Consider the following 576,716-nt stretch of genomic DNA (forward strand, 5'->3'; position numbering starts at 1 on the left):
GAGCGCTGAGCCACATTGCCAGGTGAGACCCGTGCGGCGGGAGCCCCCCAGTGGAGTCGATGCAGAAGCCGCTCCCGTCCCCGCAGCAGCGTGAGGGCCAAGCTCCCGGGGAGGAGAGGAGGGAGCAGGCTGTGATTCGCTCTGGGAGGCCCCCCACACCGCACCTCTGCCTCGCTGGGCGATGGGCGGACTCCGCCTGCCCCAGCCCGGCACTCCCAGACCAGCGGCTGCCGGGCCGGGGGAGCCAGTGCCCCATGCGGTGTGTGCGTTGTGCGGTTTGGGTACGTGGGACGGGGGAGCCTGTTGCAATAATCTGCTGCCTCGGATGGCTCCGATACAACTGGCATCTTTTTTTTCTACATCCGAGGTGTCTTCTGCAAGATCTCTCTGAGCTGCACCTTTACCTCCTTTGGACCTGGAAGCTGTTCTCGGGTACCAGGTCCGTTGTGGCCACCGAGGGGGAGAACTTCCTTGCGGTGTCCCTGCTACACAATCCCCCTCTTCGTGTGCAGTGGGAGAGACCCCTCGGTGTGCCGGAGGCTGGGCCTGGCAGAAAGCATGAGAATTGGACACTTCCTGAACTACGATGGGGGCATTGTGTGGATCTCCAAGTGCTGGGTGGGTGCATGGGGCTCTCCACCCTTCAGACCCCCCTGCATGTACTCTAGGAGGTGGGGGTAACCTTGTTGGCCAACTTTCGGGTTCTCCTTGAGCGGTGTTAAGGGTAATTAGCATGAGCAACTCCATTTTGTAAGTTCTCCTATTTTGTATCTATCATTAACTAAAAGCGAGCACATCACGTACAAAGCTCCGAAGGGCAGCATTAAAGAAAGATAAAGCCAGAAACAGGAAAGAGGATAGGAAAACAGCTGCAACAGCATAATTAAGGAAAAATTCTAGTATGCAAGGTAACAGCTGGACTGTGCACTAGCCAGCACGAGGACAATGATTAGCTGTAATAGGCTAAAGATAAGAAAATGGCTTGTTTATTGGCTAAAGCTTCCAATCCATGAGGGTAGCATGCACTCCTAAAAGGCATATAACTTCTATGTAATCTGCAGCCTGGGTCTCTCCCTGACTAGCAGAGGGACACCACGTTCGAATGTTGTTTGAACCTCGCACAATAAACCTTTGTTGTTTGGACACTCTGTAAATCTTTGGGTTTTGTGCCTCAGCCTAGAAACGAACGGTGCATGGCCTACAGGTATAATTCGCAACAGCGGGTTCTATGGGAGGGCGCTCCCTGCTCACTCCTCACCGCTAGCCCTCTGGACTTTTTCATTGGGCCCCTCTTCCATGAGCCCCCCTGGCACCATCCCCCTTTATACCCTGAGCCAGCTGTGCGCCCTGCAGCCGGTTCACTTCCAAACCGTGCCATCAGAACAATTGCTCCATACGTTTCACTTCCTCACTAAACTAAAGGAGAATAAAAAGGAAAGATACAAGTCTAAGAGGTGAGTATAATAGGTTGACCAGAGAGGTGAGACAGAAAGTAAAGAGAGTCCAGAACAGCTGGATAAATGAATAGTGTAAAGAAGCAGAGAAATACACAAAGAGAAGTGTGACACAAGTTGTATTGCAAGATAAGAAAACTGAATGGGACATATGAATTGAAGCTGTCAACAGTGAAAGACAAGTGAGGGCAAATAGTTGAGGATGAAGAAGCAAAGCACAAAGGAGGGAAAGAATATTTTGAAGAGTTGTATAGAGATTGGAACGCAGTAGATGAAATGGTCCCAGAAAAGTTTTCCTGGACAAATGAGGGGAGAATAGAAGCTGGAGTTCTTGGAAGTAAAGATTTCACTAGAAAGTCTGAAAAAGGAAAAGGTGCTGGGAATTAACAACATACCCGCAGAGCAGTTTGGTGCAAGTAAGGAACGCACATTAAAGGCAATGCACAAACTATTTAACAAGACTTAGAAGTAAGAGCAAGTGCAGAGTGAATGGAGGAAAGCAATAATAGTACTGATCTATAAAACAGGAGATAAGAATGAGTTTAAGAACTATGGAGGAATCAGCAAATTGAGTGTATGGGGAAAAACACTCACCAGGACATTTCAGAAGAGATATATGATTTGAACTAAAGCCTTCCATAATTAGAGCTCAGTACATCAGCCATTTATTGATGCTAATTCTGATGGTTTATAAATTTATAATGGCTGTTTAATCTTTAGCATTTTTCAGTATAGAGATAATGTGATGCTGCCTTTAAAATGACACATTTCTCTATAGTCATGATAACTGTTGTTGCTATTAAATGTAATTAAATCTGACAAATAGACTAGGTTTATCAGTTTGATTGACAAAGACCCAAGGTAGTTATCACATGACTTGTTTATTTTGTGGGACAGATTGATATCCAAAGATCACAAACACTGAAGTATTAGTGAATTCTCAATTAAAGAAAGAGAGACATTCTCTATCTGCTTCTCTCGATCTTCAAAATAAACTGTTTGGGAGATGTGTCCTTCCTGTTGTTTAATGAGGTGAAATAAGAGGAGGAGAAAATTTCTAATACATTCCTCTGTACACTCTTATCAAGTCCTAATGGTAATCCCTTCCATTGTGTTTCTTCTTATATGCCTGATGTGAGGTCATTGGCTGAATTCTCATGGCTTAGGGAAGGGTCAAGTGTGCTGAGAGAAGAAAAATAATTAAAACAAAAATTTTTGGTACACTATTGATAATTCAAGAATTTGGAGATATGCTGCGCAGGAGTTTGTAGAATTTCTCATTAATCGGATTGAAAGTATAAGGACAGTAAAGCATGTGGACACATCAATGTATATGTTTTCTTTTGTCGTTGACTGTAATTGACAAGCCAGCAGGGGTTGGTAGATAACTGACCTGTCATAGTGAACTGCTTGATCCAGCCTGATTGCATTAGAGGACGATTTGATTTATATATGTCTTAAGAAGCTGTCACTTTGTTTTTAAGAATCATTTTCAGAGTGTTTCTGGGGAACACATTTTTTAAAATGTGTGAAATTCCCCTACTAGCTAAGTTGGAGTATAAAAATGCCATCCCCAGGTCTGTGCACATGCCTCCTAACGTTGAAGCTGGTACACAAAAAGGCTACATTAACATGTGATTAGAGAGGGACAGAAAAAAGTTAATCTGTCCCTAAAAGAAAATCTCATTTTAAGTGAGCCTGTCAAGAAGATAGCTGGACACACTGCTCTTTGAATTAATATTGTCAAAACTTCATGTGAAAGTTGAAACAATCCCATTCATCTATTTCCATCCCCACCCCCCATAAAAATGTTGTTTTAAACTCCTGAGACCATTAACATTTAACTTGTGAATTAATCTGTCTTTCCAGAGCATGTTCACATTTGTTTACCTGGAGCTATTGCCAACTGATTTTCCTTCTGTTTAACTCCCAGCTGATTTTGTAACAAAAGAGAGGATGGCTGAGATCTGCAAGTCATATGGGTAAGCTGGAAACTTCGTAGTTTATTGAAAGATGATTATTCTTGAAACTAGTTTAGTTGGCATCTTGGCCCACTGAACAGAGAAATGAAAACTGTTATGTTTCCTGCCAGTTTCCTGTCAATTAACTCTATTAAGTATTTTGTGGCTGACTTTATTTGAAAGTGTCATTATATATAGGTTATGAATAGCCAATGTGAAACATACCTCTGCAGTATTACCTTGCTTTGTAGCTAAGAAGCAACAAAGTCATGTTGTAGCACATACTACTCTATTACCTGTTAAGCTCTGTTTACTCCCAACAAATATTATTGACCTAAAATGTGACCAAGGAAGTAATCCCTAAGCAAGTCACAAGGATTGAACCTTCATAATTGCACTAATGCCTCTCCCATATTTAACCTGCTTTAGCAGAGAGAAATTTACCCACCAGACTTCATGGACCTCTTGTATGCATAAAGATATTTCCTCTGTTCCTAATTACCTCCACTATCTTATTTCCCTAATGACTTCCCTTCTTTTCCTTATGCAGCTCTTACCGCCATATGATGGTTGTTTTCCGCTTGACCCTTTCCCACTGTCATACACAAAAAAACCCTCACTGCAATATGGGACCTAGATGTGTTTATCATTGAGCACTTATGACCTTTGTGAGGGTGGTGTTTGACAAAGGCTGGCACAAGTTCATTCAATAAACTGACAGTTCTGGAGACTTACGGCATGGCCTATATTTTGACACTTTGAAATTGCCAGGTTATTCCTAGTATTTGGGGTTATTTGCTCTTACTGATGATCTTGGTAAATTAGCATTTCATCACCAATGACTTTAGTTTATAACAAGTATGAATTTGATTCATGAAAATCTTTAATCTCTTCTTTAGTTTTCTGGCCTGGATCTCTCTCTCTCTCTCTCTCTGTACTTGGAACTCTATAGAAGAATAGAAGCCTTTACTAATACTGTGCATTTGGATGATATAAACCTGTTGGATGGAGAACATGGTGAGTGAATCTTAACATGTGAGTGCACCAGTATAATACATAATAATATTGACTGTTGATTGCCAAGTAAGTATTGAGAAGTATTTGTCCAGAGTTGAATGATGTGTTGTGTTTTTTAAGCACTCATAGAGGAAGATCTTTTGGCATCTAGTATGACTTCATATAGTATATTGTACAGCATAAATATAATTGAGTGTATAAATCAGTGATGCTCTTTGCAGTTTAATTCTTGTCTTGAACAAAACAGCAGTGTTTTGTTTTTCTTAAAGTAGTCTTTTCTTGAATGGTTCAAATCTCTTAACATTTTAATCAGATTTTTTTTTGGCTCCAGCTTTCCCTCTGAATTTTTGTTGCCAGTAATGGAGAATCAGCTAATCTCCAGTAGTTGAAGAATCAGCTAATTCACTAGCACTATCTAGTGACTTTTCTAGGCTATAGTGAGCAAATTTCTGTGTCAGATGGCAGAATGCAGTGAAAGTCTACAATATCCTAAAAAGACATACAAAGGAACTCTTTGGATCTTAATTGAATCCAGAACCTCAATGATGACTATGAAAAAAGATGTTTTTAGCACTATATGTGCATAAGCCCGAACAACTAGCCCCAATACACTTGAAAATTTTCTGTGATTGTCAAAAAATAAACTAAAACTTCCTTCACTTATGGTTATATTCCAACTCCCTTTTAGTTGGCAAGGCATTACCTATTCCTTATGTAGCTTAAGTCCTTTACATGTAGTCTTTAAAAAAGTATTCACTCAAGACTGATGTGGGAGTTTTAATTTAACAGTCATTAATTAGTGCTTCTTCTATATAATGTTGTCAGATGCTACTGGTGTGGTGCTCTGCTCTCTCCAATGTTGGTATCACTCGGCTGCATGAGTGTGTTCCCTCTGTGTGCCGTCCCAGATTTGCACAGATAGTTGACACAGCAGACCCGAAGATGGTCTGGATGGCTTTGCACAAATGGGTTTCCCTAACTGTGGAGGGGTGATAGATGGGACGCATATTCCTATTCTGGCACCACCCCACCTAGCATCCGAGTACATTAATCGGAAGGGGTATTTCTCTATGGTTCTCCAGGCGCTTGTGGATCACCATGGGCATTTCATTGACATTTACACAGGCTGGCCTGGAAAGGTGCATGATGCACGCATCTTTTGGAACAGTGGCCCGTTCAGGAAGATGCAGGCCAGGACTTTTTTCCCAGACCGGAAGATCACAGTAGGGGACGTCGAAATGCCCATTGTGATCCTTGGAGACCCCGCTTACCCGTTAATGCCTTGGCTCATGAAACCATATACAGGGAAGCTTGACAGGAGCAAGGACCGGTTCAACTACAGGCTGAGCCGGTGCCGAATGACTGTGGAGTGTGCTTTTGGCCATTTAAAAGGGCGCTGGTGTTCTTTTTATGGGAAGTTAGACTTGGGGAAAAGCAGCATCCCGGTGGTTATATCTGTGTGAGGTACCCTCCATAATATTTGTGAAGGGAAGGGTGAAGCATTCAGTCAGGAATGGACCTCTGAGGTTCAACGCCTGGAGGCTGCATTTGCACAACCAGAGAGCAGGGCTACTAGAGAGGCCCAGCAAAGGGCTACAAGGGTTAGGGATGCCTTGACAGAGGAATTTGAGGCTGAAAGCGAACAGTAATGTGTGGTGCCTTGCACAGGAGTGAAGTGCAATGGTTACAATGATTTGCAGTGCCTGTTTTTTCCTTGTGTAAGCAGAGTCAGGATAAGCTCTACCCTGACATCTGGTGGAAAGAATGTCAGAGAGTTTATTTGCATAGACACGCCTACCCTATCCCAGACTGCTGAGCGGTGGGACTGCTTGGTGACAAATGACTCACCCTCAGTTGGGTGGTACTTGCTAGACAAGGGACATGGGTTCCAAAACCCAGTGAAGTAGAGAGGCTGGGGACAGGTATCTGTGCCTGGTGGTGCAGTCTCCTTGTAGAGCCAGAAGCACCAGTTGCACCCCCTCCTCTCTCCACTGTGGAATGTCAGAGTTGATTTTTTTATTCCCTCAAGAATCTAAATACAGGTTGCTGAGCTGAACTCACTTTGGGCTAATGGTGCACTCGCACTAGGGCTCCCCTACTAAGAGCTGAGATCACTAAGAGTTGAAATCACAAAAAAGCTGGAATGACTGAGCTGAGAGCACTGAGCATTGTGCTAACTAGTGGGGGAGCCTGAAGATATGCTGTGGAACAGAGCAGCTGGCGGAGTGGAGCAGTTGCGGGGACGGCTGGAGCGGATCACGGGACAGCTGGTGGCAGCAGAGCGGAGTAGCTGTGAGACGGGTGGAGCGGCCCACAGAGTGAGCGGAGCCGAGCAGTTTTGCAGAGCAGCTCATGGAGCAGAGCAGCTGGTGGAGCGGAGCAGTTCCTGAGGACGGCTGGAGGAGCAGAGTGGAGCGGCTGGTGAAGCGGAGCAGTTCATGGAGAAGGCAGAAGCAGAACCCACGGAGAGGCAGGGCAGTTGGCTCTGGACCACGTAAGGTGCCCCTTTCTACCCAGGCTGGGGGGAGGGACCTCTACAGATAGACTCTCGAACTCTGGGGTGGCATTGACCAGAGACTTTTGGGTTGTTGGACTTTGGGGTGATTGGACTTAAAACCCTAAGCGGAAAAAGGACAGTGCCAAACGTACTTGGAGGTGGGTTTTTGTTTATGGTTTGTGTTATAACCCTGTTTGTGGTGTTTCTCCAATGGGATGCCGCATTGATTCCTTCCTTTATTAAAAAAGATTTTGTTACACTCAGACTCCGTGCTTGCGAGAGGGGAAGTATTGCCTCCTAGAGGCACCCAGGGGGGTGTGGTATGTGAGTGTCCCAGGTCACTGGGTGGGGGCTCGAGCCGGTTATGCATTGTGTTACTGAAACGGAACCCCTGGATACTGAACCCGGCCCTTGTTGCTGCCAACTAGAGGGGCAGAAGGGTTACATTTTTGGGGGCTCGTCCGGGATCCCTGGGTCAGTACCCCTCGCAAGCACTTGTTGAGTGTTCCACTGTATTGGGAAATAATTATGTTTATATTTTGAGGAAACTACTGTTTGTATAATGGCTAATATGTCGGGTTTGTTGGGCCCCAGTCCTGCAGCCTCTAGCTCAGGGACGGCAGACTCAGCCTATGATTGGGCAAAAGCACTGGGGTATATATTGGAAAAGATTGTGTTGGCCTATGCTACGTCAAACTCTTGTTGTAAGTTAAGGTTATTTGATGGGGAAGAGGAGTTTGAACTTTGGTCGGAGCATACTACTGAAATGCTGCGGGAGTGGGCCGTACCCGATGTAGAAAAGCGACGATGTCTAATAGAGAGCCTTAGTGGCCCAGCATTAGATGTAATTCGCACCCTGAAGCTCACTGACCCTGAGGTCAGTGTGAAGGACTGCCTAGAGGCCCTTGATAATACCTTTGGGAGCGTAGAGGGCCCTGAGGACAGTTACTGTAAATTCATTAATTCCCGACAGCAAAGGGGTGAGAAAATTTCAGCCTATATACAGAGGCTGGAGAGACTACTTCAGAGAGCTGTTATGAGGGGAGCAGTGACTGCTGAGCAGATGGATCAGACCAGACTGGCTCAAGTTGTAAGAGGGACTCAGTATCGGAACCCAATCCTACTTCATCTCCGACTAAGAGAACGGCAGGAACATCCCCCAAGTTACTCCCAGCTGATAAAGGAGGTCAGGGAAGAAGAAGAAAGGCAGGCAGCCAGCGAGTGTTGGGAAGCCCAAACATTGGAACTAGCCAGTACGACGCCACCGCCAATGGCCAGTGTACTGATGGTGAGCACCACAGAGGAACTTGCCCAACAAATGCAGGTCCTGACAGAACGGATAGCTGAGCTGCAAAGCATCATTGACCAAGCTAAGACTTCCCGGAATAAGGAGCCTCAGACTGTGATGATAGAGAAGTCAGTATCTAGAGTCACCGTCCCACCTCGCCGAATGGAGAAAGGACACTTCTTTTGCTACCAGTGTGGTCAGGATGGGCACAGTGCTGCTAACTGCCATAAGGAAGAGAACCCCTCCTTAGTGTATGAAAAGCTGAGGATCAGTTGGGAGAGATCCAGTAGCTGCCAGAAGGTCCGGGGACGGAGACCATCTAGGCCTAGAGGATTTGAAGATTCCCCCAGAAGAGACCAACCAGCTGGGATCCCTGCAGGACTGATAGGGCCTCGAGCAGAGGTCATGGTGAGGATTGAAGGGGCGGAGTGTAAAGCCGTGCTTGACACTGGATCTCAAGTGACTATTATATTTCAGTCATTCTACCAACAGATGCTTAGGCACCTGCCCATACAGCCACTGACTGGCATTGGTCTGTGTGGCCTCAGCATGGATGAATACCCTTATCAGGGCTATGTCATAGTACACCTGGAATTCCCAGAAGAGATTGCTGGGGTAAGACAGGAGGTGGACACTGCTGCTTTAATATGCCCTGACCCCAAAGGAGCCTCTGATGTGTCTGTGCTAATAGGGACCAACTCCAGCCTCTTTAGGATACTGGCCGATTACTGCAGACAGCAAGCAGGAGACCAATATCTGAATACCTTGGTGATACACACACACTGTGCCGAGGCTTACAGAAAAATTGAGGACACGAGAAAAGTGATGCCTGATTTGCCAGTCGGAGCACTGAGGTATGCGGGCCCGGTCCCTTTAGTGGTGCCTGCCATATCAGAAAAGGAGGTGATTGTCAGGAGTACCTGCCTAAAAGGCAGTAAGGGAACATTAGCTGTGGTAGAGCAGCCAACCAAGGGAGGGCTCCCAGAAGGAGTGCTGGTTCTCAGCGGAGTCATAACCCTACCTGCTGAAGCCTAGGAGGAGGTGACGATACTGGTTGCTAATGAAACACGCCGTGATGTGTTTGTAAAACCAGGGCAGAAGATTGCAGACATTTTTGAGCCTGAAAGCGTTGTGAGACCCCAGTGTGAAGCTGAAGTTCCAATGATAGATCCTGCGAAGTTTGACTTCGGGGACTCACCGCTGTCTGAGGAGTGGAAGGATCGCCTGAGGAAGAAGCTTTGCGAGAGATCCAAGGTGTTCTCACTACATGAGTGGGACGTGGGATGTGCAAAGGGAGTGGAACACCATATCAGGCTACAAGATCCCCGACCCTTCAGGGAGAGGTCTAGGAGGATTGCCCTCTCTGAGATGGAAGACGTGCGCCATCATCTTCAAGAGCTGATCGCGAATGGTATCATCACAGAGTCACGAAGCCCCTATGCCTCACCCATTGTGGTCGTTCGTAAGAAGAGTGGAAAAATCCGGATGTGTATTGACTACCGCACTCTAAACAGGCACACTACAGTTGATCAGTACACCATGCCTCGAGTACAAGATGCCTTGGACTGTTTGCTGGGTAGTCAGTGGTTCTCTGTGTTGGATCTTCGGAGTGGATACTACCAGATCCCTCTGGGTGAAGAAGATAAGGAGAAGACAGCCTTCATCTGCCCATTAGGGTTTTATCAGTTCGAACGCATGCCCCAAGGGATTTCTGGAGCACCTGCCACATTTCAACGTCTTATGGAAAAAGTCGTGGGAGACATGAATTTACTGCAGGTGTTAGTTTACTTGGATGACCTGATTGTGTTTGGAAGAACCCTGGAGGAACATGAAGAAAGACTTCTTAAAGTGCTCGACAGGTTGGAGGCATACGGTTTGAAGCTTTCAACTGATAAATGCCAGTTCTGCCAAACCTCAGTGAAGTATGTAGGTCACATCGTGTCCCAAGAGGGTGTGAGTACTGACCCCGATAAAATAGAAGCACTCACTACCTGGCCACGTCCCATTAACTACAGAGAACTCAAGACGTTTCTTGGATTTAGTGGTTACTACCGCAGATTTGTGAAGAACTATGCTACGATTGTAAAACCTCTGAATGATCTTACCAGGGGATACCAGTCCAACAAGAACAAATCTAAGACCCAGAATAAGCGGAGGCCTCCAAAGCCGCCTTTGCAGAGACACTATGGCCCCTTCGAACCATTTGGGCAACGGTGGGATGAAAGATGTGAGAGAGCTTTTCGGGAAATCATTACTCGCTTAACTCATGCTCCCGTCCTAGTCTTTGCTGACCCAAGCAAACCGTTTATCCTGCATACTGATGCCAGTTTGGAGGGTCTGGGAGCAGTACTGTATCAGGAAGTGGAAGGCAAACGCAAACCGGTAGCCTTTGCCAGCCGTGGACTGTCTGACAGTGAAACTCGCTACCCCATCCACAAGCTGGAGTTCTTGGCCTTGAAATGGGCCATCACTGAGAAATTCCGAGACTACTTGTACGGTGCTCAGTTCCAGGTGTGGACAGACAACAACCCACTGACCTATGTGTTAACAAGTGCTAAATTGGATGCTACAGGCCAGAGATGGGTGGCTGCCTTGGCTAGCTATGAGTTCAGCATTCAATACCGATCAGGGAGGAGCAATGTAGATGCAGATGCCTTGTCCAGACGTCCGCAGGCCCCTGATGTTGCTGTGATACCCACGGATGGCGTGAGAGCTATTTGCAGTGTGAGTCGCCGAGAGCCGGAGGCCCCTGAGAGCCTTCATGGATGTGTTGCTGAAGCTTTGGGCCTACCCCCTGAAGGCGTGCCTTCTGCTTCAGTGAACTATATTGCTTTGGACCAATCTCCCTTGCCCATGCTCAATACGGCTGACTGGCAAGAGGCCCAACTACAAGATGCTGACATTCGTGATACACTACTTGCCAAAAGAGAGGGGCGAGGCCCAGCTGAGGTTGTCCCACCTACCCCAGAGGGCAAACTACTATTGAGAGAATGGACCAAACTAAAACTGATTCAGGGAGTGCTACACCGCACGACCACAGACCCTCTACAAAAGCAACGGAATCAACTAGTGCTGCCAAAAGATTACAGAGCCCTGGCCATGAGGGCCCTGCATGATGACTTTGGACATTTAGGGATGGAGAGGACCCTGGAACTTATCCGCAGTAGATTCTATTGGCCACGGATGGCTGAAGATGTTCGCCGGAAATGTGAGACCTGCGCGCGATGTGTGCAAAGGAAAACTCTGCCCACGAGGGCTGCATATCTGAAGAACATCACCAGCAACAAACCTCTGGAGCTGGTTTGCATTGATTTCTTGTCTTTAGAAGTGGACAAGATGAATATTGGGAACATCCTAGTAGTGACCGACCATTACACGCGATATGCGCAGGCATATCCCACACATGATCAGAAGGTCACTACCGTCGCTCGAGTACTGTGGGAAAAATATTTCTCAGTTTATGGATTCCCAGCCCGGATACACTCGGATCAGGGACGAGACTTTGAGAGTCACCTTCTGAAGGAGGTGCTGAGGATAGCAGGAATTAAAAAGTCAAGGACAACGCCTTATCACCCACAGGGTGACCCTCAGCCAGAGAGGTTCAACCGAACCCTGTTAGATATGTTAGGGACTTTGCGGCCAGAGCAGAAGGCAACCTGGAGCCAACATGTCGCATTTCTAGTGCACGCCTACAACGCCACAAAGAACGACGCTACGGGAGTCACCCCATATCTCTTAATGTTTGGGCGAGAACCAAGATTACCCATAGACCTGTGCTTTGGTGTATCCGAGGATGGAGATAGCTATGAAACTCACCAGCAATATCTATCCCGTCTACTAGAAAAGCTGCGGGATGCTTATCACTTAGCTACATCTGCAGCTCAGAAGAATGCAGGCCGCAACAAACATCGATATGATGCTAGGGTATGTCTGCAAGAGCTCCAGCCAGGGGACAGAGTCCTGCTGAGAAATTTGGGTATTGCTGGCAAACACAAGATAGCTGACAGATGGAAGGCAATACCTTACTTAGTGATGGAAAAGCTAGGAGACCTGCCGGTCTACAAGATAAAACCTGAAGAGGGTCCAGGGCAGACCAAAACCGTGCATAGAAACCTTTTGCTCCCTGTGGGAGAATTGGTAGGCAGTCCTTATGAGATGGGCCACAACAGGGCAACCGGGCAGAACAAAGGTGCTGTACCAAAGCAGCCTTCCAATGTGGACAGCCGGCCTCCTGCAGCTAACCTACCCCTACTCGGCACATCTGACAGTGAGTCTGAGGAGGAAGACACAACCATGGTGTATCCTGGGATGAAGACAAGATTTCAGTCTCGATCCGCTGAATCAGAAGAGAGCACATCCTCTTCCGCCCTAAACCCTATGGCAGAAGTATTTAGGCCCATTCCTGACATCCCTGAGCCACTGGTGGGACCCCCGTGTAATGACTTACACAGGCTATTGGACAATGGTGACATACAGATGGAGGATGTCCAGAGCACCTGCGACCCTCCACTGTTAGAACTAGAAATGCAGGAGCCTATGCCAGTATCTGAGGGGAACTCACAGGAAACCTCCCCATCCGGCACTCAAGAGGATGTCCCCCCTACCATAGCAACAGAGATTCTTAATAGGCGAGACAGGGTAATAAGACCAGTGAAACGGTTAACTTACGATGCACCTGGGGTGATTAGTGAGGAGCCTATACATTTAGCACACAGGTTTGTGAAAGCTAAAGTGGGCTATCTAATGCCTTTTGGAGGGGACCAATAAGTTGGTATAGTAGGGAATGTGATTTGTCGGGACGACAAATTCTTGGCTGGGGGAAGGATGTAAGCAGAGTCAGGATAAGCTCTACCCTGACATCTGGTGGAAAGAATGTCAGAGAGTTTATTTGCATAGACACGCCTACCCTATCCCAGACTGCTGAGCGGTGGGACTGCTTGGTGACAAATGACTCACCCTCAGTTGGGTGGTACTTGCTAGACAAGGGACATGGGTTCCAAAACCCAGTGAAGTAGAGAGGCTGGGGACAGGTATCTGTGCCTGGTGGTGCAGTCTCCTTGTAGAGCCAGAAGCACCAGTTGCACCCCCTCCTCTCTCCACTGTGGAATGTCAGAGTTGATTTTTTTATTCCCTCAAGAATCTAAATACAGGTTGCTGAGCTGAACTCACTTTGGGCTAATGGTGCACTCGCACTAGGGCTCCCCTACTAAGAGCTGAGATCACTAAGAGTTGAAATCACAAAAAAGCTGGAATGACTGAGCTGAGAGCACTGAGCACTGAGCATTGTGCTAACTAGTGGGGGAGCCTGAAGATATGCTGTGGAACAGAGCAGCTGGCGGAGTGGAGCAGTTGCGGGGGTGGCTGGAGCGGATCACGGGACAGCTGGTGGCAGCAGAGCGGCTGGCAGAGCGGAGTAGCTGTGAGACGGGTGGAGCGGCCCACAGAGTGAGCGGAGCCGAGCAGTTTTGCAGAGCAGCTCATGGAGCAGAGCAGCTGGTGGAGTGGAGCAGTTCCTGAGGACGGCTGGAGGAGCAGAGTGGAGCGGCTGGTGAAGCGGAGCAGTTCGTGGAGAAGGCAGAAGCAGAACCCACGGAGAGGCAGGGCAGTTGGCTCTGGACCACGTAAGGTGCCCCTTTCTACCCAGGCTGGGGGGAGGGACCTCTACAGATAGACTCTCGAACTCTGGGGTGGCATTGACCAGAGACTTTTGGGTTGTTGGACTTTGGGGTGATTGGACTTAAAACCCTAAGTGGAAAAAGGACAGTGCCAAACGTACTTGGAGGTGGGTTTTTGTTTATGGTTTGTGTTATAACCCTGTTTGTGGTGTTTCTCCAATGGGATGCCGCATTGATTCCTTCCTTTATTAAAAAAGATTTTGCTACACTCAGACTCCGTGCTTGCGAGAGGGGAAGTATTGCCTCCTAGAGGCACCCAGGGGGGTGTGGTATGTGAGTGTCCCAGGTCACTGGGTGCGGGCTCGAGCCGGTTATGCATTGTGTTACTGAAACGGAACCCCTGGATACTGAACCTGGCCCTTGTTGCTGCCAACTAGAGGGGCAGAAGGGTTACACTTGGGGTATGGTATCTTTCACTTTCTGCAATAATAAAAACTGTTTTAAAAGCCAAGAAATCATTTATTGAAAAGGAAGTAAGTAAAAGGGCAGGGGGGTAAGGTGGTGAACTGTACAGTCAGAGGTTTGAATATGTCCTGCCTGGAGTGCTGTGCAATGACTGCTGCACTTCAGGATGAAAATGCTGCATGGTGATGGGGGTTGAGTGCAGAGGGTAAGGGTCGTAGTTCTCAGGGCTGGTGGATGAATGTACAGGTGTAGGGGGCAGCTGGTGGTGGTAAGAACCTGGATGCTGGAGAAGGGGTTTTGAGTTGACATTGGGGCACAAGGGAGAGAGCTTTGTTACCGAGGGGGGGAGGCAGCGTGGTAGTGGTCTGCCTGCATGGATACAAGTGACTGGATACAGTCCGTTTGGGGTGCCAGGAGGCTTATCAGCTGCTTTGTGCTTTTCTTCTTAGCCAATTCCTTTCTCCTGCTTTCTCTTTCCCTCCAGTGCTGCATTTTCTCTCTCCAGTCCTGCAGCTTCTTACTCTCTCTGGCAGACTGATTCATAACTGCTTTCACCATATCTTCTTTGCTTTTCCGTGGCTTTTTCCTCAGGTTTTGTAGCTTTTCAGCAGTCTGTGATAAGGCCAGTTCATTTCTAGTAGTAGTCAAGGACACTGGGTTATTAGAAAAAAGACAAAAATTGAAACATTTAACAGAAAGGCAGCATTGTGTATAATCACAGTGAAGGAGTTCAGAGTCTGCACTTTTGCATAATTTCCACATACCAAACACAGCACAGAGAGCCCACCGCAGCGAAGACATGGTGAGTAAGGGGTAATGAGTGCAGGAGTTAATTAATCCTGGAAGCCATCTCGCTGCCGCGGCTCACCTGGGAAGGGGAACTGATTGGTTCAGGGCTGCACTGGGGTTTCTGTGCGTTGGGGAAAGCAGAGGGCTGCGGGGGGACATGCAGTGAACACTATCCCTACATTTTCCACAGGAGTTAATCCTGGAAGATATCTCACTGCTGCGGGTTACCTGGGAAGCAAGGGAGGGTCTTCTACAGCAATGCAGATTCCGCCCGGGCCCCTATGCAGCTTGCCTGTGTGCAGCAATGGTCCCCCCACCCCTCGCGGCACAGTGGCGTGGATGCGTTAGCCTGACTGGGACAAGGACCACAGTGGCTCTCCCTATAAACTTGCGCAAGCGCATTGCCCACACTCTGGCAGAAACTTTTGAAGAGATTACCGAGGCCGATTACCGGGACGTGATAGACCACATCAGTGGGCTATTCTACATCTAGGCATGCATGCATGCAGCCATTACCCCCCCTCCTCTCTCGAAACATTTCCATCCTGAAAATAAAAGCTGCTTACCAGGAACCCGCTCCTCTGCTTCTTCTTCATCAAGTTCCAGCTGCTGCGACTGGTTAGCTTCCTCCTGGCTTGAGAAGAGCTCCTGGCTGCATGCCTCCTGGGACTCCGGGGTGTCTCCCCCCTCCCCAGTACCCTCACTCTCGGTTTCCTCCCCAATACACACCTCCCTCTCCTCTCCCCGCTCTGAACTGTCCATAGTGGTCCATGGATTGGCAGTGGGGTCACCCCCAAGTATCACGTCCAGCTCCTTGTAAAAATGGCAGGTCGTGGGGGCAGCACCAGAGCGGCTGTTTCCTTCGCGGGCTTTGCAGTAGGCACTCCGCAGCTCCTTTACTTTAACCCTGCACTGCACCGTGTCCCGGTCATGGCCCCTTTCCATCATGGCCTTTGATATCTGCCCATAGGTATCATAATTCCTACGGCTGGAGCGCAGCTGTGACTGCACAGCTTCCTCACCAAAAACACTGATGAGGTCTATCAACTCGCCATTGCTCCATGCTGGGGCTCGTTTGGAGCGTGGAGGCATGGTCACTGATTGATTGCACTCCACACCTGGCTGAGCAAACAGGAAGGGGATTTTTAAAATTCCCGGGGCATTTAAAGGGCGGGTCACCTGAGGCCAGGGCAGTAGAGTGCGAACTGATGAGCAGAGTGGCTGAACAGGTATTCTGGGATACCTCCTAATACCCTGGAGGCCAATTAAAGCGCTTTTGGTGGCCACACTTGACTAGTAGCGCTGCATCACCAGCGCTGCAATTGTTATACCCCAAGCAGACCAGGTGTACAGCCAGCGCTGCAGCCAGGGAGTTGCAGCGCTGGATGTGCCTTGCAGGTGTGGACGGTTACTAAGTTGCAGTGCTGTAAACCCACCACCAGCGCTGCAACTCTCCAGTGTAGCCAAGCCCTCAGAGTTGAGAGTTTCAGCTGAAGTTTGGAAACAGCACAAATGTGCCATCCTATACCTTCAGGCACACCATGGTCTTATTTATCATAGGAGCAAAGGATGGGAAGTCAGGTACTCCTGTGTTGTCCTAACTTCGGTACTGATGATGATGGGTGATCACTCATTCCCGAGTATGATCATCTTCCATGGGATTTATGGGTCCTCAGGTGGCTAATAAGGCCAATCCTTGAATCACAAGTTCTATTACACTGAGGGCAGAATTTTTCAGGCTCAGCAGAAGGCTGTTGACCATGACTGGAGACCAGTCTCTCCTTTCTCCTGCTCCTCTTGTACTCTTCGGCTTGTTGGCGAGCAAGTTCAAAATGCAGGGGAACATCACGTAGGACTTCACTCCATTTTAAGCAGTCCTGGGCAAGTGTCTCCCAAGTATCAATGTCAATATTACATTTTTTTTAGGTTGTCCTTCAGCCAGTCCTTATAACGCTTCCGTTGTCCACCCACGTTACAGTAACCTTCTTTCAGCTGAGAGAACAGGACCTGTTTTGGGAGGCGATGGTCTGGCATCCAGACAATGTGACCAGTCCAGTGGAATTGCTGACAGATGCCTCAATACTGGTGGTCATTTGCCTCTTCCAGAACACTAATATTGGTGCATTTGTCTTCCCATTTGATCTACAGAATCTTACAAAGGCAGCATTGATGGTGCCTCTCAAGGACTTTCAAGTGGTGTCTATAAGTTGTCCAAATTTCAGACCCATACAACAATGTTGGGAGAATAACAGCTTGATAAACAAGAAGCTTGGTGACTGTTAGAATGTCATGATCTTCAAAGACCCTGTGCCGTAAATGACAAAAAGCTACACTGGCACAGCTCAGGCGATGCTGAATTTCTGCATCAATATCTATCTTGGATGAAAGATGACTTCCAAAGTAGAGGAAATGATCAACATTCTCCAGTGCCACTTCATTGATTTTGATAGATGAGTCATGTAATACCTCATTCGGAGAGGGCTGAAAGAGCACTTTAGTCTTCTTGATATTAAGAGTGAGGCCAAAACATACGTAAGCATCAGCAAACACATTCAAGATAGTTTGAAGATCTTTCTCAGAGTGGGCAAAGATTGCATTGTCATCAGCTTGCTGAAGTTCCTTACTCTTGGCTTTCAGCCTGCTAAGCCTGAAAAGCTTTCTCTCCATTCTGTAAGTGATTTCAATGCCAGCTGTAAAGTTCCCAGCAATTAGGTAAAGAGTAACAGCAGTAAAAACCACAAACATGGTTGGAGCAGTGATACAGCCCTGTTTGACTCCTGTTTGTACTTAGAAAGGTTCTCTCTGAGAGCCAGTGCTGCTCAGAACAGTTGCTTTCATCTTATCATGAAGCAATTTTAGGACATTTATCAGGACAATCAATCTTAGAAAGTACAGTCCAGAGGGCACGGCAATTCACTGAGTCAAAGGCTTTAGTTAGATCAATAAAAGCCATCTACAGTGGTCGGTTTTGCTCTTGACACTTTTCTTGAAGCTGCGTGCTATGAAGACCATATCAGCAGTTCCACGACTTGGTCGGAAACCACACTGGTCAAATCCCAAAAGAGGTGTAGTTGCAATAATACCTAAGTTAATTTTCTTTTTTAAACATTGTTTAACAGAAGAATAAAATACAAAAAATCCCAACTGTCAAATAGTATATATGAAAGAACCAAAACATTTGGACTCCTCTGGAGGTAAGCTGGATGCAGGGTGTTCTTAAGACTCTAGAAGATGTGTTAATACTCTGACTTCTGTTTTAGCCGTAATTAGGTTTTATTAGATCATGGGATTTCACAAACAAGGCAGTCATGGGTTTAAATGGAGGTATTATCCTGCAGCTGTGAGGACAGCACTTTATTCTGATGCTTTGTCATCCTTTTCTGGACAAATTGAAAGGACTTTCATGATTTGTGACTGAAACAGTACCTTTCCTCACTAGATACCCTAATCATCTGTCTTACTGGAATGCAGCATTTTAAAGGGCCTGCTGCTCTCAGCAGCGGCTGGAGTCCTGGGCCCTTTAAATGGCCCCCGAGCCCCTGGGCTCCCAGCTACCTCTGCAGTCGGTAGCTCTGGCAGTGATTTAAAGGGCCCCAGGCTCCTAGCCGCCACTACTGCAGCCAGAGCCCAGGGCCCTTTAAATCTTGATTTAAAAGACCCAATGCTCTAAAAGCGCCGTCTCTTCTGGTTGAGGCCTCGCTCCTGCTCAGGACTCAGCGTACCGGTAAGTCCTTTGAGTTACTTTCACCCCTGACCCTGCTGAGAATCAATAGAATTGGGTTCTACGAGTGAGTGCTGTGGCCTTTGATCTATCACTTCCCTATGCCTCAGTTTCTCTATCTGTCAATTGAAGATACTTACCTGCCTATGTAAAACGCTTGGAGATCTGTGGATGAAAAAGACTATATATGCAAGGGGTTCATGTACCTTGCAGCTGGTGCATGTGATGTCAGTGTCAAGTGTGTTTCCTGCACACACACCATTTAAAAAACTCCAGTAAGAGCAATAAAGATTCTACCTTCAAACATGCTGAAGTCAGGAAATAACAACGTTAAAATAGAATGTGCAGCCTTAACACTGCTTATGTGCACATATGCATCACTATACCGCCCTCAAATACTAGGTTGAACTTTGGATAATACTATATATTATGCCATTTTTTCTGTTGGCTGTAGACACCTGTATGATACTTACATCACTGTGTACAATTAGTAAGACACACATGCAGTTTGTGAAAATAGTTTATGGACAAGATGTACAGTAAATAAGGCTGGGGTCCTACCTCACTCTCTGCAGCTCTTACAAGGTTGTAGAAAAAATTGCATTATTTGAGAGTATCTTTAACTGCACGATTATATACATTGTAATGTAAACACTTTCCTTTGTGAACTTAAGAACTTTATAAAATTATGGAATTTAAGCTTTTAAAAGAAAAAAAAATCATATTCTGTAAGAACAACCCTGAATTTCACTCAAGTATGCACATCACTGAATTGACAACTTTATACATGGAACAGATGAATCCCATTGAGGAATATTAAAGGGATATTTGCATGAAATTGTAAATTATCAGCACCCTGCTTCATACTGCTTGCACTTTAACTGTGCAGGTCCTAAGGCAGTTGGCTGGCATACTGTCTTGCAAAGTTAGCCACAGCCGCACATTCTTTCTTCCCTTAGGAAATCAGTTAAAAAGGGCAAAAAAATCATACCAATCAGTGTTTAAAGATAAGGTGAGATTCTTAAACCCTCATGCCTGCCAAATCCAAAGTGTTGTTACAAGGAACTTCCTTTTTTCTTACCACATGTTAATTGTTTATCTCCAGTCATTTTGCCCTTCAAGCTATTTTGTTATAATAGGACAAAATGTACTGAATGGATTTTGTTTCAAATTTTAAAAAAATTAAAATGTTTCCCTTTGGGTGGATACCATACTGTAAAATGCTAATCAGCATAACAACTGTTGGGTTATGTCCATTTTGTATGTTTTGTATAATTTCAGGATCCCATATTGATTTTCAAAATGGAATTTGTGCCCATGTGATTCATCTGATCACAGTTTTCACGCCTTTTATTTCTCTTCAGAAGTGGTAAACGACTTCTGGATAGAACTGGTTTTTACTGCTTTTTCCACAGTTTCCTAGAAGGGGTTTTCTGCTCCTTCTACGGAGTTTCCTGGGCCAGATTATATAAGTCTGCCCCGAGCACTGCTCAGCTGCTGTCCATCGGAGTGACAGTAAGGTTCTAACTTGCACTCACCTACCCATCCTAGTGGTAGAGGGGGCTATGGTTTTCCTTCCACAGCTCTGCTTCTAGTTTGTCATCACCTACAAGGAGAAGAGAAGGACAGACAGCCATATTCCACTTACCATCATCCACCTTTAGCTGCTGTCCCCTGACATACCATCTACTCTTCTACAGACTCAGAGGAACATCAAGGGACTCCCTGGAGCTCCTCTCCAATGGCTTTCAGCTAGCTGGAGGACTGAGGTCCCAGGCAATAATCAATGTTTGGTCTATAGAAGGAGGTTTCTATTAAGGGATTTACTTACCTGTTTATAGGGTTTATTTTGGGAAAATCACTGTATTGCATAATTTTAGTGTTTACTCCCTCCTTTTCTTTGCCCCATTCATTGTACACCAATCCCTCAAAACACTTCATTTGTTTTTCACCTTATCACAACTGACTCCTCATTACTCAAGGTGGGAGGGATCTTTTTGGGATGATCAAACGTACCACATGCCAGATGCTGGATAGGGAGATTCCAATCTAAGGAAACAGGAAGCATAGAAATCTCCTGCCTTATCCCACATATATTTCTTTGCCTTTCTGTCCTTCCCTCTGACAATACGTTATAGTTATCTTTCCCTTTTTTACAAAACTCGTTGGAGTTTGTCTAGAAAAGTATACATGCTCATGGGAATAAAATGAATAAGATTAAAAAAATTACATGATTCAGCCTATGTCATTTTGTTGTCAAGGCTAATACTGTTGAATGTAGACACTTCCAAAAGCTTCATTCATGGCAGGTGTTTTGTATGAGCTATTGTCCAAGGGAAATTTGCAGAACATCTCCAGAATACTTTTAAAACTTGGACAATATATGAGTGAATTATTTCAGCACAGGAATGATTACTTCTTTTTAGGATAATATACTCAGTTAACTTTCTATCCATTGTGAGAATTTCTGAAAGGACGAGGTGATGGATTATGTATTTAATATGTCTTCAGTCACATGTCCTGTTGTGCTACTTCAATAATATATAAAGTTTCCATTGCTGAGAAATCACTTGTGACCTTTACACAGAATCTCAAGTTACAGAAGGTGGTGAAGGAAATAAAATAGCCATAAATAATTGACAAGAACAAACTATGACATCTGGAACATGCAGGAAGAAATTTGATACCTTCAGGGAAGAAGGTGAAGAAGCCCACCAGTGAGAAAGTTCAAAGTGAGATTGATCAACAGAGCATTAAATAAGAACAATACAGCTACTGTCTGTTGTCTTTACAAGTCATAGAATTATGTTGGGCTAGGGTATGGGACTGATTTAGCACTGTTTTATAACACCTTTCCAATCATGATGACTTTATTCAGATTACATTCCCAGAAGAACCACACTGAACATTTACAAGAACTGCATTTTAGTTTACAAACTTTAAAGGGTAAAGTGATTGTTCACATCCATTCGAATTAGGTGTGTGTGCATTGCATTCACGGATGTCGGAAAATTTTTCCCTTAGCAGCTCCCGTCGGGTCAGCAGGGCAGCCCGCTAGAGTGTCGCTCTTATGGCAGTGTATATAGTACCTTGTGAGCCTGACCCCTGTTCAGTTCCTTTTTACCATCCGTGACAGCGTTGGAAAGTTCTTTCTCGCTCGCGAGTGATCCCTTAGCTTTTCAGTCTTCTAGTTAGAGTTGTTCTTAGATAGTTATCAGATAATTAAATACTATTGTATTCAGGTGTCTGGAAGCTAGTTTCAGCACCAGCCTTGGGCTGCGGGGCATGCCACAAACCCAGAGTTTCAAACCTTGCGCCACGTGCCGCAAGTCTATGCCTAATAGTGACCCCCACGACCAGGGCCGGCGCTACCATTTAGGCAGCCTAGGCAATCGCCTAGGGTGCCAGAATAATTGGTGGGCACCGTTTTGCCAGAGGGGGCGGCAGGTGGCTCTGGTGGAGCTGCCGCAGTGGTGCCTGCGGAGGGTCTGCTGGTCCGCGGCTCCGGTGGAGCTGCCACAGTGGTGCCTGCGGACGGTCGGCTCCTCGCACGGCTCCGGTGGACCGCCCACAGGCATGACTGCCGCAGCTCCACCGGAGCCGCGGAGCACCAGACCTTCCGCAGGCACCACTGCGGCAGCTCCACTGGAGCCGTGGGACCAGCGCGCAGGGCGGTGAAATTGCCGTGTGCCTAGGGCGCTCAAACCCCTGGCGCCGGTCCTGCCCACGACTCCTGTCTCTGGGATAGGCTCATCAGGCAGAGTGCTGCAAAATCTGCAAGGCCTTCAAACCATGCACTAAGAAAGAAAGAGACTTTCACCTTAAGTAGTTGCTCATGGAGGCCATGCACTAGGCCAGGCTTCCTTGGAGTGAAGTGCCCTGACATCGGTGCGTGATACGGCACTGCCCAGGCACCGTACATTGCTGGCACCGAGGCAGGGTGACCAACCTCAGCGCCAATCACCTCTCCAGCACCGACTAAGTGTCACAAGAAGGGGTAAAGAGGGCGCTCTCCCCAAAGAGCTACCAAGACACTTAGAGAGGCTCCTGGCACGCAAAGACAGGTTGCAGGCCCGAGCCAAGAACTGGTACTGTCAACTCCAGTGCCAGAGGCCCCAATGAGTCTGGTACCCAATGATTTCAGTGCTGATGAATATCTGGAGGAGGTTCTGGAACACCCCTCTATGCCTGACACTTTTGAGGTAGTAAGAGACAGGGAGGGATAGCTTAGTGGTTTGAGCATTGGCATGCTAAACCTAGGGTTGTGAGTTCAATCCTTGAGGGGGCTACTTAAGGATCTGGGGCAAAAATCAGTACCTGGTCCTGCTAGTGAAGGCAGGGAGCTGGACTCGACGCCCTTTCGAGGTCCCTTCCAGATCTAAGAGATTGGTATATCTCTAATTATTATAACAAAAGACCTTATAGAGTTGTCGGCACCAAATCCCCTCCCATGTAGGGAGAAGCCACCGGCGCTGCCCAAGATAGTGCTGTCCAGATGATAACTGGCAATAGTGCGCCACTTGAGGTCACTGTCTCAGCACCGCTCATGGTACCATTCCCGTTCAAGCTCAGCATCCCACTACTCCCTAGTATCTGCGACCCAACACAAGGTTACGGCACCAGAGGCGGACATACCTGCGGCACCCGCATCGACACCTAGACCTCGTTCCATGATGCCATCAGTCACCTGGCACCGGAGCATGGTGCCGGCAACCTCCCCGGCACCGTGTGAGAGGCACCAGTCCCAGTCCCGAGACTCCTGGTACCATTCATGGTCCCGATCATCCAGGCACCGCTCCCCGGCCTGCACCTCACAGCACCCTATAGCTGCTCAGGGTTCAGCACTGCCCTGGTCCTCTCCATCAGTATCCTCCAGCTCCAAAGCTGACTCCGGTTGCTCCAGCTACATCAGGCACCGGATCATGGCCAGCAGAGAGTCCCACTCAGCTTGGTAGCCATCTCTGGGACAGTGGCCCTTCTGGACCCCATGGGTCTACCATCATCAACAGGGTACCATCTCCAGAGCATCCAGGTCCGGGCACTCCATGTAACACCATTCAAGGTTGAATGGTTGCCACACAGGCACACATCAATGGCTAGAAAGGCTATGCTCTCTAGGCCCCCCTCGGACCCCCAAGAGCAGGCGCCGGTGGCAGGCCAGTGCCTGTGGCATTACCAAGTAAGACAACACCTCAGGAGATGTCAGCCCCATCAGGCGCCGAGGTCACCTAGGCCTATGGGGACTTACAGGAGAGTCTGGACGAGGGCAACCAGCAGCAACTCACATCGTCCTTTTCCCCAGACAAAGCGGTGGCGGGTACATCAGTCTCAGGACTGCCACCAATAGACCATAAGGCTCACCAAGAGCTGCTATGCAGAATTGCTCTCAACATGGGCCTCCAGGCAGAGGAAATGATTGAGCAGAAGGATCCAATGGTGGATATCCTGGTTCCCGAGGGTCCCTCCAGAGTCACGCTCCTTCTGATAAAGATCATACTGACCAATTACAATACTATATGGCAAACCCCAGCCTCCATCACACCGATGGCCAGGGGGGTAGAAAGGAAATCCTTCGCCCCATCCAAGAGCTATGAGTTCTTGTTCTGCCATCTGACTCCCTGGTCATTTCAGCAGTCAATGAAAAGGAATGCCAGGGTCAACAAGCCTTGGCTCCAAAGGCCAAGCATCTAGACCTCTTTGGCTGAAAGGTGTACTCATCGTGGGGCCTCCAACTACGTATAGCCAACCAGCAGGCAATCCTTAATAGACATAATTTCAACTCTTGGATGGCCATGTCCAAGTTTAAGGATCACCTGTCCCAAGACCCGCACTCGGAGTTTGCCACATTAATCAAGGAAGGAAAGGCGATAGCTAAGACTTTGCTGCAAGCCTCCCTTGATTCGACCGACTCTGCAGCCAGAACCATTGCCTTGGGTGGTCATGCAATGCTCAGTATGGCTATAGGTGTCGGGTCTCCCTCCAGAGATCCAAAACACCCTCCAAGACCTTCCCTTTGAGGGTTCAGACCTTTTCTCTGAGCAAACAGACTCCAGGCTACACGACCCTAAAGTCTCTACGGCCACACTGGAGCTGCTAGGGATGCATACATAAGCAATCCAGATGAAGCCCTTCAGGCCCCAGCCTCTGCAGCAGAGGCAGTATCAACCCCACCCCAAGCACGACACTTATCGCAGTTGGGGCAGAAACAGCAGGCATAGACTGCAAAATAACGTGCCTAACCAAGGCCAGAATAAACCCCAGCCTGGAAACAAGCAAGGGGTTTGAAGGTACACTCAAGGACAGCATACCAACTCAGTTCCCGGATCTATTCCCCTAGTTTTTAAACCAGCTGTCCCACTTCTACTGTGCGTGGTCCCATATGACATCAGACTGCTGGGTACTACACATGGTACAGGTGGGATACTCCCTCCAGTTCTTCTCCTTCCCTCCCTCACACCCACCTTCCCCATCCCTCTTCAATGACCCCTCTCACGAGCAACTCCTTATGTTCACTCCTTGAGATAGGGGTGGTGGAGGAGGTTCCCCAGGAGCTAAGGGGAAGAGGGTTTTATGCCCATTACTTCCTAATCCCCAAGGCAAAGGGGGGGTCTTCGACCCATTTTAGACCTTCATGGACTCAACAAATTTATGGTCAAACTCCTTTTCTGCATGGTCTTCCTAAGCACTTGTCATAAACAGATAGCTAAGGGTTAATGTCTCTTTCACCTGAAGCACCTGACCAGAGGACCAATCAGGAAACTGGATTTTTTCAACTTGGGTGGAGGGAATTTTGTGTCTGAGTCTTTGTTTTCTGTCTGCCTGCTTTCTCTGAGCTTTGGAGAAGTAGTTTTCTGCTTTCTACTCTTCTGTTTCTAAGTGTATGGACAAAGAGATCAGATAGTAAGTTATATGGTTTCTTTTCTTTGGTATTTGCATGAATATAAGTGCTGGAGTGCTTCAATTTGTATTCTTTTTGAATAAGGCTGTTTATTCAATATTCTTTTAAGCAATTGACCCTGTATTTTGTCACCTTAATACAGAGAGACCATTTGTATGTATTTTTTCTTTCTTTTTTATATAAAGCTTTCTTTTAAGACCTGTTGGAGTTTTCTTTTCTGGGAAATTTCAGGGTAATTGAGTCTGTACTCACCAGGGAATTGGTGGGAGGAAGAAATCAGGGGGAAATCTGTGTGTGTTGAATTTGCTAGCCTGATTTTGCATTCCCTCTGGGTGAAGAGGAAAGTGCTTTTTGTTTCCAGGACTGGGAACGGAGAGGGGGAGTCCCTCTGTTTGGATTCACAGAGCTTGTGTCTGTGTATCTCTCCAGGAGCACCTGGACGGGGGAAGGGAAAAAGGATTATTTCCCTTTGTTGTGAGACTCAAGGGATTTGGGTCTTGGGGTCCCCAGGGAAGGCTTTTCAGGGGGACCAGAGTGCCCCAAAACACTCTAATTTTTTGGGTGGTGGCAGCAAGTACCAGGTCCAAGCTGGTAGCTAAGCTTGGAGGTTTTCATGCTAACCCCCATATTTTGGACGCTAAGGTCCAAATCTGGGACTAAGGTTATGATATGGTGTGCAGTGGTGGGATAGACAAAATCCAGAAGCCAGTATGAATATTATTTTTTTCTTTTCTCTGCTAAGGGCTTTTTAGCAGAGAGAAACAGTTTGGTTTTAAAAGGGAACCAAAGAGAATTTTTTTTTTCTGCTCTCTCTGGCAGTTTGTGGCTTGCATAATAAGCAAGAAACCATTAAGGTGCTATTAAGAGTCTTTTGTCACACAATAGCACTCCCATTGAGAGTCATTACCAGCGCTATATATATGCAAATAAAGTAGTTTTTCAGGTTTACTTAACATTGAAGATTAGCTAAAGGCACTGTTGCTAGGCAGACTCTAGGAGGCAACAGAGCCTGCAGTGCAGAAGATAAACACCGGAGGGCACCCCAACCCAAGAAAACAGGAACCATGACTTCTAAGGCAAAAATTGAGGCCGAAGAACAAATCAAAGAAGCTGAACACAGGCGACAACTGGAAATAAAACAAAAAGAGATGGAGATGAAAGAAAAGGAAGAAAGCATCAAACTGGCAGCCTTCCAAAGAGAACAGGCAGCCAAAGAGGCAGCACACAAAAGAAAACTAGAAGAAGAAGAGGTGGCCCACCGAAGGAAACAAGCAGAAGAAGAGTTGGCCCACCGCCGAGAAATGGAAAAACAACAAAAAGAAAATGAAGAGAAGGAAAAACAGAGAAAGCATGAACTGGACTTGGCAAAAGCTGGGCTGCATGTGCCAGCCAACCCTAACAACCCGGCGCCAATTATTGCTCCACAGCACAGGAAATTTCCCACCTACAAGGCAGGGGATGACACCGAGGCCTTCTTGGAAAATTTTGAAAGAGCCTGTCTTGGGTACAGCATCCCCGAAGACCAGTACATGGTAGAATTGAGGTCACAGCTCAGTGGACCTTTAGCAGAGGTGGCAGCTGAAATGCCTAAGCAGCAAATGAATGACTATAAACTTTTTCAAACCAAGGCCAGATACAGAATGGGGATAACCCCAGATCATGCCCGTCGGCGCTTCAGAACCCAAAAGTGGAAACCAGATGTGTCATTTCCCAAACACGCCTACTACGTTGCAAAAAACTATGAGGCCTGGATAACAGGACACAACATTCAAACCTTGGAAGAACTAAACCTCCTCATACAAATGGAGCAGTTCTTGGATGGTGTTCCTGAAGACATCACACTTTACATACAAGATGGAAAACCCAAAGATCTCGCTGAGGCGGGGGAGATTGGAGCCAAATGGATGGAAGTGGCAGAAAGCAAGAAAGCTACTGTCAAGGGGAACGAATACCCCAGGGGGCACACCGACCATAAACCCTACAACCGAGGACAGCCAAAGACCCCACATACAACCCAAGTAAAGCCACAGACGCCCTACTCTTCCACCTCACCAGTCTCCAGTAACTCACCTCGGCCCAGTGACCCATCAGATGGAAGATGCTTTAAGTGTAATGAACTGGGACATATCAAGGCCAACTGTCCCAAGAACATCATGCGAGTGCAATTCATTACACCACCATCACACCAAAGATCCCCAGGCCCGGATGCCTCTCAAATACCCTTGGAGCGAAGGGAAAATTTGAGAGTGGGCGGAAAGAAGGTTACTGCGTGGAGAGACACGGGGGAACAAGTGTCAGCTATCCACCAATCCTTCGTTGACCCCAAATTCATCAACCCAAAGGCCAAAGTTACAATTTACCCCTTCATGTCACAAGCTGTAGACTTGCTTACAGCTCAACTGCCTGTCCAGTACAAAGGCTGGTCAGGAAGGTGGACTTTTGCAGTCTATGACAATTATCCTATCCCCATGCTACTGGGAGAAGACTTGGCCAACCAGGTGAGGCGGGCCAAGAGAGTGGGAATGGTTACACGTAGCCAAACCAGGCAAGCTTCCAGACCCATTCCTGTTCCTGAACCGTCCACAGACGCCCCGTCTGGGTTACCAGAGACCCAGACAGAGGTAGTGGGCCCGGATTCCATGCCAACCACTGAAACAGCCACAACACCTCCAGTCCCAGGCCCGGAACTGGAACAGCAACCAGCACCAGCAAGTGCAACCACATCTTCAAACTCAAAGCCAGAGGGCGCCAGCGAGCCAAAACTGGCAGAAGCAACAGACAGCCATACCCAAAAGGCTCAGCCAGAGCCTGAAATAACCTCAGGTGCACCAGCGGAGAGAGGTTCACCAGCACTGGAAACAACCCCATCACCTACATTGCTTCCAGAGGAACCAAGCCCAAGTCCACAGTCTGAGGAAGAACTGGTGACCCCAGCCTCAAGGGAACAGTTCCAGACTGAGCAGGAAGCAGATGACAGCCTTCAGAAAGCTTGGGCGGCGGCACAGAGCACCCCACCGCCTCTCAGCTCTTCTAATCGATCCCGGTTTGTTATAGACCAAGGACTTTTATACAAGGAAATTCTTTCTGGTGGACACCGGGAAGAATGGCAGCCGCAAAAACAGTTGGTGGTTCCAACTAAGTACCGGGGGAGGCTCTTAAGCTTAGCCCATGATCATCCCAGTGGCCATGCTGGGGTGAACAGAACCAAGGACCGGTTGGGGAAGTCCTTCCACTGGGAGGGGATGGGCAAGGATGTTGCCAAGTATGTCCGGTCTTGTGAGGTATGCCAAAGAGTGGGAAAGCCTCAAGACCAGGTCAAGGCCCCTCTCCAGCCACTCCCCATAATTGAGGTCCCATTTCAGCGAGTAGCTGTGGATATTCTGGGTCCTTTCCCAAAAAAGACACCCAGAGGAAAGCAGTACGTACTGACTTTAGTGGACTTTGCTACCCGATGGCCAGAAGCAGTAGCTCTAGGCAACACCAGGGCTAACACTGTGTGCCTGGCCTTAACAGACATCTTTGCCAGAGTAGGTTGGCCCTCCGACATCCTTACAGATTCAGGGTCTAATTTCCTGGCAGGGACCATGGAAAAACTGTGGGAAACTCACGGGGTGAATCACTTGGTTGCCACCCCGTACCACCATCAAACCAATGGCCTGGTGGAAAGGTTCAATGGAACTTTGGGGGCCATGATACGAAAATTCATCAACGAATTCTCCAATAATTGGGACCTAGTGTTGCAGCAGTTGCTGTTTGCCTACAGGGCTGTACCACATCCCAGTTTAGGGTTTTCACCGTTTGAACTTGTGTATGGTCACGAGGTTAAGGGACCATTACAGTTGGTGAAGCAGCAATGGGAGGGTTTACGCCTTCTCCAGGAACTAACATTCTGGACTTTGTAAGCAACCTACAAAGCACCCTCCGACACTCTTTAGCCCTTGCTAGAGAGAACCTAAAGGATGCTCAAGAAGAGCAAAAAGCCTGGTATGACAGACATGCCAGAGAACGTTCCTTCAAGGTAGGAGACCAGGTTATGGTCTTGAAGGCGCAACAGGCCCATAAGATGGAAGCATCATGGGAAGGGCCATTCACGGTCCAAGAGCGCCTGGGAACTGTAAACTACCTCATAGCATTTCCCAATTCCTCACTAAAACCTAGAGTTTACCATGTTAATTCTCTCAAGCCTTTCTATTCCAGAGACTTACAGGTTTGTCAGTTTACAGTCCAGGGAGATGATGCTGAGTGGCCTGACGGTGTCTACTACGACGGGAAAAAAGACGGTGGCGTGGAAGAGGTGAACCTCTCAACCACCCTGGAACGTCTGCAGCGGCGACAAATCAAGGAGCTGTGCACTAGCTTCGCCCCATTGTTCTCAGCCACCCCAGGACGGACTGAACGGGCATACCACTCCATTGACACAGGTAATGCTCACCCGATCAGAACCCCACCCTACCGAGTGTCTCCTCATGCCCAAGCTGCTATAGAACGGGAGATCCAGAACATGCTACAGATGGGTATAATCCGCTCATCTACCAGTGCATGGGCATCTCCAGTGGTTCTGGTACCCAAAACAGATGGGGAAATACGCTTTTGCGTGGACTACCGTAAGCTAAATGCTGTAACTCGTCCGGACAACTATCCAATGCCACGCACCGATGAGCTATTGGAGAAGTTGGGACGTGCCCAGTTCATCTCTACAATAGACTTAACCAAGGGGTACTGGCAAGTACCGCTAGATGAACCTGCCAAGGAGAGGTCAGCATTCGTCACCCATGCGGGGGTGTATGAATTCAATGTCCTTCCTTTCGGCCTTCGAAATGCACCCGCCACCTTCCAGAGGCTGGTAGATGGTCTACTAGCTGGACTGGGAGAATTTGCAGTTGCCTACCTCGATGATGTGGCCATTTTTTCAGACTCCTGGCCCGAACACCTACTACACCTGGAAAAGGTCTTTGAGCGCATCAGGCAGGCAGGACTAACTGTTAAGGCCAAAAAGTGTCAAATAGGCCAAAACAGAGTGACTTACCTGGGGCACCAGGTGGGTCGAGGAACCATAAACCCCCTACAGGCCAAGGTGGATGCTATCCAAAAGTAGCCTGTCCCAAGGTCAAAGAAACAGGTCCAATCCTTCTTAGGCTTGGCCGGATACTACAAGCGATTTGTACCACACTACAGCCAAATCGCTGCCCCATTGACCGACCTGACCAAAAAGACCCAGCCAAATGCCGTTAAGTGGACTGATGAGTGTCAAAAGGCCTTTACCCAGCTTAAGGCGATGCTCATGTCTGACCCTGTGCTCAGGGCCCCGGACTTTGACAAGCCATTCCTAGTAACCACAGATGCATCTGAGCGTGGTATAGGGGCAGTGCTCATGCAGGAAGCAACAGATCACAACTTCCATCCTGTCGTGTTTCTCAGCAAGAAACTGTCTGAGAGGGAAAGTCACTGGTCAGTCAGTGAAAAGGAATGCTATGCCATTGTGTACGCCCTGGAAAAGCTACGCCCATATGTTTGGGGACGGCGGTTCCAACTACAAACTGACCATGCTGCACTAAAGTGGCTTCATACTGCCAAGGGGAACAACAAGAAACTTCTTCGTTGGAGTTTAGCTCTCCAAGATTTTGATTTTGAAATTCAACACATCACAGGAGCTTCTAACAAAGTTGCTGATGCTCTCTCCCGTGAGAGTTTCCCAGAATTCAGTAGTTAAAAAGTGTTCTTAAAATGCAGAAGTCTGTTAGTTATATATTTAGTAGTATATGTAAAGGTGCATGTGTTGTAGTAATCTGTTTATTTTAAAGTTCTAGAAGGAAATCGCCGCCAGTGAGCTTCCCCACTGTCTGCAATTTGGGGGGCGTGTCATAAACAGATAGCTAAGGGTTAATGTCTCTTTCACCTGAAGCACCTGACCAGAGGACCAATCAGGAAACTGGATTTTTTCAACTTGGGTGGAGGGAATTTTGTGTCTGAGTCTTTGTTTTCTGTCTGCCTGCTTTCTCTGAGCTTTGGAGAAGTAGTTTTCTGCTTTCTACTCTTCTGTTTCTAAGTGTATGGACAAAGAGATCAGATAGTAAGTTATATGGTTTCTTTTCTTTGGTATTTGCATGAATATAAGTGCTGGAGTGCTTTAATTTGTATTCTTTTTGAATAAGGCTGTTTATTCAATATTCTTTTAAGCAATTGACCCTGTATTTTGTCACCTTAATACAGAGAGACCATTTGTATGTATTTTTTCTTTCTTTTTTATATAAAGCTTTCTTTTAAGACCTGTTGGAGTTTTCTTTTCTGGGAAATTTCAGGGAAATTGAGTCTGTACTCACCAGGGAATTGGTGGGAGGAAGAAATCAGGGGGAAATCTGTGTGTGTTGAATTTGCTAGCCTGATTTTGCATTCCCTCTGGGTGAAGAGGAAAGTGCTTTTTGTTTCCAGGACTGGGAACGGAGAGGGGGAGTCACTCTGTTTGGATTCACAGAGCTTGTGTCTGTGTATCTCTCCAGGAGCACCTGGAGGGGGGAAGGGAAAAAGGATTATTTCCCTTTGTTGTGAGACTCAAGGGATTTGGGTCTTGGGGTCCCCAGGGAAGGCTTTTCAGGGGGACCAGAGTGCCCCAAAACACTCTAATTTTTTGGGTGGTGGCAGCAAGTACCAGGTCCAAGCTGGTAGCTAAGCTTGGAGGTTTTCATGCTAACCCCCATATTTTGGACGCTAAGGTCCAAATCTGGGACTAAGGTTATGATAGCACTATAATCTCATCACTGGATCTGAGAGATTGGTACGCTGCCCTCAACATGAAGGACGTCTATTTCCACATGGCCATCCATCCGGCACACTGACGCTTCCTCTGGTTTGTAATAAACCAAGAATACTACCAGTTCATGGTATGCCCATTCAGCCTGTCCACAGCCCCCGCATTTTCACAAAGTGCCTGGCAGTGGTGGCGGTTTTCCTGCAAAAAAGACAAGTTGAGTGTAGCTATACCTCGATGACTGGCTACTGACAGGTCATTCCAAGGATAAGGTTCAGGCCCAAGTGACCATCATCAAGGACATCTTTCACAGGCTGGGACTCCTCCTCAACATACCCACATTGTCACTCATACCTACCCAAAGGATAGAGTTCATGGGGTGGTCCTAGACTTGATACAGCCAAAAGCAAGCCTTCCAGAGCCCAGATTCCAAGCCATAGAGCAGATTGTCAGAACAATGCTTCAGTAACCCACCACAACAGTCATATGTTGCCTACAGCTGATAGGACATATGGCAGCATGCACGTATGTGGTCAAGCATGCCTGACTGAGATTCAGGCCCATACAAGCATGGCTCACCTGTCTGAGACCCCCTGGACCTTGTAGTAATGATTCCGGGGCAGGTACAAGAATCCCTGTGTTGGTGGCTGGACCAACCAGTAGTCTGTGCAGGGGCCCTCTTTGCCAAGCCCCAACCTTCTCTGATGCTAGTATCAGACGTGTCAGATCTGGGCTGGGGCACACACTTAGGGGATCTGAGGACACAAGGCATGTGGTCAACAGACGAGATACCTCTCCATAGCAACCTGAATTTGCTCTGGGCAGTTTCTCTGGCCTTCCAAACTTTTCATGCCACTTTGCAAGGTCATAGCATGATAGTCCTGACAGACAACACAACTGCCATGTTCTACATAAAAAGGGAGGAGCCCACTCCTCACCCCTCTGCCACTAGGCTCTTCTCCTCTGGGACTTCTGTATAGCCCAATCCATTCAGCTGGAAGCATCCTACCTTCCCAGGGTGTGGAATGAACTGGCGGATCACCTCAGCAGGTCCTTCCACATTCACAAGTAGTTGATCAGATCGAACATCATACAGTCAGTTTTCCAAAGGTGGGGTTATCCCCAAGCAGACCTCTTTGCCACCAAGAGTGACACACAGTGCCCTCAGTTCTGCTCATTCCAAAACCACAGTCTGGGTTCGATTGATAAAGCATTCCTAATATCGTGGGGTGAGGGGCTAAAGTATGCCTTCCTTCCAATCCTGCTGGTCCACCGAGTTCTGCTCAAAATTCAAAGGGACAGGGCGACGGTAATCATGATTGCCCCATCCTGGCCATGGCAGCATTGGTACATGACCCTCCTAGAGCTGTCCGTAGAAGCCCCAATAGCCTGCCCCTCTGCTAAGATCTAATCACACAGGACCATGGGCGCCTTCTCTATCCGAACCTGCAGTCTCTACACCTCATGGTTTGGAAACCCCGTGGCTAAATCCATGGAGAGCCAGTGCTCTCAGTCGGTGAGACAAATTCTCCTTGGTAGTAGAAAACCTTCCAGTAGGGCTACCTACCTGGCAAAGTGGAAAAGGTTTTCCTGCTGGTGTGTACCCAAGCATCTTGAACCACTCCAGGTTCTTATTCCAATTATTTTGGACTACCTCCTACACCTTAAGCAGCAGGCCCTGTCTCTTTCATCCATCAGAGTGCACTCGGCGGCCATTTCAGCTTTCCATCCTGGAGAATCTGGGTGCTTGGTATTCTCAAATCCCATGGTGGAGTGCTTCCTTAAAGGGCTGGAAAGAGTGTTCCTGTATTCTCACCCACCAGTCCCAACCTGGAACCTGAACCTGGTCCTCTCCAAACTCATAAGCCCACTGTTTGAGCCCCTAGTCACTTGTTCCCTCCTCTACCTTTCTTGGAAGGTGGCATTCCTGGTGGCCATTGCATTAGCAAGGAGGGTGTCTGAACTGAGAGCTCTCACCTCTGAACCTCCTTACATGGTGTTTCATAAGGACAAGATGCAACTTAGACTGCACATTAAATTCCTCTCCAAGGTGGTCTCCCAATTCCACATGAGTCAGGACATTTGCTTTCCGGTGTCCTTTCCAAAGCCTCACATGAGCCCTTGACACTGTAGCCTACACATGCTGGATGTTCAAAGAGCCCTAGCATTCTACAAAGAGCACAGGAGACCTTTCTGCAAATCAAAGTAATTGTTTATAGCCATAGCCGATAGAATGAAGGGCCTTCCAGTTTCTGCGCAACACGTTTCGTCTTGGACCACAGACTGCATTTGCACATGCTATGAGCTGGCCAAGGTCCCAGCCTCAGCAATCACGGCCCATTCAACCAGAGCGCAAGCATCTTCGACTGCCTTTCTGGTGCAGGTCCCCATCCAGGACATCTGCAAGGCAGCTATCTGGGTCTTCAGTGTACACGTTTACAGCTCACTATGCTGTCAACCAATAGGCCAGAGATGATGTGGCGGTCGGCAGAACTGCCCTTCCATCAATCATTCCATGACTCCTACTGTCCTCCAATGGTAAGCTTGAAAGTCACCTAATTGGAAAGGACGTGAACAATCACTCGAAGAAGAAAAGACAGTTACTTACCTCTCGTAGCTGTTGTTCTTCAAGATGTGTTGTTCGCGTCCATTACTATACCCACCTCCCTCCCTTCTGTCAGAGTCTTCAGCAAGAAGGAACTGAAGGGGGGCTGGGCCGGCAGGGTACTATATACACTGCCATAAGGGCATCACTCTAGGAGGCTCCTCTGCTGTCCTGACAGGAGCTGCTAAGGGAAAAAGTTTCCGATGTCCGTGCACGTGACATGCTCACACCTAATTGTAACGGATGTGAACAACACATCTCAAAGAACAACAGTTATGAGAGGTAAGTAACCGTCTTATATAACTGATCTGGCATTTATGGTACATGCAGGATGATTACTTAAAACTTCTACATACAACTTCCAGTAAATAATGGATAGTTCATCATGTTAGGCACTAGTTAAGTAATTAATTATTAGATCTATAGTGAGAATACAGACATTGACCAATTCAAACCAGGAAGCTTTGAGAAAAAATAAGGGAACAATAGAAGCAGTGTTGGCGTTCAACAAGCAAAGAATTGCCCAATTAGTCAGGTTTCTGTAAATAATTTCCTATTTGTTCTTTGAGATAAGGCTTCCTATAAATATAGAACCATCTTCTTGTGAGACTCCATCAGAAAGAACTCCATTTTTCAGGGTCTTTGCAATACAGCACTGGTAAGTTTGATTCTAAATGGAAACTTCATATTTGTACCATTTTACCTAGTTTTGTACTCAATTTTTGTCTTAGAACTAGTGATTTTTATGATGTAAAACCTTAAGCAGAAACTAAAACTTCTATATTTATAACTTATTTCCCAGCGTGGTGCTGTGATGGCAGAGAAGATTTCATTTTTCTGAGCAGAACTCACCACTTTGGTAACTCTTCAGAATTGTGTGTGACTCTAAAGATCCATGTACCTGTTCCAAAGCAGTTATAAAAGAATTTACATTATGGCTGGAGTCTTTAAAATATTGCCCAGTTTTCTGACACATACTTTCCTTCTGTTACAGCCTAAATAAGTAAACTATGAAGTTCTACAACTGCATATTGTTATTGTCCCTTGTACTCTGTGTCAGTGCCCAGAACTGGTTCACTAATGCTGGAGCATTCGTAAGGGATGCTTATCGAGGTATGCTTTTTACTCACTGCATGTTTGACATTCAAACTGTTCTCAAAAGCTATGTGCAGGCAGAATGGTGTAGCTATTAATAAAATTTATAAATTAATAAAAACTCAGCAAAGCAAAGCCAAAGACAGGAGCTCTAGAACAATTTTTGATACATTCTGGTAAATAAGAAATTTACTCAGTTCTTCACAAAACGATACATTAGATTTTTTTTTCTGATCCCTAAAAAGATGCAGTTTTAGGTCCCTCATTGGGAGTCCAAGCACAAGGCTGCTGAATCAAAGCAAATCAGATGGCAGGTATGGGCCATAGATTGTACTAAGTCCTATGGATCATAATTAAACATATTTTCACCAGACAAGGTTCATTTAACATTTAGCAGGATGTTTAACTGCAACCTGTGCACCCAACTGACCATGATCTGACTTTAACTGTTGCAATTGCCTGATGTGAATCTCAGTGGGTCTAGTAAAATCTGGAGGCATAAAAATGCATTGATAAGTAATGGTTACTTTCTATTTGTTAGTTCTTGGTTTTGTGAGAGGTGTGTGCCATTCCCAGTAAAGGAAATACAGCATACTGTAAATTGTTTGTTGAATAATTTCAGAAGCTTTCCTTCCCCCTCCTGGAAATGTTTCTGGGGTCAGATAACTTGGGTCCTGATTCAGCACTAGAGGAATGAGCATCTTCTGCAAGATGCTGAACTTCTCTAATTCCCAGTCTGGTGAGTTGAGGGCATTCAACACCTTGCAGAACTGCATTCTTAGGTCTTGACTGAGGAAAAACACTTAAGCACATGCTTAAATCCATCCTTGTTTAAGAAATCTTAAGCATGTGCTTAAGTACCCTTCCTGAAGAGAGAGGTTTTATTCAATCAGGGATGTATGTGAGATATAATAGGCTTTGCCTGGATAGAGATGTGGATCAAATTATGTGGAGCACAAGGTCTACTGTGTTCAGATATATTTAGTCTCAAGAATCAACTCAGCATAGTCTTTGATTCCAGTTATTGTCTCCTATTTGCCATTGTACTCTTTAGACCCAAACATCCTCATGTTTCTACATTTAGACTGATACTTCATGATCTCTTCCTTTTGCTGTAAGAAGTGTTGTGATTTTTTTAAACTGTAGTGGTAGACAGAGGTTCACATCTATGAAATCAGAATTCTTGTTCTCACATTGTACACTCAGCCTAAAGATTCTCACCAATTTGTCCCCAGTTACCTCTGTCTACATCACTTTAGAAATTGATAGGTACATTGCTGCAAACCCCTAGAATAGACACTCCAAGAATACCTTAAATGGATTTAGCTTAAATGGACCTAAGTGTGGCAGTGATTTAACTAAATTGGTTTCTAAACAGATTGTTACATTGATGCAGAAACTGGCTGTAAACAAAGCCCTAAAGGAGACTGATGTTTCTAAGTTGGAATCACATCTCTACTCCATTGTCCTGGTGACCCTTAGAAAAGCACTGAGAGAAATTTGAGGGTTTGTTTACCCCTAAAGAATTCCCCAAAGATATTGCAACAGAATTTTGTGGAGATTCCATGGTTTTGTGCGATCCTTCTTAAGGAACTCCCTTTCATCTTCTTCTCCAAAGATGTCACCTGGTGGAAGCGTGAGTTAATAAAATAGCATAAATGGCTGCAAATCCCTGTATCTCTAATGGGAGTCCGGGGTACCATGGAAAGTTGGGCAATTTTCTTTTGCGCAAATACTAAATGCACCGGAAATGAATTTCAGGGGGCATTGCAACTTTTTGCAAACTTGGGTCAAATTTGGCAAATGGTTATGGCTGAAAAAAACCCTTCAAGACTAATAATTTTCACAGTGAACTATTCTGGTGGTGAAGTGATTAGAATGGTGCTTGACTACTTCAGAAGAATGTGGGTGGAATAACCTCAAATTTTTGTTTTAAATTTGCAGTTTCTCTATAATCCTTTCTCTCCTCTCCAGGTGCTGGGGATATGTTGCGTGCATACAGCGACATGCGGGAGGCGAATTATAAAAATGCAGATAAATATTTCCATGCTCGTGGGAATTATGATGCTGCCCAAAGAGGACCTGGTGGTAAATGGGCAGCGAAAGTTATTAGGTAATGGATTCTACTTGGATTATGAATTAAAAGTTGGTAAAGAGCTATGCAATCAAATTACTATGAAGTACATTGTAATTCATAACTAGTTATTTTCCTGTTTGAAGCAAGGACATTTTTATTTGACCTCTGAACTGGCTAAGAGTGAAGATCGTGCCCATTTTTGAGTTGTAAAGGAGGTTTCTGAGCTGACCTATTTAGATATATTCTCAGATCAGATCCAATTACTATGTACAAGGAGGTCGATATTTTCACGCCAGGGCTTTTAAAATTTAAATAATTGCAGAACCTCACTTTAATTTAGAACCAGTTCATATTGCCCTTGGTATTTCATCCAAAGAAACTATGATCATAGGTTCACTTGCAATCTTCTAATGAGGATTGTTTTAAAATGTTGATGTTGAACATGATGGCTATGGTACAGAGGAGCTTATGAGGAGTCAGTATATCTTAGTGGAGGCAAATAATGGGAAAGCGTTTCAATTCGCAACTACTGCAGTGATACACTTCTGGGATGACTCCTCTTATTCAGAAAAAGGCTAAGATTTGTATCTGTGTTTGTGTATGACAAGGTAAGTGGGCTAACATCTTTTATTGGAATAACTTCTGTTGGTGAGGTTTTTGTGCATGTCCTCAATTTTTGGAAAATTAGTGATTAAAGTGTAGGGCAAAAGTGAAAAGTAAATAATTTAGTTACTGAGATTTAATTATAAGCTGTCTAAAATAACCTTTGTTTCCTCATTCCAGTAATGCCAGGGAAAATTATTTTAAAATATTGCTGTTGAACATGATGGCTATGATACAAAGGAGCTTATGAGGAGTAGGTAGAACTTAGTGGAGGCAAGTAATGGGAAAGCTTTTTAATTCACAACTACTGCACTGATGCACTTCTGGGATGACTTCTGCTATTCACAGACAGGTTAAGATTTGTGTCTGTGTTTGTGTGTGTCATGGTATAAGCCCCCACTCTGAACCTTAGCGTCCAAAAGATGGGGTACCAGCATGAATTCCCCTAAACTTAATTACCAGCTTAGAACTTGTAGTGCTGCCACCAACCAGGACTTGCAGTGCCTGGTACACTCTGGTCCCCCCCAAAACCTTCCCAGGGGACCCCAAGACCCAGACCCCCTGAATCTTAACACAAGGAAAGTAAACCCTTTCCCCCACCGTTGCCTCTCCCAGGCTTCCCCTCACTGGGTTACCCTGGAAGATCACTGTGATTCAAACGTCTTGAATCTTAAAACAGAGAGGAATCACCTTCCCCCTCCCCTTCTTTCCCCCTCCCAGATTCTCCCTGAGAGAGAGACAGTAATCTTAACATAGAGAGAAATCAGGCTTTTCCTCCCCCCTTCTCTCCTTCCTCCCACCAATTCCCTGGTGAGTGCAGACTCCCTCCCCTGGGGTCTTACACAAGATAACCAAAAAATCAATCAGGTTTTAAAAAAGAAAAGCTTTTAATAAAAGAAAGAAAAAAGTACAAGTTGTCTCTGTAAAATCAAGATGGCAAATGTTACAGGGTCTTTCAGCTTATAGACACTAGAGAAAATCCTCCCCTCAGCACAAATACAAGTTTCAGCAACAGAGATACATTCCTTCCAGCAAATACATATGCAAATAAAGAAAACAAATAAAAAGACTAAACCGCCTTCCTAACTGGTACTTACTAACTTGAACAGAAGAGGCTGTTTCAGAAATTTGGAGATATCTGCTTACATGTCTGGTCCCTCTCAGAACCCAGAGAGAACAAAAACCCCGGGAAACAGCCCAAACAAAGGCTTCCCTCCACCGAGATTTGAAAATATCCTGTCTCCTGATTGGTCCTCTTGTCAGGTGTTTCAGGTTCACTGTTTGTTAACCCTTTACAGGTAAAAGAGAAATTAACCCTTAACTATCCGTTTATGACAGTGTGTGACAAGGTAGCTGAGCTAATATCTTTTATTGGAACAACTTGTGTTGGTGAGGTATTTGTGCGGGTCCTCAATTTTATGGAAAAGCAGAGATTAAGCTGTGGGGGATAAGTGAAAAGTAAATGATTGTTATTGAGATTTGATAATAAACTGTCTAAAATAATCTTTGTTTCCTCTTTCCAGTGATGCTAGGGAAGGTTGGCAGGATGGCATTAGTGGCAGAGGAGCAGAAGACACACGTCAAGACCAGGAAGCAAATGAATGGGGCAGAAGTGGAAAAGACCCAAACCACTACAGACCAAAGGGCCTTCCCTCGAAATACTAATGCAGTCTGTAATACTTTACAGTGGTTCAATTTTTCTACTAGCTGTGCAAAACCACAATGAATAAAATCTTAGCATTCTGAAGCTCTCAATGAATGAACAAACACCTTCAGCTACAAGCACCCTAAGCAACATTAGAAATAATAAAAAACAATATCGGATACAAATCTTCATGATTCGGGGACAAAGGTAACACTTCACTGCCCCAGGTTTGGAAGAAACTTCCAGATTATTTAATGATGGTCCTTTACTCAATTTCTTGCATATTCCTGTGAAGCAGCGGGCACTGGACACTCTCAGAGACATGCTATTGAATTATTTGGATTCATTAATGTAATTCTTCTTTTTATTATTATCATCCCCATTTTACAGTCAGGGATCCAAGGCACAGAGATGTTAACTGACTTTCTTAACATCACAGGGGAGTCTACAGCAGAGATAGGAATGGAGTCTAGTCCTCTAATTATAAGACCATCCTACCTGGCTAATTAGTTTGGGGAGTAAAAACCACCATACAAAGGTTTAGGTATCATGGCAAAAACAGAAATTTTGGGGGCAGGTCAGGAGGAAAGTTAACATTTGAAATGAAAGGATGAAAACACATTTTCCATGGTACTTGGAGTCTAGGTCCACTTTAATAAGCAGTAATAGTGCTTATGTTTTAAAAATATATATTTATTGTTGTCAGGTGGGTAGAACCCCTGTTCCGTCTGAAGTCAGGCTAAAAAGGCTGGATCAGAGTCATCACTGGATGAAATTTCCCATTGTTGCCGAAGAGCAGGAGTGAGTGGAAACAGAACCAGACAGGGGTGACAAAACTAAGTTCAGGACTAGTTAATGTACATTGATAAAATCTTGGAAACACTGTAGGGTTTAAAAGGCTCAATGCTCACAACTTGAAGTCAAAAAGAAAGTAAAGGAAAGGAGAAGCACAAAACCAAATCAAAATGAAACCAGTATTTTCTGGTTGTATGCATCCCAATCTTTGGATAGATACCAGGCAGCTGACAATAGCCTCATTAGAGTTTTCTGCTAGTGCATTTAACCCTAGCATCTTCACTTAAAAACAAAGGAATCTTAAAAATGTCAAAATCATGTCGGCCTAACAGTCCTGAAGAAGAACTCTGTGCAACTCGAAAGCTTGTGTCTTCAACAACATTTGGTCCAATAATAGACATTACCTCACCCACCTTGTGTCTCTAATAGCCAGGGAGCACTAAGTGCTACAACAACAATGTAATTAGCCACTAGTCCCACTCTTGAAGCAAAGCTCAAACAAATTTGCAGCGTGCAGTGGGGGGTTCTTAGCATGACTCTGTTCAAATAATTTTTAAGGCCTTTCCTCAGTTTTTAGGGTAAAAGTGCACAGTCAAAAGGTCTCAAATCTTAGACAATTTGTTGGAAGTAGGGGGCGCTGTGGGGCTCGTGAGGTGCTGTCTGTGGGAAGCAGGGCTGCAGGGGGCACTGTGGGGTGTCTGAGGCGCTGTCTGTGGGAGGCAGGGCTGCAGGGGGCGCTGTGGGGCTGGTGAAGTGCTGTCTGTGGGAGGGTAGGGCAGCAGGGGGTGCTGTGGGGGTGAGGCGCTGTCTATGGGAGGAAGAGCTGCGGGGGGCGTGGGGCGGGTCAGGATCTGTCTGTGGGAGCAGGGCTGCAGGGGGAGCTCTGGGGTGACTGAGGTGCTGTCTGAGGGGGCAGGGCTGCAGGGGGCGTTGTGGGGCAGCTGAGATGCTGTCTGTGGGGGGTAGGGCTGCAGGGGGCGCTGTGGCGCGGCTGAGGTGCTGTCTGGGGGGGCAGAGCTGCAGGGGCGCTGTGGGGCAGCTGAGATGCTATCTCTGGGGGGCAGGGCTGCTGGGGCGCTGTGGGGCAGCTGAGGCGCTGTCTGTGGGGGGCAGGGCTGCAGGGGGCGCTGTGGCGCGGCTGAGGCGCTGTCTGTGGGGGCAGGGCTGCAGGGGGCGCTGTGGCGCGGCTGAGGCGCTGTCTGTGGGGGGCAGGGCTGCAGGGGGCGCTGTGGCGCGGCTGAGGCGCTGTCTGTGGGGGGCAGGGCTGCAGGGGGCGCTGTGGCGCGGCTGAGGCGCTGTCAGTCTGTCTCTCTCTGGCTGGCTGCCGGGCCGGTTGTTGGTCCTGCCCTAGGAGCCGCGCGGCGGAGAGCGCTGAGCCCCGCTGCCAGGTGAGCGCGCGGAGCCGATCCAGGAGCCGCTCCCGTCCCGGCAGTAGCGTGAGGGCCGAGCCCCCGAGGAGGAGAGGAGAGGAGGGGAGGGAGCGGCCTGTGATTCGCTCCGGGAGCCCCCTCCCCTCCCCTCCCCGCACCGCGCCTCTTCCTCGCCGGGCGGTGGGCGGACTCCGCTTGCCGCAGCCCGCAGTGACGGGCGGGGAGTCAGTTCCCCGCGCGGTGTGTGCGCTGTGCAGTCTTTGTGGGGTGGCGGAGCCGGTGGAGGGGGGGTCCCGGCCGGGTAGGGACCTGGGTGCAGGGAGAGGAGGTGGGGCGGAAGGAGGAATCAGTGCTCTGTGGCGTGAGGAGTTCGTGCCCTGGTGGGGAAGGGGACGCAGGTCGTGGTTGCGGAAGACCAGAAGGCCGGATAATCTTTTTGTGCCCCCGGCGCCAACATATTTGTGGGCCCCCATGGGGCAAGGTGCAGGGGGCGGTATGGTCAGTCTGGAGAGTGAAGGGCGGGCTGGGGGCAATGAGGCACAGTGTGGCGGGAGCAGCCCAGCAGGAGGGATCTGGTTACAAACCTGTAGCTACCAGGCGCACACTAGCCTGTGCTGCCAGTCTGCCCCTTCCCCTTGAGGGCGGGTCCGCACCACACTGCCCCCCCCTGCCCAGTGCCCTACCCTTATGCCCCCCGCCCATAGACCTCCCCACTGCCCACCACCTTCCTCACAGTCCCACCATCACAGCTGCACAGCACCCCATCTTCCTGAGGGCATTCTGCACCAAAAAATTACAAATTCTGCACACAATGTTTTAAAATTCTGCATATTTCATTTGTTAATAAATAAATGTAGGGGCTCCAACATGGCAATGGGGAGCACAGAACACTGGTTGCATAGAGGTGGGAGAATACCCTGCAGCCTCCCCCACTCCACTGAGACAGGGACTTGGCAGTGAGGTTGCACCCAACCTTGACACAGTGCAAGGGCCAGGGCTGCCCCAGAACACTCTGGGGCCTTGCCTCGCTGTGCCATGTGCACCAGATGTGGGTAAGCAGGATCCAAGTGCAGAGGGGCTTAGTGTGGGGGTAAGAGAGTTCTCTGTGGGGCAGTCTGGATGCAGGCCGTTCAGTGGGAGAGCTGGATGTACAGAAGCTCATATGGGGGTTTGCAGGGGCAATGGGACTCTGCAGGGATGCAGGTGAAGGGGTTTGGGGCTCAGGAGGGGGGGATCTAGGTCCAGGGGAGATGGGGTTCATTTGAGTGAGGGTCTAGGTGATTGGGGCTCAGTGGGGCGGGTGTGTGTGTGGGGGCTCATAAGATGGTGCAGAGGAAGGGGAGGTCGGGCTTGTGAGGCTGAGGGTTTGATGGGGCTGTTTAACAGGGGAGCCCCAGTTTCTGCCAAGGGGATGCCGCATGCTGGGCTCCAGCTTCCCCCATCCCCTTCTTTTCCTCATCCCATGCCCCTTTCCCTCCTGCCCCATCTCCTCCCCACTCCACCCCTTTCGTCCTCACTGCCTCTTTCTGCTAGTTCCTGCTTTCCCTGCCCCTTCTCTTCTCCATCCCATGCCCCTTCCTCACTGCTCCATCTCCTCCCCATCCCACCCCCTTCCTTCCCCACTGCTTCTTTCCCCCTAGCCCCAGCCAGCCCTGCCCTTGCCCACCATAGGCACTCACTGTTGTACAGAAAACGGGGTAGCTCCCAGCACACAGAAGAGGAGCTCAACCAGCACTAGGACCCAGAAAGTGGCATCTTCTGAGCAGCACCCTTTTTTTTCAGCTGAGCAGCTCTGTGCTTGCAGAAAGTGGGGGAGGCAGTGGTATGTGACTCCGTGAGCCCCCACGCCTTGCCTCTGTTTGGGTGTACTGCCCCCCAAACTAAGCCCATTCTCAGCAGCCATCCCCATCCCTTTGCTTCTCTGTCACTTTTGAAAAGGAAGCAAAGAAATCTGCAGGGGATCTGTTTTCATTCCCCCAGGAGTACCCCACACAGAATCCCCATTGCCCTGTCCCCCCCCGCTCCCAACAGACCCTCCAGAGACCCACTCCCCCATGCCCTTCCTGCCCCCCAGCCACACTCACCGGCCTGCTGGCAGTGACTATGTCCATGCATGGGCTGAGCCTGCAGCAGTGCTGGGGCCGGTCAGGGATCCCTCTTGCCCCTCGGAAGCAGCACAACTGGCCAGGACAGAGCATGAGTGCAGCCTTCCCTGGCCAGGCTCCCTCAGGACCCACATGCCTGGAGGGGCTCAGTTGGACTGTCCCTAGACATCCCTAGGCCTCAACAGGGGGAAGCTGCACCAAAGTCTGTGGGGGGCAGGAGCAGGCTTAGGGAGCAGGAAGGAAACTGCCCCCCAGCATGAGCAGGCTGTGGCCAGGTCACTCCATTTCCTGCTGCCCTGTGAGTGCAGGGCACACCTGACCCCTGCTGCAGCCCCTCGGGGAAGGGGTGGAGTGGGGGCAGGACTAGGGCGGAGCAGGGATGGGAAGAGGGGGTGGGGGCAGCTTTTATGGCCGGCTCAGCTGTCCAGGGGAGGCTGAAGCAGCAATTCCGAACACTAGGGCCCCTTCTGAGTGTGGGCCCGGCGCCATGGAGCCACTGCCGCCATGATAAACCCAGTACTGGGACCTCTCCATGGTTTGATGGGGACAGGCATGCTGCCAGCTCTTGCCTGGAGTCACTCCCCACTCATGTTTGTTTGTAGAGAAGCAGGATTGCTGGAAAGCTTCTAGTCCAGAGATCGTGCTGGATTTCTGAAAAATGGACCGGAATCCTTCACCCCCTTCTAGTGATGCTGAGGATGAGCAGGCTGCAGGGGATTCCATTGGGAACACAGTCTACAGCAGGCATTGGCTGTTCAGTATCCTTACAAAACTGATTGAGGTGCGTGATAAGTACCATTCATCAGTCTCAGAAGACTGGGGGACGCTTAGGTACTGAGCTTTTTCTATGTTAACAGTTGGCCTGTAGGTTAAATAATGCGTGTTGTAACATGGAGAGAAAGTGACCTCAGTGAATAACCAGGAATAAGATTGTTCATTATTATAAGGAAGAGTGAAGAGCTATTTAATCTAAAGGACAACTTTGGTGCAAGAATAAATGGATGTAAACTGCTCAGGAACAAATTCAGGCGGGAAATTAGAAGAAAATTTCTAGTCATTAGAGGAGTGGAAACAGCATCCCAATAGGAGTTGTGGGGCAACCAACTCAGTTAGTTTTATAAGAGCACTGGAGAAATTTATGAGTATAATTTATGAGTACGTATGACAAGGTTGATTGTGATATAGAGGGTCAAGGCTTAAGAGCCCTGGGGTTCACTTCTGGTTTATGTTTCATGTTCCTAAAAGCTCATGTTTCTTGGTTTTAGTCAGCCACTGGTGGGGGTCAGGAAGGCATTTCCTGGCCCCCAATGTATTCTGTGTGTGTGTTCTTTTTTTTTATTTCCTTCCTTTAAAGCATCAGGGATGGCCAGGGCTGGAGATAGGACATTGGATGGGGAGGGCCAGTACTCTGAGTTGGCACTAAATGTTCTTTCTATCAAGTGTGTGGCTGGTTGGTTCTTGCTCACATGCTCAGGGTCTAATCAATTGCTATATGTGGGGTGAGAAAGGAATTTTCCCCCAATTTAGCTTGGCAGTGGCCTTGGGGGATTTTTTCTTCCTCAGCAGCATGTGGATACGGGTTTATCTAGGTATAAGCTCACTTAATCAATTATTTCCCTGCCATTGTGGGGGCCTAGGGCACTGGTGCACCTCAGTCTGTGGCACATAATAGTCTAGTCTGTTGTGGGCTGTAAAATTTTTGTCTAATTTTGACGGTTCGATTTAGTGTCCAGACGCTGGGTGGTGATGGTGGCCTATAATATATAGGAGGTCAGACTGGATGATCTGGCTGTCCCTTCTGGCTTAAACTGTGTGACTGTGACTTGTTTTCACTACAGCTTTAGTTATTTAAAGTTCACTAGACATCTCTGATATTGTTGTATGATTTGATAACTTTAATGTAGCTAGCCCAGAGCACACAATTAATTTGTTATGAGAAATATATCTTACTCACCTGTGTGTAATATCTCTGCAAAGGAAGTAATATTTGAACATTTCAAGAGAGGACCTCCCACTCTCTAACAAATGTTGGTTAAACTTCCCAGCAGTCTGTCAGATAGGTAAGTATTGTTGTCCCTGCTTTTTTAGATGGGTACATTGAGGCAAGGTGAGGTGAAAGGCCTGCATATTGTTAAAGGAAAATATTTTCTGCCTAAGAAGATTCATTTAGAAAATGCTTAAAAATGAGCAGTACAGTTTTGGAAGGTCTGAAAAGAGTAGATTGTTAGTGACGTCTGTCTTTGGATAACTAAAGCAATAGATAGTCTTGAACAATTCATTGTAGTTCTTCACTGTCACTCCCTTACTATTGCTCCATTTTCTTTTTACTTCACTTGATAGGTCATTAGCCCTGAAAAGAGTGATTCCAACTCGAACCATGACGAAGTACAGACAGAGCTAGATGAAGAAATGGAGAATGACATCTGTAAAATGTGGGACATGTCAATGGATGAGGTATGTTGGTGAGCAGTCTGTAATGAAGTATTGAATACAACTCTAAAGTTGAGAAATTTCTCTGCAGTGGTTCAACCTTTCACTGAATATCCTCAGTCAAAATGCTCCTCAAAGAAGAGGATTGATAGCTCTGGTTAGTGCAAGACCTAGAAACAAGCACTCTTTGCCAGCTTCCCAACTTGAATGGTGTTGCTCCTTCTCTATTCTAGCTGATGCTATCTGCTGAGGGTCCCCTAAGCAGAGTATGAAAGATGCCTGTCCCTGTCATGAAGCTTGTTCAAGTACGAGGCTGAGAATAGCAAGCATTTTTTATGCACTCTGAAGCAAACACTAGCTCGGGTTGGCAACCATTCAGAAGTGGTATGCCGAGTCTTCATTTATTCACTCTAATTTAAGGTTTCGCGTGCCAGTAATAAATTTTAATGTTTTTAGAAGGTCTGTTTCTTTAAGTCTGTAATATATAACTAAACTATTGTTGTATGTAAAGTAAATAAGGTTTTTAAAATGTTTAAGAAGCTTCATTTAAAATTAAATTAAAATGCAGATCTCCCTGGACCGGTGGCCAGGACCTGTGCAGTGTGAGTGCCACTGAAAATCAGCTCACGTGCCGTCTTCAGCATATGTGCCATAGGTTGCCTACCCCTGCACTAGCTCATGAAGAAAGATCTTCAATTAGACACAGGCAGTTGGGTCCTGGGAACAGAAAGGGAAGACACCAGGATGGAGTCACATTGGTGCTAAAGTCCAATATCTTTTCATATGTTGAGGACAAGATTTAGAATAAAATCTGCTGCTGTCACAATAGTACAAGCAGGGCTTTGGAGCAGAGTTCGGAGCTGGAGCGCGAAGCAGCTCCGGAGCAGTGGAGCTGCAGGTTTTTGCCTGGAGCTGAAGCGGAGCTAGAGCACAGCTCAAAAGCCCTGAGTACTAGTATATGCACTGACTGTATCACTGCGCAAGGAAGAAACCAATGAATTTTGTAATGATCTACAGAAAACAATACAAGTTTGAAGACAAAGTATATTATAGTGTTGGGAAACTTTCATGTGAAAATAGGATTGGACTGGATTTCTGGGATGGAGCAAAAGGGCAGATTGAAACTCAATGAAGAAAGCAAAACAGGAGAGAAGCTACTAAATTTCTGCCTATGTAACAACCCAGTGATAATGAACACACTGTTCCAACAAAGAAAGCTGATGAGGGAGTGGAATTGGCTATCACTTGATGGGCTAAGTAAGAATACGATAGACATTGTACTTGTGAATTGCAGGTGGAAATCAAGTGTGTTGTCATGCGGATGATTTGTGACAGATACTGGATCAATTCATAAGTTAATGTCGGCATTGATGGGGTTGAAGCCTGGAGCAGCTGAAACCGTGCCAAGAGCTAAAATCTATGACCAGTTGATCAGGAAATGTGTCAGGAAAGAATACAAAGAAGCTGTGCAGAAAAACATCATGTTTCTGGTGAAAGAAGAAATGAACATTGAAAAAACATAGAACAATGTTGTTTTTTAAAAAAAAGAATACACAAAAAGAAGTGGAGGAGGAGTGCCTGTGGCACCTTAGAGACTAACAAATTTATTTGAGCATAAGCTTTCGTGGGCTACAACCCACTTCATCAGATGCATAGACTGGAACATATAGTAAGAAGATATATATACATACAGCGATCATGAAAAAGTGGAAGTAGCCATACCAACTATAAGAGGCTATTTAATTAAGATGAGCTATTATCAGCAGGAGAAATGGGCCATCTTGATTATCACTATATAATAGTTCATCTTAATTAATTAGCCTCTTACAGTTGGTATGGCTACTTCCACTTTTTCATGTTCTCTGTATGTATATATCTCTTCTTACTATATGTTCTATTCTGTGCATCTGGTGAAATGGGCTGTAGCCCACGAAAGCTTATGCTCAAATAAATTTGTTAGTCTCTAAGGTGCCACAAGTACTCCTGTTCAGTTTGCAGATATAGACTAACACAGCCGCTACTCTGAAACCAACAAAAAGAAATGTGACACAAGTTGTATTGAAAGATAAGAAAACTGAATGGACATATAAGTTGAAGCTGTAAACAGTGAAAGACAAGTGGGGGCAAATAGTTGAGGATGAAGAAGCAAAGGAGGGGAAGAATATTTTGAAGAGTTGTACAGAATCCGGAACACAGTAGATGAATGGTCCCTGAAAAGTTTTCCTGTACAAATGAGAGAGAAGAGAAGCCAGAGTTCTTAGAAGTAAAGATTTCACTAGAAAGTCTGAAAAAGGAAAAGGTGCTGGGAATTAACAACATACCCCCAGAGCAGTTTGGTGCAAGTGAGGAACGCACATTAAAGGCAATGCACAAACTATTTAATAAGATTTAGAAGTAAGAGCAAGTGCAGAGCGAATGGGGGAAAGCAATAATAGTAGTGATCTATAAAACAGGAGGTAAGAATGAGTATAAGAACTATGAAGGAATCAGCTTACTGAGTATGCGGGGAAAAGCACACGTCAGAGCCTTGCAGAGGAGAATGAACAGATACCCATAAAGCAGTGCTTGCAGAGGGGCAGACCGGATTTAGACCAGGATGGAGTATAAAAAGTCAGCTCTTTGTTTTGAGACAGATATCAGAGAAACAGATAGAACACAACCAAATTTGTTATAACAACTTTAGAGATTTTAAACCTTTTGGTAGCATTTGGCAGAAAAGATTATGACAAGTCTTGAACATATGGCATCCCCAAAAAATTGATCAAGCTGGTAGAAAACATCTACAGCAAGTCAATGAGTATGGCGAAAGTAGAGAAGAAGCTGATGGGAAGGTTCAGGATAGCCATGGAAGTGAGACAAGGATGCACTCTTTAGCCAGATTTGTTCATCTTGGTACTGGAAGCAGTATTGATTAGCACTGAGAGATAATATGACTCTTCTTATTTCATGTGGGAAGATAGTGAATAACCTTAGATTCACAGAGAATATTGATTTCATAGAACTGTCCAAGGGAGATTTACAGAGAATAACTGCCAGGTAGACTGGGAAAACAGAAAATTTGCTTTGAAGATCAGCAGGAGGAAGGCAAAAACTATGACATCTGGAAGACAAGAGGGAAGAGTTCAAGATCAAACATATCTACAGCTGTGTCTCTCTTATTTTCTTTCGTCATTGACTGTAATTGACAAGCCTGCAGGGGTTGGTAGATAACTCACCTGTCCTAGTGAATCTGACAACTGCTTGATCCAGCCTGATTTCATGAGAGAAACGTTTGATTTGCATGTGGAAATTATATTTTAAAAAGGAAAAAAAAATGCCTAATTAACACTTTTTCTCCCCAGGATGTCGCATTATTTCTCCAAGAATTTAATGTCCCTGATATATTTATGGGAGTGTTTGCCAAGTCTAAGTGTCCTCGACTTATTGTAAGTATAGATTAATGGAAACTGCTATCCTGTTTAATAGCAATAACCGATAGTCCTGGGTGAACATGTGCAAAATATCCTCCCCTTTCTCCTTCCTTCATGTTTTGTTTGTATATGATTTGAATGGTGAGGAGGCGGGTGGCTTGTAAAATACACTACATCCAGTGCTTTCAATCTTTCTTCTGCTCATTGGTCTATGATCAGTGCTTAAAAATTGTTACAGGTCTTGAATGTAGGTATTTGTTCTGGTCTCCCAAAGTGATTTTGATCTTAGTGGATTATCAGATATCAGTGCTTAAAATGCTATCATTCTTATAATCACTTGTTGTCCCGCCGCATCCCCGCTCTGTCCTGCGCCGCTGCCGTTACCCCTTCCTCCCCCGCTTTCAGTTCATGTGATTTTAGCACTCTGTATCTCACAGTCCACTATAGATAGGAATTAAGATTTGGAATTCCAGAAGTGCTCACTGTTGTCTTAACTCCATTCCCACTGAAGTCAGTGGAAGAAGAGTTAGGCTAATACTGATGGCTTTTGAAAATCTCACTCTTAATGCTTTGTCATTTGAAAGCTGGGTTCCAAATTCTTTGATCATATACTGCCGTGGCATTGGCTTCTCTCCTGAGCAATTTGAGACAGTGACTGCCAAAATTGTGGTGTAATTTAAAGGTGGTGAAAAAAGATGGGAATAAAAATGACTTTTTTTTTAACCTTTTGACCTGCCAGCGCTAGATCCAAACTTTGTTACTGAAGATTTAAGATTTCCAGGTTTCCAGTGACATTTATTATTAGCACTGGTTATTGACAAGATACTTCAGAGCCCTTGATCTCTGTGTAGAGCTGTACATTCTTTTGGTCATAGCCCAAGAGTGAATATAGTCTGTTGGTGATATCTGCTGCATTTTGTTTTTAAAAATACTGCTATCAGAAATTGAGAGAGTCTGTTGGGGTTTTTTTGAGAAGATCCTTTCTCTTATCAGGAGGTGACTGTGTCATTGGGTTGCATTTGCATGCCAAGTTGTTTGTTCTTATGTTTATGAATCCAACTAAGCTCCAAACTGATTTGCACAAAATATCTATTTGTCTGGCCTAACTAACGAAACCAGAGACATTTGTTTCAAGGTATATGATTTTTTTAAACCCTTAACTAAGATAAGCCGGAGGAATACTTGCCATCATTTGCCCATAGTATAATTGGCCATCAGTGCATCCGAGGCATTCCTACATGACATCTCTAATGGAAACATTCAGTCTGTGTGGAAAGTGAATGCTTATACTAACTTATGTAGAAGAGAAGTGAGAACCAGCTCCACCACAGTTAGATCTGTACCCTAAGGTCATGGAAAGGAAATTGTCACCTATATTGCATTGTCTAATCTAACTATATTGTGATTTCACAGGAAATCTGTGTGGGAATATTGGGTAATATGGCCTGTTTCCAAGACATATGCATGTCTATTAGCAGAGATGACAATCTTGGGTAAGTTTGTGTGCGTGTGCTTTTGCTTTCCATCGTGTGTGTATATGTTTTCAAAATATGGATTAAACATTAAGACTCTTTTTAGTCTTAGATTTTGGACCAAATAGATTAGGTTAAAATTAATTTGATTATAAATATTTTTGTCTCTGTAGTAGTTTCTTTTATTTTTTAACAAAGAAAGGATCATTTATTGGGCTTGTCTGTCTTGAGAAATACAATGCAGATAAATTAATCCACTGTTCTGTATCTCACGCGGATTATGTTAAGAAGAGGAACACAGTTTCTTGTCCCCGCCCCAACTTATTTCAGGCGTTTCAACTGACTATTTACTGATTGAAAGATAATGCTCCTTTGAGAAATTTTCAGTGTTTAAAAAAAGCTATGATGAAGAGAGGAACTGTCAGTTAACCATAAGTCCCTTCTTATCACTCATCATAAGCCCTTGAGCATATATTGATGCCCAGGAATGCATTTTGTCTGAATTTTTAGAATTGGAAATATCATTAATCTCTACACAAATGGAGGAGGATTTTACTTTTATGTTGGGGCAAACTGCTGGTATGAAAAATTGATGTGAAATTAATCCTGTTCTAAAATTAATTTTTTTCTTTAAGAACAATTCAGTTAAACTTCACATTGTAACTTTTATTTACAGACAAATGTTATTGCAGCATTTGTGTGATTCGGACTCTCCTACTCTGCTGGAAACAAGCAGGTAGGGCATCTTGTTAGCAACTGAAATATTGATGTTTGATAGAGTTTTAATGTGTTCTAATGACTGTAAATAAAATCCTTGAGAGTGGGCTGATTGTTTTGTTTTCTCTCCCTTTCCCTTCTGAAATTCCACAGTGCACTTGGATTTCATCCCCTGTGGGCCTGATTTTTTTCTCCATTGTACCAGTAGGATTAGTGTAAATCCACAGTAACACTACTGTAACTAGGATCTGACCCACTGTATTTTAATTACATGCAAAGCTAAAATTGCAATTATTGTCTAGGTTGTTGCTAACTTGCCTCTCCCAAGCTGAGGTGGCCAACATCTGGGTTGAAAGAATCCGAGAAAACCCATCCGTGTATGACTGTGTTTGTTTTATCATGTCAAGCTCTACAAATGGTAGGTTGCCAAGTAATTTGGGTATTGATGGTATTAGATAAAACACAATGCTGAAGTACATCTGAATTGTAGAGACAAATGGCTTTGTTTTGAAAGTGCAGAATACTTTAAAAATAGTAAACTTAATGAATACAGAATAAACTGCATCTACTCTTGTAGATTTTGTAGATCTGTCCAAGCCCTACAGAAAAAGGGAAGATTGAAATCAGCCCTAGATTTAGGTCTGTGCCAGATCAAATTTCTTTCCTTAAGGCAAATCACATGGTCCTTATTGAAATACATGTACATGGCATTTTTATTGTTTTAAAACAAGCCCATGTTTTCAGTTATTCCAGTATAACATTGTATCTCTTTTTAAGGTTTACTATCTAAATACACTGTTTTCATGTTAGGACTAAACTGAAAAACACTTAGAAAAATAAGCCAAGTACTGGCAGCTATTCCGCTTATTCTTGTAACATTACAACACTTACACTGTTTTAAGCATGTAGCTTGACTGACATTTATAAAAATGTGTTTTTCATCTTCAGCTAAATAAAAACAGCAGGACGTTTGTGCAAAAAATCCTAAAATTTCAGTTTTTTGGCTTAAAAGAATGTTAGCCGTAGTGTTCCCTATTTTAAGAAATAATAATACTTTGCTCTTCTATTTGAGGGTCTCATATGTTTGATTTGTGAAGTGCGACTCAACATGAGTATTTGTTCTGAGTTTTGGTTTTTGTGTGTTAACAGAGGTGAGAATTTTGTATGCTGGTTTTTCATTATTCATCAAAATTTACTATGTTTTTGTCTGTGCAGTTGAACTGCTGGTTAAAGTGGGTGAGGTGGTGGACAAGCTCTTTGACCTGGATGAAGAACTAATGTTAAATTGGATTAAAAATGGCTCTTGTCAATTGGTGGGACAGTCTACAGATGATTCTCCAAAAGAACGTCCAGATTTTAAGATTGTACCTTGTGTACTTGAAGCAGCAAAACAAATCTGGTAAATATGCTCTTTCTCCTTTACTTTTGGGACCAGGGTGACTGCTGATTATCTTCTTGAGTCTCAATCTTGAAACTCTTGACTTCAGTGGGACTACTATTAGTGACAAGATTTGGTCCCTGTGGTTTGTCATATAAAAGTGTCATGATTTATTATTCTAAAGTTTCTTGTTGTTTATGGGCCGGTTGGATAATCCTTGTATCCTAGTGTTCATGAAGAGTCATTTTTCTGTTAATAATGAATTCATCTGTTTTGTTTTTGTTTGATGTAGCTCAGATAATCCAGAGGGGCTTGATGTTTATATGCACATCTTGCAGCTCCTAACCACAGTGGATGAGGGCATTCAGGCTATTGGTAAGACACGTGACTTTTTGTATATTATGGAACAATGCTGCAGTGACGTTCGATTGTGACAGATACTTAAGTAAAAAAAAAAAAAATTCTCTCCTTGAATCAATGTTTTTTTCTTTCTCAAGTGCAGTCTCCTGATGGAGGAAGAGAGACTTGGACTTTACTTTATGGTTTGGTTTGCCATGAACTTTGCCAGCCAGATGATCCACCGATCATCATTCAAGAGCAGAAGAGTGTTTTGGCCTCTATTTTGTCTGTACTGTCTGCCATGTTTGCTTCACAGATACAACAGGAATATGTCAAGAGGAGAAAAAGCAAGTATAATTTTTACTTCTTGTACAATTGATTACTAGAGTCATGGCAGTAGTGAGGTGGTGTGTTGTTTTAATTTATTAATGGTTACTCAAGACTGGTTTAGGGCACAGAATTGTTACAGGTTTAGAACACCATAAAGGTAACAACTTGGCCCGTTGTAAAGATAGGGGTGGCTTGCAACTCTCTTTTCTATACCAGAGTTCAGATTTTAAACATTTCTAAAATTCTGGAGGTATTTAAAGCTGGATTTTCAGCTGAGTCTCCTCTTTACCAGTTATGGTGATAAGTAATAGAACTGCAAAAATAATGCTTGTTAATAACAGAGGCTGGGGTTGCAGTTATTTTAAGAGGTAGGAGGGAATTCCGCATTTAATTCATGTATTTTTATCATTTGCATCAATTGTGAATGTCACTGAGAAATGGATGAAAACATAGGCCAGCCTTTACAATGGAAAGGAGTGACATGGAACGAGAGCTGATTTCTTTAGCAGCAGAAGATTGCACTGCTCACTTGGCTGGGAGTTGGGTTTATTCTTGTGCAAAGTTTACTGTACTACCCTCTGTTTTCCTTTCTTCAGATGATATCTGAACTGAAGGGCTTAAAGCGATGTCCAGGTTTCCTTTGTTATTGGGTCTGGGCTTGGTACAGCCTAGATATACAAGTAATAGGGAGAGGGCTCAAGGAGTTGGACCTGCACAAGGTAGCGCATACCCTTCCAGTAAAAGAGGGGAGATTGGTTTGGCTTAGGCATCAGAAGCATGGGAGGTATTTTGCTTGCTGTGAGCTGTTGTTGGAGAAATTCCCCCATGCCATGGGGCTATGTCTTTAAAGACACATAGCCTGTAGAAAGGAGTGGTGTGCAGTTATGATAGGAAGTGAAATGCCAATTGTATATAACAATTCCCGGTTCTCTAGAGTTTTGTCTCCTGGATTGTGCCATCTCCTAACACTTCTAAAAACCTTATTGACAAACGGTGACATACAGATAAGCTGTGGTCTTGAAGCAATCAGAGTGTATATTTCTACATCCTTATCAAATCTTCCTTCATTTTTCGAAATGGATCCTCTTGATAGTAGCTTGAAAAAAATGCCAAGTCTGTCTTTTGGTTTGTAAAACTCTGGTTTCCTGGTTTTGTATATTAGATATGCCTCTGATTGGGAGCTTGATTCGAATCTTACAAAACACGGAGGACTGTGGGAAGAGATCTTTTGATAACGCAAAGAAATCTCAACCAGAGGAGACTGAGAAGTCGGGAACAGTTGAGGAAGACTTCCATCTGAAAATCTTGAAGGATATCTGTTGTGAATTGCTTTCCAATATGCTTCAAGAATTGACTAAGGTAAAGAGAAAAATTATAGGATTTTATGCAGAGGAGGGAAAGAGGAAAGTTTATTATTTAAGGGGTATTTTCTTCCTTTTCTTTGCTCAAAGTACAACTATGTGCCAGAATTGTGTTGTGTAAGGTTCTGATTAGAGAAGTGACTTGGAGGTACAACTGTAACCTATATGGCACAAGATAGAGATCAAGATATTTCTGAATTCTTCAGTCTATTTTGTGAGATAAATTATCTTCTTGATGTACATTGGTAATTCCTTTTTGAATGTGAATTAATTAATTTAAGTCAGGGAAAGAATACATGTATGTCTTTAAGCAATTTGTCAGCTCCTGGCTAAAAAGTTCTGAAGATCTTTTTTGTGAAAGCATTTAAGCTGAGAGAATGTTTTCCCGCTTTCTATTCAATTTTATGTCAGCTATTGTTTCTAGACCAGGGATCGGCAACCTTTGGCATGCGACCTGTCTGGGAAATCAGCTGGGGGCTGGGGTGGTTTGTTTACCTGCAACGTCCGCAGGTTGGGCCGATCACAGCTCCCACTGGCCACGGTTCGCCATTCCAGGCCTATGGGGGCTGCGGGAAGCAGCCCAGGCCGAGGGATGTTCTGGCTGCTGCTTCCCGCAGCCCCCATTGGCCTGGAATGGCGAACTGCAGCCAGGGGGAGCTGCGATTGGCCGAACCTGCGGACATTGCAGGTAAACAAACTTTCCCGGCCTGCCAGCGGATTTCCCTGACAGGCCACATGCCAAAGGTTGCCGATCCCTGCTCTAGACTATAAGCTTTCTTACTTGTTTCATGTATTTTACCTCCTTTGCAATATGAGGACATGATAATGTGGAGCCCTTTATTTTCAGGTTTTAGTTTGATTTTTTCACAGGAATTTATCAGTGTTTATTATCACATCAACAAAAACATGAAAGTCAGTGCAAAAAACTATTAATACTTTTTCTGGATAAATATCGGGTTTTATTTTGGTGGATGGAAAGATGGGGAAAAAAATTATTCCGTAGACTAATGCTCTGAATTCCATTCATCAATGTGGTTTGCTGCAGAATTAAAACAACTCAAAACACAATGCCACCTGTGAGTTTAAGAAGACAATACATCTCCAATTCCTAAATAAAACTTTTCATTTGAATAAAAAGTTTACTGTTGTATATTTAGAACTATTAGACTATAAATATTTACATTTAATAATTGGATCACATCATGTGCAGTGCATACACTCAACTTCATCCTTTTCTCCTGCTTTTGTTTTTTTAAAACTTTTGAGTACTTCCTTGAGTTCTGAAACGTATTCTGATACAGAATTTCATTTTCTTCGCATTTGTATTTGTCAAATCTTTAAACTGTTATCTGATAACAGCATGAAATGTGTACATGGTGGGCATGAGATTCATCAGTATGTTCAGTTGCGCATGCACTTCAGAGCTTGTGCTTGTGCCTATGCCTGTATATTGTGTGTATCTTGTAGACTAATATGTAGCTTTACTTCAACAGACAGTTTTGCACATACACACAGACAAATGTATTATCATAATATAATACAATGCATGAAATATCTGTATTTTTCTAATAAAACAAGTTTTTTTTTATATATTTGAATGATACAAAAGTAGGGTGAAAATCAGAAAAAACTGAATAATACTTTTTGTAAAACCTGGAAGTTTTTTGGTAAATGAAAACGAAGGGACTTGTTTATATGGCACTGTGCATGTGACTGAGATTATGTATTCAGCAGCTGTTTATGAAATACTAGTTGTGTTTATTTTTTACTGTTGTTTTCTAGGAAAACATATTGGAGGGTTTGAACCAGGGGCATCTAAATGAACAGAAATGTTCCTGTGCTTTTCAAAATCTTTTACCACTGTATTTCACTTCTGTGAGTATGTGACCAAATCTTTAACATGGGTGAAAACATGCAGGGCAATTTATAGCCAGGTATAGAGAGGGCGGGATTACTCTGACATAAGATGCAGTATCTAATGCAACATCAGACATTCTTATTTTCTTTCCTTTTCTTTTGGCTCACATCAGCCAAAACTCTGAGCTAGATCATCAGCTCATAAATTGGCAGAGCTTCTTTGTTTTTATAGAATGATTTAAAAAAAAATCTGATTTCCAAAGAACGAAAAATATATACGTATATTTTTTTAAACAAGATCAAACCTTCACTGGTATTAGAGCGAATTGTATTCTATAGGTTAGTCTGTGGATGTCACTGGCCTCAATGATATCTTGTGACAAGAGTTTAGCATGATTCAAAAAAGGTTTAACTATTTATATAGATAACTAGAAGATCCAGTTCTACACTAGTAAACACTTAAAAACAAAAAAAAGTCTTGGAAGTGATGTAAGCAGTCATTCTTCAGGCTTCAAACCAGCTTCTAATTTTGGACATTTGGGCGGCAGATTATCCTGTAACTGCCTAGTGTGGGGTTTCTTGCACCTTCTTCTGAAATAGTACTGTCTGCTGTCAGTGAGAGGATACTGGAATATACAGGGCAATTCCTTTGTTCCATCTCATTGTGATTGGCATATTTGTGTTTTATTTCTAGGTGGAAAGTTTCCTGGAAGCACTGCGTGAGGCTGATCAGACGCTTGCTGACAGTCTAGAAAAACGTTTCCCAAGCCTGAGGCTCCAGACATAAGAAAGTACATGGAATATTTTCTTCCTATGGAATGAGGATTTTGACTGTTTCTCTGCAGTATTTTAGAAATCAACATGTCAGTAAACTCAGAAGAATGAGTTAACCCCCATACCTACAGATGGTATTTAAGAAATTTCACAGATATTCCTGTTTAATCTTGGATTAACCTGATCTGGGATGGGGAAGGAAATGAACTCACTTGAAGTCAGTTCTTCATCCTGCAGTCTTGTCGGCTTTTGTGATCAGAGGCTTTTGATTTCTAGCTGCTTATTTGGTATACAAAGCAGAACTGTAAATATACTTTTGCATTTTAATAACCTGTGAGTTTGTGCTTTTCATCTGTTGAAACAATGAAATGTACTGAATCTTTTAAAATGCTAGTGACTCTTTTAAATTGTTCTTGGTAGGAAGGTTAGTTAATAAGAAATCTTAAATATCTTTTAGCTAAGCAATCATTAATTTCTTCAATCACCTCAGAAAAGCAGTTCTGTCACACTGATCAGTGACTTGCTTTGTTTTGGAAGATGTCAGTCGTGTGTGCAGATGTTATAGCAGAAATGTTCCAACATATTCCACTACGATGTCTGTACATCTAATTTCTAAGCCCCTTTCACTATGGGGTAATCTAGGGAATCTAGCTCCAATGCAGTTTAAAATGAATTACTTTCAGGCTACACCGCAACTTCTGCTTGTTGTAGTCAAGTCGCCTGACTCAGAGTTATAGAGTAAATCTGGATTTAATCGCTTGCATATAACAAAATGCTGCTTTTCAGAAATGCTCTCTATGCTTCAGTTCAGAAAAACAGTGTGTATCAAGCAGTTCGCGTTCCTTATTGATGTATGTTGTTATGTTGAATAATTTTGAATTACATTAGAAATGGCTTTTTAGGCTGAGATTTTCAAAGACGCTTAAGGGAGTTAGATATCCCAACTCTCATTGAATTTCAACTCTCTCAAACTCTTCTCAAAATCCCACTCTTCAGGTTTTTTGTAACTGTAGTACATTTTCACATGTTTTATTTGGGTGCAGTGCAGCTCATCTTGTCTGCTGTGTTTGGACATGAAAGATACTACATCAATATGTCGGCTCATGTCATGTCTATAAACTGGAACAGGCAACAAGTAGACAAAATTAATTTGATATATAAAGGAGGCTGGAACAAGTTAATGGAGAATAGCTTATTAGCATACATACATTCCGCAGTTATCCAGATTTCTGTTAGCTTCCACTTTACTTGCCATGAATTACATGTACAGCAGGTAATTATTGAAGATACAGTATCTGTATGTGTGCTAAGTCTTTTCATCCAAACTTCTAGTTTTCAGGGGTGGTATTACTCAGCCTTTCCGTCAGATAATTGACCGCATCTCTGTTGTTGGCAAGGGGACTGAAAAGTCTGAAAACAGTGACTGAAGTCACCATAAGAATTGCAGTCATTTCTGGCATTTTTATATGTTATTGGAAGCAGTTGGTAACTGGGTGGCTACAGGGTTTATTTTGAATATTTTATTAAAACTACAGGTTTATAATAAAGTTATTTTTAAAAAGCAGTTTGGTTCTCTTTATTCTATGTCAAATATACCTTCTGAAGAACTGTCAAATATTTACTACTGTCCTGAGTGAAGGTAACTTCTAAGAATAGAACTGAAACCTATTTCCTGTTGTAAAATATCCTGTGAAACATGTCTTCTTTCATCAGAAATTTGTTTTTAACACTCTCTCTCAATATATTGTAAGCCTTTGCTTTGTCACATTTCCCCTGCACACTAGGCAAATATATGTAATATTTTAATCATTCAGAAATGGTGCAAATTATGTTTCTACATTAGTTGGTTTATGTGTGTGGATGTTATGCAGGTGCAGTATCCATAATTACCACAAGGGATCTCTCTCAGCCTGAGCTTTATATCATGCTCCTGTTTTGATTATAATCTTTATTCTTAGTTTTGGCTCCCGTTTCCAGCCTTATTATCATGCTCATTGCCAAACCAGAGCTATCTACATCATTGTGATTTTGAATGTGTATATTTGTTTGTGCAGGCAGGTAGCTTACTCCCAAACAGAATGGTTCCCTTCAGTGACGTCTTATCTTCCATTAAAAGAAAGCTACATTTCTTTGACTAGTGCAGAGTTCTAAAAGAGAAACGTATCAAAGTGCTGAGCCAAAAAGACAGAGGTTTTTGGTCCCAATGGAATTGAACTTTGGCATGAATCTTTACTGATATGTGATAGCACCAAAATATTACAGGGATGGGAAATTTAGAAATCAAGAGAAAATGCTTAGTTGGTTCTATGTACAAACTAGGAATTATATTTGAAAACTCTAAATTAGATTCATCTATGCTGTAATTCTGTTGACTTCAAGGGATTTACAGCAGATTAATCTGGCCCATGTTTTTATGTAAAATTGCAATTTATATGCCTCCTGTGGGTAGCTCCCTCCTGGTGGAGCAATGTCTCATAAAACCATAGAAATTAGAACAGGAATAGGACTGTTAGAACATTTAATCTATCCCCCTGCCAATGCATGTTTGTGCTCTACGTCCCAATTTTTGTAGTGTATTGCCAGTATAAATTTATATGTCCCAATTGGTGGGATTTTTAACATTTCCTTATGGGGAGACTAAACCACTGAGCTTAATGTTGGGAGATTTTTTTCTTTACGTTCAGGCTGAATTTCTGCTTTCAGTTTTATCCCATTACTATTTTTAGTTTATACTCTCTCACTTCCCGTAATTTTTTCCCTCTTTTGTGATTATATAGTTCTCATACTTGTATATGTGTTTTATCTACCTTTAATCGTTCTTTGTAAGGCAAGCTGTCTGCGTCATTTGTGACAGTGGAAGAAACTAAAATAATAACTTTTTCTTCCAAAATTTTTTATTGATCTCATGCACACACACACTCATGCCATATACACAGATATAAAAAACTGTATTATACCAGAGATTTTTATGCAGTGTGTTTATTGAGGGTTAATCTTTGGCTAAATCCTGAAGTCCTTATCCAGTCTTTACTGATCCCATTGACTTCAATGAAAATTTTGTCTGAGCAGTGGCTACAAGAGTTGGGATAAGTGCAAAGATCCAAAGTGTTAGCACAGATATTTCATTCTTATATCTGGTCAAACAGAGGGAAATACCTTTAAAATGAATATACTGTTCTACAATGTTGTATTTTTCTTGTTAAATCTCTTCAGTTGAACTGAATCAGTGATTTTTTTTTAAATAACTAGTGTGACAGACCCAGGCCAGTGGGGTACAGGAGTCTGGTAGAGGGCAAATATACTGGTCACTGGCTGAGTAGTTTTCTGTTCCCTGAGTGACCAGAGCAGAGGCTGCACTACAGTAATCAGGAACCTGCTAGAACCAATTCAGGGGGACAAGCTGATTAGAACACCTGCAGCCAATCAAGGCAGGCTAATCAGGGCACCTGGGTTTAAAAAGGAGCTCACTCCAGTCAGGTGGGGAGGAGCCAGAGGAGAAGAAGTGCATGTGAGGAGCTGGGAGCAAGAGACACAAGGAGCTGAGACTGAGAGGGTGTGATGCTGGAGGACTACAGAGTACAAGGTTATCAGACAGCAGGAGGAAGGTCCTGTGGTGAGGATAAAGAAGGTGTTTGGAGGAGGCCATGGGGAAGTAGCCCAGGGAGTTATAGCTGTCATGCAGCTGTTACAGGAGGCACTATAGACAGCTGCAATCCATAGAACCCTGGGCTGGAACCCGGAGTAGAGGGCAGGCCCGGGTTCCCCCCAAACCTCCCAATTCCTGATCAGACACAGGAGGAGTTGACCCAGACTGTGGGGAAGATCACTGAGGTGAGCAAATCTGCCAATAAGCGCAGGACCCACCAAGGTAGAGGAGGAACTTTGTCACACTAGCTAACGTGTGTACAGAACATTATTATATGGAAAAAAGGTTCTGTAGCTGAATAAAGCCTTGTCTACACTGGCAGTTTCTGCTCAGTAAAGCAGCTTTCTGCACTGTAACTCCCAAGGTGTACACACTGCCAAGCCACTTAGTGCACAGAAACTGTGCAGTTGTAGCACTAAAAAAACGCACCCCAACGAAAGGCGTACACATGTGTTTTCTGTGCTGGGGCTACAGTGCCACAATAGACACCCTGATCAATTACAGCACTGAAATCGGCCTCCAGGAAGTGTCCCACAATGCCTGTTCACAGAATATCAGGGTTTGGAAGGAACCTCAATAGGTCATCTAGTCCAACCCCCTGCTCAAAGAAGGACCAATCCCCAGATGGATTTTTACCCCAGTTCCCTAAATGGCCCCCTCAAGGATTGAACTCACAACCCTGGGTTTAGCAGGCCAGTGCTCAAACCACTGTTCTTGTCTCTCTGGTCATCAGTTTGAACTCTACTGCCCTTCCCTCAGGTGACCAACCATCATCCCCACCATGTAAATTCCTTTGGAATTTTGAAAGTTCCTTTCCTGTTTGCTTGGTGACACGTGCAGGGGTCTTAGTGCATCTTTCCAGGTGTCCATGCCTGCTCCACAGACCAGGCAATCTCCCGCTTGGAGCAATGCTGAGCTGCTGGACCTGATCAGTCCCAGCTGCACTCCAGCAGTAGGAATTATGATACCTATGGACAGATTTCATGAAGCATGATAGAAAGGGGCCGTGACCGGGACACACTGCAGTGCAGGGTCAAAGTGAAGGAGCTGCAGAATGCCTACCACAAGGCGCAGGAGGCAAATCGCTGCTCCGGTGCTGTGCGCACAAGCTGCCGGTTCTACAAAGAGCTGGATGTGATACTTGGCAGCGACCTCATTTCCACTGCGAAGACCACTGCGGATACTTAAGTGGCTCTCATGCCAGTCGAAAGTGGACCGAGCCAGGAGGAAGAAATCTTGTACGAGGATGTGGAGGGGGCACAGAGGCAGAGGATGGCTCGGATGTCAGAGATGCATGCAGCCAGGAGCTCTTTTCTACCCGGAGGAGGCTAGCGAGTCACAGCTGTCGGATGTTGGCGAAGCGCGAACAGGAGAGGAGGCCCCTGGTAAGTGGATTTGATTTTGGGAATCACTGAAGCGAGTTGTTGGGGAAAGGGTTGCAGAAAGCAGGCTTGTCTCCCACCACATGCCTAGTCTGAGCGGTGGAACAGGCTGTTGCTTGACTCCCTCACTTCATGGGAATCTCTCAGAGATCTCCAGGAAACTGCCCAGTATCCCCATAACAATCCACTGCCGCAGGTTTTTTGACAGACCTGCTTTGTTTCTTGCCCTATTAATAGTAACTTTCCTGCACCACTCTGCCATCACAGGCAGGGCTGCCCAGAGGATTCAGGGGACCCCTTCCAAAAAAAGAGTTGCAATACTATACAATACTATATTCTCGTGGGGGCCTCTGTGGGGCTGGGGGCAAATTGCCCCACTTGACCCCCCCGGGCAGCCCTGGTCACGGAGGTGAAGACCATTGCTGCACACAAGTGAGCTGCATAGGGGCCAGGGCAGAAGTCGCAGTCTTGCAGAAGACCCTCCCTTGATTCTCTGCTGACCTTCAGCAGCGAGATATCTTCCATAATGATCATCTCCTGTGGAAAGTGTGAGGGCAGGAATGATTATCAGGCTTCCCCTATAGTGCTGACTCTCCTCAAGAGCCACGTGCCCAGTGTACAGCAGAGTCCGGGAAGAGTGATTTCCCCTGCCCCTGTGGCTACTCACCATCTTGGGGGTCTTGTGGCTCATGTGTGCTTGCCTGTGGTCAGCCAATTAGTGACAGGTGTGAGAGTACTGGCTATGTTTTAAATCACTGAATCTACAACCTATCCTGAAGGACGATTCCTCACTCTCACAGACCTTGGGAGACAGGCCAGTCCTTGCTTACAGACAGCCCCCCAACCTGAAGCAAATACTCACCAGTAACCACACAACAAAAACACTAACCCAGGAAGCTATCCTTGCAACAAAGCCCATTGCCAACTCGGCAACTCTGTCCACATATCTATTCAAGGGACACCGTCATAGGACCTAATCACATCAGCCACACCATCAGCGGCTCATTCACCCACACATCTACCAATGTGATATATGCCATCATGTGCCAGCAATGCCCCTCTGCCATGTACATTGACCAAATGGGACAGTCTCTACGCAAAAGAATAAATGGACACAAATGAGATGTCAAGAATTATAACATTCAAAAATCAGTCGGAGAACACTTCAGCTTCCCTGGTCACTCAATTACAGACCTAAAAATTGCAATACTCGAACAAAAAAACTTCAGAAACAGACTCCAATGAGAAACTGCAGAATTGGAATTAATTTGCAAACTGGACACCATTAAATTAGGCTTGAATAAAGACTGGAGGGGTATGGGTCATTACACAAACTAAAAGCTATTTCCCCATGCTAATTTTCCCCCTACTATTACTCACACCTTCTTGTCAACTGTTGGAAATGGGCCATCCTGATTACCACTTCAAAAGTTTTTTTTTCTCTCCTACTGATAATAGCCCACCTTAATTGATTAGTCTCATTAGAGTGGTATGGCAACACCCATTTTTTCATGTTCTCTGTGTATATAAATCTTCCTACTGTATTTTCCACTGTATGCATCCGATGAAGTGGGTTTTAGCCCACGAAAGCTTATGCCCAAATAAATTTGTTAGTCTCTAAGGTGCCACAAAGACTCCTTGTTCCTTCTGCTGATACAGACTAACATGGCTGCGACTCTGAAACCAGTGTTCTCCGTGTTGCAAACAATACTGCTTCTGTAAAATATTGGGTTTAAACTTCACAGAGATGACCTTGGGAGCCCAGCCTCCTTCCTTATTATTGGCGATTGAATAGCTGTGCAGAATTAGAAAGCGGCCAAGAAGAACTAAGGAGGACTTTCCGTGTGATGTTATGATGCACTTCACCACTGAGAAACAGAAATCGAAGGAGTGGCGGGACAGTGAGAAGAGGGACCGAAGGAGAACGCGGCATGACAGAATGAAGCCACGGAGTGGCTCTTAAAGGTTATGGAGCACCAAGCAGACATGCTCCTGGCAATAATAGCTCTTCAAACCAAGCAGCTCTGTGCCTGCCCTCCCCTGCAGCTGCTGTCACAAAACTCTTTCCCATGCGCCCCCCAGACACTGCCAATACACCCATATCAACCTCTTGGCTCCAGTCTGTACCAGTGGCATTCCACTCCTCCCCCGTCACAGTCCAGCACTGTGGACTTCCACTGCACTCAACACCCATACCTCTGCAGTTTGGCCCTGATGAAGTACAGTATCCGCTGCATTGTACTCCAAAGGAAAAGGTAGGATATGATCTCTGGACATATACAGATCTTTAGCTGTCCTGGGACCCCTCCTCCTCCTGCGACCTTCCCTTCCTCCATCCCTCTCACTGCTGATGGGTTTTTTAGGTTTTGACTCTCTCCTCCGGTTGTTGTTTTTTAATAAAAGAATTGTGTTGGTTTGAAAACAATCTTTATTCTATTAACTGAAAGCAAGAAGAGCCCTACAAAGCAACATACAATTATGTTAAACCTACATATTGCATCATCTGCACCAATCATCTCCTAGCATTACAAGCAGTGCAATCCCAAGCATAGCAACAAATATTAGTGGCTTTCAGCTTCAGACTGCTGCATTCAGGCATCCCTGATCCTTATGGCCCCATGCTGCACCCCTTTAATAGCCCTGGTCTCTGGCTGTTCAAACTCTGCCTCCAGGTGCTGAGCCTCTGTGGTCCAGCCTTGAGTGACGATTTCACCCTTCCCTTCACAAATATTATGGAGGGTACAGCATGCTGCTATACACATAGGAATATTGTCATCAACCAAGGCCAGATTCCTATAGAGGTAGCATCAGTGGGCTTTCAAATGGCCAAAAGCACACTCAATAGTCATTCTGCATTTGCTTAGCCTGTTGTTGAACCTCTCCTTGCTGCTGTCAAGGTGGCCCATGTATGGCCTCATAAGCCAAGGCATTAAGGGGTAGGTGGGGTCTCTCAAGATCACAATGGGCATTTCAACTGCTCCTATGGTGATCTTCTGGTCCGAGAAGAAAGTCCCTGCTTGCAGCTTCCTGAACAGGCCAGTGTTCCAAAAGATGAGTGCATCATGCACCTTTCCGGACCAACCTGTGTTAATGTCTGTGAAACGTCCACGGTGATTGACAAGTGCCTGGAGAACCATTGAGAAATACCCCTTGCAATTAAAGTACTCAGTAGCTAAGTGGTCTGGTGCCAGAATTGGAATATGTGTGCCATCTATCACCCCTCCACAGTTAGTAGGGTGACCAGATGTCCCGATTTTGGGGTCTTTTTCTTATATAGGCTCCTATTACCCCCACCCCCGTCCCGATTTTTCACACTTGCTGTCTGGTCATCCTAACAGGGAAGTCCATTTGTGCAAAGCCATCCACAATGTCATACATGTTGCCCAGAGTCAGGTTCTTTCAGAGCAGGATGCGATTAATGGCCCTGCAGACTTTCATCAACATAAGTCCGATGGTTGACTTTCGCACTCCAAACTGGTTAGCGACCGATCAGTAGCAGTCTGGAGTAGCCAGCTTCCACAGTGCAATCACCACACACTTCTCCAGTGGCAGGGCAGCTCTCATTCTGTGTCCTTGCACTGCAGAGCTGAGACAAGCTCATCACACAGTACCATGAATGTGACTTTCCTCATCCAAAAGTTCTGCAGCCACTGTTCGTCATCCCAGACATACATCAGGATGTGATTCCAAAACTCAGTGCTTGTTTCCTGAGCCCAAAAGCAGTGTTCCACTGTGGTCAGCACCTCTGTGAATGCCGCAAGTAATCTCGTGTCGTAGCTTCTATGCGTGGCAACATCAATGTCACACTCCTCTTGCCTTCGTAGTTTAAGGAATAACTCCACTGCCACTCGTGACGTGTTGGGCAGAGTGAGCAGCACACTGGTCAACAGTTCGGGATCCATTCCTGCAGCCCAAAGAGGTACACGATACACAAACCATTGAAAGTTCGTGCCAAATGGGGACGGAAGCACAGGGATTGCTGGGATGCAAAGCAATGCATCACAGGGTACTGAGACAGGACCCAGCATGCTCCGTGACCCCCTCCGCCTTCCCACAAGTCTTAGTGGCAAAAGAGGAAGAGATGCTCTGTGGGATAGCTGCCCAGAGTGCACCACTCCAAATACTGCTGCAAGCGCCACTGGTGTGAACACGTTATTGCGCAGGCGGCTGACAGTGTGAACACACAACAGTGGTTTCCTTTCAGTGCTCTCTGAGCAGCGCTGGAACTCCGGGTGCTGGAACTCTGCCAGTGCCCTTAGACCCCTAAGGTTTTGTTTTGTTTTTAAAAATGCTTATGTTGGCCTAACTCTGCTCCTGTTGAAATCAAACTCTCATTGATGTCAGTGGGAGCAGAGTTAGGCCAACAGTGAGCACTTTGAAAATCCTAATATTTAGCCATATCAGTGGTTTTCAACCTTGTTTCATTTGCGGACCCCTACAAAATGTCAAACGGTGGTGCAGACCCCTTTGGAAATCTTAGACATAATCTGCGGGCCCCCAGGGGTCCACTGACCGCAGGTTGAAAACCAGTGGGCTATATCATTGACATTTCTGCAATTAACAAATTAGAGTTATGAAAGCAACATCTTTACTATATTTTCACTTAAACATTTCCCTGTAGATCTTGAGAAAATGTCTTGGTATCAGTAATGGTCTCCTTTTCCTTCCCAAAGAGTCTGAACCTTTGTCTTCTGTGCTGTGCTTTTGTTCTAGACGATGGTGACGATAAAATCGTATTTGCTCTGTTGGACCAGATGAGAGACCTTTTGGGGTCTAGTGTACCTGATGTAATAATTATTCCAAGCTATTATTATGCAATTTCTCAAATCTTTAGTAGAGCACAAACCGTACTAGAGGAGCCTTAGGCTCCCAAGTTACAATTGTGCACATCAATCATACCAGGTAGCATGTCCACAGCTGAAGGAGTAGGTTTTGCAATAAGAAAATATTCCTTCTTTTGCTTCCCTCTCTGAGTGTAAGACTTACTTTCTGATTTATCACTCTTTTTCTCCCATGCTACATAATGAGTAGAAACAATGTAAGAAGCAGAAATTTAAGAGTGGTAAACTAAAGAAACAAATGTGTTCTTGCAGAGTGGTTATCGTGAAGAAAGCTTGGAAAATTACTGCACCATCTGAAGTCTATTGAAGTCAATGGGAGTTTTCCACTGACATCAATGAGAGCTAGATCAAGCCTTTAACGAGTGGAACAGAAAGGTGCACTGTGCAAACGCTTAATTTTACAGACTGGCCAATGCGAACTGGATTCACAAGGAGATGACAGCAGTAGGATAAGGTGGAGAAACAGCAAAGAGAGAGAGAAAAGAAGAAGCAGCACAAAAGAGAGGTCAGAGAAGAAGAGGGAATGGAAAAAGATGAAAGGAATTAGGAGTAAAAGGATGGGAGTCTACAATAGAAGAGAGAAATTTCTAACAATCCTGACATTGAAGAAAAACAGGGTTAAATAGTAGTAAAAAAGGGATGTTAATAAATCTAGGCCACTAACTTCCCCCCAAATGCCGCATTTAATACACAGTTGTATATCTCTGAAATATGAGCTGTTCTAACACGTTGAAAAGCGAATGCACTTTGCAACCTTCTAAGAAGATATGAAGAAGTTCAGCTAGGCTGGATAGTGTGGGAATAAACATTGCTGCAGATCAGGATGAACAGGGATATGAGGGCTTCTGATATCCATCACTGTCTTCATTTGCCAAAACGTACAGTTTTTAACTGGTTCCTAAAATGAATGGGGTTGTTTAGGGATGGTGGTGTGATGTAATTTCATTTTGTGTAAAAGTTTGGGCAGCATATGCTATCATTCAGCATATGCTAGGGTTGAGGTCAGAGACTTGGGTTTCATAGAGCTAATACTGATAGTTATTTTGCAGTGCTTTGGGATTAGTAAAGTACCTTTCAGTGTGCTATAGAGTTTTATAACTAGTCAAACATCAAATTAAATGGTATCTCATCATTTTGAATGTTTGCTATTTTTCTTTCTTGTGAAGGAAGTAATTTCTAAGGCTGCAACATCACTCACTGAGGTGACCCAAGATATAATTTCAAAAATTGTTGTCTAAAATCTTTTGAACAAGATTTAGAAACTCAGTCAACTAACACATTCAATTCCTGTTAGGATCAAAACCCAAGGCCCTGATCCAAAAACTATTGGAGTCAATGTTATTTTTTCCCCTGACTTCAAAGAAGTTTGGAGTAGGCTCCAGGTGCAGAATAATCTGATTTATTGACTTCCAGCAGGCTCATGTACATAATAACTATGAGCCACAGTGGTGTCAACAGTCCTGGGCTTTGTTTTGTTCCTTCAAACTATTTAAACATTTTTCATTTCAAAACCATTTCAAAGGAAACCCTAAAGAGCAAATGCATCTCCATACTCTTCTGTATTGCAATGATAGCAGTGATTTCTGTTGCGTTCTAATTATGTAGACACTCTTTTAATTGTACACTGAGTCTGTATCAATATTATTTTTGTTGCCATGCAGAGCATTTTTGGTGACAGCCTATTTAAAGAAGAAGTTGTAACTTTAACGGAACATCTGTTAACCCTCCTTAGAGAGGAAATGCTTTCGTCAATTACTCTAATGAAATCACAAAAATCATTTCCTGGTCTCCAGTCCTACCACAGTTCTCCTATCTTCTGTCAATAGAGGATATTGAAATACACAGGGAAGTGTACGTACACTTTTATCCAGCTCTACAATATAGCCACAACTTATATTTTAGTGTTAAAGATCATAAATAACCTGTGACGTCAAACCTTTTGCAATTATAAAAGGTGATTGATTAAAATGCTGCTGCGCTGCACAAACTCTACTTTATTTAACATCATGGAATTTGTTCCTAAATAATCACTTGCCTAAATGTTTCCTAGAGAGTCGAGTCTTGTTTGAACGGGCACAGGATGAGAAAGGAGAGTTAGAGACAAGAACCCTGGGAGTGGCCAAATCTAAAGTCCCTCTTGTGCCTTGTGCAGGTCTGTCCTGATTTGTGAGGCTTAAGGGTGTAGAAAGGAAACAGTAGCACAATAAATTATTTTGGGACAGATCAATCCTATATAAAAAAGATAATCTGCCAAATGACTAGGTAATGTTTGTGAAGCAGGCATTAAAATTAGCTGACTGAAGGAGGAGATGAAGGGTGTGTTTGTGTATGTGTGTGTTTATACACAAACATACAAGGTCTGGATGGGGAGAAAGATAAAAATGAAATGTGATTGTAGTGTAAATACATTAAGGAAAAACAGGCAATTTGGGGTTTATAGGCTCTAATACAGAGAAAAAAGTAAGCTCAGTAATATGTGTTGTATACAACTCAAAGACTTTTAGGAAGGAAAAATAGGAAACAGGGAGGCAAACTTACATAGAAGGCATTAATAATGTGGATCCAACTGAAGCTTGCCTGGAGCTGTGATGCCTTGGACACTGAGTGCTTCAGTTTGTTTCCATGGGACAGTTTGAAACACAGATGAAGGGAAGATTTATCCTTTTTTGTTACAGAGGATTTGATAGTCCTTGAAAGGAAGGAGGAGACAGATTTGGAAGATATTGGCACCGAGTCACTCTACATGGAGACTGAAGATGCATGAGTCAATTACTTAGAGGATTAATGTATATTATAGGCCACCTGGTCATGAGGATGAGGGACTAATAACTGGAGTAGTCTGGGTACAGTCTGGACAGACAAGCTTCTCCACACAGCTCAGCCAGCATATTTTAGCCCTGACCTGCAACACTCCTGCTATTCCAGTCTTAATCAGCTCTTGAGCATACTGACAAACGTAGAATCATAGGACTGGAAAGGCCCTAGAGAGATCATCTAGTCCAGTCCCCTGCACTCGTGGCAGGTCTATGTATTATGCAAGTTGGTGAAGTGGTTTTATGATGTAGACAAATGATGACAAGGAAGAGCCTATATAATTCACTGCACTAGTGACCTGCCTGGAATTTGAATTTACTGTAGTTTTCCAAAGATGAAAGTCTAGCATAAGGGATTAGAATGATGATTTTTACTATGTTTTTCTTCATGATTTGGTTGTATGTTTTGGGTCAAATTCTGCTAATATACGTCCCCTAATGAATTCAGTGTATAAATCAGCACAGAATTTGGCCCTTTAAGTGTAAATTATAGTCTCATATAATGCAAACTTTAGCAAAAGTATATTCAAGGACTATCAATATCAGTATGTTCCATAGGTGCTCTTCATTTTACAACACAATGGTGATGTCATGGTGGGATGACTACTTTAGATCTGGAAACAATTTTGCAGTATGATCACTTGTGGGCAGCTGGGTGGCAGAGTGAAGAGGGATTCCTTGCTTTCTTTTGGCTAATTCATCCCTGGGCATATGGCCATTAACTTCAGTGGGCTTTCAATCTGGGAGAGCGTGGCCCAATGGCTCTATTTTGTCCTGTTTTTCAGGCTGCCACAGTCATGCATTATAGTAGCCCCTTTGGGTCAGTATATACATTGGTACTACATAAAAGATGATCTCAGTTCCATGGGAAGCAGATGATAGGTGAAAGACAAGGCATTCCCATTTGGAGCAAGAGTGCAAGGAATTGGACTGTCTTGTTGGAAACAATTACAGGACTACCCCATGGATGTCAATTTCTGAATTAGAAAATCCCCTTGTAATATTGATATATCATCCTTTAAATGCTAGAATGTTTGCTAAACCCAGAGTGTAAAGTGCTACAGAACTACTCTGGAGGAACGTGTCAGGCGCTTCATAGCACAATGCTGACTGTCCTTTAAGGAAATAAACAGTGTTCATAATCTAATTAGCCTGGTTGCTCTGGATCCAGAGTTTACTCAGACTTGAAAGAAGTGAATTTAATTAAAATTAAACAAAGCTCTTCCCTCCCCACATGGTCCAGTCCCTTTGCTGCTTCTCTGAGATGACAAAAAGGCTATAAATAAGGGAGTAGTGCTTTTTGTTGCTGTGTCACAGAAGAATAACGAGAGACACATTGTATCCGGGTGCAATGTGTTCATAGAACCAGAGAAAAAGGACACGGATGTATTTAGAATGAACTTACTACATTTAAATCTCTATGGGTAAACACTGTAAAATGAGTGAACTGTCATATGTTCAGTATGACACATTTATAGTGTGATCAAGATCGCTGTAAGAAAAGAGTGGGGACTAGAGAGGAAGCATGCTTAATTGATTCTGTTACAGAAGTGGGAAGCAGGAGACCTGTGGTCCGTTCTTGGCTCTCCCAGTCACTCTGTGCAACCATTCACAAATCAGTTAATGTCTCTGTGCCTCTGTTTTCCCATTTGTAAAATGAGGGAAATAATATTCACCTATCTCAAAGGAGTGCTGCCAGGCTTACTTCATGAATATAAAACCCTTTGAGATCCTTGGGTGACAGGAGCTATACAGGTATTTTTTATAAGTATCTAAAAGTATTTTTTATTTTTTTATTTCATTTACTGTCCTCTCCATCCAGCAGTCTTCTAGTAGGAATGGCAGCAGGCCCACACCACATGGAGTTAGTGCCTGGAAGGAATTGGCTAAAACCTGAGCCTGACCACATTCAGAAACCGTTGTAAAAAGCATTTCTTTGGCCTGGAATTTTGATAACCGCTGGCTGTATTCTCCTGTCATGTCAATGGGAAATGGGATTGGAACGGAGCCCCAGTGGCAAGGCTTCCAACTCTCTCTCTCCTGGTAAAGTCATGGTGCTGAGGGGGAATTGTGTAGTATTAGCGCCTTATGCCTGGGAAATATATATTTTTTAAACTGTGCCAGGTACAGCCCGGCTGCTGACCTGCAATATTTTGTTAACACTCGTTGGTTTTCCATTTGAAAAATGAATGTGGGTGCATTTGACACTGAATGTGTGCACACAAACGCCATTTACGTTACAAAATTATAGGTATAAATGTAGTGGCAGCACTGAGGTGTCATTAATAATTTTTCCCTACTACTATTTTTCATAGGAAGTCCTACCTGAGAATCAGATGGATGCAATTCATTATAGGCCCAACCCCCATAGGTTGTTTCAAAACATCTCCATAAAACTAGATCTGGGCTTGACTCCCAAAATTCAGTCCCAGGCTTTTCCATTTGCTGGAGCTTGGGTCCATTTTGATAAAATTTGTATTATAGATCTCCCCTCCCCCATAAGATTCGGTACCTGTGCTTGACAAGCCTCCTCAGTGCCTCCTTCAATGTCATATAAAAATAAATAAAATAAAATCAGTGGTCACAGTAAAGAGCTAGGGCCAGAACCTCAGCTGTAGTAAATCCACATAATGCCATTGAAGTCAATGGAGCTACAGCAGTTGACACTCGCTGAAGATCTGACTCACTTTGTTTCCAAGTATTGGCTGGCTTTGTGCTAATTGCCTTTTCTTATAATGTTATAAAGTATTTCTCTAAAATGAAATTTTGCACAAGCTGAAACTGAAAGCAGAGCCCCCTAATCAGACAGATGGAGCTCATTAACAGTTCATTTAAGAAAGGTTTTCTTTGATGCAGACTAATGAAGTTTTCCTAATTACAAAGTTGGTCTAATGCTAATGGTAGGTAAAATTTGATGAGAGAAAAAGAAAGGAGACTCAGATACAACATGGGCTGTCATGAGAAGGCAGGCTTTGCTAATCTTGGCCATAAAGGTTTGTGTTGAAACTCTTGGTCATTTTTGGATCTGTTTTCCCACTGGCATACTGTGGCTGTGCACAAAGCCCCTTACTGCATGAGCGTGGGCGGATGATTTTCTTACAGCGGAAAGTGTCTTTGATTTAATTTACCAAATTCATACTGAGCCAATGCTTCATCCCTGTGTGAGGGGACAGTGTGCTGTGGGAGGTACTGGGCCAGACTTTGGCCCCAGCAGCACAAAACAGACTTAAAACTAGTCGGTGCGGACAGCTGGGGATTCCCCTTGCATGCGGGGTCCTCGGTGCCACAGAGGTTAGGTGATTTATCAGGGAAAGTTCTGAGTTTTGAGTACAGTTGTCCACGCTCATTTCACTTTGGAACTCCCGTGGTACCTAAAGAGTGGTCTCAGCAAGGTAAAAGGTCTCTCAGCATTCTCTGCTCCAAAACAGTGTACGGTTTATACAGATGAACAATGGAGTGAACACAGAAGACCGCTTTAATAGGCAAACCTGTGTTTTTAAAAAGCATTCTCTTGTAAAGCATCTCCAAGTTTGATCTTTGAAGACCCAGCACTAGATTTTCTTACTGGTTCCATAGTCTGACAGTTTTCACTATATTTTTACATCACACCGACATATTACAAGCAGTCTTTCTGTTCTCTAAATGTGACCATCTGGAAAACTTACATAGCATCTGACTGGTTATGAATAAGGAAGATCATGGAGAGAGAGCGTGTGTGTGTGTAAGTGTAAAAGACAGAAGGACGCCTGCTTTGTCAGAAGTGACTGAAAAGCTCTCAGCTGTGTTTGAGTGGATCAAAGCCTGCTGAGTTGCTTTCTGAGCTGTGCTTACTCATATAATTTAAAACTACAAAGCCTGCTCCATTGCTACAGTGCTTTTTCCTCCCCTCTGATGTAAGATGTGTTGCTCGTAATCTTTGTGCCTGTTGGCCTAATTACTATAACAAAATGTTCAATAGTGTCTGTCATTAACAAGATTATTTACGCATTTGATTATTTTGTCCTGTGTTTGCCTACATCAGGAAAGACTGAATAACTCATGAGTTTATTTGTTTAGTGGAAGCGCTGGCACAACAGCAGTACACAACAGTGGCCTTGCGGTGAATGGTTTGCACTTCCTGTGTACATTTGTTTCCAGGGCTGTAGAAGGTGTTCAGAGGGGTGTAAAAATAATACACGATTTTCAGCGCAGGTGAAAAGTGTTAGACTGATAGCACTTGTGGCTGATATCCACAGAGTAGCTATAGCAGGGGCATGCTCATGGGGCTGTAGGTTCCAGGGCTTCCCCGTCAAAGTGATGAATCAGGCATTGTTGTCCTCCTCTTGTCCAATGTTTTATAATGTTTCCCTCTTGTACCTCTCACTTTTAACTGAAGGTGAAAGGCAGCATTAAGAAAATCATCAAGATTTGCTGTTAGGAGAAGTTTTTAGAATAGGGCTCTTCAGCTACTATCAATACCACTAGCAGGGCTAAATATTTGTTAGGATTGGACACCGGGGGCTTGATTCCACTGCCTGGCATAGACAAATACACTTGTGAGGGCAAAAGGGGTGTAAAATGCCAGATCAGAATGGTAGCTTTTAGGATTTGCACTGGTGTCAATAACTGCACCAGGTAAGAAATAGAAACATAGAACTGGAAGGGACCTCAAGAGGTCATCTAGTCCAGTTCCCAAGGCAGGACTAGGTATTATCTAGACCATCCCTGACAAGTTTTTGTCCAACTTTCACTAAAAAATCCCCAGTGATGGGGATTCCACAATCTCCCTAGGAAATTTATTCCAGTGCTTAACCACTCTGACAGGAAGTTTTTCCTAATATCCAACCTAAACTGCCTTTGCCGCAATTTAGGCCCATGGCTTCTTGTCCTATCCTGAAAGGTTAAGAAGAACAATTTTTCTCCCTTATCCTTGTAATAACCTTTTATGTATTTGAAAACTGTTATCATGTCCCCTCTCAGTCTTCTCTTCTCCAGACTAAACAAACCCAGTTTTTTAAATCTTCCCTCATAGGTCATGTTTTCTAGGCCTTTAATAATTTTTAATGCTTTTCTCTGGACTTTCTCCAATGTGTCCATATCTTTCCTGAAATGTGGCACCCAGAACTGGACACAATACTTCAGTTGAGGCCTAATCAGCGCAGAGTAGAGCAGAAGAATTACTTCTCATGTCTTGCCTACAATACTGCTAATACATCCCAGAATGATGTTCACTTTTTTTGCAACAGTGTTACACTATTGACTCATATTTAGCTTGTGATCCACTATGACCTCCAGATCCCTTTCTGCAGTACTCCTTCCTAGGCAGTCATTTCCCATTTTGTACATGTGCAACTGATTGTTCCTTCCTAAATGGAGTACTTTGCATTTGTCCTTATTGAATTTCATCTTATTTACTTCAGACCATTGGTCCAGTTTATCCAGATCATTCTGAATTTTAATTCTATCCTCCAAAGCAATTGCAACCCCCCTAGCTTGGTATTGGCCACAAACTTTATAAGTGTACTCTCTCTGCCATTATCTAAATCACTGATGAAGATATTGAACAGAACAGGACCAGAACTGATCCCTGCAGGACCCCACTTGTTATGCCCTTCCAGCTTGACTGTGAACCACTGATAACTAGTATCTGGGAACCAGTTTTGCACCCACCTTATAGTAGCTCCATCTAGGTTGTATTTCCCTAGTTTATTTATGAGGAAGTCATGCGAGACAATATCAAACGCCTTACTAAAGTCAAGATATACCACATCTACCACTTTCCCCTATCCACAAGGCTTGTTACTCTGTCAAACAAAGCTATCAGGTTGGTTTGACATAATTTGTTCTTAACATATCCATGCTGACTGTTATTTATCACCTTATTATCTTCTAGGTGTTTGCAAATTGATTGCTTAATTATTTGCTCCATTATCTTTCTGGGTACAGAAGTTAATAGTGCAAATAGTGGAGGATCAGGCCCTGACACTTAGGTATAGGCACCTCAAAAGTACAATATAAGATGTGCTAAAACTGTTTATAGATGCTTCCTTTTCCTCTATCTCATAAAGGTTCCTGTATATACAACTGTATTTCTAAGGAGTTTGGAGATCCAGTTTTCATCCCGTTCTACCTGAATTTTATCTTCCTCTGTTTCATGTATTGCTATTGGACCAGTTTGTGTTCCCTCTGAAATCAACAAACATCTCACTGACTTCAGTGCAACTGGGATGTATTCCAATACTGCAGACACTTTTTCTCTTTCCCTTGTTTTCCGGGCCTTGTATTTTGCACATTCCGTTTGAATCTGAAAGTTTGACTGATGACAACCCACTCAGAATCCTGTCCTCTCTCTTGTGTAATTTTTCACATTAGTTTACTACTTAGAGAGCTGACTTTATAATCTAAGTTATGGAATTTTCCATTCATGGGGTCACTGGTAGCTGAAGGCTGCTCTAACTTGAGCTGAAAGGACTAACACAGCACTGAGCAGACCCAAGAAGTGGGGACTGCAAGTGGCACTTTTACCCCCACCCTCCTTCCTCACTTGCAGATGAGGAATTTGGTCCAAAGAGTTTTTCAAGGATTCTACCTAGTTTTGATCTAGAATCTGAAAACAGGTTTGATTGGAATGTAGCTGGTGCTATGTGCATGGTTGCATGTTCAGTGTTAAAAAGAAAGCAAAGCATAGTTAAAGTTTTCTCTGTTCCTCTCAATATCCTTAAGCAAACCTTTCATAAAAAGCTTACCCAGATATTAATTGGCTAAATGACACCTTGTTTGCTCAGAGCAACATCTAACTCATACCAGTCAGAGTGCTATTTGATTTCTACAAAAAGAAGGGAAAAAATGACTTGCTTCACATGAAAGGGCTTATATTACTTCTTTCAACAGTGTAAAGCAAACACAAAAACAGCAGATAGCATGGAAACTGGATGGGCTTCATTACATTTACAGACTTTCCAGTTTTTTAAATAAGCATGGTTAGAGATTATTAATACTACAGCAGTTGAATCATTCATTGTGAATAATTGACCCAATCAATTCTGGTAGTTTTTTTTATTGGAAAAAGGGTATTTGTGAATAGTTTTAAAATGATTTGACCAGTTCAAAAGCTGGTCAAATAATATGCAATGAATAGGTTTGTTCCTGTCAGTTATTATATATTTATATTATATATTTGCAAATAAATGTTTTCATTATTCAATCAACTCTAAGTGATATTGTAGAATCACTTTTTTGCTAAAACCGTACATAATGAGTCAGCCTGTCCAGTGACTGAGCTACTGCATTCTGCATTAGCTGGAACTTCCAGAGGCTTCTCAAAAGTCAGTACGAGTACAGCACATTGCAGTATTCCAGCTGCGACTGTATAAAGGGATGGTTGAATCGCTGTGGTGAGGTATGCACTGGAGAATAATGGTTCAGTTGCCACTGGCAGAAGTGCTAGGCCAACAGCAATTTTCCCTTTACTAAATTTCTGGGACAAAATGAACGTTTTCTATGAAGCTGTGTACTCTTTCAGAAGTTTTGACCAGTTCTTGAGATTCTGAGGCACTTACCTTCTCTAATTTAAAGAAAAAGGAAGCTAATATATCACGAGATAGCTAATGTGCTTGAAAGTTAAGGGGTAGGAAAATGGAGGTGAGAGGATGGATGGAAGAGAACATTGTCAGCTAGACCCTATAGTCAGTGGTGCTCTACAAATATTTATGATAAAGAAGAAAATCAATCTGAAGATCTGTTAAACCAGTAGTATCCAAAGTAACAATTTCTGAGGATGAACCATAAGACCCACACAGGCATATTGTAATTCAAGTGTTCAACCTCTGCAATTTCTATCACTTAAGATATAGTGCAGGAAGTGGCAGTCAGGTGAGTAAAATAAATGTAACAGTAAAGAGTGACAGAGGTTTTGAACATGCCTTCCAAAGGGCTTGTGACAGGTGCTGTAGCATAAGGTATAAGAACTGGACATTCCCATTGTGCTATATGGGGATGCTGAGTTCTGTTGCTGTTAGGTCAAAAGAAAAGATGGTAATTAGCACACCATGTCTCCTGTCAGCTGTAAATTCATTTTCACAGATTCACAGAGTGTGATCCTCACCCCCTACTCTGGCCCCTTTACCTGGGGTAAATGATACAGAGTGGCACAGAGGGGTCCTAAAAGTCCTGGCTCTGGCTGGAAGAGCATTCTCCCCAGCTGTCAGGATACCTCCTGAGGACCAGCTCCCAAGTAGGGGGTGGGGCATGTCTGGGGCGGGTGCACCACTGCAGAGGTTCAGGGCAGCCCTGGGAGGTGGTTGTAATTTAGACAGGACCCCCAGGGCTGGTTAAATTATGCTGGGGGCCTCTCCAGGCCTTGGGGGATATAAAGGTGGCTTAAAGCCACATTTGGTCCCCTCCCCCTGGGCTTCTAGTTTTATCCTGCACTTCTCAGAAACATAGCACAGCCTCTCACTCACAGAGAGTAAAACCAGCTGGGACCATTATCATCATCTCTATTCAGTAGCAGTTCCAAGAGAAACCCTTTCCCTACAGTTTCGAAGAGCTGCATGGTACTGATCTGGATGCTTCCTATTGACTTCATTGTCGTTTGGCTAAATCTCATGCAACCCTTGACCATTTAACTGCCCTGCAGCAGCTAACAAAAAAAAACGTGAAGGCTGTGGTTAGACCTTGCAGCAGTCCATTTCAAAGCAGGTAATTAAGACAAAGCAGACTTGGTATTGGATTGTCTTAAAGCTGTTTTGTAGAGGTACTTGACACTTTATACCTCTTACTGTAAAAGCTTCAGGTAGCTGAATTCTGCCCTCTGTTAACATATGTGCAACCCCATTAGCTTGAAAGAGCTTACATGTATATACCTGCAGACAGAGGATGGCCCTAGAAACCTACTTCCCAGAAGTGACAATGTGAAGTTGCCCCTGAAGATTAGAGCACTTTCTTCTTTCACAATAGAAGCAGATTTAGTTGACATTGATGACCTTGAGAGGATTGAAAAGACTTTATGGCTGACTGATTATCTCTCCAGCATTCTTGCAGCCCTCAGGTAATTAATCTCAGCTTTCGGTGGCTGATTAATATCTGAGCAGATCATTCTTGCCTCCTTTTCCTACAGTCCCGATCACCTGTGTTATGCATATTTGGGCAAATCCAACTTCCCAATCCTACCTCAGCCCTTTACGGGCAGAGAGGCCCATAATGCATCAGAAATGGTTTGGTTTCACTACAGCCTACACCGAACTCTTGGGGTGTGATAAAGAATAGGTAGGGATGGGTTACACTACAGATTCCCAGTCATTCCTACGGTGCATGTGTGTGTGGGGGAGGGGCTAGTGCATATAGGAGCTGTTGAAATTGCTGCAGTCGATTAACTCTGCTACTCTTCCAAGACATATGAGAAAATTGCTTCCCCCAAACCAATGGAGAACGCTGGTTCCAAGCCCATGTAGTTTGGCTTGAAGCAGGGTACAGTATGTGCCCCACACTGTACATAGAGTAGTACAGACACAGTAGTTTTAGCAGCCTCTGGGGCAGTGATTAGACTCTGGGGGTGAAATCTTGACTCTACTGAAATCATTGGGCCTTAAATGGAGCCAAGATTTCACCATGGGCTTAAATCCATTGGTGCCTTTCCTCAACTTTGCCACTGACTTAATGTATAACCTTGGGCAGATCATTTAACCCTGGCTTTTAACCTATCTAAAAAATGGATGTGGTAATCTGACCTTCCTCATAAATCAAGTGCCAAATGCAGGCCTAGAGGGCTGCTAAGCAAGAGCCTTAGCCTTTATGCTATTACACTGAAAAGGGGAATAACAGGGAACTGCAGTTAACAACCCACCATCAGAGGCTACACCTGCTGACTCTGTTGGGTCAGGTGTCTAGAACCAGACTGCCGATTGGACACCACTGTGCATAAAGCTTCCTGTTCCTGTACCAGGCTTTGTCTGAGCAACTAGTTGCTAGACTTGAGATCTTCTTATTCCTGGTTTTGCTCTTTGTTCCTGTTATCACTACTTGTTAGTGGTTCCTGCTTCCTCACCTTAAATCCAGTGACTACTCTGGTTATGACCTTTGATGTGACCCTGACTCCACCCCAGACTGCCCCAATATGGGCTCTCACAGATTGTGAGGGTTAATTGATTTAATATTTGTAAATCACTTGTAGATTTGCAGATGAAATGCAATAGTTAAGTGCAAATTATATTAATAGTACTTTTCTTACCATTTGTTATTTAGAGGATACTGTGGCTTTTAGATTGAGAGCCAGATTATAAAAGCATCTAACCAGGCTCCCCCCTGCCATCAAAAACTTAATGTTATAAATTTTACAGTGGTGTTAATGCTAGGGGCGTGTATGTTTGGGAAGTCTACATCGTTACTTTCCCCCTCCCCTTTTTTTTTTTAATGAGACACTGAACAGGGGCTAAAGAATTAAGGTCAAAGTTATACAGTTACTGTCAGAGAGTGCAGTGACTGAGGCTTCTACAAGTGGTTAATGGTGGGCATGGTGAATGGGACAATTAAACAAAACACACAAGATTTAAGCCACTCAGAGCTTCATAAGAAACCCGTGTTGGACAAGAACTAAATCGGTCACTTCCATAGGGCCTGATCATTCCACTGTGTACTAAAAGCTGCCCAAGAGAATGGAACCTCCACGAGGTTCCTCTTCTGGAGGAGGATCCTGCTATCAGGAACAGGGGGTGCAGGTTTGCCCTCTGCAAAAGAAACTAGGGCTTGAGCCTCTGGAATCCCAATTCTCTCAGGATTCCTTACAGATCTTGAAGGCTCCTCCAGAGGTCAGAGCTATCTACGCAGTCCCTGTGTGAAATCCCAGATCCTTTGAAATCGATGGCACAATTCTCATTGACTTCACTGGAGCCAGGATTTCACCCTCTGTGTCTCCAGAGCAGCTTCTGGGCCTCCTGCTTCTTTCTCCAGCTCCCAAGCAGTGGATTTCCAATGAAGGTATGCTGACTGGGACCACTGCCATCTTTGGAGCCCTTGTATGCCCTGGGGCTGCATTAACTTTAAAGACAATTCCCTACAAGGGTGGTGGATGGGCAATGTGTGTAGCACTCCCATTCCTCCTATTGGTCAGCCATGCCTCTCCTCATTGCTCTTGCCCCATGGAGAGCCCTTTCAGGGTCTAGGGATGGAATAGGGTGTGGGGATAATGCTGCAGAGGTGCCAGCCCCCTTTTCACATGGAACAAGAAGGGAGTCCCTTCCACATGTGCATTGTGGTGTGGGGGGAGATCAGTGATCCAGCCCCTTCATATTTTCAGTACTTTTTAGTCTAACAATTGCCAAGTGCTTTTCTTTACAGATATATACCCAGAAAACTAACTTTGCTCTTAGGGTCTGACTGCAATGCCAAGGAACACTGGAAGGGTAGGATTTTATCCTGAAAGACCTGGCAGACCTGCATTGACCAGAACAATAGCGTGTGCGGCACCATGGTAATAATTATGTCAGTTGTTTCTTTCAGAGACACTCCACTTTACTGGAGCTACACAGATTTATACCATTTGAGAGTCTGGTCCTAGGAATCTTGTGGCTTCTCTCCTTGTTTTAACACTGCCCTTTTGCTTCAAGCATTAGGGTGCGGAGAAGGTGGATTTATGCACTGAGAGTAATTAATTACTAGGGGATAATGTAATTGAAAGAACAGCTCTACCAGCTTTTCAGATAGGATGTTATTACAGTTCCTGTTATGTCAATGGAATATGTCAAGCAGGCATATATGACAGAACTCTACTTTTCAAAACATAGGATCTGTTTCCTTGACCCAGTTTCTAGCAGGGTCAGACTTGTGCCAGATTCTCAGGTGCTGATAAGCTGATTGTTTAGAGGGAATAGCAGCTAGAAACCAAGGGTCAAAAATCTCCCCCTAGCTACTAAATGATTAAATGTACATAATTCCCCTCTACCCCTAAAAAAACCTTCCTCCCTTCTTGTGCAGCACGCTGAACATCATTAACGCCATGTCTTACAGCAGTGGCCAATGCCAGGTGCTTCAGAGGGAATGAACAGAACAGGTAATCATCAAGTGATCCATCCAACCATTATGTGGTTATGTCTTTTCCTCTCTGCTTTCAATGTCTTTATTCCCTGCTTTCTCTCCCATCTATGACTTTCATTATTTTTTTTTCCATTTCCCTTTTTCTGTCTGTGTTTCTTTCTTTCTTTCTCTCTCTCTCTCCGTAGTTTATTATTATTGGATGTCCTCTTTCCCTATGCTTGCCTCTGGTCTTTTTCTTCTCTCTATCCTGGTACCTTTCTTTTCCGATGCATATTCCATTTCCCACCTGGATCTTCCCTTGTACTCTGTCATTCCTCATTCTTTCACCTTATTGTTTGTGTTATTGTTGCACCAACCAAGATCAGCCTGCACCAGCCACCAATCACACAGCTATAGACAGTCCTTGCCCTGGAGATTGTATACTACAGCTAGCCAAGACAGACAATGGAAGTGGTGTTATCATCTCCTATTCCTCTTTCCCCCTATCAATCTTATTTTTCCCTCATGCTCCTACAATATTTTTGTCCTTCTAAACCGTACGCACCATGTCTTTCCTATTCTCACAAATCTATCATTCCTCAGCTATCTCTTAAATCATTCCCAAACCTCTCCCCTCCCTCACCTCTTTTCTTCCCTCCCCACTTCTTGCTGCCCGTGTAGTCCTGAGCTATATTCCTGGTGAATGCATGAGTTTTCTGGATCAGTTACTGGCCATCTTCTCCCGCTCAATAAGTGTGGCAACCCTCATAGCCCAGTTATTTGTACTGAGCGCCATAGGCTGGCTGCTGGCACCTTACCAGCTGCACTGTGTGGCCCATCCCATCCCTGCCTCCGTGGCCACAGTTAACATCAGGACCTCAGCTATGTGGTCAGCACCCAACCTTTTGAAGGATGGTGAAGTGGCCGTTGGCTTCATGGGCCATGAAAGGCAGTGCTGACTAGGGCCGAGTTGTAAAAGGAATACTGCTAGTACTGAATCATCCCAAAATTACAACTTGGAGTTGAGAATACACAATGGGACATTCTACCTTGTAAAAAGTGACATCCTGTTGCTAAATTTTCTAGTCATAAGGTTTCCTTTGTCCTCAGAACAAAGCTAGCAATGTTCCTTAGCATTAGATGTACACACCTTTTATCTGCAGAGACAGCAGGAATGTAACTTTCTAAGCATTTGATTTGTTTAATTTCCCCATTTGTCCAGACATTACAAAGACTCTGCTTTCAGATTAAGCCTTTTAAACTGTTCCCCTTAAACCATCTTCAAATGCATAGCAACTAGAGATCTGGATTGTGGTGAGTAGAGAAGAATGGGGCAGATGGTAGTAAATCCAGTGAAAAATAAAGTGGATCTTAATGTAGTCAATTCACACTTCCATCATTCTTCTCATCCTGACTATAGGTCACTGGCTGTGGTAAACTACGTTTGTTATGATCCAGTGAACTGGGTTTAACCAGTGATCATTGGATCAGGGTCCTGTTGTGCTGGGCACTGTACACACACACAGGAAGACACAGTCTATGTCCCAAAGAGCTTCCAGTCAAAAGAGAGAAGACAGGTTAGGGACAGGGACTGTCTTTTTTTTCTGTGTTTGTGCAGTTCCTAGCACAATGGGGCTTCTAGGGGCTACAGCAATGTAAACAACAACAAAGGAACATTTAAGGGAAAAGGGAAAGATAAACTTGAAGCCCAGAATACATCGTCACTGGTTAAACTCAGTTCACTGGTTCATAACAAATATAGTTCATCAGCCTGCATGAAAAGACCCATGAAGCGTGAATTTACTAAATGATGGTTCATTTCTTATTAACAAAACAAGAAAATTGTTAATCTAATGTACATCCTGATTAACAAACTGATTTTCTACTGTAGATTGAAGATAATGGCTCTCGGTACATTCACCTTTTATTTTCTGTCTGTATCCAGTAACTAAACTGATAATTTCCAAGCTAGATTAAACCCTCATTCCTAGACTTCAAACACAGTGCTGATGAGGGTGCCTCACTTGAGAAGTGTCATCCATCCATAGAGAGAAGGACTCTCTCAAACTAGCAGTTGATTACAGAATACTTGCTACCAGGGAATTTACTGAAACAATTTTCCACAGAGCAGTGTTGAATTAGTGAGCATATTACTGTCACTACATTGGTTATGTATGCAGTTTACTTCTTTGGAAAATGATTCTATTGTAACCTAACATGTGCTGATTCTCAAGGGAGATTATGATAAGAAAATTGTATTTGTTTAGAAGCAGTATAGTTAGATTACTGTATTTGTGCCTCTGTAATCTGAATTGTGTATGGCACTTTATTTATGCTGTTACTTTATGAAGTTTAAGGGCCAAATTTTCAGCCACAGCCATGAATTTTGCACCCACAAGATTGCTCATGTGTGTGCAGCTACAAAGTTCCATGCATGAGTGTTTAGGGCAGACAAATGGATTTTGCATGAACAAATTGGTTGGGTACCTGCTTTTGCATGCAGATACAGATGTATATGTAACTACATGTACTTTACAGCCTTCAGCATTCGTGCAAGTGTCAAATATTTGTGGCCACAATCGATGGCAACATGGTTATCCATTAAGCAATAAGACGTTATTCCTTTACAAAATAATGAGAAATTAAATTCCTTTGTAGCTGGAATTCCTGTAAAGCAGAATGCCCTGTAGATTTACACGGCCTGGTTCTAGTACTTTGAAAACAGGGGCCATATTCTGCTCTGTGCAGCCACCTGATTGACACTTCCACTGTATCTTTTACTTAGACAAGTTAGGCAGTAGAATCAAAATAAACTAATCACAAGACCTGTGGTGCTTGGTCATCTCCTTCATACGATCCATATCCAGAATTTAATTAAGGAGGCTGTTCGCTATTCTAGTCAACCTTGAGGATAGAGATCAGTTTTGGCTAAAAGAACCAAACTGATTCTTCACCTACACCTTAAACCAAACTGAACCCCAAAATTTTCTAATGTCTGAAAAATTCTGGTTGACTTTTTAAATATATTTTTTAAAAAATTGGTCTGCTTTTTCTTGGTTTTATCCAAGATGGATGGGAGCAAAGGTACCATAATACCACAAAAAAATCATGCAGTGCTGTAGCCATGTTGGTCCCATGATCTTAGAGAGACGAGGTGGGTGAAGTAATATCTTTCTTTGGACCAACTTCTGTTGGTGAGAGAAACAAGCTTTCAAGCTACACAGAACTCTTCTTCAGCCCTGGCCTGGCATTTCCAAACAGGCTGCAACCAGGAAATACTAGAAAACTAGCATGATAGCCTGATCTTGAGAGATTTCCAAATCAGAGACATTCAGGTAAGTTTGGAGGAGCTTGGCTTTAGCAACTGAGCTTTTAGATACTTCTCTAAACTTTTAGAGGTCTAACCATGGCTAATCAATTTTAAAATCATACCTAGAAGGACAGGACACACTCTCTCTGTTGCTGTGTGATAGGTTCTGTCCCTGGTAAAACTGACAGGTTAGCCACATTAAGTCATATTATAAACATTTTACTGATAGCATGTTTGCAGTTTCTTTATTAGTAAAAGGTCTTGTATGCTTAAATTTCATTGTAAAGATAATATTCTGATGAGCAGGAATATGAATTGTTTGTCTTTTGAGTCAACTTGTTTGCTGGAGAACTTGTTTGCTTATTTTCAGGAACCAGGAAGTGAAATGTCTATCGTGGTATTAAGAACATACAGCAAGTTAATGCTGTGTTACTTTATGAATGGAAGACTGAGACATTGTGTGTCATGAAAATCCTAATAAAAGATCTAGGCAGACTAGGATTTTCCATTATGGGTCATGTCTTATAACATGTTCTTTTGATGCTCTTGTGTTGTTACAGAAGCAAGTCGAGTCCTCATTTTTGCCACCATAGAGGTCCCCTTGGCACCAGAATTGTTTGAAATTCCATGTCACAAGCAGGAAGGGCTAGATTTGGGGGGCATACCCCTTACACTGACAGAGACCAGCTTCATACAGTGTGAGTAGTGGTAGAGTCTCTCTTCCTGCTTGGCCCCCACTGATTCCTCTGCAATGCCAGCAGAAGAGTGGACTTGTGTTTCTGTGACTTTCAGCTGGAGGCTGAATCAGGGCTGGTGTGGTCCCCCAGTGGTTGGCAGGTTTTCTGCTCACTCTTTGTTTATCACGAGCCAGAAAAGTGGCATTTTAGATTTGCATTTGTCCCACTAATGCTATAATTGCAGACTGGTTCCTGACTCCATTTGTTAGAGACAAAGCCCTGATCCTGCAAGAAACTAATGTCTTTTATTCCCATGGGACTTCACTGAGAGGAGAAGAGGCTCAGCATCTTCCAGGAGGTGCTCAACACAGTGCAACCCTAGGCCCTATTTCAGTAGGAGCAAAACAATTTTGAAAAGTTCAGGGAGTGAAATTCTGCCTCAATGAAAACTTTACCTGTGTTATCAAAATCAGTCCAAGTACTTCCATTCCTAGCCATTACTGCTCACTTGCAAGAGAGCTGCATTTTCTTTACAGTATTTTCTTAACACAAACCAACCAGCAAGAAACTCTTTTATCCAACATGTCTTCCTCCTTAAATGTTTTACCTAGTAGTCCGCGGAGAGCCTAATTCTGACTGAAGGCAGGATTTGCCCCAAAGTAATTCTTTTAATGTGAGTTTAGTTTCATTCACATGCTCAAAGAATTCCAGGGATGTTAGTTATGAAAGTTGCCATAAGGATTTTGCAGAGGGAAATAAAGCCCCGTACATTTTCTCGACTTGATAAAGGTCTCCAAAGTGAATAGTCATTTACAAAGGTGAGAATCTCAGTTTAGATAACATTTGGAAAAATGCTTTTAAAAACAGAATGGTTTTCCGTAACTTACCTGATTGATTGTTGTCACTTAGGGTAACAGAGATCAGCTCCCACCCAGACAGGTTTAAGGGGCTAGTTCAAAGGGGGAATTGCTGATAGCTAGCACAATAGAATGATGGTTGCTTGCAAAACTACAGTAGTTGTATTTACCTTCCAAGGGCCTGGTCCTGCAATTCATTCAATATGGGCTTGCACCTGCGCTGCCCTTGAGGGAAGTCAGTGGGACTCTGTGTGAGCAGAGCAGTCTGTCCTTGCGCAATGAATTGCAAGAGCAGGGACAAAGTTGATAAACGGGTTTGATTCTGTACCTTTGAAGTGATTTGTTGGAGTTTTGTTACTGACTTCAGTGGGAACCTGTTTAAACACCTGTTTAAAACTTTGTTTTATTTTATGAGGGCTTTTTGTCTGAGAGGTGGACATCTGAGTTCAGAAAAAATCCGGTTAAAGTAAGGAAACAGATGAAGAAGGTCCTGTTTTAGAACGTAACTGCTAACTTTGCCCCTCATTCAGCAAAGCACGTGTTTATCTTTATTCTCCATTCTCGCTGCCATGTAGAGGGTGTAAAACCAGAATCAGAGAAGTATCAGGGCCCTGGAATATATTTTAGGTTTATGCACAATCTGTGAATTTTGTATTTCTTCTCCCTCCTCCCCCACATCAAGATATTTTAGAACTTAAATACATAAATAAGGCTTCAAAGAGATTTACAAAATAACCTTTCTTAAACAAGAAGATTTCCCCATGAAAGACGTGACAAACAGCAATGCTTTGTTTGCTAAACCATTTATACAGTTAGTACTGTATTACCATATCAATGAGTAAATATTAAATCCTACTGGAAACAATGAGGCCTAATTATATCCTTTTTACAGGAATGTATTTTTAAGGGGATAGCAAGTAAAGTTAATAATATACTAGGAAGTAGGTTTATGTAGGGGAAAATATATCTAGATTTCAGACTATTCTTCTTCCTCCTACAGATAATCAAAGCCTAGTGATGACAAGATTATTATTTTCATCAGCTTTATTGGCCCATATTAATCTTATGATCTCAAAACAGGATGATTTTGCTGCATTTTTTTTTTAATAAAAAAACTCACTACCACTGTTTTAAATAAACACGTTAGGACTTTTATGATGGAGGGACATGAATTACACAATAGGGATACAGTCCTTATTCAGACAAAACTTGTTGAAATCAATTGGATTTTTGCCTGCATAAGAACTGCAGAACTAGATCCTATTGTTATAATTTATGCTTTGTATTGTACGAGTGCTTGAAGACCCAGCCAGGATCAAGATCTCACTATGTAGGCACAGGTATATACAGGATACATGGGATTTGCATAGGCACCTAAGTGAATTAGGTGCAGTGGCTTTATCACAAGACTATTCTTTTTGCAGTTTTCTTTGGGCAAGTTTTCACTGTGTGTCTGAAACGAGCTGGAGTAAGATGGCATTCAGGGCATGATGAAAGTTTATTTATGTGAGTTAGTTTTTTTGCTGATGCTTATATATTTAAAAACATTCCGGGTGGATCTGATCCTGCAAAGTACTGAGTGCTCTCAGCTTGCACAGACTGCAGTGAGAGTTGCTTAAATATGTCACTTAGGAAACTTGAACCCAACTGAAGTGAGTTCATCTCAAATGTCGAGTGCCCTCAGTTCCTATTTTAATGTAACCAGTGGGAGGTGAAAGTACTAAGGACCTTGCAGGTTCAGGGCCATAATATTTTTAAATAAAATACAGTTGCTATGGCTCTAGACTCTGTGGGTCTGATCCAAAGCCCGCTGACATCCATGAGAATCTTTTGGTTGGCTTCAATAGGCTTTGGATTAGACCCTAAGTAATTTCTAATGGTCTGATTCCAGAGATGATGACCAGAGCAGGCTTAAAAAAATAAAAACAACTTTCATGCAAAATTTACATAATAATTCTTCCTGTTTTTTGCCAAAACTTTGGAAAAAAAATTTTTTAACAGCTCTCATGATGAACAATCCCAGCTCCTATTAGAGTCAGTGGGAGCTAGAGTGGCTCAGTGTCTCAGAATATCAGGGTTAAATAATTAACATTATACTTACAGCCACACAATCTAGAGGAATTTCTTTTGTGTAAGAACTATTGTTGCTTATTATATGATTGGAATATTAATCCATATCATCTTCATTATTGAATGACAACTTGGGGGTGGGGCTGAAGAGTTTGATCCAAATATTTTTGAAATATTTTAGCTGCCAGTGACAATGTATTAGCTTGTTTGTTTGCATTGTGATAGAGCCTATAAGCCCCAGTTAAGGACATGGACCCCATTGTTAGGTCCTGTACAAACATAGAACAAGAAGGCAGATTCTGCCCCAAAGAGCTTACACAATTTCAGAATCTCAGGAGTAATATTCCTGATCTTGCTATTATAAGTCATCTAAAACTCCACGTAAAGTTACCTGAGAGTTTTTCCTGAGTAAGGACCATTAGGATCAGGCTCATGCACTCCTCATTTGATCAATGCATTACAAACAGGTTTAAAGGTTTCAGAGTAGCAGCTGTGTTAGTCTGTATCAGCAAAAAGAACAAGGAGTCCTTGTGGCACCTTAGAGACTAACAAATTTATTTCGGCATAAGCTTTTGTGGGCTACAGCCCACTTCATCGGATGCATGCAGTGAAAAATACAGTAGGAAGATATGTATACACAGAGAACATGAAAAAATGGGTGTTGCCATACCAACTATAATGAGACTAATCAATTAAGGTGAGCTATTATCAGCAAGAGAGGAAAAAAAACTTTTGTAGTGATAATCAGGATGGCCCAGTTGACAAGAAGGTGTGAGTAACAGTAAAGGAAAAATTAGCATGGGGAAATAGTTTTTACTTTATGTAATGACCCATCCCCTCCCAGTCTTTATTCAAGACTAATTTAATGGTGTCCAGTTTGCAAATTAATTCCAATTCTGCAGTTTCTAGCTGGATGGAAATTGTTGAAATCATAGTGGAATTCCTCAGGGACTTCTTTTCCATGGGTCCAGATGATGAAGACGGCATCAATGTAGTGCAAGGAGAGTAGGGGCATTAGGGGACGAGAGCTGAGGAAGCGTTGTTCTAACACAGCCATAAAAATGCCCAAATAAATTTGTTAGTCTCTAAGGTGCCACAAGTACTCCAAGTTTACTAAACTGAATGTTTCATATTATCTGAAAAGGACAATGATTCTGAATCCTTATTACATGTGCAAGTACTTAACAGTTCCAAAAGGCTGACAGTCATGCACCTTTTATTTTAAGTAGCTGAACGATGTGTTCATTCCTTTCAAGAATTTGGGATTTGTGCTTCATCCAGTATAGAAACTGGTGATGGAATAGATCTAGTCCATATCCACCAAATGTCAAGTCAGTATTCCTATTGCAGGAAGCAATTTACAATCTGCACTTTGCAGGATATTTGCAAAATACAGATGGGGCCGGATCTTCAACTGGTATATTGACTTTAATACAGCTAAGCCATTAACTTTAAAGCAGTTTGATAATGCAAAGTAGTACACATTGGAAATCATAATCCCGACTATATATGCAAAACATTGGGGTCTAAATTAGCTGTAACCACTCAGGAAAGAGATCGTGGGATCATTGTGCATAGTTTCCTGAAAACATCTGCTCATTGTGCAGTCAAAAAAGCTAACAGGATGTCAGGAACCATTAGGAAGGGATAGAAAATAAATAGAAAATATCATAAAACCATTGTATTAATCCACACTTTGAAAACTTCATGTACTTCTTACTTAATCTCAAAAAAGGTATATTAGATTTGAAAAAGGTACAAAGAAGGGCAACAAAAATGATTAGGGCTCTGGAACAGCTTCCAAAGGAGGAGAGAGAACAAAGACTGGGACTGTTCAGCTTGGAAAAGAGATGACTGGGAGGAATATGTTAGAGGTCTATAAAATCATGAATGGTGTGAAGAAAGTGAATAAGGAAGTGTTATTTATCCCTTTACATAACACAAGAACCAGGGGTCACCCAATTAAAATAATAGGCAGCAGGTTTAAATCAAACAAAAGGAAGTACTTCCTCAGGCAATGCACAGTCAGCCTGTTGAACTCATTACCATGGGGTGTTGTGAAGACCAAAACTATAACTGGGCTTCAAAAAAGAATGAGATAAGCTCATTGAGGATAGGTCCATCAATGGTTATTAGCCAATATGGTCAGGAATGCAACCCCATGCTCTGGGTGTCCCTAAACCTCCAGCTTCCAGAAGCTGGGACTGTACAACGGGGTATGGCTCACGCAATAAATTGCCCTGTTCTGTTCTTTCCCTCTGAAGTATCTGGCACAGACCACAGTCAGAGACAGGATACAGGAATAAACGGCCCATTGGTCTGACCCAATATGCAGTTCTTATGTTCTTACAGAGTGGCTGTACATGTGTTTTTCTGGTAGATTAATGCACTTGTTACTGATCATACCTTCTGTTGGTAAAATGGCTGTATGAAAAACTGGGAAATACAGACAAGTGTGATCCATCATGGAGAATCAATTTCAGCACCTATCGAAAACAGCTGCTTCCTGTCAGCATCTTTGTATTAAACAGCTGTAGTTTTTCAGCACCACAGTTATAGGGACAGCTCCAGAGTCACAGCTGTGTGCCTGCCACCAGTCCTGAAAAGAAAGGAAATTTAACAAAAAAGCCTTCATCACTCTCAACCTTAACCTTCTTTATTTGAACCCACAAGAACAAGGAATTTTTGAGGCCACTAGGAAAATCCCTGGTGCCTAGGTTTTTCAACACATATGGGATATATCTGGTTATCCATTGTTTGGAGATCTCCCTACCTAAACACACACTCTTGATTTTCAATTTGAAATCAATCCGTTGTGATTTTTTTGAGCGGCTATGTTTCATTTTTCTGGGGTCAAAGAACTTCGTTGTGATCTGAACAGCAGTTCTTTGGTGTCCACTGTTATTAATCACAACTACCTATTCTTTCTGAGTTACAAGGTTTGGGGAGCTGTGAATGCAAAGACAGAAGCATGCTCGTGTGTTAGGAATGGGATTCCTGCTCTAGCAGACAGACTGTGCCATTGATGATGGGAATGATCACATGACACCAGCCAAATAAATAGATTTATTATGAGCCAGACCGAACAGTGCTCAAGAGCAGAGTGCTAACCCAGGAGTAATCACGTTGAAGTCTGCTGCTGGCCAGGGTAAAGATTGTGGATTTGAGGTAGGGGGCCTGAGCTCTTACCTTTAGCACTGACGTGTCCAGAGACATCCTGTTTATTTTCCACTCCGCATTCACTCCAACTACATTACAGCTGTCCAGAATGCCACTTACTGGGGGGTTCGAACCAGAAAGGTTCCCGCCATGGACAATAGCTAAACTGGGTTTGGGTAAACTCCAGTAGACTTCCAGCCCCTTCACCTTGGAAATCAGTCTCCAAACACATTTAGATGGGCTAATATCGGACTTCTGCGTCCTGATCAGAAGCAGGCGCCGGGGCTGTTGAAAAACCATTATTCACACACCACATTTAAAAAATGTTCACTAAAATTTGTTTAGAGATATTCGAAAAAAATTCAGCCAATTCTAGAAGCGCTAAGGAAAGATGCATTCGGAATTCACCTAGCAAGCCGATAAGGGAAAGGATATCTAGGAACACCTTTCACCCCAGGAGGGAGAGAGAGAACACCCAAAACTAAATGATTATATCTACATCTAGTTATTATTCTGTTTTCAAAGTCAGCGTCAGGTAAATTAAAGCTTATTTTCAAAAGACAGCGATCTCCAGGGGAGGTAAAAGGTAGAAAAACCCGTGAGCAATATTCAGGAATGGAGAGTGCATCATTTCCTCTTGAAAGATTCAGTTTGTTTCCAGGAACAGCTCGCGGACACTGCGGGGCGAATAATTCCACTTGAAACATTAAAAGGTGCAGCTCCCCGTTCCAAACCTGATTCCTTTCTGTGCCAGCAACCCCACCCCTCCTCATTCATTAGTGGGGAAGTTTTGGCCCCATTGAAGTCAATAGGAATTTGCCATTGACTTCAATGCGGTCAGGATTTCACCCTTAGCGCGCCAAGGCTGTAAGGAGGGTTCCCCATTGGTCCTAAACTTGCGCTGTGTTTCTTCGTGGGAGTGGGCGGGCATCGCAGAGAAGGGAACTGTTTGAGGTGGGATCTGAGCGAATAATGAGAGCCACTGGTAATATCCATGCAAATTATACTGTTGCCAGAAAGCACCAAACGCTGTCCCGATTTCTCTTTCCTGGTGGCCCAGGCGCTTGCAGGCTGTTTTCTGGGACATCTCCTGAAGCTGGGCAGCCCTGGGACTCTGCAGCCTTCACTGTCTAACCCAGTGATCGTATGGAAACCACCAACGGATCTGGACACAGAAAAGTGGCCAAAATGGTCCAAATGAATTCACCGGGTTGTTTTTTTCAATCTGGAACACGTCCCACCCCCGATCTGCTTATAGGATCTTAATACAAAATCTTCCCCATCTCCCTCCCACCCCCAAACCCACTCTTACCTCGCCAAAATGGAGTCGAAAAGCACCCGAAAAATAAAGGCCTCCCCCAGTACTGTGTACATGGAAGATAGTGTGCTCTGGATTGGGGTTGGATTATTTTTATTTTTCCTATGTCTTTGCATTCATCTCCTTCGCTGCTTTCTCTAGTCATTTAATTCTCTTTTCATGTCATTGCGCTTCGTTTCATTATTTTTCATGTCCTCTGTTGCTTTTGTTTTAGACACTAGCTGACACTTTTCAACAGCCGCAAAGAGGGGCAGTTTGTTCCTGTCTAGTTAGGATTACAGGTAACGTGTGTAGTGTCACCTTCAAAAGAGATGAGTTCTCTCTCTCTCTCTCTCTCTCTCTCATGTAAGTAGACAGGTATGGAAGGGGTTTACAAGCAGTATATAGTTGCTCCTTAGGAAATCTTTATGCTAGGCTGAAATCACAATAAAGAAAGAAAGCTGCTTCGAAAACAAAGGGTTCAATTGACTTCTGTGAGATGAAACAGCGCAGTGGGGACTAGCGCTGGGAGGGCTGCCTTAGGAGGTAATAGGAGATTTACCTTTTCTGAGGAGAAGCAGGCCCTATATTATTAGAAGGAAAGTAGAAGCTCTGTTACTACTGTTAATTTCAAATGGCTGGAATCTTAATTCACTTTGCCTGCTTGGGGTGGGATGGGCTGGAGGGGAACCGCGTCTGTGTTTATATCGAGTGTTTCTGTCTGCTGCTGGCTGTCATTCCTTCTAGGCTGAGCTCTGTCTGAGTAGGGCGAGTCTTGATGCTAGCCCACCTTGATGCGTTTCTGGCCCTGGAGGAGAAAATGGCCCCCCCACCCCACTTCCTGAACAGCTGGTTTTATTATTAGGATCTTGAGGTTTGCCTGGAGCTGGGATAACGCGCTTAGCTGTCAGCCCATTTCTAGGAGAAAAATGTTATTTTCGAAGTACTATTTAAACATGAGAAATCGCTCAGTAGTTTTTGTTTAGGGAAGAGACGTCTCTCAAATCCCAGTTCTCTTTCTGCTGGGTTTTCAGCCGGGTGCCAGAGTGCAGGACCAATGTAAACTCGTGGTTCCCAGTTCAGGACTGTCTAAACGAGCTGCCTGCCTGGCTGGTACAATCCGGACCCCAGGATCAGCAGCCCCCGCCCTCCCTTTACCAGTGACTGCCCCCAGCCCACGCTATGCACCGCTGCCCTTTGAAAGGGCCAGGATCAGTCCCGGGTCTCACTGTACCGCCGGTGAGTCACTTTCCCCAGCGCTGTAGCCCCAAGCCCGCCAGCCGCCGCGCCTGGTGCATCTGCAAAGGGCCCCGCGGGGCGTGGGAGAGACGCCTCCCCAGGGGCGGATCCACTCCTCGGGGAGCGCCTCTCCCGTGGGCCTGCAGGGGGGGCGGCCCGGGACTGGAGTGGGCGTGACGCGGCCTTTTTTCCATTTGCTTTGGCAGGAGATTAGGAAAGGCTCTTCCTGCGCCCCCCCCCACTCGCCCCCCATAAATAGCCCGGCAGCCGCCGAGCGCCGCTGACAGATCCGGAGCCAGGACCCCGAGCTGCACGCCCCGGAGTCGCTCCTCCAGCACCATGTTCTCCGGCCGAATGGAGGGAGCCCGCAAGGGACGGTCCTTCGACTCCATGAACTCCAGCTTCGAGGAGAACCAGCTGAATAACGAGGTACGGGCGGCCCGGGGGGACGAGGGCTTTTCCCACCTTCCCCCGGGTGGGCAGTTTGCGCGGCGCAAGGGGATCAGCCCTGACGCCCCCCACCCTAGCTGCTCGCGCCAGGCTGGTGGGTTCAGACTGGTCTTGCTCGTTGGGAGCGCAGTGGCGTTTGGCGACCGCTTAGTTGGCTCTCGGGGCGTATTAAATATCCCCAAATTATCCTAACTGCATCGGGAAGATGTTTGTTGTTCGGTAACCTCTAGTGAGATCTGCTTTGCCCCTGCTGGAAATGTGATTGTTTTCTCTCTCCTGTTTTCTGGGCAATTTGTAAAACTCAGATTTCAAAGGGACAGGCGAGATCTAATGCAAGTCAGCTAGCCCAGTGGTTCTCAATCAAGGGTACAGGTACCCCTGGGGGTAGGCAGAGGTCTTCCAGGGGGACATCAACTCCTCTAGATACTTACTTAGTTTGACAACAGGCTACATAAAAAGCTCTAGTGAGGTCAGTACAAACTAACATTTCATACAGACAATGACTTATTCATACTGCTCTATATACTATACACTGATATATAAGTACAATATTTATGTTCCAACTGATTTATTTTAGAATTATATGGTAGAAATAAGAATTTCAGTACTAGTGTGCTGTGACACTTTCATATTTTTATGTCTGATTTTGTAAGCAAGTAGTTTTTAAGTGAGGTGAAACTTGGGGGTACACAAGACAAATCAGACTCCTGGAGGGGGTACAGTAGTCTGGCAAGGTTGAGAGCCACTGAGCTAGACAATCAAGCTATCTTTTTGCAGTACAGTCACAAGGCTGGCGGGGGGAACAGAATCTATCCCGTTAGGAAAAGGGCAAGAATTCTCTCCAGGGGGATAGTGGAGGGGGGGGTAGAAGGCTGAGATCATCATCAGAAGAGAGACCCCTAAGGAATATCTCCCTCCTAGCAATTTAATACATTTCCACACACACACCCTAGTTCCCATCCTGAGGCTCAGACGCAGATTACCCTGTTTTAGCACTGTGCGCCAGGGGACAGTGCCACACAGAAACGAGCTGGAAATACTCTCATGCTGGGGTGCTGGAATAATTTGTATAGTGGGGATGCTGAGAGCCACTAAACAAAACTATAAACCCCATATATGATGGAAACCACTTGAAGCCAGGTGGTGATGCAACACCCCTAGCACCTCTATTTCTAGTGCCTATGCTGTCATGCTACTAAAATAGAATATATGTCTTTTGATGTTTGAAACTATCATGAGCAAGAGGTGAGCTGGGCTGTCACTCTTAAGAGTGCATTGGGGACTTATTGGAGCCAGCACTGGGAGGGCTGCTTAGGAGGTAATAGGAGATTTACCTCTGCTGAACCTGTCCTTGATGTAAGTAGTTTGAACACCCCTTCCTTGAGATCTGGAGCAGATTAGAAAAGGCAGAGGCTCCATGTTAGTTCAGCACTAACATCTGCCCTCCATGAACTGGGTCTGAATAAATTAGGCAGCTCTGCTCTAGTGCCGCCCACCTAGCTCCTTCTCTACCACACAAGGGACAGGATCAGCCGTATCCCACACCCAGTCGTCAGTTTAAAGCAGCAGTTTTCAACCTGTCCCGTTACACCAGAGGAAAATTTGGGGGCACCACTGCTGTCTAGCCATAAAGTCTAACGTGAGCGTGTTCCCCTGCCACCTGCTGTGGCCCCCTCTGGGGTTGCAAGAGCCTTGGATTCAGAGTTCATGCATGGAAAGCATAAGGGGAAGGGTAGTGCTTTGTCTTGGGATTCACAGAGATAAAAGGCCTGTTCGCACCCCAGTCAGTTTCACAGCCATTTCATTAGGGATTAGAGATGTCTCCCCACGGGTATAACATGGAGCCAATGAATTTGAGTCTGATTTTCAGTTGTTTGGAATAAATGACCTGCTGACGTTTTATTTCCTATTGGGATTAAGACAAACACCCTGGGGGCATTTAATAACTCCCCATTTAATCTTAGCAGTGCTGGCGTCCCACGCTATCTGCAAAGTCACCTACAAGATTATGATGGATTTCACTGAGCCCTTTTCAGCCCCACTGAGAGACTCTATGGGCCTGTGAATTACATGAAGTGGCTAGGGCCCACTGGATTAAATTGGGATTAATCTTCTGATGTTAAAGCTGATGAAAACATTGGAACCCTCCACCCCAAAGGCGACAGAACAGGAGCAGGCCCCATGTGGTCTGCTAGTTTTCTCTAGAATTGTGATCCAGTTTTGCAAGGTGCTGAGTGTCCTCAACAGACCTCCCCACTGAATTGACTTTATTGGGAGCTGAGGCCACTAATCATATCACAGGAGGTCAGGGCCACCCAGAGAATTCAAGGGGCCTGAGGTCTTCGTGGAAAGGGGCCCCCACTGCCAAATTGCTGCCAAAGACCTGGCACTTTGGTGGCAGGTCCCAGAGTGGAAGGACCCCCCACCACCAAAGACCTGGAGCAGAAGAAGCTCCGGGAGCCCGGGCCCCACTGGAGTTTTCTGGGGCCCCTGGAGCAAGTGAAGGATCCCTCTCTAGGGCCCCCGAAAAACTCTTGTGAGGGCCCCTGCAGGGCCCGGGGCCTAGGGCAAATTGCCCCATTTGCCTCCCCCAGGTGGCCCTGCAGGAGGTGCTCAGCACCTTGCACGATTGGGCCCGTAATTCACAAAGGTGACCACCTGCATAGGAATTTTTTTAAAATTGGAGTTTCTACCTTCTTTTGCCTCTTAATGAGGTGTAAAAAGGCTTGACAAGTTGTAATTTTTAAGATATTTATTCTGACTTTTTTGTTTTGTTTTGTTTTTTACTGTAGAAGTACAAGGAATGTCCAGTCTAGTCTTCACTGGAGGACTTTCTTTGTTTTTTTGGATATTTATTGTGAGGTCCTTTCGCCCACTCCATTCCTGATTGAATACACATGGCTGGAGGGTTATACAGGTTTTTACTTTCTGCTCTGAAAAAATGAACATTTTATATTTAACCTAAGTTTTACTGTAATATATATATATATATATATATATATATATATATATATATATATATTAGCTTTCTCTCACATCCCATTCCCTCCAAAGAAGTACACAGATGCTAAGAGGAAAAGAAAAAGTGACTGATCAGGCAGAGGAGAATAGGAGGTGTAAGGAAGAACTGGAATGCGCTGTAGAATAGCTATTCTCTTCTATGCTACCATTTTGTTTCTGTCCTGGGGTAGCAGCAAAATGGTGGCTGCATTTACTCAGATCTCCTTCTCCATCCCGTTTGCTGTTCATTCTGTATAACATTATTATTGGAAACCAAAGGTTACTATTGTCTTTTTCATCATGCAAACATATGCATATAAAAGAATCTGTATTCTACAGATCTGTGAATTTTTGGTATTCCAATTTCTCTCCTCTTCTTTCTCCTCCAGTTTTGCAAGATGGAGACACTCTTTTGAAACTACCCATTACAGTACCTTATTTTTCTATGCTTTCTATGTCCCAGTCATATTGTGCTTTGTAGGCTACATAAGTTGATCCTAAGTATGACATTGTTTTAACTAGGTCAATACGAAAAGAGAAAGTATTAGTGTTTATTTGTAATGTTTACAGTTTGTGGTCAGTTGCGCATCTTACAATATCATTTGTGACTATGTTGAATTTCAGAATAAGGTGGTGCATTACACTGTATAAAATGATTTTGCTCTCTGACAGCTTTTGCTCTCAGACAATGATGTCCCACTCTGTGTAGCCACAGACTCAGGAGCGGCCCCAGGGTTTCTGGCGCCCTAGGCAGAATTCGGGGGGCAGTATTTTGTGCGCTCCCCAGGGGGCGTGCGGGAGCTTCCTGTTTTGCTCCCATTGCACCACCGAAGAAGGACCCTCCGCCAAAATGCCGCAGGCGACAGCAGCAGTTATTGAGCTGCTCAATTGCCTGCTGCTGTTTTCCGTGGCACGTCAGCAGAAGGTCCTTCTTCAGTGGCGTGACGGGAGCAGAACCAGAAGCTCCCGTGTGCCCTGTGGGGAGAGCACAAAATGCCGCCCCCTGAATCCTAGCACCCTAGGCGACTGCCTAGGGTCACCTAATGGAAGCGCGGGCCCTGTACAGACCCCTATTCTTCACTTCTAACTTCAACTGCAGTGTTGCTGGAGAAGGATGTGATCTGAAAATGGAAATGTGGGCCTCTGTGTTTGAGAATACCATGCTAATGCTTGTGAAAGGTTATTAAATTTTCCTGTCTGTACAATATATGACACTACTCCTCAAACACCATAACTTGAACAGGTGTCTTTATGGATCTGATCCAAATCTCACTGAAGTTAATTGAAAGACTGCTATTACCTTCGGAGGACTCTGGACTAGACTCTATGGTCCAATTTCAGCAAAGGATCTAAGCATGTACTTAAGCCCCAGTGACTTGTATGCACATCCTTGCCTGTTATCTTGAATCAGACTGTGGGTATGTTTACACGACCAGTGCTGCTGCGGCACAACTGCAGCTACTTTGCTGTAGTGTAGATACTTACTACAGAGATGAAAGGTTTGTTTCCATCACTGTAGTGAATCCACACCCTTAAGAAGCTGTAGCAATTCTTCCATTGACCTAGTGGTGTCTATAGTGAGGGTTAGGTCAATTTAACTATATTGCACAGAGTGTGGAATTCTTCACAACCCTGAATGATGCCGCTAGATTGATCTACATTTTAGATGTAGACAAGGCCTGAGTGATGAAGTCTACACCATTATCCAAAATCAACATTCCTCATATAGTAAAGAATATTTAGTGGTGCCCATTGAGTTCAGTGGGCTTTGAATCAGGCCCTAGCAAAGGGGTTAACACCTGCATGCTCCAAACTAACGCATATAATTATTAAAAGTAACCCAGTTATTTGTTTTCTGCTCATATGCAGCTTGGCTTTCTCTGATGGAGTACCCATTACTTTCTCTGTAACCTAGAACTCTGTCTTCTCTAAATATATGTACCTGCTTCTGTTCTTTTTCAGTACTCGCTCTTTGGGAAAAACAAATCCTAATGGCTTTGCCCTGATCCAATCCCACCTTTCTGCTTGTGGCCTAGCATAAATCCTGATTCTGCTAGAGTCATTCATTCCAATTTGCCTAATCTTTTCATTTGGAAAGGCCATATGTGTGCAGATGAGGTAGTCAACTTGAAGTAATGTGTGCCAAAATTAGCTAGGCCAAGTCTAACATATGTCAAATAGAGAAGATCCATCCATTAAAAAAGTTTACTTTGCCAGAAGTGATAATGGGATGCTATTTATAGGTAATCTGAGCTTGTTTTCTGTCTAGAGGGTGGTGTCTGTTCCTGGATCTTTTTAAATCCATCTTGGAATAAACAAACATTCTCATCTTGTTTTCCGCAAAATGTCAAATATTTTGCTACTTCAAGCAACCTGCTTAATTCTTAATGTACCATCACTTAATGCACAACATTCTTTGATGCACCATCAGAGAAAGGGATATGGGGTAAAGTGAAAGCTACAAATGGGATGGGGGAAGAAGGCAGAGGGGGAATAAAGACAGTTGAAGAGCAGAATGTCATACCAATTGATATATCTGTAAGCTTTATACATAAAACTTGTCAGAGACTAAACTGATCAGAGATCGTTCTGAGACTTACATGTTGGAGCATTTTCAGAGCATGTTTATGATAGTTATTTTAAAGCATATAGCAAAGAACTCTGAGAATAAATTATATGGCTTTATTGATCAGATTATACCTAAGTTTCTTGTTAAGAGGTTTTATTCAACATTTTTCTCGTTCCTTTAGGTTTTTGTCAGGTTCCTTTGCAATAGCAGTGGCTTCTGTCCAAACAGAAATTCTGACTCAGAGACACAGAATGGAGAGGAACTCCCAGTGCTAGGGTATTAGGACTTAATGCAGCTCCTGTTGAAGTCAATGAGAGTCCTTCCATTTGTTGGCTCCAATGGGTTTGGGATGAGGCTTTTCAAGTTTGTACTTAACCCCTAGAAGTATTCTATTGAAGACTCATGCTAATGCTTATTACTTCTGCAAATCATTTATTTTTAATTATAAACTATATACTTTTATAAAATATATGCATTGCATCTGCTGAAGAACTACCAAGGACCTTCCAAAAGGGTCCACATTAATTTAAAATGCCCCCACCCCATATTAAGCCCCAATTTTATAAAGACTTGTACATGTTCCTATCTGTATGCATGTGAGTGTATATAATGATTTGAATGGCACTTTATTTTTGCAATTTATCCATCCAAATGTGATATTATTGCACTGAGAGCTGTAGCATATAAACTGTACAGGAGTCTTTTCAACCTATTGTGCAACAAATCTATATTTTCTTATTTGCTTTTAGCTAAATAAGTCAAATTACACAATGATTGAAGACAATAAGGAGAACAAAGGCAATTCAGCTGAAAGAGGTAGAGCAGCTGTCATTTTTTCCTTAAAGAATGAAGTTGGAGGACTTGTAAAAGCACTAAAACTCTTTCAGGTACGTAGTCCTCACATTTCTACACAAGGTTTTCTGAATGTAAGAGTCATTTTGGCATCCAGCATAATTTATTTCCCATAGTAAGAAAAGATCCATAATTAATTGTGAATGCAAAATTGTGCCTGCAAAATTAGAGGCTGTGTTAATACCCCTCAAAAACATGTCTCTTTCTCCTGCTCCCACTGAAGTCCAGAGGAGTTTTGCCTTTAATAGGAGAAGGTTCGGTACCCTTGGCCTTTTAGAAGAAATGGATCCAAAATAATAACCCCCCTGATCAGAGTATTCCAGATCTCAACTATACTGCAGCTCCCCATTTCTATGATGAGATGAATCAAAACCCCACATTTGCAATGTTTCAAAGGTTGGGAGTCCAGCTTTGAACTTTCTGGATTCAGCCTATTGGTACTACTTGCTGTATTTTCCTCCTCTTTGTGACAACTATCTTAACATATGAAGGAAGACTGGATTAACTCTTTTCCAGATCGCCAATGTCATTCCTTTATCAATGGAAGAAGTTGCATTACCATTGACAAGATGAGTTACCCCAGTTTTGAGCATACTGTCTATACAACACACTGAGCCACTGGGGAGAAAGTGGGTTAATACTGCTCTCCAATGTGTCCTTGCATAATATTACTACTAAGAGAGCCCTACTCATTCATTTTATGAAACATATTGTTAAGGAATATTCTTTCAGATAAAACAGAAGTTAAAGATTCTATTGGAAAATTATCATTTTAACATCTCTTTTTATTTTTAAGAGTAACAAATATTTGTTGATTTGATTGGCAGACAGTGATTTATAGTGACTCAACTGCTAATCAACTATGCTAGCTAATTAACCTGAAGATTTTACACTTTCATTAGCCAGTGGTAGGTTTTCTAGAATGAGGACTATGGAATTTGGTCCACTTTATTATGCCTCTTTTTGCTTAAAAATTTTAAATAAAATGTATTTTACTATATTTATAAATTATAGCAGTATAGATCTGATGAGTCAAACAATGAAATCATGAAGAGAGTCATCAATAAGAGACTAAGAAGCGAAGTAGATATTAGCACAAATCAATATGGCTTCATGTCTGGAAGTTCGACCATAGTTGCAGTTTTTGCACTGAGACCGCTAGTGGATAAATTTAGAGAGAAACGGAAATATATTCACATGGTGTTCATTGTTCTGGAAAAGGCTTTTGACCGAGTTCCAAGAGAAGTCATCTGGTGGTATATGAGGGAGAAAATGATGCCAGAACTTTATGTGCAGTGTGTTCAAGCCATGTATATATGTGCAACATCAATAGTCAGAACTTCTAGTGGTGAAACACACAAACTATCGGTTAAGGTGGTGGGAGTGCATCAGGGATCAGCACTGAGCCCTTTCTTGATTGTCCTTATCCTGGATACCCTTACAAAGAACATACAGAAGGAGGCACCTTGGTACACATTGTTTGCAGATGATATTATTCGACTCAGTGGGAAGAAAGATAGTCTAGAAGACGAACCTGATAAATGGAAGGATGTGTTGGAGAGACATAGGCTCAAAATAACCAGAGGAAAAACAGAGTATATGGTATGGAATTTCAATAATGTGAACACTGAAGAATTATCATTGAAACTAGATGGACAGACAAAACTAAAACACAAATTTCAAGTATTTGGGGTCCAGAATCTAGGAAAATGGGGAAATGGCAGACAAAATTGGAGCTAGGATAATAAACTCTTAGTATGTGTGGTATGTGACAGGAAGATACTAGTAAGATTAAAAGGGGAAGTCTATAAAAACAGTGGGCCATCCAGTTTTAACGTATGGTACTGGGTGCCAAAAGAAGAAACATGAGCAAAGGATTTGTTCCACAGAAATGGGAATGTGGACATCGATGAGTGGTGTAAGTAAGAAAGACCATGTGAGAAATGTGTATGTTAGAGACATGCTCGAAGTAACACCCATAAATGAAAAAATGAGGGAGTGCAAGGTCAGACGGTTTGGTCATGTAAAGAAAAGTCCTGACAACTACATGGGGAAGAGAATCCAACAGATCAAGGCTGAAGGAAAAAGGCAGAGAGGCTGACTGAAGGAGTGGTTGGTTGGAAAGGAGGAAAAGGAAGGAAGACATTTTAACATGTGGTATGATAGAGAGAGAGGGAGAGAGGACCCCATTTGATGGGATTAATGCAAGAAGAGGAAGACATTTCAAATTAAAATTGAGGAAATAAAAGCACCTCTCTTTCATTTTCTCTAACATGGGAAAGCTGTTTTTTTAAACAACCATTCCTTATCTTTTTTTAATAAGCAAGCTGCTATTAATAGGTTTGTTTGCCTAAAGAGACTTCACTGAGATAATGTTAAATAGTAGAATATTGGCTTGGCAAGCAATGCAGATTATCTAATCAACCTGGCTTAAAACATTTTTTCTTATAAATAGGAGAAACATGTAAATCTGATGCACATAGAGTCCCGAAAGTCAAGGCGAAGAAATTCAGAGTTTGAGATCTTTGTGGACTGCGATAGTAACATGGAACAACTGAATGAGATCTTCCACCTACTGAAATCCCACGTCAATATTGTATCCGTGAACCCCACAGATAATGTCACTGTGCAGGAGGATGGTAAGTATGGAGGGATGTTCTAGCAAAACTGCATAAAGGGAAGAGGATATTGTGCTACTTTCTAATGAGTTAGTTTTCAGTTATTTTATGTCAGGTATTTGGGAACTAATAGAACAAGGAAATGGAGTAAAACAATAAGTGTGTTCCATTGAAAGCTATAAGATGAGATGCTCAGATGGTGAGTTGGCATACCTTCACTGAAATCAATGGGGCTATGTTATTCACATCAGCTCAGGATATAGGCCATCATTTCAGTCAGTGCAAGTTTTCCCTTCCTACACTTCACACTCTGTAGAAATCCATCTTGTGCTTCCCCAGTGGAGATGGTTCCATATTCTGTCCCCTGTATAGAGATTCTCTCTGGTTCTCTTCCTCCCAGGCAGAGATACTCACCTTATGAACCCCTTCTTGCTCCAGAGGATGCTCCTCTTGTTTCCTTCTGACTTCCTTTCCCACATCAGGATGGTGAGCCTGGTGTGGCAAGGCACCTCCTCAGTCTCCCCAGTCTCTGCTGCTTTCAGCCCTGGTGAGGCAGGCTCGGGTAATGCGGTCCCCCTTGGGACACAAGGGAAGTTTTCTCCCCATATCTCCACTAGTCCTGGTTAGTGAATTCTTACCCCCCTTGTGGGAGAAAGTACTTCCTCTCCTCCTGGAGGATCTCGCTGTTTTTCTACTCCTGGCAGCAGGGCTTCTTCTCTCTCTACTCTCCTCCCCTTCCTTCCACAGAGAAGGGTTTAAAAAGGTCTCAGGCAGCCCCAAGTTGGAATCAGCTGGTCCCAATTAACCTCAGGTAGCTCCCCCCTCAGCTGATTCTAATTTACTACCTTGGTAACCTTTCCCAGCTGAACCTGATTGACCTGTGGTTGCCTCTCAGTTGATAAGGAGGAGGGCCTTTTAACCTTCTGTTACTGATTCCTACCCCTCCCTTGCAGCTATCCGTCCTGAGTTTATCACACTGGATTAGTGCTGGTCTCGTGTAAACCAGGAAAAATGCTTTAAAATATCAAGGAAAGTCTTTCTGTTTTCTGGTTCCAACATTCAGGGGAGGTGAGATCCACCCCAGAGTGCTGTTACAGAGTGTCCTCATTGTAATGGAACTGCTGCAGTTTCCTTACATAGGGTTTGGGAAGCTGCAGATTGGGTGAACTGTGACTCTTCCTCTGCTGAGCTCTCCATAGGCCAGCACTTTGACTGAGGGCCTGGGTGAGGATTCAGGAGGGTGGCCAGTGAGTCCAGGACTAGAAAGATTCAGTGGTCACAGCAGCCCTCCATGTATGGGTCTGTACAAATTGTTCTGACCTAGGAAGTGGAGTGATGGCCTAAGCAGGGGGGTCCCATGTAACTCCCTCACATAGGGCCTGATTCTCTACTGCTCTGCAGCTTATGTGCAAGGTGGATGTAAAATGCTGCCATTCTGATTTGACAGTGCTTTTCACCTATTTTGTACTCACGTTACACTGGTTGAAATGATTGAGTGAAATTCAGGGAAACCGGCGTATCAGACCCATAGTCTTTGCTCAGTTGTAAATTACTACACAAGGTGCAGGGCAGCGGAGAATAAGGCTTGTAGCTTCCCCTGGACAACACCCATTTACTCTGGCTTTGTACAGGGGCAGGGGTTGAACATAGCCCGGCTGACAGGGAAGCAAAGGCTCTATTGGGCTAAGCAAAGCCGAGCCTATAATAAAAAATGACATGTCCCATTAAGGCTGCAGGACTACTGTAGCTGAGAACCCCAGACTCAGCCCAGGTCTATACTAGCAGGGGGGTCGACCTAAGATACACAACTTCAGCTACGTGAATAGTCTAGCTGAAGTCGATGTATCTTAGGTTGACTTACCTGGCCCTGAGGACAGTGGCGCGTTGACTGCTGCCACTCCCTCAATGACTCCGCTTCCACCTCTTATGAGCTGGAGTTCCGGAGTCAACGAGGAGTGCGATCAGGGTTCGATTTTATCGCATCTACACTAGACGCGATAAATTGAACCCTGATAGATCGATCACTACCTGTCGGATAGTGACGACCTGCCCTCAGTCAGAAAAGCTGTTCACATTGACAAGAGCACTTCTTTCTCCTTATTAGGGAGGCAGTGTGGTTCAGTGGTCAGAGTTCTACACTGTGACATGGGAGGCCTGGGTCCTATTCACACCTGGCTGTGTAATTTTGTGCAAATCACTTCCACTTCACTGCCTCTGTTTCTCTTTCCACCCTTTGTCTGTCAATTCTAAAACACTGTAGGGCAGGGACTGTCTCTTACTATGTGTTTGTAAAGCACATAACACAATGAGACTCTGATCTCAGCTGGAGCCTGGAGGGTGCTAGTATAATACAAATAATAACAGCTACAGAAAAACCATTTAAGCTCCAGCCCCTTAGTTAACCATTTCCTCCCCCTATTTTTTATGACTTACTGTTCTTTAAGGAGAGTGTTTTAGTGACACAGGAGGAAGTGTTAGAAGTTGTGCTGGTGCCAGATAGGCAGAGGACTCCCTCATCCTCTTCATTGCCTCTTGATTTCACTTGTAGCTGCCAGAGCTAAACTTGAAACAGGTATTTCCGCTTTTAACCCACTAGATTTTATTAATAATTTTGTGGATTTCATGTATTCCTTAGGCATGGAGAATACACCCTGGTTTCCTAAGAAGATCTCAGATTTGGATAAATGTGCGAACCGTGTTCTGATGTATGGGTCTGAACTGGATGCCGACCATCCAGTAAGTAGCTTCCCTACTATTGTAACAATGAATGAAGGCAGATCAGTTTTTGCCCTATAGAGTGGCTTTGTGGTTTTGACTGTGTAACTTTGGGACCTATTCCTGGTGTCCTTGCTCAGGCATTGCTCTCATTGACCTCAGTTCTGCAAGCTTTAAAGGGAGTCTTGCCTATGTAGCAACTGCAGGGTTAATTCCTGAATACTCACAGACAAAAGGAATGCTGTTTTGAACTAGGTTTATTTTCCCTCTAAAGTAATACACAGTCGTTTTCCTCCACCCCCACAAATAAAGAAAACAAATTGAACTGGTATAATTTCTAATTTTCAGAGCAATCAATTAAATAACCAATTTAGTGTAGGTAAAGCTTTGAAAAAGGAATCCTTATCTACACAATATTTACCTCAAGAGTTATGTGCATGAAGTTGCTGATCTCCGTTTTAAACTGAGGGATTTATTTATTTCATAGACTAAGAACAACTAACAGACTCCTATTTTGACCATTTATTTTCCCAAGACATGCTTTTACAATAGTGTTTTCTTTGTTAATAAGCTTATTTATTACAGAGCTGGAAATATGTATTACTTTTTTCCCACACATAGGGTTTCAAAGACAATGTCTATCGTAAGAGGCGAAAGTATTTTGCAGACCTAGCTATGAACTACAAACAGTAAGTATGATTCCTTGCAAAACAAGTCTCTTGCTTTGGAATAATGAGGTGGATAAAATAAGTGTAGTTCACATTCACCAGGCCAGATCTCCAGGCCTAGCTGAGCTGTGTTTGGTATAGGAACCAGCGTGGGAGGAATAGAAAGGTTGATCGAAGCCACCTTACTACTCCCAGGATCTCTGATTGGTCTGAGGATCAAACTATAATTTAAAGGTTGCTAGCTAATTATGCTAGCTAGAGTGGTCCCAGTGTGATGGCTCCATCAGCTGGGAGTAACTGAACTGCAGTGCTTTCTGGCTCAACCCTCTCTTGCTCATGGTCACTCCTTCACCTTGTTTAAGAACACACCATGTAACTGAGAGAGTTAGGAACACATGATGTGCAGCTGTATATACCAGCTTCATGGTTATCCTATTAGGGAAGATCTCTATCACCTTTGTGCCACTGGAGTGGTGCAAAGACATTGAGGTCAGGATCTAGCCTGCTAACTGATAACTATAAATGAAGCAAGAAAATAATCATTATTCTAGTTTCTGGTTCAAAAGAGTGCAGTTTCTGGTTCATAACAGGGCATTAGGTACAATGTTTAGAAGTGCACAGTGAAATGAAACTGAAAAGGGCCTTGTGGTATTTAGGACCCCACAGTGGGCTCTCCTTGACTCAGATACAAAAATGACTTAAGTGCTATAATTTGACTCTGAGCATACTTTTCACGATGGTGTTCCATACCTGGGTTTAGATGTCAACCCCCTCCACTGGGAAATGACACAGAAATGTTATAAACCTGTAATCACAGCAGCATACACTAATGGAATCAGCAAACACAGCATAAATCCAATAGTCTGCAGCATTATTATGTTGATACAGTTATCTTTGGGAGGTTAATTTCTATCATCTTTGTTTGTCAGGCCCTGAAATCGCTACTGGTAGAATCATGACACAGCATTCCTATTACTTTCAATGTTTGACTCAAGTCCTCACAATAGTCCAGTTTAATCAAGATCCAGAAGGCTAATGTGAGGTGATAGACTAGGTTTAATACATTTTGACAGCTACTCATGGTTTTTCTAGAGAAGTGTGATTTTCACATGACAAATGAACATTTAGATGCGTAGATTTATCATGATGTTAACTGAGCTCATTATCTTTCCTTTCCTTTAAAGAAATTGAAAAGGTAATGAAGACTAGTTATACACAGGTTGAGGAAAAATTTAACATTCTTAGATCCTGATCCTGAAAAGACTTATGCAAGGACTGAACTTTTTATTCCCAATGTTAAACACATATGGAACTCTTTGCAAAGTTGGGGCCTGAGTCCCTGAGCCAATTCCACTGATGTAAGTGGAAAGATTCCCATTGATTGACTTCAGTGGGAGTTGGATCAAACCCGTAAAGCCAGGGTTGGCAACCTTTAGGAAGTGGTGTGCCAAGTCTTCATTAATTTAAGATTCTGTGTGCCAGTAAAAGGTTTCATGTGCCAGATCGGCAGTGTGGGTGGCAGATGGAACCCCAGACCAGCAGCAGGTTGAGCTGCTCAGCCCGCTGCTGGTCTGGGGTTCTGTCCACTGGCCCCTGCCAGCCAGGGTCCCAACCGCCGGCCCTGCTCAACCTGCTGCTGGTCTGGGGTTCCGTCCACCGGCCCTTGACAGCCAGGGTCCCGGCTGCTGGCCCTGCTCAGCCTGCTGATGGCCAGGGTTCCGTCCATCCAGACTGGCAGTGGGGCTGAGTGGGGCCGGGGGCTGGGATCCTGGCTGGCAGCAGCGTGCCACTAAAAATCAGCCCGTGTTGTGCGTTTGGCATGTGTGCTGCAGGTTGCCGACCCCTGCCCTAGAGTGTAAGCTCTTCAGAGCAGAGACCATGTCTTTCTGTGTATTTGTAAATTATCTAATGCAACGGAGCCCCGGATGGTATAGCAACATAAATGTTAAATATTAACAGTACTAGGTAAATGAGTCATCCATTTCTAGAGCTGTCCATTCTGAGCCATGACATCCTTTCTTTCTCCTTTCATTATAGTGGTGACCCAATCCCCAAGATTGAATTCACTGAGGAGGAGATCAAGACTTGGGGCACTGTATTCAGAGAGCTCAACAAGCTCTACCCAACTCATGCCTGCAGAGAGTACCTTAAAAACTTACCCTTACTCACCAAATACTGTGGGTACCGAGAAGACAATATCCCCCAGCTGGAAGATGTATCGTGCTTCCTGAAAGGTAATGTGCTAATTTCTCTTCTATACCAATGGGAGTTAAACACCTAGGTGCTTTTGAAAATCCCCCTTGATGCCTATCTGCATCTTTAGGCATCTATAAACCTCTAAAAACCTGCTCCTCTGTCCTCTGTAAATCACAGCTACTAGAGGTGGCATGCTCTCTCTCTCTCTCTTCATATTGGGGCTACAAATTATAAGCAGTATTTAGCTACTAGATGGTGACTTCAGCAAGTACTATAATCCAATCAATATGGGGCAGGGGTGTACATGTATATCATGGGAAGGCAGACAAACTTGTGTTACATAATAGAGATATTAATATTACATTTTTCTATTGCATGCATTTTAAGGGACCTCTTATGCCCAATATGTACTTTTTTTTGTGACTAAAACAAAACCATGGGCATTATCTTGTTCCTGTGCCACATAACACTTTAAAAATAAAAGGACTGTATACAGCCACTGATGTCAGTGGAAGTTTTGTGTGGGGACGTATGGTGTATATGGTCTATCTGTTCTAAGAAGAGATCCTCTCTCCAAAAGGGAAGTGGTGGGTTTCCCATTACATGAAGTCCTTAAATCCAGACTGGATGTCTCTAGCTCAGTCAGAAGTTACAGACTTGATGCAGGAATCATTTGGAGAAATTCTATGGTCTGTGTTGTCCAGGAGCTCAGATTAGATGATCATAATGGTCCTTCCTGGCCTTAAAAGATTTGAATCTATGAAAGTGAGTGCTCTGTAGTTCTGAACACAATGCAACGAATCAAAGGAGAAAGAGAAAGGAATCATTACACAATGAGACCACATGCTATACTGACATGGACTGCAAGGCATTGCTAACCAAATCATGAACAATATGCGAGTAAACCATAAAGGCAAACAGCCTTTTGACATTTTCACTCCTCTTCCTTATGGTCCTTTATTATATCTTTCCCCCTCCTTCTCCCATTTTTATATATGTTGTATTATGGTTTTATATAATTGTGAAATCTGTGGGCAAGGCCAGCACTTAAGTGACTGCTGGAGTTTGTGAATGAGATGGTCTAGGGGAAAAACACACAAAGTCAGAAGTATGTTGGCAATATCTTGGTCATTTTCAAATATGGGAATTTTGATCATAGCTCATCTCTAGTTTTTCTCCTTGTCCTTGAGCAAAGCCACGCTGTGGTATTTAATCCAGAAGTAAGAGGAGAAACACAGCTTAAACATCATAAAATTCTACATCATGTTGACCTATGATTTATCTATTGCTTTTCAGAGCGCACAGGTTTCACCATCCGTCCAGTTGCCGGATATTTGTCACCCAGAGATTTCTTGGCAGGCTTAGCGTTCAGAGTTTTTCACTGCACTCAGTATGTTAGGCACAGCTCGGACCCTCTCTACACCCCAGAGCCGTAAGTTATTTTATTTCTGGGGAGAAGTCAAATATGTGCACAAAACTGTAGTTTATAGACAAAGTTTTTTAAACCTGGGTGCCTAAAGTTAGGCTTCTATATCTATATTCAGGTATCTGGGTAAGAATGGCCTGATTTTCAAAGATACCGAGTGCCTGCATCTCTCACTGACTTTAATGAGATTTTTGGATGCACAGTCCTTCTGAAAATCAGGCAACTCTTTGTTAGGGATCGGATTTTCAAAAGTGCCCAGTGTTGGCCTAACACTGCTCCTCTTGCTCAGTGAGAACTCTCACTGATTTAAGTGGAAGCAGAGTTAGGCCAACACTAAGCAACTTTGAAAATCTCACCCTAGGCTCCTAACTATGGGTTTAGAAGCTTAACTTTGGGCATCCAGATTTGAAAATTTGGGTCTAAGTATTTTCTGTAGAGTTAATATGATGCACTCTAATAAGAGATGTTTTTCCTGTCATTTTGATATTAAATCATTTTTCAGTGTTACAAAGAGTTTTCTTCTGAGACAATTGTATTCATTGGATGGTGCTGCTTTTTCACACCCTCAGCAAGAAAGAGCATCCTCTCACAGTTTATGCTTTGTTTCTTTTTCAGCGATACCTGTCATGAACTCCTGGGTCATGTCCCACTCTTGGCTGAACCCAGTTTTGCTCAGTTCTCCCAGGAAATTGGCCTGGCATCGCTTGGGGCATCAGATGAGTCTGTTCAAAAACTGGCAACAGTGAGTGTCTCAATCTGTGGTGGTGATAATCCCACTTGCATTGCTCTCAGCATTTTACAGGGCTGATCCCACTCCCATTGAAGTAATTGGGAGATTTATCATTCAGTATCAGCGGAAGCAAATCATTCACTATATTGTCTTTTTCACTGGTTCTAAACTTTTTCTGTTCCGTAACTCCATGATAGAACAGAAGTGACAGGAGGTGAACGATATTCTCCATCTAACCATAAAATAAGAGTCTCTGGGTATCATAACTTCCAGACTGAGAACCAATGGTCTGTTTCTTCTAAATATCTTTCTTTATCCTTTAGAATTAACCCAAAGGAAATATAGTTGTCATAGGATGCAATTGATGGTGTATTTTTACAATTTAGTAGTGAGAGGGTTTTTCCCTAAACAAATTATATAATATTGTGGGTGCCCCATGTCCAAAGTCTTCTGGATGTTTTGAAAGAAATAGATTTTAAAAGGGGAAATAAAGAATTATAATAAACAGAGACAATGGGAGGGATTTTCAAAAGCACTCAACACTGTTCTATCTTTGCTCCCATTGCCTTCTATGGGAGCAGAATCAAACCAATACTGCTAAGCACTTCTGAACTCTCCCCTCCCCTAAATATACCTATACAAATCTCCAACACCAGCAAACTGAAATAAACATCATAAACCCCTTCAGACAACAGAACTAAAGGGAAAACAGAAGGGAGCTTGGCTCTTGTTCATGCCCCTCTGGCTGATCTCATTATTTATCAGTTTTAAAAAAATTCAATCACTTCCAGTGCTTCTGTTAAGCTGCCACATAACAATTTCAACTGGCTGGTTCAGTGCCTTTGTGCAGCAGGACTAGAGCTCAGTGCTTCTGTTGAGATCAAAAGTCTCTGTGATAAAGGTGAGCCTAGGGTGTGGAATAGTAGCAGTAAACTCACTTGTCAGAACTGTCCAGCTCAGTGGTTCTTAACTTTTTCCATTCTGGGCCCCCTTCCACTTGGCAAAATGGGAAAAGCAGGGTAATTGTGACCCTCTGACATTTGCTCAAGACCCTATTAGGGGATCGTTACACACAGCTTGACAACTCTTGGTCTAGTTTGCTTGACTTACAAAATCTGCTGCACCATTAGTTCCATTTGTGTTGAAGACAACTCCATTTTAATTCTTTTTTGTTTTTCTTCTGTATCAGTGCTATTTCTTCACTGTGGAGTTTGGTTTATGTAAGCAAGAGGGACAGCTACGAGTCTATGGGGCTGGTTTACTTTCTTCCATCAGTGAGCTCAAGGTAAGAAGAGAAGATATCCTCCCTTTATTTGCCCTCTTTCTTTGTTCTCACCTGATTTTTGTGGTAGTTTGTTCAAAATACTGGGAGGACTGAGTAGCTATGGCCAATGGCCTATTTAGAACCTGTGAACTGAAGCAGCAGATCTTTGAGTAGCATTTATTCTGGAAGCTCCTAGAGCTAGAATTTTAAAGATATTTAAAGGTATTGATTTCAATGGGAATTTGGCACCTAAATACCTTTAAAAATCTGGCTCCCAAAGACCTCTAGGAATGATTCTGGTTAAGTGAAAAAGCATAGAACTAATAATTGTAAATTGTGTCTTTTGGTGTGTGCTGAGCTCTGTTTCTCCCAGTGATTTTAGATGGAGTTGAAGGTGCCCTGTATTTCTTAGAATCAGGCCCTAAATAGTTGTGTTTTTAGCATAAGGCTCTGCTTGTCAGACCAGATTCTGATACTATTGTTCTCATTGAGTAGCCTCCTGTTACATGTGCAATCATATTGGCTTCAGAGTCCAAGTTCAAGTTGACTTGCTCACATAACAAGATACTACTCACTATAAGTAAGGGGGGCAGAATTTGGCCCTTTAAGGATAGCCAGTTTCCTAAGGGTTAGCTGGTGCCAATCAGCAGACACAACTCTTAAGAGATGATGTGCTACAGAGATTTCATATATGGCATCATTTCGTCCTCTTCAACACACTGTTTCTATCCTCTGTTTTTTCCTGCGTGCTCTTGTGGTGCTGATACTACTCTGACATGTGCTAATGTTAATATCTTTGCTTCATTGCTTTGTCTATTATCCAGCATGCTCTCTCTGGCAATGCCAAAGTCAAGTCCTTTGATCCTAAGGTTACCTGCAAGCAAGAATGCATCATCACAACTTTCCAGGAAGTCTACTTTGTTTCTGAAAGTTTTGAAGACGCAAAGGAAAAGATGAGGTACAGTCTGTTTAATCTCAGTTATTACCTAAGCCAGGTTTATTCTGATGTGTGTGTGTGCCAGCAAAAATTTCCTTTAATTTTTATTATCATGCTCTATTTTTAGCTCCCACTTGGTTGGAAAGCTGCTGTTCAATATTTCCTCTCTCTCTCTTGTATTATTAAATATTATTATTATTAATAATAATAATAATATGTCAATTGATGTATCTGAGAACATCACACGTAAAAGAAAACATAAGTCTATAAATTCTCACAAAGGGCAGCAGTGTTAACCCCATCCCCGTTACCTATCTATCTAATGGGAAAGAAACCTGAGAAAGAGAAAAATAAAAGACAAAGCTTTGGTTTAGAGCCACCTGGCAAAAGTAGGGCCATAAAGACGAGTTTTGCCCCATGCTATGAAGACAAACTGATCTGAGGTCTGATGGACTAAGTTTCACTGTCAGGGACTCTCCACTGAGAATGGGTGCACCATCCTGGCCCGGCCAGCAAAAGCATCTCTGCTGATCTCAGCTGTCACAGTGGGGTGGAATTCTCCTTCTGTGTAGAGGGACAGACAAGGCCAAAGCACTCCTTGAGTTCCATTTTGAGGGAGGCATAAGATGTGCATAAGGTTTCTGTTGGCTCTGTGCACAAAGGAGAATTTTGCACAGTGGGACATGAGAAAAGAAATGGTTTCTAAAGTAGCTAAGTCTCAAACCACATAGGTGTTAACAAATTAAAAACAACAGCTTGAACTAGACATAGAAACAGATGGGGTAATTAATATAGTACGGAGCACAGGTGTAACATGCTCAGACTGTATACCTCTATGTATGAGCTGGGAAGTATGAGTCCCAGTTTGTGTACATGTACTCACGCTAGCTCTGCTTGAGCTAGTGCCTAAAAATAGCAGTGCACCTGTGATGGCATTGGGGGTGGGTTGGGCTAGCTACCTGAGCACATACCTGGGAACAGGGTGGGATTGTACTCAGGGCTGCTAGCCCGAGCAGCTGCCTGTGGTGCCGTAGATCCACTGCTGTCTATAGTTGCTAACCTGAGCAGAGCTAGTACAGGTATGTCCCTGTGAGCTGAGAATCATACCTCCCAGCTCAAAGGCAGATGTATGCACTGACCCATTCCAATCAGCTGCATCTGCTGCAGGTTTTTAACTTTGGCTGCTCTTGCCCCAGACAATGAAGGTGAGTTCATTTGTCAATGGGAGAAGGAGGATCCTATAAAAGAAACACATTAATGGGTTAAACTCTTGGCTCATGATGAAACAGCAGGTGAAATGCTTCTTTCAGTTACACTAGTGTAAATCAGTTGATGTCCAAGGACATGATTCCGATCTCACTTACACTGGTTTTATGTATGTGTCATGCCATTAGCTTCAATGGAATTACTCTGAATCAATGTAGTAAACAGTAATAGTGCAGAAAGTAGCCCATAACGTTCTCCTGTGACATATAGCAGAGACAAAGTAGATGAGTGATTGAAGATCTATTTTTAGCAAGTGCTTAGGCAATTTGGTCCACTTTGACAAGGCGTATGCAAAGGTGTTGTCCACTAGATAGGGTGCTGGACTGGGACTCTGGAGACTTGAGTTCAAATTCTAGCTCTGCCATTGATCTTCTGGATGACTGTGGACAAGTCACTTCTCTGCTGTGTGCCTCAGTTTCCCCATCTGTAAAATGGGGATAAGAATGCTGACCTCCTTTGTAATGTGCTTTAAAATCTACTGATAAAAAACATTATATATAAGCTAGGAATTATGAAGAAGAAAAAGTGGTTTAGCTAATGAGTTACCGATGCTGACTTCCTTGTGGAATTCATGCCAAGCTCCCTTAGATAAAGAGTCTGGCTCAGAGACACATTTAGCTTTTTGTTGATTTAATTTGAAACACTGCCTCTCTTTTTTGTTTGAACAGAGAGTTTGCAAAAACCATCAAGCGCCCGTTTGGAGTAAAGTACAACCCATATACGCAAAGCGTACAAATCCTGAAAGACACCAAGAGTATCGCCAGTGTGGTGAATGAGCTGCGTCATGAACTGGACATTGTCAGCGATGCCCTCAACAAGATGGGCAAGCAGTTGGGCATCTAACTCGGCCAATAATCATCAGCACTTTGCACTCAGCAGCTCTGTTTTTTTTGTCCTGTTTTAGGCATAAAGATACCAGTTGGATGCTATACATAGAAACCTCCTCTCTAATTACAGAAGAATGAATGCCTAGTGGGGATAGTTACTTTAACTTGTGTGTTTCTCTACTTAACACCCTTTGCCCTTACAAAATGTTTACGTGACCCCTCCAATCCTCCCCACTCCAATCAGGAAAGAAATGGGCTGCATTCATCCTTGGGAAGCTGATGTACGAATACAGAAATCACCATATTGGATCAGAACAGAGGTCTGTCTAGTCTAATATCCTGTCTGTGACAGTGGCTAGGGCCAGCTACTTCAGAAAAAGGTGCAGGAAACCCTATGGGATAATTTACCCCCAGGGAATGTTTTCCTCCTAGCCTCCACTAGTAAGAGGTTGGTTTATGACCAACCTTGGTCCAGGGCCTCCAATACCTCAAAGTTCATCAGGAGAAAGTTGCAGTGGTACAGACCTTCCCCTCAGAAGGGGAACAGTACTGATCGGGGAAATGATGTGATTGGAGATGTACTGATTCTGAAGATCCCCATTGGGTGGCTGCCTCTGTTTGCAACATAAAGCTGCTGAATGAAATCCTGACTCCACTGAAGTCAATGGGAATTTTGCCATTGACTTTAATGGGGCCATGATTTTTACCTACTGTCCCTGGCGTAGCATTTGCGGGAGGACAGTATTGGTAACACCACCTGCCCTCCTTGGGGAATGAATCCCACCAAGATCATAGCAAGCCTTAGTGGTGCAGGGAGCTGCAGTTTACACCTCTCTACTTCAGCTGGGGAGAATGTAGACCTGTGTCTAAAAGCATTTTGAAATGGCATTTCAGTATACACAATAGTCTTACAAAGGTGATGAAACCCAGTTCTTAAATAGTCACTGTCTAGTATCAGTTTATATGGAAAATAAAAGTCCCTTTGATTACTCCTTCTTATCATTCACCTTTCAAGATGCATGGTGATACATCCCAATTCTCTTCTGTAGGGCCCGATCCTCAGGGGCACTGAGCACCCTGAACTCCCACTGAGGCCAATGGGAATTGAGGGATATATTTTTGGCAGGATGAGGCCCTAAGTCTTTCTAGCTCATAGGTGTCTTCAAAGATCCTGTAATGAAAAAGAAATCTATTATCCTCCAAATAGCATTTTGCTGATGTGGGAAGCAGAGTCATGTGGAACTGGTAACATGAAGCATTAGTGAACTCTCCAGTTTTGTGAGTGTACAAACATTGTGGAGGTTTGCACTTAGACACCATGGAGTAGTTTCTGCTTACTCTTAGAAATTAAAATCTGTAGATGAAATAAATAAATTAAAAGGATATTATCAATTTTAGTAGGAAATCTGTGAAAGGCAGGGCAGACTTTTTAAGAATTGAAGCTTCACTACTCCAAGTGATAGGGGAATGTAGCTGTAAATATCTGTATATTCACTGGAATAACGGGATAAAATCATGGCCATATTGAAGTCAATAGCAAAACTCCCATTGATTTGAATATAGCTAGGATTTCATCCTTGAATTCCTAAAAACAGGGTGTATTTGATACTTAAATATTGCAAATGTTCGTGCTGGCCCTCTGCACAATGGTGAATTTCACCCTAATAGACCATATGGATCACAAACATAATGAACAGCTTAAAATATGATATATTAAGATACCTAATTTTAAATATTTTTTTTCCTTTTTAAAATCAAATCTAGATGACTTTTTTTTTGTTGGTACCCTTTTTGCTGGCACAAAATTACTTTTATAGTGTTTTTTTCTTTTACATTTAGGACAGTCAGACCATATTTTTGATAAAAATTAACTTGACTTCTTAAATTACACTTTAAAATGATCTTTGGGAACCTCATGTTTTTAGAGAAGAATCTATTCAGTTTAAACAAGTGGTAAGTGTGGATTTGTTTTGTCTGCTTAGGTAGTAATGGTTAGTGTTAAGATACTTTTTGCTAAAAGTATTGGATTTTTATATTTTCAAATTATAATCAGAAGATGTAATGAGTTACTTCAAATCTGAAATCTGTATTACGTACAAATTTCAATAGGAAACATTGGACCTATTAAATTTCTGCTAGTACCTAGATTTAATAATTCTAGTATTATTCTGTGACAGGGGAATTCTATCTATATAATATAATGCAAATATAGGAAACAAAATGCTAAGTTATTTAAAGTGATGTCTTTTCAAGGTATAACCACATTTACATTTGGTTTTACCGTGTCCAAAACTGCTGGCTCTGTAAAACAGTAATATAAAAAAATTAAGTATTTTTAAATATTGTGGATGCTTTAAATGATAAAAATTGCTGAATTGTTAGCATGAAAGCCAATGTAAAAACAAAAATCCCTAACTCTACAGCAAAGCAATAAACATGACTATTTGTGATTTATGAATTTACCTCTTTAATGGAATAATTCTGTTATTCTGGATGACGTCTTGCCTGCAGATAACACAAGTATGACTCCTACTGACATCACAGGGATTTGTATGTATTTATTTGTGGAGGGAATTGCCTCTCCTTGTGTTTTGCAGGCTCATGCTCCCATTAACATTACTGAGACCTGGAGTGTAGAATGTGTTTCTTAGGCCCTGATTCTGCAATATGCTCCCTGCAGGTATACCCACTACCTTCAGTGTGTCTTTGCACTAATGCACGGCTCCATCTATGGGGCGACTGGGTCCCTAGGCTGTAAACTTTTTGAGGGAGGAACTGTGCATGTGGACAGCACCTTGTGTATGCCACTGAAGTACAAATAATAATACTCGGGCCTTGGCTACACTGGCACTTTACAGCGCTGCAACTTTCGAGCTCAGGGGTGTGAATAAACACCCCCCTGAACGCTGCAAGATACAGCGCTGTAAAGCCTCAGTGTAATCAGTGCCACGGCACTGGGAGCGCAGCTCCCAGCGCTGCAAGCTACACCTGTAGAGGATGTGGTTTACGTGCAGCGCTGGGAGAGCTCTGACCACACTCACACTTCAAAGCGTGTAGCCATACCCTAATGCAGGGTTTGCCACTAGCTTTAATGGGGACAAAATCAGACCCTTTACACACAAAGGCACCAGAGTCTCAAAAGCTTTAGAATTTGTGTACCTATTTACACCTGGGAAAAATGAATGTAAAAAAAAAACCCTACCAAACCAATCTGGCACCATTTTACACAGGTGTAAATGACTACACTAAAGGTTTGGCTACACCTGCAGCTGTACAGTGCTGGGAGTTAAAGCTGTCTTCGTACAGCTGTGTAGGGAAAGTGCTGCAGTGTGGCCACACTGACAGCTACCAGCGCTGAAGTGTGGCCACATTTGCAGCATTTGCAGCAGCGTTGGGAGTGGTGCATTATGGGCAGCTATCCCAGCGTTCAAGTGGCTGCAACCTGCTTTTCAAAAGAATTGGGTGGGTGGGGTGGAGTGTGACAGGGAGCGTGGGGGAGAGAGAGAGAGAGTGGCTTTTTGGAGCCGACACTGTGTCAGCAGCTGCCTTGCAAATTTCGACCACTTCCCCCACCCCTCTCTCATTTACTCTTAAATGCAAATAGACTTCAGACCAGATAAGCAGCTGCTCCCACGGACTCCCCCTTCACCCCATGCTGTTTCTCTCCTCAAGCAAACACTAGTTGTGGACATTCCCTGCCTGCCTCTGCTCCAGCAAACAGTAACTGTGTTTGTTTTTTAGACAAGCAGCTCTAGGAGCCCCGAGTTCCCAACAAAACAAAGAGAGTTCTTTAGTTAAAAGCATTATGGGAAGGTTCCGGAGGTCAGTTACAGCGTAGTAAGATTAATCAGTTTACACTGGCACTCCAGCATTGCAGCACCAGTGCTGTTCTCTTTATTCCTCTCGTCCATGTGGAGTACAACCAGCGCTGTAGTCAGGGAGATACAGCGCTGTATGTGCCTTGCCAGTGTGGGCGGGGAGTAAGTTGCAGTGCTGTAAAGCCACCACCAGCGCTGCAACTATCCAGTGTAGCCAAGCCCTGCGCTCTTCTCTTTTAACTTGATAGACTGGTGCTAACATGCTGTTCCTGAAATACTTCATATTGTCTTTTGGCCTGGTCTACACTGTGTGTGTGGGGGATCGATCTAAGATACGTAACTTCAGCTACGAGAATAGCATAGCTGAAGTCGATGTATCTTAGATTGAATTATAATTACTTATTTCACATCCTCGTGGTGCGCTGTGGCTCCCTCGTCGACTTTGCTTTCGCCTCTCACCGAGCTGGAGTTCAGCAGTCGATGGGAGAGTGATCGAGGATCGATTTATCATGTCTACACCACACACGATAAATCGATCCCCGATAGATCGATTGCTACCCGCCAATCAGGCAGGTAGTGTAGACGTACCAGGGTATGTCTACACTACAGGATAATTTCGAATTAACTTAAACCGGTTTTATTAAACAGATATTATAAAGTCGATTGCACGCGTCCACACTAGGCACATTAATTCGGCGGTGTGCGTCCATGGTCTGAGGCTAGCATCGATTTCCGGAGCATTGCACTGTGGGTAGCTATCACTGTAACTATCCGGCCAATAACTTCGATTTGCGGCCACACTAGCCCTAAATCGATATGTTAATATCGATTTTAGCATTACTCCTCTCGTTGGGGAGGAGTACAGAAATCAATTTTAAGAGCCCTTTAAATCGATTTAAAGTGCATTGTAGTGTGGACGGGTACAGCGTTAAATCGATTTAACGCTGTTAAAATCGGTTTAACAGCGTAGTGTGGACCAGGCCCCAATCTTGGTGCTCGGAATCCAAGAAATGTCACTGCCTGATGCTGCCACAAATAGGTAAGTAAAATAGCAAATAACTAAGCAAGAAACATGCTTTTGGTATAGGCCGGATCCAGGTCCCTTTGAAGTTAACAGCAGTTTTGCCACTGGCTTCAATGGGAACAGTACTGCAAAATAATCTGCAGCAATTGGTAACTCTTGAATGAATATGCTGTATATGCTTGTTTTATCAGCATAACTTCTGTCAATATTTTGAAAGCAGAAATGGCTATAATAAACACTCAATATACTCATAGTGGATAGAATTCACCCGTAGGCCGATTGCATTGCACAAGGCCTGTGCATTGCATAAAACTCACTTAAACTCTGTACTGATGTCATAATTGCGATTTAAATCGTACCTAGGCTTAGTTCTGCCCCACCTTCACTGGGGTGAATTTCTCCCCTGTGAATGCATATGCTTCAAAGTAAATGGGAATCACCCAGTTTAGTCACCATTTCAAATTCTGAAGCCAAGGATTTTTAACACAAATGTGGTAGTTACCTACATTTCTGCTTATTAATATAGACTATGTTATTGTTATCACAAATATATTATTACCACTATTATTTTGGGCACATACACACAAGAGGGCTACCTTAGGCTGCATCCTTATCTTGGCTTCACTAAAACCAGCAGGCTGACTCTCTGCACATTATGCTGGGGAGTGGTTTAATAGTTGGTGAACATATTCTGTGTTTTAGTGCAGCCCCCCTGGCCTTGAGAGACATGACAGACCCTCTGTTTGCTTTTGGCAGGTCTAATCTGCATGGATTTCTGTGCAGGGCAGCCAAAATATAGTTCAAAATAGCCACAAGAGCATAATAAACTTGTTTATTTGGGGGCATAAATCCAGACATGAGCAGGAATTTGGTCTTCTGTATATAAACTGAAGTCTGAGACAATACAACAGTTTAAGATGAATATGAGATTAAGCAATTGACACCATACTGGGATGTTATAGTCAAGAATATTTAAATAATAACAAAAGGTTTCACATAATTCTGGATTGTTTTTAATTTGGACTATACCACAACAGTTCACATAAGATACCACAGAGACCAAAGCATATAATCTGTCAATATGATATTAATATGTGGGTGACAATGATGATTTACCTGTATGGTAGGATCAGGGCCCAGCTTGTGCAAGGCACTGTACACATATATAATGAAAGAGCAGACCCTGCCCCAAAGAGCTTACAGTCTAACTACGTATTATCCATTTGGCAGTTTGCAAGTGTAATATCAAAGTGGCTAATACAAAATTGCCCATGTGCACATGGTCAAGTGCTGCATTGACATCCAAGATGTGCCAGCGGAGACGGTATATGCTGTGCTGCATGAGTATCGCAGGAAGTGGGACATGAACATCATTGACACATGACATTGCCTGGCTTGCCATCAATGCTAATGTGGGTAAATGTTAACTACCAGCTATTATCCTTTCTTACAAAAACCACAACATGAAACACAATGCCAGGGCTATTTCTAGCTCTAGCTAAATAAACCACCACAACCGTCTTCAATTTTTTTCGTAAATCACATTCATATGATTTCAAACCCCCTCATATTTGGAGTTATGAAGATTGAAGCCAAGCAGTTGAAAGACAGGTAAGGCCAGAGGGAAGGCTGTCTGGGTCTCCTGCATTCAGAGGGCCTGGGCAGACACCTGATGTTACAGTCTGGAATGACAGGCGCACGTACTCTCCTGCTTTCCGCAGTGCCCAGGCGAGAGAGGCCTCAGGGCAGGAATGGGAGCTGGGCAGTGAAGCGGCTCCTTGTCTCTAGTAGCTGCAGCATGGCGGATCTGTGTGTACGTGAAGGGGAAAGCTCCCAGGGAGAGCTCGGGCCTGTCGGAGACGGCTGGCTCGCTGGCTGGCTCCGGAAATTACAAGGCGCGGAAGAGCCGCACGCGTGGCCCGGCGGGGAAAGAAGCAGCGAGCGCCCAGTGACCCGCAGCCCCGCCTAGCTCCCCTGCACCGCCTCCCGTCCCAGGGTCCCCGCCCCCGGCCCGCCCTGTCCTCTCCCCCCGGCGCAGGCGGGGCTTCAGGCTGGGCTGGGCTACGAGGGGCTGCCGGGTTGGGCCAATGGAGGCGGCGCGGAGGCTGTTTGCTTGGGTAAGTTGGTGCCTCCGGGGTAGGCGCTCTGAGCGGCGGAGGGGAGGCTACTGCCGGGGGCACGTGGGAGAGGCGGGGGGCGGGCTTGCTTCCCGTGCAGGGAGAAGCAGCAGAAGGCTGGGAAGGTATTTTCTTCCCGTTCTCTTTCCCACCTCCCCCTCCCCCACCAGGCACTTGTACTTGCCCCCAAAATTTCCTCTTCGCTAAAACCAAATTATGGCCCTTCCGCAAGAGCAGAGACCCTCCCCCCCCGCCCGCACCAGTGGGAGCCGGGCTGTAGCCCTCCGTGCCTGCAGGGGGCTGTGTCGCGTGCAGCTGCACCTTGACTGTGATTTCGGGTGGGATATTGGGTCCCCCTCAAAAAGCCCCAGTCGTGGCCCTCGCTGGGCGGCGTGGGACCCTGCATCCTTAGTTCTGGGACCGGGGCTGCGGCGGATAGGGGGCTGGCGGCGCACCCGGGCCTGGGCAGAGCGCGGAGTGTCCCGAATGCTGCGCTTTGCAGTAGCGGGGCTGCTGCAGCGCCTGGGTGTCACGACAGACCGGTGTAAATAGGCTTCACCCCCCCACCCTTCTGCCCTTTTATTTATCAAATTTCTCACAGAAAATCGACAGACAAGCCCATGCCCGAGAATTCTCCCCTTGGCGACTTCTGAGCTGTGGCAGATCTGAGGCATGGCTGGACTCTTGTTACAGCAGGGGCTGCAAAGCCGAGGGGTGGGGGAAACTGCTAACTTTCCAGGAGTCCTTTGAGCTGCGTAAAGTAGACTGAGCAATTGCAGCCACCGTTGTGTTTAATATAGAGGGACTGTCCAAGAAGATTACAGGGCACAGCGTGGATGCAGCCTGCCACTCCCTGTGCATGGTCAGGCTGCTGCTCCAGTGAAATCAGTGGGGCTCAGTGGTGCTGGAACTATTTTTATAGTAGGGGTGCTGACGGCAGAAACCATGTATTTGAGTTGTTGTTACTACTTCAAGCCAGAGGATGCTGGAGCACCACTAGTTCCAGCCCATATGATAAGGCTCCTTGCAAGGACAGCACTTCACCCATGTGCACAATTGCAGGGTCAAGCCCATGGTTTATAACAAGTGGGGACATTGTATGCTGGGTCCAGTGGTCTCCTCAGGTTGCCTGTGTTAAAGATGAGTGTGGCTATGCCATGCATCGTTGAACTCTGTGGGTTTGCGTTTGCTACTCCTGGTGCAATTCTAGTGCACACATTATAGGCATTGCCATTTGTATGTTTGAGTGTAGCAAAGCCTCCCCTTATACAAACATGCCACACAGAATAAAAATGCTAAAAAATAAATAGCAAAAGGCCATGGAATGGTTGTATTAAAGCTCCCTCTATTTCTGGAGCTACCTTGTTAATCTTCCCATAGAACAGATTATGTGCCTCTATGCTTCCTTTTTAATGTTTATCTTTGTGATCCTCCACTTTCTGATCCCATTTGAAAAAGCTCAGAAATAAAATATATTTTCTGAAAGATTTCTATATTATACCTCTCCCCCTCAAGTAATGTGAGAGACTCTCAGCAGCTGTGTGTATTTTGAGAACTGCTACTGTCCAAAGTGTTTGAAAAAAATCCTTGCTAGGAGTTAGAGAGGAGTTTGCTCTGGCAAGTGTCGAGTCCTACGCCATCAATATCTGCAGAATTTAAGCTTTTATTTAAAAAAGAAATCAAATTTCTGTTTCTTATTGTTGTGAAGATCACCTTATAAATGTGAGTGGAATGTGATCTCTGCCTGAGACTGCTGACACTCCAGTGCCACCTCTGCTACTTTATCGCTTTGCTAAGCATTAGCAGTGTGAAATTAACCTACTCAAGGCCAAATAAGGGTTGCTGTTCAGAACCACAGTTGCCAACTTTCACATGATAGATAAGCACCTTGACTTTCACAATAAGCCAAAAATCACACTAATCCCATTTCAAAACAAGCCAATCCATAAGAATCCCAACATTCTGTGACTAGATCTCCCTGGTGTGCAGTCTGGAACTGTGGTGGGCCCAGTGTGCACCTGACTCTCTTCCCCCCTTCCCCCTGCTTGCTGGGAGCCGACCCCCCCCCCCAAAGCCAAAAAGCTGCAAACAAAAAACTAGCCAACAAGCAACTCACAAGCCAATTAAGCCAAAAACAAGCCCAATTTCTGTGTTTTTAGTGGATTTGGCAAGTCTGTTCAGAACCCTATTTATAGGTTTCTTGGACTGGACACCTGAAAATGTGTTCTCTCTCTGTCCCTCTCTGCAGTGTACCATTGCAGTGTGTCATATGATAATACAGTCACCTGGTATCCACCAAAAATAATCCATTAGTAGCTGATTGTGCCTTGGCCTGTACACCATGGAAGAGGGAGCCAATGGGCTATGCATGCCACAGCCCATATGCAAAAAGATCATAGCTGCTGACTTGTCAGTCTGCATTCTGCTCAAATATCTGCATGCTTCATGCACACCAATTCATCCAAAAGTTCCTCCTTCCCTTTGAATTCAAGAGGAGTTTTGCCATTGACTTCAATGGGACCAGGATTTCAGCTGTAGTGGATAAAGGAGACATCAGAGGCATGGTATGGATAGCTATAGTTGCCCCCTACCTGCTCTGATCCTCACCTATGAACTCTGGTGTGCAATAGTCATACTGGTCAAAAATAAGCATAATACAAATTTGCAAGAGTAAATGGCAATAGGCACCTCAGGCAACTGAAAACCGTATTCTGCCATCCTGAAGGCTGCTAGCTGCCCAAGGTATCCATCTTCTGTCTTCCTTCTGTCTTGCCTTGCCCTTCCCCGCACCCCTAGCATCTAATTGTGTTATACTCCTTGCAGTGAGTATGTAAGTTTCCCTCTTAGAAGAGTTGTACAATTAGTGAGTGGTGATAAATCACCAAACCATCTGATATTATATGTACTATTTATAATTGAGTGATTAACAGCAATTTCCAACTGCCGAATGGGCTGGAATCTTGAAATTTGTTGTAGGCCATGCAGTGCAGCCAAAATCCCTAAAATGAACTTTGACCTCTCCATCCAAGTGCCCTTTTGTGATACAGTCTTAAAATTTGCTACATTCATTGCTTATTAATTGATACCATCTCTCTTTAAGACACATCAGGTACTCCATAACTAGTGTGGGAGAGAGAAAGAACCCAAGTGAGGCAGGGGATTTGAGGTGGAAAAGGGCCAGTGAAAAATCCTAATGATTAATTTCTGCTTGGGGGCAGTAATTTTGGGTTTGAGGTCACCAACACCCAGTAGCAGGTTTTTGCTAAGAATGTTGTTGCAGGCAAGTAAATGTGCTATTGGAATTGATGTTGATAGCAGTCCATGAGTCTGGCTGATCTATCAACCAGTGCTTTTGAGAAGCCTCAGACTTTTAAGACTTCCCGTGGTTACTTTGTGCTATTCATTTATCTGGCTTGGTTTTAGCTTATAAATATACCACTAGCTTTTCTTCATGAGTTATACAAGGAGTATAACTCTCTGAGTTAAAGGAGTTGCCTAATGAGAGACAAGTGTTTCCATTTCACCTGTTCCAAGTTCCAAATGAGACAGCATGTGCTTCTTACTTCATTTTGGGGGTGTTATGCTGGGAGAACATGTACATTAATGAAAACTTAGTGGAGGGTGGTTACATTTATTATCATAATTATTACATGCATAATTTTAACACTAACAAGCCTTACTCATTCTTTAGCAGGCACACTGGGCTAAACTCACCACTGATATATTCAGGCACAATTCCATCAATAGCATCGTAGTTGAACTAGCATACATCAGCAGTGAATTTGGCTCAAAGTGCCTAAAATTATCTTGCCAAATTTTCTTACTTAGCCAGGGATACATTTTATTTGTACAATTATAAAAAGGAAGTTGGCAATATTCAGCAGCTTTTCTTTGGAATATTTGACAAGCCCAGGGCTGCATAAGAAGAACACAGCTTATGCCATTCATATCACTCTGTGGGTTGAGAGTTTGTATAATAAGGAAACGCATGGAAAAAATAAGCAAATTTTGGCATAGAGAAATAGGATCTCTGTTTTTTAAAATAATCAGCCAGATGTTTACAGTAGGTCTCCACTTAGTGGCTTATTTGGTAAATTAGTGAGAGCGGTGGCCATTTATACTATGTATGGTATCACAGTGCAGACCATTCATAGTTTTTCTTATGACACTCCATGTTGTTTGAATGAGAAGCTGCACTGGAATTGATTTGCTACTGCACGGTGGGAAGGATGGTTTAGTAATGGATAGAGCACGGGACTGGGACTGACGAGTCCTAGATTCAGTTTGTGGCTTAGCCACAGACTTGCCATGTGATCTTGGGCAGATCACTTAATCTATTTTTTGCCTCCGTTCTGCATTTGTAAAATGGAGATAATACTTTTTACCTGACAGAGATGGCGTGAGATTAAAATTCAGGAAGGAGAGTGAGGCGCTCGGTAACTATGGAAATGAGGGCAACATAAATACTTAAGAATTGCCTACCCACAGCTTTATTGACTGCATCAGTGATGCTGACTACCTTATTTTTCTGCATTTCAAGTTGTGAACTTAAACCCTACCATGATTTAAAATGTAGTATAAACCTTGCTCAGCAGCTCTGGAAATCAGCCCCTGTACTGTACAGTACAACATTCTGCATTACATACTGTATTTCTCTGAAAAGAGGCATTCCCTTGCTTAAGATACATCATTGCAGTGATTGCTGTGATAAATACGGATTCTGTATGGATTACAATTGCAAATATTTTTATATGAGTACTAGTTATGGAGAATCCTGCATGTGTACGCCAGCAGTTAGGCACTTCACATTTTTATATTAATACCTAGTAGTTTATTATTGCAGTCTCTTAAACTTTTACATAGTAACTTTTGTCCCTATGTTTGTGGTTTATAACAGGTCCTACGTGTATTTGCTACAGTTTTACATGCATACAGTAGGCATTGCCATGCATCTTTTAAATACTATGCACAATACAGCAATTGCCACTTTGTCTCAATCCATTTGCTCACTTAGGCTTCTTCTTTACGCAGTGCAAATATTCTTAGGAAATTGTTATCTGATTCTAATAATATTTCAGGCTACAGTGGAGAAAACTTAAACTATTTAATAGATTTTAAAACCAGATGGGACCATCATGTAATTCTAGTTTGACCTATTGCATGATGCAGGACATAGAATTTCACCAAATGATTCCCGCATCAAGTACGTAACTGCTGTGAAAATATTACATCTTTCAAATTCTAGTCTGAATTTGGCTAGCTTCGCCTTCCAACTATTGGACTGTGTTATGCCTTTGTCTGCTAGATTAAATAATTTCTACTTCAGAAATATTGTCCCAATGTAGATACTTACAGACTATGATTGAGTCAACTCTTAACCCTCTCTTGAATAAACAAAATAGATTGATCGTTAGAGCCCTGTGTGGGTACAAAATTTGTATCTGCATCTGATCCATGATCTGCAAACGTGATATGAAGCAGATATCTGCAGATTTGCAGGGCTCTAGATATAAAATTTGGGTGTGCATCCATCTGCAATCTGAAAACATGGTCTGCGGATATCCCCATCCACAGATATAAAGTGGATAGCTGCAGATTTGCAGGGCTCTATTGATCATTAGTCTCTCACTGTAAATGTAGGTTTTCTAGACCTAAAATCCTTCTTGTAGGTTTTTTTCTGAACCTTTTTCAATTTGTCAACATCCTTTTAACAGAGTGGACACCAGAACTGGACACAATATTCCAGGAATGATCTCACAAATACTGTATGTGCAGTGGTAATACCATCTCTTTACTCCAAATCAGTACCCCTTCCTTTTTTAAAAATTTCCTCAACAAAATTCATGTAAGACTGCAAGATTTAAAAATGGAGATGCCAACAAACTTTGCAAAGTGCTTAGGTGGACCTGCTGCTCTTTGAATGAAATACAGCTCTTCAAGTGTATAATATACATGCAGTATTCATCTCTTTCAGCAGCACTGCACTCTTGTGAAGTCTTAACTTCTGGCAACCTTTCAGAAGTGGTGTGCTGAGTCTTCATTTATTCACCCTAATTTGAGGTTTCGCGTGCCAGTAATACGTTTTAATGTTTTTGAAGGTCTCTTTCTATGTCTATAATAAACTATTGTTGTATGTAAAGTAAAAAAGGTTTTTAAAATGTTTAAGAAGCTTAATTTTAAAATTAAATTAAAATACAGACCCCCCCAGTCCCCCCCGGATCGGTGGCCAGTGTGAGTGCCATAGATAAACAGCTTGTGTGCCACCTTCGGCGCACATACCATAGGTTGACTACCCCTGTACTAGTGGATAAAAGTGGCTGATGTTTAATGGCAGAGGCATGTTGAACTTGCACTATCTGATGCCTACTCAGTAATTTTTAAGGGTTTGCATATAATGGGCCTAAGTTCCAAGCTTTCTGTGTTCTAAGTTCTGCATAACAAAATATGGACAGGCTGAGTTTTTGCAAACCCTGAATAAACCCATTTCTAATTAAAAGCTAATAAATTGCTTTATCAATAAAGCTCTTTCATATTTTTATTTTTCTGTATATGTTTAAAGGGTGCAAACAGCTATGGGCAGCTCGGCCTTGGTCATAAAGAGGATGTGCTGTTGCCTCAGTCTCTGAAAGATTTTTCCTGGAAACATCAAAACATTAAGAGCATTGCTGGAGGAGGAGGACACTCTGCAGTTATTACTGGTAACAGACATTCACATGACATGTGCAGTGCAAGGACTGGCATGTTTCTGAATGAGAATCTCTCAGTGTTGTGCTGCCACCTATGTGTGGATTGCAGTTTCTAGCAGGTGCCAATCTTTAATTGCAAAGTGGAAAAGTTATTTGCTGCCAATTAATTAAATTGTTTTGGAGAGGAGTTATGTTATTTCAGTTGCCTCTAATAGTCATTTTATGATTATGTGATAATTATTTCTTAGCCTGTTCTACCTGCTTATTATGCAAGAGGGTTCATTACTTTTGGGGGAAAAAGAGGATATTTCACTTTGAAAAGGTAGGTTATTCCTTACCTTAAGTGGTGTCCAAACCCCTGATTAGAAAGTTCTATCATAAATAATGGCTACTTAGGAAATAGGAAGGCTATGAAGGAGAAAGTGAATAAGATGAGACTTCACTCTGAAACATTGAGAGGGAGCAATGTTAATGTTAAAATCATCTTCCTTGGCAGTCTCATTCTCCATGGCTGTGTCTACACAAGAAAGAAAAGTGTATTTTTAATTTGTTAAAGATATATAATTCTATCTTGAGAAGATAAGGCCTACGCACACAGTGCTAATTTATTGAAGGATCACGATGTATGTATGGTTCTGTTTTGCCTGTGTTATGACTGTGACAGTGGTTTTATTTTGCAGGTGCAGGAGAACTCTTTGTATGTGGCCAAAACAAAGAAGGACAATTGGGTCTTAATCACACTGAGGATGTCCTGTGTTTTACTTCATGCACTGCACTGTCTAGTGTTTGTGTGATACAAGTGGCCTGTGGTTGGGATTTTACAATCATACTTACTGGTAAGTCCATCTCACTAATAATATCTAGCTCTTATAGTGCTTTCATCAGCATATCTGAAAGTTCTTTACAAATGAGATCAGTATCATTACCTCCATTTTACAGATGGGGAAACTGAGACTCAGAGCAGTGAAATGACTTGCCCAAGGTCACCCAGCAGGCCAGTGGCAGAGCCAGGAATTGAATTCAGGTCTCTAAGTCCAGTGCTCTGTCCACTGGGCCACACTGTTTCCCACTAGAGCCTGGAGAAATATTATGACATACAGTAAAAGCACAGAGCTCTGTTGTACCAAGGTCTGTACAAAGCTTGAGTGCTCAGAGGTTTTATGCTCTTTGCTTTGCAAGTGGAATTGCTTTATATTCCACACACTCCCTCTTCAGTTATCTTTAGACCTTTACTGAATATGGTTTATAAGAACACAAGCCCTTGAGCTCTTGAGCTTTTTGAAAAGGGACAGTTCAGTTCTTTATATGCTGTGCTGTGGTATCTTGGATATAATTCTTTTAATCATGTGTTATGGTATCTTGCTTATAACCATAAATGTACCCTAAGGTATTATGTTATGAGTTGCACTGCTCCAACAAGGCTGTATTATGTTGCAGGAAATGGCCAAGTTTTATCCTGTGGGTCTAACTCTTTTGGACAACTAGGAGTCCCTCAAACTTCAGGAGGATGTTTGATCCCACAAAAGATTGAGGTAAAGACTCAGCAAAGTTGTCCTCTACAGATCTTGTCCTGTTTTCAGTGCCACATACAAAACTCACTAAAATCAGTGGAAAGACTCCTATGGATTTCAGTGAGTTTTGGATCAAGCACTTGTACTCATTGAAGACAAGAGAATTACTTGTGTGAATGATAAAAATCCAGGATTAGGCATTTTAAGAGAGTGAATACTGTTGTACATATTAGAAAGTCAGGACTTCAGGAAGGTAGGGGTGTGTGTGTGTGTGTGTGTGTGGTGTGTTAAATGAAGAAGGTGCCAACTTTTACTAAAGGAGAATGGTACATTTTGGAAAAGGGCATAAAATTTCATCCACACACATTTTAATAGCCACAGTCAACCAAACAATAGGCCAAATCCTCAAATGGTGTAAACTGACTGAAGTCAAAGGAGCTATGTTGATTTTCACCATCTGAGGCTCTGACCTAGGCCTTATAAGGTGTTAGAAATGTTTCAGTACAAACTTGAGGAAAGAAGGAAAGGATTTCCACTGATTTTAAATTTTATTTAGTTTCTTAGGGCTTTATGTTGAAAAATTCAAAGAATTGAAGAAGAACTTGTTAAAAAACAGCTGATTTCAATATAATCAGTTGTGTTCTGGGATGTCTACTGTAGGAAAGTTTTTGTTAAACTGAGTTCCTTCTTCTGGCACATGCTATATAAATGCCAATTCTTTGGTTTTGTGCTGCATTTATAACTTAGCAGCGCAACATAATGTGCAGAAAGATCTTTTAGCAAAGGTTGCAGAATCCATTCCTTAAATTTTTTTTTTATAAGAAAAATTATTGTGAGAAATCAGCACTTTTGATCATCCCTACAGCAAGAAACTAGTGTGTGTTCAGGGAAATTAAAATTTTATGGATTTTAGATGCATTTTCTTTTGAAATGATAAGCAGCAGCTAAAAAAAAGAATTTTAAAGGAAGTGAAAAATGCATTTGTATTGTCCTCATTTAACCTCCAAATGTTTATCAAACCATATCAGTTTCAAAAGAAATATGTTTGGAGACCAGGGAATCCCATTCCTTATTGGTCCGTCTCTTGCGCTCATAAACGCTGAGGGGCAGACTCTTAACCCCAGCCTGTGTTGAATAATACCTTGCTCCACAGATAGTCATCATTGCAGTCAATGGGAGTACTTATGGGGTAAGCCACTACTTAGCGTGAATAAGGGTATCAGAATCTATCTCTGAAGTAACTGCTTTAAAAATCTTATAAGGAATAGTTACTAAGATTTGTATATCCTCGGAGGAGCTTTACCACTGTTGGCTATGAACCCAGCAGTGTGAAGGAATTCCTCATGGCAGCACTATTCTCTCCTTCTAATTAATCCCTATTTACACTTGGGTTTCTATTTTTAGAACATTAATGAAACTCTTTCCTCTCCAAATAAATTTCTATTTCTGTTGCATTGCAGAGAACTCCCATTCTGTAAAGCTTCAGAAACGGCAAAGTCCTTTCTGGTTCTTTGGTTAGGATTGCCAGTCTATTGCCAGTGCCAGAGCCTGTCTGTTACTTTTTTTAAATTCAGGGACAGCATAGTTATAGAAATGAGAGAAAGACCTTTTAAGTTATCTTGTTCTCTTGGGCACAGGAACTGTTGTGTTGGTACAGTACCTACCATCCTTGGAAACTGCTGCATTACTACTGATAATTATAATCTACCACCCTGACAATGCAGGCTCATTCTGCATCTACTGTGGGGTTTTACACAGCTGGTATATATCTGTCGATTCCTAATTTAATAAACAACGTGAGCAGTGTTTTGTAAGCACTATTTGTGTTACATTAAATGCTCATGCTTACTGCCATTTCTTTTATATCAATATTACATCCACAAAACTATGTTAAAAGAATGTGAAGTTTGCAAAATCAAGCCCTTAGGTTAGGAAATGCTAGAATTAAGGCATCTCATGCAAACTTAATTTGGTCCCTCTGTGCATAAATGTTATAATACAGTGTAATTCAGTGTTCATACCTAAAGACAGGGGGGGTCTTATAACTGAAGTGTTACACACCATTAACTACAAGCGTGCTGCCAGCTCTGCCTAAATTATTAAATTGCCCATCATCAAAGTATGTTGGAAGCAGTGAATTGTTTTGCACTCTGGATTAAGGTGGCCGCTTGTTACTGAATATCCAGTATGATAAAAGAGGGACTGTAAAATTGTGTATGTTTGTATCTTAGTTACAAATTGCTGAGATTTTTTCCTTCATGTGAGTTTTTTGAGCTCAACTGTCAATCTGCTGCTGTACTATGGCACTTCTGGAAGCTTTGCTTGGTTTTCTTAAGAAATGCCCAAGACTATATTGAAATGAGACTGAAATCTATTCTAAAATAAGTATTTTTGTGCTGAACTCTGTGACATATAGTCTGTAAATACGATACCATTTTCTTGCATTTGATAAAACATGTTTCCCTTTGAGAGGTGTAAAATGCAAATTGAAAATACGTTTTTTTTTAATGTTTGAATAGTCCCTCACAGAGAAGGTGGTGAATGTTGCTGCGGGACTCAGACATGCTCTTGCTGCTACAGGTGAATATGCCATCATAAATTTAACATTTCAGCCAGAAATTAATACTACTTTTATTATGTGAGAGGTCTAATAGCTTACGTTAAAAAAAGGGTGAGGGGGGAGGGAAAGGATTTATGATTGTATTCCTATTTGTTACAGAAGCCACAGGAAAATGACACCTGAACAGTCCTGTCCATGTTAAGGACAGGCATGTTAGACAAGAACATGGTAATGAATATGCTCTTTCCAAAAAATGGTGCTGAAAATGTCCAAGAGCAAAGAGCCAGATTTTCAAAGCTATTTTGACACCTAAAATTTGGCCCTTAGTGACTTTTTGGGTCTCCTACTATCAGCTGTGCTGTATCTTGGCAGGTCATAGTTTGTATGAAATTTAAGGCCTTATCCTGCAATATGTTTTCAGAATTCTCCAAGGCTTGATGGGAAGTCTTCCATAGTCATTCTGTGGATTTGGCATGTTTTGCTGCAATCAACAGTTAGCCTGTTGTTTTCTTGTTGTTACTTGCATATGAGTTCCAGACAGTTGGGTATTGGGTGAAGGGGTAAAAGGTTGAAATAGAAATTGGAAGAAGTGTGTAGTCTAGTGGTTGGAACAAGTACTAGGAATCAAGCACCCCTTAGCTCTGACCACGATTCTCAATTATAATCCAGATCCTGATTCTTGTATCCTCTGGGCTAAATTATAACCAGCTGTTGGGTGTCTGAGCAGAGGACTACTGGGCATAAGAGGTTAGGTCACAGTGTAGCAGGGAAATCGGCCACTATGGGGTTGTTAGTCCCCATTGCTGTGCAAGTGGATGTGTAGGGGTGGGAAGCCAGTGGAGCCTTGACTGCTTCCCAACATGTTGGCCAGCATAGCTGAGTTGGTATGGAGAAGGTAGTAAACTGTGCCAGGTAAAGTGCTGGCAGAATTTATTTCTCCACAGGAGGCTGAATTGTGGGACTTAATTGTGATTCTTTGAATCACAGTTCAGTCCCATATCCTCTCTTGAGGCAGTGCAAATGCACAATTCTCCTGACCGTGAGTCTTGAGCAACTCCACGATGTAGTCCTCAGGGATTTAGAGCAAGACGTGTACCCCTCTTTGGTTCTGGTTTCCCATTTATAAAAGGAGATTAATAACCACCTGTTTCTTGGAGGCCTTGTCAAGATTCATTCAATGTGTGTAAAGTGTGTTTGGGATGGAAAGGGTAATATAAGTGGAAAGTAATATTCTTTATAGATAGTTTGTATTGGTGCTAATTAAAAAGTTAAGTCAAGCAAACTCTCTTTTGAAATTAGTTGACAAGAGAAAAGGCAGTCAACTGAATTTGTCAATAATCTCTGTGTTTTAATTTCTTTGTACGCTCACACTGAGAAGAAAGTGGCCTGGTGTTCCAGTGGGGAACAGGCATGGCTTCTCGGGCAAACCGGGCAAGCCAAGGGAAAATGATCCCATCCTTCTTGACAGCAAAAGAACCTTGTAAAGTAGCAGGTAACTAAAGAATCACACTTTTTCTTTGTAAAGACAGTAGCACTGGGAACAGTAATATATAACCATGTACATACATACAAACAATGCACCTTTTCTATAAGCCCCCCTGGTGTGTTATCTACGCTTCCCATAATTTTGCAGTGATTCAGATGCATTACAGAAGGTCATTACAGAAGTAATGAATTCATTGATGCTGGGTAAGGGACAAATCCAGGTCCCCTCCTGCCTGGACACAATGGGAACTAGGGCAGCTGCTGTGTGCAAAGAGGGGATGTGGATGTAAGGGAGCTGTGTTCTGTGGCAGCATGGTGGGGCTGGAACGTGGGTGTTGGTGTTCCAATGTGCACTGGCATGGCCAGGGCTTGGAGTCTGGATTTCCCGTTACTCACAGAAACATATCGGCACCACATTTTAAATATGTCCTCAGGAATTGGCACAGTCATTTGCAGTGTGTCTGTGGTGTGATATGGAATGGGAACACAGATTCACAATCCCCTGGACAAATAATGATGACTTCCTTGGGGTCTGTGTTCCATAAGCTGAGACCTTCTGATGTAAAATACATAATACACAGCACCCGTGGTGCAATTTCTGAAGTAGTATACTTCTATTCTGTACTACAAGGGATCTGGGCATACAGACATGTCTTGCCTGTACTTATTCCATGGAACTGATGTTTCCTAGGTCTGGAAGATGTAAAGGTGAAAAAAGTCACTGCCAGCTCCTATCATTCAGTGTCACTTACAGGTAGGCCCCAGCAATATGTGTATATATTAGTAGGCTTGGGCAATGTATTTAGAAGCTAGATATTTATGACTTTGTGAATTTTAATTTTTGTTCTAGCTGGGCTCTACTTAGTTTGTAAAATCTGATGGGATCACAGCACAGCATGCTATAACTTCAGTGTGACCCTGCCAGCAGGTAGGGGATCTTGGGGGACAACTACTGCACTGGTAGGGTGCAAAATAAACTTTATTCAGAAAATGCAAAAACAGGGAAAATTCAATAGTGAGGGGTATGGGGTTTGTTAAGGTAGACAGTTGGGGAGGGGTTTCTTTTAATAAATAGTATAGAGGGTTTCGATAGTGGGGTACAATACAGTTGGTAACCAATTAACACTGAAGTACAAATGTAACAGGTAGCTAACAATTTCTGTGTAAAGGGTGTGTCACAGGAGCATATAACCAACTAACAGTTATGGGTAAAATGTGTTAAATAACCAACAACTCTAGGTAAAAATGTGTTACAGTGGTGTAAATGTAAAATGTGAGGTGTGTCAGAGAGAAAAAGGGTAACCAATGGGGTTTTATGCTAGACTTCAGTAATACAATTGAGGTTTGGCAGCAGTAGGAGCGGGGTGAACACGTGGGGGGAAGGGATTAAAACAGAGAGAGAGAGAGAGAGGCAGTGGTAGAGGAATGAGGTTGGGGGATGGGGGAAGAGGAGCACGTGTTGGAGCAGAAACCAAAGGCAGAGGCGTTGCCGAGGGAGATTTAAACTCAGGGAGACACAGAGAGCAGACAGGCTGCAAGTTTAAACAGCAGAGAGACTGCAACGAGTGACTGGGGAGCTTAGGGGGAGACACGGGCAAGCTTGGGGGGGGGGGAGTTAGGGCAGCGGGAAGACAGACTTAACCACAATTATACAGAACACAGCAAAATCTTATTTATGATCTAACTTAACCAAGAGTACACAAATTAGCAAGTAACAGAACACAATGCAACAATTCTTTTTTAAACCTAACTTACAGAGCACAATACAAACAATTCTTTAAACCTAACTTAACCACAGCTATGCAAAATGAAATTACAACTTATCTAGACTAAAAACCTGATTCTAATAGGTGCACCTTACACTATGCTGATTCTTTGATTGGGAGAGGGAGCAGTTCCAGAGGGCAGAGTGGTGTGTGCACAAGGTATAGCCCCTGGGGAGGGGGGGTGGCTGCAGCAGTGGGGCGGCTGCAAGCCAGCAGCCCAGGATACAGTCCAGGAAGGCACAGCTTAGCAGCGGCACAGGCTTATTTTTAGCAGCAAAAGTGCTGCGGAGCAAAAAACAGATTACAGATACAGACCAAGGAGTTAGCTTGGGTCTGTCTGCTGGGGAAACAAGGCCAGCAGCTAGGACAGGGGGAGTCTGCAAGAGGGAGTTCTTACCAATCCCCAGGACAGCCGCAAGCACAGAGGCAGGAACAGCAGTAGCATCGGAGGATGGAGAGAGGACTCGATTTGCTTACAATAATCAGGAGATCTCCAGGCACAAATTCGTTGTTTGTGGGAGGGGAGTTTAAAAACGGGGGTACGCTCAAAAACAAACGAGAGTGGGGAGAGGGCCCCCCAAAGTTCCCTAGCTGATCAGACCAGGTGGCAAAGCAAGGACCTTCTTCGAGGTCTGATCAGAAAATGTCCGGCTTTAAAGGCAAACTCAGGCAGTTTCCCACCAGTACTTTTGATTAGCTCCTCTTGATACAGGGGAGGAGAGAAGGCAGGGAAAGGCTGCAGGTAAGCATAGGCATGCCTGGGCATGTTCTGAGCCACAGGTATGACTCATATGCTTAATTAGTTGGCCACTTCAGGTCTTGCATTTCTGGGCAGCGCCCCCCACACCGAGCCCGGGTCTGAACAAAGGAGCCAAACAAAGAAGCAAGAAGCCCCCTCCCTAGACAGAGCAATGGCTCCAGTTAGTCTGTACAAGCCATTCCTATGAATAGGGCTGTGACTTTAGTTAGCACAATGGCCGGGAGGGGCGGCCACATAGGACAAACAGAAAGGAGAGGGGAAAAGGAATGCAGCAGGGGGACAGCTGTAACAGACACAGTGGTATTCATTGGTTTGAAAGAGTAAATTATCTAAAAATGGAGTTAAGTGGATTTATTTGCTTTGGACACCGTCTCCTCCCCAAGGAGATCCTAGCAAGCACCCTTCAGTCATTTGGGGACAGGTTCTAAAACACTTACTCCACAAATGGTTTCATTGATTTCAACAAGGCTATTCTGTGAAGCATGGTGTTACCCGTTGTGAGTAAGAGTTGCAGAATCTGGGATTTATTAGTGCACCTTGGTGGGATGTGTTCTCATAAATCATACAGGTGCTTTTGTAAACACCACCTTTTGCACTCTGCAGTCAGTTCTTCTGTGCTAGCTAAACAGGAACCAACATGTCACATAGAGAGGCAGCTAGAGTATTGCTCTGCATGAAGGGAAACAGGATTCATAGTATCATCAATTTTAAGGGCGGAACCGATTATCAGATCACCTTGTCTGACCTCCTGTATATCACAGGCCACCCAGCCTACCTGCACACTGAACCCAACAACTGAAATTAGGCCAAAGTATTTACAACCAACAGGAGACTAAACTGTTGTGTGCCCCAGGCAGAGAACAGCAGGGACTGAGGTACACCAATGACTGAGGCCCCCACGAAGGCATGGAATTCATTGAGTGAGATATAACCAGATGATCCTAGCATGCAGCCCACACCCTGCACTGCACAGGAAGGCCAAAAAAACAAACAAACCCGAAGGCCACTGCAAATGTGACTAGGGGAAAATTCCTTCCTGACCCCATGTATGGTGGTTGCTTCTTATGCTATAGATTTATAATCTTGAGGCATGGAAAATGTATTAATCTTTCTGAAGACATGAAATCTTGAGTAAAACTACACGTTTGGGATCACTAACATCTTCTAAACTGTGCACCTGTATATTCACTTGGGCCAGTTTACAGAGAGCGATAATTATGTGGGGAAACATTGCAAAATGTGAGTTTTATTGAATTCTAAGACACGCAGACTGAGGTATCAACAAATATAAGCTACTCTGGGAAAAATCAATATATACTGGACTAGTCTGTAACTGACTTGAATTTATTTAAGTAGCAAATCGATTATTCTTCCATGTTTTTATTTTCTTGATTTTGATTAAGCAAGCATTCCTTTTTGGCTACAAAAAGACCAAAGCTCTTGATGCTAAGGATCCAACGCTATTTAATAATATAACACTTCTGTCTCTCTCCCTCCTGCATTAGCTTTTAAACGTGTGTGTTTGACTCAAGGTACTACAGTACTTGTTTTTAAATTACCAGTGAGGCTTGGTCTACACTACGCATTTAAACCGATTTTAGCAGCGTTAAAGCGATTTAACGCTGTACCCGTCCACACTACGAGGACCTTTATATTGATATAAAGGGCCCTTTAAACCAATTTCTGTACTCCTCCTCGACGAGAGGAGTAGCGCTAAAATTGGTATTACCATATCGGATTAAGGTTAGTGTGGCCGCAAATCAATGGTATTGGCCTCCAGGCGGTATCCCACAGTGCATCACTGTGACCGCTCTGGACAGCAATCTCAACTTGGATGCAGTGGCCAGGTAAACAGGAAAAGCCCCGCAAAATTTTGATTTTCATTTCCTGTTTGCCCAGTGTGGAGCTCTGATCGGCACGGGTGGCAATGCAGTCCCAAAACCAAAAAGAGCTCCAGCATGGACCGTACGGGAGATACTGGATCTGATCGCTGTAGGGGGAGACAAATCTGTTCTATCAAAGCTCCGTTACAGAAGATGAAATGTCAAAGCATTTGAAAAAAAAATCTACAGGCTACACAGTGCTGCGTGACAAGCGTAACGGGAAGCCAGAGACTCAAATGGACACTCATGGAGGGAGGGAGGAGGTACTGAGGACTCCAGCTATCCCAGCAGTCTCGGAAAAGTATTTGCATTCTTGGCTGAGCTCCCAATGCCTGTAGGTTCAAACACATTGTCTGGCGTGGTTCAGGGAATAGATCGTCAATTTACTCCCCTCCCCATATGAAAGAAAAGGGAAAGAAATCGTTTCTTGACTTCTTTCAGTGTCACCCTATGTCTACTGAATGCTGCTGGTAGATGCGATGCTGCAGCAGTGAAGAGCAGTATCCACTCCTCTCCCCTGCCCGGTGGCAGACAGTGCAGTAGGACTGGTAACCGTCCTTCTTATGAACCCGTGAGTGCTTCTGGCTGGCTTCAGGTGAGGCTGGCCGTGGGCGCCTGGGTGAAAATAGGAATGATTCTCGGTCATTCCCAGTAGATGGTACAGAACGGCTGGTAACCGTCCTCATCATAGCAACTGGGGGCTGAGCTCCATCAGCCCCCTCCGTTTCCTGTGTAAAGAAAAGATTCTGTCCTGCCTGGACTATCATAGCAGCGGCATGCTGGGCTCCTCTCCCACTCACACTCACTCATGCCCGTCACCCCAATTGGGGTATGGGCCGCCAACCACAGATCTCCAGAGTCCTCTATCCTGAGCCATTCGCTCTAGCTGGTTCCAGGTATAGCCCATTTTTTTGCTATCAGCCTGAAGGTCACGTCGCCAGGTGTTTCTTGGACGGCCTCTTTTCCGCTTGCCTTGGGGATTCCACCACAGTGCCTGTCTGGTGATGTTAGTTGGCTGCTTACGTAGTGTATGTCCTATCCAGCCCCACCTTCTCCTTCTGATTTCTTCCTCTGCTGGGAGTTGACAGGTCCTCTCCAAGAGGTGGATGTTACTGATGGTGTCTGGCCAACGGATCTGGAGAATCCTTCTGAGGCAGCTATTAATGAAGGTCTGGATCTTCCTGATGGTTGTTTTGGTTGTCCTCCAGGTTTCAGCTCCATACAGTAGGACTGATTTCACATTGGAGTTGAACAGTTGAATTTTTATTGCCAAAGACAGCTCTCTGGAGCTCCAGATGTTCTTGAGCTGTAAGAAAGCTGCTCTTGCCTTACCAATCCTTACTTTGATGTCTGCATCTGTGCCACCCTGCTGGTCGATGATGCTACCTAGGTAGGTGAAGGACTGCACTTCTTCCAAGGGGCTTCCATTCAGTGTGACTGGGTCATTGCTGATGGAGTTAATCCTAAGGATCTTGGTCTTGTCCTTGTGAATGTTGAGGCCAACCTGTGATGACGTGGCTGCCACTACGTTGGTCTTCTCTTGCATCTGCTGTTTACTATGCGAAAGGAGTGCAAGGTCGTCAGCAAAGTCCAGGTCATCAAGCTGGGTCCACAACGTCCACTGGATTCCGTTCCTACGCTCGTAAGTGGATGTCCTCATAATCCAATCGATGACGAGGAGAAAGAGAAATGGTGACAACAAGCATCCTTGCCTGAATCCAGTTTGCACCTGGAAGCTGTTAGTAAGCTGCCCTCCATGGATCACTCTACAGTGTATACCGTCATATGACTTCTTGATCAGGTTGACCACCTTTGCTGGGATGCCATAGTGCCGAAGGAGCTTCCAGAGGGTCTCTCGATCCACATTATCGAACGCTTTCTCATGATCAACAAAGTTGATGTACAACGAGGAGTTCCACTCCATAGACTGCTCGACTATGATGCGAAGCGTTGCTATCTGGTCCGTGCATGATCTATTCTGCCAGAAACCTGCCTGTTCATCTCGTAGCTGTGGATGGACGGCATCCTTCATTCTCTCTAAGAGGACTCGGTTGAAGACCTTCCTTGGCACCGACAGGAGTGTGATTCCTCTATAATTGGCACAGTTGCTAAGATCTCCTTTCTTGGGGATTTTGATGAGATATCCCTCTTTCCAGTCTACCGGAATCACTTCTTCTTCCCATATCTTCTCAAAAAGGGGGTACAGCATTTCCACTGAAGCATCCAGGTCTGCTTTCAGGGCCTCTGCTGGGATGTCATCAGGTCCAGCCGCCTTCCTATTCTTCATCATGGTGATGGCTTTTCTGATCTCATCTGTGGTTGGTTTATCGCAATTAATTGGGAGGTCCTCATTGGCTGGGTTGATATCTGGTGGATTTGGTGGTGCTGGTCTGTTCAGGAGTTCCTCAAAGTGCTCCGCCCATCTGTTCATCTGTTGTTCTATTCCTGTTATAGACTTTCCCTGCTTGTCTTTGACAGGACGTTCTGGCTTGCTGAACTTTCCAGACAGTCGCTTGGTAGTATCATACAGCTGTTTCATATTACCGCTGTATGCTGTCTGCTCCGCTTGTGCTGCCAGTTCATCCACATACTCTCTCTTGTCCTTCCTGATATTCCTCTTCACTGCTCTATGGGCTTCAGCATACTCTTTTTGAGCTTTGGCCTTTGCTTCTCTAGTCCTGCTGTTATTGACTGCTGCCTTCTTCTTTCTGTCTTCTACCTTGATCAAGGTCTCTGCTGTGATCCACTTTTTCTGCTGGTGTTTCTTAATTCCAAGCACTTCCATGCATACTGACCTAAGCGTCTCTCTCACTTTCTGCCATCTGTTTAGTACACTGTCTTCCTCTTCCTCAGACCGATCCTGTAATACTGAAAACTTATTCTTCAGCGTCAGTCCAAAATCTTCCTTGGTCTTATGGTCCCTCAGAAGGCTGACGTTGTACTTCACTCTTCTGTCTGATGTGTCTATCCAGTTCTTTTTCAGCTTCAGCTTCAATCTGGCCACCACTAAGTGATGGTCGGACGCCGTGTCTGCTCCTCTTCTAACTCTAACGTCCTGCAAGGATCTTCTGAACTTCTTGCTAATGCAGACATGATCGATCTGATTTTCTGTCGAGCCTGCTGGCGATACCCAGGTACTCTTGTGGATCCGCTTGTGAGGAAAGATGCTACCTCCTATGACCAGGTTGTTCAGTGCACACAGATCCACAAATCTCTCTCCATTCTCACTCATCTCTCCCAGAGCGTGGGTCCCCATGACTTGTTCGTATCCCGTGCTGTCAGGTCCAATTTTGGCATTAAAGTCTCCCGTAAGGATGATGATGTCTTTGTCTGGGAGAATCTCTAATATTTTCTGGAGTCTGTTGTAAAAATAATCTTTGTCCTCCTCTTTGCTGTCATTAGTTGGAGCGTAGCACTGAACAACATTCATCTTAATCCTCTTCATTTTAGTTCTGAAGGATGCTGTGATGATCCTGGGACCATGTGCCTCCCAACCAATCAGTGCTCTCTGTGCCTGCTTGGACAACATGAAGCCTACTCCCTGTGTGTGGGGTGCGTCGCTCTCTTCATGTCCTGAATACAGCAACAGCTCTCCTGTCAACAGTCGTCTCTGTCCCGCTTGCGTCCATCTTGTCTCGCTAATGCCTAATAGGGTCAAGTTGTTGCTCCTCATCTCTGCTGCAACCTGCGCCATCTTTCCTGACTCGTACATGGTCCTCATGTTCCATGTGCCTATGGTAATCCTCCTGGTTGCAAGAAGAGTAATCGGCTTAGTGGCTTCCTCACGGCTTTTACCACCCAGCGTCATGCATCTTCGAGTTGAAGACCCTTCTTTTCCCAGGGTAAAAGTCTCTGTTGTCTCTATTGTTGGCGTTTCTGTAGCAGGTTGATTTTTTACGGGATGGAGTTGCTAGCCCCATGCCCAACCCTCCTCCTTTATCCTGACTTGGGACAGGCAGATGGCCCCAAAGGACCTCTCTGGTGGAGTTGGGCTCCTCTCCCCCGCACTGCTTAATGTCCTGCCCGGACTGTCATAGCACGAGGAGGCTGCCTCCCCTTCATTTTATCTTACTAACAAGTCATTGTTTCTTATTCCTGCATTCTTTATAACTTCATGACACAAATGGGGGGGACACTGCCACGGTAGCCCAGGAAGGTTGGGGGAGCAGGGAAGTGACGGATGGGGTTGTTGCAGAGGCACCCCCTGTGAATGGCATGTAGCTCATCATTTCTGCAGGATCTGACATGGAACAGCTGTGCTCTCTGATACACTGGTTCTCTAGTACACTTGCCCCATATTCTAGGCAGGACTGACTCTATTTTTAGAAACCATAAAGGAGGGATTGACTCGGGGAGTCATTCCCAGTTTTGCCTTTGCGCCCCTGGCCGATCTCAGCCAGGTGCACCCATGATAGCAGCAGACAACACAGAAGGACAGATAACCATCATCTCATTGCCAATTTACACCGGTAGCAGACGGTACAGAACGACTGGTAAACATCTCTGCTATCATGCAAAAGCAAATGAATGCTGCTGTGTAGCGCTGGAGTATCTCCTCTGTCCGCGGCATCCAGTATACATACGGTGACTGTAAAAAAAAAAAAAAAAAAAAGCTGAACGGGCTCCATGGTTGCTGATTGTCTGCCGTTGCTTTCCCGGAGGAAGGAATGACTGATGACATTTACCCAGAACCACCCGCGACAATTTTTGCCCCATCAGCCACGGAGCTCTCAACCCAGAATTCTAAGGGATGGGGGAGACTGCGGGAACTATGGGGTAGCTACTGAATAGCTACCCACAGTGCAACGCTCCGGAAATTGACGCTAGCCTCGGACCATGGACGCACACCGCCGAATTAATGTGCTTAGTGTGGCCACGTGCACTCGACATTATACAATCTGTTTATAAAACCGGTTTATGTAAAATCAGAATAATCCCGTAGTGTAGACGTATCCTGAGCTACAATCTACAGGGGTTTTTTACATGGATGTGAGGCAGTTTAGTGTATATTTCATTTCTTCTTAGTCTCACCTGCCACCTACTGGTGATACTTGGAACACCATTAATTTGAAAGTTTTACAGAACTGTAGAAAGGATTGTTGCAAAAACATATGGCACATTTTAAAAAAAGGATGATGAAACTGTTAATTCACTCCTTCAGTGCTCAGCTTACTACTTACGTCCAACATAGTAGCAACTATATGGCCTATAGGCATATGCTGTACTGCCTTGGGTTGTGTGCAAATTACAGGGATCACATTAAAATGTACAAAAGTGGCTAACCCTACGCAGATTGTTGTAGCATCCTTAGTAAATTGTAAGCCACACAAATGTTATGTTGGTTATGGCCTTAGAAAAACTTAACTTTTTTTCTTTGCTTGAAATTAGCTATTTCTGTCATACACTTTCTCAGGGGAAAATAAGATTTCATTTTTTCTGGGGAAGAATTCCTGGCGAATAAAAGAGTCAATTACTTGATTTTCTCCTCCCCACCCCCTTTTTAATTGAAAAAATGATGGAGTCCTTTAGAAAACCTAAAAAAGTTTGTTTTGGCATTCATTGTTTCTCTTAACAGTTCGTTAATGCGCTTTGATTAGTCTCATTTCAAGGAAGACTAGATCAAAGCACATTAAAGAATTATTAATGCGCGTCAGCAAGGTCCACATGGACAGTTATTCAGTGACAGGGTAATGTGGGTCAGATTCACACTCCAGCTTGCATTGTGATTTTGGGATGTGTGTATATGCATTTTTTTAATTAAACAAATAGAGAAAAAATAGTAATTATCCAGCAATCTATTTCAGTGGTAATCAGTGTCCTTGTAGTGGAGAGAGGCGTGAGCGGAGTTATTAGTTCTGCCTTGGGAAAGGAAAATGTGTTGAGGGCCCTTATGGCTCCTTTTATTCTTTACATTCTAGGGTGTGCTTGTGTTTGTAGGGGAGTATAAATAGTGGGGGAAATATACAAGAAAAATTGAAACTGAATTAATGTATTATCCTCCCTTTGTATTTTTTTTGATCTGTTGATATTTCACAGAAGTAGTTTCTCTCTAATTTCTTTATTTTTGTCTTTATTTCAGATGAAGGAGAATTGTGTGTTTGGGGTAGCAACAAACATGGGCAGCTAGTGAGTAAAGAGACTTTTCTTGTTGAGCCCCAGAAAATAGATGCTCATTTTTTCTTGGGGGAAAAGATTGGAGCGGTCTGGAGTGGATGGACACATGTAGTGGCACAAACAGGTAGGAGATCCAAAAAGCAGCCAGAAGTTACAAGCAAATACTTAAATATCCACTTTATTCTTGGCAAAACAAGTTTTTAATTTGATCTTCCTCACTGTTAATAGTGATGCACAGAGATGTTTTCAGATTACGCTGTACAGTGATAGTCTTCAGAAAGTATGGAAATAGACTTCTTTCCATCAAGAGTACTCCTACTTCTCTGAAAACTTAGTATATAATAAGAGCGTCTGGCTTATTTTAGATGCTTGCTGCTACAAAGCACCGATATACACAAACAAGACAATAAATTTGCATGTTAGGATCTGTAAATTTGTACTTCCTCACACCATATGTAAGCAAATAAAAAAAAATCATTTCCTGTAAGCTTATAGAAACTTTTTAATTTTAAGAATAACTGAAATGTACTAACATCAAGAAATTGAATTGTGCACCAACGTTGGGTGGACCAGTGTTAAGTAGATGACAGCATTGGAATATTAACCCTAGTCCTATTTTAGATATTTTCCCATCAAATTTGCCCCTTTCTGCAAACTAGATTGCAACTGAGCTTTTTGCTTCCTATACTGAGTTCCTGAAGGCTTCTTTGGAGACATCTTTTATTTTCTATGGGGAAAAACAGACAGTATTAGGAAGAGCAAAAGTCTATGTTCCACAGACTTAGAAAGTCATCAAACATTACGTGTTAAGCATGGCAAAAGAAATAAAAGTAGTTCTTTAATATTGTTGCGTAGATAGGGGTTCGATAGATATCTCTGGTATCGTATAAATATGTCCCTTATTAGTTGCTACTTACAGCCTTCAAGTCTTAAAACACAAGTACACCTTCACAATTACACATCAAGCAAGGTTCATAATATTGTAGCTGGGCTCTCCACTTCGTTCTCATATCTTACTGACTGACTGGCAATGCCCCACCGCTTATATACTCCAACGCTGTAGGAGAGTTGAGGAAAATGTAGTTCTCAGAAAGTCTGGAATGTTCCAAGAGAGATTCTACAAAGGTCCAGAACATTCTAGGAGGCTAGTGAAAAATGAATCAATATACGAATACCTGAAACATTTTACTTCAAGCATTCTATTTTCCCTTTTGTTGCTAACAACAAAAACAGCACCATGAGTTTGGCATCCCAGGTGATCTCCTGGGTCGCCTGCCTGTAAATCTGGTCCTGCACGTACTTCCAGTGTGATCTTGGGCAAGACTCTGTGCCTTGGTTCCCCATCTGTAAAATGTAGAAAATTATTATATCTAATATTAAATGTACTATAAAATTATAGTATTTATTTACCTCAGGAAGGCAGTGTGAGGAGAAATACATTAAACACTGGGAAGGTGTTCAGTCTTAAGTACTTATATGGCCTCCATTATCACAGTATCTGAAGTCAACCTAGACAGAGATTCTGGATGGTACTATGAGTCATCTTTGCAGTTATACAAGTACATGCTAGCAGAACTACACTGTTTATATTATTTTGTGCTCACATGTGAACCTCAAAATGATTTTCTTAAACTATTATAAAAAGGACAGTTAAAAATTATACTGCAGGCATCTGGAAAACCTGGTGGAATGGGATTTAGTTGTTTTTAAGGTTGGAAGCCTAAAAAGATCAAATATTTCCTCTTTAATCTACTGCTAAATATTAATGAGTTTGAATTCTGTCCCTGCGTAAATCTAGGTATTTATGTGATTCCTCATTACTATAACTTCTGAGTGACTCTCAAGTTTATCCATTTGTTTTCACAACACTCCCGGAGGGGACGATGGAAGTATTATCCTCATTTTATGCTTTATGAAGACATCTGTGCAATGAGATGTGGTAGATGAAATAACAAATAATATAGCTTTTTTATTTATATCTACAAAGACTAATTTTTTTGCATTTCCTCTTAATATTAGCTTTTCATGTGCTTGGGTTTTCTTGATCTGCTTTATTATGCCATTTAAAAACTAATAAAAATTTGTATTAAAAAAATTCCAGAAAATGAAATGGTAGGCTATATTGTTTGATTTTGGTGAGCCACCTCATAGACAGCAAAATAGAAAATATCCAGACAAGATTGGCAAAAAAAATATTACGAGGGGGACTGTCCCTGTGAGACAAGATGAAAGAAAATTAGTATGATTTAGGTCTGATCTTGCAGACCCTAAATCATCATGTGAAATTCAAGAAAATGGGACTATTCACATGTGTCGGGTATGTAGGATTGGGCCCTTTGCTTGGAAAATATATAAGTAAGGTAATGTGATAGAGGTACTTGCATGTAAAATAATGGATGATCCGATGATGGCACTTTTATTGCTCCTGTCCAATAATGCAGGAGAAAACTGGATACATTAAAAAGAAACCCATTAAAATGGATAACAGGAAATATTCTTTTTAGTAACATGTAAGCAGCCTGTGGTATTTGCTGCTGCAGCATATGTCACCAGGCTGAGCTTCTCCCTGGCTCCAAAGCGTGCCTGCCATGCCCAGTCTTTTGCACGGAGGTTTATTTCCTTAACAGAGATTAGCAAACAAACAAAAAAACAGCCTTTTAACTCTATCCTTGACCCCAGGCTTCAGGGCCACGCTTCTCAGGGGTTTCTGGCACTCCAGCTCCTGGCAGCTTCCCAGGCTCAGTCAGTTCTGCTCCCTTCTTAGAGCGGCTGCTTCCTTGAGCCCCTGGTCCCTTGCTCCAGGGACCCACCAGAGGAGCTAACTTCTCTCCAATGTGGGCATGTTTCTTCCATGGTACAGCCTGTCTCAGCCTTTCCTCCCCCAGCTGCCCATTAGCAGCCCTTTATAGGTCCAGGTGTAGCTCAACCCTCTTTAACTAGCTGGATTGGGCTCACCTGGTTTGGTCCAGGGAAGCAAAGGTGCTTAACTTTAAGCATATGAGTATTATAGTCTCATTGATTTCAATAGGATTACTCACTGCTTTAAGTTCAACATATGCTTAAGTGCTTTGCTGGATTGTTACCAAAGCATAGTACCAAATAATACTATTGGTGTGAGAGAAGAGTGTCTATGTTAATGTCTGATATATTGCAAACTGTTGTGCTGGAAACGAATGGAGTGCAATGGACCACTGGATACCAAAGCATTTTTGTATTCTAGTGGCAGATGGCATTCATCACTAGCACTCATGATTCATGAGGTATGCATCACATTAAACTTGTGCAAATCTGACAACTACCTTAACTTTTGTAACCCCACTTAAACTCTAACCTGTTTTTGGAGGCGTCTGTCTTGAGAATTCTTAGAGCTATAACCAAGGCAATGCACTATTTGAAAGCGTATTATCTTTATTTTCAGATGGACTAAAAGAATTGATCTCTAACTGTAGGGTTCATGAGAAAAGTGGATCCTCCATTAATGCTGACACTGAAGTGGGGGAAGCAAGACGTTAGTCAGAATAACCTGATTTTAAAGAGTGGTGATTGTCAAAACTATCAGTTTGTTTCAGTGTTTGTTGACAATGAATATCAGCTATGTGAATCTTTCATGTAGCAGATATTTATCACCAACAAACAAATAGCTTTGACAATCACACTCTCTAACATCAACAACATTATTCTGACTAATTGAGAAAACACTTTTGAAATTGATTTAAGTGTAGCTATGCTGACTTCTACCCTCTAAGGATCTGGGGCAAAATTTTCAAAAGAGACTAAGTGACTTAGGAACTTACTTCCATTTTAAAAAGTGACTTTTAGGCACTTAGGAACCAAAGTCTTATTTAAAATCAATGTGATTTAAGATTCTCAATCACATAAGGCCAAATTTTCAAAGGTATTTACGCACCTGAAGATGCAGATAGGTGCCTAGTTACCTTTTCAAAAGTACCTAGGCACCTAACTCTCATTGATTTCAAGCACCTAAGCACTTCTGAAAATCCCATTAGGCATCTATCTGCATCTTAGGCACCTAAATACCCTTTGAAAATTTTACTCCTTCTCTAGTATGTGTTCCTCCATTATGTGACCTTCTCCCTGCAGTGAATGAGAGGTTGCTTGAGTCTTGTGCTGCTGAGTTCATGAGAAGTTCCAGATTCCCCTGTTAAAGAGGGACCTAAAATCGCCAGATTGAGGTAAATGGATGGATTGAGGAATTAAAGGATTTAGGGGAAAAAAAGAATGTTTATCACCAGAAATATCAGACTCAAATTGGCTTCAACCGCAGAATCACAATGAAGGAACTTTGTTGTGTGAGAGTTTTACTTAGTTAATAGTCTATAATACAGCAAAATATAATACATCGCTACCCTGCTATAACGCTACCCGATATAACACGGGTTCGCATATAGCGCGGTAGCAGTGGGGCTTCGGCGGTGCTTTAAAGGGTCTAGGGCTCCAGCTGCTGCGGGGAGCCCCAGGCCCTTTAAATCACTGCTGGAGCCCTGCCGCTGCTATCCTGGGGCTCCAGCAGCGAGGCTCGGCCGGCGATTTAAAGGGCCTGGGCTCCCTGCAGTGCCCGGAGCTCTTTAAATCACCACCGGAGCCCTGCCGCTGCTACTCCCAAGGCTGCGGCAGCAGGGCTCACTGGCGATTTAAAGGGCCTGGGGCTCTGGCAGCTGCGGGGAGCCCCAGGCCCTTTAAATCACCCCTGGAGCCCTGCCACCACTACCCTGATATAAAGCGTTTCACTTATAACATGGTAGGGATTTTTAGCTTCCCACAACCGTGTTATATTGGAGTAGCAGTGTAGTTGAAATAGAAGTTACTTTAAGCTTCACTGTTTCAGGACCCACCAGGACGAGAAAAAGTTTGGGAGAGCGGTACAAATTTGGGCCCAATAAATGTTTTGAAGCATCATCCTGATCAACAGTTTAAATTCCTGCCAACGTGGCTGTAAAATACTATCTATCAGTGAAGACACATAATGAAAAGAGTTGGGTAAAACTTGAACAGTTTGCTCATACATAAAATTATAAATGCTGCTATTCCAACATGTTCTCTTTCAAAACATTTTGATTTTTATCTGCTCAGCGGAGCAGCAGTTGACGGCAGAGCAAAAAGAACATTGAAGAAGTAAATGGGACAGCGATGTTGCTAAAAGCAGCCATCTGGAGGAAGAGTTGGCTGTTTTTTTGGATGCCTTGATTTGACACTATGTAAACATGTCCCAAGAAGTTATTTCTTCATTATTAGATGTAAGGAAGCAACATGGCCTGTTTTTCCCCTCAGTTACATTGTTTTACCTCTCACACTTACACTGATCTTATTTTTAAACACTTACTGTGTTTCTTGTATGCTGTTGGTAGGGTTTTGAAGGGTGCTGTTGAGCAATGTTTGTGCTTTTCATTTCTTCCTACTTGCTCCTTCATCATAGCTGAGAACTCACTTCTGAGGTCCGGGGGATGCCTGACTTTTTTTTCCATGCAAGATATGCCATCACATCCAGTGATGATGAAAGTTCTTCTCTCTGTCATTCTTGAGAGTTTGATTACCTTTGTTGTTTTTTTGCTGTTTGTCACAAAATTCATTGGTTCAAGACTAAGATACCTTTTTCTGAGGAACATGAATTGCTTGTCTTATTAGGGCTGTTACTTTCTTTTACAGAATGTTCTATATTCCATATTGACATTCACCTTAACTGATTTCCTTTAAGTGTCATTTTTTATCCTTTTAAAATTGAGTTGTTTCTGTCAGAGTATTTCAGTCTCTGTAATTTTGGGGGTCTCATTCCCCTTGTGCCATCTTATTTTTAGTAGCAGAGGAAGGTCTTCAATGCAGGGCCTCTGCTTCTGCTTTGATTCCCAGGTTCCCCACAAAAGAAGACATGTAGTTAAGCTTGTACAGCCCTCCTTGTGCTCTTTCAAGAATTATTATTATTCTGCTGTCAGCAGTGCCCCTTGTACAGTAAGGTCTGGTCCAAAGCATATTAAAGTCAATAGAAAGTCTCCCATTGCATCCAGTCAGCTTTGCTGTATTTAGTCTCTACTTTGCTTCCTATATTGATACTTATGCTGAGTGACTTTTTAGGCACAAATTTCAATTGTAGCAATGCCTCTGTGACTGACCGCAACATCAGTATTGCTCTCCACATCGAGCACGCATCTGATCTAAACCTCATGCCTCAGTTCCCAGTGCCAGCTGTGCTCTCTGCAGCTAATGAGCACAGCACTGCTCTAGACAACAATTTTTGTCACCACAGCCTCCATGCCAGCAAAATGCTCAATGCCGCAACAGTCATTGCTATAACAGGTGTCTTCCAAATAGACAGTGCCTTATGAACACAAACAACTGCACCTCTCACCTTGTGTAACAGTGTTAGCTGTCATTTGTGGTCTCCCTCAACAAGTTTACGTCAGTCAGAGGGGAACTGCACATAGATCAATGTGAATTTCGAAGTTACTGCTCATCTGTTTCAAAAGAGAACTGAGCCCTGTACTAGAAAGCTAAAGATGTAAATTAGGCTACTCTACGAAAGAATAGAGCTCACCTGACTTGAAGGTGATCCTAAATATAGCAAAAGTGAGAGAGAAAAGCCTTTATTAGACTTACAGAAGGTGAATCATCATCTTCAGTTCAAAACAAGTGATTTCCTGATTAACTGGGATGGCAGATAAATAAGCTCCTTTAATCTGGGCTGTTTTATTATCTAAGTATTCTCCTGAATAAATTCACTAATCTATTTTTCATGTACCTGTCAAATGAAATTACAGTTCAGTTGAGTTTGGATGAAGAGATTCTTGATACAACTAAAGAATTCCTAGTTCCTTCACCCAGAGGGAGTATCTCGGCAGTGCAGTTACAATGCGATTTCTGTCTCCTATGCAAATCTCACTGCAGCGCTAAGAAGTCTCAGAGGAACAATACACAATCAACCACTATGAAAACAGCTTCAGTAGCTTTAAGTCCTGAAGCCAAATGCATTACTGAATCTGAACTTCCTTGGAATCCCTTAGCATCACACCAGTTAGCCCACATAAAATTGTTTTATGAGGCCTTTTTTTGCATGTTACTGATCCACGTAGCAAAACTGAATCATACTCTCTTAGTCTAAGAAATGCCTTTAAAGCAAGTGGGGATTCATCCCTGCTAGGATTTGGATCAAGGCAATAACTCGTGTGACTGGAAGCAAATGGAAATCTCTAGTAGTTGTCTGCAGTACTTGCACAGGTATCTTCTGTCTCTGTCACCACTGGATAAAACCATGACAATTTGCTTCTAAGTAATGTAATAGGTCTAGTGCAAATGCAGCTAAGTAAGGCCTACCGTACACTAGGAAATTAATTCTGTATAACTACATTGCTCAGGGCATGTCTACATGACCTACTTAACTCAACCTATGTTAGGCTGATTTACAGCTGTGGTGGCTCATGTCCACACTACCCTCCTTCTGCTGGTGATCTGCATCCTCACCAGGAATGCTTCTACTGATCGAAGAGTGGCAGTGTGGGGGGATGAGAGACAGGGCTGTGCTGGGAGTGGTGGGTGGCCGCCCGAGTTTCTCGGTTCTGGGAGTGGGGAGCCAGGCAGCTGGGAGCAGAAGCCAGGGGCAGCCAGGCTCTAGCTGCCCAGCTTTCTTGACAAGACAGCCAAGAGCTGATATTAGTAATGCAGTGTTTGCATAGACCTAGTGTCACCCTAACTACACTGACATAAGCCCTATGTCTCTTTTGGAGGTGGAGTTATTATGTTGGTGTAGTATGGTACTTACATTGGTGGGACTAGGCTGTAGTGTGTACCGTGACATAATTAGGTCGATGTAAGCTGCCTTACGTCGCCCTAAAAAATCCACATCCCTGGGCAATGCAGCTAAACTGACCTATCGTCCAGCATACACTGTGCTTGGTGGATGGAAGAATTCTCCCGTCGACCTAGCTACCACCTCTCAGGGAGGTGAATTAACTACGTTGGTGGAAGAACCTCTCCCATCAGCATAGGTAGAGTCCTCACTGAAGTGCTACAGCTGTGCGGCTGCAGTAGTGCAACTGCAGTGTTTTAAGTGTAGACAAGCCCTAAGTGGAGTTATGCTAGCGATGAAACTGGCCTCTGAAGTCTAAACAGTATAGTTTCAGCCCACTAGAGGTCCTTTTTGGTATTGCTTTGAATTAAGTCTCAGAAACAGTCCTACCAGTGGAGCAGCCCATAAGGGATGCCTTGCAAGCCTTGTAACACTGAGGCTACGTCTTCACTACTCACCGTATCGGCGGGTAGCAATCGATTGCTCGGGGATCGATATATTGCGTCTCATCTAGACGTGATATATCGATCCCCGAACACACTTATATTGATTCCGGAACTCCACCAACTGCAACGGAGTTGTTGAGTCGACATGGGGAGCTGCGGACATCGATCCCGCGCCGTGAGGATGGTGAGTAATTCGATCTTAGATACTTCGACTTCAGCTACGTTATTCACGTAGCTGAAGTTGCGTATCTGAGATCGATTTTCCCCCGTAGTGTAGACCAGCCCAGAGAAGCTTCATCGGAGTCCAAGCTCCGCTTCTGTGGCTCTTGTTTAGTGCCAGTAAAGCTTCCACTGTTAAGGGGAACCTATCTTTAGCTCTCCAGCTGCCCTATTTTAGCCAAAGATTCCTTTGCAGAAGGGACTGTTTTTGGGTAAGGGCTACCTTAAACAAGATGCAGTCATTTAAGGAGCTCACAATAGAGGGTAACTGTATATTGGGCATATAGCTTTGACCCACTAGAGCCTAGATTTACACAAATACTAGAATTTGCTTTAACTGCCATTAAGGGGAGATTCACAGTCTTGTTTTCCCTTTCCTTTCTTAAGAAGACTTTTAGAAAAATTACCTTGCCAAGAGGCAAAGTGTAGTTTATATTATTTCAGACCCAGTAGCTAGTATTGATGAGGCAACAGCTGCCCTTAGGGACATCTCTTTGTAACAGAGCTTTCAATGCAGATCTGTTCCTCCATGGAAGGCTTGGATGTGCTCTTCATATAGTACTGAGCACATCATTGGCTTGATGAAATTGAATGCCAACATGTTTGTCATAAACAGATAGCTAAGGGTTAATGTTCTTTTACCTGGAAAGGAGTAACCTGAAACACCTGACCAGAGGACCAATCAGGAAACAAGACTTTTTCAAATCTAGGTGGAGGGAAGTTTGTGTGCGAGTCCTTTGTTCTTGTCTTCTGCCTGTACTCTCTCGGCTATGAGAGGATTTTTCTGCCTCCTGCTTTTCTAATCTTCTGTTTCCAAGTTGTAAATACAAAAATAGGAAGACCATCGGTTTTTTTTTTGTATTTACACGTGTGTACTTGCTGGAATGTGTTAAATTGTATTCTTTTGAATAAGGCTGTTTATTCATATTTCTTTTAAGCAATTGACCCTGTATTTGTCACCTTAATACAGAGAGACTATTTTTATGTATTTTTCTTTCTTTCTACATAAAGCTTTCTTTTTAAGACCTGTTGGAGTTTTTCTTTAGTGGGGAACTCCAGGGAATTGAGTCTGTGCTCACCAGGGAATTGGTGGGAGGAAGAAGTCAGGGGGAAATCTGTGTGTGTTAGATTTACTAGCCTGACTTTGCATTCCCTCTGGGTGAGGGGGGAAGAGAGATTAGCTCTCGGTACTTCTGTTTTCCAGGACTGGAAATAGGGAGGGTGGATTCCCTCTGTTTAGATTCACGGAGCTTACTTCTGTGTATCTCTCCAGGAACCCAGGGAGGGAACACCTGGAGGGGGGAAGGGAAGTGGTTTATTCCCCTTTGTTGTGAGACTCAAGGAATTTGGGTCTTGGGGTCCCCAGGGAAGGTTGTTGGGGGGACCAGAGTGCCCCAAAACACTCTAATTTTTTGGGTGGTGGCAGCTTTACCAGGTCCAAGCTGGTAACTAAGCTTGGAGGTTTTCATGCTAACACCCATATTTTGGACACTAAGGTCCAAATCTGGGAATATGTTATGACAATGTTATGTCTCTATTTCATATGTTGCGTGCAAATATGGGCTAAATCCTGCTCTGCGTGGATGAGAGCAGACTACCCAGTCGGGTATGTTCTCTGCTTTAGCAATCCAGCTTCCTCCACAGGGCACAATTTGGTGAGGCAACCTGTCCTGGTCCTCTGAGCAGGAGCAGTTTATGCACACCAGTGCCCAATTAGTGCCTCTCCCTTACACACAATCCACAGATCATTGCCTTGGGGGATGTCTGTATGGGCTAGCATGTTAGCCACATGTCGCTCCTTGAGCTATGGAAAAAAATGGGTGCATGATTTATTTTAATTTTTTTTGTGGGAAAGAATGCAAGAAGTCTTTCCCAAACCCTAAACACTTGTGTATTAATTAACACCTCTCTCTTTATATTACTAAATAATGCTATGACAGGGCACAGGAGCACTCTCTAGTTCTTAGAAACAAAGTGTTACCCTGGTCTCAGCTCCTCCTTTTACCCCCAGTGGTAACTGGCTGCTTGGGAGGAAGTGGAGGGAGGATGTCTTGGGAAAGGATTATAGCAGTGGGCTGAATGTCAAACTGGGGAGTTTTTGTTTCCTTTTCTGCTTATGTGAACTTGTTTTGCCTTCTCATTATAAACCCCATTGATTCTGGCCAAGACCTTGCTGACCACAGCTCTTTTTTTTTCTGTTGAGCCGTTTTTCAGCTGGCACATGCTTTCTAGGCTGGACTTCTGTCCCTGCATCCTAAAGATACTTCTGAAAAGTAAACCTTTGTCCGTGGAATGTACAGGATAATAACTACTGTGTTACTGAGCAGTACTTTGCTCTGATGTATTGCCTCTCAGCAGAAGACCTCAAAGTGCTTTAGGTGAATAAATCCAAACTTTACAACTTCCCAGCGAGGGTGGTTAATTCCCTGTCCGTTTTGCAGATAGGGAAATAACCAAGTCTCTGGAAGGTTGGGTGACTTTTAAAAGGTCTTATTAGGAGTAAAACCCAGGTCTCCTGGCTTAGTCCTGCGCTGTAGTCACAAAACCATCTACGACAATGTAAAAGTGGTGGAGGGGTTAACGGGCTGTCACATGTGAGATTGAGTGTGGGGCTATAAAGGTAGAGGAAAAGTGGCTGGGGCTGCCTATGAGTAAGGGCACTTCCTTTTTCCTCCCAGATGGTGAAGAATTTGGAAAGCTGTTCTATATAGGTTCTTATACTGCCCTCATCACTGTAGTATCTGAGCATCTTCCAGTAGTGCATTAAGTGATGTGACTAACACCTGCCGCATGTGGTTTGTTCATTGTCCCCCAGGGGACAATTGTGTGTGCAGTGGAGTGTTTTGTTTTGATAGGCAGTTATTTGCTTTTGTTTTTGTTGTCATAACTTTCCTATTCATATCTGAACCTTAGAGTTCAGAACATGAGAAGCTAGCATGAAACCTCCAAACTTAATTACCAGCTTGGATCTGATATCGCTGCCACCAGCCAGAGAATTCCAGTGTCTGGCTCACTCTGGTCTCCCCAAAACCTTCCCTGGGGAACCCCAAGACTCAGATTCCTTGAGTCTCACAACAAAGGGGAATAAACCATTTCCCTTCCCCCTCCTCCCCTCCAGGTGTTCCCTCCCTGGGTTCCTGGAGAGATATACAGATTCAAGCTCCGTGAATCTAAACAAAGGGATTCCACCCTCTTTACCTCCTCCCAGATTTCCCCGCCCTGGGTACTCTAGGAGATTCCCTGCTTCAAGTCCTTGAAACACCACACTGAGAAATCAAATATTTCTCTCCCCTCACCCAGAGGTTATGCAAATTCAGGCTTAGTAAATCTAACACAAAGAGATTCTCTCTTCCCCCCTGTCTTCTTCCTCCCACCAATTCCCTGGTGAGCTGCAGACTCAATCCCCTTGAGCCTCCACTAAAAAAAAATCCACAGGTCTTAAAAAGAAAGAAAAAGACATAAAATGGTCTCTGTATCAAGGTGACGATATACAGGGTCAATTGCTTAAAAGAAAAAATGAATAAACAGCCTTATCCAAAAAGAATACAATTTAAAACATTCCAGCAACTACACACATGTAAATACAAAATAAAACAATATAAACCTATTGTCTTACTATCCTTGTACTTACAACTTGGAAACAGAAGATTAGAAAACTTGGAAATAGAGAGATCACTCCCAGAGCTGAGAGGGTCACCAAACCGAGACAAAAAACACCCACCCAACAACTTTCCTCCCTTGACATTTGAAAAATCTTGTTTTCTGATTGTTCCTCTGGTCAGGTGTTTGGTTCCCTTTGTTAACCCTTTACAGGTAAAAGAACATTAACTCTTAGCTATCTGTTTATGACAGTTTTTAATGACAATATTTTTCTGGCAATTGGGACTTGCTGTTCTGAGTGGCTTGGGTTTGTTCAGGATCCTTAATTTGAATCAATAAAATAAAGCTATGAGGAAAGTAATTGAAATTCCTCTGCTGGTGAAAAGGTTCGTTATTCATCTTCTTGAGCTGGTAGTTCTGCCCAGTGCCTTACACCATGCTCCTTTCTCAAATGGCAGAATTTTCCAGAAGAAGGATACTCCCAAATCCTTCCATAAGAATTATTTACTTCTCCCTCTCCCGTCACACACATGCATATGAGGTGTTGTGGATTGATAAAAGATATCTCCCAGGAATCTTGTGCCTGCTATCCTGGCCCTGTTGGTGGTACGTGTTGTGAAATGATGCCCTCTTTGGTTGTAACATCCGTTTTGAACTCTTATACCTATAGGATGATTGAAAGGGGTTAGATGCAGTACAAGTGAAATTACTTTACTACATTATAGAACAAAGTTTCAACAAGATACTTTTTCAAATATAGGCAGACTATATATTGCAGTTAATTGAGTGAATGTGGCAAATGCTCAATGCCAGTTGGTGACAATCAAACACTGTGAAACTGAATGAAATCTCTGACATTCTTTCTAATTCACAATAGTTAAGCTTTCAGGGGCAGAGGGAGTATGATTTTGAGATTTGGAAGACTATATAAAATATTAGAGATTGGTCAAATCAAAGTAACAAAATTATTGGCAGGCCTTAAACTAAAAAAACAGTGGAAAATTAGGGTTTTTAATGCTGAAAACTTGTTGTATGGCTGCCCTTTTGCATTAAGCATCTTATCTGGTAAGGTCATTTGCTGTTCTAAAGTCATCTGGTGGAAAACTATGTTCTTACCTCCCATATGTGATGCAATAGTTGGGAGTAATGAAGAGGTGCATCGCCATTTCTGAATTTCTTGTATTTTCAACCAGTCATCATATTCAAATGTTCTTTTCTTATGTGATTATTACATAATGCAGTGTTTTTAAAAAAAGAAACCGAAATTCAGCTTATGAGCTGATCTCGCTCTCCCTGATGTCTTCGGGTTCAAAGGGAGCCAGGTCTGGCTATTAATGTAATGACATCAGCAATGCTGCTTTTCAGTAACAATGGGAAGGGTATGTTATAATGAGTTTGTGCATAGGAAAGGGGATCTCTGTAACATGATATTTATCCTCACAAACACTCTGTTAGATAGGTAGATAGCTATTATTATCCCCATCTTATAGATGGGGAGACTGAGGCAGAGGCTAAATGTTTGACTTTGTGCCACCCAGCTAGTCACTTGCACAGATGGGATTGCAACACAGAACTTCCAGGTTTCTACTTCCATGCCCAGTTGTCTAGTCTGCACTGCCTGTCCATGCAATGAGAAGTTACACTATAACAGTCTTTGTGCTTATGCATGTTGCTTGCTGTCATGATTGTATTACGGTAGCATCCTTAATAAAGGATTCATAGATTTTAATGTAGAAGGGGCCATTACATCCTGTGGTCTGTCCTCTTATGTAACACAGGCCATGGAATGTCACCCTGTTACCCCTGTATTGAGCTCAGTACTTTGTGTTTGGCTAATGCTCTTCCTCCAGAAAGACATCCAGTCTTGATTAAAAGATATCAAGAGATGGAGAAGCCACCATTTCATTTGGTAGTTTTTTCAGTCATCAGGGCCCCATTGTTACTAGGGACTGTACAGACAAATAACAAAGAAGATAATCCATCCCTCAGTGAGATTTCTGTCTAGGAGCATGAGAGAGGAGACAACAAGTGAACAAAAGAGACAAATGGGGTGGGGGATGGTGGGAGGATGAAGTGACAAAATGAAAAGTTGAGCAGAAATATGTGGTCAGTAATAACCTCTTGTGGTACTTTGAGTTTGTTATATATATATTTTAATAAGCCCTTGTAAGACTTAACTTATCGGGGTGGGAAAAGAAGGAATTCTAGCCTAACACTAACGCCTAAGTAAAAATGAGTAGAGTGAAACACAGACAATATAAAGTGGGGTTTGGAGGAGTATTAATACAGCAAAGAGAACTCTGGCAATTGTGTAACTGCTTTTGCTTAACTTAAAAATCATTTTTGGCAATATTATACACTCCCTATTCACACATTCTAGAAAAGATGGCGGGCTTCAGGTGCTACCGAACACTACATGGTGATATTCATCACAGGCAGACATCTCCGTGCTCAGTGTCATTGGCTATAACTCACTGAGATATAATGAGATTACACTTGTCAACAGACCAAAGTGATTTGTAATAAAAATAAAAAACAATTGCACGTTACTTTGCATTGATCTGCTTGATAAGGTCTGTCGTATCCCAGAGAGTTATGACTGCAGCTAATGCTGGTTCTTATCTGCTGCTGGGTTCCATAAAATACCCTTTGATATTATTGAATCTCTGTGACAAGTGAACAATATAGCTATGCAATATTTTGGAAGTGAAAGTGCTAGGTAAAACAATGAAGCTTGACAGAGAATTGCCAGATCATGGAATATACATTCAGCATTGGCATGACCTGTATTTTCAACTGAATCATCATCATCTTATAATATTTCCACGGGCACACAGCAAGTCTGTGGGAAAGCTTGGTATTGGACCCAGATCTCATGAGTCACAGGCCAGTGCCTTAGCTTGAAGACAGTTCTTTAGTAAAATAATATAATATCACTTACTTTGCTTTGAGTAAATGGTTTGTATATTGCCTTGGTGGGGTCAGTCCCGGAGACACAGTACTTCCCTGCTAAATCAGCGTTTGTACTCAGGCTGGTTGGACTGTGTGGTGACGTAACATTTGTTTGTGGGCACCAGTTGTACGTTCGTTTGTTTTTTCTGATGGATGAAAATGTGTTGCTTATGAACTAACTGACTTTCATTAATTTAGACTTTATTGACTGCTTATAGTTGTTTTGCTTTGTCAAACCTGTAGTCGTCTTGGTCAGTCATTTTATGGTTCAAGTTGCTTTTTAATTCTGGAAACTTTAGCACTGTTAATATTTCTAAAATGTATGGAATTAAAGCTTTGCAGAAATCTCTTTTAAGGAATCTACAGATCATTCAGAATACACAGGAGCAGTAATAAAAATCTTTGGTGCACATGGGAATTGTCTCATTTTTTCCTTAGTTAAATCTCTAAACAGAGTTCCCAGTTTCATCACACGTTGATCTTTCACTGTCCTTTTAATCTACAAAGTTTATGGAAGCTGCAGCAATAGGGGCTGATGGGAACAGGGTGGCAGAGTTCTTGGCAGTTCGATTCCTGGCAGAAAGCTGATGTGGAATGCTGGACTTACCCTCCTGGGAACTGGAGCCAAATCAGAGGCAAGTGAGTGTGTAGGGGATGTCAAAATGCCATCTTGAGGGATGACTATATTGTTTTATAATACTTTTTATCTATAGCTAATGTGACAAAGTTCCTCCTCTACCTTGGTGGGTCCTGCGCTTATTGGCGGATTTGCTCACCTCACAGATTCACCCTGTGGGTCAGGAAACAGCCCAGAGACCTTCCCCTCTGGTAGAAGCCACAGTCCAGGTCAATTCCTCCTGTGTTTGATCAGAAGTTGCAAGGTTTGGGGGGAACCCGAGCCCGCCCTCTACTCCGGTTCCAGCCCAGGGCCCTGTGGATTGCAGCTGTCTAGAGTGCCTTCTGGTACAGTTGCGCAACAGCTACAACTCCCTGGGCTACTTCCCCATGGCCTCCTTCCAACACCTTCTTTGTCCTCACCACAGGACCTTCCTCCTGGTGTCTGATAATGCTTGTACTCCTCAGTCCTCCAGCAGTATGCCTTCCCGTTCTCAGCTTCTTGCACATCTCTTGCTCCCAGTTCCTCACACACACTTCCTCTCCTCTGGCTCCCCCTAGCCTGACTGGAATGAGCCTTTTTATAGCATCAGAGGGCCTTAATTAGAGTCAGGTGCTTAACAGCCTCACCTGACTCTTAGCAGGTTAATTGGAGTCAGATGTTCTCATTAGGCTGGAGCAGCCCCTGCTCTGGTCACTCAGGGAACAGAAAACTGCTTATCCAGTGGCCAGTATATCTCCCTTCTACTACTCTGCTGTTCACAACTGGCCTGGGTCTATCACACTAACAAAATGCTTCATGAAGAAGGCTGTTCCATTACAGTCATTATGCAGAGCGTGATTACAGGAAGCATAGAGATTAAGGGTATGTCTGCACAGCAGAGGAAAACCCATGGCTGGCCCATGCCAGCCAACTTGGGCTTGGGCTGCCGGGCTGTTTCATTCTGGCAAACTTCCGGTCTCAGACTGGAGCTTGAGCCCTGGGACCCTCCCACCATGCAGGGACCTAGAGCCCAGAGTCCTGCCTGAGTTCAGAAGGCTTCAGAGCAATGAAACAGCCATGCAGCCTGAGCCCCGTGAGCCTGAGTTGACTGGCATGGCCAGGGCCGGCGCTACTATTTAGGCAGCCTAGGCAATCGCCTAGGGCTCCAGAATAATTGATGGGCGTCATTTTGCCGGAGGGGGTGGCAGGCAGCTCCGGTGGAGCTGCTGCAGTGGTGCCTGCGGAGGGTCTACTGGTCCGCGGCTCTGGTGGAGCCACCGCAGTCGTGCCTGCGGACGGTCGGCTGCTCACGCGGCTCCGGTGGACCTCCCGCAGGCACCACTGCGGCAGCTCCAGCGGAGCCGCGGAGCACCGGACCCTCTGCAGGCACCACTGCGGCAGCTCCAGCAGAGCCGCGGGACCAGCGCGCGGGGCGGCGAAATTGCCGTGCGCCTAGGGCGCTCAAACCCCTAGCGCCAGTCCTGGGCATGGTTCAGCCTCAGGTTTTTCTTTGCTGCGTAGACATACCCTAAGTGGCTTGCCACACAGCAAGTCAGTGAATCCAGGCCTCCTAACTTTCTGTCCTTCTCCTGGATCATAGATGCGAGGCATCTCAGAAGAATATCTTTTAAATAAATTTTAATAGATAAACAGAAATGAACAACATTGGCTTAGTCTAGTAAACATAGTGTAGGATTCAGGAGAACTGTACAAGATTATGTAATTTCATTCTGCATGAACTGCTGGGTTAAACTTATAGTGCCACATTTTCAAACAAGCCTCTAAAACGGCATCTGCAATTTTTGCATCTGAGAACAGAGCACACAATCAAGTCCAGTAGTTAGGCATGCAATTCTCTGTTTTGCACACCTACCTCCTTACCACATCTTGACTTTTTGGTCTTTAAAGCTCTATGTAGTTGTGTCCCAACTCCCTGAAAGATCATCTCCCCTTGTCCCATTGCAACAGTTGAGCTTATGGATCTGTTGTGGGCGTGCAGTTCTGGGATTTGACTGTGTGAGGCCCAGGGCATCTTCAGTGGAGGGCCCACAACTCTGGAATTTACTTTTTTCTGGTCTGATGTAACCTATGAATCTAGAATCCGGTTCTAAGGCCAGAAGGGACCAATGTGATCATGTAGTCTGACCTCCTGTAAAACACAAGCCATAGAATTTCTCCCAAGTAATTCCTGGAGCAGATCTTCTAGAAAAATATCCAATTTTGATTTAAAATTTGTCAGTGATGGGGAATCCACTATGACCATGGAAGTGCTGCCTGCCTGGAGCCTTGCCGACCTGTGTGCAAATCCCCTGAATCTCTTCCCCCCTCCCAATTGTGTAAGCATGCCCTACATTTTTTATTTCTAGATGTATATTGAGATGGGGCAAGGCCAGATGGCTACAGTAAAGTAGTGAGCAACAGGCATGTTAGCCCCAGGCTAAACAAATCCCTGGTACCATGGTAACCAAATGGCAGTTGCTCCAGGTTAATCAAGACACTTGGGACCAATTAAGATCCTTCTAGAAGGCAGTGAAGATAGCTATATTGATTGGGACACCTGATGCCAATCAAGGGCTGGCTGGAACTAGTTAAAAGCTTCCCAGTTGGTCAGTGAGGTATGGGTGTTCGGAGCTGTAGGAGGGAGTTGTCCTGTTGGAGGACTACAGCAGTACAAAGCCATATCAGGTGTAAGGAAGGAGCCTATGAGGTAAAGGTGAAGGAGATATTGAGTGGGGGGCTGCTGTGGGGAAGTGGCCCAGGAAATTGTACATGTTCTATTTCCAAAAAGTCAGCTACCATAGCTGCCAATTTTAGGGTCCCTGGCTGGAGCCTTGAGTAGAGGGTGGGCCTGGGCTCCCCCGCATCCCTTCCCTGATTAATCACTGAGACTGGGAGACATTGTTGGCTTATGATGAAAATGACTCAGTAAGCTGTGACCCTTGCCTCTAGAGAGAGAAGGGCTACGTGGAGGGTCACAGGGAACCTCTGAGGCTAGCAAAAATCTTCCAGGAAACGCAGGACCCATGGAGTCAAGGACAGAACTTTGTCACAATATGTTTACATTTAGCTATATTAAAACACATATTGCTGACTTGCACCCAGCTTACCAAGTGATGCAGATCACTCTGTATCAGTGACCTGCTCTCTTTGTTATTTACTACTCCCCAAATTATTGCATCATCTGCAAACTTTATAAGTGATGGTTTTATGGTTTCATCCAGGTCATTAAAAAAATGTTGAATAGTTTAAGACTAAGAACGGATCCCTGCAAGAACCCCCTAGAAACACACCTATTTGATGATGATTCCCTGTTTATAATTACATTTTACCTGCTGCCAACTAGACATTGAGCCATTGATCACTACCTGTTGAGCCCAACGATCTAGCCAGCTTTCTATCCACCTTATAGTCCATCCAATCCATACTCTTTGAATTTTGCTGGGAAGTTGGGAACTGAAAGCATTAATAATGCAAAGTATTGACATGAAACAGCCTAATAAGAATACTTTGCACTTTTACAACTAGCTGAACTTGGAAACTGCAAACTACGTATAAAACACTACCAAACCAAAACTCTTTGCTCATGCCAGCAGCAGCGCTTTGCACTCACTTTGTATAGGGTGAATGGATATTCAAGGTTCAAGGCCTGGGAGTTGAAACTGACCATCACAAAACAATGAAACAGACTATACACTGTAACAGTTAAATGTACAAAGTATACAATTTGTAATCTCTTTCAGTTATAATCATTTTAGAAGTTGCTTGGAGTAGGAAGCCATATTTTCAGATGGAAATGTTATTTTTTCCCAAGTTAACAGTGTTCTTTGAACTTAAAACATTAATAGCTTTAATGCTACTGAACTGATTTGTTTAAAAAAATTTGGTCTTTTTATGTGTGTGGTAATAAGTGGTAGTAGTGTTTTTGTTTTTGTTTTTTTTTGTAGAGATCAAGACTTCAATCAGCTTTAACATTTCCTTGCTTTTGACTAATTGATTACCAAGCCTTAGCTGTTACTATTTCTGTATGTATTATTTAAACACGAACATTGTTCTCTTGAAGAACAGTGATAATCTAAGCAGCATTGTTAATGTCATGTGAATGCAACTTGGGTGGGCGTTAGGTGTCTAAGCACTTTTGAAATTTCCGCTAGGTACCTGTCAGCACCTGGAGGTGCCCAATAGCTTTAAAAAGCTGTCATTTTGTTCTTTTCATTATTACAGTAAGACCTTGTAAGTAGTATGCATGTGTGTTATGTGAATAGTTACTTTATGTAAGATAGTGTGGGATGTAGAAGAACTATCAACTGTTATGAGTATTAAGTACTAGATACTGAGATTTCATTTGTGCTGAGGCCCCTTAATACCGCTTTCGCAGCACAAATGAGCCTTAAAGGGGGTGTAAGTTATACCTTTGTGCAGTTAGGAATCAGGATCATAGACTTTTTCAATAAATTTTTCCAATTGTATCAAATCAGTAATGTTTGTTAAATTTCCCAGCTTCTTTCTAGGTGCTAGAAATGATCCCACATCAGATATATCACCATGGGGTACCTTTCTGTCTTGATAAATAAGGGGCAAAAATTGGTCCTGCTAGTGAAGGCAGGGGGCTGGACTTGATGACCTTTCAAGGTCCCTTCCAGTTCTAGGAGATTGGTATACCTCCAGTTATTATTATTAAAAAATGTTTTCCCCATTCAAGGGCCTAATCTGTTGTTTCTTGAACACATGTAAATTTCATTGACTTCACTGGGATTTTTGGGTGCTCAGGAGCTACAGGATTGGCCTAAATATGCACTTGACTCTGATATATTTATCTATATAGTTATCAGTCTACCTCCCCTAGCATTCCTCCATCTATTACATTAGTCAGAATTATGTAATATAATTAGTAATATCCATATATAATCTCTTTTGGCTACCTAAATTTTCATCTCTTTCCTTCTTCCATGGAATGTGTTGCTGTGTGGTATGGATTTTCTTAAAGCAAAGCTTTTTTCTTTGTTCTTTTAGTTATAGTATATGATAAGTGTTTGTACTTATTCCTCTAACATTAGTAACATCTATCCATATAATGTATTCTTACTACGTATTACAAGGGATATATGTTGGTTTTGTGTTCTCAGTTTAAACTCTAGAATGGTATTAGAGTTGATTACTTGATTAATCTTCATTTGAACTATTTTATTTCCGCACCCTCATTATTATTATTTTGCTTTATTATTAATAATTTGTATTAGAGCAGTGTCTATAGGCCTTAATTAAGATGAGGGCCATTTTGTGCTAAATGCTGTTCATACACAAAGAAAGATACAGTCCTTGCTCCGAGGAGCTTACAGTTGAACATACAAAATGTTGCTAGAAGAACAAGGCTTCTCTCCTCCCCCTCCCAAAAAAAATATAGATTAGAAAAGGCATACTTTGATCCCACTGAACAAAAATAGAATGTCAGAGCGAGTTGGTGTAATGTATACAGAGACAGAAAGCGCAAAGGGTTGGCTTACAGCAGTTCCACAGCTACCGAATGTGCTTTAATTTGTTCCTCAGGGCTTAAGCTTGGCAATGAATGACACTGAGTAAATGTACCATCTCTATTCCAGGAAGCATTTTAAAGAATATAGGGTGGCTTTGTGTACTTTGCTGTTTGTTTTTTCCAATTATTTTATTGTTAATGTACCCATTCCACAGGAGGAGGAACTATTTCAACTCCAAATTGTTGGCAAAGACTGGGAATGGCATTGTAGGCTAATGGATAATTCATGGGACTGAGAGCTGGGTTCTATTATAACCTTTGCCACTGGTCAGCTGTGTGACCGTGGGCAGTCACTTCACCCCTCTGTGCTTGTGCTTCCCATCCCTTCTTGTCTGTTTAGACTTTGGGCCAGAGGCTGTGTCTTACTCTGTGTGTGTGGCGGGGGGGAGGACAATGCTGGGGGGGGGGGGGGGAATCAAGGCTCTATTGTAAGCAAGTAATAATGCATTCTAAACAGACTGAAAAACAGGTTGATTCACTCACGCTAAAATTGTGCAAGTCTGAGCAGCTTCTCCTTGGCTCTTTCCTAGAAGCTCATTCTATAAACTGTGAGACCGAAGTGGTTTAGTAAATATTGATTCAGATGCCTAGCCCTTTTAATTATAGGGCTTTAGCATACCCCATCAAACTAAAATAAAATCATTAACCTGTATAGGATTCTCCAGCATTTTCCCCTTCTCCTGGATCAGTTGCGAACCTGGGTCTCATTTGCTTTGCGTATATTTTGATAAATGCCACATTATTTTGTTTGTTTTGTTTCTAATACCTTTCCAAGTAGAGTTCCAGAGTTGTATTTAATTTCATTTTTTTCCCATCACTAAATTCTGGAAGATTGTGTGAGGTGGAACTAGCTGAGTGTAGAACAGAAAAACTGCTGTTTCAGGAAAATGCAATGACGAACGGTCCTCTAGAGGACAGCATTGCTTTCTGGTTTTGACCTGTATTTGGGACGATTGTCGTGAGATTCTAAAGCCTAGAAGAAATACACTGGAATCTATCCCCATTTATGATGCTAAGGTGAAAAGCAAGCTTTGCTAGCACTTTTGTATTGCCAAGCTAGTAACCAGACTTTTTAAAATTGAAATAATTTTTATTGCTTCTTTGAAAAACCTACATAGATCATTAAAAGAACCCTCAGAATAAGCCATGACCACTGCTAAGGCCCAGGTTGATGAGATAGTCTTATCATTCCTTAGCTCAGGATGTTGTTGCTTCGTGTTGCAGTTCTCAGGCAGGCCAGACTGCTTCAGTGCTTGGCCTGCCATGTGCACTGGCACTCCTGCCATTTGTTGCTGCTGGTGTTGGCATTTAGCATGCGACCATGCTGTTAATTATGGAGTGTCATAGTGCATACTGTGGTACTATGATAAATTCAAACACGAGGTGACAGAGGGCAGCTGGGGCCAGTCTCTATCTCATCCAGATTCCAACTACCAAGCCTCCTGGCTCCAGTGGTGGGGCTTCACTAACATCATCTGCAGATCTGAGTTTCACTGAGTGCTGGGATCCCTGATAGCCAAGAATCTTATCCACAGATATGTGGGATCCGCTTAATCTTCCACTGCTTGGTGGGGACTCCAAGTCCTGGGGCCTGTCTGTTGGAAAATTCTTCCTCTTCCTTCCCAGCCTCAGCGGTCAGTTTCAGCCCACAGAGATTAACTGCCATCTCTGCAAGTCTTGGCTCATTCCTTTCCACCCTCCCCCGCCCCGTGCCATTGTGCTAAGCCATTGTTCTCCAGTTCTTACTTTCTTGAAACAGTATTGCTGAGACATGAAACACTGCACAGAGGTGCAGTCACAAAGGAAACTGGCAAGAGAAGGCCAGAGTATATGCTGGCCTCATGGAAATAGTGCTTTAATAGCCATAATAATAAATAGTGCAGTCTGAAGATAGATGTGGATCAGAAACTTATCAAAAAACCTTAGGCATCATAGTGGACATCTCAATGCGATGGTCAACACAAAATGTTAGGATGTATAAAAAATGGGATAGAAATCAATGCTGAGAATATTGTAATGGCCTTATACAAATTAGTGGTGCACGCAATATAAACGATACAAAAAAAAGTCACTTTTTTCTGGCATAGTGTCTCCACGTGGTGTATTATACCAATATTACTCTTGCATCATAAGTGTGCTAGTATTGTTCTGCTGGTCAATTTCCTTATATAAACAAGCCCTTAGTTACATAACTGGCTTACTGTGGATTCTGGTTACAATGATCTATTTTCTTTTGTTAGAGAAGCCTGCATTTTTCTAATATAATTGCACAAAAGTCAACAGTCTCTTCATCCCAGTCAAACTACCCAAATCAGTCGTCTGTAAGCTATTGCATCTTGTATTGATCTCATTATTCTAATTATTATAGGCAAAATCTGATTCCAAAGAAACAGTTCAAAGTACTGACAAGGTATAGGAGGCCTTTGCAGAAAACTCGTCTTTATACTTCCCACTGAGTTTAGGCCATGGTTATCAAAACTGGATGTATAAATCAAGTTCCTAAGTCACAATTTAAGCACCCATGTTTGAAAATAGTAGGAAAAAGATGTTCTAAATCAGCTAGTAACAATAATTTCTCCATTTTATAAAGGAAAAGCTAGCCCCTGGAGGAAAGAAATACTGTTTGCCAGTTCCCCTCTGCAGGAGTCTCTTTTCCATCCAATACTACAACTAACAGAGTAAGAATGAAACGTTATTGGGACAAACTCCTTTTTGGGTGGAAGGGGCTTAGCATATATTGTATACGGATCAGATGTCCGTGTAAGGGTTTCCTCTTGAAACTGTCATTTCCACTGCAGGATGGTGATATCTTATAAAACAAGTAAACGAAAGAAGTGGCATGGAAACTTTGAAGAAGACACATCTCTTATTCAGGTGCAGTTCTGTCTGCCAGCTCAGTTAAGATTTTTTTCTGTCATGAGCACAGGATATTATATATACATATAGATCTTGAGGGATATGAATTGCTACATATTTTGCTGCCAGTGTCTTCTCCCCAAAGTGATAGTCAGTTTGACAGTTCTCATCTCAATGTTATGCCTTGATTCTTGGTTCTGATAATAACCCTCCTGTACTCCATAAGAATTCCCTTGGACACAAATATTTTGTTTCAGGCTCCTGTCTTTGTGGGCATAGATGGTTGCAAGATAAGCAACTTGTTGAAAAGAAAATGGACAACTCCTCTGTCAGAAGAGAAGGGCAAATTTTGGGGATGATATAAAGGTGACAACGATGATTGCCAGAACCCATCTGTTTTGAAGAATCAGGCTAGCAAGTCACACAGGACAAAGAAAGGCACTAAATCTTTTTTGCTTGTCTCCTCTTGCTTGCCCTTTTAGCAGAAGATTAAAAACCAGCACATGCACACATGCATGTGATGATAATTGAAAAGTGTGCAGAGACCTGCTGATATGTTGGATCTCAAAATCCAGAATAGTTGTTAAAAAGTTCCTCATCACATTGTATCAATATTTAACAATATCAGTATTGATCAAAATCAGGCATTTAGATGTCCTTCGGGTTTCAGTGCCTGCAGTAAACTGAGCCTGGCATATAAAATGGTTTCATGAGTCTTTTTTTTTTTTTCCCCCTTTTCCCCTCAGCTCCGCACAAGTCAGCGACTCCTCCTCACGTGGCCATTTCCCGCAAGGCAGGAGAATACTCATGATTTCTTTCCAAGCTGTCCCATCCCATTGCAGTCTATGAAAAATGAATGTGACAGCCCTGCTTCTTTCAGTCAGTGTTCTTTTGATGTGTCAGAGGATAAAAGGTTGTGAAGAACCGGGTTGCTTTTCATTCATGCTCTTTTCGTTTTTCTGTTTTGTTGCCTTCCACCTTTATTTTTCTGAAAGAGAAATGGTGTAAGTTCCTCTCTAGCCTGATCTTAGGGGTTTGCACTGGTGTAGTTACATTGGTGCAGATGTCTGTAATGTAGACGGGGCTTCTGTTGCTGGCTCCCATGTTTTATGACCTATGGCTCTGAAATGTTGAAAATCTCTTGCAGTCAGTGAATTCTAATAAGCTGCAGGTTTGAGCTAGAGAAAGAAGGGAGGGTTGGGAAGAAGGTATAACTCAGGTTGGGTTGTGGGAGGTATTCTGAAAGCACAAATGGCAGTTAGGCATGTGACTATTATGGAGCTAGTTGCACCTCTCCCCTTTCTGGTCTCTCTCACTGCAGCTTTCTAGGTGCTGGACCTCTGACCCTTACCTGTCTTGGGGTGGGATCCTCACGACTCTTTTGCTGTTAGACCACGACCCTGGGCACTGCATTCCAACCACTTATTGCTGTACAGATGCTGTATTCTGTTGTTCAATTATCGGTACCTTTAGAGTGTGATTCTGGAAGATGCTGAGGCATCCTGCCCATCAATAGTAGTTGAGGCTGCTCAGCAATTCCCAGGATTGATTGCTTAAGGAGTTCAACTTCCCCCTGCTACTTATTTCTCTTGATGTCCTAACTCTCCCCATTTTTCATTTTAAAAAAAATGTAAGCAACCACAACCCCAGATGTGTTTGCGGTAAATTTTCTGTCTTGCATGTCTGTGTGTGGGGCCTGATATAGTAAACGCCTCTGCAAATGGCCCCCCTTATATGTTCATTCTAACAAGCTTTACTCGTAAGCTACAGGAAAAAGGCAGAACCAGAAAATGCATAACTCCCTCCTCTCATCTACAGCCTGAGTTGAAGTCTCTTCTGTTTTTGTCTCAGCTTTCTTCCTGCTGCAAATCTTATTCTTGGGGGAATTCTGTGTCAAAAAATTCTGTGCACAATATTTTAAAATTCTGCATATTTTATTTGTTAAAGTAACACTATATAAGCATGCCAGTTTCAATTATTTTGGTAATTTATTTAAAAATACCTGTCAGCAACTATGTCTGTAACAATACAGACATACACACACAAAATTCCCCCAGGAGTAGAGAGTTAAAGAAACCCCTATGATGACCAAGTTCCTGTTTCTCTGCCCCCCCCCCCCCCCCGAGCCCAGCTGGAGTGCCAGACACCCACATCTCCTCCCCCCAGAGCTAGGGTGACCAACAGCAGGTGTGAAAAATCAGGACAGGGGGTGGAGGGTAATAGGCGCTTATATAAGAAAAAGCCCCAAATATCGAGATTGTCCCTATAAAATCAGGACATCTGGTCACCCTACTCAGAGCCCAGCTGCAGCCTCCCTCCCCCAGCCTAGACACCAAAAGAGGCTGGGGATGAGGTGGACTGAGTCAGGAAGGGAGTCTCAGATAAAACAGAGGTTGTATGGGAGAAAGCACAGAACTGAGAGCAGAAGAAGGGCATGAAGATATAAATATAGAATGTCATTAAAAGTGTGTGACTCATCCTGCCATAGTAGCATAGTGCTGAATTTATTTGCAGAAGTACGCAGAACAGTAAACCTCTGGTAATACTATAATGCATTTGCAAATAGACCTTTTCCATAGCTGGTTAATGTTTTATGCATCTTTGCATGTCAGCGTCATCACTAAATAGCACTTTGATTTTTTTTCTCCCTACTTTTCGTTAGCATACAGTTGTTTTTAGATGAAAAGTCAAGCCCTCTATTGAACTATGAGTGCAGCAATTTTGTTTGCTGGGGTAGAGATGAGTGAGATTTGTTTTTAATTATGTAACTAAATTTAGGCAGCAATCTGCATTTTAAGACATTGCTAATAAAAGTCTACAAGTGAGAGATGCATCATAGTTAGAATTTAGAATGAGCCGGTGCACAGCTGGTGAGGCAGAATCGTGTCTCTAATCAGGAAGAAAGAGATATGAAAGGGCATTTTTTCAGTTTGAAAATGAATGCAAGGAATGATAGGTGGTTTAATATAACCCCCTGATGGAGCTGTTTCGGATGGGATGGCAGAGTTCAGAAACAACCATATGTACTGGAGGAAAGCTCACATTTCAGTCTATCATTGACAATAGTTCTCCTCTATCTAGATTTTTGAATGAATAGGTTTCATTTTAATTTCATCCAAACACAATTCTTCTGGTTTGCCCATAGCCTCATCTGATACTTAAGGTTACAATGTCTTCTCAGAAAAATCCAGCCTCACAGTATCTTCTACAGATTCTTGCCCAGTCCAGCAAAGCATGTAAGCACATGTTCAACTTTAAGCATGTGAATAGCTCCTTTGACTGAATACAGGTATTGCCCATCTTGAGTGTTCAGTCAGTGTAAATGTGGAGGCAAAGAGACAAACATTTCTCTGGTTTTATTTTTTCAATAATGGGACAATCTGTGGAGGCTGTTCAAAGCTTCTTAAAGGTGTGGAGTGTTAGGTGCAGTCCTGACAGAGATGGCTCAGTGGACAGAGTGCAGGTGAAATTATCAGAGCTGCACAGTAATTAGCATGATACATTGAATTTATCATATGATGTTGCCAGTTATCACCATCCTATTATCTGGCATGGTAATTTGACATGTTAATTCAGGGCTTTCTTCAGCACTACTTAGCTATTGCAAAACTCTCATTGAAGTATAATACTTTAATATTATTACGTTAATAATTTTATACTTTAATATTTAATAAAGTAAAAGGCAGTTTGCCAGAATAAGGAGTGCTGAATTTTGTGCCCTTAACCTTTCTATCGGAATCTGTGCTTAAAGGCTTCAACTTTGGGAATATTTGTTTTCCTTTTTAGGGTGATGTGCAGCCCTGTAACCTAACAGTCCACCTGTGTTAGAGTCTTTTCTGCCCCGTATGGTGAATTCCATTGAATAACGTTTATTTTCTCTAAACGAGATACAGTCTTTCAACAGGAAAAGCTGAAATTTTAAGGGTCTAGAGCTGTGAAGGCAGGGGTTTTAGAACAATTTGTATACTGGGGGTGCTCAGAGCCATCGAACCAAACTGTAAACTCTATGTATGATGGAAATGACTTCAAGCCAGGGGGTGCGGCAGCTCTCCTTAGCTCCAGCATCTATATATGAAGAGAGGAATATAATGAAAAGCAGTCAGTTGCTCTGAGCTGATTTTACTGAAGAGGCATTAGTAGATACAAGTCTGTGTTTTGTGTGCAATTTTTTAGTGGATATATTTAAGGCATTATAAATAAAATACAAAAAAGGTACTGAAAACATACCCAACTATATAAAATATGCAGAACACCACCAAGAGGGATGTGGATCATTGAAAGAATTAATATGAAACTTAGAGCTAACAGCAGATTCAGAATGGACCTCTTGAATTTTTGCATAAGAACCTGTGAATTTTCATGAGAGAGAGATGTAAAAAGAATTTTATATAAAGATCCCTATCGTAACTTTGACCAAATAAAGTTCTACCATTCACTGTAACTGTTCAGTGATTACAGGTAATGTTACTTTAAATGCATCCATGAGTTGTAATAAAGAACCTAGAATAATAACTATTTTCATACATTGTTTATTGGATAGAATTTATGAACAAATAGCTTAGCAAGTGTCTAATTCTTGAATTTTGGGTGTTATTAGATTAATGGATCCCAAAGCCAGAAAGGACCATTGTGATCATCTAGTCTGGCATTCTGTATAACACGGGTCATAGAACTTCTCCAAAATAATTTCTGGAGCATGTCTTTTAGAAAAGCACTCAATTTTAATGTAAAAATTGTCAGTGATAAAAAAAAAACAATCCACCACAAGCCTTGGTAAATTGTTCCAGTGATTAATTACACTCCCTGTTTAAAAATGTATGCCTTAGTTCTGGTCTGAATTTGTCTAGCTTTGACTTCCAACTATTTGATTATGTTATACCTTTCTCTGCTAGACTGAAATGTGCATTATAGACTGTAATCAAGTCACCTCTTAACCTTCTTTTGGTTAAGCTAAATAGGTTGACTCAAAGAGATCAATCACGATAACAAGTTTTCTAATCTTTTTGTTGTTCTTTTCTGAACACCCTCCAATTTATCAACTTCCTTCTTGAGTGCTAGACTCCAGAACTGGACACAGTATTCCAGCAGTGGGTTGCACCAATGATAAATACAGAGGTAAAATAACTCTTTACTCCTACTCAAGATTACTGTTTGTGTCCCATAATCGCATTATTTCTTTGGGACATAGCATCACACTGGGAGCTCATGTTCAGCTGATTAGCCACAACAACTCCCAAATCTTTTTCAGAGTCACTGCTTCCCAGGATTGAACCCCTCATTATGTTAATATGGCCTGCATTCTTTGTTTCCAGATGTACACGTTTACACTGAGTCATATTAAAACACATATTGTTTGCATGTGCCCAGTTTACCAAGTGATCCAGATTGCCCAGAATTAGTGAGCTGCCCTCTTCATTATTTACCACTCCCCCAATTTTTGTGTCATCTGCAAACTTTGTCAGTGATGACTTTGTGTTTTTCCAGGTCTTTGATAAAAATGTTAAATAGTGCAGGGCCAAGAACCAATGCCTGTCAGACCCCACTGGAAACACACCCAATCGATGACGATTCCCCATTTACAATTACATATTGAGACCTTTCAGTTAGCCCGCTTTTAACCCATTAATATGTGCCATGTTAATTGTTTCTGTTCTAGTTTTTTTTTAATCAAAATGTTGTGTAGTACCAAGTCAAATGCCTTACAGAAATCTAAGTATATTATATTAACACTATTGACTTTATCAACCCAACTTGTAATGTCATAGAAATATCAAAATAATTTGACAGGATCTATTTTCCATAATGTCATGTTGATTTACATTAATTCCATTACCTGTCTTTAATTCTTTCTTTCTTATGAGTCCCATATCAGCTGCTCCATTACCTTGCCCGGGATCAATGTCAGTCTGACAGCCTATAATTACCCAGGTCATCCTGTTTACCCTTTTTAAAAATTGACACAACATAAACTTTCTTCCAGTTTCTGGAACTTACCCAGTGCTTCTAGACTTACTGACAATCAACATTAATGGTCCAGTGAGCTCCTCAGCCAGCTCTTTTAAAACTTTTGGATGTGAGTTATCTGGACCTGCTGATTTAAAATATGTCTAACTTTAGTAGCTTCTGTTTAACGTCCTCTAGAGATACTAGTGCAGGGTCGGCAACCTTCGGCACATGGCCCCTCAGAGTAATCTGCTGGCGGGCTGCAAAACATTCTGTTTATGTTGACCGTTCGCAGGCACGGCCCCCAGCAGCTTGCAATGGCTGCGATTTGCCATTCCTGGTCAATGGGAGCTGCAGGAAGCAGTGGCCAGCCTGTCCCTGCAGCCTGCACCGCTTCAAGCCCACTCACCATATAAGACTGTCATCTGTTTTTTCTCCAAATGTAGAACAGAAATATTTATTGAGCACTTCTGCTGTCTCTGTATTGATAATTCTGCCATTTCTACCTAGTAATGGACTAATACCATTGTTGGGATTTTGTTTATTTCTAATTATTAAAAAACCCTCCTTCTTATTGTCCTTAACTCTTCTGGCCATAGGTTTTTCCTTGGGTCCCTTTGTTTCCCTTAGCAATTTTATACAGTGACAAACTTCTGAGTTATATACATTCATTCCTTTCTTCCATTTGTTATATATTATTATTTTTATTTTTTATAGCTGCTGTCATTTCCCCTCTAAACCAGCACAGCCTTCTTTCTTGATTGTGGCTTTTTGTGTGTCTAGTAAGGTGTTCTTAAATATAATTAAAGATAAGTGACCATAATGTAATCATGATGCAGTTTTAAAATAGTGACAACTATAACTTCAGACAAAAGTAAATCTGAAGTGATGTGGAAGAAACAAATCAACATTTACTAAAATTCTTATCTGTTCTTTAAAAATGGGTCAGTTTCAATGTCAAATGTACAAGACCAAAATCTCTTCAGCCATATGGACTGTTCCAGTACAACAATGACTATTTATGATTGTACTGGAACTGTCCATATGGCTGAATAGATTGATTAGGAAATGACTAAGAAAGAAAAATAACATACTTTACATTCCTGACAGCATCATAAGTAAGCATAGTGAAATGTACAATGTCAGACAGAAATGTAGAAGTATTATAAGCAATATCATTAGACATGCTCAACGCCACAGACTTTGGGAGTTGGATTTCCATTTTCCTTCATGGTGGCAGTTTGTTTGAAGGAGGATATAAAGTAAATCTAGAGGCGCTTTCATGAGGTTGAACTGCAGATTAAAAAGTGAGGTCCCAATTCAGCAAGCATTTAAACACATGTTTAAGTCAATCCCTGTTCAGCAAAGGATTTAAGGGATTTTCTGATTATGATCTGTTATATTGGGGGCTATCAGCTTTAAGAATAGGAGAAAATCAATTAATTCCATGTGACTGAGATAAGGGAAGGCAGATTTCTACTGATACATAAAACACCATGAATAATATAATATTAATTTCAACATGGACTAGATAAAAGCATACATGAAAATGGAAAAAAAACAAGTTATCTGGTCTGTTGGTTTGGATATTAGTTTCACTTAAAACATGACACCCTAAAGTTACACAATTAAGCCCATTGTTTCTGACTTGGGATCCAGTCCCTGCACGCTGATGAGCAGTCTGTCCTGATCCAATGCAGCATGTGCTTAATGTTAAGCACACATATAATTCTACTGATGTCAGTGGAACTACTCACATGTTCATAGTTAAGCATGATCTTAAGTGCTTTCATGGATTGGGGTCAGAGTGCTGAGCACCTTGCAGGATCAAGCTCTTACTAAACACTGTCAATGTTTTGATAGAAGTGGAAAGGACTTCCAGCATGGTGTTCTGCTTCTCGTCCGACAAATTTCAGGATTGTCTTCTATGTGCTAAGTCTTTTTATCTTGTCTTTTCTTGAACATCAAATTCTGATGCCTTAGCAGCCCACCTTGTTAAATGTTCTCCATTGTCTAATTGACTCACTGCTAGAAGTGTTTTCTTAACTTGTAATTAAAAATTGTCCTTTTCTAATTTTAGATCAATATTCCTTGTTATGTCACTTTTAATTCTTAAGTAATTCATCCCTCAGCCTCTTATTCTATGTGACTAATGTATATTTTTAGTCCATTATTAAATACCCTCTGTTATAGGTGACAGAATAGCAATGCCTCTTGTTAAGAGTGCCTAACGCTTTCTATCATAACCTAGTGCTTATAACTTTGACAGAATTTAACTTTTCGGGCTGGAATTTTCCATGCTTTGTGTCTGCCTCAGGTTGAATTTTTTTTGGTGCTATGAAATGTTGATCAATATTCTATAGAGAACTTACTGTATATAGTATCTAATGCAGTTCACATGGTAACAACATTCTGCAGTAAAATTGTAAACCAATGGAGGAGTTGTGACTGTGGGAGACAGAATGTTCTTAGGCTCTGAAGCGGGATTATGGAACTCATTCCCATAAAAGATAAGTAGCAGGCATCCTTCAGTCTTGAGAGACCACGAGTATGTGCCCCTGAGAAGTAAAGAATTTATTCAGTTGGTTTTATGGCAGCTGTGGCTGAAGAGCCCCACTTGAGAGAGACAGTCTCTGCCGCATCCATCACATTTAAAGATGATGTTTTGACCCTTTGGGCTCTGCCTTCTGCAAGCTCTTTTCTCCTCTGCTAAGCTGGGCGGCTTCCTCTCATAACTCTGGAGACCTTTGTTAAGCTCTTGTCTCCAAAGGCTGTGGTCTTGAGTGTGATCTTCCCAATTGTCCACATCCATGTTCATTTCTTTGAGCTCTCGCTTGCACACATCCTTGAAATGCAATTTTGGGTGTCCTTTGGGTCTTTTCCGAGATGCCAATTCACCGTAGAGGATGTCCTTTGGGATGCGCCCCATCATTCATTCGGCACACATACCCAAGCCAGTGGAGGCATCACTGAAGAGTGTTTGCATGCTGAGTATGCTGGGCTGCTCGAGCACTTCAGTGTTGGTGACTCTGTCCCTCCAGGAGATGCCAAAATTTCAATGAAGGCAACACATATGGAAGCTGTTGAGCCTCTTTTCCTGATGAGAGTATCAGGTCCATGTCTCGCTCCCATACAAAGTGTGCTGATAACACATGCACAATACACATGGATCTTTGTGTGTTCTGTCAGTTAGTTGTTTTGCCATCTCCTCTTGCTCAGTCTAGACATTGTTGTCGTGGCTTTTCCAGTGCGGATGTTGAATTCCATTTCAAGTGAAAGGTTGACTGTGTTCACCACTTCAAGTTCATAGTTGCTGATCTTGATGGAAGGTGCTTCCTCAACATTATGTTAATCTTTTTTAGGCTTATGATAAGCCCAAAGTCTTGGCAGGCTTTGGGAAAACTGACTATAAGGTTTTGGAGATAAGCTTCTGTGTGGGTTGTCACTGCTGCGTCATCAGCAAAAAGGAGATGTTGAATAAGGTGATAGCCTGTGGGTGAAAAGCTCTGCCCTTGCTTAGCCCCATTACAGTGAATGGGACTCTGCGTGGGGGACAGTAGTCCACTTACGTACTGTCAATTATAGGATCAGAGCCTAAATCCAGGTCTATACTTATAGTTTTTACCAGTATAATAATGGTTTGGGATGTGATTTTTTTTAATGAGATTTTTATATTGGCGAAAGCCCTATTGGGGCTCTCTGTGCCAAATACTATGACGGAAGGAAAATCTCTTGGAATTTAACATAAGCTATTTTATGTGTGTCTCTCTTAAAACAAAACAAAAAGGTTTCTTTTGTAAAACAAATGTGTATGAAAATTCTATACAGCACATTTAGAGGATGCAGATTTACTGAGACAATTCCATGTACAATCCGTGGCTCATCAGAGATGGCATTTCTGTTTGAAAACTAAACGCTGAAGTTTGGGTAACTGCAATGAGTTTCTCAGCTACATTTTAATACCTATTCTCCCCTCATACTCCAAAGAGTAAGTAGATTCCTCACTTTTTCACTGTTGTGTTCTCTGAGCTTTTAGGTAGGGTGCAGTAAAGAGTCGGTTGTTCTAGATAGAGTTGGTTGTTCTAGTTCTGAAATTAGCATTCCAAACATTGGCTGTAATGGAGAAATAACCCATAACGGTATGTTTGTATTTAGAAACTGGCAGGGTCTTCACATGGGGTAGAGCAGACTATGGGCAGCTCGGAAGGAGTGCAGTTGTTCACGATGGACAAAGACAGGAGGTGCAGAGATCATCTGAGCAGCATTTGGAGCAGTTGTCTAATGTGCCAGTTTCAGTGCCTTGCCTCGCTGGAGCATCTCAGGTAAGGGAAAAATTTGTCCTTTTCTCAGCTTTAGAATTTCTCATCTTTGCACAAGTCAAGATGCTCAGAATGATCTGAAAAAACTTTTTTCAAAATGAAGGAAAACCAGCCCTTCCCTCCCACTCAAGTACTCCGAATTTAATTTGATTCAATTATTTGTAATTCTTAAATAATCATTGTGTTCTGAAACAAGTTTGTTCTTGGTCGAAGCAGTGAGTGAGAGATTGGAGTTTTCATTAGCAAAAAGATTGCTTTAGATTTGGTATCTTCTTTAGATGTCAAATTTGAAGAGGAAGTAGTTGCCCCTGTAATACGGTGTAACATATTAGGTATTAGCCTAACCATTTTCAGTGTTGCTTTCTTCTGAAGAAGTCTGAATATGCTACAGTTTAACCTGTGATCTTCCCGCACTTCACACTGTGTTGTGCATATTGAGTTTCACTCTTAAGGCAGTAGTGTTTTTAGTTTTGAAATAAGAAACAACCTTCCTTTAGTGGATAGCTGAATCCAGAAGGGACAGATACATTAGTATAACTGGAAAAAATGAAGTTATACAGTATGACAAGTAGACTGTCATTTGAATGGAACTGAAGATCTCTAAGCACATGATTTATAGTCCCTTGACATCATTGGAAAGACTCCCATTGACTTTAGTGGGCTTTAGATCAGGCCCTAAATGATAGAGAATTTCTCAGAGGCTGGATGTCAATACCATCAAGGAGGACTTTTGAAAAAAGTAGTAGACTTATTTTTGATGAAATTGAACAGTCAAACTTACAGGAGTCAGAGTTAAACTGTTAACAAAGAAAGAGCCTGGAAAATTTGACACTGTTTAAGGAGTACGTTGGTGCTGCAGCCACTGAAATAGAAAGATTAGGCAGAAAACTAGCCTTCTGTACTAAATCAAACAGTGCAAATCTTGAAATTCCTGGAAATGATTAGGTCTTGTAGAACAAAAGCTGGAGCTATTGTTAAACATGAAAATCTTGGTAATAGCCAATATCTTCAGTAGCATTACCACTTTAGAATAATGAGCGTTTTTCCAGTAATGACTGTCACAGTCCCCAAAGTAACTACACCCCTTCATGATCTTCTTGGGTGACTACACTTAGGGCTCTATCCTCTAGCTGTCACTTTTCTTAGGGTGGGATCCTGCTATCCACTCCCTATGGACCAGGGAGTTAGACTGCAGACTCCTGTGATTCACTGTGATTACCTCAGCAAGTTTGACTTCAATTCAGTACCTGCAGTCCTATTTTCTCAGGGGCAATGATACGGTTAACCAGTGCTTTTATAAAACAAAGTACTATACAGAACAAAAGCATTACCAATGAATCATACCTTAAAAACAATAAAAAGCTTATATGCAGGTCTTGGCTTACCAGACAGTCACCCGTCTTCTTCATGGAGACCCCGACAAGGTCAGAGTACTTCAGTCCCTTTTCACTGGGTCTGTCTCTCGGTCAGAATTTTATGTCAGTTCTTGAATTGTGTATGAGTGAAGCTGTTTCTTCATACAGTTTGACATTTTTTGCCAGATCAAACCAGTATATATAATTGCCTCCAGGGAGTGAAACTTCCACAGACTTGTTACTGGCACTAGGAATTTGCATTCTCTCCTCCCACCCCCTGCAAGTGACTTTGGGTCCTATAGAAAATGTTTTAATTTCCTCAGTTAGCCAGCAGCGCAGTCACTAGCCAGCCCACAAAAATACATACATTTATAAAATTGATATGATAGTCTTTGACTATCCCATGCATCCATAGCATGTGTTGTATCTCAGTACAGTAGTTTCTGAATATTCCAGTCTACCAAAGCATGGCATTTGTCACAGCGTCCATGGGAAAATATTGTACAAATCTAGTTAAGCATCAAATTATACCTTTCTGTAACTGCAGATAGTGTAAAGGCTTTGGAAAATATGAAACTAGCAATTTGTCCAATAGCTCCTGGATGCTACAATACAATACAACATATTATTATAGAGTGCTTTTCATCTCAGGATTTCAAAGCATGTTACACGCCTCCATGAAGCCTCGCAACACCCCAATGAGGTGATAGCTATCTTTACCCTCATTTCATGGGTAGACTGAGGCAAAAAAGTAAAGTGACTTGTGTAAGGCCACACAGCAAGTGTCAGGGTTCCCTCCCCACTCTGAACTCTGGGGTACAGACGTGGGGACCCACATGAAAGACCCCTAAGCTTATATTTTACCAGCTTAGGTTAAAACTTCCCCAAGGTACAATTCCTTTCCTTGTCCTTGGATGGTGTTGCTGCCACCACCAAGTGATTTATAAAAAAATTCAGGAAAAGGGTCACTTGGAGTCACCATTCCCCCAAAATATCCCCCTAAGTCCCTTTGCCCCCTTTCCTGGGGAGGCTTGAGAATACCGACCAGACCCTTTGTCTCTAGGACACTGAAAATCAATCAGGTTCTTAAAGGAAGAACTTTATTTAAAGAAAGAGTAAAAGAATCAAACCTGCAAAATCAGGATAAAAGGTAACTTTACAAGGTAATAAAAAGATTTAAAACACAGAGGACTCCCCTCTGGACTCAACTTCACAGTTACGAAAAAGGAATAAAACTACCTTTTAGCACAGGGAAAATTCACAAGCTAAAACAAAAGAAAATCTAACTCATTTCCTTGCCTTACTTAAAATGTTTGTAATCTTAGATGGATCATTTCAGGTAGGTTTTCAGGAGATGTTTTACCTGCCTGCTCCCTCTCTCTCTGTCCGGAGAGGGAACAAACAAAGAAAGCGCAAACAAGAACCGCCCCCCGCAGATTTGAAAGTATCTTCTTTCCTTATTGGTCCTTCTGGTCAGGTGCCAATCAGGTTATATGAGCTTCTTAACCCCTTACAGGTAAAGCGATTCAGTACAGCTGCAAGGGGGGATTTTATGCTACCCTTTTCTTTATGTTTATGATAGCAAGTCAGTGGCAGAACCAGGAATAAAAACTGAGTCTTAGCTCAAAGTCCTTTGCTCTAACCACTAGACCATGCACAACATTATTACTATTAACTTTTATATGTATTATGGGTAATGCATAGAGATCTCAATCAGGAGGAGTCTACAGTCTACCTATAAGATTTAAATCGTAGAGTGCAAATTGCCATGTGAGCATCACTCCAGACAGAGGGAAGAAGGAAGTTGCAGTAAATAGAGTGCTTGTCTGGGATTTAGAAAACTTGGTTCAGTTCCTACTCATGAGGGCATTCTGTGCCTAAAAATTCTGCGCACAATATTTTAAAAATCTGCACTCTGCAAGTTTTATTTGTCAATAAATAAATGCAGAGGCTCCAGCGTGGCAGTGGGGAGCACAGGCTACTGGTTGCACGAAGCTGGGAGATCACCCTGAAGCCTTCCCACCCTCCACCCCAGGGACACGGACTCACTGGTTAGGCTGCACCTGACCCTGACACAGCACAGGGCCTGGGTTTGCCCCAGAAAAACACCCTGGAGCCCTGCCCCTCTGTGCCAGGCACATTAAGTGTAGGGCAGGATAGCTTAACCAGGCAGGATCCAAGCATGGAGGGGCTCAGTGTGGGGAGATCCAGGTGTGGGGTGAGAGGATTCTGTGTGGGACAATCTGGGGGCAGGTAGCTTAGTGGGAGGTCTAGGTGTGGGGGGATCTGGATGCACAGAGGCTCGTTGGGTGTGTGTGTGTTCCAGGTGCAGGGGCAATGTGACTCTGCAGGGGCTTACAGGTGAAAGTGGTCGGGGCTCAGTGGAGGGTTCTGGGTGCTGGGGGAGTGGGGTTTGGTGAGGTGGAAGTCTGGGTGCAGCTAATTGGGGGTCAGTGGTGTGGGGGTCTGGATGTGGGGGCTCATGGTGGTGCAGGGGGGTGGGGCTTGTCAGGTTGGGTGTTTGAGTGCAGGGAGCTCATTAGGGGGTGCTCTGGGTGCAGGGGTGGGGGTCCGGAGGCAGGGTGTCTGGATGCAGGAGGCTCCGGATGCAGGGGTTGAGATTCAATAGGGTGGGATTCGTGTATGGAGGGCTAGTGGGGTTCTGGGCATACAGGGTCAGGCTTGGCAGGGGTGTCTTGGAGGTCCAGATGCATGGGAGTTGGGCAGATGGAGGAGCAGCTCCCTCTACAATGACCCCTCCCCCTGCAGCTGAGGAGTGATGGGGACAGGAAGCAGGGGAGGATGCTGAGCTTCCTGCCTCTGGGGGAGGTTTCTAGGAGTGGATCTGACACAGCCCCAGCCACTCCTTGTAGGGGAAGGGGAAGTCCCGTCCTCTTCTGCCTTCAGCGCAGCCATGACTAGCAACTGATCCTGGCTCAGGGTAGGAGCCACTGGCTGGAGTATCCACAGCCCTGTGGTGATTTACCTCTCTGCCGGCTGCTCCAGGTGCCTGAAACAATGTACTTGCGCAGTTAGGGAGTGCTGCGTGACTGCTCTTGCAGCTTTCCTTTGCTTCCCTGTCACAGTCATTTTTCTGTGGAGAAGCAAAGAAATCTGCAGGGGATATGAATTCTGCACATGCGTAGTGGCACAGAATTCCCCCAGGAGTAAATTCCCTGCTTCACTACAGACGTCCTTTGTGACTTATTCTCTCTGTCCCTGAGTTCCCCATCTGTAAAATGGGGATAATAACACTGGTCTACCTCTTAGGATGGATGTGACAATAGATACATTAAAGATTGCAAGGCACTAAGTACCTGAGGTAGTTAAGATGTTTGGTTGCCTGTAGTTCTTTGGGGAGGTAGGTTCTAAATGCCCAAATCAGTGAAAGTGACAATACCTAGATGTACAGTAATTCATAAACAGCAACAAACTTCACCTCTGACCTGGAGAATTGAATGGTTGTAGACATGTGCTTTTCCATTTGACTCCAATTATCGTCCTGCATGTGCTTCTGTTCAGTTCATCCTTTACTAATGTTATACTCTTAGGCTGGGAATATGAGTTAATGTTAATCAGTGCCCTGAGCAGAGGCGAGCTGCGGTGGTGGGGGGTGTGGGGAGAGCCTCAGGAAGTAACCCTGGGGGGGGTAGAGAAACCGCCCCCCCAGCTCCCCTCCCCTCCACTGCTCCCTGCTCCCCTGAGCACGCCACCGCTCTCCTTCTCCCCCTCTCACCCAGGCTCGCCTGGGAGGGAGGGGTAGGAGGGGAAATGCGGCGCACCCGAGGAGGAGGTGGGGCTGGGGATTTGGGGAAGGGGTTGGAATGGGGTGAGGATGGGGTGGAGTTGAGGCGGGGCTGGGAGGGCGCAGGAACGTTTTTTTGCTTGGGGTGGCAAAAAACTTGGAGCCAGCCCTGTTTGTAAGTTTATATAAAATTGAATGAAATGAATTTTTGGCAAGGCTATAATCTGCTGGTTGCTTATTGACTTGAGTTAGCATCGTTTAAAAATAAGAGGGGAAAATTGTGTTCAGATAATACTCAGGGCCAAACATAAATAAGTTTGCTTTTTATTGTCATTTAAGGCTGCTGTTCTGTCCTTAATGCAGACTGTGATCCCTACTATGCAGCTTGTTGCCTTTACTCATGTGGTTGACCTACTACTTTCTCCTGCAAGGGGTGGTGATTGTTCTGTGTTGCAAATATTCATGATGCCATGTCAGTCTGGACTGAAAATCTCCTTGTTTCTGAGTGAACCATATGTTACCTTAATGTAGCTTAATTCCATTACATGTATTCACTTGGAAATATTGTTCTTGGGATCTATAAGCAAAATCTTTCTTTTTTCTTCTTTCAATGTAAACAATGAGAAACAAAAATCAATAAAGAGGACAATCTTACAGCAGCATAATGACTGTGCAGCAGTTTTAAAGGGTTTACTTCTTTCAGTGATAGCTTCAGCTTATAAAGAGTATCTATATTGGAATCATGAAGCATCATGTGTTTAAATCTACTGAATAAATATATTGCAGATAAATATATTATTTTTCTGTACAGAATAAGTCACTGAGAAGAAATTTCAAGTTTGTGCTGAAATCAGTTGTGTGGCATTATGTATGAGGTGCTCTTGTGTTGTATGGGGTCCTTGAATGGGCCTCTTAGGAACATCTGATTTGTCTATTGCATGATGTACAGTCATATCTGCTGCTCTTGAGATGAAAGGGCAAATGGAGATTAAATACAAATGGATTGAAATTTGATTAGCCTCTCTGTTTAGTGAATGTTACAAAGATCTAGTTGATCATTTTCTTCGTCTCAAAATGCTTCTCCAGCCTGTCTGGTATATTTTGGTCTTAATAGCTACCCTTTTACTGTTTGTGATATGTTTTGCATGTCATTCATTGCAGCAAATGTTCACAGTAAGCAATTAACTGACTGAGAAGAAGTCATTATATATGACTAAATGGCTTTCACTAAATTGAAGGGAAGAAGGGATGTTTTCTCTCTGGGAATAAAGAATTGCCTCCACATACAGCCACATTCTGATTCTGGCCCTAATCTCACAAAAGGAAGTTCTGCTAGATTGCACCTGTTCAGGGCAGTGAGCACTGGCGTTTTTTAATGAAAAGAAAAATTAGAGCAGTGAAGTGAAAAAATGACTTGCTGCTTTACACTGTCACCATCAAATGAATGACTGTGTGTGCTAAGTCCACCCCATCCATATCAAGCCAGTGTAATAATGGAGTATGCAGGGGGTCTACCACGCATCTCGGGGCTGGAGACTGAGAAAACCTATCAGCTGGAGTAGCTGCTCCTGGGCCTATTGTGTGGCTCCCATGACCCTGCCCTGCCCCCTCGATGGAGCCGGTGTGGAGACCTTTCCTATGGTGTGTAGGGATTGTGCAAGCACTCCCATGTGGCTACTTCCCCTGTGCAGGGCATTGGTGGTGCAGTGTGTGTTGCACTGGCCTTCTGCATCTGGGGTGAATTTTACTGTGCAGTTAGGTATAGCTGGCTTTGTTAATACTTTACCCTCTTTGCTGCACTAATTAATTCCTTTCTTTGTCCATAGGCCTTTGAAAGTCATGTCCTTTATTTTTTCCCCACTTCACTATATTATATAGATAAATAAATAATATTGTACTTGCAAGTGATCGAGCTTCTGGCTACAAAATACACAATCTCAGCTGCTATGATAAGGTGATAAATCTCCCTGGGGAATTTTGCCTGTAGACTCCTGTAAACGGAGTAAAGGGAAACCCTAATATCTTGGAATAATAATATACTTCAATAAAGACCCAATATGAGAAAATCTACTTCAGACTACTCTTCTAGTTTATATTGTGACTTCTGATGGTAAATCAATAAATATTTCTTTATCTTAATCATAGCTTTATTTATAAAACGTGTCAGCAATGGAATGAAAATGAGCACTTGGCAAGATAACTTATTCGTGACCTTTTGAGTTACATATTACCTGCATAGCTCTGTGACAGAGTACTGAGAGCCAGTGGTGGACCCAGCACTCTGATCACTTAAACCTTAGCTAGCTCCACCAGGAAAGGCCTGATGGAGGAGGAGAGAACTTTATTGCCTAAGCAGAGTGTGGGGGAGAGAGAGGTTTGGTGAGCTAAGGAGCTAATTATCCCACCAACTGGGGAGGCTAGTTAAAAACACAGGAAGGAAGAGCAAAGGGGAAGGCTAGCAGAGCCCGTAGGAAGAAAAGTCTCAGACTGGTGAGGTCTCTTTTGCTTCCTTTCCGTGGAGAAAAAGCTGAGGATTAGGAAAAACTGTAAATAGACTTGCTGCACAGGAGTCTAACGGGATCTTTTTGGTGAGGGTAATAAATAAAATTCATAGTGGTGATAACCAATCAAAAGACTGTTTGTGAGGGATCTCAGGACAGGAGAAGAGTCTGCCCTGTTACAAGTTCATATGGATTTATTTGTTCCATTGTATGCTGTAAAGGTTTGTAGCCATGGTCCCTGTATTAGAGTTAAAATCTGAAAACAGAAATAAGTTTTATTTCTCTGTAAGAGAGAGCCTATAGAGACCAACCCTGAAATGTCAGATTTTGCTATGTAGCATTTGAGAGCATATGTATGTTAACTCAGTCACTAAGCTGATTTAAAAATGGAGAGTTTTATGAGGGGATATGATAATTTTCCACTCTTTCCAAGTGCAATAACTTTTTAATTAGTAAAGAAAATATTTCATTGAAAGTGTTGGTGAAAAATAACAGCTTCTGTTAACACTAGCTCCTTGTTTCAATTCCGGGGTTTGAATTGCTAGATCACTGCTCAGTAATATTATTTATATAACAGAAACTTAGAGTGCCCCGTGTACTGGCATTGTACACAATCATAGTAAAATATGATCTCTGTCCTGAAGAGTTTAAATGTAAGTAGACAAGACAGACAAAGGCTAGGCGTGGAAACAGAGAAGTGAAGTGACGTGCCCAAAGTCAACTGCAAAGCCAGGAACAGAAGCCAGGGCTCCCAAGTCCTAATCCAGAGCTCTCCTCTATAACTGAAGGGGAAAGTTACCTGATGTGTGCTTGCTGTAAATAGTACTGATTATCCCGCTCTTAATCCTGACCCTGTTTTGGTTCCTTTGTACTGCTGTCACTGTGCAAAGTGTCCAGAAAGCTACTGGATCACTACAGCTAGTGATTCCCCAGCATGGGGTTGACCCCAGTTGGTGGAGAGGTGGCACAGGTTGTTTCCACCCACTTTCCTGCAGCCCCTAATGTAGGGCGTGTGGTGGGCTATTTCTTGCAGGAAGAGATCATGGCTGGAGCGCACTGCTTTCCCGCAATCCCCAGCTGGCAGACAGTCCTTTTATACCATAGCCAGCTGGGTGTGCTTTAGAGCAGCCTGGGGGATATTGGATGCAGCTGAAAATTGGGGCACCAGAACGCCAAACTTCTTTCGGTGTTGGAAGTTTGTTCCATCTCCAAATCTTTCATATGTGATACATTCTGGACAGTATAAAGGTTACTTCTGAGCTCCAGTTCAAGTATTATTAATGCTCCTAGAAAAAACTGCCACTATAATGACCACTTGAAGGAATACATTTGTTTCAGTTTATTCTTTTAATAAAAAACATGGTAGGTTTTGAGGTATTATCTATGACCCATTCCAGGGGTGGGTGTCCATTCCTCAATTCAGTAACTCTCACTAATGTTAGTGGTCCATATGTGTGTACAGTTGTGGTAATTTTGAATGTGTTATTAGAAAACATATGCTTGGTTTTGGAGGAGCATAGAATAATTTTCCCTGTAACCTATGTGGGGGCAGATTATCCCACATCTGCCTACTGTGGTGTACTTAAAACTTTCTCTGAAGCATCTTGTTCTGGCCAGTCAAAGACAGGATACTGGACTGGTTGGAATTAAGGTCTGATCCAGCATGGCAGTTGCTGTATTCCTATATACCCAAACCATGGATGCAATAAGATGTTCAGAGGACTATGGCTGCTTCAGAGAGAGACTGTAGACCCCTTAGGTAGGCAAAGTGGTGTTATGATGCTATAGATGCCTTTCATAGGGTAAACATACCTTATTTCCACTGTTCTAGATTTCATAGAATCATGGAAGATTAGGGTTGGAAGAGACCTCAGGAGGTCATTGAGTCCAACCCCCTGCTCAAAGCAGGACCAACCCCAACTAAATCATCCCAGCCAGGGCTTTGTCAAGCAGAGCCTTAAAAACCTCTAAAGGTAGAGATTCTTTAATCTCCCTAGGTAACCCGTTCCAGTGCTTCACCACTGGGTAACCCGTTCCAGTGCTTCACCACTCTCTTAGTGAAATAGTGTTTCCTAATATCCAACCTAGACCTCCCCCACTGCAACTTGAGACCATTGCTCCTTGTTCCGTCATCTGTCACCACTTTGAACAGTCTAGATCCATCCTCTTTGGAACCCCCCCTTCAGGTAGTTGAAGGCTGCTATCAAATCCCCCCCTCACTCTTCTCTTCTGCAGACTAAATAAGCCCAGTTCCCTCAGCCTCTCCTCATAAGTCATGTGCCAGAGCTCCCTAATAATTTTTGTTGCTGTCCACTGGACTCTCTCCAATTTGTGAATATCCTTTCTGTAGTGGGGGGCCCAAAACTGGATGCAATACTCCAGATGTGGCCTCACCAGTGCTGAATAGAGGGGAATAATCACTTCCCTTGATCTGCTGGCAGTGCTCCTACTACTGCAGCCCAATATATCATTGGCTTTCTTGGCAACAAGGGCACACTGCTGAATCATGTCTAGCTTCTTGTCAACTGTAATCCGCAGGTCCTTTTCTGCAGAACTGCTGCTTAGCCAGTCAGTCTCCAGCCTGTAACTGTCCATGGGGTTCTTCCATCCTAAGTGCAGGACTCTGCACTTGTCCTTATTGGACCTCATCAGATTTCTTTTGGCCCAATCCTCCATTTTGTCTAGATCACTCTGGACCCTATCCCTACCCTCCAGCCCATCTACCTCTCCCTTCCAGCTTAGTGTCATCCATGAACTTGCTGAGAGTGCAATTCATCCCACATCTAGATCATTAATAAAGAAGTTGAATAAAACCGGCCCCAGGACAGACCCCCAGGGCACTCCGCTTGATACCGGCAGCCAACTAGACATTGAGCTGGTGATCACTACCTGTTGTGCCTGACAATTGAGCCAGCTTTCTATCCACCTTATAGTCCATTCATCCAATCCATACTTTTAAAACTTGCTGGCAAGAATACTGTGGGAGACCATTTCAGAAGCTTTGCTAAAGTCAAGATATATCATGTCCACTGCTTTCCCCATATTCACAGAGCCAGTTATCTCCTCATAGAAGGCAATCAGGTTGGTCAGGCATGACTTGCCCTTGGCGAATCCATGTTGAGTGTTCCTGATTACCTTCCTCTCCTCCAAGTACTTCAAAATGGGTTCCTTGAGGACCTGCTCCATGATTTTTCCAGGGACTGGGATGAGGCTGACTGGTCTGTAGTTCTCCGGATTCTCCTCCTTCTCTTTTTTAAAGATGGACACTATATTGGCCTTTTTCCAATCGTCCAGGACCTCCCCTGATCACCATGAGTTTTCAAAGATAATGGCCAGTGGCTCTGCAATCACATCAGCCAACTCCCTGAGAACCCTCGGTTGCATTAGATCTGGACCCATGACTTGTGCATGTCCAGGTTTTCTAAATAGTCCTTAACCTGTCCTTTCACCACTGAGGGCTGCTCACCTCCTCCCCATACTGTGCTGCCCAGTGCAGCAGTCTGAGAGCTGACCTTGTTTGTGAAGACAGAGGCAAAAAAAAACATTGAGTGCTTCAGCTTTTTCCATATCGTCTGTCATTGGGTTACGTCTCCCATTCAGTAAGGGTCCCACACTTTCCCTGACCACCTTGTTGCTAACATACCTGTAGAAACGCTTCTTGTTACCCTTCATATCGCTTGCTAGCTGCAACTCCAATTGTGCTTTGGCCTTCCTGATTACACCCCTGTATGCTCGAGCAATATTTTTATATTCCTCCTTAGTCATCTGTCCAAGTGTCCATTTCTTGTAAGCTTCCTTTTTGTGTTTAAGCTCATGAAGATTTCTCTCATTTGTATCATTCTCAAAGACTTGGTCTTGTCATTTATTTGTATTGAACTTTGCTACCCTGAGATATACTTGAAAACATGATTTTTTGCCTTATTGAGGGAGAAGATGGTTTTGTGACAGGATTGGAAATCCATGTTGTTGGCTCTGCTGCAGATGATGTGAGTGACAGCTGTTTCCCTGTCTTTAAAAATGAGGTAATAAATGTTCACAAAGTGCTTTGAGGACCTTTAAGGGAACAAACTATGGGTTTAATGCAAAGCCCATTGAAGTCACTGGGAATCTTTCCATTGCCTTCAGTGTGTACTGGATCAGGCCCTGCATAAGTGCAAAATATTATAGCTCACAGTGATTAAGATGTTTGTTCTTCGTATGGTGTCTGTATAGAATCCTTTATAGCCTTCTTTTATGGGAAACCAACATACTCCATGAGTCTTCCTGTATGAATTAAAAATAAATGATAAATAATAATTGACCTCTGATTGCTTTACAAAGGTTAATACACACTTTTAACGCCATTATACAGATAAGGGAAACTGAGTCAGAGGGAGTTGATGCCTTTCCCAAGTTCCTATGTTGAGCCGGGCAAAGTTGAGTAAAGAAACCAGGGGTCCTGGTTCAGTCTCATTGTCGAATCACTTAGACCTCTTTTACACTCTAATGGTCAGGACACTGTCACTCATCTTCACTGCACTCTTCTCATCTGTATATGGTTTGGTCAGCTGTTGTAAATTGGTATAACTCAATTGAAACCGCAAGCTGAGAATCTGGCCCTATATTTCTTTTGTGACTAAAGGGCTCACGTTCATTTGCTCAGCTAACTCTGATCTGTTCTCTTCAGAAATACAGCACCACTTAAGTAAGTGAAGTCCTGAAGTGTTGGGACTGATGTAGGTAAGCTCCACTGTGAATACATTGAGGCACTGATTGCTGCTGAAGCTTCACTTTGGTTGACATTGTGAATTAAAGATGAGGCTCTCCTGAAACTACCTTATTGGGTAATTCAGAATACTCTTCCTCATTATTATTTATAAATGATTATCTATTAAGGACTAACGGTGTATTCTGTACTGTACAGAACTCAGGATGACACTGTTCTTGCTCCAAGGAGCTCAACATCAAAATAGACAGGCAGAACAGCTCACACATATAAATGCTTTGGATGACTGGAGGAAGAAGTCAGTGGAGCTACACTGATTTTAATACTGGATGTGAGGCTGCATTTCTTCCTTAGCAGTTAGTAGGCTTTGTGGAAGACATGGAAAGGGAAAGGGATTTGAATGAAGTGTGCTCTCTAAACCATAATATCATCCTATCCAGAAAAGGGGCTTAGCTGGTTTTGCTGTGTCACTGGCAGTTCTGCCTCATTCTGGTGATGACTCTGTGAATGGGGACATGTCCTTTTTGCTAGTATTTATAGAGTGCCTGTGACAGGGTGAGAAGGACTGGCACATCACTACCAATCCATCTTCTCTGTACATTTGGAACACTTGGGGTTACTGAGTAAACTCACAGGCTTTCATGAGAGACACCTGTGGATCCAGAGCTCTGTTTTAATGTACTCAGTTTAGTATGAGAGGGAGCTCTGGTCTAATAGTTAAATCAGAGAATTGGGAATTATTCTGAACTCTGTCATCGATTCATTCTGTCACTCTGGCCACGTCAGTCAACCTCTCTGTTCTTCTGTTTATATATCCATAAAGCAGGTATATAAAATGTACCTACTTAAAATGATGGTATGATACATAATTAACTTATGTCTATAAAATGCATTGAGATCCTTAGATGAAAGGAGCTATATTAATGCATTATCATCTTTTGTCTCAATATCGGTGTATTGATTTTATTGCATTGGCATCTAAAGACAATAGAAGAAAACAGTTTCTTTTTGTTTTTTTAGATGCCTTATTGAGTTTAGATTTTACTTTTGCAATTAACTGCCTTCATTACTAAAGAGATTTTTTTTTAAATTAAAAACTTTACTCCCCTTATCCCCACATATTTTTTTAAATAACTTCTCCTCATTTCTTTGTTTGTTTGTGGGATATGCCGGTGTCTGTCTCAGAGAGAGGTGTAAATTAACAGTGATATGTTGGAAACTCGCCTACCAAAGAGAGGCTCCCTAACCTTGTAGTGTTTTGAGTCTGAAATAGAACTGAGATCAGGTGCCTGTGGGGTGTGTCATAGAAAAGAGCTGGAGTACTGATGAGCTGCTAATTTGGTCAAGAGTTGTTGCTTCATTAATGCTTCAATGCTTATACTTCATCATAAATGAGAAAAATGTACCCCATGCCATCTGTTTTTATAACTAGTGAGATCAGGAAGAAGCAAGTGTTACACTGTTTTTAAGGACACAATGCTTTATTTTTGGCTATTATAATATAGAATTAGCTCATTATTTTAGCCTAATTCTTAGCTGAGAAGAATACCTACCAATCAGACTGACAGGCTGTATGTAATGTAACATTCTCTTTTCTGTCCGTAGGGGCTTTATCCAGTTGGCTCTTGAGACTGATTACCTCTGAGAAACTGAATTGTCTGATTTCTCCTTGATTGGTGTTTAAGATACATTGATAAAATAGCAGTATAAGGATGTTCACTTTAATTTCTTGTAAACAGGGAGCATCAGTTTCCTGGCTTCTCAGTTTATCTTACACGATACCGAAATTTACACAAATGGAATAAATAAAGGCTCAAGGGTAATGAATTCCTAATGTAATTCACTAATGTTTGTGTCAATTAAAAATAGAGATAAAAGTTTGTGTTGAAACTATTAAAAAAACTACCTCAGGTAACAATGGTATTGAATTTGTCAAAGGAATATAAAAACAGATACTCTTGATTTTTTTTCTCCTTAAGATGTTAAGCTAGTTGTAGCAATTAGTTTAGTAGCGAAAAAGCGAAAGTTACTAATCCATGAGATTTCCAGTGAAAACTCCACCAGCAAATATAGCTGCTGCCTGAGAGTTGCTAAGATAGCCGTGATTCAGAGAAGCAAGCCTCTGTAGGATAGAACTTGAGCATGTCCTGAAATTGTATGTGTTTATGTCTGCTGAAATCAAGCTTTAAAATTAAGCATGTGTTTCAGTGCTGTCTTGAATTGGGGCCATCTGTTGTAGGCTGCAGAAGGAGTAAGCCAGGGGCTGTTTTAGGTATCTTGGTACCTTAGTTGCAGAATATATTAAGGCCTTTCTATCCCCTTCGCAACCCACAGAGACAAAAGGTGTCAATGCTACTGACAATACTATAAAATAGAACAAAAAAGATGAGATAAAAAATAATCTCTCTTCACATTCTTCAGGGATTCTCCTAGAATACAGCCTTAGAGGCAGGAACTAAAAAATAAGATTTGCTTGTCATTTTGGTCAGGTCTCCTCATTTCTCTTTTTCATTCTCTTTCTCCTTTCATATAAGAAACTGAGAGTGGTAACATAGGGACGTAGGATGGGAATGGACCTCCAGAGTCATGGAGACAATTCCCCTGCTATCACAGGGAATTCTTGTCATTTATCAAGCTTCATCTTAAAACTAATTGTTTGTCCCCAATACTCCTGTTGGGAGGCTGTTCCAGAACCTCACTCCTCTGATGCCTAGAAATCTTCTAACATGAGTTCAAACTTCTAACAACTCCTTAAAACTTATTCACAGCCTGTCAATTAAATACTTTTCCTATCTCATACAAGCATGATCCCAGTTCATAATGGTAATATTGTGACCTTGTTAGAGTGGTGGTAAAAAGCTGCTCCTGTACGTCCCTGTGCTGGCTAGCTGCACAGTGGGTAATGGAGGGAGAGGAAGAAGGATCCACAGACCTATTTGCATAGGTGGGTGAGAGAGGATGGAATCCCTCCAACGTGCTGGCCAAGCTGTGCTGTGCCAGAGAGAGCAGACACAATTTACTCCCACCTCAAAACACCTGGGAAAAGGGAGGGTTATTGTGAGTTGATGAGTAATAGATTTTCTTACAGACTGTGTCTGGGGCAGCATAATGCCATGCTGCTCCCAGCACTGCACTCATGGTCAAGTCACAGCTAAGCCCCGTTGGCAGTTGTTAAATATTCTTACTATTCTACCAAAAGCTAGTAATGCTTTCAGTGTCAGGCATGCACATGGTGCAATATAATTACTACCTACAAATAATTTATCATGCACAGACCTGTAAAAATAAACTAATAGTATTTCTATATACAGTGAAGTCTGCATGAAAAGCTGCCTATCATCATATGTAGTTCTTAGCACTTTTCATCAATAGATCTCAAAGCACTCTACAAAGTAGGTTAGCATCACTATCCCCATTTTATAGAAGGGGAAACTGAGGTATAGAGAAATAAGTAATTTGCCCATGGTCTACCCGCAGGCCAGTGGCAGAGCTGGGCATAGAACCCAGGTCTGCTGAATTTGAATCCGGTTTTCTATTCACTGAGTCTCAGTGCTCTGAAGAGAAACTGAAGTATTAGGCTGTTTGGAGTGGCTCATGCGCATGCATGCCAACTTCAGGGCAGACTGTCCGGGAACGGAGCACAATCCCCAGACTTGTGTGTTCTAGAATTAGATTTCACCAACCAAATAACAAGTGTGAACTCCTAAAACACTATAACATCCCTAACATGGAGTCAGAGGCAGTCGTATTAGGCACTCTGCTCTGTCTTACCACCTCAGGCAAGCAAGACTTTGTGGTAGATGGTCACATTACACCAAAGATCACAAAATATTCAGGTTACTCCCAGTCCCAAAGGACAAGTCACTTACCCCAGGTCAATTTGCATCTTAGATCTCTCCCTAAGGATAGTGCTTGTAGCTAGTCCTGTAACAAATTAACTAATGGTTTATTAACTAGGAAAAAAGAGTCATTTACAAGGTTAAAGCAGCTAAACCTGCCCCCCCCCCAAATGAGTTAGTTGGATTTCAAAAGGTAATAGTAACTTCTATAGTAAGCGGACTCTGTATATCCTTTAGGGCTAAGCCAGGCAAAACAGCTGGGGACTCCTTGCATATGCTTAGGCTATGTCTATGCTACCAGTTATGTCGGTATAACGTATGTTGCTCAGGGAAGTGAATAAACCACCCCCCGAAGGACATAAATTACACCGAACTAAGCGCTGGTGTGGAGAGCTGCTCCCACTGACATAGCTGCCGCGGCTTGTTGGGAGTGGATTAATTAAGTCGATGGGAGAGCTCTCTCCTGATGGCTTACAGTGGCTACATGAGAGCTTATAGCAGTGCAGGTGTGCCGCTGTAGACTCCGTAGTGTAGCCACAGCCTTGCAAATACTCACCCCTCAGAGTCCAAACAGCATAGGAATAAGAAGTTCTCCTCAACAGCCATTTTTATTCCCTTCCCCTGGTGTTTAAGCTGTGGTGGGCCAAGGACTTGGGCACATGCCCTCTTCAGGGCTGTGGGGAAGCAATCGACAAAGTCTTTGTTCCACTATGGCCCATTTGGATTCAGTAGTCCTTCCTGACGGACAGGAGATAACACCTTCAGTAGGAATCCAGCATTTTGCATTAGGTGAAGTTTTTTTTTCCTGTTTGAGTTCTGTAGTTCAGAACAAACATTTTACAGTTATAGAACAAACGCTTACATATTACCTTTTAGCATGGGACATAGAATTTATAAGTGAGATTAATGCATACAGCAATTTACAAGCATTTCATAAAGTCTACACACTGCTCACATTGGTGTAAGTCCAATATCTATCTTAACAATATTACACACAGGTGAGACAGAGTGGTTTTCAGCTATGTATTTGTTAGTGTTCAGTGAAGCCTAAGGGCCTTGGCATGAGTTGATGCCTGGTTTGCCAGCATCACATAGGCAACCTCTTAAGGTTTTCCCAAGTGTAGAAGTTCTGCTTCACCTCATTCTAAGACTGCCTCCGAGGAGCAAATTTATCAACAGCCCTGAGAGCTTGCTTAAAGAGGTTTCGCTATATGACATAGCAAATGATGCCATAATACTGTCCAGGCTTAATGGATATGCACACGGATCAGTGCCAAATCCAAATGAAAGTATGGTTTAAGGCAAGAGGTTGGTAGAAAATGCCCAAGAGCATGCAGTTTTTCCTACCCAATTTGTCATCAGAACTGTTACAGAAAAGAGATTAACAAATCAATACAGTCTAAAATGAGAGAAAATCGATAGAAAACTGTAATGGACTGGAACAAAGCTATCAATTTACAGTATTCTGTGCAGAGAACTCTCATCCAAGCCTTCTTTTATTGATGAAAAATGATACAAAAATGGCTATTTCGAGGCAGATTAATTATCTGTTTTACTTGGCTGACCTTCATGACCTCAAGCCTTGCCACATTACATTTGCTGGTCCAGCACTGCTAACTTTTCCTCTTATTAGTGCTCCATTATAGTTAAGGTTTTGCCAAATAGGTTTATAAGTGTGCCATTAAATCGTATGCAAGCTAGAATCTGGCATGTAGTGTGTCACTCCAGGAAAATTCTTTGGCCAACCAACCAAAAGTCAAGAAAAAACATTTTTTTTATAGGAATTCTTTGGAACATGGTAACATAAATTATTTACCTCTTTTTGCTCACCAGCATTTATAAAAATATCATTACTGTTTTCTCTGTTTTCAAATGAAAACGGCAGAGTTAACATTTGAAAATGGACTCTTTTACTGATGATGTTATACAGGTTATTGGAAAAATATTCAGCGTAATGGGATATTGCATTACGTACTACAAATGGATGACGTGGGGCAGATCTTAATGGTTCCAAACTAGCTTTTGTTGTCTGTTGAATTGGTACCTTGAGCTTTCAGAAATGATTAGATGCTATGTGGCTTTAAACATAGAATAAAGTATCTCTGAATAAATTATGAACATGGAGTAAAGTATCTCTGGACTGTACTTTGACTATTTCTCTCTGCTGTCAAATTTTCTTTTACTTTTTTGGTATTGTGTTTGAACTTTGAATATGTTCATATTGATATGTTGTTGAGACTGGCACCTTTGCTCCTCTAATGTTCCCAATCTTTACCTCTCTTTAATCCACTTTCTCAATGAACACCTCCACACTTTCTTGCATGTGGCCTGGTCTACACTATGTGTTTATATCGAATTTAGCAGCCTTAAGTCGAATTAACCCTGCACCTGTCCACACAATGAAGGCATTTAATTCGACATAAAGGGCACTTAAAATTGATTTCTGTACTCCTCCCCGACGAGGGGATTAGCGCTGAAATTGATATCGCTGGTTCAAATTAGGGTTAGTGTGGCCGTAATTCGACGGTATTGGCCTCTGGGAGCTATCCCACAGTGCACCATTGTGACCACTCTGGACAGCACTTTCAACTCAGATACACTGGCCAGGTGTACAGGAAAAGCCCCGCAAACTTTTGAATCTCATTTCCTGTGTGGTCAGTCGAGCTCATCTGCACAGGTGACCATGCAGAGCTCATCAGCACAGGTAACCATGCAGTCTGAGAATCGAAAAAGAGCTCCAGCATGGACTGTATGGGAGGTATTGGATCTGATTGGTGGATGGGGAGCTAGTTCTGATAGCACGGAATCATGTTCCAAAAGATGAAATGCCAAAATATTTGAAAAAATCTCCAAGGGCCTGATGAAGAGAGACCACAACAAGAACTCAATACAGTACTGCATGAAAGTTAAGGAGCTGAGGCAAGCGTACCAGAAAACCAAAGAATCAAACGGACGCTCCGTGACAGAGCCACAGACATGCCGCTTCTATGCTGAGCTGCATGCAATTGTAGGGCAGGCTGCCACCACTACCCCACCTCTGACCGTGGATTCCGAGGAGGAGGTACTCTCAGCCATGCCTGAGGATTTTGCGGACAGGGAGGATGAGGAGGAGGACAAGGATGACCTTGAGGAGAGCACACAGCACACTATTCTCCCCAACAGACAGGATCTTTTTCTCACCGTGACTGAAATACCCTCCCAAGGTGGTATCCCGGACCATGAAGCCATAGAAGGGACCTCTGGTGAGTGTACCTTTGTATATATAATACATAGTTTAAAAGCAGGCATTTTTTAATGATTAATTTGCCCTGAGGACTTGGGATGCATTCGCGGCCAGTACAGCTACTGGAAAAGTCTGTTAACCTGTCTGGGGATGGAGCGGAAATCCTCCAGGGACATCTCCATGAAGCTCTCCTGGAGGTACAGCCTTTGCAGAGGGTTTCTAGGGAGAACCAGCCATGCGGTGTGGGGAGGGGTAAAGCGATCATCCCAGAGAATTGCTTTGGCAGAGATTTACTTTGGTTTCTGCTGCTGCACCTTAACACGCTGCTTTTGTGAAGGTTGCAGAAGCCGAAAGACTATGGCTTACCATGGCCGCCTGCAAGCCGAATTCTGTTGCCCGGCCCTGCATCTGTGATCTCGAACACCAAAGCCGCAGGTACTGAATATAAAATATGCAAAATGCAACCTTGTACCGAAATCACATGTGCTATGTAATGTGAATAGTGTTGTTCACCATGAAAGAGTATACCCATTGTTCTGTAAAATGTATCTTTTTAAATACTTCTCTCTCTTTTTTCCCTCCCACAGCTGCAAATTTTTCAAGTATCCCTCCTCTGTCCTGAAGGCTATCTCAGATAAAGCAGCAAAAAAAAGGCACGTGTGATGAAGTGTTCTCTGAGATCATGCAGTCGACCCGCAGTGAAAGAGCTCATCTGAATGAGTGGAACGACACAGTATCGCAGTACAGGAAAGCAGCCAATGACCGTGAGGACAGGAGGGGCGAACGAGATGAAAAGTGGTGGCAGGAAGATCAGAGGAGGCAGGATGCAATGCTGGAGCTACTGCGGGATCAAACGGACAAGCTCCGACGTCTGGTGGAACTTCAGGAACAGCAGCAGGATCACAGAGTGCCTCTGCCTCTGCCGCCCTTGTATAACCGCCCTCCCCCCTCCCCAAGTTCCATAGCCTCCTCACCCAGATGCCTGAGAATGCGAGGAGGGGGAGGCTCTGGGAACCCAACCACTCCACCCCAGTGGACAGCCCAAGCAACAGAAGGCTGGCATTCAATAAGTTTTGAAGTGGCTTTTTGCTTCCCTCTTCCCACACCCCACCCAGGCTACCTTGTCAGTTATCTGCCTATTTTTATAATCAATTAATAAAGAATACATGATTTTTCAATGATAGTGACTTTATTTCCTTTGAAAGCAAGCTGTGATCGAAGCGGGGAGAGTCAGTGGCTTACAGGGAATGAGTCAATCAAGGGGGCAGGTTTTCATCAAGGAGAAACAAACAGAACTCTCACAGTGTAACCTGGTCAGTCATGAAACTGGTTTTCAAAGCTTCGCTGATGCGCAGTGCTTCCTGGTGTGCTCTTCTAATCACCCTGGTGTCTGGCTGCATGTAATCAGCGGCCAGGTGATTTGCCTCAACCTCCCACCCCACCATAAACATCTCCTTACTCTCACAGAGATTGTGGAGCACACAGCAAGCAGCAATAACAATGGGGACATTGGTTTGGCTGAGGTCTGAGCGAGTCAGTAATGTGCGCCAGCGCGCCTTTAAACGGCCAAATGCACATTCTACCACCATTCTGCACTTGCTCAGCCTGTAGTTGAACAACTCCTGACTACTGTTCAGGCTGCCTGTGTATGGCTTCATGAGCCATGGCATCAAGGGGTAAGCTGGGTCACCCAGGATAACTACAGGCATTTCAACATCCCCAACTGTTATTTTCTGGTCTGGGAAGTAATTCCCTTGCTGCAGCTGTTTAAACAGAGTAGTGTTCCTGGAGATGTGAGCATCATGAACCCTTCCCGGCCATCCCACATTGATGTTGGTGAAATGTCCCTTGTGATCCACCAGTGCTTGCATCACCATTGAAAACTACCCCTTGCGGTTTATGTACTGGCTGCCCTGGTGGTCTGGTGCCAAGATAGGGATATGGGTTCCATCTATCGCCCCACCACAGTTAGGGAATCCCATTGCAGCAAAGCCATCTACTATGACCTGCACATTTCCCAGAGTCACTACCTTTGGTAGCAGCAGCTCAGTGATTGCTTTGGCTTCTTGCATCACAGCAGCCCCCACAGTAGATTTGCCCACTCCAAATTGATTCCCGACTGACCAGTAGCTGTCTAGTGTTGCAGGCTTCCAGAGGGCTATCGCCACTCGCTTCTCAACTGTGAGAGCTGCTCTCATCTTGGTATTCTGGTGCTTCAGGGCAGGGGAAAGCAAGTCACAAAGTTCCATGAAAGTGGCCTTATGCATGCGAAAGTTTCGCAGCCACTGGGAATCGTCCCACACGCACAACACTATGTGGTCCCACCACTCTGTGCTTGTTTCCTGGGCCCAGAATCAGCGTTCCACAGCATGAACCTGCCCCATTAAGATCATGATCTCCAAAGTGCCGGGGCCTGCACTTTGAGAGAATTCTGTGTCCATGTCCTCATCACTCTTGTCACCGCGCTGCCGTCGCTGCCTCCTCGCCTGGTTTTTCAGGTTCTGGTTCTGCATAAACTGTGTTTACAATGTTCATGACTGCTGCATTGAGATGAGGGGACTCCCTGCTTGCTGTGCTATGGCGTCTGCACTGAAAAAAGGCGCGAAATGATTTTCTGTCGCTGCTCTGGGGAGGGGCAACTGACAACATGGCTTACAGGGAATTAAAATCAACAAAGGGAATAGATTTGCATCAATGAGAAACACAAACAACTGTAACACAGAATGGCCCCCTCAAGGATTGAACTTAAAACCCTGGCTTTAACAGGCTGTTGATTTCACAGAGGGAGGAGGGAGCAAATGAATACAAAACAAATCTGGTCTATTTCTTGTTTTGATCCACTCCATCTATCATTTACATCTTAGGCTGGCAGAGACGGTGCAGTACGACTGCTCGCCATCATCATCTCCTGGGTGCTTGGCAGAAGATGTTGCATTATGACTGCTTGCCATCGTTGTCTCCTGGTGAGCAACCAGGAGATGTGCCATACGAGTGCTAGCCATCATCATCTCCTGGGTGCTCAGCAGAAGATGGGAATGACCTGGCTGAGTCACTCCCATGTCTGCCCAGGTGCCCCTGACTGACCTCACCGAGGTTGGTTAAAAGAGCACCCAGGAGTACGATGACGATGGCTACCAGGCATAATGCACCATCTGCTGCCAAAAGGCAATGAGCTGCTGCTGTGTAGCAATGCAGTCCCAAGTCTACCAGCACCCAGGAGACATATGGTGGTGGTCAGCTGAGTGGGATCCATGCTTGCCGTGGTATGGCATCTGTACAGTTAACCCAGGAAAAAAGGCGCAAAATGATTGTCTGCCATTGCTTTCACGGATGGAGGGGGGCCTGATGACACGTACCCAGAATCACCTGCGACAATGTTTTTACCCCATCAGGCATTGGGATCTCAATCCAGAATTCCAGTGGGTGGGGGAGCCTGTGCGAACTGTGGGATAGCTACCCACAGAGTGCAACGCTCTGGAAATCGATGCTAGCCCTGGCACTGTGGACGCACACCGCCGATTAATGTGCTTAGTGTGGATGCATGCACTCGACTTTATGCAATCTGTTGCCAAAAATTGAATTCTGTAAAATCCGAGTAATTCTGTAGTGTAGACATACCTTGTGTGTCACAAGCTTTGCAAAGCCACTGTTTAATCCTCCTTTGTCTCTCTCCTTACAACTAACTTCTGCTGTGATGCTTACACAATGCTGCCACGTGATACGGGGCAGGTGTTGAGGTTCATTGTGTGTGTGGGTAGTCTCCATGAAAGCATATTTGTGTTATTGTTACTTCATCCTCCCACCCACTGGTTTCTCATCCACTTGTTGTGGTCTTGTTATTAACCTAAACTGTAATCTATTTCGGATACAATCTGCCTTTGAACTACATGTCTGGTATGTATGGTGTTTATATAATTGAGCCTCTATGCGATTTGCTACCACAATACAAACAATAATACGCAAAGGGAGACCAGGAAGTAAAGTACATAGTAATGCATAGTTTATTTACATAAATCCAGGAAATTAGAGATGTTAGATAGCATCTGGTCTAAACTTATCCCTATTTTAAAATGCTCCCTAAAAGCTCGAACCTGGTCCCACCAAAACCAATTGCAAAACTCCCACTAAATTCTGTGGAGAAATCAGCTAAAGTCATTGCATTAATCCTATGCTCCTGTCACTGATTTGTTGCAGGGTGGCTTGCATTTCATATGAGTTAATTTCATTGCCATGAAGGAGGCACATAAGGACCTTTTTTAAATCTTTGTTCTAGTGTTAGGAATAAGAAAATGATGAATTCCCTAGAAGATTGGTTCACAAGTGCAAGCTCTTGAAGAGTTCCGCAGTTCTCCCTGCCATCCAAGTATTCGGCTGTTATATTATTCTTCCTGGTAATGCAAGATTAGCAAGTCAGTGGGAAAACCCTCCCATGCATGTGTTTGTTTTCTAAAGCATCCATTACCAATACACGGGGGTCCCTCACAGTCAGTTTAAAACCAACGAATCTAAAATATGAAATGCACTGTGTGAACAGTCCACTAAGATTATACGCAGTCCATACCTTTGTGTAATGGGAAAGTGCATCTGGTTGAATTGCTTCAGTGGAGCTCCTCCCCGACCCTTTTTTAAGGGCAGATGGGCTTACTTGGGGCCACAGCTGTCAGATGAGTTTCACCATTTATGAATTAGTGATTAATTAAAAGCTTGAATAAACATATAACCTCTATGTATTGCTCTGAAAATCATCAGATTCCAGTGGACCGTAAAGAAGGATGTATTCCATTGGCAAAGACCCTCAGAAGAATAAATCCTGCCCGGTGATCTTGAAAAGTTCATTTCAGAAATGTTAAGATGCCCAAGAGATATTTAACCACTATGACTTTGTGTAGGTATCAATGACATAGGGAAGGATAGGAGAGAGGTCCTGGAGGCCAAATTTTGGCTGCTAGGTAAGAAATTGAAGTCCAAGACCTCCATGGTTGCATTCTCTGAAATGCTTCCAGTTCCACAAGCAGGGCCAGTTAGACAGGCAGAATTGCAGGATCTCAATACATGGATGAGACGATGGTGTAGGGAGGAGGGGTTTAAATTTATTAGGAACTGGAGAAACTTTTGGGAAAGGAGGAGCTTATGCAGGAAGGATGGGCTCCACCTAAAGCAAAAGGGAACCCCACTGTTGGCACTTAAAATTAAAAAGGTCGTAGAGCAGTTTTGAAACTAAGGGCTGGGGGAAACCGACAAGTGCGGAGGAGCACGTGACTCAGACAGAGACATCCCTTAGAGGAGGATCCTATTAATGGAGATTCTCTATGTCCTAGTAAGGAGGAGACGATGGAAGATGATAAAATACAGATAGAATCTGGTGAGAAACAGTCAAATGAAAAAAAGACCCATTCAATTATATTGTGTAATGGCAGACAGCTAAAAAGTGACAAGTTTTTGAAGTACTTACATACGAAGGGTAGAAGTCTAAATAATAAGATGGGTGAACTAGAGGGCCTCGTATTAAATGAGGATATTGATATAATAGTCATCACAGAAACTGTACCCTCTGGGGCACCTGACATTGGCCACTGTCGGAAGACATGATACTGGGCTAGATGGACCTGTGGTCTGACCCAGTATGGCTGCTCTTATGTTCTTATGACAGAGAAGAAGAGAGTAATGTACAATGCAACTTCTGCAAGTTGCTTTTGTATATTGCATGATGCAGTATTTTGGCTTCCTGTTTACAAATTCTATCATTTAAACCTGTATACACTAGTGCAGAAGAATTTGTGTCTGTTAGATATATTTTTAACATTCTTGTAATCTGTGATTCCTGCCTATTCTTTTTCTCTCTTTCCCTATTTTGATTTTTTTTTGTTGGGTTTTGTTTATCTGGGGGAATTAATCTCCTCCACTCTTTGCTTTTGTAATTTCAAGAGCAGCTTTTATAGTACTGCAGAAAAGCACACAGAAGGAGAGTTGTTCTTTTGCTGTTTTTGTGGCTGCCTTGAGCATAGAGTCCAGAAATAGCAATAGGAAACTGATTTTTCCTTGCTTTTTTTTTAATGAGGATTTACCGTAAAAAAGCAAAGATGCAATTTTCACTGAGGTAAAGAAAATTAAGCTGTAAAAGAAAGGAGCACATTTAGAACAGGTATGGAAATGTTAACAATCAGGAAAAAAATATTAAGCCAAGTTTTTAATAAATGACTAGTGATTTTTGGATGTCTCAATTTTTGAGAGGCTAACTTGAGACTCCCTAAAGGACCTAATTTTCAGAAACTTGGGAGCAATTTGGAAAGGGGATTAGAATGGAAACTGTTGTGTTGCCTTAAATATAGTGGCCACTGCCATTCTGGCTTTAAATGTAACTGTTCATTGCCATGAACACTCTGATGGCAGTATGTTGTCTTCCTGCTTTAGAGTCTGATCCAGGGTGCACTGAAGTCAGTGGCGGGGTGGGGTGTCTTTCCAGTTACTTAAGTGAGGACTGTATTTGAACCTTAGGGCACCCCTACACAGCAAAGAAAAACTCATGGCTGGCTTTTGCCAGCTGACTCGGGCTCACAGGACTTGGGCTGCAGATCTGTTTCATTGCTCTGTAGACTTCTGGGCTTGGGCTGGAGCCGAAGCTCTAGGGCCCTGCAAGGTGGGATGGTCCCAGAGTTCAGGCTTCAGCCCAAGCCCAGAACTCTACACAGCAGTGAAACATCCCTGTGAGCCCAAGTCGGCTAGCACAGGCCAGCTGTGAGTTTCTCTTTGCTGCGTAGACACACCCTAAGTTTCTCAGAGAGCACCACATTTGGCTCTGCTTCTTGAAGTACAGGGGAAGGAAGTGCAAATGAAGATCGACACATTTCCAGCAGGACAAACTTGCTCTCTGAACTGATGTATCGTGCTGTCAGAGCAGTCACCTCCACAAAATCAGTGTCTTTTGCAGGGTGGATAGTCTCTGTCAGAACCTGTCCAGTTGGTGGTCTTCAGGGTTGTTGACAGTCTTATTCATCTAGACTTTCTGTAGCCAGTGAAGATGATTTAGGGCCCAGTTCAACATCCAACAAAGTAAATAAAGACTTCCATTGGCAATGGGCCTTAGTTCCTTGAATTTTTTGGCTTGCTCAGGGGAAGAAGTGCTTTTCACAATCAACTATCTATTCACCTAATTAGCATTAAAGCAGCTACCCCCATTGACTGCTGGCAATATGATCTATGCTACACTGGAATTATGTATTATGTCAGCCATAGCCAATGGGGAAGATTGTTCCAGTATAGCTTTGTTTAGTGTTGTACTTTGAATATTGGGGTTTGTCCCATGGACTGTATCTCTTTCTCCAAATCTGAGATATAAAAAAAGGTGTCAGTAGGCCATATTTTCAGACTAAATAGGCTGGCATAAGTGCTAGCACATAGAATTGATCTGGATCAGAAATCTCTGCTTTATCCTGCTCTTATTTTCATGCTATTTTTTGAATCACTAGAGGTAGGGTATAATTTTTAAAAAGTGCCAAATGATTTAGGAACCTAAGTCCCATTTTCAAAAGTGATGCAGGCAGTAGGAGCCTAGGTCTTATGGGAACTTATGGTCCTGAGCACCTACGTCACTTTTGAAAATTGGACTTACATGCTTTTGAAAAAGTTATCTGGAATCTTCATGTGGACTTACCAAGAAATTGTACATTATGCTTCTAGTCCCTCAAGGGATGATAGGATTTTCACTGGGAATACAGGTGTGTGTTACTCTTCTCTATCATGGCATCATATGCTGGAGGTGGATTATTTTTTGGAGAAATTTATTTTTCCAGAAAAGATTATTCCCGTTACTATTATTTTATCATAGCACCTATCATGGTTTGATTCTTGATGCCATTTCTGCTCTACAAGAGCTGAAAATCAATTATGGCTGATACTGACCTTTAAACCAAGGAGGATGGATTTCTGACAAGTAAAGTGAGAGAAAATAGAAACACTTAATAAGGGGGTAATCAGTTTTTAAACCATGTTAAGTTTCTATTTCACTTTTTCATTTCTACACTGGTGAAGTTATCAAGTTACAGTATCTACATTTGGGACATCTGTTTAAAAAATGTTGGAAAAGAAAAATGTACAGGTAGTAATTGGGGCAATAAGGAAGTTGGAAGAGCCAGATAGGGATAGCATTTTGGGGTTGTATTTTCATTAGCCATCACGCTGACAAGCCTTTTCGTATTTTAATGTGGTGGCCAGAGCAGCACATAAAGTAGCAGTAAGAATTGCAGGTTTCAGAAAGAGAAGGGGAATGCTATGTGCACACCCAGCAATAGAATACTATTTATTGATCCGTCAGCCTGCATGAAGTCTTATGACATAAATCTTCTGGTTTTCTCTTGCACAGCAAGCCTGAAATGCACATTGTTTGGAGAGGAGTGCAGAGAAGCAGCAGCATAATGTTTTGGCATAATAAAAGCAATATTTGCACTAATGAATTGTGGCTTTGGTGTTGTTAACCTTCAAGTACATCTGGTTTCCTTACGTATATTTATGACTGAAAAGCTGTTCAGAAATACACAGTAAACATCCAGCTCTCCTGTTTGTGTATATTGTTGCAAGAGAGTCTTTTTTTTTTTTTTTTTTCTTTTCCTTCTGATGAATGAAGGCCCTGTTCCATTTGCTTTTGTGCATGGTATCTAAAGACGTTTCTTATGTAAAAGCCCTGGAGATATGCATTAGGAATACACTAGGACTAAGAGAATGCAGTGGATTCAGAGGTGACCTTTTGTTTGTCCTAGGCCTCAAGTTTGCAGCCAGGCTGGCAGTGAGCCAGTGGGAGAATAGATTTTTCTTCATTTATGTTGAGTTCATTCTTAGAGTGCCATGCCAGGGATAATTATAATAAAGTCGTTTTATTTAAGGACTTCAAATTTAGAAACTCTGTGTACTTGAGGGACCTTTTGTGTATTGCAGCTGAGTTTAAACAGACACCGCTAGTCTTTTTTCAATCTTTTTTTCCCTTTACTTACTGATAGCTTCTTCTAGATACCTTTATTACTACAGGGTTCATGAATTATATTGCCACCCATTATCTCTCCAGCAACAGTTGACATGCTTCAGGTGGGTCTCTTCCCTTTCATTGAGGTTGCATATGTTTCCTCTTCAGTCTTTGTAACCAAAAAAGGAGCTGGGGCTTGTCTGAAATCTTCCTCTGGCATTACTGGGCTAAAACTGTAATAACTCTGATATTGTTTGAAAAATCTGAACCTACTACTCTAATCTATTTATTTGTACCATAAAAATCTGATATGCTGTGCTGTATATGTACTGGAGGCTTATAAACTCTTTTGAATAAAATGCTTCTACTTGCTTTAATACAATCCTTCTTTCTTGGCTTCATTTCTTTTTTATGTTCGATACTATATGTTCAGGGGAAAAATGAATGGGAAACATAAAGGAAGACAGTTGGACGTGCAAGCAAATTAGTTTTGTGTTAACGCTACCAAAAATGAATCTATGAATTCCAGATTTGCTCTCCAGCTAAGCTATTTTATTGTCATTCATTCAGTTACAATGTACCTGAACAGTGATCTGAAATATAAATTTCATTTTAAATTGGGTAATAAAATTTATTGTCTGTCAAAGGTAGCAGTTATAATACACTAAGCAACAATGCAAATACAGTTGAGAATGTCTGCATTGTTGCCAGCCAATTTTTCTATAATAGTTATAACTGAGGGGGAATTTTGGCACTGACACTACTGTTTTTCTTTGATGATAGAGGATCTATGCTTGAACATCTTACATTTTTGTAAATGGGTAGGAGTCTCAACCCATTCTACATGCAGCTCAAGCCTCCTAGATGAACCGCTGCATACGTTTGCTCTTATTTTTAATCTACAGTCCTGATACCAGACTGTAATCAAAACATAAACCTTAGCATGAGCTTCCCGCTGAGCTGTCTCTTTCAAGGGTTTAGCCCTGTCTCTATCCCTCGCTTTAGTTCTCTCTTGCTTGAGAGAGTTTTACTCCTGAGTTGTATTGAATGAGAATCAGCTGGTTTGGCAGCAGGTTAGCTCTGCACACCCAAACAAGGTCTTAATGTGTGTGATACTATTTAGCATTATGACTGTGTTGGATTAAGAAAGATGGGAGAAACTGTGGAGACAATTTTTGGTTACCTTTGTTTAAATGCATGTTCGTTTGATAATTAGCATATACACCTCTACCCCAATATAACGCTGTCCTCGGGAGCCAGAAAATCTTACCACGTTATAGGTGAAACCACGTTATATTGAACTTGCTTTGATCTGCGAGAGTACACAACCCCCCTGCCCCCGAGCACTGCTTTACTGCGTTATATCCGAATTCGTGTTATATCGGGTTGCATTATATCTGGGTAGAGGTGTAATAGTATTTCATTGTAATATTTCTAAAATATAGAGATTTGGGTGAACTTGGGAAGAAAAGTTATATAATAAAAAGCTATTGTTCTGCATTGTAAAGTCCACATATTCTACAATGGGTCATCAGCTTGTTCGTAGCACTTTGGGGTAGAATTCAGACCTGCCAATCACTAACTCAGGGACCTGCCACAGATTCTGTACAGTCTGCTAGCTTTGCTCTGCTTCTGCAGCTAAATGTAGTGTGAGGAATAGAGCTGGGAAGGAAATCAGTTTCTTGTCCCACAGAACTTTTTGAGATTTCAGATTTTTTTTCTCATTCTGCATTTGAGACAAACCTGAGACTTTATGGTTTTTCACAAAAAAATTCAAAATCACACCACAGAGTAGCCAACACTTACTTGGGAAGTGACCCAGCTTCAAGTCAGGCAGAGCAGGGACATGAAACTGGTTTCTTCCACATCCCAGGTGAGTACTTTAACCACCAGGCTATTGCTGTGCTGGGCTGGGTTTCTCTCTTTATGGTTTTGACCTAATACCTCTCCCAACAAAAAAATTCATCTCAATTTTTGTGAGAGAAGTTTTGGTTTAAATGAATTGGCATTTTCTGACCGAAAAACTGTGTTGTCAAAGAGTTCCGCACCGACTCTAGTGAGGAGAGACCTCCCTGCTGCAATGCTTTAGGATCTTTCGATCTAGACCTTTTCTAAACTAAAACAAAAACCTAAAAGATATATGTGTGGGGCAATAGAGTGTTTTAGTTTGGCTAGATCTCTGCCAAACTTTTCAGCTGGCTTTTGGGGTTGTCATTCTTGATTCTTAGCTTCCATTTTTTCCTGTGCTGTGGCAGCAGTGTTTGCCATCTGCTAGATCCTAGCATGGCAGACAGTCAAGTCAGTAAGAAGTTTAAAGCGAACACTATTTCCTCATGCACCTCTTTGGATAGAGTTATTATTTTCTTCCCCAATTGAAATTGAGGCCCCATTGTGCTATGTGCCACACATACCATTTTGGGGGGGAGAGGAGATTCAGGGTTATTCTCCCCTGGGGAGTATTTTGGAATATATACAGCAATTGGAGCATTCCAAAGGGAAAAATTTACTCTCTTGTTGAAATATCCTTCTGAGTCAAGTCTCAGAGTCTTCAGAGTTTATAACATTATCCAGAATGGGGGGATGCAAACCACTAGGGGCAAGGGAATCTCCAATAGTTCTCTCTTCCTTTTCTCCCCCATCCTCTGTTTAAAAATAAAATTTGAAGCATGGTTTTGCTGAATGGAGAAGTGCAATCTGAGACCAGCATGTCAAGTTTGTGAACTTCATTTTCCCTGTAAAACCAGTATTCCTCCCAGCAGAGCAAACTGCATGAACCTAGAACAACTGAAGCGATACACCAGTGTTCTTGTTTAATAATACAAAGGTGGTTCATTAGCCCAGAGTGCAGATAAGTGCAGCTGCAGTTCCTTATACAGAGGCTGCCAAGAGACCCCTCTTGTGTGTGTAGTTCTCTCTTCATTTAATTGTTGCTCTAAAATCCGAGGACTTCATGCACCTGCGTTCTGGCCTGAGTCACATCCCAGGGGGTGGCAAGATGAAGCAAGCTTGCGGATGAGTTGTCCTGGAACAGCTGTTAGATCCAAAGTGCACCAAAAGACAACCACTTAGCAGAGGGGGACTGGAAAGTAAAAGCACATCTTGTAAGATAAAAGCAGGCTAGTAATACTTAAAGGTCCCTGGAGGGCAGGTGAGGATAAAAGATGAAACACATTAGAGAGCGTCCTCACATATGGTGAAACCATTAGAGGTAAGGTTCATGTGTCTGTGATACTCTGATATCAATCATAAGGCAACACACAATGATACAAAAGTCTTGACTGGAATCCCAAAGCATGATGGGGTTTGGAGCTACTGGGCCAAGGTCTCTGCTGGAGTAAACTGGAGCATTGAAGTCAGTACACCTGTGCCAGTTTACACCTGCATAAAATGTGTCCACTATGCCATAGGGTCATTCAGCTCCTGGCCAGTGTCATTAAGCTAATGATATATACAAGAGAATTATTAGATGTTACAAATATGTATGCTGATAACTGACACTGGCTTCTATAGAGGGTGCTTAGTACTTGGTAGGATTAGACTCATCATACATTGCAGAAAGGCTTTAACATTGGCAGACACTTGAAAACTTGAGACCTTAAAGACTCAAAACTAGAAGGCAAAGAAAAAGTGCCCAGTGTTTTGTTTGTCATGGGACTTTCATAAACAATCTCTGTTTTTTTGTTTTTTTTTTTTTTGCTGCCTCACTTAGGAGTTTTGAATGCATGTGATTGACGCTGTTGCTGCTGTGTTTTAAAAATGAATAATATGCTAGATCCTGCCATTCTTAAAGAGATGGAATAGTACCTTGCTTCTTGAGTAGTCCTATTGATCTGAGAAGGGTACTACTCAAGGGGAATAGTGGTAACAGAATCTGGTCCAAAATATAGTTTTTTTTAATCGAATTAAATTTTTATTTTTAGTCAAGAATAATATATTGTCACCCTCTTGTGTATACCAACTGACGGAGGTATTTATGTTTATTAACTTGTTCCTTTAAGTAGTCTGATGACATGACAGAGGTCTGCAACCAAAGCTTCTGTATTTTTGACATAACTGAAAAAATACAACCTTAGGCACCAAAACAAAGCAAGTTTTAAATTATCCATTCTCATTGCCTTTCTTATTGGAATGATGCATTTAGCTTTGCATTTTTGTTCACTTACCACACTATATATTTTAGAGACATGCTGTATAATACTATTAATCGCTGTGCAGGCTGATGTGAAGTTTTTTGACACAATATATTAAAAAAACATAGCTGAGAGTTAGAGGTGAGAAATCCTCTAGAATAGAGCCAGGGGGTCATTGGTTCCAGTATATGACTAAAAGTGAAATTGTGTCTAAATGACTTTTTCAGTGAGAGCTGAGCTGCTGGAACATATATTATCATAGTGATTGGAAAATTATTTAATCTCTTCTGAGGGCTTTTAGTTAGTTTAACCCCATTTCACATTTCTAATGCTGATTAGGTCTCTGATCTATTGGTTTCAGTAAATATTTGAAGTTGGAATTTTCCATGGCCTTTGTCATGTCTTGGTTAATGTTTCTTAATGCCTGGGAAGTATAATTTGTTATGTGGAAGATTTAGAGAGTAACTGCATAGCATCAGGGAGGGGGAGTCCATTCCCAGTGGAGTATCATGAACCCTAATCCAAGCAAATCTTAATGTTATTGCTGTTTCTGTGGGTGAAGGTGGCATGACAGTTTCCATTCTAAACTCCTGTTTTCAGTGGCTCATAATTTACTGAAAGTCACCTTTTGGGCTGAAATTTTCTATGCCTCATCTCTACCCCAAGGTGACTATCTTGCAAGATTGAGCAAAAATGGCTTGACCATTATCAAGCAAAGAGAGAATGTTTCTACTCTTGAATAGGACCAATGGGCGGCTGTGCTGCTATTTGAAAAGAAAATGTAATCTTCATGGGTGTTGAGAGACCTAATAAAATACATACTTTAGAGAAAAGGGAGACTTACCTCAGAAAATTCCTAGTCAAAATTTAAATACACAATACTGTCAGGACAGCAAAATTAGTGAAATATGAAAATAAGGCGGAAAACACAAGTTGCTGCATGTACATCCAAAGCTGTCCAAAAAAATCCATGAAAATAATAATTGTTGTATATTGTCTGGAGTCTTCAACCAGATTAGGGTTCCAATATGCTAGGCACTGCACAAGCATGTAGTAAATATGTTATGGAGTTTGAATATTAGTACTTTATCAGGTAATTAAAGACTTCGGGCCTCATTCTTATTTACATTCAGCCCCTTTACGCTTCTAAAGGTGCTTTGGATATAAATGTAATTTGCACCCACTTAAAGGCACCTTTACATGCTGCCAGGACACTGTAAAGGGACCTGTGTATAAATGAAAATTAGGTCCAGTATTGTAATACATATGAAAATTGGAGCAGAATTAACATTGTGTTCAGTCTTAGCTTTAACATTTCTTGACTCTTGAGTGATTAACTTCAAGTATCCCAGCATTGTTTTTTTGCATTGCCTATATGTAAGTGTATGTTTAATACACTGTAAGTATAGAATAATCCTATGTAGTTATTTCTTGAAAAGATATTTTGCCTGTGGGCCAGGTACAGGCTTTAAAAATTGAGTATTAAGCTAGAATATTTTCTGTTGGAGATTTTGAAAGAAAGACCTTTACTTGGCACTAAGTAATTGTACACCAGACTCAAACGCAGTTTAGATTGTAGATGGGATCCTTCTTATTAAGGAGGCAACCTCTGAGTACAATATGAATTAAAGTAATGAGGTGCATTTTCCTATCACCTCAGATATCTTATCGTCTTATCAAAATTTATGGAAAAATACCTAAAAGCCCTTTCAAGGTCCAGTTGTGCCCATTTAGATAAAGTAAAGAATACATATCTCCTGGCTGTAGGTAAAAGCCTACATCTTTAACTTTTAGGGTTGGCCTGTGTAGCTGGAGACTGCAAAACTGAATTAGCAGCCTGGAGATTTATTATTTTTAAAGCAATTAGAAATAAAACACTCTTCCTCTTCCTCCTCCTTCCTCACTACGCCCCCCATCCAAATCCATTAAATGGGAATTATAAAACAGCATCTGCTAAATCTTCCCTTTTGTTGCTGTTTCTTCCCTTGTCAGATGTTTCAAAGAAAGATGGGAATGGTGCAGTGCAGTAATTGGAATGTCCCACTGCAGATGCTGAGATCAGCCTATGTACACGGAGTATAAGGCCATGTTGAAGGACACTTTAAAAAAAAATAGGGATAGAAATAGAAGCAGTATCAGTTTTTTATATTTCTTATCCACTGTCTATCTTTTTTTTGGAGGGTCAAATTGGAGATTAAATATACAGAATATGACTAATATTCATTGTTACCGGGAACGCATTTTATAAAAGACATCAACTTACACCCTAATTGAGAGCTGTTCTAAGCCAGTTATGTACAGTCTTCAAAAAAATGTATTTAGATATGCTATCCTTTTGACCATGTAGGGGATGGTCAGACTTCAGAGCAATAGTGGGATTTCTGCTTTTACATTTTTATTATACTTTTACATTGGCATTTTAAAAGGGACCTAAAAGGAGGTAGGCACCCAACTCTCATTGACTTTCCCATCATCAAGTCTTGGTGCACTGGGGAAGTTCCAGAAGACTGGAAGGGAGCTAATGTTGTACTAATTTGAAAAAATATAAATGGGATGACCTGGGTAATTATAGGTCTGTTAGCCTGACATTGATCCCAGGCAAGATAATGGAGTGGCTGATGTGGGCCGATAAGGCCCAACCAGTCATTCAGAACATGACTTTGGACAATCAGACCTGAAATTTTAAAAGTAACTAGTGATTTTGAATACCTCATTATCTGGCTGCCCAACTTGGGATACCTTGAAGGGGCTGAGTACTTGCCCTCTGACAATCAGATCCCTTTAAGGTTTCTCAGGTTTGACTCCTAGTCACTTTTGAAAGTTTAGGCCTCAGTATCTAGAGCAGTAGTTCCATTTTTCTTAATCATGTCTGACCAGAATGTTTTCTACACTTTGGATCAAATGTTAACTTGTATCCGCTTACCTGATCTGCATTTGGCTCGAAATATCTTTTAAAGATTGTTTGATGTAGCTGATCACTCTTCTCCCTTTCCTCCATTTTTTTCTTTTTCGGTTCACAGGACATGCAAAGTAGTGGGGCACAGGGAAAGCTGTGCGTGAGTTTGACTGACAATTGCACATCTAATGCATTGGTTTTCAAAGTTGTGGTCATGCCTCTTTGGGTGGCGGGAGTAACGTGGGTTTATTGGGGGGCATGAGGACTTGACCCCTGCTCCAGCGTCTGCTGGAAGGACGAGGAAGAGGGATGGATGAGGAGCAAGAAGGCATGGCGAATTCCTGTACAGAAGTTCAGAGTGGCTATACTAGCTTGCTCACCTATCCAGAGGCTGATGTGCACATACCCCTTGTGAGATAGTTCCTCCCTGCCCTGTCTCTGCACGGGCATGCTGAGGATTATGCCAGGGCAGAGGAACCTGCGGTCTGTGATTCTGGAAGGAGTCCTGGAGGGGTGTGTCTATGGAGGGGGCAGTACGAAGAGAGGGTCTCAGCTTGGCTGTCTGTGTCCTGCCAAGGCTGCCCACCCAGAGCTTGCCCTGGACAGGGTTATGCTTGCAGACTGTAGAGCAGCAGGGCACCCTGGCTGGAATGGGCTCACAGACCCCAGTCTTCCTTGGGAATACTGCAAAGAATGAGATTTGAATCTCCAAGGTGGGGTTTGGGAACCTTTGACCTAAAGTATTGCTAGGACCCTGGAAATAGACTTCAACTGTTAGACACTGGTTTTTAGACTTTCAACATATATACAATGCTTAAAATAGCTCTATAGGATTAGCATTGTTCTAACTATTTATTTAGCTTATTTTAAAAATACACTTATTCTGAGAAATTAAGAAAACAATAGCCCATTCTAATGTATGACCCTGTAATTTTTTTCTGCTCTAGAAGCAACAGATGCATCTTATGCCTTTTAATGATCCCTTTCCCCACCAAAAAGATGTTCCTAGGGCATGTCTGTCCTGATTCACAAGGCACATTTTTATTCAAATGTTTCTGCAGAGTTACAGTAATCTCAGGCAAGATGTCTAAAGTTATTTTTAAGGATTTCTGATTGTCTAAAGATGCTCTCTTCAGTTTTTTTTCCTTTGTCAGTCTCATGTATATGAAAATCATTGTTCGCTTAATGTGGTCCTCACATCCAAGGTCAGCTTGTGCCAAAAATAACTGTGCTGAAATTAATGTATAGTATATACAAAAATAACTGTGCTGAAATTAATGGTTTTATGTACTCCAGGGCTTCTTCTTTTTCTCATTCAGTACCAGGATTTTTCCTTTGGGATTAAACTAAAGGTCATTCATCCATATCTCTGAAAGCAACCGTGTGCGGCCCTAGGTGATGACTGTCCTTTGGGATCTGCATGGAAGTTATTGCATGCTTTTACACACATGGTACTGCCACAACATTGCATTTGGGGAGGTCAGAGATAAGCATATAGCACAGTATATATATGTAATATATTCAAAATAAATCCCCACACAATCTCCCGCTGGGGTGAGGAACAGAGAGAAACACCTATGTGACACTACTGGAAGGCACTTGGATACTATGGTGATGAGGGCAGGATAAAAACTTGACTGAAATGAATTAGTGTTGTAAGAGGTTTCTTAATAAATCCTAAGGACCCAAACCCAATCTCCTGGAACCCAGGGTACACAGTTTACAGTGTATAGTTAATAGTTAACACCACCATGATGACAAACATCAAGCTGTCACCTTTAGTTATTTTATGGCCATATAATGAGCCTTTAGTGGTACTGAACAGAGGGTACCAGGTAAGCAGTAAGGAGTCCGTTCGTCCTGTATCTGTTACAAAGACTGCCCTAGCTAGAGCTGGGTGGACAGTACCCGCCTTGTAGCTGCACAGGTAAGATGGGAGAGGGAAGGAAGTATTATATATAAAGTAGCCCTGTCCTATGTACCCCTAACATTGCCCCATCAAAGAAGAAAAGACTTGGGGGATCCATGCAGTGGGAAATATTTTAACCTATAGCTGCCCTCTTTGTGCTGCCATGCAGGGGACCCCTGGTGAGTTGAGCTTTGTGTCCTATAAGGCAGTGGTTCTCAACCTGGGGTACAGGTACCCCTGGGGGTATGCAGAGGTCTTCCAGGGGGACATCAACTCATCTAGATATTTGCCTAGTTTTACAACAGACTACATAAAAAGCACTAGCAAAGTCCGTACAAACTAAAATTTCATACAGTGACTTGTTTATACTGCTGTATATACTATACATTGAAATGTAAGTACAATATTTATATTCCAATTGATTTATTTTATAATTCTGTGGTGGAAATAAGAGAGTAAACAATTTTTCAGTAATAGCATGCTGTGACACTTTTCTATTTTTATATCAGATTTTGTAAGCAAATAGTTTTTAAGTGAGGTGAAACTTGGGGATATGCAAGACGACAGATTCCTGAAGGGGGTACAGTACTCTGAACAGGTTGAAAACCACTGCTATAAGGGGTGTGCACCTCCTGTATAACACCCTGGAATCCAGTCCTTGCTTCTGAAAAGAGGAACCACCTTTATTTTGACTGAGAACCTGTGTTAAGGGCTTAATCCGGTGCTAATGAAACCCTAAATCTGGTGTTGGTGAAAGATGGGATGTAATTTATTGACGGCATGCATTTTGTCTCCAGTATATCCTCCAGTATCCTGTGCTGAACATCTTCTGTGTATTGATTTATCTTTAGGAGTAAGCAAAGTCTGCCATACTTTGAATGTGCTTACTAACTAACTTCTGATTTCATATGGCTTTGAAAGTATGAACATAGGAAGAATGTGGGCCATAGTCAACTACAGTTACAGATATCCTTTACCTCCCCCAAAAAATAAAATAAAATAAATCAGTACACAGCATTGCAAAATTATATTACCTCATTCTCAGGTTAAAAAATCCCAAAATGCTAAAATGGATTTAAGGCACCAATCCTGGAACTCCTTGCAGATGACTGCTGTGTCCTCAATGAGCTTAATTGATGGACTATAGTTTGTCTACATGCAAAAACTTGTGGGATCAGGGTCACAGTTTGTAAACTCATATCCGAGACATCAGAAAAACAACTTTAATAATAATACCTAGTTCTTATATAATGATTTCATTCATAGATCTCAAAGGAGGTCACTATCGTATCGCCATATTACAGGAAAAGAGTTGTGTAACAGTTTAGAAATACAGTGTTGAGACCGCAACCTAACAACCTTACTGTGGTACTTTGTGCACTCTTGATTCCTAGTTTGACTTGTATATTTTGTTGAGTGAGATGCTATTGGATGCTAGACTAGTACTTGGAGAATGAATGAATACTGTTCAGGGTTTACTTGGAAGGGTGGATAGTATGGAGCAGTGATACCCGGAGTCAGTGGTTCAGGAGCCAAATGAGTGATCAGTGTTACCCAAAAGAGTCACAGTAGTGTGAATTCATTGTTTCATTTACTATTTTTATATATATCTACTGACCCAAGTATTAGCATTTTATCGATTACAATTTGTTAATAACATATTAATGAATCAGGATGTTTTTAATTACTTAGATTGGTTAATAAATCATACAGTGTTTTAATGTCATGTGCTGCAGGAGACACATGAAAGAGCCATTTGTGGCTTGCAAGCCTCAGTCTGAGTATCGCTGGTATAGAGTGATGTTTTTGTAGTATATGCAGAAGGTAAGGTGTATGACTGTGGTCTCTTGGTTGTCAGATGGTTGGACATGGCTTTTGTGTGGATACCTAAAGGGGAGAGTTGTTAGCTTATGTAGCTAGCATGACATAGGAAGTTAGGCATCATGCTGTGATGCAGGCAGGTGCAAAGAGCATGCACAGTGACCGGTTGGAAGATGCTTTATTAAAGGTCCTTTGAGAGTGATACAGTAGGCTCAGCACTACTTCTGGGTGTAGTGAGGTCCCCAGCATTAATTCATTAAGTGCCTACCAGCATGCTGCGGAATCTCTGGTCATGTAGGTGGCACATATGTGTTGGGTGATGTGAAGCCAATAAAAAAATCTAAACAGCTCAAATTGTCTAGCTGGAAGGCAAAAGAATACAAGTGTGTCTTATGACTTTAGTTGGAGGGCATGCAAAGGGACAAGGTGTCAATAACCTAGTCCCAGATTTGGACCTTAGCGTCCAAAATATGGGGGTTAGCATGAAAACCTCCAAGCTTAGTTACCAGCTTGGACCTGGTACTGCTGCCACCACCCAAAAAATTAGAGTGTTTTGGGGCACTCTGGTCCCCACAAAAACCTTCCCTGGGGACCCCAAGACCCAAATTCCTTGAGTCTCACAACAAAGGGAAATAAACCTTTCCCTTCCCCCCTCCAGGTGCTCCTGGAGAGATACACAGAAGCAACCTCCGTGAATCTAAGTAGAGGGAGTCCATCCTTTCTAATTCCAGTCCTGGAAACCAAAGCACTTCCCTCTTCACTCAGAGGGAATGCAAAGTCAGGCTAGTAAATCTAACACACACAGATCTCCCCCTGACTTCTTCCTCCCACCAATTCCCTGGTGAGCTGCAGACTTAATTCCCTGGAGTTCCTCACTAAAGAAAAATCCAACAGGTCTTAAAAGAAAGCTTTATATAAAAAAGAAAGAAAAATACATACAAATGGTCTCTCTGTATTAAGGTGACAAATACAGGGTCAATTGCTTAAAAGAAATATGAATAAACAGCCTTATTCAAAAAGAATACAATTCAAAGCACTCCAGCAACTATAGACATGTAAATACAAAAGAACATATAAATCCCTATTTGATCTTTGGTACATACAACTGGGAAACAGAAGATTAGAAAGCAGGAAATAGAAATCCCCTCATAGCTGAGAGAGCATACAGGCAGACAGAAGACAAAGAACTTAGACACAAACTTCCCTCCACCCAGAGTTGAAAAAAATCCTGTTTCCTGATTGGTCCTCTGGTCAGGTGCTTCAGGTTACTTTTTTTTTCAGGTGAAAGAGACATTAACCCTTAGCTATCTGTTTATGACACAAGGACAGAATAAGATTGTTTTGGGTACTTGAAAATATTTGAGAGTTTTAAAATGTAACCACAGCTTAGAATTCGTGATCTTTGTGAATGCAGCTTGCAAAGCCCTTGCTGTAGGATCAGTGATTTGTGGGAAGCTTTGGTATGTGGAAACTTGGGTTTCTGTGTGAGCAGTATTAAAGCTGGGTAGAGAAAGATGGCCCAACTTGCAGGCTTCTCACTCTTAAATAAGTGTAGGACCCCAGATAAGGATACTTTTCACAATATAAGCAATCTTGAAAACTTTCTTGGTCTGCTGACATTTGGTGAACTTTCTAAATTCTAACAGACTGTGGGCATACTTTGTAATATCATTCAGAATTATCCATATGCTTTTTAGATGCATGCACAAATGTTGGATTTGGCAAAGGGGAGGCGAAGGAAATTTGCAAGCCATGTTTGTCGGTCAAAAGAGGTTTTAAGCTCCAAGGGTATGTACCTACATTTTGTCATCTTGGCAGCGATCTCTCTGTCACTTAATGTCACCTCAGGAGTCCTTATGAACTTTACAAATAGTGCTGGCTCTCTGTGCAGTATATATACTGCCCCTTTGGTGACCTATGTAATGTCCATTAGACTTCTGGCAGAATGTATACACTTCCTGGTGCTGACAGAATGTTCATATATTTTTTTTCAGGGCGAACTCCAAAAATAAGCATCTCGGTATGATAAATAGCCCTGTGCATTGGATCTTGTCAAAGACTCTTGAAATTTCTAGGCCAAGCTATTTTTGAGATATGACAAAATAGTGTTGGAAGATTTAAAAAATGAATTGCACTTATTTTTTCAGTTAAAGTCACTATTGAACAGGTTTTAATTGACCTATTTGGATCCCCTTTTCCCCACCCCACTTATCTTATCTCTAATTCCTACACATGTTAAAGCAAAAAAATCGGAGAGCAGTTTTCTTCCTTTCTTCTCCCAAATACTGCTCCTTCTGAGTTATCTTTCCCCACCTCGTAACCCTAATATTACAGCTCTGCAGGAGTTTTAGACTGGAAGCTTCCTAGTCAGCATGCTAAACTCCTCTGCGCAACACTTCTCCTCTTTCTATACAGAGAAGAAACAGCTAAACAACGTAGCTATCTGAGCACTCTCCATGGAGGGGAATTAAAAAAGAAAAATGAGACACTGTACCATTGACCTTGGTTCACTGTTATTCTACTACCCATATTTATAGGTTATAAAGCCAGAAGGGACGACTGTGATCATCTAGTCTGACCTCTGGAAAAACATCTAATCTTGATTTTAAAATCTTGGCTTGTTTGTTTAATCTCAGACCTCCCCCAAAATTCTCTCCTGGTCACAGAGCCCATCAATAAAATTTGACATGGGTTATAGGAATTTTAAGAAGGCGATTATAGGGTTAGCAAGAGGCAAATTAAGCCATATAATGGAAGTCATGTTACAGCTTATAGCTTAGAGAGGTTACCATGAAACAAGTATTTTGAAGTCTGCAGAAAGAAGTGTATTGTTTGTACTTCACCATTACAGCTATTCTAACTTCTCTCACATCCTCCTTTTTAACCTCCTTTCTTGTAGTCTTATTTGCATTGTAAATATCTGAGTGTGTGTAAGATGGCAAACTTCCATTCTGTCTAAACACTGGTAATACTGTCTACTTTTCTACTGCAGGTGAGCTTCAATGAATTCTGTTCATATTTGCTTTACTTTCATTTCCACATCATCCTTTCCAGGAATAGCCATTTTAAGTTAATACCTATTCCACCCATATGCTCCTCTTCCAGAGATTTGTTGATAATTCCAAGATAAAATGTTTAGGAAAAATGCCTTTTAGAAACCTGGAATTGATTTTACTTCCAAAGACTGAGTTTCAGGTCCTGACGCCACAAATCAAGGGATGGTTCTTGCTGTATTGTCCTGGCAAAGGTCCCTCTCCCTAGGTGGCAAGGATATCAGTCTCCTAAAGGGAAGGGTAACTTGTATAGATCTTTGTGGTACTTATCCTGGAAATAAAAGCCTGAAGTGAAAAGGTATTAGCTGCATCTAGGAGAACTTACACTTGATGAGTTAAATCCTTTTTAGTGGGATATTTAGAAGTGTAGGAAGACCACTGGCTACAATAAAAAGCCATGTTTGGAAGAAGAAGCTTTTGTCTTGGAGAGCTAATGCAGATCTTGAGTAATTTTTGTGGTCTCCAGTGCTTTACATTTAGAGTTAATTTGGAATTGGTTAATAATTAACAAGTAACATTTAGCATATCCATTGTTTTGTCTTTCCTAGATAAATAAGGCTCTGCATTTTTAAATGTAAGATATAGCTTCTCTCTCTCTCTCTCTCTCTCTTTCTCTTTTTTCTAAAAGAGAGGATGATACAGCAAGTTACAATAGTCCTTACCATGAAATTTTTCTTCCACTGGATACCCTCTTAAAGGAGCACTGTGCTTTGTCCTTAAACTTTGATTGTTCAGTGAGTGTCACCCATACCAGTAAAGTAGGTAAACTCACAGATTGAGATTGTCTCCCATTCTCTGATCCCTTTGTAATATATAAAAGGGCTGGAACAGCATAAAAAGACCCTAAAAGCCCTGTATCCGACCAGGAAGGGGGGTGAAGGTGTTTCCCCTTGTGCAGGCACTGTGGAAACATCTGTAAGATTGCCTCTTGAGGACCCCCTTGCAAGATCTTGGGAAGGAAGCTCTCTGTTGGGATCAGAGCTGCAGCACATAAGGTGGAGATTCTTGGCAGTGCCACTGCCCATGGGGCAGTCCTGGGTGGCTGCCATAACTTAGGTTTTAAGGGGTGTCTAAATTATGCTGGGAGCTTCTGGAGTCCCTGGAGCAGCCCAGAATTTGGAGGACACAAAGGTGGCTTACGATTAGACATGCTGCTATCAGAGGCGTGATTACAACAGATGTGGATGCACCTGAGCTAGCTTTGATCAAACTAGTTCAAATAACAATGACAGTGAAGCCACAGCAGCTCCAGAACCCACCCAGGACCCTGGGTATGTACTCAAGTGATTAGCTAATGATACTGTGTCACTGGTATTGTTACTCGAGCTGGCTAGAGCAAAGCTACCTCAGGCATATGTTACTCCTGGGGGAATTCTGCGTCACAGCACATGCACAGAGTATATGTCCTCCCTGCTTCGCTGCAGAAAAATGACTTTCTCATGGGGAAACAAAGGGAAGCCACAAGAGCGGTCATGCAACCCTCCCCAGCATTATGTTTTGGGTGCCCAGGGCAGCCAGCAGAGAGGTAAATCACTGTGGGGCAGAGGGCAGGACTGGGGAAGACACAGTAGTTGACTCCTACCCTGCGCTGGGCTCAGTTGTGTGTCCCAGCTGGGCTGGAGAGGAGGGGACTTCCTCCTCCCCTGCACAGCATCGGAGCTGGGTCAGACTCACCCCCAGATTTCTTCCCCCGTTGTAGGAAGCTCTGCAAACTCCCTTGCCCCCTGCTTCCTTTACCCATTGTTTCTTAGCTGCAGGGAGTGGGATCCCTGTACAGGCAGCTGCTCCCCTATCTGCCCAATCCCCATGCATCCAGACCCCTTCATACCCAGACCCTCCCACTGAGCCTCACTTCCATACTCAGAACCCCCCCAATGAGCCCCACTTCCCCTGCACCTGGATCACCCGAATGAGCCCGACTCCCCCCACACCAGGATCACCACCCCACCAAGCTCACCTTCCAAGCATCTGGACCCCTCACTGAGCCCCCACACCCAGACTCCCTTGCCAAACTCTATCCCTGCATCACCCAGAACCCCCTCTGAGCCCCAACCACCTTCACCTGGACCCCCCTACAGAGTCCCATTACTGTTGCAGCCAGAACCCCTCAACAAGCCCCTGTGCATGCAGATCCTCCTGAAACCCAGATCCCCGACTGAGCCACTCGCACCCAGACTGCCCCATAGGGAACCCTCTTAACCCACACCTGGATCCCCCCCACACTAAGCCCCTCTACACTTGGATCCTGCCTGCTCGCACCTGGTGCACCAGGGCCCTGCAGTGTTACTGGGACAAGCCCTATCATTGTGCTGTGTCAGGGTTGGGTTCAGCCTGACCGCTGAGTCCGTGTCCTGGGTGGGTCGGGAGCTGCACAATGATCTCCCACCTCTGTGCAGCCAGTGGCCTGTGCTTTCCAATGCCATACTGGAGCCTCCACATTTATTTGACAAAATTTGCAGAATTTTAAAATATTGTGCAGAGAATTATTATTTTTTGGTGCAGAATTTTTAATTTTTTGGCGCAGAATGCCCTCAGGAGTAATATGTACATGTGCTGCAGTCACACCTCTGATTGCAGTGTAGACAGACCCTCAAAGATGCAGCGCAGAATCTCACCCATTCTTGTCCTCAGAATTGTGTCATGTACAGTAATTGGGTAAGAATCAGAAGCAGGTTAGTACAGCCAGTTAGTGTAGAGACTGGATTAAAGGGTAGAGCTAGACTGTCTTCGTGCTATTTATAATATTGTTGTGCTGTATTCAAACAGAGATATATTGTGCTGTCAACATTTGCACTCTGAGTGAAGAACTGACTATAAGTCATTACAGATGGTTGACAGACTGCAGTAAATCCCAACTAATGAAGAAATGCAGAGCATGTTAATTTACATGTAAGTTGAAGCAATTGGCTGCTAACAAAGCCTTTAAAATTATCTCTGTAATGAGTGATCATAAATCACCTGTGTGAGACTAATATTTCAATAATAAATAATATATTTTAAATTAAAAACTACATAGCTTTAAATTATACTGTTATAATTTGATAACTTGTCCTGCAATTCACTGAAAAACTTCAGTCCATGTGCCAAAATAATGTTGCAAGAAATAATTATATTTTACGGAACCAATTTATTATGAGCAGTAATCTCAAAACATGAATATATTGTCTTTCAGATCTAACTGTTATGGAGTTCAGGTTATGTGGAGGATATAGCTGCAGTTTAATAAACATGCAATATACAGTCATATAATTGTAAATAAAAAAATAATTCCAAAGAGCACAACATTTTTTACAAGGTGATCCAATTTAGCAGTAGTTTGCACTTTTACAGTCAAGGAAAACAATAAGATTAGATTCTGCTTCAGTGGAGAAATTGGTTTGATTCCTGCGTTTTGATTTTGGAAAAATAGAATCAAAATTGGTCAGTGGATTTCTTATCTCTATGGTTATCCTCCAGACTGTTTTAAAAATTGGCACTGTTGAACTGAGAAATATCTCTTCATCAGTACTTGACACTAGCATGGCTGTACTGTCAGAATATTGCAATCTCCAGAGTATTAGGTAGAGAAGTAGACAAAGAAGGAATGAAATGTGGAATAATTAGTATGCATCATTCCATTGTATATTATTTGTGAGCACACTTCATTTGCCAAAGTGTTATTGGTATAAGGCAGTGGTTCCCAAACTGGGGTTCGTGAAATGTTACAGGGGGTTTTCAGAAAAAAATTCCCTAATGGTGGACAGAGCTGTCCCTAGGGACCCTGGACAGCACAGGGCCAGCAGCCCAGAGCCCCTGGACTTCCAAGAGCTAAGCAGATCAAAGCAAATATCTCTGTCACACTGAGAAGATTTAAACTTCAAGACTCCTTGTAAGAAATGGAAAAGGAGGTGGATAATTTTTGCTGTTTTTAAAATTAAATAGGCAGCTAGGATTGTTTTTAAAATTATTCTGAAGAACAAGTTTAAGCTTTGTTGTAACATGCGTTGTTTGCCTGGACTGCTCAAGACCTGAATGCTTGTGTAGGAGGAACTCTTTGAGTTGGCTTAAATACCTTCATGATGAAACATAGAAGTCTTGTCTTATAACAGGCTTATTCAAAGTGGTACAAGCTACGAAAATGAGATCTTGGAAGAGTGTTGCCGTTTTCATAGCGTAATAAAAATACTGTAATGATAAATAAGAACATAAGAATGGCCATACTGGATCAGACCAAAGATGCATCTAGCCCAGTATCCTGTCTACCGACAGTGACCAGTGCCAGGTACCCCAGAGGGAATGAAAAAAACAGCTAATAATCAAGAGAGCCATCCCCTGTCGCCCATTCCCAGCTTCTGGCAAACAGAGGCCAGGGACACTTAATAACAGTTTGTAATAAGCATGTCATAAAAACAAATTTTATATTTCCAAGATCACTGCTTTTTATAATTTATCCTCAGGTAAAGGAGAAAATCCCTGGAAATATTCATTTTTAGGAGGGAGTTCGCGAGACTTGACATTTTAATGAAAGGGGTTCACAGGTTGTTAAAGTTTGGGAACTGCTGGTATAAGGCATTCTAATGAAACAACCTTGATGTAAGTCCAGCTGCAATATTTAGAAGTTCCGTCCATATTTTAGACAGGTGTTAAAATTCTAGGATATCTTTAAAGAAGATGTTTAGAAAATAACTTTTTTTTTTTTTTTTTTGTTCTCTGTACATGTTTGCTGACATGAATTATCTGAATATGTGAAAACAGCTAGACTTAAACAGCAGCTATACCTCCTCAGGTTAATCATCCATTATGGAGTCTTCTCAGAGGGAGCTGAATGCCGTTGTAACAGAGTCGTGGATTAGATGGACCCTGGACTGATCCAGTATGGAAGTTCCTATGTTCTTCTCCTCACAGCAGTATCAGAATAGCAAGCCATGACTGCTAAAAATGACTAGAATAACTTTGTCTCTAGGTGTCTTCTCCCTGTTTTGAGAGCATGAGAGTGTGTGTGTGTGTATAATATAATATATACATATGCACACTACATAGCAGCATGAGGTGGATTTTCTTTGCCAGCGTGATGGACAGTTGCTGATTCATGAAAGAAAACAACCATCCTGCCAAGAACTGGAAATTTGCCATGTTGCTAAATAAACTGAGATCCCACTCCCATGGGCAGAGTGGGATTTCAGAATGAACCATTAGTTTTCTTACTGAATGCAGCAAGATTGAATGTAACAGATGAAACCACTGTTTTTCTGTGGTTTTTTCTCTTACTCTAACTTAGAACTCCATGACTAAGCAACAGTGTAATGAAGGCATTTTAGATTACATTTCCATCTAAGCAATTCCTTTTGCCAGTAATCTATTTATTAGGATAGTTCTCTGTATAGATAGAATCTATTTTACTTTTATCACTAAATTCTTTATGAGGGGAGTGAGGGAACAATTCAGAGTAGATCCATGGATTCCAAGAGGGGTTTAATTATCAAAATAAAGGTTCAGAGTGATGAGAGGAATTTTAATAAAGTGAAAGGTTTCAATGAAGACAGGAGCTTAGAAGGATTCAGTAAAGGGCATTTTATGAATAACAAGAACATCCAGAATTACAGTAGGTAGTATTATCAACAAACTCTAAGAACTCTGAAAGGGGAATAAACTTTCATGCTTAAGGGCATCAGCCAACCCCTAATTAATGAGGGTTAAGGAGAAACTTTCCCTATGGTCAGATTATTCTGTAACTGCCTACTGTAGGATTTATTGCACCTGCCTCTGACACACTTGGTACTGGACTAGATGGAGCACAGGTTTGATCCAGTATGGCAATTCCTGTATTCCTATGAAAAAAAAATTTCACCTAAATCCTAAAGTCTATTTCTAGCAAAATTCCCATTGCCTGAATAAGTTCTGAGGGCTTGATGCTCTGCTCAGACAGAGTGGAGAAGTGGGTTGCAGAGAATTGGTTGCAATTCCCTGGTTCTACCTGACCCCCACATACATTAAAGTGTTGAGAGAACTGGGCACAGAGGAACATTGCTCTGCAGAGCTCCACCCACACTTAGTCATTGGAACACCTCTAACATGCCCCTTTCCTCCTCTTATGTGGCGAGGCAGCAGACCCAGCTCCACTGGCTTTTATTGGTTGAGAGATTCCTGTGTTGGTGGAATGTGACCTTACCAAACTGGAGACTCCAGCCCTGAGTAAAAACTTAGGCCCCATTATTCTGTTGCCATTAATGAGGTTGAGTAGTAGCTTACTCCATGAAAAGTTTAAATTAATTGATGTTAATCTGACATGAAATAAAGGGCCTTCTTGCAGAGTAAAGTACTGCTTAAGTAAGAGTGGCAAAGTCTGGCCCTAGGTGGAGGACTCTTTTCTTTGTGGGAGATGGAACGTTAATTATTAATAGTAGTAGTGGCAACTGGTAGATAAGGGGAATAATCAACAGTAAATTTCTTATGTAAAATTCCTCCTATTTTGCATGTCTCCAAATCCATCAGATTAGAGGATTTTACTGCATATAAAATACATGGGCTGCCAAATTCCTTGGTGATAAAGATGCCAATATGGATTATCACTTCTGCCTCAAAATGAGGGTCATCATTGAGTCTAGGCAGTGAATGATGAAATATAATTATATTGTACATTATAATAATGACTCATGTCTTGTAGGTGCCCGTGGTATGCAATCTGGATGTTTTGCTCATTCTGGTGGATGTTTAATTTTGTTTTCTCTTACCGTTGGCTGGCATCACCTCTCTTAATGGATAATGAGACTAGTTGTAGCAGAAATTTTGCAAAAGTTCCATTTTTGGAACTTTGAGTTTTGATTCAGTAAATTAGTGCAATTACAGTAGTACAGTTATCAGTGACTGCTGGTTTCCATTGCATATCTCAAGCTACAAACATTTTACAAGAACTTTTCCTCAACCAAACCAAACCTATTGCACTTTAATATGTAAACCTTTGCTGAACGCCCTGTTATTCTATTGCTCACGCAGTGGTGAACAATTGTTTCCTGGAGTACTTCCATTGAAGTCAGTGGAACTGCTTGAGAATAACTGCTAATAAAAATCAGAGGCTCTCATTTTCTCCCCCAAAAGATTTTAAACATGGGCCGGATGATTAGCTGGTGTTAAGGGGTAGTTGTGTAAATCTATTGGCCCAAAGTGTGTCCCCTTAAGCAACTATTCAACATTGCTACAGTTTTATTCTATTTAATGCTTGCTTTTTATTATGGTCAATGCTAAATGTAGAATCATAGAATATCAGGGTTGGAAGGGACCTCAGGAGGTCATCTAGTCCAAACCCCTTCTCAAGGCAGGACCAATCCCCTTACAGATTTTTGCCCCAGCTCCCTAAATGGCCCCCTTGAGGGTTAAGCTCACAACCCTCGGTTTAGCAGGCCAATGCTCAAACCACTGGGCTATCCCTCCCCGACCCTAAAAAAAGGAGGAGTCAAAGTGGTGTTTAGGGCCCTCAGAAGGGGCCCACACTATCAGGTACAAATACCTGTCTCCAGCCTCTCTCCTGTAAATATTAGAATATGTTCTTCTTTTGGAGACTCTGCATTTCCATTCATGGGAAAGGGAGTTAAAACAAAATAGCATCACTACTGTAAATAACTGTAATTTTGTTTGTAAGGATATGAGCGCAACAAGAAAAAATGTCCCACCAAGTATCTTTCTTCAAATTACCCCGATAATAGGTAGTCAAAATTTTTGAATCTTCAAAAGCTTCAAATTGCTGTAAACATGATTTTGTGGTTAACATGCAAGAATGTAAATCAGGCAATCTGGTTTCTATTCCTGTCTCTGTGAAGAGTAATTTAAGACATTATATTCTCCATACCTCAGTTTCCCCAACTGTCAAAGATAAAAAATAATGTTCTTTATGAGGATGTTGTGAGACTAAATTCATTGAAGTCTGGAAAAGGTCTTTGGGATCCTCAAAGGGAAGGCATTATGGAAGTACAAGGTATTACCATTATTATAACAGAATACTGCCATAGTATTGGGCTCTTTTGGCTAAGATCTGGTACAGTGTCAATTTTCTATCGGATGACTCCTATGACTAGGGGCTGTCCCCTCTCTTTACAGAGAAGTGGACTGTTTGATTCCATCTCTGGCTACTGTGACCCCACTGTGTTGCAGTACAGCACAATATAACCTCAGAACCAGGATAGTCTTCATTGTTAAATATATACTGACACAGTGAGATAAATGTGCCGGATCAGATTCTGCTCTCAGATGTGTGTGTGTGTACAATTATTGCTGAAGTTAACAAGAGGTAAGGTATGTGTGTGTGGGTGAGTGTGCCTGAGGTCAGGTTTGACTACAGGATACTTAAGTACCTAATCTTAAGTACTGCAGTAGGATTAGGGTTGTAGTTTTCTTTGGTGTTAAACTGTGGAGCCCTTCTGTAATGGCAAGTAAATGAAAGGAGAAATTGTGCTCTGGCTGTAATGTTTTAAGTTATAGAACGCATTAGCTGGTCCAAAGAAGAGATTCAAATGCTTATGGCTTTATCAGCCTTCCTTTCACAGACATTGAGCAGAAAGGATCATTTAAGTTTACTGTGTGTATATATGCAGGAGATTTACACGATTAAAAATAGGAATGTTGTTCTTAATCTGCTGGGAACATTTTATTTTTTATATTTGATGTAAAATAAGTTTATGAAAATGACTTCAGTTTAAATAGACTCTGTGGATATAGTACTTTTCCACTGAATTTACCAGGAGCTGTGAATGTGTTATAACAAACTGCACTGCAGGCTGCAGCATCTGATTGTCATGCCAGGAGCATCACTAGCGTAGAGCTAAATAGAGATTGGTGAGGAAACTGGGTCAGAAAACAGGCCTACTGTACCCGCAGAGACTGCAGAGTGCAATAGCAAAGAAACAGTGTGTCCACGGCATGGCACTGTTTTACAAAACATAGATGAGTAGGCTGGTGAGAACATGTTTTTGATATTACACATGGCTCAGGCTAGAGTTGCTTCTGCTTCTCTCCCGCTGCCTCTCTCCCTCTCCCCGCCCAATTCCCAGCCCATTTTTTGCCAGGTGATTTTTAGCTGTGGCCATTTTGCCTCTCTCCCTTCTATAGTCCATAATGCATTTTCCTTTCTCCCAGAGCTCAGAAATATCCTTGCTGATTTCCTATAAAATAGGAAGGACACTGTAGGCTGATTTTCTGTATTAGATGTGGTGTTAAATGATGTAAGATCAGTTAACATCCCTCTCCTTCATCACAGCATAAGAAAACTGTATGAAAGGTATGTGGCAAACTGACCAGGAATCTGGAGCACCTTGCTCAAAAAAATAAAAAAGGCCCTTTGATCCAGTTTGATTCGCTTAATAACATTGGCTTATTAGATATGTCATGAAGAATAAAATTTAAAAAAACAAACAAGCAAAGGCACTACAAGGTCCTGAATGGCTTTGCTTTTTATTAAGTGGAACGCTGCATCATCACAGAATGTGGTTGCTGCATGAATGGAGTGTTAAACATGAGAGATGAAGGGAAAGCAAAGACCAAGTCCAGAAAGAGCACTCTGAAGCACTTTCCCTTGGGCATTTTGAAATGAGCCGTAAAAGAACTTCTCTGTGAGTTACTGTGAATTGAAGATGGGGGGCAGAAGAAACATTGATTATGGCCCCAAATAGCCCTCTTTTATTGGAGGTTTGGTACATTTATTTGCGTAGCTGTGTCAATAGAGTAAGTGAAGACCTAAAGGAAAGAAGGTAAGTAAAACAGAACAGTTAAGTGCAGGATTTTTTAGTCCCTAAAGATTATTTTTTCAATTATAACTGACACTGGATGGAGTGAAAGAACTTTTATCTTTATTAATTTTGTTTGTTTTTGAGGTTTGCTTTAGATGTGAACCAACTAGGGAAATGGGGAAACAGAAAAAAAAAAAGTATATACATATTGCAGTTTGTAGAGGACTGTACCTCAGTAACTAAAAGGGAAAAATACTTTTTAGAAACATTGCTATATGTGGCCCATAACTACCACAGATAAATGGAATATGGGTTAGTCTGAGTCCTCAAAATTTTAGGCAGTCAATCGTGCAAGGTGTTAAATGCCCTCATCCCTGCAGTTGCTGACCTCAGTTGAAGTTAGTGGACCTAATGCAAAACCCACTGAAGTAGATGAAAGGCCTCCCACTTGCTTCAGGGGGATTTGGATCAGGCATAAGGTGAGGGAAGCAAGAGCTTTGGTGATAGCCCAGGACCAGGTTTTTTATATATCCCAGTCATGGAATCTGAAAAGTGGAAGTTGAGAACCCTGACATTTTTGTGTGTTTAAAAAAACAACAAAAAACCCCAACAAAAAACAGAACAAGAAGGGAATTAGCAATACAGCCTAAGTGCCAAAAACAGGGAGGAATCTCTCCTCTTCCTCCCCCTGCCCGTTCTCATCCCACAGCAGAAGTTAGTGATGGTAAGTTAGTTGTACTGTTGAGGTAAAAGACAGGGTGGTGATGCTGCTGGTTTGTTGGTTAAGCCCAGTTCACTGTGTCTGTTGGCAAAAGCAAAATATCACAAACATGAGCACAAGTTTTTCATTTCAGCCCAGAAATAGACCCACATCCACAGCAATCTGCAGTTATTTGCAAAGCTAATGAGTACCATGGCACATCTTAAATCCATCTTGGCAAATCTTAGCTTGAGTTATGCATCCACTTCAGTATAGCCTGGCTAAGCAAAGTAAAGAGGCAGATAGGGATGGTGCAATGATTAAGGTGCTAGGTTGGACCTGAAACCTGCATTCAGTTCCATTCTCTGCCACAGAACTCTTTGTGCCACCTTGGGCAGATCACTTAGTCTCTCTGGGTATAATGTTCAAAAGCACTATTTTCAAGAGTGATTTAAGCATGTGGAAGCCTAATCCCATTGCAAGTTACTTCTGAAAATAAGATTTAGGAGCTTTTGAACATTTTACCATGTGTTTCTCAGTTCCTAGTCTGTAAAATGGAGATACCACTTTCCTATCTGACAAGGATATTGTAAGGATGTATACATTAAAGATTGTGAAGTGCTCAGACACTGGTAACTGGGGCCACATAAATCCCATAGATGGGCTCAGAGAATTGATGTATCAGAAAGGTACTCTGCCAGCATTAACTTAATGTTTAAATTAAACTGTGAGGGATGCAGTGGAGCAAATAAGCTAAAACTTTCTGCCCTTAATCACCCACAGTCATTGCAGATTAGAGCTCAACCCTGTAGGCTCCCAAAGGAAGGTTATTGAAGCAGCCACAGTATAGCTTGTTGTTGCACAGCAAGGGGTTACAAACATCTTATAGGCAGTGTGTTGCCATGGTTTTATATATCACCCTGAACCTGTTTTCCTAACCTGTGTAATACTGCCTTTGTGCAAAGCTGTAAACCCCTTCAGACAACAAGACCTGAAACAGAGGACTCACAGGATATATACGTAAAGTGGACAACACTTGATCGTATATGAGTGTCACAGCTCACTGGGTGTCATTCCAAAATGCATCTGTCTCAGCCCCTGACATCTTTTCCTTCAGAAAACAACTTGCAGTCTGTGCGTTTCTGGGCTTTATCAAAGCACCCAACCTACCATAGAAGCTTAAATGCCAGGTAAATGTGTGGCTTAGTCCTCAGGGTCTTTCCTCTTGTTTTCTTGTCTCTGACAGTAGAGCTTATGCGGTAGGGGCAGTGCAAAGTGAGACTGCATGCTGTCTGAGCCTGACTTTCTGAAGAATGACCATGCACAGTATCTTCTGGCGGAGACATGGGAAATCTGCATCTGTATTAGTCACTCAGAGAAGCACTTTGCGCATTCATTTTAAATGCTAGCTCAGTAGAGCTCTCTGAGTGGAGCTTTTTCCTTTCCTTTCCTTTTCTTTTCTTTTTTTTTCGGAAAAGGCAGTCACGTGATTAAAAAAAATAGCATGCAGGGCCCATGGTGGTGGTCTGAATGGGCTCAAAAAGGATATTTGGTCAAATTTTCAAACCTGTTTGCCTAAAGTTAGACTCTGAAATAGTGTTTAGGCACCTGAATAAGTGGCCTGATGTTAAAAAATGCTGAGCAACCCAGCAACTGCCATTGACTATCCATTTTTAAGAACAGGCCACTTATTTAGGTGCCTAAATAATGTATTTGGAGCCTAGCTTTAGGCACTTATTTTTTAAAAATCTTACCCTGTGGCTCTGGTTGCTCTGCAAGGAATCAGGTCTCATAATAATAATGTTCTCACACCTGTGAGTAGTTTCTCAACAGATGTACATTTAGGTCTTCCAGGCAGCCAGTATGTTCTCTGGAGTTAGCCTTGCCTCAAGATTTTAGTTATTGGATGAAATTTTTCTAATTGTGGTTACCAGAGCTCTTATTCAGTACCTTTTATACAGCTGTCTGGTGAATGTCCTCAGCAAACTGATTTGAACACTCTCCTGTCTGGAATGGATGCTGAATTCTTCCCAGGCTTCCTTTTATGGCACCAACAGAACAGTGAAAGGAGGTGGGAAACTGGAGATTAATCACAACATTCAATAGGTGTAGGGAGATATTCTCTGAAGCTGCAAAGTCTATTGGCACGAGCAGAAAGTTGGGAGTCAGGCTGTTTGATTCCAGTACTCTTCCATATGCTTTCTGTATGTAGGATGAGTCTATTAACCCCTCTGTACTCTATTTCCCTGTCTATAAAATGGGTATAACAATAATTGCTCTCCTTTTTGAAGCACGTTCAGATCCTCAGATAAAAAGGAACTGATGGGGAAAGGACTCTTATCTTTTAATTCTAACTTTTGGGTCATGGGGCTTTGCAGTAGGCCCCCTTGACCTTTACTCTTATGACGTATGGAATTGGCTTTCATTTTCTGAAAAGAGATGCGAGCAAAGCATTAAAATATGTATCTAACTTGTCGCATCAAGTATTAACTGTTATTGGGTTACACTACTTTTGTGACATTATTTCATGGGGATGCTGTAAGTGGTTTCGGGTCACCAATGTAAAAACTGGCAGATTTTGTAGTCAATGGAGGAGACCAGCCACGAAGTTAAAGGAGATCAGTAGAAGTAAAATCCTCCTTGTCAATCATTATGAAAATACAATGGTAATCTTAGACAAGAACTTGGGAAGGAACAGTTATTACTGTGAAAGTGGCATGGCCTGGTAGTTGAACCCAGATCTCCTGAATACCAGTCCAGTGCTGTAATCACAAGACCATCATTCCTTAATGCACTGTCTATCAATAGGAATTATATTTGTATTGTGGGAACAGGAGGAAATAAATACACAGGTTACAATTACTTATGAGGTTGGAGGGAAAGAAATATTTTTGACATTCTTGCCAGTAATCAAGAGTGGCATGTACCTAAACATAGACTCTCTTCTGCTCTGAGTGGATTGTATTTCCCAGAATTCATATTATCCCTTGAATTAATAAGATAAACACTAGCACCTTGCCTTTAGTTTTGGCGAGGCTGGTTTCAGGATTCATTTGATTTAAAAAAAAAAACAGAATTTCACTGCTCTGTTTTCTCTCTCTATTTAAAAATGCTTCTGCTAAGCTCATGAGCTTGTAAGAGTTTTTGTTTTCATTTTTATTAAGTGAGCTTGCTTGCTTATGAAAGTTCTTCCTTATCTTTCATTCCTGAAGTAAAAAAGTTATGTATTACACAGTGTACTTTATTTGTTTACTTTTTTTATGTTCATATCCCAAACCCTCTGAATGTTGTTTGCCTTTTACATTAAAAATACAATGCAGTGCATATAAAAAAAATTGAAAACTTGAGTTTTTTGTTTTTGTTTTAACCAAAATAAAAATGTCTTCAGGGATGTTAGCTGTTTGGCATTCGAGTTGAAAGGGATAGCGCCCGGCATAGGTGCCGACTTCCCCTCTGCCCAGTAGGTGCTCGACCCCCCCATCCATCTACTGCCCTCGCTCCACCCCCATTCCAACCCTTCCCCCAAGTCCCTGCCCTCTTCCCCCAAGTCCCCGCCCCTGTCCCACCTCTTCTCTGTCTCCTCCCCTGAGCACGGTGCGTCCCGGCACCTCCCCCTCCCTCCCAGAAAGCCCTAAGTGCCACCAAACAGCTGTTAGGCAGTGGGGGTGGGAGGCGGGAAGTGCTGGGAGGGAGGAGGAGAAGCTTGGATGCGGCACGCTGCAGGGGAAGAAGGAGGTGAGGAGGGGGGAGTTTGACTGCTGGTGGGTGCGGAGCACCCGCTAATTTTTCCCCGTGGGTGCTCCAACGCCTGTGGCGCCTGGTTCTTGGCAGTATAATGATAGCAGTTAGCGTCATTTCCGAACGTCACTTTTCCCCCCGCTTGCAAAGAAGAAATGTGTATTTTGTATTTTTCAGTATCCACTTTTAAATACATTCTCCTCCTCCACTCCTGTCCATAGAGTCCTGTTGTTGAGTTTAGTGTCAAAAAGAGGCATTGGAAGTTGCAGCAGTTGAAGTACAGACATTTGGATATCCGGTGACATGGCCACAAGAGGGATTAAATAGATGAAAGAAAAGTAAATGTTCTGCCCAGCTATCGTTTCTGCTAAAGTTATTCCAGAGCTGATTTTGTCATGAGAAAGATGTTGATAAGTTTTTGGTTATGATCTATGTATTTTTATCAGGAATTACAAATCTAATCAGTGAAAACATTTCATGATGCTGATGTGGTGTTAGGCCATTAACGTCTCAGTTTTATTTCTGTTCCTTTTGTATTTATTTTCATGGTAGTGTGAAATAATGTCTTCTTTAACACTTAATAATAGAATATAGCAGCCCTAACACCATAAGTAAACTTTAGAAACAAATAGTTAAAATATGCAAGGCTGCATTTTTAATGAGTTGCTGTGTGAGAAATTGTAAAATTCTGTATCAGAGTTTGGGATTTGGGTGCTTAACTCTCTTAGGTTCCTTTGAAAACTCCAACTTATGTTAACATCAGACCACGCAGGTATAAGTACTGTGTATGTTTGTTGGGGCGGGGCAATGATTGCAATAGTCAAATGTGTTACTGTCAGTACTTCTGAGCTCACAATACAGACAGTTTGCCTGAAAGGCTCCTTGGCCAGTAGCTAAACAGTTTACTGATATAGTACCTGATCCGAAGTCCATAGAAGTCAGTGGGAGTCTTTCCATTGGCTTCAATGGGCTTTGAATCTGGCCCAAACTAAACTTTTGTTTAAAGTTTGTTTGTTATTTCTATTTCAGATAAGAGCTCTTACTGTCTATTTAAAGCAGTCTTGCAGGAGTGCTTCACCACCAGTTCACCTTTATTTGGTTTTGATACCTAAACACTTTTTTATGGATCTATAAAGTTATCACAATGTGTGATATCCAGGTCATGACTCACTCTGCATTGTCTGTCTACAGTCATCCTTTTCTTTCCCACCTCTGGTTATTGGACTTCTGGACAAAATCCTGAATATCTTTAGGCTATCTCCACCCTTTGAACTATACCACCTATGATGTCCAACTTTGAGGCCACAAGAAGTAGAATAGGAACAACTGGCTTCCGTTGCAGTCCATCATTACTGTTCCTTTACTTTTACTTCTGGGGCTTGATTTTGAGTAATAACAGGTGCTACTCTCCTTTACTTCTGAGCTGAAATACCGCTGAACGTTCCCATACTTCGGTCACGGAGCAAGAGGGTAGGACCAAGAACTGAATTTTCAGTTCCTTTGTGCTACGCTTAAGTTAACATTCTAGTCCTTTGTTCTACAATTTTAAATTTTCCAGGAACGCTATAAAAGATTTGAAACAAAATAGGAGCTATCCCCATTCTTCTCTTTGGAAGCCATTATATTTTTTTTCTGCAAATGGAGTCTCTCCTACAGTTCCCCAGCTTATAGTATGTTGTTTCCCATTTCCACAGTTGTTTCTGAGATTTGCTAGAGCTCGTCTATATTATAGACTGTACCAGAGCGAGGCACTTGGATGATAGGACAGATACAAGTACTCTGAGAAAGATTAGACATGTCTGTAAAGACGAGATCATTATAAACCTATTGAATGAACAGTGTGATGAAAACAGAACATGAGACTTTTTCTAGAGACTTAACGTCTGCCTATATTTAGTTCTTTCTTTGTCTCCCAGAGGTTACATGTATTAAGGATGTCTTCCATTAGAAGCGGCAGTCGTTCTATTCGTAAAATCCACTCTAAGCCTTAATGCAAAATCTAGGTCAGTGCCAATGATAAAAAAACAAGCTGGGTACTTAGTTGTATTTTGCTTCTTTATCATCCATTTCCCTTGGGGCCTTTTGCTATCCTTAGAATTTCTGTACCTTCTTTCGCTCCCAGCCCATTTTTAAGGATGCACAAAAACTTTCAGTTCAGCAGAGATTTGGAAGCATAACAAAATGGTCTGTCAGTTTGCCACACTGTCACTACTGAATCTAGGGGCTCAGCTCATTTTCTGCAAGTAAGCTTTCTGAAAGAAAAATCTATGTACCTGAATCATGAAAAGTATTGGATTTTTTTTGTTTTTATTTACTATTTATTGAGAGATCGGGGCCCCATTTTGGTAGGAGCTGTACATATATTATGTCTAGGAAGAGAGAGTCTCACTGCCCTGAAGATCTTGTAATCTAAATAGACAAGAGACATAAAAAGGATGGGGAAAAAGTGTTAAATTATCATGCTGCTACTATGAATCCATGGTATGCCCATACCTTGAATACTGCATGCAGATGTCGTTGCCCCATCTCAAAAAACATATATTGGAATTGGAAATGGTACAGAAAAGGCAAGAAAAATGATATGGGGTGTGAAACAGCTTCCACATGAGCAGGGATTAAAAAGACTTGGACTCTTCATCTTGGAAAAGAGATGACTAAGGAGGGATATGATAGAGCAGTGGTCCCCAGTGCAGTGCTGGCATCTGTGTGCGCCTGCCTACTGACAAGGGAGTGCCCTGCCGCCGAGGAGCGTGACCGCCAAACAAGCAGACGCTGAAACGCCTTTGAGAAGTGGCAACGTCAAGAAGCGTTGCCACCGAAATGTCGCTGCTTTTCGGCGGCGACGCTTCTTCGCATTGCCGCTTCTCGGCGACATTTCGGCGGCTGCTTGTCCAGCCGCTGTGCTCTTCAGTGGCTAGTCGTCAGGCGCCCGCCACATTGGAAAGGTTGGGGACCACTGTGATAGAAGGCTATAAAATCTTGACTGGTCTGGAGAAGGTGAAAAAGGAAGTGTTATTTACTCCTTCATATAACACAAGAACTAGGGGTCACCCAATGAAATTAATAGGCTGCAGGTTTAAAATAAACAAAAGGAAGTACTTCTTTACACGATGCACAGTCAACCTGTGGGACTTTTTGCCAGGGATGTTGTGAAGACCAAAACTAAAACAAAGCTCAAGAAAGAACTAGATAAATTCATGGAGGATAGGGCCCTCAATGGCTATTAGCCAGGAAGGGCAGGGATGCAAAACCATGCTCTGAGTGTCCTGAGCCATTGTTTGCCAGAAGCTGGGAGTGGATGACAGGGGATGGATCACTCAATGATTGCCTATTCTGTTCTTTCCCTGGCACTGGCCAGTGTTGGAAGACAGGATACTGGGTTAGATGGACCATTGTTCTGATCCAATATGGCCACTCTTATGTTCACAAAGGAAGCCTGTGGCAGAGCAAGGACTGGAACTCAGACTGAGGGTTTGTCTACATGGAAATTAGCGTATGGCAAGCCAGGGTGTGACTCTACAGTGCACTAGCTTGCCGTACGCTAACTGGCCATGTGGATAGTGCTATTGTGCACTAAAAGTTCCATAGTGCACCCTGACATATTATGTCCCAGTGGGAGGCTGCAAAACCCAGGATAGTCACAGCTAGACTGAGACTGTTGGCAGGTACCTTAGGGGATTTCTTGCTTGGTGTATTTTCCATTTGTGTCAGGCTAATGAAAGCGTCTTAAAAGCCCAACTCACTGTTGTTATTGTGTAAAGAAAGGGTGCAGGGATTTAAAAATATTTTGACTTTTAAACATTATTGATTAGATATTTAATTAACCCATTTTGAGTGCATACTTCGAGGAGTGAATTATACTTATCTATCTTGATACTTCTGAGGCCGTCATCAGTGTAGATCTGAGCACCTCACAATCATTCAGGGATTTTATCCTCTCAACTCCACAGTGAGGTAGGGCAATACTATACCCATTTTGCTGATAGGAAACTGAGGCACAGAGTAGGTTAAGTGTTTTGTCCAAGAACAGGGCATCTGTAGCTGAGCTGGGATTAGTACTAGAACTCTTGAGTCCCAGTCCAGTGCCCTGTCCATTATAGCTTCCTTCCTTCCTGCATGGACCTTAGGTCTATTAACAGTTGAGAAAACTCAGTCAGACTTGTGCAATCAGAGGAAGGGTAGTTTGAAGGTACCTGACACAAGTACCTTATGCTGTATAAGCATCAGTCTGATATACTATATAAAACCTTTGGATTGAGTATACTTATTTCTTGTGTAGCTTTGGGTGATGGAAATCCCTCACACTCCCACTTTGAAAAGGTATAGAAAGAGCCTAAATCTACCTCTGTTGAAATAAAACAGACCAAAAAATAACAAATTGAAGTAAAAATAAAACAAATAAAAACCTCCCAAACAAAAGGAGGTTTCCAGCTGCTCAGGGGAATTGTTGACATTTTGTGTGTCAAAGTTATGTAGCGTGATTGGTTATATTGGGGGAAGGTGGACTCCTACTGTACTGTGTACATAGAATCATAGATGTTAAAGCTACAAGAGAACATTATGATCATCGAGTCTGATCCCCTGCCTAACACCAGCCAGGAACCTCACTCAGCAATTTGTGCATCACACTCATAAATTCTGTTTGAGCTATAGCCTGTCTTTTAGAAACGCATCTAGTCTTGATTTAAAGACTTGAAGTGATGGAGAATCCACCACATTCCTATATAAGTTTTTCCAAAGGTTAATTACACTTTGATCAGTGTTAGATATTGGAAATAATATAGTTTTTTCCTCCGGTAGAATCATTTATGAATGGAGGCCAAGAAAATCTGCGTTTTCCTGCAGCTCTATGCTACTAATGTAATTCTTTTCTGGGGGAGATTTACAGAGCTGACAAGGTGATTTGGATGCATAATTCCTATTTTAATGGGAATTGGGTATTGAAATCATGTAGTGGCTGAAATTTTCCAAGCTGCCTGTCTTTCTGATGAAGCTTGAAACGTCATCTTCTTCTAATAAACCCACACAATGTATTGATAACCCATACATGTAGTTAGAAGTTGAGTCTCTTTATAAGTTCAGTTGCTGCTTGAAATATCTATTGCCTTCCAAAACGGACTTAAACTGATACTTTCAGGAGAAGCATTTTTCTCTTTTCATGTATGATAAGAAATACTTTAAATTTAGGAAGAGCCCTATTTGTTCTAATGATGAATTTTGAGTCACTACTACCTCACTTCTCCCTTTCAGATATTACATTATGCACTCACACCTGCTTTTCAACCATGGAGAGAGAAATCATAGCTGCTGAAAGCTTTGTGTGGTCTTTTTCTGTCTTGTTAGTAATCTGCCTAGGCATTCTCCATATTGCCATTTGGTTGATCATCGAGTTACATTTGAGCTCCTCATGCAGAGACATGAGATTACATTTCAAAATCTTGAGGAGGCCACAGAATCTTTGAGTTTAAAAACTTTTTCCTCATTTCAGCAGCAATAACTGATGATAATCCATGTTTTCTTATTGTTGATATTTGTTTTACCTCTTTATACATATAATTTTACTTTTTCCTTTTGAGAAAGCTACAGCATTTTCATCATTACATTTTGTCACAACTTATTAATAGATATTTCTGTAACAGTAAATTTTGATGGCACTTTAGACACAAAGCTAAAGATGCATCTTCTCTTGTCTGAAGAATGTAGTCTAAATAAAACAAGACAGACCAACACAGTCTACAAATCAATCACCCAAATGTTTTTAATTACCAAAGTCTTACATTTTATTACAGATGATTCACAGCAAATTCTCACAGTCGTTTAAACAAATATGCCGAAGGTTGCATGTGTCCATGGAAGAATAAAAGGACATACAAATGTGTCTGTGCCTTAGAGATGCAAACCCCATTCTGGAGAGTTCTTTTAAGCTGGTAATTATTAGAAACGTAGGTCTCTTGTTGGGGAGGAAAGGCCTTGAAGAAACTCCTACTGTCTTTATTTAAAGCTGGCAATTGTATACAAGTGAGAGAACAAATTGAAGATTGCAGAATATTGTATTATGTGCAGTGCCATCATGTCCACTGGCCGTGTCAGAAGTTGTGCTGAATGTTTTAAAAGTAATTTCAGCAGTAAACAGGTGGAGTGTTTTTACTGTCCCCTCAACTCTGCTCATCAAATAATTTCATCCTGGTACATTCAGATCAGACACTAGGTGTCAGCTGGTCCAGGTAATTCTATGCGCTCACCAATAATCAGAAAGAAACCTCAGTAGAGGGTGAGAAGCTGTTCAGAAAAATTTTACTGTGATGCTGTTGCTAGGGAAACTGCTTCTATTATGTGTGTGCTGTGTGTGTTCAGAACAACTGTTTCATGTGGAACCTGCCGCTTAGACATTGCAGCATGGAAAAACCATCACCTGCTCCCTTCTGTTTTTGATAGGCTTGAGAACAGTGAAGTTTGGAAAAGCCTATCTTACCAGTAACCTTTCTTTGTTAGCTTCATGGTTCATGTGTGTCTTTTGCCTGACATGCCAAAAAATGAAAGAGAAGCCAGTTTTGTTGCTGTAGTGCTGTCTCTGTTTATCACTCGTAGTGACAAGCCAGGATGTCTGGCAGGAGCAGGTAGAAAATTTTGCAATATATCCTGCCCATTCCTCTGCAGATGGGAAGGAGCTTCTTGCAGTGGCAGTGCTATAATGCTGCTGTGCAGTGTGTGTGTGGTAGAGGGAAGAGGATTTGAAAACATACCAGGCACCTTATACTCCACAGACCTTGGCTCCCCAGGGACTCTCCCTGGATATGAGTGCACAGTAGGGGGTTGAGGGATGGGCTAAAGATGAGCCAGAGAGAGAAGGGGCTAGCTCTGCCTCCCTCACATCTCCAGGCACTGTGCAGGTTGCTTTTGTGTTGTGGCAAAGGTACCATGACAAGTGGTCCTAAAAACTATTGTGGGACTTTTTGTGTGATTTAGGGGTATTATCCCTGGTGTCCTGGACAAATGATGAATTGGAGTAATTTAAATTCTGCTTACCCAATTCCCCTTTCTCTTCAGTTTCAATTGGAAAAGGCCTTCATTTCTTCTTGTACGCTGCTGGACTGGGTTGCTGTGTGTGCACTGCTAGAGAGGTGTCATGTTTCACAGGGCCAAACCACCCTTGTGCGCCAGGTTACAATGCCACTCACTGAATTTTGGTGGTGATGGGGCTTTGGGGCCAAACCTGAGTGGGACTGGGGCAGCCAGCACTGAGCTTCCTCACTACTGCCACGGGGCTGGCTCCTGCACCAGGAGGCCGGCACCTGCCTGCCTGGCTGGCTTCACTGTGCTTCCAGCCGCCCGTGTTTACTCTCAGGTATGGGGCATAACACTGCACCTGGGCAAGCTGGGCCGGAAAGTGTGGCCTGAATGTGGTGTGGATTCGGCAGGTTAGGCATTTGGGCCAGCAACTGCAGCGGGGATAGCTTCACAGAGACTGATGGTATACACCTGGGGAAAAACTTCTGAGGGTGCCACTTGATCTAAACACACATTAACACACACGTGAGTTTATGTGAGAACAATTACATGACCATGAAACACGGCAGATGCACAAACCCCTCTGACCACACACAAGGAGATTGTATTCAGTAGCTGTGAACTTTGGGGGCAGCATATATGAATTTGGTAAAGGTGAGCTTTCAACTTTCATACTGCCTGCCAGTCACAATGACTTTTAATTGCTTTTTTATGAATCAAAAGGACCCCAGTTTTTGCTGCCAGATGGTGGGCTTGTACTGCTAGATCCCAGACTGTAGTGCAGTGTTTTCACATTCACAGGTTATTGGAGCGAGAGAAATAAAAAAGGGCTTGGGGAGACATGAGCTGACCGCCAAACAATGAAGTTGTGCTTGGACAGCCTTTGGGTGGAAGCCAGATTTAGCTTTAATGGACTACATAGCCCTCAATTTTTCCCCTCCAAAAGAGTCTTTGTTGTCCTGATATGTTTTTAGACAGTTTTTTAAATTTGGTCAATAACATTTCTTTTTTTTTGTGCTGAATGCATTATTCTGTTGGTTTCCAGGAGACTAACAGCAGTGGAAGTGGAAAAACCTCTCTTAATCAGTAAGCACAAGGTGGATGCTATTGCTGTCCACGTTAACCTGAAACAACCTTTGTCTTAAGGCAGGATGCGAAACAATTTAGCCTTTGATGTTTTAGTCCCTGTAACAGAATCCACTCGCTGCTTGGCGCCCCTCTTGGCCAGGTCTGGCATAGCAGCTTTCTTTCTGGGCTAATGCCCATTGCTGATGGTTGCTGTGGCAGTTTCTTATCCAGTGGCTTGGCCCTCCGGTTGGGTCACCATCTAATGTCCACCCCTTCCAAGGTCACAGTTGTCTAAACTGAAAGTCCCCAAAATGTCTTTAACCGAAACAAAAATCCTTCCCTCTCCCTGGAGCTTTTCCTGGCTTAGGCTTCACCTCTAGCTCCCTTGCTGCGCTCAATAGCTCTTGTGATGGACTTCTATGGGGCCAACAGGTGGACCTTGTCCCACCCTATAGTCTGGTTCCTGCCCAGGGCCCTGTACTAAACAGCTAAGTCTGCTCCTTTACCTGTGCTGCAGTTTTCCAGGGGCCGCTTCCTACCAAGACTCTTAAGTTCTCCTTTGGATCTCTGTCTCTTTCCTGCTTAATAAGAATCTGTCCCAGGCCCATCTGTCTGGAGAGCTTTTCCCTACTCCGAGCTTTTTGCCTGGCTCTCTCTCCTGCCCTTTCCTTTCCTTATCACCCCTTTAAGCCTGGCTCTCGTTCCTATTATTGCAGCCACCTTCTGCTCTTTATGGGGAATTTGCCTGATTCCCCTGAAATGGGGCTCATTCTGAAATCATCAGCTTTGCTTAGCCCCAGGCTCTCCAGTCAACAGGAAAAGCTATACGGTTACAGTCTCTCTTGGTCAAGTGAGAGCTTCTGTAGCAAAACATATGGGAAACCATTCAGTTAAAAAATGATTTCTGGAAGTTGATTGTATATATTCTATTTGCAACTGTTAGTTGCTGAGTTTAGATGTGATAAAACTAACACAACTCAGTTCTAGGGTTTTTCCTGCTTCATATTAAACCAAATAGTTTTTCTTATTCAGAAAAGCACATAAATACATGACTAATTTTAAGCAGATGCGTAAGTCCCAATTAGACACAAGCTTTTGTACTTTTTTGTACTTTTCTGAGTAAAGATGAACTAAAGAACATGCTGAAGTGCTTTCCTGTATCCATGCCAAAATTAACACAGCCATAAATGCCTTTACCCTACACTGGAGGCTTGTGACTCTTCAGTGTGGAATTGAGAAGTGATACAAACAATGGAAGGAGATTGTCAGGAACATTTTAGAACATCTTGGGAGTTTTCAAAGGCAGAAAGGAGAGTTAGTCACTCAGATCCCAGCAACTTTCCCCCACAGTTATAAATAACATGATCAGTAGAAAAAATGGCAGAGGGGAGTGAAGGCATTGCAGTGAAAAAAAAAGACATAAAAGTAGCAGAGCTAGAGGTGAAAGTAAAGAAAGAATAGAGTTAGAAGAGATCAAGAAAGACAAGCAAGCACAGGGAATTTGTGCTCAGTAAATTGGAAATTATTTGATTGTTCTCATTCAGAGATGCTTTAGCCACAAATAACACAGAAAATTCAGCAAGATGAATGAACATTCAGACTCTGTGTGCATGTGTTTGAATGGCACTTTGAGGCTACAGAATGTCTTAAGTCTCTGTAAGACAGAGAACAAATTATTTATTTTTATCTTAAACAGTAGCCTGCACAAAATACTCCTGTGAGAAATTGGAAAGAGAGGCTAACTCTCTTTCAGGAATGAGTGCTTCAAGTTTTTCCTTAATAGAAATAGTTATATGCTGTATGCAGAGATGACAAATTACAAGGTAAGAAGAGATGATTGATATAAAGAATTTATACAAATACTGGGTTGTTCAGCATCTTTTCCTGGTTAATGGGCAAATGAAAACAGGCTTGTAACATCACAAAAAAGGAATGGCATTTCACACAAAATATTTTTCAGAATGTTGATGTGTGGTTCTAAGAAACCAAGCTCTTCATTCTCCTATAAAGAGCTCCCATTTCACCAATAGGCTGTGATTTGAAAAGACAAATATAAAAATGTATGTGAAATGTTTAAAATATTCAGATTTTTAATACCCCATTCCTTTTCCTAAAAAGAGATCAGTATATTTCCCCTCCTGGATTAATGAATGTTTTATTTATAGAAGAGGCGTGTTCCTTTCTTAAGCACTCATTTAAAAGGGTTCATTTAAAATGCAGTATAACTTAGGTATGTTGTCATTTTAACAGGCTATTCTTCTTACTCATTAAAATACAAACTTGGCACTGTTCAGAAAAATGTTATTTGAAAAATTAACTAGCATACATTCTCCTGTCCTTGTGATTCTTCAGCCTGAATGAATTGCAGAGAGACCCGGTGATGACAAGAAAAGGCTTCAGCAAGAATAGGAAGGGGCTTATAGTCCTTTTCCTACAGGAACTTCACTTGTCCTTACTGTGGATTTGGTTGACAGAGGCTGAGATACTGCATCAGTTCATGTACCCATACAGTGGAAAAGTTTTTGCACTGTTTAGCCTGGCTGAGTCTTCTGCTTGTAGGCTACATTTTGTGTCAAAGGAAATGCCTTCCTTTAAGCCCTGATTCAGCAAAGCACTTTGTATGAAGTCTGAGGGGAAGATTTGCATGGTTGGAATATTAAAATCAACTGTTATAACCCATTAGTATTTAGGAATGATCAAGTGGGTAAAAGGGAGAGGGAGTGGCACTCTGTTAAAAATTTCATAACCCAGTTTCCAAGTCACTGGCAACCCAGAAACAAATGATTTTTTGGATACTTCTAGATCAGTGTCCTAACAGATAAAATACAAGATTTGGTGCTACTTGGTGTCTGCTACTCACCAAATCACACTAGAGAACAGGATGACTGGCTTTTGAAGCACCTGTCTATCACGGGGAAAAAAGCTGTATTATCATGGGGAACTTCAATCATAAATTCCTTGAGTGACACATGCTGGAGGTCTCATGCTGCCACTACTAAAACAAAGTTGGAATTTCTAAATATTACAGATGGCCATTTTCTAACTAAAAAAACATTTCAGCCAACATGAGGGAATTTTATAATAGCCTCAGCTTAACAGATAACTGATCACAGAACGAAAAATTTGTGGTTATTTGAGTGCTGCTTCCTGTGTCTCCCCACAGGTAGATACGCATGGGCTTCATGCTCCTGAGACTGGAGGTGTGTCGTAAGTAGTGTCCTGTGGTCCATGCGCACACAGCTGCTCCCTTTGTGCTCTGAACTGAGGACATAAAGGGTGACATGGACTGATGCCTCTCCGGTTCCTTCTTACCGCCTCGTGCCAAGAGTCCTGAGGTTTAAGAACTGTATCTCCTGCTCCTGTTCCTTCTCCATCAGCAATAAACTCTTGCCTTTATTGCCTTGGAGAGGCTCAAATCTCTACCAAGTGCAGCGTCTGCTGTTGCTTTCCTCCTCAAACCCGCAAGGGACATGACCTCTGTTTGTGAAAGCACCTCCTGGAGAACACCATGAGTCCCCAGTCAGATCCAGGCCAGGGACACCTCCGTGCACAGTGGCCTCAGAGTGAGAGCAGGGCACCTCTGAGCATAAGCTCTGGAGTCAAGGCTAAAACAGTTAAGACTGAAAAACCCTTTTTTGAGAGGTCATGGCCACGCCTATTCTCATGACCATAGGCATAAGGACAGATCACTATCCAGGTCTGCCTCTGAGAAAAAGGATCCCTCCTTGTTTCGGTCCTAAGGAATTAAAACTGCATAAACCTTCTGTTGAAGAAGGAAAGGTGTGAGGGAAGAAGAATCTGGTAGTATCACCTCCAGCTCTGTCTTATAGACCAAAAGATCGACACTTGTCAGTGCTGTCTGGGAGCTCCATGTTGGACCTCCATTTGATGGTTCCAGTACACTCCAATTGGGATTGTCTGAGTACCAGATCATTAGATGTCCTGGGTCTGTTGGTTCCCACCTCAGAGATTCCATGAAGGTCTGAGTCTGAAGCCTTTACCTCACTGGATTATATTTTTGCCCTGCCCTATCCTCAATTCCTTCTTCTGTTGGGTCCAGTCCTCCTTACAGAGGTTTCCACACCAGAAACCACTTTGAGGAGAAGGGGATCTTCCCCTTCTGCATCCACAAGTCAGATAATTCTTCCACCAGTACCAGCAGTAGAACAGGAGCCTATCTTGTCATCAAATTAATCCAATGCTCGAGAGAAGCCTTCCCCTTGAGGGAATCGAGCCCCAAATGTATAGGAGGTCTTGGAGCCATCCTTATCCTCGTGGTTATGAGTACCCATAACCTCCCATCCACTCAATCCTTCCTACTGGCCTTACCGGCCCCCATTGGAGCCATATAATAGACTACGTGGATCCATGCAAGAATCACACATACCTTCCTCTCCCAGACAGTAGCAACTGGCTCCATTGGAGTTCGCAGAGGAAGAAATCAAACCTGGTCCCCTACTCATGAGTAGTGTCATCTTTCTCACCCGTTGAGGCAGTTGCTATATCATCCCATTCCGTACCCGATGACCACAGACAATACCAGTAACTGTTACAGATCATGGCAACTGAGGTAAGAGTTTCCAACTACCAGGCATTGTTAACAAAGTACAACTTCCTAAAATATTCTAAATTTCTGAAATTCTGGGACAAACTTCCCAGGGAAGAGAGGGCTCAGGTCCAAGCCCTTGTTGGTGAAGGCAGGTTGGTGTCTAAGACATCATTTCAGTTAGCAGTGGATGCAGCTAATGCTGTGTCTAGAGCTGTAGTCATGAGGCGAGAATCATGGTTTTGCATTTTGGTTCACCAGGGAGGTCCAGAAAACCACTGAGGACTTGCCATTTGAATCCAATATGTTCAATGAGAAGATCGAGTCACTATACTCTCTTAAGGACTCTAGGACAACACTCTGCTCCCATGGCATTTACACTCTGGTCCCAAAGAGAAAACACTGCACGCAAGTGTACATACCTAGAAACCTCCACCCCAGCATTTTATCACTGGAGCCTTTATGAACCACTACACAAATGACAAATGTTTCAGAGACACAGGTCTGCAGCTTCCTCCACCTCTGTGACCGCTGCCAGTCTCACACATTATCCAAGGGTTTGTTTTGATGGAACATTCAAGGATTGCCTACTGATATTGATGTTATGCCATATTGCCCTTGCAAACCTTTGGTGGTCACCTTACCCACTTTGCACACAAGTGGAGGGCAATAACATACAACTGTACTACAGTTAAACTCAGTTATGAGCCAGAGTGGATGATCTCACTTCCCCCCCACAAATTCCTTTCTCAGCCCCTTCTCAAGGACCGCTCTCCGGAGGAGATACTTGATCAGGACAGGAAGTGAACTCTCTCTCCTTCAGAAAGGAGCCATGGAGAGCCATCAAGTGAAGGGTTTCTACTCCCCATATTTCATAGTTCCCAAGACAAATGAAAGATGGAAACCAATTCTTGATCTATGCCAACTAAATATCTTTATTGGCAAATGAAAATTCTGCATAATGGCTGTGGCATTAATAATTCCCTTCCTGGAGGAAAACACATGGTTCATGTCCCTCAACATGAAAGGTGCTTACTTTCATGTGCATGTTCACCACTCGCACAGAAAGTTTCCCAGATTCACACTAGGGCAAGAGCACAACCAGTTTAGAATACTCCCATTTGGGTTAGTGACAGCACCCCATGTCTTCATGAAGTTTTCTCTGTGGTGTTGGCCTAGATGAGACACAATGGCTACACTATCTTACCATATCTGGATGACTTGTTGCTAATGGGCAGATCAAGTCAAAAGGTCCAGCTGGCGACCTTATTCTTACTAAACTTTGACATCATTGGGGTCTTTGTAAATGAAGAACAGTCCACTTTGGGTTAGAATTATAGATTTCATAAGTGCAACCCCAGACTCATCCTCAGAAAAGGCCAACCTCCCTATAGGTAGATCTCAGTCTATGCACAGCCTGATAAATCAAGTTACCCTCAGACCTCATATCACAATCAGGGTCTGTCTTTCCCTACTAGGCCACATGGCCATACACAGTGTCATTTGCCAGACACCATTTCTGTTGCTTGCAAACCTGACTTCAGTCTGTTTACTCACTGGACAAGGACAACGTGAATCCCAGGGTAAAGGTCTAGCGAAAGGTCAGAGTCTCTCTCTTACAGGGGACAAAACAGGCCCAGGTTATCTTCATCACATCTCATTGGCCCAGATTGTTTTGGTTTCTAGACTTTCTATAAATGTAGTCCCATCTATATTTGACTTTTTTTGGTTCTGTTGACTCAGAAGAAGGGCAGGGTCAGACATCCCAACCCAGACCTTTTTAATCTCACAGCCTGGTATTTGGATGGGCACCAGACTTAGAATGTTCTGTGTTCAAAGGCCAGCTGAACTATCCTCAATCACAGCAGAAAAATCTCCACTAGAAAATGCTGTCTAGCTGAGTGGAGGTGTTTCTCTACCTGGTCACAATGGAAACAGTTGTCACCAGAATTGGCAGGTATCCTTGTCATTTTAGACTACTTTCTGTCACCCAAAATGTTGGGGCTTTCCATTAGCTCACTGAAGCTGGCAGCTGTAATTGTGCCTTTGATGGAAGGCCACTCTACCTTTACGCACCCTATCACAATTCAATTCCTGAAAGGCTTCATTAGGATCTTCCTGCCTGTGATGAAACCCACACCACAATGGGGCCTCAGCCTGGTACTCTCAGCTCTCACCAGATGGCTATGTGTTCCATGTCACATCTTTCCATGAAAGTTGCTTTCTTAGTTGCTGTCACATTGGCTAGATGGGCGAGCAAACTGGGAGCACTCATGGCTGTCCTTCCATACACCATATTTCACACAGAGAAGGTTTCTCTTCATTTCCAGCCAAAGTTAATCTCCAAGATAATTACCGAGTTTCACACAAGCCAATCTATTCACTTACCAGTATTCTTCCTAAAAGGTCATGCTTCCAGTGAAGAAAAGAGACTCGATGTCAGATGGGCCTTGGCCATCTATCTGCAAAGACCAAAACTGATTTGGAAAACACTGAAGCTGTTTGTTACCATAACAGAGCTATCATGAGGACAAGCATTATCAACTCAGAGAGATTCTAAATGGCTCTCTGGATGTGTCATTCAGCGTTATCATTTGGCACACATTCCTCTTCCAGATAGGGTAAAGGCCTACTACACTAAATCAAAAGCAACCTCAGTGGCATCTCTTCAAGATGTACCAAGAGTGAGCATTTGGAATGTGGCTACTTGGAGCGCCATCCACACCTTTACAAAACATTATGACCAAGTCCAGGTTTTTTCAGCACATGCAGCTGTGGAGTAAGCAGTGTTATAGATGTCCATACCAACTGCATCCTAGTACCTTCCTCCTCTTTGAATTCTGCGTATCAAAAAACTGTAGGGAATACACATAGGGACCAGCACTTGAAGAAAGGTCTTGTATGTACCTGTAACTGGAGGTTCTTTGAGATGTGTGGTCTCTCTATATTCCACTAGCTATCCTCCCTTTCCTCTGCTTCAGATCGTATCTGATTTGTATCAGATAAGGAGAAGGAACTAGAGAAGTATTGGGCCACGCCACTCTTTATGCCCTCAGTTCAGAGCATGAGGAGAGCACTAGTGTGTGTGGACCATTGGAGACTACCTGCTACAAATCTCTCATTTCAGGTGCAGGTAGCACATGCATACCCACGTGTGGAATGCAGATAGGGACCTCATATTTTAAAGAACCTTCATTTACAGGTAAGTAGCCTCCATTTGCTTAGATTCAGGTTGTCATGACTTGATTACATTTGTTGCGTTCAAACAAAATGAAGTCCAAACCACTAATATATATACGTGGTGCTCTACATACGCCAGTTTCATTAAGCTGAAAACAATTATGAACCAGATCTACTGGAAGACAGAATGTAAACAGAAAAATGTGAATGATAGTTGGGAACTATTTAGAAATATTTTACTAAATGCCCTGAAAGCCACAATCAAGGCAGGCTGCTATACTGGTTAAAAAAACAAATCTGACTTAGCAGAGATGCAAAAACACCTGTTAAAAATATGTACATATAACAAATGGAAAAAAGGGAAATTTAATAATCATGAATATAAATCAGAAGCTAGGATTGGTAGAAAACTGATAATGGAAGCAAAAGGACACAAGGAGAAATCAAAGGCCAGTAGAATTAAGGACAATAAGAAGGATTTAAAAAATATATATTAGGAACAGAAGGAAACCTAACGATGGTATTGTTCCATTATTAGATGGAAATGGCAGAATTGTCAATGATAATGCAGAAAAGAGAAATGTTCAATTTCTCTTGTGTATTTGGGGATAACTTCAGATGATATTTTCATATCATATGATGATGATTGATTCCATTCCAACAGTAATTCATGAGAAACTTTGCTGAATAGGTATGGACTTAAAACAGATGTTTAAGGTTAAGCAAGTGCTTTTCTGAATTGAGGCCTCAGTCAGTGAACTGGATATGATACCAACTGTAGTGGTAATTTTTTATGAAGATGATACCACCTGTGACACTCTTGTGAAAGAAATGACTATTCTGGTTAAGTGCAGAGACTAAATGGGTTTGCACTGGTATTTTGCTCAGTTTTTGTTTTAATTTATTCAAGATAGCTCAGCTCCAATTTAAAATCTGGGCTTTCTTTAATTGGATTCTTTATTTAAAAATTGTATCTGTTTCTCTTGCATACATTACACAAAAATGTTATTATAACCTAATATATGTATATTTAGCATAGTCCATGTGAGTTCATCCATACTAATTTTTGAAATATTGCTTGTAAATATTAAAAGTATTTACTGTTTATATAGCACCCGGACATGTGAAATGTTTGCCAAGTCAGTATGGTTATCTAAATTCTACTGTTAAGTGAGGAGGGGAAAAGGAATATTAATGTTCACGGCAGGGGCAAGAATAGTGCAAATGTATTTATAATTCACAATGTGACACATGCAATTCAATCCATTAGCTTTGTGAATGGAGTCTGATAGTTAAATCCAACAGTATTACATAAAGTGAAATAAAACACACAAGAGGGAAGTGCACAGCAAAAAAACCCTTTCACTAATCCACACTCAATTCCAGTTGTTTTTGATGCTGTTGTTTCTTAAAAACAAACAAAACCCAATGTTGTTAGAAAAGTTTGTGTGTGTGTCTGTTTTCACTCAGCCATTACTGAAAAACTTGCTCAGACTTCCAGTACGTTAAACATATTGCGTTGAGGCAGAAATCAATGATAAGCATCCTCTGCCCCAGGTTAAAATTTAGGAAAATTATATCTGCATATTAGAACATGGGAACTATTTTACAACTTTAGTTATAGTGGGTGCAGTCAGTCTGATTATAATAAATAAAGACACTTAGGAAGAATGATTACTCTTTGAAACAGCTTGTGACATTTCTGGACTGGACATTTCGTTCTTGGTCGTAATCATCAGAATACAATGAGCCATGTTCCTCTTAGGGCTACGTGGGTTTGGAGCCTGGCGGAAGGCCTTAGGAGCCCCAAATTAAGGGATGACTGTGGCTGTGAAAGGGGACAGCAATGGCAGTGAAGGGGCATGGCTATGCAGTGCACGGGGGGATGTGTTGATGCACTGTCCCCCAAACAAGTCCTACCTCAAATATAAAGAATCATTCAATTTATTTTCTTCCAAATAACTGTACAATAGCTGGGGCTGATCATAGACTTTACTGTGAAATCTCACTATCTCTTCCTGTTTTTTCCCTTTGGGTATGTCTACACTTCGAAATTAGGTTGATTTTATAGAAGTTGATTTTTTTATAATTCATCACAAAGCGCATTAAGTTGGCGGAGTGTGTCCTCACTACCGTGGCTAGCATCGACTTACAGAGTGGTGCACTGTGGGTAGCTATCCCACAGTTCTCGCAGTCTCCGCTGCCCACTGCAATTCTGGATTAAGCTCAAAATGCCTGATGGGGCAAAAGCTTTGTCACGAGTGGTTTTGGGTACATGTTGTCAGACCCCCCACCCTCCCTCCTTCCATGAAAGCAACAGCAGAGAATTGTTTCATTCCTTTTTTCCGGGGTCCCGTCCTCCGGACCTGCTCAGCCCGCTGCCTGCCTGGATGATCGGAACCCCAGGCAGGCAGTGGGCTGAGCGGGATGGCAGATGGAGCCCCACACTGGCAGCTGGCTGAGCGGCTAAGCCCACTGCTGGTCTTGGGCTCTGTCTGCCAGCTCCTGCCAGCCGGAGTCCCGCTCAGCCCCGCTCAGCTGGCAGACCTCGGTGAAGTCGATCAGGGGTGCCTAGACAGACATGGCTAGCCTCCTCTTAGAACACCGAATGGGAGTGACTCCAGGTCATTCTCTTCTTTAAGTTTTGTCTCATGGAGATTCAGTCCTGCCTGGAATATCATGCGAACTGGAGGCTTCTGCCTCAGTCTGCTCTCCCAGCTGGCATTACCGCGCAGTCGCACCTGCCCCAGCCTGCCCCTTGCTCCCATGGCTCATGACCAGTAGTAAGGAGCAGTTCAGCTTGTGCAATGACAAATCCAGAACGAAGGATTGCACTCTATGGGCCACATGAAGATTATTTCAGAGTCCTAGATAGCATTTAGTGCCTATAAAAGGCTTCATGATAATTTACCCCCACCCCTAACAAAAATATGAATTTATCAGAGCAGCTGAAAGGGTAAGGAACCCGGGACTGTAACTTAGAGAAAGCTTCCATATTATTTAACTTATAATTGATATAATTCAAAGTAAAATTTCATTTGTTCTAAGACTAAAAATGCAGGAGGGGAGTCAGAAAATGGAACAGTGACCTGTTTCTGCCCAGTTTCGAACCAGGGATGTTTCACATGTTAGGAGAACGTGATCACCACTACACTATGAGGCTTCTCCTTTTTTGCTTCAGACTTTGCCGAATGCACAGGAATGTTTTCTCTAGCTACAGAAGCTACCTAGTGCAATGTCTATATCTATGGCCTTCCTGCTCACAAAGCAGTCATGTCCCTGCCTAAAGCTGAGAGTGCGGACTGCATGTGACACAGCAACCTGGCTTGGGCAGGGTCGCTAAGGAGACATGATACTTTTGCAGTTAAGCAAACACAGCAATTCTTTCCTGGCCTCTGCCACTGAATGCCTTCATGCATTATGCTGTGCCCCATCAGTGCGGGAGGACTGCAAGAGCTCGGAAAACATGTCATCGCGAGTGCAGTGTTTTTTCGCCTTCTAATCTGCGATAACCTCAGGGACGGAGATGATACGGGGAGCGTAGAAACATTCTGGGGGGGACTGCATGGTCACCAGTGCTGCTGAGTTTGCCACGCTGGCCAAACAGGAAATGAAATTCAAAAGTTCCTGATGATTTTCCTGTGTACCTGACTATTGCATCTGAGTTCAAAGTGCTGTCCAGAGCGGTCACAATGGAGCATGCTGGGATAGCTCCTGGAGTCCAATACCGTCGAATTGCGTCCACACTACCCTAGATTCGACCCGACAATCTCGATTTCAGCGCTAATCCTCTCGTCAGGGAGGAGTACAGAAATCGATTTTAAGGGCCCTTTAAGTAGACAAAAATGGCTTCATCGTGTGCATGGGTGCAGGGTTAAATCGATCTAATGCTGCTAAATTTGACCTAAACTTGTAGTGTAGACCAGGGCTTTGTTCCCATGGTGAGTGTGCCTGTCTTTGGCAGACTCTGGGGCCCTGTTCCCGTTACACATTTCCATTATTTCTCTTACACCAAGACCATTCAGTCTCTGTCTTGTTACATCAGCTCCCCTAGCCCTGGCAGCATTCAAGGTGAGGCTGTAAAATATAATCAGTTTGTAGAATGACATTACCATCTCTATCCTATTTCTAACAGCTGAACATCTTGCTTTTTTGGCGGCAGTTGCACATTGAACAGACATCTCCCCTGAGCTGTCCACAGTGACGTCTAGATCTCTCTCCTGAGAGGTTCCAACTAATTTAGAATCCATCAGTATGTATGAATAGTTTAAATTATTCCTTCTAGTGTACGTTATCTTGCACCTGTCTACACTAAATTTCATCTGTCACTATGTGGCCCATTTATCTAGCTTTCTTAGGCCGATCTGGAGTCCCTCACAATCCTTCTTAATCTTGACCTATCTGTCTAAGTTTGTGTTACAGAACTTTGCTAGCCATCCATTTTTCTTTTTAACATTGTTCTAACTGGCCTCTTAAATACACACAATACTATAGAGGATGATCCTGCTTCATTGAAAAGATTAAGAACAGCAGGATTACCACAGCATAAACTGTGTGCATGTGTGCAATATATACCATGTATATGTGTTCTGAAAATGTCTTCAAGTATTGTTTTTTAAAAAAACAATTTTTATTTTCCTAATCAAAATCTGATATATGGCATTGTCTGCATGTGGCAGGTCTGGAAAAAAAAAAGTGAGAGGATTCTTATGTATAATTTTATTGCAGTCAAATACAACCTGTCATTACTTTACAAGGCTGTTCTGAAGATTCCAGAATATGGGAATGAGGATGAGTAGTATTTCACAAACGGAGGTATTTACTAGGACTCATACCAATCTGTGATCAGCTTAAAGTGATGTTATAATTTAACAGTTAGAATTTTTTAAAAAAATGCCTATTATGGATTTTGTATCTTGCAGAACTGATTATATTTGGTAAGGACAAGTTGCCTTGTGAATTTTTTTTAAAAGTCCCACAGAAAAGAAATAGCATTTTAATTGTAAGATTTATTTATGGAAATTCCATAATTGGATCTGGAATTTCAATACTACCATCCTACTTTGGAAACTTGGTGTTAACATTTGTCAGAGTTGTGTTGATCTGTTTGCTTTGCCTGAAATCATCCTTCCTCACCCCCCAGTTTGTGCATTATAACATAATACAAAGCTATTGACTTCAGTGGGAACAGAGTTAGGCCAATGCTGGGCATGTCTGAAAGCCTCACCCCAAATGTTTCAGGTCCTATTTCTTCTAATGCTTAAAAGGTTGGTAGCACAAATATGAAATAAGTCTATTTATACTCTGATTGGTTAGCCCTTTAGACCAGTGGATCGAGTACTCTTGCCTTTTTTTGTTTCACATGTCTCATGTTCCAGCTTCTTAATCAAGAAAGCGTTTACTTTTGAGGAAGAAAGAGGCATGGTTCTCAGACTATATAAATGTAAAAAAGTTTGAGTCACAAGGGCCTCTTTGGCTTCAACTGCCGACAGAATCACTATTGGATCATCTCCACTCTCAGTAACAGGGATTATTGAAGACAGAGGATTATTGCACAGGATTTTTTTGTAGATGTAGGTTCCACACACACGCATACTCAAGATGTAAACAAATCTTAAGCAGAGACTGTAATCTCCTTACAGCAAACTTCTCCATCATTGCCATCTATAATCAGAACATGGTAATGCTTAAGCTATCTATCATTCCATTGTTTCAACCCTACAAAGATCTCTTTGCTACATTTAGGATAATGTAATAAAGAATAGTTGATCCAGATCATCAGCTAAAGCTGAGGAGTGCATAATACAGTTTAGGAGAAGGGTTACTCTCTGGATCATTTTCTGGCTGTGTACTGGGCCCCTCACCCCAGTTAGGCTAGTTCAAGTTATGCTGGCTAGTTAGTTCCCTGCTGCCAGTGCATGAATCCCTGGCCCTGAAAAATGCAGTCCTGAGCGAACAGGTGAGGGAAAAGGAAATTTGAAACTGATGCAGAAGTACAGAGAGGAAACAAATGATCGTACCTATGCATGAAAACAAAGCAGAGTAAACTGTGACACCTGCACTGAGGTAGAAATTCCAAGTGGAAATGTCTTGCCATTGCTCAGGCGCAGACCCGAATAGTCTGAAAACTACCACACGTGGATTTAAAATGTAGCATTGCAGCATGAAACTAGTTTTCATTGTGCTGCAGCATGACTGGGTAGAGGTCTGTTTGTGGGCTGCCTAGTCAGGCTGGCACTGGCCAGCTTGCTACCACTTTTGGGAGGGTTATATGGGAGGGAATGGATATTGTGCTCTCTGACCCCACTCCCAATACAGCTACTTCCAAAGGTTTGCAGCTCGTTCTTCTCCCATTTCATCCTTTCCAAACAACTGTGTTTCCATGTTGATAGATGACTTTCTGATTCAGCTATTGTGCAATACAGCCAAGATGTCTAAGCAGAAGACTTCACATTATTTTGTTATGGAATTAAACAAGCTTTATGCTAATTCAGCTTTCGAATGAGTATGCACTTAGCAGCAGCCAGCATGTCACTTCAGAATATGATGTGTTTTTCCCCAAACTTCCTTTTGAGACTTGCATTAAAGTGCAGGCTCAGCTGTCTCTGTCTACTGCATGCTAATCCTTACTTACCCAGGAGAACTTTTTCATTCATCTTTGTATTGGGAGCTTGCGTGTTTATGGAGACACTTTATTTATTTATTTCCAGTAAGTTTTCTTCAGGGTGATGGATTGTTACTAAGTGCTGCCCAAATATAGAATCCAGGATTCAAGAGTAGAGCGTTACGTGACACCCTAAAGGTAAAAGCACTATTTATTGCAATGGGTAAAGAAGCAGGCAGGCAGTAGAATTCATGACTTATGGTACTTATACAAAGCTAACTCTCATGGCAGCCGCATGCCTGCAGCTGCACTGGAGACTAAATAAACCAAAAAGCTTCTTTGCGAGATGAGTTAGTTGGTATATAAAACTCATACTTTTCCCTCTAAATGTTTATTTTGACATATTTCAGGGGATGAGGAAGTATAACGTGCTGCTGTTTTTTGACTTACATATTAAAGTTGGTGCTAAAATTTTCCATTTATTTTTGTGCGTGCACATTTGTAAGCCTTGTGCTGACAACAGGGCACAGCATTTGTCTTCCTGAACAATTGATGGTTATCTTACATAATTTGTTTCTCAAAGGCACCCAGTTCCCTGAGGTACATTTCAAATCAGGGTAGGTGGCAGATGCGCTGTATTTCCTGTGTCCTTAACATTTCCTTCTCTGATATGGTGGACTTCCTTTTTTTTTTTTCTTTTTTTCTTTTGGCAGAAACAATATGCCCATATAAAGCCTGAGCCTGCAAACTCTTATTTATGCAACCAACAAGCCTCACTGAGCTTCAGTGGGACTACTAATAAAAGTGAAGATGTGCAGGATTGGCCCCACTCTTTTTAAGTGATTTCCTTACTAGTCATTCTCAGCAACATTCATTGGCCACAGTTTTCAGATGGGACTAGTGATTTTGGAGTCTCCATTTTGGATGCCTAATTTGAGACCCTTCAAAAGGACGTGATTTTCACAGGATGAGTGCTCAGTGGTTTCTTTGACAATTGGACCTCTTTAAAGTGTCTCAAGTTGGACACCCAGAAAGTGAGGTATTCCCAATCACTAGTCCCTTTTGAAAATCATGACTGTTTGGTTTTGACCCTGGAGGAAGCTACGGACCCAGTTTATGTTGCTGGTTTTTTCTAAGTTCAGGAGTCAAGTCCCTTTAAGGTGTCTCACTTCAAAAATTACCATTTGTAATGGTGCCCCATAGTTTGGCTGCTGTTTTTTAATAAATGATGTATATACTTTGGGCTCCTCCAAACAAATGAAAAACATGCAAGAAAAAATAGAGGCATACCAACTTGTCAATAATTTGAAATAAACTTTTAAAAATAACATCTCGTACCTTTACCAGACTCATGAGGTTACAAAAGTCTAAGTAACTCTGTGGTGTTAAGCTTCCTTGCAGGTCCTGTGTGCCAAATTCTGCCCTTAGTTACATCCCCGTAAATCCAGAAAAAACTCAAGTGAAGTCACTGACGTTACTTAAGGCTTACCCAAGTGTACGTGAGAGCAGAATTTCCCCAGAATGTGTGCACTGCGTTCTAGCTGCTCGGTCATTCCTTCTAAGCTAGCTAAAATATTCGTAATCCATTATGAATTAACTATAATGGATTATTTTGCCATAAGGAAAAAGATGTAAAGCCTAGAATCTTACAGAAAGCCTAAAACTGTTCCCAAATGTTATGCATTTTTAAAAGAACCTTGAAAATAGGCGGCTATGTAGAAATTGATATTTTATAACCAAATATTACGCTCACCTTTGTAACTTGTATTTTAGGCTTTTAAATATTGAGTAATAGAGTGCACTTTGACAGAATGTTTGCCTATAGTTTTTGCCTAATGGAACTGTTAGCTTAATTAAAGTGGCAGCGATAGAAATTAGCACATTCGGATTGATAATGATGACTTTTATGCTAGTTTTCTAGTTCTATCTGTATTTAATACCATAGGAGGAAGATGCTGAAATCATGGCCTTTTGGCATTCTGTAGGATAGAAGTCTTGAGCTGAAAACATCTGAATAATCTGATGGCAGAGATTTGCTTGCAGATGGCATAGCAGAGTCAGTAGTGTGTCAAACAATTTTTGAAATATATCGGCTTTGTGTTCCATGTCTTCTTCCTCACATGTGGAAGAAGGAAAGTATCTGGTATGGGAACTTTTGATAACTCTTTGATGACCTTGCAATAGTAACACAAGTTCATGACAATGAGGCTTAATTATTCTAACTTCCTCCTTTAACACAGCTTCTCTGTTGCTTTCAGCTTGTTTAGAATATAGCAACTAGCATTCCCTCTGCTTTGAATAACCATGTGTCTATTACATGCACTCAGCTGTCTTCACACTCCTTGGCAGAGAGACTGTAAACTGATACTGCTGATTTGTAAAGATCTTTATGAGATATTCCTTGGCTGCATTGTGCTACTTTCCCACCACCCCCTTGACCCTAATTCTGAGTATGTGTACTCTGATCTCATAGCATTTGTATCTTTGAGTCTGCAGCTGGTCAGGCCTTTTTAGAGATGGATATAGAACTTGCTTCCTCTTGACATTTCAGTTCATCTGTCCCCACTTCAAAACAAGCACAACTCCCCTGTCCCCTCCAAGTTATTTTTTTAGTCTGATCACTCTTCCCACATTTTGATTCTAAAAATTCAGGGTAGGGACCGTGTCCTCATTTGTGAGCGTTCATGCCTAACGCCATGGGATCCTGATCCTGACTGGACTGAGCACCATATCAGTTATAGAACCTTTCATTCTTCCTCTCCATTTCACACTGTATTTTCTCCTTGCTTGGAGTTTTATAAGGTGTTATTTATAAATAACTTTAAAAACATATTTTGTTGCTTTTGGATTAATGCTGTCTCCAACTCCCACAAACATTCAAAACCCAGATTGCATCCAGCCTGTCACAGAGGGATAGCACGAAGGGGAATTTTGCATTTCCTGCACAAGTTGGGCAATACTCTGCAGTGAGGAGGTGGGCTTGGGATCAGTTGTGGGGATGGACACAGGCTGTGGCCAGTTGGTCTGTAAACTATGCTGATCTACTGATAAAACCCCCATAGTGTTTGGGAGGTTTCCTGCCCCCAGGTTAGTTGAGGGGATAGGGCAAGGATTTAATCCCTTGCAGTACTCTCTACCCCAGTAAAGGCCCATGTGCTTGGACTTTGTGCAGTGGGCCAGCATATGGCCCATTGTCTGGGTGAAGAACGTTTTCTGCCAGGCTGAAATAACAAAGCCTCACTTTAAATTTTATTGTGACTCCCACTTTGTAACAAAGCTAGAAATCGTATTTCAATTTATTTAAATAAATAATAGATTAGATTGGCAGAAAATAGCAAACACAGAGAAAAGACTGTCAAATCTCCTGATTATTTGGCCCTCACAATTTTCCACGGACATACCCAGCAGCAGGGAATGGCATTAAACTGCTGCTCTGGGTGGGGTTATACCCTTGTGCTGCTAGCTTGTATTGCAGTAAACTGCATTTAGCCTGGTACTAACCAAGGAATGTGACTAGGTTAGCAAGCTGCCTCTCTTTATCAATCAGGAATCAAGTGATCCGGAAGAGGAACACCGAGTTCCTAGTGAAGGATCATTGGACACAAGACAGCTTCACTAATGATATTCAGTTCCTCCCTCCTCAGTGGAATTCTGCATACAAAATGTAGTTAGTCAGTATGTGTCAAACAGTACAAATCAGTTACAATACATTAATCAAGGGCATGAAGGAACAGCACTAGGAAAGAATGATTATACTATATTATATAAACCTTGTCTTTAGTCATCTGCAATCTCTCTGTCAACTCTTATCATTGCCTTTTGGCTTCTAATCCCTGGAGGAATACAGTCTTTCTCTTCTTCTGGCCTGGCTGGTCTCCTTAACAAGGCAAGATCTGTCAAGGAGATCACTCTGTGGTCAAACATCTATATCAAATCTTAGATGAAAGAGTGCCTTTGCGCTCACCTTTTTGATCTTTTCTCCTCCCCTTTCTTCACGCCACAGGATACTGTCTGTAGAATAACCATCCCTTAATGTACTAAAAATCAGAATGGCAGTGACTGCAATCTAAATCAATGTCCTTAAACTTCATGTCTTCATTCAGGCTTAGAAATCCTATAGTACAGTGGTTTTCAACTTTGTAGGCTGCATATCCCCTTTCCAAATAATATAATCTTCTGGGTCTCTCCATCTGAGATAGGGTCATAATATACTTATGATTAGATTGCCAAGTCTTACTAAATTAAATGAGTTGTCCATCAATACAGGATTTTACTGATGTATCTCCTGATGAGAGCTTGTGTACCCCTAGGGGTATGCGTACCTCAGTTTGAAAACCACTGCCATAGTATAATATAATCTTTTCACTGAAGGGAAGTGCTGGAGGCCCCCATATCCAAGGACTTTTAAAAGCTGATGTGCTGAGGGAGCATTTCTGCACTGGCTGGGCCATGGGCTAGATGACCTAATAGTTTCTTTCCAGTTAGACATCTGTCATTTGAAAAATAATGTAGAGGCCTGCTAAAGGTAATTAGGGTTATCATCATGATGCCCAACATGGGATGTTATGCAGCTCTTTGAAGCTGAGTAAAGCATAGCTTCACAGCTACCTCTTCTCTGAATTGCCATGTCAACGCTCAAAAGCCTTGGAGGCTCATTCTGGGTAAGTGCCAAAATGTTCACAAGTTTGTCCAGGCTGCTTGAGATCTTCTCTCTTCTTCACCACTCACATCACCATGTCCAACTTTCTCTATGCCTCCTCCTAACCCCCCATACTGTCCCTTCTCCCTCTTTACAGCTCCAGTCTTTCTTCTCCAACAGGTCTCTGACTTGATACCCTTTCACATGGGAGAATTGAGAGAGAGAGGAAGGATGGTTTTGTAGTTAGGGCACTAAGGGCCTCTGAAGACCCTGGGTTCTATTCCTTCCACTGTCACCTTGGGAAAGTCCTTCCTCAGTTTCCCATCTGTAAAATGCTCTTCTCTACCCTTGCAGGGGTGCAGGGATGATAAATACAATAAAGATTGTGAGGCAGTCAGATGCCATGGTGATGGAGGTAATATAAGTACCTAAGATAGATCCTTCCACTCAGGAAAGGAAAAACAGAGAACTCCCGTTAACTTTTTTTTTCTTCCTTACATTTTTCCTGATTCTCAAAAGCCTCTGATTTGAGTTGCCATCCCCCTCTTACACTATCTTATCAGTTTAATAATGAAATATTTTAACTTACTTATTTTTGCTATATTTATACTCAGCTGTGCTATCTTGTGCCACCAGATCTCACCAAATAACTTGGGTTGCTCAGTAAATCAGAGCATGATGAGGAGGAACACCAAGGCCTGGTCTACGCTACGGGTTTATAACGAATTTAGCAGCATAAAACCGAATTAACCCTGCACCCGTCCACACAACGAAGCCCTTTATATCAATATAGAGGGCTCTTAATATCAATATCTGTACTCCTCCCCGACGAGGGGAGTAGCGCTGAAATCGGTATTGCCATTTTGGAATAGGGTTAGTGTGGCCGCAATTCGACGATATTGGCCTCCGGGAGCTATCCCACAGTGCACCATTGTGACCGCTCTGGACAGCCATCTGGAGTCGGATGCGCTGGCCAGGTAGACAGAAAAAGCCCCGCGAACTTCTGAATTTCATTTCCTGTTTGCCCAGCATGGAGAGTTGATCAGCACAGGTGACCACACGGAGCTCATCAGCACAGGTAACGATGCAATCTGAGAATCGAAAAAGAGCTCCAACATGGACCTCACGGGAGGTACTGGATCTGATCGCTATATGGAGAGAGGATTCCATGCTAACAGAACTCCGTTCCAAAAGACGAAATGAAAAAACATTTGAAAAAATTTCCAAGGCCATGATGGAGAGAGGCCACACCAGGGACTCAGTTCAGTGCCGTGTGAAAGTTAAGGAGCTAAGACAAGCCTACCAGAAAACCAAAGAAGCAAACGGAAGGTCTGGGGCAGGGCCGCAAACATGCCACTTCTATGCCGAGCTGCATGCAATTCTAGAGGGGTCCACCACCACTACCCCACTCCTGTCCATGGATTCTGAGATGGGGGTAATCTTAGCCTTGCCTGAAGATTCTGCGGATGGGGAAGATGAGGAGGAGGAAGGGGAGGATGAGCTTGCAGAGAGCACTCAGCACTCCGTTCTCTCCAACAGCCAGGAGCTTTTTCTCAGCCTGACAGAAGTACCCTCCCAGCCTTCCCAAGCCACTATCCCAGACAATGAAGCCATGGAAGGGACCTCTGGTGAGTGGACCTTTTTGTAAATATAAAACATGCTTTAAAAGCAAGCATTTTTTAATGATTAATTTGCCCTGAGGACTTGGGATACATTCGCAGCCAGTACAGTTACTGGAAAAGTCTGTTAACATGTCTGGGGATGGAGCGGAAATCCTCCAGGGACATCTCCGTGAAGCTCTCCTGGAGGTACTCCGAAAGCCTTTGCAGAAGGTTTCTGGGCAGGGCAGCCTTATTCCATCCTCCATGATAGGACACTTGACCACGCCATGCATGTAGCAAGTAATCTGGTATCATTGCATGACAAAGCCTAGCTGTGTATGGTCCTGGTGTTTGCTGGCATTCAAGCAACATCCGTTCTTTATCGTGCTGTGTTATCCTCAGGAGAGTGATATCGTTCATGGTAACCTGGTTGAAATACGGGAATTTAATTAAGGGGACAGAGATGGTTGGGCTGTTTGCCTGTGGCTTAAAAGAAATCCTTCCCTGCATTTAGCCAAGCAGGGGGAAGAGGACGGGGGGTGATTGGCGCTGAGCTTTTTCGCGTTTGGCTAGCTGGGATCTTCCCTGCTACCAGCCAAGTGGTGGTGGAGAGGGTGGCTAGCAGTGATCTTCCATGATACTAGCCATGCGGTGGGGAGAGGGGTAAAGTGATCATCCCAGAGAATTGAATGGGGGCAGTTCTGGTGCTGCACGTTAAAGGAAAGAAGCAGCACTCAACGGGCGTTGCTTGCTATTTGGGAAAGGAGGGCACTGGATATGTGAAGGCTGCAGAAGCTGAAAGACAGTGGCTTACCATGGCCGCATTCAAGCTGAATTCTGATGCCTGGACCTGCGTCCGTGATCTCTAACACCAAAGCCGCAGGCACTCAATATTAAGATGCAAAATGCAACCTTGTAGTGAGATCACATGTGCTATGTAAGGTGAATAGTGTTGTTCACCGTGAAAGAGTATAACCGTTGTTCTGTAAAATGTATCTTTTTAAATACTTCTCTCCCTTTTTTTCCTCCCTCCTGCAGCTGCAAATTTTTCAAGTCCCCTCCTCCGTCCTGAAGGCTCTCTCAGGTAAGGCGGCAGAAAAAAAAGATGCGAGACGAAATGTTCTCGGAAATCATGGAAGTGACCCGCAATGAAAGAGCTCATCTGAATGAGTGGAAGGACGTGGTATCAAAGTACAGGAAAGATGCCAGTGACCGTGAGTACAGGAGGGACAAACGTGAAGGCAGGAGGGACGAACGTGAGGAGAGGTGGCGGCAGGAAGATCAGAGGTGTCGCAGGAAGATCAGCGGTGGCGGGATGCAACTCTGGGGCTGCTGCGTGATCAAACTGACATTATCCGGCATCTGGTGGAGCTTCAGGAATGGCAGCAGGATCACAGAGTGCCGCTGCAGCCCCTATATAACCACCCTCCCCCCTCACCATGTTCCATAGCCTCCTCACCTGCCAGACGACTAAGAATGCGTGGGAGGAGGCTCCGTGCACTCACCCATTCCGCCCCAGTGGACAGCCCAACCAAAAGGCTGTCATTATTTTGAAATTTTTTTAGTGGCCTTTTCCTTCCCTCCTATCCTCCTCCCAAACCCCACCCAGGCTACCTTGTCAGTTTTCCCCCTTTTTATAATTAATTAATAAAGAATACATGATTTTTAAACGATAGTGACTTTATTTCCTTAGGAAGCAAGCAGTAATCTAAAGGGGAGGGTGGGTGGCTTACAGGGAATGAGTCAATCAAGCGGGGGGCGTTCATCAAGGAGAAACAAACACAACAGTCACACTGTACCCTGGCCCATGATGAAACTGGTTTTCAAAGCTACTCTGATGCGCACTGCTTCCTGGTGTGCTCTTCTAATCACCCTGGTGTAATCAGCAGCCAGGTGATTTGCCTCAGCCTCCCACCCCGCCATAAAAGTCTCCCCCTTACTCTCACAGAGATTGTGGAGCACACAGCAAGCAGCAATAACAAAGGGGACATTGGTTTGACTGAAGTCTGAGCGAGTCAGTAATGTGCGCCAGCGCGCCTTTAAACGGCCAAATGCACATTCTACCACCATTCTGCACTTGCTTAGCCTGTAGTTGAACAGCTCCTGACTACTGTCCAAGCTGCCTGTGTATGGCTTCATAAGCCATGGCATCAAGGGGTAGGCTGGGTCCCCCAGGATAACTACAGGCATTTCAACATCCCCAGCTGTTGTTTTCTGGTCTGGGAACTAATTCCCTTGCTGCAGCTGTTTAAACAGAGTAGTGTTCCTGAAGACGCGAGCATCATGAACCTTCCCGGCTGATCCACCAGTGCTTGCAGCACCATGGAAAAGTACCCCTTGCGGTTTATGTACTGGCTGCCCTGGTGCCCCGGTGCCGAGATAGGGATATGGGTTCCATCTATTGCCTCACCACAGTTAGGGGATCCCATTGCAGCAAAGCCATCCACTATGCCCTGTACATTTCCCAGAGTCACAACCTTTCTTAGCAGCAGCTTAATGATTGCTTTGGCTACTTGCAACACAGCAGCCCCCACAGTAGATTTTCCCACTCCAAATTGATTCCCGACTGACTGGTAGCTGTCTGGCGTTGCAAGCTTCCAGAGAGCTATCGCCACTCGCTTCTCAACTGTGAGGGCTGCTCTCATCTTGGTATTCTGGCGTTTCAGGGCAGGGGAAAGCAAGTTACAAAGTTCCATGAAAGTTCCCTTACGCATGCGAAAGTTTCGCAGCCACTGGGAATCGTCCCACACCTGCAACACTATGTGGTCCCACCAGTCTGTGTTTGTTTCTCGGGCCCAAAATCGGTGTTCCATGGCTAGAACCTGTCCCATTACCAGCAGGATCTCCAAAGGGCAGGGGCCCGCGGTTTGAGAGAATTCTGTGTCCATGTCCCCATCACACTCGTCGCCGCGCTGCCGTAGCCGCCTCCTCCTCGCCTGGTTTTGCAAGTCCTGGTTCAGCATAGACTGCACAAGAATGCGTGAGGTGTTTACAACGTCCGTGATTGCTGTCTTGAGCTGAGCAGGCTCCATGCTTGCCGTGCTACGGCATCTACACAGTTCACCCAGGAAAAAAGGCACAAAACAATTGCCTGCTACTTGCACGGAGGGAGGGGTGAGGCTGTACCCAGAACTACCTGGGACAATGTTTTTTGTCCCATCGGGCACTGGGATCTCAACCCAGAATTCCAATGGGCAGAGGAGGCTGCAAGAACTATGGGATAGCTGTGGGATAGCTACCCACAGTACAATGCTCCGGAAATCAACACTAGCCTCGGTACATGGACGCACACCGCCGAATTAACGTGCTTAGTATGGCCGCGTGCACTCGACTTTATACAATCTGTTTTTAAAAACCAGTTTCTGTAAAATCGGAATAATCCCGTAGTGTAGACATACCCCAAGTAACACAAAATGCTATAGGATGTGGTGGTGTTAGCTTGCTGTCCGGGTTAGGGGGCCACTGTGCTACTGATGTCTTTCAGCTGAGATGTAGAGCAGGAGACCTGATTGAGTGTGACTATTAATGATCCCAGGGCTTGTTTAATAAGTTATTGGTGTTAATATTGAGGAGTCAGCTACATTTTAGCTTGAATAGTTAGGTTCCATCTAGTTGCTTCTGCAGTTTCCATTGGAAATGCCTTTTCTTGTCTCAAAGGTGTATTGTGAGCCTTGATTAGTTGTTTGTGTATTGCTTTGAAATCTTTATGATATAGAGAGATTAAAATATGTTTTTTTTTAGCAGAGGAGCGATTTTAATTTGAAGGGGGTTGCATTGTTTATTATTCCAAAGGGCTTCAATAACTGCTAGAGATTGACTCTGACTCTGTTAAGAATTATAACTTTTGATGTGTGTTTAAATATACAGCATAACATAATTGCCCAACTGGAAAACAATATTGCATGCAGAAGCTCCAAATATTCTTGATTTCAACATATTTATCTATCCTCTAGGAACATACAGATGTGTGCTAGAGTTTAATTTCTTCTGCAACACAGAAAAAAGGCCAGGTAGCTAGAAAATGATGGCTGTTGCAGTACATACCAGCATTGTGTTACAAAACTATAGTCATTGCTGAATTAGTTGCACCTAATATAAGTGTTCATTATGTCTGTGATAATCCCATTCTCCTTTGCTGGCACCTCATCCTACCAATTCTGACTCCTACTAATACTTTTTTATGTTGAATGATTATTGTCTAATTTAGGGTAGGAGGGTTATATTTTAAGAGGCTGACATGCTATCTGGGATGCCCACAAGATTAACCTGAACTTCAAGTTGAAGCAGACAGGAGCCTTGGTTCACCTCTGGGTTATGCTGTCTTCTCTTAGAGTGAAGCAAAATGTCCAGTCTAGCAGGGGTTCTGCAAGAGGCCGGCACAGCCTTCAGTGAGAGACAGGGATTTGGCCATGGCGCCTGAGGGATGCACTGATTCAGAGAATTCCTTAGGAAGATTTTCCCAGCGGGGCTCCTAGTGGAGTCCAGGCTACATTTTAAAGTGACGTCACCCTGGGCTAGGGCAACAGTGCAAACATCCTGTGCTCTCCTGTTGGGTGAATGCCCCACTGGTGCACGGAGACTGCTGCTGCTGCCAGGGTTGCCATGTCCCTGCCCTGTGCTAGCGAGGGTGAATAAGGGTGACTGCCAATAGCCTAGTCTATGCAAGGGATTTACCTCGATTACAGCGATTGGTGGCACAATGGCTGTTTCCACCAGTGCATCTTTCCCCGGCTTGAAAAAAGTGGCACTGGTGTAAATTATTGCTTGTAATGGGTTGTCTCATATGCATTAGGAGATTGTACTGGTGCAGCGACACAAGTGGCTGGTCACCAATGGCTATAATGGGGGCAAATTACCACGGTAGACAAGGCCTATAATGCAGTGAACTCTGTTTCTGCTGCTGCCTTTCATTGTGGCAGATTCCCATAAACTCTGGTAAATGAGGTAGTGGATGGCTGTGTAATGTAGGCAGAGATTCTCAGAGTGCTGCTGGTGGTAACAGTTGTATGAGTGGATTACAAAACAGTGAGTGATCACCAGCCTGCTTTATTTATCTGTCAGAGTTGCAGACTGGATAATTGTTGTTATTAGGTATTGGAACAAAATGCCTCTTTAGTGGAGATGTCACACATTCTAAACAGCATGTTCTGTTTTGAACACACGGCATTTCCACAGTGAGGCCATTAGCTCTAAATATACAAGACCTACAGAAGCAGGGTGAACAGCCTGTTTCATAGAACCATCTGAAACGGTGTTTGTGTTCAGCATACTTTGTATAGGAATATGAGATTAGATAGCTCATGCTTCACATTGATTTTATTAGCGGCAGTTTTAATATCCCATTTATCATCATGCAGTGAAGAGACAGAATTTGCTGTTTTGATTTTTTTTTCCAATCAAGTCTTCACATGCATTTCCATGTGCAGATCTTGTTTCCATGGCATCAATGTTTAAATCCCGACATTATTGGTGGGCTGCATTAGCCAATGAAAACACAATAAAAATCAGTACTGCTATAATGTGTGGCCCTGTTGCGTGAAGAGTACAGTAATACAGCAAATGTTATGTTATGTTATGTATTTTAATGTGCCAGTGCTTGAAGCTCTGAGTAACATTGCAAGATAGAAGTTTTACCGCTACTTCACTAGTCCCCTTCCAAGTCCATTGTTTTCTCTCAGTCCTTATACATTAATTGTTCCAGAAAATGAGATTCATCACAAAATGTGTGATGGATTTTAAAACAATTTGTTTTTCTTATGCAGTTTTCCCAACCCCAAAGGCTTCCATTTCTTGGCTCAATATATTCAAACCAGAGGAGATTTGTTGAATCTCAGCTATCAACTTTATTAGTACAACCTCGGTGAAATAAAATTCCAGGATGGTCCATCACTCTGAAGCTTAGAATGTCTGAGTCAGTGTGAATTAATGGAAACAGCTACAAGTGTGGCTGAGAGTGCTTATTGTTCAGACTATCACCCAGGTTCAGTCATCACTGGGATTCGTGGTCTGTTACCATCCTATTTTTAAGTTCTCAGTCATATGACTTGATGAATTACACCCATGTGACAGTAAGGTAATAGCTATTGTGATAAACTTGGGACAGATGGTTGCAAGGGGTGTGTGTGTTTAGAAAACAGTCCCAGAAGGTTCAAAGGCCCTCCTCCCTATAAGCTGAGGAGGGGTGACTACATGTCAGTCAGGTTCAGCTGAGAAGGAGTTACCAGAGTTCAATTAGGATCAGCTGAGAGGAAGTTATCTGTGATCAATTAGGATCAGCTGATTACAAATAAGGGCTACCTGAGACCTTTTTAGACCCTCCCCTGTTGGGAGAAGGGGAGGAGAGAGAGAGAGAGGAGTCAAGCTACCAGTAGATGAGTAGCAGCAAGGGAGCAAGCCTCTTCAAGAGGGGAGACTGCATTCCTTCCCGTAAGGGAGAAATACATGCTCAAAACACTGGCTGAGAAAAGGACGGACTGCCCTTGTGCAGCCAAGAGGGACTTTTTTACCCCAAGCTCGTCTCACCAAAGTTAAAACAGCTGAGACTGCTGAGACCAAGAAGGTGCCTTGCCACACTATGTAATGCCAAGAGTCTGAGACCAGTGTGATATTGGAGGTAATTCAACTGTTACTCTACAGCTAATTTGCATGCAACAGTTTCATTGGTTGTAAGAGGGAGACTGCACTCATGGTGAATTACTTGGCCCAACTGCCACAATATGGGCTTTCAGCTACCAGTTAGCTAATAATAAGGTGTTTTCATGTCACAGTAGTGCTGTTTTGCATGCTCAGTACCCTTGATCATAAGGTTTACTTCTAACACAATGATTCAAGACTGGATGTCATAGACATATGCTAGCTCAACCCAGAATTGTGGGTTTCATGAAGAAAACTCTTGGAGAAATCTTATGGCCTTTGCAATGCATGGGCTCAGAATACATGATCACAATGATCCCTTATGGCCTTAAAACTCTATAAATCTAGTATCCTTATTTAAATATTATATTTTTTAATAGTAGAAGAGTATAGTTTGATTGCAGTTTATTTTAGTTAGCTCAGTAACCTCAGAGATTAGTAGTGAGTTTCCAGATTTATTATGAACTGGGTGTATGGGTTCCTTTCCTAGTGATTTACTTGGTCAAAGGATTAAAACTATAAGGAAGTAATTAAAAGAACCTTTTATCTAGTGAAGTCCACATGATGTCTGATAGATGGTTGCTTCCATCAGTCAATATTCCAGAAGAATGTGGAGGTAGCACTACCTGCCTGCAATGAGTTTGGTCCACTGAATGAACGAGTATTAAATTATTAGGGATTAAACTAGGATATGGAACTTGGTCACTGAGATTCCCTGCTGTGTGTGATAGTAGCTCACACATTTTCCATCTTCATAGCAGCAGCAAAAATTTAAAAAAGCTTTGTGGGTACATGTCTGTGCTGACTTTAAAGTCCAGGGAAGAGAAAAAGAGAGAGTGGTGGAGGGGAACCTTTTAAAATACAGATCACACTTTTATCACAGATCATCAGGGCAGAATTAATTTCAAATTGACAGGGGGGGAAATTTCAGCCAAACTAGCTGCTTTCAGAGTAGTTTGTGGTGCTGCCTTGAACAAGCAAGCTAAAAAAAAGAATTGCATTATCTCCCTCTTTAAACTATACAAATTACAAAAAAATTAGGAGTTTAATGCTGGTGGGAGGAGCATTATGAAATCCTTTGCAGTACATGTCCTCTCCTCCAGATGAGGACTGGAGGGATAGAATCACTGGAAGCTTCCCCACACAGCCTTTCCAATAAGTCTCAATGCTGGAATGTTCAATGTTCAGGAAATATCAGTAGCTGTAAATGGGTGAGAAGGAAATTAGATCTTCATTGTCCATTTGATTCCTGACCTTTCTCCCTTTGACCCTGATCCCCAGAAGACTCCTGCTCGTGCTTAGTTTATGTGCACAAATAGTCCTATTGATATAAGTGCATAACATTAAGGTCTTTGCAAATCTGCGGTCTACCTTATGAAAAAGGATAGAATACCAATTGTGATTTTGGTTGTCTTTTTTCATGTAAACAGCTGTTTATTAACAAATGAAGTGAGACCACTAATGAAATTTTGTCAGAAATGTACAGTAGTGTACTTCAAACTTAATTTTACATTGTACCAACCACAATTGTTTTTCAGCCTAATTTTTAATTTCCTGTCATGGTTGTGGTTGTCTCTGTCCTAGTACTGTATCTACTTAAACTTGTCCACAGATTCTCTTTCATTCATTCACATTTCTTTTGCAGATTGCATGTGGCTCAGAGCATAATCTGGCAGTAGTTGGTAAGTAGCATTAATTTTATATGTAATGCTATGGTTGCTTTTTTTTCTCATTTGTAAGTAGCACAAGATTAAAAGAAAATGTACACAGTGAATTATTACAGAATGCTTGGTAGAGCTGTATATGGTAACAGAAAGGAGGAAACAATCTATTTGTATTGGTGAGAAAAGAAATCTGAAATATAAAAAGCACTGGTAATAATGATACCTGGATAGCACTTTTCAATGTTCCTGCTGACAACAGAGAAAGGGAGCGTGGGGCGTTGATGAGTGTTACAGCAAAATTAATTTCAGTTGTCCTAGGACATATTTTACAGTCGAACCATTAAAGCATGAAGTCACAAATTCAAAAAAGCAGCTAATCTTGGTCAAAAAATGGTAAACATTTTAAGTGAAATATTTAATAGAAAAATTCTTGTAGTTTTTGTTGAAATTTGGAAGTGTTTAAAATGACAGCCAGCGTTATCTAGCATATATAGTACCTCTCCACTTAAATGTGGCTCCTACAGTATGGTGAAAAGTTCTAGGCCTAACACCAGTGGAAAGAGAATCCTGCCTTTGAGTACCAGAAATAATCAGATCCTGGATTTCTACTGACTTCACAGGATACCTGCCGATGTGCACTGGGACTGAACCCTCATGATGTGTAATTATAGTAATTATTAATACCCAGTTCTTATATAGCACTATTTCCATCAGTAGATGTTGAAGTGCTTTTACAAAGGATGTCAGTATCATTATCCCCATTTTTAGAGATGACAAAGCTGAGGCCCAGAAAGGGGAGAAGTGACTTACTGAAGATCACCCAGTAGGCCAGTAGCAGAGCTGCAAATTAAACCCAGGGCACCTGAGTCCCAGTCCAGTGTCCTAGCCACTAGGCCACACTCCTCCACTGGTTCAGGCTTCAAAGTGTTAAACAAGGAATTTGCCTAATTGTGACACTAAATGAGGAATCAGTGGGAGCCATGCCCTCCAGTATCCAAACATAGATCCTTGTATATCCTGTAAAATCAGAGCAAGTCTGGTAGTTACCCAGATAGACTATGAATATAATAGTTTTTATCAGAAAATATTTCCTGTGTGTTACAAAAATAGGGTTACTACTTATCCATTTTAGGCCCAAGCAGCCCATTTTATTTAGTACAGACCTCTTTTTAAAGAGAAGCATTCTTTGGATGAACTAATTTTCTGAGTCCTATCTGTCTATCTGCCTGTGATAGGGTGGACTATGCCCAGAGGCCCCCTGCTGGAGGCCTTAGTGTCCTGCCATACCCATCCCAGGAAAGGAACAGTAGAGGAGTCCTCCAAGCAGCCAATCAGAGAGGCTGTAGGGAAACCAGCCAATCAGGGAACAGGAGGGCCCTATAAAAGGAGCTGCAGAGGCAGAGACAGTCAGTTCCTTGATAGTGCTAGAGGGGTGGTGCTCCTGTCTGGCCAAAGGGAACTGCAGCACCACGGACAGCTCAGTGCTGACAGTGAACCAGACAGCAAGGAAGAGCTGCTGGCTGGTTGCTGGGCTTGAGCTTAGATGAGCCCTGAGGTAAGGGTGAAGCCTGGGCGAAGGTTGGGGCTGCGGGAAAGTGGCCCAGGAAACTGAAAGCATGTGGCCGGGACCTGGAGTAGTTGGTGGGCCTGGGTCCCCCCAGAGGGCAATGCGGAACTGGCTACAATCAGACAGCGAGAAATCTCAGAAGGGGAACTGAACTAAGTGGCCTAGCTGGAGACTTTAGCCAGAGTAGACCAAGAGGGCGACACCATTGCTTCCAGGGAGGAAACCCTTGGGGTACAGCCAGATACCAGGGCCAGGACTATTTAAAGACAGCAGGCAGAGCTGACAAGAAGGGGTGCTTGCGAGAAGTGGGTGCCATGCCTTAGACTGCCCCTTTGTACCTAATGAATGGAATGTCTCTAATAGCTCCCTTGAGCTCCCTCTCACTTCCACAGGAGTCATTACCGCGCATAGCTTGGAAAATTGCCTATTTGATATGTGATGTACATTCATGTACTATTTTCAAGGAGGTATTTATTTCATGTTGGAGTCTTGGTAGATTCATAAACCATCTACAGAGCACATTTTGTATGCAGCATTTAAGTGATTACCCTTGTATGATAAATCCTATTATGAACTATTCAATTTGATTCATTCTACTGACTATGGGAAGATATTCCACTCCGCCACCAGTTGTTCATTGTCCATTGCCCTTGCTAATTAGGGACACAGGTGCTGTTGAAAGCCAGCTAGCAATTTGAAAACTGACATTGGGCTTCTCACTGAATTTATGGACTGAAAGTTTAGCTAGTAGCAGATTTCTCCAGTGCAAGTGAAAGCAAAGTGTTGGGTTTAAACCTTATCCCCTTGTCCCTCCCAATGTCCTCCTAGTAAATAATCTTCTGCCACACAGAGATAATCTCAAAAATAAATATGCAGGCAAAAGAAAGATCCTTGAAACAATTAGCAGTACATTTAATGTCAATTGTGTAAAGATTTATACATATCTAATTTCATGCCCTATGTGTACACTCACTGACTTCTGTAGGAATGGTCTCAGAGCATAAAGTTAAGGACATTTTTATTGTGACATATCACAACAGAAATATTTTGCTGAATGTTTTTTAAACTTAAAGCATTATGGTAAGACCTACGTGTTAGGTAAATTAAAAAAAATACTTTTAAAAAGGTTGAATTTTGTGGAAAAGATTATTTTTTCCAACCTTTCATAACTTGTTGCTAGTTCAAAATGGCCAGCCTTTTCACTAGTTATATACATCTCACAATCTATAATCATATGTATATTTGATTGCACAGTTTTTCAATAGCATTTATAACAGAAACTTTAATGAGCACTGATAAATAATCTATGCTTTATTAGTAAATTTCCAAACACTTACACTGCATGGATTTCTAATAAAAAAAAAACTGTAAAAAACTTTTTGTAGTAAAAGAAATATATAAATGAAAAACGACTCCAAACCCTAGAATATTAAAGCAATTACAATTTGGAAAGCATACATACACACACTTTATATGCAAACACACATGGTGTGTGTTTTTGTTTGTCTCTTCCCTTTGTCAAAATCATTTCCTTTGAGACCCATAAAATACATTTAAAATTAATTTCTTGAACTTAGTGAAGAAATTGTTCTTCCTAGTCTTGTTGATAGTGCAAATTGTCTTGTACAGGTCTATTTGGCAGCTAATTTTCCTTCCATGTTACTTTGGACAGTCTATCTTCATGTGTGATTTTGTGCCTCTTCATGGGTAACTTATTTAATGTACTTCTTCCCTGTTTTTCCTCCATTAAAGTTTTTTTCCCCTCCTCTCTCCTATAGGGTTGTTAATGGGCCCCAGTCTTATAAAGAGATCTACACAGGTGGACTGTTTGCACAAAATGGATATTTTGTATAATTGAGGCCCCAGACCCTTGTCATAGGTCTCACCCCAACTCTGAACTTTAGGGTACAGATGTGGGGACCTGCATGAACACCTCTAAGCTTAACTATCGGCTTAGATCTGGTCTTGCTGCCACCATCCAGATTTCTGAGTACCTGGAAAACTCTCTTTCCCCCCCAAAAAAAACCACCTTCCCCTCCCTGGGTAGCCTTGAGAGACTCCTCCACCAATTCCATGGTGAGTCCAGATCCAGTTCCCTTGGATCTAAAAAAACAGGGGAACAAATCAATCAGTTTTCTTAAAAAGAAAGCTTTTAATTAAAGAAAAGAAAGGTAAAAGAAAAAAAAAAACCTTTGGGAGACAGCATACCAGCTAATCTCACAGACAATAGATTTAAAACACAGGATCTTCCACTGGGCAAAAACCTTAATACACACAATAATACCCAATTTGATAATTCTCCTAATTGCACAAAGACAAGTTACAAAAGAAAATAAACATAAACCTATTTATTCCTTTCTAAAACTTACTACTCTGATAAGAGGCTGGTTCCTTGATCTTTTCCACTCCGGCTGAAACTGAAACTGACTCTAAACAAAGGAAACTTCCCTCCTTCCTTTTGAAACATTTTGTTCCCTCATTGGTTCCTCTGGTCAGGTGTCAGCTAGGCTAGGTGAACTTCTTAACCCTTTACAGGTAAAAGAGGCATTAACCCTTAACTATCTGTTTATGACAACCCTTCTAGTAAAGTCTATGGGAGTTTGGCTACTGACTTCAAGGACCCAATCTCACACCGTTGTTGTGCGGTAAACGGGGAGACCTTCTGTTCTAATCTGGTCATTAGGTGACAATTAACATTAATAGAAATGAGAGACTGTGATTTGCCATATCATGTACTAATTTGAATCTTGGGAGTTTGAAATAAGAGCTAAGATGTGGAAAATTGTGAGTTTTTTCATGCTAACTTTTTTTTTTCTGTGATGTTTTTTTTGTGTGTGGGGAGGAATCTCATGAAATGGAGTTTTGTCATTAAAATCATACAGCTGTGAATTTTTGTATGTTCATGTGATCCTTTGCTTGAACAAGGATCAATTTTTACATGAAATTTGAATGGATCAGAACAGTTATATTTGTAAATCGTGGACGACTTTCTGTCTTGCATTTCCAGAATGCTCTCACTTCAAATATTTTCAGTTTTGTTAGGAAATTTTCACAGAAAGTTGTCTAGCACAATGAAAGATGGCATTTTTACTTTGTATGAGAAGGTGTTAAACTTACGATACTGAGGAAAATATGATCAGTAGCATCTAATGTCATGATTGATCATGCCATGATCTTTGCATGATGCAACCATGTTCACAGTAATGATGCTAAACATGGGCTTAAAATTTGCAGGATTGGGGACTAAAACCATCAAACCCATGAAAAAATTATATAATGAGACTTCTTCTATACATGGAAGCATGATTTTAAGTTGTGTGTTTGTGAGGAAGAGCTGTATTACAGATTTTTCTCTCTGTGGGGCTATGTTCTAAACATATGTTTTCTAAGAGAATAATTATCCTGAAATAGAACATTTGACATACTACATGTGGGATGTAGAATAATCAAGCAATATAAGTTTGTAAATGTGAAGTTGTTGAGAACATATGCATGTCTTTATTGCATTGTGAATTACAAGTCTGAAGATGAAGTGCCTCCAGCATCCAGGAAGTGTAGATGTATTATTAAATTAACAGGTCCTGACATATTTAACTGCTTTTGTTAAATAGTTGTACAGTTTTCCCAATGTAAGCATAAACATATGTTTTCGCTCCAATTTTCCTTCCTCTCCTCTATAATTTTACTTTATCCTCCTTGTGTAGTGAGTTATAAACAGGTCAATCCATTAAAAGATAAGATCACAATATTTTTGGCTTCCCAGAATCCACTAAAGGATAATATCATTTGTTTTGGCTTCTTCTTGGAGAAATCAGCTTTCCTCATTTATATACTTTTAATAAAATATATGACTTTTAGAAAGATGGGAAGTAAAACAACAAGATTTTAGGATGTGGAAGGGAAAATATTTATTTTTTAAAAAGCAGATTTAAAAACATACTGCTAACTCCCAGGTTGAAGGAGTTCTTTAGATCTAGGCACTAAGACTTGATAGTGAAGTATATAAAATATGAAGTGTATTGACCATGTCTGTACAGGATGAATAGTCAAACAGTACTCACTAAACTTCCAGGTCAAATCCTCAGCTGTTGAATTGCAAATGAAATCACTGGAGCTACAGAAATTGATGCCAGTTGGATCTGGTCTCCAAAGTCCTGTCCCATTATGACTTGGTCTTCTACAAAGTGGGGTAGACCATCTAGGGTGGGCCCTTCTGTAATAATTCCAGAGTTCTGGATAAGAAGACATCACAAACCATCAGAGTAGTATTTATGATCCTTTTATTACATGCTACAGATTGAAACTGAATTTGGCTCCGTTGAACTGTTCTTTCTCTTGCAAACGTTCACTGGTTATCTGTTTTTGTAGGGTTATTCACAGTGTTTGAACTACTGACACTGAGTGTGATGACATTGAGTGTACTCGTACTGGACTGCTGCACAGCTAAACTAGTTGCCGCACAACTAAAACAAGACTATGTGGGTGGAATACATTTTCTCCCTGGTCTTTTTTATGCTGACAAAGTAGAATACTGTAGCCTCTGCTAGAGTAAATTGCAGCTATGTTTCTAGCAGAAAACCAGACTTGAAGAAAAGTTTAAGTATAGATGAAATGGTGCTCTGGAAAGGTTAAGATCAATAAAACTAACGAGAGCTGGATGTGGTGAAGGAAGGCACAATACAGCTTTCCCACTAAGTTCTATCAGTGTAAAAGATCTGTGGCTCAACAACATTCCCAGTCCTTCAGTCTCTCTCAAGCAAAGACTGATGATCTCATTGACTTCTGCAGTGGGTTTTGTGGTTGTCTACTAGGGATTAAGTCCCTAAAATTTTCCTCCAGTGCTGCTCCACCGGTAATAGTAGAAGTGGGAGGTCTAATGTAGACAAGATGCCAGTGACCACTGACATTTTAATCACCATATCATCTAGACCCACTTTGAGCTAGTTCAGATGCCACAGGGATTAAAAAAAAACAAACTGGCAGCTTCTCTGCTACAGCTCCTGTTATTACCTGTTGAGGTACCCAGATGGAAAATTCTGTGGAGAAGAGGCCAGTGGAGATATTTTATAAAAAGAGATCTCCAAACCTTCTTTCATCTCTGTGCAAAGTAAGATTTGATTCCATGTCTCCTGAAAGATAGCTACTTTTTAATCAGGCAAAATGTTCAGTGATATTGGAGGGCCTGATTTTCACAATTGGTCACATCTAATTGCGCACCTAATTTGTGAATCCATGTTTGCATACACAAATGGCCATTTGCCAACCCAAACAGATGCCTAACCAGTCATTTTCAATAGATTAATTGTGCACATACAACTGTGATTGCATTTTTATATATCTAATTTTTAAAATCTGTGTCTTAACTTTTCAGAGTACAGTAGTATCTTACAGAAAAAGGATCAGATTTATCTCTACTGCCAGAGTGAGGCATTTCCTGTCCATATTCACTGGATTGCAGGATAAGTGTACAATTTGTGTCAAAGTTGTATGGTTATCTGCACATTTAATTCAAACAGTCCCATAAATGTCAAGACACAGGCTGTCTGGTCCCACTGAGACTGAAAATCATCCAGTTGCATGGGAAAAAATATTGTCTTGAATTTAATGAGAGAATCTGCTTTGTCAAGCAAATGAAGAAAAACATCTTTCTGTCAAAATTATTGGTGGCCCTATTAATTTACTGAACTGAAAACTGCACAGTAACTTCAGAAGTATGGTACAAAATCTACTGGGAAAAGTCTCACTTTGCTATCTTGTGAAAAGCCTGGGTCTTGGCTTCTGGAAGAAAATGGGACAGGACAAAAGCAGTGGATTCTGAAATCTCCATTCCAATTCACTTCCCTTTTGGGGTGATCCTTCTCTCTCCACGAGCTCACTACTTCTTTGGGCTGGACCCAGTTCCAGCCACTGAGCAGGTGAACTGATGACAAAGAAACCAAACAAGCCCAGGAGGCGAGGGCCCTCAGCTGTTGTGCTGGGCTCAGTCCCGTGTGCTGCAGTGCTGAGAGCTGGGGCACAGAATGGCTCTGGGGCAGGTCCCTTGGCGGCCTTGTGGGAGGAGCACTAGGAGGAAAGGGCCTGCCAGCTGGGCCTGGGGTTGGATTTGGCCCAGCCTTTCCCTGGGATGTCCTCGGGACGCCTGAATCCCCCAGTGTCCCTCCCCAGCGCTCCTCCTCAGCTTCACCCTTAGTGACAAGGGGCACACTCTCTGGGAAGGGCAGACCTGTGGGAGCTGTACCCTGCATGGTGCAGGGAGCCTGCTTGAGCTCTCTGCCCTGTTAGCGCCCTGTTTGTCCTCTCCCTAGCACTCCATCCAGCCCCTTCTTGGGGCAGACCTGGGCTTCTAACCCTGTGCTTCTGCCCAAGAGTTGGGCCAGGAGGCCATGGTCAGACAGGAATACTGCAACAGCAGCCTCAGCTAGTCTGCCACCACTTCCCCTAAGTCCTCCTGGCTGGAGGGGAGTGGAGACAGAGACCCCATCTGTCCTAGACTTGAAGTCCCTCCAAGTTACCTTGGCTCTAGGAAGCTATCTGAATGAGGCAGGTGCATTGGTGTTGGCGCATCCAGCAGGGCAAGAGCCCCTATCCAGCACACCCACCTGGGTCAGTCTGGGGAATGGGGGCAGCCTTGCACCCTGGGGCACCAGATCCTTCTGGCTCCAGATGGAGTGGGGGTTTGACCTGGGCTGGGGATGCACACTCGGCTCAGTATCTGAGTGGCCCCTGGTCCTCTCCTCCCATGGGGCTCTGGCTGCCAAGGGGACATGGACAGGGGATGCCCAGAAGAGGGAGGCAGGCAGGCAGCAGTGGCACCTGTCTCATGAGGCTGGGTCTGACCAGTTCCCCACTCCAGCCCATTGGCTTTTGTGGGAGCCTGCTACAGTGTCCCATAACATGTGCACCCACAATGCCCTGCCCCCTCCTGTCCCTGGCACTCCAAGCTACGGGGCTGTGCCTGCTGATCTGATCTGATCGATCTGGGGCAACTGAACCCACTCCAACTCTAGCCACTTGCTGCCTATGCATGTCGGGGATAAGTGAGAGCAAAATTACGAATCCAAACCCAGACATAGTCTCTGAAATTTTCGCATTGACAACTGCCACCCACAGCACTGCGGTCTTCATCTTTATAATAAAGGTGAAGGGTTTTCACATTGAAATCTTTTGCCTTTTAATTCAGATTTCTTTTAGATAAGCGCCATGATTCCAGCTAAATTATTGTAAAGAGCTTCAGACCAGGAGTTGTTATAACAGATTATGAAAGACATATTTCTATGGCAGAGTGAGCACCAATAGGGAAGGGAGGCTGGGGCAGCCTGGTGGACAGATCTCTATGTTATGCTGACAGTGTTATTTAGATGTTCACGGCAGCATTACAAAGCTGCGGATGTAGTCATGTGTTTGACATTCAGTCCCTAGGGACTCAGCAGGCGGTCGCAAGAAGAAAATCATAAATTCTCTTTGTTTCTTTTTATCCTACCATAATATTTGGAGGCATCTTTAACATACACAGTGCAGGGGTGTTCAGCAAGGAGCTCAGCCTGCTATTCTATTACTTTATTTATTATACATGAAAAATCCCACTGCGTCGAAGGTCTCTATTGTAAGGGTGTCCTGGCAGACCAACGTGGAGTCATGTTACAGCCTGCTGTCTCTTCTCATTGCAATACTAATCAGATTCACTGATTATTAAAGGGCACCTGGCAGGGCTTCTAGTAACCGTTGTTGTCATTTTTAAGGGGTTTATATGTTGGCCATCAAAATTTGCTCTCCAGCTGAGCGACTTATATGTCATTTAGCTGTCTATGTGGCTTTAAAAAGGTCTTTAAAATGTAAATGGCTGAAAGGCATGGTTGAAAGGCAACGCCTGCACATGTTGAAGAACTCCACACTTAGATATACCATGGTGACCAGGTGCTTTATGAATGCCTAGATATTTAGCCTTACCATACAACAGAGATTCAAATGCCCATTGATGTGAGTGGAATTTGGGTTACTATTCTATAGAGTAGTTTTCAGTGCTCCAGGCGCATTAATCACTGCCCTTTTGGGATAGAAAATCAGAATGAAATTGAAGTGTGTGTGTCTGTTATTTGCAGGTTACACTCACAAAGACTAACACTCTGACTTCTTTGGGTCTTTTTCAAAGGGATACTGAGAGACAAGCTGCCAGTCTATTTTACCAAGTTAATATTGTGGCTGGTCAGATCAGATATAAAACTGTTGACTTCTGCATTTGAAAAGGGAATTCCCTGAAAGCGTCAGGGGAATTCTTATCTCAACTAGTTGTCTAGTATCAGAGTTTATCGGAAGAAAAGATGCTACAGAATGAGAGGTCATCTGGATGCTTAATATAAAAAGGGCACCATACTGAGTAGTGTGGTCTAAAAGATAGGGTACTGGACAAGGACTCAGGAGACATAGGGTGAAATCCTGGCCCCACTGAAGTCAACAACAAAACTCCCATTGACTGGAATGGGATCAGGAATTCACCTTTGGGTTCTAGTCCAGGCTCTGCCATCAACTTTGCAAGTCAGTTCTCTGTGTTTCCCCTTCTGTCCTTTGTGTGACTCATCAATTTAGATTGACACATTTGGATCAGGGACTGACTCTTATGTGTTTTTACAGTGCACATCACAACACTGTAATACAAATAGTAGAATCCTCCTACTCCCTGCCAGATAGATCATCTTAAAAAATTAACTAGTTCTTAATGTACGTCTTTTTTAAAATGTAGATTATTTAGCATATAAACAGGCACTAATTGAGTTACTTAGCGGATTGCTTAAACTCTCTTGAATCTTCATGTAGTTAGCAGTTGTCGGTGTACTTGGACTCTGAAAATCTTGTTCTGTCAGGTTCTAAAAGATTACCATATTGGGTTTATCTGTAGAAGAAAAGTTCACAATGGCTGTCAACATGTTTTACTGAACTTTATGTATCATCACATCATCAGGTTCTTAGTGTGTCTAGTGTTGCATTTTTATTGTGCATTAACCTAGATGATGATGCTTTTGGGACCAAGGTATCATGTCAATGGGTGGTGAGAATCCTGCTGTGTCTAGAATTCTGCGAAAGCTTGGTGGGGAGGTAAGTGCAGTTTATAAACCTCTGGTAGTAGTTGAAACCCTCAAGTTGGAACTAGGAATTGAAATTAGTTAGGTAAGGTAACTATCATGTAAGAGCTGGAAGCATCTAGCAAACAGCTGAAAATGCTGCAAGGCAAAAGCTTAATTGAAATAGATCGAGGACAGAGTTCTTTCTCACACTAAGTACCACTGAAGATGGAGAAGCTAGTTTACCTTGTTGTTGCTGGTTCCGAGAAATTATGGGCAATTTGAAGTCTCATGACCATTTGAAAGCAACAGTTATTATATGGTTATATAGGATCCTTTGATTATCAAACAGCTGCACCCAGTGAGAAAAATCATTGTGTTTTAGGAAAGTAAGTTCTATTATTTCAGTTTTAGTTCAGACAGAGGGATTAAGTGGAACTACTTTATTTAAAGGCAACTGGAAATAAATTCACTTGGCACATGGAGCATATTTACCTTAATTTTCAAGAAAGTAAGTAAGGGGGAGCAACAGTCATCCTGGCTTCGCAGAGAGAGAGATTAAAAGTGTGTTAGCAGAGAAGAAAAATCTATTTATGAAAAATTGACTAGCAGGAGGATGGAAGAAGAGAAGTCTGGGTTCAGTGAGTTACCTAGAGCATGCAAGAGTATTAATCCCCAAACCAAAAACACAAGGACAGCAGAGTGGCTGAAAGCACTAGGAAGTACAACAAATTGGGGTTTTAATATTATAAAACTGAGCAACAAATAATCAAAAAACTTAATCAGCAACAATGCAAAGTGTAATCTTTTGCACCCTTGCTAAAGGCTTTTGGGTTCTGTGTATATAGTAACCACCAGAGACCTACACTTGTTAATGTATCACGGAGAAGAAATATCATATCTGAAGGGGGTGGGTGGACAGAAGACACTGTACACATATTTAGAAAATAGACCTAGGATGGTCTGTGTAGACCTCTCGGGGGTCATATTATAGCTCTGTTTTCATGGCTGCACAGGACAGTAAGGGAAAATAAGAACTTCTATGCCCCTGTGCCACCTCCATGGATCTTGGGTCAAGATACATGGGAATAAGGAGGCACTATGTGTCTGCTGCTCCCCTCCTGAGCAGGAGGGATGGAAAGTGGGCATGATCTTGGCTTTGGTCCCCAGGCACAAGCCAACCCATCTAAACTGGCTCAATGTAAGTAATTTGTTCCTGGTAAGGCATCTCTGAGGCAAACTTCCTTCACTGAGTTGCTTCTGAGGCGGTATTACAAACGCCCAGCTTTCAAAACTCATGGATTAGGTCACAAAAACCATAAGAGAAAAATATTTTTGTGCCTTTTTTTATTTTCATCCTTAATTTTTGAACCTTTAGGGTGCTCTTTGGTCACATTTTCAAGCTTTTCTCTTCAGACATGCTTTGTTGTTGTTAAATGAAAGCTGATATTCTCACATAATCACATGCCTGTAAGAGCTGGAGCTTTAAGAAAATCACCAATTATCATGGTCTTGTGATAAAATCACGAGAGTTGGTCACACTGCTGAGGCAATAAGAAGGGCAACAAAAATGATTAGGGGTGTGGAACAGCTTCCATATGAGGAGAGATTAAAAAGACTGGGATTTTCAGCCTGGAAAAGAGATGACTGAGAGGAGATGTGACAGAAGTCTATAAAACTGAGACTTGTATGGGGAAAGTAAATAAGGAAATGTTGTTTACTCCTTCACATAACACGAGAACTACGGGTAACCCAATGAAATCAATAGGCATTAGGTTTAAAATAAAAGGAAGTACTTCTTCACACAACACACAGTCACCCTGAGGAACTCCTTGCCAGAGGATGTTGTGAGGGCCAAAATTATAACAGGATTCAAGAAAGAGCTAGATAAGTTCATGGAGGATTGGTTCATCACTTGCTATTAGCCAGGATGGTCAGAGATGGAACACCATTCTCTGAGTGTCCCTAGCCTCTGTTTGCTAGACGCTGGGAGTGGATGACAGGGAATGGATCACTTGATGATTGCTTGTTCTGCTCATTTGCTCTGGGGCACCTGGTATTGGCCACTGTGCTAGATGGACCATTGGTCTGACCCAATATGGCCATTTTTACATTCTTAATGCACTTACACTTCACCCCATACACAGGGCAGGCTGTAAATGCACATACCAGTAGATAGGTATTTATATTGAGGAAGGGGATGGGTTTGTTGTCTTCACATTTCTCTTCATGAAACTTCTGGGAACAAGGAAGCACTATTTGTAACATCTTATGAGGCAAGGATATTTTCTTTTCCACTTCAGGAGCTAGTACTTTGAACTGTGAGTAATGGAGGGAGGTACTGGAAATCATTACCTCTCTAAGAAACTGGGGAGGACTCAGCTGGCAAGCAAGATCACTTTGCTTAATAATAAATAAAAGTTAATCAGGCTTGCAAGCCTGAAGCAAGCTTACAGGATAAAAATAAAGCGCTAAAACCAACTGACTTAGGAGGTAAGGGTCTTGCAAAAACTGAATATGGAAAACAGGCCAAACCTATCTTAATGGAATTGTGCATGGGATGAAGTTGGTCCATTTTTAAAAATTAGCCTTTAGTTGGTGCAGCCTTTGCTTTGTGAACTCTCTTTTGCACTTCAATCCTTTTTGGGGTGCAGCGAGAAAAGTAATTATGCTCTTCTGGGGACTTTCCCTTAGTCTTTGAGGGATGAAAGTTACTATTAAAGTGTTAAGTATCAGAGGGGTAGCCGTGTTAGTCTGGATCTGTAAAAGCGGCAAAGAATCCTGTGGCACCTTATAGACTAACAGACGTATTGGATCATGAGCTTTCGTGGGTGAATACCCACTTCGTTGGATGCATTAAAGTGTTTTTTAGCAGCTCACTCCATCAATCTTTGCTTCTCCCTCTCACCCTCTGTCTCTCATCTACAGTTTGGGAAGCTGGTGGGGAAACAAAACTGGAAATGTAATGTACCACTAACTTTTTTGCCTCCTTAAAGCTATGTCCACACTACAGCTGCAAATTATGTTCAGTTTGGCTGTTGCTCTCTCTGTTTCTCTAACCAGCATGGAGAGGAATTTTTATCTCCTGAGTACAGTAACTCCTTGCTTAACTTTGTAGTTATGTTCCTGAAAAATGCAACTTTAAGCAAAACAGTGTTAAGCGAATCCAATTTCCCCGTAAGAATTAATGTAAATGGGGGGGGGGTTAGATTCCAGGGAAATTTTTTTCACCAGACAAAAAACTATATATATTATATAGATATACACAAAATATACATTTTAAACAAACAATTTACTACTGTTCACAGCCATGATGATTGTGACGCTTGATTGAGGTGGTGAAGTTAGAGGGTGGAAGAGGGTGGGATATTTCCCAGGGAATGCCTTGCTGCTAAATGATTAACTAGCACTTGGCTGAGCCCTCAAGGGTTAACACACTGTTGCTAATGTAGCCTCTCATCAAGGCAGCATGAACAAGAGGGACATAGCATAGCAGACATAGACACACACCTTGTGTGTGTGGGAGAGAGAGAGATGCACACTGCCCTTTTAAGTAAGCTGACCCACTCTTAAATGCATCGTCTTTTTAAGTGGATCAGGAAGTTGAGACAGCAGCTGCTGCCCCAAGCACTCTCTGTCTCTCTCCATCTGTGTCTCCTCCCTGCTCTATATGGAGAAGGGGTAAGCGGGGTGCAGGAGCAGGGGGGAGGGGGACACCCTGACATTAGCACCCCCACACACACCTTCTCCCCCTTTCACAGCAAGCAGGAGTCTCTGGGAGCAGCTCCAAGGCAGAGAGCAGGAGCAGCAGATGGCAGTGGGGGGAGGGACAGCTGAACTGCTGATTGATAGCCTGCTGGGTGGCTGCAGCACAGGGAACTTAGGGGAGTGGGGAGCTGATAGGGGGGCTGCCGGTCCACCGTGGTTACAAGCCCCCACCAGCTAGCTACAACAGGCAGCTCTTCCTGCAAGCAGTGGACAAAGCAGGCGGTTGCCAAACGATGTTAGAAGGGAGCATTGCACAACTGTAAATGAGCATGTTCCCTAATTGATCAGCAGCATAACAATGAAACAACATTAACGGGGACAACTTTAAGTGAGGAGTTACTGTACTTTGTTAGCCTGATTGTGTTTATAGATGGTTAGGCCTTTATCTGCTCTAACAACAGTGGGAAATTTGAGAGGAAAGAAGGCAAGTGTAGACTAGACTTTGGAATGCCCTCTTTTTAGCCTATAACATGCAATAATACAATTCTTGGGGGTGGGGAGGGGGAGGCGGGGGAGAATCTATCCACGCTAGTCCAGGAAACCAAAGTGGAATCAGGTCATACATATTAAACGAAGATGCTGACAGCTCTGTTGCAACCTTTACCATAGTAAATAACACACTCATGAAAAAGGAGAGTTTGATGCTATGTGTAAAGATTTTACCGGGTCGTTTCATCTGTAAGACGCAAAATGTAAGTATAAGGAGAGATTTTCAAAACTAGCATATAGTTCCACATATATGCACAAAGAGGCACATAGACAATCATCAATCTGCAAATGATTTAAAAACATTTAGTGTTTAGAAAGGTTTTATATGGAGTTGCCTCTGTTACATTTTCATAAAAGGTAGCAACTCTCTTCCTGGCTTAATCACCATCCTGACTTAGATTCCCCTCCCTTCCACACACGTTACAAAGTAATTACATTCAGCAGGCTATCCATGATGTATTGATTCTGTCTTAAATGTGCTGTATGCGTTTCAATGGTGATCTGTAAATGAAATATATTCTGAGAAGGCCTTAATGTAATAGTCAAAGTCAGGAATCCCCATTAGAGCTATAACTCACCACTTTGGTCTCCCCTCAGCCCAAAATTTAAAATTTCACTCTACATCCCTGCCCTTCTCTGTAACTAAGTGTTAGATTATTATGAAGTGAATATGATGGAAGACACTAGTACAGGCAGTGTGCTGGAGAGATGAAACTGCCAAATCAAGCGAGAAAGATGACATAAAATGCAACATAAAGTTCTTCTTGTTGTAGATGGGTAGCACTAGCTTGCTGTTCAGTTTGTATTCTCTCGCTGTGCCTCATAAGTGATATTGAATCTAGGAATGCCTCAGAGCTGCGTTCAGTGCAGCATCTCGGGCGAGATCATCGTCTGATGTAAATTAATACAGCTCCACAATGGAGTTTCACCCATTTATACCAGCTGAGGAAGTGGTCCCTCAGGTTCTTCACAGCCTCTAATGGGACATATTGTACCACTGGGAACAAAGCATAACAGATTCTCATGTGAAGTGACTTGCAGTACTAGTGACCTAAGAATCTAAACACAAAAGGGCTACTTTGCCCCCTCAGTGTCTAGCACTGGCCAGACACCTGGGGATTATTTTATTTTGTTGTTTGTACTGTTGATAGCACCTAGGAGTTCCAGTCATGAACCTGTACCCATGGTGCTAAGTACCGTACAAACACAGAACAAACAGGGAATCCGAGGTTGGTGATGAGTAGCCTGGGTGCAAGGGCTGAGAGCATAAAAACTGAAGGCAATTCAGTGTCTGATTTCCTCCCCCACCTCCAATCCTCAGGGCTCCCTGGCTGGGGTTGAATCTAGGCAGCAGAGAAGAATAAGGTCACTCGATAGCTCTCTGTAAGCTTCTGGCCAGATATAACATTATTGGATTAAAATCTGATCATGCAAATCATTGTTACTACCACTGTTATATAATTGCAACAAATCTTATACAAAATGTGCCAAGAAAGTGTCAATAGAAAGGGTTAAGCAGCTCGCAGGCTAAATGGCCTAGAGTCAACCTTTAGATAGATGTTAGAAAAGTATGTGAATGGTAATTATGTCCATTCCATGCTAGCTAGGCTAGAATTTTGAAATGCAAACCTATATTGTTACAGAATTGGAGGTGATACTAACTGTATGTGTTTACCTGTATCATGTTAGATGTTAGACAGGAACTGTCTGTTTACATGGCTATCACTATAGCAATTGATTCCAAGATCAAAAGAGAATATTAACATTTAGATGAATCTTGGGGTGACATAGTATCATTGTCTATATGTCTCTTTAAATTTTATGATAAACTGCTTAATGGATAAATTACCTTACATTAATCTGTATAGTTAATTGCCAGTGGTGCTTAGGAAATAGGTCTACTTCAAAGTTTCCATAATTGCCTATTATTTGCCTAAAGATTCCATGCTTTCAAAAGGAGGCTTGTGTCAAAGTTAGACTCAGGACTCACAGTTTGTCAGACCACTCTGTTTTATTAGCGCCAATAGCACCCAGATAATGTGAGCAGCCATGCAAGACCCAAACAGTCTTATTTATACAGATAAAAGAGCGGGAATTAGACAAAGGGACAAAGAAAGCAAAACAGTAAAATTCACCTGGGGCACAGCACGCATATCCTACTTCCTTACTAACTCTTATCCATCTAAGGCTAATACTTCACCAATTGCCCTTAAACGGTGCAATTGTTCTATGTTAATGTCTGTATTCCTGACACCTGCATTGCAGCATTCCAACAATTTTGCTTAAATGTACAGACAGCATTTCTTTAATCCTTTCTATTTTTACAATATAATTCATTCTACTTTCACACCTGGAAATGTAGATAAACTCTTGGGTCCTGATCCTTTTTATCTCGATCTTCTTGATGCTTCATGCAAGGGAAGCTCAAGTCATAAGATTAAGATCTCCAGTCCTGTCCGGATCACCCTGAATATGAACATTGGACTATAACTATGGACTAATTCTGAAAGAACTCTTTGCAACTACAGTGCTTCCCATCTCTGCTATGAATCTGATCTCAAAACTGTATTCATATCTGTATGTATATTGATCTTTTAACCAATTCTTTTTTTTAAAATAAATTTTAGTTTAGTTAATAAAAATTGGCCGTAAGCGTGTATTTGGGTAAGATCTGAAATATTCCTTAACCTGGGAGGTAATATGTCCAATCCCTTGGGATTGGTAGAACTTTCTTATATGAGGAATAAGCTTTACAGTAATCCTCATCATATTTGGGTGGAGGCCTAAGGTTGAGTTGTTCTAAGGGAACTGTGTTGTTGGCTTCTGGGTAGGGTGACCAGATGTCCCGATTTTATAGGGACAGTCCCGATTTTGGGTCTTTCTTATATAGGCTCCTATTACCCCCCACCCCCATCCTAATTTTTCACACTTGCTGTCTGGTCACCCTACTTCTGGGTAACCAGTAAGGTATTACAGAAGCTGTTTTGTGTTGATTTGGTAAATCTAAGTATTGGAATATCCACCAGCGTTGGGGATTTTCTGCTCCATTCTTTGCAGTTGACCCTAACTGAGTAACTATAGTGTGGCTCCCTGGGACCCCAGTCATACCAGGTGACCACTTTTGTGCAGCCTTTCCATGTAGTGGTCCCTGCTTCAGCATCTGTTAAGTTCCATGGAGAAGGGTTTAATAAGGTCTCAGATACTTGTCATTGATCTAATGATGGAATTTCAGTGGTTCATAATGTAACTGAAGCGTTTGGACAGCTAGTTAGTGTAAGGCTTGTTGTAGAGTTACCAGTGAGCAGTTGAACTCTGGTGAGGGGCAGCGTTAGCATCCAGAGGAGTATGGAGGGTGGGGGCAGCAATTGGTGGGCTAGGGAGCCACCCTAGGGAATGGAAGCAGTGAGGGGAGGTGAAAAGAGAGAGGTGATTGGTGGATGGGAAAGAAGGTGGGGATATGACTGTGGATGAAGTGCACCTCTTTCTCAGTGTTGGCGTGTGTTGTTCTTGATATATGATATAGTATTGAAGAATACACATGTGCGTGCACACACACACACACACACACACACGCACAACCATGTCTTAATAATGTTAAGGGTCTGATAAATCTTGTGTTACACATGTTTACTTTTAAAGATGAATCATTTGACTTTGTCCAGAAATATGGCAGCATGGGAGTATTGTAGAAATAATAGAATGATAAAACCATATGCTTCTGAAAGAGCTTTTACAGCCCGTTGGATCAAGGACTTCCAGTAGGTTTATAGTAATTATTATCATTTGGGATTTTTATGAGAAATCTTATTGATTAGGACAGGATCACAATTTGATTTCTATTCTTGCCTTCTCAGGCAATATGTTAGGCAGAGAGGGCAAAACTGTACATTGGAAGACATCTAAGATGGTTGATGTTTGTATCCTGACAGAGAGTGGGACTGTCAGTAATAGATATGGGTGTGACAAAATAAAATCATGTAGGCTGTCATGTTCCTGCCACCTGGGAAATAAACTGATCAGTCCTAGCAATTCCTGCTGTGGAAGTAACTGTCTGAGAAGGAAATTACATTTTGGGTGGGGATAGGATTACGGACCCACCCAGCTGTAGAAAACTGTCTCTCAAAACTGGCTCCCTCACTGCCCAAAGGTAGCTCTTGCTAAGGGGGGCATCCACCAAATCTGCTGATTTTGAAGTCTCCTTCCATTGACATTGGAGAGAGGAGCAAACTTTTCTCTCGCTCCTGAAGACTGCTCCTGCCAATGGGAAGTGATGGACATATGCTGATAGATGATTTCCATCTCTGATTTCTATGGTACTGTAATTCTCTGTCTATGAAAGGACCACAATGAAATAGCTTTGAATTAGAAGTACTGTTGAACATGATGAGATTTAGACTTCAGATTTATTTGGGTCATTTTCTGGCGCTATAAAATATAACTCAATGAAACATGGAGAAATTCTTCTAATAGAGCAAGCCATTAATTTTGTTTCCTAGACATTTTGCTATTTATGTTTTAACTGCTTAACCCACTAGGACCTTGGTGACCATTCTGGGTTACATGTGAGAGAGTGAGTGACATTTACAGCAGAGCATCTGTGTCCTCAAAGGAATTCAGCTTGAGTTTATTTGCTTTCTATAGTTCTTTGGTTTTCAGGGCAAGCAGCTGCCATCTCCCTGAGTGGAGACATCTCAGATAATGGGCAAATTGACTGGCAACACAAATTCATATAATAGTTTAATTGCAAATAGGAGACCCACTTAGCTTTAGAACTAGGTTGTTATGGTTTTTTGTAGCTTCCTTTCTTGTTTTTTTCCTTAATTGTTCCTCATCGCCTAAACACATCAAGGTCAGTTTTAAGCATAATGAAACCGAAGATGAATTGTAAAACATCATTATTCCTTTTCAATTGACATTACCATGTTAATATATGACTGTTTGCATGAGCTAGTGGGTAGTGTGTCCATTGTCATAAGCCATCTACAGAAAAATCAAAACAAAATGTTTAATAGAACTGTTATGTTAAAAAATCTTTATACATATTCTAGTGCATTTTGTCATGTAGGCCAAATCCTCAATGTATACTTTTTCTGATATTGTCTTAACTAACCCTTACTGGCAGCTTCTGCAGAGTGAATGTTGCTCTGTGGTTCTGATATGAGTGATTCATAATCTTTTTTGACTGGGCTATTCAATTTCCCGATAACAAAGTAGATCAAATCTGCGACCTTTACTTCAAAGGGAGTCCTGTAAACCACCAATTCTTCTACATGTGACTATTCCAGAAATAATGCTTGTATACAAATCCATCATATGAACAGGCACATTACACCAAGCAAGCAGGGTGATGTACTATGGATGGTAAATGTATGGTACAATACAGTGGTTCTGTACTGTGCAAAGCACAGGTATTCAATATCTCTGCATTCCCTAAATGTAGAATTAGTTAAAGGAGCAATAAAATTAAATAGTTTAATTTACTCATGCTATTTTTATAGGAAGGATGAAAAATGATTTATATTAATCTTACTGAACCAATTTCACCCTGGATTTATGCTAGCCCCTTTAGAAACCCAGATATAAGGCTCTGAGGATTGATAGCCCTCTAGCCATGTGGCTATGATTGCAGAAAATGGCAGCAGCTTCATTTGTGTGACTGCAGGGATAGGGGGATAACACCACAAATAAAGAGGGAGGCTCTTGTTGGAAAGGCAAGGGCAGCTAAGAAACATGTTGGTTTCCAGTTCCTTCAGCAGCCTTCACTGGTAGTACTTTTAGCACCAGCTGTGACCAGAAGCTGTCTCCCTCTCCTCCAACAGAAAATCCCTGAGCGAGTGACCATGAGAACCCCCCCTGCTTCCCTCTGTGGGAATGAAGGCCCAGTTGGAACACAGTATATAATTTCCACTCCCTTTGGCAGTTCTGGTGAGTCTAGTTAGTCACAGAAGACTAAATGGTCACACAGATTTTTCCATAGGCCCAAATAGGAAAAAATAAGCTGCATTTTCCCCTACCTCCCAGTGTTGTGGTGCCTTCCATTTATAATGTGAGTATGATGGGCTTGCTGTCACTCAAATGTCACTCAGTTTTCCTTCAGTCCAGATTTTCCATCATTGATGGAAGTGACTGAAGATCAGGATCTTGCCTGATTTAAATTGTGTGTAGCCTAAGGTAAAAAAACAAACACCACATGCCTGTTCAACCGATTTGCTGAATCAACAGGAAATCACTTGATTTTTTTTAACACTCTAGTAAAGGAATCTTGTTCTATTGACAAGTTCTGCATGAGTTTTCAATGCGTTACTTCTCTGTCAGCATCGGTTCTTCCTGCCTCTCCCATCTGCCACCCGCTCAGTCTAGGGTAAGGAAACCATATAGTGTCAAAACAAAACACCAGATAGAAAGTGGGAAAGATTTCTGAGATTTTTTTTTTTTTGAAGAGACCATTTAGTGGCATTAAAAGAGCTTCATGTAATCAGTGATTTTTTTTATGGTAGCATCCAGAGGACCCAAGAGATATTGAGGCTCAACTGTTCAAACACATAATAAGAGGCATCCCCTAACCTGGAAAGCTTACAGTCTAAATAGACAAGACAGACAGAGGGTGGGAGGCAAAACAGAGGCACAGAGAGCCAAAGTGACTTGTTCCATGTCATGCAGAACATCAGTGTCAGAAGTGAAAATACAACCTAGGTCAATACAACCTAGGTCTCCCTACTCCCAGATTAGTACCCAATGTGCTAGATCACAATCTTTACAGTGGAAATAGTGTTGCTATTGTTCATTGCATTGGGTTGTTTTATTAAAACTCTTGACATTTAATTTGGGATTTCTTTGTAGCACTCAAGAATAAGAAAATAAGGAATGAAAGTTCCAAAATCTAGACAGACACACTTTAAACCCTCAGTAAACTGCTACATCTGAGTGTATATTATAGAAATTTTAATTTTCTTAACATTGATTTTGTTTTGAAATATTTTGTTCAAGGGTAAATATATTCATAAATCTAAAGTCTTCCACTTTTACCTACCTTGTGAGTCTATAGACATCTGCTACTTTATTTTGAGCTGTGCAGATACACATTTGCACATTTTGCATGATCAGTCAAAACCTAAGAAAGTTGTAGGGTTAACTATCAAAGGTGTCAATGCACTCATCTTTGACCTTGAGAGTTGGAAGCTCAAATTCTGCAATGGTCATAAGTAGAAATGAATTTATTGGTTTCATTGTAATCTCTAATAGACATTTATCTGTGTCCTAAATCGACCACAACATATGACGCAATTAGTAGTCTGTACCAGTATAAAATTTAGAATTGGAGAATTTTAGAATTGTTTTAGCAGGTTCTGTTTGAGATACCAAAGCAGTTTGTGTGGTGGCATGCATAGTGTTTAGCGATACTATCATCATTTCATGCTTTAGGCCTGAGATCAGATTTTGAGGGGATTATTTGGGCTGTCAGGAATCTTGACAGGTGGTGTGGCTGCAAGTTCTGCAGCTTAAAATATTGAATTGGATTTTCAGATGGGTCCTTCTTGCAGGCCTCACCAAAAAAAAAGTTCAAATTATTATTTTCTTACTTCACAAAAATTATTGTACTGCTCCCCTCTTTGCAATGGCTGACAAAAGCTGAGGTTCGTTCACTTCTTATCCAATCAGCAGTCATTAACAATTTTTAACTTTAAGTAGTTTGTTGTTGTTTGCCTCCAAAACCAGTGAACAATCATTAGTGATAACATTAGAAAGGGGATGGAGGCATATACTAACCACCTTACTTTTCTTTCTTAAATGTTTCTGGTTTTATTTCTTTACTAAGTAATTTTAGAGATTTAGGCCAAGATTTTCAGAAGTGACTAATGATGTTGAGTGCCTCAGTTTTTGAGTGCCTAATCTCAGACACTCAGTGTCTACAAATCAGGCCTTGTTATGGTGTCTCAGACTGGGTCTCCAAAACCACTAGTCACTGCTTAAACTTTTGGCTATATAAGCTTTATTTTCAGTATTCTGATTATAAAGAGCAACAATGTGGAAATTCCTCTCAGCTGTTTTTTATTCTAGGTCCACATTTGCTATCATCAGACCCCTCATATTATTACTAGCTCTGCAGTATTTTAAATAATGTACTATAGAGACACTGGTCTGTGAAACTGAAGTTATAGAAATTAATCCTTCAGAATCCTTCAGTTCTCCAAAAAGGGCCATATTTTTGGAGTTTTTTGTACCCACCCTACACATACTCACTATCATCTATCACATCATCTATCATTTGAAAGCATATTTTATGTACATTTGGAAAAGGTATGATGTGGAGCTGTCAGGTGGTGCTATAAGCCTGTAGGTGAGGTGAAACAATGGTACCCAAATTGAGAATGTGTCATTTTTTCTGCGTAGTTCCAGAAACATTCCAACATGACCATGACTACAATTTTTAAATCAATTTCAACACCATAATGTGGTGTTTATTGGTCAAAGTTACCAAACAATAATGTATTTAAATATTTTTATTGGTTTTGCATGGACAAGTATTTTTCCCCAGAAATTATGAAACTAGTTAGCATGTGGCAAAAATAGCAAATATCAACTTTTTGCAATAACATATTCTTAATTGTCAAAGTATCTCACAAGTGATTATAATAGTTTTCGATATTTTCAAATGAAATTTTCTGACCAGATCAATCTCGCATTGAAGGTTGTGCATCAGTAACAGTAGATTGTATGGCCACAGTTTGTATCATATAGTGGGTAGATAAGAATGTACTTGAATTCCTTATGTAATGTTTCTCCATCTGTAAGCTTTTGTACATAGAATGTGGCATCTAGTCTGCCTAGTAGAAGGTTTTAGTTTGTAATTGCCAATGTATGCAGTACTAACTTTTGAAGTATTCTAGAAACTAGCTTTTTTTTAATTCAGTGACACTTTGGAACAGTATTAGTGTTAGGGTTGACAATCCACAGTTTCCTATTATGAATATGCAAATGTGATGAGAGAAAGAAGTAGCCTAATAAGAAGTAGCGAAGAAAAAGTCCACAAACAAGTCATCATCCCTTTCCAGTGCAGAGGCAAAGAGCATGTCCCAGGTCTTACCAACTATGTCATCAACAATATGACAAACCAGTTTGACCCAGCAGTACATCCAGAGGTGCTAATCAACATATGTGTTGGACTGCATGTAATATCAGATGTACAAGAATCTCTACTGAAAGTAGCAGATGTTGGTGAAGCACAATGGAGAGATTTGAGAGAGACACACTTTATTCTGGTGAGACACAGTGCTTCTTTAGGCCAGTCAAGAAATCTGGCATCAAAACATTTGCTGACATAGCCAAGAAGACCGAATTTAAGTCTGGCAAGCGAGGGACAGTCACAGTATCTATCAGTTCAGAAATTGTTTTTCACAGAGCCCTGTCCTTAGCAAGATACAGAGATGATGTTTCAATAGCAACTGTTCCTAGTCACCCAGTAGGACCTGTGCCTTCGTCCCTCTTCCATGTTGATGGAACAATGAGAAGAACAGATAAAGCTGAATTAGGGCACCAGCTGGAAGCTCAAGCTGAAAGAATCCATGAACCAAGAGCATGTAAGAAAGAAACCACAGTGTACATCAAAGATTCCCTGACTGTCATACAAATGGTGTCTGGGGACAAATTCCACACATTCGATGAACCGGCTGCTGAGTATTTGAGAAAGTTTTGTCAAATCTTTTTAGGACCTAAGTCTGTAATCAAAGACTTTGACAGATATGACAACTGTAACCCTGTGAAAACTGCAGAAAGACAGCACCAGACAGGATGTAAGACTGGATTCAAGAAACGCCAGGTGATTGGAGCACACCATCTGCCTCCAGGGAAAAAATTTCTAACCATGGCATCCAGCTAGCAATTACTTGCAAATTTCTCTGTGAACATATGGTTCAAAATGCACCTGACCATGTAGGAGCACAGCCAACACAAACACTCCTCCTTACAGGAGGCTTTTCCAGTGGTGAAGTACAAAGTCCATCACCACTAGAGATGTTGAAGAAGCCCAAGACTTATACAGTACTCAAGAGGGAGTGGACACAAGGATGCTTCTGCATGGTGTATGTGCCAGTATGACTTTTGGGTCTCTTGGTATTAAAGAAACCATAGTGATTATGTCACCTGATACAGATGTTTAGGTCCTTGCTGTTCACTAGATAATGTGTATTGAAACAGGCACCATTACCAGCAAAACTGGTCGCTGCATACCTGTGCATGCAATTTGTAATGCACTCACTCCTGACTTCTGCAACATATGCCATGCTGTACACACATTAACAGGGTGTGACTCTGTGTCATCCATATTTAGTATGGGGAATAAAATCACTTTTAATATTGTCAAAACAAAGGGAGCTTACCACCTCAGATATCTTGCCAAACTGGGAGAGAGTGATGGATAATCCACAATTTCTGCTGCAAGGAAGTTGGTAGTGGTGCTATATGACTAGAGCAAGAAAGAAAAGGACCTGAATTGCTTGTGCCTCAATCTGGCCAAACTCCCACATGGGACAGTTTTGAAGAGCATGTCAAAAGAGTATCTTGGCAAACAAAGATCTGGATATCTTTGCACATGGGTAACCCAGACATTGGATATCATGGCAGCAAGAATGGAAAAATGAGGATGATGAACTACTTTCTGTGTTTTTCAAGGGTCCAGTGGTGTTTGAGCTTCTACAAAACCTTATTTATACCTCTACCAGTAGGGGTCATTGCACAATCAACTATGTCTGCCACTTGCCTAACTGTGCAAAGCGGCTGGAATACTGGAAGACTGAGGATCTGGCACAAGGACTGCTCTCCACTAGAAAGAAATGGATCCTCATCTTTCTAGTAGTATATAGTAACAGTTTCTTGCTTTGCTGTTGAGAAATCCACCCCGAACAGAGGGCCAGCACCAGGAGTTTACAGCATTTATGTCTTATTAAAGTTCTTTTTTAATGGAATTTAAATCACTGTCAACTGGTACCCTTAAAGTATGATTTTGGTGTAGTAACATAATTTTGTTGCCAGTGTGCATATTAAAGTGGAATTTGGTTACATTTTTAATCAGAAGAGGATGAGAGAGCTGTAAATATAAAGAATCAAGGAAAATATTTCATGAGTATTTCCATGGCTGTGAATTATTATCAGCACTAAAATTATTCCATCATGCCACTGTCTTGCCATAATGAATGTTACAAATTCATCCTTGATGATGCTTCAAGTTATGTTTAACTGTGGTTCATTATGAAAAAGATGGGATTAGTTCCTTTTGCCTTGGAAAAACCAAAGAGTAATGGTGAAGTGACCACAAAGCCTATTCTAAGCAGCTGTTCAAACTGACAAATTGCTTGAGATAAGGAAGTAGCAACCTCTAATAAAGGTGAAGCAGAACTATGATCAGTACCTTGATGTATAATCTGGGGCAGCCTTTAAAACAGGAGATTGGCTAATAAGGATGGTTACTTGTTGATCAGTTTTCTCTATTCAGTTAAATGCCTGCAGAGCCATTGGGCTGGATGTTAAACAATCGGAGTCTAACATTTTTGTGAGGTATAGTGGTAAGTGGTAAAACTCATCTTTTCAACCCCTTCTGAATGTATCATCTTCCTGTTTGTGTCCTCATGTTTTCCAGAAGGTCGTCTTCATTTTATTTAGCATTTCTGTTGATTCTGCCATCAGAGAGTTGATCATATCTTCCTTGTCAGTATCCTTTGTGGTTTCTCTTCCCAGACTCAGGCTGGCATTTTACAGAGAACATCCTGCTAGATTATCGTTTTGATCAAACAAAACCAGTTTGGGGATTGTATCAGCTTTGCTCTTATATGTTTTGTTGATTGGTTTGTTTGTTCACATTATCGGACTGAATGATTGGCTGCTTTATGCTAGTTGGCCCAAATAGGAGAAGCATGGAGCCTGTAATCATCCAGAGTAGTGGAAGTTTATCCAGTGCACTGCAGGTTTACACTGCATAAAAGAAGCAGTGGCCTGTGGATAAGTTGCAGGCTTCAACCTCCAGCATGCTCCAATCCTCCAACATCATCTCTGAGTTTGTTCAGAACAACAACAAAAAAAGAAAAGGGAACTAGTTACAAAAGTATTGATTGTACTTTATTCTGACAGATCAGCGAAGGAATTCAGATGTGACATAACCATTCCTATCAAATTTTCTCTCTCCTCATCTTTATCATGTGAGTTTCAAATAGAAACTGCACAATTAAACCAAAAGTGGGGGAGACACATGTTTTTAGAATCTGTTGTTTATCTGTGCTTTGTGCAAATGCTATAGCTGTTTTGGGTAGAGAGCCGGTGTATATATAATTTCCAAGAGGCAGACACTTCATGCATCTTCACCAGAGTTACAACAAATAACTGAAGTGACATATTGAGGCTTCCAGCATGCAGTTTATAACCCCTAGAGTAAGGCACATTTATATGAGGACTTAAGTCTTAGTCATTCTCTATAATGCTCTTACATGAGTCTTAGTCATTCTCTATAATGCTCTTAAGAATCCTCACTATAATTTGTCTACATGGTAGTCAGACCTGTGTGTAACTAAAAAAGAATAATATAATCTAGGCCAAAAAAAAGGTGTTTACCTCAAGTGAGAACTGGTCTTAAATTGGTATGATTTTTTTCCTTCTCTTCTGAGCTCATACCAATGGATCTTCCTTTTCCTCATTCTCTCTGCTGCTTATAAGTTTTTAAAGGTACAGCTGTATATTTAAAAGTGTAATTAGGGGAATAAAAAGATGCAGTAGGTTATGATGGAAGAATTCTCTCATCACAAGTGACTGTGGAAAGCAACATTTGTAGCCATATCTTTATTCTTCTCTGTTGATGAGGCCCACATCCCAGCCTCTGCACCATCCTTGGAGCATAGTGTCTGAATGGCAGTGGATTCCCATGCAGTTCTGATGCACTGGAGCGTTGGTCTGCATACAGATTGTGCAGAGATGGTTGCACCCCTATCATTCCACAGAGCCATGGTCTGTGGCAGTCTCCATCCACAGTAACAGAGCATGGGTTTTTTTTTCCTGAGCAGGCCAGGAGAGGAGGAGAGATATGGCCAGTGGGTGGTGCACAACTATGTGCCTTAATCAAAGCTGTCACTTTGAGAGGTTAATGGTGGGAGGAATAGCTCAGTGGTTTGAGCATTGGTCTGCTAAACCCAGGGGTTGTGAGTTCAATCCTTGAGGGGGCCATTTGGGGATTTAGTTGGGGATTGGCCCTGCTTTGAGTAGGGATTTCGGCTAGATGGCCTCTTGAGGTTCCTTCCAACTCTGATATTCTATGATTCTAATGCAGTGGTTGCAGAGGCTATGGTGGCCCGTCAGGTACAATAACGACCCATGGGTAGGCAGGGAGAGGATTTTGAGTCCTGACAGCATCACTGTACATAGCCTGTTTACTTGGGCTCTTTGTGAGTGTGGACGTGCTTTGCTTCAAAGAATCATTTTGTCTGTGCCACTCTCAATCTGAATGCTTATTCAAACTTTTACTAAAGTTAATACATCATAAGAACAGAACATTTACTTGGGAGTAATATGATGAACCAAAGTCGTTACTATGACAACTTTTCTGTACTATGTTTGGGAAGCTTATTTAATAAATATAATTGTTATAGACAATTGTATTTATATATTAACAAGATACATATATTATAAATATTGAACATTATACACATTAAATGGCTAACAGGTCTCAAAATGTAATTGTCCATGGAGAATCAACATCAAGCAGGGATTGGTTCTTGGCCCTACACTATTTAACCTTTTTCCCAATGAGCTGGAAGAACACACAAAATCATGACTGATAAAGTTTGCAGATGGCACCAAGACTGGGGGAGTAGTAAATAGCGAAGAGGACAGGTCACTAATACAGAGCACAAACAGTATGCACTTTAATATGGACAAATCTAAAGTTACACATCTAGAAGCAAAGAATGTAGGGCATTTTTACAGAATGGGGGAATCTGTCCTGGAAAGCAGTGACTCCAGAAAAGATTTTGGGGTCAGATTGGGATAATCAGCTGAACATGAGCCTCCAGTGCAATGCTGTGGGGGAAAAGGGCTGATGCAATCCTTGGATGTATAAACAGGGGAATATCAAGTAGGAGTTGGGAGACTATTTTACCTCTGCAATTAGTACTGGTGTAACCGCTGTTGGAATATTGTGTCCAGTTCAGATGTCCTCAGGAAGGAGGTTGGAAAAATTGGAGAAGGCTCAGAGAACAACCGTAAGAATGATTCAAACATTGGACAACATGCCTTGTAGCGATAGGCTCAGCATGCCTCCTAGAGATAGTGATTTAGCTGAACACAGAGAAGGTTGAGAGGTGGCTACATTAAGAAAAAATATTTGATAATGCACTTTTCAGTGTAGCAGACAAAGGTCTGTAACAAGATCCAGTGGCTGGAAGTTGAAGTTAGACAAATTTAGACTGTAAATAAAGTATGAATTTTTAACAGGTGAGGGTAATTAACCATTGGAACAATTTACCAAGGTTATGGTGGTTTCTCCCTCACTGACAAAACCAGGATATGTTTCTGGAGGTTCAAAGATAATATATCAGGGAAAATATATGCATTTTGCCACGTTTGGTGCACAGGTAATGCAGCTGCCACACAAGATAGAATTCAACTTCACTTACGCTTGTGGAAGGTTTCTTTTCAGTGAACTGAAAATATCTTGTAAATTTCTGAATTGGATGCGCTGTTACTAAAAGCAGCAAGGTAAATTATACAATAGTATTCCATTCATTATTAATGATGTCTTTTTAAAGTTTGCCACTGTTTTACTCATTAAGTGAGATATTTAGTTTATGATTTTGATAAGCTATAAAGTGGCCTAATTTAATCATATTTAAACAAATATGAAGAAGTTGAAATGCTCTCTTAAATCATCTTTGCTTATACTTAACAAAGAATTCAGCTTAAAGGGTTCAACAATCACATCATTTCTCTCATGGCTATTCAGATTTCCCATATAAAGAAGGAGCAGGGTAGTCTTCCCATTCCCTTTTTAGAACATTCCTCTTCTGCCTTTACAGTCGTGTCTATTTCCTCATTAGTGTTTCTTCCAGAGCCCAAGCTTGTCAACAATGAAGCTATTATCAGCACAGTATGAAATCCAAGGTAATACAAAGGTGGTTTTTAGTCTAGTCTTCAACAATGTTTTGTCTATGACCAGTATTTTTAATTCTGCAGCTGCTGAAAATTTACGGAATTATTGTATGTACAGCCAGATAGATTATAAATCAGCAACGGATGACTTAACATCTGTATCATACAGATACATTCTCATATGTGTTAGGAAATGTGGGAAAATAGATCACAAAAATATCTTCATTTAACTAGAATGTACGGATAGCTTTAGTATAAGAGAGCATATAGAAGGGGGAGAGTTGGGCATTGTTGATTTCACATTTGCCTGCAGGTGTTTAAAGCCCAAAATGTGATATTAGTGTTCCATACATTAGTCTGTATATTCTGTTTTGTGAAACACGGGCTTCATGATATTCAGATAAATATTTTTTAAAGATGAAGGAAAAAGTGGTGACAGGAGTCTCTTTCTCCAGCAGCTTTCACTTTCTTATTTTGGTCATATGGAGCAGCTAGCTTCCTATTATCTGTAACAGTCCCCTTGCCCCCCAGCCTTACTTATTGTCATAACCTAGTCCCAGATTTGGACCTTAGCATCCAAAATATGGGGGTTAGCATGAAAACTTCCAAGCTTAGTTACCAGCTTGGACCTGGTAAAGCTGCCACTACCCAAAAAATTAGAGTGTTTTGGGGCACTCTGGTCCCCCCAAAAACCTTCCCTGGGGACCCCAAGACCCAAATTCCTTGAGTCTCACAACAAAGGGGAATAAATCATTTCCCTTCCCTTCTCCCTTCCAGGTATTGCCTCCCTGGGTTCCTGGAGAGAGAAACAGAAGCAAACTCTGTGAATCTAAACAGAGGGATTCCACCCTCCCCGTTTCCAGCCTTGGAAAACAGAAGTACCGAGAGCTAATCTCTCTTCCCCCTCACCCAAAGGGAATGCAAAGTCAGGCTAGTAAATCTAACACACACAGATTTTCCCCTGACTTCTTCCTCCCACCAATTCCCTGGTGAGCACAGACTCAATTCCCTGGAGTTCCCCCCTAAAGAAAAACTCCAACAGGTCTTAAAAAGAAAGCTTTATGTAAAAAGAAAGAAAGAAAAATACATAAAAATGGTCTCTCTGTATTAAGGTGACAAATACAGGGTCAATTGCTTAAAAGAAATATGAATAAACAGCCTTATTCAAAAGAATACAATTCAAAACACTCCAGCAACTATCCACATGTAACTACAAAAAAACAAACCTATCTTTTTGTACTTACAACTGGGAAACAGAAGATTAGAAAGCAGGAAATAGAGAAATCCTTCCCATAGCCGAGAGGGAGATAGGCACAAGACCAAGAACAAAGGACTCACACACAAACTTCCCTCCACCCAGACCTGAAAAAGTCTGGTTTCCTGATTGGTCCTCTGGTCAGGTGTTTCAGATTACTTCTTTCCAGGTGAAAGAGACGTTAACCCTTAGCTATCTGTTTATGACACCTATCTTTTCCCAAATTAATAAAATAGGATATCTACAGGTCCCTTCTTGCACAGCATTTAGTGTGCCATAACAACTTGGAACCAGATTTATAAAGGTATTCAGCACTCAAAGGTGCGGGTAGGTGCCTAATTACAGACATGCCCAGTGGGTGACTTTCAATGGGACATAACTGCCTAACTCTCTGAGGTGCTCAGTGGAATTTACATCATTAGGTGCCTAAATACCTTTGTAAATCTGACCCTTAATCTGCTGTGTTAGATGTAAAGATGTGCCAGTTTATTTAGTAGGCAGCTGAGTGCCCTAGACTGAGGTGGGCTTAATGGATGACCTGCAAACAGCAATGGTTTTGGAGCATCTGGAACACAAAACTCCTGATCCTGCGGCTCTGTCTTGGTGCAGGGGTTCGTCCATGTAGAGTAACTTATAGAATCAGGGCCTAAACATGCAGAGAGGAGCTTTAAATGGTTTTTTTTTTTTGTGGGGGTTTGAATGAAATTTAAAAAACAAAACAGAATCTGATTTCTTTCTTTTTGTTCTGTTTCTTCTAATTTTCTGACCTGGTTTGTACCATATTACCTCATTGGACTCCATATTTCCCACTCTGTCCACCCTTACACATTCCTGAAATATCCAGGCAGTAGCAGGAATTCCTGTCTCCATAGCTCTCGTATGTACTTGCAACAGTCAGAAAATAAATCCTAGTTACTTGGAAGAGCTACACAGCTTTTATCTCAATTACTTTTAAAGAACAATTTAATTAGGACTTGGGATGCTGGAGCGCTTCACAAGCCAGGTGTTCTTTTGCTTTTTTTCATTATAAGGCAAATAGTTATTGTCATGGGCTTGCACCAATTTGGAGTGAAAGGGTGTGCAAAGATATGAAGTAGATGATATGACTCTAGGACAGGAAAGTTTGGGTACATTCAAGCAACTTACTGTAGGAATAATCCTGCTGTGCCCTTCGTTAGGGAAATTGGCACAGATGTAATCCATTATTTTCACACTTCAAGTTTATAAAGGAATGTCAGGAAGCTCTTTTCTATTTGTTTTTATCACTGGTGTGGTTTATTATTGCTGCCAAGTATCTCACTGACTAGCACTCTGTGATGGGGCTTGGGGTGCAGTTCAGATGAGTGAGGGGTTGTCTCGTCTCTTACTCTGTAACCCTGAGTGTTTCACAGTGCTTTGCTACTGTAGCTCCCAGCCTGGGATGCTCACAACTGGCCTACAAGTATGCAGCTCACAGCCTGAAGTGTCTGTGTGCTAGACAGCTCTGGTTCAGCAGCTCTGACCCGAGCAGCCTGTCTCCATCCCCCCCCTTGGGGGCCAACAGCCTTGGTTGCAACCTTCAAGGTGACCCAAACACACTTCCAGACCCGAATTGCCCTGACGCTGGGTGTTCTGTAATATTCAACCCTCTCCAGGATAGTTCAGAGAAATGAGGTTTGTTCGTTCTTCTTAAGACACAAAAACACATCACAGCTTATTAACTTAACGGGGGTAAATACATCCTTCAATTTAAACACAGCATTGAGGTCATTTATAGGAAGAATAAATTTATTAACAATAGGACCTAGGTTAAGTGATGCCAAGTACAAGGAATAAAGTTAGAAAGGGATACAAACAAATAAAAGTGAAATCATAGAATTATAGGACTGAAAGGGACCTTGAAAGGTCATCTAGTCCAGTCCCCTGCACTTGTGGCAGGACTTAGTATTATCTAGACCAGTGGTTCTCAAACTTTTTTACTGGTGACTACTGTCCCCATAGCAAGCCTGAGTGCGAACCTCCTAACAAATTAAAAACACTTTTTAATATATATTTAACACCGTTATAAATGCTGGAGGCAAAGCGGGGTTTGGGGTGGATGCTGACAGCTTGTGACCCCCCCATGTAATAATCTCACGACCCCCTGAGGGGTCCTGACCCCCAGTTTGAGAAACCCTATCTAGACCATCTGTGACAAGTGTTTGTCTAACCTGCTCTTAGAAATCTCCAGTGATGGAGATTCCACAACTTCCCGAGGCAATTTATTCCGGTGCTTAACCATCCTGACAGTTAGGAAATTTTTTGTAATGTCTAGCCTAAACCTCCTTTGCTGCAATTTAAGCCTATTGCTTCTTGTCCTATCCTCAGAGGTTAAGAAACACAATTTTTCTCCCTCCTCCTTGTGACAACCTTTCATGTACTTGAAAACTATTATCATGTCCCCTCTCAGTCTTCTCTTTTCCAGACCAAACAAACCCAGTTTTTTCAATCTTCCCTTATAGGTCATGTTTTCTAGACCTTTAATCATATTTGTTGCTCTTCTCTGGATTCTCTCCAATTTATCCAAATCCTTCCTGAAATGTGGCATCTAGAACTCGACACAATACTCCAGTTGAGGCCTAATCAACGTGGAGTAGAGCAGAAGAATTACTTCTCATTTCTTGCTTAAAACAATCCTGCTAGTACATCCTAGAATGAAGTTTGCTTTTCTGGCAACAGTGTTACACGGTTGACTCATTTTTTAGCTTGTTATCCAAAATGACCCCCAGATTGCTTTCTGCAGTACTCCTTCCTAGGCAGTCATTTCCCATTTTGTGTATGTGCAACTGATTGTTCCTTTCTAAATGGAGTACTTTGCATTTATCCTTATTGAATTTCATCCTGTTTACTTCAGACCATTTCTCCAGTTTGTCCAGATCATTTTGAATTTTCATCCTATCCTCTAAAGCACTTGCAACCCCTCCCAGCTTGGTATCATCCACAAACTTTATAAGTGTTCTGTCTATGCCATTATCTAAATCATTGATGAAGATATTGAACAAAACTGGACCCAGAACTGATCCCTGTGGGACCCCACTCGTTATGCCCTTCCAGCATGACTGTGAACCACTGATAACTACTCTCTGGGAGTTTTTCACCCACCTTATAGTGGCTCCATCTTGGTTGTATTTCCATAGTTTGTTTATGAGAAGGTCATATGAGAGAGTATCAAAAGCTTTACACTAAAGTCAAAATATACCACATCTACAGCTTTCCCCCCTATCCACAAGGCTTGTTATCCTGTCAAAGAAAGGTATCAGGTTAGTTTGACACAATTTATTTTTGACAAATGCATGCTGATTGTCACTAATCACAATGCTTCCCCTCTTTGTGGTTCTTCCTTCCACTAACAATGGGCCTAGCACTTTTTAGTTAACTTTTACCATCTGGGGGAGGATGTGAATTCAGCTCATAGGTTCTGACCTGTGAGGCACCTCCAGCATCTCAGTGAGAGATACCAGCTGCAACTCAGGCATGTAAATGTTACGTTTTGTCCCCTGAATACACCAGTCTTTCTAGCTGACAGTAAAGTAGTTCAGTCCAGTGATGTTATCCTCCAAAGTAATAAGAAAATGTTTTCACAGCATGAAACTTGACTCTGCAATCAAGTATCAGCAACTTAGATTAACCAAGCTATTTCCCATCTATGTAGCCCTAGCATATATGCTTTTTGTCATGATTGATCAGATTAAGGATGAGACTTGGGCAACTGGTATTTTACTGTCATGGGATTGGTAATGGAACTGTATATTCTCAATTATTATTTATTTATTCAGTGACTTTCATCTCTAAATAACCAGTTCATTTCCAGTCCCGTGAACAAAGCAAATGTGCCAGTCTTTTTAGCAGCGGGGGAAAAAAGATGTTGATAGTAACTGAAAATCATTATCATTTGATTGCTTTTCTAAGGTCTTTGTCAAATGAGTCAACGGTCTCTATCTAGTTCCTTGTGGACTGGTGTCTCCTTGATAAAAAAACACATACTAGCACTAACTGTCTCCACAGAAAGCTAATGGATCAAATAGACATACTGAATTAACCTCATTCCTGTAATGTCTTTAGAAGATGAGATAGCATGATCTACAGGATAGGGCACTGGATTGGGAATCAGGAGATCTGACCCAGGTTCTATTCCTGTCTCTGTCACTGACCTGCTGTGTGACCTTGGGCAGTTGTGGTACCTCTCTGTTCCTCTGTTTCCCCTCTGTCTGTCTGGTCTGTTTAGAGTGCAAGCTCCTTGGGAGGTGTTATTTTTAATATGTGTTTATACAGTACTTAGCACAAAGTGGCCTTGATATTTGCTACAGCCTCTAGGTGTAATTCAAATTAATAATATCCCTTCCAGATTCCTACCCATCTTTATGACAACTGAAGAAGATCCTGTCCTTGGAAAATCCATGTGCAACTCAGGGTGAAAACAATGCATTGGTGTTTGTTGGGGCAGTCTTTTGAAATTTCACTCTGTGATATGTGATACTTGTGCAGTGCATGTAGTTGTGTATCGTAATACAGACTCTCGGTGCTCTGATTTGAGGAGACCCCTTTAACTTGGGCCACAGAAAAGTGTTCCTTAGAGTTGGTCCCTCTAGATTGCCGAAGGAGGAGTTGAGGTATATTGGTAGGGCATGACAAGGAAGTTCTGTCACTAATGGTAGCTGTTCTGTTAATAAAAGTTTTCATTGTTCCGGACTATCAATCCAGCACTTCTCCAAGAACTGGATTCATTTGCAGACATGTTTTCTAAGAAAAATATTGAGAAACATAGCTGTAAATCTTGCAAACAAGAATCCCAGCTTTCAGGTGCTGGTAATGCTTTACAGCCTTCTATATGATATTAAATAGGATAGTTGGATTTGAATGCGCAAACATAGTTTGCAGAAAACACTGATCTTAAGCCAAATGCCTGTTATGATTTCTCTGTCCTTGTGAGAAGACCAGCTTGCACATGTTTGGCAGTGAATTAGTTAATTTACTTAGTGTTTTATGTGTAGGCAGCATGCAGCTCTGTGAGACTGCAGTGAGCAATGAAGCAGCAGAATTCAATTTGCAGCAGTGACCTAAGAGAGACTATTTTTAGTAATAAAATAGGTCAGGGAATGCAGTAGTACAGACTGATAAATGAACAGTCTTCTCCTTAACTCATGGGGTTTGTTTCCTCTTATTATACAGCAGCTCTGAGGTGGGGAAACCAAATTAAACATTGTCACGTGATCAACATTTGAATTTTTCATTGTGAAACAATCACGAGAAAACCACTGTGGTTTCTCGGGCTGTAATGAAGAGAGAAACTAGGTAAATACTTTCTTAGGGATTTGTGGAAGGAAACACCACTAGAGAGCTAGATGGTGTGAGTCATTTTAAGCACTGTTGTACAGTGCCTATGACAGGCAATTCTCCATTTTTACTAACTGGCAGGTTTTCACATATTCCCTGTACTTGTCTCTGGTATTCATTTATTCTCTGCGGATCATGCAGGTGAGGGCTAGTGTCCTCTTTTTAATGTGCGATAGATGGAGGAACTGGCTAATGCCATCAGCGTGGTTCTATGGCATTTTCAGTTTTCTCTTTGAGAGGAAGAACAATCTGGCCATGTTTGTTGTGGTGTTCAGCAGCCTGCCTAAAGGGTCTCTCTTTCCAGAGTCAGGTTACTTCACCTGTGTTCACCAGGGGTTCTATTCCTGGCTGCAGAGGAGTCAGTGTGTGGCCTTAGACAAATCTCATGAACTTTTACTGTGCCTTCATTTTCCTTGTTTGCAAAATAGGCTTAATATTGTACCTACCGTGCAGGGATAGTATGAAATTTCATTCATGCTTGTAAAAGACTTTGAGATCCTTGGATAACATATAGCAAAATATTTTACTATTATATAATTGTGTAATCAAAGTAAGATAGAGCATGCACCACTGTCATGAAAGGTCATTTCTGTTGCTATAAGTTCCGGATATCTGGCCTTATCTTAAGGTGGCAAATAGGGCATACAATATACTTGCAGTGTTGTCCTTAATAATGAAAACTCTCTTCTTATCACATAATTTAACATCAATGCTTTGTGTATAGTAATAGTAATTTTCCACTTACATGACCTGCTCCCTATTAACCATTACATTCTTCAACTGAAAAATGAGCCATTTCGCTGGTTTGGCATTTGAAATTCATTTGAAAAACACTGTTCCTAGTGAGATTGATCCAAAACCTATTGAAGTCTTTGCAATGGAAATATTCTCACTGACTTCAATGGCTTTGGATCAAGCCCTATAATCATGTATACAATATGTGTCCTGTCAGCTGCTCCAGTCTAATTCAGTATTCTTAAAGCAGCAGTCTTAATGAAAACATCAATGTTGCTGTTTTTCCTTTGGCACTAAAATGAAGGAAGCTTAATTTTTCTTTGTGGAATTGTGAACATGGTAAAAGCATCACTTTTTGTAAACTCAAGTCATTCCAGTCTTCCTGTCTACACCCCAGTCCTCCCACGCAATCCATCCCTTTTAACTCATCATAGGGGCCAGGAGTAAATGACAAATCATGATCCGCTCACTGCATACGTGTATGAGACTAGTCTCTTGCTAGCAAAAAAACACTCATTGACATGAAGCCGTTCATTATGCATGCAGTAGAGAGCTCCGACAGGAACACTCTCTGTCTCCATTTTTAAGAGCTAGAGCGCAATGTTCTGGCCCAACCAAAAAAATTACTGGTGTACGTGCCATAGCTTATGTGCTTCACTAACTTCCTTAAAGTAAAAGTCATACAGTAGAAAGCCAGAATTTGGGGAAGTAGCTAAGCCTTGCTTTTATATCATAAGTGTTTTATAATGATTACAGTTAGAGGTGGAGGGGAGGGATAGCTCAGTGGTTTGAGCATTGGCTTGCTAAACCCAGGGTTGTGAATTCAGCCCTTAAGGGGGCCATTTCGGGATCTGGGGCAAAAATCTGTCTGGGGATTGGTCCTGCTTTGAGCAGGGGGTTGGACTAGATGACCTCCTGAGGACCCTTCTAACCCTAATATGATATTCTATGATAATAGCAGACAGAGAGATAGTACATTTAGAGGTGGTTTTAATCTTTCACATTGCATTAGGGGCTAATTTATTTAAAGTAAATTTTTGAAAATCCCTATTCTTTATTATTTCCTGACATTTCATCAGCAAGACAGGTGAAAACAATTTGCGCTACAATAGAAAGCTAGCAAGATATTTTCAGGAGTGTACCATCCCATTTCATTCATGTACAAATGTTTCTATTTCTGTCCAATGGGTTACTGTGGTTGATAATCAGATTTATTGTCTATCAGGGTATGGATGAACTGTAGTGTCTGAATTCTGAGGGACATTATCTCAGACAGGAAAGTGAATGGTCTTGCATCATTGAACAGTGTCACATGTTCACATTATGAGCCTGACTCCAATCTCAGCTATAGTGCACACACAGGTGCAAATAGATGTTATTTTGGATGTATACTGGTTTAACTGAGATCGTCCCTTCACTTTAGGGTTATATGCCATAGCAGAGGTCAAATCTGGAGGTGGAATAGCTCTTTTGTCTTCACCCAAGTTCAAATGTGAGAATAGCTCTCTGCAAACAAAATCCTTCATGTAAATCCAGCTAATCTGCACATCTGCAGACCAGACTAACTTTGGGAACCTTATTAAAGTGTATGCCTTCAGAAATCAAAGGCTTTCCTGAGAAGCTGATAGAGATATCATCTGACATGGCAATGACATTTGTGACGCTTATTGTCATGGGAGTCTTCAATAGCCATATGTCAGTACCTCTAATCCAATGGCACCAAACATCCTATCTGACCTTTCCATGTTAGGTTCTCACTGGCAATCTCTGGACTGGTTCCTTGGGTTGGATGTGCACATAAGGAACCACCTATTTTGATCTGTCCGTACCCTGCTCAAGGTGGAAGGCTCATGGACCGCACTAAATTCCAAAACCTACCCAGCCAAGAGGTGAAGGAGTAAAAGAACTAGTGTAACACTATAACTGCTCCCTGACAAACACTGTTGATACACTGTCACCAAAGCATTCATGGTTCTCAGATGACATGGCAGACTCCCTTCACTACAAAGTATTCTTTCAAACCTATGCTGCGACTGCAAAAAGAACCTACTTTTCCATTGCTTGGAGGCAGCAAAGTCACTGCAGCACAAATTTCTACATCTTAAATAGTTTAATAAACAGAGGTTGTCTGTACTTAACCTCAGAGCCTAGCATCTCTTGCTGTGAGAAATTATCATTTTAGGAACTTGTGCATCAAGGATGGCTTGATGGGGTGCAAAGGAAAAAGCTCGATCTCTCCTTTGCATCAAGCGTAAATGGTACCTTCCTCCAGCTTTGTCAGTGCCTAGTCAGAATCAGCATCTGGCTCAGGTCTAGTTGGCTGAGGCTGAACTCAGGCAAAATAGAAATGATGCTGGTAGGAATTAGGAAGCATTTAGAAGAACTTGCTTCCTCTGTCACATCCTATTACCCAAACTGCTGTGGCTGCAAACACCTGGGGCTGGCCTGGTTGCTGTGCCTCACCTTATTGCACATAGATCTTCACATAATCAACCAAGGAAATTCTGACCTCTAGCTTCAGTTGTTTACCTCATTATGTGTCGTAAAGAAGCCTAATGCCTTGAGAGCATTAACTGGTACAAAACTGAGTAGTCCATGCACTTAGCGGCACAAGTCACTCTGAGCCCAGCAACCTAATGCTCTGGTCTCTGCACTTGCTTCCCAACATATGAAGTGTCCAATGTAGGGTCTTTGTTCTGATATTCAAATGACTCTGTGGGATTTGGCCCTGGCTGTCTGAGAAATTGCCTCTCCCTCCATGACTATGACCTCTCATGGCAGCTGTGTTTCACTAGAACTTTGAAACGAAGACTAAGATGGGGGAGCTAGAAATAGAATCTTCAGAGAAGATGAGCTTATAATAATAGGAGAGATACCAATCTCCTAGAACTGGGAGGGACCTTGAAAGGTCATCAAGTCCAGCTCCCTGCCTTCACTAGTGGGACCAGTTTTTGCCTCAGATCCCTAAGTGGCTCCCTCAAGGGCTGAACTCACAACCGTGGGTTTAGCAGGCCAATGCTCAGACCACTGAGCTATCCCTCTCCCCAAGCTTATCATCTGGAAGTCACTACAGGATTAAATAAGAATGATAATGGAGCTCATGTGATAAACGCCTTCCTTCAACTTGAATTTCTCTCAATTTATGCACACACATTCTCTCTCTCCCTCTTCTCTCCCCCTCCCCCCCCCCAAGCTTTTACCATCTCAGATTGGGAATGAAGAGAGAACTTGACGCTTTTAACTTTTGAGCCATGTGATACTATCTTGGTGAGGATCTTATAAGAGCACAGGTTAATATTTGTCCCTGTATCATTTAATTGCTGGTGCTTTAGCTTTTTCTATGTATTTACTGAGGACTTGCTGATGTTTTCCTACCTGTGGCTACTTGTCATCCCTGAAATGCCCATATTCCATCCCACCCCACCCTAATATTGCTTCTATAATCTTAGTGATGTGCGTCGTCAACAGGTGATGGGAGCATGTTCCTATGTAGCACCATAAGTTGTCACAAACAATGTCTTCTTCTTATCACTGGTTGGCTTGACAGGACTTGCACAATTAACATGCCAGCTGAAAATATAAAATGTGTCCCCATGGTTCTTCCTGTAGGGTCTGGTGTTTCTCTGAGTGATACAGAGTGCTAGCAAATTAGTGTTTCTGTAGCTGCATGTCACTCCTAGATGTATTTCCTGAAGGAGGGGGTATGTCTAAGAATGAGGGCAAGCAGCATAGTGTGGCTCTTATGGGGTAGGATCTGCCAAGGATAGCAGAGTATATCCTCATACCAAAGTTGAGATGTCCTGAAGGGATACTTGTGAAAATATTATTTTTTTATTTACTGTATCATATATGCTTGTGTATATAAGCTGAGAAATTTTGAGCTGAACTTCAAGGCAGGTTTAGATGGATTCCCTTATATTTAGATCAGTTTGGGAATAGCTCTGCCAATAGATCTGCAGCTCCTTGTCTTTCTCCTTTCTGCCTCTTGGTGGTTTCTCTAGACGTATACAACCTTTGCAAATGTGAGAGGACTTGGGGTCAGACCCACGTTAACATAACAATTCGCAAAGCTCATTGGCTTGTTCAGTATAATGGAGCATTTCACAAAGTGAATCCATTTGTTTCCTCCTCTTTGTGCTCTGTAATTTTTAATGTATACCAGTCCATCAAGTGCAGAGCAGGAACATAGAAGAGGTCATAGACCAGAGCGGTATTCTACCATTAATATGCATTAGTTGAATTTTCCTGTCATCTTACCTGTAACCCTGCTGTGGAGTGGGGACCAGATGGAACCACCTGCAGAGGGAGCAGAGTGCTCCAGGTTGTCATCAAACCACCTTTCCTCCTAATGGGGTGCACCATTAGAAAAAAGAAAAGCTACTTCTGTGCTTGTTCCCAAGCGTTATAAAACCAAGATGTCAAGTGACATATGAAAAGAAGTGATCACGATGCCAGTTAATGCCAGTAGTTAATCTGCAGCTTTGAGCATTATAGCTCAATAACTGATCAGTTTTTAAACCTGTTGGGTAATAGTTAACATCAACACCAGTTAGCAAGGTATCACTGGCATAATTTGTATCACCAGAGTTATGGGCATGATTTCCAAACCTGTCCTCCATTTGGGTGTGTTGTACAGTTTTTTGCGCACACACATACATGCACATGCCTGCACTCACGCTTCTTGTGCACTGTCACCTGCACATGCAAATGGTAGATTTTATCACTCCGAGGTACCCACTGTCTATATCCATCTGTTTCTTGTTTTATACTTAGATTGTAAGCTCCTTGGGAAAGGGTCACTCTTTTTGTTTTGCGTTTGTGCGGCACCACATGCAACGGGGTTCAGCTCTATGACTGAGGCTCCCAGGCGTTAAAGTAAAATAAATAATTAATACTAATAAATATGGGTGAGAATTCACAAAAATTACACTTGCAGATCTACGTGTATACACATGGAGACTAACTTTTGAAGATTAGGCACAATATATGTTCTCTTTTAGTGGGTGTGAATGAGAGCATTCCAGGTGCATTTTGTTACACACAGTAATGTTTTTATTAGATCTCTAGTTGGTGCTGAAACTGTGTTTTGAGGGGGAAAAAGCGATTTGATTCCAAGATTTAGAGGTGACTTATGTCAAGATTATAGATCGTGCTGTGCAAAGATGGTGCTTTGATTAATAGGTTTATTCAGGAATCACAGCTGCAAAAATTGTAATCGGAGGCAGATTTGTAGATCCTGCCCTGTGGGGGTTCTCCTCCCTGTCCCCCTTGAGAGAGTGAAAATCTGGAGGGAAGGAATTAGAGCAACCTTTCATTACTGAGCTGGCAGCGGCAGTTGGCATTAACTGAGCCCTGCTGTTGGAAAAGCCTGGAGAATTGGTGCAGTCCTTTGCTCTCAGTTGGTGAGGCTGAGACCGCAGGTGCATAGAAGTCAAATACAAAAGGAAAAGTCTGATAAAACAATAAATGTAATTTGAGCGAACATGAACATCATGTGGCTGCAGAATGGCCAGGGAGTGCCTGTCATCTTTGCCCTTCATTCACCTTATATTATTTTTAAGAGCTTTGATTGTAAGCATTGTTCGGAATGTGCAGAGAATTACAGTAAATCCAGCCGTAAAATACAAAACTGAGCATTAGGTCTCAGCTGTTCTGTGTGATTCTAAGTGTCGCATTTCTCTAAAGAGTATTCATAATTCCTGCATTGCAAGATTGGGGTTACAAAGTTCAACAGAGGTAGCGTCAGAGTGCTCCTGCCTGGAGTGCTTGGCAAAGAGGTTGGAGAGGAAGGTGAAAGAAGATATTGGGAATAGGGGCATTAGATGATGGCTGTACGGAAGGGGAAAGGAGCACATGCAAATATAAGGGAAGGAAAGAAAGTGATTCTGTTTCTCTGAGTCCCAAAATAGTCTAGTTTTTATCCTGCTGTACCATTATTATCGGTGCATAGCTTTTCCATAATTAAAAACACTTTTAGTTGAGCCTACTGACACTGAAAGCAGAGTGAATTTCCAGTACAAGCAATAGTGGAAAATACAAAATGACACATATGAAAAACTACTCTTTGCTCACTTTTAGGAGGTTATTCTCAAGTCTCCAGGCTGTGGATGCCAAAGGTCAATTGTAGGAGGTAGGGATCTTGGTCTTCAGGAAATGACAAACTTGCAACCCGAGTGAGGTCTGTTTACTTTCTTCAAGGCCGTTTCCACAAAGAAAAGGGCTGCGAACCTTAAAGGAAAGCTTAGATTAACCCAGCTTTTATTAAATGCCCCCAAATTATTGAGCATTCACAGGCTGTATAGAGCCTAAAAGCCAACAGTGCTTTTAGGCTGTATACAGTGAAATTCCCTCTATTGACTCCCAAAATAGGAAGCCAGGAAACAGTAGCTAATGCCCTTCTGTCGCGGTTGTTTTTGATGCTATTTAAAAGGTATGCATATAATATATTTGTATGCGTGAAACACAAGATTTTAAACAATTCAGATTTAAAGTAGAGAGATAGCATTCAGCTATACAGGTCTAATGCAGAGTTCAATCTGGGGAAGGCTGAGAGTCTCTTCCTGGTGACTATTATGCTGCTTTTATTTATTCATTTGGCCAGCTGAGTTAATATATTATTTGTATATGATTATTTTTGCTGCTTGGTCATAATTTGTTACTGTAGAATTTAATTGATGGATGAGGTGCCTGGAGCTTTCCCTATGCATTTTCTTATTGTTGCTTAAATCTAAATAAATAAATGAAAATATTTGGAGGGTGGTTAGCTTTATTTCAGAAGAAATGGGCACTGGTTTATGTGTTTGTTTGTTTGTTTGTTTTGTTGATTGATTGATCCACTATTGACTTTGCAGGACCCTAAAGCCGTTAGTGCTGCTTACTATATGTTCTGTGAAAATGAGCCCTGCCAATTGAAAATTTATATCTGGGAAAGAATGCAAGGTTACATCTTCTCTTACATAAGTGTTTGGATATGAGGGACAGTAACATGGGTCAGGAGTGTTGATCTCTGTGGCTGTCATGAGACAGGTGCCCCGGTTCTAACCCTTGCCAGCTAATCGCAATTTTTAATCTGTCACATATGCTTATGTTTGGTCATGCCGATGCTCTGAGTGTGTAGCTACTGCATCCTCACTGAAATTTCCACATTCTTGTGCTTTAACTTGGATGTTAACATTTATACCTACTGTCCAAAAGGGGGTTAATAGTCCATTCTCTCCCTTGAAAAGAGCTTTCAGGACTCTGGATAAAAAGCCCTCTAATAAGAGAGACTCATAATCATTAACATATGTGTGGCCCTCTGGGTAGCTTGTAAAACAGACCCAGAGAGTGAATTCTTTAGCATAAAGGGTAAGATTTCCATGCTGTGTATGTTTCTAATGCCTAAGTTATGATATCTTAACTTCTATGTTCACTCAGTTAGGGTGAATGCAAAGAATGGAGCAGACAAGCCCCATAAAACTGGTGGATATTCCAATCCTTAGCCTTACCAAGCCAACATAAAACAGCTTCTAAAATACCTTACTGGTTACTCAGAAGTCGAAACAACATAGTTCCCTGAAAATGATCCAGCCTCAGGCCTCCATCCAGGTACCTGCATCAAATATGATGAACATTTCTGTAAATCTTATTTCATCATATAAATGAAAAGGTTCTACCAATCCCAAAGGATCTGTACATTACCTCCCAGGTTATTGAATATTCCAGATCTTCCCCGAATACACATTACAGCCAATTCTTATTAACTAAACTAAAATTTATTTAAAAACGAGAGAGAGTATGGTTAAAAGATCACGTACAGACAAAAGCTCAAATCATTTAGTATCAGAGGGTAGCCGTGTTAGTCTGGATCTGTAAAAGCAGCAAAGGGTCCTGTGGCACCTTATAGACTAACAGACGTTTTGGAGCATGAGCTTTCGTGGGTGAATACCCACTTCATCAGATGCATATAGTGGAAATTTCCAGGGGCAGGTATATATATGCAGGCAAGCTAGCTCATGCTCCAAAACGTCTATTAGTCTATAAGGTGCCACAGGACCCTTTGCTGCTTTTACAAATCATTTAGGTGCAGATTCATAGAAGAGATAGTGAGGTTTGTAGTTGCAAAGAGTTCTTTTAGAAGGAGTTCATAGGTTATAGTCCAATCTCCAGATCTCATATTCAGGGCATACTTGCTTACCTGGGACCTCAGTCTTTTTACTCAAACTTCCCCTGATAAAGCCTAAGCAGATCTGAGATGACAGAATCAGGACCCAAGGATCTTTTGTACAAATTCATGTCCTCTTTGACAAGGTGGGAGTTCCTCAGGGAACAAAAGGTAATTAGGATGACTTTGAAGGAGGTCCTTCACCAGTACTTAGCTACAGAATTAACATAAAACAATTTGCTTGTTCTTCCACCGTTCATAGATTATTTGCTATACATTTCAAAGAGAGACGAATACAGAGATATCCCGTGTTTACAATTCATTTAAATGCTAGGATGTTCTTTTGATTTCTGAAGTATTAGAATACAGCATAGACAGGGACTGTTGATTACATTGTTGACCCTACTCATACATATGTAAATACACAAAAACACAAACATTATCTCCCTACATGTCTTTTGAGAATTGTTTATCCCGTAGGATATTTAACTCTTTCTAGCCATGAATCACACATGCATAAGCTCTCTCTTTGTAACTGTCAATATCGATAGTGAAATGTAGCAAAAACATAAAGGATCAAATTCTACTCGCAAAAACCAGCTGATAAACACAGCTGCAACTCCATCCCTCTCTACCCATAGGCCATTTCTCTCTCTCTCTCTCTTCAGGATCCCTATCAAATACATGGGTTTGTGTAGCATGCATTGAAGGTTGACACATTCGAGCAAATTTGGACAAATGAGGAGAGTAAATTTCAGGGCATAGAGAATAACCAAAATGACATCCAAAACAATTCTCTTCTCCCAGCAAACAGGCTCATCATGCACTTCTAACCCTGGAATGTGATTGAACAGATGGGCTTTGCAGCTTGCTTGAAGGTCAAGAAATTCTGTCAATTCTGGACCATGGGATGGAAGTTAGGATTGAGGGAATAAATTCCAGAGGTCCTGGGATGATTCTTGGACTACCCAGGACTGTGAGTCATCTTGTTACCCCCTTCCCGCCTGTAGTGAGAGGTAGCCTTGCCCATGGTGACTGGGTGTTAGCTCCCTAACATCATCAGTCTGTTAGCCACTCAAGTTCTCTCCTCTAGGCTCTCTAAGGCCTGTCTTCACCTTGCAGATTAACAGTACGGGTGCCTCATTCCTTTAGTAATATTTTTTCACTAAGACATGCATCTTATAACTTGACAAATTCCTATATAAGTTATCAGATCTCTGTTAGCAAGAACTTTGCTAACACTTAGGAAACAGACTCATATACAGTCAGTTAAGAACACATATGAACAGCAGGCCATTTGCTCCAGAAGAGGCAGATTTGAATGAGAAAGCTGAAGAGACTTGGTGCGGAGTCCAGGACAGTGGAACAGCTTACAGGAGAAGATCAGAATGACTCACCTTATCAGAGACACTTTTACAGAATAATCAAAGATGAAAAAGGTGGTGAAGGAAGAATAAGAAGGGAGAGTAGAAACAAACAAGAATAACCAACAGAAAGTCTCTCCAACTATAAGCTGTTGAATTCTAGAAGGGCCAGAGCAAAGTTCGATTTCAACTCTAGGGTACAGATGTGGGTACCCTCATGAAAGACCCCCTAAGCCTATTTCTACCAGCTTAGGTTAAAAACTTCCCCACGGCACAAATTCTTCTTTGTCCTTGGATAGTATTGCTGCCACCACCGAGTGAGTTAGACAAAGATTTAGGAAAAGGACCACTTGGAGTTCCTGTTTCCCCAAAATATCCTCCCAAGCCCCTTCACTCCCTTTCCTGGGGAGGCTGGAGAATGATATACCAACCAAATAGGTAAACAAGGTGAGCACAGACCAGACCCTTGGGTTTTTAGGGCACTAACATCCAATCAGATTCTTAAAAAAACAGAACTTTATTATAAAGAAAAAAGTAAAAGAAGCACCTCTGTAAAATCAAGATGGAAGGTATTGTACAGGCTAATAAGATTTAAAACACAGAGGATTCCCCTCTAGGCAAAACCTTAAAGTTACAAAAAACAGGAATAAACCTCCCTCTTAGGGTACGTCTACACTACGGGATTATTCCGATTTTACATAAACCGGTTTTATAAAACAGATTGTATAAAGTCGAGTGCACGCGGCCACACTAAGCACATTAATTCGGCGGTGTGCGTCCATGGTCCGAGGCTAGCGTCGATTTCTGGAGCGTTGCACTGTGGGTAGCTATTCCATAGTTCCCGCAGTCTCCCCCACCCCTTAGAATTCTGGGTTGAGAGCCCCATGGCTGATGTGGCAAAAATCATTGTCGCGGGTGTTTCTGGGTAAATGTCATCAGTCATTCCTTTCTCCGGGAAAGCAACGGCAGACAATCATTTCGCTCCCTTTTTCCCTGGATTGCCCTGGCAGACGCCATAGCACGGCAACCATGGAGCCCGTTCAGCTTTTTTTTTTTTACAGTACTGGATGCCGCGGACAGAGGCGATACTCCAGCACTACACAGCAGCATTCATTTGCTTTTGCATGATAGCAGAGATGGTTACCAGTTGTTCTGTACCGTCTGCTGCCAGTGTAATTTGGCAATGAGATGACGGTTATCTGTCCTTCTGTGCTGTCTGCTGCTATTATGGGTGCCCCTGGCTGAGATTGGCCGGGGGCGCAAAAGCAAAACTGGGAATGACTCTCCGAGTCAATCGCTCCTTTATGGTTTCTAAAAATAGAGTCAGTCCTGCCTAGAATATGGGGCAAATATACTATAGAAGCAGTGTATCAGAGAGCACAACTGCTCTGTGTTAGATCCCGCAGAAATGATGAGCTACATGCCATTCACAGGGGGTGCCCCTGCAACAACCCCACCCGTTGCTTCCTCCTCCCCCAACTTTCCTGGGCTACCGTGGCAGTGTCCCCCCCATTTGTGTCATGAAGTAATAAAGAATGCAGGAATAAGAAACACTGAGTTTTTAGTGACATAAAATGAGGGGGAAGGCAGCCTCCCGGTGCTATGATAGTCCAGGCAGGACATTAAGCAGTGTGGGGGAGAGGAGCCCAGCATCCCACTGCTAAGATAGTCCAGGCAGTACAGAATCTTTTCTTTTCACATGAAAGGGAGGGGGCTGATTGAAGCTCAGCCCCCAGTTGCTATGATGAAGACAGTTACCAGCCGTTCTGTACCATCTACTGGGAATGACTGGAAGTCATTCCTATTTTCACCCAAGCGCCCCTGGCCAGCCTCACCTGAAGCCAGCCAGGAGCACTCACGGGTTCATAAGAAGGACAGTTACCAGTCCTGCTGCACCATTTGCCAATGCTTTGGCATTTCGTTTTCTGTAACGGAGCTTTGATAGAACAGATTTGTCTCCCCATACATCGGTCAGATCCAGTATCTCCCGTACGGCCCATGCTGGAGCTCTTTTTGGATTTGGGACTGCATTGCCACCCGTGCTGATCAGAGCTCCAGGCTGGGCAAACAGGAAATGAAAATCAAAAGTTCGCGGGGCTTTTCCTGTTTACCTGGCCACTGCATCCGAGCTGAGATTGCTGTCCAGAGTGGTCACAGTGGTGCACTGTGAGATACCGCCCGGAGGCCAATACCATCGATTTGCGGCCACACTAACCCTAATCCGATATGGTAATACTGATTTTAGCGCTACTTCTCTCGTCGGGGAGGAGTACAGAAACCGATTTAAAGAGCCCTTTATATCGATATAAAGGGCCTCGTAGTGTGGACGGGTACAGCGTTAAATTGGTTTAATGCTGCTAAAATCATTTTAAATGCGTAGTGTAGACCAGGCCTAAGTATGGGGACAAGGAGAGGGATAGCTCAGTGGTTTGAGCATTGGTCCGCTAAACCTAGGGTTGTGAGTTCAATCCTTGTGAGGGCCATTTAGGGTAAAAATCTGTCTGGGGATTGGTCCTGCTTTGAGCAGGGGGTTGGACTAAATAACTTCCTGAGGTCCCTTCCAACCCTGATATTCTGTGTTCTCCCACTATCACAAGCTTCTAGTAAAGGAAAATACTTATGTCCAAGGTGCAGGAACCATGGTGTTTTCATTTTTATTTCAGAGATGAACATATTGTCTAGTTTCTCATGTTTAAAACAATGAGATCTCCTAAGACACTCCCTCCATCACATCCCTACCCTGTCCCACCCCAACTCCAGTGAGATTTAGGTGAAATCAAGGCTGCAGTGCACTGTATAATGCTTAGGTCAGAAATTCTCATCTCTTTTACACAGGCTGCCAGTAAAACTCTGAGGCCTCATCTGGCTTCTGAGGATGATGGGTCAGCGACAGCTTTTTCATAGTAACAGATTTTCTTTTGGAAGCCTGATGCTGCTGCACCTGCAGAGATTAACAAAATAGTCAATAATGCACAAAAGTCAAAATTGTAAAGTAACAGTCAGTTTGATAAGGCGGGAAAGCAGCTGAAAAAAGCAGTTAAAATGGATGGTCAAGATTTAACATAATATGGAATTCTACTTTGATCTACAGGAAAACACATTCTATCAACAGGAAAAAATCCTCCTCTAGGACAGCTGAGATAAAGAAGGTATCTTTAAATGGGTAAAACTCTTTAATAATTTCCTGTCTAATGAACTATTATGGAGTAATAGGATTAATATAGTGCATTGATGATAATGAACATTGGTTCTGTAAATGCATTTAGTTTCTCTACAGTAGATTTTCTGTAAATTTGAACCTAAGCATTTTATCTGCATCATTTAATTTTCCTGCAAACCCTGTATTGAAACTTGGATATGTTTCCTTCTCCCTTTTTTGAATACTCTATTGAAAGCCTAGTATCTGGCAATGGGTTGATGATGATTAGCAGAGCTGACTCCAGGCCCCAGCGCGCCAAGCGTGTGCTTGGGGCGGCATGCCGCGGGGGGCGCTCTGCCGGTTGCCGGAAGGGTGGCAGGCGGCTCTGGTGGACCTCCTGCAGGCATCCCTGCGGAGGGTCCGCTGGTCCCACGGCTCCGGTGGAGCATCTGCAGGCACACCTGCGGGAGGTTCACCGGAGCCGCGGGACCGGCGAGTGGCAGAGCACTCCCCGCGGCTTGCCGCTGTGCTTGGGGTGACGAAATGGCTAGATGATTAGAACCTAGATGTACACCAGCCCTGATGATTAGAACCTTGATGTACACTAGTGTCTACTCTTTTGTCATGCTGCTCACTCTCAAATGGCTTCTGACCTGCCCAGCCAGTTACTTCATGAACTAAGGACACAGCCCTGTATTGCTTTTGCAAATGTGTGCTTTTCCCTGAGTTCCAGACTATTCCCCCTATTTTAGACTAAGGTCATCACAATTTGTTTCCTAACTGAGCGATATTCTGTCTTTTCATAGACCTCAGCTCCTTACCTAATAAGACTGAATGTTGATATGCGTCCAGATCCAGATATGCCAGTCAGGACCGGCGCTAGGGTTTCTCGTGCCCTAGGCGCAAGGCCATTTCGCCGCCCCCCACGTTGATCCAGCGGCTCCAGTGGAGCTGCTGCAGTCATTCTTGTGGAGGGTCCGCCGGTCCGCGGCTCCGGTGGAGCTGCCGCAGTCATGCCTGTGAGAGGTCCACCAGAGCTGCGCAAGCAGCCGACCGTCCGCAGGCATGACTGTGGCAGCTCCACCAGAGCTGCGGACCAACAGACCCTCCGCAGGCACGACTGCGGCAGGTCAACCGGAGCTGCCTGCCGCCCCCCCGGCAAAATGCCGCCCCCCGAATAATCCTGGTGCCCTAGGCGATTGCCTAGGCTGCCTAAATGGTAGTGCCGGCCCTGATGCCAGTCATGCCTTAATTGACTATAATGACTTTAATTGGTTGAGAATAACAAGACAACAAAATAACAATAAAAATGAATAAATCTAGCTTAGTGAGTTTACAAGTTACATGCAGCTCACCTCATTCTTATATCAAGTCAAGATTCTCAGAAATGACTAGTAACTTTTGGGTGCCCCATTTGTGACACCTTAAAGGAGCTGGATTTTCAGCGCTTTTGGAAAAAAGGGGTCCCTTTAAGGTGTCAGTACTCAAAATAACTAGTTGCCTTTAGTCCTCAACTTCAGCTGCAACAGAGTGTCAAACTCTTTACTCCATGAGGTACTTACTTCTGTCAGATATAAACTCTTTTTCTTGTTACTATAACACCTCTAACATAGCGGTCTCAGGTATTCCTTTGCATCATACTTCTCTTCATTTATACCTTTGTAGTTTGGTAATCTTATTTCTCATGACTGTTGTGTGTCTACATTCAGTGATGTCTTTAAAAATACATTTCTTTGGATAGTCTCCACTGGCAATAGCTTCTGTTTGCCTAATCACTACTTACTGTCTTAAAAACATTTAAAGGGCAGCAGCTTCTCTTTTACTTTCTGTTAATTTCCTGGGTTTATTTCATTAAGGTGTTTATGGATAAAACTTTCAAGACCAACTTCTCAAAAATGGCCTTTGAATTAGTACACACAAGTTCTTGTGTACCTTGAAAATCTAATTTTCATGCTTACATTTTATTTGCGTTTGAAAATTTTATAGGAGAACTACCTAGTTTGACAGCAGGGGATCTGTAGGGTGCTCAACATTTTTGAAATTCAGCCTATTTGTTTAGGTGCCTAATTCTGAATTTATGAATTTAACTTTAGTCATCCAGGTTTGAAAATGTTTGGTCCAGAAGATTAATGCTTTTCTTATGATCCTCTCCTCTGTCACTTGGACTGAGCTTGTGCACAATAGCACCTATAAGGAGAGCGAGATGTGACTCAATAAATGCTTTGTGATATACAGAGGAGCATTAAACAGCTCTTTCACCAGATTCAAGGAGTGCACTCTCCACCAAAAGAAATTAATATATGCAGAGAGAGAATCTTTTTAAAGACTTAAAGGCAGAATCAGACTGAGTGAACTGGAGACAATGAAACAACTCACACGCTCAAGATTAGCAAAAGGCTCAGAGAGAAGATGGAGGTCATGGAAGCTTGATTTCACTGCTTTAGTGAAAAGATAATTATATTTCCAGCAGCAGGAAGGAAATAGAAATATGCTTGTTTTTATTAATTCCCTCCTTAAGGAAATTTTGTCAGTTGAGGATTCTGTCTCAGACTTTGATATAGAAAGAGTACATGAGATGTGATAGGCCAAACTTGCTCCAGATCAAAAGCCAAGAGCAGTAATTATTAAAATCTTGAGATTCCAAGAGTCAGAGAAATTGCTTCAGTTAGAAGGGAAAAGGATTCAATTACATACCAAGGCCATAAGATAATGATATATTCTTAGATCTGAGAGCTGAAATTCAATTTAGAGGGTTGCAGTCTGGTACCTTGAAAAACTCCAGACCCAGATTAGTTAACGCATATGAGGAAATGGGTGGCTTCCTTGATGTCCTTACAGACATTGATACCGAGAAGGAAAAGAGACCAGGAACAGACACCTATCCATGAGAGAAATGGAGAGGAACTGAGCTAGAATCTGCATATCAGTGAGAGTGAACGCAAGTTTCAAGACCATAATGCTGTTTGTTGTTGTGAGGAGAGGAAAGAGGGAGAGTTTTAGCAGGCTGATCTTTAACTGTATTGTGTTTGCTCCCAGGTTATGCTAATAGTTGGTGGTAATTGTTTTACCTGGAGCAACCAGTGGTGGTAGACAGAAGAAGCTGGAGGGGCGGGGTGGAAAAGAGGGACTCTGGAGGCTGCTTTTAGGTACAAAGGTGCCCAAAGTGGAAATGCCTGGGAGTGGGGAGTGTCAAGGGGCTGCCTGCTCCTCCAAGCTGCAGTCACCCGAGCTCTGAAATATCTGAGGCTGTAGGCCTCAATTTGGACTTTATTTAGAACATATAAATGCTAATAGGTATCTAGTTACTCTTTCATGGTACCTCTCACTTGGAACCCTATAGACAAGAAGCAGCATAAGATTGGTCCACAAAAGGGCTCTGTGTCTCTCTCTCTCTCTCTCTCTCTCTCTCTCTCTCCTTGGTTTGTAAACACTTTCCTTGATTATTTTCTTCTTTTTGTATTCCTTTCCCACATCTTGCGGCACCATCCGTATTACATTATACAATTTTTTCAAGTCCTACTCCATATCCCTTAATTTAATTTTCTTAGCAGTGCTTTCCATAGCAAAATGACAGAGCTGAAAATGTATGCAGAGCTGAAATCGGAAGATCATGCTGAGCTCACCATATCACCATCCCTCTTAAACAATTGGCAGCAGTCTCCTATAGGCCCCAACTTCTTCAGCCATTTAGGCAAAAATATGGGGTCCTGCAGTGTGGCCCAAATATCAGAAGTTCCTGGCTGTTTCAGATCAAGGACAGGAGCTTGTTCCACGGGAGAGAGCCCCTTGTGGAGAATGCTGTACTACCAGCTCCTTTTGTCAAATCAAGAGAGATTCACCTTGAGCATCTCTCCTGACCATAACTGAGGTAGCGTAACACAAGGAAGGAGGTGGTCTTTGACGTAGGCCCATCCCAAGCCGTTTAGGCTTTTACAGGTCAAAACCAACATCTTAAACGTCACCTGGAAACCCATAGGTAGTCACTGTAGACCATGGAGCACTGGTGTCTCATGCTACCAATAAGATATACGCATACCAATCAGACTGCTGCAACCTGTACCACCTTTTGTTTCCAGATAGTTTTGAGGCATGTCCCCATGCAAAGCCCATGGGAGCAGCCCAGCCCTGAGGTGGCAAAAGGCCTGGGTCACTGTAGGAAGGCCTACATCCAAAATGCAATCTCCTGATCAGGAAGAGATGGAAGGAAATATTCCTGACCATGGCTACTACATGATCCTTTAGCAGAAGCTGGGGATCTAACAGTACCCCGCTGTTACAAGCTTGAATAATATATGAGAGAAACACCCTCAAGAAACAAGAAGATATTATCCATACAATAGCTTCCTGTTTTCTACTGACTCAGAAGCATCACATCGGTCTTAGCCTGGGTTAAGCTTTATCCAGTTACCTCTGATTTGTGCTCTAGCCTTCTCCAAACACTGAGCCAGGTGTTCCCCAGTTACTGGTGGGATCAGGTGAAGTGGCTCAAATGAGGATTTCTACTAACCAACCGTCATTGTTTTGTTGCTGAGATGAAATTTATATGATCAGAGAGTCATATCTTCTCATTCACTTATGTTTCAGGCATCAGGCTCTTCTCTGGTCTTTCAATGTTAAAACCTTCTTGCTCTTTTGAAAGACAATGTCGCATTATTTCTCAAATGGCCAGCAAAATAATCTTTTTCCAAAATGTTAATGTCTCACACTATGTCACTACCATATGTTGGCTGCCTACTGCTTTCTATAGTCTCTCTTTAGATTGCTGTGAGTTTTTGACAAGGCGAGCACTATTTTCCTTGAGCCAGAAAAGTGTAAATAATTATGTGCACAACAGGAATCCTCAGGGCCTGTCAGCTAACCTCTGCCTTGACTGGTTATTCTTTCACTTAGTCATTTTTACTTTTTATGTTTCACTGAAACTGCCTTCAAGGGAAGAACTTTTCTCTTTAGGAAGAAGTCTGACTCACCTTGACAATTCTAAATATAGAATTGCCTGAGAAATGGGAGCATGTATTTAATAATACAGTTTTATTTATCAGCTTCTTCCTTAGTCTTACCTTCTGTTGTATTTCTGAACTTGCCATTTTTCCTCCTGTCTCTTTAAAGGGTCCAGTGTTATCAGCATTTAAAATATATTCAAATATTAGACCTTTAGTTAAATTTAACTAATTAAGATTAATCACCACTTAATTAAGATAACATCCTCGGCATAATTAAACTTCCTTAGATGGCATGACAAAGCCCCAGTGTTTTACAGCCTATTCTGCTTCTTTCTGAGAAAGATATTTTATGAAGACTCTTTGGTTGACCTGAGCAGTAGTCATTTGGCAAAGATCAAGCACTCAGTACAAGTTGCATTTGTGCTAGTGAGGATTAGAAAATGTTCTTGGCAAATTTTAATGCTTTTTATTAAAGGAAGCACTTCCTAATGTCTTAACAAACATTCCCTGTATTGTGTGTCAGAAACTGATCTCAATTAGCAAGACTTTTTTAATGAGTCAAGGTGATAAATTCATTCTTTTCACCCCATAATCTATCATTTTTTGTACAAATAAAATTTGTGCTTGCTCTTTCAGAGACAGCTTTGTAAGAAGTCATGTCTATTTACAGAAGTCTGTGTTGTATTTTTCACAACAGTACATTCAATCTCTGTGGTTTTTTAAAATATTTTATTTCTGAGTAAGGCTTAGCATAAGAAAAACAAAGAATAGTATCTATAAAGATTCTTGTATTAGTAAATACCGTAGGCTGGGTTTATCTGAGTGCAGATTTGTGCATTTAAAATAAAAAATGTTAATTCAAAGTGTGATTCTGTGAATCAACATTTAAAGTGTGATGGCCTGAATCTCCTCCCACTTAAATTAGTTTTATACCAATGCAATTCCAGTTGCTTTGCAATCGTGTGAGAGGAGTATCAAGTCCTGTTTGTGTGTATGGCCTTATGTAAGAAGAAAGTTTTTGTTTTGTTTTGTTTACCCATTTTGCTCTCCAAAATGTAAACATTCATGTAATAAAATGCTCTGGGTCAGTGGCTCTCAATCTTTTTACTGGTGACCCCTTTCACTTAGCAAACCTCTGAATGCGACCCCCCCCCCCAAAAAAAAATTAAAAACACTTTTTTTTATATATTTAACACCATTATAAATGCTGGAGGCAAAATGGGGGTTGGGGTGGAGGTTGACAGCTCGTAATCCCCCATATAATAATCTCACGACTCCCTGAGGGGTCCCAACCCCCAGTTTGAGAACCCCTGATCTAGGTACTAGCATTTGAAAATGCACTTTCTGAAATTACAGCTCGTTGATCATAGTGCACATCTAACTGAAAAGAGACATCTGTGATACAGGGTTAGGAATGGGAATCGGTAAATCAGTTTCATTCTTGCTTTAACACTTGTTTAAGATCAGAAGAAGAACTGTAAGGCTTGAATCCTCAAGTTGTGTACAGGGTTTAGGGTCTGATCTATGATCCAAGACCTCTAGGTGCTATGATAATACAAATAATAAATAATTGTTGTAACTCAGTTGAAGTCAATGGAACTATGACAATTTACACCAGCTGAGGATCTGGCCTTTAATGTTTCACTATGGGCTGCAGTGAATAAGTAAAAGGAGGTGAAGCAGGTAAATTTCCCAGCTTTTGACCCACATTGTTATTCATTGTTAACAAGCAAAAAAAGTAGTTTAGAAGTAGAGATATAATCCCCTGTTAAACAAGATACTCAACCTAACTTTGATCAGATGAGCAATCCCATTTCAGAGTAGCAGCCGTGTTAGTCTGTATCCACGAAAAGAACAGGAGTACTTGTGGCACCTTGGAGACTAACAAATTTATTTTAGCATAAGCTTTCGTGGGCTACAGTGCATCCGAAGAAGTGGGCTGTAGCCCACGAAAGCTTATGCTCAAATAAATTTGTTACTCTCTAAGGTGGCACAAGCAATCTCATTTCAGTTTTTCATCAGTAAAAGTTGAGATAGCGAGACTATTTAAGGATTGGCATGTGCTTAAGTGCCTGGCTGAGCCAGGGCCTGGTTCACCAAAAAATGCACAGATTACGTGCTTGGAGTCTACATCTGACCAAGTGATTCCTCAAGACTCATTCAAGCTAGGGCATACATTTTTTTAAATGTAAAGCTGAACTTGAGTGAAGACTATATTTCAAATTATTCTCTCAAGACTTTTATCCTCATTCAGGAGACTCAAAATATTTCCTTCGGTAGCTGCAGTTCGAAAACTTCTCCATAGTATGTTTTTACCTGATCCTTTATCTGGAATTTAGGGCTCGAGAGCACTGTTAAGACTCGTACAAAATTTTCCCTCAAAACTTCTTTTTTTTCAATGGAAAATAGGGATTTCAACTAAATGAACATTTTAGTAGAAAGTATCAGGTTTCCTTGAAAAAAGATTTTTCAGAAAAACAAAAATTTCAATGGAAATTAGATTTTTGGCAATTTTTGTTTGCCAAGAACATTTGTTGTTCAGCAGTTACAGAAAAGTCTAAATTGTCCACTGAAAATTTCAACAGAAATGTCATTTTTTGCTTTCATCAAAGTTCTCTGTGTGCAAAAAAAAAATTAAATTAAATTAAATTCCTTTTCTGACCAGCTCCAGGCACTATTCTCTCTACTTTTTAACTTTGGTCCAGTTGTTGCAACTTTTAAGGCTCTCAGGTTGTTGTCTAGGAACCTTGGGAAGTCCTTCTCTTTATGTAGATTGATGAAGCACATTCAGCTGAAATCTATCCGAGTCTATGTATTGACCCAGTATCCTATTGTTCTTACTGTATATAGAATCTCATCCTATGAAATGATGTATTAAAAAAGAATATATTGAAATGTTTCCAGCCAAATACTGAGCTTTAGGGATCTGTGAAATATCACTTTAGGGAACATATGATCTTGTGACAAGTTTTGTAACTCAAAAATCAGAGTAACGGAAGCAACGACAGCAATGCATATTCTTTTGTCAAGATCAGAGAAAGAAACACCTGCTGCTCAACAAAGGGAAAACAGTGTTCCTTGTTTCTTTTCGTTAGTTTGGGAAGGATGTTTGCCGTTGTTGCTTTCTCACTGTTTTTTACCTCCATGTGAATCTCAGAATGAGACTGAGTCTTGTATAGTTGCCCTTCTTTCTAGATACTCTGTTTCCCCTTCTGTTTCTATAGTGTGTCAATTCTCAGTTTAAAAAGAAAAGTATATTACAAAGGAAGTTATACATTTATACTTGCTTTTACCAAACCATCACAGGAGTGAGATGCTTATTATTACTTCAAGAGTTATTTCAGTGTGTTCGTAGCACACTTCAACTTCTTTTTTTCAAAATTCTGTATTCAGGATAATTCATCTAAAATAATTCAAAATTGTTTACAAATGTAATTCCTTGTGGTAGGTGTTTGTGGCTGCTTTTTAAGTGGTTAGCATCCAGCAACTGTGCCCAATATACATCACAAGGCATCAAGAGAGAGTATTTCGTAGCAGCCATTGGAAGTATTTTTGTGGCTAATCCTCACAATAGGCTTTCCTCTCACTTTCAGCGCTCCCACACACTTAAGGAAAGCAATATGCTAAAGTGGCAGGAAACAATCAAAATGGTCACTATGCGCTTCATTTTTTGGTATAATCAGCATCCTAACCACATTGTCTCCATCCTCAGGTATGTTCACTTCCTACTTAATACCCAGCGCTCACATTAGTACCAGTATAGAGTTTTACTCATGTTGCATAGCACTCGTCACATTTTTCTGTGCTATACAAAAGTCTCCCTCTTCAGGTGCTGAGTCAACACTGAGTGCTTTGCCTTTCTGCACCTTTCTCTCATCAGCAGCCTGCATTATCGAGCCCTGAGAGATGTATTGAGTGCATAATGGTTACTGTGTTTGACTTACCTACGCAGTGACAGCACTACCAGTATCTGTCTCGTTGTTTATATGGCACTCTGGGCTACCTTGAATATGAAAAGAACTATTATATGTTACTGTATATTCAATCAAATTAGATCTGTTCTAGATATGAATGTACTATAACTGCATGTTTATTCTTTGCCTCGCTACATACTATTTACAGAAAGAAAGCAGAAAATCCCATTTGTAGATATATTGCTTAGTTTGGTGGTAGCTGGAATGGCTAGTAATTATTAGGTGCATGCTCTGTGCTTCAGCACTTTCCTGGTTTATTTCTACAGTAATGAAGAGGAGGGTTCATTGTTTTATTAGCTCCCTGCAGGAATCAGGTTGTCTTGTAAGCCTGCACTTTAACTTGTTTTTTATTTGCTGTTAGGGACAATGACTCTGAATGGCACTTTGACATGGGGCTGCTAATCTAGAAAACTAAGCTAAATCCAGGTCAGGATGGAATAATCAGTGTTAAAATAAGTTGAATTCGTGGCTTTTTCAGTACAATGTATCCAAATAAAGTTTGTTGGTCTTTCAGATAACCCAGATGCACCGTGGAATTCTTTGTCCAAGTTACTAGGGTGCTTCAGAGATGGGTGGTCTCATAGAGTTTCAAAAGTTGTGCCGGGGGAATCGGCTCAGTGGTTTTACTGAGGCACTTCAGGCATCTGTGAAACGTTCATTAAAAGTGAACGTAAGCAGAACAACAGGAACAAGGGATGTGAGCAAGCTTGTGACCCCTTCTGAGTTCATGACTGAAGAGTTCAGAATCACTGTGCCTTAATTAAAAAACTTTCTGGCACTTGAGTCTTGATTCGGGGAGTAGGGCGGGGAGGGGTAAGAGACGTGCAGGCAGAATGTGAATGTAACTCCCTCACTGCCTTGAGATACTGTAAGAAGAATTGAGAGTTGTTTACTCATTCATGTAATCTGGAAATTTCTTCACAAAAGGCAACAACTGTCAGAAATAGCATATGGAAAAAAGAAGGAAACTGTGAATGCCTCATGCTGCAGCAAGGTGTGATTGTGGCTAGTATATTTGACACAAAGAATGTGTGTTAATGCTATAGTTTGATTCACATGAACCATTCTGAGGTCTGAGGGGTGTAAATGAATGAAGAAGAGAGCTTTCTGTGAAATTCAATATCAGCATAAACAAATGCTGTTCTGTGCACTCAAAAGCTGGGCCTTACAATAGAAACAATTGTTGTTGTTTGGATTCATTTATTTTTTTTGTACTGGCGCTTCAATCTCCAGTTCAGCTTTTAAGTATCTTGTTGCTATGGAGAAAGAGTCACTTGTATCCTATGCAGTGGGTGCATATAGCAATATTCCTTTCCAGAGCCATGGTGGTGCTGTGTTGCCTCTGCATTCTGCAGCTTTTTCCCAAGGAAATCCAGCTATAACCTGTATGTCATCTCTTGATTGTTTCTGTCCTTGACTGATCTCTCTCTCTCTCTCTCCCCTTCTTCTTTTCTATCCTTTTTCTCCATCTCTAATCTTATCTATATCTCCTCTTCTACCTTGACTTTTCAGCGAAGCCTCTCTTTACCTGCACAATTAAATGAAACTATTGTCTTGCCCTTATTTCCTTTCTCTGAAATACTCTTTTCTCTGCATCTCTGCTCAGTGAGGCATACCATACTGCTCTAGACCCAATAGTATATATTGCCGCTACTCCATTTTTTTTTAAACTGAAGCATTCTAGCACTCAGGTACCTGATATACAGTGGTAACAAGTACTAATAATTTTACTGAACAATAATATGACACCTTTAAAGCATCCTCTTGTGAGTTCTTACTGCTGCAGGGAAAGTACAATTTCTTGCATTTCAAACAACTTACAAGTCCACTGTTCAAGCAGCAGCACCACATGTAGTATTTCCCATTTAAAACTGAGTTCGTTGCCACTGCAGGGATATGGAATGATCACAGGTATGCAGTCTGAGAGCATCGGTTTATAATGATCCATGCCCACAAGCCATCCATCCAGAGTCTCTGTCACCTGCTAGCTGTGTACACGTGCTATCTGTATATGTAACTGGTGATTTCTCTTTTGGAAGAAAATACCAGAAGAGTGGGTATCGGGGCAGAACAGGAAGAGGGGGGGAGTATCTGAAGATGGAGTGGAGCGAGGACATACATAGGTTCCGAAAGTTAAGAAAGACATCAGACCTTTCAAATGCTCTTCTGAACAGAGCTCCATAGCTGTTGAGTTTTCTTTATCAGTAGCTCTTACCCTTCTAGGAAACCCCTATACATATTTTTCCAAAGTTAAGGCTAGGTTACTGAGTGCTTTTATATATGTACTCTTGCCACTCTACTGCTGAGGTCGGCAAGAATTAGACAAAAGGGAAAAGTAGAGTATTTTTTCATTTTGGTGAGTCCTGAATGAACAGGGTGAGCTTGGAAAGGGCAGAGTACCTGCTGTGAATGCAAAACTCCCTTTCCTTGTCCTCTCCATAGTTTTTATGCAGTTGATCACTAGACCAAGTTTTTCAAAAGGGCTCAGCTCGCATTTAGGCCCCTAAATGAAGTGGCCAGGTTCTCAACGTTCTGAGCTGCTGAGCACTTCTGACAACCTAGTGCTAGCTATATTGCACTGGTCTTTTTATATGCAGGAGCCATGTGCATGTGGTTGGGGTGAAGTGGCTCCACTTTTTCTTTTGGTTACCTTTATTTTAATATTATATTACATTAAAACTCAGTCTGTTCTCTGAATTATCTCTGATATCCTACTGTGGAGAAAGCCAGCTTATCTGCTCCTGCTGCTCTTAGCTGAGATTGTTATTAAACTTCCATTTGTTAATTGTCCTGTGTCTGTTACCAGCCTGGGGAGTCTAACCTTGCCACTTGTGGTGGCCACCCCTTAAGCACATGTTTACCTATGCTCAGGTATCCTTTTTCTCTTGGGGGAGCATGGGTTTGGCCACGCAGGCACAGGATCAGGTTACACCTCTTTGTGGAACCTCTTAAGATGCATCCATATTTCTTTAGTCTCCTGGGAATAGCCCAGAATTTCAGCTAACCTGGTGTCAAACTCTCTTCTGTTCTGAGGGCTGAACTCCTTTCCCGGTAATGAACCATGGGCCGATAAAAGATACTGCCTCACCCACCTTGTCTCTCTGATTTCCTGGTAGGGTGACCAGATGACAAGAACAAAATATTGGGACACATGAGGGGGCCCACCGAAGCACAAAAAACAAAACAAAAAAAGCCAGAGTGCAAAATATCGGGACAAATGGTGTCCCAGCCATAAATCGGTCAGGACGAGGGACAAACAATTAATATCGGGACAGTCCCGATTTTATCAGGATGTTTGGTCACCCTATATCCCAGGACCGACAGGGCCACAACAACACTGCATACCTGGGCCAGGTTGTAAGTTTAGGACTTTATGCTGCTTTCAATCCACAGCGGCACTCTTGCTGATGTACGTCATACAGCAGTGCAAATAATCCATTTTTAAAAAATTCTCTGGCTGAATTGTAGACTAAATATTCTTTGGGCCAGAGAGAAAGAGAGAGTGATTCTGTGTCCTGGTGGTGGTTAGGGCACTTGCTTGGGAGAGGCAGACTGAAGTTTCAGTCCCTGCTCCAGTGCATACTTAATTGTTTATACAAAGCAGAACAGCTTCAGCAGGAGATATTGAGAGAGAGCCACCTCAAAATGCCCAGTGGTTAGGGCACTCACCTGCCACTGAAATCCCTGCTCTGAATGAGGTAGAGCGAAGACCTGAGCCCAAGTTTCCCACATCCCAGGTGAGTATGCCAACAACAGGACTCTAGGGTATAAGGCTGGGCACAACCACATCCCCCTCCATCTTGTGAATGGGGACTAAATCCCCTTGTAAATCTACTGCCATCCCCATTATGTGGCAAAAACTATTTGCTAAATTTGTGCTGAATTTGCATACAGTTTCGGTCAACTCAGAACTGCCTTTTTCAGCAAATAGACTATTCTTCTGAAAAAATCCATCCAGCTCTAGTCAGTAGCAGATTTGCTCAAAGATCAAGGGTTGAATCTAGTCTTTATAGTAACTGAACTGATAATTGTTATTGGTATTGTAGTAATGCCTACAGGGCAGGGCCCAGTATACTGTACAACCATCTAACAAATCACTGTTTATTCAGCACCTCAGTACCTTGCTGTACTATGTGGTCCTCTCAGCAGCATTTTCCTCAACTTGATCTGTGTCTCTTCCATGTTGGATTGTGTGTCAGTGTGTAGCAGAGTAGTTTTCTATCCATTCTGTCTACTGATGCTGGAATGGAATAAGAATTTCTAACAAACAACTTCCTGTGTAGATGCTCAATTAAGTTAGACTGTGAGCCCTTCAAGTCAGGGACAGTGTCTTGCTATGTGTTTGTAGATAAAAGTTATGGAGGCCGAGGCCCTAATCTTACAGTTATCCCAACACAGGGGACTTGTTATAAAGTTGGTGGGAGAGGGTGAGGGTTGCTTGTTGCAAGTGGAAAATCAAAGTTGGTATAAGTTGGTATAAGAGGAATATAATATATATTAAATTATTCATTCTACATTGATAAGTAGATTGATTTAAGTGTTACCTACCTATATTAGTGGTACTTTATATGCATCATAAACACACACTTTTTAAAAAAGTGACGTGTGTTTATCGAGTGAAGAGAATTATGAAACACAAATACTCCATCATAATTTCTTTGGCAAGATGAGTCCGATTGTGATGCTGAAGACTCATACAGGCTTTCTTAGTCTTGCAAGCCTAATTTGGTTTCTGAAAAAAAGCCTCCAGAGTTGCATTTAATGCCTACAAATAAGATGCTAAATCAAAGAAGGATGTTTTGGAAAATACACCTTTTTCTTTCATTTAAATGGAAGGGACAGCAAGACGTATTTTGAACCTATTCTTTCTCCCATTTCTGTCAACAGAAATGTTGCTATTGTAATGGAAGCAGGAACAGACTTTTTATTTGCATATCAACCAATTGTGTCTGGATTTTATGTGGATGCATGGTGGGAGGTTGGACATCAAGAGACTTTTCCCTCTAGGGTACACATAAAGACCAGACAGAACTGTGGAGCCACTGAATTCTCGGGAGCACAGGCCCTACTGTGTTCCAGGTGACCATGGGAGGTTGTGGAATCCCCATCAGTGGTGTTTTTTAAGAACAGATTGGACAAACACCTGTCAGGGTTGGACTAGGTTTACTTGATCCTGCCTCAGCACAGGCGACTGGACTGGATGATACGGCAATTATACTTTTTGTGATATGAACATCTGCCTGCTGGGATCACCAAAAAGCTGTCCGATGGTAGCTGTGCTCTGAGGCACTTAAAACATTAACACTGTAGATCTCACTTCCACCAGATGTAGCACTATCTGGGTCACATCCATTTGCCACTGACATGGGCTGGATTTGAACCAGCAACCCCAAGGCTTTCCATCCTAATTTCCGGAGCTACACAATCACCCCTTGGGTTTAGACTCACATTTTGTGTGCATTTTTATAATTTCATGTCTTTCTGAAAGAGAAAAATACATGCAATTTTCCCCTCTATTTTGTTCATTTCCTGCCCTCCCCCTTTGTAAAATCTCTGTGAGGCCCAGGGTCTCAAAGATCTGTAATGATGATTGACAAGGCAAAATAACACTTCAGTGTAAATTTACTTGCTGGAGCTAAGTAGGTTGCCACGGTTGTGTAATTTCAGCAAAAAATCAAGTTATAACCCAGGCAAGAATAATACTATAAAAATCAAAATGACCCAAACAATCTCAGTATTTAGGTAAAGGATGCCTGTTGCATATAAATAAAGGATGCACTATTGCTTATTTTAAAACTAAGGGAAATGCAAGGGCAAGGGAAATGACTGTACAATATCTGTGCGTGATCATTTCAGAGTTCCACACTATGCTAGAATTTCTCTCTGGCAATCTAATCTGCCTCAAGTGGCTAAAGTCGTCAGCTTCCTGCAGACGGAAACAGATCTTGACTTTGCGATGCACAGTCCATATCCTTGCGGGATAGCGCTCAGAAAAGATTAGCTTTCTTAGTGAGTTCATTCTGACATCAAAATATATATAGCTTATAATGATTTAAACATTAACACAGAAGCCATAGCAACCCATCTGTGTCCAGTGATAAAGTTCATCCGTTCAGTTCATATAGTGTATTGTTTTCTTCAGCTGCAGATATAGAGACTGTCACAGTTCAGGACAACTGCACCCATATTCCCCCTACGTGGACCAGTGAGGGCATCCACTCTGTGCTCCAGGCTCCTCAGATGTCACTTCCTTGGGTAGAAATCCACATCTCTCTCCTTCCTGACAGGGTTTTTTCCAGGATGCACAATTCCCTGCCTCCACTGCGAATTCCTCAGCAATTCCAACTTCCTAAGCAGGCCAGCTTTGCTTTATCCTTAGAGGCTGTAAACAGCATAATGGCCCTTGGGTATAATGTACCACACACACAAGCAAGCACATTTATTCTTAAGGTGAAAGCATTACAAAGAAAACATAAAAACAATAAAAAACCTACACACGTGCTAACAAGCATATCAGTGATCAACTCCAACTCCAACCAGGATCTAGTGGGTAAGCAATCCTTCAAACCCAGTCACGTGGTCACAAGTTCATAGCAGCTTTTTGCTCAAAACAAGCACCCCGATGAATCTGTAACTCACTGCTTTATATAGTTTGGGTCTTGGATCTGCAGAGATTGTGACTAGATCATCAGCCAGACAGCGGTCCCCTCCTCAGGGCGCAGCTTCAGAAGGTCGGAGATGGTCATTTGCATTCACCTCTCCTCTTGTCCCAGCATTTCCTCAGAATTCCATCTAACTTTGTTTGCCTGGAACATGGTTTAAAAGAGAGCTTTGAAGCTTATAACACTTCCCAGAGTTTACAGTGGCCATGTCTTCCCCAATAGAAGTTACAACCCCACAATACTACACAGACGATGGACTGCAAAGGTACTTAATTCAATAAGGTTTAATTTAATTCAGTAAGGTTTGTCCAGGATAGTGCAGAAAATTGTCATAACTGTCCCATAGGATTTTTTGTGTATTTTTTAAAAAAAACTCTTTGGAAACAAGCTAGTTCTTACATAGACATCACTTAGAAAATGACTGTCTTGGATTTTTTGGGTAGCCCCACTGAGGTGCTGTGCAATGGAGGAGGGAGAATTTATGGCTATGGGGAGGCATTGGAAGAAAGCTTTAGAGACTGACTTAAGGGCTTATAACAAAGGAAAGCATGGTGGAAACCTGCAGCAGAACACACATCGGAATAGCCAGACTGGTTCAGATCAATGGTTCATTTACTCAGTACTCTCTCTCTGACAGTGGTCAGTACCAGATGCTTCAGGGAAAGTACAAGCAATCCCACCATGGACAATAATGTAATAACCTATCCATAAAGGAATTTTCTTCCTAACCCCACACAGGTAGTTGTGGGCATATCCGGAATCATAAGGGTTTTTATCCACTCTAAAAGAAAAAATGAAGTGCATTTCCAGCTGGAAACACTCTGATATTCTCCAAACCACAGGTCATTTAACTCCAGGTATTAATGTTCTCTCTTAGGAGCAACCTCTTTACAATGATGCATTTTGTGGACTTAATGGCTAAACTATCATACAGTAACTGAACACCTCAGGTCCACATTCCCTGTGTGTATGCAAGACAGAATTGCTTGTGTGGCTTTGTAGAGATGCACTGGGAGCATAAGGAGGCTCTTTTAACGTACAGTCTATGAACAGGATGGCCAAAGGCAAGGGGATAACTTTGGTGGTGAGGGTGGTAACGATTGCCTCTTTCTTTCTAGTAAGTCCCAAGTCCCCGTCTCCTCTGTGAAGCCCTGGATTGCCAGATATTTTTGTTTTACTCCTATATCCCTAAGAAGAACCCAGCTAAAATGGGTGAGAGGGATAGCTCAGTGGTTTGAGCATTGGCTTGCTAAACCCAGGATTGTGAGTTCAATCCTTGAGGGGGCCATTTAGGGATCTGGGGCAAAAATCTGTCCAGGGATTGGTCCTGCTTGGAGCAGGGGGTTGGACTAGATGACCTCCAGAGGTCCCTTCCTTCCCTGGTATTCTATAACACTATATGTTAACCACAAGGAAACACCATAATTAACAGCAATGGAGCAATATGAAAGTCACGTTCTATGCCCTGGACATTGTTCAGGGAAGATATTTTACAAAGGTTTGTCCATTTAAAGAGGAAAAGCCAGGGGAGATACAGTAATAGTGTGGAATAGACCCCTCCCTCACCTCTTTTCCTAATCTTTTTCCCAAGATCAGCAGAATTTACCATGACAGGCGTTACAAATGCGCCAAATTGGGTTGTATGCAGATGGCAAATATAGATTTCAGTATGAAAAATAATCAGTGAGAAAGGAGGAACTATGTCTTTCAGAGGCGTTAGAGAGAGACCTTGAGGTACTGAAATCAATAGGAGTAGTGAAAATAGAGATTCCCAGGAAGATCTGTTCCCAAGGAGAGAGTGAGGTTTGTGACTGAAGGAGACATGAAGCCCTAGGAGCAGAGAGAGTAAATCCTCCAAATATTACCATGAAGCTCTCTAACTCTGCTTTGCATAGGAATAGCTTGTTAGCCTAGAAAATATTCTGATGAAAGCAGCTGCTGTTGCTGCTCCATGAAGCGTTGATTTGATGAGTGGAAAATGATGACTGATTTGCAGCTGGCAGTAGTGATAGGACAGGATCGGGGACCATCTGAAAATGGATTTGGTAGCCAGCACTGAAGGCTTCCATAATATATCTCAGAGGTGCAGCCATGTACAGTGTATCCACTGAGTCAAGTGAGGCTGTAATTCTGCAATTTTGTTTTCATGCCCAAAGGTGTAAACAATTTATTTAGTTAGCAAAACATAGGATTTTGTGTTACACCTTAATCTGGGGGTGAGTATAGCTAATCATAGTTGTTTGTTTTTTTTTAAAACAATGGCCTTTTAGCATGTCTGTAGTAGGGATAATGCAGATCAACAGCTAATGCCTCTCAATCCTGATCTGTTATCCCAGTACATGATCTGTCCTGTGAGACGATGGCAATAACACCAATGTCATGTGGTGGGAGTTTGGGGATATGGGTATATATCTACTAAAAACTCCAATGGAAGCACTAAGGTCAAGTTCAGTTGTAGGCGAATAGTCTCCTTTGATACCACAATGGGGGAGAAGGGAAGGTTGAAAATAAAGCTCGTTTAAAAAAAAGGTCGTCTTGCCTCATCAAAAAACCAACAAACTGTTTTTTCCCTGTTTTCAAATTTGTTTGTGCAAAGTGTGGACTTTTGGGTGAAATATCAAAAACTGAAAATATTTTGGCTGAAAAACCAAAAATATTTCATTTTGGGGTGTTTAAAAAAAAATTAAATAGCTGTATTTTCTGTGGAAAGCAGACATGTCAGGACAACCCCACCTGGGGTACTCTCCCGTGGCAAGGTGCAGCATGACTGATGTGCCTGCTGCAGTTTCCCCTCTCAGGTAACCAAGGACTCTACATCGGGCTCCCTTGCCTCAACACTATCCCTCTTTGTTTATTGCAAAAACATTGTGCAAATGGTCCAACACATATGTTCCAACATATAGTCCATTTATTGTCTCAGTGCCAGTAATCATGAAAGCCTCAAGACAGCTCGTCCCTTGATGCCCCACATACCACTTGCCAACACCTTCTGCCACACCCCAATTCTTTGTTGGTCCTCTTCTGTCCCTCTTCTGTCTGTCTTCTCACCCTTCTTCTAGATGGGGTGTGACCCTGTTCTCAAGTGTGGAACTCCAGAGCCTCTCTGCTGGGAGATCATCCTCACCAAGGGAGCATCCCTCACCCTCCTTGGCCCTCTCACTGTTCCTCTGGGTCCAGCTCTCTAGTGTGGAGATGTCAATGTGTAAGCCCCTCTGCTGCTTCACTGTATTCAGCCCTCTCCAGCCCTTGGCTTAAGCTCTCCAGCTTAGAGAGAGCAAGCACCTTCCTCTGCCACTTCCTCCTGCCTTCAGTCTTCTCCCCGGATCCAGTGCTCTAAAGCAACCCCTCGCTCACCAGGTCTCCCTTCCCTCTAGGCCAGGTGCCCTCTTCTAAATCTAATTGTGGTCATCTGATCAGGTGCAGGTGCACTGGCCCTGCTCCTTCTTAAAGAGCCAGTATTACCCTGTGACAAGACCCTTTCATAAATAATATTTTGGTCAAAATCCCAATTTTCCGTCAACCACGTTTTTTGGGAAATTTTTCTACCAGCCCTTGTTGAAAAGCATATTTAAAAATATAAACCTTCCTAATCTTCCTAACTCAATGTATGTGTAGCGTTGCCTCTGTGATTCATCAAAGTAAATGTGATTTCAGAAGTGGATCCAAGTTACTGATGCATTCACAAGTTCCATCAACTTCAGCTAGAGTTGTAGATCCTCATCCACTGCAAAACTGCGGCCTTTAAAATATTGAAATACTTGTGAAATCACTTCCCCATTTGTAAAATAGGAATAACATGTCCTTTGTCTTGTCTATGTAGATTGCAAGCTTTCTGGGTACAGACTGTCTCTTCCTATGTGTATATACAATGCCTAGCATAGTGGGGCCCCAATCTTGGTTGATGCCTGTAGGTGTTATGGTCATAGCAAAAGTAATATTAGGGAAGGGGGTGAAAACGTCATTCTCCTTGAATAACTTGATGTTCTTTATTTTAAGGGCATCCAGAGAAAGATGAGTATCTTAACAGCATGTATAACAACACATAATATTTACCCTATTCTGATGTTGGTTGGTACTACGGAGTTTCAGACCCAAACACCCTAGTGAATTTTTGAAGTGGTTGTGTATTGTGGGAGGAGGTGTGTGTGTGTGTGTGTGTGTAAACTAGTGAAATGTGTTCTTTTTTGCTGTAGAAGAAATTTTCTTCCTGTTGTCAATCAGTAACTCCTCATTAACCTTTTGGTATTCAGAATTCATCCACATTTTTAAATATTCCTACTCAGGAGCTCACAGTACAGTAAAGATTTATGGTTGGTTGGTATGGGAGTTAGTTTTCATCTTGGAATGTGCCACTACAGTCATTCCACCGGGTGTGTTCAAGTGAAGGGAAGTATATGCTAATGGAAGTGAAGTATACACTAATGGAAAGTGAGTGAAATCAAGAAAGAATGGTTTATAATCCATGAGTTCATACCACAGGGCATACAGTTTATCATTTACATTATGGATGCCATATCTCTTCAGCTTTGTTTTGTGGTTCTCTGATCCAAAACACAAAACAAATGGTTAATTTTATTAACATACAAGGTAGTCTCTTTCTCCTCAAATAGTGTGTATTTATGTATAAAAATAGGTCTATTTTATGAACGGGTATTTAGTAAATGGGTTTAACAAAGGCTTACCAGTTGATTTCCCAGTAAAATAACAAGTAGGTGCACTGACACACAGTTAACTGCAGATCACTATACACTACATTTTGGGACAAATTCTCTGCTGCTGTTCCTGCATTGAAGTCAATGGAGTTTTGCCAACAGAGAATTTGGCCTGTTGTTTGGTGTTCAAAAATGCCTGATTACTCAATGAGTCTTACAAGATTGGGAAAACCATGTAGGGATAAATCAAGTTTAGACTGAAACCATCTCTTCTAGGAAATAATGTAGAATTAGCGTAATCAGTGGCTAATTTAATTTCTGAACAAGGTCTGGCACTGGGTTAATTGCTGCAGTCCAAACTGGTGTATCCCATGTTGATGGCCTTACACCAGTAACAATTTTGGGTTTGGGGGGATCTATTCATCAGCTAATTCAGTTAAAAAGCACATTACTGCATGCACACAGTTTTAAATTGGGAAGCTGGTGTCTGTGGCCGAGCGGAATAATCATTTTAAGTAGCTGAAATAGATTAGTGCATGTTGGCAATTTTCATTTGTGTACAAATTTATTTTTAATGTTGCGTGGCATTGTTGGATATTAAAAGAGCTTGACAATGTCTGAACTAGGATTCTGGTGTCAAACAGTAGGTGGAAATTCATTTTATTCTCATCATTGATTAAAATTTTATTAGCAACCTTTAAAGATAGTGGCGGGGCAGCTCTTCAGGGATGAACAACCTAAAGACTTGCCTTCCTGTTTCCATAGCAACACAGCATTTTCATCTTTTCAAGGCAACCTAGCATGCATCATGTACTGCAAGGGTATTAGAGTCAGAAGAGAACTATGTTAACAGTTCAGAATCTCACTCTGTGCCCTAAATTATGCGGCATGAAATGAAAACAAACTAAATTTAAACATGAAGAAAAACTCTTTCTGTGAAAGATCAGTCTTGTTACTACATTTTCTTTTTAGATGTTAATTGCACTAGAAGAAGAAAAATAGTTTGTCCTTTTAATTATTGTGCTGTTTTAGAGGCATAAAGTCATGGCAGTATTGCTGAAAAGGGGGAATATTTGAAAGGTGAGGTAGTGTGTTTTCGAACTAACTGCTCAGTTGTAAAACTACTCCTTATGCAAATGACTTCATCAGTGAAATCACCATCTTCACAGTAATAGTTCCCAGTACAGTGGTCATTAATGATATATTTACAATTGCCATCAGTACTTCATTAAGTGAAAGGAAGATGGAAAATATTGTAGTAATGAGGCAAAAGGCAAAATTGTAAATGGCGACCTTGGTTAATGCTAGTTTTCTGATACTACAGACCTTAGCATTAGAAGTGCTGCCTGTTAGAGGTGGCATTTTCAGGCATAACAGGTTGATGCATATGTATTACTGCTAATTTAACACTATTCCACTACTGGATGTGATGTCAGTGCTCATCAAGTGTTTTTGATTATGAAGGATATAAATGAATAGATTTTGGTTTTAAAACCAGAAGGGACCATTGTGATCATTAGTCTCGCCTTCTGCATAACACAGGCTACAGAACCTCACCAAGAAATTTATGCATCAAACTCTTAACTTCTGTTTGAGCTATAACATATCTTTTAGAAAGACATCCAGTCCTGACTAAAAGACCACAAGGGATGGAGAATCCCCCACATCCCTACGTGAGTTGTTCCAATGCTTGTTTAGCCTCTCTCTTAAATGTGTGCCCCTTATTTCTAAATTTGTCTAGCTTCAGCTTCCAACCATTAGATCTCCACATGAATCTAAATACACAGATGTGTTTAAGTGTCACGCAGGCAGACTGCAGATCTCTGTTTCAGTGCTGTGGTGATTTACATTATGAATTAAAAAATGCTATTTTAATGTAAACACTTTACATAACAATGTGAGAAGTATTTAAATGATGTGTACAGATGCAGGTCTCTACAGTATTTTCTGTTCTAGCATTCAGAATGTTTCATTTTCTGTTCCTCCATTTGTGTAAATTCTTTTGCAAAGGGTATTTGAAACGTATCAAGATCTATCAATAAAAAGCGAGCGCTTTCCCAGTAGCTGTTGCTATAGTTACACAGTGCAGCTCTTAGCATCATGCACAGTAAGTAAACCACCTGCAATTCCTTAAAAACCCTTATTTGCAGGATAAGATAGAAAGAGACACTGCTGGCACACAGATGCAGCGTTAACACCAGAATTCTTGGTTGCTTTGATATTCTTGCTGCTTTATTCATCCAGTGGTCTGTGAAAATATCTTGCGGATGGGGATCAAAGGGGAAAAGATCTGTCTCAAAAAGTACCTGATGCCTTCTGCTCCTGAGGGAAATAGTCTCTGCAGTTGCCTAGGAATTAGAAGATAAAGATGAACATGAAGATGAGCTTAGAAAAATGTTGGGTTAGAGCATATCCCAAGGAAGACTATCGTGACTGAAACACTGCTGTGTTTTGGTTTTAAATGATACCACATCATCAATGCTGACTTACTCCAAATATAACCCACTCTCCCCTCTTTCCAGTAAATGGCAGCCTTCCCTCTCGAAATGCACCACCAGAATGACAAGCCTCTGAAACAAATAATCTGATCATCTTTGCAATGGCCTTTTAATGCTGTGGTGGAGAATGATGTGCCCTTTCTGGTTGTGGAGTGCAGTAGTTAAATATATCCTTAGGTATTTTAATAATACAAATGTTGAAATAAATATCTTTGGCACTTGGAATCAGCTTTTTGTAAGTGTAGCCCTGACATGCATAACAATTCCAAAACCTGAATTTTTCATCTTTTTTAACTGTGTCGTCTTAATTTAAAATTAAGAATATATAAACATAGTTCTAGTTCTCTTTTCTACTTGGTGTTTTGTTTATATAGCATTTAAAAATCTTAAAACATTATAAAAGTAAGCCTTTGTTGACCAATGACTCCTAACCTGATCTTTAAGGATTTATAGTTTTGGGTAAAACAATGAGATTATAAAATTTAGCAGTATGTATCTTGTGATAGTTTAGTGGTGGTAAATATGCATTTGATGGTAAATATGTGAACAAACAAACAAACAGATGGTAGCATCCTAGGGGCTTTTTGTAATAAGAGCTAAATTGCATTGACATATCAAACTATTGGGAAAGTCACTTATGCAAATGTTTGTGATAACTATGGACAACAATAGCCCTAAATATGGTTTCCCAGAATATCAAATATGAATTAGGGGCTGAGACTTGACTGGATCAGATATTGTCCTCATTATGTGTGGGTGGAACAATGGGACAATGACCTGGGACAACCAGATAGGAAGCTTGGCCCAGTGTGTTCCTCCTGGCGTAACCTCCACTTACATTTTCTTCCATTGTTGTTTCTAAAGTCTCCATAATGTTGTAAGTATGCATAGTGTAAGATTGTAAGTATAAACAATGCAGAAAAACACTTTACTGTACTTATACTTATGTATGTAGATTTTTCTATGATTTGAGTTCTGCTTGTCAGTATTTAGCTAAAGCTCAAAGTTCATGTGTGCTTCACCAATTTCATCTTCTTAATTAACTCTAATTAGCCATCTGAATAAAGAACCTGTTATTTGCAACTAGCACATGTTGCACCCCAATAAATAATTTTATAATTTCAATAAACAGTCAAACTACAGCTTGTAAAACAGTTTTGAGATAAGAAAGTAGTATGATCCCTGTTTTACATATGCGGAAACTGAGGCACAGGTACTATATTGTGGAGCTCACAGTATCAAGCAGCCTTACAAAATTCTGCTCAACCGTCCCTCCTACTACCCCCTGCTTTCCCAAGTAGTTTTATTTTAATGGCTGAATAAAGTATGATCAGTTTATTTTATTATCAGTCATGTTAAAGGCCCGGTAAGTATATGTTCTGCCAGTGCATGGTAAATGTTCATGACTGTTTTGCAAGGCTTATCTAAAGGCACGGTTGACATAATACTGTAGGGTTATGATAAACGGTCTAATAGCTTTTTTTTAAATATTCAGACCTCTAGAGTAAAGATGCAATTAGCTTTGCAAATGGTTAATAAAATAGAAATGTGTTGGCTGGTTTGTTATTATGTATTTGCATTATGATAACAGCTGGAGACCCCAGCTCAGGACTCCATTGTGTTCGCTGCTCTAACAGACAGTCCCTGCCTCAAAGAGCTTACAGTCTAATTAAACTAAACAGAAAAAAAGTTGTGGAAGGAGGAAAGGCAGGCACAGAGAAATGAAGTAACTTGTCCAAGGTCACAGAGCAGTTCATTGGCAAAGCCAGGAATAGAACCCAGGTTCCCTGAGTCCCAGTCCAGGGCCCTATCTACTGAAGCATGCTGCCTCCTACAGCAGTTTGTCTTCTCAGGGCTGGAAGGGGTGCCTCTGATCACTTCAGAAATTCTAGAAGCAGGATTAGTTTCCTGCATTCTGAGAGCTTAGTCTCCTCCCTCTGCGGCAGGAGGTATTAGAAACACAGCACTGAGAAGAGTTTTAAAGAAGGATGCTGTTGGCTCAGCATGAATAAATCATTTCCTGATAGGCCTTTTAACTCAATATCCACAAGAAAAACACCCATTCCTCAGTGCTTATCTCCCTGTTTCAGGGAAAAACAATTTGTCCTTCAGTCTCACCAGCAGAGCTTGTCTTTACTACAAAATATACTCACGTTAGAACACAACCTTAACTGTTAACAGGTAACATGGTGTTGAGAATGTCTTTGCAGTCAGTGTGGACAAGAACAGGTTGCACCAAACCATCATGTCAGCTAGTCATGTTCAAACCGTATAGAGACCACAGTTTAGCCCTCACTAGCTGAGATCGTGTCGAACATGACTTATTCTTGCCTACCCTAGCTGCAAAGTCATGGTCAGCATCATGATGATCAACTCAATTCCTCAAAGCTGTGTTCTGAGAGAATTAAATTTTTTAGTGAATACAATGCCACCATGACTTAATTGTCTTCTGCAGGGCCAAAAAAGTCTCTATAGCAAAGGTGACCAACTGCAAAGAGAAAAGAAGTTAATTCACAGTTTTGTCTTGAAAAAGGTACTAAAATCTTTAAAGGCTAAGAAACAGCATAGGCAGAGGTGTATGGGAGCTGTGGATTAATTAATTAGTTTTGGTATTTCCTTATAACAAAGTACTGAACAAGGTCGTCTTTCATGTTGGAAATTAAACACTTAGCTCAATCGGTAACCTTTCAACAAGACAGATTGGCAAGGAGAGAAGGCAGTGAAAATCAGAGCAGATGAAATTACCTGAACCATTGTCCAATATACTGATTTGCAGATAGCTGTAAACAACGAAACATTTCTTTCTCAAAGACATAAAAAGACATCATTTTTGCTCCTGAAAGATCTACTGAAGAGTGGTGCTTTCTCTTAATATTAAAACTCATGCACAGATCACCAAAGACCAAACACATGTCAGTTATTCCATCGGTCAATTGGACAACATGATAAAGAAGTCATTTTTGAAATATAATGCACACAGCTTGCCATGCTTTGAACGGTGCCATTGCTGGGCTATCTTGCCTTTCTGATATTGTACATTTGAACCAAACTAGATAGCATAGGTGTGGTAAGAAAATAAGCCCAGATCCTGGAGATGAGCCATGTGGCACCTGGTGTAGTGCTGATTGTTAGGCTACTGGGCACTGTTCTGGTCCTGAGGAATAATTTAATGCTCTCTATTAAAGTCCAGCTTCCTAGTTACTTTATAGTATATTTAGTGGTAAGTTATTTCTGTTTGTTTAGATAAATTACTTTTTTAAAGGGTAATTAGACCTCCATTTTCAACAGTGTCTGGTGATTATCAATGCCTGAAATTTCTGGGTACCCAAGTGTATGTTCTTTTAAAAGGGCCTGATTTTCAGAGGGTGGGTGCTCAGCATTTTTTGATAACCAGGCCCCATTAAAGAAAACTTCATCTTAAACATTTAAAGAGAATTTGGTGTAACAGAAAATCCACGACAACTGCCACTGGCTGCTGTAGATGCTGGTGCAAGGTCCTGTGGCAGGAAGTCTGTAAGGAGGGGAGGTTGCAGTACCAAAAGGTGCCCCCAATTTCTCCCTTCTTCCTGAGATTCCATGGTAAGGCTGTGCAGCCCAAAGAAAGAGCATTGCAGGCTAGGAAGGTATGGTACAGTGGGGTAAATGTAGATGACTAAGTATTACCCATGTAATCCAGTGGTCAGTGGGTGTTATATGTCCTCCTCCGTGCCCAGTCCATGGAAGAAGCGAGACTGTGGCAGCACTTGGCTTTTTAGCACAAGCTGTAGCAACTCATATTTCTAGCTGTCATGGTCCTCAATACAGTCTCCATTGATGGCCAAGATGGTAGCTCTTACACCTGCAAAACCTGTACACGGCTTTCGCTTGTATGTTTGTCTATGCAGAGTGGGTTACTGCATGTGTAAATGGATTTTTATGCAGTCACCCAGATTTCATGTGTAAATGCAGCATTTTCATAAACAAGAAAGAGATTTTGAAGGCACAACATCGATGCCGATGTAGTTTATTATTTTCCTTTTTCTTTTACTAGGTTGATTATTGTTTCATGCATGGGTTTTTTTTAATTGATTAATATATTTGGTAGAAGGGGTTATCCTAAAATAACATGCCCCATGCAATTGTCCTGTTGTCTGGAATGTTTTCTTATCACTGTGACGATGGCAGTCTTTGCAATGGCATTGATCTTGAACATTTCTGTATCAACTTTATTTGGATGGATCCCCAAGTGTCTTAATATTTACATAGAAGGGTCGCATCACCCAGCTACTTCTGAGGTGGAACAGCAGTTATTTAACATGACCCAGCAACAATACTCAGGAGTTGAGAACAGGAAGTGAAAAGTGACTTCATGAATTGAAACTACTGGGTGAATTCTAAGTAGGCAGAATTTAGTTAACTAATTTTTAATTTGGCCAGAGCACTTGGCTTGACACACTGGATCTGTAATGACCAAAAGAAGTCAAGACCTTATTTTTTTTAAATCTCATCCTAAAGTGAACAGCTCTGATAAGACAACACCCCCTAACTTCCTGCTGGAGCTCTGAGAGGAAACTGCCACCAAATGACTCTCCAGCACCATTTCTTGCAACACCTGGGTTTTCCTGGATGTTTCCTAAAAGAGTTATTGACCTTTCTTAACTGATGAGATCTGACACAATCACAACCCAGGGTGGTAGGATTGTCAGGTTAGCCCTCTGCAGAACATTGCTACTTTGCTCTGCTTTTTCCCTCAGACGAGTAGCTGATCTACATTTTAAACAACACTCTGCCCTGGTCTACACTGGGGATGGGGGGGGGGGCGGAAAGGGGAGATTGATCTAAGTTACGCAATTTCAGCTACGTGAATAACGTAGCTGAAGTCGACATATTTAGATCGACTAACCGTGGTGTCTTCACTGTGGTGAAGTGACTGCTGCCGCTCCCCTGTTGACTCCACCTGCGCCTCTCGCGGTGGTGGAGTACAGGAGTCAATAGGAGAGTGCTCGGGGGTCGATTATCGTGTCTAGACTAAACATGATAAATCAACCCCCGCTGTATCAATCGCTGCCCGCTGATCCAGCGGGTAGTGTAGATATACACTAGTTGGGAGTTCAGAGTGAGATTTTCAAAATGGCCTAAGTGATTTGTGAAAACAAGTCCCATTCACTTTCAGTCGGATTTGTGCTACTAAGTCATGTAGGCACTTGAAAATCCCACTCTTTCTCTATACAAACCTGCATAGAATGAAGGGGTCCGAAGAGACAAGAAAAGTGTCATTTTTGGCTTGCCCTCAGGTACAGTCAATTCTATTGGCAGGTAATCTGGAAGTGGGGGAAACGCGTATGGTTTCATACTATAACTACAGGCACTTTTTCATTGATACTCAAAAGGATTTTAGTTATAGCAGATGGTGATGAGAAGTCAGGAGAAAAATATTTAGGAGTTATTGTTTAATGAAACAGCCCAACACTCCTCCAGTTAAGAACTTCAAATTCTGTCATTTTGATTTCCAAATATAGGAACAATAGATAGAGCATATCTCAAACTCACACTGCAGATTACTCAGGAAATATACCCACGCCGACAGCAAATGTATGTAATATTTCAACATGCGACAGTCAAAAGGCTAGCAGCATTGTACACTGAAGGCTTCCATTTCCCCAAAAGTGCCGGCTGGTGTGGTGTTTGCTTTCTCAGGCTATGCTGTCTGTAATCTGCACAGGAACCTGAAAGACTTTTCCACTGTTGAGCGACCATAAAGCAGCATTGTAAATCGAATCTCAACACTCTGTAGTGACAATATTTGTTAAATAATGCCAAGTGTGACCTAAGTTGAAATAACTGGACCCTTAGGAGCTATAGCTGCACTTGAATCAAGATTCAGAAAGCGATGAGAAAATGTTTTATTTGTTAGCTTCTTTTCCCCCCATTAGCTGCATGTTGGGACCGACCTATATCAGAATTCATTTTAATTTCTGTTGCAATTTTATAGAGACAGTGTCAACCCAAAATTGGAATGGAAGAAAGGAGGAAGATGTTTATCTCATAGGGGACCGGAAGGAATATATCAAGCAATCCCATGGAGGAGACTTTATACTCCCTACCTACTTTTTGTGTCCGAAGGGAGAGAGCAAACAGCCTTTAATTCTGACAATTATTGATTTGATAAACAAGGTTGAAAATTGTTTTTTATTATGAAAAATAGTTGGTGGGAAGAGTCCAGGATCTTGGGCAGATTTGTTCCTCTTTGGCTAGTAGGGGGAGGGTTTTGCCAGATATTTCTATTTGCATTCCAGCTGATTGCTTTCCTCCCTGGGGTTCTGTGGAAGATCAGGTGGAACAGTGCCAAGTTTCTGCTTGTGGTCTCAACCTGGGTTCTTACGTCTGGCACGCTGACATTCTGGACTTGGCACTGAGTCCGTTAGTCTTTCTGCCCGATCTACTTTCACTGCTGTCTCAGAGCCAAGGCCAGATATACCTCCCAGTCTGCGGTCCCTGTGTCTGATGCACGGATGCTTTCCAAATGAGCAGTTTGGAAAGTGATTATACTGTGAAAGTCCAGGAGAATCTGCTGGGGAAGGAAATCTTTCACCAAAAATCACAGTTGTATTAAGTGGAGGTGGTTTCTCTCTCTCTTTACTTTCTCTCTCTTTCTCTTTTCTTTCTCACTCTTTCTTTTTTCTCTCTCTTTGTTTTCAGCCTGCAGTGATAACACTCTAACAAAGACTTACTTCCCATGTTCTCACTGGTTTGAGAGCTGCTCCTGTCCTAGGACCTAAGTGTGTGGTGCTCACTAAATTGTTGGGACCATAATGAGGGACATCGTCAGGAATGTTCCGTACACCATCTGGCATGGAAAGATTGTGTTCCCAGTGGTGACTGCATCAACTCGAATAGCACCTGGGATCCAGAAATACATGGCTCACCAACTGTGCATGGTTTCCCAAATCCTTATCTATGGCACTCTCAGCATTTCACTTCAATCAGTCAGTAGAACTGTCAGTATTTTTCTAAGTGACACTTGCTACTAGGGGAGTTTAGGCAGGTAGAGTTGAATAAGTGTAGTAATAATCTCAGATAATTCAGCACCTCTCATACAGAAGGATCCGAAAGCATTTTAGGACCAGAATTCTGGGTGCCAGATTCTGCCTTCAAATACATTCTTGGCGGTTGAAGAGAAACTGTGCAATAGCTGGAAAAATTCTGACCAGGTCACTTCTTGAAAGAGTAAAGTGGCTCAGCATTTCTAAGCAGTGTATCTGCTGCTGCTATCACCACACACCCACTCAGGACCAATCACCATTTGATCCTGTGCATTTTTGGATTGCTCACCTATTGGTGAAATCTGGCCACCTCTGAAATGCAGCAGCTGTTCAACACTAGAAGTGGTGGAAGTGAAGAATAACATCTCCAGCTGATGAAACTTAAGAGGGCATATTAGATATGCAAAATGTAATTAAGCAAGGTGCAATAGGGTGAAATGGCTAAAAAGAAACAATCTCATTTGTGCCCCCCAAAAATAGAACATGACAAAATTTGCATCACGTAAGTACACAATCTTTGCCTGGACCAGATGTTGCTGGAGGACCTCCTCATTTGTTTAGTATCAACAGGTAATTCTTGTAGATTTTACCCAGCACTCTCATGCAATTTTGAACTGATGTTTGGAGAGAGAGATCCAATCCTGCTTCTGAATCCTTTCCTTTTGGAGCTGTCTACTTCAATTTTCTTCCTGTACATTTTTAATTTTTGTGGAAGTAAACACTGAATTTTTCTTCCACCATTCTGTAATCTCCCACCTCTTCTTTTATGTTTGTGAGAGCATTCATAGAATATAGAAATGTAGGATTGAAAGGGACCTTGAGGGCTCATCAATGCCAGCCCCCAGTGCTGAAGCAGGACCAAGTAAACCTAGCCCATTCCCAGAGGCGGATTTAAGGTTTTGTGGGACCCTGAGCCAGAGCAAGTGGGGGTGCCCCTCCCCATCCCTTCCCCCTGCAATCTCACCCCCGTTGCATCCCTTCTGCCTGAGGCCCCACCCCCAGCCCCATCCCACTCTGCCCCTCTTTCCCACTGCACCACCCCATTCCACACACAGTCAGCCCCATTCTCCCTCCCCACTGTGGCCCCACAACCGTACTCTTTCCCCCCACCCGCAGCCCTAAAGCTGGAGAAGCTCTCTTCCCCCCGCTCCTGCCATGACCCCAGGCTGCAGCAGGGAGAGCTCCCGCAGCCCTGAGGCCACAGTAGGGAACTAGTCCCAAGGCCATAATTGTAGTTTGACTGCTGTATTGAGGGGGCAAAGCGCCCATGCATTCACACACACGTGTACACTGAAGCCAGACCCCTTGGGTTACTGGCTTTCTCCCCCCACCTACAGCGGTACTTGGGCTGCCAGTGCTGTGGGGGGAGGACAGGATGGCATAATGGGGGAGCCCCAGCTGCTATTGGCAACCCCTCCAGCACCGGCTGCTGCAGCGATGTCACTGCTTTGGTGTTACTGCAGTTGCCTCCCTTCTGGGGCTGCTGCTGCCCAGAGAATGCTATATGCTGGGCTTTTGCTTCCCCCCACCCATTCCCATATCCCTTTCTCTTCCCCCTCCCCTCCCCATTCCTCTCCCCTTCTCCTCACCCCACTCCCTTTCTCTGTGCCCCCTCCCACAATTATGGTTGTAGAGGAAACCGGGGGGGCACTAGGACCCAGGAGGCAGCATCCAGCTGCTGAGGCAGGACCCAAAGCACTGGGGAAAATCTGCTCCATCCTGCTCTGTCCGCTCCTCACCGAAACATGCCCGGGGTGGGGGATGCAGCATGGGAATGACATAGACATAGTCCCCTCCCTTCCCCCAGGGCAAGTAGAGCTGGGAAGCAGGGTAGGGGCATGAGTGCCCATTTTTCTGGGGTCCCCCCATTGGCCAGGGCCCCTGGGCACGGGCCCTGTTGGCCCAGTGGCTAATCTGCCATTGCTCATCCCTGACAGGTGTTTGTCTAACCTGTTCTTAAAAACCTCCAATGATGAGATTTCCATAACCCTTGCAAGCCTATTCCAAAGAGCTATCCCTTATAGTTAAAAAGCTTTTCCTAATATCTAACTTAATACTCCTGTTAATTGATTGTTAATTGACTACTAGTAGTTAATTGACTACTTAATTACTTTAATTTCCCTAACACTATTCAAATATAGTTATTACATCTTGGGTTCTCCCTTGCAATGGTCCCTGATTGACAACTCTCTCTTCCAGCCAGAGAAGCCAGATTGTCACTTAATGAAGTTTGTGCGGACAGTGGTCGTTTTGCATTGCAAGGGTTTGTTGCAAACGTGTTTTTCTGTGTATTAATCCATCCTTGTGGTTTGGCACTCACACTGTTTCACTGTGGATTCTCGGTTAACACTACAGATTGTCAGAGTCATTCTCCGTTAAGAGCATCAAGCTTCACAATGAAACCAAAAACTTCACATTCTTTTGCTGCTAACGTCAGGTTCACTGGAAATGTTTCTGAACCTTCGCAATCTTCTTGATGGAGTTGGCCTGAATTTTGAGCTCATAAATCTGGGAAGTTTTACGTGCTTTCATGTTTTGTTGCTAATATTCCATACAGCTCTATCCAAAGCATTCTTCCTAATTGTCTTGTTGCCCTTTCATGCTTATCAATTCATTAAAGCATGATCTCTGATAGGGAGTGGAGTGCTGATCTTAGGCAGCAGCACTGTTAGGGTCAGTGTTGATATTTCATATGTTGTTTGCTTTTTACTATCCATATAGGTGCTTGTTTAGTCCCATCACTGTAATATCATGAGGGTTAATGAAAGTATCCTACTCTCACTCCTGTGAGGTAGGGAAATGCTATTATCCCTATTTTTCAGACTGAGAGATTAAAGTGGCTTGCCTAGTGTCACATAGGGTTGCTTGGCCAAGGTAGCCTTTTCCTACAATTGGGAAACTGAGTCTGTACCTAGAATAAGCAGGTCTTATGCTAAGCATTGGTGAGATACAATATCTGGCTAAGCCTTGAATGGAGTTAATACCTGCAACCCCTACCACTTCTAGAACAAAAGGCTGCTTAAAAATCAGTTGTCCTCTTCAACATAGGATGCCAAACCTGGTGCCTGGAAAGAGGGGTTTCATTTACAAATAACCAACAATAAACATTTTCAAATGAGATATTACAGGTCTGAACCCATAGCTTATTATGCAGAGTAGACATACCCTTGAAGTCAGAGTACCTAACTAGCTTGCTGTTAAACTGCTGCTATTTTTTAACTGCTGAGCAGGGCCGGCGCAACCCATTAGGCAACCTAGGAGATTGCCTAGGACGCTAGCATTTGGAAGGCAGTGACAGCAGCGGCCAGATCTTCGGCCGCCTGGTCATCAGTGGTATTTCGGGGGCGGGACCTTCTGCTGCCTCTGTCGGGGGCGGTATTTCAGGGGTGGGACATTCTGCCGCCTAAAGCTCCAAAAAAGGTGGTGGCACTCCCGCTGCCAAGACAGCGATCGTATGACCGACAAGCTGTGTGAAAATCTTATTGGTATCAATGGGAAAAGTGAAAGCTCACTCAGCATTTCCCTACACTGCTCTTGACTTTGGATTTCTCTCTGTGCATCAAGTGACCTCTGGGGTTCAGCTCAGGCTACTTGTGAGGCATTGCAAAAATCCCTCATTTGTTTAATATCAACAAGCAATTGCTTCGGACATCACTCAACAGTCACATGCAATCATGTAACCTGTTCTTACACACGTCCCAGAACTCAGCCACACACTCTCCAAAATGCAACCTGGCATCTAATAATGTAAATGAAGAAAAAACAAATGGAATCCATGTTAAATCAAAAGCTATTGTATAAATATTTTTTCATGTAGAGTTAAGATGCAAAATCTCAGAAAAATAAACAGGAATTACACAGGATTTTATATGCTCTCCTTTAGAAAAGGATGACTTTCTTTTTTAAAAAACACAACTCATTGTTATTCAATAGAAATCATCCATCAGAGCAGGGAATACCCTGCAGGCCAGGAGAATTTTAAGGTAGCTGTGACTGTATAAATAACTTTTTAACTAGTGTTTTACTGAAAGTAGTTTTTTTTGTAAACTGTCTGGGATTGACACTGTCTTATACAGCACTGGGCACATTGTCAGCACCTAAAAATGGTAATGAATAATTGCATCTTCATAACTAGACCAATGTACAATACAAAAAAATAATACTTTTAAAAACAGTTGTTCCTTGCCAACCCATGCCTTCTCTGGACTTTCATTCATGAGGGGAGGAATCATGAAAGTTCATATGAGGCTTTGTTTCTGATCTTGACCAATGAAGCAAAAAAGAAATGCTGCCATAGTAGTAATGGGTACATCTGTAATATATGCTGTATGTAGTGCCAAGTGTCTGTACTCAACAGGTAATGATGAGACAGTTTGAAAGATTGCCTAACTATTTATGTTTTTATGCTACACTCATCACCAGGGTATCTGATGCCTTACCTGATTATCTGTGGAAGATGGTATCAAATTCAAAGTGCCACCCCAGGATCTGGATGTAGTGTCCTAAATTCTAATTATGCAAAAACAAGGGGCTTAATCCTCCATTGCCTTGCACCTGGTGAGTCATTTACACCAGTTCATTTTGATTTGAAAGCACTTCACACTCGCATTGCAGTGGTGTAAATGACTGCACACAGTGCAGGGCAAAGGAAAATGAGTCTCCTATGGTCTGTGTTCTAGGCGGATGCCTTTCTGCAGCCTGCTTTGCCCATGTCTCTCTTGTGGGAGCATTGGGGGAGGACCCTCTGCTAGGAACTTAATGAAAGGTATTTTTCATGTTTTATGAAATAGAGCCAGCTTCCAGTACCCTTACTCACATGGAATAGCATCTTATTTCACAAGCAGTCCTGTGGATTTCAGTGGAGTTGTATGATAAGTACAGTCCTATTCGGTGTAAGTAAGAGTGACTGAACCTAACACAATGTTTCTTTTTTAGTGAAAAGAATCTGTTATTTCCACAAGGGGCACCAATCAAACCAAGTGGAGAGGTGAAATGTTTAATGTGCAGAATTTTCAGGGAACTTGTTGGGTTTGGGGCAGGAATGTTGCTATGATTGGGGCTTGAGTGTGTCACTTTCTGCCATGTCCAATATCTCAGTGGACCTTCATTACTGAATCATGTTCAGAGTCTTTAGATAACTCTGTCCCGTGGATAATTTCTCTATCAGAATTTTTGCCTTATATTCCAGAGAGCATAATTTAAAGATTAGTCTGCCTATTACAGATGCTGGAAAGAGTAATGAGTAATCCTCTTTACACTGCAGCTGTTGTTTCATGTGTAATATGACCCCCATATTATGTCAGTGGAGTGAATCGGTGCTTTCTCTGCACAATCAAAGTCTTGAGCTTATGTCAGTCCCTGTGTTGACTCATCTTTTGCAATCAGGAGTGGATTAAAATGTACCTTCAGAACTACCTGGAGGAAAGCTTACACAGCACCTGTCAGCTCTTTCTAGCCTTAGCAAGGTCTGTTTACCTTTGCTTTTAAAAACAAATGCAAACCTAGAAGATGAATTATCAAGTTTAAAAAAGAACTTCTCCCTGCCACCCATAAGAATCATGCAAAAATCTCATTCTAGCTATGACATTAAGATCATATTCAGCCTCCACTAGGAAAATATCATTTTAAGGTGTCTCAGTGTATATCTGGTTTTGCAGATGCCTGGGAACATACAGAGCTATGGATATCTAAAAAAAACCAAAACACTAGAATTACATTCAGTGGGTTTCCTTTTAATGTTCATGATAGTTTCTACAATGTAAATACATTAATAAGAGGTAAAAGTAACCCTGTATAAATAATACCAAACAATCACCCAAAATAAGGCTGTTACATGCAATAAACATAGTCTAAGAGTGCAGTGGGCCATGTATGTGTTGGTTTGGGAGTATCTGTTGCGTGTGTGTGTGTGTGTGAAAAGTTTGCATTTTTTGTATTTATAGGTGTGTGTACAATTATTAGCAAGATATAATGCATGTGGAAAATACAGCATGTGGTTGTATGAAACAGAGAACTTATTTCAGATACTGTTCTCTTTATCTGTTGGCGTAGTTCTGTGATTCTATACCGGATGGCGCTTTCTTGCCATTTGCTGCTTTTTCTCACCTTTCAAAACCGGACAGATAGCTTTTGGGTACAGTGCTCAGGTACTACAGTGATGAGAGTAGTCTCAGAGCTCGGATACACACCTTCTCACTACCGTTTGCCATCCTGGATGCATTGGACAGGCATTGGCTATAATGAACAATTTTGCCGAATTAAGTAGATTTCAAATTATTTTTCTATTCTTACCCATTTTGCACAACCCCAAACACTGTTGTGCGCACACACATAATAGTAGAAGTAGTACTGTGTTTTCCTCACCATTTGAGACACATATAGTGAAAATTACATATAATTTGTTTTACGGTAGTTTCCAGAGGCCCTGACCAAGATTTAAGGCCCCATTGTGCTAGGCACCATACACATGTGGAGAGACCATCCCAAACCACAATATAGAGCACTACTATTGTGAAACTATAGCTCACGTAATTTCTCCATATCGAAGCTACAGGTTTAGAGTACTTGATCAAAACAAGATCATATTCCTCAATACCTAAGTATTTTTATTATGATTAACTTGTCCCATTCTGCTTCCCCATACGAAGAGCCTTGGACTAAAAAGCGGTTGTTCTTTGGTGCACATGAGCATCACGAAAGAATGGCAAAATGAACAGCCCACAAAAGAAAATGGCATCTTAGAATTCACGAGATAATGTCTGACTCTGCTTGATACACTGGTGAAAACCACCTGTGGTGGAAATACAGTGAATGAACCTGCAAGTGTGACTGATGGGAGCTCACAACGTTATTGTCCATCTCTCTGTGTAATCACTATCAAAAAGAGGTAAAACATTATGCAGTTTAATCTTCTAAGATTAGATTAAGGTTAAGGTTAAATTAATTTAATCTTAGATTAAGATAAATTAAGGTAAAAGGAGTTTCCAGCACCTTGAAACATCCCAACAACCAGTGTAATATGTAGTCTAGTGGAGTAGCAGAGGCATCAGGTGAACCACAGAACAATCTGTGGGAAAAGTGGAACACATGGAGATCCTCCACATTGGCTAAGAATATCAGCAGTCCCTCAACAAGCAACACCATCGCTATCATTGTTATCAAGTGCAGAGTCTTAAAGTTTTAGTTCATTTTAGTTTCCCTATGCTTTAAAGGTGCCACCATGTAGAGCATTTGAAAGCAGTAAGAAGTCTGGTAGAACTTTTCAGTGAGTAAATGAAAGATAAGCGAGACATGTTGGGTGAGGTAACATCTTTTAATGGAACAACTTCTGTTGGTGAAAGAGACAAGCTTTCAAGCTACAAAGAGTTTTTCTTCAAATTTGGGAAAGGTACCTCACCCATCTTGTCTCGCTAATATCCTGGGACCACTGTGGCTACAACACTATTGCAAATAACTGAAAAATTGGCAGGAAGTGGTAGTGATCATAATTTCTGCTAACTGTTCTTGGGGAAATCTCTAGACATAGTGCCGTATAAAAAGTCAAGGTCAACAGTTGCAGTTCTTCTTTCACACCAGTGTAAACCATGAGTGAGTCCACTGAAGTCAGCTGAGTTCCACTGATGGAAAACCATTGTACGAGAAGAATCAGGGATACCGTATGTATTTGGGAGGAAGTACTGGTCCACATCAACTAGCTTGAAGATGGGTTATGAGTGGAAATTGGGTTTCAAACCAGCTTGTCTTCAGCATCTTAGCTGCGTACTCCAGGCAATAACAGGAGATAATTTTTGTCCTCATTTAAATACTGTGTTTTAGACCAGGAAATGCACAAACTTTTGCCCTTGTCAGAGATCATTCTACTCCTTGTGCAGTCTGATAAAAGTTCTCAAGAGAATAATGGTCCTGAGCTCCTTTAGAAGCAGTTAAAAAGGAGGTTTTCTAGAAAGCAAGATAACTCTTTATTAGAAAGTGTAATTCACTTCCATAATTCTTAACAAAAATGGCATTATGTAATTCATTTAATCATTATCTACTTCCATAGGTACCCTGCAGTATCTTGAAATCCTGCCTTTTCTTATTCCCTTCTCCTCTGTTAATGTTAGTAATGATATTGTCTTTAATGAGAGCTACAGAGTTCGCAAACCTTCCATTTATTGGGTGTTAGCTTATACATTTGCTTTCAAACCCTTGTGTTTTCCCTTCAGTAATAGATCATTTATTTTCACTTTGTTCCTCAGATTCTAAACATATCCATCATTTCCTCTAATAACTGAACAACCACTGCCAAAAAGACAAGGAGATACCTTTTTCCAGTTCATTGTACGTGATATTCACAAAGGCTAGACTCCCTTGAAACATCAAAAGGAACTAATATTTTCTGTCTCTTACAATATCTTATGGAAGACATGTGGCCAAAATCATCCCTGTGTTGTGATGTATTGTTTCCCGCAGATAATCGAGTGCCTTCATATCATTAAAGCAGTGCTAGGCTTGGTCTACGCTACTGACAGGGCCGGCACAACCCATTAGGTGACCTAGGTGGTCTCCTAGAGTGCTACCATTTGGGGAGCGGCGACAGTCGTTGTCAGTATTTCGGGGGTGGGACTTTCCGCCGCCTCTGTCTGGGGCAGCATTTCGGGACCGGGACCTTCCGCCGCCTCTGTCAGGGTCGGCATTGTGGTGGCGGGACCTTCCACCAGCTAGGGCGGCAAAAAAGCTGGCGGTGCTCTTGACTGCCAATTTATGTCGACATAACTTTGTTGCTCAGGGGTGTGGAAAATCCACATTTCTGAGTGACACAGTTATTCTGACCTAACCCCTGGTGTACACAGCACTCTGTCGATGGGAGATCTTCCTCCATCAACATAGCTATCGCCTCTCAGGCAGGTGGAGTACCTATGCCAATGGAAGATACTCTCTCGTTTGCATAGGTAGCATCTTCACTAAGCGCTGCAGCAATGCAGCTGCAGCACTGTAAGTGTAGACAAGCCCTGATACTCAAGACACCTGATTTCTAGTCCTGGCTCTGCCACTGGTTCATTGTATGACTGTGAGTAAGTCACTTGACTTCTGTGCTAATTAGGAATGCTAATCTCTCCTACCACGTTGAAGTTTAATGAATGTTTGTAAAGTGCTTTGAGATCCTTGGATGGAAGGTGCTAATCGAAGGGAAAAGAATTATTTTACCCAGAGTACTCAAGAGAATTGCTGAGAGGGAAAACACTATACACTAGAGCTTCACTAAACTTTTGTAACAGATCCTGTAAACTTAAGATTACATTTGCTGAATAGTTTGTGAATTTAGTAAACTTGGGCTGTGTTTGAAGCAAACCCTGCCAGGGTTGTGTCATGATTTCATCTTGGTGGTTTAGTGGAATCAACCTGTGTTTCCAACCTGAAACCAGGCAAAACTCTGATATTTTAGCTGAGTTTTGCACGTTTCCTGTAAAGCAAAACTACACAGTTTCTCATAATTCTACAATGAATCAAAAGAGGACACTTGCTGAATCAAGAAAAAGGAACTTGGTAATGTGTGAAAGGAATCTGATAAAATCCATGAATTGTGCAGTTACCAAGGTTTTACATAAGAAAATTCTTGAACTAACCTTTGTATTGACAATAGTGCTGTCAGTTGTAAGGGATATATGGGACTGATACGCTTTGATGATTAATAACTGCGGATTCCTTCTGGCCCTCACACATTAGAAAAGCTGTCCACCTATATTTATCCCAAAATCAGATCCACCTAAGAAGTAAAGACAATAAGAAAATAATTCATGTTATGTGAAACACTTTGTCTAAGGACACACAGATCATCCAAGGTTAGGAATTCCTCTCACCAAGAATAGAAACTGTGATATAGCATGGCCAGAGTGCAGCAGGAGAGTGATAGATGAGAGATATGTAAACCCCAGGATGATGAGAGCTTTATTCCCTGTTGAGGGAAGAGAGACTGCTACAGATTAATTAGAGCACCTGAACCAATTCAGCCAATTAGAGCACGTGAAGCCAGTCATCTGTTAAACCCCTCCTTCTTCAGTCAGACAGTTGGAGGAGTTGAAGCAGAGTGCTTTGGTGTTGGAGCGGAGAGCCGTTTGAAGAAGTGCTGTGGCGGGCCAGAAGACCAGACCCTAAGTAAAGGGAAACCCAGCTTATGCAGAGCAGAAGGACTCTACAGACACAAGGAGTTGGGAGAAACTTGGCCCAAGCGGAGAGAGGGCAGGAAGCCCCACAAGCTGAAGGGCTGGAGAGAGAAGTAGCCCAGGGGAAGGAATCACTAGTTCAAGTGGTTCACCGCTATCCCTAGGGTCTCTGGGCTGGGACCTGAAGTAGAGGGTGGGCCCTGGTCCCTCCCTCTCCGCTCTGCTTTTGTGGGACAGTTGATTCCCCAGTTCAGGAGTGAGAAATGGCGCCCTCAACCCCCACAAGAGGAGAAAGCGCAGGACCCATCATCATAGTGCCGGCAATTTGCCACAAAACTGAAATAGCTAAATGAGTGTATTGTTAATCACCTAGGCAAGAATCTCTCTTAATATGCAGATGAATAAAACCTCTTTGTTCCTCTGAACCTAGCTAAAAAAATGATCTAAGCTACCAAGTAAGGGTGAAACCCTGCTTCCTTATGTAAAGAGACCCATTGCAGATTGTGAGAGGATCAAGAGGTGGGCAGGGAAGCTGCAGTTAAGTAAAATGACTGGCTGTGAGACTGAAGGTCAAATTGGACAAACTACCTTTTACCCCAAGCAATCCAAGTTGCATGTTTTCACCCCAGAGGATTAACTATACATTGTTTTCTTTGTAAATCAAATATACGGTGGATAATCTGTCTTTCACTCCAAATTACAGTCTGCACATTTGTGTACCTTCTGGTCAGATCTGTATCCTTCTAGATACGGAAAAGACTCTTGTTTGATTATAATGTGAAATGGTTAAATATAATCAAACAATGTATGGAGTATATCTTCCAAATGTAGAATATTATAAGAATTTTGTTGGTTTTTGTTGTAAATAATTGCTGCTCTCTAAAAGTGATAGGAATTGTCTGGCACTAGGAAAAATAAATGTTAAAAGATATAAATCAAGGTATTACTTCAGGATATTAAGAGAAAATGCTTAAATTCCAATTGACAGTAGAGGCTAATAATGAAATAAAATCTTTGAGAGAGATCAAACCTAAAAAGCCTCTGATAAGAAAAGGACTGAGGAAGTTTGTTATCCACCCAATCCATCTACTTGATACCAGTGGAAACAGTAAAGAAGCGGAAAGAGCTGAAAACTAAGCACTCACTTGGCATTTTTCTAATAAGAGTAAGAAGGTGGCCCCCTTCTAGGAGCCCTGAAACTAAGGTGCATAAACTAAAGACTCTCACTGTGTGAAGAGTGAGAACAAAAAGCTGAACAATTTTAAATATGACCGACACTCAGACCAGCCCCGTGGAAAGGTCTCTTCCCAACTTAGGGCTAAGCAGATAAGAAGATGTGGTGAGATTTCATTGCAAAGATTGTGGTTCTCCTTTTATTTTTTAATATAAATCACTGTAGGTTATCTTGCTGAGTCTCTCTAGTGAGACCTCAAGTAACCATATTTTAGATTTGAACACCTTTGTATGTCCAAGCAAATTGGCCTAGGAGAAATTGAAAAGAATTGTTTTAAGCAATTTCTTTTAATATTCTATACTTACCTCTTTTGTACCAATTTATTCAGACTATACTAACCACACTCTTTAAAGTGCCTTAAAGACAAGTGCATCCTTGGAAGTGTGATAAATGTGTTAGGTATTAAAGAATTAAGAATTGATGTTTATAAGTAAATGTAATAAGAAATCTTGGTAATTTGGATTGTTCCGTTATATAACTGCTGAGCCTCAACTCCAGGCTGTGATGACTGTGTGCAAGGCTATATTGTGTATGTAGTACACACGGTTGTGTCTGCCTTTCAATGGAGAACTGTTGATGATATATTAATGTGATTTTGGGAGAATTAATACAGTAACTCCTCACATAATGTTGTAATTATGTTCCTGAAAAATGCAACTTTAAGTGAAATGATGTTAAACCAATCCAATTTTCCCATAAGATTTAATATAAATGTGGGGGATTAGGTTCCAAGAAGTCTGTTTTTGAAGTTTTGGGGGGGTTTTTTTTGTTTTGTTTTTTTTTTTTTGAAGAATTGCGACTTTGAGGTCTGTTATTGAGTGAACAGAGAGATTGAAGTGTTCTCCTACTGGTTTTTGAATGTTATGATTCCTGATGTCAGATTTGTGTCCATTTATTCTTTTGCATAGAAACTGTCCGGATGTGGTTAGGTCCTATGATAGTGTCCCTTGAATAGATATGTGGACACAGTTGGCACCGGGGTCTGTAGCAGGGTTTGGTTCTTGGGTTGGTGTTTTTGTTGTGTGGTGTGTAGTTGCTGGTGAGCACTTCAGGTTGGGGAGCTGTCTGTAAGCAAGGACTGGCCTGTCTCCCAAGGTCTGTGAGATTGAGGGATCATCCTTCAGGATAGGTTGTAGATCCTTGATGATACGCTGGAGAGGTTTTAGTTGGGGGCTGTAGGTGATGGCTAGTGGCATTCTGTTACTTACTTTGTTGGGCCAGACTTGTAGTAGGTGACTTCTTGGTACACTTCTGGCTCTGTCAATCTGTTATCATAACATTCAAAAACCAGTAGGAGAACACTTCAGTCTCTCTGGTCACTCAGTTACAGACTTCAGAGTCGCAATTCTTCAACAAAAAAACTTTAAAAACAGACTCCAACCTGAAGCTGCAGAACTGGAATTAATTTGCAAACTAGTTACCATCAGATTAGGCCTGAATAAAGATTGGGAGTGGTTGGGTCATTACAAAACCTAAACTTAATTTCCCCAATACTAATTTCTCCCTACTGTTACTCACACCTTCTTGTCAACAGTCTGTAATGGGCCAATCTCTTACTACTTCAAAAGTTATTTCTCCTCCTTTGGTATCCTGCTGTTAATTGATTTATCTCATTAGACTGACTTAACACTTGGTAAAGCAACCCACATTCTTTCATGTATTTATACCTGTTCCTGTGTCTTTTACTTCATATAGCTGATGAAGTGGGTTCTAGCCCATGAAAGCTTATGCCCATATAAATTTGTTAGTCTTTAAGGTGCCACAAGAACTTCTTTTTTTTTTGTTTTTGTTTTTTTACAAGTAACTGTGTTAACCCCCCCAGTATCTTAGCTGCTAATATTAGTACAGTGAAACCCCACTATAACGCGACCTTTGGGGTCCAAAAAATCCCATTGTGCTAAATGCGGGGTCGCGGTATAGGGGGGTTCCAAATCAGTCAGTTGAGGTGCGCCGCCTAGTGCCCCCAGCTTCTATCCAGTTTCAAAAGGAGCCGCGGCTCCCCGCCTGCCGGGGACAGAGAGCACGGGCGCCTGCAGCCCTGGAGTTCTCTGTCCCCGGCAGGTGGGGGGCCGCGGCTTCCCTCCGGCTTCAAGAGGAGCAGTGGCTCCCCGCCTGCCAGGGACAGAGAACTCCGGGGCTGCGGGTGCCGGTGCTCTCTGTCCCCGGCAGGTGCGGGGCCGCGGCTTCCCTCTGGCTTCAAGAGGAGCCGCGGCTCCCTGCCTGCTGGGGACAGAGAACTCCGGGGCCCAGGGCACCGGTGCTCTCTGTCCCAGGCAGGTGCGGGGCCGCGGTTTCCCTCTCACTTCAAGAGAAGCCGCGGCTCCCCGCTTGCTGGAGGCAGAGAGCACCGGCGCCCGCAGCCTCAGAATTCTCTGTCCTCAGCAGGTGCGGGGCCGTGGCTTCTCTCCTCTGCCATGGTGCTGGGGACCATTGGTACAGTATCATACTGTATTATACTGTACCTTAAAGGGGAGCCAACCTGCGATCGTGTTATATGCGATTTCGTGTTATGGCGGGGCACGTTATGGCGGGGTTTGACTGTACTTCTTGCCTATAGAACAATGTATTTAAATATGAAGACTGTCTAAATAGTTGTGGATTACTGGGCGTTATGTAGTCATATGACCTTTATATAACACCTTATAAAGCAATATGGTGTATTTTTAAGTACTTTTCTCCTAGCCAGTAAAACCAGTTTAATACATGCATTGGTTGCAGGCATTATTTTCTAATTACCTAGAATAATCTGGTTAATTATCGCTTGCCTGTGGTAGTCTAAAGTCTGCTGCCCATATGCATCTGATTAAAGCAGACAGATTCAGTGGGAGTTTGATTGGGCTTTAGACCTAAATGATTTATACCTACATTGGGGAAACTTGCTTCACCTTGTGCTTTTCACAGTCTTTTGGATTATAGGGACAAATTCTGGTTTGTTACACTGGTGGAAATCTGAAGTATTCTCTGGGTTTACACTGGACCTGTTTTGTTAAATCTCCTGATTTCATTTATGATTAGAATATTTACACTTTAAAGAGGGAAAGGGCAACAGCAGTAATAACATGCCTTTGTGAAAAGGTTACTCCATTTAACCCACAGACCCAACAAACAAATGTCCCCTTCCCTTCCTCTACCATATGCATAAATCATTAGATATAAGAACATGTTGCAATGCTCGTTTTAAATTCAGTTAGAAACAATTTATAGCTGTATTAATACACATCACTTGTAATGGCTTTTCATCCCAAAGAGATCTGGCACAGAGCCTTGTTGGTGGTTGTCATGTTCATAAAAATTGAATTTCTGCCTGAAAGCATGTGGGGCTGCTGCGGTTGCTTCAGGATTTTATCAGTAATCAACTTGGAACAGGCATGAAATCATGACTGATGTAGAGAACCTAGATAAGGAAGTTTGTTTACTACTTCTCAGAACACAAGAACTAGCGGTCACCAAGTGAAATTAATAGGCAGCAGGTTTAAAACAAATAAAAGGAATTATTTCTTCACGCAACGCACAGTCAACCTGTGGAACTCCTTGCCAGAGGATATTGTGAAGGCCAAGACCATAACAGGGTTTAAAAAAGAACTAGATAAATTCATGGAGGATAGGTCCATCAATGGCTATTAGCCAGGATGGGCAGGAATGGTGTCCTTAGCCTCTGTTTGCCAGAAGCTGGGAATGAGCAAGGGGATAGATCACTTGATGATTACCAGTTCTATTCATTCCCTCTGGAGTACCTGGTACTGGCCACTGTCCGAAGACAGGATACTGGGCTAGATGGACCTTTGGTCTGATCCGGTAAGGCCGTTCTTATGATCAAAAGGGAAGGAAAAAACAAACAAAAATACCCCAAAAGGAATCAAAGCAAGACTCTGTCCTTGACTCACTCTTCTCTAATGCCTTTTCTCTAGGTGACTTCATCAGCTAATATAACGTAGCCCATGTCTGCATACAGGCACTGTAGTAGCATACCTATGAGCAATATAGCTATGTTTTCCTAAATTTTAAGTGTAGACCCCATGGCTTCAACTGCTGTCTCTACACTGATGAGTCACAAATCTATCATCTCCCTGTTTCTGCTCCTGCTCCTGCAGTTTGGCCTGGCACTCTGTTGTCTTCTCCTACAAGCCTCTCCATTGACAACTTAACATTTCCAAAACTGAGCTCCTTTTCTTGCTCCAGACTCCCCTCTTTTCTCCATAACTTTAGAAAACACCACTATCTTCCTTGTCACACAGCTGCCTGAGCTGCCCCAGAGCCAGGTCCACTGGCCACTGCAAAAGTCACGGAGATCACAGAAAGTCACAGAATCCATGACTTCCATGACCTCTGTGGCAAACTCACAGCTTTACCCATGGTGTAAAGTGATATTGCGTATTTGCATTGTAAACCTCTGTAATTGTGTAACTCACTAAACAGGAAAAGAAGCATTAATGAACATAAACGGCTTGTCCTGCATATAAGCTGACCCAATGAAAATCAGTGAGGTATTATGTAACATCAAAGGAGAGAGGACCTGTTGATTGTATTCCTAACTCCCTCCAGGAAGGGGAGACCTATGCATGAATTCATCTCATCAGTTTGGATTCTGGACTGGAGGGGATAAAAATTTATCACAAGGAGAAACTGAATCTGTTTTATGCAGTTTGGTCTCCAGGGGGCAAAGATTCCGAAACAAAAGCAAAAAGATTCCCATGCTTCTTGGCATGGGTTAGGCCTGAAAGACATTTTGGATTGACAGATTACTACAAATCTAACACCTTTTGAATCACAGACTGAAACTCATTTGTGTGTATATATGCTTGCTTGCTTTAACCTGTAAATACCTCTCTCATTTCGTTTTTCCTCGTTATTAAACCTTTAGTGAGTTTGTTACAGGATTGTCTACAAGCACTGTCTTTAGTGTGAAATGTAAGGTACAAATTGACCTAGGGTACGAGACGGGTCTCCTGGGACTGGGAGCAACCTGAATATTTTGTGATCTTTGGTATAAGTGACCATTTATCACTAAGTCCAGCATGTCTGGGTGGTAATATAGACTGGAGTGTCTGTGACTCCACTGCAAGACTGGTACAGTGCTTCAGGAGTTCACATTTGTTACTGGGTTGGTGAAATCTAATTATAGAACATACCACGAGCTTGAGGTGTCTGCTCTGCTTTTGGTTAGCGCTCTCGGTTGTGAGCTACTGCAGACAGCATGACGCTGTTCTTTGAATTCCTGCAGTAGCTCTCCCTTCTCCACCAAATCAAATACAAGTTTCTAGTCTTTGCCTTTACGACCATTCACAAATCAGCTGCTCCTGGCTTATCTGTTCTAGTACCTCTTTTTTTTTTTTTACCAGACTTAATTGTCTTTTTTATCCACTTCTGTAAAATAGGGGCACCCTATAATTATGTACAGTAGCCTGTTGTGTACAAAATCCTTTTAATCGCTTTTTCTCTTTGCTCATATAAATAAAGACCATCACTGTTTAAGCCATCAGACATTCTTTAGTTTTAGGAAGATGTTTTTGTCCTCTGTTTTCCAGGCTTTTAAAATCTTCTGTGGTAAAGATATGTAGTTAGACATTGTTATCAGTCCAAGTAAGTCATCTTCTGCCCCGTTTCTTGTTTCAATGTTTTAAATATTTGCTGTATCAGCAATTCCATCCAGTACTTTAATTATTCCAGATGACTCAAAACATGCTGGACTTAGCTCATTAGGTTTTGATGGAGCTGAATAAAAATTCTCCAACCAAATAAAGTAGTAATCCGTGGAAACAGATCAGCCAATTGCATTTGTGTATTGGACTAATCGTTGATATTTGGTAACACAAAGCTCATAACAACAATGAAAAGGGTAAGATTAGACTTTAGATGATTAGATGTTTCAGAAAAATGTAAAATTACCAAAATTCTATTCCCTATTAACATGACTAGATGGTTTTCCTACTCTAGGTCTAAGAGGAAGGTCCTGTATCTCAGATGTGATGTGTTAACTCTTAGCAAATGCTGATTCCTTAATAGTGACTGCTGTGCATTCAAGACATGCACAGAAATGGTCCTAGTAAGCAATACTCTAAATATATTTTACATCCCTTCCATACAATCCAATGTAGGGTAGACACCCCTCTGAAAACTAACCTAACTGCTTTTAAAACTTACTATAAAATGGCTGGAAATTGATGGTTGAGCATGATATCAAGGTACCATCACTAAAGAGTCCTCAGTCTGGGGATCACAAACAGGTGTTGTGGGATCATGACCTTCCAGCACTTCATATTTCACTTAAATGGCTATAGATCCCTGCTAGATAGAAGAGTGATCTGAGAATGGCAAAGGGGGTTGCCATAGGGGAAAAGATGAAAACTGCTGCTATAATTCTTGCTGATAATGTTGCCCACACTGGTGTTTAATATTCCCAGAAAGCTCTCCTATATTCAGTGAGATCAGAGACCTTTAAATGCAGCCCTGATTGGGGGAAGATGGGGATGAGGTAAGGGTGTGGAGTAGGAGAAAACTGGTAACTCAAAAAACATTTTTCTTAAATCTTCCCATAACACCTTCAAAGAACCTGCCAGGAAAGAGACCAATATGTTGATTTAATCTCAAAGTGAAACGAATCTGCTTGTTACAGTCTCTGTAGAGTCTTAAAATCAAAACATGATTCATAAATGTGTTATCCTCTGATCTGTATTTCTGGAATGATGATTATTGTTCAGGTGACAATTATTTATTTTAATTAAAGTTGTTACATATTTCCTTTGAACTGGGAGTAATCATGCAAGATGATTGCAACCTTTTCCATATTGGAACCATCATGTTACAAAAAGAAGTTTTGCCTCCCCAACAAAGCCAGAAAGAAAGCCTTGGTTGTGACTCTTCCCTGGATTGCAAACTCATTACTTATGGTATGTAGCAAGTTCCAGACAGGATTTGAGTACTTTTCAAAAGCAGATGGGTGGTATTATCTCCATTTCACAGATGAGAAAGCTGAGGCACAAGACAGGTTTAAGTGACCTTTGGTGGTTCACAGGCTGGGTTCGCTATGGAGAAGCATCCACCTATTCAGATATTCATTCAAACTACCCGATTCTCTTAAGTCTGCAAAACAGGGCTGGAAAATGAGCCAATCTTTCTCTTAGGATTTCCAGCATGTCCAGTCCTGCTTGGAAATTCCATTGGAACAGCCATTGTCTCTGTATTTTGTTACTTTTCATTTTGATGCTGAATGGGATCCACAAGTGAAAAAATGTCCCTGAATCTTCCTCCATCTTAAAAAAGATTTGGCATGAGTGCTGTTTTAAACATAAGTGGCATTACTGGGGAAATGTTTTTATGTCTGAACCAGCTTGCACATCACTCCTCTGGGTTTAGAATTATGATTTAATAATACATGGCCTAGTTAAGTAGGTGTCACATAGCCTTTAGCTTCCTGCCTACAGTGTCAGCTATTACGTGATAATTAACTACTTGATAATGCTGAAACTTAGTATCTCTGCTATTTTATTATTCACGTTTTTTAATATCCTAACCAGGACTAATCCATACTATGGGCCAATGGTGTCTGGTTTTTGGTGTTGCTACGGGTAACTACAGGCATGTCCAGAGAGATGTCTGAATACTCACTTTATTGTAGGAGCTGTGAATTGTGTTGAAGAGAGGTTGAGGTAGATAAACAAGCACAATTTTAATCCTGAACCCATTCAACAGTGGATTGCTGGTGATATGCTAAAACAGTGAAAACATAGTAGTTTAATTAATTGTCTTCTAAAACAGAATAGTGGATAGAGGGTATCCAGATAACAGATCTAGAAAAATAGTCTTATCTCTTTAAGTGTGTTTTGCTGCTCTTTTGCCTTTTCTAATGTAATTGTGAATGTTCATATACTCTATGTAAAGTGTAATTATTTTATTTTATCTGTTCTTTAACTCTTTTGTTTACCCTGCTGTGCTCTTGGCCTCAGTTATATCTTGTGTCAATGAGTTCCATGTGTTAATTATTGTGTAAAAGAAATGTTCTGACTGTAGTAGATTTTGCTGTTTGCTATAGTTCATTTTTTTTCTGCATCACTGTTATATGATGAAATCAGCACTCTCCCTTGGTTTGTGATGTATTTGTTGACTCACATACCTTAATGTGGTATAGTCCGGCCTTGAACTTTACAAGGAATTCCTATTAACCCCTTAGTTGCTCATATAAATCCATGTTCTTTAGAGTGGCAAATCTACGGCCCTGTGCTATACATCTGTTAATTTTTTTAGTATTCCCATATAGCTCAGCATGTAAATGTATGGGCCCTGAATGTGCACTTGTGGTGGAGCTAAGGTTGTTAAGAAGAACATTGATGCAGCTTTGAGAAACTACTGTGCTGTGTCAGAAGGGATTCCTCTTACTTATCTCATGCAGAGGTTACTGTGAAATCAGTTTGTAGAATACAATTTTGTGTTTAATAATAACTGGCTTTACTAACATTTTAACTTTCAAAAAAAATATAAGAAAGAAGAACATTTTAACACTCAGAGTAACAGCATTACTTAGCATAAGTAGATTAGGGTAGCTCAAAGGAGAGAGGTGATCTGGCCAACATCTAGAATAGTCTCTTCCTGAATTTTGAAGATATTACATTATCTCAGGGCTATGATCTTTATTGCATTTTTTGGTTTTGTGTTTTCCATTTGACTTTAGAATTGGTTTTGATACCATTAGCTCACTGTGACATTCAAAAGAGCCAGTTGCAGCAGAAACATAATTACATTACAACTGTGGATTTCTGTTTGATCACACAAACTCAAAAGAACATTCTGGCACTCAAAAACCACTTCATGGATAGAACATGAACCACTGCTCAGAGTAAATGAGTTTTTCCTCTTGCACTGACCATTTATAGAACAAGATTTCTGTGGAGTGTTTTGAGGTACTATAATAATACATTGATCTTGATTTGGGATAGAAAGAGTATGAGTTAAAAAGTAAATAATAATAATAGAAAATAATGAAAATATAAAACTAAAAGGTAAGGTACATCTAAGAAGATAAGAAATAACAGCAATGCAAGTTGCCAGGGGTTCGTATAAAAAGAAACACAAGGAAAAGCCATGAGAGTTAAAGTGAAAATAGGAATAAATATATGATCTCATTCATAAATATATGAATGTATTGCTTCCTTCCTTTGCCACTCTGTCCATATAGACCTTGATTCTGCATGCCATTCTGTGCAAATGGGATTGAAGTATATATATGAATGTTATAGTTCAATGCATGGCACTGGGATTTGCCTTCTCAGAACAGTTTACAGGATGGGGACACTAAATTGTAAGCTTTCTGGGAGAGTTTTATTTTGTGTCTTTAAAGTGCCAGCAGACTTTTGTGGGGCTGGTAGAAAGAATAAATGGTAATCTTATTAATCAATTCGTAAACCTCTTGCTTGCTTTTTATTTATTAAGGATCAGTAAGGACCAGGTAGATTCTCTGATAATTAGAAGATGGCTGATTGTACTCCTTCCCATAAAAGAGCCAGTTTTGTTTTTTTACATTGGTTTGTAACAAATATTCTCATTGAAACTTTTGTTCCCTTTCCTCTAGGTGGTCATTGTTTCTCCTGGGGATGGAATGAACATGGGATGTGTGGTGATGGCACAGAAGCAAATATTTATGCCCCGAAGCCAATCGTAGCTCTTGGTTCTGCAAAACCATTCTTAATTGGATGTGGGGCAGGACACTCTATGGTTCTTTGTCAGATTCCAGGTTAGACCTTACACGCAGGAAGCCATAGCCATGTGAATTTGGACATCTTTGCATAGAGCTCTTCAGAAGCGTTGTGAGAGAATTATTTAATACTGGCATAACAACCTGATGGTACAGAAGAAAATAAGGGTTAAAAAACTCCTTTGTTCTGAACCCAGAATTTCAAAAAAATGAGCTAATGTGCTGAGAAAACTGTTAATAAAGACAACGTTTATAAATATATTACCGGAAATTATTTCACAGATTCTTTTCACAGGAGATGACATTGTTGTCCATGGGTAAAATGAATAAACATTTTGCTTTGCTGCTACATAAATGAAGCAAGAAGGATTTTCTCCTCCAACATTTATGGTAACAAAATACAAAGTTCTTTTGTATCAGAGGGGTAGCCGTGTTAGTCTGGATCTGTAAAAGCAGCAAAGAATCCTGTGGCACCTTATAGACTAACAGACGTTTTGGAGCATGAGCTTTCGTGGGTGAATACATGCATCTGAGGAAGTGGGTATTCACCAACGAAAGCTCATGCTCCAAAACGTCTGTTAGTCTATAAGGTGCCACAGGATTCTTTGCTGCTTTTAAAGTTCTTTTGGATGATTTTAGCAGTTGATAACAGATTTATGGCTTTTGCAGAGAAAGTGTTACTCACTGATGTAAGGGTGAGCTTAGGTGGTGTCTGAAGAAGTAGTGTGAGACTGTGAGAACACACAGGGATTGTTTGGTTGTTTTTAAAATGGTGACGAGCATTTGCAGCTCCCATTGACTTTTTTTTGGAGTTGTGGGTGCCTCCTACTCTGGAAATCAAGCCATATTGCATAGACACCTGACAGCCTCTACTTAATAGGCTTAAGAAGAAACTCTCTGGGAGCAGATTATCCATATATAACTGCTTGCTGCAGGTTTTGCTGCATCTTTCTTTTAAGCACTGTATTGTGGCCACTGTCAGACAGGATTCTGGACTTGATGGTCCACTGGTCCAATCCAGCGTGGCACTGGCAACTCCTCTGTTTCCAATGCTGCTAAAAACAGGGAGTTCTCGAAATTTCACAAGATTGTTCTCATGGGATTTCCAGCCTAATATGAACACCAAATAGATCTTGGTTAAATACAGATTAGCTGTGGTTACACTTCCCAGCCCAACAAAACCTCTGATCCCTTGAAAGTTTAGAACTTGGCCAAAACAACTTGTTCTAGGCTAGTGCTTGGTATGAAAAGTTTGGGCCTAGCAGTGACTTTTGTGGGCTGAGGTGAAGGAGAGGGAATTCCATTTTTAAAAAACCTCCAACTGTTTGTGTTGAGCAGAATTAAAAAAGCTAATTTAGTGAACTCTTTTGCACACAAATACAGTGAAGAACATTAAATTGGATCTTTACCACCCACAGTAGTTAAATTTACTGTGGTATTTGAGGTATTTCACATTCTAAGTATCGGGAATACCACTGTATGGTAAATATTCATTGTTAATGATGCCCACTGTTTCATTTTTAAAAGCAAGTTTACTGGGGAATGAGCCTGTCAGACTAATTGTGTTATTGAACTAGAAAAAATATTTTAAATGGGTTATTAGGAAATTGCACAGGAAAACATTCTAATGATATCATATCAGTTCAGTCCAGTTATGAAAGAGAGAATTAGGCAATACATATGGGCTGTAGGGATGGACTGTCCTTACAAATGGGAAACCTTTCACCCAAGTACATACACAAGAGACGCTCCAGAAAGAGGATATGTATTTACAAATTTGGTTACCATGTTTAGCATACTTACAACAGGTGGACGCCCCAGCCAGCAAGCCGGAATCTTGAACCAGGTTCTTTGAATATTAACGTGATCCTGAATTATGAATTTATGTTTTCATATGTTAACATTTTATTGTAGCTTTGCCTTAATGAAAAGTTTCTTTAAAAAAAAATGGTAGCCAGGGCTCAGGAAGTAGTTTACAGGTATTTTTCTTTGCGTTTTCAATGGGAAATAAACCTGAATAAATGACTGAATAAAAGTATGAAGATGATATTCAGTAGGCTAAAGCTATTTTTAAAAATAGAGGGACAGTAAAGTGGCCCAGTGCAGCCTTAAAAAGGGGCCAGAAAAGATCCTTCTGTTTGTGAAAAATTCACCGTCCATGTACTTGGATGTATTTGCCCACAATAATGTACCATGCTGGATGTATTTACCTATGGGAATGTACCTTTTCAACCCATGAGCTTCTGAGATACTTCTTACTGCCTAGGCTGTTCTTCATTGGTCTTCTCTTTACTACTCTCCAGCCCCTTGTCTCTCTGTTATGCACACGGGGTGATTTATTATGCCTTTTTGCAGATCCCCTTCTAAAGTTTCCATCCATTCCTATCAGGTGCCACAGACCTCCCAGCCATGTTAGTTTACCTCAGCAATCCCACCCTTCAGGGTAAGTTTGTAAGGGAGAGACCTTACTTGATCTTCTAACTTGTGTACATCCCTTAAAACTGACTGGTCTTTAAGAGAGTCCCATATTGTCCACTTATGTGGGTTATTATTTATGTGTTAGCGCTGTGATTCAGTTAAGAATTACCCATACAAATTCTCAAAAGTAAATGTTATTTATTAAGTTACATAGCATTTGCTCCTTCAACCACATAAAATGGAAACACCTCAAAAGGATTGCAAAAACTCCTTTTAAACAAGTCTCCTCAGAGGTTAATTTATACTTTATTCTATAAACTAGGTTCAGTGGGGGCAAGTGACAAAAGTCCATAGATAAGTAAAAAAACCCCAAAACCATGGAAACCTTGGAGAAGGGTCAGAATCGAGGGGGCAGGGGGAAGAGGGACGTGCGCCGTTATAGCAGGGATAAGGGAGAGACAAGCGAGAACATGGGGGGAAAACAAATCATTATCTTAAATGTCTGTTTGCTAATTCAAGAAGTATGGAGAATAAGCAGAAAACTTGAAGTGCTAGTTAATAAACACAGCTCTGACATAGTTAGCATTACACAGATTTGGTGGGATAATGTGCATGACTGGAATATTGAAATAGAAGGGTACAGCTTGCTCAGGAAGGACAGGCAGGGGGAAAGGGAGGTGGTGTAGACTTATATATTAAAAATATATACACTTGGACTGAGGCCAAGATTGAAATAGGAGACAAACTTGTTGAAAGTCTCTGGGTAAGGATAAAAGGGGTAAAAAACAAGGGTAGTGTCATGGTAGGGGTCAACTACAGACCATCTAACCAGAAAGAAGAGGTGGAGGAGGCTTTTTTAAAAAAAATAAAACTACTAACAAAATCATCCAAAGTACTTGGTGGTGATGGGGGACTTCAACTACCCAGATATCTTTTGGGAAAATATTATAGCAGGGCACAGATTTTCCAACAAGTTCTTGAAATGTATTGGAGACAATTTTTTGTTTCAGACGGTGGAGAAAGCTACCAGGGGAGAGACTGTTTTAGATTTGATTTTGACAAATAGGGAGGAACTAACTCGTAGAGAGTTTGAAAGTGGAAAGCAGCTTGGGAGAAAGTGATCATGAAATGGTAGTGCTCATGATTCTAGGGAATGGTAGAATGGAAAACAGCACAATAAACATAACAGATTTCAAGAAGACAGACTTTAGCAAACTCCAGGGGTTGGTAGGTAAGATCCCATAGGAAGAAGTCTAAAGGGAAAAACAGTTCAAGACAGTTGACTGTTTTTCAAGAGACATTATTAAGACCACCCTGGCATAACTAGGAGATCTTCAATTATCTGAAACTCAAAAAAGAGTCCTACAAAAAGTGGAAACTAGGTCAAATTACAAAGGATGAATATAAACAAATACTACCAGTAGCTAGGGACAAAATTAGCAAGGCCAAGGCATAAAACAAGATTAAAATAGCTTAAGACATAAAGAGAAACAAGAAAACATTCTACAGATACATTAGAAGTGTTAGGCCTGAATAAAGATATAGCAGACAGAACCAGGTATGCCAACCTGACCAAAGTCAGGCTAATAGAGGTTTGTGGGTAATCCCTGAGTGGAAAATGCTGAAAAAGCAGCATGTCTCACAAGCGCTGGGAAAAAGTGAGATAAGAGAAAAGCTGCATTCCTGGCATAGTACCAGATGTGCTGTGATAGGGCAGATCCTTCGAAGAACTGATAAGAGCCCTAGCTTCCCAGCCTCCTTGCTTTCACTCCCTGGTTCTGTTCTTTGCTTGTTTTTAACTCCCCTACATTTCTAACTTTAGGCATGCATGTATACTAAAGGTGTCTAGTTTCTAGTTGTTAGAAGAAGGGGGTGGGTTGCTCCAGTGAATAATTTATGACGCGACGGAACTGTCTATATAGGCTTATACTAAGATGTAAAGGGGGGGCTGGTTCTCTCTGGAGACGAGCTGCTCTCTATTGATGCGTGCACTTGTCAATAAAGAGCTTTTGATCGGACCTTGCTGGTGTTGCCTCTCTCTCTTGCGGTCAGACAACGAACTTTGCCGTCGGGGTTAGAGTCCCTGACAGAAGCAAGGGAATGATCAAGGACAGGATAGGCCCATTACTCAGTGAGGGGGGAAAACAATGACAAAAAAAGTGTAAATGGCAGAAGTGCTAAATGACTTATTTGTTTCAGTTTTCACCAGAAATGTGATTGGACATCTAACACAGTGAATGCCAATGAAAATGAGCTAGGATAAGAGGCTAAAATAGGGAAAGAACAAGTTAAAATTACTTAGACTATTTAGGTGTCTTCAAGTCATCAGGGCCTGATGAAATACATCCGAGAATAATCAAGGAGTTGCCTGAGGAAATATCTGAGCCATTAGCGATTATCTTTGAGAAGTCATGAAAGATGGGAGAGATTCCAGAAGACTGGAAAAGGGCAAATATAGTGCCAATCTATAAAAAGGGGAATAAGGACAACCTGCGGAATTATCGACAGTCAGCTTAACTTCAATGCCTGGAAAGATAATGGAGCAAATAATTACACAATCAGTCTGCAAACATCTAGAAGATAATAAGGTGATAAGTAACAGTCAGTATCGATGTGTCAGAACAAATCATGTCAAACCAACCTAATAGGTTTCTTTGTCAGGGTAACACACCTTGTAGATGGGGGGAACGGTAGACGTGGGATATCTTCACTTTAGTAAGACTTTCAATACTGTTTCGCAAGACCTCTTCATAAACAAACTAGGGAAATACAACCTAGATGGAGCTACTATAAGGTGGGTGTATAACTGGTTGGAAAACCATTCCCAGACAGTAGTTATCTGTGGTTTACAGTCAAGCTGGAAGGGCATATCAAGGAAGGTCCCGCAGGGATCTGTTCTGGGTCCGGTTCTGTTCAAAATCTTTGTCAGTGAGTAAGATAATGGCATAGAGAGTATACTTGTAGTGTTTGAAAATGATACCAAGCTGGGAGGGGTTGCAAGTGCTTGGAAGATAGGATTAAAATTCAAATGATCTGGACAAACTGGAGAAATGGTCTGAAATAAATAGGATGAAATTCAATAAGGACAGATGCAAAGTACTCCACTTACGAAGGAACAATCAGTTGCAAATACATACAAAATAAGAAATGATTGCCTAGGAAGGAGGAATCTGGGGGAGTCAGTGGATCACAAGCTAAATATGTCAACAATGTAACACTGTTGCAAAAAAAGCAAACATCATTCTGGGATGTATTAGCAGGAGTGTTGTGAGCAAGACACAAGTAATTCTTCTGCTGTACTCCATGATGATTAGGCCTCAACTGGAGTATTGTGTCCAGTTCAGGGCACCGCGTTTCAGGAAAGATGTGGACAAATTGGAGAAGGTCCAGGGAAGAGCAACAAAAATGACTAAAGGTCTAGAAAACATGACCTATGAGGGAAGATTGAAAAAATTGTGTTTGTTTAATTCGGAGAAGAGAAGAGTGAGAGGGGACATAATAACAGTTTTCAAGTACATAAAAGGTTGTTACAAGGAGGAGGGAGAAAAATTGTTCTCCTTAACCTCTGAGGATAGGACAAGAAGCAATAGGCTTAAATTGCAGCAAGGGCGATTTAGCTTGGACATTAGGAAAAACTTCCTAACTGTGAGAGTGGTTAAGCTCTATAATAAATTGCCTAGGCAGGTTGTGGAATCTCCATCATTTGAAATTTTTAAGAGCAGATTAGACAAACACCTGTCAGGGATGATCTAGATAATACTTAGTCCTGCCTTGAGTGCAGGGGACTGGACTAGATGATCTCTCAAGGTCACTTCCAGTCCTATTATTCTCTATGATTCCTTAGGGAAGGATGGTTTTGTGGTTAAGGCATTGGACTTGGGACCCAAGGAGATCTGTGTTCAGTTTCTGGTTTTGCCACAGGCTTCTTGTGTGCCTGAGTTCCCCATCTTTAAAACTGGGCTAATAACAGTTCCTTTCTTCCACTCTTAGACTGTAACCTCTTCAGGGCAGGGGTTTTGTACAACACCTAGCACAAGGGAAGGGGGGCATTGTTCTAGTGCAAATAATGTATACTAATTATCTGTACACAGTGCAGTATTCAATGCTAATAGCAAGTTGGTGTTTGTTCATTAGAAAATAAATCCCCTGTTTTTGTGTGTCAGTATATTTGGTTTTGCAGAATAAAACCTTATGATAAGTCAGCTGATACCTTCTGGGCGCAGAGGCTTTCAGCTGAAGGTGTGGTCTGAAAGAAAGGGAGAACACAATGAAAGGTTCCAACCCATGGCAAAAATCACCTTCCTTGCTGCTTGCCAGAGAGCAACCAGGACTCTTCCTTGTTAGATGTCATGACTGAGAAGGCCAGTCTCTGACATCCACCTTCCAGAGTGCTGGAACCCCAAACCAATGTGCTACATAAATGCCTCTGGAACAACACTAGATGTAAAGAATAACATTATTATGCAGGTCTTTATAACTAAACAAAGGTGGCCTTTTACCTATTGAATGCTACATCCATATTCAGATGTACACAGTCAGATGCAAATAGCTTGAACTGACACAGCTATCATATACCATTAGGAAAGACTATGCAAACATCAGTGCAATTAGTTATAATATGCGGACTTTCTGTTTTTTTTTTCATTGCCTGCAGGAAAATAAACTTTATGACATGCCTAACATTCATACTGAAATAAAGTGGAGTTTAAATCACTTTTCAATAAACAAGTTCAGAGGTGACCCTCAGCCTAGACAGCTTCAGGCTGTGGGAGGAAAAAATAGAATTGATTTTATATACTTTTGTTGTTTGAAAGTCATACGCAGTCTTTAGCTCACACAAACCCTCTATGCACCAGAACACACACATGACTTTTCTAACTCTTTTTAAGTTTGCTGGGCGGAGGGAGGAAAGCATTTGTTTATTATTATTTCCGAGGTGGTGGTGTTCTTAGGGAGATAGAGATAGCCAGGTTAGGTATTGTTTGTATTAGTTGGCCTTCTTGCTAGCTTACATTCCTGATTGCAGTTCTGTTTTTTGGTAGATGCGCAGAAACCTTTACTTACCTAACACTGGTGTCCCTAACCATCTATATGATCTGAGTACTGTTGATGTCTCCATGACTCTTGCCATCTGGAGCTGCCCTACAGGTAGTTTGTGTGTGTCTGGTGGGTGAGGAGTACCTTTGCTAGGTTCAGCGACTGAGCACAGGGAAACGGAGAGACTGAAGCAGGAATAAGATTTCATGTTTATTTTCTAGGCCGTGTTTCGAGTTATGGCTCTTTAAGATGAGTTTGGAAAAGAGACAAAGGGACTCAGACTGGGAGGCTGTTTCTGATGGATGCAGCATGGAGGAAGGATGAATGTGGGAGCCTGGCATTTGGGAAGCACAAGGGATGGGCTAGAGAATAGAAGGAAATGAGGGAAGATAGATGGTGTGGAGGCTCCATTGGGGTCATGAAGATGAGGCAGTCAGTTAAGGAGAGCACTGTTCCTATTTCTGGGAAGAGTGAAAAGGCAAGCTGCCGTATTTTATCAAGTTGTCCATAATTTTATCACTCCACACAGGTATCTGATTTTTTTATATATATATCATATGATGAAATATTGAAATTAACAAGCTTATTCACAGGCAAATCACATCTTGAAATTCAAAATTCCCTTCACACTGATCTGTAGTACATCCATTCTGACCTCCCACATTTTAGAAATCATTATTTCATGGGTACAACCACATCCAGCACTCGCCAAAGCCAGCAGGAGTCATTCCATCCAGTTCCATGGGCCCTTAGCAACTCGGTGATTGAAAAATCTGGCATATGTAATTACGGAAAACTCATCATAGAAACATGCAGTACATATGAAACTAGGCAATGCTTCTGTCATCGGTGAACTTCATTTTTCTCACTGTTTGCCCCTCCAGTATCGGAAACAAGATGTTAACAGATCTTTCAATTACTCAAAAAATATAACTTTTGGTTTGTGTTTCTGATTAACACCAAGTTCCTTTTAAATCTCTTTTCTTGTAGCTGTTCCAGTGCCTTTAGAGCAGATTGTAAACCTAGTTTTTATTATTTTTATTTTATTTTATTTTACTGCGTGGGAAGTTCACCGTACACAAGAAGATCCAAGACCTTTTCACTAACATTTAGATAATGTCTGTGCATTTGCAGTGATCTGAAATACTTTGAGTAGCCAAAATTCTGAAAAGACAGGAAAATACTTTTAAAAACCCAAACAGCACCACCTGCCTCAAACTTTCCCAGTAGTTGCAAAAGAATACAATATATGGAAGATCATTTTCATTTGCTTCAGTTTCAGATGTTCTCTAATCGTGAAAAACTTACATGTCAGAAAGCTGGGGTATGCACCGAAGTTGCAGAAACCTGCACCTAACTCAAGGTAGCTGAAACTTTGAACCTTCAGAGTCCCAGCCCCAATCTCTTTATTTTGGTTGCACAACAAATATTAATGAAATTTTTAGGGGGAATGATGTGTTTGTGCCTTGTTAGGCTCATGTTCCTGATTCTATAAAGTTAGAATCTTGTTCTTATCGATTTCTCTCAGATAAACTCTGGTCTCAAAGCCATTGCTCCGTGTTAAGAAGGATTGCTTAAAAGCCCTAAATTGTGTATGTTGTGTGGGAAATAGTCATTTGTTAAGTAAACATCTTGAAGAAGAGCGTAGCGAGTGTCATTTTCTGTGTCCTCCTTGCAGGTTGAATTTGAGAAACTATATCAGTAAGACAACTGCTGTTATTGTTTAGCAGTCTAGTATTGCAACTCCCCCATTTTGGAATGAAGAGAATAATCTTTACCTCTTGGGATGGATGGACAGACAGGCAGCAGCAAGGAAAGAGATCACCTCTTTCCCCCTCCCACTCACTTCCTCCTCCATACAACCAGTCTCCAGCGTGACACTATAGATGGGGCCTTGACCTTCCGAACAGTGGTCTCCATTTTCCAACAATTCTTAACACAAAAGCAGTTTGTATTATTGCCTTTGTGGAATGTGGAAAGAGAAAATTAGATTCAAACTGCCAGCAATGGAGTTGGTGTCTGCACAGTTGTCTCCGGGCCTTATGTTTTAACCTGAATCATACTGTATATTTTAAGGAAGTGAAGAATATAAATGTATGGAGCACTAAGAGAACACACTAGAGCATGGCTGAAAAGAGAATAAGATGCTGCAAAGTAATTATTCCTGAATTAACGTTTGCCTTAGAGATCGCAAAATCAGAGGTGGCTTTGAGTTTGCAAAACTTCCCCAGAGAGAGGAGCCAGAACCAGGAATGGTTCCAGTCTAGAGCCCTTTTTATCAGAACCTCCACAGTTCAATGGGCTCTGGATAAATTGTTCTGGTTTTAGCCAATCTCTTGATTTGTTTTAAACTTTTTGCCTCTGTTAACAGATTGTGTCACCTCCGGCTCCTTCTCTTTTTCCAGATGTAATAATGTCTCCTGAGTGCAATAGGTATTTTCAAAAGTTCCAAAGCAATTCAGGAGAACAAATTCCACAGACTTTCAATGGGAATCATGAATCTGACTCTCAAGAGCTTTTGAGAATCTCTCCTCTGTGCACAGGAGACCTTTAATGTGCATTTCCGCAGGTTTCCTTTTCAGAAGTGGGGAGAATTTTTCTTGGCCTCTTATTCTGTTTGTGCCCTCAATTTCATGCACACTGCTTCTAATGACAAAGGTCTTAGTGCTTTAAACTGAAATACTGACTCCAAACCAAGTGGCACTTAAGCTAGCACAATTGAAGATTCACTGATAGATAAACAATACCCTCTGTCTGCCATAATTGCTATGTGGGTACTTCCTAATTCTTCCTAATAACAACCCCCTGCTTTACAATGAAAAAGAAAGGAATTCCTAAAGAGCCACTATATTCTAGCGAAAGACATGGCAACAGCTATTTTACTCAGTAAAGATAGGTTCCTTTTCCTCATATCTTAGCCAGAAGTGTTAAGATAATAACTGTAATTAATAATCATACCTACTTCTTATATAGTGTTTTTTGTCAGTAGAGCTCAAAGCACTTTACAAAGGAGATCAGTATTATTATCCCCATTTTACAGATGAGGAAACTGAGGCACAGAGTGGTGCCCACAGCCACCCAGTAGGCCTATAGCAGCATTGGGAATAGATCCCAGGTCTCAGTCCAGTGCTCTATCTACTAGGCCATGCTGCATTTCCTAGTCACACATAAAAACACATATTCCCAATGGTGGTGAGAATAAAGAAAACCTATGCCCTATGGCTGTTTTAAATCTCATCAGTAGGATTGCTCAGGGTTTATGCCTGTGTAATTAAAATCAAAATCTGTTCCCCTCCCTCTTTCTCTCTCATCTCCCTCACACTTGGACCCCACAGTGGTGAGTGCTATACAGGGACCTGCATACATGAATACACATTCATTCACACCATTTTGACTGGAAGCTTTTTGAAGAGGGGACTGTGGGCTCCATTTGCTGGTCAACTATGGCCACTTTGCGCTGCTTAAGGAAACTCTTTGCTAATGTAATGCTCCCCATTTCCTCCCCCTCTTCTATTGTAGGGGGCATGGTAGAGCGGAGCTCTACTACACTGGTTCTCCACTAGCCCAAGGTCACTGGGGGAACCTCATGCTGCTGGCTCCGTGACACACCCCATCTGCCAGACTCACTGGCCTCATGCCCAGATTCAACAAAACACTTAAGCAAGTGCTTAATTCCGCTTGACGTTACCCAGGACTTAAGCCAGCGCTTATATGCTTTGTTGAATGGAGGTCCTGATAGGTTGCATAGGTGAAGGTGCAAACATACGTGCATGCACTGGTGTTGATTTGTTTAAAGGGTGTGGACAGTGCTTGACCTTCCACAGTTCAGCTGCAAGTTTATGCGCCTGCTGTTTTGTCAATGCACAAGTGAAGGCTGAGGGCTGAAAATCTTCCCCATACACACTGGCTTCAACAATAGATCCCCAGTGTTTATTTTAAAAAGTGTTTGCCTCATTATAGTCCTTCTTATGATTTCAGTGTCTTTGTATATAGTCATTGGAGGGGAGAGAGCCAGGGGAAGAGTTATAAAAGATGCATGCTAACCCAATATATTTTTTAACTTGGTTGTTAAGCTTAAAGTAGTTAATTGACTTCATTTTTAATATCTGATCATTAATAGTGTTCATATTCAGACATCAGACAAATATTTCAGCTACTATTTTGGATAAAGAAAGATTTGTATGAATGGATGAAAGATGACAGGCACTGCTACGTGGAGAGGTGCATTATGTCTGGAAATCTAAAGAAGAGGGTTTAAAAGGCAATCTGCATAAATTCAGCATAAATTAAAAGTTCAGTTAGTGTGTGAGGTTGAAGACAAGGTTATCTTCGGGGTATTTCTGGGGAAAAGAAGTGTAGCCTGCCTTGTTGTGAAGCTGAGGAGAGCCGTTGTAATGTGGAGAAGCAGGACAATTTTTTTTCTTTTTTTTACCTCAGAGTATCTTCTTCATAAGTGATTTTATGCTCAGCTCGTTTCTGAATTTCATTGCTTTATCTCTGTTCTATCTCCCTGGCATTCTAGCCTGCTCATTTGTCCCAGCATCCATTCATTTCAGTGATGTATTTTCTTTTAGGCACTGAAACTTTAAAGAGAGAGCGAGAGCAATTTATGTGAAAAATCATTTTATCCAGATTAATGACCATTACACTTGACTGTTATCACAGCATGATTAGCTAGATTCCTTTCTGGCATGAAAGAATAGAAACCACTTTCCATTTCCTTACTGTTTGAAGTAACCATTGTAGAGCCAGCATGTCGTATATCATGTGTCAAGCCGATCCAGGAAAAATAATGCCTATGAAGATATGAGCAGTGCATATGCAAGTTGTGCGACTATAAGGAAATTTTCAATGTTTTTTATTAATCTACTTTTAAAGTCACAATCCTGGCCTTATAAAATTCCACTAATCTTGCAAGGGATTTCTGGAGAGCTCTAATACTATTGATGGGAAGCTAGGTAGATATAACTCCATTGAATAAAGCTGAGTTCTTATAAAAAATGCAGGTACTTATTTCCTCCAGGGCAGAAGGAAGCTTAAAGGGCCAGGAATGTAATCAAAACAGTTTGCCGGATTCTGATCTTATTTACACAGGTGTACAATCAGGAGTAACTTTCAAAAGAGCTACATTAAAACTAATGTGAGACCAGAATCAGACCCAGTGGGTGTAGTATTTCTAGTGCTGTATGCCTGCTGTGAAAGAGAGATTTGAATTCATAAATGTTGTAGTCGTGTTAATATAGCATGACCTGCTCAGATAACAAACAGCCTGTGTACGCAAATGGGATAGCCTGATTCCCTGGGCACTTTGCTGGCATCACTGTGCACAGACTGGTGCTTCCTCACGTGAGTTCATCTAGAACCTTCAAGTCTCTCAGCTGTTGCCTGCTGGACTGTCAGAATTGCTTAGGGAGAGATCAGGGGGTCTGTCATCACAGTGGTACATTTTCTGTCATGCAAAAGGGAACTGTGGAATCACCAAGGACCTTATGTTTTGAAAGTGCCTCCTGAAGGTCAGTGAATGAGAAATGCAGTTCTATTTCTGAAGGTTTAGTGAAAGGCATCCAGAAAATGCAATTACTGCAGAGTGGAGAAAAGAATGAGCAAGGAGGTATATTTTAAGTGAAAGACCCCATCATCGGACTGGTAACATGGTTCCGGGAGAAAATAGTTGTAATTCTATCCTATCTCAGGGCTTGGGTATTCAAGCTGTTAATTAAAGGAAATACTCTTATCAGAACCAAGCACTGGATAAGGGGAACACCTGTGTGGGATTTATTGGATTGAGCTTTTAATCAGTATTAATTATTTTATGGTAATAAGGGAATGTGAGCAGATTTCACACCTGGTCTCTGAACAGTGTTATTAAATTAATACAAAAGTATAACAAATCTATTTTTAGATCCTTAGTACACTATACCAAAAAAAACCCCACATTAGCTTCTGCAAGGTTGGACCCTGGATTAGCTTGCATTCTGGAGATAAGAAATTGGCCATTGTCAAGGAAGACGATGCCAGGATAGAAACAGAGATGGAAAATTACTCCTAAAAAAAAGAAGGCAGGCTGAACTAGGAATTAATGCATAATGCTAAATCAGAAAAGATGAAGGAGCCTCATTACTACCTTCCAGTTCAGATCCTCAGTATTAATCTTCTTCCTAAATCACACATCTGATAGCTGCACTTTTTTTTCTTTCTGGAGGTGGAGGTTTATGGGGCTATGAGGATGTTGTGTGCGTATGTGTAGTGTGTGTTTGTTTGTTTGTAACACTTACCATACCCTTTGGTGCATCTTCCTTGATTTTTATTCATAATTCCTCAGGACCTCTCAGATTCTGTTTCTTTTCTTTTTCATTTCCATTAGCAGTCCCAGATGCCTTCTTGCCTTCTGGCTCGAATGCTGCCAAGTGTATTAAATTGTCTGATATGATGACAAAAGTGGAACTCTTAAAGAAATACTTTGCAGAAATGTTCAAGGTACTAGAAGGGTCCTGGCAAATAATCCATACATTTTACTTGTGGAATCTGAAATGAAGTACGATGTCGTTACTTTCCTGAATTCGTGCTGGTGCCTTTTATATCTGACAGCTAAGACATAACTAAGCACCTGCAGTGCTTTAGCTCATGCAAAGTTTCAGAGCTGGTGGATTATTAGGGCTCAGTGAAGAACAAGTTAAGACAGACTCACAGAAGTAAGAAAAACTGAATTCACTTCATCTACTAAACAGACAAACTTTTATTATTTCGGGGGGGATGAAGAGATACCTAAATAATTCTAGATTTTATCTTCCCTGGTAATATTTACTAGTGCTGTGAAAATGTCAGACATTGGTTGTATCAAGTGTTTGCAGGCTTCGTTTGTTATCCACTAACCAAAATTACCGTTTTAGAATCAAACCAGTACCAAGCTTCTCTCCAGCATTTCTGTTGGGAACACTATATATTTATTCAAGATTTCAGAAGCAAGTCTCTGGAAACCCCTGATCACTTAAGAAAATAATTCTGCTTTAGACTGTACAGCAGGCACTGAAACCATGATACAAAATTTATTTCATGCTAGAATTGTTTTGCATAACATTGTGCATGCATTTTACTCAGAAGTACTAAATTGCATACAATGCTATTGTCTTGTTTCTTAAACTTTGAGACAAGTTTATACTTGAGTATTCTCCTGATTTTTGTACTATAAGTCTCAGTTTTAAAATAACACTTTTTTTTGTTTCAAAACCATACTGATTACTTAATATGAACAATTTGTTATGAAGGGTCTTCACGTTGGATCTATACATCAATAAAATACAACATAACCAGAGCTGGAAATTAAATCTAGATCATCTGTTACCATCAGGTCCAAAGAAAGGTCCCATGTGTCACAAGCATGCCAACGAAAACAGACAGGAAAAAAAGGAGTTTCCTAAATTTACACAATTCTAGTTGAATTAAAGTTCTTGATTTCCATTTCAGTGTGATGAATTATGAAGGCATGGTCAATATGACCGATGACTGCCTGATTGCACTTTTTAAAACCATTACTCTGTATCTTGTATACAAAAAGAAGCAATCCATAGCAAAGAAATGTACAGTTTTATAATGTTTTACATTTTGGCTACAACAATGTATGTAAAAGTAAAGAGCTTTCAAAGAAAATATATAACTTTCTTTTTTCCCTCCCTTAAAGTTAATCATACAATTGCAGTTTTTGTTTACTTCATGCAATTCATGCTATGAACAAAACAAAAAAGAAAGGAAGAAGAGATCTTCTACAGTTTTGTTACATTTTGGCCGTAGAAAAAGCCTGCATCTCTAGTACAACTCTGAAACCACACAGAATCATCCTTAAAACCTGCATGGAGCGAGTTTACTTTGTCCAAATGAGAAGGTCTTCTATGCCTGCACAGTTCCACACAGATGTTTATTAGCCATCAATGTTCATCTCCATCTCGCCTTGTCAAGTCACTCTGACTGCCTCTGTTGGCATATATTTAGCAATGACAGGACTTTCTTTGCAAAGATCTGCATGTAAAGAATACAATCAATACTTGAGCTTCTTTCCTGCGCTTTTCAAATCAAGCTTGGCATTTTAGTTTTAAAGGAAAGAGGAAAAGGTAGAGTAGCTACATGCAGAGGCAGCCATATTCTTCTTCAACAGGATTTTTTTCCATGCAGTCAGCCAGACTGAGACCTCTCTACAGTGTATCTGAGTATTGCTTTCAACTTAGAATAGGCGCCCATGCAAAGTTTCATCCTACTGTGCTTGTTTGCTCAAACTCCTGCAGGGTTCCTATGGCTCAAATATATCCTGAGAAAATCAAAATCTTCAGTCGTTGGCACATTTCATTATTGACTAAATGCCTAACCCATTCCATAAGAGCCAGTGGATCCACCATTAGCCAAGATAAGCACATACCAGCATGGTGCACCATTAAAGAAATTATCTGGTGCATCCACCCTTCATCCTATGGACCAATACCATGCAGCATATGGCCCACCAGTGCTATTTAATGCCCACCTAGTGTCATCTTTACACTATTTAAGGGTGTTGTCACCAAATGTCAGTAGTAACACCATGCCCATGAAGTGCTACTGTGAGACATGACATCTTCAGACTTAGTCACCTGGATTATATGAAACATAGCATAGGCTAATTGTAAATAAAGCTTTTTAGACCATTCTCTGCTACTGATCCATGCTACAAAATAGATGGGATGGGAGACCAAGAACGTCTCACTGGGCTAGGAGAGCTGTAGGGCGCAGACACTGAGGATAATCCTATCGCTTTTCCGCTTATGCCAGCTATGCTGTTAAGGCTCCGTGACATTTCGTAACCTTCATTTAAAAGAAAAATGCAAAGTACAGCATTGGATCAACAACAGAATGGGCTAAGAATGAGGTCAACATTGTGGCCAGTTAAGTAGCATCCTCATGCATTGACATGCTGAGAGTAGTATCGCTTGCAACGTGGTTCAGAAGGCCATGTAAGTAGGAGGAAGTTAAAAAAATGGGGGGGAAGGGAGGAAGCAGAATGGTTTCTCTGGAATGGGTAGACTGTATAATAATGTAGGCAGTGTCATAGTTCTGTCTTAAAACAACTGGGGGCAAAAAGTCAGGTGGAGGGATTTTTCTGTTTCTTTTCGGTCTAAACTCAATCCCACTTTCCCCCACTGACTCATGTATTTGGACCTCAGTCAAAAATTAAGGTGACTCGTAGCTTTAAAAAAAAAACAGCATTTGTTCAGTTGCTATAGAGATACTACTCATTTGCTCACCACATTTAAAAAAAAATAGTTTGCATGCATTCAATTTCCCCTTCCCCCCCCCCACTCCCATCCTTTTCCAGACATGCACAAAAACAACTTCAGCTAGTATACACACATAGTTGCACAAACTATGGATGAAATTCAGTTGGAACAACAATTAAGATGCTCTCAACGTGTTTCGAACAGGCCAACAATATGCTGACATTTGTTACTCTTTAGCCAACCGGCCACTGTTTCATTCAGTAGAGAGAGCCTGCTTCATGTTTCAGTGCATCATGAGAACTATACATTCCTCATACCAAAAGGTATGCCATTTGGAGCATTCTCCTGATCCACTGAAGCAACCAAAACTGGGTCAGGCTGAATGAAAATGGCCAGTGCTTATCCAATACAGAATCAGGTAAAACACTTTGCTACAAAGGTAAATTTTAGCAGAGATACTTTCATATGAAAGTGCAATGGTCCAACTATATCTTTGTTAATAATAAACCTAGAAATTATAATTACATACACTATCTATAACTGGCATTTACTATAGACTGTTGTCCATCATACAATGGCACATGGGAATTCTAAAACCCATACTCACGGTATGGTTTACATCATAGAATCTTTGCATTTTTTTAAAATACTGAATATATTATATACTCTATACAGTACACCAGTGACGGACACTGATTCAATGATAGATAACTCTTAGTGAAATTAACCACTACCAATTAACTTTTATGCACATATGTACTTCTAATTTTATGCACTTAAAGATATCTGCATTTTTGGTTTGCTTGCTTTTCTTGGATTAAACCATTTGGGCAAGATTTAGTCTATTGTAAAAAAAAATTACAGGAAGTCTTTTTTGTTTGTTCATTATTTTAGGACCTAATGTTGCTGAATATATGGATGATTCTGACCATTATCTAAGTAAAACTAAATTACTTCTGGGAGCAGTCAGGATTGTAAAAATTAATTATGGTAAATATTAGTTTACCAGAGGAAACCAGTTATAGTTAGATTATTTTCCAGTCCTAAAAGAAGTCTATGCTAACAAATGCTCCCATTTAAAGCTCTATCTATGTTCAATTATACAGCTAGGCATGACAAAGAAATTAACTGAAGTGCTGTATAAATGCAGCTGAATAATCACTTTGTGGTTCTTGGTGTTTGCTGGGGCATTTATTTATTTTTGCCCACCAAAGTGTTTGCCATTCACAACACATTACAATCTACGAGTCTTCCAAATGGGCAGCCTTTCCTGCTGTCATAAATATTAATCAATGGTTCTTTGGAGGATGAAATCGTTTAAGGACATTGCAGAATATTGGCTGCAGAAGCTCACTGAGCTAGCTAACATGGAAGACTACACTGCAGTTGCACATGGGAGCTCTAGCAGCTTTCCTCTCCCAAAGAAATAGATTAAAAACTCAAAATGCAGACATCAGGTTGTTATTTTAGTGCATATCTAAACCAAGCCCACTAGTCCATGATAACTAGTAGATGACTTTTTCTCTCTTTTTTTTAAACAAGGACACTAACTATGTGGTTACAGGACCTCAGCTACATACCCTTTCTTATTCCTCCATCAGGCGGGCAGGGATATTCCCCGGTTGATAAGAGGAAGCAGGGTCCATATCTCTCCCGAGTGCCAGAGCGGGTAAAGGGCAGGCCCTCATCAGGCGTTATAGCCTGGTCTATGTGGGGACAGTCTTCATTTGCCAGCGCCGCCTTGGCCACCTCACCATTCAGTTTCGAATCTTCAAACATATAAGCAGAAGGCTATTGAAACACTAAGAACTGTTTATCAGAGTTAAATCTGTAGGTTTGGGATCACAGCTAAGGAGTAGCATGGTGATGCTTAAAAGGTAGCACATTTGTCCTAGACACAGTGGCTTTGTGCACTGCACCAACATAAAATAAAATACGTTAAGTGGAAGGAGAAATGAAATGTTATCTTATTAGATAGAACAGCAACCTGTGGTACTTTCACATATATGGGGCAGTTTCAGAAACTGCTTTGCATTGGTTCCTAGTCCTGTGAGCAGAAGACTGCAGTTAGAAACTAGATCATGTTTAGCATGACATAAGATGGCATATGAATGATCTGTGTCTCATGAAAACTACTAAAACGCATAGAACTTTGGAGAGGCAGTTAATGGTGAGTTGCATTGTAGTAGTTGAGTAAATTCTATTCATGCAGATTTATAACTTTGTACAATATTACGTGGGCAAAAGATCCCCAAAGTTTGAACAGTTTGTTTTGTTTTGCTTATATTTTCAGATACACAGAATGGTAGTACACATTTTAGACGGACGCACAGCATACATCATGTATGGGAATGTGACAGCAGAACATGGATTTTAAAAAACAATCCATTTTCTGATGTTTTATTCTGTGACATATGCAGTTTATGCAATGCCAGCAGAGGATGTTACAGGTGAAAAACAATACAGCAGCCCATGGATTTTGAAAATAAATTAAGTAACATTTACCCTCTGACTGCAAATAATGAAAATGTGTCATTAAATTTGTCCACTTTACTCCACCTGTCCCCATGAAGATAGACTGAGAATGGAATATTTTCTGTATCTGATTTGCTTCACAGTCATAAAACAATTTAAAGTGCTCTTACAAGATTTGTATATTGTTTTCAAAGTGCAAATTAGTATATTGAGAATATACTCAAAATATGGCACAGTTCAATAGGGACATTTCAGCTAAAACAAGGGGGAAACAGTCAAAATATAACCCGTACACAAGAGCAAAGCTATGTGCTTAATTGAGTGGGTACAATTCAGAAATTTGCAGCATTCTAAACCTCGGTTGCACAATGCTTATTATTTAGATACTGCAGGGCGCACACTGCAGGTGATCCTACAGTTCTTAATGAAAGGGACAATGCACCGATAAGCTTTATTTCAACCCCCTTTCCAAAAACACCTGCTGACTTGCTCCAAACCCTGTGCAATATTGACAACTATTTTTCAGTGGAGCTGAGGCCAAGTAAGAAAATAAATCCAAGCCTACACAGAAACCCTAAACGGAGAGAATGCATTAAATAGGATGAGCAAACCTTCCAGAGCAATAGTTTCAGAAGGGCATGATGGATAAATAATATGTAAGGGCTTTTTTGAAAATAGAGCACTCTTCTCATTATCATATGAAATGATCAGCACAGATATAGACACATATGTGTGGTATGCATACTATTGTATGGTATGTACTCTATTTATGTACATACATGCTAATTGCATTTCATGTCTTTATTTTTTTCATCAAGCAGATAAAGTGTTTCCCCACATAATCAACTCCATTTTGCACCCTCCTACTGGTACCTTTTTTTCCTTCTTGCAGAAGTGATCAGTTCATTTCCCCATAGAATATGGTAGTGGTGTTGGGGGAGGGGTTGTTTGTTTTTTGACCAACTAGTTTTATTAATACATCAGACGCAGTAAGAGAAGCAAAAGATAGTTTCTGAAATTAATGATGACTAATTTGAACAGGTTTCTGAAGTTTCGGGGCATAGGTTGATTGCAATTCCTGTGTGTGAATAATATATGTATATTTCATGCTTCTGTTTACTTTGCACAAAAACCACTCAATTACCTTAATAACCATGACATCACATGATACTGAACTGTTCCTGTAAAACTCACACTGATATAAACTCTGAACATTGCTATTCCTCAGGGGATCCACAACGCAGTGGGTTAGTGTACTAACCTTCACGTCTACAGGTTAAGGCCCTGATGCTACAATGAGTCAAGTGCAGGGGGGACAGCTACACCTGCACAGAGCCCCACTGTTTTCAGTGTGGAGCTCATTGCTGCATAGGGTCTTAGATTATATTAATTATTAGAGATGGTCCTGAACCAACCTGTGTATCTGAACATTAGGAAAGTTTGTATCCTTCTCCAGATCAGAACTGTATGGCTCAGACTCATATCTAATAATAAGCAATCATTTAGATAGCACCCTCAAACACTCTACAGCACTCTGCAAGTACAAGCTGAAATGCAAACTAAACCACTGGAGCACTACATCCACCACTAAAATGCAGCTATGTCCCGGGTGAAACAGATCACTGTTTCACAGCACACACCACAGCCATTGTACTTCAGGCCAGCAAGTGAAGCATGCCTCATCCAATTGTAGTTGCAGAGAGAATTTAGGCAGAATTACTCAAGTTGGCATTTGGCTGACATTGGAGTTAACATCCTACTGTTTCCAAAAACCGTACGAGATTGTCAATGAGCACAAATGGTCACAACCTCAGCATTCCATCTCATCTGAAAAACAGCACTCCCATAGCATACAGAAAATGAATGCCTCATAGTATTAGGCCTTGGCCTTGCCTCCAGCTCAGGTCACAAGTGAAAATGAATTTGAGAGCATCATTCCTGTTCGTGGTTGTTCATGTCATGAAACCATCCCTACAGCTCTGCTTAATGGAAGGGGTATTGAAAACTAAGATTAAGATGCATGGCAGAGCTATGCCAGGAAGCATGTACAAAAACTGCCCACAGTATATGTGATACAATTAAGCATAGTTAGTTTCTTGCTTTCATTAGCATTAAATTTACTCAAATGTACAGGAGTTTTCAGAGGTCATAGACCTTCCCACATGAGACTGGACCTATAATGACTTCAGTGACACCCATACAACCCACCTGGTTTCAGGCTGCCTCTGACCCTGTATCCCCAATTGCTACTCTTGGAGCATTTAATGATTTATAAATGCACATTGTTGAATAATAGCCACTTTAGCATTTTCTTTCCATTTCAGGAGTTCCTAAAGATAAGGGACTGTGAGCAATTCATTCTTCTGCAATCTGAGCTATGGATCTCTCTGTGTAATCTGAAACCTGTTCCACCCATAGTACTTGTGTTGATGTCAATGGCAGTGCTACACACAAGACATGTAGGCTATGCCATTGAGATCTGCACTGTGGTAATTAAAATTGCACTGCTAATCACAGATGACAATTTGGCCTATATTTGGGGGAAAGGGATGTCATGGACAGAAATGACTGTGGAGGGAAGTTGATTTCTATTTCTGTGAATGGGGGACTGAATGATCATATTTTTTTTAGATAGTCTGCGTATCAGTAATGGATTTACGTGCAGCAATTTAAATTTCAGCCCAATCCATACATAAGTTAATACTCAAAACTCCCACTGTCTTCACTGGGAGTTCTATACATGCTAAACCATTTCAGGAGTGAGGAGTAAGTGACTGATCCAAAGTCAACTACAGTCTTGCCATTCGCTTTCGTGAGCGTTGGATCAGAGCTTAAGTGTACAGTTAAACTTGGCCCAAATGTCACTTCCCGCATTTACTTGAATTACACACTTTACTTTAGAAGTTTAAAGTGGACTGTGATTTTACTGTAAGGCAACTAAATGAATTAGGGCTTGATCCTGCACCGTTCAAGTCAATGGGAGTGATGCCTGTAGCATCATTTCTGTTTTATATTTTGGGATACATATTTGTTCCAAAAATGTGCATTAGGCTAAACTTGACATAAAATAATATCAGCCTAGGTCAAATTATTTTTTCTGCCCATTTAAGTATTTTTTAAAAAATTTTGAATGTGAAGGATGCAAAATGACTTCACAGTTAACTGAAATTTGCACTGTAGGCTTTATGGGCCAGCTTAAGTCCTGATATTAGTAGGTCACCTCCACTGACGGAACTGGAGATGTGACATGGGCAACATAGGGGGCAATATTTTCAAATCACTCTAATTCTCTCCAAACAGGACCAAGGTTTGTAAAATAGTTCCTAAATATTAGTAAACCTTTGGGCAAAGCGGGGCCAGTTTTTATGGTCCTGGTCTTGTTCCCATTAAAGCCAATTGCAAAACTCCTGTGGATTTCAATGGGAGCAGAATCGGGCTTCATGTTAGTAATAAAACCTGAAGCCAAGGAAATTGTAGTGACCTTTCCAAGGAAAGATGCTTGGTCTCAGGAGGAATGCAATACCAGGGAACCATATTCTGCCTATTGTCTCATGTTAGATTGTAAGCTTTTTGGAGCAGGGACCAAAAAGGTGTTCTGCATTTGTACAGAACCTAGCACATTGGGTCCCCAGTCTACGACTGGGGCTCCTAGAGTATTACCGCAATAAAAACATTGTTTTACATAGAATGCCACCTAGATTTTGTTATTTATAAAAATTTGTAGCATGATATACTCCCAGATTAAAATATCTAACAAAATGCTGTATTACTATGGGAGTAAAAGAGCATCAAAGAAGCTCTTTCCATCAGATAATGGATATGCTAGGACTATTAACTGAATCATGGTATAATTCATAGTGCTTAGTTCTTCTAGGGCTTGATCTGGGATTCTTTCCATTGACTTCAGTGGGCTTTGGATCAGGCCTATAGAGAGGTTTCTTCTGTAGATCTTCAGTTGCTTTACAAAGGAAAGCAGGTGTGATGACCCCCATTTCCCCCATCAGGAAACGAAGGTACAGAGAGGTGTAGTGACCTGCCCAATGTAACACAACATGTGAGTTCCAGGAATAATCCTAGTCCAGTGCCCTATTCCTACGACTAAACTGCCTTCAAATGCTTATTTAATGACAAAAGCTTTTTAAAAATCCTCCATACTCAGCTGTCTAAGATATGGGGAGAAACACCAGCAGATCTCCCAGATAAGTAGTTTGTTTCATCATTACCTTATTGGGATCCTTGTTTTAAATTTCTTCATCTCACCCCTCAACTCCCTTTAGGAAACTGCCATTAAAATGCCAAGGACTTTTCCAGACAAAAATTAGATTTTGAAATAGAAAGATAATGATACAAACTAATAAAAATTACCAGGAAACTGAAAGGCAAGACTGACAGTCCAGCCCAAACACAAATCTCCACTCCTCAGTGTGTGGTGTCTCTACTGTTATGCTTTGAGTGCTGCACATGCAGGAAGAGAATTATAACAGAGACTGTCCATGCCCAGTCTGTGGGCTCTCCTCCTTCCCAATGGCATGATCTATAGACAGAGGTTCAAGGGCTGCCACTTTGACTTCTCTGCCACTGTTGGCTTGTGCTTGAGTTAGAGCTGTGAGAAATATTTGCATTGAGCCTCAGACCTACTTGATCTGAACCCTGGATCGAATTGTTCACAGACCTCAATGTATCAATGCATTCATGAGCCTCACTGTGTGCTTCTGAATGCAGGCAAACATATGCAGAGGTGGTTCCTGCATTTGGGAAGTCCAAACAAATTCTCTTTTCCTCTTGCCAAACTTCTCCATGCCCCCAACAACTACCCAATACGTAATGTCTTCGAGAGGTGTGGGGGTTTTTTGTGGGGATTGGGTGGCTCCCTCCTTTTCCTGACTTCAGAACTGTGAAATGTCCACTTTCCCTAATAGCAGAGGCTGTGGGGTTGGGTGGATTGAAAGGCACTCACTGTGGGTTGTTGCCTTCTCCAACCTTTACAGGATTTAACTGCCAGGCAAAGGGTGCCACCTTCATGACCTGAGGTGCAATGAGAATGGGCCACTTCAACTGAAATGGGGCTGAGATATGCTCCCATAATTCGTAGCATGATAGCCTAGGAAATACTGCATGGTAGATTTATGGGTTGTCTCTCCCAGGGCATGAGCATTGCCAGGGCTCCCTTGCTATTATGCTAAAGTGTCTGAGGCCTCATTAGCCCTAGATTAGAGAGCCAGGTACCAGGAGACATAGGGCTGTTTCTTCAGCTCCCACAAAAGTACTGGAGCATATCCTGCCCCTGTTCAAGGATTGAAGGATACAGTGATCTTCTGTACGCACATCTACTCCTCAAAGACCAAACCCTGCTGAAGGAGAAGCTACTTGGCACCCCACAAAGACCCAGAGGTGCAGCAGAGGGGTCCTCTTGGCCCCAGAAGGGGAAGCAGCAAGACATTCATTGCCCTATATCAAGGTAAGAAAAGAAGTCTGAAGTCTGGATGTGGGGGTGGGTTGGGATGGGGGAAGAAATGACTGATTGTAGGGAAGGGCTAGTGCTGGGAAGATACTAGTTACTTGGAAGATGAAGATCTGCTTGTTGAGGGTATCCAATCTAACTGAAACCTCCAAGCAAACCTTCCAGGCCTTGCAAACCAAGCCTCTGGGGTTCAGTTGGTGAATCCCAACTTGCCCAGAACACTGCAGGGTTTCGATAGCCTTGACTTCAAGAGGGTCACCATGCAGACATGGGTATATTCTATGAATGGTCCCACAAGGGATGAATTCAAACACTTACTAAAGCTCTTTTGGATCTCAGTTCTGGCAAGCATGCCGATCTTCAGTTCCTGACGCTTTGCATTACTCCCAACATACAGTATCTCTTAGGTGAACACTGCCTATAATCCCCATTGTGGAAGCAGCTGCTCAGCATTTAGCCTCTTTGCACTGTTGCATCAGAGAAGGTAAATCTAATTGAAATGCTATGACTAGAGGAGGGACCATTACACTGAACATCTATGGGCCTGACTGTTACTTTATGGCCCCCCTTTATGCCATTCTGGCAGTGTAAAAGGGCCTCAATAGACTCATAGGCGCTAAGGTCAGAAGGGACCATCGTGATAGTCTGATCTGATCTGCTGCACACCACAGGCCACAGAAAGTCACCCACCCACTCTTGTAATAGATCCCAAACCTCTGGCTGAAGTACTGAAGTCCCCAAATCATGGTTTAAAGACATAAAGCTATAGGGAATTCACCATTTACACGCATTTAAACCTGCAAGTGACTCATGCCCCATGCTGCAGAGGAAGATGAAAAACCATTAGGGTCTCTGCCAATCTGAGCTTGGGAAAAATTCCTTCCTGACCCCAAAATGTAGCAATCTGTTTCAGTGGTTCTCAACCTGCGGCCCACAGAGCTGTGGCCCATGTGACATCCTCAGGTCCATACAGGTAGTATTGGATGTGACCCACAATGGTAAATAGGTTGAGAACCACTGACCATGTTAGACTCTGAGCATGTGCACAAGACCCACCAGCCAGACACCTGGGAAAGAATCTTCTGTAGTAACTCCGAGCCCTCCCCATTTAATGTCCCATCACCGGCCATTGGAGGTATATGTTGCTAACAGTCACAGATTGGCTACATGCCATTATAGGCAGTCTTATCATACCCTTTCCTCCCTGAACATCTCAAGCTCAGTCTGAAAGACAGCTAGGTTTTTTGCTCCCACTGCTTCCCTTAGAAGGCTATTCCAGAACTTCACTCCTCTGATTGTTAGAAACCTTTGTCTAATTTCAAACCTAAACTTGTGGATGGCCAGTTTATATCCATTTGTTCCTGTGTCCATATTGGTGCTTAACTTAAAGAACTCCCCTCTCTCCCCGGTATTTATGCCTCATGTATTTATAGAGAGGATGGATCTCTGCCCAGCAGCGAACACCCCTGGTGTAGGAGAACTCCCTGGCTGTAATGACTCTGACACACCCCCAGCAGCCACCAGCATTGGGGGCATGGCCAGGAAGAAGAGGGTGTGGTTGGAGAATTGCCGTGCTCTAGCTATTCTCAGCCACGCGGTCATTTAGGCAGTTGATTACAAATTCAAGCAGCCCTGAGGCTGCTGTAGCTTATGGTGGGGACTAGGCAAACCTTTAGGCATCCCCACACTAGGGAAAACGTAAATGATGACTTGAAGCCAACTTTACCCCCCATCCTCCTCTCATTGCGTGTGCTGAACTATTAAGAAACTGCCCTTTTTTGTGTAAAAGTGATCAATCCAAGTTCCAAAGGAGATTGTAGAGACCAGTAAAAATGTAGGACCAAATCCTGGGAGCTGCTGAGCACCTGAAAAACCCACTATTTTTAATATCTGATTGGTGGAATTGTCTCTTTTGCCATGCCCCTCCCTCCTGCCGATGAACTCTTCTATGTCTCCCCACAGTTTACGAGAGGGTCACAGCATGCCATAAAACAAGACGTTATGGGAATAAATTATGAATTGATAAAAATACCACCTTGCTGCTTTAGTGTCTGGGCAATTGTGAGTTTGAAATAAAATATATCTCACTTGCAACGTAGAGTGAGATTAGAAGCAATAAACGTAATACTGTTTCTCTAGAAAACAAACACAAAAATACCTCTCAGCCTCTTTTTATCATTCCCTCCCAGACCCCACAAATAACATGCAGGCGACAACCAAAAGCCTCAGCCAGGACCTGATTCAACAAAATATCCATTTGGCTTCCACTCTAGACCATGCTAAGCTACAAAAATAAAATAATGTTTTATGGGCTCCAGACCCTTGGGTAGGATTCAGAAATGTGGATCACAGGCACAGAGGTTTGTTTTTGTCATTGCTAAATCAGGCCCTTAGAGTGCAAGGGATTTAACTACATTAGATTATAAAAAGAATGATGGGGAAGATATAATAAGCCACAAGCAATTGACAATGAAATGATGGCATGAAGGTTATGGATGGAAGTACAGCACAGAGAGTGTGGGTTTGAGTCTTTGAAAATGAACTATGATGTGCTAAGATGGGAATCACTGATTTTTAAAACAGCAGGTCTCTAAGGCAATAGGTTTGGGAAATTTTCTGCTGGAGAGCAATGAAAATTGTTTTCTATGCAGACTATCTGAAAGAAATAGCACATTAGCTAGATAGTGCTTTCTTGCATCATCATGTACTTACTCTTTGTATTAATACCTTGTATCACAACCTCAATGGAGTTACCTATAGTCTGTGACATTCCTTGTCGTTTTGCATTTAAAGAACAGTATTGTAATCTCCTCTGCTGCCCAATATGGAGCTCAGGTTGATGGGGATTGGAGAAAAGCTTCACAGAATAAAATGTGACAGTCTGTAACATACACAAGTTGCAAGCAACATACAGTAATAACAAGTAAATGTTAACAAACAGAACAAGAGAGAGAGAGGAAAGAGAAAGAGAAAATGTGAAGAACATGTAAAAGAATTCATTTGTTCCTACACAGCAATTCAATTTAATTTTAGCTACCCTAAGATGTTCACGCTTGTATAGAGTCAGATGTAGTTATCTTTAACAAACACCTGAATATTATTTTACTGTATATTTTAAAACTGATTCTTAAGTATTCTTGAGTAGATGTCACACCAACAGACTTTACGTTGGTAGAGCTGAAAGCAGAATTTGTCTCCTCTACAGCAGAAATTTAGTATACTAGACAAATTCCCAGATGCTCCTCAAACCCGACCTACCTCTGAATATTTACTCACCACCATGTTGAAATGAGTCCCTCCAGGTAAGGTTGTCCCCCAATAAAGGTACTTCAGTGAATAAGGTTACTGCCTTAGACAACCCTGATTGGCCAACATTGTGACATCACTGTCAGAGAATATCACCTTCAAGAGGCGTTACTTCCTGAAGTGAGGTGACAGCATGTTGGCTTCCTGTCTGTTGATAGTTTGGAGACAAGGAGTAGGTATAGGAGCATGAATAGGTCAAGTGCTTCTTGCTTTGAAGATACCATTGGAAAGGTGTATAATGCAATGGTGAGAGGTGTTGCTCCTGGAAGTGCTGCCTTCCAAAGAGGTACATCGCAGTCCCTGCTAGAGATAGTCCGCCAATTCTGTACACTGATCCTGTACTTTTGTGAGTCAAATTAAAATCCTAGTAATTCCATAGACTGCAGTGGATCCTAGGGTAGGTCATGTATTTGGGAATGGTGCAACATATAAGCTGAGTCTGGTGAGCCAGGTATTGGTTCCTCACTAGGTAAAGTTCATCTCCCTTAAGAACTTAGAGCTCCAAATTGTGGATCTAGTTTAGATTTGAAAAATAAAGAATACAGTATGATGATCTGTAGGGTATGGAGCATGGATGAATGCAAAGAACAATGAAAGCAGAAATGGGTAAACTACTGGTTACTTCTGGTCTGTGCTTATTTTGTAAAATCAAATCTTCTTAGAAGTAACAAACAGAGAAAGCTTGGATGGAGTCTAAATCAGGTATAAAGTAAGAGGGTTGTGGTGTAGTGGGCTGAGCATCGCATTAGGTGCCTGAGTTCTAGTCCCATCTCTGTTACCAATTCTTTCCGTGGCAGTGGGCAAACCATTTAACTCCTCTGCTCCAGCCAAACAGTGCTCAGATGTAAAAGCTGCTCTATTTTACATCTGGCTTCCCATGACCCAGAATGGCAATTCCAGCCACTGGGGATCAGTCAGATGGAGGGATGCTCAACCCTTTCCCTCCCAGTAACACCACCTGCACTAGTGAATGATGTAGGAGCTGCTAGGGCAGGCCTGTGCCATTGGAGTATCCCACTACCAGGAGGAAATACTTAAGGAGCTGGATCTGCCAGGTTTAAGGCTGCTTTGTGCTGGAGGACTGGCAGAAAGTGGGCTTAATGACTTGAGAATTAGATGTCTGTTTCCTAGTTTTCCCATCTGTTGAAGGGATATAATACTTATTTGCCAACCTCAGTGGAGTGTTTTCTCCCCCAGTAGGTGTAGCTCCAAAAGGAGCTATAGCAAGTTACACTAGCTGAAGACCTGACCCAGTTTATTTCCAGAGAGCAAAGGCTGAAGCCACCTAAGGGATAATGGGGGAGCTATTTTTTTGGTTTCACGTGTAGTACATGTGAATGATGTAGTGATTGTAGTACATGTGAAAAGTGCCCAGCTGACTACTCTGAAAACAGAAGTCCTCTCTTTAACCACAGAAAAGGTACAGCACAAGCAAGGTAGAAGAGACTTCCCCATATTTCTTTCCTATTTGATTTACAAGCTCCACTTTAGGGGTGAGAGGGTGGTTCCACATCCATTCCTATTCAATACTTGACCACTCAGCTAGGTTTGCCAGGAAGGGTCCCAGTGGCTTGGGGCTTTGGCCACAGATTCTCCATTACAGCCTGGACTGAGACAACCATCTTGTTTCACGTAAGCCTCCTAACAGCCATTGGATGGTAAAAACTTCCAGCCACTGTCTCCCTGACCTGAACCATGGCTTAGGAGACCAATATTCCATTCACAATTCCCTAAGGTTCTTTCAAATTTTAATGGATTGATGACATTTATATTCATTAAAATTCTGAATTAGAACAATACTGTAGTTCTATTGCTACTACAGGAAGCCAGACCACAGGTGGATAATTGCCCAATGAAATATTTAGGAGGTGCTATTGGAATCCACTGTTCAAGGGATATTACAGAACCTACAGGAGACATGAGACCAGGTGCCAGACATGAGGACTTAGTCTTTTTATCTCAAGCTGTAGGAGCTTATGCTGTAGCTAGAGGTCCGCAGTTAAATCTTGGGTGACACCAAGATAATCATTATTGCACTATTTTTCTATAAATATTCAAATTTTGATATTTGGGATTAGGAATTATTAAATGGCGTTTGAATTTTAAAGACTGGGAAGACCATTTACAATTCAAAAATGAAGTGTGTGTGGAGGGGGAGCTTCTCCCGCTAATCTCTTTGTGACTCAGGCCTAGTGTAATAGTCTCTCTAAGGCAGTGGTTTTCAACCTTTTTTCATGGACAGACCCCTAACATTTTTTGAATGGAGCTGCGGACCGCTTTGGAAATCTTAGACATAGTCTGTGGATCCCCAGGGGTCTGCAGACTATGGGTTGAAAATCACTGATCTAGGATATATAAGCACCACTGCCTTCTACTGGGAACTGAATGAGAACTGCTCAGTTCTTTGTGGTTATGCATTATCTAGTGGCTAGCCTACAGCAAGATAGAAACAGCAACGCTACTACAATTAATTGAGATTCTTCTTTATCTCGAGTGGTATTTTGAGTGGAATGTTCTATTCCCCTTGTTGCAAACCTGTCGTTTAGTGGCCCATTATGATATGTATGGGTATGTATATGGCCACAAATTCATTATACTTGTATCTTCGGCTTTGGCTACACTGGTGCTTTACAGCGCTGCAACTTTCTCGCTCAGGGGTGTGGAAAAAAAAACCCCGAGTGCTGCAAGATACAGCACTGTAAAGCGTCAGTGTAAACAGTGCCGCAGCGCTGGGAGCGCGGCTCCCAGCGCTGCAAGCTAATCCCCATGAGGAGGTGGAGTACGTGCAGTGCTGGGAGAACTCTCTCCCAGCACTGGCGCTGCGAACACACTCACATTTCAAAGCGCTCCCGCGGCAGCGCTTTGAAGTTTCGAGTGTAGCCATACCCTTCCAAATGTGCAGTAGGTTGCATAAAACCTGCTTTTGATCACAAACTGCAACTAGTGGACAAGACACCTGATTTTCAGAACTACTGAGTACCTGCAACTCTCATTAACTCCAGCTGGAGTTGTGGGACTTCTGCACTCCTGAAAATCAGAGGCAGTATGTTTTTTGAGTGCAGGTTATTTAGTTTATTTGGGTGGAGGAAAAAGAAATTAAGTCTAGATCAACTTTTCTAGACAATGTTTCCACTGATAAAAATGAATCTGAACCCAAAGGGAGCCCCAAATCATATTTAAAAATGGAGACCAGCTCTCTCTTGATATGTTCAAATTAAATAAAAAATTCTCAGGGTCAAGTCTTGTCCCATCCCATGCAGAGAGTGGGAGAGTTTGGGGATGGGTACTGGTCATTCTCTCTCTCAGCAACAGAGCATAACAACTGCAAAGGCTAGTGCGGATGTAAAGGTGATGCACTAGCTATGGAGTGTTGGTTTATTTTGTTCCTCTCCAGCCCTGGATTCCCTTGTGATCCTTTCCCTGGCACTGCTCTCAGTAACAGCCTGGTTTCCCAAGATCTGTACTGAGTGGAGAATTCAGCCTTCATTGTTGACAATTCTGCAAGGAAGTCACCCAGAGTGCACAATACATACACCCAGGGATTCTCTCTATCTAGACCATAGCTCAGATAAAGGCAGTGTGCTGAGCACTCGGGGTGGAGAGAATCCTTATCTCAGGGTTCTGGAGCAGCATCAAAGCACCTGCAATGTCTCCCTTCAAATTATGTGTATGTATAGAAACTCCTAATATAGAGAAAAGGTTTGGGTAGATCCTTTCGCATGTCAGGGAACAAAAATCACCCATCTCCTTTTCTTTAGGTGCTTAACTCTGGTCATTCTCTGTTTCCATCTGAGTGCAGCTGATTTGTGGCATCAAAGTGCAGGCGATGTTACAGACATCAAGAGGAGTTATGGATTCCATTATTGTTCCAGACCCACTATTGTAGATTGGCAAACGGCATCATCCACCTCTTTCTATGGATACTGTAGGACATAACCATAAAGCCAGCACATCTTTTGGGCAGGCACACCGGGGTGAGGACGAGGAGATTCGTGTAGGCACACCGGGGTGAGGACGAGGAGATTCGTGTGAAATTTTCATAACGAAACCCCAAACCAAGTAGTTTGGAGATTTGTTTAGCCTGTTTTGAGGCTTTGTCACCAACCTGAAACTTGGGCCTATTTTGAAGATGTTTGTGATCTTGGGCTGAGTTTCGTGTAGTTGTCGGGCAGGTGTGGCTTTGGGCACAATCCCAGTAAAGCTGAACAATTTAGGTTGAATTCTGTTTTCAGATTTGGGTTCACTTGATTTTCATGCAGCTCTAGTTAGGAGACCTAATGCTTGCAAAGCATTTTTATACAAGTGATTACTATTAAATTATTACTATTTGTTGTTAATTGTCTTTTTTTTTTGGTTAGGGGCGGGATTCTGGGACTCAGGCTAGCTCAACTCAGTCTCCAACTCTGATACAGACTTCCTCTGTGGCCTTGGATAAGTCACTTTAATCTCATGTTCTCCCAAATACCAGTATGTAAAATGAAGATAATATTTCCTTCTACCCACCCTTTGCCTGTCTTGGTCAGTTTGACTGTAAGTCTTTGGGGTAGAGGATTATCTCTTTCTTTCTCTTTGGGTCCCTGATCTTGACAGTGGCCGCTAGGTCATACTGCAATACGAATAGTAAATAGCAACAGAATCATATTTGGTGGGGTGAGGGGGCGCCTGGAAAGGCATATGCTTGTTATAAAGGCATAGACAACTAGGCCTATATGGTATATATCAAGTCTAGGTTTCAAGTAGTTTTACAGTCAAGCTAGTAATGAGTGACATTTACTCCTTCATATCATTTTGGGTCCAATTCTCCAATCTGCCAATATCCTTTTGCTACGTAAGTGGCAGAAAGTGAATTTAAAGTGGCCAGAGATTGTCCCCGGAGAATTCCCCCTGCACAGAAGGAATCACTGCCGGCTTCAAGCTGCTACCATGACTTCACACCTCCTGCCCCAGAAGCTGCCTCCTCCTTGCCAAACATAAGGGAGAGGAGAGACAGGGAGATGGTGAGTTGTTGCCGGGAGGGGAGTGTGGCAGAGCAAAGCTCTGCTGTGATCAGTTTGTCACTGGTTTAGAGCCACCTTGCATTAGTGGCATCAGTTAAAGCTCCTCCCCCTGATGATTTAATTTAAGCCATGGCCAGACAGCTGAGAATCAAGGAGCCATGAGCGGTTCCTTGGCAGCACCCTCCCTTATATTCCTGAGCTTAGGTCCAGTGGGGAATCACTGCCTTGATGTGTAAATGATTAACCCAATACGTGTATGTTCTGTCACAGGCATTTCCTAGGAGAGACTCTATTTCATAGCTCATCTCTTATCTACATATGTAGCACTTCCAGTAGAGCAGGGCGAAAATGGGAGGAGAAATAATGGCATGTTCACAATTTCCCCCTAATTTCTCTTAACATTTTGAAATGTTCTGACCCGTTCTAGTTTCCACTTAAGACCCCCCAGTGTGAATGATGGAGTCTCAGACTATGAATGGCCAGAAAGCCATGTCATCACACAAATGAGCTATTCAGAGTAATAGATTAGGGGCTAACTTCTGCTTTGAGGGTCAGCCTGAGTAAAGGTATCAGAATCTAGCTCTCAGAATTCTGTTGACTTCAGTGTGTTGCATGCACAAGACTGAGAACAGCATTTGGTCCACTGCATACTTCTGAATCTGCCAATAAGAGGGCACTGTTCTGTAGAGTGCTACTGTAATAGGTGGGACCATTTCCCCCGTTTCATCATCTTGTGAATTTTTATCACATTGCTATAAAAATAGCGGACATAACTGTACTTGATGTCTCAGTCATAAGCAATTAAACAGGCTACATTTTAAAGAATGTGCTAGAGGTACATGTTATTTGTCTTGTATCTCCTACAAAGTGCTATGAAATTGTACTGGAGTTTAACAGATAAAAATTGAAGGGAAAATATTTGAATTGGGGTGGATCTCTTGCTAGAGACATTAGGACTAAATAATACATTTTGGGTTCTTAGTTAATCACAGTTAATCGGTTGTCTGTAACCAGGCAGTGTGACTAATCCAAAGCTTTTACAGTATGTAGAACATTCATTACTTGCACATTATGGATTTCCATGGAATGCTGAGACTCTTGCTAATTTTCACACACAGTACAGTTCCTAGGAGTACATGATTACTCTAGAAAGTGAGTATCAAGATGGATTAATGCACTGGTCTTTCTGATTGGGAGACAAGGCTGTGCAGAGCTTGTTTTTAACAGTGTGCCTCTGATCTGATTTATGATTTTCTTTCTTTGTCTCTCACACACATACACCTTTTCCTTTATAGGAAGCTAAAATATAAGGCTAATATTTTTTGCTATCAGTGGTGCATAGTGGTGATCAGAATCAGAACTCCAGTAACATGGTTACGGAGCCCATCTTTATCAGTTGAAGTACAAGTGTGTTATAGGGCTGTTGAAAAATATATATATATAAATAGACTCTTTTAATCAATTATTGCAGAAATGGATAATTTGCTGTCACTATCAGTACTTCATATGTACTGTAGCAACAGCTGACATCAGAGCTGTTCCACATTGAACCAAAACAGTTCCACATTGAACCAAAGTTACACGTATTATCAGGATACCGGTGTGGAGTTGAATTGAACTCGCAGAGTTCTTGGGCCCCAAGTCCTCAAAAGTTCAAGGACCAGGATATGTTGTTGGAGGAACTTACAGCAAGGGACTTCTGGGTAAGAAGTCATTCTCTAGCTCTCCACTAAACCACTACAAGTCTGGTGTCTCCCTGCCCACATAACAGCTGGGTAGCTGGAGTGACATTCAGGTGTGACCCACCATTTTGTGAGTGCCCTCTTTTCCTCCTGATTTATAGAGTCACAAAGCATCTACTCATGAGGAAGTTACTTCCTTGCCTGGAGATGACTTTGTGATAAGCATTTGCAACCTGAGGGGAATGGACAGATACAACCGTACGTGTGCATGAAGGGTAAAATAGTAAAGAGACAGTCTATCGCATGAATTGTGGTCGACCTGATGCAATGGGAGAGTTTTAAAACAGAAAAGAAAAAATGAAAGCTCTTTACCATCTAAATGGATTTTACATAGTTGCACAAAAGGAAAAAAAAACAAACCAAAGTCAACTTTCACTACCTCCCACCTTTGAGAAATTAGCACTGGCATCGTAGAATTCACACACAAAGGAAGGTCTTACTTCCTTTGTGCTTCTTTCAATGACATCAACATGCAATGGCTATGAGATGAAGAGACAATATCTCACCCATGAGGAGTGACAAATCAGAATTTTCTTCAAAGTAAAAAATGATAAGAACACAAGACCATCATAGGTGAAAGCTAGTTCTTTCAAAAAGCCTCTTTGTGACTAAAGCTCAGTCAGAGTCACTATATTGGTGACCTGTTTTATCTAACACAATACGCGCTGAGGGAAGTATTTTGTAACAGGCTGAAGAATGCACACTGTACAAAATGGTTATGGTGTTATTTTAAGTGTGATTTACTTTGAGTTTATTGTCTCCACACAGTAAATAAAGAGATGATATTCCATGAGTAGAGTAGATTATGGGGTTGAATCATCAGATTAGAGCCCTGTAACTTTATGTGATATGTGAGGATTCTCATAAAACTGAGATAGTCCCATAATTAACCACTAGCCATGGGATATTATAATATATTCCATGGTGACTAGTATTTCTCCCCAAATGGAATTAGTATGAAATTATAATGTTACTCTCATTGGGGTTTTCTCCTATTGCTGCCATGAATCCATATAATTAAAAAATAAGACTACCTTGTTGTGAGATTATCACTCATTACTGTTTAGTACAAATCTGCCAAAAATGACCAATATTATCCTTTTCCCAGTCAACCTTTACTACTAAAAGGTTGAAAGAGCTGTAGATCATCAACCCATGCTTTCATGAGGAGCAAATATGTTTTAACTACTGTAGTTCAAAACTCTTCATAACTCTAAATGCTAAGCTCTAGTGTAATATAGAATGGGTTGGTTTGCATGCTATGGAGTTAACATCCTTACATCTATAATTGTCTCCTAGTGAGTCATTTTGTGTTAGTGTCATGAATTTAAGCTTTGCAGTTAATCATCTGAAAGAGATGGGATTGCCTTGTGAATATGCATGTTAGTGTAGTCATCCCTCCAATTTAGTAGGCACCTAGTTTCTTTAATCAGATGCACAATACCTGCCATTTAAAAACAGCTGAAAGGTCACAGCTGGGAACAAATTAAAAAACATCTGGCTTCTTCAAATTCTGACCTCGTTGTGTCAGAAATCTCTGTAAGAGCTGCGTAGTCAGCTCCTGCTCTGCTAGGAAGCATTCCGCTCTCAGGTGCCTCCGTGATGCACTATAGTGTCCAGCAACATGGCTGTAGAATGCTAAAATTTTCTTCCACTAGATGTTATGCTCTTCAGAAATATCTTGAACCATGTATTCCCTTGACCAGGACCAAAGTTAAGGCTCCTGGCGTATGATCTCATCCTTAATTTTGCTGAGCAGCCTCCCTTGCGCCATTTGTCCCCGCAACCTAAACTTCACACATGATATTCAATGTGTGGTGGTGGGACTATAATGGATAAATGTGCTACCCATTGCTCTAAGAAAGCAGTCTGACTGAATCTTAAATCTCTACAAGGTATGGAGGTTAAAGGTCAGATGGACATTCCTCTAAGAGGTTTCCTACCTGCTCTGTTAATTTCTAAAATTTCTTCTTGGGCCAGTGGGCATGTGTCGCTCTGAGTACTGTGGTGTGGAGAGTTTACGACAGATTTACAATAATTGGGGGATCCCAGCTGGGGTGGCCTCGGGATATGCTTCTTTTTTTTCTTTGGTAGCTTCTGCTTAGCCATAGCTAAGGAGTAATACATTCCGAAATTGTTCACAATGACGGGGACAGGCATGGCAATGGTCAGCACGCCTGCAAGAGCACAGAGAGCCCCCACCAGCATGCCTGACCAAGTCTGAGGATACATGTCTCCATAGCCCAGGGTAGTCATGGTGACAACAGCCCACCAAAAGCCGATGGGGATATTTTTAAAGTGTGTATGTTCACTGGCACTAGGATCATTGGGTTTAGCACCTATTCTCTCAGCATAGTAGATCATCGTGGCAAAGATTAAGACGCCCAATGCCAAGAATATGATGAGCAGCAAGAATTCATTTGTGCTGGCACGGAGAGTATGTCCCAGGACCCGCAGCCCCACAAAGTGGCGGGTCAGCTTGAAAATTCGCAGAATTCGCACAAACCGGACTACTCGTAGGAAGCCCAGGACATCCTTAGCAGCTTTGGAAGACAGGCCACTGAGTCCAACCTCCAAATAGAAAGGCAGAATGGCCACAAAGTCAATGATGTTCAAAGAGTTTTTGATAAATTCCACCTTGTTTGGGCAGAAAGTGATTCTCATCAGGAACTCAAATGTAAACCAGACCACACAGACGCCTTCAATGTAGGTCAGAAAGGCCTCGGTCTCCGCTTCCCTGTAGTGTCGCACGTGGGTGTCATTGCCAATGAATTCAGTCTCTGTTTTGTTCACGATGGGATTAAATCTCTCGTGGGTCTCGAGGCAGAAGGTGGTGATGGAGACCAGAATGAAGAAGAGGGAGGCGAATGCCACGTACTGTTGAAGGAAAGTCACAAGAGAAATGTTAAACGGTAGATAAAGTACAAGGGATTTGTTTCTGAAACACACACAGAAAACTGTTGGATTATTACAACTGGAGATGTTAACAGCTGTAATGCCTTCTGCCTGTGGATTTAAGGCATCACGCTTCAGCTGCAAAGACAATCACGGATTCAGGCTCTGATTCCTTAAAGCACTTAAGCATATGTTTACATTAAGCATGTGCTTAAGTCTCATGGACTTCAATGGAACTTAAAGTTAAGCACATGCTTAAATGCTGCTCCAAATAGGGACGCCTTCCTGAATTGTGTCTCAGTGCCTGCTGAAGTTACTGATGGAAAAGACCCACTAGCTCTCAGAATCCACTTGCTCTAAAGTGCAAGATGTACAGTGGCTGCCATAAAAAAAAGTCAACATTTATTAACAGTTACCTCTGTCTTTTGTGTGAGGTGTAACAGTTATTTCTGATTCTAAGTTTAAGGAGCAATTGTAGCATTCCAGATCTCACTGTGTGGTAGCTGCTGCTAAATGTTGACATTAATGGTGGCTTCTGCAGGTCCCCAGTGCAGGGCTGTATCTGATTTTACAGAATGATGGGCAGCAAAGTTCCATTGGTTTGTGCTAAAAAGTCATGGCCTCACCAGAGCCAGCAAAACATGCAGAGGACTGGCCACACGATACGCTAACACCTACTATTGTAAGATTCTTCATCATTAAACCCCTCGGCCATCTTTTCCAAACCTTTCCCAGAAAGAGAGAGAAATATAGGGCCAGATCCTCAGCTGGTATGAATTGGCGCAGTTTCATTGGCTTCAGGGGAGTGGCGTCCAGTTACATTGGCTAAGGATCTGTTCCATTACCTTGTTTCCCATCAGAATGTGAGCATGCATTCGAAAACCATATTTTTTCCAAGCTGCTACATTATTTCTTGTTTAATCATGTTACAGTGAAGGTGGGAACATTCTCCCAAGGCCACAGGAGAGTCTAACTATTTGTTTGATCCACTTTTGGTCTCACTTACCTCAGATTATCACTGGACTCACTCCTGATTTATGCTAGTGTAATTGAGTAGAGGATGAAACCCAGAACATACAACTCTCAATAACTCCACTTTCTCTGCCTAATCCCCAGAAGGCATTTTGATTTAGCAATTAAATAAATCAAAACAAAGCACCCTTTCCCCACCCCAAGAATCTGTATGCATCTAATATGTTCTCTGTAAGTCAGTAATGGAAACATCTCTTTGATCTTCACCCTGGAGATCTGCGTTCCTCAAGTTCAAGGTGTCTACATATAGTGACCCCTTGACTAAGCAAGACACACAGGGTACTTTCAATTGTGCCCTAAAGGACATATGCAACTCTATCAATTTAAGAGCTATCCAAAGAAAATGTAATGTCCTTGTATTACTTATATCAAGCAATGTAACCAAAATAGGAGTTCAACAGGGTTGGTTTGTTTTGTGTATCAGAGACCTAGCCAATACCACAGGGTCAGCTAAAAGAAATAGCTGCCAAAGGAATATACCTGTTAAAAACAGTATCTGTCTCATGCTACAAGGCTCTGTGTATTCTTAGTGTATAGCTAGTACAAAATTACACTTGACCTTCATGGTTAGTAAACAAAGTGAAAAGCAAATATTTGACTTGTCTCAGTGTACTTCTTGGTATAGCAAGCAAACTGAACTTTTTGCAGCGGGGTAGGAGCCAAGCTAGCTTGTGTGGGGATTTTCTGCACACCAAAAACAGGGGACCTGATTCTGCCGTAGACGAGATCAGAGTCCAGCCCAGAGTCACTGACACTGCCGAAACAAAGGATAGTTCAGCTCCTTCTTTCTCAAACTATCATTAGTTGTATTATGGTGGCACTGAGAGTCCCCCTTTGTGCTTGGTGCACAGACAGACACGTGACAAAGACTTTACAATCTAAACAAAGAGATTAGCCCCATTTTACAGTTAGGGAACCAAGGCACAGAGTGACTTGCCAAAGGTCACACAGGAACTCTGTGGCAGAGCTAGGACTAGAATCCAGATGTCCTAGAATAAGGAGGCCATTCTCCCTTTCCTTACACCACTTATGACTAGGGCTGCTAACAAGGAGTTTCGCAAGGGGGTTCTCCAGGTGAAGGAAGAGCAAATACAGGACCCTCGGGGTAAGTGGCTGTCTGTAGTGTGTATGTGTGTTTGGGGGTTACTTGCTGTGTGCTGAGCTTGTGTTTGTCTCTCTGTTTGTTTGTAGGACCATGTGCTGTGGCTGTCAATTGAAAGATGTGAGCTTTGATGTAAGGTTTGAAAGCTAGAAGCCTCTGTTAATTGGCTGAGCCTTAGTTAGTGGGCAGGGCTATCAAGAAGGCCATGACTTTATAAAGCAGTGAGCAAGTGACCAGGGAGCTTTGTGAACAGGGCTGCTAACAGAGAGTTTCGCAAGGAAGTTTGGAAGGAGAGTGGGAAGGGGGCAAGGTTCACTTGCTGTTATTTAAAACCTGTAAACTAAATTATATTCAAAACTTCTTGATTTAAACAATACCCTTTCATTAACTTAGGTAACTGTAGGAGAGAATGCAGGCAGAAGCCCAGCAGCAGAATGGGGGCTACCCTATTTATTGCGCTGAGTGCAGCATGTATGATTACCTGCCCTGTGGACAGGTGGCATATGTGTGCATTCGGTGCAAGGAGCTCCTGGCCTTCAGAGACCGTATACAGGCTTTGGAGGCCAGGGTGGTGGAACTGGAGGAGCTAAGGGAGGCAGAGAGGTATGTTGATGAGGCTTTCCGGGGCCCTGTAGAATTGTCCCACCTCCAGTCAGACAACCCCTGCGCTGTTGAGGAGGATGAAAGCTCTAGGGAAGTAGAGCAGTCAATGGGAGCAGAGGGAAACCTTCCCATAGTTGGGACCCTCCTTCCAGATGTTGCTGAGGTATCCTCTCACACTGAGGTTACCTCTCCGGGGGAGGGAACTTCAGTCACTAGGAAAAGGCAGGTGTTAGTAATGGGAGATTCAATCATTAGAAACATAGATAGCTCGGTTTGTGATGACCGGAAGAACCATATAGTGACTTGCCTGCCTGGTGCGAAGGTTGCAGATCTCTCGAGGCATCTAGATAGACTTGTGTGTGGTGCTGGGGAGGAGCTGGTGGTCATGGTACATGTAGGTACCAATTACATAGGGAAGGGTAGGAGAGACATCCTGGAGGCCAAATTTAGGCTGCTAGGGAAGAGACTGAAATCCAGGACCTCTATGGTGGCATTCTCAGAAATGCTCCCAGTTCCACCCGCAGGGCCAGGTAGGCAGGCAGAGCTTCAGAGTCTCAATGTGTGGATGAGATGATGATGTAGAGAGGAGGGGTTTCGATTCATTAGGAACTGGGGAAACTTTTGGGATGGGGAAGCCTATGCAGGAAGGATGGGCTCCACCTAAACCAGAGTGGAACCAGACTGCTGGCACTTAACGTTAAAAAGGTTGCAGAGCAGTTTTTACACTAAGAGATGGGGGAAAGCCAACTGCTGCAGAGGAGCACGTGGATTGGACAGAGACTTCTCTTAGAGGAGAGTCTATTGATTGAGATTCTCTAGGTTTTAGTCAGGAGCAGAGGATGGAAGAGGATAATCTAGGGGCCAGATCAGGCGAGAAACATTCACATAAAAAAGAATCAGACAAATCAGAAAAGGGCAGACAAATAAACTGTGACCATTTTTTTAATTGCTTGTATATAAATGCTAGAAGTCTAAATAATAAGATGGGTCAACTAGAGTGCCTCGTGATAAAGGAGGATATTGATATAATAGGCATCACAGAAACCTGGTGGACTGAGGACAACCAATGGGACACAATCATTCCGGGGTACAAAATATATTGGAAGGACAGAACATGTTGTGGGGTGGGGGGAAGAGTGGCAATATATGTGAAAGAAAATGTAGATTCAAATGAAGTAAAAATCTTAAGTGAATCCACATGTTCCATAGAATCTCTATGGATAGTAATTTCATGCTCTAATAAGAATATAACATTAGGGATCTATTATTGACCACCTGACCAGGACAGTAATAGTGATGATGAAATGCTAAGGGAAATTAGAGATGCTATCAAAATTAAGAACTCAATAATAGTGGGGGATTTCAATTATCCCCATATTGACTGGGAACATGTCACCTCAGGATGAAATGCAGAGACAAAAATGGTCAATACTTTAAATGACTGCTTCTTGGAGCAGCTGGTACAGGAACTCACAGAAAGGTAACTCTCAGTTTAGTCCCGAGTGGAGCACAGGAGCTGGTCCAAAAGGTAAATATAACAGGCCTGCTTGGAAATAGTGACCATAATATAATAACATTTAACATCCCTGTGGTGGGAAGAACACCTCAACAGCCCAACACTGTGGCATTTAATTTCAGAAAGGGGAACTATGCAAAAATGAGGGGTTTAGTTAAATAGAAATTAAAAGGTACAGTGACTAAAGTGAAATCCCTGCAAGCTGCATGACGCTTTTCAAAGACATCATAATAGAGGCCCAACTTAAATGTATACCTAAAATTAAAAAACACAGTAAAAGAACTAAAAAAGAGCCACTGTGGCTTAACAACCACATAAAAGGAGCAGTAAGAGATAAAAAGGCATCTTTTAAAAAGTGGAAGTCAAATCCTAGTGAGGTAAATAGAAAGTAACATAAACACTGCCTAATTAAGTGTAAAAATGTAAAAAGAAAAGCCAAAGAGGAGTTTGAAGAACGGCTAGCCAAAAACTCAAAAGGTAATAAAATGTTTTTTAAGTACATCAGAAGCAGGCAGCCTGCTAAACAACTAGTGGGGCCCCTGGACGATCAAGGTACAAAAGGAGCGCTTAAAGATGATAAAGTCTTTGCAGAGAAACTAAATGGATAATTGCTTCAGTCTTCATGGCTGAGGATGTTATGGAGATTCCCAAACCTGAGCCGGCTTTTGTAGGTGACAAATTGGAGGAATGGTCACAGATTGAGGTGTCACTAGAGGAGATTTTGGAATTAATTGATAAACTTAACAGTAACAAGTCACCGGGACCAGATGGCATTCACCCAAAAGTTCTGCAAGAACTCAAATGTGAAGTTGTGGAACTATTAACTATGGTTTGTAACCTGTTCTTTAAATTGACTTCTGTACCCAGTTACTGGAAGTTAGCTAATGTAACACCAATATTTAAAAAGGGCTCTAGAGGTGATCCCAACAATTACAGACCGGTAAGTCTAACGTCAGTACCGGGCAAATTAGTTGAAACAATAGTAAAGAATAAAATTGTCAGACACACAGAAGAACATAAATTGTTGGGCAAAAGTCAACATGGTTTCTGTAAAGGGAAATCATGTCTTACTACTCTATTAGAGTTCTTTGAAGGGGTCAGCAAACGTGGACAAGGGGGATCCAGTGGACATAGTGTACTTAGATTTCCAGAAAGCCTTTGACAAGGTCTCTCACCAAAGGCTCTTATGTAAATTAAGTTGTGATGGGGTAAGAGGGAAGGTCCTTTCATGGATTGAGAACTGGTTAAAAGACAGGGAACAAAAGGTAGGAATAAATGGTAAATTCTCAGAATGGAGAGGGGTAACAAGTGGTGTCTCCCAAGGGTCAGTCCTAGGACCAATCCCATTCAACTTATTCATAAATGATCTGGAGAAAGGGGTAGAAAGTGAGGTGGCAAAGTTTGCAGATGATACTAAACTGCTCAAGATAGTTAGGATCAAAGCAGACTGTAAGGAACTTCAAAAAGATCTCACAAAACTAAGTGCTTGGGCAGCAAAATGGCAAATGAAATTTAATGTGGATAAATGTAAAGGAATGCACATTGGAAGAAATAACCCCAGCTGTACATACAATATGATGGGGGCTAATTTAGCTACAATGAATCAGGAAAAAGATCTTGGAGTCATCCTGGATAGTTCGCTGAAGATGCAGTGTGCAGCGGCGATCAAAAAAGCAAACAGGATGTTAGGAATCATTAAAAAGGAGATAGAAAATAAGATGGAGAGCATCTTATTGCCCTTATATAAATCCATGGTACGCCCACATCTTGAATACTGCATACAGAGGTGGTCTCCTCATCTCAAAAAAGATATTCTGGCATTAGAAAAGGTTCAGAGAAGAGCAACTAAAATGATTAGAGGTTTGGAACGGGTCCCATATGAGGAGAGAGAAAGAGGCAAGGACTTTTCAGCTTGGAAAAGAGAAGACTAAGGGGGGATATGATAGAGGTATATAAAATCATGAGTGATGTCGAGAAAGTAAATAGGGAAAAGTTATTTACTTGTTCCCATAATGTAAGAACTAGGGGCCACCAAATGAAATTAATGGGCAGCATTTAAAACAAATAAAAGGAAGCTCCTCTTCACACCGCACACAGTCAACTTGTGGAACTCCTTGCTTGAGGAATTTGTGAAGGCTAGGACTATAACACCGTTTAAAAGAGAACTGGATAAATTCATGGAAGTTAAGTCTGTTAATGGATATTAGCCAGGATGGGTAAGGAAGGGTGTCCCTAGCCTCTGTTTGTCAGAGGGTGGAGATGGGTGACAGGAGAGAGATCACTTGATCATTGCCCGTTGGGTTCACTCCGTCTGGGGCATCTGGCGTTGGCCACTGTCGGTAGACAGGATACTGGGCTAGATGGACCTTTGGTCTGACCCAGTACGGCCATTCTTATGTTCTTATATCTCCCCCCCATTTTCTTGTAATATTCCCGTTAAATCTAGAAGAACTGAAAGTAGCCTTCTGTGGTTCAGTGATTGTTACTGATTGCTTCCACTCCCCTCACAGAAAAGGTCTTATGTAAGAAGTGATTTAAGAAACCATCTTAACAGCTGTATGTAGCTGCCAGGACTGTAGTTTACTGTCGGGAAGAAGAGTGATCTAAAGGCTAGAGAAAAGAACTGGGATTCAGGACTTGTCGGTGTCTATTCCAGCCTCTGCTATAAATTGGTGTGACTTTGGCTAAGGTAAGTTCTCTGTGCCTCAGTTTGCCCATCTGTAAAATGGTTAAGGTAATGAGTTAATTGCCTCCAAGGAAAGTTTTGAGTTTTGCGAAGTGCTCTGAGATCCTAGATAAAGAAGCAAAAGCACTGCATATACTTTGGAGTTTGCTATGCTGGCTTTACCTAGCATCAGAATCCTCCCTGGAAAATAAACCACAGACTCTTCTAAGGGCACAAAAGCTGAGATTTTCAGTGCAGTATTTGCAACACTCACATGTATAAATATAATTGAACATCTCATAGGCCTGGGTAGGATTAAAACAACAAACATTCTCCCTTCCCTCCACCTTTCATAAAGAAATCGGGAAAATATTTACCCTGGGCTCAGATCTTGTCTGCTAAATCTCAGCCTGGAGCAAATTTTTACCCCTGAGTTATAGACCCATGAGAGTAAGAGCTTCTGAAAGGAATGCTGACACATCGGTAATGCTGGAAGCAGAAACACTTGTTTCTAAAGCAGAGAAGGGAACAGCACACCATCTGATTTTATTAAAATAAAGCCATTATGCTTTTTAACAGCATGAAGGAGGCCCTTCAAACAGACTTAAAATGCAGTGCTCTTCTTGACGTGCTTGAGTAACTCCCATGAGCCAATGTTTGCTGCATAGGACAACCTTCAGCATGACCTCCTTGCACAGCGAGAATCATTAGAAGTGATGGTTTGTTTTATTAAAGAGAAGAAACAACCAAATCTGACAGGGCCTTTAAAGCCGCTGCAGTGACACACACTAGCAATGTTGTTGGGAGATAATGTGACACCAGTAATGTCTCCCGCTATTCATTCCTGCAAATGCATGTCATTGCTTCCTGATAGAGCCAACAGTTCTCAGCCCATCATTCAGCAGAGTTCTCAAGCATGTGCTGTAAGTTAAGCATGTGCTTTAGTCCATCCTTGTTCGGCAAAACATAACACACTTTAATATGGATGGATTTATGCACTTGCTTAAAGTTAAGCACAACTTAAGTGATTTGCTGAATTTGAATTGGGGTCTCACTGTTTTGGGTCTTCACAAAGACTCATAAAAAGTCCTGTAGGGATAACATGATGATCAACCTGCCCCACTCCGCCACTGGTTACTACTGTACATTGTAGTAGTTACTGCCTTATAGCATTACCAGCAAGGCTGTCCTATAACTAATGTTTGGGAAAATACTCCTTTATGATCTTATTCCCGTTGGTAGTTAGTTGCTTTGAAATCAGATTGCATTTTAAGGGGCTGTTTTTTAAAAAGCAGCCTTCCCTTCTGCAGTTCACGTTTTGTGCCATAATAACATACGCATGCAAGAGATAGGAGTTGTATGCAGAAGAGCCATTTGGACAGATAAACATGATGGATTTGGTTCTCAAACACTAAGGCTCCTTTACACTACCCAGACCCCTGTAAACTTCCAGAGAGGGGTCTAATGGAACATTGGTGCAAATGAGAATCAGGCCTGAAAACTCAATCATCTGCATACACAACTGATGGCATCTATCACCTGCACATGCTCTGAGACAGATTTTCAGAAGCCCAGGGTGGAGTAGCTGGCAAGTCAGTGGCTGATGCAGAAATTGGAAGGAAAGAACCAGTATTGTCTTCTTCTATATGTTCTTCTACATGAATTAAGTGCTATCTGTAAACTATATTTACCAAAGTGTAAACATAATCTGATCTCCTCAAATGCAATGCAGTATTGTATTAAATGGACCAGTATTCAATCCTGTCAAAGGAACTGCAAGGGAACCCCACATTTCCCTCCTACCACAAAGGCTAACAGCTTCTCTCATCTGATGTCCAACACTACGGTGGCCTATTTTCAGAGATGCTGAGCCCCCATAATTCCCACTGAAGCCAATTGGATCTACATATGCTCAACACCTTTGAAAATCAGGTCTCAGCCCTTTATTCACTGATAATTCCCTCACCTATCGTCCATCCTGTGAGTTTGTCGTTTGATATTTACTGATCCTAATTTTCTTTGTCTTTTCATTTTATAGTAGAATAACTCTTCTTACAGACAGCCCCCCAACCTGAAGCAAATACTCACCAGCAACCACACACCACACAAGAAAAACACCAACCCAGGAACCTATCCTTGCAACAAATCCCGGTGCCAACTCTGTCCACATATCTGTTCAAGGGACACCATCATAGGACCTAATCACATCAGCCACACCATCAGAGGCTCATTCATCTGCACATCTACCAATGTGATATATGCCATCATGTGCCAGCAATGCCCCTCTTCCATGTACACTGGCCAAACTGGACAGTCTCTACGCAAAAGAATAAATGGACACAAATCAGATGTCAAGATTTATAACATTCAAAAACCAGTTGGAGAACACTTCAACCTTCCTGGTCACTCAGTTGCAGTCCTCAAAGTCGCAATTCTTCAACAAAAAAACTTCAAAAACAGACTCCAACAAGAAACTGCAGAACTGGAATTAATTTGCAAACTGGACACCATTAAATTAGGTTTCAGAGTAGCAGCCATGTTAGTCTGTATCCACAAAAAGAACAGGAGTACTTGTGGCACTGTAGAGACTAACAAATGTATTTGAGCATAAGCTTTCGTGGGCTACAGCCTACTTCATAAAGCTTATGCTTAAATAAATTTGTTAGTCTCTAAGCTGCCACAAGTACTCCTCATTCTTCCTCACTGTTTCTAAACTGGGTGGGGCAGAAGAGTGTGAATTTTGTCATGTGCCCTTGAGTTTTGCAATGGAAGCTAAATTTTTCTATAATTAAAGCAAGTACCAAAAGCATTGGAAAGTGATCAAATCTCTTTTATCTGCTTTGACACTCGCCACGTGAAGGATTCCTGCTGACACTGGAGATGCTGCTGCTGATGCTTTCATACCCAAGAAAGTGACATCTGAGATTTTCCTAAACTGCAGACGGACGGATGAATTGAGAGGAGACCTTAAAAGAGAAATTTGCATAAAAATGTAAATAATGCAAAATGTTTACATTTTGAGGGGGAAAAAAATGACAATCCTGTATAGTCTCTGATTATAGCGGGCCCAAAATTGTAATGCAAATAGTCTGATGAGGCTATTTCAAGGGAAGTTCGGAATGAGCTTTCCGCTGGGCCTCTGAAGGGGAGTTCATCACTATCTAATTTATGGGGCCTCTTGATTTAAAAAAAAAAAAAGGGGTCTCTCTCTCTCTCTCTCTCAAAGAGCCTGATTCTCCACTGCCCTGCATCTTGCTGAGTTATTTATGCCAGTGCAAAGTAGGTGTAAAAGGTTGCCCAAATCAGAACACGTTTTGCATAGTGGGAAAGGACAACAAAAGGTGAGAGGCAACAGAACCATGGCTAGGTATTCATGACTAATGGGCACTGCATCTCTCCACTCAGCATGGAGAGAGAATGAAAAACCAATGGCATTAACACTAATAATCCTCTTAATGCAAAAAATCAGAATGTTTGAAGCATATGGCCAGGTGTGACTGTCTAGTGCTGGAAGTGGCTCTTGGAAACATTAATATAACCTGCAGTAGTTCCAGTCTTGCAGGCAAGAAATCTTTATTTTTTTATTTTTTTTTAAACAGAAACTTCGTTATTCTGTAGGATTTCCCCTGCAGGACAGGTGGATTTTAAGACAGAAAGACAGTGAAGGGCAGGGCATATGGCACTGTACTGGGACTCAGGTGATTGGAGCGCTATTCCTGGCTCTGCCACTGACCTGCTGTGTGACCATGAGCTAGTCACTTCATCTCAGTTTCAAACTCAGTTGCTTTGGGGGTTGTGAAAAATGGTTTCCATGGCTCTGTTGATGACTTAGGCCTCACTTCAGCTGGGGACTGAAGCTCATGACTAATTTTAAGTGGGTGAATAGTCCCACTAAAATCTCAAAATACATTGAAGTCAATGTGACCATTCACTTACTTAGAGTTAGATATATCTTTTAAGTATCTGGTTGAATGGGGCCATGACTATAAAAGTGAGCAAAAGCAAGGATTTTGTTGAAAAGCAATTTCTGCAGCTCTAAGACTTTATTAAGAACTATCAGACTGAAAACAGCTTTGGAGTTTCTTTGCACATAGTGCTTATTAAGAAGCTGGTAATACTTAAAGGGGAAAAAAAAGTCCAGTCTTGCTCTTGTAGGTGTGAATTATATAAAAGCATGACCTAGTATTCTAGCCAGGTCCTGTTCTGTGAGGAGAGTACAGGCCAGTAGCAGTTAGCTTGATCTTTCTTTCATTCTTTCTTTCTTTGCAATGAACTGACATTGAGGCAATCAATACAGCCACTCACTTCAGTGAGCACAGTATTTCAGTCACAGGGCTGTTCAAATGTATGTTATTCAGCTGAGATCTAACAAAGAACTATGCTTACAAATAGACAAAGCCCTCGCTGGAGGATACGAAGACTACTACTCTCGTAGGAGCTAATGGATGCAGTGATTATGTAATGTTGAAAAAAATAGAATATAGATTGCAGGAGGTATCTGATTGCTTTAAGGAAAGAAGCGATCAGCTGTGAAACATGTGAAAAAATGTACAGTCAACTGTGAGAAATAGGTTTGTTATTTCCAAATTCTGTGTTACAAAAACAACAAAAAAAAAAACGGAAGTGGATGGATCCTTTGAGTGCAAACCCTAATGTGCAGCTAGAGAATGTGTGTGCTGGTATGGTGGCTCTTGGGCCCAGGACCACATAGTGAACCAAAGTGCTCAAGAAGTCAAGCACCAGAGCTGACTTTTCTGAGTCCCAAGCAAGGGATCAATTGATCAATTATCCATCATCTGTTTTCACTAGGACAGGCTTAGCTTCATGGGTTAAAGGGAAGGAACATTTCACATTGCTCTCTAGCAACCCTAGTAGGACAATTTCCATCACAAACACAGACAGGTTTCAGAGGGAGACAGGCACTCAGACTTCTTCAGCCAGACATATTGGTCAGCTTAGTTCTGGGCCTTTGAAGAAGGAGAAGCAAGAGGTGGAAGGATGAAGGGGAAAATGGGAAGATTCCCATCTCCTGAAATACTGGGTGGGACCATTGCCTTCTCTGTATATGATTCATATCAGTCAGAAGAGCTGTAAATATCCAGATGACACCGTGTCTATAAAAACATTATTTAGACAATGTCCAGTGCAATAGCAATACATCAGCTGGGAAAAGTATATAAACCTGCATGCTTCAGGGCATAAGCCAACCATCAACTGGTGGGGTTAGGAAGAAATTTCCTTAAGGGCAGTTTATTCCATAGCTGTCCACTAGAGGTCTCTTGCACCTGCCTCTGAAGTATCTGATGCCAGCCACTGTCGATGACAGGATACTGCACTAGATGGAACATTGGTCCAGTGTGGCAAGTCCTACTTTCATTTTGTATTTTTAAAAATGCCCGATCCAATAGGTGTTGTGTCTATTTTTAACATTATTATTAAATTATCTGCTCTAGTTCTGTTGCACTGACTAGTGGTAGTGCCATTATTAGTGATGCTTGTCAGGAATTTGACTCATCACCTTTATTGTGGCTCCTATTTTATCCTCTGAGAATGTCCCTACTTACTCCCTCTTACACATCCTCAGTTCTTTATTCTGACTATGAGATGAACAAAGCAGTTTTTGCACAGTCTTTTGACTAATGAAGGGAGTTCCTCACTAGAAGTGGACAGAATCCTCTTGGCAGAATCCACACCTGCCTGGCCCAGGATTTCATCACACTCATGACGCTCATACCCAATTTGTTGAGAGGTTCGCTATGCTTTAGAGACAAGTTTTATTTTTCTGGTTTTTCATCAAAATCAGCCAAATTCATGGTGTCTCCTGGTTATTTATAACATGCAGCCAGGGGAAACAGTGTGTCTCTGACTGAGTCTCAGGGTGAGATTTCCCCTTCAGGGCTAGAGCGTGACTTGGACTGTGTGCTCTCTGGGTGGTAAAAAACCCTGTTTGGCCCTAGACTAGGGCTACGTGGACCTTAGGTCTGGCTGAGCAGGAGTAAGTACTCCCCTCCTTCCTTCCTGGAGGAGGTGCGCAGGAAGAAGTGAGGAATAGGCAGAAACTTTGCTACACCCACCCTCCCTCCTCACTGCTTAGAACAGCTAAGCATTGTAAAGGGGGATGTAGTAATTGTGACAAAGTTCCTCCTCTACTTTGGTGGGTCCTGCACTTACTGGCAGATTTGCTCACCTCAGTGATCTTCCCCACAGTCTGGATCAACTCCTCCTGTGTCTGATCAGGCGTTGGGAGGTTTGGGGGGAACCCGGGCCCACCCTCTACTCCGGGTTCCAGCCCAGGGCCCTGTGGATTGCAGCTGTCTAGAGTGCCTCTTGTATCAGCTGCATGATAGTTACAACTCCCTGGGCTACTTCCCCATGGCTTCCTCCAAACACCTTCTTTATCCTCACCACAGGACCTTCCTCCTGGTGTCTGATAACACTTGTACTCCTTAGTCCTCCAGCAGCACAGCCTCTCGCTCTCAGCTCCTTCAGCCTCTTGCTCCCAGCTCCTCACACATACACTTCCTCTCCTCTAGCTCATCCCTCCCTGACTGGAGTGAGCTCCTTTTTAAACGCAGGTGCCCTGATTAGCCTGCCTTGATTGGCTGCAGGTGTTCTAATCAGCCTGTCTGCCTTAATTGGTTCTAGCAGGTTCCTTATTATTCCAGTGCAGCCCCTGCTCTAGTCACTCAAGGAACAGAAAACTACTCAGCCAGTGACTAGTATATTTGCCCTCTATCAGACTCCTGTACCACACTGGCCTTGGTCTTTCACATAATGTACTGTTGCTTTTAGCTGCCCAAAGCAAGGAGAGAGCAGGAGAGGAATTGTGACTCTACAGTGTGGAATGGTTGGGATGATGCAGCTTATGTACCCATCCCTTGCTGATGGGTGACTACAGACACAATCTAACACTTAGTAAGAGGCGCAAGGGACCTGATGGTGTCCATTCTCAAACCCAGATCCAATCACAGCAAAGCATGATGGTGCCACAAGTCTTTTGGAGAGCAGGAATACATGTTTTTGTAGTCTTTCATGGCCCCTTCTGATTGCTGTTTGGGATGCTCTGCACAGGGGCAAAGGGAATCAAATCATTCCAAATATAGAAAAAGAGGAAAATGAGATCTGATCTCCAGCTACACCAAAAAGAGCAAACCCCATGGTTTTTTTTTGGTAAGAGGAAAAACTGCAGCATGTGAAACAGTTGTGAATGAACCTTAATAAGAAGACACTTGAAATATGCAATGAGGGCTGATCCTAAATTTAGAGCTCTCTAAACTAATGAGCAAGATTGACTTTGCAGTTTGGTTTTTGAGTCCTGAGATTTGCTTCATGTGCTGAATCCTTGTTGCCTTTCAGACAATAATGTTGATGCTCTGTGGCAAATTAAAATAAACAGCTGTCAGAGCTGTAATAGATTTTAATGTATTTAGACTGCATGTTTTATAAACCTATGACAATGTGGGCAATTTACCTGCATATTTTTCATACATCAGCTACCCCAGAAGACTTAAAAGGTGGGTCGGTGTGTAAAACATTGGCTCTGCATGCCCAGGACTAAGGTAGATTGTGCAGAAAGCCACATCCCACAGAAAACCCACAGAGGTAAGCTCTTGGGACAGGGATTGGCTCTTGCTATGTGGCTGGCTAGATCGTTGGGTTCAACGGGTAGTGATCAACGGCTTGATGTCTAGTTGGCACCTGGTATCAAGGGGAGTGCCCCAAGGGTCGGTCCTGGGGACAGTTTTGTTCAACATCTTCATTAATGATCTAGATGTGGGATGGATTGCACCCTCAGCAAGTTCACAGATGACACTAAGCTGGGGGGAGAGGTAGATACACTGGAGGGTAGGGTCCAGAGTGACCTAGACAAATTGGAAGATTGGGCCAAAAGAAATCTGATGAGGTTCGACAAGGACAAGTGCAGAGTCCTGCATTTAGAATGGAAGAACCCCATGCACTGCTACAGGCTGAGGACTGACTGGCTAAATAGCAGTTCTGCAGAAAAGGACCTGTGGATTACAGTGGACGAGAAGCTGGATATTAGTCAACAGCATGCCCTTGTTGCCAGGAAGGCTAACGGCAGATTGGGCTGCATTACTAGCAGCACTGCCAGCAGATTGAGGGAAGTGATTATTCCGCTCTATTCGGCACTAGTGAAGCCTCATCTGGAGTATTGCGCCCAGTTTTGCCCCTCCCCCCCACTAAGGAAAGGATGTGGACAAATTGGAGGGAGTCCAGCAGAGGGCAAAAAAAAAATGATTAGGGGGCTGGAGCACATGACTTGTGAGGAGAGGCTGAGGGAACTGGGCTTATTCAGTCTGCAGAAGAGAAGAGTGAGAGGGAGTTTGATAGCAGCCTTCAACTAACTGAAGAGGGATTCCAAAGAGGATGGAGCTTGGCTGTTCTCAGTGGTGGCACGTGGCAGATGACAGGACAAGGATCAATGGTCTCAAATTGCAGTGGGGGAGGTCTAGGTTGGATATTAGGAAAATCTGTTTCACTGGGAGGGTGGTGAAGCACAGAAATGGATTGCCTACGAAGGTGGTAGAATCTCCATCCTTAGAGATTTTTAAGGCCCAGCTTGACAAAGCCCTAGCTGGGATGATTTAGTTAGCGTTGGTCCTGCTTTGAGGAGGGGATTGGACTAGATGACCTCCTGATATTCTATGATTCTGTGTGTTTGTAAAGCTCCTAGTGCACTGGGGCCCTGCTCTCAGTTGGAGCCTCAAAACATGGTTATTATACAAATGTTAAATAACAATAAGATTCTCCTTTGGAGCAATAGGGCAAGATGACTAGTGATTTTGGATTCCTCAAATTCTGGGTACCCAGCCTGAGACACTTTAAAGGAGGCTTGATTTTCCAGAAATTGTTGAGCAGCTGCTCTCTGAAAATCTAGTTCCTTCATGGTGTCAACCGAGACACCCACAAACCACAAATCACATTTGAAAATCTTAGCCCTTGTAGGTCATTAACCACAAGCTCCTATTCTCTCATGGCCAGGTTCAAAGCCACTAGAAATCAATGGTAAAAGTTCTACTGACTTTGAATCTGGTGCCAGTACATTGTGCAAATGAACCTGAGAATGGTCACCGGCTTGGGCGAAGTAAGATTGGCTTATTTCATTTGTTTTTAATAGAGAACATTTGCAAAGGAAGGCATGATCGCCATGTGAGTCTGGAAGCTGCAAGTGAGAGGTCTAATGGGGGAAATCAGGAAAACATCTTCCCCTCATGATATAGAATAGCACAGCTAAGTGCACCAAGGGCCACTCACATCTTTCTCTAAAGCATCTAGCATTGGATGACAGAACACTAGCTGAGACGGACCATTGATCTGTTCTGGCATTTCCCACATATGCTCATTTTTATGTGTCTGTGTTTCTATTTTCATCACAAGAAAGCATTTAAAATGAAATCAATCAATCAATCAATGCCATTCTGATTTTTACCTTATTATGATCTGTATTACAGTAAAAGCTAGAGGCCCTCGCTGAGATCAGGCACCCTCGTGCTAGCTAATCTACATACACACAGTCTGTGACAGTCCCTGTCCTTAAGAGGTGGCAAATTAAATACACCACACAGACATTTTTAAATGCATCTTTTATGTAGAGATCATGTTGAGGATTCCAAAGTTGGGATTAGTTAAAGGGAGGGCAGTCTTTTTACATCTTAAATCGTTTTGTGAATGAGAGATTAGGATGGAAATCTCTCATCCAGTAAAGACAATGAGGAAAGGAAAGACAATGATTTAGATCTGCCACTCAACAAATATTCTTTCTATTCTTGTGGATGACAGTTTTCCAATACCTAACTCTTCTCTATTGGTCTATATAGTTCTGTTTCCTTTATGCCCTTAGATGTGCACAGATCTGTAATGGTATCTTGCTGATAACGTTTATTTTTTAAACAGATGCTGGGCTGCTTGATTATTTGATTTAAAAAAATAAAAGCCTCCAATCTGTCATAATTTGGTTTTACAATCACAGACCAGTGGTCACTTTTTCTCTTTAATCCAGCGAGATTCTTGTTACAGAATCTTGTTGTCCACTTTACAGCCTGCAGGCAAGATCACTGCAGACACACTACAGATGACTACTGTACTATGTATAACCTTGAGAGTGTCAAACCATTCTCAGTATTTGTTTGGAGCAGTGGACCTTTTTCTTTTGTTCATTTGTCTTCATGGTGTAGTAAAATGGATGTACTCATGGGCACAATCCTTCAGGGAAAGAGCATGGGAGCCTTCGTGACCCACCAATAAAAATACAAGCTAACAGAACAAACAGGAAGTCATAAGATTCCTTGTGGAATACACTCATAGCTCTAATTATACTCTATCTTATTAAACTGATTAAACAACACTGACAAACACGAGGTTGTTCAGGGGGTGTGGACTGGCTCTAAATATTATGGCTGCCTTTGCTGGTGCTGCTAAGGGGCCAGCACGTCAGACTGAAGCAACTCAGCAGGTCACAGCGCTTCATATCGATTCCAGAGGTGTAGTGGTGCATGGAATCCAGATGCATCTCTGTCTACTCTAGCGCAGGTGCTGCTGCTTCTATCTGAGTTTCGTCAGCATGGCACCATGCTAGCATTTCACTGCGAAAATCAGGTTGCAGCTGGATACCAGGAGAACTGGATATGGGTGGATTGAAAGTGAAAGGTTAGAGCTGATATGTACTAGGGATGCTTTCACCTTGCTTTCAGAGAGTGTAGGTAAAGAAATAAGACAGTTGACCAGGCTAATCTATACAGACAGACAATGGGGAAAGGAAGCAAGAGAAACACAGGGATGAAAAAGTGGGGGAGTGAGGACAATGCAGTGAGGAGAGAAAAGACAGAATTAGAAGCAGGCAGCACAATTCATCATTGTTCTGAGACTCCTTTGCATCAGCGAGGCTAATGCAACGGGGCTATAGAGCAGGTGGAAGCCTCCTCCAGAAAACACCCCTGGATCAAAGAACCCTGTACACAAGTGGAGAGACAACTTTGTGCCACATCTTCAACAGCTGACACAAGGGGTGTTCTGAGGTGGGACAGGTGAAGGTGGGGCAGAGAAACGGGGGAGCACGGCCAGGGCATTGCTGCATTCTGATGGATTTTGTGCTCCTGCAAAGCCCACTGAGGTCAATACAACAGGAGGTTAGCGCAGCCCCAAGGACTCCCTAACTTGTGTGGGGTCTGCACTGGTTCTTACAGTCCTTGAATATGAGGGGCACAAATTGCCTCCCCTGTGTCCCTGTGCACCAGCCAAGGGATGAATCTAGCTCTGGAAAGGTAGGGAAGAGACAAGACAAGAGGAAACAATCCATTGCCTCTAAAACAACTGGCCTCATCTTGTCAATTACAGCCAGGGGGTGTAGTTGCCTCTAGGAAAAAGAAGTCAGTTCAGTTGTTATGAAGCGCAGGAGTGACAGGGAAGTAACACTTCATGATATATGAAGTACTTCCAAAACTTGCACTTTTATAGTAAATCTTGTGATAGTTGGTGTTTCTGAAAACCCCAGGTCCTAGAGTCATGTGATTATGTGGGAATCTTGAGTGCTTCCATTTTAAAAATAACTCAGTTTCCAGCCCTCCTGGTTGTGGGGAAAAAATTGAAAACATTATTGCTAAAAGCCCTAAACCCCAAGGCAGACACAAAGAATCTAAGCTTTTTTATTTTCAGACCTCTCATGATTTTTAAGCCAATCTCATGATTTCTGAGAGTCTGACTTGTGAGTTTTGACTAGCTGGGACTGACAATACTGTATATGTATCATATCTGTGTAGAGGTGATTGTCACCATTTTGTGATATACAAAGATACTAATACTACAATTAGTGAACCACTGGTGAATGGGAACAGCCCCTCTTGCATCAAAAACTGCAATTCTGTTCTGAGTTGAGCTCACCTTCAGAGACACTGCAAAGTTGCTGATGCCACCAAACTTGACCTGCTTAGTACTAAAATGTCTATAGTGATAAGTGTCTTACGGGCAATAAATATATTTTATTTTACACCCACATCTTTCACCAACATTTTTTATAGTTATGGTTTTAGTAGATCTTACAGTGTTTATTTTTTTTATTGGATCTACAGTGACTAGCAATCAAACACTGTTTCTAAAGGTAATGGCAGGCTGATAACATCCACGATGACAGTAGTTACCCAAGATAGCCAGATACTCTAAAAAGAGAAGGAAACAAAACTGATCAAAGAGTCATGTGAAATAGTTTTCTGAAGGGTTGAAAGCCTTGATAAGGTTTCTTAAAGATGGGAGCATTAAAGATAGTTAAGCAGAGACAATCATCAGAAATCCATCAAGGATATGAAGGACTTCCTTGGAAGGACAGGAACATGAAGGGCTTCACAACATCCCACTAATCTGTGATACTCACAAGAAGTTAGTCAGTAATATTAGCTAATGTATAACATCTTCCTTACCTGACTAAACCATCCTTGGTCCCAGGCCTTTTTCCTGCAATATATTTACAACTTCAGCTTTGTTTTCTACATCTTCACCATATTTTATGAGCTAAAATATCCCTGTAATAAATATTGCAGTGGGATGGCTGGCATGAATATATCACTGACCTCAACTGGATGGGCTCAACACTGCTCAGCTCTGTGTCAGGGGCCCTCTGCTCCCAAAATAGCTGACCAAGTCTTCTTTTGTTCAAGAGGAAGAGGCCAATGCTTTTTGAGGTCTGTCCCTGCAGCCAGTGTGAAGTGCAGCAAAAGTGATCACCTTCAAGTTCCTAGATGACCCACAGGTATGCTATAATAGTTCAAAATGACATGGGTCTACCTTTAATCAGTTACCCATTTTACTCTTAAAGCAAACAGACAAAGACAAAGAATGTGCAACTCTCCAATTAAGGCTTTCTCCGTTGCACTAGGACAGCTCAGACATCCAAGCTGACACAGAATCCCACCTGAGAAAGGCCTTTAATTATGCTGGTTTTGAGTGACTTAAATGAATTTCCTATTTCTAATATTAATGATGAAATAACTTCTTAAAATTCAGCTCCTGCAGCCTTTGCGTGGCAGCTCTCAAAGCATCATTTTTCACATATTCCACCTGGCTCAGCAAGGAAATGTGGGTATTTCCCAGTCTTTGCTCTGAAGTGCCTGAGGTATCATGCTCTGTCAGGTGCAAACTCTAGCTGAGAGAGTTCAAAAACTCTGCAATATGAACTTGCAAACCAAAGGGTCTTGTCCAAGGCAATTTAATCTGTGCAGGTCCCTGCAGTTATAGGATTCTTCCCCTCTCCTATCCCAGAGACAATTGATGAGAAAACTGACAGTTCATTTGCTGTGGCTGAGTGCCTCCAAGGTCCGACTTAGTTATGAAACCGATATAGGAACCTGCATTACTGGTGAGGTTTATAGAGTTCCTAATAGGTGTAACAAAAGAAACATTTTCTTTCTTCTCTCTCTGATTTTATCTTCCTGCCATATTGAGTGAGATGACTGACATTTTTCTGCAGTGGGACAATTATCATAGTTTTTTCTGATCAGTGCTTTATTGGCACCGCTTTGCACAACAAGCTTCTTCCTCTAGCTTCTGAAAAGATTGCTGTCACAAGAAACCCTGGGATCCATTCAGTAACACTAGAACATTTGCATTGTGCAGCTTGCTCAAGAGGTACAAAATTCTGCCCTCAAGTTCATCTGGGCAGCTCCACTGAGGCCAGGGGCAAATTCATCCCTGGTGGAACTCCACTGAATGTGGACCACGGATATTATTCAGAAGAGAACACTGGAAGAATTTGGCACAAGGGCTACACAGTGAATTTACTGGTTTTCAGTGTTTCTGACTGCAAAATAGGGGGATGCAATTGATGGGCCCCCAAAAGTATACAGACTATAAGGATAATGGACATGAACAGTGCTGTTATATAAGGAATGATAATTCATCAACATAAATTAGAAACCTTTCTGGGAAATGTAATGGAAAAGGAAGATTAGCCCTTGCTGGTCAATTTATGCATCTAGGGATCTGCACAAGGGCTGCTGGAACCTGTAGTTCTAGCATATATTGCTAGCAGAGCGATGAGGACTCCACATTACACTGAGTGCTTATTGGTGGCTTGCCCCTACCCCCCAAAAGACCCCTTTGGATTTCGAGTCAGAGAAGTACCAGTTTCCCAAGTGGGTTTGCTAGCTCAAGATGGAGGCAGAGGCCCTTTTGGAGGGAAACGGGGTGGCACAAAGCTACTGCAACTTCCTTTGCAATTGGGAGTGTCATAACATTTTTTCCCAGATCTGGACCTTAGCGTCCAAAATATGGGTGTTAGCATGAAAACCTCCAAGCTTAGTTACCAGCTTGGACCTGGTAATGCTGCCACCAGCTAAGAATTATACAGTGCCTAGCTCACTGTGGTCTCCCCAAAACCTTCCCTGGGGGACCCCCAGACTCAGATTCCTTGAGTCTCACAACAAAGGGGAATAAACCATTTCACTTCCCCCTCCTCCCCTCCAGGTGTTCCCTCCCTGGGTTCCTGGAGAGATATACAGAAGCAAGCTCCGTGAATCTAAACAGAGGGATTCCACCCTCCCTGTTTCAAGTCCTTGAAACACAAGCACCGAGAGAGCTAACCTCTCTCCCCTCTCACCCAGAGGGTATGCAAAGTCAGGCTTAGTAAATCTAACACAAAGAGATTTTCCCCCTGACTTCTTCCTCCCACCAATTCCCTGGTGAGCTGCAGACTCAATTCCCTGGAGTCCCCACTAAAGAAAAACTCCAACAGGTCTTAAAAAGAAAGCTTTATATAAAAAGCATGAAAAAGGACATTAAAAATAGTCTCTGTATTATGGTGACAATATACAGGGTCAATTGCTTAAAAGAAAAAATGAATAAACAGCCTTATCCAAAAAGAATACAATTTAAAACATTCCAGCAACTACACACATGTAAATACAAAGGAAAACAATATAAACCTATTGTCTTACTATCCTTGTACTTACAACTTGGAAACAGAAGATTAGAAAGCCAGGAGATAGAAAAATCACTCTCAGAGCCGAGAGGGTCAGACCCAAGACAAAGAACAAAGAACTCACACCCAAAACTTCCCTCCACCCAGATTTGAAAAAGTCTTGTTTCCTGATTGGTCCTCTGGTCAGGTGTTTGGTTCCCTGTGTTAACCCTTTACAGATAAAAGAACATTAACCCTTAGCTATCTGTTTATGACAGGGAGGGAGAGGCAAAGGGTGCCAGCCCAGCTGATAAGGGGTTGTGTTGGCCAGGAGGGGGCATGGCCAGACATGCACAGTTTCAGCTTTGCTTTATGTCTGCGCAGAACTCTTCATTTTGTGTGGAACTCAAACCTGCATGGCTGCACACCCAGCTCTGTGGGGTTCCTTTTCAATGTTATTTAGCTTTGTTTCTGGGCTTTCTCTCCTTTCGGAGTCTTCTCTTTCTACATCTGCCCCCCAGTACCCCTTATCTCATTTACAGTCCCTACTCTTATTACTTCTAAGAACACATTTCTAGCCTTCTCTGTTGCCATGGCAATGTCTCTGTCTGCTTTGCTTGCAATCCTAATTTATCCTCTGACTGTTTTCACTGCATTCTGTTTCCAGGGCTCTTTCCTTCCTCCTTCCAGGCCACTTACCCTCTCCCCTGCCATCTTCCCTCTCCCATTCAAAGATTGTTAAAGTTTCTCCTTCCCCTATTGCTACAAGGTATCTCTTTCTCTCTCTTCCAGGTTCCCAAGGATCCTGTGTTAAGGAAGATTAGACTTGCAACTTTACAAACTGCTTGGGAGGCCTTTTCAGGTAGATGCAGAAACTGGGGACATCAGACCTCCAACAGAGTAGAGCCCACTCCTCATCAGTCACAAGAACCTGGATGGATGGTTGGGACTCCGAGTTACGTAGGTAGGTGGGATAGTACAGACCCCACAAAAGGGAGCTCTAGCATGTATGACTCATTTACTATTTAATGACTAAGAGAGGGAAAAATATGTGGGGAATCAGGGAACAGGCCTCACTATCTCCTGTGAACTGTAACTGACTAAGACTCTGGCTGATTCTCCTGTTCAAACAGTCAGCAAGATTTCTTTAACCTATAACACTTTTCCTTATGTATTTTTCTATGCCCCTCATTCTCAGGTGCAGGAAGTATACTTGGTATAACCTTCAGTTTCTCCTCTCGCCTGTATTCTCTTATCTTGTAAATCTGATGCCTTCTCTTTCACTCCTTATGTAAGAAAACAACACACAAAATTCTGTACAGTTCCTAATTATTATCTTTTAATAAAGTGTCAACATTTACCAGATCACAGCACTAACTATGTCGTAGTCACTTCCTAGCCTGCTTGGATAGAGTAGATATGCCATAACAGTAACCCTTTCAATAGTCACCTTCCTTTGTGACTATCCAGTCCCTATGATCTCTCTCCTCATCAGCCTGACCCACTTGTAGGAACTTTAATGGAAATCAGGAGCCTAACTACCTTTGAAGATCAAGACCTTCTTTCCCAGCATGCCTTTCGGAGTCTGGCCCTTTAAATTTGGCAGAAGCAAGTAAATGCCACCCTCAGATAGCCATTTTGCAACTGACTGCAGCTTTGCTTCTTCCAGCTGGTAAGTTCTTTTAGCTCATGGAATGTTTTCATTTTCTTTTTCCTCGGAGATGATGGAATGTTCTCATGCTTAGACTAGTGAGATACTGCAGTTTCTCAGGTAACACCATCTGGTAATTGCTAACTCCTGAATTGCAGCAACTATGTACTGCTGCAAGTAATACAAACTCCCTTCTCAGATTCCTGATACCACAGACGGACCTTAGCTTTAAGGAAATAATTGCTTTCATTCATGAAAATACAGTGAACATCATTTTGCCATTGAACTTGATGAAGTTAGGGTTCTGATTTATGATGGATCAGTCTCAAATGGTCAGGGGGTTGTTTGTGAAATTTATTGGTTTGGCCTAGAAACAAAGCTGGGAATCTTACTAGAGCAACTTTTCTTCCAAGATTTCTGATTGTTTTCTAGTTTCAGATAACCTGGAAATACCACCAGAGAAGTCCTTCTCATGGTGTTTCAGAAATTACTCTTCTAGCTCTAGCCAAAACCCTGAAGTGCAGAGATGTCCTCAACTTTAAATTTGTCAGCAAAAATGGTTCTGTTTGAGTTTGTCAATGTTCAGTTTGGTTCCTGTTTTATCCAAATTGGTTCACTCATCCCAACTTCTGATATTCATAGAAGTACTATGAGAAATCCTATGACCACCTGGGAGTGTGAATGGCAGTCATTACGTCACACGCTGTGACCAATGAAAATTTCAGGGAAGCAACAAATGTACAAGACACCTAAAACTTTAATTAAAAGAGAATAGCTGCTAATATTATAGGGCTTTAGAAACAAAAGTGGAGCAGTTATTATGCTGTCCAGGTGAGAGAGATCCATTCTAATTCCTTCATTACAGTATCTTAGCTGAAATTAGAGTTTCTTAATATTCTTTCTACCTATTTCAGTTCTGTGTATATTCACTGCATCTCATTCTGCTATTTTACTATATCTGCAGATGTGCGCCTTCTGTGTTTCTGCATATTCACCTTAGCCTCCAATGATAGAACAAGAAGCAATGGACTTAAACTGCAGCAAGGGAGATTCAGGTTGGACATTAGGAAAAAGTTCCTAACTGTCAGGGTAGTTAAACACTGGAATAGATTGCCTAGGGAAGTTGTGGAATCTCCATCTCTGGAGATATTTAAGAGAAGGTTAGATAAATATCTATTAGGGATGGTCTAGACAGTATTTGGTCCTGCCATGAGGCCAGGGGACTGGACTCGATGACCTCTCGAGGTCCCTTCCAGTCCCAGAGTTTATAAGGCACTACAAAATATCACCAGTGTAATGACATTATTAATGCTTAGTCTGTCAGCAGTAAATGCAAATGACAGCATGTCATTTTTACTATAGAAAATGGGCTCTTTAGCAAGGGTATGTAGCATAACCCCAGATAGTTTGGGTTGGGATTTTGCAAGGAGCTGAGCTAGATTTTCTCACTCCCCACTAGACTACATTGAATTTCAGTGGGAAGAGAGGTTCTGACTCTCTGTCTCCTTTGAAAATCCTTCTCCCCCTTAAGTATGTGCTCACAATGGATCCTTAATGACTTATACTTAGAACAAGTAATTTCATCACCTGCATCCCTCAGCCTCTCTTGCTACCCCCACCCCCAAAATAGTTTTTAAAAGGGCGTTTAATAGGAATGTTTTGTAAAAAAAAAATGTTCGCTGTTAATGCTGGTGTAGGCCAGGCTCCAGTGGGCAACCCTGTGTTACCTCAGAGCAGGTCTAACAGACATGGTATTAACACTGCCACTTACTGGGGCTCCCAGTGATATTAGTATTGATGTTAGCATGATGGCTACCATTTTGGCTTGCACACCAGGGACTGAACCAGTGACCCCTAGAACTACAAGGCTGAGCTGTTACAGCTTAGGCTCACTAGCTGGGGTTGTTTCAGACTCGTCTATTCTGTGAGACGGGGCAGCTGTAACATTGACCAGTGGAAAAAAGAACAGGCATACTTGTGGCACCTTGGAGACTAACAAATTTATTTCAGCATGAGCTTTCGTGAGCTACAGCTCACTTCTTTGGATGCATAGAAGGGTTACATAAGCAACAGCAAAAAATTTCCACTAAAGTATTCCTGGTGCAGACAATGCTTTTGTCAAATCAACTAGTTGAAAAGATGGACTGCACTTTAAATGAAATGTTGGGTGAGTTAAACCTGAACTGAAGTGAAAATTGCTTTCCACAGAAAGTAAAAGGAACGTATTGTATTTTAAAGGTTGCCAGAAATATCATGCAACTGTTTAACTTGCATCCTGCAGAATATTCAACATTTTGCAGGGTAATAGGAGGGCTCAGCTCAGAGTGGAGTAATTATCTGCTGTGTATTTTCAGTGTTCTACTTAGCAATAGCCCACATGCAGAACTGCTATGAACACTTGCAGAAGTGACAAATAAATAATTTCTGGAGGTTATCAGCTGAGAGAAGGGATATTTGTTGTTTTAAACAGCCTTGTGGGATCTTTAGCATCCACCTGCACCACAAATAACCCAAAATAATACTTAGCAGTATTGACTCCCAGTAAGGAGCTCTTGATGTCTTAAGCGCTGTGGAAACATTAATTAATGAATCCGTCCTCACAACACTCTTGGGGGTTAGGCAAGTAAATCTTATTCCTCTTCTGTAGACAAGGAGACTGTGAGGGACAGAAGTTAAGGTCCATCTTTTAAAAGATGTCAAATAATTTGGGGTGCCCTGAGCAATGACAAACTGTGAGACCCAAAATTATGGGAATCTTTTGAAAATATGCATCTTAGGCTCAGACTGACTCGCTCCTAAGTGCCTAATTCTCTTGTGAAAATGAGATGTAGATGCCAAAATTAGTTCGGCATTGCAATGGTGAGTGCTGCAGTGCATAAATACCTTTTAAAAATTAGTGCCTGCATTTTCAAAAGGGGCTAATGACCTCCAGTGCCTCAATTTTTGAGTGCTCAGCTTGAACCACCTTAAAGGGGCCTGATCTTCTGAGGGTACATTCTCGGGACTTTCTGAAAATCAAGACCTTTTAAAATGTCTCGAGCTGGTCAAGAAAAAATCATCAGTTACTTTTGAAAATGTAGGGCCCACATGTCTCATTGTCGTGTCAAATGAGGGTTATGCTAGGAGTCATTCCTGCATAGGACTAGAGGTTTTACCAAGCCGGAGTTTTGTGGGCTTGATGCAGGGATTGTTTGTGTGGTGTAACAGAGAGAATCCTCCTCCAATGCTAATGCCAAAAATGTAGCTTGGGGTATGTTCCCCGCCTATGTGTGTATGTAATGTCAACACCATGGATCTACCAGCCCACTTCCAGCTCTCCCTTAGCTCAAACCAATTCTCCCTCTTCACACTGGAGTGCAATGAGCTCCCCTGTGCAAGTTCCAGGATGCTTGGTCCTCCTTTCCTGTGCAGTTGAGCTACAACAGCTCCACTGAGTCCAGGCCCTTCCACACTCATCTTTTTAGCTGGGAAGTGGGAGATTTGCTCCACAGTAGATAAATGTATATAAACAGTTACACTGCAAGATTTTCAAAAGTGACTCTTGATTTGGGGTGCTTCCATTTTTTGTATTCTTTACTTGAGACACCTCAGAGGGGCCTGATTTTCAGACAGTGCTGACCCCCAGTCTCTGACCATCTGGCTTTTTGAGGTGTCTCAAGTTGTTATGTTCTGAAAAATTGAGGCCAGCAATGCCTCTCTGCCATGTACATTGGCCGAACTGGACAGTCTCTCTACATAAAAGAATAAATGGACACAAATCAGATGTCAAGAATTATAACATTCAAAAACCAGTTGGAGAACACTTCAACCTCCCCGGCCACTCGATTACAGACCTAAAAGTCACAATATTACAACAAAAAAACTTCAAAAACAGACTCCAAGGAGAGACTGCTGAATTGGAATTAATTTGCAGATTGGACACCATATAATTAAGTTTGAATAAATACTGGGAGTGGATGGGCCATTACACACAGTAAAGCTATTTCCCCATGCTTATCTTCCCCCCATACAGTTCCTTATATCTCCTTGTCAAGTGCTGGAAATGGGTCATTTTCATTACTACTACAAACAGTTATTTTTCTCTCCTGGTGACAACAGCTCACCTTAACTGATCACTCTCCTTATAATGTGTATGGTAACACCCATTGTTTCATGGTCCGTGTGTGTGTGTATTTTCCTTCTGTATTTTCCACTACACGCATCCAATGAAGTGAGCTGTAGCCCACGAAAGCTTATGCTACAATAAATTTGTTAGTCTCTAAGTATCAGAGGGGTAGCCGTGTTAGTCTGGATCTGTAAAAGCAGCAAAGAATCCTGTGGCACCTTATAGACTAACAGACGTTTTGGAGCATGAGCTTTCGTGGGTGAATACCCACTTCCTCACATGCATCTGAGGAAGTGGGCATTCACCCACGAAAGCTCATGCTCCAAAACGTCTGTTAGTCTATAAGGTGCCACAGGATTCTTTGCTGCTTAGTCTCTAAGGTGTCACAAGTACTCCTATTCTTTTTACAGAATCACTAGTCACTTTTGAAGATCTTGCCCAGGATATATATCCATGAGTGAAGTACTACAGCATATAAATAAAGGGAAAGTGAATTGAACCGAGTTTGACTCTGGGGTCAAACCAGAAGGAACTGCATTTTCCCCTCCATAATGTAACATAACTGGATCTCACGTGTCCTTCATGCAGCACGTCCTTCTTTGTTTAAATAAGAGTTTGAGCAAATAGTTAGGGAAAAAGTATATTTTAAAACATCTAGATGTTCACCTGGATGTTAAGCTGGGGGAAGAAAGTCTGTAAGGAAAGGGGAACCTAATCAACAGGGCAATTCTGCTAATTTTTCCAAAATACCTTGCAGAACTAGCTGTGGGCCAGAGCAAACAGGCATAGAGCTGGCTCTGAGGCTAAACTGTTTGAAGAAATATTTCAATACCTGGAGGTGTGGGTAGCAAACAAGCTTGAGTTAATTATATGCTGCACTAAATAAAAAGAAGGGAAAAATTAGGAGTAAAGCCGAGCAAAAACAAGAAAGCTGTGCCTTTTATTCACAATTGTATCCAGGAGCCAGCAAGGGCCAAAAATAGCATTCTGCATACAAGACTCATTTTCACCCACTTCTTTTTCACTTCTGGGCTGCTTGAGTAAGGTGACCATATTTCCCTAAAGTGAATCCGAGACATAGGGTAAGTGGTGATGCCAGGCGTTTCGGGCCAGCCACCAGTGCTCAGCCCTTTTGGAAATCAGGCACAAAGTGACTTGCCTAAATGCATGTAGTAATTTAGTGTCAGAATCAGAACCCAGGTTTTCTGATGCCTAGTCCCATAATCCAGCAATCGGACAATGCTGCCTCCCAAAAGAAACTAAACTTGACATGCACAATAACCACAACTAGCAGATGATTTAGATCTCATTCTGCCTCCCTTACAGTGAGCGGTACAGTAAGGTACTACTCAGTGTGAGGGCATTCATGGCAGAATTGGACCCATGATAATACAGGACCTAAGCAAGCTAAAGATTTTGGACAGAAAAATAAGCCTGTTTTTAAAATGTCCCTGTCTGCTATTAGCATTTGCATTTTACAAACGTTTTTATCTAAATGCAAATGTCTGCAGAATACTAAGATTTTTCTCCCCCCCCTTCAAAATAAAACCACAATTTTTAGAGGTGTGGGGGGGTTGGGAATCACTGAATATATTTTAAAAAGCAGTAGCCATGGTAACTGAGTTGCATTCCGTTACTAGGGTAACTGGTGCAGTAATAATGTTTGCTCTAAAGTCAGACAAACCTACTGATGATCTGTTCATTTAAGATATTGTATAGATTGTTGAGCTATTTTTTGCACCCAAATCTGTAAATCAGAAAAGCAATTTACTATCTATTAATATGACCAATATACTATATTACTTCCATCTTCAGCAAAGCTTTTCTTTTAAGATTCCTTAGATTCTCACTCTTAGTATTTTTTAAAACTGGTTCTTCAAAGTGAAATGGATGATACAGAATAACATTGAGTACGAATCTTAATCCTGGGAGAAATCTTGAAAAAGCATCCAACCACGAATTCCCCTGAAATCTTTCAAATTTAAAACAGAGCTTCACATACTTTTTAGCCGGAGACCACAAAGTAGGTTTGGCTAAAAATTTGCTAATGAATTAAATCAATACAATTTGGAATGAGTTCTATCTGAAACAATCAATACAAGCTCAGTGATGTACAACAGGCAGGCTGCTAAATTAGTCTAAATAAATTTACAATTGATTTTATGTTTTAAAACTGAATTAGAGCATTTATAGTCCCAATGAATAAGATCAACTACAACTTATGCAAACAAGCATGTTTGTTTGGTTTGCCTTATCTAATACGAGTGGTGAACTTTTTACTATTTAGAGTTATGTAACTTTTATTAACAAAATAACCTTCAGTATTGCTTGGCCCTAAAGCCCATTCTACATCGCAAACAAAACTGTGCCAGGAAAGCGACTTGCAACATAATTGTGCCTTAGATACCTGTAATGAGGCTATTTTTTTAATTGTCTATATGGATCTTCGTTACTGAAGTATCTGAATGCCTCCCAAACATTAATGAAGAGTGAGTGTGTGTGTGTGTGTGTGTGTGTGTGTGTGTGTGTATTATTAACCCCATTTTACAAATGGGGATCTGAATTTCAAGGGAAGGATAGATAATCACAACAATTACTCATTCGTACTTCCCAGTACAGCTAACGCATTCCTTCCCTCCAGGCTCAGATTGCAACTCCAATTACTTGCCTGATGTTTCCCACTGTGAATGAGTAGGGAAGAGTTGAGCTGTGGGAGGAGAGTTGGCTCCCCCTTTCTCCCCAATTTACCAGCAAGAATAGCTGGCTGAGTGCATAGGCAGGAGAAAACTGCTTCATGGAAAGGGGTGAAGTAACAGACTCCTCTTCCTGAGCAAGGAGGAAGCAGGGAAGGACTGTGATTTGGAGCGAGGTCTCTAAGTCCACAGTGCCCTTTGGGGCAGCTTATGCACCAGCCTTTGCTGAAAGCTGGACCCAATGTCACAATCTAGTCCAATGTGGCTTGTCCAAAGGTATACAGAGAGCCTGTAACAGTGGCAGGAACTGAACCCAGGTGTCTGTTTATCTAGATATTTATATTGCCCACGTCACCCTAGTATTTGTGTGCCTCACAGATCATGATTTTATCCTTGAAGCACTCCTGTGAGGCAGGGAAATATTATAATCCCCACTTTACCAATGAAGACCCGAATGACACAGATTGAATGACTAGTTAAGTTCACAGGGGAAGTCTGTGGCAAAGTTGGGAATTGAAACCAGGTCTCCTGACACCTGATGTATATAGAATAGATTTGTCCTTAATCATGATTGGTAACAAGATTATTCCAGCATATCTATGAAACATGGGAAGGTCAGTTAATGTTACAAACTGAAACCAGGTGTGGAACCAGATTTGCATAAAATTGTGTTGTAAGCAGGTTCCTTCAGAGAGTTACAAGGCAAGCTCTGAGGTTCAGGGATGTGTATAGTGCTGCAGGACCATGTGGCTAGGGGCCAGAGGTGAGCAAATATAAAGAAGTAATTATGGTAGAGAAGCCTCAAAAGCAACTGAAGCGAGCAGTATAGCTAACATGGCTTGTTCTTTGCCTTCTCTCAAGTCTGCAGGAACCTTTCCACAGCAACTCTGTATTGTAGGTGGTTGGGAGGGGTTTGCAAGATTGGGGTGCAACATGGTTCCCTCAGAACCCCACAGATGTATTTGGGTAGAGATCACAGTTGCCAACTTTCACATGGTAAATAAGGACCTTGACTTTCACAATAAGCTGAAAATCAAGCTAATCCCATTTCAAAACAAGCCAGTCCCTAAGAACCCCAACACTCTATGTGAGTAGACCCCCCGCTCCCCTGCATGCAGTCTGGGACTGTGGTGGGCCTGCTGTGCACCCCTGACTCTTCCCCCACCCCTGCTTGCTGGGAGACAATTAAAAAAAAAAAAAAGCTACAAGCCAAAAATTAGCTAACATGCAACTCACAAGCCAATTAAGCCAAAAACAAGCCCAATTTCTGCAGTTTTTTTGGTGGGTTTGTCATGTCTGGTAGAGATTATGGGAGATAATAATGATCCTAGATTTTAAAAGAACCTGGTTTACTTTCTCCTAGCAATGCATGCACCTAATGCTCATCAGCATTAAGTGACTCTCCTCATAATACGCATCTGTAATGACCACTAGCATGAATCACTCTCCTGTCCTTGCTGCCTGCCCAGTAACTCCCAGCAATTCTCAGTAATGCTCTTCTTTGCATGAACAAATCCTAGTAGTATTAGCTATAAGTGAACTAATTCATAATATATTAGAGAGAGAAAGACTTTGCTCCAAGACCAGTTTTCTGGCATAATCAGGAATATAAGTGAGCGATCACTCTTAGGAAACTTAGAAATTAAAAATGGGAAAAGGTTTCTTTTGTTCATCTTGCTGCAAATAGGGGATTCTCCCCTAGAGTATATTTTCCTGTAGTATTTAAAGCCCAAAATATAAAGCTTCTACCACTTCCCTGGGAGAGTATTACACAGCAGAATACACCTAGCTGCCCTTGAATTTAGTCTAATTTTCTCCTTGCTTACTTAAAATCCCATTGTTCCTAGTTATACTCCTTTGTTGCACACTAAATAATTTCTTTTCCTTCTGGTGTCAGTGCCCTTCAGATATCTCCAAAATGCTCTGTTGCCTCCTTAGCCATTGCTTAGCCAAACTATGTATGTTGAGCTGTTTTAATCTTTCTTCCTAAACCAGTCCTCCGGCTTGCAGGTGGTGGTATGGGTTTTTTTTGTCTTGTTTTTGTCATTGTGCCCTGTATTCCCTCCGGTTTGTCAACAAACAAAGGAAGGGATGGTCAAAAGCTTTCCAAAGCCAAACCTGTATTTGAATATAGCTTTTAAAAACAATTAACTAATAGATCATTTATCAGACTGGACATTTCTTGAATGAACTCGCTGTTAAAAAAACAACCAAAACCAAAACCTGTTGGGCTGAAGCTGAAATGCGACTGTTTTCTTTTTGGAGGAAGTAATTTGTTATTGCACTCACAGACCTATGTTTAAGCTGATAGGATATTATAAGGACTGTACTTCTGAATACCAAATTTTAAAAATCTAATTAGTCTGCCAGTTCGCCTGCATTCCAGACCTACTTGACAAACAGCCCAAGTACAAGATGTTCTTGTCTGCTGCAACTGATGGATACACGACACTTTCCCCCCTCTCCCACCAGACAAGTATCTATGTAGCAAGTGGCTCAGTGGCTTAGAAGTACTGTAGGTGCTATGTAAAGCATTTATTACAATACTATGCTCTCCTAAATGGGACAACCTCGGCTTGAATCCCTGACTTGGTTTCTAGGGTTGCGATTTTCAAAGCTACCTAGAGGATTTCTCTCCGTAACGCTATTAGAATTTCATGGGAGATGTGTGGTTTAATTCCCCTAATGGGCTTTGAAAATCTTAACCTACATGCCTGTTTGGTGGAGATTTGGGAACTTGCTTATGCTCCAGATTTCATTTCTCCCACACGAAAGGGACTCTGCCAGTAAGGTGGTACCACAGAGGGCAGGAACAGATGGTAGCTGGGTGAGGAGGGGGGAAAGAGAATGCTGGAGGGGGCTGGCACACTTTCCAGAAGACTGCTCTGATGCATGCCCATGCACTAGCAGCCATGAAAAAAGAGATTCTCCCCTCACCTCCTAGATAAACAGTTTTGGGTTTCCTCTCCACCCTCAACATGATCATTATGAATTTCTTCATTGCTTCACTAGCATAATGGTACCCTTAGGGCCTACTTTTAAACAGGGCATATCTTAGTGGGTAGAAATTCACATAAACAGAACCCAACCCAACTGGCACTAAGATGCACTCTAATTAGCACTTGGCAGAGGTGCCAGGGATTGAAAGGGCCCTAGGGAAAGAGAAGGGAAAACTGTAGAACTGGTCCCTGCAGGGCAGAATTGAGGTACGTTTGTTGGGTGTGAAAGCTAGTACTGCTGCTTCATGTGCTGTACCTGATTTATCAGTAACTGGAAGACTTTGGTCTCAACGGCTGTCAATCTCTGCTCAGTGTCCTCTTCTGGTGGCCTCATTTTAACCCTATCATCTGCACTGCTGTCCTTGTCTGTTCATTGTTTGTCCTCCACGTTCAATTAAATTCTGTGCTCTCTGGCTTCTCCCTCATCTGAAGGGGCATGGCCTTTCATTCTGCTAGGCTCCTCCTACCATTAAAATAGGCTGGCATCCTCCATGAGTATTCAATTCCCCTTAAAAAAAAAAAAGTATGAAGAGAAAACCATCTAGCAGGCATTGAGCATTCCAACACTAAGGCCATCCTGCCTTACAGGGGGAGCTGCCATTTCAAAGTTAGCACATTTTCTAGAAGATGAAATAGGCACTTTGTCAGGAAATAATTATAAGAAATTATATCAAACAAATATAAAGCAGTCTTTGGGGTATATCAAAACATCTAAAGAAGGGACAAATTGGTTCATAGCTAGTTTCAACTCTGGGAATCAATTTCACATTATCAAGTGAATTGTCAGTAGCTGCTGTGAGGTGTCTAATGGCTCTTTGATATCCATACTGCAGTCTAAAGCCTGGAGCCTGCCAGTTGTTCCTCACACGCAGCCCTCTGGGTCTTTGTGCTGGTGAAGCGGTCCACCTGCACAGAACAACTTGCAGGATCAGGTCCCCAACACATTGGTTATGTGGCTAGAAGCTTTAGTATTTGTGTTCTAAGACTGAAGTTTAAGGGGCGTCTATGCTAATAAAGCCAACAAAATAGGACTGTCAGGTGGCTGCAAGTGGCGAGCATTCTTGGAGTCACTGTGTACAGAGAGGATCTTTATTACCAGTTGTGATTTTCTATCTCAATTCTTTCATTGGGCTTGATCCTGAACAGTGCCATTATGGAGTGGTGTATCTACATGCACAAGGCAGAAAGTGATGAGGAGAACTGAAGAACCTGATCGTATATTAATGAGATTTCTGCCACTGAGAAACCAAATAACTACTGTCTAGAAGCCAGAGTGGGGCCTAAACAGGAGAATGTAGCATAATTCCTCATTCGCATGCTGAGGATCAGAAGTGCCCATTCTTCATATATACCCTGCCCATTTTTTCTTTTTATTTTTGTACTTTGAAGAGTAGAGGCCTGATCCTAAATCCATTGACTTCCACAGGAGTAGGATTATTCCTAGTGCCAAAGCTCACCTGTGCCCACATTTAACCTCTGATGACATTTGCACTGAGCATAATAATCTTGAAGGATCAAAGCTGTGGCATGGTAGGATGCAGTCCCTTCAAATCTACACCCATGTCTACTCACATATGGATCCATATTATTGGTGGCAACTTTATAGGTCTGGATTTTGGTTCTGGATACTCAGCCCAATCTATGCTTTTTTATTTTTTTTATTTTTAAGGATGAAGCAGACATACAGCTGAGTAAATCCTCACCCTCACCAGCTTCCTACAGCACATATTTTATTCTAAAACTAGGAAAATCTGCAGCCTTTCCTTTTCCCAAAAGATATAACAATGGGTGCAGAAGGTCAGACTAGATATGACCAGCTGCTCTTTGGCACTGGAGCGCTAAAAGAATATAAATAAATAAATTAAAATTAAAGCCATAACTTACACGAAAATTGACTTAACACTTAACATGGTTTTTACCCTTTTAAAACAAGTTCCTAGTCTGTATTTCAAATAATCACATGGGATACTTTAATTTGACATCTTCTAAGTAAAAATATCTTTGGCTGAATCCTCTGATGGGATAGGTCCATAGATGTGACCATCCTTGACTTCAGTGGAACTACACCCCTTTACACCACCTGAGGATCTTGATATACTTTATTTTGCCTCATTTGTGGTGTTTACCACAGGGGCAGGCAACCTATGGTATGTGTGCCAAAGGCAGCACGTGAGCGGATTTTCAGTGGCACTCACGCTGCTTGGGTCCTGGCCACTGGTCCAGGGGACTCTGTATTTTAATTTAATTTTAAATGAAGCTTCTTAAACATTTTAAAAACGTTATTTACTTTACATACAACAATAGTTTAGTTATATATTATAGACTTAGAGGAAGAGACCTTCTAAAAACGTTATTGTATTACTGACACGCAAAACCTTAAATTAGAGTGAGTTAATGAAGACTCGGCACACCACTTCTGAAAGGTTGCCGATCCCTGGTTTACCATTTGCACTCCATTCAGCTGACACCATAAAATTAGACTTGTTGGTGTTACTCTTTGATCAAGTCCCTCAGAGCTATTTGTGAATAAGCGCCTTCATTTTCTGGTTTTTTTGCACAGAATCTACTGCACAGTCTGTCATGGTTATAGTTTACAATACTGACACTCCCCAGAATCTCTCACACATCACTCAGACTGCTTATCAGATGTCTACAAATACTGACTCTTTACATCACCTACAATGGGTTTTGCTGATCTTTAAAAAACAACCCCTCCCCCCCCCACACACTACCCGTAAAGTTATAGGAAAGTTTTTGGTGGCTGACAGGCAATTTTAGCACTGAGGGTAAGTAAGTATATGCTTAACTGTTCTGCTGACTCAGGGTCTATGAACCTAACCTTAGTAGGTTTTACTCATGAAAAAGTCTTGTTACCTTTGGTGGAAGTTGTATCTGCATATGGAATGCAGGATTAGACCATATGTAAAATAAGGTAAAGTAAGGCCCTGGGAACTGGATGATCCATGTTACCTTGGCAGGTTGTTCCGTTAACTTGGACAGCTAGATAGACAAGCAAATCTTGCTTATCTCAGAGGTCTGTGCTTAGAGTACACATGCATAAGCCAATGTTTTATTGACTTTAAGAAGGGAAAAGTAGCCTAACATTTTATAATCTGTTTTTGAGTATTTTGAGCACCCTCTCTTTGGCCAACTTGTAATGTACAAGGTGGGATAGAGCAATAAGAGGGTACCTTTCTTTTCAAAGTTATTTCTTTCCACTCACTTATTATTGTCACAACTAGGGCCCCAACAGAGATTGGAACCATGATCTGCTAGGCACTATACAACATAATTAGCTTTCCTGCCCTGAAGAGGTTACAGTTTAATATGGCAAGACAGACAAAGGAAATATTATCCCTCTTATACTATACCAGCATATATAAAGAAGTACAGCCCCTTTAATAGTGTATGCAGTTACTAGGTTACTTTTTTTTCTGGTATAGCTATTCCTGTAGCTATTCCTGGAGGGGAATCACTGTATTGATATAAGTCACATTTCAGTTGGCATAATTGTACCCACATTGGGGCTTTTACTAGCCTAATTACTCCAGTTTTAAAAAAATCACATTTCTAATTGAAATAGTTACACTGGTAAAGCTTTTAAGCGTAGACCTGGCCTAAGTGACTGCCTAAGACATTCTTGGGCTTTGGTCCTTTTTTTTTTTTAAACCCAGTTTCTCTTTGGTAGAAAATGCGATCATGTCACTGTAAATTGATGACATCATGGCGGACGTTGTGGCCAGACGGTGGAATGGCTGTCAACCTTTACATTGAGTTTTCTTCATTGAATGGAGAGTAACCAATAGCTTTCTCTCATCTCAGATTCTTGTCAACACATCTGACTGAGTTGCAGTGCATACAAAGTTTATCCTTTCCACTCTTAATCAAGTAGCTGCATTCTGGAGCAGCTGTTGGAGTGGTACCCTAAACAGGTAATTGAAGGTGTCAGGGGAGGTTGAAAGAACCATCTGTATGTAATGCACTGGATGTATGTTGGCAATGGGTGAACCTACAAAGATTTGGCAGTTCATTGGGAATAGATACATGCTTCCAAAGTAGTCAAAGTCCTTGGGCAAACCCAGCATGGATCTCTGGACATCCCTGGTAATATCTGCTCATATGGAAATCTTCTAGTTTCCTGTGAGGACAAAACTGAAGGAAAAGGCATTTGTATTGATAACGGATTCCAGGAGCTTGTAACACAATCCTTCCAGGCTGTGACTAGAACTGTCTCATTGCCCTAGCTCAACAGTCAGTTTGATGAACAAGCTTATTTCTGCAGGCTGCCTGAAAGCTCATTGGTTTTATCAGCTTTCAAGGATGGACCACGAGGGAGGCCACCCTCACATGGTCAGAGATACTGATTGGTTTCGGACAGAGGGTGAAAAGCCACCCTTCCAGACTCCACTCCTGACTCACATACCAGATCTTGAGGGTTCCCAGCCTTGTGAGCAGAGTCTACAACCAACCATCATAGCCTGATGTTTGCCAGGGCAGCCCAAACTTCTGAGAAAAATAATAATCTGTGTGGACATTGAAATCACCAAACAGTGTCAGCTTTGGTGACTCCAGTGCTACTGTAGTGACTGAGGAATCCGATCAGTCAAAATGGCTCTTTGGAATTTGAGCAGGGCAATCTAGACTCTGTCCTACAGCCACACAAACCCTAGCCTATCCCCAATATTGTCATTTACACAGCTTTAGGACAAGATATCCCCAGTGTCTGATATCCCCAGTGCCCATCTGGAAACAAATGCACTAGTAGCAGCATTGCAGAGTCATTCTGGCTAGTTTTGGTTACACATGCAAAGTTTAAGGCCTTATCTCATGTCAGGTTACAGATGGTGTTTGCTGTTATTAGCCGCCAATGTTCTGTTCAAAACCATGAAGCAAAAAGGCAGAAACTTATTCATCAGTGCCCTGGCTTCTCAAGAATTATTACAAGGCATGAACAAAGAACCAGGATGAATCCTCTGTCTCAGTTCATGCATGTTGCACCAATTAGTGCATGATATCATCGTCTTACCTTGTCTCCTCTGCCCACTACCACAGGGTCAAAGAGAACTGTAGCTCTCACAAACATTATTCCTCCATGTGCTCCACATTCCCTGCATGTAGCAGCTTTACACATCATTTTTTTTTTTAAACCAGCATCAGACTGTCATTGAAGGGGACATAACTGCTGCATCGGAGTGCAAAAAAAAAGGGGGAAAGAAAAAGAATTCCCTTTTGTAGGTTGCAAAATCCACCTTCAGCGGCAACCAACCACCAGTCCTCAATCTGCCCATTCCCTTTCTACAACATTAAGATTATCCCACGTGAACCCACAATTTATCATTTTATGCATCCTACTTAAAACCTCTAGCTTCCTCCCAACAGCCTGTTCATGTCAATAAAAAACCTGCAGCAAAATGAAAAATGTAGGAGCAGCCTGGAATAAATTCAGTATCCAAAAGAATTCTGTATGGGTTATACTATTTATTATTGCACTTAACTCCATTGCACTTAACTCTCACTTCTAATTTTCCTTGAAGCAACTGCAGAATTACCAGTGCTTCAGTATGGGAATGCCAAGGAACCAGGGAGTGCAAACAGGGAGAGCCTTGCTGCAGAATTCAGACACAGAGTGCTGCCGAATACATGGGGGAGGGGTTTGATTATGCTGTAGTGCAATAAGTAAATCCAACTGAAGTCGAATTTGTAAATAAAAGTAGTCCTGGACCCTATCCTGTTTTTTAATAATGGAAGGATAATGCAGCTTTTCTGGCCACAGCTGCATATGGTTTCCATGTTCAGTTTTAGTCTGGCTTCTTGGCAACAAAACAAACAGCAGTTAATTGTATATATGTCCTTTCTGCTTAGTAGCCAGTCATTTCAGAGACCCAGGGCACGAAACACATTTGTAATAGTATGACCTTTATCTCCATCCCTCAGTACAATATAATATTGTACCAGCTATCACTGCGTTGTGCAAGTGCTCTCTTGCGGGTGTTCCCTATCATGATTGGGGTAAAAAGATATTGAGAGGCAGAGAAGTTTTCTCTGCATGTAAAAAAAAAAAAAAAATTGTTTTCAGAGTTACAAGGGAGCATGAGCTCTTTAATAGAGACCTCTCCAGCACTTTGGATTATTTTTACTACTGTATATTACTATGTTACTTCCATATTATTTGGTTTGCTCACTGCTTTATTACGCATGAAGGACTTTTCAATATTGCTACTTGTCTTACGGTGTGGCAGCAGGGAGCAGCTTTTCAGAGAACAATGGTGAGCATGTTATATGGGTTGCCAGGTGTATGCATGAAAGTACCTTAGTGTTGATGTCACTGTTTAGAGTTGTACAGCTGCTAAAAAAAACACAGTAACTGTGGTGTTTGTTTTGTTGTCAGAAAGCTGAACTGAAACTGAGCATGGGAATCATATGCAGTTTTGGCCAGAAAAGCTGCATTATCCTATCATATAAATAAACAGGATAGAACCCAATACTGCTTGGATTTAGTTATTACGCTAATAATCAAGCCCCCCACTACTCTGAAGCAATCTGTGCCTACATTTTGCAGCAAGACTCTCTCTGGTTCTCTGGCACTCCCATGCTACTTCTACAGCACTGGAAATTTTGAAGTAGCCTCAAGGAAAATTAAACAGTGAGAGTTTTGTTTAAATATGGATTTAAGTACCTCAACGAATAATATAACCAATACAGAATTGTTTGTTTTGTTTAATTGTTAAACAAAATTGTTCTATTTCAGGCAGCTTCTACATTTAAAGAGACACAACTGGGTGCCTTAAAATCTGAATCCAGTAAAGGAGTAGTAAGGATGTTGCTCAATGTTGTAATGGCGCTTTGTATGTTCAAAGAATTATATGGACTAATCAATGCTCACAATGTTCCTTTGAGGTAGCTGGGTAAGTACCATTACCCTCATCACACACATGAGAAAATGGAGGCAGAAAGGTGAAGTGACTTGGCCAAGGCCACACAGCAAGTCAGTGGTAAAGCCAAGATAGCATGAATTCCCAACCCTCTATTTTTTCCTCCAGATCACACTGTGTTTCAAATAATAGCTGGCTTAACACCAGGGAGCTAGACCTGTGGAATTTAAATATAGATAATATATTACCTTGGGTCTTTCAGAACCCAAAGCAGCGGTAAATTAACTGTTTCTCTCTAGGTGGTTTCAGGAATAAATCAATGGAAACACAGTGCTTCTGTCTGATAAATGATTGATACAAGCAAGCATGCTCTTATCTAACACTACTGTTTATTAGATATTAAACACACACACACACACAGAATACGTTTAGGACATCCCAGATCTAGTTGCCCACTGTCTAGATGGTTTTGGGTGATCACCAGCTGGGCTTCCAGGATCCCTCTTTCTGGCCAGATGATGGGGAGTTTAAATGTCAGCTCTTTGCCCTAAGAAAAGGTCCCTTGGACTTCTGAGGTATTAACTTTTACCTTTTGATAGCTCACTCTAACAAAGCATATAACCTATAGTGACTCCTAGTGGGCCAGCATAATAACCTCTACTCGGTCACCAATTCTCCTAATTTCAATAAACTACTCAACTCAAAACATTTCTAGTCAAAACAACACTATGTTGGGGCACCTACGATCATTTCACTTACTTTCTTCCATAACTTTCTGTCCCATGCTCCCATTCTGATTAGCAAACTGCAAGTATGCAGCTGTCGGAACTTGCCTCACAAAGGCTTAAGATTATTCCTTGCTATGTGGTATTTGGTTTTCAGCTGCCAGTGATTGAACATGCAAAATGGCTGACTGCAGTTACTGTCAAATTCTGGGGTACATGCAGAAATGTTAAATTCCCAGGTAACAAGATAACCTAATACAAGCAAAACATCCTTGGACTGGCTCACCATGGTGCTATACCTGGAGTCACAAGAAAGTCACAAAAGCAGAGACTATCATAGAGAGTAATCAAGTCACAAGAGACAAAATAGACCCTCCTTATGGAAAGTGAAGGACCTGTGTGCTCTATAAGGTTAATAGATTCCCCTGCAACAGCAAATGATGTAGTCAGTTTAAGCAATCCTGCCTTTTTCTAACTAACTCTGCATTGTGTAAATATAGAACAAGCACTGTAAGTTCTGGAGCTAGTATTTCATAGAAATTGCCCTGCTATGGACGGCAGCACATTCTAGCACAATATCTCATTTCCCGTGATTATTACATTTCTCCTGTGCAAGACACCCTCAAGCATTTGCTGCGTGGGTTGCAGAAGCACAACTGAGCTGTGGATTATGAACTCTAGATATTTATTTTTTTAATTTAGTTTTTGGCTTGTAAGGGAAATCCACTTAGTAGGAATCTGAAAGTTTTGCTTTTCCTGTTGAGATTCCATTTCCTGGACCCTTGTAATCTGAATTGCTTTTATAAGCCATTTTCCTTAACTAGCATTTCTCCATTATTATCCTCTGACACAGTTTGGCCTGCTTCAATAAGATCTTTTGCCTATGTAAGAGTAAGTTCAGGTGATAGGCTTTCATGTGTTTATTTGCACCATACTCTGCTTCTTCTATCTGGCTTCTAATTATCTTATTTTTCATCATTAAATGTACAGTCTTCTAGAACATACAGTCTTGGTGTATTTTCTGCCAGCCACAAGGCTGCTATTAGTCATATATTCGCCAGCCTGCACTACACACAAGCCATTATGGTATGTGCTGCTTGATGGTGTAAGCTATACATGTTGAAGCGTTTCTAATTAACTTGCTATCCAACAGCTGGTAGATTAAATGAAGATATGAGGCATCTTACTACCACTTCTGCCTTTTCATTATTAGCAGTATCTATATTACAGTAGTGCTTAGAGGCCTGGGGAGGGGGCCTCACCCCTAGAGTACCCTCTCTTGGCCTCATGCAGTGCCACCATTGCATCTTGCCTCAGGTTCCCCAAATAAGGGTTTTAATAAGTCCAATGAGGCTTGTATAGTGAACAACACCCTTTCAGATAGCTAGTTTATTCAACCGCAATGGCGGAACGTCACAAGAATAGACCTCCCCATCGGTGTCTTTAGATGGAGGGAGAAGAAGCTTAGTCAACCCTAGTTATGTCCAAGGTCTAGTCTATCAACCCCAGTTATGTCCAAGGTCCCTTACCAGTGAGGTCTTCATGACCCAGAACCCTTTTCTGGAGTCAGGGGCCTCTTCTCACTAGCTGGGGGAGGTACTCTCCTCTTGAATCAAGGTCCCCACAGAGGCCAAACTGTGATGATCCTTCTTCAGGATAGCATATAATTCCTCTTTTTCCAGAATTTATGCTGTTGCTTGGTGAAGTCTTTTATGGCAGCCAAGTTTCTCTAAGGCTTAGCATTCAGAGTCTCTTGTTTTTCTGAAATTCTCCCACTCAGGAGCATTCTTCCTTGGTTTCCTTTGTTGATGAGCCCCCCCTTACAGCTTCCTCCTGAGAAACTTTCTCTATAGGAGCTTTTACCTTATTCTGGGAACTGTTCCCTCCCCAGTAGTCTCTATTCTCCTAGCTAGGCCCCAGTGGGAGCAGCTTCCTTTTATCTTGCTTCTGTGACTACTTAACTGCCCCTTCCAGGAACTCAGTGCATTAACTGGTCCAAGGTGAACCTGAGTTGCCTCATTTTTCCCTTATGGAGCCTGTCACAGGTGGGCTGAGCCCCTGACTCCTTCAGAGGACTAGCTGCCCTCCAACAGGCCCCATTAAGGCTGATGCTCCATTGTACAGCACTAGGCAGTATACATACACATAATGAAAGTCCATATGCTGAAGATTCCCAATCTAAACAGAGAAGAGGTGGGAGGGAACACAGAGGCATAGAGAAGCAGTGATTTGCCCGAGTTCACACAGCATGAGGTCTGCATTAGAATCAGGATTAGAATGCTGTGTCTCCTGACTGCTAGCTCAGTATCCTATCTACCAGAGTATGGTGCTTTCTGATAGTTGAAGCCAATAGGAGTTTTGCTGTTGACCTCAAAGAAAGCAGGAGCAGGTCCTTAGTTCTTTAGGCAGAAGCCTCCTTTTTTTGGAGATGAAGGTCTTGGGTTCAGCTATCTGAGCCAAAACTTAAAAATTGTTGAATACAGAGCTAAAGCCATCACTCAGTTGCTTAGAGGGAGAGATTGAACTGTGCTCCATCTCTGAACCTTGCTTTTAAAAAATCTGCAGTATATTCTTATCTGTCTGACTTTGGAAGGCTTTGGGCCTATTCTCCTTGCCTGGAGTTGACCTTGATGTAGCTAATCAAGGTCAAAACTACTTGTGTCTTATCTTGATGTAAAATCCCAGTGCAGACAATTTCTCAAATTAGCTGTGTCAGTGTCAAAATACCTCTTTCTGCAACAAAGACAAAGCCTCAATCTCTATGCTGTGTGCTTTTGCATGGATGGTTATGCTGCCAAAGTCCAAATGCGGGACAAGTCTGACTCCAAAGAAAGGACCTAAAGAGGTGACACTTCACACTAAGCGTGTATTTATAAAATATTAATAAACGATTAAAAATGTTTTATTAAATGGTGAATTAATTGTTATAGAATCCAGTAAATTGCTTATTGATCGAAGCAATGCCTTCTAGTGACATGATTGTAACTATTTATACCTTATCCTAATCATGTCTGAAACATGCTCATGACATGTATTAATTCTTTATAAACCCTTTACAAGCCATTTATAAATGTGTTCTTGACTGAAAAATAGTGGGGCAGGAAGCTTTATACAATCGAGGATTAATTTCTTTACCAGAAATGACGTTTTTTAATAGTGTTGGTGTCAGGAATCAGTGTTTACAATGCAAGTACTTGAAAGTAGCAAGGAGTGTGGGCAAACACCAAATGTACACAGTAAAGGGGTAAATTGGAGTCTAAAATAACAATACTTTGCCTGTATTTATTGCTCCTTTGGACCAAGGATCTTAAAGAATCTTACAGACTAATGAATGAAGCCTCAAACCACACCTAGAAGCACTACAAGTCCCCTTTTGCAGATGGGGGCACTCGAGGCACAAAAAGGGGTAAAGGGCCAGATTTTCAAAAGAGTTTATCACCCATCACTGGGACCAAATTCTCAAAAGTCCTTAGTACTCTCATTGTGACACTTACAGCTAGATTGTCAAGAGTACAACACCCAATACATTGAGCTCTACTGAAAAGCTGGCTATTTATTTTGATCCCTAAGTGAAAGCTGAGTTCCTTTGAAAATCTGGCCCTAATTGTAAGTAACTGAGTCCTTTTGAAAATTCTGGCCTTATCAAAAGTCACACAACAGGGACAGAATTTGCATTAGAGTCCAACTGTGGGTCTATAGCCATTGTGGCTGGTTTTTACCAGCTGATGTTCACTGAAACTCCTTAAGGTTTCTTTGAAAATTCAGTCCTTTACCATTAGGGCATGCTGGGCAGTTGGAAGCTGTAATCTGCGTTGAGCACCTTTTGGAATAATGATTGGAGAAATCAGAGTCATCTGTTACATCCTTCTGTACTCATGCTAGGTTTACTGTATAAGTAAGTTCTAAGCAGGTAATTCCCAAACATCTTCCTCTAAAGGTTCATTGGATGGCTTGGGCCAGGAATAGAATTAGCAGACAGTAGCTCCCAATATGTAGTGAATGACTGAGTGGTTTATCAACAAGGGATTTCAATTTCCCATGTCAGAATACCTACTTTAGACAAAAACTGTTCTCCCTCCATCCACGTGGGTAACTTCAGTTAGCGTGATGGGGAGCTGTGTGTGTGCATTAGAGGGAGAGAATGTCCTAAGGTCTTCAGAACTGTCATGAAGGAAGCGTCAGAGTGCCCAAAGAAGCAGAATGCACAGAAGGGGATCTGGAATAATGGTTAACTAGAGCTGGCAATTTTGTGCAGATGGAGGCATGAGTGTGTGTAAAAAAAAAAAAAAAAAAAAAAAAAAAAGTCAAGAATATAAACTATACCTTAAGCCCTGCACAAAATAACGATAGAATTATTTTATCTTGCTGATTCAACCTCATTCTTCCCCTACCTCCACCCTGTTATAACTGTAAACGTGTCCTTTGAGGGCAGCACTCCTAACTGGCTTGCACCTGTCAGATTTCCCCTTCCTATATTCCCTACCTTTCCTTTCGGCTGTTTGAGTTCTCATCCAGGGCAAATGGAACTCTCACCCTCTCGTGTTGTTTCAAAATGCCAGGGACTCAGGATACGCTGCAGGCCCAGGGTGTGATCCAAAGCCAGTGTGTTGGAGCCAGTGATTTCAGGAGCTTTGGATCAGATCTTATTGCTTCATAAACTGATAGCTAGGCTGGGGACTCTTTTCTGCACCGCACTGAGCAAGCATAGCTGCTGGTCGCTGATTTATTTGTTTTTATAAAATATTAGTTGATGTAGCTATAACAATAGTGCTGCAATGGTGGAAAAGATATGGTCGGACTTCTTTTCCTTTTAAAAGGCATTACCCCTTATTCAACAGGTAATGAGAATACAAACATATATATTAAATAGTTTTAAAACTTCTGAAGCAAACCCTAGCATAAAATATCACCAATAGGTATTTTGCTTTGGCCTTCCAAGTAAAAATAAAGATAACAAATCAAAATAATGAGGAGAAAGTAATTGCATTCTTCCCTGCATGCTATTCATATAAATGTTGCAGTTTAATACATTTTAGAGGAGGATTTGGAAAGCTTTCAAAAACCAGTATTGAAGTTAGATCATCCCTCTAGATAGCTCTTAAAGCAGCTGTTACTAGAGTGCAGATGAATAACACTAAGAATGTCTTCTAATTAGGTTCAAGTTTATCACTGTTCTATCTTAGTATATTTCATCTCTGTATTAAATGCTTCATCAGAGTAATAAGGGAAAAGGGAGCAAGCAATCATTTATCTATTGAGCACATTTTTTGCCTAATTATGTGGTGCGAGTGACTATCAATACAGGAAAAATTCACTCCAGCAACAACTTTCTTAAATCCACACCTGTCTCCTAAAGAAACCAACTTACTTCTTGGAGTCTGTATCTGTTTCAATAAAATATTTAGATTCTAATCCTCCTTGCACTAAAGTCAATGTAATTGACTCCAATGGAATAGCTTTTGTCACTTAATATGTGTAATCATAACTAATCAGATATACTTAATGTTACGGTCAGATTTCATACGCAGTTGTCTAAAACTGTACTAGGTAAGAAATGCATGGTGCAGCACGAACCCACATTTGCACAGGCAAAATAGGGATTTACACATCCAATTACCCGCCTGCATTCTTAATTACCCGCCTGCATTCATAATTACCCAGCAGGCACAAAAGCCTGCACATGCACACGATTCTGGTGCATGTAAACAGTGAATGAACTTTTTTTTCTAAAGCTGTAGAAATTAGAATTATTTTTAAAAGAGACACTTTCAAACATTGATGCCTTTTTGTTGTTCTTAACAAGGATTAAAAATTGACAAATGAAGTACAACAGCCCCTCCCCATCACCCAAAAATTATTAAACAGGCATTGAATAGAAAAGCATGTTCAGAATCCTTATGATAGATAGATTTGCAGACTGGTTTTTGACTGTGTCAAGTTTAAGGGCCTGATTTTCAAAGGATGGGCACTCAGTATTTTCTGAAAATTGGGCTTTTGTTTTTTTTAATGTCGGAAGCTGGGCACTCAAAATCACAAGTCACTCTTGCAATTTCTGGCCAAAGTGTTTCTACAGTTTTATGCAAGTGAAGGGATAAAATATACCTCAGCTCCCAGTATATGAAATATAGGCCAGTGCAAACCATTGTATTTATTCTTTTTCTTTGAATGTTTAAAATGCACTATCCAAACTAAAAATGTTGTCCCTGTTAATATATCGCATTAAGGGGATGTAATAAATGCATAGATATGCTCCAGAAATTTAAATTGAGAATAGATCTGGTCAAAATTTTTTTTTTAAATGTTGAAATTGTTTGTTTGTTTTGCAGGATTCCAAACGGACCTTTAAATTTTTTTGCTAAGCTTCTAATTATGTTTATTGGAAACTTTATTGCAATGGTTATCAAAATGTTTTGTTTACTGACTACTGGGTTTGCAGTAAATAAACAAATATGGTGATTTTGGTAAACAAACAGTTTAAAAACATCAGGGTTTTTTTTTGGCAAAAATGTTCATTTTTGAAAGGACTTTTTTTTTTTTTTTTTAAATGAAAAATGTTATGTATGAAAAATTTCAACTGAGATAGGATGGAGGGCAAATGAAGCACACTGGGCCCATTATGTGTCATTGCTCAGGCAAAATCCCTACTGAATTCACTGGGAGTTTTACCTGTTGAATAAGGGGTTCAAGTTTTGTTGTCCAGGTCCTCAGCTGGTGTAAATCTGAGTTTTATTGCAGTCGGTGAAGCTTACATGTGCTGAGGATCTGGCTCAGTGAATGAATAATCTGGCTCCCATATCAAGCACTTCTGTCTTCACAGTGTTCCATTGAATTGGATAGAAGCCACAGTTTGAATTTCCTCTTTCATCCTAAAGCCAGGTCTCTTTTTTCAGGCAATGTATATTGCGGTAAACATGTTTTAACCTGTATCTGCAGGCCTCTCTCATTCACAATGGTCCCTTCTGGCCTTAGAATCTATGAATTTTTCATTAAATCTCCTCGCTGTTCCCTGGGGGTCTTTTCTGCCAGCCCCCTGAACTCTTTGTTAACCACAATATATTTAAAATTCTTTTCCTTCGCTATTTCATTTCATGCTTATATACCTTCCATTTTCCTTGAGAGATTACTGCTTCAAAGGGCATCCCAGTTTAATACAAATTCTGTTCTGATTTCATCCAGTTTTCAACACCCAGTTAACAGTCAGGTAAATTTTTCTGAACATGTAACGTAAACCTGGTGCTGACGGCTTCCGAATGCCTCTCTAATGAAGTAACAGGTGCTGCTTTGGGCAGAAATGGGGAGGGTGTCGAAGGCAGATCAGAAGCTTGTCATATTTTTTGAAGTACACAATATGTAATCCATAACTAGTTGAAGATGCATTAGATACTACAGCAGTTCTGCTGCTGTAGACTAACATTGTGAGACTTCACATTTACTTCTGTTTATGATTCTTCTGCTCTATAATTCAAAATGTATCTTGAAGTTTTTACACGGATAATACTGTCCTTAAAGTCAGAGGAGTATTTTTATACTGTGCACAGATGGGCTCAACCTAATCTGCCAGACTTTGAGGAAGTTTGGATTCAGATCCATGATCTAGAGTTTGCAGCATCTCTCTCTGATGGGCTGAAATGTAAATCCCCAAACACCTAAACTTGGAAAAGTTTTTGGCTCTGCATCCAAATTTGGTGACTTGACTTTATCTGCATGCAGCCTGCTTTTCTTCTACTACCTAGATAAAGATTCTGCCCAAGGTAATAGAGTTCAGGAAATGAGTTCTTATATATATTGATTGTGGCCACATACACCATTGTTCCACCCAAGCAAGAATTTCAAAACTAACATGCATCTACTTTAAAAGTAACCTTAATTTATGCCCTTTCCATGCTCTGTGTAAAGTTCCATCCATCTGAGGAGCTCAAAGTCCTTTGCAAACACGGACGAATTAAACCTCAAAACACTCAAGTGAGGTCGATTGAATTTATGCCCACTTTACACATGAGAAATTGAGACAAAGATTAAAGCTGACGTTTTCAAACATAGGTGTCTAACTTTGGGGACCCAACGGCAACTTTAAATTGATGATCTAAAATGGATGGCAGCTGCAAGTGAGCTCCACACTTCTGATCAATCGCACCATTTATTTACAGCTTCCTAAATGTAGAGGAGGGCGACTCCAGGCCCCAGCATGCCAAGCATGTGCTTGGGGCGGCATGCTGCAGGGGGCGCTCTGCCGGTCACCGGGAGGGTGGCAGGCAGGGTGCCTTCAGTGGCATGCCTGCGGAGGGTCCTCTGGTCCCGCGGCTCCAGAGCCGCTGGACCAGAGGACCCTCCACAGGCACCCCTGCGAGAGGTCCATGGGAGCCTTAGGACTGGAGAGCAGTGGAGCGCCCCCCACCGCATGACGCTGTGCTTGAGGTGGCGAAATGTCTAGAGCCACCCCAGAATGTAGATTTAAGTGCCTAACTTAGGGCACCCAAGTTCTGAAAGTTTTGATCTGAGTGATTTGTCACGAACGCAATCTGTGACAGAGGCAAAGACAGAACACTGATTTCCAGAGTCCTGGTCTTGAGATTTACCATAAGATCAAACTCCCTCAAGGGATTTGCACATGCACACAGAGTTGAAGGTAGAAAACTAACTTGCAAAAATAATTCCACTTGAGGGTTTTTGCCTTTTTAGCTTCAACACTTCTGAGTTGAGGTCATCTTGGATTTGAAGACTTATTTCTGAGATGCACCCCGCCATTGTGGATTCTTTGTTTTCCTTTTAAAAGGCATTACTCCCATTCCCCTACGTAAAACAGATGCATTTTTCAAATAAGCGAAACCAGACATTTCTGTCTCCTTTTTTCCCCTTTAACTGCATTGTCCTGTTTGCAGGAATTCTTAAGGCCATGACTGACTGCTAACAACAAGACAATGATGTAGTACAAGCTTACTTACAGCAGATTTCCTGTCAATGCAAGCTATTGATGGAATCAGTTCAATGAAGCAAGGTTATTTTAGTTCACTTTTCCCCACAGAGAGACATAGTCCCATCCTGCCTGACAAGGTTATGTATCCAGCTGTGCTACAGAATCTTTTGTCTTATTCTGTCCTCTTGTGTGTGAATAGGTTTTCTGCCCAATTATTACAGTCTTGTGGGACACTCCTGAGACAAAACACAAAAGGTTAGAGTGATTTTTAACCAGCGAAAGACCTATGAGGTTGAGTGTCTTCAAATCACAAGCTGGATGATTTCACTTGCCATTCAACTTGCAAGCAAGATTCCTTTAGATCAGAGCTCAAGAGGTAGCACTTGGTTTAATTTAATGTTACCTACCTGAGTAGTAAAATCAATGTGGACAAAGGATGAATAGTCATGTGGTTAAAGCGTTGGACTGAAACTTGTGAGATCTGAATTTTTTTCCCAGATCTGCCATGGATTTCCTGTCTGATCTTAGGCAATTTACTTCATCTGTGTCAGTTTCTCGATGGTAAATAATAATAATGCTACTTCCATTTTCCCACCCTTTGTCTGCTCTATCTATTTAGATTGTAAATTCCTTGGGGCAGAGACTGTCTCTAACTAGGAGTATGCACTGCACTTACCAGCTTGGAGCCAATTGGTACTACTAGAATGCAAACAAGAGACTTAACACTTCTTAGCTTCTGCTCTTTATCTCCTTTTCAGAAAATTGGCCAAAAGTATTGGGACTTGGAACCTTTCACATCTGAGCTGCTGTCCTGAATCGTGTGTAGGCTGGTCATGAGCAAACATCTTTCCAACATAATGGCTAGTTCCCTGCCAGCTAGCCCCTATTTGATGTTGCCTGCTCTAGACCTCCTGATTTGCCTTCCGGGACTTGTCACAATCTCTAAGTCCTTTAACCCAAATAAGTAACTACTTAGTAAGCAGCTCTTAATTCCCCACTGCACTGATTTTTCTTCTCCAGAACACATTTCATGATCCCTGCCCCCTCCCACCTCTTCATATTTCTTCTGATATTGTCAAAAGCTTTTTAAACCCCCAAGAAATAAAAGTAAGAAGGTCCAATAGCAACAGCTTCATGATAGCCCCTTTGTAAATCATAGGCCGGACTAATCTGTAGTTTAATTCCGTTAGTTACACCAGGGGTTAATATGGCCCAGTGTATAAGAGCAGCGTATCTAGGTGGCAGTGCACTCAAGTTGAAACTAAGGCCACTGAAATAAGGTGTTAATGAGAAACAGATGCATATAATAAGGAGAGCTGATGGTGTAAAAGAGGGGTGGGGAGTTAGCACACAGGACTGGGCAGCGTGACTATGGAATGCAGTAAACAAAACGGATCCATAGAAGTTTTACTTGGTTGTGTTGTAGCTTTTGTTACATTTTTATGATTCTTAAATTCTCTTCAGGGACCAAGGCCCCATTCCAGCAAAGCATGTGAAGCATGTGCTCAACATAGCTACAGTGGGATTTCTTTCTCTTTGTTTCTGTTTTTCTCTCTACTAATGTACCTGTGACCTAAAGTGAAACAAAGGTGTTGTACGTCTCTTACTGAGTTTCCATATCGTGTGTAGGAGGGATGTTTTCTTCAGGAGATGTGGAAAACAGCTAAAGTCTTTGTCCAACATCTATAAGTTGTTCTCAGATCCAGTAGTGGGCCAGATCCCCAGATAGTGTAAATCACCATAGCTCCATTGACTTCAAAGGAGCCATGACATTTTAAGGTTCAGGGTAGTGGCTTTTCTCCCTTAACACCTGATCTTGATGGGTGTTGAGCATCCACATCTCCCACTGATTTCAGGACCAAACCCCTCAATGGTACTTTTAGTAAAACTGATGCCATCAAGGAGAGAACTGTATATTTTTGACCATTGAGAGAGTTGTGTTGATCATTTTCCATGATTTTACATAGATGAGCTGCTATTCTTAATTAAGCCAAATTTTACAAGCTATCCTAGAAAACTGTTGGACAAGATCATCATAAATTATCAATTTAGCGAATGAAAGGGATATAAATTGACATTTTGTGAACAGTACTGTCCAGGAGGCACTTGTGATATAAAGGAATTCTATTAAGCTGATAAACTAGGTCTTAAAGCCAATGCTGCCACTCACCAAGCCATCCAGCCATGGAACCTTCTCACAGTTGGGAAATAGCAGTTGCCATATGAACAGGACCATGTGACCTATTCTATAGAGACCATGGAAAATTCAACACTGCAAAGCCGTTATTATTAATAAAATAAATGTCACATATATTGAATCATACATGGATAGGCCCATTTAACGGATGTGATAATTCATATTCCCTTCCCCTAAGAATTTATATACAAAAGGAGCTATTCTACGAGGTGCTAAGCATCTTGGGAGATATTTCCACCCTCAGCTTCAATGCAGCACTTCCCAAGAGGCAGTAGACACTCTGAGGATCAAAATTAGAAAAGAAAAGGAAAGAGTCTCAGGGTATGTCTTCCTACCAGCCGGATTGGCCAGCAATGATTGATCCAGCTGGGATCGATTTATTGCGTCTAGTCTAGATGTGATAATCAATCACCGAGTGCTCTCCCATCGACTCCTGTACTCCAGCTTGGCAAGACATACAGGCAGAGTCAACGGGGAAGCGGCAGCAGTCAACTCACTGTAGTGAAGACACCGCGGTAAGTAGATCTAAGTACGTCAACTTCAGCTAAGTCATGTAGCTGAAGTTGCATAACTTAGATGGATTCTCTCTCCCCGCCCCCAGTGTAGACAAGGCCTCAGTCTACTGCTTTATCCGCTAAGCCAGGTTGAGAGTAGAGAGGCAAATTGGGGAAGATTTTCAAAAATGCCTAATATATTTACCCCACATCTCCTTTATTTTGATGAGATTTATGCTCCTAAATCCCTTAAGACTCTTGGAAAATTTGCATTGGTAATCATCTACATAAAAGTGATAGTTGGAACCATGGGAAGAGATGAGTGAATATATATAGAGAGAGATGACGAAGAACAGAGCCCTAAAAGAATTCTGACAGATAGAGAGGTGCATGAGGATGCAGAAGGAGCCTTCATCAGGGTTGAAGGAGAGCCAGCAGAGCACAGAGTGGCATAGAGCTAGACTCCCTAAGGGAGTTATATGGGTCTCTTTTAAGTGTAATCATCTTTGTATAGATATAAGCAGGATATATACAAAATTGTTGTAAGAGCGTCTAAATTATACTTGACTTGATGGATTGATTATATTTGATTATGTTGATTATGGCTATTAAAATAATTTTGCCCTGATGAAAAAAATTATATCCTCAGTTTAATTGCAAATATCCAAAATGCAGGTTCAACAAATTGTAGAGCTCCTCTGCTGAAAAGTTCTAATCAGAGTGATGTGGTGTGTGTGTGTATGTATATATATGTGTGTATGTGTGTATACATACATACATACATACATACATGTATTTGCTTCCTCCCCCCTGCACGCCACTTCTGCCTGATTGCATACTTCTAGTTCCAAATGAGTTGTTTGGTTGACTGGCCTGTTTGCAACTCTACTGTACAGTCTTTCTAAGTATTATACCTTTCCTGTCCATTAAAAAGGCTGGGTTTTGGTGCCATACTTCCATGAGCACTCTGATGTAAGCATTAATGGAGCAATGTCAATGCAATTCTTTGGAATAACACAGACAAGGAAAACAAACTGCCATTGATATTTCATATTGTTGTGAGAGCCATTGACTTCAGTCAGCTGGAAAGTGACAAAACTCGTACAATGAATAAGAAAAACATTTTGAACTAACTTCATTGGCAATCACTCTGTTGCCAAATAGCATCTCTCCAATTTTCTTTCTAGGTTTGTATATGGTGCCTCTCATTGTGATATCTGAATATGTCACAGACAGGCTGGGCTTTTGAAGGTTCATCCTGTGATGGATCATCACTGCCACCCCCAAGCTGATTCCAGTCAGTTGGAGATCAGATGACTCAACTTATTATATGCAGCTGGAGAAGAGATGGGGCTTTCCATAAAGAGCTGTGTGAACCCAGTTGGAGGGGGGAGACCCAGAGGAGAAGAGTTTGGGGGCATTCTCTCTCTCTGGGAAGCGGCCTGAAAGAAGGCCAAGAAGCATGATGGGGAGAAAAGCAGAGAGGCTACTCCCAGGGTGAGCTAAAAGACTGATTGGAGTCATGAACTCTAATGAGCCACAGCCTGCCTGAGCAAATGGCAGAGAGCCACTGGGCTGTGGGATTGTTTGAGGCACAGGAGATTCGGGGGTGAAGTGTGGGGCCGATTGTAATGGCTGAAGTATGCCTCTGAGGAAGAGGCAGCCTCCTGAGCCTCCCTGGTCTGAAGGTTTGGTTGTTTACATATTTTTGTTGAATGTTGATAAAGACTGTGGGTACATCTACACTGTACCTTCCCCCCTTCTCTGCAGCATGGGTCTGCAGATTCAGGTTTGTGATACAGGACTAAAATAGCTGTGTACATGTTCCTGCTTGGGCTCTGAGGCCTGGTACAGAGTGCCACCTGAAGCTCTAATGTGAGCACCTAAAAACTCTACTTACCCCACTCCCTGTTCCAGTTAGCAGGGACAGGACTTTAATGTTTTGGTCCATATTACTGTGGGAAGGCTGACTGAAAAAGCAGGTTTTGCATTTTGCTCTGCAGATGCTGAGGTTTGTGGCCATCCTGATATCTCCTGGAAGTGAGATCCACCTTGGAGGGCCAACCACAGACAAAGAGCTCTACGTCTTTTGTATGAGCATTGCCTGAAACACGTTCGGTTCTCTCAGCTCAGTTGACCATATGATGCAGTGCCATGGGAGACCCTCTTATCCACTCCAGGAGCCTCGCTCCCCTAGGGGTAGGAGGGGCACTTCAGGGTGCCATTAAGAGGCAAGAAATTTAACCAACTGCCCTAGTGTATCAGCTTGGGTATGCTGGGCCCTTCATAGTCTTCTCCTCATGCCACAGAGGCCTTTATTGGGCTGCTGTTGGTGGCGGGTCCCAGAGCAATGGGTCTTGGTGCTAACACCTTATTGAAATACATGGTACAGTTCATGCCTGTCAGAGCTATTGCTTCAGCCTGTCTGCAGACTCAGGCAGATGTTGCAGCAATGGTTACACTGAGGTCACATTTAGAAATTAAGCCCCAGAGCTAGAAAGCTTTTGGGGGAACAAAGAGAGAGTTTTTCCCCCTTTCTCCTAAAGCAAAAAGAAAGTCTGACAGGTTAAATTTACATAAGCTGTTCTGTAGAGCATATTATATTGTATTGTTTGGAGTTTGTGTTCTGTTTTTGGAAATGATATTTAATTGTGCATATAAATATATTTATGAAAGGATGAGACATTATGAAGCTATATCCTGAGAAAAGTGGGGTCTCTGTGAGCTAGCAGGGAGTGTACTCTGAACAGTGAGCCCAAATTCAATAGTGAGACCAGGACTTGGAGAATAGAGATTCGGTCAAAGCGGGGTCTTTGTTGCTTGGTTTCCTGCCCAAAGATTCTCGACCCTATGTGGATCTGCCTTTGGAGGACCAGACCTGCTGTCTGTGAAGCTGACTTTGCCGGGCTGGACTTGGCAGCAGCTAAGCTGGTGGCACTGACTACACTGAACAAGAATCTGTCAGCAGCAGATTGGAATGGGACATGGTGAGTAGACAGGTTGAGAAGAACCATCACCTGACACCCACTTTATTATGCATGCTTGTATTTATCTTGCCTTCCCAAATAAGAGGTATTTGTGGTTTCATATTCCTGAGGACTCTTGAGTGCTTTCAAGGGGGAAAGAAACCGCTTGTAAAGGTGATCAGGGTAACCAAAATCTGGGTATGGATAAGATTTTAAGTGGGACTTGAGTCAATCATTTCATTTGTTTTAATGGAATCCTTAAACATCATGTGATACTAGCCCTTTACTACTGCCAATAACACCTGGCGTAATGGGGGGAGGGTGAAGAATACATAAGCCTTCCTTCATATGAAGGTTAGAGATTTAATTTGTCTTTAAATGAAAGCTCAGATTCTGACCTCATCACATAATGCCAGGAGCTAAGGCCTTAGGCACATCCCTACAGTGCATATATCTTGATCCAGCCCTGATCCAATACATCCTTTGTAACACTAGACAAGTCGACGGTGAGCTCCAAGTCTACTGCTACACAAGACTGCTCTTTGGCTCATGCTGTGACTGCTTCTGTCTGTCTAGGGGAAAGTAGTTATCCATTAGCCTCTTTCTGACAATGCCTTCCTTGTTTGCTCCTTCCCTGCTGAAGAATGATTAATTAAAGCTGTACACAAAACCATCAGATCATTCATAGGAAGCATTCTGCTGTCATTCTGAATTGAATGCCTAGGTAAACTGTCCAGGATCCTACAACTAGCTTCTGGGGAGTGATGCAAAATATTTAGTGTGTGCTGCAAGATGGTTGATGTCAGTCAGAAAAGAAGAATGCCTTCTCCATTGTGTAGTCAAAATAAGACATTCCTTCAGGGGAAGAGGCGGAGGGAGAGGGGGAACTGGGAGAAATATAAATATCGATAAGCAGAATCATACAGCACCATGATTTAGTGAGATAGGCACTCTCCAACTCCAGTCTTGGCTCTGCTGCTGACTCAGTGTGTGGCTAGGACAAACCTATTAATCTCAGCTTCCCTGAGAATTATTATTTACTATTAAACTAGAGCGTAGAGAGCCTAACTGAGGCTGGAGCTCCATTTTGCTAGGCACTGTCCATATGCAAATAAAGAGATAATCCCTGATCTGAAAAAATTTGCCTGTTTTCTCTGTTTAGACTAATGGTGGGAGAGAAAACAGAGGCACAGAAAGTGACTTGCACATCATCACAAAGTAGGTTAGTGGCAAAGCCAGGATTAGGATTGAGATCTCATGACATCCAATTCAGAGCTCTATCCAATAAAGCGTACTGCATAAGACTACTTACTATCTCACAGGGATGTTATGAAGATTAACTGATTAATCTTTACAGGGTTCTTTGAAGATGTAAAGCTGTGTAAAAATTCTAAGTATTAATAAGCAATGTCAGAGGAAAGCAGAGAAACGGATGCTAATGAGAGGAGAGAAGCTGACATGAGCTTAAAAGGTAAATAGATGTGTTTGTAATTTGCATCAAGACTTGTCCCAGAAGTTATAAGCAGATACATTAAGATTCTTGGGATTTAATCATATAACAATTTGGGGTGGGATTTCTAAAGTGCTGTGCTCACTGAAGTCAATGGGATTTTTGCCAATTACTTCAATGGGAGAAAAGCTAGGCTAACACTGATTGCTATTGAAAATACCACCCTTCATTGTTAAAGGTATGAGCTAGGTTGGTGGGCAGTTGGCCTCAAAAAAACAATGGAGTAAAGAAGCCTCATAAGAGAATAAAAGGAGTGAGCTACAGCTGGTGCCTTAGTTTTAACATTTTTGAGCCTCATAACAAGCTATGAAGTAGGGTCTGCAAAGATGCCGCTCTTTCCTAGCTTATTAGATGCACTGTGCATGCCTTGACTCCTTAAGGAAACATTTGTAAAATTCCTGGCTCTCACTATTTATTGGCAAATGAGATCTTTAGCTGTTCTGAATTCAGTATAATTAAGTGTAAATTATTTTCCACTGAAATAAAATATTAATTCTAAAACCGCAACAAAGCTGGATAATTATCAACTAAGTAGTAGCTAATTTAGCATCTTGAACCAGGTGTGGAACTTTGCCAGGCCTGAAACATTATCCACTAAATCACTGCACTTTCACTTCTGTAGGGTTGCCAACCTTCTAGGATTGTCCTGGAGTCTCCAGGAATTCAAGATTTATTTTTAATTAAAGATTATGTCATGTGATGAAACCTCCAGGAATTATGTCCAGCCAAAACTGGTAATGCTATTTCTGTGGACTTCCATGTGATTCCATCTTAAAAAATCTAGGCTAATGGGATCCTTTATTTTTTTTTAAAAATAGCCTGTGTAGAAGTCTATTCACAGATTCTTAGGGCTGAATTCTTATACGTCCCTAACTCAATAGTACAGCAGTTGTTGCTCCTAGAAAACTACACAGTTGGGTTGACTTGACATTCACAGATCAAAACTTCACACAAATCACTGGTTTCTTTTAGGACTGTGTATAGATTTATATATTAGACATAAATGTGCATGTCAGGCTCTTTTGACCTTAAATGGGGTTTTTGCTTCTGTATCTCTTGAGGAGTATGCTTCAAAAACCTTCATCAACATGTAACAGGAAGGTCACTCTGTCTCTGAGGTACTCTGAGTAACACCAAATGATAGCCTTGGTGAGCTGCTGCTTTGAACATAGAAAGTTTTGCTGTTCCATATATGGAAGCCAGGGGTTTGTGTTTTATGAAGTTAATACCCTAATGTAACCACTAACACTGGTTTGTAACCTGTCTCTGGGGTTCATGATTTCCTGGCTGTGAATATGTATCCTTTGTTACAAGAAAATTCTGCCCCTTATAGGCCACATTGTGCCTTCCAGGGCGGAAGAAATCTTAGACTTCCCTTATGGCCCCCTATTTGAACAGTTTAAGTAGGATTTGCTTTACATAGGCATTGCACTGCCCTTCTGCGTGGGGATGAAATTCATCTGAAATGTTTCAAGATAAGCACGACTCTGCAGCACCATCCTGTGACATCGGGCCTGATCCTGACCCTATAGCGTTCAACGGTAAATGTCTTGGTGAATTTGATGGGAGCAGGGTCGTGTCTGCTGAGAAGTGCGTTAGATCCAAGTTTCCAGAGCTATCACTGTAACTCAGTTACAGTATTAAGAAGGTCTGTGTTTTAGCTGTTTTAGGAACCAACGTCTCATACCATGGCAGGATATGTTATCACTTGTTGAATACTGTTTGACCCTCAAGTTAAAAGAGGAGGGATGCTAGTGCTGAGAACAGGAATACCCAGATGCTGCAGGAAGTGGTGCTGGTTACTCAGTTGTTGGAAGTCTTCCCTCTGAAACAGTTACCCAATATGATGTCATTTTTCAAATGCAATGAAAGACCTTAACCACATCCAGATAATAAAGAGCTCATTTAACTTGTTTTTGCAAGAGATGAGGTGTTAGAAAAGGTGGAGGAAGGAGGAAAAGAGAGAGACCAAAAATGTCAAAGCTGGCTGTCTAAAATCAAGCATCTAAATAGAAGGTGGTTTTGCTTTCAAAGGTGTTTGCTCTGAGCAACTCCAGATGGCACTGAGGTCAGTGGGAGCTGTATATACTTAGTATCTTTGAAAATCTATATCTGTTTAGGTGCTTAACTTTACCACACAGTTTTGAAAATGTTTGCCTTAGAAGGTGATAAAAAGGAGAGAAGAAAAATTAGATGAGCGAGGTGAAAGAGGAAAGGGGGAAATAAGAAAAGGAATTACAAAAATGAGGGGCAGGTAATATTTTGGGAAGAAAAATAAATTCTCTCTAAACAAAATAGAAATGGAAAATATGTTCATCAGATTCAGTAACCAACAACTGCTATATGGCTTTCATGCATCTTGCTTTTTAATTCATGAATGTATTTTCCCACAAATTTCTGAAAGGCCACTTGTGGTATTTTAAGGTGTATTGTCTGTTTGAATAAGTAATTTGGACGACAATTTCTTAGGTGCGAAAGTGACTTAAGTGCCTCAGTTTTTACTGAAAGTCAGTGGCTAAGTCACCTAGACACTTGAGAACATTTTTATCCTAAATCTTTCACAGAACTATCTGCCTATTAATTCTCCACAAAGTCAACATCATTTTTCCACAAATTTTCTTCAAGAAATGGGACTAAATCTTATATCCCTCCCCACTCTTTGGCAGTTTCCTAACACTGCTGCTAAGGATCTGGGAAAAAAATCCTTGTTTGCTGTGTAGGATGGATCTTGTGCTCTGAAGGCTCTTGGTTTTTGTATTGAGAGATAATCCTGGGCAACAGTTAAGAAATCCCCTGGAAAACTGCCTCTGTAATTCTCTCCAGTGAGATGTCTGGAGTTTGAGGGAGTAATTAACAGTTTGCCGTCGGTGGTTTCCTCAACCCTATTGTTAGCTTTTCTTGGTTCAAGATTTTTGGACATCTTATTTTAAATGATAAATTTAACTTGGTGAACTCATTCAAGGTCACAGAACACATTTATTACATGTGGAGAAGGATCTAAATCCCCAAATTATTTGGGACCCAATTTATTAGAGACTTCCATTGCCACATGTTTTCTGAATGGTAATTAGAATCCAATGGGGAGCTCCTGCGACTGAACTGTCCAAGGCCTGCAGCAGGCTTTCTTATTGTCCTCACACTCAGAACTTCCTTCTTGTGGTGATCTATAGGTTTTCATGGCACAAATGCCAAATTTGCTCTGTCTCTTTGACTGACTCCTATAATTATGGACACCAAATTTTCCAATTTTAGATGCCTAAGTTTAGACATCTATATAAATGTCCTGCTGGCCTACAACTCTAGCTGAAAGCAGTGGGAACTACAGGTGTTCAGCTCCTTTGAAAATCAGGGTATCTTTAGTTAAGGGCCGGCCTTTCCATTTGAAAATTTTGGCTTGAGGTCTTAGCCAGTATTTAGTATCTCTTATATGGATGGTGCATGATGTGTTCAGTTGTCAAATAATAAATATCTTATGTATTTTAGATATTTATTTTGATCCTTTGTTCAGTGTCTATTGCTATAGCAACTATGCTAAATATCTACATGGAAATAATGCTGGTGTTTGTAGGGGGATTGGCAAGCTGCACAGGGAAATGGAAAATCCCTTTTCCAGCTAGGACATTCACAGACAGTGGAATGTATTTTTTTGCTCCTGATTTAAAGATGAATGCTAATTGAAAAAGGTAGGGACTAGATCCTTAGCTATTGTAAATTGGTATGGTTCCATTGACTTCAGTGGTGCTAAGCTGACTTACATCAGCAGAGGGTCTGGTCCTATATCTCCCAGAAGAAAGGGCAGCACATATAGTATATTAGTAGCCTAAACCCTGGGACCTTAATCAGACTAAATCTGAATGCAGTTTTCCTGCTAGAACTCTACTAGAAATGACTTCCCTGCTGCAGTTATAACTCTGAACAGCTCCAGCACTCTCCACCAGCTAAAGTAACACTGGACATTTTTCTGAAAGATATGCTCCAGTTCAACAACACATTATTTTGGGAAAGTCCCAGGGGTGTGTGTCAGACTAGATTATTACAGTAGTCTCTTCTGGCCTTAGACTCTTGGAAGTGACTACAGTCCACAAGAGTGGAGAAAGGAGAGGTGTAATAATGGTGTTAAACATTTTGTGAAATAAACACCACCTACTATAAACATGAGAACAATGTACATTATTTTATATTAACTGTTACCTGAACTGACAGAAGGACTGTGAATCCATCTCCCAGATGACTGCAGCATGACTGCATTATTTTTAAGGCAGTATTGAGAGAGTTAAGCATTTGCTAATAGAATTGTTAATTTTGGAATGAAGATGTTTATAACATCTGGGCACTCCCCTGACTAATGTCATGTCATCAGCTGATTCTCTGAAGGCTTTCTGAGAACCACATCTGAACTCAATGATCAAGCAGAGACACAGCAATGAGGGAAAAATGAATGCACCTGCATATTTATTCATCCTTTTCTTGTATTTAAATACCTTGAGGAGGAAAGCATTGCACGTTTAGTGGGATTTTTCTTTACAGTGTAAATAATACACCAACATAAAGAGCGTGAGTAACCTTAAAACTCCAATATTGACTTCTGTGGGAATTTTGCCTGAGAGAGGAAGTTATCAAAGAGGCTTTTGCCTGAGTAAGAGCTAGAGAATGGGGCTTTAAGATACTCAAAACTTGCTTCTTGCGATGATCTATACATTTTCGTGACACAAATGCCAAATTTGCTGTGTCTCTTTGACTGACTGGGATATAGGCTCTTCTATAATTATGGACACCAACATTTTCAAATTGTAGATGCTTCAGTTTAGGCATCTGCCTGTGCATTCTTTGGGCCAGATCCTGCTTGCATTACTCATGCAAGTAAATTCTATTGACTTTAGTGGGAAAACTCATATGAGTAAAGTGAGCAGGATTGGCCTCTGTGAAGATGTTAAGAAGGGGCCAGCTTTTACAGACAAGTTTCAAGAAGGGCAGCCATTATTATTTTATTAGTTGTTTGTTTGTATTGCATAGCACTTAGACCTGCAGCTGAGACTGGAACCCTTTGTGCTAGAGCCTGTACAAACACAATGAGAGACATCACCAAGGAGCTTGTACTCTAAATGGAAAAGATAAAGGGGTAGGGGGAGAGGGGAAAGATGTGAAATAACTTGCCCAAGCTCACACAGCAGGTCAGTGGCAGAGCTGGCATTAGAACCTAGGTGTCCTGGTTCCCAGTCCAGGGTACTCTCTGCTAATTACACTGCTACCCCACCCCCCTTACTTTAAAGGTGATAAATACAGATGGAAAGAACAAAGTTATGTTATATGCGTTTTACAGCTACCACCATCTGTCATAATATCCATTCTCTTTAAAATTTTAGCCATCTCCTATGCAAAAATAATTCTAGATCACTTGAAATATTTGTGTTAACTACTGTGAATGGCTTTTTCAGATTTTGTTTGCTACATGTTTCCTCTAAAAACAAAGAACCTAGCTGTAAATCAAATTAAAATTAATCTGAAACAGGATGATTTTCATGGGACACTCATTTCACCCACGATACTGGCTGACTTTTTATTGCAGGATGGGTGAAAATCAATGACTTAAATCCAATTTTTTATTTTTTTCATTTCAATCAGATCTTTGGATTTAAATTAAAACCAGGTTGTTTTTTTAAAAAAAAGGTCTATTTAAAGTTTGAAATTGCCAACCTATGTTAAGGCTTAAATCTATAATCTGTTAAAATAGTTTAAATACAAATAAATAAATAAATAGTATGTGTTTGCTGCCAAGTTTTAAAGATAGTCAGACTATTGAACTGGCAGAAGTAAATGGCCAAACACCTGGAACAAAGTTTGCTAAAATACTAAACCAGTTTTGGACAGGAGTAGTCTCTCCTGCAGGTGTAGAGAGAATATTTTCTTTTTATTTTATTCACAGTTAAGAAACCAGTTGGAAGCTTAAATAGCAGGAAAGCTTGTTTTCCTCTTCCAATCTATGAATAAAAACTAGGTATGAGAGGATGAGATCTAGAGGAGCTCAAAACTCTTGAAGGACAAAGTGACCATAAACAAAGTTCAATTCACTAACTAAATATTAGATTAAATAATCAGTTATTAAAGATGTTTTGCACTGAAAACTAACTTTCCTCCCTATGTATCCAGCACATTTAAGGTAGTTTTATTTAAATATATAAATAAAATCATGTTTTTGTACATTATTAATTGAATTTGGATTTCCATCCAAATAGAGCTTGACACATATCACAAATAGTAAAATTAATCATCTAATAAATAAGAAACACATCATTCATCATTTTCTAACAGGAAAAAAAAATAAAAATCAAGAATCTGAATGAATGTAAGTTAAGGTATATAATTTATGTGGTGTGTAGATATAGTGTTCTCCTGGTTAGCAAAGAAGCACCAAATTTAGTATAAAAGCTATATTTAGTTGCGAATCAACATGTAATGGTGACTAACCAGCGAGAATCTATCTGTCTTTAGAAAAAATATCTAAACATACTGTGATGTGGCAAGGCCAGATGGCTACAGTAAAGTACTGAGAAACAGGTATGTTAGCCCCAAGCCAAACAAATCCTTAGTACCCTGGTAACCAAATGGCAGTTGCTCCAGGTTAATCAAGGCACCTGGGGCCAATTAAGATCTTTCTAGAAGGCAGTAGAGATAGTTAGTTACTTTAATTAGAACTCCTGCAGCCAATCAAGGCAGGCTAATCAGGGCACCTGGTTTTAAAAAGAAGCTCACGCCAGTCAGGCAGGGAGGAGCCAGAGGAGAAGGAGCGTGTGTGAGGAGCTGGGAGCAAGAAGGCAAGGAGCTGAGAGTGAGAGAGCGTACTGCTGGAGGATTGAGGAGGACAAGCGTTATCAGACAGCAGGAGGAAGGTCCTGTGGTGAGGATAAAGAAGGTGTTTGGAGGAGGCCATGGGGAAGTAGCCCAGGGAGTTGTAGCTGTCATGCAGCTGGTACAGGAGGCACTATAGACAGCTGCGATCCACAGGGCCCTGGGCTGGAACCCGGAGTAGAGGGCGGGCCCGGGTTCCCCCCAAACCTCCCAACTCCTGATCAGACACAGGAGGAACTGACCCAGACTGTGGGTTCCACAAGAGGGGAAGATCACTGAGGTAAACAAATCCACCAATAAGCACAGGACCCACTAAGGTAGAGGAGGAACTTTGTGACAACTGGTGTCAGCGGTGGGATTCTTTAGTGTGCACAGCGCGGTGGGGAAAAAAAAAAAGGAGGGTGATTTAAAAAAAAAAGAAAAGAGGGTTTATTTTTTTTCACCACAATGGATGACGTAGTGCGGGCACTGATACAAGCCACAGCAGCGCAGCAGGAGGCTACCCATGTCCAGGCAGCCGCCCAACAGGAGGCAGTGCGGCTGCAGCAAGAAACTAATCGCCTGCTGATGGACCAGGTTTCTCAAGACCGAGCTATGTTGCGGGAACTGGTAAACCAGGTAAAGACCCTTACAGAGCTGAACCGTGGCCATGATTTGACGCAGCTCATATGGGCCAGCCATTGGCTGCAGAAAATGACACAGGAGGATGATGTAGCGGCATACCTTCTGGCCTTTGAGAGGACAGCCCTATGGGAGGCCTGGCCTAGAGATCAGTGGTCTGGATCCTTGCCCCATTCCTGTGTGGGGAGGCCCAGAAGGCCTACCATGATCTGCCTGAAGAGGCTGCAGCAGACTACCCCCAGATGAAAGCAGAGATTCTGGCCAGATCTGGGGTAACAACTGCAGTGCAGGCCCAGTGGTATCATGAGTGGAGGTACCATGAAGACAAAACCCCGCGGTCCCAACTGTATGACTTCATCCATCTTGCACGAAAGTGGTTGCAAACAGAGTCCCGGAGTCCGGAAGAGATACTAGAGGTTCTGGTCATTGACCGGTACATGAGGGCACTGCCACCAGATCTCTGCAAATGGGTAGGCCAGAACGATCCGTCCACCTATGATGAGATGATCATGCTGGTAGAAAGATGCATGACAGCCAGGGAATTGACCCGACTACCCAAGGAAAGCCCCTTTCGTAGCAAATGCCCAACCCCAGCCCCGGAAGGTGGGACAGCCAAACCCCTGGGGAGTCCTAGGTGGAGGAAGAGGGGGGGTCGAAAACCAGCGGAGACCCCAGAAGGAAGGGATTGGCCTGAGTGGGGGAAACCCTGAGACTAAACCCCCTAACCCACATGATAGGGGAATGATTAGAAACAATTATAGATGTTATGCATGTGGGGAGTGGGGACACATAGCAGCACAGTGTCCCAGCACCAAGGAGCCTATGCAATGCAACTTGGGGGACTGGCAAGTCCCATGCTCCTTTATCCACCTTGCAGGCGTCGCATTAGCCCCGCATAACTACACCAGGCTGGTGAAGATAAATGGAGTAGAGACTGCAGCGCTTGTGGACTCGGGGAGTGCTATCACCCTTATATCGGGTAAGCTGTAAAAAGTAGCCAGCTGCTACAAGCCAAACGCGTAGCAGTGACATGCGTGCATGGGGCCATGAGTCATTACCCCACCATCCCAGTGGAGATAGAGGTTCAGGGGAACCCCATTGAGGTGACAGTGGGCGTAGTTCCTAAACTCCCATATCCTGTAGTCATTAGGAGGGACTATCCAAGGTTTGATAATTTACTCCCCCCAGAGAGGCTGGAGGGAGATGGGGACCCTGTTGGCAGCGACTCATTGTTGGGGGAATGTCAACCCCCAATGTTTTCAGAGTTTTCTCAGGATCGATTCTCAGCCCCCCAAAAGGCCCGGAAGACAAAAAAAGAAAGGAAGGCCGCAAAGGCCTTGGGAACCCGGATCCTGACCCAGGGACAGAAGACCGCGCTAGTAGGCAGATGGACATGAGCAGCCATCAGAGAAACTACCAACACAAAAGGTGAGCTGGAGGCTGGCCCCAGCCATGATGGTGATGAGCCGTTGGAAGAAACAGAAGCTGGCCCCTGGAAGCTCAGGCAGGTTAGTCCTGGGAGAAAGGCTTTCGGGAGGGACCAGGCAGAGGACTCTAGATAGGATAATGTCAGGAAAGAGGTGGCTGAGATAGATGGGACACCAGTGGAGGGGAAGGTCTGGGGTCCAGAACCCTACTTTATAGTGAAGAAAGATCTCCTGTACTGTGTGGTGCAAATGCAGGAGCAGGAGATACATCAACTTCTGGTGCCACAAAAACATCAAAAAGCCATATTGAGCCTTGCCCACAGTCACCTGTTTGGAGGACACCTAGGGGTAGAGAAAACCCAGGCCAGGATCCTGTGGAGGTTCTTCTGGCCAGGAGTACATGAAGATGTCAGGCGATACTGCATCTCTTGTCCAGAGTGTCAGCTACATAGCCCTCGCCCACACTTGCGGGCCTCTTTGATACCTCTTCCAATAATAGAGGTACCATTTGAATGCATAGCCATGGATCTGATTGGGCCCCTAGAGAAGACAGCTCGGGGCCACCAACATGCTCTGGTTGTACTAGACTATGCAACCCGGTACCCAGAAGCCGTTCCCCTATGCAACACAGCCTCCAAGACAATAGCTAAGGAGCTACTACAGATCTTTTCCTGGGTTGGGCTACCCAAGGAGATACTGACTGATCAAGGGACACCTTTCATGTCCAAGTTGATGAAAGATCTCTGTTCATTGCTCCATGTACAAGCCCTACGGACCTCTGTATACCACCCACAAACAGACAGCCTTGTGGAAAGGTTCAATAGGACCCTCAAGGCCATGATCAGGAAAGTGGTGAGCCAGGATGGGAAAGACTGGGATATCCCATTGCCTTAACTCATGCTTGCCATCCGGGAAGTCCCACAAGCCTCCACAGGTTTCTCTCCATTTCAACTACTATATGGGCACCATCCTCGGGGCATATTGGATATAGCCAGAGAAGCCTGGGAAGAGGAGCCAAATCCCGGAAGGAACATAGTCGAGCATGTACTACAGATGAGGGATCGGATAGCTCGAGTTACACCCATTGTACGGGAACACTTGGAGAAAGCACAGGAGACCCAACAAACCCATTATAACCACCAAGCAAAGCTTCGACGGTTCCAACCAGGGGATCGAGTAATGGTCCTGGTGCCCACAGCAGAAAGCAAGCTGTTGGCCCAGTGGCAGGGACCCTAAGAAGTGACTGAAGCCGTGGGAGAGGTAAACTATAAGGTGCGGCAGCCAGGCTGCAGGAAACCTGAGCAAATTTACCACATCAATCTTCTAAAACCTTGGCATGATCGAGAGGCATGCTTAGTCACCCAGGAGACCCTTCCCCAGAAGGATAACTTACACAAGCAAGTGAGAATATCACCCGACTTGACGCCAAATCAAAGGGTTGAGGCAGCCGACATGTTTAATCGCAATCGAGATGTGTTCTCTACAAAACCAGGGAGGACGACTGAGACCTATCGCCATATCCGCATGATCCCCGGAGCCAAGGTAACACTGAGACCCTACTGAATCCCAGCAGCCAAAAGAGAGGAAATCAAGGCTGAAGTAAAGAAAATGTTAGAATTAGGCGTTATTGAAGAATCCTACAGTCAGTGGTGCAGTCCAATAGTTCTAGTGCCTAAACCTGACGGTACCATGAGATTCTGTAATGACTTTCGCCAACTGAATGAAGTGTCCCAATTCGATGCGTACCCCATACCACGCATCGACGAACTGGTTGACCGACTGGGTAGTGCCCGATTCTTGACTACACTGGATCTGACAAAAAGGTATTGGCAGATTCCCCTGACCAAAGAAGCTAAAGAAAAGACAGCTTTCTCCACCTCAGACAGGCTATTCCAGTACACAGTCCTCCCTTTTGGGCTACATGGGGCCCCAGCTACATTCCAGCGCCTCATGGATAAGCTGCTGCACCCCCATACTAGTTATGCAGCTGCATACCTAGATATCATCATCATCATCATCATCATCCATACTCCAGACTGGGGAGCCCACTTGGAGAAAGTTGAGGCCATACTACGCACCTTAAGGCAGGCTGGCCTCACCGCTAATCCCACTAAATGCACCATAGGACTAGCAGAGGCTAAGTACCTGGGATATATTGTAGGACGGGGTATAGTGAAGCCCCAAACTAATAAGCTAGAGGCGATTCAAAACTGGACCCAGCCGACCCGAAAGAAGCAGGTCCATGCGTTCCTGGGTGTGGTAAGCTACTACCAATGTTTTATTCCCCACTTCACCAGTAGGGCAAGTCCTCTAACGGAACTGGTGAAGGCCCGAGGTCCAGACATGGTGAAGTGGACCGACACAGCAGAGAGGGCATTCATAGACCTTCAGACAGCTCTCTGTAATGACCCCATCCTCATAGCCCCGGACTTTACCAAGGAATTTATTTTGCAAACAGATGCTTCCGAGGTGGGGTTGGGGGCAGTTCTGTCACAAATGATTGGAAAAGAAGAACACCCGATCCTCTACCTAAGCAGAAAGCCGCTCCCAAGATAACAAACGTATGCAGTAGTTGAGAGAGGATGCCTTGCTGTCAAATGGGCCATGGAGACACTGCGTTATTACCTCTTAGGCCGGCGACTTACTCTTGTGACAGACCATGCACCCCTTCAGTGGATGCAGAGAAATAAGGAAAAGGAATGCAAGGGTCACCAGGTGGTTCTTATCCCTCCAACCATTCCAGTTCCGCATACGGCACAGGGCTGGATGCCACCACGGCAACACTGATGGTCTTTCACGAACACACTGCCTGGCATCCCAAGTTGCCCAAACCAATGGTGTTGAGCAGAGGGGGGGATATGTGATGGGGCAAGGCCAGATGGCTACAGTAAAGTACTGAGAAACAGGTATGTTAGCCCCAGGCTAAACAAATCCCTAGGACCCTGGTAACCCAATGGCAGTTGCTCCAGGTTAATCAAGGCACCTGGGGCCAATTAAGATCTTTCTAGAAGGCAGTAGAGATAGTTACTTTAATTAGAACTCCTGCAGCCAATCAAGGCAGGCTAATCAGGGCACCTGGTTTTAAAAAGGAGCTCACTCCAGTCAGGCAGGGAGGAGCCAGAGGAGAAGGAGCGTGTGTGAGGAGCTGGGAGCAAGAAGCTGAGAGTGAGAGAGTGTACTGCTGGAGGATTGAGGAGAACAAGTGTTATCAGACAGCAGGAGGAAGGTCCTGTGGTGAGGATAAAGAAGGTGTTTGGAGGAGGCCATGGGGAAGTAGCCCAGGGAGTTGTAGCTGTCATGCAGCTGGTACAGGAGGCACTATAGACAGCTGCGATCCACAGGGCCCTGGGCTGGAACCCGGAGTAGAGGGTGGGCCCGGGTTCCCCCCAAACCTCCCAACTCCTGATCAGACACAGGAGGAGCTGACCCAGACTGTGGGTTCCACAAGAGGGGAAGATCACTGAGGTAAACAAATCCGCCAATAAGCACAGGACCCACTAAGGTAGAGGAGGAACTTTGTCACAGTGCATTGCTCATAAGTGTGGTAATTATTCTTAATTCTACCTGTACCAATGACCAGAAACAAATTAAAACTAAGGGACTCTGCAACATTCTTATCATTTATTTATTTATTTTATTTATTTTCTGTAGTATCCAGGATGTGCTACACATTGTACAAACACAAATGCAGCCTCTGTCCCTGTGCCAAAGGGCTTACCCTCTGAAGAGACAAAGCAACCAGACAGAGTAGTGCCGGGCAGAAGAAAGGGGTCTGATGCACAAGTAAAAGTGGCCAGGTGGTAATTGAACACATCCTGATTTAAAAAAAAAAAAAGACGAAAAACATGTATATTTTTTTTGCATGGCAAAGAAGTGAAGTGAACCAAAGATACAAAGAGGGTATCTCTGTGGCTGGCCCAGGTCAGCTGACCTGAGCTCGTGGGGCTTAGGCTGTGGGGCTGTACCATTGTAGTGTTGACATTTGGGCTCAGGCTGGATCCTGGGCTTTGGGGAGTCCCAGAGCTCAAGTTCCAGCCAGAACCCAAACATCTACACTGCAGTTTTACAGCCCTTTAGCCTCAGTCCCACAAGCCCAAGTCAGCTCATCTGGCCCAGCTTCTGATGTTTAATTGCAGTGTAGACATACCCAGACTCTTGCAAAAACCATTAATTAGCAACAAGCTACAACAGCAGGCCCCTAGCCTAGGGCAATGTACTGTGCCAGTGTTGGAGGAGGCCTGTGCAGATTCACTCTAAATTATGCTCATTACATCATTTGGTAAGTGTCCGCAGCAAAGGTGCCACTGGCCAGAGGAGGGGCTGACACTTTGAGAAGGTGAGAGATGATGATGTGCAAGCATATGGCTTATATGCAATCCAGGGGACCTGATCAAAATCCCCGTGGAATCAGAGACTTTCCATTGGCTTGGATAGATTTTTGGATGAGGCATTTGGAGGGATAGTGAACGGGGCAATGCCCAGAGATGACACTTGTGCATCCACCCTGGATATTTTTTGTTTGCTCTATTGACCTGCTTCCTTTGGATTTAGCTTTTTCTCCTCTCCATCCTTGTCATTTAGTTGCTCTGCCATTTTAAATTCCCTGTGGTTTTGTTTCTTTACTTGACTTCTGCACCCCTGAATGGTGAAACCAACTTCCTCTTTAACAGGCTCCCTTCCAGCAGATAAGCAAATAATTTAACTGCTAATTTTGCTGCATTTCAGTGTGCAGGCAGTGCATCTAGCAGCTACTTTTAAGCAACTTGCTTCTGCTGAATTTTCATTGGCCTTTCTGTGTCCTTTATTTTTCACTGCTCTCTGCTGGACCTCATTTCCTTTTGCCATAGTGCATGCTGCTAATCTTGGAGAGAGAACTCCTTTCCTGTCAGTCAGGCTGTTCTCAAAGTTTACGGTACATTGGCGGGGCAACACTGGGAAAACTTGTAAGCCATCCACTGACCAGGCCATACTTTGCTGAATAAATAACAACGGCTTTATTGTGGCATTCACAAACAGAGCCTTGTGCTGGGGTGGTGCAGCTCCAAACTGTCCCAGTTGGAACACCAGGAAGCTTTGTGCACAGGCGAAACACTGGTTTCTGAAGTGCCATGCCATGTTTGGAAAGTATGCCCTCCGCCGCACCTCTTCTGGGGAGGGGTTGAGGGCACATACTTTATTGTGCAACTACCGGACTCCAGTGTGCAGGAGCTCCATCTCCCCTCTCTTTACCCCCATTGGTGTAGTTGATTTCCACAGGGGACACACAAGGGAAGCAGTTTCTGTGCTCCGTTGGATTGCAATTGTGGCTGGCTCCTGCATGAGTGCTTGCTGTGTTAGAAAGAGTAATGTGTAGCTATCAGCTCATCTCGGCTTTAGTTTCAAGTGATGAAAATTTTATGCTTTTGGGACCATGAAGTTTGTGTCAGTAACCTCCTTTCTACCCATGTTTAAATAACTACCCCATGTGTGACCGATCTTATTATGGCCACAGAGTGGCAATATTATTGTCACTTGACACAGTTGCCCAATGGCAAGACACTGTTCTATCCATATAGTGAGTGAATGTGTAACTCTGGATATAGCCTCATCCTTGGAGTAACATGTTTCTGCTCTATCTACATGATGACTTGTTCTAAAGTATTGATTGAGCATACTGTAATTGGGCCTTTGATCCCGAGTAGGGCATGATTTATATTTCATTTAATTTTGCTTTTAAAGGTTGTGTTATGTTAAGTGGAAGATTCTTGAACAACAATATTCAATGATAACATTGTTTAATATATTTGAAAGTCATCTGTGATTTGCATAGATTCAGGAACAGTGAATTTAATATAGATATAGATATGGTGAGTTTACTATTACAATAAGCTCCGTAGTGTTGATTCCACAATTAAGTGGTCAGAGGTATGAATAAAGCCTATGGCAGAAATTTTCACAGCCAGGCACAGGACTTACCCACCCATCTTCCATTTAAAATAATGGAAGATGTGTCACTAAATCCCCTGCACTGTTTGGAAAATTTCAACTTGGAATTCTTCCCTGGAGTTCTGTAAAAGCTTTCAAATAGCCCGGAGCTTGGATTACACTAGCATAAGGATAGTGGATTATTGCAGAGCTGGAGGGGGGGATGTTTACTCAAATATATTTTCAGTCTATAATCAACAGGGAATTAAGGTACAATTAATAAGGTGACAAAAGAAGGCTATCATAGGGCAAACATGTTTATTTCAGATAATGTTGAAAGTAAGTTGTGTGTGTCCTCAGTATCAGATGATACTAAAATGGGCACCATTAAAACTTGGGCTGCTGCTCTTGTAGTTAGGAGGCGTTGGTCCTTTTCTTGGGTTTTCCACGGTCCTGCTGGTGACCTCGAGCAAGTCACTTCACCTCTGTGCTTCTGTTCCACTTCTTATACTTTGTCTATTCTGTTTGTTTATTTACATTACCACAGCAGGTTATAGGCTCTTAAGGGAAAACTATAGATATCCATAGTGAGCAACAGTGCCTAGCACAATGGGTTGCCATCTCAGTTGGAGCCTCTAGGCCAGGGGTCGGCAACCTTTCAGAAGTGGTGTGCCGAATCTTCATTTATTCACTCTAATTTAATGCCAATAATACATTTTAATGGTTTTAGAAGGTCTCTTTCTATAAGTCTATAATATATGACTAAACTATTGTATGTAAAGTAAATAAGGTTTTTAAAATGTTTAAGAAGCTTCATTTAAAATTAAATTAAAATGCAGAGCCCCCCGGACTGGTGGCCAGGACCCGGGCAGTGTGAGTGCCACTGAAAATCAACTTGTGTGCCACCTTTGGCACATGTGCCATAGGTTGCCTACCCCTGCTCTAGGCACTACTATACCATAAATAATCTTGACATTTCCCTTGCTGTGGGTATTTTCATTCACATATATTTAGAATAGAAAGATTCCCATTGGCTTTAAGGAGCTTCTGATCACACCATTGATCTTAATTTACCGGATTTTACTGGGGTCCAGAGAATATTAACATTGGATGTTATTAAAAGGATCACCTTTCCTCTGTTATGATGGCCAGAAGTGCTTATAACACTGCAAACCATCTTACTGCCTATAAGTGTCTAAATTAGAGTGTGCTCTTTGTATACAGGCATTTTGATGTGCAAAATCCCTTAACTAGTTCTATGCGAAGCTTCACAAACTCTGATGATTCCATTAAAGTTTTACAGAGACCTCCATATTTAGTGTTCTCTAGTGGAAACATGTAACAGTTTAATTAAGATCTGCACATGATTAACACTAGAGCTATGTGAAATATTCACTGAGAAAGTAAAAAACCCACATTAAAATGGGCCTCCTCTTTTCCCACCTTTGTAGAGCTTGTGCAAAAATGCAGTGCTTTCTGCAAAATTGTTTGTATCAGTGAACGTTCTGTGGAGCAAGCACTCTATTATTATTTTTTTTTTAGCACTATCTGGATGTCAGTGCAAATTTCCAAGCTAAATTTCCTGTGGTGCTTTTCAGTTTTGAGATGGGTTGGTTGGTCATAGTGTGGTTGAAGTCCCATGATATTTCTTGAGGATTCCAGATGATGTAGGTCTCCCCCATGGCTCCAGGAAGACAAAAAGGGGTCAACAGAAGCCATTTTGATTTGTTGCATAAAGCCTGTGTGTGAGGAAGTGAGACAACTGATATAATAAAACTTCAAAGATTGCGAAGAGCGGGAACAGAGCAAGTATTGTCCTTGTAGTCCTAGAAGGAGCATAACTATTATTTAAACAGGAAGGTGAAATTATTGCTTCAGTTTTGAATCACAAGTACTCAGGGAAAACTTTGAAAGTGCAAAATACTCTATGGTCAAGATTTTTGAAAATTTGGCCCCTGAATCCAAATTTTGGCACCTAATTAATAGGACTGATTTTACAAGTCCTCGGCATGCAGCAGCTCCCACAGAGATCTCTAAGGTTGTTTTAATTCATTAAATGGGTACTCAGCACTTTTGGGAAAATTAGATTACTAATGAGGGTGCCTAAATATAGATTCAGGAACCTAATTTTGGGCATCCATTTAAAAAAAAAAAATCTTGAGCCCTATTCTTGTATGCTGGGAATCCATAACCAAAACCACTTCTGTTAATCTCATCACTATCTCTTTAGCTGATCCTTTTTTAAGTAAAAATTGCCTTGCACAAGTGAGTAGGTACCAAACCTAGTGTCCTGCTAGTTACTTGGTTCTCCCTTTTCCCCCACTGGGCTACGCTGACGCTATTGAGCCACTTCAGTCGGAATACTTCTACTTCCTCAACTCCAAATGAGTGAAGGAGGCTGTTAATACACTCTAGACTAAGCCTCCTTTTAAAGTCATTTTCCAGATTCCTTCTTCCTGAGGTGCCTCAATAGGGAGGACCTATAGCCTTCCCCCTCCAGTTTAGATTAACGTCAGTAAAAGCAAAGAGGAAAATTTGCAATACGCTTTAAGCATTCTATAAGCACAGTGGACTAAATTCACTCCTGGAGTAACTCCATTAAATCCACTGTGAGCTGCACGAAGGAAAAATTTGGCCTAACTAGACAAGTCATTGTGCAAAGCATAGTTAGCTGGGCACTGAGTTTACATCCAGAGAATACTGACTCATCAGAAAATAAATCCCAATCTCTTTACTGCCAAGCTGTGTTTTCCCCAGTATTTTCTCCATTCATGTTTACTTTGTATTTGGATCTTTGTTCTTATGTGCAAGGACTATAGCAAATAAAATTAATAATAGTGCCCTGCATTTCTGTGTTGAGTCTTGTCCAAAAGGATCCCAAAGAGCTTTGCCCATTGAAACTCAGCTGGTGATAAGTCAATGCTTCTGTGAAGCTACCACAGCTTACACCAACTGAGGATCTGCACACACATTTCACCCACCACTGAAATGCAGGGACATGTGGGGTAAAACACAGGAACTGTTCAATGACATGCCACAACTACACAATAACTAAGGGCTGAAAATTTGGTTGGGCATGCCGTCTCCAAATAAAATGGGGTTGGGGGTAAGTGGCTGGAATGTAGTCACCCAGATGTGACCTGAGTACAAAGAATGCAATCCATCTCCTTGGTGTGTGCTGCTCAGGTGGTACAAAAGGGCCAGACTCTGAGTGCTAATGGCCAGCTGGGAATTAAGTTTGCATACATAAACTCCCTATTGGTGTAAAACTGCTGTAGCTGACTCCTGCACCAGCTGCCCACACAGACTCACATTGGGGGGAGGAAGGGAGCATGGTAGTGCAGAGCTCCACTATGCCTATGTCCACTTGCTTGGGGTCCATTTAAGGACCCTATACCACCGGCATGTCAGCTCCTTAGCTTCTCTAAACCTTCTCAAGTTTAGAGGTCTAAACCATAACTGGCACCTTGATAGCCCTTCTCCTTGCCATCTCTCTGGTTGCAGAAGGTAATCTGGCCAACGCCCCAACAATTGTGGAAAGTGCAGTGAATCTTAAATGACTACAGTTGGGCCACCATTTTTTGTTTTTCTGTCTCCTCAAAGAAAACATCACATAGGTCAACTAACATTGTGTGCACAGGAAAGCCTCAAACTGAATGAACTCAGACTCTAAATGAAGTAGACTCTCTGGAAGATAAAAGTGCGCTGGCTTGAGCAGTGCAGAGAAACCTATCACTGTGCCAACCTTCTGATAATTACAATTTCAGTTCAATGTACTGTAGGCTCTCTCTCGCTTAATCTTCTAAATAGGAAGTTTCTCAAGAAAATTTAAATTTCACTCCTACTATCTGTTGCCTGAATGGTCTGGAAGATTTAAAACAAAAATTAATCATTTTCAAATTCTTGAACCCGCTGAGTGCAAGTCATCAGCTTCTCCTTAACCATTTTATAGAGACATATGTCTCTGGGGATCACTTAGCAAGAAAATATTTTTTAAGTTTGCTCAAGGCCAATTTATCCCAGGCATTGAGTCTGTTCAGCTGGAACTGCAAAAATAGCTCAGATACCTTCCTATAATCACTGTTGACTAACAGCACTTCAACCAACTGATCAAGAGCGGTGCAACCATATTTACTGTAAGCTAGGGGCATGATTCTTCTCACTTATACCAGCCTGTGTCAGTGTAACTCCATTAGCTTTGATGAAGTTACTTATATTGGTGTATGTCAGGAGTAAGAGGGGAATCAGACCCGGTAGGCCAGTTCCTCCATAAGTGTAAGTTGAGTTTTCTTCATTGACTTTGATGGAACTATGCCAATTTACATCAGTCAAGGATTTGGCCTTAGATATTTTTTCTTGACCGCTAGTGAAGAAGGGATTTATGAAGTTTAAAGTTTTTACCTAGACTCTTATTTGCCCCATCTTGTCATGAGGCATGGTTTATAAGGTGAATGTTGATGGTTCATTTTAGTGGTATAAAAATTGACCAAACACAATTGCATAGTGTGAGAACCTCGGAATATAGGGCTGATTTGGAACACACATACACCTCTTTTTCCAAAGAGGGTGGCACTTGCCTATTGGTTATATCATTTTGAACAGTGGAGGACCAAACAAGGATACTTCTGTTGGAAGATGCTGGGCCACCAAACCTAGAACTGGAATGACAGCAGGACATTGGGGCTCACAGTGCCTCCACTGAAATCTAACCAAAGTCTGGGTAAATGTGGGGAGGAGAGGGCCCTTAAAAATGCCTGAGTAACTCAGGGTTTGAGTCAAAGATCATTTGAATCAAATGAAGGCGTTCCATTCACTTCAAAGGCCTTTGGATCACATTCTAGGATTCCTGACCGAATCCCCCAGTTTCATAGTTCCAATGTATTACACCAGATGGTCTAGTGTGAAGGACCTGGAGAGGTTTTATATAAAGGCATAGCTCCCAAATTTGCAGTGGCTACTCAAATGACACTTTTGCAGGATTAAGTGAGTGAAGTGATCTTTTTTTCCTGATTCAGCCTATCTCCCCCTTCTAATAACAGTACTTTAATTATGGTACTTCCATCCCAGGGTCACAGGAGGCTTTCATCTTCCTGTCAGGTACATCAGGATTAGGATACTCATTTTACTAAATGGTAAAGCTGAGGCATAGGGAACTGATGTGATTTCCCTCCCTCCCCCCCCCCCCACCCTGGTCTCACCGCAAGTCAGTGGCAGAACTGGGAATGAAACCGAGGAGACTTGACCTCTGTCCTAAAGTCTTGTGCATTAGCCACAACACCATTCTTTCTCTTTGTCCCTAAAGTGTTTCGTTTCCCTTTTCCTAGTTTGTGCCTAATCTCTCTCCCATCTCTCTTTCTTAATGGTGGTTTTCCCTTAGCTATCCCCTGGTTCTTTCCATCCCTTTCCTCTCCCTCATCCTTTTCCAATGACGTTTTTCCAACTGTGGTCCAGTCTCACTTTTAGTCCCATCTCTTCCTGAATTTCTTTGTAACCTCTCTGGTCCTGTCTCCCTCACAACATGGCTGCCCTTGCAGGTAGAATTCACTGCTGCGTAGGGCCAAGAAACAGAAGTGCTGGCCTATTCTTCCCCACTGTGCTGCACAGAGTAAGACCCAGTGTAGGTGAGGAAGCTGCCAAAGGAAAGGGGGAAGAAATCTTGGCTGTCTACTCATAAACCTTGTGAGTAGCCATTAGAAGCATGAGTGGCAGGTTTGTAGAAATTTTGGTGGTGCTCAGAACCTGCCCCCCCAACCTCCACCCCCCACCTGCCTAAGGCTCTGGGAGGGAGTTTAGGTCAGGGGAGAAGGTCTGGGGTGCAGGCCCTGAGCTGGGGATTAGGCTGCAGGAGGGGTGCAGGCTCTGGGATGGAGTTTGGGTGCTGGGTACAGGCTCCAGGCTGGGGCAGGGTTGCAGGAGGGGGTGAGGGGATGCAGGCTCTGGGACGGAGTTTGGGTGTAGGCTCTGGACTGGGGCAAGAGGTGGGGTTGCAGGAAGAGGTTGCAGGAGGAGATGAGGGGTGCAGGCTCTGGGAGGGAGTTGGGGTGGGACGGGGTGCAGGCTCTGGGAGGCAGACGGGGCTGGGGGAGAGACCCAGCCCAAACACTGGTGGAGTCAGGCCCCTGGGCCCTGAATATTGCTGGATTCCAGGCACCACGAGTGTATATAACTCACTGCCCCTGATTAGAAGTGGGGAGGAAGAACTGAAAGGGAAACCTTGCTCACTGCCTGCTGCCCTGCTCAGGAGCAACACTTCAGATGGCATGAGCTAGTAACAGCAGGTGTGAATGTGTGACTTTCAATCTAGATTAGAGCTGGCAAGGAATTCCCCATTGAAATGATTTTTTGACAGAATACTCTGCAAAAATTGAATTTTTTCCATGGGAAAAACTATAATTTTGCAAAAATTGATTTTTCTGTCAGGAAAAAAAATATTTCATTTTAGGTCAGTTCAGCCTCAGCCAAAATGGTTCAATTTAACAAACTGAAAGAAACATTTAATTTGTCAGTCTGACATTAAACTGCAGTGGCCAAAGGTGCCTCTGTGCTTTGTGACCCCATACACTCCTATGGCTCCTTGGCCAGGCTATATCTCCCATAATGCATCTTGGTCTCTCCTCTGACCAAGTTGCATCATGGAATTTCCATGATCACAGTGCATCATAGAAGATGTAACCCATAGTGGTTCTTTTTCAATCTGTGTGTGTGTGTGAAAAATGTTTCCCTCTAAACAGCCCTGCTACTACATCCTAACCTATCTCTTCTTCTTGTTTTCTGACTCAGAGAAAGAAGGGACAAGGATGTGCCTCAAATTGTCCTTTCATACCACAGAGTAGCCCATTTTTAGAGCTTTAAAATGGAAGTGGAGAATGAGGTACAGGGACCAGTCCTGTTTTGTCAGGGGGATGCATGAGATGACCTAAGAACTATTTGCCAGCTCAAATTTCTGATGCTGCGTGTCATGTTATGTTGAACTTTTTCCTGCCAGCATTTAATACAACATCCTTACATGACAGATGCAGACCAGAGGAGTGAAAAGAGGGAAAATGTGTAGAATATTAAAGAGAGAATATTTTTCACTGTGGTGTGTGTTTTCCTCCTCTTGTCTTTCATTCACCCCTATGTTTCACTCAACAGGCATGCACTATGCTGGGCAGATGGATTGGTGTTGGCACATGGAGTACAGCTGTTTGTACATGGCAATCTGTTTTTTGCAGTATTTACTAGCTAGTCAGCAGCCAGACTGTAAATAGAATAAATAATTGGAGGTGAAGAGTCAAGATCATGTATGGCTGTTTCACAGAAAAGGAGAGAGTATGTCCTTGATGTCTAGCACTGGTGACATTTTATAACTTGCTTAAGAGGTGCTTCTTACCCAGCAAAAATTACAGCAATGAGAAATTAGTGAGAAGGGGTCATTACAAAGGCCTAATGATTTATTCTTGTGTTATCGCTAAACATTCCCTTGCATGTTCATTTCTGTATGCGATTGTCCATCATTTACCCCATTCTCTTCTCCTCTTCCTCTCTACCATGTGCCATGGTTGACTGTGCTCATGCTCCTTATTTAAAGCAAGCTGAATGTAGTGCACCCTGTACTGAGAATGCATTCACCCTGTTTTACTGATAGTCTAAGAATTCAATCTTAAGCCAGTGCTTAAACTTTCCTCAGGGGCAAGTCATCTCATAACCTCCTAGTGCATGGTTTCTTGCAGCTTCCTCAGAAATAGCTGGTACAGGCCTCTGTCAGACACAGGATGCTGGGCGAGATGGACCATTAGACTCATCCAGTATAGCAATTCCTATGTTTCTCAGGAGGCTAGAGCTTGTCTGTTACAGCTATCCCCTATTCCATTTTGTTTCTTACAGCTGTCCCCAGACTCCATTTTGTTTTCTGTTCTCCTGTGGCCGCCCTTCCCTGGCTGTTAAGTTGTTTACCAGAGCCACTGCCCTTCTCAAAGGGAGGGCCTCTTAAGTTGTTTAACAAGAGCCACTGCCCTTCTCAAAGGGATGGCCACCTGTGCTGCGTGCTAAGTGGGACCACTGCCCTGTTCAAAGGGTTAGTCCTGTTATCACCTCGTTGAGCCTGGGCTTGGTGTAGGGTAGGCAATGTCCAGAGCTGCAAGACCTAATGTGTTTTTAAGATCCTGGGCATGAGTCATAGGCCTCATGTGCTCTTGAGTCACCTATTGCACAGGACTATGTCCAGGCATGTCTCTGGGCTTACCTTCAGTTTTTTCCCTGTGCCCCCTCCCCTGTGACAGAGGGAGCCTATCAGGATTACTGGAGGGAAACTGCCCAAGTTTGCCTTTAAAAACAGACATTTTTGAAACACACCTCAGAAAGGTTCCTGCATTGCTGCCTGGTCTGATCAGCCAGGGGTTCTGGGGGGTCCTTTCTCCGCTCTCGTTTTATTTTTGAGCGTACCCCTGTTTTTTGAACGCCCCTCCCCCCGCCCACGAAGAACGAATTGCTACCTGAGAGATCTCCTGATTATTGAGACTGTACCGAGCCCTCCTTGCCTCTTCTGATGTTGCTGCTGCTTCTGCCTTTGCTGCTGCCTTGGGGACTGGTAAGAATCCCTCTGTAAAACTTTCTATACTTTTATTTTATTATTTTAGCTGCTGGCTCTGTTTCCCCAGCACACAGACTCAAGCTGTGTCTTAAAACCTCTCAAACTCGCGACGCTTTGCTGCTAAAAATAAGTTTGTGCCGCTGCTAAGCTCTGCTCCTGTGGGCTTTGCCTCCGGGCTCCCTGCTTTCAGCTGTATCACTTGGCTGTAGCCACCATCCCTTGGCTTCCTTGGGAGCTGGGTCCTGGACACATACCACTCTGCCCTCTGTAACCTCCCCATAGCATAAGGTGCACCATAGGTCTTGTTTTTTTTAGTTTAATAAGTCATAGTTTGTTAAGATTGTAGAGCTTGTAAGTTTCAACTGCCTTGTTATAGTTTACTGTTTTGTTGCTCCGTATAGTTGCTGGTTATAGCTTTGCTTAGAATTGTGATATTTGTTGTTTTGCCTAGTCATTGGTTAAGATAGATAAGGTTTTTTGCTGCTTAAATTCGCCTTCCTGCTGTCCCGATCTCTCCCTGAACTTTCCCGTGTCTGTTTTTCCCCCGCTCCAATCTCCCCCTCTGTGTGCTCCTCCGTGTCTCCCTGTTATAACCCTTTGCTGCTTTTCCCCCGCATCTGCACTCCCTCCGAACTTCTCAACTCCTTGCTGCTTCCCCCCCTGCGTCTGCATCACCCTCCGAACTTCCCAGACCCCTTTGCTGCTTCTCACTCTCTCCGAAGTTCCCAAACCCCTTGCTGCTTCTCCCCCTGTATAACTTCCCTAACCCTTTGCTGCTTTTTCCCCCGCATCTGCACTCTCTCCGAACTTCCCAACTCCTTGCTGCTTCCCCCCGCGTCTGCATCACCCTCCGAACTTCCCAAACCCCTTGCTGCTTCTCCCCCTGTGAAACTTCCCAAACCCTTTGCTGTTTTTTTTACCTTTGTTTTTGGTGTCCGCTTGTTGCTTAAACCTCTCTCTAGCCCTTCTTTACACTTCTCCGCTGCCCCTCCCCTACCGAAGATCACCATCACACTGCTCCGTTGTCCTTGCCCTACAGGGCTTCAGAGTCTCTCGCTGCTTCCAGCCGCTGGTCTGCATACCACTAATCACTCACCCCCCCACCTCCTGTTTCTTGACCCAGCCTTTATATTGATATTGTATTGTTGTACTGTAACTCACATTTTACTTGTCATTATAACACCCCATTGGTTGCCTCCACTTTTCTGATATACTTTGTATTTACATTGATGCCACTGTGTTACATTGTGTATCTAGCTATTAACGCATATAGAAGCTACCATTTTATCTTGCATTTCTTTTGGGTACGCTTTGCATTTCCACACTGTATCTAGAGTTGCTTATTGACTGTACTGTATCCCATTGTGCTGAACCCCACTTGCTGTAGCCCACTATTAGAACTCCCTACACTGTTCAATAAGAAGAACCCCCCCCATCGTTGTCTATTGTAAACACCCTACACACCCCATCCCATCGTATTTCATTATTAAATTCCCACCACTTCCTTTTTTTTCCTTTAATAAAGAAATTAATTGGAACCCCAGCTGTGTGGTAATTGCTCCCCAAGATCCCATATACCTGCAGGCGGGGACAGAGCTGAAGTCCAGAAGCCTTGCAATAAATTAGAGCTATTCAAACCATTTCATATCAGTACAGAATGTCTGTCTTTTCCCCAGAAATGTTTGCATTTTTCTGCTTTGGTGTGGGTTTTTTTGCAAATACACACACGCACACTATCTTTGGCCTTAATTTTCCTTTCCCAGTTACCTTTGTATCCCTTCCACGTGTTGACACATGGCAGTTAACTTTTTTTCTTAACTCCCACACATCAAGATGAAACTATACCCTGCAACTGATAAAAGCTCTTCCTGTCTGCAACCACATTTTAGTCTAAAATGAATCTGAACAGCTTACCGACCGGGTAATTTTGAAAAATGAGGATGTTGTTAATATGGTTAAAGCCACTCAAGAAAGCAATAGCCCCTTTCAGAAGAGTTATATTGAACTTTCAGTTAAAACTCTAATACATTTATAACTCGTACAAGGTTACAGTTCCAGGTAGCCCAGGGCATGATAGGACTTTTCAGATGCAAAGTACTAAAGGGCTGTTAAACAAGTCGAAGAACCAAAGGACTGTTTCCCATTTCTGTTCTTCAAGAAAAGGGATGGCGTATGCTGCCCATTCCACAGAACATAATGCCTGCACACCTTGCAGGAGAATGACCCTGTCTCATTTGGTTCCCAAAGCAGCAGGGTAGCATGGAATGCAGATAGCAACCCAGCCTCTTTCCTTCCCCAAAAGATGGCTAAAGATAAGGGAGGGATCTTATTAGGAGGACAGGGTTAGTAAAACTCACTAGCTTAGTTATGGAAGCCAACTTTGCATCTGTCTAATCTAAATGCTATGCCTATTATCATAGTATCTAAGTGTTTGGAGTGCTTCAGATTTGCTGTGGGGGTCTGAATTTGGACTTTCAGAAAGCCTTTAACAAGGTCTCTCCCCAAAGACTCTTAAGCAAAGTAAGGAGTCATAGGATAGGAGGGAAGGTCTTCTCATGGGTTAGTAATTGGTTAAAAGATAAGAAACAGAGTATGAATAAATGGTCAGTTCACACAGTGGAGAGAGGTAAATAGCAGTGTCCCCCAAAGATCTGTCCTGGGACCAGTACTGTTCAAAGTATTCATAAATTATCTGGAAAAAGGGGTGAACACTGAGGTGGCAAAGTTTGCAGACCGTACAAAATTACTTAAGATAGTTAAGTCCAAAATGACTGTGAAGAGTTACAAAGGGATCTTGCAGAACTGGGCAGGAAAATGGCAGATTTTGATTGGAAAACAATCCCAACTATTCATGCAAAATGATGGGTTCTAAATTAGCTGTTAGCATTAAAGAAAGAGAACTTGAGGTCATCGTGGATAATTCTCTGAAAAACATCTGCTCAATCCGTAGCAGCAGCCACCACAAAAACTAACCCAATGTTAGGAACTATTAGGAAAAGACTAGATAAGATGACAAAATATCATCATGACGCTCTATGAATCCATGGTACACCTGCACCTTGAATACTACATCTAGTTCTGGTTGCCTCACCTCAAAATATTAGAATTAGAAAAAGCACAGAGAAGGGCAGCAAAAATGATTAAGGGTAGGGAATAGCTTCCTCGTGAAAAGAGATAAAAAAGACTGGGACTGTTCAGCTTGGAAAAGAGATGACTAAGTGGGGATATGATAGAGGTCTATGAAATCATGAATGGTGTGAAGAAAGTCAATAAGAAAGTGTTATTTACCCCTTCATATAGCACACAAATGAGGGATCACCCCATGAAATTAATAAGCAGCAGGTTTAAAACAAATATAAAAAGTTCTTTTTCACACAATGCACAGTCAACCTGTGGAACTCATTGCCAGGGGATATCATGAAGGCCAAATGTATAACTGGGTTCAAAAAGGACTTGGTCCTATCCTACATGGACTTATCTATCAATGGTTATTAGCCAAGATGGTCAGTGATGCAACCCCATGCTCTGTGTGTCCCTTTACCTCTGACTGCTAGAATCTGGGACTGGACAACAGGGACTGGACAACAGATCACTGTACGCATTGCCCTGTTCTGTTTGCTCCCTCTGAAGCATCTGGCACTGTCTGAAGGATACTGGGAATATCCAATATCCAGTAAGTATTTGTCTGACCCAGGATGGCTGTTCATATGTTTTTAGGTGACTTCAGAACTTTAAGGGACTCTCATAGCGGGCAAATGTATGTGAACTGAACTCTCTGTCAAAGCTTGCTGAAACAAGGTGAACCCAAGTGCATGATTTTCATGCAGCAGTATTTTTCAGGTTACAAGAGTCATAAATTCTACGTACATACAATACCCTTGGTGTATAAACAGCATCAAAGCACAGCGAGATTGCTCTGAGATTAAATAGTGTTTAACAGTGAAATAAATTCTCTATTTCTTGGCAAACCTCTTGATGCTTGTCATGGCTTTTCTGCTGACTCTGTCTGCTGTGGAAGGTCAAGCAGGCTTGGGTAGTAGGGTAATAATAGATTCCAAGAGTAGTGCATTTCAGAGTATTTGTGTGCACATAGTTTAGAAGTCAGAACCCACTGAGCATTTCAAAAGATCTAATAATGCATTACAGCCCTACTTGTTCATAACTCTGTAGACTTTCACAGTTTTGCTTGGAAGAATGTACATGGTTATCTACAGACTCAAAGACTTCAAATTTTCAAATATTTTTACTAAGAAACAGCGAAACAACCTTACTGAGATGTTTCATTTTCATAATGTCAAAGTGGTTTTTTAATGTCATTATATATATTTTATAAATTGTCAAAACAAAACAATCATGGTAATAAAACCAAAGCAGTAGAAATGAAACAAGAAAATCAACATGAAATATTCCATTTGAATTTCAACATTTTTCAGTTGAAAATTTTATTGAAATGGACACTTTCCTGCAAAACATTTAGGTCTATGAAACTACATTTTCTGATAGAAAAATATTCCATTTTTTTTAAATCAGTTCTCCTTGGCTATAAGAGGAAAGCATCCAAATACCTTAATACTGTTTACTTTTTAGACACTGAGATCATGCCTCCAGAACAACTTGATACATGAAAAAACCCAATCTCACCTACCTTCTAATCAGGGCTGGCTCTGGTTTTTTTGCCGCCCCAAGCAAAAAAACACCTGTGGACCGCAGCGAAGTGGGGGAGGAACAAACAAACCTGTGGGCTGGGCAGAGCAGTGAAGTGGGGGGCACAAACAAACCTGCGGGTCCCCCGGAGCAGCGAAGGGTGGGGGGACAAACAAACCTGCAGGCTGGCCGGAGCAGTGAAGGGGGGGGGGGGGGACAAACAAACCTGCGGGCCGGACGTAGCAATGAAGGGTGCGGGGAGAACGAACAAACCACGCTGCCTGCCAGGAGGGCTCCGCACCGCTCCGGTGGGTGGGCAGGGAAGGACGCCGGCTGCCCTGCCGCGCTTGCTACAGACCTGGCACTGCCCCCAGCAGGGTACTCCACTCCTCTGCACTGCTCCACCTACAGGGCGGCCAGAGCAGCGAACCAAAAAGAAAAAATCCTGCAGGGGCAGCCGAAGCAGAGAATGCCGCCCCTTGGAATCTGCCGCCCCAAGCACGAGCTGGCTCGGCTGGTGCCTGGAGCCGGCCCTGCTTCTAATAGAGAAGACACCATACCAAACCCTAGATCTAAACAGCTTCAGATTTTCAGAAGATTCAGTATCAAAACCCGGATTGGTATCTGGCATTCACAGTTCACTCCTTTTTCCACAATGGTCCAAAACAAACCCTGTATCCCCGGACATTTACGATGGAGGACTTTGAAATCCTGATCGGCTTGGATCGATCTCTACTATTTAATAGTCCTTTCTCACATGCCCCTGCCCATATAAGTTCACTGCATTATGGTTTTGTTTTTATCAGTGAAATCTGATAGTGATAAAATTCGCTGTGCAAACTTCACTGCACAGCTTTCCATCCTAGGCACTTCATCATTGTTGTTACAGGTCTTGACTGATGGAGACAAATTTTCCATTCCATTGCAGTCCCTTTATGCTATTAATTGAAAGTCACTACAGCCCTGATCCTGAAAGCAGCTCCATGCAAGCATACCCACTCAGAGTTGCTTGCAGGACTGGGGCCATAGCTTGCATTGTTTTTAACATCCGAGCATATTAAACCCATGGGGTTCTACGCTAAACCATATATGGCCAATATCATACTATACATGTCTGAACTTCATGCTGTCTTTCACTTGTCCAGCATCCTTCTGCCTTCAGCCTGATGTGTGATGCCTGTCACTTTTCTGTTGATAGCTTTGGGGGAAGCAAATTTCCCTGTTCATCTTTGCCAAACTAAGGAGCAAAAATTACAGCACAGAATTCTCTGTGGGAATAAGAATTATTAAGAGAGGGGAAAAGGAAATAAAGGTTTTTGTTCTAACCATTCAGTTTCTCTAACATTATTTTAGCACCAACAAACGTTGTGCTTGTCATTTGGCAAGGTGATTTTAAAATTGTTGCTTAGTATTTGAAACTGCAGCTTCAAGTGCCTCTTTTTTAACTCTTGAACTGGTCCTGGAAGTCCCAGTTTCAGTAGCAGCAGTATAAAGTATAACAAAACCAACAAAGCAAGCCAGATCGTCAGCTGGTGGAAATCACCGTTATCTTCAGTGCAGCTATGCTAATTTACATCACCTGAAGATCTGGTTCAATATTTTGTGCCTTTCTAAAAAAGAGCAATTTATGAAAAGAAAATCAGATTTGATCTTGGAGTTTGAAATAGTTAGACCGTTGGCAGCACAGTCCACAGTTAATATAGTCATTTTGTGCTGTAATTATGATGTGGTGGTACTTCAAAACATAAATAACTTCTCTTAAAAGACCTTCATTAAGCCCGTTGAGCATTAAATGGATAATGGCAAACTCAGTTTCTGTGTATTAATTATGCACATCCCTCAATGGGATATACTACTCAGTCTTTGAATTCATATTTCTAGTTCCCTCTTGTTAATTAAATAATCACCTCATTAACCAGTGCCTATATGAACAGGTAATTTCAAATCTTATTTATAGATCCATCAGTTTGATGTGTTATCCATTTTTCCTCCTATATTACTAAGATGGCAATGTTGTTTAATGGTTAAAGAATTAGTGTGTAAATGAATGAAGAATGAAATCAGGACTGTGGAGTTGTATTCTCAACTTTGTTACATTAGTAGGATCAGAGTCAGTATCTTCTTTGTGCTTTAGTTTATCCTTCTATGAAATTGATGTAATATCCCTTACATATCCTATAGGGTCCAATTAGTTAATGTCTGGACACAATTTAAGGTCCTCAGTTATGAAGGATTCTAGATATGGTATTATTGTCCAAGATTGTGTTTGTGCATCCAGTGTTCTTTTAATAGGTCTTTATGTATTGTACTACAGTTCTAATATACTGTATTAAAAGGACAAAAAAAAAAACAACAACCTACAGTAACACTGTCTGCATGCAGGAATCACTTTGCCAGGACACTTTTTTGTCCAATAAGTTAATGTTAAGTTGAATTACATGCTCTAATCTTTATTCTGCTTGGCCTGTGTTTATGACCCAGGTTGACCTCTCTCTATTACCAATTCTATTTAGTTCTCTGTTAGAATTCTACACTGGATTCTCATCCTTTGTACTGTTTGATCCGTGGATTCTTTTTGTGTTTTAAATCTATTTCTAATTTCAGTCTGGAGTTTCCTATGTTAATTACAAGTACACTGTGCATAGGAAGTGCAGAATGATTGCCTTTCAAAGGTATTTTATCCTCACATTGGCAATGTTGTCTTTGACATGTTAATGTTTTTAGGAATAGTCGTCAGCTGGATAGGGAATTGCACTGCTTGTGTGAGAGGAAGAGGTGCTTGAAGGACAAATCAAAAGCCCTTTTCATTCAGATTAGTTGAGTACCGATTATCAAAAACTCTGCTCCTTCAGAAATCTGCTTCAGAACAAAGTGAGGTAGGATAGTAACAATAATTGTATCAGATCCTTTGAAGTTCTGATATTGCATAGCAACTTCACAACTACTCCAATCACAGTAGTGGTCTACCAGAAAAAGAATGACTAGCTCTAATTCAATAGGGATTTTGCAATGAGACAGTAGTTGACTGCATTAGAAGAGCATAGGACATGACCAAGTTTGTTCCACTGATATCCTCTCAGCGGAGGACAATGGAAAACAGTTTCTCCAATAGCAATGGCATTTCTGGGAGAAGAAGTAGCTACCATGAATGCACAATAGTAATCCAGTATCTTCATCATATAAAAATTAAGCTTGTTCATTGCTGGACATGAATGCAAGATCATTTCCTATACCAATAACTATGAACTGTATTGTCCCTTTGCAGAAAACCCTGCATATGGAGCAGTGAGTATGCTCCAAAAGGGAATCATACCTCAGACTTACAATTTCTTCCCTGCTCTTCCTTTGCTCTTGGACGAAGTAACCGGCTACTGGTCCTGACCACTAGAGATTACTACCCCTGTTTTGGCTCAGTAGTGCTGACTGGCGCATTGGAGAGGATGAAGCCAATTCCCTAACTACCTGTGTTTGTGTGGGGAAAATAGTCAGTCCCTTGTTCTCCTCACTCAGAAGTTGCCCCAAGTGGAAAAGTTGTTAGTTACCTAATTCAAAAAACACTTCACAAATGTGGGAAAACTGAGGTTGTATTAATACATTTACAAAGTATATATTGAATAATCATGTTAATTGATTATATTGGCAGCAATTTTTAAAACCAAATTGCTTCTGTTACTTTGTCCTTTTTTTATTGAGATATACTTAGCTGCAACAGAGACTATAATAAGCAGTTATCAGATAATCCTGTACCTTGTTTCCAAAAGCGATTTATCATCAAGAACAGCAAAAAATAAAGTCTGAGGATTCTAGTCGGTTTCTGGTTGCATTTCTGAGTGCATACAGCATCCATTTTCCAACTGCAGATCTTGTGCAGGTGTGTTCACCTGACGGAAAAGCTGCAGAGTACTCATCCAGAATAATCTCTGTAATGCATGACCGTGCGGTCCAATATAAAGCCAACTGAGTTCAATGGAAAGATGCCTATTGGATCCGGTCCACTACGAAGTAAAGCAAGACCAACCATTTAGTGGAGTAGGGATTTAAATAACTGACACAGTGATCTCTCCTTTTTTAGCCATGCAAGGGCCTTGCACAGGTATTATGTACACGAGGTAATGTCCATTGTGATCACTGACAGTGCCTCCATTACTGGATAGTGCACAGGAAAGGATATTAGAAATGTGGAGGGAATTGTCAATGCAAACTTTTTCTCTTGGTGGTAATGCTAGCACTGACATTTCTGCTGCCCAGAATAGCTGCTACCTACACATCAGCAACTGTTGATGGCACAGCACTGTCCTGGCCACAAGCCGAAACAGAGAAACTAGTTTCTATGCCCCAAATACAAACATTTTTATTATTAGCACTTACATGGTACTTTTAATCTTTTAAAGCGCTTTACAAACAATCATTAATCCTCACAACTCTCCTGTGAGATAGGTACTTTTCCCCCATTTTGCAGGTGGGGAAATCAGGGAGAGAGGTGAATGGTCTGTATTTCAAAGATTCAAAGGCCTGGTCTACATTACGGTGCTAAGTCAACCTAAGTTATGCAACTCCAGCTACGTGAATAATGTAGCTGGAGTCAACATACCTTAGGTCAACTTATTGCAGTGTCTACATCGTGCTGGGTCAACGGTTTCTCCCATCGACTTACCTTACGCTTCTTGTTCTGGTGGATTACTGGAGTCGACGGAAGAGTGATCTGTGGTTGAGTTAGTGCGTCTTCACTAGACCCACTAAATTGACCCCCAGTGGATTAATTGTCACAGGGTTGATCCATAGTAAGTGTAGACATACCTTCATTCTGAGCAGCTGTGAAAATTAACCCACAAGTGACTTGGCTACGAGGGACAAAGGAAGTCACTATCTGAGTCAGGATTGGAACTCAGGAGTCCCTGAGTCCCAGGACTATATTCAGGCCACTAACCTATGTTTCCAGTGGAGCTGAAAAGTAACTTGTTACCTGTTGTATACTGGTGTGAAAGACCGATAGAAAAGCTTTGGATCTGGAATCAAGTTGCTTTGCTACTCTGGTGGGAGAGAACTGAGCATGGCTAGAAGAAAACATTTAGATACTCTATTTAAATTGAACGACATACTACATGTGCACTTCCTTAAGGCCCATATGTAACCAGCATTAAGATTAATAAAAGATTCATGTTACAAATAAATAATGAATAGCAGCTGAACACGAATAGTTGAAGACAGTTCCCCTTAAACGCTCCCCAGTCTACAAGCCTTCTATAATACTTATTTCCATGGTAATTCACTGATTGGTGTGGATTTGTCAGTTTTTACCTTCAAATTTATTTTCTGTTAGCTAATTCTTTGTTAACAAACAATAGCAGCAACGTATATTGATTTGCTGACCTTCAGTATTATACTGAACACAAGATAAATACAGTATAGATCTTGCTTTCATTTTAAACTGTGGTATTGCTGTCACTTTCCTTGGGGCTGATCCTATAGTCGTTACATAAAATTTCTGTTGAAGTCAACGGAAACGGTGATTGCAGGATAGGGCCTGTTAGTTGACTTTGTACCACACAAGATAGGGGGTGATTTTCACAACTGTCTGCAATATTAGAGACAAGGCAATGATAAACTCTTCAGTACCCTTTCTCTGGAGCAGTCACATAGGTAAAGCTCCCATTGTGCCCAATGGTAGCTTTGCTTGAGAAAGGGGCTATAGGATGAGGTTCTAAGAAATTAGATATCTAAGTTGTGAAAGAACAGAGAAAAATAGGTACATATATTGTTTGGTCAGATTTATTTTTTCTCAGAGATCAGAGGCTTTAGAGCTAGTGCGTATATTTTACAATTTTCATGCTAGTTTAGAAAAAAATCATAGGAAGTATATTTTGAGTTTCTATGTAATATTTGGTGTCAAATGCTTTCCCTTGGAAAGAGCTAAATTTGAAATTAATTATATACATTTTATAGTGGAAAACATTATTAGGCTTCAGGGAAGAGTAAATGTAAGTTTTTGTTTGACCATGAGGATGACTAGAATAGTTATCGTCTTTCTTAGACATTTTACCAAAGTATGTAACTTCCTGATTCTAGGGCTCAGTTCTGCCAGATACTGAACATTCTGATCCTGATCATCTCAAGCACATGCTTAACTTTATGTAGAGCCATTATCTTTAATGGTACTACTTGTGTACTTAAAGTTAAGCTTTCGCTTAAGTACTTTGCTGGATTGAGGTGAAAGTTGTATGCATCTGGTTGAATCAAGTCTTTACACATTTATCAGAAGGAGTAATTAAATCTTCAAAATTGATGGGAAGGCAAATAATGATCGGCTTGTTTTCTGCTGTGCTGTAAGTGGCTTGATTCTGTCTAAATCACAGTAATTTAAAATAATAATAATGTAAGGTATATTTAGTAGAGACTGTCCAGGAATTGCAGCTTGGCAAGTCTGGTCTGGAGAGCAATAGATTGTTTTGGTAGAACTCCATGTTCTCTTAAAGCCAGTATTGGCAGGATGCTTCCTCTTAGGCCTTTTGGAATCAGCAGTGTTTTCCCTTTATGAATTGGAGGTTTTCAGGTTTAAACATCATCCCATTTTATGCTGATATTAATTTTGGAGCTGAGGAAGCCATGTTCAGAGCTGGATCTTTCTCAGGTTCAGAGCAGGCTTCAGTTCTAAAACTGGATCAGGTCTGTGGTACTGCTTTCACATTGGATGTGAAGGAACCAAAATCTTGCAAGCTAATTTTTTATGCGGTTTCTACTGAACTAGGGTAGGAATCTCATGAGCTCAATTATTCTCACAAGATTTTTGAATCCAACCGGAGGATCCCTTCTAATTTTGGATCTGACCTTGAACCAGAACTGTAGTAGGGATGGTACTGGACTTGGTGATTCAGTTCCAATCCTCCCTGAAATTAAATGGGTTGGCATTTGAGCTTAGGCCAAAAAAATAATCCCAATCTCTAATTAAAACAAGAAAGTGGAAATATTTTGTAATACAGGAATAGTTAAACCTCTTTTCAGTTAGGTCATGACAATTATAATTCCCAGTGTCTTATCTTTGATGACCTGGTCTACACTTCAGAATTAGATCAATTTAGCTACGTCAGCACTATGATTTCACATCTCGAGCCCTGTAGTTAGGCTGAATTTACGCCCCCCCTCCCATGTACATGCAACTAAGTGGATGGAAGAAATTCTTCTGTTGACCTAGCTATCGCCTCTCAGAGGAGGAACATCTGCGTCACAGTGGTGTACCTGCAGCTGTGCCACTGTAGAACTTATAATATTGATGTAGCCTAATTTAGGGTTTATCTACATGGGGACACACAGGACAAATAATCCAAATTAACTAGTGGTGTGCATTTAAACCAGGTTAGTTAAACAACATTAAACCCCTATGTGGACATTCTCATTCAGAATTAAAGTAGACTTAATTCAGTTTTGTTTCATTCACAAAGAACTGAAATGCTAACCATATGAACTGAAGATCTTATGTTAATGATATCCCAGGCTATCCTGATTGCAGACCTTGTTAACTCTTTAACACTTCGGGTAGTATGAGAATTCAAGACTAATAAAAAGGATTATTTTAGTTGCACTCATAAAACAATTGACTCAAGAAATGAAGAAGCTAAGTGCATTAAGGCATCTATCAAGTTTAAATAGCATTTATATGACTCCAGAAGGGAGGGATGATGCTGAATGGTCATTTAGAGCCTAAATGTCTAGGGTAAATGGTATCCTATGCACCGTTAAAAAGGTTTGTTTAATGGTTTGGCAAGTTGTGAACATTTTAAAGATATTATTATGTGGAGTGAGGGTTGGCATAAAATCAAAACCAGTGGAGGAAAATAAAGCTTAAAAGCAATAAACGTGTAACAATATTATTGAGTCTCAGTGTCAGTGATTTTCATTATGTTATAATATATAAAATCATCTCAAAACATAACACTGGCATTTCTGTCAACAAGAATAGGCATATTTGCACAGAAGTACAGCAGATGCCACTGGAGATGGGACTGAATCCAGCTGACCCCGCAAAATGAGATGTGTGAAATTTCAGATCACAATCCATCTCTAGATTTGCAGCGGTGAGTAAGAGAGTCAGGTGCCCATCTTCCTTTTATGCACCTTTATAAAGTCCACCTCCCTTGAGACTGGGGTGAAATCCTGGCCCCATTAAAGTCACTGGGAGTTCTGTCATTGATGCTGATAGAGCCAGGATTTCACCCTAGTCCTGGGATTCTGAAAGACAAGAATACAGGGCTTATCAAAATAAACCTATGATGAAAAATTTCATCTTAAACATATGCATAACAAGAGGAATAAATCTGTGTGCAGTGTCCTGGAGACCTGGTTAATTCTGCCAAAGCGTTCATTGAATTTAGGACTACAGGATTACAACCCATAGAGGAGAAAATTTCCTGTAACTTGGCCTATGTGGAAAAGAGTTCTGCTATACAGAGATATGTACCTGTTGTACATGAAGTGTTTCCTCAGGATCATCTCTGACTTGTCTACAATGTACAATGGTTAGTTTTTTTCCCTTTCCAACTCCATCTTGACTATCTTTAGTCAGTTTTCCTGAGCATGGCTACAGTTCTATAACTCCTAACACTTACAGGAATCCAGATTCCTTTACAGGCTACTTACAGCATTATACTGCTTACATTTACAACTACAATTTTCAGAAGTAGCTTTTAATTTTCAGTGCCTGTTTAGGGTGCATGATGTTAGACATTTAGGCCTTGACTGTCAGAAGTTCTCAGCACGTACAGTCCCCACCAAAGTTTAATGGGAGCTGTGAGGGCACAGCACATCTTGCAACAATGGTCTAAGGACATTTTTTTTTTCAAATTTGGTGCTGAAGGTTAGATAACTAAATCCATACTTCAGCATCTACATGAAAGTTGCCCGATTTTCAAAGGAGTTGAGCCCCCACAAACCTCACTGATGTCAACAGGAGCTGCAGGTGCTCCTTAGAACATAAAACGGCCTTTTATTTAGGTGCCAGTGTACTTATATTGCATCAACAGGGGAATCTCAAGAAGGAGTAGAGAGATTATTTTACCTCCGTGTTTGGCACTGGTAGGACCACTGCTGGAATATTGTGTCCAGTTCTGGTGCCCATCATGCAAGAAGGATGTTGCTAAATTGGAGAGGGTTCAGAGAAGAGCCACAAGAATGATTAAAAGCTTAGAAAACATGAATTATAGTGATAGAGTTGAGGAGCTCAATCTATTTAGCTTAACAATGGGAAGGTTAAGTGGTGACTTGATTGTAGTCTATAAGTACCTATTTGGAAACAAATATTTTGTAATGGGCTCTTCAATCTAGCAGAAAAGTGTATAACACAGTCCAATGACTGGAAGCTGAAGCTAGATGAACTCAGACTGGAAATAAGGGGAAAAGTTTTGACAGTGAGAGTAGTTAACCATTGGAACAATTTACTAAGGGTTGTGATGAATTCTCCATCACTGACCATTTTAAATCAAGATTGAATGTTTTTCTAAAAGAGATACTTAGAAATTATTTTGGAGAAATTCTGTGGCCTTTGTTATGCAGGAGGTCACACGAGATGATCACAACGGTCCTTTATGGTCTTGGAATCTATGAATATGAATGTAGGTGCCTGCCACTGGGTGACTGGCCCCTTAAGGTAGTGATGGGTTCAGCCTCACTTGTGATAGATTATCTGCCTTCCAGCTGAGGCTGCAGGACCAAATGGGGCACACTCGGCCCTTTTAAAAGACATGGGAAAGCTCAGTTTAGAGGACAGAAGCTACAAGAATTGGGTTGGGTTTCTGTGCTATGTCCTGAAGCACAGTGACTCTCAGCCTGGAGGAGAACTGGAAAGAGTTGCAAGAAGCAGAAAGACTCACATAAACCCGAAGTTAGTGGAAGGCTCTGCAGAGCCCAGGGCAGGAGTCTGCAAAGGGCTGAGCACAGAAGGGGTGGTAGAGTGTGTGGAGAAGGAATAGATGGGCCCTCAGGGAAGAGGGGCTGTGCCTGGTCTGAGATTGGTGACAAGATTCTTTTGTGTTTGGGGTTTTGGTTGGACCTTAATTCCCCAGAAGATGTGGACTCTTATGTGACTCAGCCTGAGGTTTAAGTCACCTCAGCAACTGAGCATGTTGAAAGCTGTGCATGGCATTGAAGGCCCAGGAGAGAAACTGAGGCAGGGTGTCTGCAGTAGCATGTCATGCCACATGGGGGTGCGCTCAGACTCTGCACTCTACTGCATATCTAAATTTACATATCTAGGCTTAGAAATTTGGCCTGAGTGTCAAAAGCAGGGTACCTAAAAACAGAATTGCAAAATTAAAGGCCGTTTTGAAACATTGCGGCTTAACTTCTGCTCAGCTTTCTTGTTTAACAAGACTGTTTCCGAAAAATTATAATGAAAGCAGGCCCTGGCATCCAGGGGAAGGCTGTAAAACATTTCCCACTTTCAGGCCTTGATATCCAGCAAAGCACAAATATGGGTATCACCATAAGCTCTCAGTGAATACTCACAGGGCCGGCTCCAGCTTTTTTGCCGCCCCAAGAGACGAAGGGGGGTGGGGGGAAGCTGCGATCAGTGGCACTTCGATGGCTGCTCTACCATGCCACTTCATTCTTTGGGACCCACCACCAAAGAGCTGGACGTGCTGCCCCCTTCCTGGAGCCGGCCACAAGCATCAAGTTCTGCGAGTGCTCTTCTGGATCAGGGTTCTTATTCTTTTTACTCTTGTGCAACTGCTCAGTGAAGGCATTTGCAATGCCTTAGTGTAAGTCGCCATTTTCTAGTTCCCTTTTTAACAGTCACAAATTGATTTCTTTTCAAAGATGAGTAATAATTGGCCTTAAATTTCATGTGGACATTGGGAGATTTTCACTAGTTTTTCATTTGAAAGGAATACATTGAAGACGGTTTTAGAACCCCAGGATAATTGGCTCAGTGATTTTCCTTGTTGGTCATGGTATCTTCAGTAATCATTATTTAGTATTTAAAATGGTTCATAAGGTCAGAGAGCCTTTGTTATTTCATTAGAATGAAACTGAGACTACAGATAAGTCATTAAGAAGGCTATAAATTCCTATGCTTGTGTGTGTGTTTTAACAATGATTTATAGTAAGCTCAGCATAATCTCTTTAGAATTTTAAGTAGAGTAAATAGGAACTGCACTGGACACTTCACATTTCAGTAGAGTTTCCAGACTGACGTCAGTAGTGGTACACTAGGCATGAATTTGGCCCACTTTATTGTGGAGAATATAATAATAAAATGTAAGAGGGAAAAAAAGATCTTGGACTTGATTGCTTTCCTGATTCACAGTGAAATCAGAATCATCTAAAATTAATGGAGTTACACTGCTGTAAAAGTGATCTAAGAACAGATTTAGACCCAATATCTCCAAATTACAATCACTGTGTTTATAGTGTACAGCATATAAGATTCACAGAAATAATCTTTTAATTACCTACCAACCAGTACCATTTTGCGGTGTTTTTGATCACATTGTTGAGTGGAACGGTACTCTAAGGAGTGGTGTATGTTGTGAACATAAATATCTAACAATTTACCAAGTACTAGAATACTGCAGGAAGTACAGATGTTGTCTAATAGCCTTATCATTGCTGCACATGTAAGCAAATGAAAATTTAGCATGAAGCCTGAAGTCAGGATTGGATTATATGCATGAGAAAGAGCAAAGAGTTGAAATAGATTGCATCATTGTCACACACATGTTCATTTCCAACAGTAAAAAATGCTGTAATCAATTTCCTTGCAAGCTTACAAAATATTTAGAATGCCAAAAATGCACTTTTCTTATATCCTTCTTAAAATGTTTACTTTTAATCCAATTGGATTGGGTGGTTTACTTAGCTATAATTTTGAACCTGGTTGTGTTGTCATTAGAATTATTATGTGAATACTCTGTCTGGTCTGGTGAAATAGGCTTATTTTTTAATTTCAGTGTTCTTATTTGGCTGTTAACAAGCTGTCAACTTCTTCTGTGAATTAGGAGGAGCAGACATAGAGGGGTTGAAACTACAAGTTAAGACGTGGTCCTAAAACATTCTGAAATGTATTGTTGGATTTTCTATGGTGGCTTATACCCAGTTGGTCCTCTGTCATATTAAATGGGCACCATTAAAACACAATATTCCTTGTTCCATGGCTTTGCAGCCTGGAACCTCTCTGCACTTAGAATACCATTGGTGCTCCTGTGATAACTGCAGAGTGTAAATGCCAAGAATGAAATCCATTGGGTAGGTCTACACTGCAATGTAAGCCCAGGGTTAGTGGGACTTGAGTAAGCTGACCTGTGTTAGGGAAGCAGAGGTGATGCATGGAGGGGGAACATGGGCAGGGGGGTCATATGCCCGCCCAGATTTGCTGTTTGGGTTGTCCTGAGCATGCTCAGGAACAATGCTGAAGCTACTGCCCTCACTAGCTGCAGGTATGAGTTGTCTCTGTAGAGAACTCTGGGCTTGAGCATCTTCATTGTATTTTAACCATGTGTTAAGACTTTTCTAACCTGTGCTCAAACCTAAGGCTCTGGCATCCACATTGCTGTGTGCAGACCTGAGTCAAAGTAACCATATCACAGAGTCCATAGCACCCTCTGCCCCCCAAAGTGGGCTGCTCTAGCCTTAGGGCAGTGGTGCACTGGGGGGAAAACTTTACTGCCCACCATGCATATTACCAGGAAGCAGCTCATTTTGCAAAAGGCTTGATCAATTCACTCTCCATTGCAAACTCAGGTGGCTCTCTGATAGTGTGCTTGCAGAGAGAATAGGTTAACATTGACCTGAGTTGTGGCCATTTGAAAAGAGGGCACAGCTTCCATTTTCAGTAGAGTGGATTGCAGATTGTTAGAACAGAGAGGATTAAGGAAGTCATCCCAAGGAATTATGGGATACTTCCTTCTGACTCCTGGGACCCAAGTCAAGCGAGGTTGTATCTATACTGAAAAGCAATAGGGCTTGGAGTCTGGTTCCTGGTTTAACTTGAGCTCAGACCTTCCAGCCGTGCAGGGTCCTGGGATCCTGGGTCCAAACCCTGGGTTAGCATAATTGTAGTGTAGAAGCAAGGGGGGTTAGGCTTGAGCCTGAGCTCAAGCATGTTCTTACATTATAGCATAGACATACCCGCTGAAGTCAATGGGAGCTTTGCTGTTGAATTCAGTGAAGCGAGGATTTCATCCCAATTGGCTAGTGCTTAAATCACTTTCTGATCTGCCACTGATAAAATTCCACAGGTGATAATTCTGCTCCATAATTGCTATGACAAATGGAATGGTGTTTACTATAGTAAAACTGGCATTCCTCACATGAATGTTGCTGTAATTTTTAGCGAAGTATAGAAAAACACAGCATTTCCATTGGCCTTGCCTGTTCCATGCCCATAACTTTCTGCACCAGCCCAGTTCTTATGCAGGATGTCTGAGAAATTGAGTCATTTTTAAGATGCTAAATGAACCTGGTTGTAATTAGTCTGAATGTAGCATTTTCACCTTCTGTTTCTGGAAAACACAACTTCTCAGCTCACAATCTAGCCCTCCTGTAGTATTGCTGAGGTACTGTGGGGATGGGCATGTTAGAAATGCCATAGAGAAGTAGAAATTGGAGTAATAGGAAAAAAGTATTTGGCTACAAATACAATTTGTATTTTTACAGCCCCAGAAATCCTGTTAGCTTTCTATCTGAATAAGTGGGCTATCCCCACCTAGTTTCCCAAAGGACATTGCCCAACTAGAGACCAAGACGCCCCCCCTGTAACATTCGGTGGGGGAGTCTCAGTGGCCATTTATTTTTTACTTCTGACATTTTTACAAGATGATCAACTGCTCTCCCCTCCTTATCTAATGTTCATAAGATGAGGAGAAGTCAGTCCGCTCTCCATACTGCTCCGTTGGAGGGCCAGCAAGTAGGTCCATTCTCGACAAAACCATCTGGTAAAGATCTTCTGGGGACTAGCTGGCCGGGTCATCCCCCCATCCTGTATCTGTGGGACCAGAATATTCACTCTTGGGTCTGAGTGCTGCCATTGTCCCTTTAAACTTCAAACTGAGATTCTGACCAATGCCCCATTGCACCCTGGAGCCATCACAAAGGAGATAGCCGAAACTAAAGCCAACAAAAACTGTGTTTCTGAGTGCGTCACTGCCCCTACATTCAGTATTGATACCGAGCAAGACAGGAGAGAGAAGGAATTTGCTCCTCAGTCAGATGCTACTGTCTGTGACCCCTTTTGAAACCATTTAAACTAGAAGTGGGTATCTTAAAAAAAGAGAGCTATAGGACTATTCCATTCTGCTAATGCTTGGAGAGGAAGAGTTCTACAGATAAATTGGTTCTGGAAAGCAGTATGGCTACACCGTGGCTTTTTGCTGAGGAAATTGGCTAATTACTAAACAGGACAACAAGCCTCATTAAATTAGAAAGAAATTAAACTGCCCTGGTTCACTCTGACTAAACATATTTTAGATTATGCTATTTTATTGGGGGTGAGGTTGGGTAAGTGAGCAAAGAGCATCTTTCTCAGTCTATTTTTTCCCCTTGACATTTATTTACATTTATTTACAAGCCCTGTGAGAGGAAGAACAGTTTGAGTCTTGTGCTGTTCAGTGTCACCTTTCTATTAAATCTGGCTGCATTTTGCCTCAAATATTACAACACAATAAAAGGCCTATACTATCATTTTCCTCACAAAGTAAATAAAAGGTTTCTTGCTACCCAGTGGGTCATCTCATTTTCTCCCAGCAGTTCATAAAGCTGCTGCATGTAGAAAAAAGTGCTCTTGTTGTATTGACTTGTTTGTCATAAAAAATTAATCACTTCCCCTTTGATGAAAGGTGATAAATAATGACCCTCAAAGTGTGCTGTGGTCTCAAGTGTACTTAATGCTCTCAGCTTTGACTGGAGGAATTGAATGAAATATCTGTAGGTCATGATTGCACACTGGTATCATAGGAACAAAGCTTTCTGTTGAACAATTCCACCTAGAATAAAAAAAATAAACCCACAGTATGTTTGAGTAACCTTGGCAGAAGGGTTGAGTGTAACATAATTGTTCTAAGCAGCCGCCCCTTCGCCCCCCGCACAGAGACACACCCACACACACTTTACATACAGAGGCCTGATGCATTTTGCAAATTAGATACAGAAATCCATGTGCAAAATGCATGAAATCTCATTGTACTTAAGTTACATGAGAGTCCATGAGCTAATTGGAACATGGTCCATGCAAATGCAGCCAGTTGTTTGCACTCACACTTATTCAGTTTGCACATGCAATTGAAATAACTGCACATGTCTGTTAGGCATGTAGCTGTATGTCTACACTATTGGAAAATGAGGATCATTATTTCATATCACTATCAACTATAGTCAAACACATTTTTGAAGTATTGGACCATTCCAATATTCTTCTGCTTGTTTAAAACCCTCCAAAGTCTTATAGACAATGTCTGTAAGATAAGCTGGAATATCTACTCCCTTTCCTGTTGTCCTAGCACTGGTCTGTTTTCTGTTGCTCCGTGCAATCTATTGGTATGAGAGCCATTTCCTCTGCACCTCCTGTCATTTGGATCCACCATCCTGAATCTGTCTTTCCATTTAATTTCAGAGCTCAGCTGCAAAACCTCTTTGTACCTTGTCTATATTTCTCCTTTTTTCCTTTCTCCATCTGCCTGCCCTTTTATATTGCTTTAATTCCATAAAGTACTTTGGAAGACAATTTATTAAAGTTACTATGCAAAACAATTGATATTGTAACTGTCTGTTGTCAAGGGGCAAAATTCTCCTTTCAGGTCTGCTCACTAGGACAGAAGCCCATTATTCTGCTCTTCCTACTTGTGTGGAATGTCCACTGATGGCACTGGGAGTTCTGCATAGAATCATAGGACTGGAAGGGACCTCGAGAGGTCCTCTGGTCCAGTTCCCTACACTCATGGCAGGACTAAATATTATCTAGACAATTAGGAATTTTTTCCTAATGTCCAGCCTAAACCTCCCTTGCTGCAATTTAAGCCCATTGCTTCTTGTCCTATCCTCAGAGCTTAAGAACAATTATTCTCCCTCCTCCTTGTAACAACCTTTTATGTACTTGAAAACTGTTATCATGTCCCCTTTCAGTCTTCTCTTTTCCAGACTAAACAAACCCAATTTTTTCAATCTTCCCTCATAGGTCATGTTTTCTAGACCTTTAATCATTTTTTGTTGCTCTTCTCTGGACTTTCTCCAATTTGTCCGCATTTTTCCTGAAATGCGGAGCCTAGAACCGGACACAATACTCCAGTTGAGGCCTAAAAGGGTGTCATCAAGAGGAGGGAGAAAACTTGCTCACCTTAGCCTCTAATGATAGAACAAGAAGCAATGGGCTTAAACTGCAGCAAGGGAGATTTAGGTTGGACATTAGGAAAAAGTTCCTAACTGTCAGGGTAGTTAAACACTGGAATAAATTGCCTAGGGAGGTTGTGGAATCTCCATCTCATAGACTCATAGACTCCAGGACTGGAAGGGACCTCGAGAGGTCATCGAGTCCTGTCCCCTGCCCTCATGGCACGACCAAATATTGTCTAGACCATCCCTAATAGCCATTTATCTAACCTACTCTTAAATATCTCCAGAGATGGAGATTCCACAACTTCCCTATCTCTGGAGATATTTAAGAGTACGTTAGATAAATGTCTATCAGGGATGGTCTAGACAGTATTTGGTCCTGCCATGAGGGCAGGGGACTGGACTCGATGACCTCTCAAGGTCCCTTCCAGTCCTAGAGTCTATGAATCTATGAATAATTAGTGCAGAGTAAAGCAGAAGAATTACATCTCATGTCTTGCTTACAACACGCCTGCTTATACATCCCAGAATGATGTTTGCTTTTTTTGCAACAGTATTACACTGTTGATTCATTTAGCTTGTGGTCCACTATGACCCCCAGATCTCTTTCCACAGTACTCCTTCCTAGGCAGTCATTTCCCACTTTGTATTTGTGCAACTGATTGTTCCTTCCTAAATGGAGTACTTTGCATTTGTCCTATTTACTTCCAACCATTTCTCCAGTTTGTCCAGATAATTTTGAATTTTAATCCTATCCTCCAAAGCACTTGCAACCCCTCCCAGCTTGGTATCGTCCGCAAACTTTATAAGAGTACTCTCTATGCCATTATCTAAATCATATGTATGAAGAGCAGAATACCGAAGTCAAGCTCTGTGTACTTGTGAGAGGAAATTTAGTCTTAAAGTGGTAATATGTATTATCTTGTCTAGTGTTTCTCTGGATGACTGTTTAAAAAAACACAACAAATCTTTTTTGCGTGTTTGTGTAATGAGCTACTGATTTTATGTGGAGGAACTGCATAATGGATTAGGAGCGAGAATGCTGTAGTTGTCATATTAGGGTGATCTTTATGAAGGGGCATTATAGAGCGGAAAATCTAAATGTAAAATATCCAATTATTATTTAAACAGCTCTGTGCAGAACGTGTCGAGGAAAGCAGGTAAATCAAGGAGAGGGCAAGAACTTGTGTGTACGATAATTCATGCAATATGGTTGCTGCTATAAATATTAAGGTAAAAGGCAACTTTTGGGGAATTTCCAATCTTGTTTTTTCTTTTCTTCAGTTATGCCCTAAATAACTGAGAATTTCATAGTACTTTTGTTCTCACTCATTGCTTTTTTTTCTCTGCTCTGGGAATCTGCCAGCTGCTCTTGGATTCTTGGTTTGGGTCATGATTCATCTGGGTTTTAAATCCTACAAGATTTATCAGTTCTAGATTTTGGTCGAGGTTACACATCCTGGAACCTTGCTGCTATTGCTGATTCTTAATCAATCATTATCTCTTTCCCCCATTTCCCTGTTCTTGGTCTCTAATGGATGTGAATTCACATGGCCAAACTGAGTTTTGACTGTTATCTTATGTAGTATTAGTGGAGCACAGAAGACTATACTACCATTCCAGACAAATTGCCAGGACTCATCTGGCTTAGTATAATAGAGAATGGAATATAGAGCATAGGTTCTATTCCCATGGCAGTTAGGGGCAAAGCTCCCACTGACTTCAGTGGTATAGCACAACTAATAGATGTGAAATTTAAAATCCACTGTATCTTGAACTGTTTGTTGGTCATTGGAAATATCTGCTTCTCCTTTCTGCTTGCTTGATGAAAAGGGTTCATTTCATTAGCTCTGAGTTGTGACACCGACATATTTGTCACTGTCTAATCCTTACAGTAAATATCAACCAGGAGTTAACATTATCTGCTGAACTATTTGAAGATAAATCAGAATGACAAATTATGGGCTGTGTAGATGAATGATGTGACATGATATGACTTCACGTAATTGAATAAAACAGATGGTACATGCATTGCTCTTTACATGGTAAAATGCAGGCTAAATAATTAGCGTGTTTGTAGTTGACACACAAACTACATGTTTTTCTGTTTGACTAAGTTTGTTTGACCTCAGTAAAAATCACCTGCAGCTAATCATAAATTTTTTTTTTATTTTTCACGTGGGTTTTGAAATAGCTATTGCTAAAGCACTGAAGTTGCTGTTGTGCAGTTGAAAAAGCCTGCAAAACAGAGGACCAGATTTTTAAAGGCATTTAGATGCCCAACGATACAGATAATCACCTAGTGGGATTTTCAAAAGCACCTCAGCAGGGAAGGCACCTAACTCCCATTGAAATCACTGTAGTTCACTACTGAAATCCATGGGAGCTAGGCACTTAACCTCCTTAGGAGCTTTTGAAAACTCTGCTAGGTGCCAAATTCTCTAAGTCTAGCCCACAAAGTCTTCAATAACTTTCATGGACAACCCAGCAAGTACAAGGCTGTGATTGAGCACTAAGCTGTTCAGGACAAGCTGCAGCTTTGCTCAGTGGCTTATCTATTAGTTTTTCTAAGAAACGGAATATTACCTTGAGACCTTGGGACTCCAAACGATGTGGCCTGAACCCAGAGGACATAGTATAATGTCTTTCCTGAATGCAGGTTGGCCCCCTGCCCTTGTTGGAAATCTGAATAGTCATGTTGGAGATTCAGAGCTGGATTTACCTACTAGCACAGTAACTTTGCTGCTGTGTCTCCTTCTCTGTAGGCTTGAAAGTTGACAGTCGATCATAAGGCAGCATGTCCAGCAGAAGAGCTGAATCAATAGGTTAACCAAGCCCAGCCTTTCACATTCAGGCAGGGAGGCACATGAGGTTTTCCTGCAGCTGAAGGGAAAGAGGAAGGGAGAGACTGGAAGAGCTGGGAGGGGGAAAGGGGAGGAAAGTGGGAAACTGGAGAGGGATTCAGCAAGAAGTAGGATAGAGATCATAGGGTCCTACAAGAGAGCCAAGGCGAAGCTGCACAGAGAAACATTGAGGAAATGTTCCTGTCCTAGCTGACACATGGCAGATGTATAGTTGTAATTGTTTAAAAGGAAGCTAATCCATAGGGGACATCTTCAGTGTGGCCTTTGGGATTTTGCGTCTTTCTAGGTTTTTTTGCCAATTCTCTGCAATGCTGGGCAGCCTCATTGCTTCCGCTCTGTTGGCTGTCACAGCCACTCTGGGTGATGTCAGCCTGTCGCCACTGGAACAGCTGTTGAGCTGTAAGTGTTCTGCTGTCTGCCTTGCAGGGGGGCTATCCTTTATTACTAGGCAAGGCGGACTGCAATATGCTCACAGTTCTGCAGCAGTTCTGGTGGTGACATGCTGACATCACCCAGAGCAATGACAAGCAGCCAACAGGGTGGTAGGAATAGCATTTGCCCGATGTGAATGGAAATGTTAAAACCATAAAGTTGCGCTGCCTTGTAAGACAGCCCTATTGACTGCACCTGGTATGTATCAGAGTTTCTCTCCATTAAATTAATGGCATAAATACAATGTTATATGTAGGTTATAAATACAGCTACCGTACATAGAGACCTTCTTGGATTATTTTAGTGCTGCAGCAGAGTATAGAAATCTCCATTACAATGCACTGACTCCATTCAGGCACTGCAGCAGGGGCAACTCATTTAAGCAGCCTTCGTAGTATTTGGGTGCAATAGGAGAACTGCTGGGACTTTCAGACAAAATCCCCATGGTATATCTTTCTAGGCAGTACAACCAGTACAGTAAATGGTGTCCATAATAGATGGCTCAATCTTGCTCCCATTGAATTTGGGAGTGAATCTATTATTGACTTAGGTAGGAGCAGGTCTGGGCTTGGAAGCGTTAGCAGGTGCAGAAGTGTTTCGATCCATTGGAAGGCTAGCATCACTATTTCACTCAGTTGGTCACTGAGGCAGGACAATTGTTTGGTTAATAACTCTGTAATTATGGCAGTCCCATGTAAATATAATCCTTAGGAATTGGACTATGAAACCTAATAGAAGTCTCTGAGCAAGTAGTGGCACTTTTAAATAGGATACTGACAATCTCCCTGTAGACTCAAATGCATATGGTAAAACAAACATGGACTGTGGTGAATGTTAGAAAGCCAGTTCAGGAGTTTAAGTTCACCTTTGAAAATTGTTTCAAGCTCATTTGTCTTCAGTCTACTGTAACTTGCATGACTAGACAAATTATGCTGTAGCTACAGGTCAGTGAAACCTGGGAACTTTGAAGAAATTTAACAAACCAGATACTGGGTTTGAAGCTATTACACTAACTTGGCATGCTGCAGATGTAGTATCTGCCAACTCTTCTATGAATATTCTTCTAAGTAGAGCAGCGGAGCCAGGGGAGCAATAGTTTGATCCATTGCAAACTTGTTTTCGAAAAGCAGTTCGAGTTGCCTACTGTTTTAAATTCTGTGCACTCAAATTCTTAACTCTGAATTTTAAACTGCCCTTTTATATGGAGCCTCATCCTCATCATCTTTTCTTTTCAGTCACTTTGAAGTGCTTGCATACATTTGGCATCCTGCCCTGAATTTACTTCCTGAGATAAATACACGCATCAAACCTCTTTCAGTAAAAAGGGAATGCAGAAGAGTTTCTCTTGCTCTTATCTTTCATTTCATTGCATTTTCCGTCTCTTTAATTTACTGTAGGTAGCTTGTGTGTGTGTGTGTGTGTGTGTGTGTGTTTATGTATCTATGTGTGTGTGTATACGTATATAAACAAAGAAATTGCTAGATGAGTTGTGATTTAACTATTCCTCTCCATAAAGAACAGCTTCAGCAATGAGAGGATCTAGCTCAGGGGTTCTAAAACTGGGGGTTGGGACCTCTCAGGGGGTTGTGAGGTTATTACATGGGGGCTCATGAGCTGTCAGCCTCTATCCCAAGCCCCGCTTTGTCTCCAGCATTTATAATGGTGTTAAATATATTAAAAAGTGTTTTTTATTTATAAAGGGCGGGGTCACACTCAGAAGCAGTTATGTGAAAGGGGTCACCAATACAAAAGTTTGAGAACCACTGACTAGCTCTATTCTTTTGAAACTTTCACTGGTTATCAAGAATTATTTGTTTTTTTCCCCTCCCCCCAAAAGATTTCTATTTAGAAGTGTGTTGGCCAGATCCTTAGCTGGTGTCAATTGGCATTGCTCCACTACTTTCAATGGAGTTACACTAATGTATACCAGCTGAGGATCTGGCCCATGTGTTTCTAAGTGAATTTAGGGTTGTGAAAAGTGCTAGGTTGGGAACATGGGAAACCTAATACCTCTTGTACCAGTGCAAGCAACACTTCTGTCCTGGCCTGGAGCAACCGCTTTTACGGGGGCATATGGTAGTTCAGTCTCTAATGCCCATCCATTCTTTTAACTTTTTATTGAAACTAACTGGATGGATGTTTGGTGAACCTATCTCTTTCTCTACATTAAGAGATTTATATCACCATCCATCACTTCAGGATCTGAGAATCTTCTATGTAAAAGTGGTTTGCAGTCTCACAATCCCTAATGAGCTTCATGGAGACACTGGCTCTTCTCCCTTTGGGGGTATTAAAGCTCTGTTTGCAGACGGTTATGGTTCTGTTTGAGGGAGGCCAAAGGGAGGGGTGAAATTGGGTAGGGAGAAGGGGGTGTTAGTGTTGTGAATGTCATTCTTGTTATGGCAAAAGCCTTTGTCAAAGATGGGGGTTTGTGGTAGAATGGGCAGGATCCAAATTCACCTAATCCCCTCTGGAATCCCTTGAACATAGAGGTGAAGGGATCTGTGTCATGTTACTAAACCCCTGAGGCACCCAGTACCTTTTAAAAAGGATTTATAATGTTAATAAAATGCTAGATCCAAGTCATACAGTCAATGGTAGTTTTATCCAAGAAGGGAAAATGATCAGACCCCTGGTTAGTATTAGAGGAATATAAATAGAATGATCCCTGAGCCAACTTTAGAAAATTGTTCATTTTCACTAACTAAAATGTCTGCAGTACTAAATATTCCTAATAGTTGTGTTTGCTTCTGCTGTGGTTCTAGTCACCTGCTTTTTTATTGTTGGTTTATTCCCCCTTTATCCTGCTCTCATTGCAGGTACTCTTCTAACAACTTGAAGCAAAATAGCAGTTTAATACATTAGAAATACCACTGCTCGTCAAGTCTACAACTGAAAACAAGCCAGTTATTATAGCCATTTGTCTGTCTCACTTAAAATAAGAAATATAAGGCTGAATTAGCATTAAACATGTTCCTGCTGTGACTGTTTCACTGAACGCATGCAACAAAAAAGACAAACAGCAAATAAAATGAGCCATTAAGAAAATTTCAGAACATATATAGATTCAGCTACTTAGTGCGATTTCCTGCGTGCTAAACCCACGTAATGCATTGGTGAAGTTTAGTGCTGGTGAAGGCAAAATCAAGTCAATTATTTTTTTTAAATCACTCTCTAAATTATTATGGTAGAAAAGAGACAGGATTCAGCTGTAGTGATTGCAAAGATGATACTTTATTCCAGCTGCTGCACACAGACAGACCCTTTGGTTTTCTCTAGCTCGCAGACTGACCCAGCCTGTGATACCTAGTGTCACCACGCAGGGCCCCCCTAAATCCTGGTCTGGATTGTGTATTTCTAATTTTAAATTACATGAGTTTTCCCTGGAGTAATAAAACCCCTTTGATTTGGTCCCAAGTTAATAGTGTGTTTAGGCATCAGAGAGAGATGGTGTATAAAGTGTGCCACATAAATTGTACAGTCTTTGAGAGCTAGACTAAGTAAATGCACTATCTTTTTGTTTTGTCTTTGTACAGTAACTAGCACAATAGGTCTCTGGTCTGTGACTGGGGCTCCTGGATGCTCCCACAATTCAAGTAAGACATAATTTTGAAAAAGGCAAATTCTGGGATGCCGTACTTGTGACCCAGTAAATATCTTTTAAAAATGCACAATACTGTATCGAAAGGAGTGCATAAAGCCCACCAAAATGCTTTCAATTTACACAGATTTTATGCCACCACTCCCTCTGCTATTCATTCAGTTGTTACCATAGCAACTGCAACAACACATGGCAATAGAAGATGCAGCACTCCTTCATTAAGAGAGACAACCACTAATGTACAAATTCTGTCCATCTGCTCATAGGTTGGGGATGCTGAAAAACGCTGGTATAGCAGAGTCCTACAATCCTTGGTAGGAAAACAGTTTTGTTTTATTTCCATTTGAACACACTATGCAATTAAGATTTTTGCCTAAACCTCCCCCTTGTGCCAATATTAAATTAGAAATCAATGCAGATTATAGAGCTGGATGCAGGCCTGGAAGATTCCGGATAGAATTTCCTACCACCCACAACGTATCTTTATGCATTAGGTTAGGGGCTAGGGAATCCTGTAATCCCCTATGTGGGTTACTTTTGCATAACCATCCCTCCGGGTGTATTTAAAGAAAGGAGGAGGAAAGTGGGTTAATGTTAACTCAAGCTCCCCAAGTAGGGTTGCCACCTTTCCAGGTTTTCCCAGGAGTGTCCCTTTTTGAGGTAGATGTACAGAGCACCCTTACAAATTTTCAGGACATACCGCCAGATGACCAGTTATGGGCTCAGGATCATCTCTGATGTCTCTCCCCCCCTTTTGTACTTCAGAGGTGGCAACCCTAACCACAAGACTGACAGGGCAGATAATGCTGGGGACTGCAGCGGTTGTCCCAGCCCCTGCCTCTCTACACCCTCCCCTTCCATGAAGCTCTCTCCTTATGGTTTTGCAAGCAAGTAGTTGTGAAGGGAAAATGTTTTCTCACAGCAGTGGATAGAATGTATATTCTGTCAGACATTCTGGAATCTCCAAGTAGGTGCAAACACTGGACAGATATGGAGGGGGAAGCCACAGCACAGCTTTAACCTGGGCAGGAATGTTGTGTGAATCCCCTACACGGGTGTGTCCAATCTTGTCCATCTTCCCTGTTTGTGCAGTAGACTCACACTGATTCTGTTGTGCCCAAGTTTTTATGGAAACCTGGAAGAGGCAAAATTTGCCTCTTGTCCCGAAGATTTGTCTAATCCTCCCATTGCAGTCAAGGGAATTTTGCCATTTATTTCACTGGGAGCAGGAGCGGGCTCTAAATGTAATGTGTGAGTTTGTATTCTGAGGGCACCGATATCTCTGCCAAAGTAGTGACATATAAGAGAATGTATTTAAAATACAATTTGTTCCAAAGTCAATTCTCTTTTTCTGGCACCCTTAAACAGACAAAACTAAGATCCTTATACAGTGTAATTACTGGTAGGAGGGGAGAGGAAAGGATATGTGCCAGTGTCATTACAGTGTGAAGTATCTTATAGAGGGCTTACATTTTTATGGGTTAAGAAATTGCTTTGAGGGCGATGAATGAAAATCTCTAATTTTTTCCCTAAGGAAATGGGTTAGGTTGGGTTATGTTTGTGGTGGTGGTTTCTTGTTTGGTGAATGCCAGATTGCGTGATGATGTTTTCTGTGATAACGTCTCATGGGTGCAGAAAATTTAAACAGAACTCTGCCTGCAAGCTGCTCCAGACGTCTGTCTCCTGTTATAGTATGGCTTCAAATGGAGATCTTGTTATCAATCAGCCTGTCACCTACCCAACTACCTGCTTCTATTAAACGATTTTACTATCAGCAATGATGGAACACATCAGTGAATAGCAAACTACAAATACCTAGAGAGATTAGGTATAAAGATTATATGGATAACATCCTGGATACTGCATTGGAAGTGACAACTGCAACTCAGTGGTTGCTAATGCATTTTGCTTTGGTCAAAAATGAAGAAACTGCTTTCGATTTTATTGTTTCTGTTTACAGAGGGATGCAAACTGGAGACATGTGTAGAGTGAGTCCCTGAGAAACATCTGTTTCATATAGCTTTGCATAATGTATAGGTAATGTGATGTCTAATTCTTTTATATTGTTGTACAGTCCTTCGGAAAATGGAAAGAACTATACAAGTGGTTAGTACTATTCCTATGTTTTCCAAATAAACAGGGCATTCTCAAGACCCTTTAGGAAAAATTTAGCTCTAACATAACCCAACTTCAATCTTATGTATTCATCTATCCAGCCTAATACATCATCTATACCAGGTGCAGTGGCAACCTCTAAATTGTTATAGTTAAAAGTAGGCAAGTAATTCCAGTTTTTAGTTGCTTAAAACTTTAACTTTTCATTTTTAATGTTTCCAGGCCTTGTCTCTGCAAAACAGTAGCCCCCATCCCCCAATATTAACAAAAATTGGCCAGACATTTTTTAGTATGAGAACAATGGGGGGTAATTGCTAGTTAGACAAAATACATGCAATATTTTCATCAGCTCTAGCCCTGAGGAGGATTCAAGTAGAAAACTGAAATTTGCCAGGATGACAGCCCTCATTGAGGAGAAATGTCTCTGAGTGTCCCAAGGCAAATTATTTTTAAATTGATTGACTTATGACCAGTTTAAAACCACAGTACACACAGAGGCAGTACTTTTTACACAGAGGTTTTTCCCTAAGTTTGTAAAATGTTCTGCTGAGGGGAACCAAGACTGTGAATGCACGCATACCTAACTTAGTTGAACAGTGAAAACTTTAGAAAAGGCATGCAATGAATGAAACACTTGCCTTATTTACTGTGCATCTTGCAAGGTTACATATATCCCATGCCTCCTGTCTGCAAGACAGGTTCCCTCCTTTGTAAAGTGTCTGAGATAGGTTGCTCCAGTGGTTTCCAGCAAAATAACTCCCCATTATGGAATTTTTCTTTTCTTGTTTAAAATAAATAAATAAAACAATCCACACCTAGGATATTCAATTTAAAAATCTTTTGGAGGAAACATTACATTTGCATGGTTACCTTGCATACTCAAAAATCAGGAAATAACAAAGTTAAGGAGGCATAAGGACTTAGCTCCAACCCCTTGTTTGTATACTGGTGTTGGTATGTGCCAGAGAAACACAGAAGTCATTTATATTAAAAAAAAAAACACAGTAAACTGTACTTAAACAAACACTCCAGATTAAGTGGAACAACACTGGATAGTCAAAATTTGCAGGCGTATACAGGCCATCTAAGTACACACTTAACCTTGTAGCTAACTGCCTCATCTCCTGAATTGCACCTACGTCGACTTATATTGCACATCTATGTGCAAGTTAGTTTTATATTAACTAGACTGTCTACTTAATTATAAATAAAGAAGGTTTTTCTATTAGTTGAAACAAAAATATACCAGTATATAAGTGCTGAAAAATTATATATATACACACACTTATGAGAAATAGGGTATTTTGGCAACTTTATTTCCCCCCTCCACCCAGGTCCATTTCTTTTAGTGTGTGTGTGTGTGTGTGGGAGAGGGAGAGGGAGTGTGTGTATGTGGAAAGACATGATAGTTTAGTATGCTATAAGGACTGTATCTACATGAGTAGAATATCAACTTATTTTAGTCAAAAAGTAGCAAAGTTATGCCAGTCATCTCAAGTAAGTGTCATTAACACCTTTACATTAGATGGATTCTATATAGATGACACATCTTATAGAAGACTATTTTAAGAATGTTTTAGAGAGTTCTACAGGTTTTTTAGGAACTATTTGTTATATCACTCCACCTGTCAAGGCTAGTCCCTTAATTACCATGAGTCCAATTCTTCAGAATTCAGGAGAAAAAAAAACCCAACCCCCCCATAAATAATACAAAATAGTTATTCTATATCTAAATATGTCATGATTCTAAGATGCAATAAATATCTGAAGACCATCTGGGGCTACAAGTGAATGCTGGGAAACATCAGAAAGAAGAGAATCTCTTCTCTCCATTGGTATAAAGCTCCTATTTTTAACCCCAGAGAGCTGTAAGAAACCAACCTAATCCTGTCACTGTTGCAGGATTGAATCCTACCCTTCCTGGGTCTCAGGCAGTATAATTTTCGTGGCAGGAAAATTCCACATTTGAAGGAAAGAAGGAAATATTTCTTGGATAGGTTAGTTTTTATAAAAGTCATTGTCTGAATCTGCTCATATGGAGTTCTTTAGAAAATCTGACCCGCAACTTCCCTGTGCCCTCAGCTGTAGATCCAAAGTATGTGGGATTTAAAATAGAATCCTTAGGAAATCTGCTTGTACAATCTGCAGAATGAAGACAAAGGTATTTTGGTGCCATTTAATGATCTTTCTTATTAGACAGGAAATCCGTTGATTAAACAGAAAGTTCTGTTGGATGTTTCTGCACATACTGGACTTTAGCTTATAGACTATGGCCTTCATTCAAGCATTTAACTAGTGTGGTATGGAGGAGGGACCATTGGAACCATTGGAACCAATGTTCACCAGCAAGGGGGTGGGGGTATCAGTATCAGTGGGGCATTCATACTGTGGGGAGAGAGGGGGTGATAAGCAATGTTTGCACTGCAACCCTCCTCAGGGGTTCTGCTGTCACTAAAGTTATCAGATATGACTGAATCGTCCCATGGAGAAGGTCTGTTGACTAAGATGGCACCACTTTCACGTTTCTTTTTTGAGAACAGAACATCCTCACCTGTGGTGAATTAGCAGCACATCTCTTGAGTGCCTTGGCCATGCCACTTCTCTGGCCATATCTGTCCGCTTTGGGGGCTGTATTGGCCAGTGGCTCCTGGCCTCTTGCTGGAGCAGCAATAGTGAGGGGATTAGTACAGCCCTCTATAGGGGCTGGAATTAAGTTGCTGGGGGTGCTGCTGCACCTCCAGCTTGAAGTGTTTTCCATCATATACAAGATTTACTGTTTGGTTCAATGGTTCTTAGCACTCCCACAATACAAATTGTTTCAGCACCCCTAAAATCTTCCATCCGTAGGCCTTTAGCTTGTAAAGGTTGGCTTTCCCAGGGTACTAATTATTTTGTTAATAAAATGAATCTAGGATGTTTCACAATAAACTTGAGGGAAGGTAGGGCAGGAGCATGTCATCTGCTATGACCATGGCAATTAATCTGTAAATATTTTTGCTTGCATTTCCACAGTTCAGTTTATCCCTTTATTTTCTAGTGAATAAAAACAAATACTTGGAGAAGGAAGGACAGGATACTGTGGGTCATCCTAGAGTGTGTGAAAGTTTTCTACTGTCCTTTCATTTGCAGATAGGAGGAGGAACATTGGGTTTTTAGAGCACTGTTCATCAGAATTACACACTGTACCGGTGCTCCAAGACTTGGATTTCACTCCTCTTCAACTATTTAGAAGGAAGCTAATAATGTCACATAACACTTCTGCTGAAATCTCTGGTTAGTGTGATTTGAAACAATGGGACTAGAAGTCAAGTTTCTATTCCTACCTCGGCCCATGATTTTTTGTATGATCCTGGGCAAATAATTTAATCTCACTGTGCTTCAGTTTATACATTTGTAAGAATTGGAAAAATAATACTTATCTACCTCACAATAATGTTGTGAGAATTAATATAATATTTGTAAAGTGTTTTGATCCGTGTATAAAAGGCATATAGAAGCACAAAGGATTATTATTACATCCCCGTGGAACACTAATACTAATGGATCAAAGCTAAACAATTGCTTTGTTCACCAGTTTAAACTTTTTATAATGCTTAACCCATCCTTGAGAACTCCTTTAGGACCTGATTCTGAAAGGTGCTGACCAGTCGCAATTTCTGTGGGAGCCATGGAATCTCAGTCCTGACATTGCATTTCTACTGTGAGAAATTATTTTCTTAAAAATATCATGGAATTCCATATTTCGAGCCAGATCCTTAATGGGTGTAAATGGGTACAGTTCCATCAAATGTGGCAGTGCTATGATTGCATGCACCAGCTAAGAATCCTGCCCTTATTGTTTCTCGGTGCCTTCCAGAACAAAGCCCTCAGTTTGGAATCTGAAAGCTAGGTTGGGTTCTTCTGCATCTCTTACCAGTAATAAAGATTCCAAAATGGGAATTTAGTTAAGCATTCTTCTGCTGATACATAAGAAGGAGTAGAATCCATCTTATCCCTGCTTAGCTAGGTTGGTTAGTGCAGTGCTAACAGGAGTAAATAGTAGTAAAGGCTTATCTTAGGGCAGGTCTACACTATTGCTTAAGTCAATCTAACTTATGTTGCTCAGGGGTGTGACACCCTCCGAGCGACACAAGTTTCACGCTGTCCACACCTGCACTATGTTGGAGCTGAGAAGGAATTTTTCCCTTGCCACCATATTGGCTTAGATGGATTTGGGGTTTTTTTGCCTTCCCCACAGTGGGTTCAGGTGGGCTTTGTTCATGCACAGCATGACAGGCGGTAGGCCACATGTCGCAACTCATTATTGAATTGTAGGTCGGATGTCTAGTGCAGGCGCTCCATAGGAAAGGTATACAGTGACCAGATAAACAGCTTGGAAAAGGACTTAAAAAGAGGTGTTTGGTAAAGGAACAAATGGGGGGTGGTTGGGGACTCCTATGATTGGTACGGCAGTGAGCCAACCCCCATTGTTATAGCCTCCTTAACCCTCCTACAAGGTGGGGGATGGATGGTAAGGTCCCAGCAATGAATTCACTATAGGGACCTGGATGGGAAAAAAAGGGAGAGCTGGTCAAAGCCCCCCAGGTAATTAAGGAATAAACATGGAGTTACCTGCACGTACACTTTTATCTGCTGGGTAGTGCCAGACATCTAATAATAAAGTTGCAGCCTGACTAAATCCATGTCAGGTGTCTCCTGTCCTTCTTTCACTATAGCCAGACAATTATGGGTTTTGATAATTCAGGCACAAATTGATTGTTTCTATAGTATTCCCTGAACCTGAAATCTCTGTTCCATTCCTATAGGCCACAGCAGAAGCAGGATCAGTACACTCAGGAAGAAATTTTTTTAGCCTCATGGGACTCCTCTAGCTGCAACTATGAAGGCAGACAACATATGGCATGAACAGAGTCCTGTTCTTTATTTTGTGTCTGAGTTTAAAATATCCAGATATACAGGCAATACTTTCCCTATGCTTAGACAAGATAAGTGGATCTTCTTCTGTGTATCCCATTTCCCTGACTTCTTTCTTCCTTATCTCCCAGTCAAATATGGTTTAATAGACTTATCAATGATCTTGTCATGTAGAGTTCTGTTGCACATGGAATATCTTGCTACAGTGATTCTTCCCGTATGTGAGGCAAAGAGACTTCCTTAAGTTTGAACTGTGGTTTGGGAGAAGGTATTATAGGCATAACCTTAAATGTTCCTATGATTAACATACCTGAATTGCTGTAGGCTTTGCTTTCTTGTTTGTTGTCAGTTTCTCTATTGTAGGGGTGCTGAATATTCTGAATGAAGTAAAGATAAAAGCTGCCTTCTGGTGCCACTGATTTATTTTGAAAGGAACTTTAGCTCTTCCTACTGTCATAAAAAGATGTCCTTGCTTGACCTGCTTAAAGCAACATAACCCTGAGAGTAAATATGTTTTACTTAATAATTTGTAGGGCTATTATATCTCCAAGTTACTGTGCCAACATTAACTACTAATTAATTATCACAATACCGCTAAGAGGTAGATAAATAAGTATTAACTTGATTATACAGATAGAGAACCCAATACCAAGAGGTTGTGACTTGCCAGAGGTCATGTATCAAGTCAGTGCCAGAAGTAAAACTTGGAAGTTCCTGTCTTTCACTCCCCTGCTTACTATGCTGCCTTTCATTTGTTACCATAGCTCTTCCTTGTTACTATAGGATGTGCTGTGTGCAATCAATGAAGTTCTCGTCTATCAGATCATAAGCCTATATTCATATTGAAGCCCCTAGATAAGGGAATGCATATAATGAATCACATCATTTCATTGTACTAATAAATCCTGAATTAAAGATTTAACAACCGTTTGCTTCAGGCTTGTTTTTTTAAATGATATTTGTTCTAACCATGTGCTAAACTATACACAAGTGTGTGATAAATATTTCTGGATCTCACCTGTAATGAGAACCCACTGGAGTAATACTTACTGGGGCTGACATTGCTGCTCTTGCCATCTCTCTGCTTTCAGAGGCAATAACTGTCTTCTCTCTTAGCTACGGTAAGTACATGTGATGTGTCCTAGCCTATCGAAGATACAGTGTCTTTGCTAAGAAAGACCTTTCCCTTTAAATCTCTCTTAAGATCTTTCCAAATATGATTCAGGGCCTTGGGTGTGTGGTGAAGCTCATAGTTCGTACTTGGGATTTCTGAGCACAAAGGGCATCATAGAGCATCAAAGTCCCTCTGTATGTGTTTGAGCTTTTGAGGAGACAAAGTTGGCCTCATTTTTCTTACAAGGTTGGTGCCTGTCCTTCATGGGCCATAGAAAAAATGAATGCATCAGAACATGTTTGCTGGAACCCCAAAATATCCTTGGACCATGTCCTTCCAAGTGTCAGATATAGTACAAGTATTTTTCATTTGCACAGGCCAATTCTCTATTCAGTCACAATCTTACAACAACAAAACATGCTTCTATGGCCATGAAGGTTAATATTACAGATCCCCTCTTTGAAGGGCTATTAGTCAGGCGGTTCTTTGCTTGCAGCAGGTTCAGAATGGACTGGCATGATTGCTCACTGATTTGAACGACCAGGATTATATCATCCCCACCTTGCATTCTTTATACTGGCTGTTTGCAAAGTGATAGATTTGCTTTAAATTGGCCGAATGTGGAGATTAGAACCTATGATGGTCTCAATTCTGTACTGCTGGGTATCTGACATAATGCACCAAACTCCTTTGAGGATTCCAACCATTGCTTCTGCAGTCAGAAGGCATGTTTGCTTTTGTTGTGATGGCCACTGCAATGTGGAGTTCATTCCCCTTGATATGCATCTGATTTTGTTCCTCATTCAGAAAAAGCTTTCCCCTCATTTCCCTAATGTGTCTTTAGCATGGCTATACCTCCTTCCCATTATTTCAATTGGACCGTCTGATTTGGTTTTGTGTTTGTGTTTTAAGAGGCTGTACTTGTGAAGTTTTTATGATATTGTGTTTGCAATTACTCTGCTGCAGAGCACTCTATATGCTTTGGGAGGGAGGGTAGCTATATAAATAAAACTAGTGTTACTATTTCCTAATAACCAAAATTTTCACCACAGCCTCTGAGTAAGAGGCAAAGTACCAGAAGCAGAGGTCTGGATCATTTAAGGAGGAAGATGTAATAACACCATGCAGCTAGGGTGACCAGATGTCCCGGTTTTATAGGGATGGTCCTGATATTTGAGGCTTTGTCTTATATAGGTGCATATTATCCCGCACTCCTGTCTCGATATTTCACACTTGCTGTCTGGTCACCCTACATGCAGCTAGGTCAAGGCTTGCAAGTATGAAATTTACAAAACACGCACATATCTTCCTGATCCATGTGGAACTTTGTTTCCACACATACCTGATTCAAAAGATCATAAACTTTGTGATATTTGTGTAGCTGTTCAGTGAAAAGTGTGCTCTGTGTAGAAGCTGAATGAAAAATAGAAAACATTATTAGTGAAAATAATCAAGAAGTGTTTAAGCCATTTTATTTCTGCAGATTTCGAGCTGGAGAAATTTCTTGTTCAATTTTTTTTTGTAAAAATGTGTATAGAAGATGCTCTTCTCCCCCAGATGCTTTGTTTCCTTTACTCCTGTTCTCCCCTTACCCTCTTCCTCCCTTTCTTCCTCTCTATTCCTTTTTTTTTCTAATTTTGCCTCTGAAAAAAGAAGGAAGTGAAGGAAGAGGGAGAAGAAAGGAAAAATGATGAAATAAAATATTTGTTTTGTTTTATTCTCCCCCCCCCCCTTCAGTTTCATAGAGAGAAGAGAAATTTTTGAATAAACATGTCTTTGAGTGGAAAAAATCTGACTTTGGAAAATAGAACGTTTTTTGGTTTAAATAAAAGTTAGAAAACTTTTGACCAGTTCTAGTTCTGAGACAAAATAGTAGGATACACACAGAGTAATTGTTACTCTAACAATCTTACTTCAGATAAAAACTGCACCCAAAAGATCTGAATTTCAAAGCCAAGGGGCAAGATTTTGAAGTGACTAGTGATCTAGAGCGTATTGACCTGAGACTCTTTAAAAGGGCCTGATTTTCCCTGGGTGGGTGCTCAGCACTTTCTAAAAATTGGACCCCTTTAGGAGTCTCAAGTCAGGCACCCAAATCACTAATCACTTTAACATCTTGGGCAGGGTGACGACATTCTCATGAAAATGGGCATACTCCTGCCTGCAAATGTCCAGTGGGTGTTGTTTTAAACAAGTTGAAAAATTCATAATTGTTATTTTGCTAGTAAGCTAAAGGACCTTTCCAGTACAGAATGCAGGTGAATGTAATAGCATGTTTTACCATTAGCATTAGTGGGAGTTATGCTGCTTGATCTCTAAGCACCATGATGAAATTCTACAGTGTTGTGATTAATATCATGTACAGGGCAGTGCAATGGATGATACCTAAGTTTCCTCATCTGTGTGCAAATGCATATCCCTACACACATTAGTTTTTGCTCTTTGTGAAAACATGACATAGGGCCTGGGACTACTGTTTCCCTTTCTGTACTCTCATTGGCCACAAACTGTCTTGCAAGGCTTTGACCCTTTTGCCATCTGTGTAGATGAGTTTCTTTATGGACTCTTCAGTTCAGAGTTTAGCTGTGTGTCTGGGCAATCTTCCTTTCAAACATATGGAGTAAAGCCTGTTTTCATGTTCCAGAGAAGCCTAGAATTTGTTGTCAAACTGAGGAGCAAGAGACTGATTACGAAGAATGAGATTTTTGTCTTAGCTTCTACAGATACCAGAACTTATATTCACAGTATGTCTGCAGCTACTACCAGTGAAAATCACATTTGCTGGATTGGGCCTGGATTTCTGCCTCAGGTAATGTGATTAATCATTGTGTGGTAAAAAGGAATGTTTCTGTTGTACCTATCTGGGGCTTATGTTTAAATTTACTATATCATGCACATACTTGTATGTGTGCATTTTATTTGTAAAAGTAGGTCTTAAAACCATGAACATCTATGAAAGGGAGACATCAGGCCAAGCTAGTGTAAATTGGTGCATCTTTGCTGAAGTCAAAGGAGCTGCACCCATCTACACTGACAGAGAATTTGGTCCAAGATCATAGTTTTTCTTGCATGTCATTGTAACTGCATCAAACTGTCATGCAGTTCTCTAGAAGAGAAAAATAGAGGAAAAATGCCTCACATTGGTATAAATAGAATCATAGAATTGTAGGACTGGAAGGGACCTTGAGAAGTCATCTAGCCCAGTCCCTTGCACTCATGGCAGGACTAAGTATTATCTAGACCACTCTGACAGATGTTTGTCTAACCTGCTCTTAAAATTCTCCAGTGATAGAGATTCCATGACCTCCCTATGCAAGTTATTTCAGTGCTTATCCACACCAACAAGAAGTTTTTCCTAATGTCCAACCTAAACCACCATTGCTACAATTTAAGCCCTTTGCTTCTTGTCCTATCCTCAGAGGTTATGGAGAACAATTTTTCTCCCTCCTCCTTGTAACAACCTTTTATGTACTTGAAAACTGTTATCATGTCCTCTCTGTCTTCTCTTCTCCAGAATAAACAAACTCAATTTTTTCAATCTTCCCTCATAGGTCATGTTTTCTAGACCTTTATTCATTTTTGTTGCTCTTCTCTGGACTTTCTCCAGTTTGTCCACATCTTTCCTGAAATGTGGCACCCAGAACTGGACACAATACTCTAGTTGAGGCCTGATCAGTGCAGAGTAGAACGGAAGAATTACTTCTCGTGTCTTGCTTACAACGCTTCTGCTAATAAATCCCAGAATGATGTTTGCTTTTTTTGCAACAGTGTTACACTGCTGACTCTCATTTAGTTTGTGATCCCCTATAACCCCCAGATCCCTTTCTGAGTACTTCATCCTAGGCAGTCATTTCCCAAAAATAAAAGCAAGAGAAAAATCTGAGTTAGAAAAGCCTGATGATGCCTGATTCCTCTTCATGGGGAAATCTACAGGAAATATTGACCTAACTACCCAAATTCCTTACTATTAAAGATGAACTTCACCCCAACGAAAGACTTGGCACAAGCTCTGTGCACCAATTTTAAGTCCTATTTAAGCGCTTGTCGGTTTAAGGAAGAATTAGGAGATGCCACGTGTTTTGTGCTGGGTTTTCTTCACAAGGGTGAATTTCACTCTAATTGCCTTGAGTATTGTGGACTTGCTTGTTATTAATACTTTGCACATATATATCCCTGTGTGGCTGATTCCCAAATGCTTTTGGAAATGGTGACTTATTAATCCTCATGACATCCTTGTGATGTAGAGAAGTATTAGCATTATTAGTTTCATTATCCAGATTGGTAAATTGAACAAAGCGTATGAGGCCCAAATTGCCAAAGGCATCCACAGACTTGGGTGCCTGACCTGATTTTTGAGTGGTGCTGAGTACCTACAGCATTCATAGACTTCAGATGAAGTTGTGAAGATCGGGCCCTAGCGCCAGAATTTTCCTCCTTACTCTGGCCTTTTTCATGGGCCCAAATTTGGCAGGGACACAGTTCTCCAATCACTGGAACTGAGCAATGCAGCCACAGGCTTAATGGGCAGGCGGGGCCATAGCAGATGCCACTATGGGGATTCTAAATGGCTTGTCACCCACAGACAGCTCAACTTGGTCTGCCTGAACTCACGCAGCTCCCCTGCTTAAAGCCACCATCGTCCCACTTGTTTGCAACTTCTGTGCCTCTAAGGATATGTCTACGCTAGTCAGAGGTGTGATTGCAGCCAGAGTAGGCATACCCCCATGAGCATTAATCTAGCTATCCTGGCTAAAAATAATAGTGAAGATGTGGTGGCATGGATCCTGGCATGGGCTTGTAATCGAGTACCTGCCCAGGGTTCCAGGTGGGCTTGTCCAGCCAGCACTGAAGCCCACACTGCTGCATCTTCATGGCTATTCTTAGCATGCTAGCTAAATGTAAAGCTATCCTGGATAAGCCTACACTAGCTCCATTCACACCTTCAACTGCAGTGTAGACAGACCCTCTGAGGCCAGTGCTGAATGCTTTTGAAATTCCGACTCTAGTTGTCTGAAAGGCAGTGCTGGTGCTTCCATTAGGCGACCCTAGGTGGTCGCCTAGGGCGCCAGGATTTGGGGGCGGCTTTTTGTGCGCTCCCCATAGGGCGCAAGGGAGCTTCCAGTTCCACTCCCATTGCGCTGCCGAAGAAGGATCTTCTGCCGACGTGCCGCGGAAAACAGCGCCTGGCAACTGAGCAGCTCAATGACTGCTGCTGTCGCCTGCGGCATTTCGGCAGAGGGTCCTTCTTCGGTGGCACGATGGGAGCAGAACCAGAAGCTCCTGCGCGCCCCGGGAGGAGTGCACAAAATGCCTCCCCCCCGAATTCTGCCTCTGGCGCCGCTCCTGCTGAAAGGTAGGAACTCAAAACGCGGCACCCAAAAGTAGTGGCTACATCTGATACCAAATGACTTACTCTTAGACAGCCAGTAGCAGAACTAGGAATACAACTCAGGAGTTCTATATCCCAGCCCTCTGCTTTAACTATTACACGCACATTCCTCCTATTAATTGCAAAAAAGATGCTGGAGTTTTCAGCAAGACTTCTCCTGCATTTACATCTGCTTTAGATTCCTTCTTTCTGCCTTCCTAATAATTCAAAGAGACAGGATAACAGCATTGGTCAGGGAGGAAAAAATCTATAAATAATACAGTATGTAAAGTGGCATTTACCCAGAGTCTTAAAACTCTCATACTCTGATTTGATTCTGTTATTTTTATAAACTTCATCTTTCTTGACACTGACAATGATTCGTATAAATATTAACTGTTCCATTTAAATCAGCTGCATGTAAGAGTGAGACTGAGTTGTAGGATTCTATGGGGCCTTACCCTGCAGTCCTTACTTGGGCTAACCACCCAATGAAATCAATGGGAATTGTGCCTGAGTAAGGACTGCAGGATTGAGTACATTTATCCTTTCCAAACTTGCCACACTCTCAGATATCCTAACCACTGGATGGGAGATGCTGTATTTTTGATTTTCAGCAACACTGATATTTAAAACAGAAATAATGTTATTACTTTCTCCCCTTTCTTTTGCAATATATAAACCAAGGTGAGTTAACCTGAATTAAAATTCTTCATCTACCCTAATTTGAAGGGTATTTTTGGAGTGCAAAGTAATTTCTTATCTGTGCCTCTATTTTGTCTTGTGTGCTGTTTCTGTTTGCACAGTGTGAGCACTTCTCCTCCCTTATACTTGACCGTGTGCTCTGCTTGATTATCAAAAAATGAATAAGTAAAACATTTTAAAAATTGAAATCTGTCCAATGTTGTTTTCTCCCTAGTCTATACAGAGATGCTCTTTTGACAGTAAAAGAGGATGATTCCTTGTGTGCTTGTTACTTCTCAATTGTAATAAGATTGTATCTCTATTATAGCTGGAATGGACATGACATCAGATAGTAACACTAAGGAGCTGCTCCTGCTTTCATTGCAATTCAATGGCAAAACTCCAGTAACAGATAAATGACAGCAGAGGGGGATCTTCTGCAATCAACCCTGCTGAATAGTTCCTCTAAGTAACATTTGGACAAGCATACCATGCAGGTTGCAAATCTAGCAACTGCAACATTTAGTGATAGCACGTGCTGCAAAAGGTCAAATTCTGCTCACCCTGGCGGTGCTCCTTAAGGTCATGATCCTGCAAAGACTTGTTCATGTGCTTAACATTATGCAGCAGGAGTAGTCCCACTGAAGTCACTTTCATAAAGTGGTGACATTGCACTTTGCAGTATGAAAAATTCAATTTATCAACTTCCACTCAAAGAAAATTCCTGTTATAATAAAATATTGATGACTGTGACAAAAGTAGCTTTCCTGAGGTTTCAAAGACTCATGCCTTTACACATAGTGTCTGAAAGGTGACAGAATGATAGCACTGGGAAATGGGTCTCTTCAGGACAGCTTAACTGTGTCCCTGCCCTGACTTTGGAGCCTACCTGTAAGGCTGAGAGTGTAGTTCAATCTCTAGGGATGAAAAGCCCATCTCCCCCTTACTAGGATGTTGTTTGTGGTGTAAATATCTACCTAGTAGAAACTGTACTAAGATCACAACTCATTTAATGTGCCATGCTCTAAAGTCATCAGCTGGCAAGGAATTGCTTTGAGCTGGTAATTTATAGCATATTCACATTGTGATACCAAACGAGGGAGCTATCCAGCCCCTGAACTATAAATACATGGCACTACAGATATCTGTCCTCAGCTATCAAACCAGGGCCTGCTCCAGCTAAAGTCAATAGTGAAATTGTCATTGACTACAATGGAAACAGGATCTGGCCCCAACTTGTTGGGAAATGTTGCCTTGCTTTACATATATTTTATTGTTACGTTGATTAGTCTGTGGAACTCATTGCCACAATATGTCACTGAGGACGAGGTGAGCAGGATTCAAAAAAGGATAGAATGTTTATCTGGATAACATAAATATCTGGTTATAATAAGAATTTTTAAAAAGAGTTTGGAAAATATATAAATGCTTGTGCTTTATCCTTTAAATTATGACTATTAAGAAGAAATTTTCCTTGGGGACAGGTTATTTCATTACTGCCTAGAGTTTTTTTTACATCGTCTCTTGAAGTAGCTAGTACTGGCTTTCAGTGGAGAGAGAATACTGGGCTAGATGGACAACTGGTCTCAATAAAACTGGAAATTCCTGTGTTCTCATGTGAACAAATCTGAGATGATTTTGATTCTGGCTGAGATGAAGATCATCTTGTTGCTCAGTGATACTCAAACCTCAGTGGTTCAGGAGCCAAATTAACGATCAACATTACCCAAAAGACCCACAGTCGTGTGACTTCATTGTTTCATTTACTATTTATATTTATATTATTCTCACAGCAAAATGACTGACCAAGTATTATTATTTTATCAACTGCAATTTGTTAATAACATAGTAAAAGCATCCTGATTGAATAATAACTTAGATTAGTTAATAATTAAATCTCACTGTGTTTTAATATCATATGCTGCAAAGAGCTGCAGAAGATGCATTAAAGAGTCACTTGTGGCTCTCGAGTCTCAGTCTGAGTATCACTGATCTTGCTGTATGGGTGAAGAAATAGAAGTTCCGTGGTTTCACACTGTCTCTTGGACAGTGCAGTTCTGTACTTCATCAAACAACTTGGGAAACGCTTGTAAATAATTCACTTCATCGTCTCTTTTTATTATGATTATTATTATTTATTTTATTAAGAATGATTAGAAAAGTACCTGCTCTCTACAAGGAAGAAGGTTTAAATGGACAAACACCTCACATAAAGGGACATATTGTTGCCCCCTGTTGAACTGGGAGGCAGGGGGAGGTGCAAGTAGCCTTCCCTCTTGTTTATGCCCCTCATTCAGGCTGGTTACAAAAGCAGTTTGTCTTCCCAAAAGAGAGATTACTCCCATTTTTACAACTAGGGAACTGAGGCACAGAGAGACTGTGATTTGCTCAAGGTCACACAGGGATTCTGGCAGAGTCTGGAATTGAACCCTGAGCTCCTTAGTCCCAGGCCACAGCCTTAAATACAAGATGTGCCTTTGTCAAAATAGGAGGTAAATTGGTCGTGAATGGTGCATAAGCTTCGCATGGATTTCACTCATGCAGCATACCTAGGCTATCCAGAGCCATAGGATGAAATGTTACCAAGGTCAGTTCAGCCCTTCCTACTTCCCAGGAAGTTTGTGTGTATCTGTATTTTAGGTGGCACCTAAAACGCTTCTTGCAATCTTACTGACATCTGCAGCCTAAATTAAACTTATTTTGTTTCTTAATGGAGCAGACTTTCTAAATGCCCTTTTCCCAAGAAGAATGAGTGCACTTTTGTGGTATTGATTTATTGCTGTTTAGACATAGCTAACACTTCAAGTAATCCATACTGGTTTAAATAAACATAAGCTCTTTTAATAAAATTGCTTGCACCCTTGGGATTTTTAGGAAGTATAAACATCTAAGACTAATCAACCAACCACCCGATGTCTCTTGCTTAAGCAAAACTCATATAAAAGTGCCTTCATTTTGCACTGAAAAAACACCTCACACTAAAAGACATTGGTTAGGGTATCAGAGAGCTGGTTAAGCCATGCTTGATTTGTCTGGAAAACATAAGTTACACGCAATTGTGCAGGATGTGGGCCAAATCCTGAAAAATGCTGAGAAGCAATGGGAAGGTCTGCTTTAAAAAATGATGGCACATTATGGCCAAGATTATGATGATGTAGTTATTATAGTACAGACTAGAGGCCACAGTCAAGATGTAGTCCCCATGGTGCTTGGTGCTGTACATACACAAAGCCAGAGACAGTTCCTACCCCTAGTCTAAATAGACAAAACATACAAAGAGTGAGAGGCAAAACAGGGGCACAGAGAGATGAAATGACTTGCCCAAGGTTACTCAGACAAGTGGCAGAGCTGGAATTAGAACCCAGGGACAAAATCATGGCCCCATGGAAGTCAATATGAGTTTTGCCATTCGCTTCAGTGGGCCAGGATTTCACCTCAGGTCTCCTGACTCCATCTCAGGTGCACTCTCTATTAGATCACACTGCCTCCACGCCAGTGACAGTTTCCAGGTGTTCAGCACCTCTCAGGATTTGTCCCTGTATGTACTAGAAGTTCTCCTGAACATCTAATTCCTAATGTTAAGAACATATGAATGGCTGGCTGTACCGGGTCAGACCAAAGGTCTATCTAGCACAGGATCTGCCTACCGACAGTGGCCAGTGCCAGGTGCCCCAGAGGGAGTGAAGCTAACAGGCAATGATCAAGTGATCTCTCTCCTGCCATTCATCTCCATCCTCTGATGAACAGAGGCTAGGGACACCATTCTTTACCCTTCCTGGATAATAGCCATGTATGGACTTAGCCACCATGAATTTATCCAGTTATGTTGTGCCTGGAGCCTTTTTTTATAATTCATAACTGGACAAACCAGAACACTGGATCCAAATGCCAGAGAGTCTCAGGTGTTATGGTGAGGAGGGCTATGTAAGAACCTGAATAAAATAGAATAGATGGGTGGAAATTCAGTTTCAAATTGAAATCCAGTTGAACTTTCTGACTTGTGTAAATCTCTATAACACATCAAACAATACATGATGTGGACTGACCAGGGCTCTCTCTATTTGCATGGGAAATAAGCACAAGAATGGCCCTACTGGGTCAGACCAAAGGTCAATCCAGCCCAGTATCCTGTCTAGTGACAGTGGCCAGTGCCAGATGCCCCAGAGGGAATGAACAGAACAGGTAATCATCAAGTGATCCATCTCATCACCCAGTCCCAGCTTCTGGCAAACAGAGGCTAGGGACACCATCCCTGCCCATCCTGGCTAATAGCCATTGATGGACCTATCCTCCATGAATTTACCTTGTTCTTTTTGAACTCTTTTTTGAAATGCAGCTTTATGTTTTCTTGGTTGCTAAGGTGTGACTCAAGAACTTCTGGATACCCTCTGGAGGTCACAAGGGAACACAAGGGTACAGGGACCAAAAGAGTATAATGTAAGGTCTCTAATGAAAGCCAACGTCACACTGGTCACCAGAACCATTGGAAAATGTGTGGATGGATGTTGTGAACGGAGATGTTCTTAAGGTCTGTGACTAGGGATTGGTCAACAGAAAGGTGAACAGGTTTTCTTTCATGTAAGAAGTTTTTATCTATATACATGTTTTGTCTGTATACATGTAAATGAAGTATTGTGTAGCTCACAATGGGCATCCATTTACAGACTTAGCCCAATGCTAATGAAGGATTGGGAAATCTTAAGGGAGGAAATTTACAGGAAGAAGTAATACAGCACAGGAGAGCCCTGTTTAGAAGTAAGGACAATACACTTTTAGGGGTATAACCAAGGGGTATGGAGGAGCAGCCTCATTCATTTAATCTGTGAGGACAAGCCACCAGCAGGCTTGATATTATAAGAAGGGGTCTCTGCCAATCTGCTTGAAAATGCTGGGGAAAGGTCATGGCATAAGCCATCTTGTAAGAGAGGGGAATGCCTTGTTAGTTAAGTTTAGACTCTAGAATGCATATTGTGATTTTGTTTAATGTATAACCATTTGTTCCCAGTATTCTCACTCTATCACTTGAATCTCTGTCCTGTAGTAAACTTAGGCGTGGTTTACGCTAGCAACTACTTCACTCGGGGGTATGGAAAGTCTACCGCCAGTGTAAGTAATGTTTTCACTGAGTGCTACAGTGGCGCAGCTGAACTGGTGCAGCTGTGCCAGTGCAGCACTTGTAATTGTAGACAAGCCCTTATTCTTGCTTTCTCTCTCTCTCTCTCTGTATATATGAAGTGCTGTATGTTCAGAAGGGTATGGATCCTGAGTTGAATTTTGTAAGCTGGTGTGTGCTGTTCCTTTGAGAGTAGTGGCTCTGAGACTTCTGGGGTTTTTCAGGGGAACAGGGATTGAGCACTCCAGGGGCACTCTCTGAGGACTCAGGGGTCGCTGTGCACCTGGTACAGAGAGAGCGTGAGGCTTGTAAGGCAGTGCTTGTGTTGCCTGAGGCTGGTGGTTTGAGCCTGTGAGCTGATCCACAGCAGGTACAGACAAGGCTTTCTCACACTAAGGGCAGGTGGTGGCAAGATGCCTTACAACATATCAAACAATGCATGATCTGGACAGATCGTGCTCTCTGTGTTAGAATGGGGAATGTAGTTGTGTGTTGATGGAGCATGATTTTCTGTTTTCTTTGATGCTAAGGAAACTAGGAGCTATTACATCTGATAGAATTCTGTACCCATTTGGAAAGACTTTTAAGTGAATGTTGAGTTGATGGCCCAGGAAATGAAGGAATGTATATGTATCTGCCCAGTCATGCAGACTGAAATGCCTATTTAAGTCATGTATGTCCTTGGTATATTGAAGAATTCAGTTAGAGCAGATCTTGTTTTTGTTGCTTAAAGAACTAGCTTTCTCCTGACTGCCTGGTGTAGGTGTTTTTTTTTTTTAAAGGTTCTCTTTCCATCACTCAAGTGAAAGTCCAGAAAGATGTTTTAAATTGTTTTATGCTATCACAAAATCATGACAGTCTTGACCTAACCTTTCTCAGTGTAAATCAAACAGTCCTATGGTAAGATTTATCACTGCCAGGGAAGTATCAATAGAATTACATAAGAGCATGCCAGCAGAGTGTGCCTGCGTTCTAAGAATGTGTGCAGTACATATGTAGCTGGCTCTCTGCAGTATGCTGAAATCAGAGATTTATTGCATTTAACAGAGAGTCATTACAATGCAATTGTAACTTGCTGTTATTAAAGGGTCTTACATCATAAGCAATTACTGTAAAAAGCTTTGGATTTAGCTTTATTCATAATTTTTATAACATGATTTATTAGAACCCCATTACATCCCATAAATCTTATCTGAAGAAAATGAATATCAGTTAGGGCCTGATCCTTTTTACCTTTACTCGTGTTGGGTAGTACTTTATTCTGTGTCTAGTCCCCTAGAACTCAGTGCGACTTCTCAGGGAGTAAGGTACTACTCAGTGTGAGTAATGGTGGCAGATTGGGCCCTTAATGAGCATAGAAGAGGAATATCATAATTGCACTAAAACTGTCAGCATTCAGATTTCACTGTGGGTTTATTTTATTTCATGCAATTCACTGATTCCCTCCAACTTTTTCATTCAACTGCTGTACATAGTATATATATATATGTGTATGTGTCATATATTTATATAATGCAATGTTCAGAAGAGAAAACCAAGTCAGTCTTCTAATACTGTTGTTTCTCCCTTCACTCTAGATGCAGGATATAGAAACTGAGAAGCTAATTGCAGTACAGTTGCAGAGACCTCAAAATGGCTGCTCTGTTGTTGTTTTATTCAAGAATGCACTGGAATTGCATAAAATCAAACCTGTACAAAATATGGCCCAATCCTGCATCCCTTATTTATATGAGTAAAGAATACGTACTTGATTCAAGGATTGCTGGACTGGCCCTGGTTAACAATCTTAACGCTCCCCATTTGCCCTTTCTCTTTACTAAATACAGCACTCAGATATCATTTGATCAGAAATTGTTCAGACATAAAATTAAGTCTTGCAGTCTGAATAAAGACCTGATCCTGTAGTCTTTATGCAGGGAAAACTCCCATTGACTTCATGGGTTTTTTGCCTGTATAAATACTATAGGTTTGAGTACATGTATTTAAGGTTTCGTTAAGAGACTTTTTTTTAATAATTTGGAAAATTGTGTTCAACTTCTTTGCCAATGAATTACCAAGAGAGAGATTTATTTGTATATTATGCTATCGTGCTTCAGAATCAATATATATAATGTATCTATTCAAGAAATATACTGTAAAAGATCTTTTGTTCTGTTCAACACTCAGACAAATTAGCCTTTCTTTTTGAAGTTAATGGGAGTTTTGGCATTGATTACAGTAAGAATAGGATTGGGCCCTTTGTAGCTGATTTCATATAATTCCCAGTTTACATTAAAAATGAGGCAATACATATACACTTTATTATTATTTGTTACTTAAATCGCACCATAAATGTACACAACTCAGTATCTAATATGTTTTGCAATGAAGGCAAAACAATATTCTAGAATATTAGACTGTAGATGGAAACATAATTTTTCTAGCGGGAAGGGATTGCTCAGTGGTTTGAGTATTGGCCTGCTAAACCCAGAGTTGTAAATTCAATCCTTGAGGGGGCCACTTAGGGATCTGGGGCAAAAATCAGTACTTGGTCCTGCTAATGAAGGCAGGGGACTGGACTCAATGACCTTTTGGGTCCCTTCTAGTTCTAGGAGATAGGTATATCTCCAATTATTATTATTAAAATTTTACTATGTATGGTCCAATTTGTAACCATCAGTTATATGAATCATACTTTAAAGTGAACATACACTATAAATATATTATAAATAAAAGTTAACCAAACTCATCTCTCTCTTGCCTTCCCTTCCACACACAATGTGACACCACAGAACATCAGTATTTTATGGTCTTTCCTCCAATGAACACCAAAATAGCAAAGGTCAGAGTAAGGGCAAAGAATATTTATAGGGCCCTGGGACATAAGAAGAAAGACTGAAAAAACTAGATGCCAAATCTGACCCAACTGATGTCAGTGGCAGCCCTCCCATTGACTGCAGTGGGACTGGGATTAAGTTTTAGGAGTACTGCAGGATGGTCTGATCTTGGAGTCCTTCCTCCCACTGAAAAGCCATGCACTTTAATGGGAGTTGTGTTTGTGCAAGGTCTATAGGGTCACAACCTCTAGGCTAAATCCAGTAAACTCTTCATAACATGAACAGCCACTAATCACATGAATAGCCCCATAGGATGAATCAGAAGCATAACAATAAATACTAAACTATAAATACGCAGAGCATAGCAGAAGCAGGGGGTGTTTAAAATGGAAACAGGTGGAGGTTTAAAATAACAGTAAAAAGATGGGAAACAGGCAAAGGGAAGAAAATGTCCTTGAATCAGAATTGTCAGGTTGTGCACTAGCTACCCAAAGTAGACATGCAGTCATACCATTGTTATCCTCATCTGTCCTCCCACTTGAGACTTCTTGACTGAAATCAGACTGTAAGCTTTTTGGAGCAGGAACCATGTCTTCCTATGTGTAAATACAGTGCCCAGGAGAATGAGGTCCTGGTTTTGATTGGGTGCTACCATAATATAGATGATTTACAAAAAATAATAATTGAAGTCAGTGGAACAGCTCACATGAGTATATGTGTAAATGAGATGGCTGCCATCTTGACCAATGTACCAGGGTCTTCCAGAACTGAAGGTATGAGCTGCTACAGCTTGAGCTAAAGCTCTTTAGCTGGGGCTACAAAAGAGTCCTGCTCAGTGGATTGGGCATTCAGTGGGACACATAACACACACTCACCAGTGGGTTACATAAGCATTTTCAGGAATGGCTCCCTTGATAGGAGAGAAAAAGGGTGAAAGGGGATATTAAAGAGGAGTATGAAATAATGAATGATAGAAGGGTGATTATCGAAAACCTGTTGTGCACCATGATTTAATCTATGCTGTAATCCAAGAACAAGGGAACCTCTTGTAACATTAAAAGGCAATACTTTTTACAAATCTACAATGCGTTGTACAATATAATAAGCCTGTACCATTTTCTACCAAAGCATGGGCAATGAAAGGTTCAGGAAGTTTAATCACAAGGTTAGACAAGCCCTTCCAGGGGAAAACATACAGGGAGGGACATGGCAGGAAAATAATGTTGTGAGGGTTCCCTTAATGCAGTTTCTTTTAAATTCTTCCAAGGAGGTGTTGTGGCTTGGGTTTGCCATGCTCTGAAGGAGCTACCAGCCACAGCAGCCCTTGGTAACTCTTTTTAAAGAGTATCAGAGGGGTAGCCGTGTTAGTCTGGATCTGTAAAAGCAGCAAAGAGTCCTGTGGCACCTTATAGACTAACAGACGTATTGGAGCATGAGCTTTCGTGGGTGAATACATCCAACCAAGTGGGTATTCACCCATGAAAGCTCATGCTCCAATACGTCCATTAGTCTATAAGGTGCCACAGGACTCTGTTCTTTTTAAAGAGTGGCCTTAGCATGAAAGGTGGCCTACAGGAAAATTAATATAACGAGGCAGAAGCTGAAACTCTGAGGAACCCCCCCTGTAGCTTGGTCTGAAGGATAATGCATTTCTCCCCACCACACTTTGCCCTTGCTTTCCTGGCTTGCCCCTCCCCATGCCCAGATGGATTTCTTCCAGCGAGGGGACAGTTCCCTGGAGGTGGCTGATTCTTCCCTGCTTCTAATTAGGAACAAATCCACACAGAGAGGGTCCCTTGCAAGTGTTGCTTCAAGGGGCCCATTTTTTTTTTTAAATAAAATTAAACCAACTACGTTATAAAGTTACAGTGACTATCCATCCTTCCTTCTAGGATTGCCAACTGTGACTGAGAAGAAATCTCCCTTCTTCCTTCCAGTAGAGCATTGCAGGAGTTGGAAAGGTGTTTATTGTGAGGGCTGTCATCTAACTGTCTTGTGTCTGGCTAGAAGCAGGATGTTGAGCTAGATGGACCAGTGGCTGTTCTAACCTGGCCATTCCTAATTACAAGAAGAAAATGTAAAATGGTTGCAACACACACACTCAATATCCATATGATAATAATTCATTATGCAACTTCATTAAACAAAAAGAAAAGGTCCAAGAGAATACCCTGAGTTTCCCTAAGGGGCCTCCCTGAGTTTCTTTTGGGGGTTTAGAATAGATTCCTCTGGGTCTTCAAATATTTGTGGAAACCAGAGCTAACAAGGGCTCCTAGTGCACCCAGACCCCATGGAGGAAACAGGGCCCGTGCAACCCATTAGGTGACCTAGGCGGTTGCCTAGGGTGCTAGAATTTGCGGGGAGGCATTTTGGATACTTCGGCGGCGACCACAGTGGCCAGATCTTCGGCCGTCCCGGTCGTCGTCGTCATTTATGCGGAGGGACCTGGGGCAGGGGGGCACAGGGTGGCCGCCTGCAGCAAGTAAGGGGGGGGTGCGGCACACAGGGGAACCGCTCCCCGCCCCAGCTCACTCTGCTCCGCCTCCTCCCCTGAGTATGCCGCCTCGCTCTGCTTCTCTCCCACCCATGATGCAGGACAATCACTCACTCTCACCATAAGTTTCCCATAAGCCTCTCCTCCAGCTCACAACTGCTGATTTTCCTCGCTCATCTCTGCTCCCAGGGAGTATTTGTATGAGCCTGGGATTTAGAAGCCAAGTTGCTGAATGCTGCTTTCCATGGAACTCCAGCATAGCTGCACCAGCTTTTATTTAAACCTTTTATTTAAAAGCAACAATAATGTTTATTTGGAAGTAATATAAGAGCCCTCAGCATTGTTAATAAAGAGTTTAAAACAGTTTAAAGCTAGTATGAGCACATGCACACAAACTCTACTAAAAGCTTCAGATGCCCTGACATTGGCTAAGTTAATAACTGTCAGTTTAAAAATAAAAAAAACAGCTTTTTAGGGATGAAGGAAACTGAATCCTGCAGTGCTTGTGTAGGCAAAACTCCCAGTGAAGTCAATGGGGAATTTGCCTGAATAAGGGCTGCGTGTTCAGACACTATACAAGGAAACAACCACTAAAAGGAAAGAGGCAGAGTGCTAGGAAATGGTTTTTAACAATTCATATATAAAGCTGTTTTACAGATGCTTATGAGAGGTCCATGCTCGTTGTTACAATCGTGCTCTCAGAATGCCCAGTAGATCTGAATAGCTTTTGTTTCACATAGTGCCCAGTCCTCAGCTGATGTAAACTGATGTAGTTCCATTGACTTCAATGGAGCTATGCTGATTTACACCAGCTAGGAATCAGACCCTCTAAAGTTGCTATGTAGATTTTTTTTTGCATATACTTACTAGTTTTAGGGTTAGATTTACAAGACATTTGGTTGTATAAAGATGTAGATAGACCCCTACTGGAATTTGCAAAAGTGTATGAACGAGTTAGGGGCCTAACATCCATTGGATTTCATCTAACCTGCTTACGAGCTTTTGTAAATCCCAGTAGGTGTCTGTCTTGTAAGCCCCTAAATATCTTTGTAAATCTGGCCTGTAGAGTCTATTTTTCCAGTGATTATCATTACCCTATCTTCCCACAATCCTACTTCCCCCACCAACCTTCTTAGGCTTAAAAAGAAATGCCAGTTTTCAATCCATAGATTAAACTATTACTGACCAGGCATTTATGTTTTAGCAACACAGACATTTTTGGGGTGTGGAGAGAGGGAATTAAAATGTGCACAGTAGCCAGCCTTGCCAGGAGTAACATGATTTCCCTCCTTTCTACAACTGCACATCCAATCTGAGAACAGACACAGTAACGTGATCAATCATGCATTTCAAATACTGAATCCAAATACTGAATATCCAAACTCTTGCTTACTTTAACAAGTCCTAAACCGTCCCTATACTGAAATATGGCCCTGATTGTGCAAAAAAACTAATAAAAATTTTTTGCAAAAATGACTAGATTTGTGTGTTTTGACTTTTTGTTCATGGATAATTCCTGGAGGAAGTAGCCAAAGCTGATAGATGAAAATTAATAATTGTATCAGATCTTGTTCAGAGAACTGTTATTCTATTTATATATGTCACTATATGTGAGCTATAGGGGTTTTTAATATATACCGAAAATTTCAGTTTGTAAACTGTATTCTTTTTTACTTGAGGGTATTACAAGGTACAGCTATAACAAGGATTTTAATTAAAATTTGTAAGTTTGTACTACCCTGTTAAACATGTAATTTTGGTAAGATATGAAAACATGAAAGCATTTATAAATTTAATAATCATCTTCACCGACACTAACAAATATTATAAGCTCTAATTGGCTTAATTAAATGAAGTAATTTTTTAAAATAACAATTAATTTAAGCATTAGTGTATGACTAAAATATAAGGAATAACTGAAAAAATAGTACAGTTGGTTATGATTCATATGGAACTATATTCATGTGTTTGTTACCTGATTATATTACTGTACTTTGCTATTGACTTCTTTAGCATACTGTCCATATATTAAAGAGGCTATTGATTATTTCACTGCTAATTAGCTATTGTGAGTTTGAGGTATTTTGTGATGTCTGTCATTAAATTATCACAGTATAGATCAACCTCTCTTTAACTCCTTTACACACATAATCATTACATTTTGCTTTTATTAGAAAATAAGTGTCTTTTAATGTCTTCTTAATGGACAGAGTGCATGTGTTGGTAGTGATAGCCTTCATGTAAGTTGTTAAAATGCTTATGTTGTATGTGATTGTAGATCATTAAATGGTTCTGTTATTTAAAATATTAAGTGTATAGTATACACCTTAATTTTGTGTAACAACTAGAATTCATAATTCTCCAGTCTTATCCATAGCAATACCTTAAGGAAAGGACAGATTTAAGGCCAAGTAGCAGTTGAAACAAATGAGGTGTGCACACAGAGAAATGGGTATATAATTATGACTAAATTGTATAATATCTGCAGAATAACATGAATTCCCTTTACACTGGCTCATGGTGATAGTTCTTTTATAAGGGAAAGTCCTATCCCACTGGAATACAAGGTTGTGCAAAGTCTTTTAATGTTGCTCATAAACCTCAGCCTCCAATCTAAATCACATCAGTATTTTCATGACAAAATGTTAGAGATGATTTTACAAACTCTTCTTCATTTGCATCATTTCCATGGGAAACATTGGCAGTTTGGCCTTAAGGCCATGCCACAAAATATGGGGCAGGTGCTCCATTTCTTATTGGGATTCATGTTAGCAGCACATTCCGGACCACCAAAGAAAGTTGTTTCTAAAATCAATGTGTGTTAACACTTTGGTTCATTACAGGCAGCTGACAAAGCCCTTTGAAAGATATCCTCTAGCCTTCCCTCCCCATTTCCATGTTCCCTTGGCAGATGTCAGGAATTTGAAAGCTGCAGCTCAACAGCACTGTCCTTTTATGTTGTGGTAAATATTTCATTAATCCCCATACTATTTAAAGAAGCTCCTTTTAAATGTTAACTTCTTTCTTTCGCAGGAAATCTCAGAAGAATGTGTGAACAAAAATTGTAAAGAATATGCATAGAAACTACCTCAGGCTCTGCCCCATTCATTGAGTGTACAGACGTGGCATCTCAGCATTAGAGACCTTTGCTGAGCCTTCACCATCTGTTCACATATTGATCTACTCTCTCCTTCTATCCCTTTTCATCCACTTATTCCTTCTACAGCCATTTATTTTTCCTCTAGTTTTATCTCATTCCTTAAATCCGCACATGAAACACTGATTATCCTCCCAGACCAATAAACCAGCCATGCCCATTTAGGGCTGGCAAGAATTGTCTTAACGGTGCATTTGTAAGATAGGGACCACCTCAAGTTGAGCTGTCTTCCCATGCACCTATCCATCATCCATTTCTCTCGCTTATCCAGAAAGATACCTGAGGGGCTGATCCTGATGCCACTGAAATCAATGAGTGGTTTACTACTGACTGCAGTAGGGACAGAATCAGTCCCTAGATTAGCATATGAATGAGTGATTATCCTTATACATCACTGCTCAAGAGATACCTGTTTGGAGGAGTCAGTTGACTGTTTCAGAACACGCTCACATCTACCTATGGAGTGGATCAAACCAGTATTTGTTTGCATTAAAACTGCATCCAGGAGGGAGGAGGAACTGTCCTTCAGTATCCAGGCAAGAAACCCATCGAACACGTCCCTTCTCCATGCACCTTGTTCTAATGAATACCTCTCCCTCTCCACATGGAAAGGAAACAGTGGTTAGGTGGCTCAGGGACACTGAACGACTTTTATCAAAGAGTTACAATGGGAAATATTTAACACTGCATGTATAAGGAAATGGTACATGAGAGCTACCTTATAACCAGGAAACTCCCCAAACCTTTCTCTTGCGTTCGCTGCCTTTTTTAATGACTGCTTCTCATGCAGGGGAAATAGTAGCTTAGGTCAGCAAGGAGGATTGAAGGGAGAGCCTCTTTTGATTGGTAGGGTATAATTGTCACCATTTGGATGCATGGTGGTGGGGAGGGAACTCATTCTCAATCCTCTGTGTACCTGCTCTAATGAACCTCTCTCCTGTCTCCATGTGAGAAAGGGCATGGGTCCAGGCACGTGCTCTAGAGTGTAGGTCTCCATGTGCCCACACATGTATGAATGCTCTACATAGCATGTGCCTGCTCTGGAGTGCACATCTCCATGCGCCCATGCATGTGTCTTCTCTAAGCCACATGTGGCAATGCATGTGTGCCTGCTTTAGAGTCCAGGTCTCCATGTAACCATGCATGAGTGCCTCCTCTAGAGTGAATGCAGTGCAGTAGTGCCAAGGGTAATGAAGCTAGCAAAGACTCAGATGTGGAGACTGTCCTAGGAAAGGTGTAAGCATGGTGATTAGGGTATTGATTGTATAATTTACCCTTGTGTATCTGGAGAAATAGCGGTCCGCAAAAAGTGCCCAGATACAGGGCTGCCACCTTCTCCAGAAGCTGCCAGACCTGCCATCTGGGGCCCATGCATGTGTGTCTATTCTAGATTGCATATGTACCTGCTCTAGAGGCCAGGTCTCAAGGTGACCACGCATGTGTGTTTTCTCCAGAGTGAGTGTAGTTCAGTAGTGCTGAGGATAACGAAGTTAGCAAGAAGGACCGAAGTGAGGGGACTGTCCTGGGAAAGACGTAAGCGTGGTGATTAGGGTGCCGATTGTATAGCTTACCCTTGCATATCTGGAGGAATAGGGGTCCTCAAAAAGTGCCCAGATTCGGGGCTGCCACCTTCTCCAAAAGCCCCCGGACCTGCCATCTGGTGAGTCGCTGAGTGCCAGGCGTTTAGTCATCTCCAACTCTTCCTCGCCATCCCCAGAGTCTCCGGTGCCATCTGCATCTCCGTCGTCAGCACTGCTATCCAGTGGTGCCCCACCAAAACTGTCAAGCGCCTCCTCGGCGTCCCGGTGCTGGCGGTAAGTCATCCAGCAGCAGGGCTCCACATCGGTCTCATCAATGCCCCAGAAGGCCAGCTCCTCCTCATACAGAGGCCCACACACATCCGCTGGGCAGTGCAGCTTGCCTGTGCGGTAGTAGTTCAGGATGTGGGCAAAGACGCCCGGGTGCCGGTCGAAAAAGAACTCGTCTGTGCGTGGGTCATAGTCAAAGTGGCTGTGGGCATCGGGCTCAGCGATCCAGGCCAGCCGAGTGCCGGGCAGGGTGCGCAGGGTGCTGCGGTAAGTCTGGTGCCTAGTCCCTCCCACGTTGATCACGATGCGATCGCTCTCGTCGCCCTGGCCCATCTCGTCTCTTATTAGGCATGTCGCAGACTCATGCAAGGAAGCACAGCACACAGCAAGCACATAAGGGGGCGGCTTCTTGACTGCAATCGATACCTAAACTGATAATTTATCCAGCTGGTCAGGAATCACCTAGGCAAAGGGCACCCAACTGGTGTCAGCCCCTTGTGCCTCTTCTTCCAAATGCTACAAGCCCAAGGGCACCCCTGAAAATTAATGCTGGCAGTCCTAAGATTCCTTTTATTTGCAGTTAAAAATTCTTGTGCTGTTGTATTTTAAGCCAGGGTTTGGAGAGGAGAGAACTCCCGCTCCCCAAGAACAGCAGTCGCAAAGGTCTGCCAGGTACCTAGGTATGGTGCAGGGGGAGGTTCTTTCCTTAGTTAGATGTGGCCAAAAAAGAATCCAGGGCTGCACATCTGTTCAAGGAACCTCTTAGTTGGGAAGTGGGCGGGGGCTGATGATGGTGGCAAAAACAAACGGGGGGGGGGAGGGTATAAGGGGATCGCAGACAGACAGACACACAATGAGGGCTGGAGTGGGCGGCTATCGCCCAGCCGTAGCCACAAACCAGATCTATTGATGAAGGCTTGGTTTTTTTTTTTAAATCTCTCTCGACTTTAAGTCCTTCAGAGACAGACAGAAGCGGAGGTAGCTGCCGTTGGGGAGATCAAGAAGCAGCGATCCTGATTGTAACCCCCTCCCCTCAAAAAATCCCCAATTCTTTGCGGGCGAAGGTGAAGCTACCGAAATATAGAAGGAGCAGAAGGGGGACAAAAAATCCCCAACTGCAGATCTTGAATCCAGACAAAAGCGACGGATCCGGCAGGGGATTCCCGCTCGGCTCTCTCCTTGTTGATTCACATCACATTCTGCAGCAGTCCTGCCGGCAGCGGCAGGCGCCCCGGTACCTGCGAGCTGGCTTTGCCTGTCCTTGCTCTGCTGCTGAAGGAGGGATCACACGGAGCGGTGCTTCCCAGGGGCTGCCCGGGCTTAGTGCTGAATGGACAGCGCTGCGCACAGAGCTCCAGCTCCCCGGCTGAGCTTTGGGGGGGCGGGGGGGGGGGGTTGCTGCTATGCAGAAGGTGGAGGGACTGCAAAGGGTGGGGGGGAATAGCAGCGGTGGTAGAGCCCCTTTATTCCTCCATCCGCCGCGGCTCAGGCAGCAGCAGGAGATCCAGCCGGGCTCTCTCACACTGCTGCCTCGGGTGGCTTGTGCTGGTGACGCGGAGATCAGTCCCCAACCCCACGGCCGCCAGCCCTGAGCTCGCAGGTGGTGCTGGAGGCTGGGTGCCAGCAGGGAACTAGCGGCTCAGTCCAGCCAGCCCGGTCTCCGGACACTTCAAGACGGCGCAGGCGCATTTGTCTCTGAATAGAGCAATTCTCCCTGGGTCCTAATGCAGAAGACGAGACTCTCATACACACCTGAAATGCAAACCCGTTGAAATGACAATCACCTCCTCCTCCTCCCTGGTTGGCTTCCCGGTGTGTGGGGGTGTGTGTGTGTGCGCGCGCTCTGGACAGAAAAACAGCAACAGCAAAAAAGCAGCTGTGCAAGATCTGCTGCACAACCCCTGTGTCTATACTCCCGTATGTCCGTGGCTCTTGGTAAAGGTCTAATACGATCATGCAGGGAAACATCTCACGTTATTCAGCTGTTTCTAGCTCTCTTCCCTCTGGAAACCTGAAATTAACAACTTCAGTGGCTGCTGCAGTGGCGGACTGACATTTTTATTCTTCAAGAACCTGGTCCCAGGCAAATCATGTGGGAGGGTTTATTGCTTATTTGTTTGCTTCTGGTTTTGCCTGAGGACACTGAAGTGGAAATCTCCATCTGCTTGGTAAAATATACAGGAAAAAGGTCACATTGCGCCTCCTTCAATGTAATGAATGGTCTGAATCAGCTGGGGTAAGGGGAGTGATGTAGAGTCAGAAAATTGCCTCCCTATAGATTTTGCTGTTGGTAGCAAAATCGGAAATTAGCTACGAATCATTTTGTGTTCCCTCGAAAGCATTTCCTTTTAATTCTGTGGCACAAGTCTAGAAATCGGTGATGGATAAGAGGGAATCCTGCCATAAATTGCTTCCCCTCACCTTTTCTTGTGCCCTGATGCTGGAATAGCAACTTCTGACATATGAAGGTGACCGTGGCAGCAAAATGCTTCCTCTTGCCTTTCCTTCTTCCCTGACATAAGGGCAGCATCTTTTGAGGGCAGAAAGACACCCTCTGCAGAAATGGCTTCTCTCGCCTGTCCTAGGCTATTGTCCAGTGCGGAGCAATTATTGACAAGTGTCCCTCATTGATCAGGGAATTAGGGAATGGTTCTGGAGGAAAAGAACTTTCATTCTCTATTTAGTTTTAAATATGATAAGAATGTCCATTTATTTAAAATAAGATCCTGTTTGGAAAAGATGTTTGGTGAAAAACAAGATGGTACCTAGAGGCCTGTTTGTTTCTCTCTCTCTCTAGTGCTGGCCCACTTCAGAGTCTAAATTGCTCTGAAAAAAAGTTTCCATCCGGTAAAATTGCTACGTGACAGTCATGTACATCATTTAGAAAGGTGAAGCATTGAATAGCAAGGAAATGAAGCTAAGGAACTCACCAATCTTACACTGCCCACGTAATAAACATAAATACATTGTGCCTTTTCCCCCCATATCTTGCATCTTTGTGCAATCATTTACAAATGCAAGTGAAGTGGGTGTAAAATATTAACATTCCAATTTGCTTGTTGATTAGGCCCAACTATTATATAAACTAGTAATTGCTCAGCATCATGTAATGGTTTTTCATGGAGGACATGTGGTGGGGGCAGATGTACATCCCACACACTGTACCGAGGTCTTCTCATCGCTATATTAACAGGACTGGCCTTTGCCAGGATTCTTGATTCAAGGGGATATAGAGCTGGTCTATGCTACAAAGTTAGATCAGCTTAACTACATCTCAGGGCTGTGAAAAATTTCGTGCCCTGAGCAATGTAATTAAGCCAACCTAAGCCCTGGTGGAGACACTGCTAGATCCACGGTGTAGCAGGACTCTGCCCTTCAGCACTTCAGTGGCAGAGCTGCAGCTGTGCTGATATAGTATTTCTAGTGTAATTATGTTGTTTCGTATGTCTCCTCCCACCCCCCCAGGACAATCTATTGGATGCTTGTAATTATTATTATTAAATAGTTTGTGTGTATGGATCCTTTAGTCTTGTCTATTTTGAAAGATATATGTTGATGACATAAAGATAATGGCTGCGATTTGCAAAGCAGACTATTAACTGGGATATGGGCACCTGCTCCTTTGAAAATCCCAGTCAATATACCAAAGAGATTTTCTCTAAATTATTCCAGTAGGGCCCATTCATATGTGGAGAGGGACAGAAATGTAGGTAAGTTACCAATTTTTAACAAAGTTAATTGGAATGATCCAGGTTATTATAGCCCTGTAAGCCTGACATTGATCCCAGGCAAGATAATGAAATGGCTGATATGGGATTCGGTTAATAAGGAATTAAAGGAGGGTAATGTAATTAATGCAAATCAACACAGGTTTATGGAAAACAGATCCTGTCAAATTAATGATATCTCTTTTTGATGAGTTTACAAGTTTGGCTGATAAAGGTAATAATGTTGACATAATAACTTTGACTGCTGTACAGCATTTCATGTAACATTTTGATTAAAACTTGGCTGATATAAAATTAACATGGCACACAGTAAATGTATTATAAGCTAGCTAACTGATAGGTCCCAAATTGTAATTGTAAGTGGGGAATTGTCATTAAGCAGGTGTGTTTCCAACGAGGTGCGACAGGCATCAGTTCTTAGCCGAATGCCATTTAACATTTTTATCAATGACCTGGAATAAAACATAAAATCATCACTGATAAAGTTTGCAGAGCACCCAAATATTGGGGGACTGGTCAATACTGACGAAAACAGGTCACTAATTCAGAACAATCAGGACCTCTTGGTAAACTGGGTGCAAGCAAACAATATGCATTTAAATATAGCTAAAGATAAATGTATTCATCTAGGAACAAAAAATATAGGCCATACTTACAGGTTGGGATGCTCTATCCTCAGAAGCAGTGACTCTGAAAAAGATTTGGGGGTCATGGTGGATAATCAACTGAACATGAACTCCCAGTGCAAAACTGGCCAAAAGGGATGCAATCCTGGGATGCATAAACACATGAATCTCAAGTAAGAATAGAGAGATTATTTTACCTCTGTGTTTGGCACTGGTATGACTGCTACTGGAATACTATCCAGTTCTGTTGCCCACAATTCATGAAGGATGTTGATAAATTGCAGATGGTTCAGAGAAGAGCCATGAGAATGGTTAAAGAATTAAAAAACATTATAGTGACTGAGCTCTTTGATTCTATTTAGTTAGCTTAACAAAGAGAAGGTTAAGGGGTGACTTGATTAATCTATAAATACCTACACAGCGAACAAATATTTAATGACTCTTCAATCTAGCAGAAAAAGGCATAACATGATCTAATGACTGGAAGTTGAAGCTAGACAAATTCAGACTGGAAATGAGTGACATTAGTTAACCATTGGAACAATTTTCCATCACTGAGAATTTTTAAATCAGGATTGGATGTTTTTTCCTAAAATATATACTCTAGGAATTAAGTTTGGTGGCCTCAGTAATACAGAAGGTCAGACTAGGTGATCACAAGGGGCCTTCTGGCATTGGAATCTATGAACCTGTGCACTGACAGAAGAATAGACCTCAAATTACCCTCAGTAATATGCTTCAGAACATGACTGTTAAATGCTTAAGGCTTCATACACAAACCAGTTCAAATCTACTTCATGACATTCAGGGCTCATTACAGCTCCAAGCATGCTGAACTCATGTCATCTTTCCACTTATTGTGACTGGTGCCTATTTTAAACTTTCTGTTTAATGGGATTTTTCAGAGTAAAATTGGAGACTGTCCATCTCTGACTTCATTTAGTAGATACTTTTCACAGCTTAGTTTGACTTAATGGATATTTCACCCTATATTTTGTATCTCTGAGACAACCACAGATTGTTTTTATTTTTTTTATTTTTTTAAATATTAAGCTTCATATTGGATTGACTGGCAAATAGTTGGGACTATGCTCAGAACTCATGGAATAACCGGTCCTCTGCCTGCAGAGGTGATTACCCAGCATAATTTAATGTACTTGAGGTAATATATTATTTTAATGGTTTGTGAATATGGATGGTGCTGGCAAGCCATAATACTTTCATTTGAAATACCTTGCCCAGTAGGTGTAATTTTTATTGTGATAACATCTCCTGGGTCAAACCCTCAGATGCTATAATTCAGATTACTTCAGTGGAGTTATGTAGTTTCCACCAGCTGAAAATCTACCCCACTGTTTGCAGAGAAGTTAACGGAGATGATGCCTGGTGGAAATGGTTGTCTCCTTTGAGGCTTTCTAATGACCCATTCACAACAAGCTGCTGTGAACACGTAGAATGAAACACACAGGAGAAATCATTAGAAACATGAGATTTTCCATAACTGGATCAGACCGCTGGTCTGGTTCAGAGTTGGTCTTGAGGCCAAGAACATATCAAGATTCAAAAAGAGGTTGGACATCTATATGGATAACAAGAATTTCCAAATTTCCACTATTCATTTATTGCAAACAAAAACTCTACAAGTGACATTATACCTCATGCTTCAGGATTAAGCTAATCTCTAACTATTAGAGATCAGATGAGACCTAATGTGGGGAGGCAAGTGAACTTACAGATGCCTACTGCAGGGTTCTTACCCCTTCCTCTGAAGCATCTGGTGCTGATCACTGTCAGAGACAGGATACCAGAATGGATGGACCTTGGGTCTGATCCAGTATGGCAATTCCTATACTCCTATATCCATCTAGCCAAGTGTCCAGCCACCGACAGTGGCCAGACCTTACTGCTTCAGAGGAAGAAACTCTACAGGAAGCAGTTATGGGATAACTTGAGAATAAACAGAGATTGCTTAGCTTCTTGGGCAAGAACATGTTTCCTTCTCTTGCTTGTACAGTACACTGTCAGTGCTTAACAATGAATAAATAATAATCACTTCTCGTTATTGCAAACAAGGGATAAAGTGCTTCACCATAACTCTGAGAGATTAACTTTGATGAACAAATCATCATTTTATTACATGTTGATGTAGGGTGTGGAGGTGTCATAGTAAAATATGGCTAGTAAAATGTGTGAGAAAACTGTTGACAATTCAATTATTTATGAATTGCAGTTGCACAGTCAATGAAGAATTTTAATGGACCAGATCCTGAGCTGGTATAGGTCTGTCTAGCTCCATTGACTTATCCACAAAATTATTAGAAATTATCTTATAGAATTTACATTTACCTGACATATATATTGAACCAGATCCTCAGATGGTGTAAACTGGCAGAGTTCCATTTCAGTAAAGCTACTAGAGTGTTTGAAACTCTAAGCTTTCAAGTTATAAAAGCATGCTAGATTCAGGATAAATTGCTGAGTGCTGAAGAATAGCCACCTTATCACCTTATTAAAAATACAAAGACCAAGAGGCAAATCAGGAAATCATTTCTTAAGGACCAATTCTTAGGTTCTTATGTTTCCTGCTCACATAAAAGCATGTGGAATAAAAGAAAATAATGAAAAACTCTGCACTGATTTTGGCACGCTGTGGTTGGGCCACATTCATTCTATTAGTAATAATAATATAATAATCCAAGGGATAAGTGGGAATGGATTGAACTCAGGGCCTGAAAAAGTTACGGAGGCTGGGGAACCTGTGAGGAAAACCTGCTCCAAAAATGAGGCTCTCTGGCAAAGATGGTCCTTTCTGGCCCACCCTCAGTAATGGCAGCACTCCTGGTCTTGATCTATTGACTCTGTTAGTACATGTTCTCTGTGATTCCTCTGATGGAGATCACATTGTGCAGAGGAAAAATCATTGATGCTAATACCCTGCTTTATAAATCATGGAAGAAAGGGAACATATTACTCAGAATGGCTGTTTGACTTCTAACCCCTGCCTTGCCATGTCACTTTGTTCCACATAACCCATAGATTTCATGGTGTTTTGGTAGAGGACAGAGTTGATTATGGAATGAGAAGAGGGACATTTTGTGTCCCCTGTCATGTCACCCTCCATTTTCTCCTTGGCATCTTGCAGGAATGGGAAGAAGCTTAGCACCAGGACTTCAGAAATTATCTGAAAGGATATGTTGAGACACACACAATTTGGTTACAATTGCTTCCATGGACTCTGGCAGAGGAAGTCATGCTTAGGTGACCTGCAAGAATTTTTTGAAAATACTGCTGCTATAATAAATAAGGGAATCTCAGTGAATATGATACATTTATATTTTCAAAATGCATTTGCCAAGATTCCACATCAGAGATTAACGGGTGAGAAAAAGAGTTGTGGAATGCAAAGCAAAATAGCTGCTGGATATGAAACACTCTCAGGAATAATGTAAAAGTGTAGTTATAAGTGGAACGTGTTCAATATAGACTATTTGTGTATGTTATTTTGATGCAGGTGTTGGGAAGAGATCCTTAAAGTTGAAGATTAATATTTCTTCCTCCTCTAACTTTGTGAAGAGGCAAGATCATATAACGAAGAATGTAGGCCATACTTACACAAGGTGGTACTCTAGCCTGGAAACTAGAGACTCAACAAAAGAATATGGGGATCATGGTAGATAATCAGCTGAGCATGAGCTCCCAGGAAGATACTGTGGCCAAAAAGACTCATGAAATCCTGGGATGTATAACCAGAAGAATCTGGAGTAGGAGTACAGAGGTTATTTTACTGTTCTATTTGGCACTGGTGTGACTGCTGCTGGTATACTGTGTCCTGTTCTAGTGCCCATAATTCAAGAAGCAGGTTGATTAAAATGGACAGAGTTCAGAGATGAGCCACGAGAATGATTAAAGGATTAGAAAACATGCCTTATTGTGATAGATTAAAAGAACTCCATCTATTTATCTTAACAAAGAGAAATTTAAGGTGTGATTTGATTAGTTTATTTATAAGTATCTATATGGGGAACATGTATATGGGGAACAAAGGCTCTTCAATCTAGCAGAGAAAGGGAGAACATGAGCCAATGGCTAGAGGTTAAAGCTAGACAAATTCAGACTGGAAATTAGGCTTAATTTTTTACAGTGAGGGTAGTTAGCCACTGGAACAATTTTCCAAGGGTTGTAGTGGATTCTTCATCACTAGCAATTTTAAAATCAAGATTGGATGTTTTTCTAAAAGATCTGCTCTAGGAATTATTTTGCAGAAGTTCTATTGCCTCTGTTATATAGGAGGTTAGATTAGCTTATCACAATGGTCCCTTTTTCAGACCTTGGAATCAATGAATTCCTAGTACACTGGTCTGGGGGAACTGAATGACTTAGGCTATCTCCTTTGTGATCTTATACAAAGACTTGTGTTTGTACTGTAGGTCAGAACTTGGGATTCAGTTCAGTTTGGTAGTGACTGACAGTGTTATCAACCAATGAGCGTTTGGTGACATGTAAAATGGACATGTGGTGTCAGTCCAGTTGCTAGTGGACAGGTATCTGTTTCACTAAAAGTTAACTTTAAACATGGGATTAAGTCCCATGGAAGTCAATGGGACTATCATGGCTTAAAGTTAAGTACAGGTGTAGGTGCTTTGCTGGATCAGGGCCTATTGCTACCATTAGATTTGATGGCCCCTTTGCGAGTCTCAGTGGAGAGCCACGAGATCAAAAGGGCATGAAGAATGAGCTACCCTCTCAGCCCTGTATGTGGTTCCTCCAGGAGAGCATTGGAGCATTAAAGGAAAGTTTGAGCTGCCGGCTTTGCTGAACCCTGAAGAAGACTTAATTCTTCTGGTCTGCTAACCTAGCATCTTTCACAATTTGTAAAATCTTTTTTTAAAAATAAAAGGATTGAGTTTGTGTTAGTGGCTGACGTCAAGATGACAAACATAAAAATTGTAAGTGATGGAGCAAAGGAATAGTAGGGAATATGTCCTAATGGAACAATTACCAAGCATGCTGTTTAGAAAAATGATTCAGTGAAACAATCACTGACATTGTCAGCCAAAATATCAAAAATGTACCAGGTTGTATTAGTAAAGGAATAGACTATGATTCCAAGAGGTGATGCTATTACTGTGAACAGCATTTGTTAGAGCTCCATCTAGAATAGGGTTTATCTATCACAGGATATTATTCCCTTGGGGAGTTGAAAAATAGGGCAACAAAGATGATACCAAGTCTCAAGATACAAAGATGAACAAAGTGCTTACTCTTCCTGCTTCATCAGAATGTTGGAGACATGGAGGTGACTAATAGGACAAATTAGGTAATGCATTGACAATTTATTCTATTGTATAGAGAGTTTTTAATATTATGACAGAATCCAGGTATTAAAACTGAATCTGGCCAGTCATTAATGAGGATGTGCTTCAGCACAGCAATTAATCACATGTTTAACATTAAGCACACAGTCAGGTCCATTGAAGTCAAGGGGACTGATCAGATGCTTAAAGTTAAGCACGTGTAAATGTTCTGTTGCATGGGGACCCTAATTACATAGGGGGACACAGACAGATCTTAGATCTATGGACAGATCTAAACTCTACCAACTACTTTGTCCAGTTCCCCCTCCTTTTGAGCATTGAAATTGTTAGATACAACAAAATGTCTCCTGAAATTAGAGAATCAACTCACTGAAACTAAATCTTCTTCCAAGGTTAATGTATTTCTTTATTTTGAGAGTTCCTGATGACATTACCTGGTGCAGTGTTACAATCCCACCTGCAGACAGATCATGAGCTAAATCTGGCTCAACAAAAATATGAAATAAGAACGGAATTCTACCACTCACAGAGGATTATCACTTCCAAATCTGCCTTTGCTTTATCTCGCCACCAGAGTGAAAAGGACCAGAGGAATCCACAGAAAAACTGGATATCCCCTGAGCAGAACCAGCTTCAAGATTTTACACTAAGACCTCCCTGTCTAGCAAATTTAGGTTGTAGAGGAAAACAACAAATAAAGGTACCCTATGGAAATAAAGAGGATTGTTCTCAAAAGAAACAATTGCTAAAGGGACATAAATCTCCTCTCTTATCTCACTGTACATCAAGAATAATGCATCTGAGTCAATGGAGTTACACTAATGTGAATGAAGGGAGAATCAGGCCCAAGACCTTGCTTCTGCATTTTACTGCCTTCTTCTTTGTCTAAAAGCTCCACAAGTATTAGAAAGCACAAAAGAGGGACATCACTATTTCTAAACCACAAATATTGGAATTAGATATTTCCGAATGTAGCAAAGTCATTCAGCTGCACACTTCTAACCTCCATACACAATTATATATCAAATTATCACACCTCTGAAAGGCTCCATAAAATGGAGAAAGTTAGTTAAGACATATGCTGGAGGCTTGCTGTGCGAGCTGGCAGATCCTCAAGGAGTGTGCAAGGGTGACTCCAGGCCCCAGAACGCCAAGCACGTGCTTGGGGCGGCATGCCACAGGGGGCACTCTGCCAGTCGCCTGCAGAGGGTCCGCTGGTCCCGTGGCTCTGGTGGACCTCCCACAGTCCACGTTCAGGAGGGCCACCGGAGCCGTGGGACTGGCGATCGGCAGAGCGCCCCCCACGGCATGCTGCCGTGCTTGAGGCAGGGAAATGTCTAGAGCCACCCCTGGGGGTGTGGTTCTGAGTGCAGAACACAGTCCTCTGAAATGTTCAGTGTGGAACCCAAGCTAGATATTGCTGCAAATCCATTAGGGTTCAGCAGAGAGGGAAACAGGCTACTCTGCAACACAGGAGTTATTGAACTCTTTTTACCAGGTGGCCAAGTTATCAGTTTTTGTCCAAAACAAAACAAAAACTTGATTTAAAAACTCTTTGACCAACTCTATCAAATTAATTACAGCAGCAAGGATATTCATGAGAGAAGAGTTATTGAGAAGACAGGGACTTTATTTGCAATAAAAGTAAGAGTGCAATAAAAGAACAAACTCAAAATATTTTGGAGTTAGCTGCACATGGGGGGGGGGGGAGAGAACAAGCTATAGAGTCGCTTTCTCTCCGAGTTATAATCTCAATGCAAAGGCGAGCCGGTCAGAACACTAGTCTTGCAAATGTGTTTATACTGTAATTCAATCTGTGTCCTACTTTAGAGTTTGTCAATTACATCATTCTGAGAATTGCTGTTAATACTGATTCCTGTAACCATTCCGTTTAAGATCTTGTGATGGAAGGCTGTGATACACTTTAGCACATACTGTACTCTGTAAATGCCTGAAACTATCATTTAAAAACAAAGAAAGTCATTCTTTTATATACGGGAGTCCAAAAGGCTATTGCTTTTCTGAAAGGCTAGACATACCACTTCACACTGAGCTAGTTAGATCTCACAAATGAAACAAGATGGGACCTACCCCTTGGCTGAGAGCTTTCTATGGATAAATCTAAGGTGCAAGGTGTTGGTGAGTCAGTAGGTGGCATAAATCTTTAGGCAAGGCATTGAGCTACTTTGGGATGATGTCTTTCTGAAGAGATGTGAAGCTAAGCCTGATCTTTAGTGGTCATGCAAGTTTTTTACAAGGGCAGCCATGTGATCAAAAGTGTCCTTATCAAATCCAGCTCCAATATTCTGCCTATCTAGGTTTCTCTTCTTTTTCTAATGGCCTAAGTTTTGATGGGATATAGAATCCTTCACTTCCTGTCTTAAATGGTTGCCGTGCACTGTTAAACATTTGCTACAATCTACCCTAGAGGGTTGCATATCATTCATTATATTAAGCCATGCATTCATAATGGGCTGCATTCTTCAACTATCTATCTTGCAAAGCCCTTTTCTGCTCCTTCATGATGAATGGCAACATAGAACTGTTAGTGTTGTACAGATGCAAATTAAAATATCAGATAACAAAATTACTTTGGAAAAAAGGCTGACCATAATAGTGTTTTATTAGGGAATCTCTAAGTACAGTTAGATAAATGCAGGCCATGGCATCTGATGCTTAAAAAAGCCCCAAAACAACCAAAAGCATATTTACTGTGGGCCATATGCTGAGTTGTTTAGTTTTTGTTCAGTCCTGACTCAGGCAAACGCCCACTGAAGCCCATTCAGTAAATACATAGGGCCAGATTGGGAACTTCTTTTTTTTAAACCTGATATAGTTACACTGGTGCTACCCCTAGAGCAGATGCATTTATCTTAGTAGAAAAGTGCCTTAGGGTACGTCTACAGTACAAAATTAATTCGAACTTATTTTATTTGAATTTTCGGAAGCGATTTTATACATTCGGTGTTGTGTGTCCCCACTAAAGCACGTGAATTCAGCGGAGTGCGTCCACAGTACTGAGGCTAGCATCGAATGTCAGAGCAGTGCACTGTGGTAGTTATCCCACAGTTCCTGCAGTCTCAACGCCCATTGGAATTGTGGGTTAAGTTCCCAGTGCCTAATGGGGCAAAAACATTCTCACAGGTGTTTCTGGGTATGTGCTGTCACTTGCTCCTCCCGCCATGAAAGCTACAGCAGACGCCATACTGACAGCAGACAGTGCAGCACAGTGCACCGCCTGTCTCCTGGTACTATGAATCCACCTCGCATGTCCTCTTGTCCTCTCGTCTTTCTATCTACTCTTTCATCTAACCATTTCCCACCTTTTTTCGGCCATCGTGAACAGAGCCACACAGCTTCTGCCACAAACTCTGCTCATGTTTCCTCCGCAAACTCTGCTCTCCCGCTGTTGCAGCTCTAATGAGCTTCCCGACTCCATGAAAGCTACAGAAGACAACCATTTACCACCTTTTATCAGCCATCTTGAACCAAGCAGCTTGTTTCACGCCCTTTTTCCAGGATTACCTGTGCAGGCACCATAGCGCGGCAGGAATGGAGCCTGCTCATATCTCTGCTGCAGTTTTGACTACTGTAAATACCTTGAGAATTATCCAGCACTATGTGCAGTACCTGCAAAACTGGGTGAGGAAGCGACGACAACGCAATTACTATACTGATGAAGACATGGACACAGATATTCCTAGAAGCACAGCATGTGACGATTGGGACAGCATGGTGGCATTGGGCCTGGTTCATGCCGTGGAACTCTGATTCTGGGCCCAGGAAACAAGCACAGACTGGTGGGACCACATAGTGTTGCAGGTCTGGGATGATTCCCAGTGGCTGTGAAACTTTCGTATGCATAGGGCCACTTTCATGGAACTTTGTGACTTACTGTCCCGTTCCCTGAAGCGCAAAGACACCAAAATGAGAGCAGCCCTCACAGTTGAGAAGCGAGTGGCTGTAGCACTGTGGAAGCTTGCAAAGCGCGACAGCTACCAGTTACTTGGGAATCAGTTTGGAGTGGGCAAATCTACTCTGGGGGCTGCAGTGCTGCAAGTAGCCAATGCAATCATTGACCAGCTGCTATCAAGGGTAGTGACTCTGGGAAATGTGCAGACCATTTTATCGCTTTAATGCGCTGGGGTTCCCTAACTGCGGCGGGGTGATAGCTGGAATGCATATCCCTATCTTGGACCCGGCACACTGTGGTGGCCAGTACATAAACCGCAAGGGGTACTTTTCCATGGTGCTGCAAACACTGGTGGATCACAAGGGACATTTCACCGACATCAGCATGGAATATCTGGGAAAGGTGCATGACGCTCGTATCTTCAGGAACTTTGGTCTGTTTGAACAGCTGCAGGAAGGGACTTACTTCCCAGACCAGAAAATAACTTTTGGGGATGTTGAAATATCTATAGTTATCCTCGTGGACCCAGCCTACCCCTTAATGCCAGGGCTCATGAAGCTGTTCACAGGCACCCTGGACAGTAGTAAGGAGCAGTGCAGCCATAGGCTAAGCAAGCGCAGAATGGTGGTAGAATGTGATTTTGGATGTTTGAAAGCACATTGGAGCAGTTTACTGACTCGGTTCTCAGCACAACCAATATTCCAATTGTAATTGCTGCTTGTTGTGTGCACCACAATCTCTGTAAGAGTAAGGAGGAGACATTTATGGCAGGGTGGGAGGTTGAGGCAACTCCCCAGGCAGCCAATTTCGCACAGCCAGACAACAAGGCGATTAGAAGAGCGCAGCAGGGCATGCTGCGCATCAGAGAAGTTTTGAAAGCCAGTATCATGACTGACCAGTGTACGGTGTGACAGTTGTGTTTGTTTCTCTTGAAGTTACCCGCCCCCTATGTATCTGAAAGGAAATAAAGTCTAAATTGTTTAAAAACTGTTCTTTATTATTTGTTGCACAATACATTGAGAGAAATCAGATTGGGGGAGGAAGGGGGTTGTGTTAGGGGGGTGGAGGAGAAGGGAAGGACAAGTCGAGAAACCAAATCAAAAGTTTGCATATCCCAGCTTTCTGCTGCTTGGGCAATCCTCTGGGGTTGAGTGTGTGGGTCCCTGTAGCCTCCCCACCTCATGTTCTTGAGCATCTGGGTGAGGAGGCTATGGAACTTGGGGAGGAGGGAGGCCGGTTATACAAGGGCTGCAGCGGCAGTCTGTGGTCTTGCTGCCTTCCCCGCATTAGATCCACCATACAGCGGAGCATGTCAGTTTGCTCCCCCATGAGCTTGACCATAGCATCCTGCCGCTCTCATCACATGCGTCCCTCCTCTCTTCATGTTCCTGTAATGCTTTACGGGACTCCGCAATTGTTTGCCTCCACGCATTCAGTGGGGCCCTATCAGTGTGGGAGGACTGCGTGAGCTCGGCAAACATGTCATCCTAAGTTTGTTTTTTCCGCCTTCTAATCTGGACCAGCCTCTGGGACGGAGTAGATAGGGACCGTGTTGAAACATTTGCACCTGTGGGAGGAGAAAAAGGGAGGGTAGTATTTTAAATTATACATTTCAGAGAACAAAGGGGACACTTTGGTGTGAGTAAGCTATCACACACAGCCGAGCAACAGAATTCAGCTTGCAGGCAGCCTAGCGGCATGTGGAGTTCTGCTTCTTCTACGTTCATTTCAGTGTTTTCAAACTGGGACCCCTTTCCCATAGCAAGCAGTGCCTGGTGGGTTTGCCATAAAGGAAGTCCTGCTGGCTTTCTGGGATGATCACTTCACACAACACCCAACCCACCTACCCCAGCCCCTGCACCCACCGCGTGGCTCCGATGAGGCTTTGAGCAGGGATGAGCCCTTTAAACTATACAGGAACAGCCCAGCATGGCTGGGTTCCCCCCTGCTTCCCATTGTGTGGCTCCGTTCAGACTCTCACTCAGCAGAAGTACCTTCTCCAGGGTCATGGTCCGGGAGCGCACATTGGAAGTGGGGGGAGGCTATTGGCATAGTTCCTGGCTAGGGGGGAAAACGGATTCCCCACTTGCTGCCTGTGCACTGTCCTCCTCCTCCTCCTCTTTGTCCTCCAGTGACTCTTCCTCCTCGCTCCATGCAACTCCCCCCTTGCAGGTGTCCATGGACAGTGATGGGGTAGTGGTAGCATCACCTCCCCAATTGCATGGAGCTTACGGTAGAAGCAGAATGTATGGGGCTGTGACCCAGAGCGCCCATTTGCCTCCCTGGCTTTTTGGTATGCTTGCCTGAGCTCCTTGATTTTTGTACGACACTGCTTTGTGTCCCTGGAGTAGCCTCTTTCCGTCAGGGCCCTGGAGACTTTAGCGTACTTATTTGCATTCCTTTTTTGGGAATGTAGTTCTCCTGTAACAGACTCATCTCCCCAACATGCAACGAGATCCAGTACCTCCCATTTGGACCATGCTGGAGCTCGTCTGTGAATCCATGACTGCGTGATTTTTTGTGATGGTGGATTCTGCATGGTCGCCTGTGATGGTGATGGTGGACTTTGCTGATGGTCACCTGTGCTGATGGTGACCAAACAGGAAATGAAATTCAAAAGTTCCTAGGGCTTTTCCTGCCCACCTGGCTAATGCATTGGAGTTGAGAGTGTCATCCAGAGGGGTCACAAGGGGGCATTCTGGGATAGCTCCTGGAGGCCAATAACGTTGAATTGCATCCACAATACCTTTAACCCGGGATTGCGATCTCTATTTAAGCGCTACTCCACTTGCCGAGGTGGAGTACAGAAACCGATTTAAAGAGCCCTTTAAATCGAAAAAGCCGGTTTGGTCATGTGGACGGAATCTTTTCTTTTTTTGAATTAACTCGCCTTACACCATCATAGCTTATTTCCTTTCCCTTTATACATGCATGACTGCACCCATGCTAGGGCAGTTGTACTGCTTTAACTATACCACTATAGTTAAAACAGTACAGTTTTCAGAGTGTAGACAAGGCCTTAGTAAGTTCCTCAGTGTTTGGCCCTGGGTAAGTATTCCCAGACAGAGAAGTGATCATTCCCAGGAAATGTAACTAAACACAGCAAAATATTGAAGAATCCAGTCAATTATCTGCAATTCAGAGTACAATTTGTCTAAGACCCTGGTTTGCATTCAAGGGTGGACATAATGGTAATGCAGATTTTTAACCTGTCTCCAGCTGTTCTGGATTTGATTTAAGTTCAGTGAGACAAGACAGGAAAAATTCAACATATAAAATTTGAGGCTTACTGCTGATACATAAAGAATACATGCTGCTGAGATCCGACAAAGAAGTCATGGCACCACTAACAAGGTATGAATATTTCTACGGCTTTAAAAGAGGGTCTTTGGAAAAGCATGCTGAGGAGCACATTGAATTAAGCCTTGGAGCTTCTATAATGTATTATGGCCTAGATTTGAGGTTCCTCAGTTTTGAAGGTACCCACTCTGATTTACGTAAAGGGGCCTGATTTTTCAGAGGGTGAATGCTCAGCACTTTCTGAAAATCAGGACCCTTTAAGGTATCTCAATCTGGACTCTCATAAATTGAGGTAACCAAAATGATTAGTTACTTTTTAAAAAATCTTGGCGTGTGTGTGTGTGTGTGTTTGTGTGTTTATACACACACAACTGAACAGGGCCACTAATTATTTCTTGACTTGGCCAGGCATTTATTTCAACCCTTCAAATATTTTCTTTCATTTACGCATGGAAAAGTTTAGGGTCTATGTTTCTGACTGTATACAGTGGAATATGTTATATTTGGTAAAATGGGGATGTTTGGCTATTGACTGAATATCTTTGTGATAAATCAACATGATTAAAATTTTTCCCTCTTTGGTGTATTTATATTGCATCCAGAGCTGTATTTTTGTTGACTAAATCACCTCCTACAGCTGTTACTGTTCCACCAACCTACCCTGAGGTCGCAACAGTGATTGATATGTACTCAGACAAGCAGATGGGAAAACTACTTGTAAATCATTATAACTAAAACTGTATGCAGAACTTTGGACTTTGAAAGGCAAGAACACTGCAAGCAAATCTCAGCAATGTTGATTTAAATAATTAAAGCATTAAGAATAAACCTCTTGATTAATCCCGCTTCCCAATATGTGACAAATCAATAATTCTGTAATTTGTTTCCTGGGATCTACCTGAGTAAATATTTACCAAGCCAGTCACATGGAATTGGCCCATATTTAATCATGTTTAAGTAATTGTTTTGGACACTGCATATGAAGGGATATGAAGCATAATTGTTCCAGCAGAGGTAGCTAAATTGTTGGCATCGAAGGTGAAATCCATTTCTTTCACAAAGAGCCCAAGTAATGGGGGTTAATATGGGAGAAGGGGTGGGTGGGTAGGTGGGAAAGGGAAAATCTACCCCCTCTTTCCAGCCTGGGCCAAATTTCTGGGAGTGCAATGAAGACTCACTGGTTCCATACGCTGTTCTGGCCAATGGATCAGAAAGCACCATTGAATCAGAAAGCACCAGCAGCTCCTTTGTATCACTTCACCTGGGTAGTTGGAGCATCTCGATCTCGGTAAATATGGATAGTATAGCCCTTCCCCTAGCCTGTCCCTAACCTGTCCACACTGAAACCCTCTTCATTGTCCTATGCAAACTAATCGGCAGCTTGTTGAAGACTCTTTGCTGGTTCTGCACAGCATGGGTGAATTTCCTTCTAAACTTTGAGGTTTGCAGGAGGCTTATATTTAAACAGTTCATTTGCTTGTGAAGCACAGTGATATGCTTGTTCCTAAGACACCACATGTTTAGCCACTACTTACTGATATAGAGTCTGATTCATCTCTGGATTCTGCCAGATCTCACTCAGCTAGCACATGCCACTGGGCCTCCCAGCAGTAGAAAAAGCCTCCCAGAGCAGCATGTGGGAGGTAGCTGCAGTGACACAAGGTGCCCAGAGTTGGCTCGTACAGCCACAAAAGTGGGTAGCATGACCCAGGGAGTCCTGCTTGCAGGCATGACCCGGCCTGATTTCCTCCACCTGACAGATCCTTGGCCTATGGGGAGGACTCTGGGAGAGTGTGTCATGGAGTGAAGACTAGGGGAAATGTGTGCACAGATGTCAAAGACACAGTCAGGGATTTCTCCTGGTGGAATACCACAGGAAACACTATAAAATGTAATTAAATTTCTCTAGGTTTTTTAGAGCCATTCTCTAGAACTTAATAGAGAATTACATCTTTGCTATAGAATTCCACAGAATAGTATAACGCACAGAGATGGGGGGTCTCATTCTCTGTTATATTTTTAGAATTATTTAGCACCTTATTTGCATCATTCCCACTAAATCCCAGAGGACTCTTCAATAAGGGAGAATAGTGCAGATGAATGTCTCCCAGGGGACAATGATCCTCAGGAGTGCAGGGAGGTGTAATTTATATGTTCTTGCAGAAGTGAGTGTGAATCCAGAAAGTAACATTAATTCTGCCATCTTAGAACCTAGTTAACTGATTTCTTCTGAATGTTATGAGGCACCTAGATTTATTTTTTTAAATACATGGATTTCTGTAACACAAACAAACAAAATTGGCCTACTGAAAGCAGCATTCAAAAATCCATTAAAACAGGCAAAAATAAAATAAATGGAGCCCCTCAGGAAGAATGAATGAAAAGGAGAAGTGGGAACTGGCAAGGATGGACTGATCCGAGAAGGTAGTCCTTACATTGAGCCTTGAATACAGCAACACAGCACCTCTGGCAGATATCCTTTGGGAAAGATTTCTGCAGATTTGAGAAGACCTCGCTCTTCAAGAGGATTGAGATGGAATCTCATAAGGAACCACAATGGCAGCCTTTATCTTGTAACTCGATTCATAAAGGAAAACGATATTTATTTCTGATGTTAGATAACTGTATTGATAAGTGGAAAGACTCAAACTTGGATTTTCCTTTAATAAAACAGTGTAAGCTATTTTAAAAGAACATATGATTTACAACATGTGGCTGGCAGCAACATACAACAAATCTGTGTTTCTGTGACTATACCCAAAGCAGTACATCTATGAACAGATGTAGATCAATTCCAGTTCTATATGAGTCAAGCAGTGGAGCATATGTTCAAAAGACTGGGCTCTAAATGCGAATGGTAATGTGGCGAGCAGGAGGATACTCTGCACTAAATTGCATACATCTCTTTCCCCCCACCCTCTGCTCCGATTATTTTGTTTTTAGGTTTTGTGAAAGTAAGAGACTAATAATCCTATTTAGAGTCAGTCAAATTGCAGGTATGTCCTTTGAACACTTCCTGCAAAGCTGGACCAGGCCAACTCAGACTTGCAGCATCCCCATTATTCTAGTCCTGTGGATCTTCTGGTACATGACTGTCAATTGTGCAAAAGTATATGGTGATTTTTATCATGCGGACAGTCAAAAGCATCTCCTGGAGGCTAAACTTCTAAACACACTACACTGAGGTACAAAACTGAAGTCCTAATGATAAACTTAAAAAGAAGGCCCTGGCAGAGTTTGCAAAAGTTCAGAGAGTCAGCCCTGTAGCTGGGACAAAATTGGGATAATTACTTGTTGTCATTTAAATTCCTCTTGCAGCTTCCTTGGAATCTTCTTTTCCACATTATGTTGCTCTGCTTTGCTTATTGACTTCAATGAGATTTCCCCCTCCCTGAGTTCAGATTGAGTCAGGACTGAAAAATTTGAGTCATAGTTAAAGATGTATATTGGGATGTGAATGTTCACTTACACCCATTTTAAGGCCTCTTTATATTGATACCACAGTGCAAAGGGGCCTTAGCTTAACTGAGAATCAGACCCAGAATATTATTTTTTATTTATTTTATATATATTTGCATCCAGACTTACCAGCGTTGAAAAGGTGAAAATTTATCTGCTGCCCTACTTATTCCACTGAGCAAAATATTTTAATTAATTTCAACCTACTAGAACAGATGCATGTGACTTACTGGCCTATATTGGTTTTATACATCAATCAGGGATGTGAAAAATCCATGCCCCTGAGCACTGTATTTATACTGACCTAAACCCCTGCATAGACAGTGCTACGGCCATGCGAGAGCTTCTCCCACAGCTACCGCCACTTGGGAAGGTGGATTAACTATGCCGATTGGAGAAGCTCTCCCACTAGTGTAGGAACGTCTTCACTAAAGCACCTCAGTGGCACAGCTGTACATGAAGACAAGCCCTTAGTTCACAGTGCATTTTTTAGGGGGGAGGGAGGGGCAGAGTCTTCATGCACAGTAGATCTAGTAGCTCAGGGTATGTCTACACTTCAAAATTAGGTTGAATTTATAGAAGTCGGTTTTTTAGAAATTGTTTTTATACAGTCGATTCTGTGTGTCCCCACACAAAATGCTCTAAGTGCATTAAGTCGGCAGACTGCATCCACAGTGCCAAGGCTGGTGTAGACTTCCAGAGGGTTGCACTGTGGGTACCTGTGGGTAGCTATCCCACAATTCCTGCAGTCTCTGCTGCCCATTGGAATTCTGGGTTGAGATCCCAATGGCTGATGGGGCAAAAACAGTGTTGCGGGTGGTTCTGAGTACATGTCGTCAGGCCCTCCTCTCCGTCCCTCCCTCTGTGAAAACAATGGCAGACAATCGTTTTGTGCCTTTTTTCCCGGGTTACCTGAGGAGATGCCATAGCACAGCAAGCATGGAGCCCGCTCAGCTCTCTGTCACCATACATCTCCTTGGTGCTGGCAGATGTGGGACTGCATTGCTACACAGCAGCAGCTCACTGCCTTTTGGCAGCAGACGGTGAATTATGATTGGTAGACATTGTCGTTGTACTTATGGGTGCTCTTTTAGCTGACCTCGGTGACGTCGGTCGGGGCGCCTGGGCAGACATGAGAGTGACTCATCCAGGTCATTCCCATCTTCTGCTGAGCACCCAGAAGATGACGATGGCTAGCAGTCGTAATGCAGCATCTTCTGCCGAGCACCCAGGAGATGACGATGGCTAGCAGTCATACTGCACCGTCTGCTGCCAGCCTAAGATGTAAAAGATGAATGGAGTGGATCAAAACAAGAAATTGACTCGATTACTTTTGTGAAATCAATGGCCTGCTAAACCCAGGATTCTGAGTTCAATCCTTGAGGGGGACATTCTGTGTGGCAGTTGTTTGTGGTTCTCCTTCATGCAAAGCCACCCCTTTTGTTGATTTTAATTCCCTGTAAGCCATGTCGTCAGTCATCCCTCTCTCCGTCAGAGCAATGGCAGACAATTGTTTCGCACCTTTTTTCAGCACAGAACCAGAAGCTGCAAAAGCAAAACCATGCGAGGGGGTGACGGCAGTGCGGTGATGAGAGTGATAAGGACATAGACATGGACAGAGACTTCTCACAAAGTACAGGCCGGGCAGCGTGCCCTGGCAATGTGCACATCATGCTGATGAGCTCTCTGTGAGCTCTGCAAACACGCTGGCCAAACAGGAAATGAAATTCAAAAGTTTGCGGGCCTTTTCCTGTCTACCTGGCCAGTGCATCTGAGTTGAGAGCGCTGTCCAGAGTGGTCACAATGGAGCACTCTGGGATAGCTCCCAGAGGCCAATACCATCAAATTGCATCCATACTACCGCAAATTCAATCCAGCAAGGCCAATTTTAGCACTAATCCCCTCGTCAGAGGTGGAGTAAAGAAATTGATTTAAAGAGCCCTTTAAGTTGAAAAAAAGGGCTTCGTCATGTGGACGGGTCTAGGCGTCAATCAAGGTAATGCTGCTAAATTCGACCTAAAATCATAGTGTAGACGAGGCCTCAGTTTCAGTCCACAACTGTGACAGTATTTCCTTCGAGAAGTTCTGCTAAGCTATTAAAGATTGTGCCACTATTATTGAAGTATGGTTTTAGCTGCTGTGTGCCACTGAAGAACTGGATCCCTTGGAATTATAGGCATGGCATATGTCCATGTCCAACATCCTCCAGAAGTAGTGAGCAGGATTTAGAGATTAATTTAACAGAGAATACATCTCATAACTGCAAAAATGAATGTATTTGGTGTAAACAAATCAGCATGGCTTTGAATATGATATGAAATGAGCATACAAGGCTGCTGCAGCAGACTTCAAAATACAGGCTCTGGAGCAACTGTTTCTGCATGAAAAGCAGCATCAGGAGCTGGGAAACAATAAGAAATGCCCCTCATGAGCATTTCATCAAATCTTCCTTTTGGGGGTGGCTTGCACCCTGTGTTGAATGGGAAGGAGCTCTGTGCCGGAGCCCCCTGGATGCACAAAGTCATTTAGCTGGAGACCAGGTGCTCCTGCACCAGCTCTCAGAACCTTACCATATGCCTGTTGCTACCTAGCAAGGCCGCTACAATACAGCTACGCTACCAGCGCTGTCCTTCCATCCTGGCCATAGGGGCCAGTGGCACCAGCAACCTCCCTTCATGGGGTTTCAAAAGCATACATGGGAGCCATGGTAAGTTTAGTACATGCTCAGGTTAAGTTGGATATGCCCCCACTTTGCTGACTCCCGGGTTCCTCCCTGCTCATAGATCCCTGGTGTGTGGAGGGCCTGTAGAGTACAGACCTGGAGAAATCAGAGTGCACACATATCCAGGACACAATTAGGCCAACCGTTAGTTAATAATAAATACATTATTATTCTTTCCAAGAATAAACATTGGGGAACCCATCTAGAGGCATGGGCAGCTCCAAGCCCCAGCACGCGTGCTTGGGGCGGCAAGCCGCGGGGGGCGCTCTGCCAGCTCTGTGAGGGCGGCAGGCAGGTTGCCTTCGGCGGCTTGCCTGTCGGGGGGGGTCTGCTGATCCCTCAGCTTCGGCGGACCTCCCTCAGGCGTGCCTGCAGGAGGTCTGCCGAAGCCGCAGGACCAGCGGATCCTCCGCAGGCAAGCCGCCGAAGGCAGCCTGCCTGCCGTGCTTGGGGTGGCAAAATCCCTAGAGCCGCCCCTTCTAGAGGCAGAGTGATGTATAGAAAAAAAACACAGGGTTCTGAGAGAGACAAAGTAGCTGAGGTGATAGCTCTCACTGGACCATCTACATAACAGGGTTAAGAGTCAGGAATTCCTGACACCTAATCCCAGCTCTGTCTCTGACCAAGCGTAAAACATTGGGAGCAACTTGTCTGCCTCTATTCCCCCATCTGTAAAATGGGGGTAATGATGCCTACCTCATAAAGGAATGATGGTGATTAATTTGTGAATGTCTGGAAAGCTCTTTGACCATATAGAGAGCTATACATATCCTATGTATTATTCTCTAGTGGCTACACTTGATATGAATGTTATAAGTTGTTTCTGATGTGACCTTGGTAATGGAATATGGATCTTTTCACCTCTAAAGAGCTGGTTCAAATTCAACCTACTCAAGTAGAGATTAGAAGTTGTTACCATCAATCAAGGTCCTAGTGGCTGGATTTTTACAAGATAAAAGGTGTCATTGGCGTTCACACCCTTGCTGGTTGTCTAAGCAGCAGGGTCAAGGACTGTATGAAAATGGAGACTGAACGAATATATGGCTTCCAACTTCACTGATACAGTTTTGTTTGGAGAAATGGTGTATTGTTAACTTTGTGGTACAGTTCTTTGGCTGGGGGCAGGGGAGCTGCTGAAAAGAGCAGGAAGTCTGGTGTCTGCCTTAATCGCTCCATCCAGAGTTAATTCCTGAGGAGAAGTTGCTTCCTGGGAACCAGGCATTAGTGTTTGGGCTGAGATTTCTGAGAGAAGGGAGAACTTGGATGCTGTCTGTGCCCACTTCTGTTCAAATACTAGTATATATAATATAGATGAACAAGTTGGACTGACTCCACATCACTGATTTATCCTCCCATTGGAAGCCAGCCCGTTTTGTTTTCCCTGATATGTGTTACTGTTAAGTAGAGGGGTAAGAATAGTATTAATTCCTTTGAGGCTCTCTTTTCTAAAGAAGCATCTGTATTTGTATGCCTCTGCTTTAGGTACCAGATTTTAGAGCCAATGAGCACCAGATGTTTTTCTTGTTATTATTTCTATTGCTGTCATGCACAGGGTCTCATTGTACAAGATACAAAAAAATAACACAGTCACTCTCTCACTGGCCAAAAAGCTTGCAATCTGGGAGTCAGATAATATGCAATAGGTTAATAAATAGGCAAATAGGGTTTGGTGGATAGGACCTAGGTAATAGTACAGACAGCTATGACTACATAATGTGACAAAGTTCCTCCTCTACCTTGGTGGGTCCTGTGATTATTGCGGATTTGCTCACCTCAGTGATCTTCCCCTCTGGTGGAACCCACAGTCTGGGTCAGCTCCTCCTGTGTCTGATCAGGAGTTGGGAGGTTTGGGGGGAACCTGGGCCCACCCTCTACTCTGGGTTCCAGCCCAGGGCCCTGTGGATTGCAGCTGTCTATAGTGCCTCCTGTAACAGCTGCATGACAGCTACAACTCCCTAGACTACTTCCCCATGGCCTCCTCCAAACACCAGCTTTATCCTCACCACAGGACCTTCCTCCTGCTGTCTGATAATCCTTGATTGTCTGATAATTCCTTAATCCTCCAGCAGCACACCCTCTCAGTCTCAGCTCCTTGTGCCTCTTGCTCCCAGCTCCTCACATGCACTTTCTCTTCTCTGGCTCCTCACTGCCTGACTGGAGTGAGCTCCTTTTTAAACCCAGGTGCCCTGATTAGCCTGCCTTGATTGGCTGCAGGTGTTCTAATCAAAGTAGCTATCTCCACTGCCTTCTGGAAAGATCTTAATTGGCCCCAGGTGCCTTGATTAACCTGGAGCAACTGCCATTTGGTTACCACGGTCCTAGGGATTTGTTTAGCCTGGGGCTAACATACCTGTTCCTCAGTACTTTACTGTAGCCATCTGGCCTTGCCCCATCACAATAAGTTAATACTCAGAGGTGTCTGCCAGCTCAGCCAAAGTTCCTATTTGCTTCAATTGCAGTTGCAAGTAGTAAGCATGTCTGAAAATTAGTGTCTGAAGTTGGGGACTGTCATGGTATAATTTCCCACTCTGAACCTTAGTGTCCAAAGGATGGGGTACCAGCATGAATTCCTCTAAGCTCAATTACCAGCTTAGTACTTGTAGCGCTGCCACCAACCAGGAATTTCAGTGCCTGGTACACTCCGGTCCCACCCAAAACCTTGCCCGGGGACCCCCAAGACCTAGTCCCTCTGGATCTTAATACAAGGAAAGTAAACCCTTTCCCTCATCGT

General features: G+C 42.1%; 5 protein-coding genes across 16 annotated transcripts; 4 read left to right on the top strand and 1 right to left on the bottom strand.

Moving 5' to 3' along the window:
* The first annotated feature begins 35,658 nt into the window (after positions 1-35,658).
* LOC127052299 (serum amyloid A-5 protein-like) lies at positions 35,659-40,557 on the top strand. Its single transcript, XM_050955843.1, has 4 exons — positions 35,659-35,713; positions 36,050-36,168; positions 38,125-38,263; positions 40,354-40,557. Exons 2-4 carry the CDS (start codon positions 36,066-36,068, stop codon positions 40,493-40,495), a joined length of 384 nt encoding a protein of 127 aa, XP_050811800.1. The 5' UTR covers positions 35,659-35,713; positions 36,050-36,065; the 3' UTR covers positions 40,496-40,557.
* A 2,054-nt stretch (positions 40,558-42,611) lies between these two features.
* SAAL1 (serum amyloid A like 1) lies at positions 42,612-60,377 on the top strand. Of its 4 annotated transcripts, none has more exons than XM_050955818.1 (13): positions 42,612-42,658; positions 45,348-45,526; positions 47,086-47,199; positions 50,517-50,600; positions 51,999-52,078; positions 52,734-52,793; positions 53,077-53,192; positions 53,990-54,173; positions 54,445-54,527; positions 54,650-54,838; positions 55,984-56,180; positions 57,965-58,057; positions 58,734-60,377. In XM_050955818.1, exons 2-13 carry the CDS (start codon positions 45,404-45,406, stop codon positions 58,824-58,826), a joined length of 1,416 nt encoding a protein of 471 aa, XP_050811775.1. In that variant the 5' UTR covers positions 42,612-42,658; positions 45,348-45,403; the 3' UTR covers positions 58,827-60,377. The 4 variants fall into 4 exon arrangements, with proteins under 4 accessions (XP_050811775.1, XP_050811776.1, XP_050811774.1 ...); XM_050955819.1 differs by having other exon boundaries at positions 42,650-42,706; XM_050955817.1 differs by lacking the exon at positions 42,612-42,658 and adding an exon at positions 43,952-44,462.
* Positions 60,378-96,376: 35,999 nt separating this feature from the next.
* On the top strand, positions 96,377-120,060 carry TPH1 (tryptophan hydroxylase 1). The gene is made up of 11 exons (XM_050955816.1): positions 96,377-96,521; positions 102,861-102,998; positions 105,419-105,602; positions 108,217-108,317; positions 108,918-108,985; positions 111,002-111,198; positions 112,457-112,592; positions 113,202-113,328; positions 114,506-114,601; positions 115,405-115,538; positions 117,452-120,060. The coding sequence occupies exons 1-11, from the start codon at positions 96,432-96,434 to the stop codon at positions 117,624-117,626; spliced, it is 1,446 nt and encodes a 481-aa protein (XP_050811773.1). The 5' UTR covers positions 96,377-96,431; the 3' UTR covers positions 117,627-120,060.
* A 4,452-nt stretch (positions 120,061-124,512) lies between these two features.
* On the top strand, positions 124,513-375,859 carry SERGEF (secretion regulating guanine nucleotide exchange factor). 8 transcript variants are annotated; one of them, XM_050955827.1, is made up of 12 exons: positions 124,513-124,569; positions 131,129-131,267; positions 131,936-132,091; positions 132,693-132,787; positions 135,286-135,346; positions 136,705-136,818; positions 137,503-137,565; positions 147,300-147,458; positions 181,429-181,595; positions 274,780-274,816; positions 359,473-359,524; positions 375,476-375,589. In XM_050955827.1, exons 1-12 carry the CDS (start codon positions 124,540-124,542, stop codon positions 375,504-375,506), a joined length of 1,104 nt encoding a protein of 367 aa, XP_050811784.1. In that variant the 5' UTR covers positions 124,513-124,539; the 3' UTR covers positions 375,507-375,589. The 8 variants fall into 8 exon arrangements, with proteins under 8 accessions (XP_050811784.1, XP_050811783.1, XP_050811785.1 ...); XM_050955826.1 differs by lacking the exon at positions 359,473-359,524 and having other exon boundaries at positions 375,476-375,859; XM_050955828.1 differs by lacking the exons at positions 359,473-359,524; positions 375,476-375,589 and adding an exon at positions 278,144-280,113.
* A 13,213-nt stretch (positions 375,860-389,072) lies between these two features.
* Positions 389,073-554,923, bottom strand: KCNC1 (potassium voltage-gated channel subfamily C member 1). Of its 2 annotated transcripts, XM_050955812.1 has the most exons (4): positions 550,686-554,923; positions 412,217-413,150; positions 393,873-394,061; positions 389,073-391,066 (listed from the first exon to the last, which is right to left on the bottom strand). In XM_050955812.1, exons 1-4 carry the CDS (start codon positions 551,253-551,255, stop codon positions 391,002-391,004), a joined length of 1,758 nt encoding a protein of 585 aa, XP_050811769.1. In that variant the 5' UTR covers positions 551,256-554,923; the 3' UTR covers positions 389,073-391,001. The 2 variants fall into 2 exon arrangements, with proteins under 2 accessions (XP_050811769.1, XP_050811770.1); XM_050955813.1 differs by lacking the exon at positions 393,873-394,061.
* Between the last annotated feature and the right edge of the window lie 21,793 nt (positions 554,924-576,716).

This window comes from Gopherus flavomarginatus, chromosome 5, assembly GCF_025201925.1.
Source record: "Gopherus flavomarginatus isolate rGopFla2 chromosome 5, rGopFla2.mat.asm, whole genome shotgun sequence".
NCBI classification, from domain to species: Eukaryota; Metazoa; Chordata; order Testudines; family Testudinidae; genus Gopherus; species Gopherus flavomarginatus.

Bases quoted from the DNA above. Each gene is read 5' to 3' on its own strand.
- LOC127052299 (XM_050955843.1), top strand. From the start codon at position 36,066: ATGAAGTTCTACAACTGCATATTGTTATTGTCCCTTGTACTCTGTGTC. The intron at 36,169-38,124 runs GTATGCTTTTTA...TCTCCTCTCCAG, and splicing joins CGTAAGGGATGCTTATCGAG to GTGCTGGGGATATGTTGCGT. The intron at 38,264-40,353 runs GTAATGGATTCT...TCCTCTTTCCAG, and splicing joins TGGGCAGCGAAAGTTATTAG to TGATGCTAGGGAAGGTTGGC.
- SAAL1 (XM_050955818.1), top strand. From the start codon at position 45,404: ATGGACCGGAATCCTTCACCCCCTTCTAGTGATGCTGAGGATGAGCAG. The intron at 47,200-50,516 runs GTATGTTGGTGA...TTTTCTCCCCAG, and splicing joins GGGACATGTCAATGGATGAG to GATGTCGCATTATTTCTCCA. The intron at 54,839-55,983 runs GCAAGTATAATT...TTTGTATATTAG, and splicing joins ATATGTCAAGAGGAGAAAAA to ATATGCCTCTGATTGGGAGC.
- TPH1 (XM_050955816.1), top strand. From the start codon at position 96,432: ATGTTCTCCGGCCGAATGGAGGGAGCCCGCAAGGGACGGTCCTTCGAC. The intron at 105,603-108,216 runs GTAAGTATGGAG...TGTATTCCTTAG, and splicing joins TGTCACTGTGCAGGAGGATG to GCATGGAGAATACACCCTGG. The intron at 112,593-113,201 runs GTAAGTTATTTT...TTTCTTTTTCAG, and splicing joins CCTCTCTACACCCCAGAGCC to CGATACCTGTCATGAACTCC.
- SERGEF (XM_050955826.1), top strand. From the start codon at position 124,540: ATGGAGGCGGCGCGGAGGCTGTTTGCTTGG. The intron at 135,347-136,704 runs GTGAATATGCCA...CACACTGAGAAG, and splicing joins ACATGCTCTTGCTGCTACAG to AAAGTGGCCTGGTGTTCCAG. The intron at 181,596-274,779 runs GTAAGGGAAAAA...TTTCTTTTGCAG, and splicing joins GCCTCGCTGGAGCATCTCAG to ATTGCATGTGGCTCAGAGCA.
- KCNC1 (XM_050955812.1), bottom strand. From the start codon at position 551,255: ATGGGCCAGGGCGACGAGAGCGATCGCATCGTGATCAACGTGGGAGGG. The intron at 394,062-412,216 runs GTAGGAAACCTC...ATATGTTTGAAG, and splicing joins TTTAGAAATTAACAGAGCAG to ATTCGAAACTGAATGGTGAG. The intron at 391,067-393,872 runs GTATGTAGCTGA...CTTTACATGCAG, and splicing joins TGATGGAGGAATAAGAAAGG to ATCTTTGCAAAGAAAGTCCT.